Source organism: Lissotriton helveticus, chromosome 1_1 (genome assembly GCF_964261635.1).
Source record: "Lissotriton helveticus chromosome 1_1, aLisHel1.1, whole genome shotgun sequence".
Classification (NCBI taxonomy): domain Eukaryota; kingdom Metazoa; phylum Chordata; class Amphibia; order Caudata; family Salamandridae; genus Lissotriton; species Lissotriton helveticus.
The window spans coordinates 186,870,266-187,446,981 of NC_136057.1; the positions used below are offsets into that span (position 1 = coordinate 186,870,266).

Below are 576,716 nucleotides of genomic sequence, written 5' to 3' on the forward strand. Positions count from 1 at the left end.
GATTCGCCGAAAAGTGCTTTTTCCGAATCGCAAATTCGGATTTACCTACATATGCCCCAATGTCATACAGTCACCCCAGTATAGAGATTTGGGCTTAAATCCTTTGGGGCAGATTTATGTTGCCTGTCGCATCTCTGCAAATCAGCAGAGATGCGCCAGGAAAGATAGGGCACGCAAGTTTATGCTTGCGCCCCCCATGATGCGCCGCATTTACAATGCGGCGCACCATGGCGTAGGAATAAACAGATACGTGTTGTATCTAGGGCATGAAGTTGGCACAGTGCTGAAGTTGTGTTGCGTGCGGCATGCAACTCCAGCACTTTTCCAACTTGCCCTATCTTTAACGTGGTGCGTCAAACCTTACACCTGCTTCAAGCAGGCGCAAGGCTTTGACGTATCAGGTTTAGTAAAGTGACTCAGGGAAATCTTGTAAATTTCACAGAGTCACTTTTCAGCGGCGTTCCTGCGACGGAACGCCCCCCCTGCGTGGAAGCAGGTTCCATGTGGCGCAGGGCCTTACACCGTGACGCATCTCCATAGATGCGTCACGATGTAAGTATGTCGCAACATGGCGCAGGAGTTACGCCACAGCTGCGCCACAGTAGTGACACAACGGCAGCGCAAAAGTGGCGCAAGTCCAACATAAATCTGCCCCTTTGTGTTTTTTGCTCCGCATGTCATTCCAGTTTGAACCCAGCAATATGCAAATCAGTCTAAACCAGAGGTCTTCAAATGTTTTGATGCTGAGACCCCCTGTCAAAATTTTGAAGGCGTAAGGACCCCCTCCTGACAAATATTTCTGGAACCTGGTTTTCCTCATCCTCGACAACCATAGACATCCCCAATTCCCACAGCAAATAATTTTTATGGTGGGGGAAACAATATTAAACAGAGTTTAGCAAACCAAAGGTTTGTGGGTGACTGTGGATTGGTATCAGAGGCTTATTACACAGTTCAAAAAGAATTATCCAAAAATTCACAATGGTACTTTTTCACATATAAAACCTATTTTGGCAAAACTTATTTGGATGATAACACCTTTCTGAACTAAAGTGATGAGAGTGCTTGTTTTTCTCCACAGAGACGGTCAATCTATGATTGCACCTTATAAATAAAAGTTTTGCACCCAGATATAGAAATCAGCAAAAGAACGGTGACCAGTCCCGCTCTGCCAAGGGCCCTTAGTGGGCAGCAACACGTGTCGCTGATTTTTAGTAATTAGTGAACGGGTTGAGCTATAAACACATTTATTTTGTTAAAATCGGCAGCTTCTGTGCAGATGATTTATTATATGATTTTTGAAGGTTTGCTTGTTTTGTAAAAAAGCGTTCACTGATTCAGTGTTGTAGCGGTAGCACATGGTCCCTTAATCTTCCTTATATTTTAGGCAGCGGGCCTTGTATCTATGACTTATACAGACTATAAATGCTGCCTTACCGAAAGCAGCACAAATAGCCGCACTGCACAGATCTGTGGCTCCATACGCATAATTAAATTTTCCTGTTTGAGTGCTCATTTTTCCCTAACAAGGGCTTTAGAGGGTACTATTGTTATATGGCCCCCTTTTGGGGTCATTTGTTTATGCAGGCCGTAAGGCAGCTATTTTCAGTGGCCTTAGTCAGGGTCACTGGAATTATGCAGCAGGGGAGGCCCACATTATGCAGCAGGGTTGGATAAATTATGTGGCAAGCAAAGGCAAATTATGTAGCACATTTTGGGAAAGTATAACTTCATTATTTTGCCATTCCTAAACTTGTTAACACTGTCTGGGCATTAGTTGCAACTCATTAGTACCACTTTAACACCCAAACACAGCCATAAGTTACAGAAGTATGACCAGTCAAACTTTACAAAGGCTCTTCCACTGCGCAGCAACACTTGTTGCTTTGTTTTTATTAACTTTGGAAAATATTTTGTTAAAATCTGCATATTACAGCTTATGTGGCAAAAGTAGAATTATATGAAAATCACTGCAACTGTATAATCACATTATTCCAGTGGCCCTGGCCTTAGTGTTGCACTAGCTCTGAGCACAACTTCACTGCCAGGCATCCCTGCTACTGACACATATGGAAGTGCTCCGCCCCATGTGTGACGTCTGACACGACATTATGCTCCACGTTGAGCAGAGCAGATGGGTGACGCACTGGAGGACATGCAAGACACCACTCATCTCTGCCCTAAGCCTGGACAGCAGACTTCAAATTACCCAAAGCTCAGACCGCCCACCCAGATTTCAGAAATACTAGGAGCACTTTTATTTATTTTAATTATGTGGTATTTCAAACTCGAAGAACTGCTACAGTTGCTAAGTAATATACTCGAGGAAAATTCCTTGACAGAAATGTGCTTGAGAATAGTTTAGTATGGTATGGTATGGCCTGTCATTGTATAGTATGGTATGGTATGGTACGGTAGAGTATAGTATGGTATGTTATGGACTGTCATTGTATAATATAGTATAGTATGGCCTGCCATTGTATAGTATAGTATGTTAAAGTATGACATGTCATTGTATGATATGACTATCATTGTATTGTATGGAATGTCATTATATAATAAAGTATGGTATGGCCTCTCTTTGTATATTATGGTATGGTATAGCCTGTCCTTGTAGAGTTTAGTATGGAATGGCCTGTCACTGTATAGTATGGTATTATGTGGTATAGCTTGTCATTGTACAGTATGGTATGGTCTGGCCTGTCTTTGTATGGTATAGTATAGTATAGTATAGTATAGTATAGTATAGTATAGTATAGTATAGTATGATATGATATGGCCTGTCATTGTATGCTTTGGTATGCATGACCTGTAAATTGTAGAGATTAGTATGGCATGGCTGGTCATTGTATATTATAGTATGGTAGTTTAGGACCTGTCATTGGATGGTATAGTATGGCCTGTTTTGTATGGTATGGTATGGGCTGTCATTGTATCATTTAATATAACCTGTCATTGTATAGTATCCCTCAGGGGAGACCTAAAAAAAAAAGACCGCCAGCGTTGACAAACCTTCCATTGGCATTGAGAAAGCTACCGCCTGAGCGGCAGAAAAGAAGCAGTGCCCTCTTATGCTGTGCATGGTGCCGTTCAAGCTGATTTTACAGCACAGGACAAACACCCAGTGCTGAAAATCAATGTGAACAGCATAACCAAAAGCACTCTGTCATTTGACAAACTCTGTGCAGCGCGTGGAGTTTTTGGTCACTTTGCAGGTTTCCACATAGCGGAACTCTACGAACTCCACCCAAGCCTACAAATGACTCATTTTCGTATGACTCATTACTACTCAAATGTCCACTGGGTGAGGAACGCACATCGCATTGGCATTGGAGGAGCTGAAGAATTGATTTGAGTGTGTAAATAAGAAAACCCAAAGACTCTAAGCCAATAAGGAAACCCAAAAACTTTCTATGTTTCAAAGAAATGAAAGTAGATTTGTCCCAATTATAAGAAAACCAAGATTTTGAAGTAGATGGAGGAATCTGGTTAGTTTAGATAATAGTAGATCTTTGTCCAGAGCTAGAAGGAAAAAACTGGCTCGGTAGGCGATACGCTTAAATTATCAATGATGGGTCTCATCATGACTTAGGTGAAACACCACTGTGTTGACGAGCGGCCAAAATAGTAGGAAATGGAAATACGTTTTCCCCACCGAAATTGCCGAACTTTCTGTAGGATACCTGGATTGTAAGTCCTTCTCCAGCAGAGAATCCCTGAGATGAATGACTGTCTCCATCTTGTAATGATGGTACCCTACAAAATTGTTGAACAACCTGAGGTTGACAACTGGATGGAATGCTTTTCTTTTCTTTTGCATTAGAAATATTTTTCTTAAAACCCCTGATGGTTCAAACAAAGTTATCTCTTTAGCCTGTTTTGAAGAAGAGAATTTCACTCTTAGGACACCAAAAGCTCCGCATCCTTTGAAAAAGACTGAGGTGAGGAAACAAGGATTGTACAGGAATATCATAAAGATCTACACTATAACCTTGATTGGTTTGGAAAAGATCTGAAGTGATTGCTTGTCATGCGGACAGGAAAGAAACAAGACGACCTTCTACAGGAGGCCAAAAGGTAAAGGTCCTATCTGGGTTTTGGGATTCTCTGTTTCGATAACCACGGTGTCTGTAGCCTCTATTCATTTGAGGGTAGAACTGTGGTTTGAATTCATGTTGGAATCTGTAGGAGCCTCTGGTTTGATTGTAGAGTGCAGTGAATATTATAGTATTAGCTCTAAGCTGAGCCGGGAGACCCTGCCCCTTGAGGAATGTTTTGATATTGGATACTATAATATTCACTGCACTCTAGAATCTCGTCCCATAATGCTTTGCAGGGCCTTTGGTTGACATTGTATTTTTGCCCATGACTGTGCTTGTGGTGGTCCTAGGAGGATGGGACCACCACCGAATCGTTCATCATGATGTGCTCTATACGTTCACGGCATCTGCTTGGTTCTCTCCCTAGGTTAGGGAGGACCCCAAAATCATCAACTCTCTTGCTGCCTGCCATATTTTCATTTTTGTGAGATAACTATATGCTTTTTAGCTTAAATAGATAGTTATTTGTTGTTTAACTAAAGGTACTGCTTGCTATATTTTCATTTACACTTTTGAGAGGTGTCTGTATGCATTCTGGCATGTAAAGATAGAATTATTTGTTGTTTAACCCTTTCCATGTGTCGGAGGGCCTCAGTGGGCATGTGCTAAGGATGAGCGGGGGGGCCGTCTAAACCCCGCCCACTCATTATTTCACCGTTGGCGCCGCGGTCAACAGGTTAATTAAAGTTTTTACTTTTGCAAGATGACTACATGCATTTTAGCATGTGAAGATAGTTATTTTATTTGTTGTTTTACTAAAGGTATGTGAGATTTCTATTTTATTAATTGGGATGTGATGATAGGAGGAGGAGCCGGATCCCCTAGGGATCCGGCTCCTCCAATAAGGTTAAAAGGGAGTTTGGAATGCCTGGAGCCTTTTATAAGGCACCTGGTGACGACTTCCTTTGATACTTGTTGCGTCCCTGGCTGCTGGAAGGAAGCTGTGGTCCTGCCACTCCCGAAGAAACCGCACCTTGGGTTAGAGCGTTTAGACAACTTACGCCCTATTTCCCTTTTGCCATACTTCGCTAAGGTGGCTGAAAAAGTGGTGAATGTACAACTAACGGCCCACATCGAGGAACATGATCTTCTCCACCAGGCCCAGTCCGGCTTTCGAGCCAGATAGTCGACCGAATCGGCTCTGCTTTTTGCCACTGAGTCCATCTGACAATTCGTGGACGCTGGTCAAATGGCGGCCTTAATTCTACTAGACCTAAGTGCCGCCTTTGACACTGTAGCCCTCCATACCCTGGTGAAATGCTTGCAGAAAGGTGGGGTGTCTGGTAGTGCCTTGGGCTGGTTAAAATCCTTCTTGTCGGGGCGGTGCTTCCAGGTGAGACATGGCGAACACTACTCCTGGGTCATCAAGCTGAGTCAAGGAGTGCCGCAGGGATCGACCCTGAGCCCTACCCTGTTTAATATCTACGTTGCTCCCGTGGCGGAGATTGTGGAGGGGTTTGGGATCAGGGTCGTATCCTATGCTGACGACACACAGCTGGTGGTCTCCCTAACCCAGGTGCCGGAGTCGGCCGCCACCAGCTTCATGGCATGCATGCAAGAATTGGCTGCATGGATGGCTGATAACTGCCTAAGGCTGAATGGCGACAAGACGGAGGTGCTGGTGGTGGGGCAGGCCCCGACTGTGTGGTCGTCGACATGGTGGCCCCAGGACCTGGGGGCGATGCCTACGCCATGCGCACAGGCAAAAAAAATAGGGAGTCTGACTAGATCCTAGCCTTTCTTTCAACTACCAAACTAGGCGGGTGGCAGGTACGTGCTCCGGAATCCTGAAGGTCCTGAGAAAAACCTTAGACCTACTACCCATGGCGGCTAGGAAGACGCTGGTCCATGCGCTGGTGAGTTCACGCCTAGACTATGGCAACATTCTGTATCTAGGCGCACCAGCCAGATGCTTGTTACGCCTGCAGGGAGTGCAGAATGCAGCCGCCCGCCTCATTTTGAGGCACCCAAGAAGGTCATCTGCCAGGGCAGCTCGGGCGGCGCTCCACTGGCTCCCGATCAAAGAAAGAATCGCCTTTAAAGCACTCTGCGTCTGCCACCGGATTCTGCAGGGAAAGGCCCCTGTGTACCTAGCAGAACTTGTGTCCCCGCACATTCCTTTGCGTCTGCTGAGGTCGGGTGGGGTTGATTTGGTACGTGTCCCGACTATAAAAAAAGCCAGGATGGGTGGCCGGTCCTTTCGACTACTGGCGGCAAAACAATGGATTGCCCTCCCGATGGAGCACCGGATGGAGACCCAAGAGAGATGTTTTAGGAAAAAATTTAAAACACTTCTCTTTCCTCAAGGATAAGTCAGGTTGGCTTGGGCTCTGTTTTCTAGCTGACTTTACCGTAGCGCGGGGACACACTGACATTAGTGTAACCATGGCGCTTTACAAATAGACTTATTATTATTATAGGAGTTTCACATTCAGAATTCATGCATAAACTCTGGAGTTAGCTACTGCACCCCCAACTCTTTGATAACATAACTTTATCTTTACATGATAAAACGCATATCACCAACTCACTAAAGTGAGCTTTGAAAAATATCAGGCAATGAGAGAGGTGATGATTTTGGGGTCCCCCCTGTCTAGGGAGAGGACCAATACGATGCTTTGAAGGGAGAGGTGTGGCGCCGCGGCCAGGGCGACTGACGCTGGAATCTGGGGATCAGGGTTCGATCCCCGGCTCCAGCGGCAGGTCAGCCCAGCACAATGACTCTGGGCAATAGCTCGCTTAATCTTCCCGACGGCCCCCAGCGCCTAGAGACCCTTACGGGTGATTGTGCGCTTTACAAATGTGGATTATTATTATTATTATTATTGAACACAACGAGCACATCATGCTGAAAGGTTAAGTGGTGGTCCCATCCTCCTAGGACCACCACAAGCAAAGTTATGAGTAAAAATACAATGCCAATCAAAGGCCCAGCAAAGCATTATGGGGCGAGATTCTAGAGTTTAGAGAATATTATAGTATTAGCTCTAAGCTGAGCCTGAGAGCCCCTCCCTTGGGGAATGTTTTGATATTGGATACTATAACATTCACTGCACTCTAGAATCTCATCCCATAATGCTTTGCAGGGCCTTTGGTTGAGATTGTATTTTTGCCCATAATAACTGTGCTTGGGGTGGTCCTAGGAGGATGGGACCAGCACCGAATCGTTCAGCATGATGTGCTCAAGGCATCTGCTTGGTTCTCTCCCTAGGTTAGGGAGGACCCTAATATCATCACCCCTCTCCCTGCTTGCTGTATATTCATTTTCACTTTTGTGAGATGATTGTATGCATGCTAGCATGTAATAATAGTTACTTGTTGTTTAACCAAATGTATGTGAGGGAGTGTTGTTTTTGTGTGGTAGAAATATCTTGTGTCGTTAGTAGCTAAGCAGCAGGGCTGCACCTACTGAGTTAACTGAAGTGGCATCAATCTGTTCATCTTAAAAACAAACAAAGCACAGGAGGAGATAAAAATCTTCCTCAGCTTGTCCTCTCCCACAACTGTCAGGAAAATGGACTTTCACTGGGAGGGGAGAAAAAGGTAGGCACGAAGAAAGTTAAATAAAAGTCAAATGAAATAAATAACCACTTTCATAAATGTCATTAAAATCAACACAGTAAATAAGATTCCAAATAACTGAACGCGAGCAACAAGGAAAGTGTATGTGTTGCTCTCAGTCAAGAGGGTATAGGGTATCTATTCGCTGATTGGTGGTTAGCATTGTGACACCATTTGGTAGTTCTTTTTTGATTGGTAATGTAGTACATTTTTATCTTGGCTGCTCTTGGAATAATTGCAAGCAAATAATGCAAAACATGAGTCTCTGGTCTTGTAATAAAATCCAATTTTTATGACAATTAATCCACCATGTTTGTACATTCCATAGAAATAATGAGTAAAAATATTTTAGTGTCAATTAACACCATTTTATTATGTTTAATCATCATACTTCATGCCGTTAATTTTCTATGTTCAGTCGGATCAGCCGCATGGATCAGTGCAGATGTCACCTGTCCTTGCACCTCAACACCTTCTCTTCTGCACCGGATTTCTGATAAACATTTATAATATGTTTATAACTAAATAAAATGTAACACTCGCTCTATCACTTCAGGGAAGGAGTCTGCCATTTTTAATCTATTTCTATTTAAATTTCTGTCTCTATTCATGTAAATATGTCAAAAAGGGGCAATAGTATTGTGAAGGGTCAAAGCCTACCTCCGGGTTGCAGCGACCTCGTACGAACGCCCATAGGGGCGACCACACTAACCTGCCGCCCAAACCGGCTACACCTCTCTCTGTCTCCCTGCAGGTACCGACAGCATCGCCGGCGCCCAGCGGACCGGAAACGACCTGGAATGACCCCGGAAGTGCAACGGCCACTAAAAGACCGGAAGTGACCCTGCGTGACCCCGGAAGCCATTCCTCAGCGACCCAAGGGGATCGTATAAAGACCGACAACACTGAGGAAGATGGATCCCTAGCGGTGGACTCGTGGCAGGAGTTGGCGAGAGGCGAAGGATCAGCGACGGAGGTTGTAGGAGAGCGGAGGCGAGGAGAGAGCGAAGAAGAGGAAGAACTGTGGTGCGAGGATTGGTGGCATCCTCAGGAGGAGGCTGGAAAGCGGCCGTAACTCGGATGAGAGTTACGGCGGGGCACGTGAGTAATCCGTTATCATTCTCCGTGTTTACCCCTCCTTGTGTAAATAGAGTATATAGTGTAAATCTGGTACAGACATCACGCGCACTTGCACTGTGTAAAATAGTCACCCCCACACTGTATGATACATATCCACCCCCCCCCTTCCTTCACGACAATCCACTCTATCCCGACCCCTCCCTTTTCTTTCCCATCTTACCCTACCCTGTTCTTCTCCCACACCGTCTATTTCCGTCCCTACACTCCTGGTGTCGGTAACGGTCTTCTAAGTTCCGTGTGCTTTGGAACTAACTGCCCTGTGTCTTTCTTACTTACCTCCGAGGGTCACCCCAACACCCGCCATCAGGAAGGAGATCCCCAGCCCGGTGGAGGAAGACCTGCCTGTGTTCCCCTCTTCGGACCCCCTCTCGAGGACCCGGAACAGGACCAGCAAAGCGTATACCCGGACACTATTCCCAAGGATTTGATTTCTTCTGTATACAATAAATACTTGCTAACCATAGCACACTACATTCGGCCTCCACGCCTGTTATTCCGGCCCGCACACCCCCACACCCCACAAGTGGTGTCAGAAGTGGGATCGCCCGGGAGCATGGAGGCCGCCGTCAAACAGCTGGCCGAGGGACAGGAGCTCCTCGGCAAACTGATGGAGAGGTTCTTGAAAACCGCAGAAGATGACAGGGGCCAACTGCACGATGTCCTGAAAGGACAGGGCACAGCCCAGGATCAGGCCCTGGAAAAATTGACTACCGTTATGGGGCAGCAGAGACCAATGGCATCCTTACCCTCGGTAGTCCTGCAGAAGTATGTTGCTGGTGAAGACCCAGACTTTTTCTTCACCAACTTTGAACGGCTTGCTCAGGCCGCTACCTGGCCTGCAGATCGATGGGGCCATTACCTAGGTCCCCTGCTAACAGGGGAACTGCAAGCAGCCTATCAGCAGGCCAACATCCAAGGACAGACCCCCTATGCGGACATAAAAAAATGCATCCTGGAACGTCTGGGGATTGATGACGAAACCTATAGGGTTAGACTCCGTCAGGCCAAGGAGGGACCCCAAGAGAATCCCCGGGCTTTGTCATTCAGGATACAAGACCTGGCCGACCGATGGCTCAAACCTGCAACCTCCAGTAAGGCGGAAATAATGGCCAAAATATACCTCGAACAATACCTGGCTTCCCTACATCCCGCCACCCAGAAGTGGGTACGCCAACACGCCCATCTGACTTTGGAAAGTGCTGTCGAAATAGCCAGTGCCTACAACCGAGCACAGGAAGGACAGCGGGCGAGGGAGGAACACCCAACCCACCTAAGTCGGGGCAACCATCCCAGGCCAACAAGACCACCTCTGATACAAAGAAAACCCGAAGCAGCCCCACTGATCCCCTACCCGGTCATGCCCAGACCACCGCCACCAGGACCACAATGTTATAATTGTGGTGGATACGGACACATTGCCCGCATATGCCCTCAGAAAGAGGAACCCATGGAGATTGGCTTGACAAGAAATTATGTGTGTCTCACCACCGAAACCACCCCTCCACCCTTCAGGTGTCCCGTGCAGATTGAAGGACAAAGGATGATGGCACTTGCAGATACCGGATGTCGCCACAGTGTACTGCGTCCCCAGGAACTATCACACGCACTGGGACCCGTGACCGGGTCCGTGGCCATCAAGTGTGTCCACGGAGACACCAAATGTTATCCGACCACACAAGTGCGTGTACAACATCCTACGGACCCAGGAAGTTTATTGACAGTCGGTTTGGTTCCCAACCTACCCGAACAGGCAATACTGGGAAGCGACTATAGTGGTCTTCCGCATCTCCTCCAAGACACCACCGACTCATTGAAGAAATGGTGGGCAGAGGCTCCCTTTTCCAATGATCCCCCTGCTACCGTCGAGACACCCAAACCCTGGAAGACCAAGGCCCAAAGGAAAAAGGAAAAGAGGGGGTTCGTTCTGGCTTGCCCAGCACAGGTGGACCCTCATCCGTGGGAAACCGATCGAGAATTCAGAGCGGCCCAACAAGAAGATCCAGTGTTGCAGGACGCTTGGAGTCGGGCCCTCCCCGATGAAGACCCCTTACACGTAGGTCCCTACTTCTTCACCCGGAATGGACTGTTGTATCGCAAAGGAGGTGCCCAGGCCCCTACTCAACTGCTTATCCCGGGGTTGTTTCGTGAGAAAGTCTTGTTTCTGGCGCACAGTCATCTGTTAGGTGGGCACTTCAGTGATGAAAAGACAGGTGAAGCGATCCTAGAGAAGTTCTACTGGCCCGGAGTGTACGCGCAGATTAAACGCTATTGTCGGGAATGCCCGGTGTGCCAGAAAACCAGCCGGTACCGACCACCGAGAGCGCCCCTACATCCCCTCCCCCTGATAGATGTCCCTTTCTCCAGGGTGGGGATGGACATTATAGGCCCCCTGTTGCCCTCCAAAAGCGGCTGCAGGTATGCCTTAGTGGTAGTGGACTATGCCACCCGTTTCCCTGAAGCAGTGCCTCTCCGTCAACCCACCACCCAGAACATAGCCAAAGCGCTTATAGCCATATTTTCCAGGGTGGGGTTTCCCCGCGAGATACTAACCGACCAAGGCACCCCCTTTGTCTCCTCCCTCATGCGCCAAGTCTGTTCCAAACTGGGGATCAAACAGATAAGAACATCAGCATACCACCCCCAGACGGACGGCTTGGTGGAACGCTACAACGCCACGCTAAAGACCACCTTGAAAAAACTATTGGGTCTCGAGAGCAAAAGATGGGAGGAACTGTTGCCTTTGGCCCTGTTTGCCATCCGGTGCAAGGCACAAAGCAGCACGGGGTATTCACCCTACGAACTGCTATATGGTCGCGCCCCCCGGACTCTTTTGGACATGGCTCGTGAGGCCTGGGAGGCCGAACCTGATCGGACCCGTCCTCTCCCCGAATACGTCAACAACCTGAAGACCCATTTGGGAGAGATCCGAGAAATTGTGAGGCAGAATCTGTTGGCCGCTCAATCGTCTCAAAAGCAACAATACAACAAAGGAACCAAACTCCGGTCCTTTGTTCCCGGGGAGTTGGTCCTGTTGCTCCTTCCTTCCTCGGACCATAAACTGCTGGGACAATGGCAGGGTCCATTCACCGTCACCAGACAAGTGACTCCCGTAACGTACGAAGTCCAATTAGACGCCACCAGGGGGTCCACCCAAATATACCACGTCAATCTCCTTAAGAAATGGGAGGGTCCTCGACCCGTCTTGACTGGTGTTAGTCCTCTCCCCTTTGAGTGCTGTTTTGATGCAGAGCTATCTGAGAGCAAGAAGAGAGACCTATGCCAGACCCTGTCCCCCGTGCAAACCGTGTTCTCCTCCCTCCCAGGACACACTACTGTAGTGGAGCATGCCATCTATACCGAACCGGGGAAAATAGTCAGACAGCGTCCATATCGTGTCCCAGAAGCACGAAGAGCAGTCATACATGAGGAAACCAATCAAATGTTAAAGATGGGCATCATTGAACCCTCCCGTAGCGACTGGAATTCGCCCATAGTCCTGGTACCCAAGCCCGATGGTTCTACCAGGTTTTGTATCGATTTTAGGGAGGTAAACAAAATCTCAGCCTTCGATTCCTACCCCCTGCCTCGGGTTGACGAGATGGTAGAGCGCATCGGAAGGGCCCAGTATATCAGTACCCTCGACCTCTGCAAGGGATACTGGCAGATCCCCTTGAGAGCCGAGGATAAACACAAAACAGCATTTTCCACCCCAGAGGGACTGTTCCAGTTTAGAGTTATGCCCTTTGGCCTTCATGGTGCCCCAGCAACGTTTCAACGGGCCATGAATCAAGTACTACAGCCCCACTCCCACTACTCGGGTGCGTATCTAGACGACATAGTCATCTACAGTGACACCTGGGACCAACATCTGTCTCACGTACGGGCAATCGTAGATTCCTTAGGTGCCTCGGGCTTTACCATAAATCCCTCCAAGACCACGTTAGCCGCCCAAAGCGTGAAATACCTAGGATACCTGCTGGGGGAGGGACATATTCGGCCCCAAGACAGCAAGGTTAGGACCATCCAGGGCATCCCTTTTCCCCAAACCCGTAAAGAACTCCGAGCATTCCTGGGTATGCTAGGATATTACAGAAGGTTCATACCAAACTTTTCCCATATGGCAGCCCCCTTGACGGATCTCCTAAAGAAAGCAACGAAAACGGAGGAGATCCTCAAACAACCGTCTCCCTTGTTGTTACAGGCCTTTCATCACCTCAAGCATTCCTTGACCTCAGAACCAGTGCTGATGAGTCCTGACTATTCCAAGCCCTTTATATTGCAGACCGATGCGTCTGATCAAGGTTTGGGGGCAGTGTTGTCTCAAAAGGACGTATCAGGGGCAGAAAAACCCGTTCTGTACCTAAGCAGGAAGTTGTTTCCCCGCGAGACCAATTATTCAGTAGTCGAAAAAGAAGCCCTCGCCATTAAGTGGGCGATCGAAAGCCTCCGGTATTACTTGGAAGGACGAGAATTCGTTCTCTACACAGACCATGCCCCTCTTGAATGGATGGCGCGTAATCGGGGTAACAATGATAGAGTACTCAGGTGGTTCCTCTCTCTCCAACCCTTCCGCTTCCGTACCTTACATCGGAAAGGGCAGGAACAGGGCAATGCGGACTATCTCTCCCGGTACCCACCAAACCTAACCCCCACAAGAAACAATCCTAGGGAAAGGGGATGTGAAGGGTCAAAGCCTACCTCCGGGTTGCAGCGACCTCGTACGAACGCCCATAGGGGCGACCACACTAACCTGCCGCCCAAACCGGCTACACCTCTCTCTGTCTCCCTGCAGGTACCGACAGCATCGCCGGCGCCCAGCGGACCGGAAACGACCTGGAATGACCCCGGAAGTGCAACGGCCACTAAAAGACCGGAAGTGACCCTGCGTGACCCCGGAAGCCATTCCTCAGCGACCCAAGGGGATCGTATAAAGACCGACAACACTGAGGAAGATGGATCCCTAGCGGTGGACTCGTGGCAGGAGTTGGCGAGAGGCGAAGGATCAGCGACGGAGGTTGTAGGAGAGCGGAGGCGAGGAGAGAGCGAAGAAGAGGAAGAACTGTGGTGCGAGGATTGGTGGCATCCTCAGGAGGAGGCTGGAAAGCGGCCGTAACTCGGATGAGAGTTACGGCGGGGCACGTGAGTAATCCGTTATCATTCTCCGTGTTTACCCCTCCTTGTGTAAATAGAGTATATAGTGTAAATCTGGTACAGACATCACGCGCACTTGCACTGTGTAAAATAGTCACCCCCACACTGTATGATACATATCCACCCCCCCCCTTCCTTCACGACAATCCACTCTATCCCGACCCCTCCCTTTTCTTTCCCATCTTACCCTACCCTGTTCTTCTCCCACACCGTCTATTTCCGTCCCTACACTCCTGGTGTCGGTAACGGTCTTCTAAGTTCCGTGTGCTTTGGAACTAACTGCCCTGTGTCTTTCTTACTTACCTCCGAGGGTCACCCCAACACCCGCCATCAGGAAGGAGATCCCCAGCCCGGTGGAGGAAGACCTGCCTGTGTTCCCCTCTTCGGACCCCCTCTCGAGGACCCGGAACAGGACCAGCAAAGCGTATACCCGGACACTATTCCCAAGGATTTGATTTCTTCTGTATACAATAAATACTTGCTAACCATAGCACACTACATTCGGCCTCCACGCCTGTTATTCCGGCCCGCACACCCCCACACCCCACAAGTATTACATAAGATGCTATGGGGCACTTTTACTAAAATCTTACACAACGCAGTGCAGCAGGCAAAAAAGCTGCGTTGCGCGAGAAGTAGAGAGCAGGAGAGCATCATATTTACAGAAATATGACACTCTCTTCCCCTCTCCCCCTCTCCCTCGCACCTGCGCTGAAATTAGCTGCCGTGCACCAGGCACACACCTTTGCACCATAGTGCAAGTGTGTCTGCATGAGTCTAGCATAGGTTTTGCACTGGAAGGATGTCCTTTCAGTACAAATACTATGCTCAGACTAACTTTAAACCTTTTCCCACTTTGTATGTGTAAAGTGCAGCACACACGCAAAGTCAGAAAAGGAAGAAGAAATTGAAGCATTTCTCCTTTATAGCACCTATTTTAAAAGGAAGCTATTATCTGACGCTAAATCCTGTCTACTTTATTGAGTAAATAAGGCTTAGCATCAGAAAAATTGCATCAGAATACCCGTGCACCACCCATGGTACACCCCCTTGGTGCTTAGCAATGCAGAGCTATCAAGTGATTTTTCAGTGCTAAACAAGTTTAGTGCTGGAAAGTAAATAGGTAAAAAAGATTTTGCATCGATTTGCGTCACTTTTGTGATGCAAGCATGATATAATATCTTACTAAATAGACCTCAAATGTTAGTATTTTTTAAGGTAAATGTAAAATCACATACAATGTAAATCAAAACAGCTTTATAGTGTGCTTTTAATTTCCACAGTGCTAAACGACACTGGGGCTAATTTATTTCTTGGCGGACAGGGTTAATTTTGTCAAGCCAATTGAGTATATTGCTCTGTTGCATTGACATAGCCCGGCCCAAATTTAGAAATTACAGCTAAAGTTGAGGTCATTTTGTAAAGCTGTGGCAGGAACTGTCAATCCCGAAGCAGGATTTTCTGTTTAAAAATAAAAGAATGCCCCCTATCACCTGGTTTGCCTGGCGGTGAAGGGCAGTAAAAAATTGCAATATATCTAAATTAGATGGGTGGACATACAATCAATTCTCTGATAGCCTTTACCCTGTCAGACGTTTGGAGACGTTTGGCCAAGGCAGAGACAAAGTAGTGTCCAGTGTGGTCAGATTATGGTCTGCCCGCATCTAAATTTAGTGGGTGGACCAATTTATTAGTGGGAAGCATACTCCATTACTGTTGCGGTGGAGTATGTTTACCACCAATATATAAATAAGGCTCATTGTAACAGTGGTGGAAACAAAATCAAAGTAGTTAAGTTGAAATGTAGTTACATACATCCAACTATGTGTCAGCCACTCACTGACTCCCGCAAGGACCTGTAGGTCCGTTTCTGACAAGTCCTCTTCTCAGTGCTGTGTGTAATGGGTTTAATTACATGGATGTTTTTGTGGATCTGTCCACCAGTGGCTCTAGTAAGCCTGGTGGCTGTCTCTTGTTCCACAATGCATCCGGGGCATATTTTATCGCTGGCCGTGCTTAGCGATAATTTTATTATCTCAGGCTATCTCTGGAATTTAGCACGTTATTAACAACGCGTTTCTCCAGGGCGATAAAAATTCCAAGGATAGCGAGGTTATCGCCGTTTTGCATGGAACATTGTTGGTTTTCCAGCGATGTTTCCTGCAAAACGGCGACAACCTTGCTGATACGACCCACAGGGTCGTATCAGCAAAATCCACCCCAATGTTAGGGATAAGAAAGTCTGCATTTTAGCAGGCGTTAGTTTTTGAAGAAAACAGCGGCAGGGGTGTGGACATATTTAAAAAATCAACTTGGCCAGGGGACAAAATGTTACACAAATCTACTTGTCCTGGGAAGGTAACTGCTTGCCCCGCCTACTCCTTAAACCACTAAGGTAGGTCTGCACGGAGAGAACTTGCACTGCAATCAGTGCATCATACTGAGCAATATATATTTCAAGTGCAAGTCCAATTATGCAGTGCATGGTCATGCACTCTCAAATGCAACTGTTGCACTGGGTGGTTGTACAGCATGCATGCAGATGTGTCACTGTGCACTGCACCCAATAATCAACTAGTGTGCATGTAACACATTTTCATATGTTGAGAAATAGTGCCTAAAAGCAGATTGCAGACTGGTAATGGACTACAATTCTTGAAGTGTTTTTGGCACAGACCAGACTGCATTGAAATATGAAGCTGTAGGACATAAGGGTGTTCTTCATCATAGGGCCAACACATAGCTGTCCAGCTTTAAAAATACTTCAATGTGATGCTCTCATAAACTTGTGGGTGGGAATGACTGCGCTTCTTGGCAGAGCTTATGAACGATTCGTGGGGCAGCAAAATCACATAGCAGATGTGATGTGCTTCACTGAGGCAGTACCTAAAACTACACATACACAAGAGGCAGCAATGGGCAGTTAAATCAATCTCTCCTTTTACTCTTCTGTGTGGTGTGTTTATATTATTGTGCACTCACTGCTACATCTCCACATTCTTCTCCCACACAAAGAGCATATGCAGCACTAGCAGTAGCAGACAGTACAGGGTTCTCTCATGCATATGGTAATGGCAGCAACAGAGTAAGCTACCCTAACATGAAGAGGTGCAGCTCAGCAATTTATGTTCAAGTTTGTCTCCCTCAGATATGTAGGACATGTAGCAGCTACATGTGAAAATGTTCACACTCACACAGCTGGAAAGCAAGCGAAGGGAAGGAGTGTTAAGTTGAAAAGACAGTAAATCTAGAAGTGGAGCGCTGAGCAGCATTGAGATGGGGGCTAGTGAGTAACTTCAACGACTCAACATTTCATGTCACACCTAGCCAGGACGCCTAGGCTCAGTCACAGTAGAGTTGGAAACACTGGGCCCGATTCACAGAATAAACTTAAGACCCAATCCTAAACTTACTACTATTTTGGTATTCACACAATGCACTTACTACTTTTGGCATTCACAGAATGAAATTACTACTTTTGGTATTGGTAAAAGTAGTAAGTTCATTCTGTGAATGCCAAAAGTAGTAAGTGCATTCTGTGAATAACAAAATAGTAGTAAGTTTAGGATTGAGTCTTAAATTCATTCTGTGAATCGGGCCCATAGTCCTGGCCTCTTGGATACTCAAATGCTATCTGGCGAATGAAGTTTGTTTATACTTCAGCGGAATTTAAAAATCCAATAATAGCTGAACAAACACCCAAAAGCGCCACTAATTCTATTTTCTCTAGTGACATATCGGGTCTGGTGGCTTGGTGGATGAATGCGTCCATTGTAGGGCCCTGTGTTTGACCTCATGGTCACAAGTTGACATCCCACCGGGTCCACTTAGCCTTTCATCCTTCGGAGGTCGATAAAATCAGTGCCATTGACTTGGGTAACAATAAACATCTCTTATTCCGCGCAAAAATACCCCTCTGGATGAATGTGCGCTTTACAAATTCACGTTATGTTATCAAGCCAGGACACAGGCCTAAACACTGAGGCACTTTCCCTGCACCCATTGCATTAATGGTGGTAGAGTTGCAGGATTCTTTCCTTTCACTTTTAAAAATGGGAAAGCTTCACAGTCTGCTTCATCTGTAAAAGCTAAGCACCGTGCTTGTCACGTGAGCCTGGTATGGGCGTTTATTTTTTGCAGTTTGTTTATATAGCGCAATCACGACCCAAAGGTATTGGAGCGCTTCTCATGAGCACCAGTTACATTACACAAGGACATGTTCACTTTTTGTTTGAGGCCAGAGCAGATTACGTGATCTGCCCCAAATCACAGGATGTTTAGCAATACTGAGATTCAAACCTGGGGCCTCATTTATGAAAAGTGACGCATCGCTGCGTGAAAACAGCGATGCGTCACTTTTCACTGCGCTCTGCCTGCGACATGATTGATGCGTCATATTTATAATATGACGCATCATGTCGCAAGGAGTTACAGATACGTCAGTATTTCTGACGTATCTGTAGGCGCAAAAGTGACGCATTGCTGGAGTGTGTCACAAAAGTGACGCAACTCCAGCAATGCTTCCTTTCACATGGGGAAAGCCCCATGTGAAAGGGCTTGCGTCAGTCTTACGCCTACTGTGAGGCAGGCGCAAGATTTTGACGCAACAGCATCCTAAAAGTGACGCAGTGAAATCTCATAGATTTCACTGCGTCACTATTATGAGGCTTTTTGCGTGTGAACGCCCCCTCTGCATACATTATACCTGACGCAGGTATAATGTAGCGCAGGGGTTTACAAAGTGACGCATCTGCTTAGATGCGTCACTTTGTAAATAGTGCGCATCAGGAGGCATGTTTTACGCCGCCGATGCGTCACAAAAAGTGACGCATCGGAAGCGCAAAACTCCCGCAAGGCCTCATAAATGAGGCCCCTGGTCTGCAGCTCTGGCTGTAACAGGGGAGTCAGAAGGGGGTGGGTATGTGTGTGTGTGTGTGTGTGTGTGTGTGAAGGGCATAGGGATGGTGATTGGTAAAATGATAGGGCAGCCCCACTCTCTCTTCGTAATAAGGGGACTCTGCTCCGTTCACTCAGTCTGGAGCCTGTGACAGGAGGCCCTGGCCCTACCTCTTCTCCTGTCCTACTCTCCAACCCCCATGGTAGAAAGTCCTGAATACTGCATTCAGAGGGCAGTGAGAGTGAAGCGGTGGTAGAAGGAACAGCTTGCGAGGCTGGAGAATGTGCCGTCTGCTCAGTGGTTGAATTGCATTAAAAAATGTATAGGAACTGTGGGCCCGATTCACAGAATGAACTTAAGACTCAATCCTAAACTTTTTTTTTTTTTGGTTTTTTGAAGACCTTTATTGTGCATAAGTTCGTCATCATACAGTTTACATGTTACGGCTCACAGGGGCCAGCCGAGCAAAGAACAATCAAGTAAGTCTTTAACTGGATGACACAGCCATTTAGCCGGCAACCCGGAGGTCCGGCGGCGAATCTTGTGAAAATGCATTTGCAGTCATCTGGTATCTAGTTGTATAAGCGATAGATCTTATGATTTTGTCTTTCGTTGTCAAGATTAGCATTGCAGTTTTCACCCAGCATTAGTGCCATTGTGGTAATCTCCCAAGTCCCCACAGATAGCTTAGAAAGCAGCTGAGGTTAGCCAATAGTGGGGGGGGGGGGGAGTATCGATAGATGTTTCACCAAATTCGTGTTCATAATGCTTTCTGGGGAGTGGCAAAAAGTGTAGTGGTATAGCTCACTGAGGCTTAGGAGCAAGCGGTTATGTTCGGCGGGGCTAGTCGGCATCCGTTGCGATCAGGGCCCGGACATCCAGCAGTGTGGTGCCTGTGTGTTTCCCCAGTGCTGTTATTCGGGGGTCGCAAAGGATGAGGCGGTGGTCAATATACGGCGCAGCATATTCTTGGCTAGTGTGTGCGAGGTGAAATACAAGTCCGTACCTCCTGTAGTGTGTGAGTGTCATCGTGTCTCCGCAGTTTGTGGGTAGCATGAGGTCAATAAGGTATCGCTTCTTGTTAGTGACATGTTGCATCTAGTGTCCTCGTTTGAAATAAGAAAGGGGCCTGGTCGGGGAACATGACCAGTGAACAAACTATTCCCCATGCCTATACAATGGCGGGGAAAAACCTGGGGTCGGGAATGCGAGCGAGGTCAAAAAAAGGGGGGGGGGGAGAGATCATCATGGGTTCTCATGTGTGGCAGCAATTGCGAGGCGGGCGTGGCAGGGTATCGTGCAGTGTGAAGGGAGAAATGGGGGGGGGCCGTTCCCGGGCTGGGGCTGTTGGGCGTTGCCTGTGGTGCATAGTCAGAGTGCGAGCCAGTGCTCCGCGGGGTGTTGGTGCAGTCCGTCAGTGTGGTGATCGTCCCCCTGCATGGGGGCGGGGGGGGCGCTTCCCTGTCAGCATCTACAGTCGGCGTGGGCAGGCTGAGGCAAGGGCAGTGGTGCGTGTGCAGCGCGGTGAGGGCATCTGGTGTATGACGGAGAAGTGTAAGGGTCTGAATCTGTTAGCGTAGGGCATAAGGCCGGAGGAGGTGGGGGGGGGGGTACTGTGCTGTGTACGCTCTCGGCACTGGTTGGCATCGTAAGGGCGATGATGCCTGTTATCTCAAGTGAACCCCCTCTCCTGGCAAGCGAGTTGGAATGCCTTAAGGAGGTCCTCCCAGAGCTGAGCAATAGGGAATTTTCGGAGACCCGCAGTTTCCTCTCGGAGGAGCACCGTGCCTTCCGCTCGTGCCCAGTTGGTAAAGGAGGCGCGCCAGTGCCGAGTGTGTGGGGGGGTTGCGGCCTTCCAATGCTTAGTAAGCAGGCGTTTGGCCGTTATAAGCCCCATGTCCCAGAAGCGCGTCCGCACTTTGTTAAGTCTTGTGCGCTTATACAGCCCCAAGATACATGCCTCCCACGTGCGTGGTATCTGCTCGTCAGTGCTACGTGAGAGTAGCGTTACGACTTCGTCCCAGTATGTGTGTATATCAGGACAGTGCCATAGCATGTGTAAAAGGTCTGCTCCGGTCAGAGAGCAGCACGGGCAGGCGGCATCAGTGGTTGAAAAGTATCTATTTATTTTGTCGGGCGTGAGATAAGCACGGTGTAAGATGTAGAATTGAATAATTTTGAAGCGGGGGTTGCGTGGGATATATATCGGTCCGGCTAAGATCATTGCCCATTCTTTGTCTGTCCAGTCCCTTCCCCTGTCTGTCGCCCACTTTTCCCGTAGCGGCAACGTGGATGGTTGCGAGTGTGTCTGTAGGGCCTGCGCCAGCCAGTGGATGATGTGCGAGCCGTTACCCATAACATGCAGATACTGCATGAAGTTGTGCATCGGCAATTCCTCAGTCACGTCGCCCCAGGAGGCAGTAAACGTGCGTAAGAGAGTCGCGTGTAGCTGGAACTGACCAGCTGGGAGTTCCGTGTTAGCGGCCAGGTCCACAAAGGTGAGTAATGCCCCGTCAGCATACAGGTCACCCAGAGTATCCACCTCTGCTCGCGTCCAGCTAGCCAATCGAGTCGCAGTCAGTGCGCCAGTTGGTCCTGGAGTGCCCAGCAGGGGTAGTATCCTGGCATATGGTTTCGTTGCCCGGGTGAGTCGCAAACATCGCAGGAAGCACTTGCGCGCCACCGCCAGGTGCAACTGGGAGGGGCAGGGAGTACGGGTTATCGGCTGGAACAGCGTTCAGATTTGTGTTTGTGTCCAGGCAGCAGTGTCTGAGGCAGTATCTTCGAGATGTTTGCCGCTAAGCCACCCCGACACCCACTGCATCTGCGCCGAGAGGTAGTAAAGCTCCATGTTGGGAACCGCCAGGCCTCCCGACTCAGTTGGCATGTATAGCTTGGTCAGCGCCACGCGGGCCGGCCCGTATTCCAGATGAGATTACGCAGCAGTATCTCCAGGTCACAAAATATTTTATTTGGCACATACGTGGGTATATTGGCAAAATAGTACAGCAGTCTAGGCAGCACTATCATTTTGGTAAGTGCTATTCGACTCGGCACGTTGAGTGGTAGGGTGTTCCAGAATCCGATCTGCGCCCGAACCGAGGCAATGGCCCGCAGGAGAATCCCCTCCAGGACGTCTGTTGGATTCCGATATATTCGTATCCCCAGGTAGCGGAACGTAGTGGGATGCCACTGCAATCTGCCTCCGCCCAGGCGCACGTCACACTCGGGCGTGTCCGGGTTAAAGGAATAAGCCCCCGATTTGGACCAATTAACTCTCAGTCCTGACATCTCTTCGAAGGTTCGAAAGACGTCGGTTAGGGAGGCAGGGATGTCGGTTATGTCTCTGACGTACAGTAGTAAATCGTCTGCGTACAGCGAAACTGTGTGTAGGCCATCCGCCAGTGGAATCCCCCATTCAGGTCCCGGGTCCTGAGGATGGTAGCCAGGGGTTCCATGGCTAGGGAGAACAATAAAGGCGACAAGGGGCAGCCCTGTCTAGTGCCTCTTCGCACCCGGATGGTATCTGAGAGCAATGTGCCCGTGCGGACTCGGACTGTCGGTTTGTCATACAGCAGGCCCACCATGGCTTCATAGCCTCCTCCCAGTTGGTACTTTTCCATAACGGCTCCCAAGTACGGCCACTCAACCGAGTCAAAGGCCTTCTCTAGGTCTAGTATCAGGCATCCTGCTCTGGGCCACTGTTGGGTAGCATACTCTTGTATTTGGAAAAGGTGGCGGATGTTGTGGGAGGTGTGGCGTGTCGGGACAAAGCCGTTCTGGTCCTGGTGTACCAAACGGGGCACATAGGGGGCCAGTCTCCGGGCTAGCGTGGAGGCCAGTATTTTTTAGTCTGTAGTTAACAGTGCCAAGGGGCGGTAAGAGCCCATCCTTGTGCAGTCCTTGTCAGGTTTGGGGATGGAGATCAGGGTTGCCTCATTTAACGTTGTGGGTAAGTCTGCATCCTCCGCTGCTGCAGCGTACATTTTCAGAAGTTCTGGGATGAGTATATCTGAGCCTGCCTTGTAAAATTCGGCTGGGAGCCCATCTGGGCCCGGGGATTTGCCGTTAGACAGGTTAAATATTGCGTCGCGGACCTCATCAGGCTCAAGCGAGGCTCCCAGTTCGTCTTGTTGCGCTGTAGTCAACTGTGGCATTTGCAGAGGGGAGAGGTAGTCAGTAATGTCCGGGTGGGGGTGCGGCAATCGGGAGCGATACAGTGCATCATAGTGAGTGGTGAACGCGTTATGTATCTGGCGCTGTGAGTACAATAGGCCCCTCCCTTCTACTTGTATTGCTACCACTGGGGTCGAGCGAGTCTCTTGTGAAATCAGCCAGGCCAGTAACTTGCCAGGCCTGTCACTCAGGTGATGCGTCCTTGCCGAATGCGCGGCATAGTTGATGTCGCGGAGTCGCTCCAGTAGGCGCGCGTGTTCTGCACGCGCCCCCTGCAGCGAGTCAGCACCGCCCTCAATGGCCTCCCCCTCCCTGTCGAGTAGGTCAGATTCTAGCCTGGTCAGTTCACTCTCTAGTTGTTGTCTCATGTGGCCCTGCGTCCTCAAACAGTGTCCGCGGATCACTACCTTGAAGGCGTCCCATTCTACCTGGGAGGAGGACGCCATGCCAGCGTTGTCCTCAAAGTACTGGCCAGTGCGTGTGAGGAGGGAGGCTCAGAAAGCCGAGTCAAGCAGCAGCGCTGGTTGTAGTCGCCAGGTGGGTATGGGAGGGCGCGGTTGGTCCCAAGCTATGGATAAAAAGTGTGGGTTATGGTCTGAGTGCGTGCGGCCCATGTACAGTGTATCGGTCACAAGGGGTAGGAGTTCGGTAGATGCCATAAATCTGTCTAGGCGGACATGCAAGTTGTGAGCGCCTGAGTAATAGGAGTAGACCCGTGTCCCAGGGTTGTGTGATCTCCAAATATCATGGAGGTCCCACTGCTCGGCCCACTCCAGCAGCGCCTTCGTGGCACCACGCGTCGGAGCGCCCATGGGGGGCGGGGAGGAGCGGTCTAGTGTCGTATCTAATGTGCAGTTGTAATCTCCACCCAGTAACCATGGGGCCGCGTGCCAGGTCGCCATCATCGTGGAGAGTCGCGCCAGGAAGCCTCCCTGATCAGTGTTAGGGGCGTATAGGGATAACAGTACTACCTGCTGCCCATCCAGCCTGCCCTGTACCGCAACAAACCTGCCCTCCTGGTCTATTGTAGTGTCTGTAACTGTCCAGGGGGCCCCAGGGCGGACCCATATCAGTGTACCGCGGGCATACGAGGAGTAGGTTGTGGCATAGAGTTGTCCGCGCCATTTACGGTGTAGTGCTAGGACCTCTGCCTTGTTCAAATGCGTCTCCTGGAGTAGTGCTACGCCTATCTTGTGTCGCTTTAAGTACAAGTAAATTTGGTAACGCCTAGCTGGTGTGTGCATTCCCCTGACGTTCCAAGTGCATATCCGTGTCTCAGACATAGCTGCCGTGGGTGTAAGCTCCTCCAGCCCCCCGCGCGCCGGATCCTCAAGCAGTGCCTCCCATTGGGCCCTGGGTCCCACCCCCAGTGCAAAACTGTTCCAAGGCCTCAGCACAGAGTGTGGTGATCTCCAGTGGTGTAGAAGGGTAGGGAAAGGGAGGGGGGACATATAGCCTCAACATGGCAACATAACCTGAAATGCCAAAAGGTCGGCTGCACATCATGTTGCCGTCCAAACACTCGAATGAGCTCGTAAACTATACAGTTCTAGGGGATATCGTGTGGCTTATATTATAACAACGAGAAATTACAGTGTAGATCATAGGGAGTGTAGCATCCCTCCCGGGTAGGGTAGAGAGGCCATTGCTGTCTGGCAGTTGCCCAGGTCCTGCCGCTCAGTGCGATGCCAGCGGCTCTCTCAAACATCAAGTGGTGGGGGCAAGGCTCCCGGGGGAGATCCCCCTCCTCAGGTGGCCTAGGTAGCGCCAGCTGGCATGTATAACATTACAGAGTAAGTGACCACTTCGTGGCAGTGGGCGGCTGGGCCGCATGTATATAGTAATCACAGTACCTGGCTGAAGTCCAGTGTCTCAAGGCGAGCGGGGCCCAGCAGTACACAGCTGTGCAGATCGTGTCCCGCGAGGGGGGTCTATGGAACACCTGTGCGGTCATGTCTTCTCCGTTGCGTGGGGGCAGGAATCTGCTTGGGCCAGTTCAGCCAAATAGGTCGGCAGTTTGCGGAGTGACGTCCGGGAGATCGTCAGTGCGTTGGGAATCCGGCAAGCCATAGATTGCCTCATCATCGCTCGGGAGAGGCGCTGGGCTGGTGTTCAGGGCGGGGGACTGAGCCGGAGAGCTGCTGATTTCCACTACTCTGCGGAGAGCGTCCTGTTGTTCTTGTATCATCTCATTTGCGGATGGAGAGTGAGCCGGCGAATCTCGAGCTCGGGGAGGTGTGGGAGCCCTGCGCCGGCGGCGCCTCCGTGCTCCTCGTGTACGTTCCATGGTAGCAGTCCCATGCGCTCGCCTAGGTACATCTGGCATGTTCTCATCAAGCCAGGCATCAACTTCGTCAGGGTTCATGAAAAAGTTTGTCCTATCTTTTGCCACCACCCGTAGCTTGGCAGGGAAGAGCAGTGAGTATTTAAGTCCGGCCTGTCGCAATCTTCTTTTCACATCCTAAAAGGAGTGTCTCTGCCTTTGTACTTGCACGGTGTAGTCTGGAAAGAACATTACTGTGGCGTTGTCAATCCGGACCTTGCCTAGCTTCCTGGCTTCCCGCAAGACCGCATCGCGGTCTCTGTAGTTTAGGACTCGTAGGATGATAGGCCTGGGGTTCGAGCCAGCAGAGAGGGGTTTCGTGGGCACTCGGTGGGCACGTTCCATCACAAAGTGGGGCGACAGCGTGCCTTCTGGCAGTAGTTCTCGTAGCCAGTCTTCCACTCTCTGCGTGGGGTCCGTCCCCTCCCATTTCTCCGGAATGCCCACCAGGCGGATATTGTTTCGCCTTGCCCGCCCCTCTGCATCCTCCGCGCGGTCCTCCAAGAACTCCACCCGGTTAAGGAGATCTTGTATGTGTTTGTCTGACTGGGTCACCTTCGGTTCCAGCGTTGCCATCGTGTCTTCTAGCGTTGTGGTGCGTTCCTGCAGCTTTTTGTGGTCAGCCCTGAGGTGGGTCAGGTCAATTGCCACACCGTCTATCCTGTTTTCCAGGGAGGTGCGTGTCTGTTGGAGGGACTCCTCCATTCTTACCATGGCTGCCAGGACCGAGTCCAGCTTCGTCGCCACGTGGTCAGCATCCATCTTGGATGATGTCTTCGTCGTCTTCCCCTTAGCCGATGCACTCCCCGTTCCGGTGCGTGTCATCACCCCTCCAGACATGGGGTAGGCGGTGTGCACAGGCAGTGCTAGCTTCAGGGCCTGCGTCTGTCCGAGAGAGTACAGGGGGGCAGACGAGATGCAGGACCGCTTCTGTAGTGTGTCAGGCGATTCACATTATCGGTGCGTCATCCACGGCACCGGTCCATTAGTGCTGATAGGGTTTGTTCCGATTATTCTCAGGCTCCCTCCGGGGTGGGGGGGGGTAGGCTCCCTGCTCAGGTATCCAGCTGCCACCTGGGGTTGCTCCTGTGCGGCCTGTGATCGGTGATTATCCGTTGCAGCGCCAGCCGTGTCTGTCAGTGAGCGGGCTGCACCTCTCGGACAGGAGGTGGGCGCGGTCCGCTAGGCCCCGTGTTCTCACCAATACCTCCTGCCCCCATGCGGCGGCCCCACACTGCATGCGATATTCAGGAGTCCTAGGCCTGCGTCGCAGCGGATCGCAGGCTGCAGCTCGCCGGGGCGGTAGTCCGGCTCAGGGTACAGGATGTCTCCCACCGCTCCCAGTTGCAATCTGGGCCTTACCAGGGTCGCCGTCGCCGCCAGGGAGGTTCCCGGAGCAGGGCTGTTGCAGGCGCGCAGAGGCGCAGATGGGCGCTGTGGGCGGCCGTGCCCCGCCGGTGTCCCCGTGGCCCTCAGTGCGTAGCTCCCTCTATGGGGGCGAGGTGGTGGGGGAGGGGGGGGAGGGGGGTCCCCCGGCCCGGTAACTCACTGCGTCACTGCGATGTCCTGTAGGTCTCAGAGTCCCCGGCTGGCGATGTCAGCGGGAAGCAGCGTGTAGCGAGGGAGGGGGAGGAGGAAGGAGGCCCCGCTCGCTCCTCGGTGCCGCTGCACCGCCCTCGTGTCCCCGCACAGGTAGCGTCTCCAGGAGTCAGGTGCTCGCCCTGTCGCCTCCGCGCCTTCTCTGGTCCGCCTCCGCCAGGCCCGGTAAGCACCGGATTCCGGTCGCCTCCGGCCCGTCACCGCTCCCTCTGGTACTCTCCGGGGCCTGGGATATGGGGGCATCGGCCTTGGTGCTTCAGGGGTCAATATACCTGCCGCCGTCCGCTCCCGCCAGCTTTCGGGTCGTTTCCGGTGGGCCGCAGCGCGAGGCCCAGTAGTCCACCAGAAGCCGCGGCCTCGCGTGATCGCTTCCCCAGCTGCGTCGCGGTCAGGCCGGCTGTGGTGGCGCCGCTGGCCTCGGTGCGGAGCTCGGCGACCGATCCTTGCAGAATTCAGCCTGTGTGTGGACAAGGGTTGCGGGCAGGTCCGCCAGCAGTTTCAGGCCAAATAGGATAAATCTGACTGGAGAAATGACCCGGGGTAGGGGAGCTCAGGCAGGAGCTCTACCCAGGCACGTCTTTCTCCATTGCGTGCTAAGCCACGCCCCAAGACTCAATCCTAAACTTACTACTATTTTGCTATTCACAGAATGCACTTACTACTTTTGGTATTCACAGAATGAACTTACTACTTTTGGTATTCACAGAAGTTAGGATTTTGTCTTAAGTTTGTCTTAAGACAAACTTAAGACAGATTTAAGACTGCTTAAGCACCTCCGTCTTTGAGCTGTTAAATTGGAGGGAGTTGGCCCGTAGCCAGTCCGCTGTGGCTGCCATACAGCGGTGAAATGTCTCCAGCGGAACAGCATTATTTCCTTCCAGAGAGAAGACCAGCTGGGTGTCGTCGGCATAATTAAAAGCTGAAACACCAAAAGATTTTATAAGCTGGACCAGGGGCCGAAGGTACAGATTAAAAAGTATAGGGCTGATGGCCGAGCCCTGTGGGACCCCCTGTCCAACTTTCCTTGGCTCAGAACAGAATGGAGGAAGCGAGACCAGCTGTTGCCGGCTACCCAAGTAAGATGTCAGCCAATCTCTTGCCCCCTCTGTGACCCCACACTCCTCTAGTCTCCTGATAAGGGTCTGATGGCAGACCGTGTCGAACGCGGCCGACATGTCGAGCAGCACTAAAAAGGCTGCCCGACCACTGTTGACACGCGAACGAAGGTTGTCCAGTACGGTTACCAGTGCGGACTCCGTCCCGACCGGGCTGTTCGAGCAGTAGCATACCCCTCCCCCCAAGCGCCTTGAGACCCTCCCGTGTGAGTAGTGCGCTATACAAATGGCATGATTGATTGATTGATTGATTGATCGTGCAACTACGTGAACCAGAATGCTGTTGTGACGGCTACGCCCACTGGGGCGGGTTCACCATTGTTAAATGAGTAGCACGTGTGACCTGGATTCTAGCAGCACCATCGGCCACTGATGAAAGGGAGACCTGAAACGCGTCTGGCAGGGGTGTCACTTGACTTTTAAAGCACGTTTGGTGTATGTGCGCTGCAGTTTTCCATTAAAGACCTATGCTATAATCACCTACCTGAAGGCTCTTCCTTAAGGGTAACCTTTGTGTGTATGAACAGTGAGCGACGAGCCCAGTCGCGGAGGAAGCCACTCTGCTGAAGCGGACCCACGGTGACTTCGGTCAGAGGTCATCACAAGTGCGGGAGGTAGAGCCTAATGGAACACGCCACAAAGCAGCGCCCGAACCAGACGGTTGCTTTTTACCCACTTGGATTACAATTTGCAGTAAAAAGGACTCTGGGGAACACCTCACTGGAGGAAAACTTTATCGTGCAAGTACGTGAACCAGAATGCTGTTGTGACGGCTACGCCCACTGGGGAGGTTTCACCATTGTTAAATGAGTAGCACGTGTGACCTGGATTCTAGCAGCACCATCGGCCACTGATGAAAGGGAGACCTGAAACGCGTCTGGCAGGGGTGTCACTTGACTTTTAAAGCACGTTTGGTGCATGTGCGCTGCAGTTTTCCATTAAAGACCAATGCTATAATCACCTACCTGGAGGCTCTTCCTTAAGGGTAACCTTTGTGTGTATGAATAGTGAGCGACGAGCCCAGTCACGGAGGAAGCCACTCTGCTGAAGTGGACCCACGGTGACTTCGGTCAGAGGTCATCACAAGAGCGGGAGGTAGAGCCTAATGGAACACGCCACAAAGCAGTGCCCGAACCAGATGGTTGATTTTTACCCACTTGGATTACAATTTGCAGTAAAAAGGACTCTGGGGAACACCTCACTGGAGGAAAACTTTATCGTCGAGCCACCCCGAGACGCACCCACGGACCCTTCACCTGCTGCACCTGCAAGTTCCCCTGCCTCCGAACCTGCCCCGCACCCGCCAAGACAAACACCAGCAGCAACCACCTCAAGTGCATCCTGATCAACACCCGCTCCGTCCACAGACACGCCGTGGAAATCTGGAACCTCCTCAACGCTACATCACCGGACGTCGCCTTCCTCACGGAAACCTGGATGAACGCCTCCTCTGCACCCGACATCGCCATCGCCATCCCGGACGGGTACAAGATCATCAGGAGGGACCGCATCAACCAGACCGGAAGTGGCATTGCCATCGTCCCCAGGAACACCATCCGCATCACGACCAACGCCAAAGACTCCTTCGCCGCAGCCGAACATCTCCACTTACAGATTCACACCGACCCTAAGACGACCCTCAGAGGCTCCCTTGTCTACAGACCCCCGGCACCACGCACACAATTCAGCGAAGACATCACAGACTTCATCAGCCCGCACGCCCTCCCCTCCACTGACTACATCCTCCTCGGGGACCTCAACTTCCACCTGGAGAACAACAAGGACCGCAACACCACCGCCCTGCTGGAAAACCTCGCCAACCTCGGACTCAAGCAACTGGTCAACACCCCCACCCACTACGCCGGCCACACGCTTGATCCTGTCTTCTCTTCCAGCAAGTACATCACCTTCAGCCACGCCACCGGACTCCACTGGACCGACCACAGCTGCGTCCACTTCAGCTTCAAAAGATCCACGATCCACCACCACCCGCAACAGGTACCTCACAGGAATTGGAGCAAGATCACTGCAGACCAGCTCACCACCTCCCTCAGCCAGAGCCCACCCGCCAACACAACGGACCCCAACGAAGCAGCCCGCAACTTCACACAGTGGCTGACCTCCTGCGCCGACGACCTCGCGCCACTAAAGAACCCTCCCAGCAGACCCAGAAGCAAGAAGGCATCCTGGTTCACCGACGACCTCAAGGACTCCAAGAAGACCTGCCGCACCCTCGAGAAAGCCTGGCTCCTCGACCGGACCACCGACAACATGACCGCCCTCAAACACGCTACCCGCAAGCACCACCAGCTCATCCGCACCACCAAGAAGAAATCCCTGAAGGAACGACTGGACAACAACGCCCACGACAGCAAAGAGCTCTTCACTATCGTCAAGGAGTTCTCCAACCCCAGCACCGGCACCAACGACATCACTCCGTCACAAGACCTCTGTGATTCCCTCGCCTCGTTCTTCCACCGCAAGATCGCCGACATCCACAACAGCTTCGGCGCCCCACCCACGCACCCAACCGTCGAACCAACGCCCCCCACCGCCACCCTTCGCACCTGGACCACGGTGACCACCGAAGACACAGCCCGCACGATGAACACCATCCACTCCGGATCACCGACCGACCCCTGCCCACACCACGTCTTCAACAAGGCCGACTCCACCATCGCACCCCAACTCCGGAACATCATCAACGCCTCCTTCAACACCGCCACCTTCCCGGAGAGCTGGAAGCACGCCGAGATCAGCGCCCTCCTGAAGAAACCTACAGCGGACCCCACCGATCTCAAAAACTTCCGCCCCATCTCCCTCCTCCCTTTTCCTGCTAAAGTCATCGAGAAGATCGTCAACAGACAGCTGACCGCCTTCCTCGAGACGAACGGATCCCTCGACCCCTCGCAGTCCGGCTTCAGAGCCAACCACAGCACCGAGACCGCCCTCATCGCAGCCACCGACGACATCCGGACCCTGCTCGACAAGGGGGAAACAGTGGCCCTCATCCTCCTGGACCTCTCCGCTGCGTTCGACACGGTCTGCCACCGCACCCTAGTCCAGCGCCTCAGCAACATCGGTATCCAAGAGAAGGCACTGGAGTGGATCATCTCGTTCCTCGCCGGAAGAACACAAAGAGTCCGCCTCCCCCCGTTTCGCTCCGAGGCCACCGAAGTCATCTGCGGCGTCCCGCAAGGATCTTCACTCAGCCCCACCCTCTTCAACATCTACATGAAACCTCTCGCAGCCATCGCACGCCAGCACAACCTCAACATCATCTCTTACGCCGACGACACCCAGCTGATCCTCTCCCTCACCAGAGACCCCGACACCGCCCGAACCTGCCCACACGAAGGGATGAAAGACGTCGCCGAGTGGATGAAGGACAGCCGCCTGAAACTGAACTCGGACAAGACGGAAGTCCTCATCCTGGGATCTTCGCCCTCCGCCTGGGACGACTCCTGGTGGCCCCCAGCCCTGGGCACTGCACCCAAGCCAACCGACCATGCACGCAACCTGGGCTTCATCCTGGACCCCTCCCTCTCGATGACCAGACAAGTCAACGCCGTCTCCTCATCGTGCTTCAACACCCTGCGTATGCTTCGCAAGATCTTCCGCTGGATCCCGACCGAGACCAGGAAGACTGTCACCCAGGCATTCGTCACCAGCCAACTGGACTACGGAAACGCCCTCTACGCCGGAACCACAGCCAAGCTACAGAAAAGACTCCAGCGCATCCAGAACGCCTTCGCCCGACTCATCCTGGATGTCCCCCGACGCAGCCACATCTCCAGCCACCTGAGGAACCTGCACTGGCTCCCCGTCGACAAGAGGATCACGTTCCCGCTCCTCACCCACGCACACAAGTCTCTCCACGACCTGGGCCCCAAGAACCTCAACGACCGCCTGACCTTCTACACGCCCACCCGCCAGCTACGGTCCACCAGCCTCGCCCTCGCAGCCGTACCACGCATCCAAAGAGCCACCGCTGGAGGAAGATCCTTCTTTTACCTGGCTGCCAAGACTTGGAACTCCCTCCCCATCCACCTTTGGCTGACCCAGGACCATCTCGCCTTCAGGAAACAACTCAAGACCGGGCTGTTCGAGCAGTAGCATACCCCTCCCCCCAAGCGCCTTGAGACCCTCCCGTGTGAGTAGTGCGCTATACAAATGGCATGATTGATTGATTGATTGATTGATCGTGCAACTACGTGAACCAGAATGCTGTTGTGACGGCTACGCCCACTGGGGCGGGTTCACCATTGTTAAATGAGTAGCACGTGTGACCTGGATTCTAGCAGCACCATCGGCCACTGATGAAAGGGAGACCTGAAATGCGTCTGGCAGGGGTGTCACTTGACTTTTAAAGCACGTTTGGTGTATGTGCACTGCAGTTTTCCATTAAAGACCTATGCTATAATCACCTACCTGGAGGCTCTTCCTTAAGGGTAACCTTTGCGTGTATGAATATATATATTATATATATATATATATATATATATATATATATATATATATATATATTACCTACTGGCGGTCGCCAGTAGGTATATATAGTTAGGATTTTTTCTCTATGGGTTTTTTGAAAATTCTATGTCTAATAACTTTAGCGTTTGTGGACGGAATTGGCTGAAATTTTCAGGAAAATGGCACATTTTGTTTCTGAGCAGCCCCTGGAAATTTGGGGGGGTTCATCAAGGGCGGGCCGAGAAAAAAGGGGGGTCCCAAAACGCGTTTTTCCAATGTTAATTTCCTTAGGGCGGTTGGCCTCACTTTTAGCCCGAACGGCTGAATGGATTTGCACGAAACTTGGCAAAATTGTAGGGACTGGTAGCCCGATGTGCCTTTGCTAGGTCTCAATATATGTGCTCCAGTGGATTTTGAGAAATTAACGTTCAAAAAAAGATATATATCTGTAACAGCGCACCGGGCAGCGCTCCGCTATGCTTACTTTTCGCGTTACGGAGCTTTGTGAACCGAAGCTGATTGGTTCTCCGGCGTCTGTAAACATTCCAAACAGTCCGTAGCGGCCGCCATCTTGTCTCTCGGTAGGATCGAGAGACAAGAGGAGGGCAAAGCGAAGGGGCAAATGACCATAAGGGGGCATAGTAGATCCTCCCTGACCCCCTAGGTTTGATGTGGAGGTTTTAAAAGGGCCCCGCGGGGCAAAAAAATAAAAAATAATAATAATTGAACGGCTGAATGGATTTGCACGAAACTTGGCAAAATTGTAGGGACTGGTAGCCCGATGTGCCTTTGCTAGGTCTCAATATATGTGCTCCAGTGGATTTTGAGAAATTAACGTTCAAAAAAAGATATATATCTGTAACAGCGCACCGGGCAGCGCTCCACTTCGCGTACTTTTCGCGTTACGGAGCTTTGTGAAGCGAAGCTGATTGGTTCTCCGGCGTCTGTAAACATTCCAAACAGTCCGTAGCGGCCGCCATCTTGTCTCTCGGTAGGATCGAGAGACAAGAGGAGGCCAAAGCGAAGGGGCAAATGACCATAAGGGGGCATAGTAGATCCTCCCTGACCCCATAGGTTTGATGTGGAGGCTTTAAAAGGGCTCCGCGGGGCAAAAAAAATAAAAAAAAATCGTTTTTTTGGTGGGGTGCGCCCGGTTAGCGTAACGGGAAGCGGACTGGGGAGCGTACTACAAGGAAAGAAGAATGATTGACTTTTAACTTATTGTATGTTTATAGACTTTTTTTTCTGCTGAGTGACGTCTCGGCCTATCTCCACGGGATGCAGTCCCTACCATCTCGGCGTTTAAGCCCAGGGGGACCGGTAGTGTGGGAGAGGTAACGGGGCATATTATCAAGGGGGTTTATCTCCGCTTTTTTGGCTTTAAAAGCCAAGAAAGCGGAGATAAAATTATCTCCGTATTACCTAGCTGTCGCTAACACCAGTTAGCGACCGCTAGTAGGAGATAGCGACCATCTTGGGCCCCACTTTGCATGTCAGTGATATTTATCACTAATGACATGCAAAGTGGGCATGCCAAGATGTTAGCGACTGGAAACAGTCGCTAACATCGCTATCTCCTATTACCAACTTTTGGAGATATTCGCGCTAAGCGCGAATATCTCCAAAAAGTAACACCTGCCCTGAGCAGTTCTTAGCCATGTTATCCAATGGGAGGTGGATAACATGGCTAAGAGCATTAGCTCGGTAATGCATGAATATCGCTGACTTTTCAGCGATATTCATGCATTGCGGCCGTTTTTTATCGCATTTGCGATAAACCTTGATAATAGCAAGGTTTATCTGCGATAATTTCTGACGATGCTTAGCGGTAAAAAATTCGTTGCTAAGCATCGTTAGCGATAAATATCGCTTAACTTTGGTAATATGCCCCAACGTCTGTTAACGTTCGATTCGAAGGAAATCAGGAAGTGTTGAAAAACATTGTCTGCGCCATCTTGCCTTTTTTCAAATGCCACACTTTTGTCGTGCACGGCAGCCATTTTAGATGCCTTGACCAGACCCACTCTCTGCACGCTGTCGATCCGTAGCATGGCTCCCCACCCTCGCAAGCATCTCCCCCAGGCACTGGTCACCCCGCTCTCTGTCTTATGCATGGGCAATAAACCTCCCCCCATCTGCGCTGCTCTTCCCTGAGAATCACACTCTGTGCCCGCCCGACACCTCCCTTTCGCCCTATTCACTACCGCACCCTCTGACACTCCTCTTCCTCTGTGTCCGATTGTCCAGGCAGGTCCCAGGCTATCAGCTAGCCCTGCAGATGTAGTTTATGGCCCCAGCTGTAAAGAATCACCCCTCTTCAAAGGAGTTATAGTAGATCAAGGCCCACACCCGATGAGATCCGTCACACCACACGCGTTCCTACTATCTGAAAACCATCCTGTATTGTGATTGGGGAGGGGACCGAGCCTGAAGCGGAAGATTCCAGGGATGACTCTTTGTACATCAAAGTTTTTACAATTATGTGTCACATTAAAAATATATAGCACTCCAACAAAGTAGTAGGATTATAAAACTTTAATAACTTATAAATATATACAACAAAACAAAAACAGTAAAAACATTTAAACATTTTTAGGGAAAAAGAAGGAACAATGGTCAGTAGCGGTCGGTTGTGCGAATAGTCCCAAGGCAGCACAACGTCCAGATTTCTGGACGGCACCCAGGTGATGTTGCCTGGGTGCCGCACTGATTTGGGTATCCGGCGTGGGGCGTCCCGGGGGGTGGGTCATCAGTAGCGGTCTGTTGTGCGAATAGTTCCAAGGCAGCAGAACGTGCTGAAATGTGGATGGCACCAAGGTGATGTCCAGTAAGTTGCCGCCCTCCGAATAACGGCGTGGGGCGCCCCGGGGGGGGGGGGGGGGGGCGGCGTGAACGGGCCTCCCCAGGTGGAGTCTCGTCTGCTGTAGTGGGGCGCCCCTTTACCGTTTCAGTTGCCATTCCGTCCGCTTTTGGTCCACTGTGTCAAAATCCGCCATTCAGCTGAGTTGCGCCCAATGTTGCGGTGCAGCGATAGGCGGCTGTCACAGGACTCTCAAAATGGCGGCAGGCTCTTTCCTTTTTGGGCCTGGTCCACTGAAATGGCCCTGGGACACCTTGGAAATCGGACGCTTGTCTGCTAGGTCTTGGACCCCATTCTAGAAAGCGTCCCCTCCGCCTTGAGGATTCTACAAAAGTCTTGGGGGCCCCCGACTCCTGCAGGCTTCCGGTGGGGAGCGGCTGCCATGATTGCTCGTGGAATGACCACGACGGAGCCACGAGATGGTGGTGCTCTCATGCTGACGCCAGCTTCAGTCTGAAACATCCAGAAACAAGGTGGGGCTTTCATCGTTTGGGAAAAAAAAAAGTTTTCATCCAATTAAAAGTGTTATTTTTAGGTCATATGATCAAGCCTTCCATCATTAGGAAACCAAAAGTAAAATGAACCAATGAAAAGTTTTATAAACAAGTCACATGACCTGTTATGCGGCATAGGGTATAAAAAGCGTAGAAAATCCGTTGGCACGTGAGGCGGCGTCAGTAGCGGACCGATGTGCGAATAGGCCGAAGGCAGCACAACGCGCCAAGATCCGGATGGCACTGAGGTGGTGCCCAGCAAGTTGCCGCACTGGTGTGGCCATCCTACAATGCTGAAAGTCGGCGTGGGGCGCCCGTTGGCCTGTGAGATGGCGGCAGTAGCGGACCGATGTCCGAATGGGGCCAAAGGCAGCGCAACAATATATTCTGAATAGAAGACACCACAAGGCGCTGAGATGCCAAGATACGGATGGCACCGAGGTGGTGTCTAGCAAGTTGCCGCACTGGTGTGGCCATCCTACAATGCTGAAAGTCGGCGTGGGGCGCCCCGTTGGCCTGTGAGATGGCGTCAGTAGCGGACCGATGTGCGAATGGGGCCAAAGGCAGCGCAACAATATTTTCTGAATAGAAGACACCACAAGGCGCTGAGATGCCAAGATCCGGATGGCACCGAGGTGGTGTCTAGCAAGTTGCCGCACTGGTGTGGCCATCCTACAATGCTGAAAGTCGGCATGGGGCGCCCCGTTGGCCTGTGAGGTGGCGTCAGTAGCGGACCGATGTGCGAATAGGGCCAAAGGCAGCGCAACAATATTTTCTGAATAGAAGACACCACAAGGCGCTGAGATTCGGTTAGCACCGAGGTGGTGTCTAGCAAGTTGCCGCACTGGTGTGGCCATCCTGCAATCCTGCTCCGAATAACGGCGTGGGGTGCCCGAAGGGGGGGGGGAGGCGGCGTGAACGGGCCTTCCTAGGTGGAGGCTCGTCTGCTGTAGTGGGGCGCCCCTTTACCGTTTCAGTTGCCATTCAGCTGAGTTTCGGCCGCTCTTGATGCTACAGCGACAGGCGGCTGCAACAGGACTCTCAAAATGGCGGCCTGTTCTTTGGATTTGGGCCTGGTCCACTAAAATGGCCCTGGGACACCTTAGAACTCGGACGCTCGAATTTTTTTTCCTTTCCTCTACATGCAAAAAAAGGTAAATGCCCGGTACGTTACACGCTTCATCTGCCACGATGTACTCTCCAGAGGAACCGAAAAAAAATATAGTTATGGTAACTATACCATGCATCGTCATATGGAGAGGTGGCACCGATTAATTATAGTGCTGCATAAAAGAGAGATTTGGAGGAGAACCCCCGACCTGCCAGTACATTCATCAAAGAAGTGGCACTGACAGCATCAGAGGCAAGGGAAACGGTCCCAAATATTTAGAAGAACTGTGGAAAGATTAAAAGGACATGTTTAGATTGTGGCAAATTAATTTCATGTGGACAGATGAGTGTTACTCTAATAAATACAGCATATGAACATCATCATAGTCGATGGTTGGTAGAGACATTTTGACTATATCCTGGACCTGCCCGTCCTCGCCCAAAAAGGCGCCGGAATAAATGGGACTCGTAACTCCTTGTTGTGTACTGGTTGCACAACCTTGATATCACGAGATACGTATGCAGTTTTGAAGCACATGGCGGGCGGGGACGAGAATAGATTGAATATTTCGATATCCCTATTGATATTAAGTTCTGATGTGTTATTGATTACTGTACTATTGAAAGTTCGAATTAACGTCACCCATGGTACTTGCCCGCAAATGTATATCTAGATAATTTTATTGTAACTGGCCCTGTCGTATTTTAATTATAAAATGTACGTCCACCGATTCCGCAACTGTTAGACACCTTAGTTCTTGCAACCTAATGGCCCGCCCGTTACGTTCCTCTACAGTGTAAATGTCTACTCATCATATATGATTACAGTTTGCTCCGTGGCCGGCCCACGTGGTTATAGGCCCGTATTTGTATACTGACATTTTCACAATAAAGGTTTTTAAAAGAAAACATGGTAGTAGTATTTACATTGGTAAAGTTTTTAATAATAGTCACTGTTTTAGAATCAGTAAAAGGCAAGTGAAATAAAGCAGACCAATTACATGAAGGGTAAAAGGTATAATACGCAGGAACGCAGTAAAGATAAATGGTCAAGGGCTGTTGTGTTTTCTACTCCTGCAACATAAAGTGATCGATAAGAATCTCATATTCAGGCGTATCGGCGACTAAGACAGCAGGCCGACCCTCTTTTGCTCAACGGCTCCGTCATGGGACGAAGAAACGCCCTTTTTCTCGAAAAAGGAATATATTTTACTTGCAGGACAGTTGTAAATTTTCCGGGAAAGTACATTAGCCTGGAACATTATAACATATATTTAAGAAAAAATAATGTTCGAAAGTAATAAAAAGCGTAATTTTTAGGTCATATGACCAAGCCTTTCATCATTAGAATAAGAAAAGTAAAATGAACCAATGAAAAGTTTTATTAACAAGTCACATGACCTGTTATGCTTACGTTACGCGCTGCGCGTCGCGCCCCGGATCACTTCCGGATGCGCTAACGCGGCGCGTCATATGACGCATTACGCGACAACGCAGGTCCAGAATATAGTCAAAATGTCTCCACCAACCAGCGGTCGGAACACAACCCCTTTCAGCAGGCTAAATAGTTCTGTTAAATGACAACAGAAGGGACAGGCAACAAGAACCATCAGTCAAAGAGGGGAGGGCTAGTTCTTCTCTACCGGGTCACGTTGGGGCGCTACCGGAACTGATCGAATTGGTAGTCTACAGTGTTTCTAGATGTTTCAGACTGAAGCTGGCGTTAGCATGAGAGCAGCACCATTTCGTAGCTCCGTCGTGGCCATTCCACGAGCAATAATGCTAGCCGCTCCCCACCAGAAGCCTGCGGGAGTCGGGGGCCCCCAAGACTTTTGTAGAATCTTCAAGGCTGAGGGGACGCTTTCGAGAATGGAGCCCAAGCTCTAGCAGACAAGCGTCCGAGTTCCAAGGTGTCGCAGGGCCATTTTAGTGGACCACGCCCAAATCTGAAGAGCCGGCCGCCATTTTGAGAGTCCTGTGGCAGCCGCCTATCGCTGCACCGCAAGAGCGGGAGCAACTCAACTACATGGTGAGCGAGACGCTGTAGTCGAAAGAGCGGGCGGTAAACAGCTGAATAGCGGAAGAAGCACAGTGTAGCAAAAGCGGGCGGAATGGCAACTGAAATGGTAAAGGGGCGCCCCACTACAGCGTGTCTTTAGGTCAAACGGATTGTGGGACAAGGTCAAGAATGGAAGAGTTACCAAAAGGCAAAAAGTTCCGCTTGATCCCGGGAGCCGACCACCTATGTCGGGGGCGATCTCAGGCTACACCAGGAGAACACGACTTGGGGAGGGAGCCGGAGCCAAGCGCCCCCTCCGAGTCCGCGCCATCACACCGTCCCTTGGGGGCCTCCGTCAAGCGGTTCAGGGTGGCACCGCATCACATTGTTCACAAATGCAGTCACGTCCTCAAACAGCCCCCACTTACTTTGAGAATAGTGAAGCTGAAGCAAGTGCAAATAGGCTTCAGACAGTGTTACAAGCACTCCTCAAAACTTTGAACCATCAGAGTGCATGAGTTTCATGCTCGATCGATTGAGCTAGCCGGATCGGGCAACAAAAAAGTATAAAATAGTTATGTAAATAGTTGTTTAATAAAATGTTTTACCCTGTTACTTTGCTGGTGTGTTGTATATATTTGTAATATTTGCATAGAGTTTATCGTTATTTTGGGCGGGGTGGGTGGCGGAGCCGAGCTGTATTGCAGCCATCATGGTGTGGAGTTCAGTTCATCTCACTAGTTTCGTATTTGTCATGAGGGGTTGTTCCTAATGTTTCTATTTTAGCGAGGTCAAAAAGAGATCCCATTAGTGGCCTACTGATTTTGCTCGATTCCTTTTGTTTTTTTACACGATTTTTCGCTATCTGCAAAGACTAAACAGAGTATTGCGACTCTGTGCTTGTTTGTAAATAGAGAATGAACCAAAGAGAACCAATTCTAAAACAGTAAATGCTTGGATAACAATCAATCAAATGGAGAGAGAAGCAGGCACGACGGATTACAACGGGGGCAAAGGCCTGCGTTAACTACCTTTCACTATCTGCAAAGAGAGAGTACTCCTAATAGAAATGAGGGGGGGGGGGGCAGCATTCAAAGCAGATCAGTGTGCATAAACACGAAAATGTTTTTTCTTACCACGTACTTGACATTCGACAGCTTATGATATTTGCTATTAAAAAACCATTGAAATTCACTGAAAAAACCATAGGTTATAGACCATATATAGTTAGGAATTAGCATTTACAAAACCTTGAAAATTCACTGAAAAAACCATAGGTTATAGACCATATATAGTTAGGAATTAGCATTTAAAAAACCTTATTTTACTCATACAAAACCATTGAAATTCCATATATAGTTAGTTGTACTAACTATATATCGCTCACCCGCAATCCACTGCTGATCATGTCACATATTACATCATTCATGACATGGTCAGTGACATCACTGATGACATCACTGATGACATCTCAAATGACATCACTGATGACATCACTGATGACATCTCAAATGACATCACTGATGACATCACTGATGACATCTCAAATGACATCACTGATGACATCACTGATGACATCACTGATGACATCTCATTTGACATTACTGATCACATCACTGATGACATCATTCATGTGATAATACGATGAACCTCTTCAGACTCTAATATAACCTTAGATACACTCAGTGTAAACAGACACTCATAGACTGTCACTCATCCATGGAGTTACTCAGACACTTAGTCAGTCATGCAAAGAATCAATCACACCTCCATTTCCTCAACTATACAGTTATACACACCTTACTTATTCAAACATATACTAAAACATATTTACTCACTTATACAATCCTGGATACAAGTTCACAATGATCCATACAGCCACTCACACATTCACTGGCTCTTATGCACAGTTATTTATATATGTCAACTCTCACATGTACTGTATTTTACATATGTACTTACTTTGACATGTAGCACTGAGATATCCATTCACTCACCAATACACTCATGCACACAGTCAACTGCCCATACAGCTGTTTCCACATGCACTTTTGAACCCATACATCTAGTGAATCAACTGCTCACACATCTATGCACAGAGTCATACACCTCCCAGCCACCCACACACACACTCAGTCTCCCATACAAATGCTTGGGCAACCAATCAATAACCCATATAGTTAATCATATAGCTACTGATCAACACATGCAGCAGTTTACAGAACAACAGACATAATGATGCACAAATTAAGACAGTTTAGTCACTAACCCATGCACTCAGTGAGACACATTTAATCAGTCACTCATACAGTCAGTCATACCCCTACTAAATCCTTCATCAAGACACTTATACATCCACTCATTCTTCAATATGTAAGACATATTTTAACTTTACAGAATTATACAGTCACTGGATGTAGTCATCAGTGATGTCATCAGTGATGTCATTTGAGATGTCATCAGTGATGTCATCAGTGATGTCATTTGAGATGTCATCAGTGATGTCATCAGTGATGTCATTTGAGATGTCATCAGTGATGTCATCAGTGATGTCACTGACCATGTCATGAATGATGTAATATGTGACATGATCAGCAGTGGATTGCGGGTGCGCGATATATAGTTAGTACAACTAACTATATATGGAATTTCAATGGTTTTGTATGAGTAAAATGAGGTTTTTTTAAATGCTAATTCCTAACTATATATGGTCTATAACCTATGGTTTTTTCAGTGAATATATATATATATATATATATATATATATATATATATATATATATATATATATGGGAAGCAAACGCTCTGGAGCTTGGGAGGGAAACACGACCATGGTCCGCCCTCCGGCCATAACATGCAGCCTGCTGTTACCTTCGTGTTTGCATTATCTCTGCCTCTGCCGACGCGTTTCGGGGATCACACCCCTTCATCTTGGGCAAACAAAGAGCACGCCATGAGCACTGCATCTTTCGTTATCCAACTTTATTAATGCCATTCCCGCCTCCCAGGGGCGTGGTTACATCGCGCTGGCCTCTGGTGCATTCTCATCCCAGGGGCGTAGTTACATTGCGCTGGCCTCTGGTGCATTCTGGGGGATGGAGTTTTAGATGCAGGTAAGTCTCCTTTTAGTAAGTTCAGGCATGGTCCTACAATCTGTTAAAATTATATTTCTCTGAGTGAGTCACTGTTAGGTGCGAGCAGGCTCAATCTGCATCTGGAGCATGGTGCTGACTTAGTCCCGAAAAGTTCAAAACAGCAGCCTCGCATAGCTGTGATGCGTGTTTTCACCGGCTATGGATGGTTCTCCTCCCCACGGCCAGGCACCGTGTGTAGATATGGGAAGCAAACGCTCTGGAGCTTGGGAGGGAAACACGACCATGGTCCGCCCTCCGGCCATAACATGCAGCCTGCTGTTACCTTCGTGTTTGCATTATCTCTGCCTCTGCCGACGCGTTTCGGGGATCACACCCCTTCATCTTGGGCAAACAAAGAGCACGCCATGAGCCCTGCATCTTTCGTTATCCAACTTTATTAATGCCATTCCCGCCTCCCAGGGGCGTGGTTACATCGCGCTGGCCTCTGGTGCATTCTCATCCCAGGGGCGTAGTTACATTCCGCTGGCCTCTGGTGCATTCTGGGGGATGGAGTTTTAGATGCAGGTAAGTCTCCTTTTAGTAAGTTCAGGCATGGTCCTACAATCTGTTAAAATTATATTTCTCTGAGTGAGTCACTGTTAGGTGCGAGCAGGCTCAATCTGCATCTGGAGCATGGTGCTGACTTAGTCCCGAAAAGTTCAAAACAGCAGCCTCGCATAGCTGTGATGCGTGTTTTCACCGGCTATGGATGGTTCTCCTCCCCACGGCCAGGCACCGTGTGTAGATATGGGAAGCAAACGCTCTGGAGCTTGGGAGGGAAACACGACCATGGTCCGCCCTCCGGCCATAACATGCAGCCTGCTGTTACCTTCGTGTTTGCATTATCTCTGCCTCTGCCGACGCGTTTCGGGGATCACACCCCTTCATCTTGGGCAAACAAAGAGCACGCCATGAGCCCTGCATCTTTCGTTATCCAACTTTATTAATGCCATTCCTGCCTCCCAGGGGCGTGGTTACATCGCGCTGGCCTCTGGTGCATTCTCATCCCAGGGGCGTAGTTACATTGCGCTGGCCTCTGGTGCATTCTGGGGGATGGAGTTTTAGATGCAGGTAAGTCTCCTTTTAGTAAGTTCAGGCATGGTCCTACAATCTTTTAAAATTATATTTCTCTGAGTGAGTCACTGTTAGGTGCGAGCAGGCTCAATCTGCATCTGGAGCATGGTGCTGACTTAGTCCCGAAAAGTTCAAAACAGCAGCCTCGCATAGCTGTGATGCGTGTTTTCACCGGCTATGGATGGTTCTCCTCCCCACGGCCAGGCACCGTGTGTAGATATGGGAAGCAAACGCTCTGGAGCTTGGGAGGGAAACACGACCATGGTCCGCCCTCCGGCCATAACATGCAGCCTGCTGTTACCTTCGTGTTTGCATTATCTCTGCCTCTGCCGACGCGTTTCGGGGATCACACCCCTTCATCTTGGGCAAACAAAGAGCACGCCATGAGCCCTGCATCTTTCGTTATCCAACTTTATTAATGCCATTCCCGCCTCCCAGGGGCGTGGTTACATCGCGCTGGCCTCTGGTGCATTCTCATCCCAGGGGCGTAGTTACATTGCGCTGGCCTCTGGTGCATTCTGGGGGATGGAGTTTTAGATGCAGGTAAGTCTCCTTTTAGTAAGTTCAGGCATGGTCCTACAATCTGTTAAAATTATATTTCTCTGAGTGAGTCACTGTTAGGTGCGAGCAGGCTCAATCTGCATCTGGAGCATGGTGCTGACTTAGTCCCGAAAAGTTCAAAACAGCAGCCTCGCATAGCTGTGATGCGTGTTTTCACCGGCTATGGATGGTTCTCCTCCCCACGGCCAGGCACCGTGTGTAGATATGGGAAGCAAACGCTCTGGAGCTTGGGAGGGAAACACGACCATGGTCCGCCCTCCGGCCATAACATGCAGCCTGCTGTTACCTTCGTGTTTGCATTATCTCTGCCTCTGCCGACGCGTTTCGGGGATCACACCCCTTCATCTTGGGCAAACAAAGAGCACGCCATGAGCCCTGCATCTTTCGTTATCCAACTTTATTAATGCCATTCCCGCCTCCCAGGGGCGTGGTTACATCGCGCTGGCCTCTGGTGCATTCTCATCCCAGGGGCGTAGTCACATTGCGCTGGCCCCTGGTGCATTCTGGGGGATGGAGTTTTAGATGCAGGTAAGTCTCCTTTTAGTAAGTTCAGGCATGGTCCTACAATCTGTTAAAATTATATTTCTCTGAGTGAGTCACTGTTAGGTGCGAGCAGGCTCAATCTGCATCTGGAGCATGGTGCTGACTTAGTCCCGAAAAGTTCAAAACAGCAGCCTCGCATAGCTGTGATGCGTGTTTTCACCGGCTATGGATGGTTCTCCTCCCCACGGCCAGGCACCGTGTGTAGATATGGGAAGCAAACGCTCTGGAGCTTGGGAGGGAAACACGACCATGGTCCGCCCTCCGGCCATAACATGCAGCCTGCTGTTACCTTCGTGTTTGCATTATCTCTGCCTCTGCCGACGCGTTTCGGGGATCACACCCCTTCATCTTGGGCAAACAAAGAGCACGCCATGAGCCCTGCATCTTTCGTTATCCAACTTTATTAATGCCATTCCCGCCTCCCAGGGGCGTGGTTACATCGCGCTGGCCTCTGGTGCATTCTCATCCCAGGGGCGTAGTTACATTGCGCTGGCCTCTGGTGCATTCTGGGGGATGGAGTTTTAGATGCAGGTAAGTCTCCTTTTAGTAAGTTCAGGCATGGTCCTACAATCTGTTAAAATTATATTTCTCTGAGTGAGTCACTGTTAGGTGCGAGCAGGCTCAATCTGCATCTGGAGCATGGTGCTGACTTAGTCCCGAAAAGTTCAAAACAGCAGCCTCGCATAGCTGTGATGCGTGTTTTCACCGGCTATGGATGGTTCTCCTCCCCACGGCCAGGCACCGTGTGTAGATATGGGAAGCAAACGCTCTGGAGCTTGGGAGGGAAACACGACCATGGTCCGCCCTCCGGCCATAACATGCAGCCTGCTGTTACCTTCGTGTTTGCATTATCTCTGCCTCTGCCGACGCGTTTCGGGGATCACACCCCTTCATCTTGGGCAAACAAAGAGCACGCCATGAGCCCTGCATCTTTCGTTATCCAACTTTATTAATGCCATTCCCGCCTCCCAGGGGCGTGGTTACATCGCGCTGGCCTCTGGTGCATTCTCATCCCAGGGGCGTAGTTACATTGCGCTGGCCTCTGGTGCATTCTGGGGGATGGAGTTTTAGATGCAGGTAAGTCTCCTTTTAGTAAGTTCAGGCATGGTCCTACAATCTGTTAAAATTATATTTCTCTGAGTGAGTCACTGTTAGGTGCGAGCAGGCTCAATCTGCATCTGGTGCCTGGCCGTGGGGAGGAGAACCATCCATAGCCGGTGAAAACACGCATCACAGCTATGCGAGGCTGCTGTTTTGAACTTTTCGGGACTAAGTCAGCACCATGCTCCAGATGCAGATTGAGCCTGCTCGCACCTAACAGTAGGACCATGCCTGAACTTACTAAAAGGAGACTTACCTGCATCTAAAACTCCATCCCCCAGAATGCACCAGAGGCCAGCGCAATGTAACTACGCCCCTGGGATGAGAATGCACCAGAGGCCAGCGCGATGTAACCACGCCCCTGGGAGGCGGGAATGGCATTAATAAAGTTGGATAACGAAAGATGCAGGGCTCATGGCGTGCTCTTTGTTTGCCCAAGATGAAGGGGTGTGATCCCCGAAACGCGTCGGCAGAGGCAGAGATAATGCAAACACGAAGGTAACAGCAGGCTGCATGTTATGGCCGGAGGGCGGACCATGGTCGTGTTTCCCTCCCAAGCTCCAGAGCGTTTGCTTCCCATATATATATATATATATATATATATATATTACCTACTGGCGGTCGCCAGTAGGTATATATAGTTAAAAAAAATTCTCTATGGGATTTTTGAAAATTCTATGTCTAATAACTTTGGCGTTTGTGGACGGAATTGGCTGAAATTTTCTGGAAAATGGAACATTTTGTTTCTGAGCAGTCCCTGGAAATTTGGGGGGGGGTTCGTCAAGGGGGGGCCGAGAAAAAAGGGGGGTCCCAAAACGTGTTTTTAACATTGAGTTTTCCATAGGGCGGTTGGCCTCACTTTTAGCCCGAACGGCTGAATGGATTTCCACAAAACTTGGCAAAATTGTAGGGACTGGTAGCCCGATGTGCCTTTGCTAGGTCTCAATATATGTGCTTCAGTGGATTTTGAGAAATTAACGTTCAAAAAAAGATATATATCTGTAACAGCGGACCGGGCAGCGCTCCGGTTCGCGGACTTTTCGCGGTACGGAGCTTTGTGAAGCGAAGCTGATTGGTTCTCCGGCGTCTGTGAACATTCCAAACAGTCCGTAGCGGCCGCCATATTGTCTCTCGGTAGGATCGAGAGACAAGAGGAGGCCAAAGCGAAGGGGCAAATGACCATAAGGGGGCATAGTAGATCCTCCCTGACCTCTTAGGTTTGATGTACCATTTTGCCAAGTTTGGTGTAATTCGGTTCAGCCATTCAGGCTGTAGACGTATGTAAATGTCCTATGGAAAATTGCATGGGGAAAACACATTTGAAAGTGTTGAAATTTAGAACCAATTAAAATGTTACTTTGGTTTTGTATTTGTGTGTGATGAAAGTTAATTGGTTATGTATATATCTCAAATGAGAGGAAACCACAGCCATTTTGTGATACTACTGTCTGAGGTACATTTGTGAGGAATTTTTGGTGGTCAATTTCTGGTGTTTGATTTACACAGTTCTAACACTTCTCCTACTTTTAAAAAGGTGAGTTGTTAATTTGTAAGGGGACTATGTTGTACACTTGAAGATAATTTGAAAAATGTTTTCTGTTATTTATTTGCAGTCCTTCTGTTATACTAAATACTTGATAAAGTTAGTTTTATATTATGTATTACTAAAAACGATAAATGAAAGTGATTATTTTTTTCTGCAATTTACAGCAAGCAATTTCAAAATAAAATGGCTCACAATGAAGAGACCGTGGCAATTTCTTTTGAATTATCCACTACATTGATTGAAATTGACAGCACCAATAATGAAATATTGTCACAAGGAGGAGATGACTTGAATGATTTTTTTGATCAATCTGTTGATGGCGAATTTATCGAATGTTTGGAGACCATAGAGTTACAAGAATCATCATTGCAGACTTTTAATGAGGAGATTCCAGATGAGATGATTGAAGAGGAAATTCCTGATGAGGACATGTTACTAGTTCTTTCAAATTTAGAAAATTCAGAAGAATAAATTTATATTTAGAAATCAAAAATTGTTTGAGACATTATTCATTTTTATTTTTAATTTATGAGGTTATAGCGAAGTGATTGTAGTATAAAATGAGACTTATAGTATAGAGTGCAACATTTTTATGTTACATGGTAAGTTAATATGCACCAACGTCTGTTAACGTTCGATTCGAATGAAATGAGGAAGTGTTGAAAAACATTGTTTGCGCCATCTTGCCTTTTTTGAAATGCCACACTTTTGTCGTGCACGGCAGCCATTTTAGATGCCTTGACCAGACCCACTCTCTGCACGCTGTCGATTCGTAGCATGGCTCCCCACCCTCGCAAGCATCTTCCCCAGGCACTGGTCACCCCCGCTCTCTGTCTTATGCATGGGCAATAAACCTCCCCCCATCTGCGCTGCTCTTCCCTGAGAATCACACTCTGTGCCCGCCCGACACCTCCCTTTCGCCCTATTCACTACCGCACCCTCTGACACTCCTCTTCCTCTGTGTCCGATTGTCCAGGCTATCAGCTAGCCCTGCAGATGTAGTTTATGGCCCCAGCTGTAAAGAATCACCCCTCTTCAAAGGAGTTATAGTAGATCAAGGCCCACACCCGATGAGATCCGTCACACCACACGTGTTCCTACTATCTGAAAACCATCCTGTATTGTGATTGGGGAGGGGACCGAGCCTGAAGCGGAAGATTCCAGGGATGACTCTTTGTACATCAAAGTTTTTACATTTATGTGTCACATTAAAAATATATAGCACTCCAACAAAGTAGTAGGATTATAAAACTTTAATAACTTATAAATATATACAACAAAACAAAAACAGTAAAAACATTTAAACAACGAAGAGACCGTGGCAATTTCTTTTGAATTATCCAATACATTTATTGAAATTGACAGCACCAATAATGAAATATTCTCACAAGGAGGAGATGACTTGAATGATTTTTTGATCAATCTCTTGATGGCGAATTTATCGAATGTTTGGAGACCATAGAGTTACAAGAATCATCATTGCAGACTTTTCATGAGGAAATTCCTGATGAGGACATGTTACTAGTTCTTTCAAATTATGAAAATTCAGAAGATGTTGCCTGGGTGCCGCACTGATTTGGGTATCCGGCGTGGGGCGTCCCGGGGGGTGGATTGTCAGTAGCGGTCTGTTGTGCGAATAGTTCCAAGGCAGCAGAAAGCGCTGAAATCTGGATGTCACGAAGGTGATGTCTAGTAAGTTGCCGCCCAGCAAATAACGGCGTGGGGCGCCGCGGGGGTGAGTGAGTCCAGTAGGCACCACAGCTATTCTTACCGGCATTGCAGAATTACTGCTGGGGACAATGCCTGTGCTGTAGCAGGGTCACAGCAGAAACAAAAAGGATTCTGTTGAAGATGTTGTTGGTTTTCAATTTGAAAACAGTTCTGGTGTCAACTGCTATGCTAATGTAGTGGTTAATGTTTTGTTTTCTCTAGAAAATGTAAAAGAGGGGGAGGCAGTCCAAAGTTCTGGTAAAAGGGCAAAGGAAAGGATCGGTGGTTTGAACTATCAGTCAAAAAGGGGAGGGGGTGCAACAATTTTTCCTACCGGGTCACACTGTGCTTTCACCGGAACTTAGGTCTGCAGGATTCTAGTCATTGAAAGTGAGGCTGGCGCCAGCATGGGAGCGCCGACGTCCCGCGGATACAGTTTCGTCACTCCATGGGCGATCATGGCAGTCATTCCCCATCGGGGGTGTCTGCGGGGGTCGGAGACTCCCGCGGCTCCTCTAGAATCTTCAAGGTCGTGGAGGACTACGGTGGTGGAGTCAACCAGTGACCGGGCCATTTCTTTATGCTGGGCCCGCTCTTGCCAGGTCGACCGCCATTTTGAGAGTTCGGTAGCTACTGGCGATCGCGGGGTCAAATGAGCGGACGGGCTCCACCCTGCCGGGCGAGACGTTGCAGCATCGCCACAGTGGAAGAACCCTTTTCCGGGCGCCTGGAGCGCTGAGGGTGCAGGTGGGAAGCCTCCACTGGGGAGGCGGGAGAGGCCTGTTCGCACCGTCTCTCCCTCCCAGTGCACCCCACGGCGTCTCGCTTGAGATTTGTTATGGCCGGACCAGGCGATGAGGACGAGGGGGGGGGGTCGGAGGCATGTGCAAGACATCCCCCCCAGTGTTGTCAAAGCCATTATTGAAGAAAGAAGAAATGTCCCGTCCGTCTTCGGGCCGGGCTTCCTGTGGATGTCGGCCGGACGCCCCTTGCTCTGGCCCCATGAACGGGTTCCTTGGTTTATCGGCTGCAGCCGGATCCCATCGGCCCCGGCCGTTGGTGGCCGGACCGGTAGAGAATGTGGCGGGACTACCTGCAACTGTCAAGGGCCACCGCGGCCGGACTGGGAGAGAGAGGGGAGGGTCGAGGACACGGACATTCCCCCCCCCTGCAACTCTCCAGCGTTGTCAATCCCCCTGGCCGGGTCCCGCTGGCCTCGGCCTCTCCTCCGGCTACACCCTACGTGATGATCTCCTGGCCGAGGCGTGGCAGCAGGACCCGTCTTATATGTGTTGCTTCCGGCTGGGCGTAGCTGAAAACCTGTTGCCCTTTGGAAGTTTCTAGAATGGGGCGGATGTCTGCTGACTTCTATCTTTCCCAGTTTGCCGTTATTTGGCCGTGGCAGGCGGTGGGACAGACAGGTTTTGGGGCAGTGAGGGGCGATGTTTTCAGGTTTCTTATTACAGGCTTACTTCTAACGTTTCTTGTTTCTAGGACAATAATAGGTTTTATCATTACGTATTGTTATCGTTTCTTTGTTTGTTATTTAATAAAAAGTTCATCAGTGGCCTACTGATTTTCGTGTTCCTATTCTTTTCTTTCCAGGTTGTTTCATGCTAAAGTTTCTGTTAACAGGATACAGTGATCACTTCGTTATTATTGCATATGTCCTTTTCACTAGGGGTGCTCTCTGGTCGGGCCAGATGACGTATCTCTAGTAAATGGTCCGGGTGAAACAGGTGCATCAATCAGTGGGGAGTAGATAGGCATGACAGATTACAACGGGGGAGAAAGGTCCGCATTACCTACGCTTTCACTACTTGCAAAGATTTTCCTACGTATATTTGCAAACAGGGAATACCTCCAAAAAGAACCAATTCCCAAACAGTCAATGTTTGGGCAAACAATCAATCAATGAGGAACGAAATAGGCACGACGTGTTAAAGGTTTGCGTTACCTACCCTTCACTATCTGCAAAGGGAGAGAGAATATTCCTATTCTTCCTCGTTTGCAGGCAGAGAAGATCCTTAAGAGAACCAACTTCGAACAATTCAATGCTCGATTCAAACAATCAACAAGGGGTACTGTGAACACAAATGGACGCCGCTTATGTACATACACATTGCTATTTTCAACAGGTTGTTCTTAATGTTTCTATTTTAGCGAGGTCAAAAAGAGATCCCATTAGTGGCCTACTGATTTTGCTCGATTCCTTTTGTTTTTTTACACGATTTTTCGCTATCTGCAAAGACTAAACAGAGTATTGCGACTCTGTGCTTGTTTGTAAATAGAGAATGAACCAAAGAGAACAATCAATCAAATGGAGAGAGAAGCAGGCACGACGGATTACAACGGGGGCAAAGGCCTGCGTTAACTACCCTTCACTATCTGCAAAGAGAGAGTACTCCTAATAGAAATGAGGGGTGGGGGGCAGCATTCAAAGCAGATCAGTGTGCATAAACACGAAAATGTTTTTACTTACCATGTACTTGACATTCGACAGCTTATGATATTTGCTATTAAAAAACCATTGAAATTCACTGAAAAAACCATAGGTTATAGACCATATATAGTTAGGAATTAGCATTTACAAAACCTTGAAAATTCACTGAAAAAACCATAGGTTATAGACCATATATCGTTAGGAATTAGCATTTACAAAACCTTATTTTACTCACACAAAACCATTGAAATTCCATATATAGTTAGTTGCACTAACTATATATCGCGTACCCGCAATCCACTGCTGATGATGTCACATATTACATCATTCATGACATGGTCAGTGACATCACTGATGACATCACTGATGACATCTCAAATGACATCACTGATGACATCACTGATGATATCTCATTTGACATCAATGGTCACATCAATGATGATATCATTAATGTGACAATACAATGCATCTCCTCACACTTTTATATAACCTCTGTTACACCCAGTGTTAAATACAGAGTATAATTTTTGAAACCATTGACACACCAATACTAGTTACTACATACGCACTCACTGATTCCTACGTCTACACACACATTCACTCATTCACCCATACAATCATTCATACATACAATCACTCATCTTTACAACACTATCATATGCACTCATACACCTATACAGACACTCACACTCTGCCACTCATCCATGGAGTTACTCACACACCTAGTCAGTCCTGTAAAGAATCAATCACACTTCCATTTTCTAATCTATACAGTTAAACATAGAGTACCTTACATTTTCAAACATATACTAACACATACTTACTCTCTTATACAATCATTGATACAAGTACATATTGATCTGCACAGAGTCACACATCTCCCAGCCAGCCACACATACACTCAGTCTCCCATACAAATACTTGGACAATCAATTAATAACCCATATAGTTACTCATATAGCTACTGATCAACACATGCAGCAGTTTACAGAACAACAGACATAATAATGCACAAATTAAGACAGTTTAGTCACTAACCCATGCACTCAGTGAGACACATTTAATCACTCACTCATACAGTCAGTCACCCACCTACTAAATGCTTCATCCAGACACTTATACATCTACTCATTCTTCAATATGTAAAACATATTTAAACTTTACAGAAACACACAGTCACTGGATGATGTCATCAGTGATGTCATCAGTGATGTCATTTGAGATGTCATCAGTGATGTCATCAGTGATGTCACTGACCATGTCATGAATGATGTAATATGTGACATCATCAGCAGTGGATTGCGGGTGCGCGATATATTGTTAGCGCCGGGAAACCTCCAGGTAGCTGTGCGCTTAATCAAGTGTAATTATAAAATAAATAAACTAACTATATATGGAATTTTAATGGTTTTGTGTGAGTAAAATAAGGTTTTGTAAATGCTAATTCCTAACGATATATGGTCTATAACCTATGGTTTTTTCAGTGAATTTTCAAGGTTTTGTAAATGCTAATTCCTAACTATATATGGTCTATAACCTATGGTTTTTTCAGTGAATATATATATATATGAAAGAAAACAATCCTGCTTCAGAGAAGAAGAGGCACGTACTCGAGGTATGTATGGATCAGGCTTCTTTATTGTTTTTCATGTCTCCCACGACCCCGCAACGAAAGAGAGACGCGTTTCGCCTGCTCAGCAGGCTTTATCAATATATATATCAATATATATTCTCTAAGTTTTTATGGTCTTTCACCTTCAAGGTAAACTACATGTCACGTGGACAGCTTTAATTGAAATGAAAGTTATGATAATCAGTGAGACATTATGAAACCTCTATTAGTTCTTGCACTGGCCAACCAATGAACATTTAGCACAGCAGGAACGAATCGCTGACAGACCGTCCCAGACTGCAGATGCATCTCTGTGCACAGATGCCTGTGCACGTTTTGCTGCAGATTTCTGATACTAGCCACAGGCAGCCCCTGAACTCCACCAGAGACAACATCAAACTGTCAAAAGAGCCGTGCCAGCCTTTGAGTGGCTCGGGGTGAGGTGGAAGCCCCTGAGATGCCACTGGGTCCCAGCTGAAGGAGGGTCTGGTCAGCGGAGGTGGAAGGGGCAATGAAACAGCTGTGTATCTGCAGAGACCTGCCTGGACGCTTTGATGCCACCTAGTGGTGACAATCAACCAGTAACAATGAGGGATTATGACCCTGAGATCCCCAGAAAATTATTTCTGTAGTCAGAATAAAAAAATGTGGATGGGCGAGTGCAGGCATGGAGTGGGGTTTTTGGCTGGGCATGAGGCAATAGGGGAGAGGACAACAGTCGAAACATTCTTTATGTACCTCTAAGATACCCAAGCACCGAGGGCTCTTTGCCTAAATAGAGCTTGAAAAAGTCTGATCACATCACAGGCCACTGTGACGCTTTCTGATTACAGCCTCCGTTCCAGATAGGCCAGCCAATGAGGTCGAAAGTCTGCTGCAGTGATCGGTTTGTAACCTACGTGCCATAGATAGATACAAGTATGGTAGTTTGGTGGGTGTAGTGACCTCTTCATCAATAAGACGACATCCAGGAAGTGGTGTAAAGTATTTATTTAACTCGTAGTTCAGGAGATAAAAGTGCATGCAGCATAACGAGCAGGTAACAGTATAATGAAGTCACGACATTCCTACTAAGTTCAGAACACTACACGAGATTTCATTGCATACTACAGTTCTAATAAACATTAAAGAAACATACCATCACCACACATCCCCCTTCTTTATAACACAAAAGAAAGGAAATAAATAAATATTTACAGAGGCACAAAATCATCAAATTTGCTAGGAATACGAATAGGCCTGCCAAAACTGCTAGACTTTGTAACCCCAGCATTGCGTGTCACTTCAACAGAAGGAAGATCTGAAATTACATCTGCAGGAATTTCTGGATCAGAACTAGGACCACCCATTGTGTTCGCATCAAGACAAAGGGGTTCAAGGGAACCATTTCCCCTCACAGGCTCTGATGAGCTAATCCCGGGCAAGACTGCACAATCAGGAGGCTGAGGCTCAACAACACCCTGCACATTCCCCTCCTTTAAATTTGAAAAAGCATTTAACCACCAATAATCTCTACAACTATCCTCACCATCGTTTGAAAAAAACCAGCCTTAGCTAAAGCTATGCGACTCATGTGGTGAATGCTTCCATCCTCGAATTGAACAGTATTCTTCATAACCTTAGTGATAAGCATGGGATCCGAAAATCTGGATTCCAATTTTCCTGATTTTCTTCCGGATTTGACTCTGGCCCAACTTTCACCAACACTTCTCTAGTACCATGTTTGCTATCAAAGAACTCCTTATTTTTCTCTTGAGAGATACTAATGGAGTGCCTAACTTGATCCACATCCCAATCATATATTTTGCTTCTGCCCGTCCAGCCTGGATTAATTTTGCAGTGGGAAAATCTTCCACGCATTAAACCAAACGGACTTTCACCAACAGTGTCATGAATAGTTATCCTATAAGACCAGATAAGCTTGTTAAGTTCATCCTCAAAAATCTTATTAGCTCTTTTTGCTAATTGTAAAACTCCTTTAATAACTCTGTTCACCCTTTCAACAACAGAATTACCCCTAGGATGATACAGTGCTGTAAATTTCTGTTCAATTCCAATATTGCCCAAAAATACTCTCATAGCCTCAGACTTGAATTGGACGCCATTATCCGTTAAAATTGAAGCTGGAAAACCTTCTTTTAAGAAACACCTTTCCAGAAACCCAATTACCGCTTTAGTGTCCACAGTATGAACAATTTCCACTTCTAACCATCTAGAAAAAAGGTCAACTAATACCAAAATGTACCTCAAAGAACCATCCTGCCAATAGACAGGTCCAAGAATATCTAACGCAACACACTCCCAAGGCAAATTCGGACATCCTAGGGACGACAAAGGAGGATTTAAAGTCTTCTGGGATTTGTCTGCACTTTCACAACTGAAACATTCACAAACTTTTCTCTCTATATCAACATCAATCTTAGGCCACCAATACAAGACCTTTATGTTTCTCTTGGTACGAGAGATTCCTGGGTGCCCTTCATGGCCTATATCAATAATCTTGTCTCTTATGCCTGAAGGAGGTACAATCCTTCCTCCCCTGCAAACAAAATCCATCTCCACACTTAATTCATCTCGCACCTCCCAAAATGGCCTCAATTTTGGATCAACCTTAGCTTCGTTTGACCATCCATTAACGATTTTGTCCTTGACTGCATGCAAAATTGTGTCATCATGGTATTCCTTCTGCCAAACTTGTTTAGAAAGGCCAGGAACATCATCAAACACACCAGCTACACAATAATCTTTCCATGGATCATTGTCTAATTCCTTAAGTGGTAAGGAAAATCTACTTAGAAAATCCGCTATGACATTTTTTGTACCAGGAACATACTGTACATCATACACATAATCCTGTAACCTCATTGATAGTCTAGCAATTCTTGCAGATGCTCTGGACAGACCCTCAGTGGTGAGAAGTTTTGTCAAAGGTTTATGATCGGACCTTAGCAAAAATTTCTTTCCCCACACAAATTTTCTATAGTGCTCCATGGCCCATACACATGCTAATGCCTCTCGTTCTATGACCGAATACTTTTCTTCAGTAGGAGATAATAAACGAGAGGCAAAAGCTATAATTACCTCATTCCCAGAACTGGACACTTGTGTAAGGACACCGCCAATACCAGTAGCACTCGCATCAGTGGTTATAATAGATGCAGCATGAGGATCAAAACCCTGTAACGTCGGTGCTTGTGCAATATCTCTTTTTATGTTTTCAAACGCTTGTTGACAAGCATCACTCCATTCAAACGTTACCTTATTTTTCATCAAAAGGCGCATTTCATACGTCTTTTGTGAAAAATTATTAACAAATTTCGCATAAAATTCTGCTAAGCCCAAAAAGGATCGCAGATCATCCTTCGATTTGGGTGCAGCTGCTTTGAGAATGGCCTCGACTAACTCCGTCTTGGGCTTAATACCGAAAGTGCCAATCTCATGCCCCAAATATGTGAGAGACCTCTCTGAAAACTTACACTTAGTTCTTTCTGCCACCAATCCATTGCTCCTGAGTATCTCTAAGACCTCTCTAAGGATGGTGTCATACTGTGTTTTGTCTTTCCCCATGACCAAAATATCGTCCTGAAAAAATATGACTTCAGGAATATGACTGAATAAGTTAGACATCATCCGCTGAAACACCGCAGCGGCTGATGCTAACCCAAAAGGCATTCGCTTAAACCTAAAACAGCCAAAAGGTGTACAGAAGGATGTAAGATGCCTACTTTTCTTATCCAAAACAACCTGATGATAAGCAGCTGATAAGTCAAGCGTTGAGAACCATTCTGCATTTCGTGTCAAAGAGAGCATTTCATCAATCCTAGGGAGAGGAAACTGATCTACTAAAATGTTATTATTCAAATACCTTAAATCAACACACAAGCGGGCCTTGCCATTGGATTTTCGGGCTACGACCAATGGAGAAACCCACTCAGCCGCTTCAACTGGTTCGATAACTTTATTTGCTAGCATTTTATCCAATTCTCCCTTAACCTCATCTCGTATTATGAAAGGTATGTTTCTAGCCTTATGAATTTTCGGAATAGCTCCTTCTTTTAAATGAATTTGATGAGTAAAACCCTTCAACTTCCCCATTTGATTCGATAATACTTCAGGAAATTCTTTAAGTACCCACTTCTTTGTGTCCTCAGATTCACAGGAGATTAAAACCTGCTCCTTGCTGTTGGGATTAAGAATGATATCTAAAAGCTTCTGGTCCTTCCACCCTAAGACAGATGGACCAACTCTTGCAACGTACAGCTTCCCAATTGCTTTCCTCTCTTTAAAACGAAAGATCAAGGTTCTAAAACCCAAGAAATCAATGTCGTTTCCAGTGTAGCTTTCAGCGGACACGTCATTGGTTTCTAACCAAGGTCCTATTTTGTCAACAAACTGATTCCTCCAAACATCTTGTGAGACAATTGTGTAAGGGAACCCAGAATCCGCAGCCATCTGGACAACAATACCTCCCACTGAAACCAAACACAATGGTTTAGAAGAGGAAGACCCTGTAATGTTTACTACTACATTTTTCCTTTTTATAAGGTTAACATGTGACTCATTCTCCGATGAAGATGAATTGTTATCACTATCTTCTTGCACACAAGCTATCTTGCTTTTCGGTTTTTGCTTAGCTTTGCGATTGCAAACCCTTGAAAAGTGACCAATCAAACCACATTCCAAACACTTGGCAGCTTTGGCGGGACATCTTTCATAAGTGGCAGAATGTGCATAACTGCCACACCTGTAACACACAACATTACTAAATGTTTTCTGTTCCCTGCCTTCATACTTTTTCTTGTCAAAACTATTGGGTTTCTTTTTTTCAAATTTTTTCTGATTGGTGTAGAAATTTTTTTTTTCCACAATCTTACCAACCACCTCCTCCTTTTTATCCTGTGAAAGAGTGACTTTGGCACACCTTTCTGAAAGTTCAGCTTTTTTCACTAAAGCAATAATATCCTTCAAGCAACTATCACCTTCCACCCACAATTTCTCTTGTAGAGTTCTATTTTTAGAGTACATGACAATTTGGTCTCTAATTAAATCGTCATGCAACTGTGCAAATTTACATTTAGCAGCTAATTTTTTTAAACTAGACACATATTCTTCTATGGACTCGTGCTTTTGTTGTTTCCTGTGGAAAAAAGAATGTCTGGTAACGGCAATACAAACTACAGGAGAGAAATGATCATCAAGATCTACAATAGCTGCTTTAAAAACATCCAAATCTCCCTCCGCACTTTGATGTTTGTGCATTTCATTAAAAATGCGAAGACCTTCAGGACCTAAAGAGTACAGTAACATTCTTTTTTTTCTTTCAGGAGTGAAGACGCCATTGACATCTTCCAAATTCGCTATATAATTCAAAAACTACTCCTTCCAGTCTAACCACGACACAACTGGTTCTCCAGGGATTGATAAAAACTCTTTAGGAGAATTAATTTGTAAGTACGATAGATGGGTGTCTCTATTTGCATCTCCTGGTGGGTTTGGATCTTGAAGGAGTAGCTTCAACAGACATCTTGAAAAAAAAATTTGTCACAAAATAAGATGAATATATGCTGAAATATTGAAAATATTGATAATGTCTTTTACCTTAAAAGAGAACGAAAAGAATGGGCTTCAGGAATAAATTTCCTGCTGCATGCACTTGAAAAGAAGAAGAAAAATGTTAAACTTCATGTAAAATGCGCTATCCGATTTGTTTTCCGCTGAAAGCGCTCGAAATTTCAGATAAAGAAAGTCATAAATACCCAAATGTAGACCGGAGAAAACGCTCTTCGTTTCCGTGATTGCGTTGTCCTAGCAACCACAAGAGGGCAATGGAGAGCGTGATGACGCTTACAAACGTCGATGAATTGTAGAAGGAATCACGTAAGCGTGCGTAGAATTCAGTTCTCCAAAGCGTCGCTGCTGCGTGATTCAAAACTGCTGAGAGCGAGACACTCGTGCATTCGGTAAGCGTTAATTCTTATTTAAAAGATACACAACGCTAATAAACTGAATTGCAGGGTGAAGATGTTAGAGTCAGCAAATATTTTCTCAAAGCAGTCAGACTTTCATTAACATACGGTCGGACTTTTCCCTTTTCTTTTTGAAAATAGTCAATGGTGAATGTACACGCGAGGGTAACCGTTTTAAATACAGTCTTGAGGTTGCAAAGTTCATACACGATGAACGTTGGAGCCACAACGTTGTAATTATCCACAAACGAATATGAAGAAGGGGTGCTTTCAAGATATAATTCCCCTGAGTTACTCACAATTAGAGTTGAGACGAAAACGAAGGTTTAAAGTTGAATTTCGAAACAGAAGGAGAAATCGTCGTGGTACTTGAAATTACACGTTGTGCCCATCTCTCCAAATCTGTAGTGACCTCTTCATCAATAAGACGGCATCCAGGAAGTGGTGTAAAGTATTTATTTAACTCGTAGTTCAGGAGATAAAAGTGCATGCAGCATAACGAGCAGGTAACAGTATAATGAAGTCACGACATTCCTACTAAGTTCAGAACACTACACGAGATTCCATTGCATAGTACAGTTCTAATAAACATTAAAGAAACATACCATCACAACAGTGGGCTTTTGAACCTGCAACCACATACAAGGTAAAGAGACAACTGCAGTTCACTTGTTCCGATCCCAGTGGGTTAGGTCAGCAGGCTGCGGAGTGTTTTCTTCTGTGATCTGTTTGAAATGTGCCTGACACAGGCTCCAAAGCCAGATTGCTAGTTTGAAGGGTTGATGGACCAGCTGGAGAGGGATAGAGGGAGAGGGGGAAAGAGGAGAGGGAGAGAGGGGGAAAGAGGAGGAGAGGACAAGGGGGAGAGGGGGAGAATGTGAGCAATAGACTGCATGTGAGCGTGTATTAGCGCAAGGAAGTGTGGAGTTGTTGGTATCTTTACTGCATGTTTAGTATTTGATGTAGTCTAACTCACTGGACCAACAGGGGGGGTGGTTACAGAGAACATTTTTATAACAGCAGGAACACCCTAACTTGAGCGATTTCTGTGCATGGAGTCTGGGAAGAGGCTGCAAGGACTAGTGGTTGGGGAATTACTGGGTAGTGCACTCATGAACAGTTCAGTTTGATATTTTTCAGTTTTTTTATGACACACAGTCTGAGCAACAGGGAGAGAGAGAATCGTTTTAGAGCAAAATTACACTTGCTAAAGCTAGATTATAACCACGGTGTGCGGGTTCCAAGACTGAAAGCAGTACGTTGACAGGCTGCCCCAGGCCATCGAAGGGGGCCACCTACGTGGGCGGCCACCCTTAGTGCCACATGATGGCAGAGACCACAGCGAGCGCTCTAGTGTTGGGAACTGGTGGGTCCCTAGTGATGTCACTTCCGGTTGCCTGCAACGCTCAGCCCCCCGTAGTGGGGAGGGGCATGATTAAGGGGTGGACTGGAGGTCCGCCGGGGGGAGGGGATAGCCCTTCCCCCAACATTAACACCCCGCGGTTAATACCACAGGGGGTTTATGGCTCATCAGGTGGGCGGGTTGCGAGGGGCGGCCTGACCCTGGATCGTCCGTATAATAACCCAATAAATTGGCATAATGTTTATGCAAATAAAGCTGCAACAACTTTTTTCTCCAACAAAAACTTTGTGTGGTGTCAGTTATTGAGGAATTTGTAGTTAGCGGGCTGGGGTATGGGCCCGATGTTGGCACTATTCACTATGATAAAGTACCGGAGTTCGGCTGCTGTGAGCCGTCTCGTGACTGGGAGCTCATGGACTGCTACTACAGAGTGCTGGGGAGTCTCTTGAAAACTCGGCATGCCTCCTGTGTAGCCCACATGCAGGATATTCTGTGCCAGGTGAGTGTTAGGGGAAATTGCCCAAATTTCAATGCTATAAAATGAATTGCACCAATGCCGTCGTAGCTCGTAAATTATCACAAATGACGTTAGAGCAATAGGCGGAAATGCTTTTCTTTGGGGTCTCCTGGAAGAAATCAGACAATGTGCTCCCCGAACATGCGGCATGTAATGTACAAAAGGGGGAGGGTGACAGGCGTCCTCTGATTGGACTGGTGTGGTTTGATCCATAAAGTCAAACAGTTAAGCTGCAAGTAATGAGATGCGAGAAACATCTTAGGAGGGGGCTTTGAGTAGGAAGAGACAGGGTCGAGGCGCTGGCAGCACGTGGCTTCATGTTATATGTTATGTTATATTAATTTATTATGCGCAACAGCTACTCCAGCCAAGGAGCGTCCCGGCGCAGAGACCAGAAGAAACATAACACAACAGGAAAAGATAAACTAAAAGGGACAGCTAGAACAAGAATGTTTTAATAGCTCTCCGGAAAGACAACAGGTCTATTAGCAAACGGATTTCAACTGGGAGGGTGTTCCAAATTAGTGCAGCTTTCACGCTGAAAGAACGACCCCCCATCCGGCTGAGTCTAAATCTGGGGACCACAGCAAGTGCTTGGCCCTGGGATCGAAGACTGCGGGTGGGGACATAGAAAGAGATGCAGTTGGACAAAATTTCGGGGCTGATACCTCTTAAGATTTTAAAGGTCAAACAAAGGACCTTAAAAAGAATACGCTTCCTTACAGGGAGCCAATGCAGGGAGCGGAGGACATTCGCCACCGGGCAAAATCTGGGTAGGCCAACAATGGCTCTAGCCGCAGCATTTTGAACCCGCTGCAGGCGAGTTAACTCAGCCTGGTTGGCCCCAGCCAGGAGAGAGCTAGCGTAGTCCAGACGAGAGATGATGGTTGCCTGGACTACAAGCTGTCCAGTTGGGGCGTCGAAGAATTTAAGAGCAGGTCTTAATCCTCTTAACAGACCGAAACAACAGGCTGCAGTTTTTTTGGTATGCCCTACAAAAGTAAGGCCAGCGTCCAACCAGACCCCCAGATTTTTCACCTCCGACACCGGGGTCGGAGTGGTGCCCAGCTCAGAAGGCCACCACTGATCGCCCCATAGCTCCACTCCCTTCCCGACAACCATTACCTCCGTTTTCGTGGCGTTAAGCTGGAGACAGTTTCCTGTCAACCAGTTAGCCACTGCCTTCAGTCCAGACTGAAACCTGGGGGCATCTTGTTCTGCATCCCTGCTGAGAGTAACCGCCAGCTGTGTGTCATCGGCATATGAGACCAAAGTTAGGCCCCACTGCCTCGCGACATCAGCCAGCGGTCTCACGTAAAGATTGAACAACGTGGGACTCAGCGAGGACCCTTGCGGGACCCCCATGGCCAGAGGCTGGAAACTGGACGTGAAGGGAGGGATGGCAACACAGAAGGAGCGGTTGTCCAGGAAGGAGCGGAACCATTGCAGCGCCAAACCACTGATACCAATCTCCTCGAGCCGATGCAGGAGGATGCTGTGAGATACCGTGTCGAAGGCGGCGCTGAGATCTAACAATATCAGCGCCGCCGTCTGACCAGCATCCAACCTTGCACGCAGATGTTCCACCATCACAAGAAGAGCGGTCTCCGTGCTGTGACCAGCACGGAAGCCATTCTGTGTGGGGTCGAGGGCATTGGTCCGAGCTAGATGTTCTGACAGGGCCAGATTGACATGGGCCTCTGTCAACTTTGCCGGCCAGGGTAACAGCGAGATGGGACGGAAGCTTTCATGCAGCACTCAGGATCCTCACAAGCCAAGCAGTTATTTTAAAATGTGGTTACACAGGCACATGTTCCCGAAAAATAGCAGGAAAGAGAGCATGACATTTTGGCTGATGAGAGAAAAATAATGCGAAGGAGAGAGAATGAGACAGATACTGTTAACTCATGTCACATTGTGTGAAATGTGAGGCCCACACTCTATTTGCCCCCCAATGAATGAGTGTCTGCGCTGTGTGATTGGTTCGGGACACTGGAATTTCAACATCTCTTCGTCTTTACATATATTACATAACAACATACAGAGGCTCACTAATCACCACCTCAATTCTTTTCCGGGCAAAAGGTAGACGACTTCAATCAGGCACTGTGCAGGCAGGGCCGGACTGGCTTCCGGGCAGTTGTGTGTGCTGCCGAGCTAGGGGTTAATTTCTCTGTGGTGGGGGCTTATTTCGTTGATGGGGACCTGCAGGCGACTTGAAATAAAAAAAAGCAAAACTAATTTCGTTTTGCACACGCAGGTCCCCATCAACGAAATTAGCCCCAGCACGGCAGCACACACAACTGCCCTGTAGCCAGTCCGGGCCTGTGTGCAGGTAACTGATTGCAACTTCTGTCCCTAAAGGAAATGAATACAAATCACCTATCTGCCCCACCAGTTTTACAATCCACCAGCTGACAAGGACAATACGAGATAAAACTATTAATTTGCTTTAATGCTACCGTGTGGTATTGCTGAGATACTTAGCGCGGGAATTTTACATGTTTACGAGCCGGTACAATTCTTTAATGGCAAATTTAATATAATTTGTGTAGTTGCATTGCTGAGCTCCACTTAAAGAACAGTCCGGTCCAAACCCCAAGTTAGCGCGCTCTGTTTTCTCGAGTCTAATGCGAGAACTATTGCATTGCAAATGCTTGTTTCCTTTGCAAGCAGAGAGGATAAAGTTAACTATATTCCTGTGGCCCTGATGCCGCAAGTTCACTTTGCATTAGCCTGGTAACATTAATGCTACACTTTTTACTCACCTCGGTTTCAGGTGGCGCCCCAGCAGCGAGCTATTTGTGCTGCCATCTAGTGTTGAAATGGAGACAGCTTCCTCATGGTTCTGCACATCCACCCCATTGATATTTAGAAAGAGAGACACCAGATTACGTAGACTGCAACTTGTCGAGACTGACGTTTCAGTCCCCCAGCCAATCACTGGCTAGAACCATGGGCTGCTAGCCAATCAGAGGCCTCAAAAGCGTCTCAGGCCTTTCTGATTGGTTGTGAGTCCCAGAGTGCCCAAAGCCCATATTTTAACACAATTTAATGTCTGCTTGTCCATCGGACAAAATAGACATTAAATCTTCTTGCCCGTGGTAAAAATCAACATGGCTAGGGCGTCGGGCGATATGAATCACCCGCCCCTAACGTGTGCTAAAATGCTGGCGCAGCCTTGTAAATATCGCAATGTGAACATCAGCAATACTTGCAAGGTTGTCCATCCGGGGTAACGTGAGGAGTTAATAAAAGGCCCAGGGCGCTGGGCGTGGTCAAGTAATGTACTAGCCACCAACTATACATGTGTGTCCCGTGCTGTCTGTCACCTAGGCCCGCACTGTAACACTACATTGGCGACGAGGTGGTTGTAACTCCGGCCCCTGCGTGCCCTCCAGCCACCGCCTACACCCCCACGCCTGCAGCGCGTGCGACGCAGCCCCGGCACCTCCCGTGCTGCCGACAGCCCGCCGTGGCTCACCTCAGCGTCTCCGTTTGGCCTGCCTGCGGACCCCCTTTCGGTGCTGCAAGTGCCCGGTGTGCTTCCGCCCAGCTGCTCCAGCCGCCTACAGTCATTCGCCGCTCCGCGGCCCAGAGCGTCGCTGCCAGGTACCCCCGTAGTGTCTGCCCGCTGCCTGCTGCCCTGTGGTCCCATCTCTGCGGCCGGGCCCGGTCCCGGTGAATCTCCGAGGAGCCCGCACATGCGCTGTGCGCACCCCGCGCCACGTGTTGGACGCGCTACACAGCCGGGCTGCCATTCACCATGCATTGCGAGTGTCGCCTGCCCTGCAATTCCTCACACATCTCGTGGACGCATGCCCTGGTGTCCTCCTGCTTGCCAGCAAGTCTTCCGCTGTGCCTGGCGCCTGTCTGCAAGCTGCTAGTGCCCGTTTCGCTGGTCCATCATGGCCAACATTCCGCCTCTGGAACCGTTTACTGTCACCGGAAGCCCCCCTTCTCAGGCCACCCGGTGGAAGAAGTGGGTGGAGCGGCTTGAGGTCTACTTGGTCGCGGCTAACATCGCGGTGACACGCCAGCGCGCCATGCTGCTACACCTGGGAGGCGAAGCTATTCATGACATCTCCAAAGACATTACGGAGGGTGCCCCGCCCCACACGTACAAGACCCTGCGGGATGCCATCACGAAGTATTTTGAGCCCTTCAACAGCGCGGATTACGAGCGCTTCCTGCTTCGCCAAGCGAGGCAACTCCCCGAGGAATCCGTAGATGTATTCTACGCTCGGCTCAAGAAGCTAGCCAGCACGTGCACCCTCCCGGATGCGGAGGATGAAATTCGCGCCCAATTTATCCAGGGGTGCGCCTCCCTGAAACTGCGAGAGAGGGTGCTGGAAACGGACGCCATATCCATGCGCGACATCCTGGCCCTAGGGCGGTCTAAAGAACTTTCCAAGGCCCGTGCTGCCCACATGGAAACAAAACCGGCGGTAACGGTCAAGACGGAACCGGTGTGTACCATGAAATCACAACCCGCTGATGACCGGACGAGACCCCCCAGGAAAGGACGGCCAAAGCCGGCCCAATCCGTGAAAAATACAGCGTGCATGTGGTGTGGAGGTGCCACCCCCCACAAAGGCGCCTGCCCTGCCCAAGGCAAGATCTGCAGTGCGTGCGGCAAAGCCAACCACTTTGCGAGCGTTTGTCTCTCGTCGCAAAGGAAGAAGCAGAGTGCTCCGCCCAGGAAAGTGCGCCAGATGGCACCATTGCCGAACACGCCAACGAGCAGCGACATGGACGACGATGAAGAGGACGCTGCGTCCGTCCACGTGGTGCGCATGCTCAACACCTTAGCGGCCATGTCCTCAGCCGAACCGATGTGCACCGTCCGAGTACATGACCAAACAATCAGAGCCCTCATCGACACGGGCGCAACAATAAATCTCATGGCCGCCAGTGTCTACCAGAGCCTCGAAAATGCTCCAGCGCTCCACCCCACAAGAGTGCAGGTGTTTGCCTATGGAACCCGGAGACCCCCTGCGCCTGTGCGGAGTATTCCGGACAGCTGTGTCCCACGACTCAACACAGCTACAGGCGAAGATCTACGTACACCTATACAGACACTCACACTCTGCCACTCATCCATGGAGTTACTCACACACCTAGTCAGTCCTGTAAAGAATCAATCACACTTCCATTTTCTAATCTATACAGTTAAACATAGAGTACCTTACATTTTCAAACATATACTAACACATACTTACTCTCTTATACAATCATTGATACAAGTACATATTGATCTGCACAGAGTCACACATCTCCCAGCCAGCCACACATACACTCAGTCTCCCATACAAATACTTGGACAATCAATTAATAACCCATATAGTTACTCATATAGCTACTGATCAACACATGCAGCAGTTTACAGAACAACAGACATAATAATGCACAAATTAAGACAGTTTAGTCACTAACCCATGCACTCAGTGAGACACATTTAATCACTCACTCATACAGTCAGTCACCCACCTACTAAATGCTTCATCCAGACACTTATACATCTACTCATTCTTCAATATGTAAAACATATTTAAACTTTACAGAAACACACAGTCACTGGATGATGTCATCAGTGATGTCATCAGTGATGTCATTTGAGATGTCATCAGTGATGTCATCAGTGATGTCACTGACCATGTCATGAATGATGTAATATGTGACATCATCAGCAGTGGATTGCGGGTGCGCGATATATTGTTAGCGCCGGGAAACCTCCAGGTAGCTGTGCGCTTAATCAAGTGTAATTATAAAATAAATAAACTAACTATATATGGAATTTTAATGGTTTTGTGTGAGTAAAATAAGGTTTTGTAAATGCTAATTCCTAACGATATATGGTCTATAACCTATGGTTTTTTCAGTGAATTTTCAAGGTTTTGTAAATGCTAATTCCTAACTATATATGGTCTATAACCTATGGTTTTTTCAGTGAATATATATATATATGAAAGAAAACAATCCTGCTTCAGAGAAGAAGAGGCACGTACTCGAGGTATGTATGGATCAGGCTTCTTTATTGTTTTTCATGTCTCCCACGACCCCGCAACGAAAGAGAGACGCGTTTCGCCTGCTCAGCAGGCTTTATCAATATATATATCAATATATATTCTCTAAGTTTTTATGGTCTTTCACCTTCAAGGTAAACTACATGTCACGTGGACAGCTTTAATTGAAATGAAAGTTATGATAATCAGTGAGACATTATGAAACCTCTATTAGTTCTTGCACTGGCCAACCAATGAACATTTAGCACAGCAGGAACGAATCGCTGACAGACCGTCCCAGACTGCAGATGCATCTCTGTGCACAGATGCCTGTGCACGTTTTGCTGCAGATTTCTGATACTAGCCACAGGCAGCCCCTGAACTCCACCAGAGACAACATCAAACTGTCAAAAGAGCCGTGCCAGCCTTTGAGTGGCTCGGGGTGAGGTGGAAGCCCCTGAGATGCCACTGGGTTCCAGCTGAAGGAGGGTCTGGTCAGCGGAGGTGGAAGGGGCAATGAAACAGCTGTGTATCTGCAGAGACCTGCCTGGACGCTTTGATGCCACCTAGTGGTGACAATCAACCAGTAACAATGAGGGATTATGACCCTGAGATCCCCAGAAAATTATTTCTGTAGTCAGAATAAAAAAATGTGGATGGGCGAGTGCAGGCATGGAGTGGGGTTTTTGGCTGGGCATGAGGCAATAGGGGAGAGGACAACAGTCGAAACATTCTTTATGTACCTCTAAGATACCCAAGCACCGAGGGCTCTTTGCCTAAATAGAGCTTGAAAAAGTCTGATCACATCACAGGCCACTGTGACGCTTTCTGATTACAGCCTCCGTTCCAGATAGGCCAGCCAATGAGGTCGAAAGTCTGCTGCAGTGATCGGTTTGTAACCTACGTGCCATAGATAGATACAAGTATGGTAGTTTGGTGGGTGTAGTGACCTCTTCATCAATAAGACGACATCCAGGAAGTGGTGTAAAGTATTTATTTAACTCGTAGTTCAGGAGATAAAAGTGCATGCAGCATAACGAGCAGGTAACAGTATAATGAAGTCACGACATTCCTACTAAGTTCAGAACACTACACGAGATTTCATTGCATACTACAGTTCTAATAAACATTAAAGAAACATACCATCACCACACATCCCCCTTCTTTATAACACAAAAGAAAGGAAATAAATAAATATTTACAGAGGCACAAAATCATCAAATTTGCTAGGAATACGAATAGGCCTGCCAAAACTGCTAGACTTTGTAACCCCAGCATTGCGTGTCACTTCAACAGAAGGAAGATCTGAAATTACATCTGCAGGAATTTCTGGATCAGAACTAGGACCACCCATTGTGTTCGCATCAAGACAAAGGGGTTCAAGGGAACCATTTCCCCTCACAGGCTCTGATGAGCTAATCCCGGGCAAGACTGCACAATCAGGAGGCTGAGGCTCAACAACACCCTGCACATTCCCCTCCTTTAAATTTGAAAAAGCATTTAACCACCAATAATCTCTACAACTATCCTCACCATCGTTTGAAAAAAACCAGCCTTAGCTAAAGCTATGCGACTCATGTGGTGAATGCTTCCATCCTCGAATTGAACAGTATTCTTCATAACCTTAGTGATAAGCATGGGATCCGAAAATCTGGATTCCAATTTTCCTGATTTTCTTCCGGATTTGACTCTGGCCCAACTTTCACCAACACTTCTCTAGTACCATGTTTGCTATCAAAGAACTCCTTATTTTTCTCTTGAGAGATACTAATGGAGTGCCTAACTTGATCCACATCCCAATCATATATTTTGCTTCTGCCCATCCAGCCTGGATTAATTTTGCAGTGGGAAAATCTTCCACGCATTAAACCAAACGGACTTTCACCAACAGTGTCATGAATAGTTATCCTATAAGACCAGATAAGCTTGTTAAGTTCATCCTCAAAAATCTTATTAGCTCTTTTTGCTAATTGTAAAACTCCTTTAATAACTCTGTTCACCCTTTCAACAACAGAATTACCCCTAGGATGATACAGTGCTGTAAATTTCTGTTCAATTCCAATATTGCCCAAAAATACTCTCATAGCCTCAGACTTGAATTGGACGCCATTATCCGTTAAAATTGAAGCTGGAAAACCTTCTTTTAAGAAACACCTTTCCAGAAACCCAATTACCGCTTTAGTGTCCACAGTATGAACAATTTCCACTTCTAACCATCTAGAAAAAAGGTCAACTAATACCAAAATGTACCTCAAAGAACCATCCTGCCAATAGACAGGTCCAAGAATATCTAACGCAACACACTCCCAAGGCAAATTCGGACATCCTAGGGACGACAAAGGAGGATTTAAAGTCTTCTGGGATTTGTCTGCACTTTCACAACTGAAACATTCACAAACTTTTCTCTCTATATCAACATCAATCTTAGGCCACCAATACAAGACCTTTATGTTTCTCTTGGTACGAGAGATTCCTGGGTGCCCTTCATGGCCTATATCAATAATCTTGTCTCTTATGCCTGAAGGAGGTACAATCCTTCCTCCCCTGCAAACAAAATCCATCTCCACACTTAATTCATCTCGCACCTCCCAAAATGGCCTCAATTTTGGATCAACCTTAGCTTCGTTTGACCATCCATTAACGATTTTGTCCTTGACTGCATGCAAAATTGTGTCATCATGGTATTCCTTCTGCCAAACTTGTTTAGAAAGGCCAGGAACATCATCAAACACACCAGCTACACAATAATCTTTCCATGGATCATTGTCTAATTCCTTAAGTGGTAAGGAAAATCTACTTAGAAAATCCGCTATGACATTTTTTGTACCAGGAACATACTGTACATCATACACATAATCCTGTAACCTCATTGATAGTCTAGCAATTCTTGCAGATGCTCTGGACAGACCCTCAGTGGTGAGAAGTTTTGTCAAAGGTTTATGATCGGACCTTAGCAAAAATTTCTTTCCCCACACAAATTTTCTATAGTGCTCCATGGCCCATACACATGCTAATGCCTCTCGTTCTATGACCGAATACTTTTCTTCAGTAGGAGATAATAAACGAGAGGCAAAAGCTATAATTACCTCATTCCCAGAACTGGACACTTGTGTAAGGACACCGCCAATACCAGTAGCACTCGCATCAGTGGTTATAATAGATGCAGCATGAGGATCAAAACCCTGTAACGTCGGTGCTTGTGCAATATCTCTTTTTATGTTTTCAAACGCTTGTTGACAAGCATCACTCCATTCAAACGTTACCTTATTTTTCATCAAAAGGCGCATTTCATACGTCTTTTGTGAAAAATTATTAACAAATTTCGCATAAAATTCTGCTAAGCCCAAAAAGGATCGCAGATCATCCTTCGATTTGGGTGCAGCTGCTTTGAGAATGGCCTCGACTAACTCCGTCTTGGGCTTAATACCGAAAGTGCCAATCTCATGCCCCAAATATGTGAGAGACCTCTCTGAAAACTTACACTTAGTTCTTTCTGCCACCAATCCATTGCTCCTGAGTATCTCTAAGACCTCTCTAAGGATGGTGTCATACTGTGTTTTGTCTTTCCCCATGACCAAAATATCGTCCTGAAAAAATATGACTTCAGGAATATGACTGAATAAGTTAGACATCATCCGCTGAAACACCGCAGCGGCTGATGCTAACCCAAAAGGCATTCGCTTAAACCTAAAACAGCCAAAAGGTGTACAGAAGGATGTAAGATGCCTACTTTTCTTATCCAAAACAACCTGATGATAAGCAGCTGATAAGTCAAGCGTTGAGAACCATTCTGCATTTCGTGTCAAAGAGAGCATTTCATCAATCCTAGGGAGAGGAAACTGATCTACTAAAATGTTATTATTCAAATACCTTAAATCAACACACAAGCGGGCCTTGCCATTGGATTTTCGGGCTACGACCAATGGAGAAACCCACTCAGCCGCTTCAACTGGTTCGATAACTTTATTTGCTAGCATTTTATCCAATTCTCCCTTAACCTCATCTCGTATTATGAAAGGTATGTTTCTAGCCTTATGAATTTTCGGAATAGCTCCTTCTTTTAAATGAATTTGATGAGTAAAACCCTTCAACTTCCCCATTTGATTCGATAATACTTCAGGAAATTCTTTAAGTACCCACTTCTTTGTGTCCTCAGATTCACAGGAGATTAAAACCTGCTCCTTGCTGTTGGGATTAAGAATGATATCTAAAAGCTTCTGGTCCTTCCACCCTAAGACAGATGGACCAACTCTTGCAACGTACAGCTTCCCAATTGCTTTCCTCTCTTTAAAACGAAAGATCAAGGTTCTAAAACCCAAGAAATCAATGTCGTTTCCAGTGTAGCTTTCAGCGGACACGTCATTGGTTTCTAACCAAGGTCCTATTTTGTCAACAAACTGATTCCTCCAAACATCTTGTGAGACAATTGTGTAAGGGAACCCAGAATCCGCAGCCATCTGGACAACAATACCTCCCACTGAAACCAAACACAATGGTTTAGAAGAGGAAGACCCTGTAATGTTTACTACTACATTTTTCCTTTTTATAAGGTTAACATGTGACTCATTCTCCGATGAAGATGAATTGTTATCACTATCTTCTTGCACACAAGCTATCTTGCTTTTCGGTTTTTGCTTAGCTTTGCGATTGCAAACCCTTGAAAAGTGACCAATCAAACCACATTCCAAACACTTGGCAGCTTTGGCGGGACATCTTTCATAAGTGGCAGAATGTGCATAACTGCCACACCTGTAACACACAACATTACTAAATGTTTTCTGTTCCCTGCCTTCATACTTTTTCTTGTCAAAACTATTGGGTTTCTTTTTTTCAAATTTTTTCTGATTGGTGTAGAAATTTTTTTTTTCCACAATCTTACCAACCACCTCCTCCTTTTTATCCTGTGAAAGAGTGACTTTGGCACACCTTTCTGAAAGTTCAGCTTTTTTCACTAAAGCAATAATATCCTTCAAGCAACTATCACCTTCCACCCACAATTTCTCTTGTAGAGTTCTATTTTTAGAGTACATGACAATTTGGTCTCTAATTAAATCGTCATGCAACTGTGCAAATTTACATTTAGCAGCTAATTTTTTTAAACTAGACACATATTCTTCTATGGACTCGTGCTTTTGTTGTTTCCTGTGGAAAAAAGAATGTCTGGTAACGGCAATACAAACTACAGGAGAGAAATGATCATCAAGATCTACAATAGCTGCTTTAAAAACATCCAAATCTCCCTCCGCACTTTGATGTTTGTGCATTTCATTAAAAATGCGAAGACCTTCAGGACCTAAAGAGTACAGTAACATTCTTTTTTTTCTTTCAGGAGTGAAGACGCCATTGACATCTTCCAAATTCGCTATATAATTCAAAAACTACTCCTTCCAGTCTAACCACGACACAACTGGTTCTCCAGGGATTGATAAAAACTCTTTAGGAGAATTAATTTGTAAGTACGATAGATGGGTGTCTCTATTTGCATCTCCTGGTGGGTTTGGATCTTGAAGGAGTAGCTTCAACAGACATCTTGAAAAAAAAATTTGTCACAAAATAAGATGAATATATGCTGAAATATTGAAAATATTGATAATGTCTTTTACCTTAAAAGAGAACGAAAAGAATGGGCTTCAGGAATAAATTTCCTGCTGCATGCACTTGAAAAGAAGAAGAAAAATGTTAAACTTCATGTAAAATGCGCTATCCGATTTGTTTTCCGCTGAAAGCGCTCGAAATTTCAGATAAAGAAAGTCATAAATACCCAAATGTAGACCGGAGAAAACGCTCTTCGTTTCCGTGATTGCGTTGTCCTAGCAACCACAAGAGGGCAATGGAGAGCGTGATGACGCTTACAAACGTCGATGAATTGTAGAAGGAATCACGTAAGCGTGCGTAGAATTCAGTTCTCCAAAGCGTCGCTGCTGCGTGATTCAAAACTGCTGAGAGCGAGACACTCGTGCATTCGGTAAGCGTTAATTCTTATTTAAAAGATACACAACGCTAATAAACTGAATTGCAGGGTGAAGATGTTAGAGTCAGCAAATATTTTCTCAAAGCAGTCAGACTTTCATTAACATACGGTCGGACTTTTCCCTTTTCTTTTTGAAAATAGTCAATGGTGAATGTACACGCGAGGGTAACCGTTTTAAATACAGTCTTGAGGTTGCAAAGTTCATACACGATGAACGTTGGAGCCACAACGTTGTAATTATCCACAAACGAATATGAAGAAGGGGTGCTTTCAAGATATAATTCCCCTGAGTTACTCACAATTAGAGTTGAGACGAAAACGAAGGTTTAAAGTTGAATTTCGAAACAGAAGGAGAAATCGTCGTGGTACTTGAAATTACACGTTGTGCCCATCTCTCAAAATCTGTAGTGACCTCTTCATCAATAAGACGGCATCCAGGAAGTGGTGTAAAGTATTTATTTAACTCGTAGTTCAGGAGATAAAAGTGCATGCAGCATAACGAGCAGGTAACAGTATAATGAAGTCACGACATTCCTACTAAGTTCAGAACACTACACGAGATTCCATTGCATAGTACAGTTCTAATAAACATTAAAGAAACATACCATCACAACAGTGGGCTTTTGAACCTGCAACCACATACAAGGTAAAGAGACAACTGCAGTTCACTTGTTCCGATCCCAGTGGGTTAGGTCAGCAGGCTGCGGAGTGTTTTCTTCTGTGATCTGTTTGAAATGTGCCTGACACAGGCTCCAAAGCCAGATTGCTAGTTTGAAGGGTTGATGGACCAGCTGGAGAGGGATAGAGGGAGAGGGGGAAAGAGGAGAGGGAGAGAGGGGGAAAGAGGAGGAGAGGACAAGGGGGAGAGGGGGAGAATGTGAGCAATAGACTGCATGTGAGCGTGTATTAGCGCAAGGAAGTGTGGAGTTGTTGGTATCTTTACTGCATGTTTAGTATTTGATGTAGTCTAACTCACTGGACCAACAGGGGGGGTGGTTACAGAGAACATTTTTATAACAGCAGGAACACCCTAACTTGAGCGATTTCTGTGCATGGAGTCTGGGAAGAGGCTGCAAGGACTAGTGGTTGGGGAATTACTGGGTAGTGCACTCATGAACAGTTCAGTTTGATATTTTTCAGTTTTTTTATGACACACAGTCTGAGCAACAGGGAGAGAGAGAATCGTTTTAGAGCAAAATTACACTTGCTAAAGCTAGATTATAACCACGGTGTGCGGGTTCCAAGACTGAAAGCAGTACGTTGACAGGCTGCCCCAGGCCATCGAAGGGGGCCACCTACGTGGGCGGCCACCCTTAGTGCCACATGATGGCAGAGACCACAGCGAGCGCTCTAGTGTTGGGAACTGGTGGGTCCCTAGTGATGTCACTTCCGGTTGCCTGCAACGCTCAGCCCCCCGTAGTGGGGAGGGGCATGATTAAGGGGTGGACTGGAGGTCCGCCGGGGGGAGGGGATAGCCCTTCCCCCAACATTAACACCCCGCGGTTAATACCACAGGGGGTTTATGGCTCATCAGGTGGGCGGGTTGCGAGGGGCGGCCTGACCCTGGATCGTCCGTATAATAACCCAATAAATTGGCATAATGTTTATGCAAATAAAGCTGCAACAACTTTCTCCAACAAAAACTTTGTGTGGTGTCAGTTATTGAGGAATTTGTAGTTAGCGGGCTGGGGTATGGGCCCGATGTTGGCACTATTCACTATGATAAAGTACCGGAGTTCGGCTGCTGCGAGCCGTCTCGTGACTGGGAGCTCATGGACTGCTACTACAGAGTGCTGGGGAGTCTCTTGAAAACTCGGCATGCCTCCTGTGTAGCCCACATGCAGGATATTCTGTGCCAGGTGAGTGTTAGGGGAAATTGCCCAAATTTCAATGCTATAAAATGAATTGCACCAATGCCGTCGTAGCTCGTAAATTATCACAAATGACGTTAGAGCAATAGGCGGAAATGCTTTTCTTTGGGGTCTCCTGGAAGAAATCAGACAATGTGCTCCCCGAACATGCGGCATGTAATGTACAAAAGGGGGAGGGTGACAGGCGTCCTCTGATTGGACTGGTGTGGTTTGATCCATACAAGTCAAACAGTTAAGCTGCAAGTAATGAGATGCGAGAAACATCTTAGGAGGGGGCTTTGAGTAGGAAGAGACAGGGTCGAGGCGCTGGCAGCACGTGGCTTCATGTTATATGTTATGTTATATTAATTTATTATGCGCAACAGCTACTCCAGCCAAGGAGCGTCCCGGCGCAGAGACCAGAAGAAACATAACACAACAGGAAAAGATAAAACCTAAAAGGGACAGCTAGAACAAGAATGTTTTAATAGCTCTCCGGAAAGACAACAGGTCTATTAGCAAACGGATTTCAACTGGGAGGGTGTTCCAAATTAGTGCAGCTTTCACGCTGAAAGAACGACCCCCCATCCGGCTGAGTCTAAATCTGGGGACCACAGCAAGTGCTTGGCCCTGGGATCGAAGACTGCGGGTGGGGACATAGAAAGAGATGCAGTTGGACAAAATTTCGGGGCTGATACCTCTTAAGATTTTAAAGGTCAAACAAAGGACCTTAAAAAGAATACGCTTCCTTACAGGGAGCCAATGCAGGGAGCGGAGGACATTCGCCACCGGGCAAAATCTGGGTAGGCCAACAATGGCTCTAGCCGCAGCATTTTGAACCCGCTGCAGGCGAGTTAACTCAGCCTGGTTGGCCCCAGCCAGGAGAGAGCTAGCGTAGTCCAGACGAGAGATGATGGTTGCCTGGACTACAAGCTGTCCAGTTGGGGCGTCGAAGAATTTAAGAGCAGGTCTTAATCCTCTTAACAGACCGAAACAACAGGCTGCAGTTTTTTTGGTATGCCCTACAAAAGTAAGGCCAGCGTCCAACCAGACCCCCAGATTTTTCACCTCCGACACCGGGGTCGGAGTGGTGCCCAGCTCAGAAGGCCACCACTGATCGCCCCATAGCTCCACTCCCTTCCCGACAACCATTACCTCCGTTTTCGTGGCGTTAAGCTGGAGACAGTTTCCTGTCAACCAGTTAGCCACTGCCTTCAGTCCAGACTGAAACCTGGGGGCATCTTGTTCTGCATCCCTGCTGAGAGTAACCGCCAGCTGTGTGTCATCGGCATATGAGACCAAAGTTAGGCCCCACTGCCTCGCGACATCAGCCAGCGGTCTCACGTAAAGATTGAACAACGTGGGACTCAGCGAGGACCCTTGCGGGACCCCCATGGCCAGAGGCTGGAAACTGGACGTGAAGGGAGGGATGGCAACACAGAAGGAGCGGTTGTCCAGGAAGGAGCGGAACCATTGCAGCGCCAAACCACTGATACCAATCTCCTCGAGCCGATGCAGGAGGATGCTGTGAGATACCGTGTCGAAGGCGGCGCTGAGATCTAACAATATCAGCGCCGCCGTCTGACCAGCATCCAACCTTGCACGCAGATGTTCCACCATCACAAGAAGAGCGGTCTCCGTGCTGTGACCAGCACGGAAGCCATTCTGTGTGGGGTCGAGGGCATTGGTCCGAGCTAGATGTTCTGACAGGGCCAGATTGACATGGGCCTCTGTCAACTTTGCCGGCCAGGGTAACAGCGAGATGGGACGGAAGCTTTCATGCAGCACTCAGGATCCTCACAAGCCAAGCAGTTATTTTAAAATGTGGTTACACAGGCACATGTTCCCGAAAAATAGCAGGAAAGAGAGCATGACATTTTGGCTGATGAGAGAAAAATAATGCGAAGGAGAGAGAATGAGACAGATACTGTTAACTCATGTCACATTGTGTGAAATGTGAGGCCCACACTCTATTTGCCCCCCAATGAATGAGTGTCTGCGCTGTGTGATTGGTTCGGGACACTGGAATTTCAACATCTCTTCGTCTTTACATATATTACATAACAACATACAGAGGCTCACTAATCACCACCTCAATTCTTTTCCGGGCAAAAGGTAGACGACTTCAATCAGGCACTGTGCAGGCAGGGCCGGACTGGCTTCCGGGCAGTTGTGTGTGCTGCCGAGCTAGGGGTTAATTTCTCTGTGGTGGGGGCTTATTTCGTTGATGGGGACCTGCAGGCGACTTGAAATAAAAAAAAGCAAAACTAATTTCGTTTTGCACACGCAGGTCCCCATCAACGAAATTAGCCCCAGCACGGCAGCACACACAACTGCCCTGTAGCCAGTCCGGGCCTGTGTGCAGGTAACTGATTGCAACTTCTGTCCCTAAAGGAAATGAATACAAATCACCTATCTGCCCCACCAGTTTTACAATCCACCAGCTGACAAGGACAATACGAGATAAAACTATTAATTTGCTTTAATGCTACCGTGTGGTATTGCTGAGATACTTAGCGCGGGAATTTTACATGTTTACGAGCCGGTACAATTCTTTAATGGCAAATTTAATATAATTTGTGTAGTTGCATTGCTGAGCTCCACTTAAAGAACAGTCCGGTCCAAACCCCAAGTTAGCGCGCTCTGTTTTCTCGAGTCTAATGCGAGAACTATTGCATTGCAAATGCTTGTTTCCTTTGCAAGCAGAGAGGATAAAGTTAACTATATTCCTGTGGCCCTGATGCCGCAAGTTCACTTTGCATTAGCCTGGTAACATTAATGCTACACTTTTTACTCACCTCGGTTTCAGGTGGCGCCCCAGCAGCGAGCTATTTGTGCTGCCATCTAGTGTTGAAATGGAGACAGCTTCCTCATGGTTCTGCACATCCACCCCATTGATATTTAGAAAGAGAGACACCAGATTACGTAGACTGCAACTTGTCGAGACTGACGTTTCAGTCCCCCAGCCAATCACTGGCTAGAACCATGGGCTGCTAGCCAATCAGAGGCCTCAAAAGCGTCTCAGGCCTTTCTGATTGGTTGTGAGTCCCAGAGTGCCCAAAGCCCATATTTTAACACAATTTAATGTCTGCTTGTCCATCGGACAAAATAGACATTAAATCTTCTTGCCCGTGGTAAAAATCAACATGGCTAGGGCGTCGGGCGATATGAATCACCCGCCCCTAACGTGTGCTAAAATGCTGGCGCAGCCTTGTAAATATCGCAATGTGAACATCAGCAATACTTGCAAGGTTGTCCATCCGGGGTAACGTGAGGAGTTAATAAAAGGCCCAGGGCGCTGGGCGTGGTCAAGTAATGTACTAGCCACCAACTATACATGTGTGTCCCGTGCTGTCTGTCACCTAGGCCCGCACTGTAACACTACATTGGCGACGAGGTGGTTGTAACTCCGGCCCCTGCGTGCCCTCCAGCCACCGCCTACACCCCCACGCCTGCAGCGCGTGCGACGCAGCCCCGGCACCTCCCGTGCTGCCGACAGCCCGCCGTGGCTCACCTCAGCGTCTCCGTTTGGCCTGCCTGCGGACCCCCTTTCGGTGCTGCAAGTGCCCGGTGTGCTTCCGCCCAGCTGCTCCAGCCGCCTACAGTCATTCGCCGCTCCGCGGCCCAGAGCGTCGCTGCCAGGTACCCCCGTAGTGTCTGCCCGCTGCCTGCTGCCCTGTGGTCCCATCTCTGCGGCCGGGCCCGGTCCCGGTGAATCTCCGAGGAGCCCGCACATGCGCTGTGCGCACCCCGCGCCACGTGTTGGACGCGCTACACAGCCGGGCTGCCATTCACCATGCATTGCGAGTGTCGCCTGCCCTGCAATTCCTCACACATCTCGTGGACGCATGCCCTGGTGTCCTCCTGCTTGCCAGCAAGTCTTCCGCTGTGCCTGGCGCCTGTCTGCAAGCTGCTAGTGCCCGTTTCGCTGGTCCATCATGGCCAACATTCCGCCTCTGGAACCGTTTACTGTCACCGGAAGCCCCCCTTCTCAGGCCACCCGGTGGAAGAAGTGGGTGGAGCGGCTTGAGGTCTACTTGGTCGCGGCTAACATCGCGGTGACACGCCAGCGCGCCATGCTGCTACACCTGGGAGGCGAAGCTATTCATGACATCTCCAAAGACATTACGGAGGGTGCCCCGCCCCACACGTACAAGACCCTGCGGGATGCCATCACGAAGTATTTTGAGCCCTTCAACAGCGCGGATTACGAGCGCTTCCTGCTTCGCCAAGCGAGGCAACTCCCCGAGGAATCCGTAGATGTATTCTACGCTCGGCTCAAGAAGCTAGCCAGCACGTGCACCCTCCCGGATGCGGAGGATGAAATTCGCGCCCAATTTATCCAGGGGTGCGCCTCCCTGAAACTGCGAGAGAGGGTGCTGGAAACGGACGCCATATCCATGCGCGACATCCTGGCCCTAGGGCGGTCTAAAGAACTTTCCAAGGCCCGTGCTGCCCACATGGAAACAAAACCGGCGGTAACGGTCAAGACGGAACCGGTGTGTACCATGAAATCACAACCCGCTGATGACCGGACGAGACCCCCCAGGAAAGGACGGCCAAAGCCGGCCCAATCCGTGAAAAATACAGCGTGCATGTGGTGTGGAGGTGCCACCCCCCACAAAGGCGCCTGCCCTGCCCAAGGCAAGATCTGCAGTGCGTGCGGCAAAGCCAACCACTTTGCGAGCGTTTGTCTCTCGTCGCAAAGGAAGAAGCAGAGTGCTCCGCCCAGGAAAGTGCGCCAGATGGCACCATTGCCGAACACGCCAACGAGCAGCGACATGGACGACGATGAAGAGGACGCTGCGTCCGTCCACGTGGTGCGCATGCTCAACACCTTAGCGGCCATGTCCTCAGCCGAACCGATGTGCACCGTCCGAGTACATGACCAAACAATCAGAGCCCTCATCGACACGGGCGCAACAATAAATCTCATGGCCGCCAGTGTCTACCAGAGCCTCGAAAATGCTCCAGCGCTCCACCCCACAAGAGTGCAGGTGTTTGCCTATGGAACCCGGAGACCCCCTGCGCCTGTGCGGAGTATTCCGGACAGCTGTGTCCCACGACTCAACACAGCTACAGGCGAAGATCTACGTCTCCCGAGAAGGATCAGGATTCCTTCTTGGTTGCAGAACAGCACGAGAGCTCGGGCTCATACACTTTGCCCTGACAGTGCAAGCCCAAGGTTTGGACAATCTAGTTTCAGAGCATTCCTCGCTGTTCGAAGGCATCGGATGCTTACGAGGACCCCCCGTCCAACTCCACATCGACCAGTCAGTGGCCCCAGTAGCCCTCCGGCATAGACGGATCGCTTTTCACCTCCGGCCCAAGGTCGAAGCCGAGTTGAGGATGCTTGAACAAGCCGGCATCATTGAACGTGTGACGGGACCCACACCATGGGTATCCCCCATTGTGGTTGCGAAAAAACCAAAGCAGCCTGAGGCCGTAAGGATATGTGTGGACATGCGCCTCCCCAACCTTGCAATTAAGAGAGAGCGTCACCTGACGCCGACCATCGACGACATCATCGGGGAGCTCGCAGGATCCAAGTGGTTCTCCAAGATGGACCTGAGGTCGGGGTACCATCAGATTCCCCTTCATCCTGACTCTCGCCCGATCACGACCTTTTCTACCCATGCAGGCCTGTGGAGGTACACTAGACTTAACTTCGGCATATCAAGTGCAGCTGAAGTGTTTCAAAATATCATTCACAACGTCTTACAAGGCCTCGACGGCGTGCTCAATGTGAGCGATGATATTCTGGTACACGCCCCGACCTTATAGGAGCACCTCAGACGCCTCCAGGCAGTGTTCAACCGGCTGAGAGAGCGAGGCCTGACTCTACATAGAGACAAATGTGAGTTCCTCCGCAAAGACATCAGCTTCTTTGGGTATAAGTTCTCCGACAAGGAGTAGGGCCTGACCCAGAGAAAGTTAAGGACATACACGATGCACCAGCCCCCGCATCCGTCACGGCTGTCCGCAGTTTCCTAGGCATGGTGACATACTGCGGCCGGTTCATCAAGGACCTGTCCGACCTGACAGGGCCCCTCCGCGACCTCACGAAGTCAAATGCCACCTGGACGTGGGGCCCGGAACAACAAGAATCGTTTGCAAAGACAAAAGCAGCCCTGTCAGCAGACACCACTCTGGCCTATTTCAACCCGCAACATGAATCGCAGCTGCTAGTGGATGCCAGCCCCACAGGCCTTGGGGCCGTCCTGTCGCAACAACAAGCGTGCGGAGAGTGGGCCCCAGTAGCATATGCTAGCCGTACACTGACACCCACCGAGCAACGCTATTCACAGATCGAAAGGGAGGCTATCGCCATTCTATGGGGGTGCCGCCACTTCCATATATACCTCTACGGACACCCTTTCTCAGTGATCACCGATCATAAGCCCCTCATACTGCTATTCCAAGGCTCATCTTCTCGTCCACCCCCGAGAATCGAAAAGTGGGTATTACAGCTGCAGGAGTTCCAGTTCACAGTGGAGTACCGGCCCGGCACACGGAACCCGGCGGATTATCGATCAAGGCATGCCCATCCCGTCACCGATGCTGAAGCAGCCGAAGCAGCTGCCACAGAAGAATACGTCCGTTTGATCGTCGAACGGTCACGACCGCGGCCGATGTCCCTGGAGGAGGTGGCGAGTGCCACCAAGAATGACGACTGCATCCAAATAGCGATCCGCGCCCTAGAGTTGGACGATTGGAAGGCGCTACAAAGCCCAGCTTCTTTCCGCACCCCAGACGCCCAGGCGGTCCTGAAAGCCCTGTACCAAGTCAGACATGAGCTATCCATCTCAGCTGAAGGATGCCTCCTGAGAGGCCCTCGCCTGGTACTGCCCAACAGCCTCACCCAACAAGCTGCGTTACTGGCCCACGGGTCGCACCAAGGGATCGTCAAGTCCAAAAACAGACTCCGGAGCAAGTTGTGGTTCCCAGGACTCGACAAGGCCGTCGAGGAGGTAGTCCAAAGCTGCCCAGTGTGCCTAGCGACGAGCCTACCAAACCCTCCAGCACCACTGATCACCGAAGAAGGGCCAACATCCCCGTGGGTACGAGTAAGAGCAGACTTTGGCAGTCTCCCCGGAGGCCGATACATGCTCGTGGTGGTGGACGATTTCTCTCGCTATCCCGAAGTGGAACTTGTAACGTCAACAGCAGCATCTGAGGTGATTCCGAAGTTCGAGAAAATTATCGCCACCCATGGGCTCATGGAGGAGGTCCGCACTGACAATGGACCCCCATTCAACGGCAGGGAGTTCACAGAATACCTGCAGAGCCACAGCATCAAACACAGACGGATAACCCCAAGGTGGCCCCAAGCCAATGGTGAGGTCGAAAGGCTGATGAGGACTCTGAACAAGACAATTCAAATTGCAATCTATCAGTTTCTCCGAGAGTATCGCCTGACCCCACATTGCACCACAGGAGTATCTCCAAGCCGACTCTCTTTCAACCGGGCCATAGCTGACACCATTCCACACCACCCATTGTGGGAGCTAGCCCCGGTCCCCAAGAATCCGTCCATGGAACAGCGCACCAAGAACAACCAGGAAGCGTCCCGTAGACGGAAGGCAGCAGACAGCCCGATCCAAGTTGGGGACATGGTCCTAGTAAAAGACCGCCATCCTGGTGGAAAATTCCGTCTGCCATTTGAGCTGGATCCCTGGAAAGTAACGGAGATAAACGGGACAATGGTCACCGCCGTCAGAAATGGAGAAGCAGTGACAAGGAACATTTTGTTTTTTAAAAAGACACCCGAAACAGGAGAAGACCTGGAATCAGACAACTGGCGTCTGACCCCCCGGTGCAGACCGTCGGAGCCAACTGATACAGACACTCTGGCGAGCCAAGCCTGTGACCTCACTCCGAGGGAGGAAGAGCCAGAAGGAGCAGCAGAAGACCCCTGTGTCAACGAGAGAGAGACAGACGACCAGTCCCTGGCTGCGGCAGAAGGGCGAAGCCAAACGAGATACAGTCTACGCCCGTGCCCAAAACCTTCCCAGAGGTATCGCGACTTTGTGGCCCAGTGTTGGCGCTGAACTGTCCGAGATGGCTGACCCCGCCGAGAATAAAGTAAGACTGTTCTGATTTGTACCCCCCCTGTAATGTTTCTATCAGAGACTGCACCAGAGACATTTGACGAACTTTGTGAACTATATCCTGTCATGATCGTTGCAGTACCCCTATTGACCATGAGAAGATTTTTGTGTACTGTTGTATTCCCGTTTGTTTTATCCCTAGGTAAAGGAGGAATGTAGTGTCGCTGACTGTGGAACGTACCACTGCAGCGCACGCCCCCTCCCATTTGTTTCCCCTAAGTTTACCCCTCTAGCGTGAGGGGACAGTTGGTTCAGACCGACGTTAGCGTGGGTAACGTGAGGAGTTAATAAAAGGCCCAGGGCGCTGGGCGTGGTCAAGTAATGTACTAGCCACCAACTATACATGTGTGTCCCGTGCTGCCTGTCACCTAGGCCCGAACTGGAACACTACAGTGTTGCTCCTGAAAACAGCTGCTGGTGAGTCCTGTGGGAAGAAACAGGGTCGAATGAAGAGAGAGAAAGTAGAGCCTGCAGACAACTACGGCGGCCATCTTTGAGTCAGGCAACTTTTGGGACATCCTCCCTGTGCGAACTGTAGGCGGCCATTTTGAAGTCAGGCGAGCTGAATTTAGCAACAAGCATTGGCGAACATAATAGAAACAAGCATTGGCGAAGACCAAACAAGCATTGGCAAAGACCAAACAAGCATTGGCGAAGACCAAACAAGCATTGGCGAAGACCAGACAAGCATTGGCGAAGACCAAACAAGCATTGGCGAAGGCCAAACAAGCATTGGCGAAGGCCAAACAAGCATTGGCGAAGACCAGACAAGCATTGGCGAAGACCAAACAAGCATTGGCAAAGGCCAAACAAGCATTGGCGAAGGCCAAACAAGCATTGGCGAAGACCAAACAAGCATTAGCGAAGGCCAAACAAACACTGGCGAAGACAAGCAAACAAGCATAGGCTAAGGAAAAGAAACAAACATTGGTACATGCAAATGAACGAGCATTGGCGAAAGAAAGTCAACAACCATTGATAACTGTAAGGAAACAAACAAACAAGCATTGGCGAAGACCAAACAAACATTAGCAAAGGCAAGCAAGCATTGGTACATGCAAATAAACAAACATTGGTATATGCAAATAAACAAGCATTGGCGAAGACCAAACAAACATTGGCAAAGACAAGCAAGCAAGCATTGGTACATGCAAATAAACAAGCATTGGTGCATGCAAATAAACAAGCATTGGTACATGCAAGTCAACAAGCCTTGGTATGCAAATAAACAAGCATTGGTGCATGCAAATAAACAAGCATTGGTACATGCAAGTCAACAAGCCTTGGTATGTGCAGATAAACAAGCACTGGTAAATGCCAAGAAATAGGCATTGGTAAGGCAAATAAATAAGCGTGGATAACGGCGCGTGAACAACAATGAACAAGTCTTGGCAACCAAAACAGAATAAGCACATGCAAACACGAGAGTGAATCAACTAACAAGCACGAGCAACCACAAGAGTGACTTACCAAACATGCATTGACAAAAACAAATGTCAGTACGGGTGGAAACGCAAACATTGAGAAACGCAAGTGAATGCGCAGTGGCGAATGTAATGAAGTAACACGTGTCTGTAAAATTAAAGAAGCACAAGCGAACACAAGGACCAAGCAAAGACAACAGCACAATGGAACAAGCATAAGCAAATGCAAGAGACAGATAAAGACGACACTGAGCACAAACCGAAGAGCGCCGAAGGGAGAAGAGCTGCTGGGCAGTCCTACAGAGGACCCCGGAGAGAGTAGAACCATCCAAGTTCATTCACCGGCGCATACTGTGATGGTTAGAAAGACTATCAATTTCTAAGCAAATGACGGACCAAAGACCTTGACCAGAATCTCCCTCTCTCATGGCGGGAGGAGACGTAGCACAGCGGGTCACTCCATACATTGAAGTACCACCCCCAGCGGTGCAGACTGATGATTGGATCTCGGATCTCAAACGACACTGGTGGCTCGAAGCATTGGAAGATTTCTTAAAAGCCAATGGTGAGCAAAGAGAGAGAAAATGTCTGATACTACTCCTCCATCTGGTGGGTCCTGAGGGCCGATGCCCAATCAAGACATTTTCCAAAGAGGATACAGAAATCTATAAAAGACTCCAAAAGGAGCTCTGTGCCCATCTCAACGCACAGACAGATGTGGATCATAATCGCATGGTTTTCAATACAGCACGGCAGGAACCAGGCGAACCGTTGCCAAATTTCATCACTCGGTTGCAAAGTCTGGTACGAGGCTGCCACTTCAACACTTTTACAAATGAGGATGCGGTTCGACTTCGGATAGTTGAAGGTTGCACAAACCCTGACACAAAGTGCAAGATCCTGCAAGGGCATTGGTCGTTAAAGGAAATCATCAAGAAGGCCGAAATTGGAATGCAAATCAAAGCAAGAGACGGACTGAAGGACGTGCACCTGAGAGCAAACCATCAAGATACCTGGGAAGATAGAACTCAGAAAACAAACAAAACTGAAAGGAGAGAGAGGGAAGGCAGACCAGCAAAAAGACAACGGGAAAGATACAGTGACAAAGAAAGTGACAAGGATTGCTCAGAGTCAGATTCCTCAGCGTCCGACTACTCAAAGTCAACCAAGGATTACTCAGAGGGGAGATGTAATATAGTTGACAGTAGCGATGCTACAAAGTCAACAGGAGAAGTGTGGCTCAATGGTTAGAGCGGCAGACCCTGATGCAGAGGTCTAGCCCGGGACCAGGGTTCAATTCCCCGCCTCGGCGGGTCTTGGGCTCAAAATTCCACGGACCTGATAATTCTCGTCTAGGTGCCTATTCCAATCATGGAGTCCCACTCTGCAACTCTGGGCAATAGCTTGCTTAATCTCCACAATGGCCCCCACAATGCTAAGGATGCCTGGCCTCCACCTTGGGGGTGCCCAAGAGGGGACACCTCACAGGGAAAGCCAGGATGGGTTCCACAGCAGTATTCATACAAGCGCCTTGAGACCCTTGCGGGTGAGTAGTACAAATGTGGACTTTACTTTACTTTAGTAGCGCGCTATACAAGTATCAATTTACATTTTACATTTTAACAGCCATTAAAACCAAGTATTTTTTAAATCCAGATACAGTCCATCCATAAAAATATAATATCACAGTACAATCATTAAAACAGGAAAAGCAACAGCTCATTAAATGAATGCCCTCTATTTGTTAAATAACTTTTTACTAAGTCTAAGGGCACCAGAAAAGAAACCCAGAAACAGACCAAAGGGGATGGGAACAATTGTAAATACAGCAAAGCTGGTTTCCCTTGTGTGAAATTCATTGTTTCTTAACAAGGGACTAATAAATCTGTACCTTGATGTACAATACAAATCACAAAAGAATAAAAAGTATATGGTATGTTGCTCAATAAAATTACTCAGTGAAATTGTCACCGGGATACAGTATCAAATCTTGCGAAACTCTTTCGGAACAGCTAAAATCCAATGTATTATTTTAAGCCTAAACCTTGTCAATCAAAAGCGATGATGTGCATTATTTATGAACTGCAAGTGTGGTTCTCCCGAAAGCAAAATGTATTGTTTCAAAGTTGGATTAAGGAGTTCCCTTTGATCTCTTTCCCACTGCCACCTAGATAGAAATATATTCATTTTTTAGGTCCAGCAACTCCCTTGGCTGTACTAGTCTGGGGTTAATAAATAATTATGTATGGTCTACTCTCTACAACATCACCTTGACATACCTAAGACAGGGAAAATGGAATGCTCCCTCAAGTGATCTACAGTCCTCAATCACAAGTTGGTTAAGTGAGAGAGCGGGGCCAGACCAAATTCTAATACCATCAATGATGTCCCCCAGTCCTACCTCCTTGTGAACCACAAACGACCAGGAGTTTACAGGAACCATCAGGATCCTATGAAAAAAAATGTTTTCAACCACCTGAAGCTCTGACATCTTTATGACCCCACACATCACACCCATAGCTTTCTATTGGGATGCATTTTTCTTGATATATATTAACTAGAGCCTCCACTGGTCTAACCCGAGTCTCTTAGTAAAAAAGCCATTGTCAGACCTACAGCTCTTATTAAAACTTTCTTTTTAAGGGACTTTTGAAGAATCCAAGACACTGCGGGCCCGATTCACAGAATGAACTTAATACTCAATCCTAAACTTACTACTACTTTGGTATTCACAGAATGCACTTACTACTTTTGGCATTCGCAGAATGAACTTACTATTTTTGGTATTCACAGAAGTTAGGATTTTGTCTTAAGACAAACTTAAGACAAAATCCTAACTTCTGTGAATGCCAAAAGTAGTAAGTTCATTCTGTGAATACCAAAAGTAGTAAGTGCATTCTGTGAATGCCAAAAGTAGCAAGCGCATTCTGTGAATACCAAAATAGTAGTAAGTTTAGGATTGAGTCTTAAGTTCATTCTGTGAATCGGGCCCTCTATTGTCAAAAAGTACCCCCAAATAAGGGAAGGTAGCCACTTTAGTTAATCCTGTCTCTTTACCAAAAAACTTGATCCCAGCAGCCTTCCGAGGACCAATTATCATTGTGTGTGATTTGGTATAATTAGTTGAAAGATCTAATGAATCGATTCAGTCAATGAAAGTGTCCAGGCGATGTTGGTGGCCCACAGCGGTCCGTGCGATCAGAACCACAATGCCCACGTATAATAAAATAGGAACTAGTTTAGAACCCGTCCTGGGAATATCCCTGCAGGCAACTGCCAGAACATCACCCAGATTATTATTATATAGGGAAAATAACAGGGGTGCCAAAATACACCCCTGCCTTACCCCCCTATGGACCTCCAAGAGGCCGACAAATTGTCATCCTCATCATACGTCACTGAGGCAGAGAGGTTGGAGTGGAGACTATGTAGAAAAGCAGCTAACTCAGCCTCTGTGCTCTAATCCATGAGAAGGGGTCAGAGCTTACATCTATCAACCCGGTCGAAGGGCGAATTAACCCCTTCCATGCTCATGACGAGCTGAGCTTGTCATGAGTTGCGCCGCTCGCATGCTCATGATGAGCTCAGCTCGTCATGTAACGCCGTAAATTGAAAAAAGCCGCACAGCGCGAAAATGACCGCAGCACGCATGCGGTTAAGATCCATAAAGGCCTTTTGTAAGCAACCCTCCTTGGCTATCGTGTATTTACCCACAATCAGCTGTAGGTTAATACACTGATCCAACTTTCGTCTCCCCTGCCTAAAGCCATATTGTAGCTCAGATATTAGACTGGTATTATCCAGCCAGGAGATTAGTCGCTCCAGGACAACCCTCCCCATGATTTTTGCAGCCCAAAAGAGAAATGGGGCGGTAACATTGTGGATTGTCCCTCACCCCTTTTTTAAAGATGGGTAAAATCATTGTTCAGAAAGAGGAAAGACCACATCGGGAGGCCACATTAAATTCACGGGTCAATATCTTTGCTCAGTTTAGGGGATCAGCTTTATAAACATCTGGAGGTACCGCATCCGGGCTTGGTGCTTTCCCTTCGGCCATGGCAGAGACTGCTTTACATACTTCTTCTACACTAAAAGTCAGGGACAAAATATCACACCCTGGCTCCCACGGGGTAACATAATCCTCTTCACCCTGCCACAATGTCCATTCCCTCAAAATGGTGGATTCACCTATCAGGAGAGATGTTACAGTCCACCCTTGAATTTAGAATGCCAGACTATGGCACTATTAGCTATAACATAGGACTGCAATACCTCCAGGGAGGCTTGCTCCTTGATTCATTTTTACCGCAAAATTATCAGCAGTTTATACGCTTTCCTACAGGCCCTAATATTCTTCTCATCCATGGGAAACCATTAAATTCCTGTGAGATCTGGAACAAGTACTATCAAACCACTTGCCCTCCTTACTGTTGCTATGTCTGCCAAGGGACTGAAGATGTGAGGCAATCTACTCACATAATCGTTTAAAGGCGTCCAGGACCAGCTCATCCTGAGTACCACTCACTAAACATAGGGCAATATTCCCCGCATTCACTGTATAAAGATTTTCTAAAAATACCTCAGGGATCACCCTATCCCACTTCAATCTCCGGGCCTAGTCATTGGTGCTAAGATCACTATTAAGGAGAGCTTTTTTCACCTTAACATCCGCGTCTGATACCCAATCCAATTCCAACACTATAGGATTGTGGTCACTGAAGTTATTGCAGATTGCCTTCAGAGACTTGACTAGGGAAGCCAGGGGTGCATATAAAATAATAAAATCAATAGTAGAAGAACAACCCCTACCTGTGAAGGAAGGAATCACTTCACCCTCCCCTGTCTGCCCCATACAAAACAAGTTACTACCCGCCAAGATATCCTCACTCTGAATGTTCAAAGTGTGTTACCACAGGTATAACGTCAAATAGCCCTTTTGCAGAGACACAACCTCGTTGGCATCAATGTACTTTAAAATCACCAAGTATTATAACCTGCTAGTACGAGGGTTTTTTCTCCCTGAAGCTTTCCAGAAAGCTCTTTAGCACAAGGATGTGTTCTGTCGCTCTTCCTGCCCGAAGGAATTGTACAAGCATCAGCAAGGGAGGATTATCGTTGAATACCAACTCTACTGCCAACAAATTGGGCAAATTAGTTACCATCAAAGCGGGGTGTAAAACATCTTAAGGGAGACTAAGATAAGAAGGCCACCCTTTTGAATGCCCCACTTGCGAAGAGAGGACGCAGCTTTAAAAAAAGAGGAATAACCATCTATATAGAAAGAATTGTCAATGTCCCATGTTTCCTGCAAGGCCATAATGTGATTACCCCCAAAATTTCAAACCACTTTACATCATCCCTTTTGGATTTTAACCCAGCAACATTCCATGTCATGACGTTTAATGGAGACAAGTGATGACCCGCAGGCTTAATCAGAGCTGTATGATCACTCAACATGCCCCAGGGCCTAGGGCTAGTAGCAGGGCTCGAGTCGGGGTACCAGGCATGTGGACGGCATCCCCCCACTTCTTTTAACTTATTTCAACGGGTGGAAGCCGGCCCCCCTGCCCAAAAGCTGGACTGGACAATGATGGCGTTACTTACCAGACCGGCCGCCCCGTCGATCTCCCAACCTTGACGTACTTTGTGCATACGTTCACTCCATTTCTTATTTCCTTTAGAACCATTCCCAACACCCCCCCTTAATTCACTCTACTTTGACTCAGCGTTGCGTTACACATTAGCAACGCTTTACAGAGTTTGCCAATGAAGCGCACTTCTGTTTTCTCGTCTTTCTTGGAACAACATGGTTTCGCTTAGGAGGGGGATTGCAGCATTCCCTCTTCAACAGAGATTGGGATTGGATGGCACAGAGCTTAAATGGTTTGCCTCTTTCCTCTCGGACAGATCCCAAATGATTAAGATAGCGAACAGTCTTTCATCTTCATTGGCTGTAGGTCAAGGCATCCCTCAAGGTTCTATCCTGGCACCCTCTTTGTTTAATCGCTACTTGGAACCATTAGGGAACCTTCTAAGCAAATCTGGTATCCCTTACCATCTTTATGCGGATGACACTCAAATCTACTTCAAGGTGTCTTCCGCACACGATCTCTCACTACTCAACTTTACCCTCAACTCCATTCACAACTGGATGTTAGCTCACCAACTCATTCTAAATGCCGCCCAAAATGAATTTCTCCTCCTTTCTACCTCTCTCTCACCTCCTCCTTTCCAATCATGGATGGATCAGCTGAGCTTACTCAACACCAAACCCATCATTGTCGACACCGCTAAATCCCTAGGTGTCATTCTTGACAAAAGACTCAACCTAATCTCACACATCAACTCTATTGCCAAGAACGCACGTTATCAGTTGAGTCTTCTGTGGGGGATCCGTCGGTTCTTCCCGGAGAAAGACTTAAAAACCTTGGTACAATCGCTGATTCTCTCAAAACTGAATTATTGTAATTCTCTTCTGACGGGCCTACCCAAATGCCACCTCTCACCTCTCAAATCCATCCTCCATTCAGCAGCTCACTACATTTCATCGTCTAAACGAAGCGACCACGTCACTCCTATCCTGTCCTCTCTTCGATGGCTTCTGATCGAGGCAAGATCTATTTACAAAAATTGCCTGCATCACACACAAAGCCTTGCACATGTCCTCCCCTTGTTACCTGAAATTGTCCGGAGGCTCTCGACCCTCTGGCAATGCGGAAAAGCTTCTACTTGAGCCCCCGTATTCAAAAGGGAAAGATCTATGGCACAATCCTTCTCAGGCAATGCAGTGAGAATTTGGAACTCACTCCCCCCATTGCTCCGGGCCACCTCCTCTACCCGATCTTCAAAGCTGACCTTAAATCTCTTCTCTTCCAAAGACACTTTCAGAACTAATACTTTCATTCTCAGGCCCCTCTTGGAAGTTCGCTCTTCATTGTAAATTTTTATTTTTTCCTGTACATTCCACACCCATGCGTGCTGTGTAGGAATTTGTGTTTGTGTACCCTTCATTTTTTGTCTCCTGTTTATCTTTTTACTGTTCTATTATGTACCACTTTTCTCTTGTAACATAACTGGCTCTATTGTACAGCGCTCTGACACCTTCGGGTAATGTGTGCGCTTTATGAAAATGCACTAAATAAATGTCAGTAGAACTTCTAGCAGCGTCCTGTAGCTCTGTGCACTGAGTGTTGTTGGCTCCATAGGGACATCTAGTAATGACCTGCGGTACTGCACCCTCTACTCCTGACTCTACAGGAACATCTAGTAACGACCTGCGGTACTGCACCCTTCTACTCCTGACTCTACAGGGACATCTAGTAACGACCTGCGGTACTGCACCTTTGTACGCCTGACTCTACAGGAACATCTAGTAACAATCTGCGGTACTGCACCCTTGTACACCTGACTCAACAGGGACATCTAGTAACGACCTGCGGTACTGCACCCTTGTACTGCAGACTCCACGGTTAAATATTACTTAAAATGTTAAATTGAAGAAAACCCCGGGGAATATTCTCAAGGTCTTATCGCCGAGTAATCGCAGCCAAAGTGGCAATAAATGTATCGCCCCATTCACATGCTGGTGCTAACAGACAATATCACCAGTTTACCTGCGATAGCAGCCGCAAAAACATTGCCACAGATGACCCCGCAACTAACGCTAATGAGATGCAGAGTAGGAATTCCTGTACACAAAGCAGCGAAAACACCACTCCGAAACATTCTCAACGACCAGACAGATTTGCGATGAGTTCACAAAACAGGCGATAAGGTGCGTTAGCAGCAGGAATTTAACACTGGTTCTATCCTGGTGTAAAGTCGGACTACAACCTGCACCAGAAAAAGGAGCCCAGCCCAGAACCACACCTGAATAAAACACAGATGCCATGGAGCCAATGATCATGCAGCTCAGACACCCAAGAGGGCCACAACACCCACTACCACCACAACCAGGACCCCCAGCCGCCCTCCCCCAGGGCCCTACCCCAGGCACCCCTAACCCCCCGGACAAAGAAATATAACATCAACTTCACGAAACAATGAACAAAACAATTCGCCTGATGTCGCGCAATCACAACACTTAACATGCATGTGTGGTCAGAAAAAGGAGAATGACTCATTCAACTTTGAATAACCAAACAAAACATTTAATTCAAATAAACTCAAAACAACTATTTTGAAGAGTCATGGCGGTCTTCTCAGGACAATCTGTAGGTCACAGCCTGCAAGACAAAATTCCAGATAAGAAGCTGTGTCATGCGCTCATCAAAGGACAGAGAGAGAGAGAGCGACAGAGAGAGAGGGAGAGAGGGAGAGAGAGAGAGAGAGACCGAGACTGAGAGGGAGAGATAGAGACAGCTGCACCCCAGCCCCTACCACTGCCCAGTGGTGACTGCCCACCCCTGCGCACCCAGGCTGCTGCACCCCAGCCCCTCCCCCCTCCCAGCGGTGACTGCCCGCCCCTGCGCAGCCTGACCCCACTGCTCACCTTCCGCCACCGGCGTGTCCCCAAGAGGGCCCACCACGTGCCGGTGCAAGCCCCAAGCCCAGGGACTGCACGCATGACACCCTCCACATCATGCTGCCCTGCTCCACGTGCTACCAGGTCTCACACTTGATTCTGGGTCTTGATTTGGCTATGGCAGAGTTCATATCAGTGCACACGGCATCTTCGCAGGCTGCACACCTGCTCAGCCATTTAGGTGCCACTAACTCTGTGACCTGTGACACAACGCCACTTGCCGGTAGGCCAGCACTGCCCGCTGGCTCAGGTCTACACTGCGGTTCAACAGGGCTCACACTAATCCTTAGCAGTCTGGACTGCCAGGACTGGGCATTATCGCAGGCTGCACACCTGCTCAGCACTTAAGGTGCCCCTACCTCAGTGCACCGAAAGTCACCATCCAATGGCGGTGTGCCTGTGCCCTCCGCAATGTATTTGGTGCCACCAAGTCTGTGCCCCGCAAGTCATGGACCCTCTATGATAGGGTATCATGGTGCGGATGCCATCATGTCATCTCTGGCACTGGGGAATGTGATGTGGTAGGTCCCTAGGCCCTAATGCATAAATAATAAGCACAAGGACACACCCAGATAGAGTGTGGAAATGGCGTCGAGCATGTGCGCCCGGCCTTTTTATTGTCAGGCTCGCATCCTGTGACCCGTGTGCTGGATGGGTGTGGTGTGGGTATAAACCAGCCGTGAGGGAGTGGCTGTGGCATGCTGACAACTAGACCGGTGATCAGGAGATCACTACAGGGAAGACCTGGGACATGTAGCATTGTCGTCCCCCCTGTAAGCGTAAGCGGAGTGGGCTGGCCTGGCATATGCAAGTCCAGCCTAAGGGTGTGAACAATGACCCCGGAGCTCTGGGTGTGGTTCCGTCCTGGGCTGGACAAGGCAGCAACTAATGCATGTGTCCCTGTTGTGGTGCCAGCGCCATTCGGACCGCAATCAGCAATGTGTCACCCTGTGACCCAAGTCCCACAACATGAGCAACATGGACGTAAGGGGGAATCACTGACCCTACATTGATCCATACTTCTACACTTGAAAGATCATAGACATGACACATCTGTGTGAATATGAATGTTTCATACACATTCAGTGGAGTGTTGTAGCTGGAGCAGTACAGGGCCATGCAAACCCCACTTTACATTGTTGGCCCATGGAGGGCCAGCCAGAGTCCTTCAGGGAAAGACAAGTTCAACAGAAGGGGAAGAGCTCAGTCCACAGTCTGATTGCTGTGTCATTGGTGACCAAACAGAATATGGCAGTCCATGTCGAGGTCCAAGGTGAGTGTCGCAGAGTGTATCTGGGGACAGTAGAAGGTGATGATGCAGAGGGCAGAACCAAGCAGAAACCGTCCATATGGCAGAGATGAATGCTACAGTTTTCTTCTTACCAGGAAGGCAGATTCATCCGCATCTTATTCCTCTGCTGTTTCATGTGCCTCATGTGTGTGCAGTGGTGTTCTGTCTCCAGCACTGTGTTGTGTGCAGCTGTGGCAGCCGCTCTTTCCACCTGCTTCAGCTCCATGTGTCCCAACTCCCGGCTGACATCACTGGAGCCACTCCGACTAGACATTTGTTCTTGTCTGTGAGTCAGGACTACAGCGATGCCAGCCATGGTTCGTTGGAGAGCATGTAGCGGACTGTGGGTGTCCATTAGGGACTGTGAGTGGTCCCTGATGGGACTAAGACACCCACGTATGGCATCTAGTTTGGCTGCCATGCGGTCGAACCCCACCCGCACCTGTTCAACCAGCTGCTCCTGGCACCCCAACACACGGCGTTGGAAGGCCATGTGGTCTTTGTGGGGGTCCTGGGTGGCAGCCATGGTGGTGGGTGCTGCCTGCTGTGTGCCCTGCGCCTGGAGGTGGGGTGTGGAGGCTGTCCACGAGCTGTTGGAGGTCGTCGGGGTCGAAGGTGTGGTGGTCCTCTTCGTCATCAGAGAAGAGCGGTTCGGCCTGCTCTGCAGGAGGGTTTTGGATTTCCCTCTGCAATGTGAAGGGGAGATGCATTTTAACATTGTGTTCACATGGATGTATGACGGTACGACGCGTACCGTCACAACGCGTGCTGTTACAACGCGTCTTTTACAACGCAAGTCGTGACAACGACTTGCGTTAGGGGCGCGGATCGAGAATAGTATAATTTACTATTCTAACACCAGTCCCCGTGGACACTAGGAAAGGTGTTGGAATAGTAAATATACTATTCTTAATCCTGTAGCGCCTCCAGCGCAAGTCGTGGTTACGACTTGCGTTGTAAAGGACGCGTCGTAACAGCACTGCGTTGAAACATCCGCGGTGTAAAGGATGTTTCCCGTTCACATGTATGTTGACGATTGTACATGTTTACATTCAGGCTGCATGAGAGTGTACATTGTGACAGTTTGGGAGGAGCTGCCTATTTGATGCGGGACAGTGGACATTTCGACACCATCACGGATGTGTATTTGTATTTGTATTTGTACATCATCATCTCACATTTCCCTGCAATGCCAAATGTGATTGGCCAGTTTCTACGCACAAGCAACAGCAGTTGTGTCCTCTGTTCTGTTGTGGACATGTTGCGGTTTGTATCACATTGTTGTCAATGTTGATGTGCTCTGCCTGTTATGTGTGTGTGCAGCATTTTGGGGGATTAGCCCCTGCAGCTCTGATTTTGCAGCCCCTTCTCCCTTTCATGCGGTGTGCCTTTTACTTCGGTGCTTATACAGTGCTGAGATGTTACATATTTGGGTACATTGGTCTCTTGGTGGGAGTTGGGGGTCTGGGGCATGGTGTGTCCGCAGATGTGATCTACTTACTTGTGCATGTGTGCCAGTGTGCCCATCTCCCCCTATCCCCCCAGTCCCTGGTCGTTACTCACCTTGCTGCTGTTGTGTCCGGTCATGTTGAGCAGTGTCCCCCAACTGCTGCCACCGTCTCCCAAATGATGACTTTGGACACCATTTTCTCCATCTCGTCCAGGTCCTCCTGTGGCGCTGGACTTCCACGTCCAGGCTGCATTGCTGCCTTCCGGTTGTTGGCGAGTTTCTGTTTGGTTTTGTGCTTCACGTCATTCCAGCGCCTCTTGACCTCTTCCATAGTCCTCTTCAGCACTCCGACTGCATTCAACTTGCCCACAATGGACTGCCATATTCCATTTTGTTGCCAATGACACAGTGGAGGTGACGAACAGTAGTTGATAGTGTTCTACCACATCCGTTATCAGGATCCTGTTTTCCTGTGGACTGAACCGCTTCTTCCTACCCTTCTTGTCATTGCCCTTCCCTGACCCCGAGGTCCCAGGCTGGAATGTGGAGTTCTGGTTGTCCTTTGTATTTGCTCTGGCTACCTCCATTGTGCTTCACTGTTGTGTGGCTTTTGTTTGTGTGTTTTTTTCTACTTTTATGGTGATTTTTCCCGCCTGACGTGCATGAATTGCCGCCCTGGGGAAGATTATCGGTAATTACTTATCGCGGTTGGGCCCATCTCAACTATTTTCACATTGGGGTTTACTTTTTTATCTCCATCCCAGTGACTTTATCACGGTCATTTTAAGCGTTATCGGGAGACTATCGCATCGTACCGCCGTGTTGAGAATAAAACGTTAACACAGCGTTATTTTCCCACGATAGACTGCGATGTGAAGAGTTGTGTTAAGCTTATTTTGCGATAATTATTACACGTTCTTGAGAATATCACCCCCCTGTCTCAGCTGCAGCTTATTCATTAGTGCAGAGTTAAATGACAAGCAATGGCAAATGTTAAGAAGCTTCGCCTTGTCAAATATGTTTATTCAAATAGCATGTAGTTATAAACAAATATATTCAAGTGCTGAGGACATGCACAATGAAAAACGGAGTGGCAAAAGATATGTACAGTGCAGGTAATAAAGGTAGGGTCAGCATAATTTATCACAGAGGCCAATATCTGTTAATGTTGGGATTTAAAACTTTCAGACAATCCCACTCACACAGATATTTTTGACCTTTCAAACCTATAGTGGCAAACATTCCAATTTCTCTGCAGCATTTAGGAAAACAGTAGTAAAATATGTGTGTTTTCTCTGGGCTTAAGCTAAAAATAGCTGCATAAAGCCAACACAGACACCCTTGCGCCATGTTGCAAGGGTACCTGCGTTGCAGGGAATGATTGTTTATATGCAGGAAGGGAAACCATTCTGCACATAAACAATCTTCAAAGGCGATTTGCTCTTTCTATTTTTGCAGCACACATAGAAAGAGCTAGAATGAAGATAAATACAAGTATTTCTCCTTGTTGCATCAATTTAACGACTGCTTTTGCATAGTGTTAGTTATTAGCACTGCCTCACATTTACACATCTTTGTAAATCTGGGACAGCATAAAAAATCAATAGGTATTGAAGTGGGTTGCCCACAGCAACACCCATTGCATGTTCCTTTCACTCAGATACCTGCGTGAAAGGGTTCCATATTTACAAAGCGCTGTTAAGCCCTGCGAAGTGACTTAACGTCGCTTTGTAAATATGGAACAGGGCATTGCGCCACTGGAACGTAAAAAAAAAGATACATTCCGGTGGCGCAGTCCCCTTGTTAATGTGCCCCGTAATTTTCTTACAACTTTGGGAAATATTCACAAGCCCCTTTCGCCACAGGAACGTCATTTTAGTGTTATGTGCCTCGCCTTATTTACAAGGCAGTGTTAAGCCATTTAAAGAGGCTTAACCCTGCCTTGTAGATAAGGCCCCCTTTCCCACTGTACTTAGTGGGAAAGGGGGAGGCAATGGGTGTTGCGGTGGGCATTCCACCGCAACACCCATCAATTTTGTTGCTGCTCCCTATTTACAAGGGCAGCGCAAATAGGAGGCAGCGGCAAAATTAAGATCAGTGAAAATCTGGTCTTAAACAGGCGAAACGAGGAGAAACACTTTAACTCTCGTCTTTGCTGTTTCCATGTGTGCTGCATTGTGCAGCACACATAGAAACAGCAAAAGGCCATTGATTCTTTATTTGCAGGAAGGTGAACCTTATTGCACATAAACAATATTTTTTTCTTTAAATTACATTTTGTAACCTGACAAAACACCATTTAAAGATGGTTTATGTGCCGGAAGGGTCACCTTCCTTCACATAAACAATCTTCCCCTCAATGCAGACACCCTTTCACTATCGTGCAGGGTACCTGAATTGGCGCTCGGCTGCTAAATTTAGTGCCAGGACAGGGGAAAATGCAGGGCAGCATCATATTATTGTAAATATGGTGTAGCCCTGCGATTCTGAAGTGGCGGAGCGTGGCCTTAAGCCAAGGAGGCTATCGCCACACTCCGCTACTTCATTGTAAATATGCCCCTTAATCCTTTACCTGCTGAGCTTTTTCCACCCTTAGTGTTAAACCCTTTTTTTGATGTTTGGGGCACTTTGCGATTAGGCCTTCATTACTGTTTTTTCCCCCAAAATAGGGATACAGGCCAAAGGTGTGTGCTTTATTCCCACATCTTGGGGAATCTAAAGTTTGTGCGTTCTGCTAGAAAGAACTGAGGAAATAGCCAAAATATAGCAGGTTTTTTGTTGTTAGTAAAATGGGAAGAAAGTGCTGTGCAAGAAAGCAAATGTTTTTATTCCTAATAATGGCAACTACAAAATGAATTTATATGTTTTATATAGTGCTAGCTAGAACCGAAGGTATCAGAGCGCTTTATAATGCAAGTTCGTTTGATTGAAGTACATACAAATATACAGACAAAGAAAATTGTTAGGCAGTCAAGGTAGGTACACTATGCGGACATCAGAACAGCACAAGTTAATGAAGTACATGGCATAGTAGAAAGCTGAAACAATAAATCGACTGTCACAACGGGTCGAGTCAGATTGGGTGTGAGCTTTTGGAACATAGCTCAGTCTGAGTGCGTGTTGAAGGATTTGTTGAGCAGTAGGTATTTAATGTCCTGTTTGACGCAAAAAAAAGAGGGGTTGCAGCGAAGATCTATAGGGAGTGAGTTCCAGATCCTCAGTGCATTTCCAGAGAATGAGTGTGTCTGGAAGGATTTCTTTTTCATTTTGGGAGGTATGAGAATAAGTGAGTTCGAGCTTCTCAGAGTCCTGGTTCTTCTTGCTTTTGAAAGTTTGGAATCTAGATTGTTGGGGTTATATGTATGCAGGACTTTGTGGGTGACGCAAGCAGTCTAGCAGATACATCTTCCTTGGATGGGAAGTCAATTGAGGTTCTTGAGGGTCGGTGAGATGCGCTCAAACCATTCAAAAACTGTTACGAGCTGGGCAGTCGAGCTTAGAATTGTTCTTAGGGGGGCAAGGTGATTTTTCAGAGTTCCTGTGAAGAAGGCATTGACAAGATCCAGTTTTGAGAGGACTAGAAACTGTTTGATTTTCTTGAGATGTTTTAGTGTGTAAAGTGCTCCTTTGGCTGAGTTGTTGATGTGGTCGTTCATTGGCATGTTTTTGTCCAGGGTGATGCCCACGGACTTTAGGGAGATAGTGTGAGAGAACAAATTATGGCGTCCAAATTCTTGAGCCAATCTTGGTTTGATAGAAGGTTGTTTCTAGGGGAGAAAAGTAGTAGTTCAGTTTAGTTGGGGTTCAACTTTAAGTGGTGGATGTTGAGCCAAGTTTGGATCTTGAATAGTGTGGCGTTCAGATGTAGGATGTCACTGGGTGATTTAATTTCGGAGTAGAGTTTGGTGTCATCAGCATATGGGTGATTTGTACCCCTTTTTGGTTCAGGCTAACAGTAAGGGGTTCCATGAACAGATGTAAAAGGGATGAGGAGAGAATTGAGCCTAGGGGTACACCATGTGGAACTAGTGTTGATTTCGAGATACAGTTGTTGGTTTTTATTTGTTGCGAGGGATGTTGCAGGTAAGAAGTGAACCATCTTAGGACTGTGCCATTCCCACCAGTGAGATTCTTGAGTGTCTTGAGTAAGGCTGGGTGATTTACTGTATCAAAAGCCACAGATAAATCAAGTAGGATTAGCAGGCATGCGTCACCTTCATCTAAGGATTTGTGAATGTCATCTGAGATATTGAACATAACAGTACAGCCTTTCCTGAATCCTAATTTAAGGAATCGTGGAGTTTGAGTTTGTTTATATGTTTGTTGAGTTGTGGTAGAATGTACTTAACTATTGTTTTGGCTAGGAATGTGATGTTGATGGTAGGTCTGAGGCTAATTAGGACATTGGGTTCTTCCCCTGTTTTTTTTAGTATGGGTGTGATTCGACCTAAACAACAATCAATCAATCAATCAATCAACGCCTTGTAAAGCATGACTACTAAGCCATAAGGGTCTCAAGGTGCTGCAGGGGCTGCTGATCCGTCAAAGGCTCTGTGGTTCAGTCAAAGAGCTAGGTCTTGAGGTCTTTCCTGAGTTGAGGCAGTGATGGTGATTGACTGAAGTGGAGAGGCAGGGTGTTCAAGGTCTTTGCTGCGAGGTAGGAGAAGGTTCTTCCTATCGCACAAGTTACTACTTGTGTAACGATATATCTGTAAGAAACATTAGTTAGTATTAGATTCCTTACCTTAGATTCCTTACCTTAGAATATCCCCAGGCGTCAGACTGGATCCGGAAATTTTTGCGTAGCAGTACACTTGCGCATCGGTAGGCGTCGTCTGCGGCTCCGCGTCCGTCGTCGGCGTCGTGGGCGCTGTGATGACGTCGTCGGAGTACTTAGACGCCGCCTCCGCATGCTGACGTCAGTTCTTAGACACAGCTTTTCCGCGCCAGAAACGCAGAGCCATGTTAAAAACCAACACTGGTGCCATTGAAACTAGGGCCCTGAAAGGGGACAACCCTAATCCTAGATATTGGTTCGCAGAACGGGGAGGATGGGCGGGTCGGTAACGAATCTAATACTAACTAATGTCTCTTACAGATATATCGTTACACAAGTAGTAACTTGTGCATCTGAAAGAGACACGTTAGTATTAGATTCCTTACCTTAGAATAGATACCCCAGCAATACCAACCCCGGTGGTGGGTCCGCGAACCAATAATCACACCAGAAAGTCCTGGAGGACGGAACGGCCAAAGAAGCCATCCCTCCGGACTTGGCTGTCCAGGCAGTAGTGTCTCGCAAACGTGTGCAGCGATGCCCACGTAGCTGCCTGACAGATGTCTTGTAAGGGCACACCCCTGCCCAGGGCAGTGGTAGTCGCCGTCGCTCGGGTAGAATGAGCCCGCAGTCCAACCGGGGGCTCCTTCCGAGCCAAGGAGTAGCATGCCTGGATACACAGGATGATCCACCGGGAGATGGTCCTCTTGTGCACCGCTTTCCCCTTCTTAGCGCCCACGTAACCAACAAAGAGTTGGTCATCCAACCGGAACTGGCGTGTGCGATCGAAGTAGAATGAGAGCGCACGTTTTGGGTCCAGACGGTGGAGCCGCTCTTCCTCTTTAGAGGGATGCGGTGGCGGAAAGAAGGTTGGCAAGGTGATGGACTGCCCAATGTGAAAGGCCGTGACAACCTTGGGCAGGAAAGAAGGTTTGGTACGAAGCACCACTTTGTCCGGATGGACAGAAAGGAAAGGTGGAGTACAAGAAAGAGCCTGGAGCTCACTCACTCTCCTGGCAGAGGTGATGGCAACCAGGAAAGCAGTCTTCAAAGTCAGAAGGCGAAGAGGACAGTTGTGAAGTGGCTCAAAGGGAGCGCACATCAGGAATGTTAAAACCAGGTTCAAGTCCCACTGAGGCATCACAAACGGAACAGGAGGAAATGTGTGAGTGATGCCCTTAAGAAATCTGTTTACAATAGGGGACTTGAACAAAGAAGGCTGATCAGGTAGCCTGAGAAAAGCTGAAAGGGCAGAAAGGTAGCCCTTGATAGTGCCCAGAGCAGAGCCCTGCTGGGCAAGAGAAAGAAGGAAGAGAAGAACTTCAGAAAGAGGGGCAGAAAGAGGATCCACTGCCTTTGCTGTGCACCATGCCACAAATCTGTTCCACCTGCATGCGTATACAGACTTTGTGGAGGGAGGCCTGGCTGCCAGAATGATGTCACAGACTTCAGGAGGCAAGTCAAATGGCCTCAACTGTCGCCGCTCAATCTCCAAGCATGGAGGTGGAGACTGGACAGGTTCGGGTGGAGGACCGTCCCCTGCTGCTGCGACAGAAGGTCCTCCTGAAGAGGCAGACGAACCGGGGGACCGACTGACAGACCGAGTAGCTCTGGATACCAGTACCTTCGAGCCCAGTCCGGAGCCACAAGGATGACTTGGGTCCGGTCGCGCCTGATCTTCTTCAGCACTCTGGGTAGAAGTGGTATAGGCGGAAAGGCGTACAACAGACCGCAACTCCACTCGCGACGAAAAGCGTCTCCGAGCGAGTGCCGCCTTGGAAATTCCAACGCGCAGAACTGATGACATTGCGCGTTCTCTTCGGTGGCGAATAGATCTAACCAAGGCTCTCCCCATCGCTGAAAGAGGCCTTGCGCCACATCCGAGTTCAGACGCCATTCGTGATCCATCATGCACCGACGGCTGAGCTCGTCCGCCCTGGCGTTCAGAGAACCTGCCAGGTGTTGAGCCACCAGGGTCACGCCCTGGCGTTCCAGCCATTGCCAAAGGCGAAGAGCCTCTTGACAAAGGATCCACGACCCCACCCCGCCTTGTTTGTTGCAGTACCACATGGCGGTGGTGATGTCCATGAACACCTGCACTACACTCCCCCGGACAAAGGGGAGGAATGCCTTCAGTGCCAGACGAATCGCCCTGAGCTCCAACAGGTTGATGTGGAGCCGGGCGTCCGCCGGAGACCAGAGGCCTCTGATCTCCGCCTCTCCCAAGTGGCCTCCCCAGCCCTGGATGGACGCGTCCGTCACAACTACGTGCTCCGGTTGGGGAAGGGAGAGGGACCTGCCGCTGACCCAATCGCGGTCCGTAAGCCACCACTGCAGCTGTCTCGCAGTGCCCTCCGAGATCAGGACGTGTTCGGACAGGTTGCCCTGATGCTGGGCCCACTGAAACTTGAGGTCCCACTGCAGAGCCCGCATCCGCCACCTGGCGTGATGCACCAGTAGGATGCAGGAGGCCATCAGCCCCAGAAGCCGCAGCGTCAACCTGACCGAAACGGCTGAAAGATGGGAATCAGAGCCTGAATATCCCGGACCCGCTGTTCGGGCGGATAAACCCAAAACCGCTCCGAGTCCAGAACCGCTCCGATGAAGAGGAGCTTCTGAGAGGGACACAGGTGTGACTTCGGCACATTGATGGAGAACCCCAGCAGATGCAGGAGGTCTGCCGTCGTCCGGAGGTGGCTGCCGACTGCCTGGGGCGAGCCCGCCTTCAACAACCTGTCGTCGAGGTAGGGGAAGACTGAAACCCCTAACCTGCGCAGATGAGCTGCGACCACCGCCATCACCTTCGTGAACACCCGTGGGGCGCTGGTAAGGCCGAAGGGGAGCACGGTAAATTGAAAGTGCTCGTGGCCCACCATGAACCGCAGGTAGCGCCGGTGGGCAGGCAGGACGGGGATATGAAAGTAAGCGTCCTGCAAGTCCAACGCTACCATCCAGTCTCCTGGGTCCAGGGCAGCCAGAACCTGAGCCAGAGTCAGCATTTTGAACTTCTCCTTCCGGAGGAAGCCGTTGACGTTCCGTAGGTCCAAGATAGGGCGTAGGCCCCCTTTGCCCTTCTTGGGTACCAGAAAGTAGTGGGAGTAGCAACCACACCCTACTTCTGGCCCAGGAACGCGCTCGATGGCCCCCTTGGCCAAGAGGGCCGTAACTTCCTCCTGCAGAAGTTGCAAGTGTTCCCCCGATACGCGGTGGTTCTGCGGTGGCATGGCTGGAGGAGTCACCTCGAAGGGGAGGGAGTAGCCCCTTCGGACGATCTGCAGCACCCACCTGTCCGACGTGACAGTGCGCCAGTGGAGGTGGTGATGGTGAACCCTGCCTCCCACTGGCGTCACATGGGCCTGAAAGCACGGACTAGGAGGGTTTTGAGGCGGATGCTGCGGGGGAAGGTGTGGACTGACCTCGCCGCTGTTCCCGACCGCCTGGACGGCGGTTCCCACGGCCGCCACCGCGTTGGGTATTGCCCTGCGGTGCGAGGCTGGCGGCACGTGTGGGCGCACCCCTTCCGTGGCCACCAAAGGAGTGATAGGCAGCCGATTGCTGGCGTTGGCCCGAGAGGCCTAAGGACTTGGCCGCAGCCCTGGAGTCCTTAAAACGCTCAAGCGCATGGTCTGCCTTGTCGCCAAAGAGGCGACGGCCATCGAACGGCATGTCCATGAGCGTGCTCTGGACGTCTGCAGAGAAGTTGGTGGACCTCAGCCAGGCGTGGCGTCTGACCGCCACCGTCGTTGCCATCGCTCTACCCAGCGAGTCAGAGGTATCCAGCCCACACCGGATGGAATACTTGGCTGCATCCCAGCCCTCCACAAGGGCTTGGCCGAGTTTGGCCCGTACCTCCAACGGACACTCTGGCAGCACTTCCGCGACCTTATCCCACACAGAGTGGGTGTAACGTCCCAAGAGGCAGGCGGTGTTGGAAGACTGCAGGCCCAAACTAATGGATGAGAAGATCTTCTTCCCATACTGGTCATACCTCTTGGATTCCCGATCCGGCGGGGCCGACGGGAATGCGGTTTGGGAATTGGAGGCCTGGATGACCAGGCTCTGTGGGTGGACAGGAAACATGGGTCGCCCGGGGCTGGGCGGTGGCGTCTGGCCACGTTCCTATCTACGGGCGAACCCGTAGCGGGCTTGGACCAAGTGCCCAGAAGAACGTCAGTCAAGGCCTCATTAAAAGGCAGCAGAGGCTCGGCCGAGCTTGACTGCGGTTTAAGGACCTCAGTGAGGAGGTTAGTCCTCACGGCCGCGACGGGGAGCTCAAGGCCCAAGGCCTTGGCAGCCCTCATCAGCACCACACTATATGTTGCCCCCTCCTCCGAAGCCACGGTAGGAGGGGAGACAAACCCAGTGTCTGGAGAGGTGTCCAGGCCACTGTCCTCCCCAAGGTCTCCTGTCCAGTCCTCATGAGACTGACAGTCCCTGGTCAGAGGGTCCTCAGACCCCTCCCAGTCCTCTCCTTCACCCATCTCCTGAAATTCAGGGTCCTCAACCAATGAGGCCTGTTCATAAAAGTGAAATTCACCCAACGGCGTCTGGAGCGGCGCCCAACGGGGCCGTCCCGACGGCCGAACAGGAACGGAAAGAGGCCCGGGGTCGACGCCGGAGGCGACACCTGAGGGTCCGACGCCGGGGAGGTCGTCAGATCCACCGGCGACGAACCAGATCCCGAAGGAGGACCAGCGGCGTCCTGCGGTGCCGGCCCCGAAGGCGCCGGCGGCGTCGGAACAACTGGACCCCTCGGCGTCGGGATAACAGGGACCTGCGGCGCCGAGCCCGAAGGCATCGGCGGCGTCGGGGCCGGAGCCGCCGACCCGCTAGGGCTCCCAGACGGGTCCGCTGGGCCCGGAGGCGCCGCGGAGCCCGTCGGAGGAGAGAGTTTCCTCATGGCCATGAGGAAGCGCTCGACCTCCTCCGGCGTCGCGTTGAGCCCAGGGACCGTAGGGTATGGGGCTGGACGTGGCGCCCGCGACTCCGACGGAGCCGCGTGGGTGGTGTCACCCGAACCCCCGGCCGCATCGTGCGAGCGTCGGGGGGAGTCCGAGGAGCGATGACGCCGCCTGGACTTCTTGTGCCTCTTACCTGACGACGACTTCGACCCAGAGGAGTGTGGCCTACTCTCGGAGCTGTGGTGGCTCCAGGCCTGCGACCTGTCCCTCGACCTCCCATGGGATCGGGACCTCTCACGGCGCGGGACCGACTGCCGGAGTTCGAGGCGCCTCCGGGACCGCTCCCGCCTGGCTTTCGAAGAGAGGGCCCGGCAGTCGGAGCAGGCCTTGTCGTCGTGGTCGACGCCCAAACACGACAAACTGACGCGGTGAGGAACCGTGACCGACATCAGCCGGTCGCAATCGTCACAATGCTTGAAGCCGGGCATCCCTATCGGCACCGTTTCGGAGTCGAGAGACTTCGAAATAGCAATCAAAAAGTGATCAAAAAGTTTAGTCAAAATTGACTAGGGTTACTGCTTTTTCCAGATCTGTGCTAGCTGGCGCGGAAAAAAGAAGAACTGACGTCAGCACGCGGAGGCGGCGTCTAAGTACTCCGACGACGTCATCACGGCGCCCACGACGCCGACGACGGACGCGGAGCCGCGGACGACGCCTACCGACGCGCAAGGGTACTGCTACGCAAAAATTTCCGGATCCAGTCTGACGCCTGGGGATATTCTAAGGTAAGGAATCTAAGGTAAGGAATCTAATACTAACGTGTCTCTTTCAGATACCGCTGTCTTACGAATCCATGTGAATGTGGCCAGGGCCAGTTGGACAGAGCACAGCGCTCCGGTGGGTACGTGGAATGTGAGGCGTGGTTAAGGTACACAGGTCCCACATCGTGTAGGGCTTTGTGGGAGTCTATGAGGAGCTTGAAGGTGATTCTTTAGTGGACTGGGAGCAAGTGGAGGTCTCTCAGGTGGGCGATGATGTGACTGTGGCAGGGAATGTGGAGGACTAGTCTGGCGGAGGCGCTTTGAATGCTCTGCAGTTTCTTGAGAAGTTTCTGGGTGATGCTAGCGTAGAGTGCATTGCCATAGTCCATTCTGCTGCTGATGAGTGCACGGGTGACAGCCGTGTTGGACTTCGTGGGGATCCAATTGACGATCTTTTGGAGCAGGTGTAGTGTGTTAAAGCAGCATGATGAGACTACGTTATTACGGTGGTTCATGGTGAGCGAGGAGTCCAGAATGATGTGTAGGCTGTGGGTGTGGGGGGTTCTGAGAGCTGCAGGCCACCAGGAGTCATCGCAGGCAGAGAAGGTGGAGCCCAGAATGAGCACTTAGAATTTCTCTTAGTTCAGTTTGAAGCAGCTGTTCTTCATGCAGGTGGCGATAGCCTTCATCCAACCATGGAAATTGTTCTTGAGAGCAATGAACTCCAGAATTCAAGCAAAAATTCCAGGCTACGTAGTGGAATAACCTACTGCACCTACAACCCTTTGATAAAACAACTTTACCGTAACATGCTATAAAGCATATAACCAATCCACAAAAATAAACTTTGAAAAATACCAGGCAATGAGAGAGGTGATGATTTTGGGGTCACCCCTAACCTAGTGGGAGGGCAAGCAGATGCCTTGAACACAAAGAACATTTCACGCTGAACAATTCAGTGGTGGTCCCATCCTCCTAGGACCACCCCAGGCAAAGTAATGGGCAAAAACACAATGCCAACCAAAGGCCCAGCAAAGAATTATGGGGCGAGATTCTAGAGTTTAGTGAATATTATAGTATTAGCTCTCAGCTGAGCCCAAGAGCCTGCCCCTTGAGGAATGTTTTGATATTGGATACTATAATATTCACTGCACTCTAGAATATCGTCCCATAATGCTTTGCAGGGCCTATGGTTGGGATTGCATTTTTGCTCATAACTGTGCTTAGGGTGGTCCTGGGAGGATGGGACCACCAGCGAATCATTTCAGCATGATGTGCTCTTTGTTTTCAAGGCATCTGCTTGGTTCTCTGAATAGGTTAGGGAGGACTCCAAAATCAACACCTCTCTCACTGCTTGCTGAATTTTCATTTTCACTTTTATGAGATGAATATATGCATTTTTGCATGTATTGTTCTATTATCAAGGGTATGTGAGGTTTCTGTTTTATTAATTGGGGTGAGAAGGAATGAAGTTGCAGAGTGGAGTTCACAGAGTTTTAGATCAATTCTGCAGAATTCCACGGAGTGGTACTCCGCTAACTACGCCCACCTATAATAGATGGCCAGTGCAAATAGGAGGGGGGGACAGGGGACAGCCCTGCCACGTTCCTCGCCCTACCAAAAACGGAGCCGAGACACAATTGGAGACTCGTACTGTAGCAGTGAGATCTTTATGAAGGAGTGTGACATATTTTATCTACTGTGGGCTGAAATTATAGCGTGGTAGCAGAGTAAATAGATATAGCCAACTGATGGAATCAATGGCCTTGTCCATACCTGCCAGCAACAATGACGCTGGTCTGCTCAACCGATCCACGGTTGCGATCACGTTATGGGCTCTCTAGATAGTATGGCGAGTAGAGTGATTAGGCATGAAACCAGCTTGATCCAGATGAACCATCGTGGTCAGATGGGGTAGAAGTCTATTCGCCAATATTTTAGCAAGGATTTTGCCTTCAATATTTAAAAGGGAAATTAGGCAATACGAAGAGTGGTGTTCAGGTGGTCGGCCTGGTTTGGGGAACACAACAATTTAGGCATGTCGCCAACCTGACGGGAGACGTGCCATCTCTATCAAATTGGATATGGTACTAAGGAGATGTGGGCCTAGTTGTGTTATAAATGTTTTATAAAACTCACTAGCAAAGCCGTTAGGACCTGGGGCCCTGCCGGTCCGCAGTTCAGACATGGCAGTGGTGACCTTTACTAGTGTGATAGGTGCATCTAGGGCTTCTCGTGTATCCACCGAGAATGAGCAGGGTGGTATGTCAACTAGAAATGTATCTAACAAAGAGTCATGTATTACCTCTTTTGGCTGGTATAATTCTTCATAGACTTGCGCAAAGCTATTGGCGATATCGATGGGATCTGTAAAGGTCATAACTTATATAACCCGTATAAGGGGGAGGGGTATGGATAACGTTGCCTGTCAGCACAGTCGATACAATAACTTACTAGATTTGTCGCCCCATTGATATATTCGACTCTGGGATCCCAACCACATTTGTCTAGTCTATTCCATTAACATACTTTGGTATTGCTGTTGACTGAGAGTTAGATTTCTGCGTAATATAGGGGTTTTGTGCTCGTAACATTGCCTTTGTAAGGTCATAATTTGGTCTTATAATTGTTTAAGTGTATGTGTCTTACTTTAACCGGGGCGGTGGTGTAGCTGAAGTCCACACCACGTAGGGTAGGCTTTAGGGCTTCCCATAGTACTGTCCACGAAGACGCTGTACACTCATTATGACAGAGACATTCTGCCACTGCGTTGTGGAGATGTTCCCTATATTTCTGGTTTGGCAAGTGCCATGTGGACATTCTCCACCGGAATGGTCGTCTATGTATGTCAGTTGTGACTATTAATGTAATTGTAGAGTGGTCGGATAAGCCGCAGGGAAGAATAGAGGCCGCAGCAACTCTATGAGAATGAGTCCCTGATATAAATAGTCCAGTCGGGAGGATATGTTGTGAACCGAGGAGTGATATGCAAAGCCTTTGTCGTGGGGGTGGAACATTCTCCAGGTGTCAACCCAACGGAGCATGTTTACAAAAGCTGATCCCCCTGCGGAGTCACCCTATCAATGAGTATGTACATGACATCATTCTAGTCGCTGACCATAATTGTGAGATATTCGTGCAGTAGAGCCCAAACATCCATGAAGCTTTCAATAAATGTTTGAGATGAATTAAAAGGGCCACACCCCTGGAACCTAGAGTAAATCACGCTTGATAAACATGGTCTTAACCATAGCGGGCTAAACACGGTGAAGGGTTCAACCTTTTTTGTATTTGTGGGTTATACATTTTTTATTAGCATTTCATAAAGACAAGAAATATAGGATAGGATAGCATATTCTAAAATATGATTTAATAGAGAAATAATAATGAATACATAAATAAATCTAATAGGTAATACATCAAAATCCATAGAATAGCAGACAAAAGAGGTAATTAGGGGCAAAGCATATTACATCAGATAAAGGTAATATAGACATCACTAAATATTAAATAGTGAATATGACATATAAAGCATTAAACCATTACTTTGACAACAAATCATTAAGAGCTGAAACTGATAAAATGTTGTTAGTAAGACATAAATTGCATATTTCATTAAAAGAGCTTATTTGAAATATTAAGAGGTACTGTATTATAGGGAATACAGGATCACACTAAATGTTCAACCTTTTAAAGACCAAGTTTACCACTGCTCTTATACCACATCATCTAGATACCACTCAACCTTGTTTTGTGGAAGCTGATGATTCATAATATGCTGGGAAGGGGGCTGTGCTCTCACAAAAAGACCAGGAGTCCTGTCACATGCACCCACTTAATTATTATTTTTTAATTGCTCCCTGCCAAACCGAACTATATTATATCTGAACAAAAACTTATAGCCATTAAATTGGCCTTTCAGGGATGGACCGGTTAGGTTCTAGACATGTGATAACAATTTATACGGACCACAAAAACCTACAGTTCTTTAGATCAGCCAAGGCTCTCACTCCCTGAAAGATGTGCTAGGTCCAGTCCTTCAATTAATTTGATTTTATCACATACTGTCCAGGAGTGAAAAAGATGAATGCTGATGCCTTATCAAAGATCAGCAAAGATAAATACCTGGGTCCAGACAAACAAATGCATTCATCCATTATTTTCCCAGTAAGAATTATAGGGGACTGCAATACAACTCACTTCTTAGATGATCTCAAGGACTCCACCAAGGAAGTGGCTACACCACATGGATAGCCGACACTGCCAATACTGGCCAGGCTGGTTGTCTCTATCACTATTCCCAGTTGTAAGTACAAACACCTGCTTTACAAGAAAGGGTTGTACAATGTTGCCATTCTTCAATGTGGCAGGACATTATGGAACAGCTAAGACCAAATACCTTTGTGCTGAACCCGCAATAAGGCACAACATACTCCTCTTGCTGGCCTTTTGAGCCCACTACCCATTCCACTTTAACCACAGCATTCCCTTAGAATGTACTTTAGCACTGATCTCCCAAGATTCCATGGATATAACAATATTCTGATTGTAATGGATCTGTTTTCAAAGATGACCCATTTTATTCCTTTGAAAATACTGACGTTTCAAGAACTTGTTGACATATTTCTTCCTCAGGTTAATAGACTGCATGATTGCCCTCAGTGATTGCCTCCAATCGAGGCCCCCAAGTCTATTAGCAAAATACTGTAGGGGGGACAGCACAACTCTGCACATTGGGAATAGTCTGTACTCAGCCTATCATCCACAGTCCGATGGACGGATCATGAGAACTAATCAAATCCTAGAAAAGTATTTATGGTGTTTGTTATCTTCACTAACCAGTAATTGGCAACAGCTAGCAGAATTTGTATATACTAACTAGGGGTGGGCTTAGTACTACTATGCAGAATTCCACGAAGTTGAACAAAAACTCTGTGAATTCAGATCCAGCAACTTCGCTCTGTCGGACTCCCAATTAATAAAACAGAAACTTCATATAGTTTTGATAAAATAACAAGTATTTCTGTCTTTACATGCTAAAATGCATATAGTCATTTCACAAAAGTGAAAATGAAAATTTAGCAAGCAGTGATAGAGGTGATGATTTTGGGATCCTCCCTAACCTAGGGAGAGAACTAAGCAGATGCCTTGAAAACAAAGAGCACATCTTGCTTAACGATTCGGTGGTGGTCCCATCCTCTTAGGGCCACCCCAAGCAAAGTTATGGGCAAAAATACAATCCCAACCAAAGGCACTGCAAAGCATTATGGGACGAGATTTGCAGTGGGCAGTGAATATTATAGTATCCAATATCAAAATAATTCTACAATGAGCTTCAGTTTAACTAGTCCTTACTAGGTGTCCCTCACCAGTTAAATGCACAAACATTGAAACCCTTTCATGAAGCTGAAGTTCCACTAGTCGTTACTAGGTGTCCCGCATGAGTCAAATGCAAAAGCATTGATCTGCAGCTTGATGTAATAATTTCAATGCTTTTGCATTTGACTTGTGAGGGGCGACTAGTTGAACTGCAGCTCTTTGTAGAATTATTTTGGTCTACATGTTTCAGCCGTAGTGATCAATATCTGATCGTGGCCTTCCTCAGGACCTAGATAGTAGTTGCTACTGCAAAAAAAAGTGTGATACATGTGACAGTAATGTGGTTGGAATAGATACAACCTACGAAAACCTGTAGTCTCATTTGCTAAGATTTCACATGAGTGTTGGTGTCACCCGTAAATGTACGGGGGAACACCTCACCTCACCTGACAACAGCTCAGGATGTGAGGCACCGCTCTCTCCGTTGGTACCCTGGACCCCACATGAGCTGCAACCAGAGATCACCTATCTATCTATTCCATCCACATTACTGTCACGTGTATCACACTTTTTTTGCAGTAGCCACTTCTATCTGGGTCCTCAGGAAGGCCACGATCAGATATTGATCACTATGGCTGAAACATGTAGACCAGTTTTTCGGAGTAGTGCGGTCAATATTTCCTAAAACGCACATGCACTGTTTTATAACCTTGACACTAAGAGTTAACTAATAAACTCTTTTTTCTCTTGGTAGCCAATTTTAGATCACTTTTCGCATCACCATTCTTTGCACTGCAACCATCACCCGAAATACTCTTTACGCTTCGCATCAAGCAGATTTTAGGAGAACCGATCAATTGATCAATAAAACATCCCTGAGCTCCTCCCTCACATTCAGGGGGTTGTATCCCTTGGTTGCACTAGGGATTGCAACCAAGAGGAGATCCCAGATGATGAAGCATGCCACCTCGGTGGATGATGGGATTCCGTCCTCTTAAAAGGACTTACCCTTTGTTTAAATAGGAGTTTTATGATTGTACTGGTTGTGCCTTAGAGCTAGTCAAAGCTCGGCAGACCCACGGATTGTTTGTTTGATATACTATTGTTTGTGGGGAATCTATCCGCGCAGGTCTTTAAACTTTTCCCTTAGACCCTCCACATACTGTTTTGTATTGTTTTTTCTCTTTTAAACTTCCCATTTTATGTTTAAGGATCATGTTGAACCTCTCCACTAACCCATTTATTTGTGGATGTATGCAGTAAAGAAATGATATTACACACCAGCTTGCTATCGCATCTCTTTAAGAGGCCAAGAAATTGGTTCCCTCGTGGCAGAACACATATGTGCCCCAGACTGATCCACAGTAGTAGAATCCGCTTCAAGCATGGTCATTGTAGTCTCAGCCAATCGCAGTGCTTGCTTGCACGTTATCGCTTTGAACTCCAGCTGCCGGAGATTCTACAGGTGCGGCTCCATTTTCAGATGCAAATCCAGTTGTGCCTCATCCCCATCGGCCTGCATGGTTGATATATCCAATAAATCTTTCTCCCTCTTATCCTTGCTCTTTTTCCTCTCTTGTTGTTCAGTGATCCGCAGGAATGGATAAGGAAGCGGCGAACCAGTTGGAGTGCAAGTCCTAACCTTGTCCATAAGGTGGCTAATTTGATATTCCAACTTTTTCTGAGCATCTTTCATACTCTGGGCATTAGATTTCTTCATGTCCTTGCGCTTCTCCTCCTGCTATGGAAAATTAGTAGTCGCTATTTGGCATTTATTTAATTCTTGGGTGTTTCAGTCGCTTCTGAAGGTTGATACCAAAGGTACCATGCTCTGAAAAAGGACTTTATTCCATCCTCTTTAGTAGTCCCACCAACTCCCCCAAGTATCGGCACCAGTGTTTAATATTGGTATATAGTGTGACGAGGTGCCTATTTTAGCTGGGGCTCTCTACATGTAGACTGCACAGCTCCCATCAAGTATGTTGTGTAAAATTACTGTCATACTTAGTGCCTAGAGGGTTCCATGTCACTGGGACACCTCTTTTACATTCAGGTGTGTTGGTCTAATTAGCTCAATTAAACTGAACCAAAGCTACAAATCCCATTATGCACTGATATGTAAAATAAAAACCCAGAACTACAAAAATTGTCTCCCAGTGATAGGGATCATCTGGTCATCCTTGTAGTACCTAGTCCACGCCTATTACCTACTGAAGTAAGTCTTGACTGCTCAGATAAGCGACACAAATATTTCTGATGGAAGAGCTTCCATATTGGAAACAAATTTGTTGATCCATCTAAAGGACAGCCAGGTAATGACCAACAAGAAGAAGCAGTAGAAACAAAGTTGCTTGGAGTTTGGGTGGTTTTCCTAGGGTCCTCTCTAACTTTAGCGGTCTAGGAAAGGTTACTCTTCCATCTTCAAGATTCTTCAACCAGCGTGTCTACCAGTGATTTGTAGACTATCATTAAATTACTTTGTGGGGCCTGGTTACTGCTGGTCATAAGCACTCAGCTGTCATGTCCTTCAAGAACAGGGCCTTCCTGTCCCTGTGAACACTGTGCATTTCTGGACAGGAACTGGTAGAGGTTCTGTTCACACATAGGACAAATTAGTCCTGGTGGATCTTCAGAACAAGCCACTCTTGGCTAGGGATTGGGGTATATCAGCAGTCCTAATTTTGTTGTATTTGCTACTATCCATCTTCTACAGGTCCTACTGGGGAGGGTGTAGAATAGGTTGGGTTTGTGATAGTGTTTGCTGTTCATATACCAGCAATCTGCAGGTGCTGCTGGAGAGCGTGTAGATCAGGATGAGTTTGACAGAGAGAGAAAGAGAGTCAAGGAGAGGCGCATGTCTTTCATAAAGGCGTGGCTGTTACTGCATAAATGGTGCACTCCTGTTTTCAGTATTTAATTGGCAGGGTCACAGAGGACTTGGCATTACCCCCACCCCCATTTTTAATAGTTACATGGTTGTATTGCCTTTATTCTTTACCGCGTGCTGAACTCAGTCAGCTTGGGGTAAATCTGGACACAGGATGAAGGGACCTGGTCCAATACACTTATTTTGATCAGCGAGGATGAGTAAGTGGTGATCAACAGACTGAAATCCTCTGGCTTTGAATGTCTGTGACTTACAATTTAAGTTTTAACTGACCAACAGTTTTACTTCAGAGGCCTCATGCCTCCTGATGAGGAAGACCGTAGACATACATACATGGGACCCTAGACATACATACATGGGGCCCTAGACATACATACATGAGACCTTAGACATGCATCAGAAAATAACAGAAGAGCTCACAGAATTCAAGTGAATAACTCACTCAAGATTTATTTTAGAATTCATGTATATTCCATTAGACTGATACATAAATAGTACAGAAGAATACATCAATGTAAAAAAAATATTTTAACATGAACTAATCAATTCATAAACACTGGTAGGGAAACGTGGAACTGCTGAATCAAAGGCATAATGTACATCCCACATCTAAAAATCATTATATGTTTGATTAAACATTGAAACACACACAGACTCACTTACAGGATTACCCAGTTTCTCACATCAATAGTTAAACAAAACCTGCAGAAATATGTACCACCAGCATCCTTCACCCTATTTATGATATGAATTCTTAGGTTTAGAAGTCATTTTTGGACATAAAACTCACAAACTAATCCCAGATGCATCAAGCACCCATTTTTCTATTCCTTATTAGCGAAAAATAAGGATTCGCTAATAAGGAATAGCAAAAGGCTATGCATGAAGAAATCACTTTAAAAATAGCGATTTCTTAAAATTCCTTAATTGCGACTCGCAATTTGCGAATCGCAATTAAGGAATACCTCCCCATTCATTCCTATGGGCCTAGAGTCCCATAGGAATGAATGGGAAGACATTCTCAATTTGCGATTAGCAATTAGCGAATCGCAAATTGAGAATGCAATTTCAAGGGTGCTCTGTTGCACCCCTGAAATTATTCTGTGCACATATGTTGTGCACACACATGCCCTTAGGGCATGTGTGTGCGCAAGATGAAACTTTGAAAAATGCACAAAAGTGCATTTTCCAAAGTTTTTGCAAATTACCATGAAGTTCAACTTCATGGTAATTTGCTCCCCCTATTAGCGAAATCTCATTTTTTTTTACTTTGTTGCATTGCATTTAAGGAATCTCAATTTGGGATTCCTTAAATGCAATCGCAATTTAAGGAATCTCAATTTAGAGATTCCTTAAATTGAGATTTTTGCATTTGGGATGATGCATCCCAAATGCATAAATACCGTTCGCAAAGGGGCAGATTCTGAGAATCTGCCCCTTTTCGACCAGATTTTCCTATGATGCATCTGGGCAATAGATAATTCCTCTCTAGTTTCAGTATGCTTCAAAGTTTTGAGGGCACCAATATATTGAGAAACGTAGTTCAATACATAGTTGCTTACAAATTGCTATGCTTTTTTCCTGTTATCTGTTGCTTCAGCATCACAGCAACTGGCCATCACAGCTACTGTAGCTTTCACTGCAGATGTATAGAATTAAGAGGTTGACACAGACAGATATCTTCTCCATCAACCAAATATTTCAATTATTGGAACATCTTCACTGCCCTCTGCCTAAGAGAACAAGTCAATTCTCTTTGAACCCCCACAATTTCATGCAGGACAGGTAGCCATGTGGCTTGAAAGTGGTCTTTCTTTAGTCATATGCTAAGACTCTCAACTGTTATTGTTTTGTAAACCCTTCAACACCAAACCTGCCAAGATAGACAGGCGTCTGGCTACATAGATATGCTGTGTTCATCCGGGCGCTTAACAGCAAGTAACAGTTTCATTTTTTTAAATTTATATTTAATCTTATAAAGCGCGCAGCTACCCGAAGGTTTCCCGGCGCTAAACCAAAGGCAAAGGGAGTGTGCTAGCAGACTCGTTTATTGGTTGAAAAGCCAGGTTTTAAGATCCCTGCGGAACGTAAGATGGTTAGATTCCGTTAGAAGAGGAAGAGGAAGAGAGTTCCACAGGGACGGGGCTAAGAAGGCAAATGAACGACCGCCCATTCTGGCTCTCCTAATTCTGGGAATCTGGAGTTTGTGTTGGTTGGAAGACCGCATAGAGCGCGAGGGGACGTACAGATGAATGAAGGATGTTAGATATTGAGGTGCCTTACCCCAGATGATTCTATGTGTGAAACAGAGCGCCTTAAATTTAGAGCGACTCTCAATGCGGAGCCAATGAAGGCTACGCAAAGAGGGGGAGGTGGAGGATTGAAAGGGTAAATTACATAACAGACGCGCTGCCATGTTCTGGACAGTCTGTAATTTACGAATTACCTCTTTGCTAGCCCCCAGAAGAAGGATGTTACCTGGACTATGGTTTTCTGGGTGTCTAGGGGGAGCAAGTTCTCAAAGTGACCTTGTTCAAGACTACCGGACGTAGACTTTCGTACTGACTGCTGTATCTGCATCTAACACCAGATTTATAAACATATAAAGATAGCAGATATCTTCACAATAACCAGAGGCAGAAAAAAAATGTTTTGAGATTTTTTGGTTTGCCAGTTCAAAAAAGCAGATAGATTTTTTTTCAATATTTTTTTTCTTCATTTTATCCATACAAAACAAACATAAATTCAAAACAAACAGACCCATAAAATAGGACGTAAAAGGAAACGGAAAATACAATACTCTCTTGAAATGTATTTTTAGATCTCTATTATTGGTGCCAAAGGTTTGATTCATTAAATTATCAAAAGACTTGGATTTACTCTAGTAATACTATTCAATCATATAAATATTTAGACAGGGATTCCTACCTTGACAAGCACTGGAGACCAAAAACATACATGTCTTATTAAGATGTAAAATCTAGTCATTTGTCTGTACATTTTATAGCATCGGAATTGCTTCTATCTGTATCATATTTGAATGGGATCATTTTCTTTATTCTCAGTTCCTGTGTTGAACAATCATTTCAAAATATGAGTCCATTATCCATCTGCCCTCTACAAAACTTTTTAAAAGATGTAAATGCTTTTGTTTGCTTTGCACTCTGCCTGATTATCACACAGCGTCATCTCTGTGACTTTCATTAATGATCCCTCACTCTTCTGAAAAGCGGCCCTGTGCTTGGCCTGGCTATCTTGCAGCTTCATGAATTAAAGGAGTTACCGTTCTACCTGTGTGAGAGCCAAATAAACCTTGATTTTATTTTGTGGTTCTATGCGAAGGCAACCACATTATATTAGAGTAAGGTAAGACAACACACTAGGATAATGTTCTTGATGATATGTAATCCAGAACTTTAGCTGCTGTCCTTGCAAACTAGAGACCTCTAATACCAGTCCTGATAATTAACTCTATCAAATGATTATGGACAAACTGATTTACCTTCCTTTGCCTCAAACTGTGAATAAGCGTAAAGTCAATGTGTGAAATTTTATAAAACATAATTTAAATAGTGATGTCTCCAGCACTGTGCCAACTACTGAATATGCTGTTTTGATTGTCTGCCTTGGCTAGGCAAACATCACTGGGGCTGCACTGGATTGCTCTGGTCTCTAACTGAATGGATGATCGTAGACTTTTTCGCTCCTGATCAGGTTGTCCGGCTTTCAGTGTTCTACATATACTGATAGCACCCACACACTGCTCAATAATTTTTTCTATGTGTTATGTTATCAGCATCTGTCTGGCAAATGTTATCTCTACTATTGCACCAAAACTTTCTTAATAAAATCACATTCCCATGAACGTCTTCCAGCGATGACATTATAAACAGCACTTCCTACAGCCTAGAGAGAATTATTCTTATCACACATCTTTTATGTTCATCTGCATTGCATCAGATTTTAAACATGTGTGTCTCGTGATATACATTTTACCAGAAAAAGGGAAAGCTTCTTTTATTACATACAAGTAACCCAAGTTGCTGCTTTTAGCGTTTATAGAATAATAGTGTTATTCCGGTCTTCTGCAAGGTAGCTTTTATAGACATATGAACTGGTGGAATACCACAGACAGCTCAGCATGACTGACTCAGCCTTTCGTCCATCTTTGTTTGGTAAAATGAGTATCAATACTTTTGCTGGTAACAGAACTCTTCATTAAGGAGACAAATGAGTGACTGTCATGTACTAAGTGGCTGTTTGTATTATTAAGTGTAGAGAACAACAACTATGCTCATATCTAGATTTTATCCTAGGATATTTTTTGACAAATGTTGTGAAGAGCTTGTCTATTTTGCATGTTATGTGTCTGCTTGTGTTTGTTCTTCTAGTGCTTGTCAATCCCTTGGAGTAAAGCGCCTTTACCATCCTTTCGATTGGATGACTTGTATACTTTCACTGCTCATTATTAGAAACTACCTTTGTCTTTTGGGTAAGCATTCCATAGGAGTGCATGTGCTTTGGGTTTACGGGTTTTATCACTTATCCCTAAATGTAGCTGAAAATACTCTTGTTAGTCCAAGCATTGTTCATAGTGTTGCTTTACCAGTAGCTTGATCAGGTGTGCTTGGATGTTGTTCTTTAGAACTCCTTTTCAGTCAATAAAACACTTCTTTTAGTCCACATTATTCTAGTCTCCCAATATGTTTCCTGGTATTAAATTTTTTTATCCTACCTGTACAGAAATGAACAATAGCTGAGAATAGAGACTTTCATTATTCTATAAATGTCTATGTTTTTCTTCTTTCCTGCTAATCGGGTCTTCTACCATCTACTTTTTTAGCATCTGGTAAATGAATATTCCACAAATTTATATTGTTATCATTTTCTGTAATTCGTTCAAACTCACAATAACTTTACCGGTTTGCTTCTGTGTGTGTCCCAACAGTTGGGTCAGTATTATTGTTGATGTACTTATGTTCCTGCCAAATTTGCTGCATCTCTAGGATAATTTCCAGATGGTTTTTACTTATGGCGGTGTAGAATTGATAATCAACTCAAGGCTTTCATATATTTAGTGCATTTACATGGCTTTTCCTCGTGTGCTTTCTCTGATGCACCCTTAGGTTTGAGGAGGTATTAAAACTGCTTCTACATTCACTGCAATGGTACGGTTTTTCCCCTGTGTGTGTTCGCTGATGACTTTTCAGGGTTGTTAAATGACTAAACCTCTTGACACATTCAGTGCACTTGAATGGCCTTTCCCCTGTGTGTGTTCGCCGATGTGTTTGCAGGGTTGATAACTGACTAAAGCACTTCACACATTCACTGCATTTGAAAGGTTTTTCTCCTGTGTGGATTCGCTGATGAATCCTTAATGATGAAGAGTCATGAAAACAACTTCCACATTCACTGCAAATATAAGGTTTTTCCCCAGTGTGTTTCCGCTGATGGCATTGTAGGTTTGATAATTGACTAAAGCTCTTTCCACACTCAATACAATGGTATGGCTTTTCCCCTGTATGTGTTCGCTGGTGTCTTAGCAGGGTTGAGAACTGAATAAAGCTCTTCACACATTCACTGCACTTGAATGGCTTTTCCCCAGTGTGTGTACACTGATGTCTTTGAAGAACTGATAACTGACTATATGTCTTCCCACATTCACTGCACTTGAATGGTTTTTTCCCTGTGTGTATTTGCTGATGAATTTGGAGGTGTGATAACTGACTGTAGCTATTCACACATTCAGTGCACTTGAATGGTTTTTCCCCTGTGTGTATTCGCTGATGATTCCTTAATGTTGAAGATCGACTAAAACTACTTCCACATTCATTACAATGATATAGTTTTTCCCCTGTGTGTATTCTCTGATGGTTCTTTAATGTTGTAGATTGACTGAAACTACTTCCACATTCACTGCACTTGAATGGTTTTTCCCCTGTGTGTGTTCGCTGATGTATTTGGAGGTGTGATAATAGACTAAAGCTCTTCACACATTCACTGCACTTGAATGTTTTTTTCCCTGTGTGTATTTTCTGATGTATCTGGAGGTTTGATAACTGACTGTAGCTCTTCACACATTCACTGCACTTGAATGGTTTTTCCCCTGTGTGTGTTCGCTGATGTATTTGGAGGTGTGATAATAGACTAAAGCTCTTCACGCATTCACTGCACTTGAATGGTTTTTCCCCTGTGTGTGTTCGCTGGTGTATTTTGAGGTGTGATAACCGACTGTAGCTTTTTACACATTCACTGCACTTGAATGGTTTTTCTCCAGTGTGTGTACGCTGATGCATTTGGAGGTATGAAAACAGACTAAAGCTCTTCACACATTCATTGCAATGGTATGGTTTTTCTCCAGTGTGTGTTCGATGATGTCTTTGGAGGTGTGATAAAAAACTAAAGCTCTTTGCACATTCATTACAATGGAAAGGTTTTTCCCCTGTGTTTGATCGTTGATTCACTTGGAGGTTTGATGACTGGCTAAAGTTCTTTATACATTCATTGCAATGGTATGGTTTATCCCCAGTGTGTGTTCGCTGGTGTCTTAGTAGGATTGATAAATCAATAAAGCTCTTCCCACAATCACTGTACAGAAATGCTTTTTCCACTGTGTGTGTTCGCTGAGGGTGTTTTAGTTCCGATGACAAACTAAAGCTCTTGATGCATGTGTCTGATACTTCTTTCTTGGTTAGTGTCTCTAGGTCGGGTATATTTTTGTCTACATACTGTGACTGTGCTTCCTGATTGGCCAACATGAGTGGTAAAAGACTTGTGTTTTTCCAACAGAACATGTATGTGTGTGGTATTTTGCAGGTTTCTTTCCGGTTTAACAATAAAGTACAATGCTCACCAAATACCTGTCACACTCATAATATTTCCAAGGCTTCCTTTTGGGTAATCGGGTCTTTAGAATGGATAATGGTTTTGCACAGTTAGGGGTAAAGATTCTTCCTTCTCCTGGTTGGTGAAAATTGTGATTACACTCTGTATTCTAGATGGCAGAACTCCTCTTTCATTTACACTTCAGTTGTCTGGCTCCACTCCGTTGTAATTTTCTCTAGTTCCTGTCGTTTGGCCACAAAGAGTTTACATTACACCTACAGCACTCAATAGTGGTGATTTGATTAGGAAGTAAAGCACTGCTGTAAACACACAATACAGATCCCATGATCGAAGCTGGCAGTGGACATCTGTTGATACAGGAGGCAGTTTATCGATGTTGTTTCTTTAAAATTCTAGAGGTAATTTCTTAGTCTCGTGGAGTGGAGGTACACAGCTCAGACTCTTACGTTCACTGAATTGCTCGTGACTGGTTTGTCCAAGATCTGTAAGTTTATATTCAGGTTCATCTGTTTCGGACTGCTCTGATATTTTTGTGAATACTGGAGTTCAATGTTTCATTGTTTTTGCAGATTTACAGTAGTATCTTCAATATCCATAATATTTCCATGTATTCAAGGCTGATTTTCTGTTGGATCTAAAGAGATATAAAATTAATAAATGCAAATGTAAAGGAATGTGAATACATGATGTTTTGCTGGCTGTATAAGACATCTCTTCTTTAACATAATTGAAACTTACTAAGGGATATTTTACCACACACAGATATTTAACTAAATGGTCTGTTGAACACCTCAGCAAAGGAGGTGATTTAACAGTGTCCACAGAAGAAGTTTCAAGAACTGTATAACAAAGGTAACTCTTCAGGAAGTACATAACGAAACTAAATTGGAGTATATAACAAAGGTAACTCAGGGTGCATTGTTAGCCAAAGCAGTGGAGCAACACAGTGCATGCACACAGCAGATGTCAGGGAATTGCGTGATAGTCAAGCAGCCAAGAGTGGCAGAGGGGGTATCACAAGCTCCATTACAGAAGCTCGTCTGGTAGGTACAAACAGAAGAGACACACAGCCAGCTGCTTATGAGGTACAAACAGAAGAGGTGGACAGGTAGGTGCTTATGAGGTACACTCACAGGAGGTGCAAAGGGAGGTGCACCAACCATCTTGTGTAACCAGGGTTATTATTATACATGGAACAAATTATAATTTTTTCAAATCATACAAAAGAGGTTTTGTGCAGCGCTCAACCTGAAATCATGTATTTGAAGGTGCTCTCATATGTGGTGATAATGAAGTAAAAGGAGCCAAAGTAAAACAAAACAATTTCCTAGGATCACACAATTTGGTCAAGCAGGAAAGTCGAGATTGAGCCCAAGTTTTCTAATTTCAGACTGTGCAATTCAGCAAGTAGATGGGTATCTCTTTCACTTTTTCATTGACCATGACAAGTTAGTGCTTTGTCTTGAATTCTTGGGGCTTGCAGTTTAAGCGTGGGTGGCACACGGAAGGCTTAGCTTGTTTTGGCCCGAGGATCCAAGTGATTTTCGAGCTGAACCAAAGTCAGGCATCTGGCTCTTGCCTGGTTCAAGCTTTCACTCTATAACATAATGGTATTTAAGAGGACAAAGCTATAGTAAGGATATAATTTGACTATCAAAAACACAAAAGAAAAAACCCTGGGTCTACAAGATGAGAAAGAGTACTACCGGAGTGTCCCTTTTCAAGGACTGTTTACCTCAGCGACCCAAAGGTTGCATGCCTCATCATAGGTTAACCTCCTTGCATTATGAAACAAGTTATAATGCGGGATACAACCCCCTTTCTGAGAGGAAGAAGCTCAGGGATGTTTTACAGTAGAAAGAGGTATACTAAATACTTTAGATGAGCAGAGTGTGATGAGGGGTGCAGAGCAAAGTGATTGTGAAGTAAAAGGGTACACAGTATACTTTACTAGGGTGGCCCTGGACCAGGATTAAAAACCAAACTATAACAGGAGGGAATTTAACCTGCCATGTACTGAAAAATAGGTCAAAATATTTCAGCCTAATACTCTCAATAGAGGTGTGGCAGCCTTCTACAGGACCATATGGAAGCTACTGCAAGGTATGTGTAGACAATGGTGAAAGAAAATGAAAATCAAATTGTCATATCCAGAACTAGTGGTTGAGGTGGAAGTCCACTTTGTAAGGGCTACACTGGTGGATTTACCTGAAAGAAACAATGTTTCAAAATAGCATACACATTTGACATGCTATGTTACAGGAAGGTCCTGGAACTGAGTTAGGGCTACCACAATGATCAGTAACCAACACCTAAACACAACTTTGTGCTATCAAGAAAAAATGCATGAGCTTACCTGCAAACGTCAGGTAACATGACTCAACTTCACCTTGGTTCAAACTAAAGGTAGAATCAAGTCCTACAAACATAAGAAGACACGAGCAAATCACGTTGTTAGGAGACAACAAAGTAGATGAAATAGGCAACTCAATTGCAAACCACATCAATACCCCTACTGTATGAATATAATCACGCATTAAACTGTTATCTCATAGTGGGAAGTCTTGAAAAACCTGCTGTTGATTAGTAAAGAGACAAATGTGTAGATTATATGATCCAAGGTGTGCGTTATCAATCATTGTCACGCCATGGCCACTCATAATGTCTCAAAAACAGCAGCACATACAATAGTCTCCTGTCTAGTTTACAGGTGGAGAAACAATCTAGTGTATGGTGGCAATGACTGATGTCTGCACATCTACCCCCAGTTTACTGCAATAAAGAAGTAAACACAATATAATGTCTATTCCGCTCGGTGGTGCCGTTGTGGTGCCAGCACCCAACCCCCTTTGGCGCAAATCAACAGCACTACTAGCAAGTGCAGAATAATGGCTGCGGTGTTTTTAAATAATGATGTACTGGGATGTGCTCAAGAATTAAATAGGAACTGTGTACCGTTCATGTTTGGACATGATTTTACTACTGAGAAGGTGAAACTTAACAAGAAAAAGAACCAACAAACGCAAATTGGACTGTGTGTGCTTTGGTGCTGTTTTTGTGTTTTGCCAGATGGAGAAATGATGCGTGGAATCAATGCATCAATACAATGGGTTAGCAAGACCCGTGCCTATGCGCTTGTGAAAGAGGTAAGGCGGTCTAGACACTCATGTTTATACGGGTAGCCCATTGAGAATTAGCGGTGTGGCGGTTAAAAATGTGCTGCTGATAACATCGCTTTAAGTACAGCCCGTTTGGTTGGGCGCCAAGTACACACCCGCCGTGCAAGGCCTGCAGTAATAACAAACTGCAGTTACAAAAGACCCCAAGGAGGACACATACCTTTTAGAAATTATGGCAAATTACGCATATTGCGCTGAGGCAGGCATAACTTGCGGCAAGGGGCCTGGTCCTACATATATCTCTCCTACAGAGACAACGGCAGCAATGTGAAAAGACGTAAAGGCATGTCACGTGCACCTTTACTCATTGTCCAATCAAAAGGCTAGTCACGTACTACAGAACTGTTGGGAGCTGTACTTCCTGTGTAATTAATGTGCTACATGAGAGGTAATGGTAGAGCCATTTACAAACTACCAACATCCTCGGATATGTAGTCGCATAATCACGGGTTGGATAAATAGACTTATAACAATTCCCCTGCATAGTGGGAGCCGAAAGAGGACATGTACTCAGATCATGATATTTTAGATGGAGACGCGTCACTTAGATTGTATGCTGGGAGATCTCATAAGCCTGTGCTTAAAAAATATGGGCTGCATGTTAATGCTTCCAACTGATTTGGGAAAAACGGAAACCAGGTTATACATCAGTAGTAAAGTAAGTCAGCTATTTCTAGTATATATGGTTTAGGTAACAAGTCTCTGGGTTTTGTAAAAAAAAAAAGGGAGGGTTATTTACTGAAATGATGTTTATTCAGAATATGATCTTAAAGTAAGTGCATACCATATAATGGTGTATGCATCTATGAAAAAGCAGACCACAAGCGATCATCATTAAGACCCTGTCTGTCACTACGTAGTCTCTCTCGAACAGACACTGTGCCACATTGGAGAGAAATTGAGGGATAGAAGGTTTGCCAAGTACAGTCCATGACAGATCATCTGCCTGATCACCTTGCTCTAGATAGTGTGTGGTCAATTTAGTGGCTTGCTTGTTACACCTAATGGTAGTCTTGTGCTCTATTGTCCGCGTCTTGAGCTCGCTAACTATGAAAGAGAACTTCTTTCAATTTGAGGATGGCTTGTACCTACAAATCTCTGGGACTTTGATGGGCAGTGCCTTCGCCCCGACTATAGCAAACCTCTAGATGCACTCGTTTGAGACAGGAGAAGTTCTGATACCTGAGAATTCCAACCATTCTAACATCCTTCAATTGAAGCACTATATTAATGACATTTTAGTCATTTAGCATGGTGATGCTGACTATCACTGTTTTCCATCAATGACTGAATTTGTGCAATCCTTTCATGAAATTCACTTGTGAATGAAGCCAGGAATGCCTTCCATTTTTAGACCTATGGATATATCCATCCTCGTGAACTTTGCAGACAGAGCTGTATAAAAAACGTATTGCCAGGAATGTTCTGCTTGCGTACGTGAGTTACCACCCTAGGTCACTAAAGGAAAATCTTCAGTTTGGACGGTTCCTATACTTACGACAGAACTGCTCAGACGTCCAGTGATACAAAGTTCACGCAGATAACTTATCTTCCCAACTTTTGGAACGTCAATACACACCATCACTGATACACAAATCAGGCCAAAGTGCAACAAACAATACCCGTAAAGCTCTTTTAGAAATACAACCACTAAAAGAGCCCACAGAGCGACTGGTCTGTGTTAACACTTTCTGCAGCACATCAGGCATGATTCAGAAATCAATCGACAAGAATTGGCATATCCTGAATACAGGGACCCAGTCCCTGCTACAACCACTCTTCACATTTAGACAGAGTGGGAACTTAAAAGAAAAGTTAGAGCACATTAGACCAAGGACTGTAAATGTGAATAAAAAAAATACCCTTTGGGGCTTACCTAGATCATTCTAAAAGGTATGTGTCCTCCTTGGGTTTTTTTGTAACTCCGGTATGTTGCAACTGTGGGTCTTGCACCCAGCTAAACGTGCTATACTTGAAGCGATGGTATCAGCTGCACATTTCTAACCACCACATAGCTCATTTTCACTGGCCAGATATACATGAGAGTCCAGACCGCTTTACCACTTTCACAAGAGAGTAGGCATAGGTCTTGCTAACAGCTTTACCCCTGTATGAGAATGAGTAGAGTGGTTATTCCCATTGTATTGATGCATTGATTCCAGGCATCTTTTTTCCATCTGTAAACTGGGCGGAAGATTATCATATGCCCTGCTGTTTTGAGACATGATGAGGGGCCCTGGTGTGACAATGATTGATAACACGCACTTTGGGTCATACTATCTACACATTTGTCTCTTTACTAAACAACAGCAGGTTGTTCATGACTTCCCACTATAGGCTAACAATTAAATGCAAGATTATTTTCATACAGTAGAGGTATTGATGTGGTTTGCAATTGAGTCACCTGTTTCATCTACTTTGTTGCCCCCTGACAAATTGATTTGCACGTGTCCTCTTATGTTTGTAGGACTTGATGCTACCTTGAGTTTTGCTCCAAGGTAAAGTTGAGGCATGTTACCTGCCGTTTGCAGGTAAGCTCATGCATTCTTTCTTTATAGCACAAACTTGTGTTTACATGTAGGTTACTGATAATTGTGGTAGCCCTAACTCAGTTCCAGGACGTTCCTGTAACTTAGAATGTCGGAATGAGTGCTATAGTTTGCTGTACAAAATATAAGTCATTTTGAAACACATTGTTTCATTCAGGTAAATCCACCAGCGTAGCCCAGAATAAGTGGACTTCCAATTCAACCACTGGTTCTGTGTATAACAAATCTGCTTTTGTTTTCTATCACTGTTGCCTACACATACCTTGCAGTAGCTTCCATAAGGTCCTGAAGAAGGCTGCCACACCTCTGTTGAGGGTATTAGGCTGAAATATGTCGACCTATTTTTCACTCCATGGCAGGCTTATTTGCCTTTTGCTATTACTTGTTTTTTTATCCTGGTCCAGGAGCACCCCAATAAAGTCTATTGCGTACCCTTGAGATAGTTACACTTCACACTCACTTTGCTCTGCACCCCTCATCACACTGAACTCATCTAAGGTATTTAGTATACCTCTTTCTACCATAAAACATCTCTGAGCTCCTCCCTCTCAGAGAAGGGGTTGTAGCTCTCATTATGACTAGGTTCCTAATGCGAGGAGATTGCCCTATGATGAAGCATTGCACCTTCAGGCGGGTGAGGGAAACCGTCCTTTGAAAGGGACACTCCAGTAGCATTCTTACTCATCTTAGAGACCCTGGGGTTTTTCTTTTGTATTGTTGGTTTCCGAGTAGGGGAGTCAACCCCTGCGGGTATTTAAACCTCCTCTGGCCCTCCCTGCGTTTTCATATATTTTGACCATCACCAAAGAATTCAGCTCAGTTTTGTCATCACATACTTACTACCAGTGTTTCGTTCATTAAAAGCTTTTTGTACCTCTGTTGAAGAAAAAGGAGCTGAGAAATATGTTTATAAGTGATTAACCAGGAGCACATTATTTGTCACTAGCAGAGGCAGAGATTAATAATAGAAAAACATTGAAAGGAAACTTCTGTCTGATTATATAGTTTCCATCTGGGACATTACACAACAACTGGGTTTTGAGTGATTCCGATGGTTAAAACTCAGAGACTACTAGACTTTAAATATAGATTTGACTACTAGCATATTTTGGTAAAGCGAGGATTAAATGCCAAGCCTCATTGTGAGATGGCTAACTTTTCCAGTGGCCCATGTCAAGCGGTGGAGTATGGGTGTTTTTGTCTGCGAGTGCACACCTCAGTGAATTATGCACCATGTTGGCCTTTGTCATGATTTATTTTATGCACTTGCAACCTTATCCGTGCCTGAGTCTAAGTACTCTTACTGTTATCAGATAAGAGACAAAAGGAATATGAATATTTTGAGGCTTAAGATTCTCTTTTATTTTAATTCAATAATCAAGTTACTACCTTTGTGCACTTGACTTGCCAGAGATAGCAATAGCCGGCAGAGAAGGCTCACACCAAGGTGAGGCAGAGGAATAGCACCCTCAGATGCAGCATAACACCATATAGTCAAATCTATGTCTCTATTGCAGAGACTAAGAGCTTAATTTAGAGGGCAGTGTAGAGTAGTTCCTATATTCCCAATAGGCTCTGCGCATTGGAATAATATCTTCAGTAATATAGACGTAGGACAGAGGTTAACTAGGTCTTTCACTGACGATATTAGACTTAAGTTTTTGCCAGCTAGCTCAGAGTTCACTAGAAACTTTCTCGAATAAGCGAGGAGGAGTTTAACCTCCCTGGATAGACAAGAAGGGATTTAGTTTCTGACAACCATAGGACATGACAACTTTGCTCTCCCTGATTAAGAGTATATCTCTAGAGTTGTGTGAAAACAAAAGACAGCTATTTTACTCAGTCAATACGTGCGTACTTAGTTTCACCAGATTGCAGAGAAAAGGAGACGGGCGTTTTCAATAAAAGGTGTTATTTATTGAGCAGTCTCTTTTCTCCTACAAGAGAAATGAATCGCTACAATTGCAATACTTATAGTTAAGTAAAGTGCATACAGTAAAAGCAGGATTATGAAATAATACTGTAAAAGCATTGATATGGTTTCTTAGCCATATGATACTTTAAAATGGATAAAATAGATACATACATATATACATTTGACTAATCGTACTCAACTGGTGCTTCTAACTATGCCTACCCCGGTGTACCTGACCTAAGCCTAATACATGGGAGGGAGTAGTAAGTAGCAGTTTAAGTTAAGTTTGGTTTGCCAATAATCTGACTCAAGAATTCTCTGTAAGGGTTTAGTCAGTTCAGTACCTGGGGATTTGAAGGCAGGAGGGCTGGTATCTCTCTCTCAGAACTCGATATCCCAGTTCACCCACAAGGGCAAGCTGGAAGCGCTGGAAGCGCCGGAAGCTGGATTTCTCGGCAGGAGAAAAGACAGCGTCTCTCTCAGCGCGTCAAAAGGGAGGGCCAGCGTCCGTGGGCTCTCATCAGCTGGGCTCTCGGCAAGTAGTCGCTGCTCCAGATTCACCACCACCGTGTGTTTGCTTAAGGCAGCGTTGGTATATTTATACCTGAAAGGTGCCGGGTTTGACGTAAGGATGGACATAAGACGTCAATAAAGATGTCATTAAGAACTGGTCGTTCTTACAGTATTACATGAGTTCTCGGACGAAATCAAAACAATAGCAGAGGGGATTTCCCAGGTTAGCTGGAGGTTTGGATTTGTTTAAGAACTCGGTGTGCTTTCTAGGGGGCTGGAGGAATAGGCTTGCTTAATGTGACAGCATGCGCTATGACCGAATTATGAAAAAGGGTTTCTGTGCCGTTTGCAGGGATATTATTGATTTATAACCGGACAAGGGCAAAGAATAGGATATTGATTCAGGTACCTAGATAAAACACACTACACCCACTCCACAAATTCATGTCCATATTTACTAAAACTAAGCAATAGTAAACATATCTAACAGTGCATGTGTATACCGATCCACCCCAAAATACATTATTTTGCATCAGAAATGGTATATGCGAAATACACGAAAAATGAGTAAAGGTACTGTATGCTTTCAAGCAGTGTAATCATTCAAACAAAGGATGCACATATATCGTAGCATGAATGATTTTCGAAAATTACACATGAAATGGTTCTTAATACAGAAAAAAAAATGCGAGACCATTCCATCACATATAAATACAGTTTATGTAAGTATGCTAGAGGCTGAGGTAACATACCGTCTCTAGAGTTCCTAAAAATAGAAGCACTGTTCTCTAAGAATAGTTCTACTTTAAGCAGAGGATGAGTGCCAAAAAAAAAAAAATATTTTGGAATCGGGGAAAAAATAGTTTCGTTTTCAGGGGAGAAAGAAAGTTCCAAATAGTCCCAGTAGTTTTAGTTTTTTAAAACTGAAGGCCAAATGCAGAGTTCAGGGAACGCTGTGTGTTCGTTTGCTTAAAGTTATTCTCTTTGTTCGGGGGAAAACATAATTTCAGACAGACTTTCAAAAAAACAGTCTACTGCCTCAGGTGAAAGTTCAACCAAGTTGGAAAACGTCGCTACCATGCAATCTTGAGCATGATTGCTTTCAACGATGTTTTGATCAGCATTGCTTACAGAAGGTCGTACCTGGTTGATGCTGCTCTCATCTCGTACTTCACTACCCTTTAATCGCAGTGGTGAAGTCTCAACGAATGCCGTCATCAGGATGGGTAACCGCTGGGGACAACACGATGCATGAGCCTTTACTGGACTGAGCAAGGTATCTGTATCCAATGGTACTTCTGATTGTAGTGTAAGACAGATATCTAACACGCATTCTTCTCCGCATAGCAAACATCTTAACACAGGTAAGATACAATTCTGCCAGATGGGTCTGAATGAAAGAAACCAGGTCATATTTAGATCTCTTAGCCGGGCTAATCCAAGGACTTTAGTTATGCGGTCCCGATAGCGTATAGCTAGGATCGTATCTTCCATTGTTGCTGGAGTTTTGTCTGTGACATGGCTTGCCATAACGAAGCAGCAGTAGCAAAAATAAGATGCCTGCTACGAGTCCCAACAGGAGTGGAAGACCGCCAAAAACAGAATGGACAAAATTAGTAAAAATACCCAGGACTGCTTTTTAAGGGTGTTAACAGTCCCGAAAAAACTGTCTTAAATACACTCGCGATACCATTCGTATCAGAAATGTTTAAGATTTCGTTTAGCATTTCTGCGAAGTGTAGGGGGCAATTTGTTAATAATAATGCATGTATCTCTGTCGTTGTCCTTGCAACTTGGAGATCATACGTTTCTTTTGATGACGTCAAGTGAACTGGCGTCTGTAGAAGCACAGTCTTCATTCTGCTTAAAGTATCAATTCGAATAGAAGAGATATTCAAACTGGGCCAAATTTTTCACTCCCTGTCTGGAGTGTCGTTTGGAAACAATACTCGCTCACAGCAGGTGACCATGGAACTTACACTAACTAGATAAGCTTTTCCTGGCACTAGGCCACAACATCTGTGATCCACAATTAGAATGTAGCTCCCGTTAGAAAGCCGTCTAAAGAATAGCTCTATTCGAGTTGCAGGTGTGCCAAGCTGGTGACATGAAAGGTTATTAGAAGTCCCCTCACAGGGCCCATGCAAATTTATGCCCTGACACAGAAGTATACCACTTAGTGATTTTTCACAATTATTACCACTAAGAAATACACTCTGTCCTTTTTCACTATAACATGTGTGTGTGTGTAAGGTAATTTCCATGTTGACTTAATGTATCCTTTACCCAACCTTTCATACTGGCCTGCCTGTATATACTTTTGGCAGTATTGAAATTTGAAAGTCGTTATCGGAATAGTTATTATCCCATGTATTATCCATTCAATGACAGGTCGTTCTGACATTGTCAATGGTAATCTCTCGAGTTTTTCAATGCTCAGAATTGTATACTCTGCTCCCTTTTGTGCCAAGCTGATTTGAGTATCAGTAAGGTTATAGATAGAGAATAATGACGTTATGTTGATTAAACGCCAAGGCACGTAGCCTGAACGCAGATTTTGTAACGTCCAGCCAAGCTGTACAATAGAACGCAATTGAGACTGACCGTGTTGCAACATCAGTAAGTCCTGCTCTATTATATCGATTGCAGATGATACAATACTGTCCAGTGAATATATTCTGGAAGACAGAGTCATTAACCCATTGTCCACAACAGAAAGTGATTTTTCCAAATTAATACGTCAATTTCCCGTATTGTTTCTGCTGTCTTAATTTGAGTTACTTTCCAAGCTTCGTTGTAAGCTGCATATATAGAGGCCGCTATGAAACGTTTTTGACGCTGTTTGCGTGGTCCCATAATGAAATCACGCAAGTCAGCACCTTCTTTAAGTAAAGTCAAGTGTTTCTTAATTTCTGCCAGTGTGGATGTTGGTAGCCATTCAAGGCAGAGTTTACCCACACTGTATGTTGTTACAATCCCTGGATGTTGTCGCTGGGAGGTATCTAGGGTCTGGCCTGGACATTTTTAACCCCTGTATTTTGTTCAGGAATCTATCTTGACAGTTATTTGTGTCTGTGGGCCAGATCAACCATTTCTTCCAATCAGGATGTGTTCTGTTTTGGTTAAAAATATGGGATACGTCTATCTCAACATCTGTAGTGTTATTACTGTCAGGTGTTGGTTTTGGAGTAGACGGTTTATTCAAGTCTTTTATTTTGGCTAGGCCAAGACAGGTTGTCTGTTGAATTGTGTCATTCAAAAATATAATTTGTTCTGGGATCATGCAGGCTCTAAATAATGATTCTATACCTTGGACCTGCCAATCTTTAGTACCCCAGATGGTTTTCGTTTCAATATTATTGTTCCAGAAATCATAACCAAATGTATTCATTTTTTCAAAAAAATGTTTCTGAATAAAATTAAATCCGGTTCCCCTTCCGACATATGCCCGGCACATATCCTACGGCAGGTCTATACTGTCTGCTCCCTGCCTCCTCTGGGCTTCCTTAACGACTCACTGGCCCGAGGGGTTGTCACTCCATCGCTAAAAGCTGCTTCTATTGTCCCTATTTTGAAAAAGCCAGGAGCCGACCCCTCGGTGATGGCCAACTATCGCCCTATCTCCCTTCTCCCCTTCCTGGCGAAGGTGCTTGAGCGACATGTTACATCTGTGCTCAGCTCCTTTGCCGAGGAGAATGGGAGGCTGGCTCCGTGTCAGGCTGGGTTTCGGCCTAAGCACTCGACAGAGTCAGTGGTGGTGTCTGTATTAGACACCCTCCGAGAGGGTATGGACATGGGCAGATCTCAGGCGCTGGTCCTCCTTGATTTGTCCGCCGCTTTTGACACGGTGGATCATTCCATCTTGCTTTCCCGTGTCAAGGCGGCGGGCATAGGAGGCTCAGCCCTTATCTGGCTTTCATCTTTTTTGAGGGACCGGACCCAGGCGGTCCACCTCGGGGAGTTTTCAGCTACCCCCTGTCAGGTCCAGTGCGGTGTTCCTCAGGGCTCTTCTCTCTCTCCTTTACTGTTCAATCTTTATATCGCTCCTCTTATCTTTGCCCTACAGCAGCTGGAGGTCACGGTATATAACTATGCCGATGACCTCCAGCTCATCTTCAATCTATCTTCTACCCCTGATTCTATCTCTAATTTCCAATCTATTCTATCTTTCATCAGGGACTGGATGAATTTCAACCACCTGAAACTCAATCCCGATAAAACGGAACTTGTGGTGACGGGTGGTTGTTCCAGTCCCTGGAATTCTCTCTTTTGGCCCACCTCCTTTGGTTCTCCTCCCACCCCTGCTTCCTCTGTTAAGACTCTAGGCATCAAGCTAAATGATAAACTCACTTTGCACTCCCAGATTGGTTCGGTGGTTTCGTCTTGCTTTCTTACTCTTCGTACTATCCGCTCCATCTCTCGTTTCTTTTCTTTCTCTGCACTCAAACTAATTATGTCCGCACTGGTCCTGTCCCGCCTGGACTACGGGAACATTTTGTTCAATGGCATCCCTCAGTACAGCCTGCGTAAACTGCAATTAGTGCAGAACCAGGCTGCCCGCCTGGCCTTTGGTCTCCCCAAATTCCACCATACCTCCCCCCTCCTGAAAACCCTCCACTGGCTCCCCGTGCGGGAACGCGCCTTATTCAAATTAGGCTGCATGGCGTTCCAGGCCAGGCCCCCTTTTTCATATCTTCTGCCATCAAGGCCTATGTCCCGGGCAGAGACCTCCGCTCCTCGGCACAACTTCTTTTAGCAGTACCCCGCTACCGGAAAAAAAAACAGGGTGGCTCCAAATTTTCTACTCTCGCCCCAATTTTCTGGAATTCTCTCCCCTTCCATCTTAGATCCCTCACTCAGTATTCCAGTTTCCGCAAGGCACTGAAGACCTTTTTATTTTCTCAGGCTTTTCTCTCATAAGCCCTGTCTGCCTCTCCAGTTGATGTCCTAGCGACTGTTCTTGCTCAGCTGGCTGCCTGCTACATTAGCGCCAAGAAACCGTCTAGGTGTACGTTGCGCTTGACAAATATTTTAAACTTAAACTTAATAGATTAATTTTGTGTTTGTCAGCATGGTTTTCATTCCTGTCTTATTTAGCAGTTTGAAATAAAGTGTTTCTGCATTACTTGTGTTAAACCCTGAGAAGTATGGAAATTTCTCATAGAATGTTTTCGAGCTGCCTTTTGGTGGAGTTGCACAATGTTCCCATTGATTATAATTAAAAACATTTCTAGGTTGAGCAGATTTATGCAAATAATTATTACCATAGTGGTTTTAACAGTACATCTGATCATAATTTGATGAACCCTGTAAATAATCATGTTCAGTAAATTTAGCTGACATAACTAGGTCGGACATCATATCATTAATACTTTCAAAGTCCCAATCATCAGAAAATGTGCTCGGTTTTACAAAGTCACTTAATGAAACCTTGAATTGATGAGGATACTTCAAGAGCTCGACCGGGCCATAGATTTCGTAATCAGTTTTGTCCCATGCTACCCCACCGGGTAATGGATTGGCTGTGAACTTCACTGAAAAAAGTTCTCTTTTCTCGATGTGTGAAGACTTGTGTCGTTTTAGGACTAAGTTGATTTTCTGGCTTGCTGTGTTCATTTTAACATATTTCCCCTCAATGAAATGTCCCAAGCATAGTACCATGATGAGCCAAAGCAGGAGGAAAAGTACACCTAGTACCACCCAAAATTCAATCCATGGAGAAATCAGATAGGTTGCTTTTAGTTGATGAAAAAGTTCTTTAGCCTTGTCTTTAAAAGTTGAAGTTGATGTCGCGTGTTCCTCAGGTTCACTCGGATCCTCAGAAAAGTCATCGAAATTGATGAAGTAGCCTGATGCAGTTCTGTCAATGGTTTCAATTGTTTCTGGATTTCTTTTTGCTTTCGGAATTTTCTTTGTTCCATTAGCATAGTCTGTGGCTACGTCATTGTAGACTGGTGTTTCTTGATGCATTATTGCGATTTGGGTTTCAAGAGGTTTAAGTTCCATGGCTTTGTTGCATAGTCCTTGTTGATTCACTGTAGGTTTATCAAATGTGATTAGTCTTTCAGTTTGAACCTCTTGATTTGTAGCAAACTTTGGTGTTCTGCTCCTTCTTGGGAGTCCACTTGGCCTACTACTTGTTATTGGCCACATGATTGTGATTTAACCAGGTCGATGGATACAACTCGGTTCTCCTTTTTACCAGCAAGGGGCGGTAGTACAACTGATCTTGTTCCGTTGACAGCTAAGACAGGTACTGATTTTCTGTAAGAAGGCCCAAATTCCTTCTTCACCGCTATTTTCTCTCTGAACAGATCCCCAATCTTTGGAATCCAGACAGGCCTTGCTTGGACAGGTGGTTTCTCTTCAGTGGCTGTTGGCTGTTGTTTCAACTTTATGTTGCTCAGGTTTTTTCTTTTTTCATTTAAGTACAGTAAAATAGCCAAACGATCTTTGATATCAAAGCTTTTTTCTTACACCACTGAAGTTTTACTATCGAGGTCCTGGATTAGCATTCTAGTCCCAAACAATAGTTCGTACGGACTGAGACCTTCTAGAGAATTTCTTGGCAGATTATTAAGACTACGTTGGACACTTATTAAATGTTTGACCCACCCAACACCCGAACCTAATACCTTTGCAGTTATAGATTGCTCTATGTCTCGGTTTTTTCTTTCCACCATCCCATTTCCATCAGGAAGGAAGTGATAAGATTCCCGCAATGCAATGCCCATGCTGGTCATGGCATCCTTATAAGCTCGAGAGCTAAAAGCAGGACCCTGGTCAGAATGTAGCATGCCAATTGCGTCCATGCCGCTATAGACTCGCAAATCTTGTTATAACAGTTCAGACGTCAGCCGAGAGTTGGGGGTCTACATTTTTAAGTGAATTTAGTCTTAAATAATATACATTGGGATGCATGTTTCCTGTTTAATCATGCGAATAGATCGCTTTATACTTTCTATTATGTGTTCTGGCACTACTTCGGCCGGTTCGCCACTGCGATCTCTGTTGCAGTTTTCAAAAATTTTCAAAAATTTGTGATTATCCACGCTCATCCCCGGCCACCAGTATTCTGATTTTAATTCTGTCAAAGATTCTTTGATCATCTGATGCCTTAAACCTAATCCCATATGTGCTTCTTGTATTAAGAAGCCTCTCCTGTTCCTGTTTGGAATTACCCTATCCCCCACTCCAGGGATTCGAGCAAAAGGAACGGAGTTTGCATCGATTATGTATGTATAATTGAGTGGATAGTTGACAGGTAACGCTGAACAGTCGCCTTTTGATGATGTTTTTACCGCCAGCATCGTTTCCCCGTCTATGTATTTTCCTGAACGCTTTTTTGTAGCTACGGAAGCCGACTTAGTTGCTTCCGCCGTGGCTGTCTCAGCCAATGAATTCCCTGAAACGTGAACGCCATCACGCTGATGACTCAGTGTATGTATCACGTGAGTCTTTTGTAGTTCCTTTTGTAAACAAACTACTTGTTCCCAAAGCGATTTTTGCTTTATTGTGGCACCTGTGTCATCTTTGTAACCGTTTTCAACCCATTTCTGCAAGTTTTCGTTGTATGATTTGACGCAGGAATGCGAATCGCACACTATTAGTGTCGGGAATTCGCGATCGGCAATATCGAGCGCCATTTTTAAAGCTATTAATTCAGTTTGATTACCTGAATTGTCTTTTACAGATTGTGACATTGTTACTAGTGGCATTAATTTACGTCCGCGCCACCGGCATTTGACAACCTCGCATGTAGCGTTGTAGGCTTGTTTTCCCCAAACTGAGGGTACTGCATAACTGTTTGTGTATATTACGCAGGCGTAAAGTTGTATGGGCAGAATGTCGCTAGGCAGAGGATATTCTCTTTCATATTCTAGATTTTTTAATTTTTTCATTTCTGGGTCAAAATAGTATTTCACTCGGTCTGTAGCAAGAGAATTTTCCCATTGTATCCATTTTGAATTTAATGCCACAGTAGGTAAATTACATGGGCTTGTTAATGCCTCAAAGGCTGATTCTGCTGTTCTAACAGTAATCTGTCTGCCATCAGCTTGGTCTCTTTCTTTTGCTACAGCTGTTTGAACCGCATGAACAATGTTTTCATTAATGCTGAATGTTTTCTCAGCTTCTGTGTACAAGTGAGATTTGTATGCTATTGGTACCGTTTCTCCTTTATTAGAGGTTAGGTATGTGAATCTGCATCTTCCTGGGATGACTCGAATCACAAGGTTGCGTGTGTTATCGCGTGTTTGCAATTTTGTTTTTGCTAACATGTCTGTTTGCAATGATCTCAAAATTTCTGTGTGTTTTTGAGTCAAATTGATTGTTTTAAAATCTGGATTTATTAGGTCATAGAGAGGTTTAACCCTCTCTGCATAATTTATAATGTAAGTTCTTCCGAAATTGAGGAAACCTAGAATTGATTGTAAGTTTCTCAGCGTTCTTGGTGCTTGGATTACAGCGCATTTCTCTAAGAAATTGTCTGCCAGGCTTTTGCCTTCACTTGATAATTCATATCCTAAAAACAGGACAGTTAGATGGGCAATTCTTGACTTTTTGAAGTTGAATTTGTAACCCTCTGCTGCGAACCCAAGTATTATGGTGTTCACTCTTTTCAAGTGAGTATCCAAGTCATCATCTGTTAGATAGATGTCATCGACATAAGATAATGTCTCATCATCATACATTTGTAGGAACTCTGTTACTCTTGCTGAGAATAATCCTGGTCTGTTCTTGAACCCCTGGGGCAAACGACAGAAATTTACTGCGAGCCATTTATTGAGAAAGCGGTCAAATATCTGCTTTCAGGTGCTATGTTTTGACAAAAGAAACCATTAGAGATGTCTAATGTTGTTTTGTATTTTTTGCGCACTATGTTATTCATTAGTGCTGCACTGTGTGAGTTTTGTACTGCAAAGGTTTTACAACATGAGTTAAGGTGTTTGTAGTCCAAAACTAGACGAAATGAATCGTCTGGCTTGGAGACAGGAAACAAAGGATTGTTCATTTGTGAGGTGCAAGTTTCAATCACCCCCTGGTATTCAAGTTGATCTAAGATCTCCCTGACCTGTTTTTTAGCTTCTTGCTTAATTGGGTACTGCCTCTGTGCAGTTGGTTGTGATTTTAACTGGATTTTGTGAGGTGGTGAGTCCTCATCCCATCCTACATGGTTTTTATATAATGCAGGAGCCTGGGCTACTGCCCACTTTCTTGCAAGTGTATATTTTTTATGTATTGGAATGTGATTTGAGAAGGCAGGCATAATCATTTCTTCGCCATGAGGGCCCTCCCTGACAAACTCTGGTGGCCAGTCTTTTTCAGCTAAAAGGATGTCATAGCCTTTGGAGAGGTTATCCCAAAATAGACCCCTTATTTTCCTAGTCTTATCTCCCTCTATACGTAATGTTATTTCGTATATTTTATGAGGTTTGCTAATTCTGGTATCTGCAGTTTCCACCTGAATATATTGGATCACTGAAAGAATATCGACGGACAGAATATCGACCATCAAAAATATCGTTGAGAAAATATCGACGGTCAAAATATCGAGTTTCTATCTACAAACAGGTAAGTACAAAAATATCGAGTTAAAAATATCGTTTACAAAAATATAGTTGTAAAAAATATCGTATTTACTAAAAACAGTGTTAAATTAAATTAATATTAATAATTAATTACTAAAATATACTTAAAATTACTTAAATTAACTTATAATAATTAAATAATTAATGAAAGTTAAATAAATATTTTTTTATTTCATATTTATTAAACATATATATATAGTAATAAAATATAATAAAATAATACCCAAAAACTGAAAACTGACCCTGAACCCTAAAAATACCCCTTTACCCAAAAACTGAAAACTGACCCTGAACCCTAAAAATACCCCTTTACCCAAAAACTGAACTGACCCTGAACCCTAAAATACCCCTTTACCCAAAAACTGAAAACTGACCCTGAACCCTAAAAATACCCCTTTGCCCAAAAACTGAAAACTGACCCTGAACCCTAAAAATACCCCTTTGCCCAAAAACTGAAAACTGACCCTGAACCCTAAAAATACCCCTTTACCCAAAAACCCAAAACTGACCCTGAACCCTAAAAATACCCCTTTACCCAAAAACCCAAAACTGACCCTGAACCCTAAAAATAAAAACGATATTACTTCACTTACCTTAAAAACGATATTACTTCACTTACCTTAAAAACGATATTTTGGCTGTCGATATTCTGTCCTGTCGATATTTTCTCCAAACGATATTTTGGAGTCGATATTATGTCCAAACGATATTTTGGAGTCGATATTATGTCCAAACGATATTTTGTAGTCGATGATATGTCTGTGCACCGAATATATTCATTCGTGTCCACTGTCTCCAGATGATTCATCAGGATCTTGCGAGCTATGCTCACTTCTGCTGCGCTGTCTAGCATTGTCTGAGCCCACTCTCCGTTTTTCAGCTGTGTCCTCAGTATCTTCGGCATGTTTGATTACTTTAATACTGGCTACCTTCTTTTTTGGAAATTGTAATATTTTACTTTGATGAGCAGGTTCCTTGTCTTTGGACTCGACGTGCTCTTCCCTGTGTTCTGAACGTCCTCTTCTTTCCGATTTCTGCGAGGAAGTCTGAAAAGATCGAGAGGGACGTGTATCAATATCTTGATATCTATCAGGTTTCTTCAAATTATCCCTATTTCTAAGGTTGTATCTTTTCTCAGAGGGCTCCCTCGGGGGAGACATGTGTCCTTGGTCCGGAGATCTTTCTCTCCGCAGAGGAGACCTTCATCTTGACTGGAATCTTTTTTCTTTGGGAGTGGATTGTTTATTTCCACCCCAGCTCTTTTTTTGAGTGTTCAGATTATTTTTAATAAATACCTTTTCAGGATTTTCAGTTAGTTGTGGTTTCACTGGTTTGCCACCCAAACTATCTCTTCCTAGTTCTTCATAGGATTTCTCTATGATTCTGGCAAGTTCAAATGGTTGTTCTGCTATATCTGTTTCTTTCAACTTCTGGCGGATCGCCACAGATGCTGCTTCCCCTTTTATGTTGGCTAGTAATATAGCCGATACCTGCTTGAAGTCTTTCAGTAATTTCATACCCAGAGTTAAAGCAGGTTCTGGACCGTATTCATTTTAAATTTGTCTTAGCACATCTGGTATTATCGCCATGGACGGAACACCATGTGTTTTTGTGTAAATGGAAGCAAAGACTGTGTCCCAAGTGTCACAGTCCTCCACATGTGGTGCGATCCCCATTGGAAGACAGATAGTCAGAATTCTGTGTTTCTCAGTAGGGGTAGTATCCGGAAATACTGCCTCTATTTGAGTGATTTTTGTGCTAACCAGAATGGAATTTGTTCCCGTTTTGCGGGTACTTTACCCAGACACGACTGTATGTTCTGTGGTGTGATTTTATTTGTGTTCCCCTGATGAGGGGTCAGCTGTGGAATGTTAATAGCTGGTTGGACTGTTTTAGTCCGCATTACATATTGGACTAATTGTCTATGAATTTTAATCAGTTGTTTTAGCTGTGCCAAAAGTTCTGGTATTGACATTTTTTCAATGTCTGGATGTGGTGTGTAACCGGCTAGAACCGGCCACGTTGCTCCTGGTCTACCTAGTGGACCGAGCCTGGTGATGTGATTATTATGTTTTAGGGCGCCTTTAAACCAGAGCTGGTGCTCTTGGTATTTTAATGGTATTTCCACCTCCTCGAAAGGAGTGTACTCATCCGGTGGTTCCTCTATTTTGTAATAGTGGAACTCATGTGTGACAGCTTTTGCTGCTGGAAAGTTTATCCATGAATAGAATACCTCTGTCTGCCGATATTCATGTGCCTCAATTACGAATATGACTGTACCACCTCTCGATGTTAGTCCATTTTCTATTAGTTTAATAGTTATAGTTTTTCTTATGCTGACCGGGATGAGTATTGCACCCGGGTCTTGCTGTAGGAGACTTGTGTCATCCGCTAGGAGTTGAGCTGCTATTCTAGCTGCCTCCCTTTCTTCTTTATTGTCTGACATTTTTACTGACAATAACGTTTTTGTTGCAGATCAGGTTTCCAAGGAAATAAAGATTAGGTGCACAATATTTTGGAACACTGTATCCTTCAACGTTGAATAAACCAAAAACTATACATAGAAATCTCTTTCTACTAAGTTCCGGCGGATTTTAACCTTTGACCCACTCCAGACGTCTTTGGAGTATTTACGGGAGAAAGGGTCTGTTTGAAAAAGCACGACTGAGTTACTCTAATGTCTTGCGTTAGATTTATCGCCTTACCAAACCGTTGGGCGCCATGTAGTGTAGTTCCTATATTCCCAATAGGCTCTGCGCATTGGAATAATATCTTCAGTAATATAGACGTAGGACAGAGGTTAACTAGGTCTTTCACTGACGATATTAGACTTAAGTTTTTGCCAGCTAGCTCAGAGTTCACTAGAAACTTTCTCGAATAAGCGAGGAGGAGTTTAACCTCCCTGGATAGACAAGAAGGGATTTAGTTTCTGACAACCATAGAACATGACAACTTTGCTCTCCCTGATTAAGAGTATATCTCTAGAGTCGTGTGAAAACAAAAGACAGCTATTTTACTCAGTCAATACGTGCGTACTTAGTTTCACCAGATTGCAGAGAAAAGAAGAGACAGGGGTTTTCAATAAAAGGTGTTATTTATTGAGCAGTCTCTTTTCTCCTACAAGAGAAATGAATTGCTACAATTGCAATACTTATAGTTAAGTAAAGTGCATACAGTAAAAGCAGGATTATGAAATAATACTATAAAAGCATTGATATGGTTTCTTAGCCATATGATACTTTAAAATGGATAAAATAGATACATACATACATATATACATTTGACTAATCGTACTCAACTGGTGCTTCTAACTATGCCTACCCCGGTGTACCTGACCTAAACCTAATACATGGGAGGGAGTAGTAAGTAGCAGTTTAAGTTAAGTTTGGTTTGCCAAGAATCTGACTCAAAAATTCTCTGTAAGGGTTTAGTCAGTTCAGTACCTGGGGATTTGAAGGCAGGAGGGCTGGTATCTCTCTCTCAGAACTCGATATCCCAGTTCACCCGCAAGGGCAAGCTGGAAGCGCCGGAAGCTGGATTTCTCGGCAGGAGAAAAGACAGAGTCTCTCTCAGCGCGTCAAAAGGGAGGGGCAGCGTCCGTGGGCTCTCATCAGCTGGCCTCTCGGCAAGTAGTCGCTGCTCCAGATTCACCACCACCGTGTGTTTGCTTAAGGCAGCGCTGGTATATTTGTACCTGAAAGGTGCCGGGTTTGACGTAAGGATGGACATAAGACGTCAACAAAGATGTCATTAAGAACTGGTCGTTCTTACAGTATTACAGGAGTTCTCGGACGAAATCAAAACAATAGCAGAGGGGATTTTCCAGGTTAGCTGGAGGTTTGGATTTGTTTAAGAACTCGGCGGGCTTTCTAGGGGGCTGGAGGAATAGGCTTGCTTAATTGTGACAGCATGCGCTATGACCGAATTATGAAAAAAGGTTTCTGTGCCGTTTGCAGGGATATTATTGATTTATAACCGGACAAGGGCAAAGAATAGGATATTGATTCAGGTACCTAGATAAAACACACTACAGCAGTATGGAATGAAACTCCTTAAAATAACTAAGACTCACAGTACACACTACATACATGCATCGTTTCTCCCACGCCCAACTTCCACAGTCCCATCCCAGCACTGCTGGCTTCGATGCAGCCCTCTGCCACAATACACAGACCATGCTTTTTGGCCCCTGGGAAAATGTTTGTGAGTACCCATAATTTAGCGAGTCAGTGGGGTAGACAATGTGCTGATCACTCACATTAACAAGCATTGGCACAGCCAATAGGTCTCGCCTTTGGGACCTTATAAGTGTTTAGCCACGCAACAGTTGATGCTGTTGCACCAAGGACATTGTGCTGCATAACTAAATACTAATAAGGTCTCAAATGCGAGACCTATTGGCCATGCCAATGCTGGTTTGTTTTTTTACAGCGAAAGGTATTAATCCTAACCATAGCAAAGAGCAAGTACTCATCAACACACAACTGCCAAAAAAATAAGAACTCTCCAGTCATTCTTAGGAATGGCCCCTAACTGTGTTTGATACAGCAACAAAAAACATCTGTACTGATAGCACCCGCCAGAGAGTTGACATACCACCAGGGTATGGAGCATGCACGGTCCATCAAGTTTGTAGAGATATTCACAAAAATCAAAGAAGCTGCAAAGGATGTAATGCTCATGGCTTACTTTGCCCCTCGGCTGCATCCTGGGGTAAATGTCTCATGCGCCACGTCAGTGTGACACTGTTTCCAGTCCTAGCCTCTCAATTACCACTACAGTGCATCCTGGGACTTATAGTCTTGGTTTAGCTTAGCTTCAGCTATATCACATGTAAAAATTATTTGTACAAGGAAAACTATCACTAGAAAGAAGGTGACATGCAAGTAGTATCGTAACCGGATATTGGGAACAGCCGGACTTTAATGGAAGGGAACAAACACAGTTCACAAAATAAGCCCGCCCTACTAAACCTCGCACTGACACTGGAGACATTGTGTTCACCCTTCCTAGCGTTTAAAAAAAAAAAAACACCCGTCCCTCGTCACAATTTGAATGGAACTCGTTCCCATTTCCATGTGTATCTTTTTCAGCACTTGTATTCCATTCCATCCTGGTGTTTGTAACCTTAAATGAATTGTGTGGTAAACCAGACTACAAAAATACACACGAAAAACACAGTGCTGAGACTTCACGGTAGAAAAGTGATCTCACGTCTTCTAACGTCTCCACCGAGAATATTTATGACCCAAATACTCGTCTGTTATGGAGTATGAAATGTCTTTAGAGTTATCCCTAATATACTGGGTGTTTGACAGCCTTAGTTCGAGTTTTTTATGTATTTATTTTGCCTGGGAACAATTACTCTTTCGACCCCCACCTTCAAAAAGATTATTTTGCATTGGTTTCTTTGAGGAAAAAGAGATGCCCCTTTGTCAAGCACTGATTCCATGAAAGGTATGTATCAATTGACAGTTTAGGTTGGAACAGTATTTCATCTCCCGAGTACGTGCATTTATGTTCTAGAAACAAGGAAAGCAACACTTAACATACAACAATTCATTTTAAAAGGACAAATCATGAGCTTAAAAACACTTTCCAATAACCACGCTAGCTTTTTCCACAACGCTAGATTTTGCATGCTCTCTTTTCTCAACAAGGGGGTGAAGGGGGGGGGGGGGGGGAGTGGGGTCAGACTGACACAGCACTGGAAACAGGAAGCACACGCCGAACTACCGGAAACGGGGAGAGGGAGCAGGGGGTTAGGGCATCAGGGTCTGGACAGAGTGCGAGTGAGTGTGACTGAGACCCGAGTCCGAACTGAGGGAGAATAAGGAGGCATTAGACACACAAAAGTGAAAAGGAAACACGCTTCAGGGAGAATGAGACAGACTGGAAGGGAGACGAGTTGCCTTAAATAGACGACAAGACAGGGTTAAGGATGAGAGGTGGAAACAACTAATGGGGGGGGGGTGGTGAAGGGGACAGATCTGAAGGCAACTCGAGACAGGACTGAAGGCGAATAAGCGAGCAATGAAAAAGAGAAGGGAACGATCTGCTGTAGAATTAGAGAGAGAAAAAGGAAAAGGGACACCAGGAAGCATGAGACAGATCTGAATGATAAGCAGAATGAGCCGAACATGAAGAAAAAATGAGGTAGACCTACACAGAAGCATTACATCGTGGCGCCGCGAAAGTGAAAATAATCGCGGCGCAGCAAAAGTGAAAATAATCACGGTGCCGCGAAAGTGAGAGTAATCGGGGCGCCGCAAAAGTGAATGTAATCGCGAATGGTGGCGCGAGTGGTGCGCACGAGACGGGGGAAAAAGTGCTGTGCACGTCGCGCGCGCATGTGCGCGTTCTAGCAAGCTGGTCGCCTGCAAGCCTGTGGTGGGTAGCACTTTTGAAAACCGCTTACTAAATGTATCGCTGACAGCGCATGCGCGCTGGCTCAGTGAGACCTAAAAAAGGCACCCATGACCTGTGTGAGGGTCTAGGTTGGAGAAGGTTACTGGTGAGATTTCAAGTAACAATCCCAGGATGCTGTTTTGCACTTTGAATTATTCTCGTTTTTGTGCTTCACGTTTGATTCACTCATTCTAAATATGTTTTTGTGCAACATAATTCTCTTATGCTAATGTGTACATTTTACATCACAAATCAGGACTTCTGACTCATTCCAAGATAATGTGCAAGGGGTATTTAACCTCAATGCACAGTCATTTCATCAAAGAGGACACCTTCAGATTTCCAGGCAGAGTAAGGCTGGTGATGCACTCAAATGACTCCTGAAAGCCATGGACTTATAGCTCAGCTCAAGTTGATCTCTGTACTCTTGGAGTATGGAATGGCAAAAAGAACCACAAAACAACCTTGTCTTTAAAGTCAGGCACAGTAGAGGATCGAGAAAACATCTTGTAAAGCATGCGAGTCAGGGTCTTCTGAGAAATGCAGTTAGGAATTTTTCATGCTGTTCTGGTTTAACTCAGCTTTGGCCTTAGAAGAGGGGGTTGGGGATTTTGGATCATACATTGATTATATAAAAAAAAATTCAACTACATAACCATTTTTTCGAAACCATTGTTTTATTGCTCATATCATCATGCGTGATCGGTTTATTTTGATTATAACACACATGCCTAATATCTTCACAAGAATAGGGCATTCGTTTTCATTAAGGCCTTCTGAAATGTACAGTGTGGATTTGTTCTGTGTGGTCACCCATGTGGGGAAGGGACTTTGGAACTCACTTACAATCCTGTGAGTGTGTTAAAGAAGGCACTTGTGTGAGACCCATCCCTCAATGCTCCTGTGCATGAGAACCTCATGGAGGCAGCTACCAGACTCCCTCAGGCCCAACAGTGAGTGACATTGTGCCCAGAGGGGCCCCTCATCATATAGGGCAAGGCTCGGCCCTGTTTTGCCCACAGAGTCAACCCTAGAGCCTGATGAGAAGAGAGCAGACCGGACGGCTGCGTGGCTAAGATGACAGCTGCAATGGAGTTCTGAGCCTGGATCCATGGTGAGTCACGCTTGACAGACTCCCTGCCTGCATTTGCCCTCCCTGTCCTGCGAAGTTCGATGCTTTAGGAGGGGAAACGAGTGAGACCTGATTGCCGCTACCAGGATGACGGAGTTGCTGCACTGCTTGTCGGCTCCACATTGGGTCTGGACTGGGGCCTGAGCCTGGGCCACCCAATGAAAGCTGAGAGATGGTCATGCTCCTGCCTGAGCCCACCACCTACCACTGTACTTCTGAGCCTGGGATGGGCCACTAAGTGGACCGCTGCTGCCTTTCACTGCTCTCCTCTCTGAGTGATGGCCAGACCAGCGGACCACGAGACGCTGCGCCTCGGGACTGCACAGTTATGGATGCTGGGCCCTTGAGGCCGGAGCAATGTGGCAGATGCTTGAGCAGTCTGTCCTAGAAAGGGTGCTACTGATGGGTGCTACTGATGGGGCCTACTCCGCCCCACCCACTCCAGTTGTAAAGCCTGATTTTCTCCACCATATACTTTGGGAGCACCGGGAGCATAGATAGAAGACTTGTCTTTTCAAGGACATTTGTAAGCTTTGGAGGCACATCCAGGGAACGCCCTTTAGAGCACTGGGGCCTCTCATTTTCTGCCTGCCCAATACCATTGCTGCTTTCCTGCACTACTTGAGGTCATCTGGTCTCTGGTTTCTTCAGATTCCCTGCACATTCCTAACCGTGTTGACAGAAGTATTCACCCAGCATTCCTGAGGCGACTGGGTCTTCAAAGTAACGCACCCGGAGGATATCATCAGATCCTGCTCACTGCTGTATTCCGCCCATAACCCTCCCGAAGCCGACGACACTGTGTCAGCGGTTTTAACGGGGCCCTTGTCCTGGAGTGTTCGCTTCTGGCCCTCTACCTCCAACACCGGACCCTGTTGCTTGAAACTTCTGTGGGAGATGTGACCTACTGGAGGATCGGCCTAGCCATTCTGATCTAGCAGATGTCCTACGAATTTCACTGCACCCATTCTCTGCTACAACAGGAGTTGACTCACGACACAGACATGTCCATTAAGCACAACACCCAAAAAGATGCCACTCTTAAAGATATGTTTATCAAACCTATGTCAAAGAAACTGGGCGGGGGAAGCACTCTCGTCCACACCCCCACCCACAGAGATAGCTGCAATACACTCCCAAAGTGAAGATGCACCAGCCACAAGGACGTTCCTGGAGAACCTCTTCGGGACCCTCAGGGACAGCATCACAGCACTCAAGAAAGACATAGTGGTGAACATGAAGGATATCAGGTGGGACCTAGGTGAAATGGGCCAACGACGGTGGCAGCATCTCCTGACCCCGCTTGGCGCCAGAAACAATATTAGAGCGGATGCTCTGCATGTAAACTGTTTTTACCATTGCCCATTTTAAAATTGATTACGAATTTTAAAAGAACATTTTAAATTGAGCCTAGCACTTTGCAGTAGCGGCGCATTTCAGCTAAAGTTGAATACGAATTTTAACTGTACTTGCACTCAGATTGCTATTTGCACATTTCACTCCACCGGTACCGCTAGGGCTCCAAAAACACTTCCCAGCCTCTGAGCTCAATACTCCAGCCTGCCCGCCCCGGTCCGACTCGGTAGCCAATACCGTTGTGCGGAGGGCGGGGCAGGCAAGAGCCAGACGCCCACAGGAAGTAGAGCGGTTAGCGCTCTAGCTGATCACTAGCTGAGGGCTATTTAGGCGGCGAGGAGGCACAACCCAGCGCGGTAAGGGACGACGGTGGCAGCATCTCCTGACCCCGCTTGGCGCCAGAAACAATATTAGAGCGGATGCTCTGCATGTAAACTGTTTTTACCATTGCCTATTTTAAAATTGATTACGAATTTTAAAAGAACATTTTAAATTGAGCCTAGCACTTTGCAGTAGCGGCGCATTTCAGCTAAAGTTGAATACGAATTTTAACTGTGCTTGCACTCAGATTGCTATTTGCACATTTCACTCCACCGGTACCGCTAGGGCTCCAAAAACACTTCCCAGCCTTTGAGCTCAATACTCCAGCCTGCCCGCCCCGGTCCGACTCGGTAGCCAATACCGTTGTGCGGAGGGCGGGGCAGGCAAGAGCCAGACGCCCACAGGAAGTAGAGCGGTTAGCGCTCTAGCTGATCACTAGCTGAGGGCTATTTAGCCCCTCGTCGGCTCGAGCGCGCAGCGGTTGCGCGCAGCGGGGCGCCCTGGACGGCGCCTAAGACAAGCCAAAGACCTGCCCGTCTGCGCCCGTCCGCGACAGGACGGGGCACAGGGGCCATGGGGGCTGCATCAATCGGTCTCCAAGGACATTCCCCGCGATGGCTCAAATACACACCTCAGGTACTGCGGCAACTCCAATCTGCCCCTCTATCGGGCTGTAAACGGGATGTGTTCCCTGAGATAGAGGGCCCTTTTTCCTGCTATCATTGCCATAGTCAGTTCAGTGCTCTAATAAGAGATAATTCTGGGGCTAAATATTATCAACCATGCAAATTGCCTAGAAACATTGATATCGATTCTACCCAGACTCCCTCGGGGAGGAAAAACATACTTTGCAATATTAGATCACTTTCCAAACATACTGCTGAAGTTTGGGACTTAATCTCCTCAAAACAGCCTGACTTGTGCTATCTTACAGAGACATGGTTAAAACCACACACACCTCGCTTCGCTCCCCAGCAGAGTGGTCGCTCCCTTGCCTCCCTGGCGAAGTGCGGTATCGTTGTGTGCTCTTACCCTTATTGAAGACCTGCAGCGTGCCCTGCCTGCCGCTTTTGCTAAGATTTCACTGATATCGCGCCTGCTTGCCGCTTTGTTAGAATGTATTTGGTAACACGCCTGCTTGCCGCTTTGTGAACATTTTACTTGTAGGGCGCTCGCTTCCGCTTTGTAGAAACTTCATTTGTGAGGCGCCTGATTGCCGCTTTGTAACGTTTCTCTTGTAGCGCGCATTTGTCACTGTTTGGAAGCATTTCCATTGCACCAGCGCATTTCGCCCCAAGCGCTCCGCTCCGCTGTCCCCTACGCAGCCATTTTAGCTGTTGTTGTCCTCCTTCGTGACCCGCCCCGCCTCCCAGCTGAGACGCCCTCCCACTACCTTAATACAGCGCTCCGTGCCCTCCACGCGCTGTGACTCGCTTCGCTCCCCAGCAGAGTGGTCGCTCCCTTGCCTCCCTGGCGAAGTGCGGTATCGTTGTGTGCTCTTACCCTTATTGAAGACCTGCAGCGTGCCCTGCCTGCCGCTTTTGCTAAGATTTCACTGATATCGCGCCTGCTTGCCGCTTTGTTAGAATTTATTTGGTAACACGCCTGCTTGCCGCTTTGTGAACATTTTACTTGTAGGGCGCTCGCTTCCGCTTTGTAGAAACTTCATTTGTGAGGCGCCTGATTGCCGCTTTGTAACGTTTCTCTTGTAGCGCGCATTTGTCACTGTTTGGAAGCATTTCCATTGCACCAGCGCATTTCGCCCCAAGCGCTCCGCTCCGCTGTCCCCTACGCAGCCATTTTAGCTGTTGTTGTCCTCCTTCGTGACCCGCCCCGCCTCCCAGCTGAGACGCCCTCCCACTACCTTAATACAGCGCTCCGTGCCCTCCACGCGCTGTGACTCGCTTCGCTCCCCAGCAGAGTGGTCGCTCCCTTGCCTCCCTGGCGAAGTGCGGTATCGTTGTGTGCTCTTACCCTTATTGAAGACCTGCAGCGTGCCCTGCCTGCCGCTTTTGCTAAGATTTCACTGATATCGCGCCTGCTTGCCGCTTTGTTAGAATTTATTTGGTAACACGCCTGCTTGCCGCTTTGTGAACATTTTACTTGTAGGGCGCTCGCTTCCGCTTTGTAGAAACTTCATTTGTGAGGCGCCTGATTGCCGCTTTGTAACGTTTCTCTTGTAGCGCGCATTTGTCACTGTTTGGAAGCAGTTCCATTGCACCAGCGCATTTCGCCCCAAGCGCTCCGCTCCGCTGTCCCCTACGCAGCCATTTTAGCTGTTGTTGTCCTCCTTCGTGACCCGCCCCGCCTCCCAGCTGAGACGCCCTCGCCCCTCCCCCTCCACCATCCTTATATGACAGGAGTTCCCGCGCGCAGCGTTCACGCGCAGCGAACGCGCCCAATCCGCGCCGAAGGTGCGCCAAAGGTAAGCCCGTCTACGCCCGTCCGCGCCTGGACCGCGCCCAGCGCCAGACCCCCTGCCCCTCGCGCTACCCAGCCCTCCCGCGTCACCTACGATGCCGCCACCCTCCTAGCCCTTAACACCGGTCGCGCCCCCAACTGCGTCCAAGCCGCTCCTGGTCGCACCCATGGACCGTTCTCCTGCTACTCCTGCAAATTTAGCGGCACCGTCAACATCTCCGCTACGACCACACCACAGATTCCCGACCCCAACCACCTACAATGCATCCTTCTCAACACCCGCTCGGTCCACAGGCACGCCATTGACCTTTGGAACCTACTAGACGCCATCTCTCCGGACGTCGCCTTCCTAACGGAAACATGGATGAACGCTTCCTCCGCCCCTGACATCGCCATCGCTATCCCTGATGACTATAAGATCACACGCAAGGACCGCACCGACCATACAGGAGGAGGAATCGCTATCGTCCATAAGAAATCCATCCGCATCTCAACCAGCTCCGACGCCAACCTCGCTAACTCCGAACACCTTCACTTCCAGATCCACACCGACCCCAAGACTACTATTAGAGGCACCCTCCTCTACAGACCACCAGGACCCCGCGCAAAATTCAGTGAAGACATCACGGACTTCATCACCCCGCACGCGCTCCCCTCCAAAGACTACATCCTTCTGGGAGACCTCAACTTCCACCTTGAAAAGATCAACGACCGCAACACCGCCACCCTCTTGGACAACCTCGCCAACCTCGGACTTAAACAACTGGTCACTTCCCCCACCCACATCGCAGGTCACACTCTCGACCCCATCTTCACCTCCAGCAACCATGTCTCCTTCAGCCACACTACGGATCTCCTCTGGACTGACCACAGCTGCGTTCACTTCACCTACAACAAGCCGAAACCCATCATCCACCTCCAACCAACTCTACAAAGAAACTGGAACAAAATCTCCACGGATCAGATCTCCACATCGCTCCTTCGAACCTCCCCAGCCCTCTCTTCTAACGCCAACGAAGCCGCCTCCAACCTCACCCTTTGGCTATCCAACACCGCCGACACCCTAGCACTACTGAAAAAACGTCAACACAAACTTGGCAACAAGAAGGCCTCATGGTTCAACGATGATCTCAAGAAGTCCAAGAAACTATGCCGCTCCCTTGAAAAGGCCTGGAAAAAAGACCCAACCACCAGCACCAAGGACGCCTTCAAAAGCGCCACCCGTACTCACCACCAACTGATCAGAAAAGCCAAGAAAACAGCATTCAAGGATCGACTTGACAACAACGCCCACAACAGCAAGGAACTTTTCAACATCGTCAAGGAATTTTCCAACCCCTCGGCCAACTCCAACGACATCACCCCCTCTCAAACCCTCTGCGACTCCCTAGCCTCTTTTTTCCACAACAAGATTGCTGACATCCACAACAGCTTTGACAACCAACCCGGAAGCCAACCCACCCTACCATCTGCTGACCATCTTCCCCCCGTAAACACCCTTAACGCCTGGAACCCAATCTCCACTGAGGACACCATCCTCCTGATGAATTCCATCCACTCTGGATCCCCCACAGACCCATGTCCTCACCACATATTCAACAAAGCAGACTCCGTCATAGCACCGCACCTCCGAGACGTCATCAACTGCTCCTTCAACTCCGCTACCTTCCCTGAAGACTGGAAACACGCTGAACTCACCGCCCTTCTGAAAAAACCAACAGCAGACCCCACCGAACTCAAAAACTACCGCCCCATCTCGCTTCTTCCATTCCCGGCCAAAGTCATCGAGAAAGCTGTCAACAACCAGCTCGCCGCCTTCCTCGAAGCCAACAAATCACTCGACTCCTCACAGTCCGGCTTCCGAGCCAAACACAGCACTGAGACCGCCCTCATCGCAGCAACAGACGACATTCGAACTCTACTGGACAATGGAGACACAGTCGCCCTCATCCTCCTCGACCTCTCGGCAGCCTTCGACACAGTCTGCCACAGCACCCTTTTACAACGCCTCAGAAACATCGGAATCCAAGGAAAAGCACTGGAATGGATCACCTCGTTCCTCACCGGAAGAACCCAGAGGGTCCGCCTCCCACCATTCAAGTCCGAGGCCTCTGAAATCATCTGCGGCGTACCTCAAGGATCCTCACTCAATCCCACCCTCTTCAACGTATATATGAGCCCCCTCGCGGCCATCGCCCGCCAACACAACCTCAACATCATCTCTTACGCGGATGACACTCAACTGATCCTTTCTCTCACCAAGGACCCCAACACCGCCAAAACTAACCTACACGAAGGAATGAAAGAAGTCGCCGATTGGATGAAACAAAGCCGTCTGAAACTGAACTCAGACAAAACAGAAGTCCTCATCTTAGGTACATCCCCATCTGCATGGGACGACTCCTGGTGGCCGGAAGCCCTCGGAAAAGCACCCATCCCGACAGACCACGCACGGAACCTTGGCGTCATCCTGGACTCTTCACTCTCAATGAACAGACAAGTCAGCGCCGTATCCTCTTCCTGCTTTAACATTCTTCGCATGCTCAGAAAAACATTTCGCTGGATCCCCTCCGAAACAAGGAAAACAGTCACCCACGCCCTAGTCACGAGCCGACTGGACTACGGAAACACCCTCTACGCAGGTACCACCGCTAAACTCCAGAAGAAACTACAACGAATCCAAAACGCCTCAGCCAGGCTCATATTAGACATCCCACGCAACGAACACATCTCTGGTCACCTTAAAGACCTCCACTGGCTACCCGTCAATAAGAGGATCACTTTCCGACTGCTTACCCACGCACACAAATCACTCTACGACATCGGACCAGATTGCCTCAACTCTCGACTGTCCTTCTACACCCCCTCCCGCCAACTTCGCTCCTCCAGCCAAGCCTTCGCCACTGTACCTCGCATCAACAAGACCACCATGGGAGGCAGATCCTTTTCATACCTGGCCGCCAAAACATGGAACTCACTCCCCACTTACCTTCGCCTCACCCAAAATCACCTAGCGTTCAGAAAGCAGCTTAAAACGTGGATATTTGACAAATAATCCTCCTCCCCTTCCTAAGCGCCTTGAAACCCTCTGGGTATGTAGTGCGCTATACAAATTTTATGACTTGACTTGACTTGACTTGACCCCTGCTATAACCCTAGGAATTCCTGTCAACTACAAGATAGTCAGACTGGACCGACCTATAAAATCTGGTGGTGGGATAGCCATTGTATATAAACAGGAAATCAGCATCACGATATTAGATGAGCTAAGTACCCCTGAAATGGAACTACTAATTTTTAAAATTGTATGGTCCCCCAAAGAAAGTCAAAAAGGTGCCCTAGTATACCGTCCTCCGGGGCCCTGCACAAACTTTTCCAATAGGCTGATTGAGCTACTGGCCCCTCATATAAATAATGAGAGCAACTTCATACTAGTAGGGGATTTTAATGTACACAGCGAAAAGCTGGATTGTAAGGAGGCACAGACCCTACTGACAGATTTATCCTTATTAGGACTATTAAAACGAAATTCTGGGCCCACACATCAGGCTGGACACACGCTCGACCTGGTTTTATCTAATTTCCTGTCAGTTTCATGTCTACCTGGAGTTCAGGTTAACTGGACTGATCATTTTTTAATGGAATTCTAGACTCCATATTCTAACCTTACCCCTGCAAGGACTATCTCCCTACCTAGTGTGCGCAGACAATGGCACAAAGTTACTGCTGAGACCTTCAAGAAAAAATTCAAGCCCGTTGCCATCCTCCCCACTGATAATGCTGAAATAGCACTTGGGAAAATTGAATGCGCAACTAGGGATGCGATAGATAAAATTGCCCCCATGAAGCAATTTAAACCCCGACCTGCTAAAAAACAGGAAGTCTGGTTCTCGGACCATCTAAGGACGTTAAAGTTAACCGCCAGGAAGCTGGAGAAGAAGTGGAGAACTTCTCATTTGGTAGAGGACAAGAACAAATATTGGGACTCACTATCCATCTACCATAAAGCCATCCGGGTAGCACGAAAAACCCACATTACGGCACAAATCACAGCTGCAGGGAATTCACCCAGGGTCCTTTATCAAATCCTTCAAACATTTGTTAAACCTATAGCATATGAAACACCTGAGGTAGCATCACAGCAGTTGTGCAATGAAATATCTCAATTTTTTACAGAAAAAATAGACAAAATCTATGAGAAAATAATCTGTGCCAGGAAGACCATCACTACAGATACAGCGCCTCTCCAAATAGACGCCGACCTGAAGCAGAGTACGTACTCTTTGGATACCTTCCCTCCTATTTCGTCCGATAACATCCTCTCTTTGATCTTACAGATCAAAAGTGGTAGCCCAGACGATACTATCCCAGCGAGGATAATGCCCGCCTTAGCGGACCAACTCTGCCCCATGATTGGAGACATGGTAAACCTCTCTCTGAGCACAGGCAATGTCCCCAGAGAATGGAAACGAGCCATTGTTAGACCAATTAGGAAAAACACTGCGACTCCGTGGACCGAATTGGCTAATCTGAGGCCCCTCTCATTACTACCTTTCCTAGGAAAACTGACTGAGAAGCATGCCAACCACCATCTCTCCAGCTATATCGAACTTGCTGGGGCTCTGGACTACTCTCAGTCAGGGTTCAGACCCAAACATAGCACTGAATCCACCCTTCTGTCAGTCACTGATGACCTGCACATGTACCAGGACAAGGGCATCTCAGTAATCTTGGTTCTTTTAGATCTGTCTGCAGCGTTCGACACCGTGTCACATTCCATCTTGACTGAGCGGTTGTCGAACGCTGGCATTAAGAACAAAGCCCTTGCCTGGCTAAGGAGTTTTTTATCCGAGCGCACCCAGACTGTCACCATGGGTGCATATCGTTCAGCGGAGATGGAGATATCAAAAGGGGTGCCCCAGGGTTCGTGTCTTAGCCCAACCCTCTTCAACATTTATGTGGCACCCCTGGCTAGAGTGATGCGTAGGTACGGGTTTATCCCAGTATCCTACGCTGATGATACCCAGCTCCTCTTCCCTTTTAAAACCCTCTCCGCTGAAGTAAGAAACTCCTTTTCATCAGGCATGAAGGCAGTGGCACATTGGATGTCCTCCAACTGCCTTCAGTGCAACGTCAGCAAGACGGAAGTCATGCTGTTTGGAGAAGCCAGGATGCTATGGGCCCCAGATTGGTGGCCACAGGACTTGGGAGCAGCCCCAGAACCAAAGCAGATAGTGAAAAACCTGGGGGTCCGTCTGGACCAAGAACTATCTCTAAAACAGCATTCCAACTTTATCTCGGGTTCTTGCTTCCATACCATCAGCCTGCTGCGCAAGGTCTTCCCTCTACTGCCGGATTCTTTTAGGAGGACGCTAGTACAGGCACTCGTGCTAAGTCGGATCGATTATTGTAATGGCCTGCTGCTTTCTGCCAATGAAGGAGTGCTGGCTAAGCTCCAGGTCATTCAAAACACAGCGGCCCGACTAGTTCTGAATGCCCCGCCAAGGACTCCATCCAAACCCCTCCTTGAGCAATTACATTGGCTCTCGATCCGGCAAAGAACAAAATTCAAGATAGCTTGCCTGATCCACAAATGTCTTCATGGACAAGGGCCTGCTTATCTTAAAAACAAATTTATTCCCTACATGCCATCTCGAACGCTAAGATCAAGCAACAATCTGCTCCTAGTGGTGCCCCGCGCCAAGAAAGCGAGGCATGGGAATAAAGCATTGTCAATTACAGGACCCACACTATGGAACAGACTTCCTCTGTCCCTAAGACAGTGTACTGAGCACTTGAAATTCAGAAGGCAACTGAAAACTGTTTTATTTAAAAATGAGATCTAGCATCTGCTCCAATTTCACATCTTCTGTTTAGCCGGCACCAAAAGCGCAGAGATACTCCATCTGGAGTCGATTCAAGCGCTATAAAAACCAGCAAATAAATAAAATAAACGTGTCAACTCCTTGGAAAAAAAAACGACTCCTGCGACGAAGAACTGGATGGCCTCCATGGAGAACTTATTGAACTGTGGGAAAAGAACATGGAGCTCCACTATCAACTCGAAGATCTTGAAAACCGATCCAGACATTCCAACATTTGTATAAGAGGAGTCCCAAAGCAGCCTGCAACTGGAAAGCCGAAGGACTATGTCACTCACCTGTTTCGTCATGTGGACCCAGAACTTATAGACCAGACGATTATCCTTGACCATACTTATAGAGTGCGACACCCTGCCCACTCCCCAGGACAACCACAAGATATCCTCACCTGTCTTCACTACTACTACTACTACAGAAGGAAGCTGTACAGGACAGGAATGCTGTCAACTTTGTAGGCACTAAGTTCTAACTCTACCAGGATCTTTCCACAATAACACACCAGCATCATCAATCTCTTTGACCTCTGACCGATTTTCTCTGTGACAAAGGGTTCAAGTACAAGTGGGTACACACGTTCTGGCTCCAATGTGTCTGAGACAATGAGACTAGGAGTATCTGGACAATAAACGCCTGGCTTCCTGGAGGATCTCTCCCCTCACTTGCCATAGCAACGCCCCACATCATCTCCCACAGGAATGCGTCGATCTTCCCACCCATCGAAGAAGCCGGTTCATAAACCTAAGGAGAAGAAAAGCCAAAAGGAAAGAGCAGCATTGGTACGTCAACTACAACATTGTGATATTGCATCGGATACTGGAAGCAAACACTGACTTGTGTTGACGCCCATGTGCCGAAGCACATGGGCGTTGTTTAGAAGCCATGGCCCCGGTTTGATTTGTTTTATAAAAAGATATCCCTCCTGGAACCTCGTGAGATTCTTGGGTGGTGAGATAAAAAGAAAGGGGGAAAAAATGCCACAGATGTAGGAGGGGGTGTTATGAAGTCGGACAGAACACCTATAAGAGTCTGCGTCAGTGATGTCCCCAGATTGTAAGGTGGGAAGGGAGGGAGACCCTTTTTTTATTATAGCCCTCACTCACTCTAATAGTGACATGCTTCATCATTGGGCTCCCCTGGCTCCTAAATGTCAGGGTGGGCTCAACTGTATTTCAGGGAGCTATTGTGAAGATTTTGGGTAGGGGGAGTAACGTTAAAGATAAAATTCCTCTCCCACTCTAAACATTTCCTTTATTCGTGGAGTGGGGGGTGGTGGGGAGAGCGGGAGGTTAAAAAAGACTATGGTAGGGTTAGAGGATATCATGGTCCTATGACCCTAACTGAACACCAACATGTGTCAGCCCTATCACTGGCCTATTTATGGTACTGGGCTTTCGTCAGGGATGGGATGCGAAGAGGTCACTTCCCCCAGAGAGGTGAGTGCTGAGTGATCATCCAATTAACATGTAACACGTTTATATATGTGGGACAGGTCTAGTACCTGCCACTGTTCTCTTCAAGGAATTTCCTGAAAGAAAAGAGGGAAAAATAGGACATACACATAAAGGACAAGTAGTGACTTTTGTGTGGTCAAGCCTGATGTTGCTCTTCGCAAAGGAAGCTTCGCTGTTATAGTTTCCCTTAGAGAAGTACAGTGAGATCGACTGGTATCATGTGTAGGGCACAAGAGGGTGATTGTGTCTGGTGATCACCAATCAGAAACTATACCAGTGGCACACATTCACGGGTTTACTGTTTAGCCATATATCTATGGAGAAAATGTACAAGCAGTAATTTTGTTTCATTCGTGCCACACACAATAATTGTTGCAGTTTACTAACATAAATGCGTTCATACATACACACTGTTACCAATATTTTGACTGTTAAGTGACTAATAGTAGTGAAGTAAAAACAGTAGTCAATGACTATCTTCAGGACACTCACCCCGGTTGGACAGGGTGCAAGTTCCCAATGAGGGGCTTGGATGGGGAGGCCTTGTAGTCACACTCTGTTGGTAAGGAGAAAACAAAAACACAAGCCGGCAAAGTTGGCGAGTAGAAGAATTAGGCCATAGAGTCTGTGGTCGAAAAGTTCCATGTATCATACTAAATTGTTGGGTGTTTATTTCTGGTTGGACAAAGGGCATCAATTACTTCGTCAAAGTTCCAACACATAAATTGGTTTAAAGGCGCCTTCCCCCATACTGTTGAAAATGCGAGACTCGTCCACTCAGTAAAGGAGGAGCAACTTAGCTGGCTGCTTACACAACGCATCCTAATGTTTCTAATTTAGATGCAGCTGAAATAACAACACTAAATGAAGACTTAGTAATGTTTCACAGAAATCTCACACAGTAAATTATGCGAACACTGACAGTTAACCCTGCGCCGACTGCTCAGGCTGCACAGTCACACTAGGCTACCACAGTTATCAGCCCCCGAACGTTGAACGCTCTAATGGGAAAGATTCCCGCCATTCGGGAGCAAATTCCGTTCTGTATAGCACAGAAAACAACGCAGCTTGAAGTGGTTCTTCACAATATGGGCCCGCGTGACAAACACGGAATACTAACAAATTGCTTACCAATGAGGATGGCTCCCCTGTTGGAAGATTGTGCCACTTGAGGTACAGTCTTCGCTGCAGTTTACACCAGAACTCATGGTAACCCTTGAATAGCAGTTTTTCCTTAGGTACTGAAGCAAGTGCAGAATGAGTAAGGGGCAGCACCTGCCCTGTTAATTAACATAAAGGGAGAAGCAGCAGCATTGGCTATGTGCCAACACCTGAGGGAGTTCACTCCTGCACAGCAGAAGCAGGATTTGCCTACAATTGTCAAAGAAACCTATGCTAAGCTAGGCGGAGATACTCGGGAAGCCAGACCTGGAAAGCCACAGGTTAAGCGGAATTCTGAAAAGGATAACTCCAAGCAAGCACGCGATTCTTTAAAGAAGAAATGGGACAATAAACAAAAAAATAAACAAAATAAAACACAATCACAGGGTGGGTCTCCTAAGGAGGAGTCCACAGACAAGAAATAGAAGTTAAGAAACCGTGAAAATATTAGAAAGCCGGACAGGTATCAGGATATTGATATTCAGGATTCAACCGATGCACGTGCAGTGAGAGGTGGACGGTCAGAGCGCAGGTCAGATGAGCGTGAGAAGACGAAATGGGAAACACATCACACTTCAGACTACATCCTTAAAAAAAAAAAAGTAGCTGGAATTAAGATAAGACATGCTGAGACTACTGAGGACTCTGCTTCTGAATGGGGAGTGGGGAGTGGGCAGTGATGATGCTGGACAACTTAGCAGAATTCACAATAGCTCGCCGGAACTTGATGGATTATCTGGTGGTAGTAGCGCTGAATGAGCATATCATGGTGGTAACACCCAATACAAGCTAAGTGTTCCACATCGTTTATACAAAATAACATTCCAGATAGAGGGGGTCATACCCAGGCACATCAAGACTCTTCTGGGAGAACGTGACATATGGTTACGATATTCTTTTGGCTGAAAAGGATTGGCCACCTGAGTTTGTAATGAAATGCCCACTGGGAAACACTGTTATTTTACCTGCTTTCTTCCACCTGGGTCCAGAATCGGTTAAACATTCATACGCGCAGGAGTGGGCGGTAGCGCTAGCTTCTGTACTATACCGCAATCATGTTGAGTGGGACGATGAGTCACCTTATCACAAGATTCCATTAAAATCAACTCCTCAACCCCAGAGACAGTATCCAATAAACATGAAGCTAAAAAACAAGTTAGGGAAATCCTAGAACTACTTGAATAGCAGGGTATAACAGAAAATTGCACCTCGTCCATGAATAACCCCTTGTTTCCCGTTATGACACCGGAAAATTCATATCATCTAGTTTTAGGCTACAGACACTTGAACACTTCCATATGCATATTTGCAGTATAAAATGCACATAGTGCCACACTAATGAATAACATTGTGCGGAAGAAATACAAAATGACACTAGATATCTCTAATGGATTTTTCTGCCAGAATACAGCGCCTGAAAGCAGATATTTGACAGCATTTTCAGTGCTCGATTCACAGTGACAATTTTGCCGTTTACCTTAGGGCTGTTCTCATTTGAGTTTCTTCAAAATTTTGAGGAGGAGGCAATGACCTATGTAGATGATATCTATATGATGGAAGATGAGTTAATGGAACACTTGGCTAGAGTAAACCACATAATTATGGGGTTTGCTCATCTGGGTTACAAGTTTAATTTCAAAAATTGCCCACCTCAATGACCTGTTTCAAGGATATGAGTGGTCAAGTGAATGGCAAAGCCTGGCGGCACTCTTTCTAGAAAAATATGCACTGCTCCAACCTACAACGACTATGAAAAGACTACAATCCATTTTGAGATTCCGGAATTTTGGCAGAACATACATTTTGGATTACTCAGAAGGGGTAAAACTGTTCCATGACTTAATCAGACCTGATTTTTCAATCAATCATTGGACACAGGAACACACAAACATTTTTCGTTCCATACAAGCTGATATGATAGCTTCCAAACTTTTACACATACGTGAAAATACAGGTAACCTGGTGATCGGCGTCGTTGCTGGACCAACGGGGTACACCTATATCACTTTTTTTTTTTAAGAACACTTTATTTTGAAAGTACAAACACAAATGCTGCTTTCATGCTTATGAATTTGCATGTAAACTTAAAGCATTTTGGCAGCTTTATACATAGCATAAATGGGATACATTTCGAACATCTGTACACTTTTTTTTTTTTATTCTTTTTATCATATAAAAATAAAACAAACAATCAAGGCAAAAGAGCATTACAATACAGGCGCATTGCTGAGCGGGAAGGAAAAGGCAATAACATCATAAAGCAAGTCAATCAACGAAAATCAGGGGGGGCATAATCGGGGGAAAAAGACTCAAGATTTTAAAACATGTAAATTAGAACAAATCATGGAATGTCGGACCAGGGGGAGTGTGGGGCGTCGGGAACATCAGGAAGGGGTGGTATGCATATGTCTCCTCTGTAGAAGTTCCATTGACTCCAAATTTTACCCCATTTTTTGGGCCGACCTCGAGCCACAAATACCGTCTTCTCTCGAAACATACACCAATCCATATTCTCCTTCCACACCGAGACCGTCGGTGGGCGGGGAGCGCCCCACAACTGTGCAATGTCTCGTTTCGCAATCATGTTGGCCAGAGTCGCCCATCGCGTCTGAGCCACGCCGTAGTCATTCGGTTCCCATACATTCAGCAGTCACCGCCTAGCTTCCGGTTGTATCTCAACTCCTGTGACCTCTTTCATGACCGCATGCACTCTACTCCAAAATGTAGCAACCTCCGGACATTCCCAAATGATGTGAAGGAAAGTAGCAAGTTGACCACAACCACGGATACATAACCCATCAACAGAATAACCCATTCGAATCAGTCGCGGGCCAGTAACATACACACGGTGCAAGATCTTGAGTTGAACTAGTCGAAGACGGGCCGGTATCGCGACCTCCTTGGGTGAGGAAATCGCGGATTGCCAGTCCTCATCATCTAATAGTAAACCGTCTCTGGTCCAGACCTCTCTTAAATGCGTTAACAGGTCCGAGCGATCATTCATTAATTTCTTATAAATCAAAGAAATCGTTATATCGGGCACATATCCGTCAAGTATTCGATCCTCCAACGGGGAAGATTCCGGAATACCGGTCCCAATGGGGAAAACAGAGCACAACGCGTGGAAAATCTGTAAATAGCGAAAAAATTCCCGATCACTCAATTCATACTCCGCCTTCAAGACCTCGAAAGTCTTAATCCTATCCTTAACCCAGAGATCGCCCACTCTACTGATACCAATCATATCCCATTTATCAAAGCCTTTCGTCCTCCATAAACTTCCCAACTTGGAAGAATCGTACAAGGGGGTCGCTCGGGTCAGTCTATCGCTCCACCCCAATGCCGCATTTGCACAAATCCACACCTGCACCGCGATCTTGGTAGGTCCAGTAAGCGTCCGGATCACCGACCTAGAGTATAGCGCCCTATTATAATTCCCACCCGGTAACAGCCATCTATCCATCTCAAATGCGGGATCCAAACCCAGACCATACATACCGTGATTGATGGCACTCAGTTGAGAGGCCCAGTAGTAACGCCTGATATCGGGAGGAGCAATACCGCCGTCATACCCGGGAAGTGTAAGTTTGGGGAGGGCGATACGGGCACGCCAATCCCAAATCAGCTGTCTTTGTAGACTCTCCACTTCCCGGAAGTATTTTGCCGGAACTGCGTCAAACGTATTCTGGAGCGCGTATAAAAACCACGGTAGAGACATCATCTTAAAAAGGGTCGCTCGTCCGAGGGGGGACAGAGGAAGGCCGTGCCAGCCCTCCACGTCGGAACGCAATCGTTGTAGCGGAGGGAGTAAATTACGTTCATATCTGGCCACGGGGTCCAAAGTGATAAAAATTCCCAAATATTTGAAACCCTCTTGTGTAACCTGTATTGGACAACCACGCGGCAATGCAGGGGTTCCACCCGCGAGCACATATATACAGGACTTGGACCAGTTAATCACGAGGCCAGAATTGCGTCCGAATGAAGTCAACACATCAAACAGCACGTTTAAGGACTTTTGGGGCGAAGTGAGGTACAACGGAATATCGTCCGCATAGAGCGATATGCGATCCTCAAACTCAGGGGTCCATTGTATACCTCTCATCGATGGTTCCCAGCACAACCATGCAGCCAGAGGCTCCAGGGCAAGCGCAAAGAGGAGCGGAGACAACGGACATCCTTGCCGAGTACCCCTTCCCAAAGCGAAGGGACTGGATACACGACCATTGACCACTACCTGCGCCAACGGTGCCTCATAAAGACGTTTCACCCAGCTAATAAAGCCAGGACCAAAGCCGAATTTCGCAAGCGCCACCCACAAATACGACCACTCCACAGTATCAAAAGCCATCGTGGCGTCAAGGGAGACCAAGATGGCCGACTCCAGAAGATATGGGGCTCTCGCGAGAGCGCCGTGTAGGTGTCTCAAATTCAGTGCTGTATTACGGAGCGGGATGAATCCGGACTGGTCCGGGTGAATCAAGTCACTAATCACAGTGATAAGACGGTTCACTAATACCTTAGCGAGGATCTTTGGCTCCGCATTGAGAAGCGATATGGGTCTGTAGGACGCCCAATAAGCCCGTGGCTTCCCATCTTTGTGGATCACTACTATCGATGCAAGACGTTGATCGTAAGGGAGGGAGCCAGTATCCCTCGATTCTAAGAACATACCGCGGAGATATGGTGCAAACCTATCTGGACGCAAGTTATATAACTCAATAGGGAGACCATTGGGACCCATAGCCTTCCCCGATCGAAGAGAGCGTATGGCAAGAGCTATCTCATCCACTGAAAGTGGCGCATCCAGCAGCTCCCTATCTGAGTCCGATAGGCACGGGAGCGAAATATCTCTCAACAACTGGTGAGAGTCTTCTTCGGGCCTAACAGACACTGGAGAATAAACCTCCCAGAAATGTTCAGCGAAGCACTCAACTATCTCAACCGGGTCAGTCACACGCAATCCATCAGGTCTCTCAATCATCGGAACCACACGACTCGCTCTGTCCTTTCTATCCAACCAGGCAATCAATTTCCCAGCCTTGTCCCCCACATCATACAGCCGCCCCTGTCGCTCCCTACTCATGAGTTTAGCGGCATCAGTCACCAGGGCCCTATAATCAGACTGTTTGAGACCGAGGACATGAAGTTTATCCCGGGTGACCCCCAACTCCAACTCTCCTTCCAGTTCAGTAATATCAGCCTCAAATCGGACCACCGCCTCATTCCTGATCTTTTTGGCACCAGCAATCAATGATAAGGCATGTCCACGAAAGACCGTCTTAAACGCTTCCCAAAAGGAGACAGAAGAGGACACCGATCCCTCATTCTCAAGAAAGTAGTGATCAAAAGATTTAACAAGTTCAGCACGGGTCTTAGGGTTGTGGAGATACCAGGGGTTAATCGGAGCCACTCGACCCCCAGTGCCCGGATTAGTGTCCATATGAAGCCATACGGGAGAGTGATCCGAAATCCCCCTAGCTAAGTGTCTGATCTCCTTTATCAATGAGGCCTGTGTTGCCGGCATCAAAACATAGTCCAATCTGGGCAGGCTACCATGGGCACCCGAGTGGAAGGTAAACTGTGTCCGACCCGGGTGCATCACTCTCCAACAATCAATCAAGCCCAGCGTTTCCAGAAATCTACTCAACCATGATTGGGACCTTGCGAGATCCCGGGGGGACGCCGGTCCTCCACCCCGGAAACAACAGAATTAATGTCTCTGCCCACGATCAACATACAGTCAGGAAGTCCCAGAACCACCCTCCCCAAATCAGCAAAGGTCGAGGACTGCAAACCAGGGGGAACGTACACAGACAGCAGCGTGAAGGTCTTTCCCTCCCACCTACCAGTGAGGGCAGCATTACGCCCTCTATCGTCACACATTACATTGTCAACCTCCAGGGGAAGGGAGTTTCGAACAAGAATACCCACCCCCCTGGAACCGGAGGTGAAACCAGCGTGGGCAGCAAGGTGATATCCCCGCCTATTCATAGCACGACAAGCGTTCCCAATCAGATGCGTTTCCTGCAATAACACTACATCAGGGGAGAAACGTTTCAAGTATTGCAACACCACACCCCGTTTTATCCTGTCCCCAATCCATTAACATTCCAACATAGAAGTCTCAACCCTCTACCCCCCACACTGGAAACGGTAGTAGAGCCCTCCCCACCCGCAGCGCAGCACCCAAGTCAAATAGTAAATCAATATGTTGCCTTGAAAAAGAACACATCCCAAACACTCCCCACCCTCCCCCCACAATCCCAAGAAACAAACGCCCCCTACCCTGCATTAGACTCAAAAGCCACCCCAACTTGCAGTGCGCCTGTCGCCCTAACATATAACTAATCTACAAGAAGAAACCCAGAGGAGGAAAGAGTCCCACCCCCGCCACCCCTAGTTACACACATAAGTCTTAGAAATATGGGAGACGTCAAACCACAGTGACATATCGTAAACAGTGTTAGAAACTCAGCAGCTTCCGCTCATTCTCGGTCAGATTGGCCACCCTCAGCTCCGCCGGAGTGTTCCGTGCGATCTCGTCGCTCAGGCAAGGAGTCAAGAAGTCACTCACTCTGTCAGGGCGATCAAAGAAAAATGTCCGATCCTCATATTCAATCCGTAGTCGGGTCGGGAAAAGCATCGCATATTTCAGTCCCATGTCCCTCAGTCTCCGCTTCACCCCTTGGACCTCCATCCTCTGTTTCTGGACAGATTGTGTGAAGTCCGGGTAGAAGCTCACAGTGGTATTCTCAAACTTCACCGGGCCACCCGTTCGCGATGCCTGCGGGATAGGGTCTCTATCCCTGAAATAGAAGATTCTAGCAATAATCGGACGTGGTGGAGCACCGGTTTTAGGCTGACCACCCGGAACTCTATGCGCACGTTCCACGGCAAAGAATTTGCTGAGGCCTTTAGGAGCAAGATGCGTGAGGATGAGGTCTTCAACAAGGAGATCCGTGGAAGAGGATGTCGAATTTTCTGGAACACTAATGATGCGCACGTTATTGCGTCTCGCCCGGCTTTCAAAATCCTCCAGGCGATGATTAAAGAGGTCATTAGAAGTCCGGAGATTACGCACCTCCGTTTGCAAGTCAGCGACATCAGTAGTGAGGCTGGAAGTCTTCAAGTCCAAGGATTTTACCTTCTCATTGGTTTTTGATAAATCCATTCTGATAAGATTGACGTCAATGGTCACTGTGTCAAGCTTGAGGGCAATGGCCTCATACTGTTGATCCATAGAAGACTTCATACCAGTGATGGCGACCATGACGTCTTGCAATGTAAGGTCAGCCAACATGGCGGGGTCCTCGGTCACTTCACCCCAATTCCTATTCGCCCCTCCGGGTGACACCTTAGGCTGGGTGTAACGGTCCATGACGTTAGTTTGAATGGTGCCACCTCGGAGAGGGGTCTTGGTCTTGCGTTTCTCGCTGTCGGGTTTGCCCGCCATGTCGGGCGGTAAGCCCCCAAGAAGCGCCCTGGACCTGGTAAAAATGGTTTGTGCGTGTTCCACCAATATTACCAAAAGCATGCTAGCGGGCATACGGCGTAAACCACAGACACGCCGCCGTGGGCTTACAGTGAAATCCAGGGTCCGGGCGCGACACGGGATATTGCGACAGGATAGAGATGCGAGAGGGTGAAGACCCAAAAACGAAACCGAAAGTCAACTCGGGGCAGCAACCAAGACTCCGCAAGCCGTTGTTGTTGAATTACAGCCTGGGCACTCAGACCACCGAGGCCCGGAGGAGACCATGGGGCAGCCCACAAAAGTTCAAAATACCATAAGTTCGGTTCCCAGAGTCCAAATCGATTTCTGAAAACAGCTAGTATGTCAGCCGGGTTGCGTCTTCAATAGCCCGTCGATGTTGGCAGGATGGTATTCAGGATAAATGCGGGAGGTGGTGAGGGTCTCGGGAGCCCTGGGCTCACGCGGCCATCATGGATGCACACGTAGCTCTTCCCCATATCACTTTTAATCAAGGTGATACAGTACCTATTGCATACAAAAATCATTTGTACACAAATGCTGAAATGCGTTTTGCACCCACTGAGAAAATTCTCACAGCGGTACAGACTGCTGTAGTGAGAGAGAGAGAGCACTAGATCAGGGTAGGCGAATAATGTTGTTACTCCAGTACCGATCTTAGAAGCCGTTACTAAAGCCAGCATTCCGAAACCTTAAGCATTCCATTCACGATGGATTAACAGGCTAGCTAACTCACTGCAACTGATGTAGACTACAGATTCGATTCTACATTACAAACACAGGCATTCCTGCAGTACGAACAAGAATATCCTCTGTCGAATGAAATAATGCCTCTAGTTCGATATGATTACATAATCTATATAGATGGATCTGCTCAGCCCGCCGTAGGGACACAACACCAATATTCCGCTGCATGTGCAATCGTAAAGGGGCACATGCATTCCGGAAACTGGATTACTTTTTCTGATCCTCTGTATTGGATTAGTAAGTATCTTTTTCCTACTTCTGAATGGACACTATCTTCCAGGACGCTCTGCAGTACAACTCATGAACATGGTTCTGAAACCACATGCATCATCGCACTGTGAACTAAGGGACCTGTACCTGGTGAACATTGAAGCAGTTCCTGTTCCAGAAGGAGTAGTGTGGGACAGGGTATTATATGATGTATATGTTCCTACTGAACTTCTTTCATAAATTATATCAACACCTCTAGACATGAGTACTGGGAATTAACATTTAGGTTTAGATTCAGGAATGGGCACATGGAACTTTTCCTTAGGGGATCCGACAGTGAGGATGCTGCAAGGACATTTTTCTCCATGGGGCATGCAATACTTCAGTTGCAAACTGTCCTATTATCTGAAGGGTTCCCCAGCTGATGTGATCCATCCAGTTTTCAGGCTACTCTCAAATGGGAGCGGATTGATGCTGAATGATCAAGGTTGATGTGTAATGTAACCGGGCATTGCTTATCTGGTAACGGTTAATTCCAAAGTCACCTATTGCACAAACGTACTGTTTCCACCTCCATGCACAGTTAGGGAGGCAACGCTATGACCTTCGATAAATGTTTCCAACACGCGCTTTGATTCTCTAAGCAAATAGAAAGCCATGCTTTTTGAAAAATATGTGGCCTTACCTTTGGCCAGAGAAATGTTTGATCTCTAGGTTGCAAGATCCGCGTCTGAGATGCAGAGACTACTCCCCACGAACTTCCAGCAGCATTTTGGGGAGATGGTCCACTGTATCGTTAATATGGCTGATGCGAAGGGAGAAGTGCACTTTTTTTATGTATTGGCTCTGGACAGGTTAGCACCTTTCAGACGATTTTCATAGTTATGCCATCTTTCATACACTCCGTGTTGGTAAGCGTTTTGGAGGTCTCCCGCTTGTCTTGCTACTTGTGGAAGGAATCCGGATTTAAATTGTTCAGCCCGGCAATGGACATTTCAGTTCAACCTGGAATAGAGACAGCACTGCTTTTGCTGTGATGCCATGAGAGCATGGTTCATTGCTTAGACACACCTCTGCTTCGAGAACTAAATGAGCACTGGTTCTTATCCTTCAGACATGTTTGGCTTCACTGCGTAAAACCTGTATTGCGATGCCTTCTTTGCAGCCATGAACGCGTATTGGTAATGCCTCGTATCACAATAGTTTGCGCCACAGGACGCTAAATTACTAATGGTCCCCTTAAAGGCCCATGGGTATTGTTGTCCCCAGAGTATTCCATTGTTGATGAATTCATTCTTCGAGCCATCCTGGGATGCTTTGGCTCCTATTGAAATGGACATCGGCTCTACAATACGCTTACAGAATGCAGTCCCTCTCTCAGTTGCTGCTGTGGGAACTGGGTGGATTCAACTTTGCCCATGAAGATGCTTTGAGGTACGCCTCTGTGAATGTCATCTGAGGTTTTGGATAACATCGATGTTGTGTCTACCACTCGGAACACATAAACAATTGGCTTTTTGCGTGCAGTGGCAACAATTTGGCCTGTTTTGATTTTAATAAAAATTAATCAAACTGTTTTTGCTTTATTTTTCTATGCAGCATGTCTTTCTGAGTGCTTGGGACTTCAAACAGTGTATTGACTTCAAGGCTTTTATGTGAATATTTCAAAGGCAAGCTTGCTTTTACCGGATTTTAAGAGTAGTTTTTAAACCTTTTAAGTTTGCTTCATTGTGACCTGCTGGCTTTTAGATAGCTTTTGAGTGGGTGTTATGTGCCCGGGTTAGGCCCATGTAGCGAAGCCGCTCATTTCTTACATTGTCCTATTTTTTCACAATAACATTTCTGCCATCACCTTTTGAGAATATTTGCATGCACGACAATGTTGGATTAGTTTCTCTGAAACTACTTTGTTTACTCTTCTAGCTTCACACAATGTTATCATGATGCCTCACATCATGTACAAGGCCGTTCTACGCACTATGTACAAATGTCATTCTATCTTCATCCATGGGGTGACAGGGCTATCTACATATCCATAACATCACATCTATACTCACATCACAAGGCCGCTTTCTATTATAAATAAAGAGCATCGCAATAGATTAGCAGAGGAGGCACTTCAGCTGACACCTCAGGGACATGGGGAGACATCACCACACATCGGTTTAACATCTCCGAGAGGGTGTGTCCAATTTGTGACCAAGATGGGCTCCTACATTCTTTCCTACCAGGTAATGGGGTTGGATCGTCCATTGGGGGATTCTTGGCTACACACCTACACACACTCTAGGTACACTCAGGAGGGTTTGCATAGTAGGAGCACGCCTGATTACTGCTTTGTTTATATGCCTCCATATACACTATTTCCACACCATGGTAGAACTGTATCTACTATTTACTCTGCTGGTGCTTGTAATCACTTTCATCTGGTTCTGTCTACTGATCATTGCAGCACATGTGTTCTATACAAGAATAACGTTGGTTCAATAAATAAATTGAAAATGTCCCACTGTATATTCTGTAATTTCTCTAAGCACATGTAAGCAGAAGTGGCTGACTGAAAGGTTCTGATCCAGTTCCTCGATCCCTGAGGGGTTAGGGTTGTTTTGTTCAGTGGTTGCCAGAAAGCATTTGCTCCCTGGTAAGATTAGGGGGGCTCATGGTGGCACTATGAACTAGCTGGTCTCTAGGCCAACATATCCTGCAGGAGTGCCCAGAATCAGTCTAGGATCCTCACCCAAGTTTATGTTGTCCAACAAACGTGCAGGTACTGCGGATTGGCGGGAACTACACAATAACATAGGATGTGTGGTGACACCAGCACCCGACGGTGAAGGACTATACCATTTTTTTCTGCTGCCCATCAGACCTATGTCATAATCAATCTCTTTCCCAATGTCCCCACACATCAGTACTGCAACTTCGGTGATGGGTATAGGGGTGGCCGCCCTCTCTGACCACTCTCCTATCGCCCTCAGGTCTGCCACTCCTAGCTCCACACCTCCCACTCGTTCATGGCACCTCAACCGCAAACTTCTTACCTATGAAAAGGTGGTCACTGACATCACAGCTGCTATCAATTCCTTTATAGCTACCAATTACACTCCAGAAATACCTATAGCCTTATTGTGGGACAAGCTGAAGGTGGTGATACTGGGCCAGTGTATTGCAATAGTGGCTTGCCTCAATAAAAATAGATGCGATACCCGTGCTCAGTTGGAGGCCAGAATAATTAACCTAGAGAAATAACACAAACAGTCTGGTTCCTTTGCAATGCAGCACCAACTTATGGCAGCCTGCACACTATTCAAGCCTCTTGATGAGCATAGGGTGGAATACACCTTGCTGCGCATGAAACAGATATACTATGAAGGTGAGAACAGTGCAGGGAGGTTACTGGCCACTCATGGCCTCCAATGGTAGTAAGAACCATCAGGACGGCCAATCGTCAAGGAGTTTGAATGCTTTACGCCGCCATTTATAAGGCGGTGGTGGTGGACTTAGGAAGTGCGGCTTCCTTCCACGCGAAGGTCCCAGTGACCCACACCCCCAGGGAGATGCATTCAAATTAGTCAGAGATACCTCCTCTACCAAAGTCCTCATGGCCACTCAGCGCCTACAGCCAGGCAAAGCTCCTGGGCACAATGGCTACACTGTGGACTTCTACAAAACATTTGGGCCATAACTAGCTACCATACTGGCGCGCCTTCATAACTCCTTTATTTCTACAGGTACCCTGAATGATACAATGCAACTATCAACCATAAAGGTAGTTCCAAGTCCGGCAAGGACCCTGGACACTGATCCTCCTACCGTCGCGTCTGATGTTGATTGGGCTCGTTCCAGGCTTTTGCCGCAATGTAGAAGAAAGCTCTTCGACCCGCTCTGCGGATACGCAGGGTTTCTGCCACGGTGAGGTCGGCGGAGCGGAGGTTCCTTTTGGATACGTGGAAGGAGACTCTTTTGTTGAGGTATTTGGGTCTGGTGTTATGAAAGGATTCGTAGGCGTGGGTGAGTAGCTTGAAGGTTACTCTCTTCTAAACAGGGAGGCAGTGGAGGTCTTGCAGGCGTTGGGTGAAGTGCTCATGCCGAGTACGAGTCTGGCCACGGTGTTCTGGATGGTTTGGAGTTTTTGTAGCAGAGAGATTTGTTGATTCCAGCGTAGAGGGCGTTTCCGCCCAGTCTGCTTGTTATGAGTGCATGGGTGATGGTCTTTCTGGCTTCGGGGGGGGGGGGATCCACTTGAAGGTCTTGCGGAGGATGCAGAGGGTGTTGAAGCAGGTGGAGGCGACTGCGTTGATCTGTCATGGGTCCATGGTGAGGGAGGAGTCGAGTATGAGGCCGAGGTTCTGGGTGTGGTCTGTGGGAGTGCTGAGGGCAGCGGGCCACCAGGAGTTGTCCCACGCAGTGGGGGAGGATCCGAGGACTAGGACTTCAGTCTTCTCTGAGCTGTTTCAGACAGCTGCTGCTCATCCAACCTGCAACGTCTTCCATTCCTTCTAGGCAGCCGAGTCTGGTGGTTTCTGGGTCCTTCGTGAGGGAGCGGATGAGCCTGGTATCGTTGGCGTAGGATACAATGCTGAGTCCATGCTATCTGACGATGGCGGAGCGGGGGGGCCATGTAGATGTTGAAGAAAGTGGGACTGAGCGATGATCCTTGTGGTACTACGAAGTTGATTTCTGTGGGTTCAAAGATGAAAGGCAGAAGTCTGATCCTTTGGGTTCAGCCAGCGAGGAAGGAGCGAAGCCAGTCTATGGCAGTTCCCTGTATTCCGGCGCCGTGGAGTCTGGCTGCGAGGGTGTGGTGGGAGACGGTGTCGAAGGCTGCAAAGAGGTCGAGAAGGATGAGGGCTGCGGTGTGGTCTTGGCTGAGGAGCGTGCAGATGTCTGTGGCGGCAGGAGGGCGGTCTCTGTGCTGTGGTTGCTGTGGAATCCGGATTGGGAGGGGTCAAGGATGGAGTTCTCTTCGAAGAAGTTTGTCAGCTGGGCGTTGACGATCTTCTCGGTGACTTTGGCCAGGAAGGAGAGTGATGGGTCGGTAGTTCTTCAGGTCAGTTGGGTTTGCAGAGGGTTTCTTCAGAAGGGGCTTGAGTTCTGCGCATTTCCAGTTGTCTGGGAAAGTGCCGGATTCGAAGATGGTGTTGATGGTGCGTTGTAGATGGGGCGCTATGGTGGCTGCAGCTTTGTGTAAGATGTATGGAAGGCGGGGGTCCGTAGGGCTCCAGAGTGGGTGTTCTTCATGGTCGTGGTTTTATCTTCAGTAGTGAACGGGGCCCTGGCTGTGATGGTGGGCAGGCGGTCGTCGCTGGAGGGAACGGTGGTTTCTAGAGTCTGCTCGCTGAAGTTGTCGTAGAGGGCTTTGATTTTCAGGTGGAAGTAGGAGCTGAGCTTGTTGCAGAGGTCTTAGGAGGGAGTGACGTCTGTGGCTTCGCTGTGGGGCTGGTGAATAGCTGGATGATGTTGAAGAGTTCCTTTCAGATGCTGGAGTTGGTGAGGATTTTGTTCCGGATGAAGGTCTTCTTTGTGGATCTTATGCGTTGGTGGTCTGTCATGGCGTTCTTGTAGGTGGTCAGGTCTTCTGTGATTTCGCTGTTTCTCCATCATTTTTCAAGATGTCTTCAGGAGCGTCTGGTTTCTTGGAAGTCAGTGGGGCACCAGGTGGACTTTAGGGGGAATTGTCTGTCGGTGGTGTGGAGGGGTGCAAGCTTGTCTGCACAGTTGGTGATCCAGTGGTGTAAATCTCTGGCTGCAGAGTAGGCATCAGTTGAGGCGGGAGGGAGGTCGCGGCTGAGGGTGGAGTTGAGGTGCTCCTCTGTGACCTTGCTTCAGTTCCTTTGCGGAGGGCGAGGAGTGAGTTTGAAAGCAGTGACGTTGTTGAAAGAGAAGTGAACGCAGTGGTGGTCCGTCCAGAAGGCTGCGTGGTGTGGCTGAGGCGGATGTTGTTCCCATCTGCAAAGATGGGGTCATGGGTGTGTCCTGCCTTGTGGATAGGGGTGGTGACGAGCTATATCAGTCTGATGTTGGCGAGGTAGTCCAGGAGGGCGGTGAAGTTGGGGGTCGCTGAGGTTGTCGAGGTGGAAGTTCAGGTATCCAATGAGTATGTAGTCCATGGAGGTGATGGCGTGGGGTGCAACAAGATCAGTAATAGTAGTGGCGAGCGAAGCGCGGGGTCTGTAGGCGAGGGTGTGGTGAAGAGTTGCCGCAAAGATTGGTTCTAGGGCTGGTCTGGATCTGGAAGTGAAGGTGTTCGGTGGTGGCGGAGAAGTCACACATAGTGGAGGTGGGGAGTCAGAGGGAGCTCTTGTATGCGATGGCGCGTCCTCCTCCTGGGCGGTTGGGTCAGTCCTTCCTCTGCATCTTGTAGATTGTCAGGAATGGCGGTGGCGATGTCGGGGGCGGAGGAGGCATTGGTCCAAGTTTCCATGAAGAAGGCGACGTCTGGAGTGAGGGTGTCGAGGAGGTCCCAGATATCTATGGCATGTCTGTTCAGGGTGCGCACATTGAGGAGGTTGCACTTCAGGTGCTCTTGGTGTTGGTGTGGTGTTGTTGGTGGTGTTGGTGTTGGTGGTGTTGGTGTCCGTTGTGGGGGCTGTGGCTGTGGTGGTGTGGAGGGTGGTGAAGGTTCGGTGGCAGTGGCGGCAGGAGAACTGGCCATGGGTGGTGTTCGGCGTGAATCACTGGCAGTTGTTGTTCCTTCCGGGGTTCAGTGCAAGGAAGGCAGAGGAGTCATAGTGGTGGGTGGTCGGAGATCCTGGGTCCTAGGCGCTGGTAATGGTCTTTGCCAGCTGCGCGGCCTCCATTAAATAGGGATGGGAGAGGGAAGCGCAGCTGGGAGGCAGGAGCGGGAACCGACAGGGGCCGCTGGGGCAGCTGTGGCAGGGAAGAAGGACGCGAAAACGGGCACAGAACAAGGGCACAAACAACAGGAAAACTTGCAAACAGAGAAAACCTGAACAAGGACAAAATTACAAAATGAAAGACAGACAAAGACGAGCCAAGACAGACAAAGACAGAAAGCGGGCACAAACACAAGGACAGACAGACAGCAGTGGACTAGCAGAAGAGCAAGGTTCTCCCACTGGAGCACCAGGGAAGAGGCGCAGGCAGGAGCCTGTGGGTGGAGGGGGGCCACGAACACCTATCAGCAGCAGGTGAACGTGGTCAACGACAGGCAGCACAACAGCGGAGCTGCTGGGGGAGAGAGAAGGTCTCTTACCTTTAAGTTTATTTATTTATTTTTGAAATTTTTATTGCGCGACAATTACCCTGAGGTGTCTCGGCGCATATGTGAGCTAGCAGGACCGCAACAATAAAGTTCACTGATTGAACAACCATGTCTTTAGGAGCTTCCGGAAGCTCATCAAGTTGGGGGCATTTTTAATACTTAGTGGTAGAAGGTTCCAAAGTTTTGGTGTGGCAACCAGAAAGCGTCTGTCTCCCCAAGTTGCCGTTCTTGTGCGAGGTACTGGTAGGAGGCAGGTGTTAGCAGATCTCAGCAGCCTTTTGGGAATGTACAGCTGAAATGCCTCAGTCAGAAACTTGGGTCCGACGCCATGCACTGCCTTGTAGACAATGCAGAGGGCCTTGAATTTGATTCGGCTCTCTACTCTGAGCCAATGAAGCTGGCGAATGGCAGGGGTAGTAGGCTGGCAGCGAAGAATGTCTAAGAGAATTCTAGCAGCCGCGTTTTGTATAGACTGTAGCTTAGACAGCACAAGTTTCTGGGTATTGAGAAAAAGGGCATTTCCGTAATCGATTTTGGAAAATACCAAGGTGGTAACTAGGGTCTTCCCAGCTGAGGTGGGGAGGTAAGGCAGCAATTTCTTAATCTTATTTAAAATAAAGAAAGCAGAGGAGACAACCTTGTTGACATGAAGGTTGAATGTCAGCTTGCTGTCGAAGATGACTCCCAAATTCCTCGCCTTTTCCACTGGGACAGGTGGAGAACCCAGCTGGTTGGGCCACCAGATGGAGGACCATTCTGGGGAGGAATTGCCAAAGGTCATAACCTCGGTTTTATCCGAGTTAAGCCTTAGGCAATTGGAGGACATCCACATACTAACAGCAAGCATAGCCTCCTGGAAATTGGCTGCCACCGCTGTGCCGTTCTTATGGATCGCCAGCACCAGTTGGGTGTCGTCTGCGTAAGATGTTAATCGCACCCCATGGGCCTTTATTACCCTCGCTAAGTCCGTTACGTAGATGTTAAATAACGTGGGACTTAGCGAGGAGCCCTGTGGTACTCCACATGGTAATGCAGAGACGGGAGAGTAGTAATTACCCAACTTGACTGTCTGGGTACGGTCGGCCAGGAAGGATGAAATAAGGTCTCTAGCCGAACCGTTTATCCCCAAAGCTGTGACACGGTCGACCAAAATAGCATGGTCGACCGTGTCAAATGCTGCGGACAGATCCAGAAGAATCAGGATGGCCGCACCTCCCTGGTCCATAATGGCTCTAATTTCATCTGAAGCTTTTATTAGAGCGGTCTCCGTTCCATGTCCTTTCCTAAAGCCAAACTGCGTTTCGTCTAAGAGTTGGTGAGTGTCGACGAACTCTGAGAGTTGTTTATTCATCAGAGCTTCGCAAATTTTGGCGGGAAAGGGGAGACAGGCAATGGGTCTGTAGCTGACCACGTCGGAGGGATCCAGGGAGGGCTTCTTCAAAAGAGGCTTAATCACTGCCTTCTTCCACGGGGCTGGATAACAGCCGGTTTGAAAGGCAGTGTTACAGATTTCCATAAGTGGGTGAGAAATCACCTCACTTAAATTAGCCATCACTGAAGGAGGACATGGATCCAAAGGAGATCCAGACTTGGTGATGGAGATGAGTCTGCTGATTTGGTCTTCTGTGATGGCGGCAAATGAGGAAAGGGGGGCATGGTTAATATGGGGTATTTCCTTACTGCTGACAGTGGATCTAGTCCCTGCATCCCCACCAAAAGATGCATAGATATATGCCACTTTAGTGATAAAGAAAGTGGACAACGCATTACAGAAAGACTGGGAGGGTTCAACTCCAAAACCCGACGGAGGAGTAGATAGGGAGGTGACCACTGAGAACAATTCTCTGGCCGAGTTACTGGCATTATCTATTTGGGTCGAGAAAAAAACCATTTTCTGAGCAATAATAGCCTTTTTATATATAGTTAAGGCATCTTTGTAGGATTGCTTAGCTATGGGGCAATAGGATTTCCTCCAGCGTCTTTCTAAATTCCTACAATGTTGTCGATGAAGTCTAAGCTCTTCTGTATACCACGCCGCCGATGGCAGTCTTCTGTTAGGTCGGATAGACTTTTCCGGGGCTACTTGATCAGCAGCATTCCTGATCCAATCTTGAAAATCGGAAGCAGAAGGGACAAGGTTGGATCCTATGGTCGGGGAGAATAATGTTAAGATATCTGCCATCTGAGGGATATCGGTATTCTTCCAGGCACGAATTCCTTCCCTGCTGGGTGGTCTGAAAAAGGGAGGGTTAACTGGCCTAGTGTCAATACCAAAGATAATAGCCCTGTGATCAGTCCAGGTAAGGGGTAAAATATCTAGTATAGTGATGAGAGAATTATTGGTGAACACACCATCTAATGTGTGTCCCGCCTGGTGAGTAGTTCCCTTTACCAATTGTTGAAGTCCTAGAGTTAGGAAGTCAGCAGTAAGTTGGAAGGTATCATGATTTCCCTGTTCTTCCAAAGGGAAGTTAAAATCTCCCAGTATCGTGTAGTCAGTGGAGCCTATGATATAGTCATTTAGCTCAGAGAGGGAACCAAGAAAGCAGTTCCGAGGTCCAGGGGGTCGGTATAACAGAATACCTTTGAAGGTTTGTTTACAATTAATGTTGATTGCAAAAGTTGCCGCTTCACATTTAGTGGATAGAAGGGGGTCAAGCGTAGTGTGGTACTGATTCTTGTAAATTATAGCGAGTCCCCCCCCTCTTCCTATTTGTCTGTCATGTCTCACAACGCTATAGCCATCAGGGGTAGCCTGACAGAAGTCTGGTCCCGAGCCCGCATCTCCCCAGGTTTCGGTGGCAAAGAGGAAGTCAAGATCGTGAGTAATGATAAACTCACTGATATCCAGACTGTGACATGGGAGGGAGCGCGTGTTGATGAGCGCTGCTCGACAGCCCCCAGAGGGAGTAATGGTCGTATTGGAGGGGGCATCAGGAACTAATAAATCAGACAGAAGTGGAGAGGGTAATTGATATTGGCATCCAGAACACGGAGCGGGATTAATACCCACAGCAGTCGAAGGAGGCAAGGAGATGCAATGGTGGCTAACATCTCCCGGATTAAGCAGTCTGAGTTGATTTGAGGAATAGCGCACTAAAGGGCCAGGGGTCATGGTCCTGGGCCGTGTCCGGCCACGGACGGGCGCAGACGGGCTTGGCTTAGGCACGGCTTCGGCGCGCGTCCGGCGCGCCCGCTGCGCCAGCCCGCTGCACCGTCTAATCATAGTGCTGGTTATATAGAGTGTGAGGAGGGCGGGAGGCCGGCGCGACTAGAGCGCAGCCCCAGCCACACCAAAGATGGCGCCCACCGACGCTTGCAGCCGGTTCAGTAAACGGCTGGGCGAGGCAGGGAACAGAGAGCAGTGGCGTGTGAAGGGGTGTCAGTGTGCCTCATTACATTCCCCTTTTAACTAAATGATTTACAGCCCCCAGCAGCAAAATAGTTACACAATTTAAAATGTTTTAAAATGAATTCAGGCAACGTGATAAAAGCAGCAAAGAAAATGCTCGGTCTCAGCTAGCTCGCAGCCCCAGCGCTCTCGACCAGGGAGAGCTCAGAAAGGCAGTGAAGCGAGTTCCAGGCCAAGCTAAGTAGCTAAGGAGGGCGGGAGGCCGGCGCGACTAGAGCGCAACCCCAGCCACACCAAAGATGGCGCCCACCGACGCTTGCAGCCGGTTCAGTAAACGGCTGGGCGAGGCAGGGAACAGAGAGCAGTGGCGTGTGAAGGGGTGTCAAACATTAGTTTTTATGCAAACATTAGAAGTTATGCAAACATTGCCACTCCAACCCCCACCACATGTACTCAATACGTTACAACGTCTCCTTAATGAGTTCACTTGGTATGGAAAGAAGCAGGCTTATTTGCCTCAGTCAGAGGTGGGCTGGGTGTTCCACACCTATTATGCTATTTTCAGGCAGCACAGCTGCGGTCCATGGTGGAATGGTCTAGAGCTAGCACTGAAGAACATTGGGGTTACACAGACCAGGCAGTGGCTGCAATCCATATATGGAAGGTGCTCTGGCTTCCGAAACACCATCGGCCAGTAGGGGTATATGTGTCACCAGTACTCTGAGCTACAATGGGAGTTTGGAACAAGGTGCAAGTTCAATGGAGATTGTCTACCTCCATTTCACCACAGACGCCTATTATAAGCAACCCTGATTTCCCCCGCGTTTGCATGGCTCCCTGTTTACACAATGGTAGGAAGCAAACTGCAAGAGGGAGGGTGACTTCTTTGATGTGGATGTTCTCATGGACTATACTCAAATCCAATCGGAGTATGGTCTCCTGCCCACAGCCTACTGGCAGTATACCACTATCCGGCACTGGGTTCCGTGCCCTAAGGCCTTCTCCCATGCCTGTAGGCCTTTTACGTCCTCTGAAAAATGGCTGCTCACCCACTCTTCTGACAAACACCTTCTCTCTGACATCTATGCATAAAGCGCTGTTTATATCGCCTGCACTGCGACGATGGGAAGAGGAGTGCGAGCACACATTCACCACTAAAGAGTGATATCCTCAACCGTGCCTGCCCCTCGGCCCGCAGCACCTCTAGCAAAGAAATTTTACTTAAAATTGCACACTATTGGTAATAAACAGCAGCCAGGTTTGCTCAATGGAAGTAGAGTAGTGACAATGCCTGTTTGCGACGCTGCTGTAAAACTGTTACTCTTACGCAACAGAAAGACATTTCTGGAAAGAGGTCCTGGTGGCAGTAGATGAAATATAGAATAACGATAATCCCAAGACTCCCGAGCTATATCCTACTGGGCCCTCGAAGCCCCTTGATATACCCCATAAAATCCACAAAAGGATGTGCCATCATATTGATGGTTGGCGCCGCCAAGCAACTACTGTTCTCTCAATGGGGCTCAGACAAAATCCCACCAAGACTTCATTGACTACATACACTGTGGGAACTAATGGGTATGGAGAAGCTACCAGCGGTCGGGACTAGTGCGCTACCATAGTTTGATAAGACATGGGGGCACTGTATACACTATCTTTCAGATGAATTCAAATAATTGACCTGCCCAACGTATCTGCATGTCCTTCACCATATGCCTGGCACACCCCGACCAGGAGCCTAGCTGACCCACTGGATAACTGGATACCAATCGTCCTCTCCTTCCCATCTCCTCATTTTGCGATTTTGTCGAACGCTCTCCGATGGATGTCACTCTCCTACATCAAACTTGCGGACTACCCTCTGACTCTTACCCTCTGGGTTTCTCTTTGATTGCCGGTCCTGTTATAGTTTGTTTATTATTCCCCACCAGGTTGTAGGTGGAAAGATTATTGTACCTTCTGCATAAATTCAATAAAAAAGATTTAAACCATAAATAATCCTGTGAGTCTCACAGGATTGATCATTGTCCAATACACACCATTCTGCCTGATTTCCTTTCTTATAACTTTGGGGTTGGTGAAGTCTGCGCTCCCCAGAGAGTTAGGTTTTCTAAATCTGGGCTAAATTGGCCTTTATATGTGCCAAATAACACCATGGTGTCCAATTCAGGCTAGAAACTGAATGCCACGGGAGGACACACACAAGTACCTACGCATTAAGACTAACACGGAGGCATCCATTGTAATATTGGTTACATCCTTCTCAGCTTAGTAGCTCCCTAGTAGCAATAGGATTTGTTAAAGGCTTAATTTATAAAAGATTTCCACAGTTCAAATTTAGCAGTTGGAATCACATTCTGGATATGTCCTGAACAATCTGTACAAATAATGGAAAATTGTAAGGGTTTATTGACACAGTATCTCACAGGACGAGGGTACCACGAGGCTGGGGGCATATTAACTCTATAAGTCTCAGTAAATATCAGTACATGTAGCAAACTCCTTTGAAATATTTTATTCACAGGAGATTTTGAGCCTGTAGATCCTGCCACTAGACATTTCACAACATTCAGATCTACTGAAATTCCTGCAAATTATGAACCATATGCAACATTAGAAATCCCTGTACATTTCCAAGACCATCAAGCATGGTTAAAGGGTGAGTAAGTACACATAGTGAAACTTATTTGAATTGGTCAGTGGGTCCACTGCAAATACAAAAAGCAGCCGCTATTGTCCACATTAGTCAATAAACAAAATAGTGGTCACCCACTTATAATGCAGACCATGTAACAAGCCAAGTAAAAGGTCCAGTCATTATGGGAGGTTACAAATGCAGACAAAGGCGGTAACAAGGAGGGACTAACAAGCCTATTTAAGAATCAGAAGCCAGCATTTACGAAGGACAATGACACAAGCCAGTGCCAAATATGAGCGGAGATTGGGCGGGGCTTCCAGTGCATACTCCAAAACGGCATGTCTCACAGAACGAGCAGCGCATGCGCGCTGCCTCTAGGCTCAAACTAAAAAAGCATGTCTCCATCACTGCAAGTACTTCAGAGGAACAGAACTTTGGGAGCAGAATTTCTGGAGAGTGCAGCAGAATCAACTGTACTTCACCAGACTCTTAAAAGGTGTCTGGACAAAACTCCAATTGAATAATACATTTAGTTACAAACACCGGATGGACACGTAAACTCTCCATCCAGGGTTTATAATGCAGAAAACCAGACAGATGGGGATATATTACGCTCCATAAAAAACATCTTCTGGTCCCATTTATCAGATGCCTATGACTTGTCCCAGCTGAGATTGATTGGCCTCCAGCCTTTGTAAGGATTGCAACTTGCGGGGAGGAGGTAATAAACAGAAACATTTTTCTACTTAGTGTCTGAGAATCTCAGGGCACAATATGAATGAGGCGGCTTTAAAAAACAAGCATTGGAAATGCAATAGGTCTTGCATTAGAAAAGTTGGAGCTATTGGCTTTGTAAATGACACATTTTTTTTATGTGTTGGTCTTGAAAATAGCTAAATTAATAGCTTTGTCATTTACATTGCCAATACTTATAACTTTCGCAAATGTGACACCTATAGCATTTGTAATGCAACATGTTTTGTATGTACGTGACTTAGATGCATTCATATTACAAATACAAATGGCTTTTCATTTTTTTAAGTAATTAATACCTATATAAAAGTTCTTGTAATTTATAATAGCAATAGCTTAAACTATTGTAAATAACTTTTGTGAAGAATATGTTCAGTGTATTTTATTGTGACGAAAATCCAAGAACAGAGGTGAAATATTAACTTATTTTTGTGACATTTGTAATAAAGCTTGAAACATTGAGAGAACATATTTGAACCAGTTGTTGAATGGTTGCACAGAGTGATGCTGTGAGGGTAATAGAGTGAGGGTGGATAGAGTGGTCGATAGATTGATAGAGTGAGGGTCGATAGATTGATAGAGGGAGGGTCAATAGATTGGTCGATAGATTGATAGAGTGAGGGTCGATAGATTGATAGAGTGAGGGTCGATAGATTGATAGAGTGAGGGTCGGTAGAGAGTGAGGGTCGATAGATTGGTCGATAGATTGATAGAGTGAGGGTCGATAGATTGAAAGAGTGAGGGTCGATAGATTGTTAGAGTGAGGGTCGATAGATTGATAGAGTGAGGGTCGATAGATTGATAGAGTGAGGGTCGATAGATTGATAGAGTGAGGGTTGATAGATTGATAGAGTGAGGGTCGATAGATTGATAGAGTGAGGGTCGATAGATTGATAGAGTGAGGGTCGGTAGAGAGTGAGGGTCGATAGATTGGTCGATAGATTGATAGAGTGAGGGTCGATAGATTGAAAGAGTGAGGGTCGATAGATTGTTAGAGTGAGGGTCGATAGATTGATAGAGTGAGGGTCGATAGATTGATAGAGTGAGGGTCGATAGATTGATAGAGTGAGGGTTGATAGATTGATAGTGAGGGTCGATAGATTGATAGAGTGAGGGTCGATAGATTGATAGAGTGAGGGTCGATCGATAGAGAGAGTGAGGGTCGATCGATAGAGAGAGTGAGGGTCGGTCGATAGAGAGAGTGAGGGTCGGTCGATAGAGAGAGTGAGGGGCGATCGAGAGTGTGAGGGGCGATAGAGAGTGTGAGGGGCGATAGAGAGTGTGAGGGGCGATAGAGAGTGTGAGGGGCGATAGAGAGTGTGAGGGGCGATAGAGAGTGTGAGGGGCGATAGAGAGAGTGAGGGGCGATAGAGAGAGTGAGGGGCGATAGAGAGAGTGAGGGGCGATAGAGAGAGTGAGGGGCGATAGAGAGAGTGAGGGCGATAGAGAGAGTGAGGGCGATAGAGAGAGTGAGGGCGATAGAGAGAGTGAGGGCGATAGACAGTGTGGGTTTGTTTGTGTGGTTGTGTGTGTGGGGGGGTTGTGTGTGGGGGGGTTGTGTGTGGGGGGTTGTGCCTGGGGGGGTTGTGCGTGGGGGGTTGTGTATGTGTGGGGTGTGTGTGGGGGGTGTGGGGTGGGGGTGTGTGTGGTGTGTGTCTGTGGGGGGGTTGTGTGTGCGGGTTATGTATGTGTGGGGTGTGTGTGGGGTGTGGGGGGGGTGGGGTGTGGGGGGATGGGGGGGTGTGTGTGTGGTGTGTCTGTGGGGGGGTTGTGTGTGTGGAGTTGTGTGTGTAGGAGGGGTTGTGTGTGTGGGGGGAGGGTTGTTTGTGGGGGGGGTTGGATTATCATTTAACTTGCAACCGAGCAGCTTCTGTTCACAAGCTTGAAAGCAGCAGTTACATACATCGGGAGCTGCAGCATGCCTATGGCTTGCCAGTGCATGTTGCAAGTGAAACTAAGCATAATGTGTCCCGTCGCACCTTCTTGTTTCAGAATACAGCAGTGCACGATGTAATAATTAATGCTGCTGTCTGAAAAATCATCCATCTAACATAGAATGTGTGACAATAGATAGGTATAAAAAACTTTCATAAATAGATTATTGATTTGAACAAAAGATACAAACTGTAAGTTATATGTTAGAACTACACAGCACTGTAATAAGACCGCTGGAGAGTCTCCTTGCCTGCTGTGTACATGGTTACAACCTGCAGTCCAAAGATCAGGGAAGTGGAGGAGCAAAAACGAGAGAGAAGGAATGGAAGAAGGAATGGCAGATGGAGCTCAAGTGGTAGAATGAGTTACAGAGGAGACAGCGAGAGGAGAGAGATGAAAGGGGAGAGAGTCAAATAAGGGGATATAAATAGAAAGAGAAAGGGGGAGGAGAGAGAATATAGGGGGAAAAAAGAGAGAAAGAGGAGAGAGAATGAAGGAGAGCGAGAGAAAGAGAGATAGAAAAAGAGAGGGGGCAAAGCTAAAACAATGCCAACATTTTTTTTCAGGGACATCATATGTAGGAAATAAAGAACCCAAACGCACACATTTGGGAACCCCGAATATTCCTAAATACTGCCATGTAAAATGCATCTCTGCATGTCAGCGCCTACTGACGGATCACGCGCCTGTAAAAGCTCACAGAGGGGGTGAATAGGCGCCACAGAGAGAAATTAAACAAAAGGACGCAAACAGATAACCCAGGCTTTTGATAGAGGGGGGCAAAGCTAAAACAATGCGCCTATTGCCTGTCTTTGTGAGATGCGCCGTCTGTTGTTCCTGTCTGTGAGATGCGCCCCCTGTTCCTGTCTGTGTGAGATGCGCCCCCTGTTCCTGTCTATGTGAGAACGAAGTGGGCATCTCCAAGTTTGCACACTGAAAGTGTTCAGAACTGAAGCGCTTTGCAATTTCTAGCTCTAAAGGTGGGGAAGGAGGGCACAGTGAGGTTTTGCGAGCTGTGGGGATGCCACAACTCCTAATCAGAAAAATACATTTTTGTATGCACATGAGGTGCCACTGGAGATTAGAGAACAGTGAGGGAGGTTTAAAAAGGGAGCAAAAGAAGGTCCAACTATTGGTACTCACTGCTCCGATCTCTTGGCCCTACTCTCGGTTTGAGAAGGAAAGGGCTTTTACAGGTTATATTGTAAGAAAACAATTGCTAGGTTCCATTTTTCCTGTTAGCACCACCTAAAACAAAATCGAAAGTGGTGCGAAAATGTGGTGCAATGGCCAGAGCTGCCGACCTGGCAGCTTGGGAACGAGGCTCGACGTCAGTTCAACATAGCAGCTGAAATCAGTGGCTAATTTGCTTGTATGAGAAGCTCTTTGACTCAACCCATAATCGAAATGTCTGCCTGTTGTCTGTTCCACTCATCTGCAGCAAGCCAGCGTTGTTTTAGGGGCCAAAGCAGAGGAGTCTCGTATGCAACTACGAGACTAGATGGCTTGAATTGACAGTTCCCGCCTTGCTGGTGTTCATGCAGTGGGGAGGAGGGGAGGAGGGGAGGTGGGGAGGAGCAGTTTAAAAGATATACCACGATACTCCGAGAAAAAAAAACACCCAAGCCACATGAAGGACGCCGCGTAGATGGGGGAGGGAGGGGAAACAAATGAGGAAGCGTAATATATGTGAATGATTAAAAAAACAAGTTGATTGAGCCGCGGCAACGCAACTCGTGGCTACCATTATTCAGTATGTAACCGGATTTCTTTATTTAAGATAGAGCCTGCCTTGCGGTCGTCGGTGTAGCGGGAGGGGAGGGCGGAACTGAGTGTACTTTAACGATGTGATGCGATGCTTCCGGTAAAAAAAAAACAAGCGGTGACACCAACTAAGGAGAAAGTAAGCAACATATTTCTGTCCTTCATCTTTTTTAAACTGTGTTGAAAAACTGCAGCTTATAGTCACTGAAGGGCAGGGGTTAGTAGAAGCACTTTTCACTTGAAAAACATATCATAGGGTAATGCAATCGGGCATTCTTTCCTAGAAATACATATGAACAAAAATTTCAGCATGGAAACGTTGAGAAGACGTGGGCTAACGGATAGAGCTGCCGACCTTTGAATGGGGGGGGGGGTCGCATTCGAGTCGTGGCTTTATCTCAACGTCCCGCAATTCTAAACAAATCAGTTAATCTCTATGCCTAAAACAAGGGGGCAGGGAGAGAACAGACGAGTGGAGGGAGGGAAGGGGTGTGCGGTGAGAGAAAGGGGAGAGCGGATAACTCAGAGGTAAGGGACAGAGAGAAGTAGAGAACGGAAAAAATATATAAAGGGGAGAAAGAAAGGAGTGAGACATATAGTGAAGAGAGTGAGGCGGGGGAAAGGAGGAAACACGGGGAATCGAGAGGGAAAGAAGAGATGGCAAGGCAGAGGGAAGGGGAGAGAAAGAGGTGAAGTAAGATGGATAGGGAGAGACAAAAGGAAGACAGACTGCAACAAACAAGACGGAGGGCATTAATGTGGGGAGGGGGAAGGAGAAGTGCGACACGGCCGCAGCAGGGGGCGGAGCGGGGAGAGCGGCGAGGAGGGAGAGACACGGCCGAGTGTGAAGCAGCAGGGGCCTTTGAAGTGAAGCTAAGCTTCACTTCAAAGGAGTGGGAGGAGTGCTGCTGGGGAACAGATGGCGATTTGATGATGTGCACGCGCATTTTAGGTCAATGCGCTTGCGCATTAACCTAAAAGCGCACGGGCACAGCATCAAATCGCCAGTCTAGGCAAACCTTGGGTAAACCTTGTTTAAGCGCCTATAGTCTCGCTCAATGCGCATGCGCATTGAGAGGCGAGACCTAAAAAAGACCCTGCTTTATATAGAAACCAAGCAGGTGGGATAAAGACTATGCATCACATGTGATTCCTCTACAGAGTGAACTAGAGGTTCAAGTTCAATACCCATTAAAGCCATAGGTGCAGAGAAGAAGCATGATTTGAACACAATCCTACATCAATCACAGTATCAGAATGTAATAGTGCCATGCCACTCAACCAAAAACATTTAAAGTACTTATTGGACTCATAAATTTATTTAAGAAAACTATAACATTACTTCAGATATTGAAAATGGGTTGTTTAGTAAAAATATAGTGCTTGGATCACACTATCTAACCACAATTCGACAAATTCCATACGTGTTACCCATGAATGAATGTAAGAGTATGATCTATTCAGACGACTCTGCACAGCCTGCAACTGTCAGTATAATATCACGCAACAATGTCTCAATGGGAGTCAACGAAGAAGGTACAGATTATAACAGTAAATTAATTACATAAAGAACACGTAATCACACTTTCTGATATTCAAAAGTTCATATCTTATTAATATTATTGCTCAAATACTTATTATGCACATGACTGATGGCAACATTAATGAATTTGTAAAGGATGTGTTTAAAGTGCAAAAGTGAACACATAGTGCTCGTGAGAGAAGTGATTAAATGGTGCAGGTAAAACACATAAAGAATCAATAAAAACCAGCATATAGATTGGAAGTTATTAAATGCAGAGCTTGTGTATGAGTATTGATCCCATAAACAATAAAGGAATCCTAGGATAATTAGTAATTCCAATCAGGTTGGTAAAAGTCGACGGAGTTTCGACCTTCGTAATTCGAGGTCTTCTTCAGGACAAAGAACCACAAATACGATTGCCGCCTAGTAGAAGAAGGAAATTCAGGGAGAAAAGGAAGGAATTTACCACAGGATATGATTCTTTCATACATTTTTTAGACTAATTTGCATAGTATTTTCAATACATGTTTTGGGGAAAAGATACCTTAAAGCAACACAAGGCACCTGAAAATAAAGAAGGAAAGAGGGGGGTTGAGTAAGCAGAACCTAGTTATTTTAGGAATTTAACCATTATAAAAAGGACAATGTACTTACGAGGCAGGGACTTTTAAGTGTCAGGACCCTCCAAGGCTTGGTTGGTGCCACTTTTACCAGTTTAGCGTGATTAGATCCATGATGGGTCTCAATGTCAAATCCATAATAATTACTGGATTCCGGGGCTGTGGAGGAAGCAACCTGTGTCACTACTGTAGGGAAAAACAACATGGGGAACATTGTATGTTTCAAGAGGCTGAAGCTTCTTACACATTAGAACAAAACACAGTTTTGGCTCTCAGATGTGTCAGATTCGCAGTAAATTACAATGTACATCCATCAAGTAGAGTTAATCTGTAAGGTTAATATATATAATGAGATAAAAATATAATATAACGGGTGCGAGTCCCCATTTAATCCGTATTTCCAGAATATACAAGTCATTGGTGACTAGCATGCCTGACCCCCTTCCAGAGCTACGGGAAACATGGAAATTGGACTTGGGGAAGCTTGATGACTATGACTTTGTGAAGTCAAGAATGTCCTGGAGGTCACTGGCCAATTCATCCCGCTTTAGGTTCATCCAATATAATTACTTTCTCAGAACATACTTTCACTCAGGGACATAGGAAGGGCCCTCACCTCCAACCGCTTACTCTGTGCCATAACTTTCTGCACGTGATGTGAAAATGCCCAGTGATCATACAGTACCAGAAGACACATAATTTATTGGGGAGGGTGCTGGCATACCCAGTCAACTTCAACCCTAAGAGTAACCATGCTTGCATAATTGGGCGCTGTTGGGAGCTCAATGTGGCCACAATCGCTGCAAGCAGTAGGGCTCCTGGTGGCCAAAAAGGACAATGCACGTGTAGGAAGCTGGCTCTGTATATACTATACGAAAATGAGGTATAGAGAGTACAGAGTCCAGTGGAACCCTAAAGGTAGGCAGAGCTAAAAGTAGATAGCATTTTACTTTCTATTTGTGGTAGTGTGGGCGAGCAGTAAGGCTGTATGAGAGGGTAGTGTTAGGCATTTGTTGCACACACTCAATCAGCAAATGATGGCACACACTCAAAGTCTGAACTCAGACCAATTTTGTTTGTATAAAAAAAGTGTTACGTTCTTTTAATTTCTAGAACCAAGCCAAACCTAGCACAGGTAAGTCATTGCAAATGCTTTGCAAGATATTATGCAGTGTTTACAAGTGAATGCAAGTTCAAATGCAGTTGTCTGAAATACAGGGAAGTCATGGTATTGAAATTACTGTACAGATTACCTTTTTGTTACTTTTTAGATTACTGTTTAAGTTACTTTTTATATATGCCGAGATATCACACCAGGACATTTCCTAGAGAAAAGGTAAGTAAAATCAGTTTTACACAATTGTAATTTTTCAGGTTTCCATACAAATCAACTCAACGCTTTGAACATTTATCAGAGAAAAGCAGTCAATAAATCCCTATGGAGAGAAATGAAGTTATTGGTTACCAGGTAAGTACTCTTTGCAGTTGAGTTTCTGGTGTTAGTTCCAGGGTTCCCCCAGGCTCAAGGATGCACTCTCAAAAGACCCTCAGCATCACTAGGGCGGCCGAGTGCAGGGTGCTGAGGACCAATGTTATCCAAGGATGGGTAGGGGGCCTCCGGTTGGTGGCTGCTAACGAGCAGGCCACAGGGTGTGGGAGCAAATCTCCCGGTGTTAGGCTCAGGGCAAATGGGGATCCATTTTAGCACACAAAGTGCACCTGCAGTAGCACGGGGGGCTGGGTGCAGGGTGCTATTTGGGCATAAGGTGCCCGGTTGTTTTCAATGGGGATTTAGGATTTTGGTTTTTAGCCGCAGGCTCGGTCCAGGAACACTGCTCGGAAAAAACCAACAGCTGGGCAGAAAGTTGGAGGGCTCGGGACGTAGGTACACCTTGGGTTCTCTTCTCCAAGGCGCAGGGCGGCTGGATGCAGGGGTGTCTTTTGAGGTCTAATTTCACCTTACCGGGCCACTCGAGGCTGGGGAGGTCTCCGTGCAGAGGCACTGGGGGAGCTCGCTGGGACGGGTGGGCCACTCGGACTCAGGCTGTAGGTGACAGGTGCAGTGGTGGTTCGAGCCATCAGGTTTCTTTGGCCTCAGCAGACTCAGGGTCTGCCTTGGGAGTTTCTTTTGAACCGAGCTACTGTTCACAGGAGATCCGTTCTTAGTTGAAGGCAGTCAGTCCTCCCAGTGTTCTGGAGGTCGCTGGCTGCAGGACAAGGAAACTTTTGGCGCAGGATTTCTGGAAACTGCAAACAGGCCGGAAGGGCAGGGGTAAAGTGAGTTGTTATCTGCAGTCTCCTCTGCTGAGCGTCTTATTTGGTCTTTCTTCTTAGGTTGCGGGAATCTGCCTTCTTGTTTCAAGGCTGCCACCTCAATACTGTATTTAGGGGGCTTTTTAGGGGTCTCGAGGTCAGTAGCCAATGGGCTACTGACCTTACGGTGACCACACCCTCGGTGTGCTTACCCCACATGGGGGGAGTGCGCACAATCCCTAATCCTGATTGGGGGAGTGTCAGTCATCTGCAAGATGGCAGGCACTAAAGAGTGGGCTTCACCTCGCCTCCAACATCTGAGGGGTGGGGTTGGTAGAGGTGGGCCCCCCTTCTGGGCTGGCTAATTTTTTCCACCTGTCTTCCAGCAGAAAAGGAGGGGAGACTGGAAGGGGGCTTGCCCCTGGTAGCAGGAGAGGCTGGGGTTCGCTTTACAAAGGCTTCAAGGCATTTGAAGCTACCCTGCCACAGATGGCTCTTCCTGGCCCGGGGAGGTGTGAACCTCTGCCCAGGAAAGGCTTTGTTTCTGGGCTCAGGGAGCGAAGGGGTCCCCCCCAGGGGTCCAGAAACATGTCTCTTGGTGGTAGGCTGGTGTGTACCAGCCAGGGAACCCACCAGAGGCTGGTCGTTTTTCAGGGGGTATCTCTAAGATGCCCTCTGAGTGCATTTTTCACTAAATCCCACACCGGCATCAGTGTTGGTTTAATGTGCTGAGAAGTTTGTAGTAAAGCCATTATGGTGCTGTGGAGTTCATAATGACAAACTCCCAGCACCATATACTCTTAATTGCCCTCCTGTATTTACAATGTCTAGGAATTGGTCTGGACATTGTAGGAGTACAAGGCTTGTGCACCTGTACCCTCACCACTGGTATAGTGCACCCAGCTAGAGGGGTGGCTGACCTATGCCAGGGAAGTGGATTGTGGGCATGGCACACAGGGATGTATGCCATGTCGACTCTACACTTTGTTCTGCACCAAACCACACAACCTGCAATGGCACTGTGTGTGTGTAAAGGTACAGGGCCTCTAGGGGTGGCACAATAAGTGCTTCTGCCCTTAGAGACCTTCCCTGGCCACAGTGCCCTTGGTACCCATGGTACCTTTTACAAGGGTCTGACATGTGGCCAGAGAGGTGCCAATTGGTGGTACAATGTACAGGTTTGGGAAAGAACACAGGCCCTGGGAACCTGATTGGCATGGACCCAGGGCACATCAAAGTGCATCAGAAGTCTGGCAAAATGTGGGGGAGGTAACTTCAACAGAAACCTAGGTTCCTACACTGGGCACAATCACTGTTAGTAGGTCTACTGGTGGCCAAAAGGTAATGTATGCCTCGGGAGAAGTAAGAAAGATGCTACCTTGGGAGGGTGGACAAGAGGCGTGAATTATTGCTTCAAAGCCGAAACATTATTTATAAGTCAAGCGGCTGCCCAAATAAACATATGATCTGCCACTCCCATGGTAGGTGCAGTCCTATAACATATATGGTCAACGTGCAGGGCTTTCTATACATGTGCACAGATTTTCTATTGGTCACAAAAAACCAGGCAGCGTGCACAGATTTTCAGAGTATAGTATACAGCAGCGTAGTATACACATATTTCTCAGAGAGCAGTTAACTGTAGTACACACTCATTTCTACTAATGTAGTAAAAAGCTGTTTAGCACACAATGATTTCTCATAAAGCATTAAAAAGCAGGCAGCGCATATTTCTCATAATGTAGTAAACTGCACAGATTTCTCATGTGCAGTAAGATGCAGTGCAGTGTGTACAGGGGGAAGAGGTGTGGCTCCGCGGCCAGGGCAACTGATGCTGGAATCTGGGGCTCACAGTTCGATCCCCAGCACCGGAGGTAGCAGGTCAGCCCAGCACCATGTGACTCTGGGCAATAGCTTGCTTAATCTTCCCACCGGCCCCCAGCACCGGGATGCCTTCGGGTAGCCGTTCGTGCTTTTCAAATACTGGATTTACATTTACAGATATCTCACAGTGTAGTAGGATGCAGTGCAGTGTGCAGATTCCCCATAGTGCAGTATGATGCAGTGTAGTGTGCACAAATTCCTCACAGTGCAGTAAGAAGTAAGAAGCCCTTCAAAGACCGCGTGGATAACAATGCACATGACAGCACAGAGCTCTTCCGCATCGTTAAAGAACTCTCCAACCCCAGCGCCAACACCAACGACATCCCGCCCTCACAGGAACTCTGCGACTCCCTGGCCATCTTCTTCCACCGCAAGATCGCTGACATCCACGACTGCTTCCACACCACGACCGACCCAACCTCGCCAGACTTCACCCCTACTCTGAACACCAACAGCGACAACCGCCTGACCTCCTGGTCAAGCGTCAGCGACGACGAGAAGCGCAAGGTCATGAACTCCATCCACTCAGGTTCTTCAATAGACCCGTGCCCACACCACATATTCAACAAGGCCGACGCAGCCATCGCACCCCAACTACGGAAGGTCATCAACATCTCCTTCGAAACAGCGACATTCCCGCAAAGCTGGAAGCACGCCGAAATCAACGCCCTCCTCAAAAAGCCCAAGGCAGACCCCAACAACCTCAAGAACTTAAGGCCCATCTCCCTGCTCCCGTTCCCGGCGAAGGTCATCGAGAAAATCGTCAACATACAACTGACCCGCCACCTCGAATACAACAAAAACATCCTGGACCCGTCCCAATCCGGATTCAGACGAAACCACAACACCGAAACAGCCCTCATCGCCACCACAGACGACATCAGGCGCCAACTAGACAACGGCGAGACATCAGCCCTCATCCTCCTGGACCTATCCTGGGCCTATCGGCCGCCTTCGACGCGGTCTGCCATCGCACTCTAAAAAGACGCCTCCAAGAAGCCGGTATCCAAGAGAAGGCCCTCAACTGGACCACATCCTTCCTCTCTGGCAGATCCCAGAGTGTCCGCCTCCCACCTTTCCGATCCGAAGCCACCAACATCATCCGCGGTGTCCCCCAGGGTTCCTCCCTCAGCCCGACGCTGTTTAACATCTAAATGGCCCTCTCGCACAAGTGGGCCGCCACCACAACATCAACAACATCACCTACGCTCAACCTCTCCTTCACCAAGGACCCACACACTGCCAAAACCAACATCCACTACGGAATGAAGGCCATCACCGACTGGATGAGGAGCAGTCGTCTGAAATTGAACTCGGACAAGACGGAGGTCCTCATCCTCAGACCCAACCCCGCTGCCTGGGCCGACTCAAACTCCTCACTCACGCACATAAAGCTCTCCACAACGCCGGACCAGCCTACCTCTACAGCAGACTCAGCTTCCACACCTGCACCCGCCAGCCTCGCCCTCGCCGCTGTCCCCCGCATCCAACAAACAACCTCCAGCGGTAGATCCTTCTCCTACCTCGCCGCCAGGAACTGGAACACCTTACCTACCTACCTACGGCAGACCGTAGACCTACTCGCCTTCAGTAGACTCCTCAAGACCTGGCTCTTCACGCAGTAGCGCAGCTCCCCCACCCTCTTAGCGCCTTGAGACCCTCACGGGTAAGTAGTGCGCTTTACAAATTTCTGATTGATTGATTGATCCTCGGGACACACCATAACATGTTATTCCTTGAAACTGTTAGCCGGTGACAGTAGTTGCCGGCATTTGTGGATTCCGGTAGTGGACGTGAATGAAACACACGTTTGAATAAATCTACCGTACAACTTCTATTCGGCTTTTCGTCTTCACTATACCAACACATATGAAAGTGCGGACAATCTCCTACCTGAGCAGAAAACTGTGCAGATATTTCCAGGTTGTCTCCTCCTCCTCCTGGGGCTGAGGTGGGGTAGATTTGGGGTCCAAAGATGAAGATAACTGCACTGGCAAACAAGGAATCCTTCCTCCTCTGCCTCAGGCTGAACACACCAGTAGAGGCCGGAAGTTATGTGATCATCCGCTGCTGATGCTGTCTCTGCTACCGCTGACCCGGAAGTGGAAATCTTTCCCATTCCACGCTCTGAGTACTTGTCGAGAAGTGATCGCACAGGGGTCCCCCGCACATGCGCAGACTGGCCCAGTCACTGGAGGTTGTAAACGAGTCTTTCTTCGGGTCTCCTTAACGAGGCAGAAACTCGCAGGAAATTTAAAAGGTAACAAGACTTTGTCACCAGGAGTTCTGTTATTTCACCAGATGTCTACATCCTGCATTTCATGTCAGAGAGACAGGACTTTCACCAGATGTCTACATCCTGCATTTCATGTCAGAGAGACAGGACTGAAGGGAGGTCTGGTGGTTATGCAGACAATATGCCCCCAGAAGGTAAAGAGGTAGAATGCTCACGAATAGAGAAAGAAGAAACATACAAATTAATGATTATAATAACATCTATTATGTATAAAGTAAAGTCCACGTTTGTAAAGCGCACAATCACCCGTAAGGGTTTCTAGGCGCTGGGGGGCGTCGGGAAGATTAAGCGAGCTATTACCCAGAGTCACATGGTGCTGGGCTAACCTGCCGCCGGAGCCGGGGATCGAACCGTGGTCCCCAGATTTCAGCGTCAGTCGCCCTGGCCGCGGCGCCACACCTATCTGGACTACAGGATTCAGGTCCAGCATCCGAAGGGAGATAGAACATTCCCAGAAGAAATCAATGCTCTCCTCCCTCACTGCTTTCCTCTCCTTGTATTGCTACTCACTCCCTCCCTGGACTGCCATTGACTCCCCGTACTGCCTCAGGCTCTGACTCATTGCACTGTTACTCCATGCACTGCCTCACAGTCACCCTCTGCACTGCCACTCTCCCACTGCCTCTCACTCACGGACTGTTCTGCCTCTCATCCACTCCCTACAGTACCATCGACTCACTGCACTGTGATTCGCTCCCTTCCTGCTCTCTCTCTCTCTCCCTTCCTGTCACTCACTCCCTTTATGTACAGTCACTCTATCCCTTCCTGGCCACTCTCTAATTTCCATTCTGCATGATCACTCACTCCCTTCCTGCACTACCGCTCACTCCCTCCCTGCGCTACCGCTCACTCCCTCCCTGCTGCACGGTCGCTCTCTCCTTTATTTCACTGTCGCTCTTTAGTAGCAGGAGAGAGGGAAAATGGGGCGTGTCCTGAGCTTTTTTTGGGGTCCAGGTTAAAAAAAATATAAATATGCTCCTAGTCTTGTTTCTCATGCCAGTTTTAGAAAATAATAGCGAAATATTGTGCCTTTCGGAGTATGTAAATCACGTCTTTATTAAAGGTGTTAATTAAAACTGTATCTTATGTTACAATTAAGAAAGAAAAATTAGTTCAAATAAGAATATATATTCAAACATGGTGTGTATATTCATAGTGTCATATATGTGTATGTAATGTATCACATCCGCTGTCAAAGCCAGGACAGAAGTGCCTGTCTATAGACACAAGTATAACTTATGTAAGTAAGCAAGGCATGCCGTGCGAATGCTTCATACATACCAATAAAAAAAATAACTTAAAAGGCAAAAAATCGTAGGAAAGATTTGGAAAGCAGAATCTTCTGTTTTTCGATGAGTGTATTGAAGAACTACTATCAGACTTGCCCTTCTTGTTGATGTGAGATGTGAGGGCAGAGTAGAGTCTGAAGTAAAGCTCAGCAGATAAATGGCAGGAGCAATAATGAGTATTAACCTTTATTATATTTATTGCAAAAAACAGCCAACAAAACCACACTATTGTAAAAACAGCAAATCCTGTCATTCCCCGAGATTGGAACAAGAACCCAGTTGAGTACCTTCCTTACACTCAAGAGCTAAAGTTGATGTGTATCCCATTGACACGTTCGCTGTGTGCCTTCACAATGTTAGGCTTTCTCTCGTTGCTGCTTTGTGCTCCACATTTATCAGAGGTTTTGTTTGCAGTTTACCTCAGCATCGTCATTCCCTCCCTTGTGAGGCCCTTGTGGTCTATTAAGGCTGCAAGGAATAGCCTGATTCATGAGCTGAGTGCTCGCTTTGAGGGGATGCACAACACTTCTGCCAGTTGAATAAGAGATGTTCCACAACATGTCTGTGTCCTCCATCTTGACCATTCTTTCCCAGTGTGCCTTCCAGCATTATAGTGAGGCTGATAGGCATACTGACATTGTGCATGCTTAGGGGCCTACAGTCAAGGGTTAACCGTTGGTTAGCAATCAATCAATCAATCAATCATATCATTTGTAAAGCGCACTACCCACCCGTGAGGGTCTCAAGGCGCTGGGGTGGGTAATGCTGCTACTGCTTGAAAAGCCAGGTCTTGAGGAGTTTTCTGAAGGTCAGCAGGTCTTGGGTCTGCCGTAGGTGGATGGGGAGGGTGTTCCAGGTCTTGGCGGCGAGCTGGGAGAACGATCTGCCACCTGAGGTCGCTCTTCGGAAGCGGGGGACTGTAGCGAGGGTGAGCAAAGACCAAAGTGATGGAAAGAATGCTTGAAATAATCTGAGCCACTGGCGATTGATTGCTTGTGTCACAAGCCAGGCTCTTTTTTTCACCCACCATGTCACTTCATCACTCCAGACCAGCTATATGCAGGTTGTCATTGCTTCTGCTCAAAAAGTGAGCCTAAGCTGCCACGACAGGTCCCCTCCAAACCGAAACGTAAGCAACTCCCGAACACTCTCGGCCTCATCAGTAAGGTACAGCTCGAGTCCTGTTGAACAGTGTGCAAAGAACCCACTTCTGGACATACCTGTAGCGATTGCATGGCCGACAGGGCGCGTACCTTACCATTTACGAAGGTCCCGCTGTTTCCCTGTTAGATCCGATAGGAGGGTATCAGTCATGAAAACTACGACTACCAGCAGGCCTAGGGGCAGAAACCATGTGGCGTAAGGAGGAACTCATTTAAGCCCCTCCTTTCCGCTGATATGGTGCTTGTCAATTGTTCTAGTTTCCTCAAGGGATGGCGGATGGTGTTCCCCGCCGGAGATCAGCTTGAAGACTACAAGCCTTGTTGTTCGGGACTTCGTCGTGGGATTGTGTGGATTACTAGCATCAGGTACTGTTGCGGTAGGAGCGCGGGATCGCCTCCTCCGCGTCTTGACTCTACTCCTGTGGGTGCTTTCCGGAGAAGCCGCGGTGCAGTGTTGAAAACGCTTGCACTCGCGTTTGATTTATTGCGCATAGCGGGTGAAAACGTGGTGGCTCTGAACGCGTCTGAGAACCAAGACGCGTTCCGAGTTTATTTCGTTTCTTGTGTAATTCAGGAACGAGACTTCAAGTGACTATTGGAAAACTCAGAGTAGGAGATAAGTCTGTAGCCTCGGCATACAAGTATCGTGTTGTGCAGTAACAACGTCAAATTGTGGACCTCATTTATTCTTGTGTTTGACTTTGAAATCACATTTGGAAACCTCCTGTTTCTGTTGCCGGACAAAGAGACATATCGTGTCATTGCTGTTTGAGCAATCCAAGGAACTTTGAAATGGAGAAAAACTATCCTTGTTTAAAATACCTTCTTTTGAGAGAAAAGGGAAGGAATCGCCCTGTTTTGCTGTGTCTCTTCTGGTAAGGTGCCGCAATGAATTCCTGTATATACTAGTTACCCTTCAGGAAAGAACAGTTGATATATATTGTGCTTTATCTCTCCTATCTGCAGAGTGGGAACCCTTCCTGTGCAAAGTAGGTCTGTATGACCAGACCTTGAGGGAATCACAGAGATCACAGCTCTTTTATTATTTTGTCCACTTCCCTTTTCCCCGGGGCGCGAGTTCACGCAGAGGTTTATATCTTCCTTTGTTGGGAATCACGCTTGGGAGGAATTGGGAGGCATTTCCTCTGACATCGTCTCCACTGGTCACAAGGTTAAGGTTAGTGGCAATTATTATCCTTGAGCTGCTGCCGATCCCGACAATACCCATCACACTTAGGTCTCATCAGTGAGGTACGGCTCAAGTCCTGTGGAACAGTGAGCAAGGAACCCACATCTGCGCATTCCCATCACACTTAGGTCTTATCGGTGAGGTAAAGCTTGAGTCCTGTGGAACAGTGAGCAAGGAACCCACATCTGCGCATTCCCATCACACTTAGGTCTTATCGGTGAGGTAAAGCTCGAGTCCTGTGGAACAGTGAGCAAGGAACCCACATCTGGGCATACACATCACTCTCAGGGCTCATCAGTGAGGTGTAGCTCGAGTCCTGTGGAACAATGAGTAAAGAAGACCCACATCTGGACATACCCATCACACTTAAGTCTCATCAGTGAGGTGTAGCTCGAGTCCTGTGGAACAGTGAGCAAGGAACCCACTTTTGGGCATACCCATCACACGTTGGTCTCAAAGGTAAGAAATAGCTTTAGTACTGTGGAACAGCGAGCAAGGAACTCATATCTGGGCATATCCATCACACTTAGGGTGTTACACAGACGAAAACGCAAGGGTTATCAATGGAATGATTGTAAAAGTCTCAGCTACTGACATTCCCTCCATTACATTTTAGTATCTATGCCACTTAGAGACCACTCCTAAGGATATCAGACTTGGTCCTGCTCCCATTGTAACAGTTCAGTCCAAATAGCCAGCCCAGGTCCCCTCTAGACAGGGACATAACTAACCCCAAGCCTTGTTTATCCTAGTAAGATCTCCTCAGTGAAGTATTGTGGCACAACAAGCAAGAAGCCCTTGTCTTGATACAGCTAACATACTAAGGGCATTGCACTGAGGAATAAGACAAAGGCAACCAGTCAAATGCTTGCAAAAGCCTCAGCTGCTAGTAATCATTTGGGGCAATGCTTATAACCTCACACTATTGATACACATAAATAACAGAACTTAACAGCAGAACTTCATAAAAACATGTAGCCACACACATTCCAAAGAAGCCATCATTCCCTTAACTGTTTTATTACAACTTCCTGCAAACTCTATGAAGTGGGAGTAGTTTAATGTTGAGAAATAGCAGTTTATCCCAAACATATCCCACATGACCTTTTAAGAGATGGTCATGAGTTTCCTTCCCCTGGCTGAGGTATCTGTCCCGGGGAACTCGAGTGATGGCCCTACAGAATACATCGGCAGTAGGGCGCCGCTGTCGAGGTATGAGTAAGACGTGCCCAAGCATTCTACAATCCTCACTGGCCGATGTGTCCACTGGCCTGTCAGGGATTGAAATGCTGCAACATATATTTATCACGCGAAAACTCCTGTCTGCCACTCGCTCTGATAGAAGCACCAGGCACGGACCTCAGGCACTCCCATAGAACTTGCGAATTCCCACGCAAGGTTGGTGGATGAAGCTGTGAAATTTATTAAATAAACAGTCCACAAAAATGTAAACAGGGATAATGCCTGCCATGACGCGTTTCACTCGACACAGCGAGCCTGGTCACATGATGCGTCTCCTTTCCAGGAACTCATTTAAAAACCACAAATGTGCACAATTGCCTGGAAAAACAAGCTCACTCTGTACTGGGCTTGGGATTTCTCCAGATGGTTGACCTATTATACACAAATCCCACAGTCCCGGAGCGACTGGGGCCATACATCTGTAACGCCATGCCAATACGCAGGGGCACCAGGCATGGGTGCCTGTTATCACCCCTCCTGTTCGCGCTCGCAATCCGACCCCTGGCAGCGGCACTGCGGGCGATGTTGGGAGGTGGACTACCCCTGGGAGATGCGATACACCAGGTGTCGTTGTACGCGAATGACCTGCTGGTCTTCGTGAGGGCTGTAGAAAATATACCAGCTTAGCTGACACACACATTGTGCGACTTCGCCGCCCGAGTAAATGCTAACAAGTCCTGTCTTTATGCATTCGGGGGAGAAACCCAAGACCCAAGTTACATTCTGGATGGTACAAGGGTGCAGTGGAAGGCTGATACCTTCTGCTATCTAGGAATCCAGATATATCGTCAGCCGACAGACCTTTTCGACAGTAATCTGGGACGAGCCTGGAGAGCCATCAAGTCACAAGTGCACTTCTGGAAAACGCTTCCACCAACAGTCACTGGCAGAGTACCACTATCCAAGATGGTGATCCTTCCCTGTCTCATGTACTACTTTGCTAACCTGCCACTATATGTTTCGGCGCCCTTCTTTACCACACTCACTAAACTGCTTAGCTCTGGGGAAACGCATGCCAAAGGATAGCGTTAGCAAAGTTGGACCTGCCTACTGATCAGTGGGGCCTTGCGGCGCCTTGTTTTGAGCACTACTATTTGGCTGCACAATTGCAGTGGATAGCCCGCTGGTTCGCAGACAGAGGCCGTGAAGACACTGCGACCACACTCCCTCCCCTTTCTCTGGACTATATCACCAAACTTTTTCACCCAGCCACTAAAGCCCCAATGCCGATACCACTCCTCCTGGCGGTGGCATGTAAGTGCTACCGTTGCCGTCTGTACCTCACTAGAGCACTAATCCCCTACGCACCGGCCATAAAACTAGAGGGTTGCCCTAGCGGGTCTGGGGTGCTTACACCTCTTGAACTTACAGAATGGCATGAAAGCATCATACAGACCCTGGGAGACTTGTACCGGGATGGCACACTCATTCCATTTGAGTCCCTGGTTGAGGAGGTGGGGCTGCCACCGGGGCAATTCCTGAGACACTGCTCACTGATTACGACACTAACCTCTAGATGGGTTGACATGAACGCGGAGCCGAGCCAACACCTCACCATACAGTACCTACACATTATGGGGCGTGGCAGGCACTTGATTTGCTGGTTTGTGGCATCCCTCCGTACACACGCAGCGATGAGTCTGGATCCACTCCGCCGCAAATGGGAAGCAGATCTGAAGCATTTACTGGAGGACAGGGAATGGGAAAAGATAATAAAGAGCCCAATACGCATACCCAGAAACATGAGGTTCTGACAAATTCAACTGTTCTTAGTCCACAGAGCATACCTTACACCCAAGAAGATTAATAGATACTTCCACTGCACGGATGCAGTGTGTCCTCGCTGCACAGAGTCGGGGGCTGGACTGGTACACATGCCGTGGAGCTGTCACAAACTATATACCTATTGGCGGGCAGTTAGTGAGACACTACACACATGTACAGGCCACGACATACCCTTTGAATGGCCTGTTTACTTGTTACAAGTGTGAAAAAAAGGACCCCCTGAACAGTAAATTGTTCAATTCCTAGGACAGGGAAAATCAATTCAAGTAAAAAAGAACACCTAGGCAATCAGTCAATGGAAACAAGTAAATAAGGGAAGGTTCAGGAAACACAATAAATATAATAAAACATTCATTTTAATGACATCAGTTAAACAAACTTTGCTCAAAAGTTGTATCAATAATGCAAATTGTGACACATTACATACAATTATACACATGAAATTAATTACATTAAAAAGATATTAAAAAAGAAAATCAATACAAATAGTGGCATAAATCAATGCGCGTTTCGGCGTACTCAACGCCTTCTTCAGGGTTAGCCACACAATTACCTGTAACTAATAACAAATATATATTCAACAATACCTCTTTATCATGTATTTTATACATCCATTAACAGTTTTCTTGGGTGTTATTATTCTTACCTAGAGCAGCAAACACTTTTTTAAATAAAGCATCTTTTCTTAAAAGAAGGAGGGAAAACCTAATCTGGAATCCATAGAACTCACTTAATAATAAATCAAGTTTCCATTATACAGTAAATTCTGTTGTCTTGGTGCTCATATCATATCCACAACTCTATCATGATATTTAGACGTAAACATAACTACTAAGGACTGATATATCGCTCAAACGTCAACTGACTTCGGTTCTATGTGTTGTAACATTCAAGCACAATATTGGAAAATTGAAAGGGTTTGAAGTTCATAATCGATCTCTCAGTGCCTATCTGTAAAGGAGATCTCACTATCGGTCAAGATAAGGACATTCTAGAATATGAACAAGGCATCTAGGTATTGATGTTACGTAGGTAAATGGACTTACATTCAGTTATTTAATAGGCGTAATCCTTTAAAATCATAAAGGTGATGATCATGTAACTGAAGTTTAGTGGTAGATCCGCTCCTTAAATGGGAGAGTAAAAAAATCATAATATGTATGATGTTCATGATATGAAAAATTTCTAGTCTGTTAGACTCCTATTTTTGTCCTAGGGCAATATTTTAGGACTGGTTCATTAAAAATGTCTGTGTAGAAGTCCTGACTCGTTTTAAGGACCGCATCCAAAACCGACAACCACGATAAAGGCAGTCTATTTTGTAGAGACTAAATCGGAAAAAGGAAACAATAATGATTTATCCTTCTTAAATTAAGTTTGGCAATGTCACATACCGAGTACAGAATAGTCTGGATATTACCTGGACAGATATTAAAAGCCGAATACGAGAGGACGATATTCCCACAGTACGGCTAGTACGATGAAATCGGTAACCATGATACAGGTAATCTGTATTGTCGAAACTAGAAAAGACAACAGGAATATAATGTGGACATATCCTTCTTAAAATAGGCAATGTTGCATATAGATAACCAAATAGTCCGGATGTTACCTGGGCAAATGATGGGAGCCGAAAACAAGAGGACAATATTTCCAAAGTACGGCTAATTACAGCAAAATGGCATGGTGGCGTGGTAACGATGAATTGATCTAAGGTAACAAAGCAAAAAAACGTGAAAGGGTGAGCGGACCAGCAGAAATGGTTTATTAGAACTGTCTGATCCTTATCTGATGGAACATTTACCTCGCGTAGTTTCTATGTTCGTCACGATGCGGGGCAGAAGATGGCCGCCGGGGTGTTACGTCATGTGGGAGGAGATATCACTTCCTTCCTGTTTTCATGACTCTTAAATAGTTGCCGACAAGGTCGCGTATGTGATGACGTACCGGCACACGTAATATTTTAAAGATAAAAATCTTAAAAATATAAAAATCTAGAAAAATATAATTGGGGCTATTTGCATATATTGTTCATTTATCGGCTAGTAAAATTAAACATATTAACTCTATGTGAGTTCCCCGATAAAGGAATAATTCCTAAATGTATACGGTATGTGTATATTGATACCGGGAAGAGAACTCAAAATAGAAAAGGGACAAGTTTACTGCTTCCCTGGTTCTCGGCAACATGTTTATTTCAACAAAACTTTATTAGTATTATCAGGACAGGTTTCCAACTATGAACATATTAATGTAGATAACCTACCTTTGTTAAAGTTTTGATCTTTTATTTAGAGAAAGTCTCTTTTCTTATTTGTAGAGCATATATTAAATATACGATGGCAGATTTCCTAAAAAAGAGCCATGGTTTAAGGGAAATATATAGGAAGTTACACTAGTGTCTGGAATATTATCTTAGGTCTTACAATAACACTCAACCTTATTTTATATATTTAATGGCTAAGGGAAGAAAGCAAATATGCAAATCGAGATTATTGTTATTACATCTGAATGGGAAGATCACTATATTTGCACTCATCAAATTATCGCGTTTTCCCAAGGAATCTCAATATTTAAACCATTTCTGAAAGTATCAAAGGAGAAAATCCAATAAACTTCCAGTTTTTTTGTGTATTTTGAGACCTCCCTTATTGTCTGGGGTTCTGATTTTTCCAAAATTCTCCACCCAAATTCTTCTGGTTTATGATTTTTCTCAATAAAGTTTTTTACCAGAGGGGCCTTAATCTTACCCGTCCTGATTGCCGAACGGTGTTCAGTAATCCTAGTTTGGATGGGTCGGGAGGTTTCACCCACATAAGCTAGTGAGCAAGGACACAGAATAAAATATATAGTATTCTGTGTTCTGCAGTTCCACATATGGGTTGCTTTAGTGGTAAAACCATTGTGTGTGAAGGTTTCTCCTTCAATTATCATATTGCAAGATTTGCACGTGGAACATTTCATGGTTTCCTTAATGGGCACATTTCCATTGATTTTTGAACAAACATGGTGTCAGTTGATTTCTATCTGTGTCAGCCAGGATAAACCTGAGTCTCTTTGCCGGTGTATAATATAACCTATGTAAATACTTATAATGTGTAATGCGCAACCTACTGCTTGCTGAGATCCGCGCAGTATGCCCACAACAATATTGCCATTGAGCATCTGCAATGTCTCGCCCCAGTTCCTCACCCCAATGTGTGCGGGAGCCACTTTGTAGTCCTGGTCTGCTCTCTCGTATACTCTTATATAAGCCTGACACTAAATGTTTCCCATCAGTAGACCCTAGCATTTGGTGAAGCAGGACGATGTTTACTGGCTCATAAGGGAAATCAGAGGGTATCGACCTCATCCCCTGTCTGAGACGCACGTAAAGAAATATATCTAGAGGTGTTGTTGGTATTCCTTGAAGAACGTGCTCCATAGACCGGAACATCCCATCATGATAGAGATCTCCCCAGGTGGTGACATTTACGTGTTTGCAAAGGTATCGAAAGCCCTTCTCCTGTAAGAGCGAAAGGTCTGGGTGATACAATAGCTGAAGCCGTGAGAAGTAAAGGATAGGCAAATCAAGCAATCTTTTGATCCGGTGCCATGCATCCACTGTACCCGACACAGTAGTGGTAGATGCCGCCCGCGCGCTAAAAGGGCCAGGCATCACCCCAGTAAGCGGTATTGGTTCAGCCAACCAATTCGTCACGGCTATTTGCGGCATATATCTAGGGGGGTGCACCCAATAGTATGCATAGTGCGCTTGTGCACTCAGAAAGTATGCCTCAAAATTTGGGATATCAAAGCCTCCCTGGTCATATGGCCTCGTCTGTATCGACCACTGAAGATTCGCCTGTTTTCCCCCCCACAGCAGTCCGAGTAGCTCAGTTCGTAATGTCTTAAAAAAAAAACACCCCGGGGCATAGGGGATATTAGGGAACAAGTAAAGAAACCAAGGGAGCACCACCACCTTGATCAGTGAGGCTCTACCAGCAAGAGAGAGAGGCAGCGATATCCAGCGTGTGACATTGGCAATTAGGCGTGTTATGGCTGTACCATAGTTAGCACATATAGTTTCTTCTCTATCTTCCGTGACTTGAATCCCAAGGTACCGCAGCTCTGACTCACATCACTCTATTGGGAAATCCAGCGGGAAGTGAGACACCCCTGGTGTGAGCGGGAACACCTGGGATTTCCCCCAATTAATGCCTATTCCGGGCACGCAAAATAGGATTGATATTTTGTTGTGGATTTCTTACATAGAGCGTGATATCGTCCCCGTACATGGACACCAGTATTGGTCGCAAACAACAGCGAAACGCTTTTTCCTGGTGCAACTGACGCAGTCTACAAGCCAAAGGCTCCATTGCCAGGGCAAAAAGAAGCGGGGACAGTGGGCACCCCTGTCGAGTGCCTCTGGATATCACAAGAGGATGTGATAAGTGTCCATTGATTAACACTTTCGCAATGGGGAGGCGATTTAATAACTCGAGCCAGGACATATATATCTCAGGGAAGCCCATCCGCCGCAGCACCCGAAACAAATAGTCCCACTCTACCGAGTCAAACGCCTTTGTGGCATCTAAAAAGACTGCGGCAAGCAGAAAGTCAGGCGCCACGTTCTGAATGAGCAAGAAAAGAGTCCTGAGATTGTGAGATGTGGCCCTACCAGGCACAAAACCTGACTGGTCAGGCAGCACCAGCTTATCTAGCAACAGGGACAGACGATTGGCCAAGACTTTCGCCAGGATTTTTGTGTCACATCTCATCAGAGACAACGGTCTACACGAGTCGCACGATTCCGGAGACTTCCTGGGTTTCAACAGCGACGTGACTATCGCCTCTCTCATTGAGGATGGTAATATGCCCACTTCTAGTGATCTTTATACACCTCTTTCAGCACCGGAGCCATGATATCAATGTATGCCTTGTAGAATTCAGCCGGGAGGCAGTCTGACCCCGGTGCCTTCCCGTTCAGGAGTTGCATAATGGCCTCTCTAATCTCATCAGGTTCAAATGGGATACTTAAAAATCTTCACTGAGTATCTCCAAGCCACCCAAGCGCTACATCCCCCAGGAACTCCTCAAGATCTATGACACCCCTTCTCTGAGGCGTGTATAACTTAGTGTAGTGTGCAGTAAATGCCTCCAGAATACTCTGCGAGTCTCGATACGGCAGCCTACCTGGTTCCCAAATTTCAATAACATGGGTACTACAGCGATGTTGCCTAGTGATGGCAGCCAGCACCTTCCCTGGCCTTTCACCCTCCCCATAAGCACGCGCTGTCCAGTATTTACCCCGGAATTTCGCCTCCCTATGCGCAGCATCCTCATATTCTGTTAAAGCTGCACAAAACTCCTTCTGCACTTGTCCCACCTCCCCCCGCTCCATGCGTCTCTCCATCTCTTTCAAGTCACGGTCCAACCTCCATATTGTGTTTTTTAAATCTCGCAGAACCCCAAAGCTCTTAGACATACAGTGCCCACGAATTGTGACTTTGAATGCTTTCCATATCGTTTCGATATTATCAACCGATCCTTTATTCCACACAAAAAAATCTTCGGTTTCTTCTCCTAACTCTATGCGGAAGACCATATCTAACAGAGCGTTGGTTGGGGGGATGGAGCTTGCTGGCGACAATGGCGGACGCGTGATCCCCTAGCTCCGCATTGCTGCCCGACAATATCCTTCAGTAATTTTTTTTATTGTATATAGTTAATTAAAACCTTTACGATATTGTTCATATAAAAAAAAGCAACTTGTACTTTAAAATTAAAGTGTACAAACTAGAGATACATTAAAATAGAGAAACTTTCTAAAATGTCTCTGTACATAGTGATTTTGCAGTTGTACTTGCACTTCGCACAGTCGGATTCGGACCTTTGCCGTCCTTTACCTCAGTGTTCATGATTAGCTGAAGTGCCTTTTGGCAAAATCTAGCGGCCCTACAAGCTGTCTGCAGTTTGTAGCTGTTCAGGGCCAGCATGACAGCCGGGCGGCATGATCTAATTTGAGAAAGACGAAAAACATGAAGTAGGTAATCACGTCTCAAATTTGTTAAAGATGGGCAAATACACAATATGTGCACCAAGGATTCTTCCATTTCCCCACATAGTCTACAGAAGGGTGTCGGCCATGTTTGCTTCCATTCAGGTGTGTGATTTTTTAATATGGTGGTTCCCAGTCGTAATTTTAAAAGTATTTTTTGAGCAGCTGGGGATATATGGTTGACTAAATAGGGTTGTGGCTCAGGCTTCCCATATGTGGCCAACACAGTCCATCCATGTTTTTTATTTGCTGTGGCAGCTTTATCTGCTGTCCATGATATTTGCTTTGCTGCTGCGTTAGTCTCTTTTTTAAATGCCACAAATGATTAATTTGTGTTCCATGCCTTTTCCATATTAAGGCTCGAGACGGCGTTCTCCCATACCATTTTCCATGAGTTTTTTGTCTTTTTCTGGTTATTTATCTCAGTCCAACAATGGCCCATAAGGGTGTCCTCTTCAGCAGCTCTTAGTTTCCAGCATGTTTTTAATATGACTGCTTGTCTGATTTGGTGCTGGTTTAGTAGACCGAATTCCAAGCGGATCTGGGATTGAGATACGAACCTCGGAATATGAAAGATGTATTTGAACAACTCTGATTGTTGTGTGTTCAAAAAGTTAGCATCTTTTCCCTTGTACAACTCCGATCCATACGTGAGAGATGGGAGAAATTTTGCAGATATTATCTTCAACAAATGCGAATTGGATGGACAATTCATTTTTCTTTTTAACAAGTTTAGGGTGAAGCGTAGTTTGATAGCCTGTGCCTTTCTGTAAGACTGATGATCTTTCAGCGACCACCTAGCATCGACTACAACTCCAACAGTATTTGTACGTGGAGGTCTGCTCTAATGTGTTGCCTGCAATTTGCCATTTAAAGGATTTCCTCCCTGGCCGAGCGGCAAAACAGACAATCTTCGTTTTTTTATAATTAATTTGGAGCCCAGATGTAATCGTTGAGCTTTGTGATGGAACGTTGAAGGCCCAACGGGGTCTGACTGCAGAGTACGATGTCATCTGCGTACTGTATGCTCCTGATTTTGTGGTTGGCTAGCTTTGGTGGATCACTTTCTGTTTCCGCAATACACTAGTTTTATTCTAACCCAGGTATTCGAGTATAGGTGTATAATGGCCAACAGCAGATTTGTTGTTATTCCCCAGTTGGCCATCTTTCGCCATAGTGCCTCCCTCGGAACTGTGTCGAACGCTGCTTTGAGGTCTACAAAGCATGTGTACAGTTTCGCTGAGTTTTCCCTTCTTTTTTCCACCATGAGATTTAGCGCCAGCAGGTTGCATGATGTACTGGTTCCTAGCCTGAATCCTGTCGGCGTGATCGGCAGAATCTTATTCGCACTCACCCAATCTTCCAGGTCCCTCAGAAGATTCGAGGCATAGATTTTGGCCTCGACATCTATGAGTGCAATGAGGTGGTAATTGCCTGGGTCGGACCTTGAGCCTGCCTTAAAAATAGGATGTAAAATGCTACCTCTCCATGACTCGGGAATGCTTCCGGTTTGAAATACATCATTATATAGTGGGGTGAGGTATTCTGCCCAAAACTGTTGGTCTTGTTTGAACAAACCGTTCGGTAGGCCATTTGGGCCTGGGGCGCCTTTGGACCTCAAGTTTTTAAGGACCATTGCTCCCTGAGATGGCGTTATCCAGTTTCTGTATGTTTGTGGCTCCACTTCTTGGGTATTTATTAGTAGCGAAGTCTGCTGGTCAGTGCACCAAGCCGGGATATTTTTCCTTTGGGCTTGCTCGATGTGTTGTATCTAGGGCTTCCGGTTTTATGGTATCTATTTTTTTAACATTTCCGTCTGTATTTATCCATATTTATTTTTTGGTAATTTTTTCAGTATTTATCCATATTTATTTTGTCGCATGCAAAAAAAGGCGCTGTAGCTAGTATTTATTCACATTTATTTAAAAAAGCAATGCACGCTTGGTTGCTTTAGGTTGAGATAGATTTATGCAGATGGGTAAATGAGTTTCTGCTTTTAATAAAGAGATCCTTTTGTTACTTGCTGTTAATAAATTGCAAACCTTCTAATATAAGACAGTGAGCTATGAAGGGCCTTGTAAGCATCGCTGTCTTATGTAACGCATCCTATGCATTTATTTGCTCATGATTTATTGTATTGGAATTGCATTTACATAGCGCTTACTACCCTTGACGAGGCATTGAAGCGCTTTTTTATCTAGTAGCACGCTACTCTGGAACTACCTCAAAAAGTCTGGGATTGTGAATAGCATGACTTTCCGTGGTGGTCACATTTTAGTCAGGAAAACAATATTATTTGAGTAGAGGTGAAATAATTATGTTTTAGACTGGATAAAATCATTATTTGCCATTGGTACCCATGCATATTGTCTTGTCACTGACCTAGCAGTACTAAAAGAAATGCCTCCCCAGACTGAAAATGCTGCAGTACTCTGCAGTAAATACAGTGCTGTGCAGAGCTCCCTGTGAAAGTCGCACTGGTCCTGCAAGCACCCACCACAGTCTTAAAGAGGACCTTAACAACGTTGCCAAATTATGAAAATGTCACACATAACAATGTGAAACCTTGGCAGCTATGTGTGCAGATTAACATAAACAAAAAACTCTCCACAAAGAAAAAACATGGGGAAAAAAACAAGAGGGCAACCTCAACTCTCCCTCTTCCCCTCCCCTCCTTTGGTTGTAAAATTTGTAAGGCACAGCATACACACTCTATTGACACCCTCCAACACTTACTACAGATGCCATTAGACCGATATCGTGCACACTCAGAAGCACAAAGCAGGAAAAAGCAGCTGCACTACAGGTCCAGCAAGCAGCAGGGTCTGATCATTTGACACTAAAGTTTAATGTGTGCGCATGCATATCTCTTGAATCTAGGGGCTGAACACAGTCAAAAGCATGCCTCTCAAGTATCTGTGAAGTGATTAGCTTTGTGCATTTGTTTTCCCTACATTTCTTTTAGGTGTGCATCCAGCCGCACCTCTGCGCCTGCCAGGATAGCTCCAAACCAGGATACTTAATTAAACAAAAGGAGGCCTAATGGCCCCTTAACATTGACCTTTATATTGACTCTGCTGAAATCCTGTAAGCCCTCTCCCTGGTTGCGCTCGGACAGACTTGTCTTCGAGACAGATTTATTGGCATTTTTCCCTTTTTACATATAAATACAGGGAAAGGAAAAATATTTTTCCGTCTGTATTTATATGTAAAAATCCGTTTAAACGGAAAACCGGGATCCTTAGTTGTATCCAATCACCCTCGAGAATGTTTGCATTGAAGACCTGTGCCGCTCCATTTGCCACTTTGTTAATTTCAGCCCAAAATTTCTCGTTGTTATTAGATTTACTAGATGCTAGTAGTGATTGCCAGATGTCATTTTGGTATTTCGCTTTTTCTAACCACACTTCTTTTTTGTAGTTTTGTCTCAAGCTATAAATTTGTTTGCCAATATCTTCACCCTTTGTCTTGGCTATTGCATGTAGCTTTCTGATTTCTCGATTGAGTGACCTTTTCTTACGCAATATTGGGCCAAAAGGCACATGCGGTGATTTTCCAGTTTTCCTTTTAATGATTTGGGTTTGAGTCGAAAATCTCTCCATTAAATTTGTGATCAGATTTTCCCAGTTGTCCCGGAGAGCGGATGCATCTGCTTCGGACACTTCAGTGTGTACTTTTTTCACGTACATCATTATTTCTTTGATGTTGTTGCCATTCCAAACTAGTCTCTTAAGATTGTAGAGACTTGGAGGTTCGATCAGTGCTTTGCATGCGGTGGCCCTTTTGTATTGGACACTGAATTCGAAAGCTTGTAGGCTGTGGTCGCTCTCCAGTTTGTGGATGATTTTGAAACTCACAATAGTTTGCAGGGTCTCTAAGTCCACCATAGTGTAATCCAGCACTGATTGAGCCTGTTTAGCAATTCTAGTGGGGGCCACTGGTTGATCTTGTGAAAACCGGCCGTTCAAAGCAATCATTCCGACCTCGGCAAACATATCCTTCACTATCCTTCATCTGCTTGAATAAAACACCGGGAGCACGATCTGCGCACGGAGGAACTGCAGCGATCTACGGCAGCAGAGGCAAGTCTGGCGGCTAATGAGGCCGCGAAGCCACGACCTTGCGTGATCTTGGACCCGCGCGGCGTGCTGCGATGTGCGGATCCCAGAGGCGCCTGAGACCGGTGAGCGCCATGCCCTCGGCGTTCAGAGCTTTGGGTCCCGGACTGCGGGGGGGGCGAAAGCATAACCCATCCGGATCCCCCCCATATGCCACTGTGCCCTGAAGCTGGGAGACTTTGTGAGCTCTTCCCCCGGCACCTCCGCAGCGTCTGTGGGGAGATTGCACCGGCCCTCGGAGCACGGCCTAGTAGTGCGTGACCCAGCCTGGGGGAATCTAAAGACAGAGGCTTGGGACATAGAGACGCTCACATCACCAGCATCACCTGTTCTAAGAAGCCTGCAACTTTGTCCCAGGCGCCCAGCCCCAAAATAAAGGCAGGACCTCTACAATCACCGCAAGCATAGAGTGGCGACAACCTAGTAGTTTTACGCTCTACCGGACAGGTTGAAGCATAGCCTGGGGGTCAGGGACGGAAACGGCGCTACATCCAGAGGGACACTAGCCTGTAGCCACAAAATCTAGCCGTTCTGGGGCCGTTCTTGTACAGTGGATCCTAGGGTATGCCTAGTGAGATAGCACGCCCAGAGAATTACCGCGACGACGCTACTGCCACCTGTAAATCTGGGGCGGGCCTCGCTGACAAGCAATTGTGCTGAGGAACATAGACAGCCCGGAGCGCTTAGGAGTGATCTTGCGACGTGTTGATACCCCGCGTCTAGGGGGCCCACAGCAACGGTGCTGCCCACTGAATGCCAGACCTGCTTGGCGCCATTACGTAAATTGGCTACCCCGGGAAGACTACACAACAAGACTTTGATACAACTAGACGGGGGGAGATTGGAAGGTCCCGAGCCATACACCACGCGCCCAACTTGGCGAAGGTCGGTGGGGGACCGCCCGAGCGCGGCCTGTGCTGTGGGCCTACTCACCTCCCCCCATCGACAACATGGGGAAGGGCGACAAGACCCAGAGAAAACTCCCATTTGAGCAACGTCGCGGCAAGACCTCGGAATCCCAAGAGGCAAATAAAGCTATCTCAACGAATGGAGCGGGACATATTGATTATTCTGACATTAAAACCATGCTCTTAGCCATGGAAAAAGGCCTGCAAGACAGTATGTCATCAATCGGCACCGAGATAGATGCCCTCACCTACCGAATGGACCACATGGCTAATCGCGTCGACAAACACGCGGAATGCTTAGACATGTCCGAAAGACGCCACACAGAGGTTGAGGAGGCACAAACGGAATTGGACACTGATCACAAGAAAATAGAAAAACTTATGCAATCACTCCAAGAGAAGACCGAGGATTTGGAGGCCCGTTCGCGACGCTCTAACATACGCATCACAGGGGTTCCGGAGACGACACCGACTGGCACCATGGAAAAGTTTGTTGAGAAGCTCTTTGTCACATTGCTGGGTGAGAACGTGTTTTCACCAATGTTCAAAGTAGAGCGCGCACACCGTTCGCTTGGCCCTCGTCCATGCCCGGGAGCCCCGCCGCGTTCCATTATCGCCAAGCTCCTAAATTACAGGGACAGGGACGTGGCCCTCCGGCTAGCCAGAGATAAGAGGTCATTGCAGTTTGAAGGCTCGGAAATCTCACTATATCCTGACATCAGTGCTAGGGTGCTAGAGGCGCGTAGGCACTTCGCCCCGTTTAAGAGACAGCTTCGGGAACTTGGACTGGATTATGCCAAGCTGTTTCCTGCAAAACTGCGAGTTAACCGGCAGGGGCATTCCCACCTTCACAGACCCTAAAGCACTACAGCAGGCCCTGAAGGGGTGGTCCAAGGAACACCGCAGGGACACCAACAGCCAGGCAGATGGCGAAGATCGGCGAAGTCTACTTGACGAGCAAGAATTACATTGCCCTCTTGCCTGCTTGTGGGGACGAGAGGTGTGAGAAGTTGGCCTGATAGGTGATGTTTCCAATTCTGGAACCACCTATTATCAGACCAAACAATCCCTTATGGTGTCTGGTTGTAAGTCAACCTTATTAGACAAGCTATCCTAGGGGTAGCATGGACTAAGCAGCCTAAAGGCTTAACTTAAGAGGTCGTGTTAAGTGAGCTGTTTTACCACATACAATCCTGTAATATCAAATGAAAGGACACCACACAAGTATATATTATAAAAATATATGTATTTATTACTAAAAACAATCCCCAGTATTCTTTATGAATAAAGGGGCACAAGCGTTAAATCAAAAGCACTGTTTAAACATACAAAGTTGCACAATTATGGATGAGGGCAGGGGGCCACTCAAACCATATACTAAACAAGTGGTATAAGAGATGCCACTCGAGCAGTGGTTAGGCCTAGGGCCTAGGGAATCGCTGGGAGCAGTCAGGACAAGCAATGCTGAAGTCGGGAATGGCCCTCGGGATTCGGGAGCAGTGCGGAAAGCGCACGCATGCACCAATGTTAACCAATGGTGTGTAAAAAGTGTAAAGTTAGAGTTTAAGGACACTTCCGCTGAACCTAGAGGAACAAAACTTAACACACAGACCCTAGAGATGTGCACCAGTGTGGGAACACCGGCGGAGCAAAGTTACCTCACCCACAGGAAGTGGGTGCACAGGGTCGAAGTGGCGTCGGGTTTTGACACGCAGGCTCTTGGTGCTTGAAGCTGAAAGGGCTGCAGGCGGGTTGAAGATGAAGTGTCCGGTGGAGTCCAAGGGTGGACTCAAGTCGAAGGGTACCTGAAAGCAGAGGGGACAGAGTCTGGGTCACTCAGCAGTGACCAGGGTGGAACCAGGACGGAACCAGGCAATGTCGGGCGCAATCAGGTGGTCGTCGAGGAGCTTCTCTCCGCTGTCACGTGGGCTCTGGGGCATCTGCGACGTCCAGGAGCAGGTCACGATCTGTCCCACGCAGGCTCTCACCGTCGGCGCTGTCGGCTTCAAGTTTGGAGCAAACAACACTTGGCAAGAGCAATCCACGCGGAACCGGGAGATTGCTTCTCACTCGGACCAGGAAGGTCAGAGCGGGGGCTCCTTTTCAGGGGAGCTGGTGTGGATCTGGAGCAACCAGATTCACGAGTCTTCTTCGTAGTTTCGTCGGCACAGGGACCACTAGCCGGCTGGCAAGTGACCGGGCCAACGCGTTGAGCCAAATGGAGCAGAAGGGCCCCACGCAGCACTCGTCGAGTGTGGAGGGCTGAACTTCGGCTCAAGAGTAGCTCAGGGTGGGGGCTTCTCAAACCCCGGTGCACAGCTTCGAGGGTCACTCGTGGGCTGCACAGTCAGCGTCTCGTGGTCAATTCAAGATGGCGTGCCCCACGCTTCCGGTCGCCTCCACGGGTCTCAGCTCTGCAGGGACTGTGGATCGGGCTGTTGGAAGGCAGGCAAGCTTGATCTCGTCGATCTCAGTCGCTCGAGTTCCGGCGGGAACTGCAACTAAGTAGACGTCGAGGGCTGGATGGTGCCTGCTGCTGCAGGGTGGTCACTCCTTGACCACAAGGGAGATTCTTCGGGCTTCCACGTTGAGATGGAGGTCCAAGGGTCCAGAGTTTCGTTTCTAATGTTTCTTCCAGGAAATCTGATGTGCATTGGCACTGCTCCCACTCTTATTCGAATCTGGGGGGCGTGATTACCTGCTAGGTCCCCCCCTATGGGTGGGACTCAGGAAGTGGGTGGATACACCCCCTTCCTTTGATCCAGGCCGCCCTGGCACGAGGGCTGGAGTGCCCCAGAACCGGTTTGGCCGGATTATGCAAGGGGCAGCCTTGTGCGCCCCAAGCAGTGTCTGGTTTCTTTCAAACCTCCCTGCTACAATCCACTATCTCCTGTCTGGAGGGCGGTGACACCCTCCTGTGACAGGAAACCCTTTGTCCAGGACCCATTTGGCCGAGTTTCGGTCAGCTGCAGGGGTCCAGTCATTTGTCTGTGGCAGAGGCATCCATTTTGTGGATCTAAGGTCTTTGGAGAAATTAACCGCATTTAAGTAAAGCAACATGTCCTACCCCTCTAGAGGGGTAGAATGCTATCCCCGTCGCCAGAACTGGCGAGGGGATAGTATTCCAAATCGTATGACACCTTACACGACATGTTTTGATAAAGCCAAACCAAAGTTGCTATTTAACCGCGAGGATTATAAGGCACTTAAGAGTATATGGTATGGCATTATCCTGAAACAGCTTAGGGAGTTGTTCCCGACAGCTGCAGACAGGCTCAGCTCATGCTAGAGCTCCATCTCACATAAAACCACGCACTCTGCCTCCAGGATTGATGAGGCCTTCCATAGGAGTGGCTCACAGGTTTACATGTGTCCAGATATAGGTTTAGATATAGGTATACTATATCTAAGCAAGGGGTGATTACACCACCTTACCCCAGCTGAGTGATCAGCCAGTTGTGTCAATTTAAGAACCAGCCAGGGGTGGCAAAAGATATGCTGCAGCCCCTGGTAGGCCTTGGTGGCCCCTATGCCCTGGGCACCTATAGTGCATTATACAGGGGCTGACAAGGAGTCCATTTCCAATTGTGGTATGTGCCTATAGCACATGTGTCAGTAATTTAGTGAGAGAACAGCAGGCTGGGGGTCTGATCAGCAGGCCCACAGCCTCAGTAGTCGAAAACCAGTGAAGCAAAAAGCAAAAATTTGGGGTGACCATAGGATAGCAGACCCTACTCTCCTACACAACCCCCCCCCAAACGCAGGGACATTAAACTAACCTTGACCAGATAAATCTTCATGTTCTAAGTGGAAGTACCGGGAGAGACCATCTGCATTACCATGGTCAGTCCCTGGGCGGTGCTCCACTGTAAAGTCCATCCCCTGTAGGGAAATGGACCACCTGAGCAGTTTGGGATTTTCACCCTTCATCTGATTAAGCCATAAGAGGGGCTTATGGTCTGTCTGAACTAGGAAGTGAGTTCCAAACAAGTAGGACCTCAACTTCTTCAGTGCCCAAACCACAGCAAAGGCCTCCCTCTCAATGGCTGACCAACGTTTCTCCCTAGGGGTCAGCCTTCTGCTAATGAAAGCAATGGGCTGGTCTTGACCATCTTGATTAAGTTGTGAGAGCACAGCTCCCACCCCCAACTCAGAAGCATCTGTCTGTACAATGAACTGTTTGGAGTAGTCAGGACTCTTCAGGATAGGTGCAGAGCACATGGCCTTCTTCAGGTCATCAAATGCCTTCTGACAGCTAACTGTCCACTGAACCTTTTTTGGCATCTTCTTGGATGTCAAGTCATTGAATGGTGTCACTATAGACCCATAGTTCTTCACAAACTTCCTGTAATACCCAGTCAGGCCCAAGAAGGCTCTGACTTGTGTCTGGGTAACTGGAGGAGCCCAGTCCTGTATGGCCTGGATTTTGCTCTCCAGTGGCTGAACCTGGCCTCCACCTACTAGGTGGCCCAGGTATACAACCTTACTCTGCCCTATCTGGCACTTAGTGGCCTTGATAGTTAGGCCTGCCTTTTGCAGGGCCTCCAAAACTCTCTTCAGGTGGATCAGGTGATCCTCCCAGGTGGAGCTAAAGACAGCAATATCATCTAGATATGCTGCGCAAAAGTCATCCAACCCAGTAAGGACTTGGTTCACCAACCTTTGGAAAGTGGCAGGTGCATTCTTCAAACCAAAGGGCATTACCACAAACTGATAATGTCCACTAGGGGTAGAGAATGCTGTTTTGGCTTTTGACTCTTCAGCTAGTCTGATTTGCCAGTAGCCAGCTGTCAAATCAAATGTGCTCAGAAACTTGGCAGAAGCCAATCTGTCAATGAGCTCATCTGCTCTTGGAATGGGGTGAGCATCTGTCCTAGTGACAGCATTGAGACCCCTGTAGTCCACGCAAAACCTCATTTCTCTCTTTCCATCTTGGGTATGAGGTTTTGGCACCAGGACTACTGGGCTGGCCCATGGGCTCTCTGATGGCTCAATCACTCCAAGCTCCAACATCTTTTGCACCTCAGCCTTGATGCAATCCCTGACATGGTCAGGTTGCCTGTAGATCTTATTCTTCACAGGCAGACTGTCACCAGTGTCCACTACATGGGTACACCAGTCAGTCTGGCTGGGTGTGAGTGAAAACAAATGCCTGTGGGCCTGCAAAACTTGTCTGCAGTCCATCTGTTGCTGGTCAGTGAGGCTGCCTTCCAAGGCTACTCCATCAACTGAACCATCATCAGGGTTCTGAGAAAGCAGGTCTGGGAGAGGGTCACTCTCTTCCTCCTGATCCCCATCTGTGGCCATGAGCAAGCTCATGTCCTCCCTGTCCACAAATGCTTTCAAGCGATTCACATGGATTACCCTGTGAGGGCTCCTGGGTGTTCCAAAGTCTACCAAGTAGGTGACTTCTCCCTTCTTTTCAATGATAGGATAGGGTCCACTCCATTTGTCCTGGAGTGCTGCTGGAGCCACTGGCTCCAGTACCCACACCTTCTGTCCTGGTTGGAACTCTACCAGTACAGCCTTTTGGTCATGCCAAGCTTTCTGTAATTCTTGGCTGGCCTCCAGGTTTTTGGATGCTCTTTCCATGTACTCAGCCATCCTGGAGCGGAGACCAAGTACATAGTCCACTATGTCTTGTTTGGGCTGTTTGAGAGGTAACTCCCATCCTTCCTTCACCAAACACAATGGACCTCTCACAGGGTGGCCAAACAAAAGTTCGAAAGGGCTATAACCAACCCCCTTCTGTGGGACCTCTCTGTAAGCAAAGAGCAGGCAGGGTAAAAGAATGTCCCATTTCCGCCTGAGCTTCTCTGGTAATCCTTTTATCATGCCTTTAAGGGTCTTGTTAAATCTCTCCACAAGCCCATTGCACTGTGGATGATAGGGGGTGGTAAACTTATAGTTTACTCCACACTCCTTCCACATTGCTTTCAGATAGCTAGACATAAAATTCGTGCCTCTATCTGATAGTACCTCCTTTGGAAAGCCCACTCTTGAGAAAACTGCAATGAGGGCTTTTGCCACCACAGGTGCTGTGGTGGTCCTTAGGGGAATAGCCTCTGGATACCTGGTGGCATGATCCACTACCACCAGTATAAATCTGTTCCCAGATGCTGTTTGGGGGTCCATTGGACCCACAATATCAATTCCAACTCTTTCAAAGGGAACCCCCACCACAGGTAGTGGTATTAGGGGGGCCTTTGTTGTGCCACCTGACTTACCACTGGCTTGGCAAGTGACACAGGAGCGACAAAACTCCTTGACATTTTCTGACATGTGAGGCCAGTGAAAGTGTGAAACAAGCCTGTCCCACGTCTTGTTCTGGCCTAAGTGTCCTGCAAGGGGAATATCATGGGCCAAGGTAAGAAGGAACCCCCTAAACTGCAGAGGTATGACCAACCTCCTGGTCATGCCAGGCTTGGGGTCTCTAGCCTCTGAGTAAAGGAGTCCATCATCCCAATACACAGTATGGGTACCTTGGGCATCCCCAGCAGCCTCAGCAGCAGTCTGCTGTCTGAGGGGTTCAAGGGAAGGGCAATCTAATTGAGCCTGCCTCAGGTCTGCCCTTGAGGGTCCCCCTGTCCCCAGAAACTCAACCTGGTCAGGTTCAAGTTCCTCAGAGACAGTCTCCTCTTGGACTGCAGAATCAGTTTCCTCTGAAACTTGATCCTCAACCTGGGGCAAGGTGGAAGGCTCAGCCTTTCCTCTCTTGCTCCTTCTCTTGGGTTGTGGTTGGTCTATTGTTCCAAGATCCACCACTGGTTCAGGAAGGCACTTCTTAGCCTGAGCCCTTGTCATGGCAAGGACATGCTCTGAAATCCCTAGCATTTCTGCATGAGTCCTGTACTCCACTTCTGACCACGCTGAGCTTTCAAGATCATTGCCTAACAGACAGTCTACTGGAAGGTCTGCACTCACAACAACTTTCTTTAGGCCATTTACCCCTCCCCAGGAGAAGTTCACAACTGCTACACTATGGGAAGTAGTGCAGTTGCTTGCATTGGTCACTAGGTAACTCTCACCTAGTACAATCTGTCCAGGATCCACAAAGTCAGGTGTCACCATTGTGACACTGGCACATGTGTCCCTGTAGGCCTGAGCCAATTTCTCATTAATTAAGGGAGTCTGCCTGTATTTGCCCAGGTTACTGGGGCTTACTGCAGTGGGCAACTCTATGTCCACATCATACAGGAGAACTGCCTGTGTAGGGATTCTGACTAGGCCAGATCCTACTTCAATACCCAGGGTCAACCCAGCTACACCCTTGGACTGTGTTCCACCACTGCTTACTGTACTTGGGGTTGCAGTTGCTTTAGGAGCTGGAGTGGTGGAGACTGGATTTGCCTTGGTGCACTCACTGCCCCAGTGTGAAACTGATTTGCAGGTATTACACCAAGGTGTCTTTGGACCTTTGTTCTTCTTCTTCTTGTTTCCATTTTGGGAACCACCCTCCTTACTATTAGTTTGGGGGCCTGAAGACTTCTGGTCTTTTTCTTTATCTTTCTGATTACCACCCTTCTGGTCTGTTTTCTTCTGGTCACCACCTTGGTTCTGGGGTTTCTGCTTAATCCTTGTTCTGACCCATTTGTCCGCCTTCTTTCCCAATTCTTGGGGAGAGGTCAGATCAGAGTCAATAAGGTATTGATGCAACAGCTGGTTTGTACAGTTATTAAGGATCTGTTCTCTCATCATAAGATTGTACAATCCTGTATAGTCTGAAACTTTACTTCCCTGCAACCAACCCTCCAAAGCCTTAGTGGCACACTCAACGAAATCAGTCCAGTCTTGAGTCTGTGCTTTTTGGGTATCTCTGAACAACAACCTGTATTGCTCAGTGGTTAGGCCAAACCCTTCAATAAGAGCACTCTTCAAAACAGAGTAGTTTTTGGCATCCTCAGGTCTAACTGTGAGGAGCCTGTCCCTCCCTTTCTCAGAAAAGGAGTACCATAAAATTGCAGCCCACTGATCCTGAGGAACCTGCTGTACCATGCAGGCTCTCTCAAGAGCAGTCATCCATTTGTGGATGTCATCCCCTTCCTTGATGGGGGGCACAATTTTTGTCAGGTTTCTATTGTCATAGCCCCTGTCTTTTTCTCTTGGAAAATTGCTGCCACCAGTGGCATCTAAGCCACTTAATTTCTGCTCTCTTGCCAAGGCAAGTCTAGCTTGAGCCAAGGCTACCTCCTCCCTCTCTATCTGGAGTTTGACAGCCCTCATTCTGGCCCTATGCTCTAGCTTTTGAGAAGCAGTCATGCCTCTCTGTGATTCTCTGGAGGCACTAGAAATATGAGAGTCCCCTGAGGGAGATCTCACTCTTCTGTTGCCTGGGAGAATAACATGATGGGATCTGGGGAGGTGCTGACCCTCTCCATTCCCCAGTAGGTCTAAGTTGGCCTGGCTAAGCCTGGCAACTGGGACCTGGCTACCCCTCTGACCCTGATCTTCTGGGTCCTCAACTTCTGAGTCCTCCTCCTCCTCTTCTTCTTCCTCATCTTCCTCCTGAGGGGGATCAGTTACAGGGGGGTTCCCTCCATTTCCTGTCTCTAGGGAAGCTTCCTTCGCCCTTTCTAAGTCATCCTGCTCTAGGATGTCCATCAGGATTTGGCAGGTGGGACTTCTGCCCCTTTTTAACCCTCTTGATTTGCACAAGGCAACCAAGTCCTTTCGGGTTAGTTTGTCATAGCTGGAAGTTGCCTGGGTAAGGTCAACTGTCACAGGAGTAGACCCTGAGGCTTTTCCTGTGTCAGACATGACTCTAGTGTGGTGTAAGTGATGCACCTACCTACACTAAGTGTTTTCCTACTGTACCTTACTAGTGAGTTGTAGTCAGGGTGTGCTAATCCCTTTAATCTACAACTACTAAGTTCAGTAGAACTTAATATGCTAAGCTTTTGATTTATATGTACCTAGAGGTACTTGATGTGATCTTTCAATTTGATACAAAGATTGCAATGGTAAAACAACAGCAAGCTCAAATCCGCACCGCTGCTCACCAATTGGAGAAGTTGGCCTGATAGGTGATGTTTCCAATTCTGGAACCACCTATTATCAGACCAAACAATCCCTTATGGTGTCTGGTTGTAAGTCAACCTTATTAGACAAGCTATCCTAGGGGTAGCATGGACTAAGCAGCCTAAAGGCTTAACTTAAGAGGTCGTGTTAAGCGAGCTGTTTTACCACATACAATCCTGTAATATCAAATGAAAGGACACCACACAAGTATATATTATAAAAATATATGTATTTATTACTAAAAACAATCCCCAGTATTCTTTATGAATAAAGGGGCACAAGCGTTAAATCAAAAGCACTGTTTAAACATACAAAGTTGCACAATTATGGATGAGGGCAGGGGGCCACTCAAACCATATACTAAACAAGTGGTATAAGAGATGCCACTCGAGCAGTGGTTAGGCCTAGGGCCTAGGGAATCGCTGGGAGCAGTCAGGACAAGCAATGCTGAAGTCGGGAATGGCCCTCGGGATTCGGGAGCAGTGCGGAAAGCGCACGCATGCACCAATGTTAACCAATGGTGCGTAAAAAGTGTAAAGTTAGAGTTTAAGGACACTTCCGCTGAACCTAGAGGAACAAAACTTAACACACAGACCCTAGAGATGTGCACCAGTGTGGGAACACCGGCGGAGCAAAGTTACCTCACCCACAGGAAGTGGGTGCACAGGGTCGAAGTGGCGTCGGGTTTTGACACGCAGGCTCTTGGTGCTTGAAGCTGAAAGGGCTGCAGGCGGGTTGAAGATGAAGTGTCCGGTGGAGTCCAAGGGTGGACTCAAGTCGAAGGGTACCTGAAAGCAGAGGGGACAGAGTCTGGGTCACTCAGCAGTGACCAGGGTGGAACCAGGACGGAACCAGGCAATGTCGGGCGCAATCAGGTGGTCGTCGAGGAGCTTCTCTCCGCTGTCACGTGGGCTCTGGGGCATCTGCGACGTCCAGGAGCAGGTCACGATCTGTCCCACGCAGGCTCTCACCGTCGGCGCTGTCGGCTTCAAGTTTGGAGCAAACAACACTTGGCAAGAGCAATCCACGCGGAACCGGGAGATTGCTTCTCACTCGGACCAGGAAGGTCAGAGCGGGGGCTCCTTTTCAGGGGAGCTGGTGTGGATCTGGAGCAACCAGATTCACGAGTCTTCTTCGTAGTTTCGTCGGCACAGGGGCCACTAGCCGGCTGGCAAGTGACCGGGCCAACGCGTTGAGCCAAATGGAGCAGAAGGGCCCCACGCAGCACTCGTCGAGTGTGGAGGGCTGAACTTCGGCTCAAGAGTAGCTCAGGGTGGGGGCTTCTCAAACCCCGGTGCACAGCTTCGAGGGTCACTCGTGGGCTGCACGGTCAGCGTCTCGTGGTCAATTCAAGATGGCGTGCCCCACGCTTCCGGTCGCCTCCACGGGTCTCAGCTCTGCAGGGACTGTGGATCGGGCTGTTGGAAGGCAGGCAAGCTTGATCTCGTTGATCTCAGTCGCTCGAGTTCCGGCGGGAACTGCAACTAAGTAGACGTCGAGGGCTGGATGGTGCCTGCTGCTGCAGGGTGGTCACTCCTTGACCACAAGGGAGATTCTTCGGGCTTCCACGTTGAGATGGAGGTGCAAGGGTCCAGAGTTTCGTTTCTAATGTTTCTTCCAGGAAATCTGATGTGCATTGGCACTGCTCCCACTCTTATTCGAATCTGGGGGGCGTGATTACCTGCTAGGTCCCCCCCTATGGGTGGGACCCAGGAAGTGGGTGGATACACCCCCTTCCTTTGATCCAGGCCGCCCTGGCACGAGGGCTGGAGTGCCCCAGAACCGGTTTGGCCGGATTATGCAAGGGGCAGCCTTGTGCGCCCCAAGCAGTGTCTGGTTTCTTTCAAACCTCCCTGCTACAATCCACTATCTCCTGTCTGGAGGGCGGTGACACCCTCCTGTGACAGGAAACCCTTTGTCCAGGACCCATTTGGCCGAGTTTCGGTCAGCTGCAGGGGTCCAGACATTTGTCTGTGGCAGAGGCATCCATTTTGTGGATCTAAGGTCTTTGGAGAAATTAACCGCATTTAAGTAAAGCAACATGTCCTACCCCTCTAGAGGGGTGGAATGCTATCCCCGTCGCCAGAACTGGCGATGGGATAGTATTCCAAATCGTATGACACCTTACACGACATGTTTTGATAAAGCCAAACCAAAGTTGCTATTTAACCGCGAGGATTATAAGGCACTTAAGAGTATATGGTATGGCATTATCCTGAAACAGCTTAGGGAGTTGTTCCCGACAGCTGCAGACAGGCTCAGCTCATGCTAGAGCTCCATCTCACATAAAACCACGCACTCTGCCTCCAGGATTGATGAGGCCTTCCATATGAGTGGCTCACAGGTTTACATGTGTCCAGATATAGGTTTAGATATAGGTATACTATATCTAAGCAAGGGGTGATTACACCACCTTACCCCAGCTGAGTGATCAGCCAGTTGTGTCAATTTAAGAACCAGCCAGGGGTGGCAAAAGATATGCTGCAGCCCCTGGTAGGCCTTGGTGGCCCCTATGCCCTGGGCACCTATAGTGCATTATACAGGGGCTGATAAGGAGTCCATTTCCAATTGTGGTATGTGCCTATAGCACATGTGTCAGTAATTTAGTGAGAGAACAGCAGGCTGGGGGTCTGATCAGCAGGCCCACAGCCTCAGTAGTCGAAAACCAGTGAAGCAAAAAGCAAAAATTTGGGGTGACCATAGGATAGCAGACCCTACTCTCCTACAAGAGGTTATACAGATATACGACGTACATATAGAGAGGGCCTCTTCCAGGGGATAGATATATTGAAGCTGGCATCCTCTACGCCCCAGAGTCAGCGGGCTGGCAAGGACTTCTCGACAGAGCCCTAACGACCCGACGGAACTGTCTGTGTGTGAGATAAATCTGATGCATGAGTCATGTACCTGGGTTGCCTAGAGGAGTTGTTAATTGATAGCTGGCCCAGGCAATGGCTGGAAGTGCGTGTAGGGCGAGAGTTAATGTCTAGATTATATCCCTGTGGTTAGTGCAGTAAACTTGATAACTGATGTCAGAACCTACATTTTAGCTGATGTAATAGTATGGTGCAGCGAGTAATTGGAGTGGGGCTGTCGGCAAGCATTGTAAACAACCCACTTGTTTGCCGCCCGGCAACCTTGGCCCCCGCGCGCAATGCATCTTGAATGCCCGAAGGGGGATTCAACAGTTGGGGATAAAGTTGGGGAGCGGGAGGGAGGGGGTCACTCATGCGAGGCCTTGTTTGGGATGGTCTGGTGTGGGAGGGGGGTTACTGGGATGTTGGGTTGGGACTGTTCAGTGAATGAAGGGGGGTATTTTATCTGACTTTTGGCATGCTAAAGATTTTGGACACCGGCAGGACATCCACTCTTAGGATCCACTTGGTTTACATCAATGGCTGACACTGCTCGCAGTAGCAACACTACATGCGCACCCAAACTCAGGGCACTTACATGGAACGTGCGCGGACTGAATGACCAACGGAAAGTTCGAAAGGTCATTAGCTACCTACAGCGCCAACATATAGACGTAGCTCTGCTGCAGGAAACCCATCTTCCTAATAGCAGTAAAATGCTACACAGCAGGGGCCTAGAGGGCAATATAACAGACCATCTACCACATCGCTGCACTCGCGCTGCTTCTAGCGCGGAGTATTTTTAATGCTTCCTGGTTTTATATTTGGGTTCGCTTTTCTGTTTTATTTTACCCCTGTTCTTAGCCTGCTTGTTTGAAGGCTGCGCCCCTCTCTCCCCTTACCTGCATGTAAAATCGGCATTCTTTGCCTCAAAAGCACCACCATTTCGGTGGGTCCGGGTCCTGAGGGTCTTTTTGGGCGCCATCTTTGTTTGGGACACTTCAGCCAGCGGCGGCCGCCATCTTGGAGCGGACTCGCACGCTCAGGGCTGATTGGAGCGCCTATTTAAGGCGGGCTTTAGCGCGGTGGTGGTTAGACCATCTACCACATCGCTGCACTCGCGCTGCTTCTAGCGCGGAGTATTTTTAATGCTTCCTGGTTTTATATTTGGGTTCGCTTTTCTGTTTTATTTTACCCCTGTTCTTAGCCTGCTTGTTTGAAGGCTGCGCCCCTCTCTCCCCTTACCTGCATGTAAAATCGGCATTCTTTGCCTCAAAAGCACCACCATTTCGGTGGGTCCGGGTCCTGAGGGTCTTTTTGGGCGCCATCTTTGTTTGGGACACTTCAGCCAGCGGCGGCCGCCATCTTGGAGCGGACTCGCACGCTCAGGGCTGATTGGAGCGCCTATTTAAGGCGGGCTTTAGCGCGGTGGTGGTTAGACCATCTACCACATCGCTGCACTCGCGCTGCTTCTAGCGCGGAGTATTTTTAATGCTTCCTGGTTTTATATTTGGGTTCGCTTTTCTGTTTTATTTTACCCCTGTTCTTAGCCTGCTTGTTTGAAGGCTGCGCCCCTCTCTCCCCTTACCTGCATGTAAAATCGGCATTCTTTGCCTCAAAAGCACCACCATTTCGGTGGGTCCGGGTCCTGAGGGTCTTTTTGGGCGCCATCTTTGTTTGGGACACTTCAGCCAGCGGCGGCCGCCATCTTGGAGCGGATTCGCATGCTCAGGGCTGATTGGAGCGCCTATTTAAGGCGGGCTTTAGCGCGGTGGTGGTTAGACCATCTACCACATCGCTGCACTCGCGCTGCTTCTAGCGCGGAGTATTTTTAATGCTTCCTGGTTTTATATTTGGGTTCGCTTTTCTGTTTTATTTTACCCCTGTTCTTAGCCTGCTTGTTTGAAGGCTGCGCCCCTCTCTCCCCTTACCTGCATGTAAAATCGGCATTCTTTGCCTCAAAAGCACCACCATTTCGGTGGGTCCGGGTCCTGAGGGTCTTTTTGGGCGCCATCTTTGTTTGGGACACTTCAGCCAGCGGCGGCCGCCATCTTGGAGCGGACTCGCACGCTCAGGGCTGATTGGAACGCCTATTTAAAGTCGTTCCCTCACGCGCAGCGTGACGCGCAGGTGGACGCCCTCGCTTAGCCTGAGTCGTGCCGGAGTCCTGCCCGTCTGCGCCCGTCAGCGTCCCGGAGGCGACGGGGCGGCGGGGGACATTGGTCCGGTGCTACTCTGGCTGAGATGATTTGTTACTCCTCTGCGACGTTGTGGGATATGCGGGGCTACTCTAGCTCCTGCCGTTCCGTGTTCCCGGGGCGATTTAAGGGTAAACGTTGTTGTCCGGGTTGTGGCTGGACGCCTTCCTGGATCCATGCGAATGTTCCCCGTCCTGCAACGGCTGGCGCACATCATCTTTGTTTGCTGTTGAACACGAGGTCGGTAGGGTGCCATGCCCAACATATTTACGATCTCCTTGTTAGAGAAAATCCCCTTTGCCTACTACTCACCGAAACCTGGCTGGGAGAGGCTTCCAACCCGGATGTCTTCGCAGCCATTCCTCCGGCATATAATATCTACCGGCAGGATAGAGTGAAGGGTAGAGGAGGGGGAGTAGCGGTAGTGGTGAAAAAGAGCGTCTCCTGCTCAGTGCTTCCCCTCAATTCCATCGGGAGCGCTGAGTCGCTCGCTTTCACGCTCAGACTGTCCCCGGGCCAGGCTCTGAAGGGGTTGCTGGTCTATAGGCCACCGGGCCCTTTGGGCTCCTTCCTGGAAGATCTGCAGACAGCTGTCTCTGAGTTGGTGCTGACCTCACAGCACTGCGTCTTGGCTGGGGATTTTAACTTCCACCTTGACGTTGCGGCCGACCCGGATGCGGTTAAACTGTTGGATATTACATCTCCACTGGGTCTTTTACCGTTTGTGTCGGGGCCAACTCATGAGAAGGGGCATACTCTGGATCAGGTGTTTTCGTCTGTCCCTCTGGTGGAGGTTGACACCCTGCCGGTGCTTTGGTCTGATCACAGGCTGATCAGATTTTCGGTACTGGAGAGTGCGCGGCTAGATAACGGTGCCGTGGTCTTGTCTAGACCGGCCTCGAGAGCGCTGCATAAAGTGACATCTGACATGTTGGAACAGGCGCTTCTGGACCACCCATGCCATCTTTCGGGCGATCTGGAAAGTGACACTGAGGCTCTGCAGCTGTGGCTCACTGACAGGCTGGACGATCTGGCCCCCAAGGCAGCCCCCCGATCCACGGTGGCACGGCAATCTGCACCGTGGTTCACGGAGGCTCTTCGTGTGGCTCGGAGCCAATGTAAGGTGGCCGAGAGGGCCTGGCGCCGTCTGTATGACGGGGAGGCTAAACTCGCCTATAAGGCGGCGGTGAAGATCTACCATCAGGACATTCGGGGAGCTAAGAAGGACTATTTGGCTAGGAGGATCGAGTCATCTGCGAACTCCTGCAAGGAGATTTTCACCATTGTGAAGGAGTTCACGACCCCTAGTTCCCAATCGCCCCCCTTGGTTTCCTCGGACACGTGGGCAGGGGATCTTGCCGGTTTCTTTACCAATAAGATTAAGGCGATTCAGGCCTCCTTTGGGGAAGGACCGGAGGATGGAAGTGGCGTCACCGGGTCTGGGGGCGGATCTCCGCATACACTGACGGCAGTAGTATCTGATTTTCCTGCTGTTTCCAGCGATGTGTCCGGGCAGTTGCTGGCCAATCTGAAATCTGGCTCGCCGCTTGACCCCTGCCCCGCCAAATTTTTGGCTAGGATGGCGGAGGTGGTGAACCCGCTGGTGAATCCCATCCTCAACGCCTCTTTGAGGGAGGGGAGGGTCCCTAGCTCTTGGAAAAGAGCGATGGTGATCCCCCTCCTTAAGAAACCGGGTCTTGACGCCGAGGCTCTGGCCAACTATAGGCCGATTTCACTTCTTCCGGCCCTCACGAAGATCACGGAAAAACATGTCCACGGTGTCCTGTCGCGCTTTTTGGAAGCTAACAATCTGCTCCACTCATCCCAATCCGGGTTCCGTCCTAATTTTAGTACGGAAACGGCACTTTTAGAGGTCACTGAGATTATCAGGGAGACTCTGGATGTCGGCGGGAGGGCCATGCTGGTCATGTTAGATCTATCGGCGGCCTTCGACACCGTCCCCCATAAGGCGCTCTTAGCGAGGCTTTATGACATCGGCCTTAGGGGGACGGCGCTCAGGTGGTTTACATCTTTCCTTGAAGGCCGCCGCCAGACGGTCTGGGTTTCCCAGGGCTCTGCCGAGATGCCGCCATTGGGAGTTGGGGTTCCACAGGGTTCTGTGTTGAGCCCCACGTTATTTAACATCTTTATGTCCCCTTTGGCGGCCTTGGTGGAAGCATATGGGGCCCAGATCGTCTCCTACGCCGACGATACGCAACTCCTCTTCACTTGCGGGAAAGACCAGGAGTTTGATGGAGGAAGAATCCGGGACTGTCTTACATTGGTCTTTGGCTGGTTCCAACGGAACAGTCTAAGGGCCAACTCTAGTAAGTCCGAGGTTCTGTTTTTTGGTTGCGCTGTCGATCCGGAGTGGCAGCATTGGTGGCCGTCCGACATGAGCCCTCCTGCACAGTCCTCCTTGGTGGCTAAAAATCTGGGTGTCAAGCTGGACAACCAGCTGTCGTTGCGAACGCATATTCTGGGTCTAGCGGGCACCTGTTATGGAATTTTGAAAATGCTCCGTAAATTCCTGCCCCTGTTGTCTGAGGAGCACAGGCGTATCACTGTGCAAGCTCTCGTCGGTTCGAGGCTAGACTATGCCAATGCCCTCTTTCTAGGCCTCCCTGATTACCTAGTCCAGCGCCTACAGGTGGTACAGAACTCTGCCGCCCGGGCTATCTTTGGCTTGCGTAGACGAGCCCGAGCTTCCGGGTTACTACAGGCATTACACTGGCTGCCTGTCCGGAAGCGGATCCAGTTTAAGTCCCTGACTTTAATGCACAAGGCCCTATTTGGATCAGGGGCTGGATATCTGCGGCGGAGACTGGCCTTTTATCGACCAGTCCGTTCTTTGCGCTCGGAGTCCCTCTTCAAAGCGGTGGTCCCTCGGGTGAGGAAGGCCCGTGTGGGAGGACGCTCTTTCAGCTGCAATGCTCCACAGTTGTGGAACTCGCTTCCTCTTGCGCTGCGCAGTACTGCCAATTTGTTTCAGTTCAGGAGGAACTTGAAGACTTGGCTTTTTAATCTTTAGGCTGTTTTTATTGTTTCAGTTTCTGTTTTTTTTCTTTTCTTATGTTTTTACTGTGTTGTGTTATTTTTATTCTGAGCTGCAGGTGGAAAGCGCCGGGACACTCTTTTTGAGTAGCCGTGCGCTATACAAGAGCGCTATAACATAACATAACATAACATAACAGCGGCAGGCTTCACATCTCATGCCATGGGAGTGCTCACCTGGGTTAACCGAAATCGAAACTATCCTTACAAACTCTACGGGCAGACACGGCAGGCAGATTTGTCATCTCCAAATGCAGTGGACCTGGTATAGACTTTGTGATAATTAACGCTTATGGCCAAATTATGATTCTCCTGATTTCTTTCAAGCCCTAGCTGCCGTGGCCAGGCAATATGACATTGATCGTATACTGTGGGGAGGGGACTTTAACCTGGTTCTGGATCCTACACTGGATAGATCTGCTGGTCCTACTCGCAGACCCTCGATGGCTGCCTTGGCAATGAGGAGTGTAATCACCAGTATGAGTCTGGAGGATGTATGGCGGATCAGAAACCCAGAGCGGTGCGGGTACTCTCACTACTCCGCCTACCATGATATCCATACCAGAATAGACTACTGGTTGGCATCCGCCTCCAGGTTGGGACAGATTAGTGACTCTAAGGTGCTTACTAGGACATTGTCTGACCACTCGCTGGTGCTCTTGGTGCTGGACATTCCGAGTAAGGTCATTCCGCCCTTCACATGGAGATTTCCTCCTTTTTCCCTCCTGGACCCGGCATTTAGAGGAAAACTGGCGAAGGCCATTGACGTGTTCTTTGAGACCAACGTAGGCTCTGTAGACAGCTTTCAGGTTGTATGGGAAGCATTCAAAGTATATATCAGGGGCATAGCAATGTCCAAACACTTGGGAGTACTCAAGTCCATCAGACAGAGACTGGCTGACCTTGAGCGTCAACTGGCCACCTTAAAGGATAGACAGAGCACACAAACGAACAGCACGATAGGAGAGGAGATCAAGTCACTTCTCGCTGAATATCATGATGAAGCGGACAGGGAAGTGAAGCACCTGGGAAAATATGCAATGGCTAGGACATATGGGGAGGGAGAGAGACCCAGCTCAGTCCTGGCTAGAATCCTAAGCGGGAAAAGGGGACGTCAACAAGTCTCGGAAATAAAGTCTGGAGATGGGGAAGTTCTAACGGAAGAAGCAGACATAGCGCGAGCTTTCAAGGCCTTCTATACTGAACTATACTCGTCCAAAAGTGGAGACCTTAAGGACGATATCACCAACTACCTTGACCATATCAATATACCTACATTAACTAACACACACAGGGAATTCCTGATGCTCCCGATAGGGAAGGACGAAATAGCGGAAGTTCTGGCGAGTATGCGAGCCGGCAGCGCACCGGGAGCAGATGACCTCACAGTAGGATTTTACAAGGCGTTTCAGGACAAATTACTCCCACACCTCTCTGCGCTCTTCGATGACATCTGCGTAGAGGGCAGTATGCCGCAATCCATGAGGGATTCTCTACTGGTCACGATACTAAAGCCAGGCAAGCCACGAGATGAGTGTAGCTCGTATAGACCTCTTTCACTATTAAACGTTGACACTAAACTGTTTGCTAAAGTTCTGGAAAAACGCCTGGCGCTTTTAGCGCCTCGGTTGGTTGCGCCTGAACAGGCTGGCTTCATCCCCAGCAGAAACTTGATATACAACATTCAGAGGGTTCTAGGCACGATACAACATGTTTGGCAGGATAGGAAGGCTCTAGCAGTGTTCCCTGACATGGAAAAGGCCTTCGACTCAGTGGAATGGCCTTTTGTGCGACTAGTACTGCAGCGGATGGGCCTAGGGCTGCCATTCCTCCAGATGATAGGGGCCCTGTATAACTGTCCGCGGGCCAGGCTTCGACTCGGCAACCTGGTCACTGACTCCTTCCCCATCAGTAGAGGCACCAGACAGGGGTGCCCGCTTTCGCCCCTCCTGTACGCCCTGGTTGCTGAACCATTAGCCTGTGTGCTACGAGAATACCATGGCAATGAAGGCATAGGCTTCCCCACATACAAGATAGTGGTGTCCATGTACGCTGACGACACTTTGCTGTACGTCCGCGACCCAGACAATAATCTAACCTCGTTACGGAGAGAGGTGGTCCGCTTCGGAGCCCTATCGAGCCTGAAGGTCAACTGGTCAAAGTCACTGGCTTTCCCCTTAACCCCAAAAACGCAGAATATCGAAATGGAATATCCACTGCAGTGGACTACAGATTCAGTCAGGTACCTGGGTGTACAACTCCACACTGATGCTGAAATCCTATTTAGGGAAAACTATGGCACTACCTTCAGCAAACTTGAGGACGATGTTGAAGGCTGGTGTAGGCACCCACTCTCCCTTTAGGGACGGATATCCATAATGAAAATGGTCGTGCTGCCTAGACTACTGTTCCTATTTATGACAATTCCAACTGTGCTTCCCAAGTCCTTTTTCCAACGACTAACTCAACTCATGGTTAAACTGGCATGGGCAGGGAAACAACCCCGAGCCAAGTGGACGCTACTCACATTGCCTTATAGCATGGGTGGGTTCGGTGCCCCCGACTTGGAGCTTTATTATAGAGTAGCCCAGGCCGCTCATCTGCACACCTGGCTCCACGGCGATGGCTGTATTCCGCATGTCCACATGGAAACACTCTTTGCTAGCCCTCTCTCGCTCCCGTCCACGATTTTCCAACCGGTAGATCGAAGGACTGGCATACTGGACTCAATCGTCGCAACAAATCATGCATGGCACAGTCTTTTGCAGCTGCAGGGTGGTGCACTACTATACTCGCCAATAATGCCGATAGACTGGGCTCGATGGCTGCCTCCCATCAAAGAGAAAGGGGTGATCCTTGCACTACAAAAGCTTAATTTTAAAGTTGCAGGAGACCTGTTCCAGGACGGGGTGGCAATACATGGGAGCAAGCAACAACAAATAGTAAGGACACTCCTTTATTGACCCGCTTCCAGTTCCACAGGGTGCGTTGTGCCCTTCCAGAGCTGCTGGATGAGGATATGGCTGAACCGCCTGAAGTTCCGGAACTCACGTATGTGATAAAAGCTGAGACCCCCCGAAAACTACTGTCTAACCTATATAAGCTGTCCCAGGCACATTGGGAGCACACGTACACGAAAGCATGGCTGGCATGGCAAACTGACCTACAGATAGTTATCGATGACGACATGTGGAGATACTGCTGAACTAACACTAGGAAACTATTGCTGAATGGCAGACACAGACTAGTACACTTTAAGTTCCTCAACAGGGTGTATTACACACCGGCACGACTGCACAGGTATGGCCTTCGTGACACTGCGGACTGTGAGAGATGTCGCGCCCCAGATGCAGGCTTTCTACACCTTAGAAAAGGGGGTGGTGATGAACAGAGTGTCTGAATTAAGCAGACCACTCTTACCCAGTCCAAAGATCAGGGCTTGATCCATCACCGTTATTTAGCTCACTGCCCCATCCCAGCTCAGAACCTGGCTATATGCAAATTAGTCTGTCCCTGGCCCAGTGCATCATGGGAACAGGGCAGACCAAACTACCAAGCCAAATCTGCACCAGAAAGGAGACAAGCTTCCGGGGACCGGTTTCTGGCATTTCAGCCGTCGTCGGCCCGGCTTGCTTGAATCCTGATGGAGAAGTGAGCAAGGGACTCATGTCTGAGTATACCCTGCCACACCTTTAGTGGCCAAAAACGATTTAGAAAAGGGGGTGGTGATGAACAGAGTGTCTGAATTAAGCAGACCACTCTTACCCAGTCCAAAGATCAGGGCTTGATCCATCACCGTTATTTAGCTCACTGCCCCATCCCAGCTCAGAACCTGGCTATATGCAAATTAGTCTGTCCCTGGCCCAGTGCATCATGGGAACAGGGCAGACCAAACTACCAAGCCAATTCTTCACCAGAAAGGAGACAAGCTTCCGGGGACCGGTTTCTGGCATTTCAGCCGTCGTCGGCCCGGCTTGCTTGAATCCTGATGGAGCAGTGAGCAAGGGACTCATGTCTGAGTATACCCTGCCACACCTATAGTGGCCAAAAACGATTTAGAAAAGGGGGTGGTGATGAACAGAGTGTCTGAATTAAGCAGACCACTCTTACCCAGTCCAAAGATCAGGGCTTGATCCATCACCGTTATTTAGCTCACTGCCCCATCCCAGCTCAGAACCTGGCTATATGCAAATTAGTCTGTCCCTGGCCCAGTGCATCATGGGAACAGGGCAGACCAAACTACCAAGCCAATTCTTCACCAGAAAGGAGACAAGCTTCCGGGGACCGGTTTCTGGCATTTCAGCCGTCGTCGGCCCGGCTTGCTTGAATCCTGATGGAGCAGTGAGCAAGGGACTCATGTCTGAGTATACCCTGCCACACCTATAGTATAGCTTGTTTCCTTCCCAGTGTAAGAATTGGCTTGGTAGTTTGGTTTGCCCTGTTCCCATCATGCACTGGGACAGGAACAGACTAATTTGCATATAGCCAGGTTCTGAACTGGGATGGTGCAGTGAGCTAAAAAACGGTGTTGGATCTAGCCCTGATCTCTTGACTGGGTGAGAGTATTCTGCTTAATTCAGAAACTCTGTCCATCACCACCCCTTGTTGTTAAATATTTTGTCCACCCTAAGCGTGGAAGGGTATACTCAGATGTGAGTCCCTTGCTCATTGCACCATCAGGATTCAAGCAAGCCGGGCCGACGACGGCTGAAATGCCAGAAACCGGGCCCCGGAAGCTTGTTTCCTTCCCAGTGTAAGAATTGGCTTGGTAGTTTGGTTTGCCCTGTTCCCATCATGCACTGGGACAGGAACAGACTAATTTGCATATAGCCAGGTTCTGAACTGGGATGGTGCAGTGAGCTAAAAAACGGTGTTGGATCTAGCCCTGATCTCTTGACTGGGTGAGAGTATTCTGCTTAATTCAGAAACTCTGTTCATCACCACCCCTTGTTGTTAAATATTTTGTCCACCCTAAGCGTGGAAGGGTATACTCAGATGTGAGTCCCTTGCTCATTGCACCATCAGGATTCAAGCAAGCCGGGCCGACGACGGCTGAAATGCCAGAAACCGGTCCCCGGAAGCTTGTTTCCTTCCCAGTGTAAGAATTGGCTTGGTAGTTTGGTTTGCCCTGTTCCAATCATGCACTGGGACAGGAACAGACTAATTTGCATATAGCCAGGTTCTGAACTGGGATGGTGCAGTGAGCTAAAAAATGGTGTTGGATCTAGCCCTGATCTCTTGACTGGGTGAGAGTATTCTGCTTAATTCAGAAACTCTGTCCATCACCACCCCTTGTTGTTAAATATTTTGTCCACCCTAAGCGTGGAAGGGTATACTCAGATGTGAGTCCCTTGCTCATTGCACCATCAGGATTCAAGCAAGCCGGGCCGACGACGGCTGAAATGCCAGAAACCGGTCCCCGGAAGCTTGTTTCCTTCCCAGTGTAAGAATTGGCTTGGTAGTTTGGTTTGCCCTGTTCCCATCATGCACTGGGACAGGAACAGACTAATTTGCATATAGCCAGGTTCTGAACTGGGATGGTGCAGTGAGCTAAAAAACGGTGTTGGATCTAGCCCTGATCTCTTGACTGGGTGAGAGTATTCTGCTTAATTCAGAAACTCTGTCCATCACCACCCCTTGTTGTTAAATAAGGCTTTCTACACCTGGCATGGCAATGCCCAGGTGTATGGGATTTCTGGGATAAGATTTTCACTGATATAAGCAACACAGTAGAAATAGATCTCACACCTGATCACACGCTAGCGCTCCTAGGGTACACTAAGAAGCTACCCAGGGCCACACGGCGATTGGTAGATATGGGACTACTCATGGCCCATAGGGTGGTGGCATGCTGTTGGATGAGAGGCCTCGCGCCTACACCTAAACGCTGGGCACACGATATGTTATATTGCTGTACACAGTGCGAGAATTACAGCGAGTTGCTGCCTCCCACTAGTCATCCTAAAAACTTCTGGGGGTTATACCAGACATACCTGAATAGTAAAAGAGACACTCACATCACGGAGGATGAACAGGGACATTAGATTGCCACCGGGTGGTGGAGGACGATGAATTGGCGTGCATGGCAGAGATACATTTTTCACTATGAGATATGGTTACTTACTGAGTGAGGGGTGTGGTGTAACTCATCGGCGTTCACACCAGATGGCACTTTAAAATCGCCGCCTGCCCAGCTATGGGTTGTTGGCTAAATGGCTGTGTACTCACCTGAGAGGGGAATGTCACATTGTCTGGACAGGATCTGCGACCAAAGTCGGATGGGTGGGAGGGGGGTTTGTTTGACTGTAATGTTTCACGCATTGTAAACCCCATAAAAAAATATATTTTTTAAAAACAGAGCCATGGATTGTAAGCGCCAACTCGCCCTAGGTTTATCGTACCCCAGAGGTGAGAGGGAGACCTTAAATGGGCAGTGGTCAGAGAAGGTGCGACCCAGATGTACAACATTTCGAATGGTCGGGCATAATCCTCTTATTAGCAAGCAATAATCTATGCACGCCCTGGTCCCTCTATGGGATGTAAAGTGTGTGCCCTCTTGTTGGAGGGGGTGCATGTGTCTCCAACTATCCACCAGCCCACCTTCCTCTATGAAGTCCAGCAATGCTTCCTGTGCTTTTGTGTAATGTTGGGTACCTATCCACATGCGGCTGAAGCGCAACATTAAAATCCCGCCAGATAATTTGAGTCGAACCTACAGCCAATATCTTACCCCATAAATTCATGAAGAATTCTGGACAATCTACATTAGGCCTATAAGTTAGCAATTGTGACCGTATGCCGTCCCAGACGCCCCCACAGTATGAGATATCTTCCCTGCAAGTCCTCTAGGACTCCCATCTTCTCAAATCTTGTATGTTTATTGAAAAGTATGGCCGTTCCTCAGGCATAAGAGGAGTAAGATGAAAAAACACGCCAACTTGCCCAACGACTTGCAAAGGTAATGGTGGTGCTCGGTGCTATGTGTGTTTCTTGCAATAGTGCCACTTGGACCTGCTGCCTATCCATATAGCCAAGTACCTGTCTCCGCTTCCTCGGGTCTCCGAGACCCGGGACGTTCCAGGATCGTTCTCTTAAGGTGTGACTATCCTCCTGTGCCATTTATCCAAGCATTTCCTACCTGACCCATGTGCTGGACCGACAGACAATCCAACATCTGTGTGTTCAACCTTATAGTACTAATAAAGAAGATTTGTGCACTTATTTCACTATGACAAGCAAACTTCCCTTCCCTTCCTCCCCGCCCCCACTGAAGAATCCAGAAATAAGCTGCCCTCCCCCCTCCCTAACAACTCCCATCTGTCCAAGAAGACCAACCGGGTCTAACCCATCCCCTCACAACTCTGCATGGAGATGCTTGGAAACCATCAACAGCTTTGTAACAAAAAAGTGGGGTTATCCCAGTTGGGAAATGTGCCTAGGTAGCACATGAAACACCTCTCGACAGCCCACCCACCATAATTATATGGCAGTGTCCTTGTCTGACTCGAGGGTGACCGACAGTACATTATTACCTCACGTCCCTTAGATTATCAACAGTACAATGGTCTTAATGCAGTCCCACTCAGTGTCCTATCCCATGCTCCCCTGAGAAAGTCCGTGCACCGACCATATTCGTGAAGCATGAGGTGCAGTTCCATAGGTCAATAGATCCATGCGACTTAGGGCTCATTCTTCCTCCCGTGACTGCGATCTTGGAGAGGCATCTGGGTCCAGCTGCGATCTATTCTGCCACTTGAGGTGCTTCAGATAATCATCCACCTGCTGTGGAATATTTATTTATTTAGGAAATGTATTAAGCGCACAAATACCCGAGGCTGTCTCGGCGCTGATATAGTGAAGAATTTTTGTGACCCCTGATGGGTGACTCAAAGGCAGGCAGGGTAAAGCAGGGTAAAGCATCACATAATCTATTTGAGCTTGTCTGAGTTTTTGCTTTACTCCCAGAAACTTACGCCGTTCTTCTTGCACCTGAAGCGTGAAATCCGAGTACATAGTGAACGGGATGCCATCGTACGTCAGCTGGTTTTTTCTCCCTGGCAACTCGTAAGGCAACATCCCTCTCTCTATAGTTCAGTAGGCGAGCAATTATAGGCCTAGGGGTGCTGCCAGGGGGTGGTCGCGGTCCCAGGGCCCGATGTGCCCGCTCAACCACGAACTGAGAGGATAGCAGTTCTGTACCCACCACGGCCGTGAGTAAACGCTCTAAGTACTCCTCCATTTTCCCCGTGTTTGTGCTCTCCGGTACACCTAAGATCCTTACGTTGTTCCTTCTGCTTCGCGCCTCAATTTCCTCACTCTTCGCCGCGATAACCTTAAGTAGCTTGTCCATTTGTGCTAACACCTTTTTCAAGTGGGCAGTGGTGTCCTCCACATCAGATACGCTTTGCTCCGCCTCTTTAAGCCGTGTTTCGTGCCCTTCTATTGTCCAGACCATGGCGTCCATCCGGGTTGAGACCGAATCCTTCTTTTCTGCCATAGTTGCGAATCCCTGTCTTACTTCGTTAAGAAGCGATTTAAGACCTTCTCCAGGCGCCTGCTGGGAATCTTGTTATGGGGTACCCGCACTAGTGACATTCTCCGCATTTTGTTGCTTGGCAGTTTTTTTGTGTCCCTCAAATGTTAGGCGCGGCTGGCGGGCGTTGAGTCTCCCCATTGCAGCACCAGTCCGTCTCTCAGAGGATGTCCACCACCCACCGTAGGCAAGCCGCACACCCAGTCCTGAAGACACCTCCGCAACCCTCAGGATGGTCTGGAATATCTCCTCCGCTGAAAGTCAGTAGTGTCAGCTGGAGCCCTGGCCGTCCGCACCACATGCACAGTACTAAGGCGTAAGACACTACTGTATCGCCACCTCCACGTCCAGTTCCCACTGCAATGCTGCTTCCTTCTTGCTGGAAGGGTCACCCATCTCCCTGTCCCACCTCCGCTCAGCAGCCAAGAGGAGTAGCGGCCCACTTCGCTATCTCCTTCACTCTTTACTCCCCACCAGGTAAGTATGAAGTTTTTGCGCTGTTAGACCTGGCACCTTGGCGTGAGTCTCCCTTCCACTTTTTGCTGATGTGCCTCAGATGTTTGGCTGGTATTCGATGCTCAGGGCACTGCGCCACGGCCAATCCGTGCCGCAGTGCAAGTGCTCCCAATGTAAAGTGTATATGTAATTGATTTCCACGATTGGCTTATTTGGTTTACTGTCAGTCCTCAGTAACGTACACGAGGAGTGCCGGGGCTTGTAGATACAAATGCTGCTAGTGGCCCTGCAGTGCTGGTTGCGCCACCCACAGAAGCGGCCTCGTAGGATGTGTCTCTGGTCCGCCAATGCCGACCCTGCGTACAATCTCGTACTGTCACGCTGACTGCGCAAGTGCCCACCCTTGCCAGTCCCTAAACCTTCCCTAACCTTCATATCAGTCACCCCTATGGTAGGCCTACGGGCAGGGTGCATTGGAAGCGTAAGGTAGGACAAGCCTAGTGTGTGGCATGTTCTAGTAGTGAATTACCCCCCTCACTATTGAAGGGCTACCTGTTCTCTTAGGCCAAGGTGAGCTGCCGGAATTATTACACGCTATAGTCCCAGCTGGCTCAGGGTACACGGTAGCACGTCGAGTTTAGTATGCCTGAACTCAGAATGAGGTGCTTTCACCAGGATGGGTGGGCGGAGTAGCCCTTGACTCTGAATAGGGTTGTGCTCCACCACCAGAATGCTGGCTCCACCTCCTGCGGAGCGTCTGATGTCCCTGCCCTGCACCCTGAAAGAAGACGGCAGCTTCCTGTCAAGAGAGTGCTCCAAAACTGGGTTGAACCAGGCTCAGGCCCCCTGGCCGGCAAAGACAAAAGAAACGCAGTATAAATATAGGAGCTCCGCTCCTTACAAATTAGATCCAGTTTTGACCATGACGAACCTCTGCCTGACTAGAAGGACCAAGAGAAGCTGAAGGACGGAAACCAGTCTGTACCCTGTGAGACTGGCTTGCAGTGGTGCCTTGCTGAGAACGGAGAGGAAAAGACCAGATAGGACTTTGTAGACTTGTGCCTAAGACGATCTCCAAGGGCTTGATTGCGAGCTTGCCCCCTGAACGGAACCCCAGGACCATTGGGTTCTATTCTGCTTGTGCCCGTCTGCTGTTGGGCCTTAGTTCTTATTCCCTCGCCGGAGTGTGACTCGGGTGCCTTCGTCCCTCCCCAAGGTCGTGACAGCTCGGAGCCTGGTCGCCCCGCCGCAGAGAGCCCCGCTCATCCCTGAGTCGCTCTTAGCTTCAGTGCCGGGCCGCCCGCTCTCCTGCCACCTCACCTGCTAATGGAGCGCGTTGTGCGCCTCACACCTTCTCCACGCGGAATCTGCACGGAGCGCATTCCATAGCCTCGGACGGTCCGTACGTCGTAACGTACCCGACTGTCTCGCTTTGCCCTCCTGCATACCAAGGCTCGTGCCGCACCTTAAGAAAGGCCCCCCATACCGTGGTACCGGAAGCCTGGTGCTGCACCCGTCTGCCCGAGAACGCACGCCCTTCACAGATCCACGAGTACGACCTGGCGTGCTAAGAAGTAGTGCGCCCCGCAGGCCTGAACGGCGCCTCGCCCCGTGAGCTGCATCGACCCCGAATCGCCACAACCCTCCACAGTCCTGCTCACCCACCTCGCACCTCGAGGGGGGCCCGAGCCGGAGAGATCCTCTGGAGAACCTTCGGCCTCGTCCTGGGTCCGCCCTCACCAGTAGCCACGCCTGAAATGCCTCGGACTTCCACAAGCAAGGTACACTTGAACTCCGTCTCGATCAAGGATCCGCAACGTTCTGTTTTCCCTGTCATCGTACCTTGCTCAACAACGAACATTTAAAGACTAATTGCCTATTTAAATCTGGTGGCCTCAAATCGCTAAACGTTATATGGTCTTGTGTTAATCCTGCATATGAATATACCTTTTATATAAAGTCTATGTATTTTTGATACAACCTTACGACTGGTGTCCATTTGTGGTGGGTCAGTGGGTTTACTGTGCACGATCACAAATGCTTAACTAACTATCGCCCTCAGGATTAGCCTTGTCTGCTCGCGCCACACTACCTAGAGGGTGAGCAGGGTTTTTTTGAAGGAGTAGTTCCCTTGCCCTGACTAGAAGAGAGGGTCCCTGTTTGTCACAAGTGCATACCTGTGCCATCCAGAGACCTCCGATTCTAACATTGGTGGCAGCGGTGGGATTTTGAATTTGCCTTTGTGATTCATGTACAGTGAATTACTGATCACCACGTAGTGAGAGCAGACCTATAACGAAGCCACAGATTTATTATCTTGTCGCGAGATCTCCAATCGCCAAACCATGCCTGATTAACTCCCCTTGAGAGCACCCTCTGTCGTCTCTGGACTCGATGATGTTGACTGGGAAGGGCTTGAAAATTACAAAGCCGAGCAGTTGACAGCCTCCTGCTTAAAGTTCCGAGTCGCCCAAACCGGGTGCAAAAACAAAACCCAGACCATCAAGGCACTGAGAGCCTGGAAGGAGTCGAGAGAGCCAGAGAATCAGCTGGTGGTAGATCCACCCGATAGCCTTGTCGAGGTACCCCGGGGCCCGTCGTCAGAAGAGCTGGCGGACAGGGCCGCAACCAGAGCGCATGAAGTGGAAATGGCAAGATTGAAGGGACAGATGGCGATGGCGGAGAAGAAACTTCAGCTAGAGCATGAACTACGCATCAAAGAATTGGAGCTGAAATCAAAAAGCTTGGACACAGCTCCTGGTGGCAGCACAACGCCAGCGCAGGTAGAGTCAAGGGTCTACGTACCGAAGGATGTGGTAAAGGAGTATTTTAAGGGGGATGACATAGGGCAGTGGTTTCGGGCCTACGAGGTAGCCATGTCCTCCCACCGGGTCCCTGAGCGAGATTGGGGAGCGGGGTTGTGGGGACGGTTCCTGACCAAGGGGCGGTATACCCTGCTAGATCTTCCCTCTGAGGAATCCAACTCCTACCAGCACATGAAAGATGCCCTGATGAACCGATTTGGGTTAAGTGGAGAGGTGTGGCTCACTGGTTAGAGGCGGCAGACCTGTAAGCAGAGAACGGCCCGGGACCAGGGTTCAATTCCCGACGCGGCAGGGTCTTGAACCAGGGTCAACGGACTCGATAATTCTAGCCTCAGTGCCTACTCTAACCAGGGAACACACTCGGTAACTCTGGGCATTAAGCTTGCCTCATCTCTACAACGGCCCCCCACAGACGCCGGGGAGGCCTGGTTTCACCCTGGAGATACCCAGAAAGGGACCATCTCACAGGGAAAACCAGGACGGGAAAACCAGGACGGGTTCCCCAGCGGTCTACAGCGCCAGGACACTCGGGTAGAGTAACAGTGCGCTTTACAAGTATCCAACATTTAACCCCTGAAATGTACCGACAGCGGTTTAGAAATTGTGTGAAGATTCCAGGGGGTACGTATGTGGAGTATGTGACCTTTTTCTGCAGAGCGCTGGATGGTTGGGTGAAGGGTAGCAAGGTGAATGATTTTCAAGGACTGCTTGATTTAATGGCAAGGGAGCACTTGTCGCTTAATTGTTTTCCTGAGTTACGCCAGCACCTGATCGATAGCAAGCTGTCCAACCCGAGGAAGCTTGCTGAGGAAGCGGACCTCTGGCTCAGGACCAGGGTCCACAAAGGTCCAGTGGGAGACTCAGCCAAAGGTGGGCAGGGTCGCTAGCAGAAGAGTGGGGGGGACAAGGGAAAACAGAAAGGGTTCCACAAAGGCCCCCAAAGTAATCCCCAAGGGAACCAAGGGAAAGGTTCTCAGCCTCCTCAACCCCCGAAGCAGACCGGGGCCCGACAGGTAAACCTGTTCAGAGCAGGCCTATCACCTGTTTTAGGTGTGGCGACCAGGGTCACGTTGCCTCCGACCCTAGGTGTCGCTTATTTGCAAAACCCGCACCCACTGGTGCTCCACCCCGGCAAATAGCTAATGTTAAGTTTGGGGAGGAAGTAGCCATCCAGAAGGGTGGGGATCCCGTACAGATGACCCTAGTCTCGCTAGGAGACAGTGTGGCTCAGGGGTTAGAGGCAGCAGACCCGGAAGCTGAGATCGGTCCTGGACCAGGGTTCAATTCCCCGCCTCGGCGGGGTCTTGGGCTAATAATTCCACGGACTCGATAATTCTCGCCCCGGTGCCTCCTCGACTCACGGGTTCACACTCTGCGACTCTGGGCAATAGCTTGCTTAATCTCCACAACGGCCCCTCGCGGGCGGGATGCCTGACTTTCACCTTGTGGATACCCTGCTATCTCACAGGGGAATACCAGGAAGGGTTCCCTAAGCAAGCGCCGGGACACCCACTGCGGGTAGCTGTGCGCTATATAAGCTCAACTACATTTACATTTACATTATTTCTGTATGCATATGTGTAATGCTGTATTATGACAAAATGCAAATAAACATATTCAAACAAAGTCAATGCTGACAATTCTGAGAGCCAGTGTCCGATGGCTCAAGTTCCCTTTGAGTGGGGGGGGTCTCTGGTACTCTGCAAGTCGCTGTAAGGACCTCCATGCTTGTAGATTGTTTGCTAGGGAACGATTTGGAGCACTCCCCTTGGGTAAAGGTGGAGAAAACGACTCATCTGCGGATGGTGGGTCTACCCGACTGGGCGTGCGTGACCATGCGGTCCATGGCAGCCAGTAGGGGTGTTACAGAAGTCCTGGAGCCTGAAGGAGAGGCCCAGGAACCGGCCTTAGAGAGAAGGCACAGGGGGCGTGGACAGCCGGCCCCCGAAGTTCCCACGGCCCGGGAGGAAGCAGCCCTCGAGGGGGATGCCCTGGAGCCTACCGGGGAACAGATCGCCGAACTGGGAGACCTGCCTGAGCTGACCCATTGGCAGCAAGAAGGTGGCCCCTCCAGGGAGGAATTCTGCAAGGAGCAGAAAGAATGCCCTTCTCTCGTGGGTATGCGGCAGCAGGCTGCAGACCAGGTCAATGGTGCTCAGTCCGGAAAACACTTGGTCTACTGGGAGAACGATCTCCTGTATTCAGAGCCTAAGGCTGCTGAACCTGGGTCAGCCCGTGCGCTGGTGGTACCGCAGAAGTTCAGAGCCTTCCTACTGGGTTTGGCTCACGATGTGCCTTTAGCAGGACATTTGGGGATGGACAAGACCTATGACAGGCTTGTCACCCACTTCTATTGGCCCAAATGCACAGGAGCTCAGATGCTCACTGTAGGACCTGCCAAACTTGTCAGGCAAGTGGTAAGTGTGGAGGGAAGAACAAGGCTCCCCTCCAACCATTCCCTGTCGTCAGTACCCCATTCCAGCGAGTGGGAATTGACATTGTGAGGCCTCTGGACCCCAAGACAGCCATGGGCAACAGGTTCATCCTGGTCTTGGTGGACCATGCCACCCGGTACCCTGAAGGCATCCCTCTGAGGACAGTGACGGCCCCCGTGGTGGGACGAGCACTGATGGGAATTTTTTCCCGAGTGGGATTCCCTCTAGAGGTGGTGTCTGACAGGGGCACCAATTTCATATCGATATATACGAAATCCCTTTGGCAAGAGTGTGGTGTAACCTACAAGTTCACCACCCCTTACCACCCCCAAGGAAATGGGTTGGTTGAAAGATTCAACCGTACCATGAAAGGCATGATCATGGGCCTAGAAGGACCAATGAGGCGTAAGTGGGACGTCCTCTTACCATGCCTACTCTTTGCATACCGAGAGGTGCCGCAGAAGTCGCTCTGGTTCAGTCCCTTCGAGCTTTTGTACGGTCACCCGGTCCGATGACCTCTGAGTCTGGTTAGGGAAGGCTGGGAGCAATCTCCTAAGAAACCTCCCCAGAATGTATACAGTTACATGCTGGCCTTCCGAAACCAGACCAGGCGATTCAGACAACTTGCTGAGGCAAACCTGGAAGCCAGCCAGGAAGAGATGAAGCGGTGGTACGACCAGAATGCCACTCTGGTAGAGCTTCAACCTGGACAAAAGGTGTGGGTCTTGGCCCCAGTGGAACCCTGTGCACTTCAGAATAAGTGGACGGGTCCATTTGAGGTTGTGGAGCGCAAGAGTCCTGTCACCTACCAGGTGAACTTGCAAACTCCCAGGAACCCTTTGAGTGTCCTACATGTTAACCGCCTTAAGCCCCACTTGGAGAGGTCCGAAGTGGGCATGCTGTTGGCAACCGATGACAGAATGGAGGAGGAGACCGAGCCTCTTCCGGACCTCTTGGTGGCCTCCGAGCGAGACGGGTCAGTGGATGGAGTAAACCTCTCACCCTCCCTGACCCCTGAGAAGCAGAGTGATTGCCGCCAGCTGCTGGGGCAATTCTCTGACTTGTTCTCCCTGGTTCCGGGTGTCACAGATTGGTGCGTCCATGATGTGGACACGGGAGACAGTTTGCCGGTAAAGCACAAGGCTTACCGCGTGACTGACCGGGTACGAGCCTGCATCAAGGAGGAAGTCTCAAAGATGTTTGCTCTCTGGGTGATTGAGTCCTCCAGCAGTCCTTGGGCCAGCCCAGTGGTCTTGGTCCCGAAGGCTGCGACGCTGGGAGCCACACCCGAACTACGGTTCTGTGTGGGCTATCAAGGACTCAATTCGGTTACGGAGACTGACGCGCACCCCATCCCCAGAGCTAATGAGCTCATCGATCGGTTGGGGGCTGCACGGTATCTCAGTACGTTTGACTTAACGTCGGGATACTGGCAGATCGCCTTAACTGACGGAGCCAAAGAGAGGTCAGCGTTTTCAACACCAGATGGGCACTACCAGTTCCGGGTCATGCCATTTGGGATGAAAAACGCCCCTGCCACCTTCCAGAGGTTGGTCAACCAGGTGTTGGTTGGACTGGACGCGTTCAGTGCCGCCTACCTGGACGACATCGCAGTGTTCAGCGGTACGTGGGAAGAACACTTGCGACACCTTTGGGAAGTGTTGACGGCGCTGCGCAAGGCAGGCCTCACGATCAAGGCAAGCAAGTGTCAGATCGGGCAGGGTTCCGTGGTGTATTTGGGACACCAAGTTGGGAGCGGCCAGGTGGCGCCCCTTCAGCCCAAAATTCAGACCATCCTGGCTTGGGAACCCCCCAAGACCCAAACGGAGGTGACGGCCTTCCTCTGACTCACCGGGTACTACAGGAGGTTTGTCAAGGGATACGGCACCATCGTTGCCCCCTTGACCGAGCTGACTTTGAAGAAGCAGCCCGCCCTGAAAAGTGATCTGGACTGACGCCTGTCAGGAAGCATTCGACACCCTGAAGACGGCCATGTTCACGGCGCCCGTGCTCCTGGCTCCTGATTTCTCCAAAGAGTTCTTAGTGCAGACCGACGCTTCAGAGCATGGGGTAGGGGCTGTCCTTTCACAGACGACTTAGGAGGGCTGGGACCAACCTGTAGCCTTCATCAGTCGAGGGTTACTTCCACGGGAACAGAAGTGGAGTGCGATCGAGAGAGGTGCTTTTGCTGTGGTCTGGGCCCTGAAGAAGCTAAGACCCTACTTGTTTGGGTCTCACTTCCGAGTTCAGACAGACCACAGGCCCCTCAGATGGTTGATGCAAATGAGGGGTGAGAACCCGAAACTGTTGAGGTGGTCCATTTCTCTAAAGAGTATGGACTTCACGGTGGAACAGCGCCCTGGCATAGACCACGCCAATGCTGACGGTCTGTCAAGGTTTTTCCGCCTTAGTGATGAGGAACTCCCTGGGGTAGGGTAGTTCTCCTCACGTTTCAGCTGGAGGGGACACGTGTTAGACCTGGCACCTTGGCGTGAGTCTCCCTTCCACTTTTTGCTGATGTGCCTCAGATGTTTGGCTGGTATTCGATTCTCAGAGCACTGCGCCATGGCCAATCCGTGCCGCAGTGCAAGTGCTCCCAATGTAAAGTGTATATGTAATTGATTTCCACGATTGGCTTATTTGGTTTACTGTCAGTCCCCAGTAACGTGCACGAGGAGTGCCGGGGCTTGTAGATACAAATGCTGCTAGTGGGCCTGTAGCGCTGGTTGTGCCACCCAGAAGCGGCCTCGTAGGATGTGCCTCGGGTCCGCCATTGCCGACCCTGCGTACAGTCTGCTACTGTCACGCTGACTGCGCAAGTGCCCACCCTTGCCAGTCCCTAAACCTTCCCTAACCTTCATATCAGTCACCCCTATGGTAGGCCTACGGGCAGGGTGCATTGGAAGCGTAAGGTATTTATTTATTTATTATTGCTATTTATTGAGCGCGAACGAATACCCGTAGGCGTCTCGGCGCTAATGATTGTAGAGGATCTCTGGGCAATGCAGCTGAGAATTATTGGTTAAAGAGCCATGTCTTCAGTTGTTTGCGAAAAAGCCTGAGTGTGGGTAATGTCCTAATTGCTTGAGGTAGTGTGTTCCATAACTTGGGAGCGGAAACCAGAAATCGTCGATCGCCCCACTAGTTGATTCAAAGTGGCAGAGCGGAGTTGTCTGGAAGGAATATAGGGAATTAGTTGATTCTTAAGAAACTGCGGTCCCTCGTTGTGAAGAGCTTTGTAGACTATACATAAGGTCTTAAACTTAATCCGATTGCGGATCGTCAGCCAGTGATAATTCCATATTGTATCTGATATAGGTTTGAATTTGGGAGTTCTCGAAAGAACTCTGGCAGCCGCATTCTGAATAGTCTGCATTTTATTAGTAACGCGGATCTGGGCATTAATAAAGAGACTATTACAGTAATCCAACGAGGATAGGACTAAGGAGCTTACCAGAGTTTTTCCGGCTGTGTCAGGTAGAAAAGGGAGATTTTTGCTTACCAATTTTAGTTTGTGACAGGCAGTGGCTGCCGTTTTGTTGGCATGGGCCATAAAGTTAAGACCCTCGTCGAAGACCACTCCAAGGTTTCTTACTCTGCGAACTGGTTTGGGAAGCACGCCAAAAGATGAAGGCCACCAAACTGATGACCATGATGGCAAGAGTGGTCCAAAAATGACCACCTCCGTTTTGTCGGAGTTAAGCTTTAAGCAGTTGGAGGCCATCCACTCTCCAATTGCTAGCATACTTCCCTGAAAACGTTCTGCCACCCTATCTCCATCGCTGTTTACGGCCAGAACCAACTGTTTGTCATCTGCATAGGAGGTTAGGCTCATCCCATGGGCCATGATAACTTTAGCCAGGTCCGACACGTAGATATTAAACAGTGTCGGAATGAGGGATGAGCCTTGAGGAACCCCACACGGCAGAGATAGCTGAGGTGATTGAAAAGACCCCAGGGTAACCGCCTGGGTTCGCCCAGCCAAAAAAGATGCCAGCAGATCTTTGGCCGCCCGTTGGATGCCCATTTTTTCGACACGGTCGATCAAGATCTTGTGATCGACCGTGTCGAAGGCAGCAGATAAGTCAAGCATCACCAGGACCGCTGTACCTCCTTGATCCCGGATAACTCTGATGTCATCAGATGCTTTTATTAGCGCTGTCTCAGTACCATGGAATCTACGAAATCCAAATTGGGTACTGTCCAGCAGGTGGTGTTTCTCGATGAAATCAGAGAGCTGTTGGTTCATGGCTTTTTCAGCTACTTTTGCTAAAAATGGAAGGCTCGCTATGGGTTGGTAATTTTTAATCTCGTCCTTGTCCAGAAGTGTTTTTTTTAAAAGGGTTTTTATTAGGGTCTTTTTCAATATATCAGGGTAAATCCCGGATCTAAACATGGAATTACAGACTTGTGTAATAAGCGTAACAAGCGAGTCCATCACTGAGTGCAATACTTTAGCAGGGCAAGGGTCCAGAGCTGACCCGGATTTAATGGAAGTGGCGATTTCCAAGGTTTGATCCTCAGTGAGATCAATAAACTGTGTCAGGAACATCTGAGGGGGAAGATTATAGCTAGAGTTTGAGTAGGCGCCAGTTCCGGAGGAGAAAGCTTGATATATTTCATTTACTTTTGTAAAGAAAAAGTTTGCAAGCGCATCACAAAGTAATTGAGACGGAGGTGGTACTAACTCCGGAACATTTCCGGCCAACTGATTAGTGATCTCGTAGAGTTGCTTACTGGAGTTTTTCGCCTTTTCAATTTGTACGGTAAAGAATTTCTTCTTTGCCTCTGCAATCATAGAATTGTAGATAGCAAGGCTTTCCTTATAGCTAGCCTTCCTGTCTGAACTATAGGACTTCCGCCAATGCCTTTCCCTGTTCCTGCGGAGTTGTTTCTGCTTCCTTAAGTCATCGGTGAACCATGGGGCCGATGGAGTAGCCTAGTGTGTGGCATGTCCTAGTAGTGAATTACTGCCCTTTTCGTTCTTCACTATTGAAGGGCTACCTGTTCTCTTAGGCCAAGGTGAGCTGCCAGAATTATTACACGCTATAGTCCCGGTAGGCTCAGGGAACACGGTAGCACGTCGAGTTTAGTATGCCTGATCTCAGAATAATAAAATACTTCCTTTAGCAAGGTTTATTTTAATATCCTGTGTTTGCAAATGCTACTTTTAGAAAGTTAGCATTTGCTCGCCTAACTGTTTCAGCCCACCTCTGCCAGGATGTGTATCTGCTGTCTGGGTTTGTGTGAGTGACAGGGCTGGGAGATTCCAGGGGACAGTCGGGGTTACCAGGTGGTGAATAGGGTGCTTGCACCAGGATGGGTGGGCGGAGTAGTCCTTGACTCTGAATAGGGTTGTGCTCCACCACCAAAATGCTGGCTCCACCTCCTGCGGAGCGTCTGATGTCCCTGCCCTGCACCCTGAAAGAAGACGGCAGCTTCCTGTCAACAAAGTGCTCCAAAACTGGGTTGAACCAGGCTCAGGCCCCCTGGCCGGCAAAGACAAAAGAAACGCAGTATAAATATAGGAGCTCTGCTCCTTACAAATTAGATCCAGTTTTGACAACTACGAACCTCTGCCTGACTAGAAGGACCAAGAGAAGCTGAAGGACGGAAACTAGTCTGTACCCTGTGAGACTGGCCTACAGTGGTGCCTTGCTGAGAACGGAGAGGAAAAGACCAGATAGGACTTTGTAGACTTGTGCCTAAGACGATCTCCAAGGGCTTGATTGCGAACTTGCCCCCTGAACGGAACCCCAGGACCATTGGGTTCTATTCTGCTTGTGCCCATCTGCTGTTGGGCCTTAGTTCTTATTCCCTCGCCGGAGTGTGCTTCGGGTGCCTTCGTCCCTCCCAAGGTCGTGACAGCTCGGAGCCTGGTCGCCCCGCCGCCTGCATATGAATATACCTTTTATATAAAGTCTACGTATTTTTGATACAACCTTACGACTGGTGTCCATTTGTGGTGGGTCAGTGGGTTTACTGTGCACGATCACAAATGCTTAACTAACTATCGCCCTGAGGATTAGCCTTGTCTGCTCGCGCCACACTACCTAGAGGGAGAGTAGGGGTTATTCGTAGGAGTAGTTCCCTTACCCTGACTAGAAGAGAGGGTCCCTGTTTGTCCCAAGTGCATACCTGTGCCAACCAGAGGCCTCCGATTCTAACATGCGCCAACTCCTTCCCTACTGCCCAGCAGCCTGCTCCGTTGTTTCCTTTTAAGAGCACAGTGCAGGGGGGGGTAGGTATAGTCCTCTGCTTCTTCTACTTATGTTTTCGCACTGTGGAGCGGATAGCTGCACACTGCCTCCTTCAGCGCCGCCGGGAGTAGCGCTATTTCTCACGTCCCCTGCTGCCAGCTCCTCGAGTTGGGCACTCCCCCTCTTATGTCTCTGTGGACGTGCAGCAGGAGATCCACCCATTCACAGGTCCTCCCATGCTAGGATCCAGTCAGCTAAATCAGTCATCCACTTTCTTGTGCCCAGCCATAAGGTGCTAGTCAGTACAGGCCTCCGCCAGACCCAGCCGTCTCCCACTACCGGTATTCTGCGGTGTTTTCTGCCGCGCGTCTATCTCGCCAGCCCACCCTTTTCCAATCAGCAGTCCAGGATCAGTCAACGGTATCAGCCGGCCCCCAGTGCGCAGATTATGGTACTAGTGGTTCACGGCAGCTCCCGCCGTACCGTACTTCTACTTGGGCCACATGCGCTGACAGTGTCAGGATCCGTGGTGCCTACGTCTGAGATGGCCGCCCAGCATGTCCGCCGGCTGTGCCCCTCCTACGGCAGGTCCTTCAAGCCACCCCGCCGTTAGTGTGTCACAGCAGTCACTGCTCATACAGCCACACACTCTCTGTTAAGACGTTTTGCCCGCGGCTGCCCCGCTGCATCGCAGGCTGTAGGGCGCAATCCCTTGCTGGCCTAGTCACCGCGTGGTGGACCGGGGTCTGGCGTAGCAGATTGTGCCTCTTGTCCCCTCCAGTGGTGACAGGCTGTACCTCCGGGGTGTTTTGTTTCGACTCCTCAGCCGCTCCTACCACCTCTTCCAGTCCGGATTTTGGCACCGCTGAAGCCCCAAGGTACACAGGATGTCACCCCGCACCTCTGTGGACAATGAGACGGATTAATGCTGGATTATGCGTGTCGGTCAGTGGGAGCCTCACACCATGGCGGCCATTCCACACGTGCGCCAGCTAGCGCCCCCTAATAAGACATTTTAAACTCAACAGGGTGGCACATTTATCCCGTTGTTTCTCTTATTGCGGTGTTTTCATACCTACATTCTGTCCATCAACTGTGTTTTTTGCAATTTTCACCACGAGTGGGCTGGGTTTGCTCAGACGTGAGTCCCAGGCTCTCTACACCACTGGAGTCAAGCTATCCAGGCTGAATGAAGGCTGATAGCCAGAAACCGGTCCTTGGATGCTTGATTCCGGTCTGGGAAAGACATGGCTTGGTAGTTCGGACTGGACTGTTCACATGAGGCACAGGGTCAGAGCTGATTTGCATATAGCCAGTGTCTAACCCAGGGTGGTGTGGAGTGCAAAATAACGATGGATTTAGGCCCAGATCCTTGTACTGGGGTGAATCTATGACATTGTTCTACATTCAGTCCATCAACTGTGTTTTTTGCAATTTTCACCCCGAGTGGGCTGGGTATGCTCAGACGTGAGTCCCAGGCTCTCCACACCACTGGAGTCAAGCTATCCAGGCTGAATGAAGGCTGATAGCCAGAAACCGGTCCTTGGATGCTTGATTCCGGTCTGGGAAAGACATGGCTTGGTAGTTCGGACTGGACTGTTCCCATGAGGCACAGGGTCAGAGCTGATTTGCATATAGCCAGTGTCTAACCCAGGGTGGTGTGGAGTGCAAAAAAACGATGGATTTAGGCCCAGATCCTTGTACTGGGGTGAATTTATGACATTGTTCTACATTTTGTCCATCAACTGTGTTTTTTGCAATTTTCACCCCGAGTGGGCTGGGTATGCTCAGGCGTGAGTCTCAGGCTCTCCACACCACTAGAGTCAAGCTATCCAGGCTGAATGAAGGCTGATAGCCAGAAACCGGTCCTTGGATGCTTGATTCCGGTCTGGGAAAGACATGGCTTGGTAGTCCGGACTGGACTGTTCCCATGAGGCACAGGGTCAGAGCTGATTTGCATATAGCCAGTGTCTAACCCAGGGTGGCGTGGAGTGCAAAAAACGATGGATTTAGGCCCAGATCCTTGTACTGGGGTGAATGTATGACATTGTTCTACATTCTGTCCATCAACTGTGTTTTTTGCAATTTTCACCCCGAGTGGGCTGGGTATGCTCAGACGTGAGTCCCAGGCTCTCCACACCACTGGAGTCAAGCTATCCAGACTGAATGAAGGCTGATAGCCTGAAACCGGTCCTTGGATGCTTGATTCCGGTCTGGGAAAGACATGGCTTGGTAGTTTGGACTGGACTGTTCCCATGAGGCACAGGGTCAGAGCTGATTTGCATATAGCCAGTGTCTAACCCAGGGTGGTGTGGAGTGCAAAAAAACGAATGGATTTAGGCCCAGATTCTTGTACTGGGGTGAATGTATGACATTGTTCTACATTCTGTCCATCAACTGTGTTTTTTGCAATTTTCACCCCGAGTGGGCTGGGTAAGCTCAGACGTGAGTGCCAGGCTCTCCACACCACTGGAGTCAAGCAATCCAGGCTGAATGAAGGCTGATAGCCAGAAACCGGTCCTTGGATGCTTGATTCTGGTCTGGAAAAGACATGGCTTGGTAGTTCGGACTGGACTGTTCCCATGAGGCACAGGGTCACAGCTGATTTGCATATAGCCAGTGTCTAACCCAGGGTGGTGTGGAGTGCAAAAAAACGATGGATTTAGGCCCAGATCCTTGTACTGGGGTGAATGTATGACATTGTTCTACATTCTGTCCATCAACTGTGTTTTTTGCAATTTTCACCCCGAGTGGGCTGGGTATGCTCAGACGTGAGTCCCAGGCTCTCCACACCACTGGAGTCAAGCTATCCAGGCTGAATGAAGGCTGATAGCCAGAAACCGGTCCTTGGATGCTTGATTCCGGTCTGGGAAAGACATGGCTTGGTAGTTCGGACTGGACTGTTCCCATGAGGCACAGGGTCAGAGCTGATTTGCATAAAGCCAGTGTCTAACCCAGGGTGGTGTGGAGTGCAAAAAAACGATTGATTTAGGCCCAGATCCTTGTACTGGGGTGAATGTATGACATTGTTCTACATTCTGTCCATCAACTGTGTTTTTTGCAATTTTCACCCCGAGTGGGCTGGGTATGCTCAGACGTGAGTCCCAGGCTCTCCACACAACTGGAGTCAAGCTATCCAGGCTGAATGATGGCTGGAAGCCAGAAACCGGTCCTTGGATGCTTGATTCCGGTCTGGGAAAGACATGGCTTGGTAGTTCGGACTGGACTGTTCCCATGAGGCACAGGGTCAGAGCTGATTTGCATATAGCCAGTGTCTAACCCAGGGTGGTGTGGAGTGCAAAAAAACGATGGATTTAGGCCCAGATCCTTGTACTGGGGTGAATTTATGACATTGTTCTACATTCTGTCCATCAACTGTGTTTTTTGCAATTTTCACCCCGAGTGGGCTGGGTATGCTCAGGCGTGAGTCTCAGGCTCTCCACACCACTAGAGTCAAGCTATCCAGGCTGAATGAAGGCTGATAGCCAGAAACCGGTCCTTGGATGCTTGATTCCGGTCTGGGAAAGACATGGCTTGGTAGTCCGGACTGGACTGTTCCCATGAGGCACAGGGTCAGAGCTGATTTGCATATAGCCAGTGTCTAACCCAGGGTGGCGTGGAGTGCAAAAAACGATGGATTTAGGCCCAGATCCTTGTACTGGGGTGAATGTATGACATTGTTCTACATTCTGTCCATCAACTGTGTTTTTTGCAATTTTCACCCCGAGTGGGCTGGGTATGCTCAGACGTGAGTCCCAGGCTCTCCACACCACTGAAGTCAAGCTATCCAGACTGAATGAAGGCTGATAGCCTGAAACCGGTCCATGGATGCTTGATTCCGGTCTGGGAAAGACATGGCTTGGTAGTTTGGACTGGACTGTTCCCATGAGGCACAGGGTCAGAGCTGATTTGCATATAGCCAGTGTCTAACCCAGGGTGGTGTGGAGTGCAAAAAAACGAATGGATTTAGGCCCAGATTCTTGTACTGGGGTGAATGTATGACATTGTTCTACATTCTGTCCATCAACTGTGTTTTTTGCAATTTTCACCCCGAGTGGGCTGGGTATGCTCAGACGTGAGTGCCAGGCTCTCCACACCACTGGAGTCAAGCAATCCAGGCTGAATGAAGGCTGATAGCCAGAAACCGGTCCTTGGATGCTTGATTCTGGTCTGGAAAAGACATGGCTTGGTAGTTCGGACTGGACTGTTCCCATGAGGCACAGGGTCACAGCTGATTTGCATATAGCCAGTGTCTAACCCAGGGTGGTGTGGAGTGCAAAAAAACGATGGATTTAGGCCCAGATCCTTGTACTGGGGTGAATGTATGACATTGTTCTACATTCTGTCCATCAACTGTGTTTTTTGCAATTTTCACCCCGAGTGGGCTGGGTATGCTCAGACGTGAGTCCCAGGCTCTCCACACCACTGGAGTCAAGCTATCCAGGCTGAATGAAGGCTGATAGCCAGAAACCGGTCCTTGGATGCTTGATTCCGGTCTGGGAAAGACATGGCTTGGTAGTTCGGACTGGACTGTTCCCATGAGGCACAGGGTCAGAGCTGATTTGCATAAAGCCAGTGTCTAACCCAGGGTGGTGTGGAGTGCAAAAAAACGATTGATTTAGGCCCAGATCCTTGTACTGGGGTGAATGTATGACATTGTTCTACATTCTGTCCATCAACTGTGTTTTTTGCAATTTTCACCCCGAGTGGGCTGGGTATGCTCAGACGTGAGTCCCAGGCTCTCCACACAACTGGAGTCAAGCTATCCAGGCTGAATGATGGCTGGAAGCCAGAAACCGGTCCTTGGATGCTTGATTCCGGTCTGGGAAAGACATGGCTTGGTAGTTCGGACTGGACTGTTCCCATGAGGCACAGGGTCAGAGCTGATTTGCATATAGTCAGTGTCTAACCCAGGGTGGTGTGGAGTGCAAAAAAAAAGATGAATTTAGGCCCAGATCCTTGTACTGGGGTGAATGTATGACATTGTTCTACATTCTGTCCATCAACTGTGTTTTTTGCAATTTTCACCCCGAGTGGGCTGGGTATGCTCAGACGTGAGTCCCAGGCTCTCCACACCACTAGAGTCAAGCTATCCAGGCTGAATGAAGGCTGATAGCCAGAAACCGGTCCTTGGATGCTTGATTCCGGTCTGGGAAAGACATGGCTTGGTAGTCCGGACTGGACTGTTCCCATGAGGCACAGGGTCAGAGCTGATTTGCATATAGCCAGTGTCTAACCCAGGGTGGCGTGGAGTGCAAAAAACGATGGATTTAGGCCCAGATCCTTGTACTGGGGTGAATGTATGACATTGTTCTACATTCTGTCCATCAACTGTGTTTTTTGCAATTTTCACCCCGAGTGGGCTGGGTATGCTCAGACGTGAGTCCCAGGCTCTCCACACCATTGGAGTCAAGCTATCCAGACTGAATGAAGGCTGATAGCCAGAAACCGGTCCTTGGATGCTTGATTCCGGTCTGGGAAAGACATGGCTTGGTAGTTCGGACTGGACTGTTCCCATGAGGCACAGGGTCAGAGCTGATTTGCATATAGCCAGTGTCTAACCCAGGGTGGTGTGGAGTGCAAAAAAACGAATGGATTTAGGCCCAGATTCTTGTACTGGGGTGAATGTATGACATTGTTCTACATTCTGTCCATCAACTGTGTTTTTTGCAATTTTCTCCCCGAGTGGGCTGGGTATGCTCAGACGTGAGTGCCAGGCTCTCCACACCACTGGAGTCAAGCAATCCAGGCTGAATGAAGGCTGATAGCCAGAAACCGGTCCTTGGATGCTTGATTCTGGTCTGGAAAAGACATGGCTTGGTAGTTCGGACTGGACTGCTCCCATGAGGCACAGGGTCAGAGCTGATTTGCATATAGCCAGTGTCTAACCCAGGGTGGTGTGGAGTGCAAAAAAACGATGGATTTAGGCCCAGATCCTTGTACTGGGGTGAATGTATGACTGTGGGCTGGGCTGGTGGACCCGGGGTAGTGGATGAATCAGGTTGTGGTGCAGGAACAGGCAGGACACCAGCTCTTGGGGTTAAAGGGGGCTTTATTGGTATTCCACGTTGTGTTTTTAACATTAAAGTTCTCCTCGTTCTAAACGTTAGTCTCTCTTTTGCGAACTGACTGGTATCCGTTTCGGCTTTCGGGTGTTCTTCCTTCTTTTATTCTGGGTATAGCTCTACCCCTCGAGGTCTGGTCACCGTCGGGGTTGTAAGGTGCTATCTTGGCTCCGGTGTCACAGGGAAAGAGAAGACCAACAGAAAACGAGCCGTTAGTTCAGTTGTCCGCTGGGGTGTTATGCACCGAGGGACCAGGTGTAGTGAGTTGGGAGAGTATTCACCGGTGAACGTGCAACTCTAGCATACCCCAGTGAAGTGGTCGGGGAGTAGACAGACTGTGAGGGAAAACGCGGGGTAAATGGAAACGAGAGGGGGGGGGACGCAGGTTACACAACAGGGGGTCTGTACACTATTTTACACGCTTGTTTCCCACCCAGGCTGCCATACGCTTCCGTACCTGGGACAGCCACGCTCCCCCCCCGGGAGAGTGGCACGGCGGCTCGCAGGGTCGTTGGCCTCCTGGCTTCCCCGCGGACACTCCTCCGCTTGCTTCCAGTAGTTCTTCAGGTTCTCCGCTTCTTCCTTCGGTTCCGCAGTCTCCGGTCTCCGGTCCTCCGTCTTCACTCCTCGCCGTCTCTTTGGGGGTGATGTCACACGCCATCCACATCGCTTCCTTTGTTTTAGCCAATCCGGTCTCGCTGACGGGTCCAATGGGAGGATCCTCCTCCTCCGTGTAATTCCACTTAAAGGAGCCGCGTTCCTCTTCTTCATGTTCGTCGAACTCCGTACCCCATGCCTCTGTCTGTAAGGAAGGAGGTTGTACCGGGTAAGTACCAGGTGCCCACCACTCTTCTGCAGCACGCAGCCTCACCCCGTTACAATGACATTGTTCTACATTCTGTCCATCAACTGTGTTTTTTGCAATTTTCACCCCGAGTGGGCTGGGTATGCTCAGACGTGAGTCCCAGGCTCTCCACACCACTGGAGTCAAGCTATCCAGGCTGAATGAAGGCTGATAGCCAGAAACCGGTCCTTGGATGCTTGATTCCGGTCTGGGAAAGACATGGCTTGGTAGTTCGGACTGGACTGTTCCCATGAGGCACAGGGACAGAGCTGATTTGCATATAGCCAGTGTCTAACCCAGGTTGGTGTGGAGTGCAAAAAAAACGATGGATTTAGGCCCAGATCCTTGTACTGGGGTGAATGTATGACATTGTTCTACATTTTGTCTATCAACTGTGTTTTTTGCAATTTTCACCCCGAGTGGGCTGGGTATGCTCAGACGTGAGTCCCAGGCTCTCCACACCACTGGAGTCAAGCTATCCAGGCTGAATGAAGGCTGATAGACAGAAACCGGTCCTTGGATGCTTGATTCAGGTCTGGGAAAGACATGGCTTGGTAGTTCGAACTGGACTGTTCCCATGAGGCACAGGGTCAGATCTGATTTGCATATAGCCAGTGTCTAAGCCAGGGTGGTGTGGAGTGCAAAAAAACGATGGATTTAGGCCCAGATCCTTGTACTGGGGTGAATGTATGACATTGTTCTACATTCTGTCCATCAAATGTGTTTTTTGCAATTTTCACCCCGAGTGGGCTGGGTATGCTCAGACGTGAGTCCCAGGCTCTCCACAGCACTGGAGTCAAGCTATCCAGGCTGAATGATGGCTGGAAGCCAGAAACCGGTCCTTGGATGCTTGATTCCGGTCTGGGAAAGACATGGCTTGGTAGTTCGGACTGGACTGTTCCCATGAGGCACAGGGTCAGAGCTGATTTGCATATAGCCAGTGTCTAACCCAGGGTGGTGTGGAGTGCAAAAAAACGATGGATTTAGGCCCAGATCCTTGTACTGGGGTGAATTTATGACATTGTTCTACATTCTGTCCATCAACTGTGTTTTTTGCAATTTTCACCCCGAGTGGGCTGGGTATGCTCAGGCGTGAGTCTCAGGCTCTCCACACCACTAGAGTCAAGCTATCCAGGCTGAATGAAGGCTGATAGCCAGAAACCGGTCCTTGGATGCTTGATTCTGGTCTGGAAAAGACATGGCTTGGTAGTTCGGACTGGACTGTTCCCATGAGGCACAGGGTCACAGCTGATTTGCATATAGCCAGTGTCTAACCCAGGGTGGTGTGGAGTGCAAAAAAACGATGGATTTAGGCCCAGATCCTTGTACTGGGGTGAATGTATGACATTGTTCTACATTCTGTCCATCAACTGTGTTTTTTGCAATTTTCACCCCGAGTGGGCTGGGTATGCTCAGACGTGAGTCCCAGGCTCTCCACACCATTGGAGTCAAGCTATCCAGACTGAATGAAGGCTGATAGCCAGAAACCGGTCCTTGGATGCTTGATTCCGGTCTGGGAAAGACATGGCTTGGTAGTTCGGACTGGACTGTTCCCATGAGGCACAGGGTCAGAGCTGATTTGCATATAGCCAGTGTCTAACCCAGGGTGGTGTGGAGTGCAAAAAAACGAATGGATTTAGGCCCAGATTCTTGTACTGGGGAGAATGTATGACATTGTTCTACATTCTGTCCATCAACTGTGTTTTTTGCAATTTTCTCCCCGAGTGGGCTGGGTATGCTCAGACGTGAGTGCCAGGCTCTCCACACCACTGGAGTCAAGCAATCCAGGCTGAATGAAGGCTGATAGCCAGAAACCGGTCCTTGGATGCTTGATTCTGGTCTGGAAAAGACATGGCTTGGTAGTTCGGACTGGACTGCTCCCATGAGGCACAGGGTCAGAGCTGATTTGCATATAGCCAGTGTCTAACCCAGGGTGGTGTGGAGTGCAAAAAAACGATGGATTTAGGCCCAGATCCTTGTACTGGGGTGAATGTATGACTGTGGGCTGGGCTGGTGGACCCGGGGTAGTGGATGAATCAGGTTGTGGTGCAGGAACAGGCAGGACACCAGCTCTTGGGGTTAAAGGGGGCTTTATTGGTATTCCACGTTGTGTTTTTAACATTAAAGTTCTCCTCGTTCTAAACGTTAGTCTCTCTTTTGCGAACTGACTGGTATCCGTTTCGGCTTTCGGGTGTTCTTCCTTCTTTTATTCTGGGTATAGCTCTACCCCTCGAGGTCTGGTCACCGTCGGGGTTGTAAGGTGCTATCTTGGCTCCGGTGTCACAGGGAAAGAGAAGACCAACAGAAAACGAGCCGTTAGTTCAGTTGTCCGCTGGGGTGTTATGCACCGAGGGACCAGGTGTAGTGAGTTGGGAGAGTATTCACCGGTGAACGTGCAACTCTAGCATACCCCAGTGAAGTGGTCGGGGAGTAGACAGACTGTGAGGGAAAACGCGGGGTAAATGGAAACGAGAGGGGGGGGGACGCAGGTTACACAACAGGGGGTCTGTACACTATTTTACACGCTTGTTTCCCACCCAGGCTGCCATACGCTTCCGTACCTGGGACAGCCACGCTCCCCCCCCGGGAGAGTGGCACGGCGGCTCGCAGGGTCGTTGGCCTCCTGGCTTCCCCGCGGACACTCCTCCGCTTGCTTCCAGTAGTTCTTCAGGTTCTCCGCTTCTTCCTTCGGTTCCGCAGTCTCCGGTCTCCGGTCCTCCGTCTTCACTCCTCGCCGTCTCTTTGGGGGTGATGTCACACGCCATCCACATCGCTTCCTTTGTTTTAGCCAATCCGGTCTCGCTGACGGGTCCAATGGGAGGATCCTCCTCCTCCGTGTAATTCCACTTAAAGGAGCCGCGTTCCTCTTCTTCATGTTCGTCGAACTCCGTACCCCATGCCTCTGTCTGTAAGGAAGGAGGTTGTACCGGGTAAGTACCAGGTGCCCACCACTCTTCTGCAGCACGCAGCCTCACCCCGTTACAATGACATTGTTCTACATTCTGTCCATCAACTGTGTTTTTTGCAATTTTCACCCCGAGTGGGCTGGGTATGCTCAGACGTGAGTCCCAGGCTCTCCACACCACTGGAGTCAAGCTATCCAGGCTGAATGAAGGCTGATAGCCAGAAACCGGTCCTTGGATGCTTGATTCCGGTCTGGGAAAGACATGGCTTGGTAGTTCGGACTGGACTGTTCCCATGAGGCACAGGGACAGAGCTGATTTGCATATAGCCAGTGTCTAACCCAGGTTGGTGTGGAGTGCAAAAAAAACGATGGATTTAGGCCCAGATCCTTGTACTGGGGTGAATGTATGACATTGTTCTACATTTTGTCTATCAACTGTGTTTTTTGCAATTTTCACCCCGAGTGGGCTGGGTATGCTCAGACGTGAGTCCCAGGCTCTCCACACCACTGGAGTCAAGCTATCCAGGCTGAATGAAGGCTGATAGACAGAAACCGGTCCTTGGATGCTTGATTCAGGTCTGGGAAAGACATGGCTTGGTAGTTCGAACTGGACTGTTCCCATGAGGCACAGGGTCAGATCTGATTTGCATATAGCCAGTGTCTAAGCCAGGGTGGTGTGGAGTGCAAAAAAACGATGGATTTAGGCCCAGATCCTTGTACTGGGGTGAATGTATGACATTGTTCTACATTCTGTCCATCAAATGTGTTTTTTGCAATTTTCACCCCGAGTGGGCTGGGTATGCTCAGACGTGAGTCCCAGGCTCTCCACAGCACTGGAGTCAAGCTATCCAGGCTGAATGAAGGCTGATAGCCAGAAACCGGTCCTTGGATGCTTGATTCCGGTCTGGGAAAGACATGGCTTGGTAGTTCGGACTGGACTGTTCCCATGAGGCACAGGGTCAGAGCTGATTTGCATATAGCCAGTGTCTAACCCAGGGTGGTTAGGAGTGCAAAAAAACGATGTATTTAGGCCCAGATCCTTGTACTGGGGTGAATGTATGACCTTGTTCTACATTCTCTCCATCAACTGTGTTTTTTGCAATTTTCACCCCGAGTGGACTGGGTATGCTCAGACGTGAGTCCCTGGCTCTCCACACCACTGGAGTCAAGCTAACCAGGCTTAATGAAGGCTGATAGCCAGAAACCGGTCATTGGATGCTTGATGCCGGTCTGGGAAAGACATGGCTTGGTAGTTCGAACTGGACTGTTCCCATGAGGCACAGGGTCAGAGCTGATTTGCATATAGCCAGTGTCTAACCCAGGGTGGTGAGGAGTGCAAAAAAACGATGGATTTAGGCCCAGATCCTTGTACTGGGGTGAATGTATGACATTGTTCTACATTCTGTCCATCAACTGTGTTTTTTGCAATTTTCACCCCAAGTGGGCTGGGTATGCTCAGACGTGAGTCCCAGGCTCTCCACACCACTGGAGTCAAGCTATCCAGGCTGAATGAAGGCTGATAGCCAGAAACCGGTCCTTGGATGCTTGATTCCGGTCTGGGAAAGACATGGCTTGGTAGTTCGAACTGGACTGTTCCCATGAGGCACAGGGTCAGAGCTGATTTGCATATAGCCAGTGTCTAACCCAGGGTGGTGAGGAGTGCAAAAAAACGATGGATTTAGGCCCAGATCCTTGTACTATGGTGAATGTATGACATTGTTCTACATTCTGTCCATCAACTGTGTTTTTTGCAATTTTCACCCCAAGTGGGCTGGGTATGCTCAGACGTGAGTCCCAGGCTCTCCACACCACTGGAGTCAAGCTATCCAGGCTGAATGAAGGCTGATAGCCAGAAACCGGTCCTTGGATGCTTGATTCCGATCTGGGAAAGACATGGCTTGGTAGTTCGGACTGGACTGTTCCCATGAGGAACAGGGTCAGAGCTGATTTGCATATAGCCAGTGTCTAACCCAGGGTGGTGTGGAGTGCAAAAAAACGATGTATTTAGGCCCAGATCCTTGTACTGGGGTGAATGTATGACATTGTTCTACATTCTGTCCATCAACTGTGTTTTTTGCAATTTTCACCCCGAGTGGGCTGGGTATGCTCAGACGTGAGTCCCAGGCTCTCCACACCACTGGAGTCAAGCTATCCAGGCTGAATGAAGGCTGATAGCCAAAAACCGGTCCTTGGATGCTTGATTCCGGTCTGGGAAAGACATGGCTTGGTAGTTCGGACTGGACTGTTCCCATGAGGCACAGGGTCAGAGCTGATTTGCATATAGCCAGTGTCTAACCCAGGGTGGTGTGGAGTGCAAAAAAACGATGGATTTAGGCCCAGATCCTTGTACTGGGGTGAATGTATGACCTTGTTCTACATTCTCTCCATCAACTGTGTTTTTTGCAATTTTCACCCCGAGTGGGCTGGGTATGCTCAGACGTGAGTCCCAGGCTCTCCACACAACTGGAGTCAAGCTATCCAGGCTGAATGAAGGCTGATAGCCAGAAACCGGTCCTTGGATGCTTGATTCCGGTCTGGGAAAGACATGACTTGGTAGTTCGGACTGGACTGTTCCCATGAGGCACAGGGTCAGAGCTGATTTGCATATAGCCAGTGTCTAACCCAGGGTGGTGTGGAGTGCAAAAAAACGATGGATTTAGGCCCAGATCCTTGTACTGGGGTTAATGTATGACATTGTTCTACATTCTGTCCATCAAATGTGTTTTTTGCAATTTTCACCCCGAGTGGGCTGGGTATGCTCAGACGTGAGTCCCAGGCTCTCCACACCACTGGAGTCAAGCTATCCAGGCTGAATGAAGGCTGATAGACAGAAACCGGTCCTTGGATGCTTGATTCAGGTCTGGGAAAGACATGGCTTGGTAGTTCGAACTGGACTGTTCCCATGAGGCACAGGGTCAGATCTGATTTGCATATAGCCAGTGTCTAAGCCAGGGTGGTGTGGAGTGCAAAAAAACGATGGATTTAGGCCCAGATCCTTGTACTGGGGTGAATGTATGACATTGTTCTACATTCTGTCCATCAAATGTGTTTTTTGCAATTTTCACCCCGAGTGGGCTGGGTATGCTCAGACGTGAGTCCCAGGCTCTCCACAGCACTGGAGTCAAGCTATCCAGGCTGAATGAAGGCTGATAGCCAGAAACCGGTCCTTGGATGCTTGATTCCGGTCTGGGAAAGACATGGCTTGGTAGTTCGGACTGGACTGTTCCCATGAGGCACAGGGTCAGAGCTGATTTGCATATAGCCAGTGTCTAACCCAGGGTGGTTAGGAGTGCAAAAAAACGATGTATTTAGGCCCAGATCCTTGTACTGGGGTGAATGTATGACCTTGTTCTACATTCTCTCCATCAACTGTGTTTTTTGCAATTTTCACCCCGAGTGGACTGGGTATGCTCAGACGTGAGTCCCTGGCTCTCCACACCACTGGAGTCAAGCTAACCAGGCTTAATGAAGGCTGATAGCCAGAAACCGGTCATTGGATGCTTGATGCCGGTCTGGGAAAGACATGGCTTGGTAGTTCGAACTGGACTGTTCCCATGAGGCACAGGGTCAGAGCTGATTTGCATATAGCCAGTGTCTAACCCAGGGTGGTGAGGAGTGCAAAAAAACGATGGATTTAGGCCCAGATCCTTGTACTGGGGTGAATGTATGACATTGTTCTACATTCTGTCCATCAACTGTGTTTTTTGCAATTTTCACCCCAAGTGGGCTGGGTATGCTCAGACGTGAGTCCCAGGCTCTCCACACCACTGGAGTCAAGCTATCCAGGCTGAATGAAGGCTGATAGCCAGAAACCGGTCCTTGGATGCTTGATTCCGGTCTGGGAAAGACATGGCTTGGTAGTTCGAACTGGACTGTTCCCATGAGGCACAGGGTCAGAGCTGATTTGCATATAGCCAGTGTCTAACCCAGGGTGGTGAGGAGTGCAAAAAAACGATGGATTTAGGCCCAGATCCTTGTACTATGGTGAATGTATGACATTGTTCTACATTCTGTCCATCAACTGTGTTTTTTGCAATTTTCACCCCAAGTGGGCTGGGTATGCTCAGACGTGAGTCCCAGGCTCTCCACACCACTGGAGTCAAGCTATCCAGGCTGAATGAAGGCTGATAGCCAGAAACCGGTCCTTGGATGCTTGATTCCGATCTGGGAAAGACATGGCTTGGTAGTTCGGACTGGACTGTTCCCATGAGGAACAGGGTCAGAGCTGATTTGCATATAGCCAGTGTCTAACCCAGGGTGGTGTGGAGTGCAAAAAAACGATGTATTTAGGCCCAGATCCTTGTACTGGGGTGAATGTATGACATTGTTCTACATTCTGTCCATCAACTGTGTTTTTTGCAATTTTCACCCCGAGTGGGCTGGGTATGCTCAGACGTGAGTCCCAGGCTCTCCACACCACTGGAGTCAAGCTATCCAGGCTGAATGAAGGCTGATAGCCAAAAACCGGTCCTTGGATGCTTGATTCCGGTCTGGGAAAGACATGGCTTGGTAGTTCGGACTGGACTGTTCCCATGAGGCACAGGGTCAGAGCTGATTTGCATATAGCCAGTGTCTAACCCAGGGTGGTGTGGAGTGCAAAAAAACGATGGATTTAGGCCCAGATCCTTGTACTGGGGTGAATGTATGACCTTGTTCTACATTCTCTCCATCAACTGTGTTTTTTGCAATTTTCACCCCGAGTGGGCTGGGTATGCTCAGACGTGAGTCCCAGGCTCTCCACACAACTGGAGTCAAGCTATCCAGGCTGAATGAAGGCTGATAGCCAGAAACCGGTCCTTGGATGCTTGATTCCGGTCTGGGAAAGACATGACTTGGTAGTTCGGACTGGACTGTTCCCATGAGGCACAGGGTCAGAGCTGATTTGCATATAGCCAGTGTCTAACCCAGGGTGGTGTGGAGTGCAAAAAAACGATGGATTTAGGCCCAGATCCTTGTACTGGGGTTAATGTATGACATTGTTCTACATTCTGTCCATCAAATGTGTTTTTTGCAATTTTCACCCCGAGTGGGCTGGGTATGCTCAGACGTGAGTCCCAGGCTCTCCACAGCACTGGAGTCAAGCTATCCAGGCTGAATGTAGGCTGATAGCCAGAAATCGGTCCTTGGATGCTTGATTCCGGTCTGGGAAAGACATGGCTTGGTAGTTCGGACTGGACTGTTCCCATGAGGCACAGGGTCAGAGCTGATTTGCATATAGCCAGTGTCTAACCCAGGGTGGTGTGGAGTGCAAAAAAACGATGGATTTAGGCCCAGATCCTTGTACTGGGGTGAATGTATGACCTTGTTCTACATTCTCTCCATCAACTGTGTTTTTTGCAATTTTCACCCCGAGTGGACTGGGTATGCTCAGACGTGAGTCCCAGGCTCTCCACACCACTGGAGTCAAGCTATCCAGGCTGAATGAAGGCTGATAGCCAAAAACCGGTCCTTGGATGCTTGATTCCGGTCTGGGAAAGACATGGCTTGGTAGTTCGGACTGGACTGTTCCCATGAGGCACAGGGTCAGAGCTGATTTGCATATAGCCAGTGTCTAACCCAGGGTGGTGTGGAGTGCAAAAAACAATGGATTTAGGCCCAGATCCTTGTACTGGGGTTAATGTATGACATTGTTCTACATTCTGTCAATCAACTGTGTTTTTTGCAATTTTCACCCCGAGTGGGCTGGGTATGCTCAGACGTGAGTCCCAGGCTCTCCACACCATTGGAGTCAAGCTATCCAGACTGAATGAAGGCTGATAGCCAGAAACCGGTCCTTGGATGCTTGATTCCGGTCTGGGAAAGACATGGCTTGGTAGTTCGGACTGGACTGTTCCCATGAGGCACAGGGTCAGAGCTGATTTGCATATAGCCAGTGTCTAACCCAGGGTGGTGTGGAGTGCAAAAAAACGATGGATTTAGGCCCAGATCCTTGTACTGGGGTTAATGTATGACATTGTTCTACATTCTGTCCATCAAATGTGTTTTTTGCAATTTTCACCCCGAGTGGGCTGGGTATGCTCAGACGTGAGTCCCAGGCTCTCCACAGCACTGGAGTCAAGCTATCCAGGCTGAATGTAGGCTGATAGCCAGAAATCGGTCCTTGGATGCTTGATTCCGGTCTGGGAAAGACATGGCTTGGTAGTTCGGACTGGACTGTTCCCATGAGGCACAGGGTCAGAGCTGATTTGCATATAGCCAGTGTCTAACCCAGGGTGGTGTGGAGTGCAAAAAAACGATGGATTTAGGCCCAGATCCTTGTACTGGGGTGAATGTATGACCTTGTTCTACATTCTCTCCATCAACTGTGTTTTTTGCAATTTTCACCCCGAGTGGACTGGGTATGCTCAGACGTGAGTCCCAGGCTCTCCACACCACTGGAGTCAAGCTATCCAGGCTGAATGAAGGCTGATAGCCAAAAACCGGTCCTTGGATGCTTGATTCCGGTCTGGGAAAGACATGGCTTGGTAGTTCGGACTGGACTGTTCCCATGAGGCACAGGGTCAGAGCTGATTTGCATATAGCCAGTGTCTAACCCAGGGTGGTGTGGAGTGCAAAAAAACGATGGATTTAGGCCCAGATCCTTGTACTGGGGTGAATGTATGACCTTGTTCTACATTCTCTCCATCAACTGTGTTTTTTGCAATTTTCACCCCGAGTGGGCTGGGTATGCTCAGACGTGAGTCCCAGGCTCTCCACACCATTGGAGTCAAGCTATCCAGACTGAATGAAGGCTGATAGCCAGAAACCGGTCCTTGGATGCTTGATTCCGGTCTGGGAAAGACATGGCTTGGTAGTTCGGACTGGACTGTTCCCATGAGGCACAGGGTCAGAGCTGATTTGCATATAGCCAGTGTCTAACCCAGGGTGGTGTGGAGTGCAAAAAAACGAATGGATTTAGGCCCAGATTCTTGTACTGGGGTGAATGTATGACATTGTTCTACATTCTGTCCATCAACTGTGTTTTTTGCAATTTTCTCCCCGAGTGGGCTGGGTATGCTCAGACGTGAGTGCCAGGCTCTCCACACCACTGGAGTCAAGCAATCCAGGCTGAATGAAGGCTGATAGCCAGAAACCGGTCCTTGGATGCTTGATTCTGGTCTGGAAAAGACATGGCTTGGTAGTTCGGACTGGACTGCTCCCATGAGGCACAGGGTCAGAGCTGATTTGCATATAGCCAGTGTCTAACCCAGGGTGGTGTGGAGTGCAAAAAAACGATGGATTTAGGCCCAGATCCTTGTACTGGGGTGAATGTATGACTGTGGGCTGGGCTGGTGGACCCGGGGTAGTGGATGAATCAGGTTGTGGTGCAGGAACAGGCAGGACACCAGCTCTTGGGGTTAAAGGGGGCTTTATTGGTATTCCACGTTGTGTTTTTAACATTAAAGTTCTCCTCGTTCTAAACGTTAGTCTCTCTTTTGCGAACTGACTGGTATCCGTTTCGGCTTTCGGGTGTTCTTCCTTCTTTTATTCTGGGTATAGCTCTACCCCTCGAGGTCTGGTCACCGTCGGGGTTGTAAGGTGCTATCTTGGCTCCGGTGTCACAGGGAAAGAGAAGACCAACAGAAAACGAGCCGTTAGTTCAGTTGTCCGCTGGGGTGTTATGCACCGAGGGACCAGGTGTAGTGAGTTGGGAGAGTATTCACCGGTGAACGTGCAACTCTAGCATACCCCAGTGAAGTGGTCGGGGAGTAGACAGACTGTGAGGGAAAACGCGGGGTAAATGGAAACGAGAGGGGGGGGGACGCAGGTTACACAACAGGGGGTCTGTACACTATTTTACACGCTTGTTTCCCACCCAGGCTGCCATACGCTTCCGTACCTGGGACAGCCACGCTCCCCCCCCGGGAGAGTGGCACGGCGGCTCGCAGGGTCGTTGGCCTCCTGGCTTCCCCGCGGACACTCCTCCGCTTGCTTCCAGTAGTTCTTCAGGTTCTCCGCTTCTTCCTTCGGTTCCGCAGTCTCCGGTCTCCGGTCCTCCGTCTTCACTCCTCGCCGTCTCTTTGGGGGTGATGTCACACGCCATCCACATCGCTTCCTTTGTTTTAGCCAATCCGGTCTCGCTGACGGGTCCAATGGGAGGATCCTCCTCCTCCGTGTAATTCCACTTAAAGGAGCCGCGTTCCTCTTCTTCATGTTCGTCGAACTCCGTACCCCATGCCTCTGTCTGTAAGGAAGGAGGTTGTACCGGGTAAGTACCAGGTGCCCACCACTCTTCTGCAGCACGCAGCCTCACCCCGTTACAATGACATTGTTCTACATTCTGTCCATCAACTGTGTTTTTTGCAATTTTCACCCCGAGTGGGCTGGGTATGCTCAGACGTGAGTCCCAGGCTCTCCACACCACTGGAGTCAAGCTATCCAGGCTGAATGAAGGCTGATAGCCAGAAACCGGTCCTTGGATGCTTGATTCCGGTCTGGGAAAGACATGGCTTGGTAGTTCGGACTGGACTGTTCCCATGAGGCACAGGGACAGAGCTGATTTGCATATAGCCAGTGTCTAACCCAGGTTGGTGTGGAGTGCAAAAAAAACGATGGATTTAGGCCCAGATCCTTGTACTGGGGTGAATGTATGACATTGTTCTACATTTTGTCTATCAACTGTGTTTTTTGCAATTTTCACCCCGAGTGGGCTGGGTATGCTCAGACGTGAGTCCCAGGCTCTCCACACCACTGGAGTCAAGCTATCCAGGCTGAATGAAGGCTGATAGACAGAAACCGGTCCTTGGATGCTTGATTCAGGTCTGGGAAAGACATGGCTTGGTAGTTCGAACTGGACTGTTCCCATGAGGCACAGGGTCAGATCTGATTTGCATATAGCCAGTGTCTAAGCCAGGGTGGTGTGGAGTGCAAAAAAACGATGGATTTAGGCCCAGATCCTTGTACTGGGGTGAATGTATGACATTGTTCTACATTCTGTCCATCAAATGTGTTTTTTGCAATTTTCACCCCGAGTGGGCTGGGTATGCTCAGACGTGAGTCCCAGGCTCTCCACAGCACTGGAGTCAAGCTATCCAGGCTGAATGAAGGCTGATAGCCAGAAACCGGTCCTTGGATGCTTGATTCCGGTCTGGGAAAGACATGGCTTGGTAGTTCGGACTGGACTGTTCCCATGAGGCACAGGGTCAGAGCTGATTTGCATATAGCCAGTGTCTAACCCAGGGTGGTTAGGAGTGCAAAAAAACGATGTATTTAGGCCCAGATCCTTGTACTGGGGTGAATGTATGACCTTGTTCTACATTCTCTCCATCAACTGTGTTTTTTGCAATTTTCACCCCGAGTGGACTGGGTATGCTCAGACGTGAGTCCCTGGCTCTCCACACCACTGGAGTCAAGCTAACCAGGCTTAATGAAGGCTGATAGCCAGAAACCGGTCATTGGATGCTTGATGCCGGTCTGGGAAAGACATGGCTTGGTAGTTCGAACTGGACTGTTCCCATGAGGCACAGGGTCAGAGCTGATTTGCATATAGCCAGTGTCTAACCCAGGGTGGTGAGGAGTGCAAAAAAACGATGGATTTAGGCCCAGATCCTTGTACTGGGGTGAATGTATGACATTGTTCTACATTCTGTCCATCAACTGTGTTTTTTGCAATTTTCACCCCAAGTGGGCTGGGTATGCTCAGACGTGAGTCCCAGGCTCTCCACACCACTGGAGTCAAGCTATCCAGGCTGAATGAAGGCTGATAGCCAGAAACCGGTCCTTGGATGCTTGATTCCGGTCTGGGAAAGACATGGCTTGGTAGTTCGAACTGGACTGTTCCCATGAGGCACAGGGTCAGAGCTGATTTGCATATAGCCAGTGTCTAACCCAGGGTGGTGAGGAGTGCAAAAAAACGATGGATTTAGGCCCAGATCCTTGTACTATGGTGAATGTATGACATTGTTCTACATTCTGTCCATCAACTGTGTTTTTTGCAATTTTCACCCCAAGTGGGCTGGGTATGCTCAGACGTGAGTCCCAGGCTCTCCACACCACTGGAGTCAAGCTATCCAGGCTGAATGAAGGCTGATAGCCAGAAACCGGTCCTTGGATGCTTGATTCCGATCTGGGAAAGACATGGCTTGGTAGTTCGGACTGGACTGTTCCCATGAGGAACAGGGTCAGAGCTGATTTGCATATAGCCAGTGTCTAACCCAGGGTGGTGTGGAGTGCAAAAAAACGATGTATTTAGGCCCAGATCCTTGTACTGGGGTGAATGTATGACATTGTTCTACATTCTGTCCATCAACTGTGTTTTTTGCAATTTTCACCCCGAGTGGGCTGGGTATGCTCAGACGTGAGTCCCAGGCTCTCCACACCACTGGAGTCAAGCTATCCAGGCTGAATGAAGGCTGATAGCCAAAAACCGGTCCTTGGATGCTTGATTCCGGTCTGGGAAAGACATGGCTTGGTAGTTCGGACTGGACTGTTCCCATGAGGCACAGGGTCAGAGCTGATTTGCATATAGCCAGTGTCTAACCCAGGGTGGTGTGGAGTGCAAAAAAACGATGGATTTAGGCCCAGATCCTTGTACTGGGGTGAATGTATGACCTTGTTCTACATTCTCTCCATCAACTGTGTTTTTTGCAATTTTCACCCCGAGTGGGCTGGGTATGCTCAGACGTGAGTCCCAGGCTCTCCACACAACTGGAGTCAAGCTATCCAGGCTGAATGAAGGCTGATAGCCAGAAACCGGTCCTTGGATGCTTGATTCCGGTCTGGGAAAGACATGACTTGGTAGTTCGGACTGGACTGTTCCCATGAGGCACAGGGTCAGAGCTGATTTGCATATAGCCAGTGTGTTGTAACTTGTAACATGGGTTCGCCCAAACCCTCTCCCGGTTTCCCCCCCTCCTTCATGTAGAATGTTGGTATCTCCCCAAGTGACAGCTGGGCGCTCGCTGTGGAATGTTGACACAGTGACCCGAGCCACTAGTTTGACAAGCTGACGGCAGCCTATGATGTTTCACTAGTAAATAAAGAACCTAGTTTAAATCATCTGTGTCACGCCTTACTACATTTTCATGGCGACGAGGAGGAGGAAACTGAGCCAGGGACAGTGACTGCCGTTTCCCTGGACTGGTGAAGTGCTTGTCAACCATATCGAGATTTGAAGGAGCCCGTGTACACAGCCCTACAGGAAAGTGACCGCGGTACAGGAGGACGTGGGTGCAGAGAATATCATCAAGTAAGGCGTCTCTGCAGCGTTGTCCCAGTACAGTACAGTCCTTTTGTTAATGCCCGTGTTGTCAGTCTTAGCTCGGGTGTCTTATCGGGCATCGCATGACTGATAGTGACGGGGTCACGAGCGTTCAGGAGGAGAGAAACTGATGGGCAAAGGGTTCGTTTCCGCATTCGGGTGTCTATTCGGGCATCGCTATCCCAGTGTGACTGAGGGACTCTGTGCTAGCTGAGTGAAGTAGCGTCGGACATTTGGCGAATAGTGTGTGAGGGCAGTGACACGATCGTTAAACCAAGGGCGGTCTGATCAGTAAATCAGAAGTTTGGAAGCTTAGAGGTGAACTACACTTGCGCACAGCCTGAGGACGAGTGGATGTTTCTCCTCATGGTATCAGCCCCCAGCGTGCACGGAAAAAAGGGAAAGGAAAACGCTTCAGCGTGACGCGGAAGCGGCAACCAAGCAGCGAGTCCTGACTGACTGCGCGCGCGCCAGCTGGCTGAAGTCAAGCAGCGCACTCACCGTGGTTCCTCCTGATAACGGAGAAGACTCGTTTCTGGGGGGCATACACCGGTGGGTACGGCCACTGCACGAATCTACGTTTCTCAGAGGGGCAGGTTCATGAAGCCACAGCCCAGCCGGCAGTATACATTTTCTCACAGGAACTAGGCTGAGGGAAGCCCTCAGCACAGGAAGTTCCCGCCAGCCGAGGGAAAGCAGCAGTTCAATTGGAGAGTGACAGTAGACCTGTAGAGGCAGAAAGTGGACTGCACACCCCTGGGTGCAGTGTGAATGTTTTGCTTTTGTCATGAAATTGTGCCTCACACTAAGGAGAAAAAGTGAAAGTGTTTAATATTTGCTTGTGGATTCTCCTCAGTAGTAAAAGTGCAAGAGTTAAGCTAATATTTATGGTGGTAGTTCTGTTAGAAAATTCACTAATCAATTGATTGTGAAGTTTTATGGCCATGGCAGGAGCAGGAATGAGCCAACCACCCCCATTCCTCAATGAGTTAGGTGAACCAGTTATTCCCTGGAGAAGGTGGGAAGGAATATTTAAATCATACCTAATAGCAATTGGTGGTAGCAACTACACTAACATACGCAAACAACACATATTGCTACATAATTTAGGTACACATGGAAGGAAAATATATGAGGACATTACTGGAAGATTGATTGAGGATGAGGAAGAGGTGGTGGAGGAAGGAGTCAACGTTTATGAAAGCACCCTGAGAGAATTAGCAGCTCATTTTAAGGAGAAAATAAACATAGTGATGGAAAGGCATAAGTTCTTCAAGAGAGTTCAGAAGAGGGAAGAGAAAGTGAGCAATTATATAGCAGTGTTGAGGGGGTTGTCAGCCACATGCGAGTTTGGTCAGCTCACGGACTCTTTAATAAGAGACCAACTCGTGAGGTGCACTAATGACACAAAGATACAAGAGGAATTACTTACTAAAAACCCCAATCTGGAAGAGGCAATTAACATAGCTAAGGGCCTAGAACACACAGCACGCTGCATGAGAGAAATGAAGGTTTCAGAGGGCTTTAACAGAGAGAGGGCTGAAGGAAAATCTAGTACAGAAAGCGAAACAGTGTGCAAAGTAGGTGAAAAGGGTAAAGAGCTTACTCGTAGCAAGCCCAGTTCGTCAGTGTGCTACAAATGTGGAAGTCCAAACCACTTAGCCAATAACTGGAAATGTCCGGCCAGGAATGTACAATGCCGAAAGTGCAACCGGTGGGGCCATTTTTCTAAAGTGTGTAAGGCCCCGGGGAAGGCGGTACATGTTATTGAGGAGACACCCCAGGAAGAGGAAAGGGAAAAATCTTACGTGTTTCAAGTGGGGGATGAGGACAATAATGATGATGAGGTGTATCCAAAATGTGATGTTTTACTTGATGGGGTCAAATTTTGTATGTTTGCAGATTCATGCTCCCCATATACTCTAGTAGATAAGAAAGTGTTTGAAGACAATTTTGCCAATCACCCTGTAAAATTGCTACCACCTGATATCAGTCCCAAAGGTTACAACAAAGGGAAAATTCCACTGGAGGGCATGGCGATCATGAGAATTTCTTTTAAGGATAGGCACACGGTGGGGAAGATATATGTTTCTACTAGAGGCTCGACCTTATTGAGTTGGAGACATCAGAAGCAGTTGGGGATTATACTTGACCCAAACAATAGAGAGCAGGTGTTGTTGATTGAACCAGAAGGAATATCCGAGGACCTCACCAGGGAGTTCAGAGAAGTGTTCAGCGATAGATTGGGTGTATTCAAGAACTACATGCACAAGATAGTGTTAAAGGAGGGGGCGGTGCCAGTAGTGCACAAGACCAGGTCCATACCTTTACGCATGAGGGAGCCCCTCCAGCAAGAACTCAAGAGATTAGTCAGTGAAGGGGTCATCACAGAAATTGAGAGTTCTGCATGGCTAGCACCGATTGTCATCATGGCCAAAGATAAAGGGAACAGCATAAGACTCTGTGTAGACCTAAGAGACTTGAATGCAAACATCCTTGTGGACAGGTTTCCTCTTCCCAGGATAGGGGAGATGCTGAGCACAATAAAGGGTGCCAAGTATTTCAGTGTGCTGGATCTATCATCGGCCTATTATCAAATCAAACTCCACCCTGACTCCCAAATCCTCACTGCATTCACCACCCCTTTTGGAAACTTCAAGTTCCAGAGAATGCCATTCGGATTGGCATCAGCTGCAGCTGCCTTCCAAAGGGTTATGCAACATGCATTGAAAGATTGCAGGAACACCGTCTGTTTTCAAGACGACATACTTATCTATGGAAGTGGGGAAGAAGAACACAACGAAATGGCTAGAAGAGTTTTGGAAAAATTGAAAGAGGTAGGCTTCACCACGAAACCTTCCAAATGCAAACTGGGAGTAAGCTCGGTAGACTACCTGGGACATACATTATCCGAGGACGGCATCAAGCCAAAACTTGACTTAGTGAGGGCAGTGGAGGATGCCCCAACTCCCAAGAGCAAGGAGGACATATTGTCGTTTCTAGGCCTTGCTGAATATATGGCCAAGTTTATCAGGGACTTCGCGATGGTTTCACAGCCTTTGAGAGACCTCATAAAGAAGGACAGTGTGTTTGAATGGGGCAAGGAACAAGAGATGTCCATGAAGAGTATCAAGAAAGCCATCATCGAAGCTCCGTATATAGGGAAGTTTGATCCCAATGGTGTAACCATCATCTCCACAGACGCGAGCAACAGAGGCATAGGTGCGACTCTGGCGCAGAAAGAAGGTAGCAAGATAAACGTGATAGCCTTCGCATCTAGAACACTCACCTTGTCAGAGAATAATTACTCAACCATTGAGAAGGAGGCTCTAGCAGTGTATTGGGCTATACGCCATTACAAATTTTTCATTTGGGGTACCACGTTTGAAGTACAGACGGACCACAAACCGTTGGTTGCCCTGTTCACCAAAAAGGACATGGAAAGCATGACGCCCAGGATAGCCAAATGGGCAGTAGGCTTACAAGCCTATAACTTCTCTGTTTCATACATTCCGGGGCAACAAAACAGAGTTGCAGACTTCTTGTCGAGAGCACCCACCGAAGGAGATGAAGAAGAAGAGGAGAAGAATAGTTCTATCCTGGAGGTGCGAATGGCGGCGGTAGAAAAAGAGTCCTGGGAAACACAAACGGAACGAGATGAAGATTTGAAGAAGGTGAGGAGATATATCTTGGCAGGATGGCCAAAGAAATGCAAGGATGTGGAGAAAGAGATCCAGCCATTTTGGAATGTGAGAGAGGAGCTATCGGTGGAGGGGGATCTTGTGCTGAAATCAGGAAAATTAGTCCCTCCAGAAGCCCTAAGGAACCAAGTAGTTGAACTGGCCCACGAAGGACATCTTGGGAGAAGCTTGTGCAAGGCCCGACTTCGTGCAGACTACTGGTTTCCAACTATGGACAGAGAGATGGAGGATAAGGTGCGTGATTGTTACGCATGCGCCTTGAGCGATAAAAACAAAATCACAAGAAAAGCACCACTGGCACCAGTGGAAGTTCCAGAAGTGCCGTGGAGCAAGTTAGGATTTGACATTGCAGGTCCCATCCATGGCAGAGGTCCGCAAGACTGTTATTTATTGGTCCTAGTGGACTACTTCTCGAGCTGGATAATCTGCAAGTCAGTACACAGCGTGAGCACAAAGGTGATTGTTGAGTTCTTAAAAGAGGCGTTCACCCAAGAAGGCATACCAGCAACTTTGGTCACCGACAACGGCGTCCAACTGGTGTCAGAAGAAATGAAGGATTTCCTCAAAGACTGCTCGGTGAATCACATTCGTACACCACTGTATTGTCCAAAGGCCAACGGAAAAGTGGAGAGAGTCAACCGGATGCTGAAGGAATGCGTACAGTTGGCCAACCGTGCAGGGGAGAACATGGAGGAAGCCATAAGGGACATGTTGTGGGCGTACCACACCACGCCCAAGTCCACCACTGGAAACACGCCTTTTGAGTTACTGAGAGGAAGAAAAGCAGGCACCAAACTCACTCCAGGATGGATGGGGAGAAAACAGACAACGGAAATCGAGCATGGAGAAGTCAAGAGAAAGATAGAAGCCAGCCAACGTAAATACAAGGAGTGGTATGACAAAAAGTGGGGAGTAAAGGAGAGAAAATTTCAGGAAGGTCAAGGAGTCTATGTAAAGAAACCTGAGAGACTATGGAGAGGGGGCGACAAGTTCTATGCCTCCAAGACCATCCGCAGGCCCAATAGAAATTCGGTGGTCCTGGAAGATGGGAGGCTATGGAGCCATGATCGAGTGGTTCCAGCAGAAAGGAGAGAACAGGGGACAGGTATAAGAAGGGCAGGAAGTAACGAAGTAGGAGAGAACATAAGGCAGGACAGAAGGAGTGATAGACTCAGAACATCTCCCCAGTGGCACAGGCAGTACATAATGAGATAGACACACATGCAGGCTCAGACTTTCATTCGCTTTTGTATTGTTTCTTAAGTGTATTCCAATTTCCCTTAAGGGGGATGATGTGTTGTAACTTGTAACATGGGTTCGCCCAAACCCTCTCCCGGTTTCCCCCCCTCCTTCATGTAGAATGTTGGTATCTCCCCAAGTGACAGCTGGGCGCTCGCTGTGGAATGTTGACACAGTGACCCGAGCCACTAGTTTGACAAGCTGACGGCAGCCTATGATGTTTCACTAGTAAATAAAGAACCTAGTTTAAATCATCTGTGTCACGCCTTACTACACACAGTGTCTAACCCAGGGTGGTGTGGAGTGCAAAAAAACGATGGATTTAGGCCCAGATCCTTGTACTGGGGTTAATGTATGACATTGTTCTACATTCTGTCCATCAAATGTGTTTTTTGCAATTTTCACCCCGAGTGGGCTGGGTATGCTCAGACGTGAGTCCCAGGCTCTCCACAGCACTGGAGTCAAGCTATCCAGGCTGAATGTAGGCTGATAGCCAGAAATCGGTCCTTGGATGCTTGATTCCGGTCTGGGAAAGACATGGCTTGGTAGTTCGGACTGGACTGTTCCCATGAGGCACAGGGTCAGAGCTGATTTGCATATAGCCAGTGTCTAACCCAGGGTGGTGTGGAGTGCAAAAAAACGATGGATTTAGGCCCAGATCCTTGTACTGGGGTGAATGTATGACCTTGTTCTACATTCTCTCCATCAACTGTGTTTTTTGCAATTTTCACCCCGAGTGGACTGGGTATGCTCAGACGTGAGTCCCAGGCTCTCCACACCACTGGAGTCAAGCTATCCAGGCTGAATGAAGGCTGATAGCCAAAAACCGGTCCTTGGATGCTTGATTCCGGTCTGGGAAAGACATGGCTTGGTAGTTCGGACTGGACTGTTCCCATGAGGCACAGGGTCAGAGCTGATTTGCATATAGCCAGTGTCTAACCCAGGGTGGTGTGGAGTGCAAAAAACAATGGATTTAGGCCCAGATCCTTGTACTGGGGTTAATGTATGACATTGTTCTACATTCTGTCAATCAACTGTGTTTTTTGCAATTTTCACCCCGAGTGGGCTGGGTATGCTCAGACGTGAGTCCCAGGCTCTCCACACCACTGGAGTCAAGCTATCCAGGCTGAATGAAGGCTGATAGCCTGAAACCGGTCCTTGGATGCTTGATTCCGGTCTGGGAAAGACATGACTTGGTAGTTCGGACTGGACTGTTCCCATGAGGCACAGGGTCAGAGCTGATTTGCATATAGCCAGTGTCTAACCCAGGGTGGTGTGGAGTGCAAAAAAACGATGGATTTAGGCCCAGATCCTTGTACTGGGGTGAATGTATGACAATTTTCTACATTCTGTCCATCAACTGTGTTTTTTGCAATTTTCACCCCGAGTGGGCTGGGTATGCTCAGACGTGAGTCCCAGGCTCTCCACACCACTGGAGTCAAGCTATCCAGGCTGAATGAAGGCTGATAGCCAGAAACCGGTCCTTGGATGCTTGATTCCGGTCTGGGTAAGACATGACTTGGTAGTTCGGACTGGACTGTTCCCATGAGGCACAGGGTCAGAGCTGATTTGCATATAGCCAGTGTCTAACCCAGGGTGGTGTTGAGTGCAAAAAAACGATGGATTTAGGCCCAGATCCTTGTACTGGGGTTAATGTATGACATTGTTCTACATTCTGTCCATCAAATGTGTTTTTTGCAATTTTCACCCCGAGTGGGCTGGGTATGCTCAGACGTGAGTCCCAGGCTCTCCACAGCACTGGAGTAGAGCTATCCAGGCTGAATGAAGGCTGATAGCCAGAAATCGGTCCTTGGATGCTTGATTCCGGTCTGGGAAAGACATGGCTTGGTAGTTCGGACTGGACTGTTCCCATGAGGCACAGGGTCAGAGCTGATTTGCATATAGCCAGTGTCTAACCCAGGGTGGTGTGGAGTGCAAAAAAACGATGGATTTAGGCCCAGATCCTTGTACTGGGGTGAATGTATGACCTTGTTCTACATTCTCTCCATCAACTGTGTTTTTTGCAATTTTCACCCCGAGTGGACTGGGTATGCTCAGACGTGAGTCCCAGGCTCTCCACACCACTGGAGTCAAGCTATCCAGGCTGAATGAAGGCTGATAGCCAAAAACCGGTCCTTGGATGCTTGATTCCGGTCTGGGAAAGACATGGCTTGGTAGTTCGGACTGGACTGTTCCCATGAGGCACAGGGTCAGAGCTGATTTGCATATAGCCAGTGTCTAACCCAGGGTGGTGTGGAGTGCAAAAAACAATGGATTTAGGCCCAGATCCTTGTACTGGGGTTAATGTATGACATTGTTCTACATTCTGTCAATCAACTGTGTTTTTTGCAATTTTCACCCCGAGTGGGCTGGGTATGCTCAGACGTGAGTCCCAGGCTCTCCACACCACTGGAGTCAAGCTATCCTGGCTGAATGAAGGCTGATAGACAGAAACCGGTCCTTGGATGCTTGATTCAGGTCTGGGAAAGACCTGGCTTGGTAGTTCGGACTGGACTGTTCCCATGAGGCACAGGGACAGAGCTGATTTGCATATAGCCAATGTCTAACCCAGGTTGGTGTGGAGTGCAAAAAAACGATGGATTTAGGCCCAGATCCTTGTACTGGGGTGAATGTATGACATTGTTCTACATTCTGTCCATCAACTGTGTTTTTTCAATTTTCACCCCGAGTGGGCTGGGTATGCTCAGACGTGAGTCCCAGGCTCTCCACACCACTGGAGTCAAGCTATCCTGGCTGAATGAAGGCTGATAGACAGAAACCGGTCCTTGGATGCTTGATTCAGGTCTGGGAAAGACCTGGCTTGGTAGTTCGGACTGGACTGTTCCCATGAGGCACAGGGTCAGAGCTGATTTGCATATAGTCAGTGTCTAACCCAGGGTGGTGTGGAGTGCAAAAAAACTATGGATTTAGGCCCAGATCCTTGTACTGGGGTGAATGTATGACATTGTTCTACATTCTGTCCACCAAATGTGTTTTTTGCAATTTTCACCCCGAGTGGGCTGGGTATGCTCAGACGTGAGTCCCAGGCTCTCCACACCACTGGAGTCAAGCTATCCAGGCTGAATGAAGGCTGATAGCCAGAAACCGGTCCTTGGATGCTTGATTCCGGTCTGGGAAAGACATGGCTTGGTAGTTCGGACTGGACTGTTCCCATGAGGCACAGGGTCAGAGCTGATTTGCATATAGCCAGTGTCTAACCCAGGATGGTGTGGAGTGCAAAAAAACGATGGATTTAGGCCCAGATCCTTGTACTGGGGTGAATGTATGACATTGTTCTACATTCTGTCCATCAACTGTGTTTTTTGCAATTTTCACCCCGAGTGGGCTGGGTATGCTCAGATGTGAGTCCCAGGCTCTCCACACCACTGGAGTCAAGCTATCCAGGCTGAATGAAGGCTGATAGCCAGAAACCGGTCCTTGGATGCTTGATTCCGGTCTGGGAAAGACATGGCTTGGTAGTTCGGACAGGACTGTTCCCATGAGGCACAGGGTCAGAGCTGATTTGCATATAGCCAGTGTCTAACCCAGGGTGGTGTGGAGTGCAAAAAAACAATGGATTTAGGCCCAGATCCTTGTACTGGGGTGAATGTATGACATTGTTCTATATTCTGTACATCAACTGTGTTTTTTGCGAAGTGCACACTGGGGTACATTACGAGAGGTTACGATTCCGTGTAACATTTTAAAAGCATTGGCAAAGAGAACTCTCCATTTCCAGCAGAGGGGAAAGACAGGCATTGTGACAAAAAGACACTGATTCCAATTTAAGCACGAGATGGAGGAGGAAGCGGAGAGAAGAGCATCCGCTCTGACATTGTTTAGTAGAAAACCTGGAAATGATAATCGGAAAGGGGGAGAGGAGATAACTAACTCTTCAATTCAATCGCTGGAAGAGAAAATCAAGAAATTAGAAAAACTAAAACGCACAGAAACCTCAAAATGGTGGGAGGCAATCTCACTACAAAACTATGTCGACCAGGCCATGGCACCTAGGGGTCTGAGAATTTTTATCACCTCAATTTATGAAGCACCTAACCCCAAGATGTTACAGGAATGGTCTGAACATTCGGCATCCAGTTCAAGAATTATGATGGCGATATTAATTAAGTACGCCGGGCAGGATAGAGAGGAGACGCTGAAAATGATAAAAGAAATCATAGATGAATTATCCCAATTAAAGGACAGTACAGCATTATATAAGATACTTGACTCTATGAAAGAACGCCTCACGTAGCACGAAGAGGAGATCAAAGCCAGAAAACAAAGGAAGATGAACCGTGACTACGCTGGCTATGAGAGTAGCAGAAAATTAACCTTTAGCAGAAAATATGATCATCTGTATAAAGCCCAAACTCAGGAGTCAACACTATCAACGTGACGGCGGAACAGTCCACCATGAGTGATACTGAATCCGATGTTTCAGAAAGGAATGTGTCTGGCGAGGAACGAAATCCGAGACAGATTAATTTTTTAGACAAATTCCGGGTGATGCAGAAGGATCGACAAAAAATGAGGGACAATCCACCAATGAAAGCGAAAGGAAGAGGTCAGGGTCGCGGAAGAGGACAAGGAAACGTCGAAACTACAAAAAAAGACTCAAGCAACGCTGGCAATACAGGCAAAGGAAGGGGCACAATGGGAAACCGGAGAACAGGCTCCAACAAGGACTACTAATGGATATAAAAACGGTAAACAAAACTGTAGTCAATCTGTCCAAAAGACCCTTCAGTGAAATAGAGAAAAGAACTCTATGCCTAGGTCTCTCATTTTGTCGTACTTCTAATTTTAACTACACTAACACTCAGATCGATTTGTTTAAATTTGTGAGAAAATTAAAACTTAAAAAATGGCACAAGCTCAAGAGGTTAGGTCACAACCAAATCAGACATCACAATAGTAACCTGAATGACAATAACCTTCAAGTTGGGGATGTGGATAATTTGATTGCCATAGCAGATCTTTACAATGAAAGTGCACTCACTGCCAATGATATGGGTACCACACAGGTTCTGGAAAACATGTGACTAGAACTGGGGGCGGCAATCAAAACTGACTTCAGGGTCAAATCAACCTTCATACCACCTCTACCTCACGATAACAGAGATACCTTTCACGACTGTACAATCAAGGCTCTTGCAGACCTGAGACACAGGAACAGACAAACTAGACATAATACCAACAACTTATCTCATTTCCAGAGACAGGCCTTGAAGTTCTTGCAGGAGGACACCAACATTGTGATTCGTCCTGCGGACAAAGGAGGAAATATTGTCATTCTGGACAGAGAGGAGTATATTGAAGAGGCCTTACGACAGCTCAACGACAGTAAATTTTATATACCTATCACACAGGATATATATAATCACAGTATCCCTGACATATGGGAGAAATTGACCGATTGGAGGGAGAAGGGACTGCTGGCATGGGTAGAGTTTTGCTATTTGAAAAAAGACCATCCGATACTCCCGATATTCCCAAATTGCATAGAAATAACACTAAAACACCAGGGCGCCCTATCGTATCGTCCATTGGCAGTGTCACCGAGCACATTTAAAAATTTGTAGACCATTTCTTAAGAAACTTCCTTGTACAATTGCCCAGCTATTTGAGAGACGCGAAAGATTTTCTGTGTAAGATTGAGAATCTGGTTTGGGGCCCTGAATTCATGTTCATTGTACTTGATGTGCATTCGCTGTATACTATTCTAGATCATGAGCAGGGACTAGAGGCATGTGAGCACTTTTTACAAAGTAGGCCCCTCAAATATCGCAAACACAGCAAAATGATTATTTAAATTACTGATTTCTGCCTAAAAACAACATATTTGCATTCAATGGCGCCCTCTACAGGCAAGTCAATGGTACTGCAATGGGTTCTTGTTTTGTGCCCAGTTTTGCGAACCTATTCATGGGCTACTGGGAACAAGAGATATTTGGCAGCGCCACCCATAGGGAAGACCTCCAGAAATCATCATGTGGCTGCTCTACATTGATGATTTGTTCATCATCTGGAGGGGTACCAAGGTGGATGCGGAGAGATTCATTGAGAAACTCGACTCTAATAAATATAATATTTTGCTGACAGGTATTATCAGTTCAGACAAAATAGACTACCTGGATGTAGGTCTGGAAATCAAACAGGGCAAGGTATGCACCTCTCTCTTCCGGAAGGCCACAGCAGCTAATAGTGTCCTGCATGCCCTCAGCAGCCATCCAGAGGCACTCAAATGGAGTATACCTTATGGCGAACTGCTGAGGGCTAAAAGAAACTGCAGCAACACTGAGGCGTACATGGAAGAAAGAGATAACATCATTGAGAGGTTCCAATCGAGGGGTTATCCTATCTGGGTTTTGAAAAAGTCCAAAAAACGGGCAGAGACTATTGAAAGATCCCAAACCCTCCAGGACAACGTACAGCTCACGCAGGATGGTGACAATGACAAACCACGGGTAATCCTTACACATAATGCAGAATCACACAAAGGGTAACACGTACTTGCCAAACTTTGGGACATCTTAAAAATGACAGTGTGGTGGGGAGCAGCATGACTGACAGACCCAACACCACGTATAGACGCAATAGAAACATTTGTGATCTAGTAGTTAGAAACGACATTACACACTACCCATTGAACACCGGCCATGGCCTCGAAGGATTTTATCCGTGTAGCCACTGTAAAGCATGCAAAAATAGCAAGTACAGAAGCGATCTGACATACAATGGCATAACGAAGAAGATCACTCAGTTTTTGACATGTAGCACTAGTTTTGTCATCTATGCCAGTGAGTGCCCCTGTAAATTGTGGTACATTGGGAGCACAACTTGCACTTCTAAAAAAGAGGGTCTTGGAACACCACAGAGCTATCTCCAATCATGATCCCAAATACCTGGTTGCACGACATTTTGGAGAGAAACATTTCTCCAATGCCTCGGATCTGTGTTTCCTGATCATTGAACATATCCCCAAAAGGCCCAGGGGTGGGGACAGAGAACTTATCCTCAGACGGCGGGAATCTCGTTATATCATAGACTTTCAAACCAGAAGCCTGCGGGGCCTTAACATGGACGAAGAACATTCCATCCATCTTAGAGAAGGGTCATAACCTCCTTTCTGGTACAACCCCTATTCCAGGTTCTAGTGTCACATGTAAATGAGGTCAGTAGTGTGCGACCCATGAACTTTTCACATGTAAATACTGTATATCTATTCGAAACAGCATTGTATGTCTCCAGGTATCCTCTCTACCCTCCTCCCCTCTTTGGATGTACGGCAACTGTAATTGTGTATAAATGTTTTATATGAACTGAAGGAACTCCCCATGCCGTTTAGGTGATTTTAAATATTTGTGTTTTCTCTTTTTTTGCTTTTCAGAAGAAAAGGAAGGGGCCCACTCACAGGTATTCACCGGCACGGGCAATCTACCCTTTTCCTCCAGCATAGATGCACTTTTTTCACATCCTGTAAGTTTATTCTTGCTGTCACTTTTAAGTCACTGGTAGGATTACGATCTTCTGTTTTAGGTATGCTATTTCCATTACTTAGGCACTTGCCAACCATTGATTTTACTCGCAGTTTATATCTTGTATAACACTCAGTAAATGATTTGCACTTGCCATACATTGTGTAACAGCACACTTTCAATGTGAATATACCTGTGGCAAAAGCCTTAATTTTTTACAGCACCGGTTGTCACAATGATCAGGCAGCTATTTTGCATGATTCATGCCACTCAGCAATCATCGCAGGAAGCACAGGGTATTACAGACTCACGGATATACTTGGTATTATGTGCCCAGTAAAAACTCACTAGATACACATCAAATGCAACGAGTGCACCATAAGGAACATCTTCTTGCCATGCATTAACAAGACATTATGATTATTCCGAGATGGCGGTACATTTACCCCACGGTTTCCTTTGTTATGGTGTTCCCATTACCCGGATTTACCATTTAAAGAAGTTTGCCGCAACTAGTAACTCTGTGAAGTAACATTGATCATTGTTGTTGTTATATTAAGACATTTTAAACTCAAGAGGGTGGCACATTTATCCCGTTGTTTCTCTTATTGTGGTGTTTTCATACCTTGATTTACCATTACAATATGTCTGCCTTAACTGGGAAAATACTGATGTAACATTGTGTAGTATGCGCATTCTAGTTTATGCCAGTCACGTAGACGTGACGTGCGGCGGCCATGTTGGCGCGCTGCGCGCGCATTGTCATTGCGCGCCGGAGGAAGGAAACTATCGGCAGCGCCGGCCGGTGCTCCTCAGAAGTGCTTGAAATAATATAATAAATTAACCATACCCAAACCACCCAGCGGTCTGCAAATCATTTATACCTACTACTTTACAGTGGCGACGAGGACGGGAGGCTCCAGCCAGCATATCCGAAAAAAACGGCCCCCCCCCCCCACGTGGGCAGCAGCAGGATAGGCAACCCTACATCTACCTCAGCACGACGCAGTGCTGCTCCACACAGCAGGGGGCAGAAGGGGGCAAGGCTGAGCTACCAAAGCACGACGAGTAGAGGAGCGTGGCAGAGCCATAGCCACCTGAGAGGCGGCGAAGGGGCCGGAGAGGCAGCAGCACGCCCCACAGCTGATAAGCCACTGCGCAACCCTTCCCACGACACCGTGCCAGGGAGGAATTGCACTGGCTACCAAAGAGGAGGAGGCGGGGACTAGCACCAAGAGTCCCCAGGAAGACACCGACACAGAGGTAAAGGACAGCACCCCAGGGAGTCCCACCAGCAAGGACGTCAAAGCGACGGCGGTCAGGGAGGTGAGAATGAGCACGCCAGCAGGCTACGCGATTGCACCAGTGCAATTTCTGCCGAAACCCGGGGACCCCCTGATGAAGTGGGAGGATTGGAAAGAATATATTGACAATTTCATAGGGGTCCTGGAGGACGAAAATGAAGAGTCATTCACCCCCCAAAGAAAGAAACGGATCCTGTTACTGAACCTGGGACCGGAGGGTCTCAGGATTTACAAGAGCCTGGTGCCCAAAAAGAGGGATGACGCCGACAAGGATGTATATGCACATGCATTGGAAGATCTGGATGAACGTTATCGCCCCACTATCTGCGTATCAGTGGACAGGTTTAACTTCCAGCAGAGAAGACAACGGGCTGGTGAAAACATTGAAGAATATGTGGCGGCCTTGAGGAAGCTGGCTGCCCCGTGTAAATACGCACTGTGGGAAGACGAATTCATAAAGGATCAGATCGTGATGCATACTACAAGCACAAACGTCCAAGACAAGTTATGGGCGAGCGGCGACACCACACTCAAAGATGTAATGGTCATCGTAAAAAGGGCGGAACTTGCAAGGAGGTGCGCTGACGCGACGAAGAAAGACATAGCCCCCCCAATGATGGTGAAAAGGATACAAGAGGGAGACCACCGCAAGGACCAGAGAGGCAAAGACTCAGCGGCCAAAGGAACCAACAGATGGCAAGGAAAGCAAACAGGCAATGATGGCAAGAAATCATGCTACAGATGCGGCAGTTGGTCCCACGACGCACGCGATAGAAGATGTCCAGCGTTCCGAGCCAAGTGCCTGCACTGTGGCATCCTAGGCCACTATGAAAAGGTGTGTAGGAGGAAACATCCCAAGGAACTGGTGAAAAGCATCGACCAAGGCGAAGAAGATCTGGAGGAGGTCGCAGAGGAAGAGGTGGTCACCGTCTTATGCATATACGACCAGGTACTAAGTGTAGAAGGGAAGAAATCCACAAAACCTATCCCCACCGAGACCAGGAAGACCGTCACCCAGGCCCTCGTCACCAGCCGACTGGACTACGGCAACGCCCTCTACGCCGGTACCACCGCCAAGCTCCAGAAGAGACTCCAGCGGATCCAGAACGCCTCAGCCAGACTCATCCTCGACATCCCACGAACCAGCCACATCACCGGACATCTGAGAGACCTTCACTGGCTCCCCGTCAACAAAAGAATCACCTTCCGCCTCCTCACCCACGCACACAAAGCCCTACACGACCAAGGCCCGAGCTACCTCAACAGCCGGATCAACTTCTACGCTCCCAAACGCCACCTCCGATCAGCCAACCACGCCCTCGCCGCCGTCCCCCGCATCCGAAGAGAGACTACAGGAGCAAGGTCCTTCTCCTACCTGGCCGCCAAGACCTGGAACTCCCTCCCTGCCGACCTGCGCCTGACCCAAGACCACCTCTCCTTCAGGAGGAAGCTGAAGACCTGGCTGTTCGAGCAGTAGCGGCACCCCCTCCCCCCCCCCCCCCCCCCCCCCAGCGCCTTGAGACCCTACGGGTATGTAGCGCGCTCTATAAGTGTCACTGATTGATTGATTGATTGGACATGTCTATGGGAGGAATCACCATCACTGTGGTGGCAGACACTGGATCCCCATTCACCATCGTCCAGCGGGCAGTGTGGGAGGAAACGTTCAGACCCAAGTTGGGCCCGGAGTTGGAGAAACTAGACATTCGGCCGGTCACCTACAACGGCGACCGCATTCCAATGGTAGGGTTCCGACGCCTGTTGTTCGAATTTAGGGGCCGATCAGCATGGTGCAAGTTGTACATTGCGGAAAAAGGACCCTCCGTCCTAGGATGGCTAGACCAGGGCGACCTAGGGATAAAGCTGGATCCGGGAGGAAAGGAGCAAATATTACTCACAGAGCAAGAAGACTGGCCGGACCTGAATAAATGGAAGGAGAACTACCCAAAGGTGTTTGGAGGCACGGTGGGGCGGATGGAAAAATTCCAACACAAGATCGTGCTCAAGGAAGGGGCCATTCCGGTGGCTCACAAAGTGAGAAACATACCGATTGCGGTAAGAGAGGCGGTCCAGAAGGAACTTCAGGAGTTGGAAAAGAAGGGAATAATAGAACCGATAACCTGTGCAGAATGGTTGGCGCCCCTAGTGGTCATGATGAAGCCCAATGGGAAGGTCCGGCTCTGTGTGGACCTGAGAGAACTGAATAAAAATATCGTGGTGGAGAAATTTCCCCTCCCCAGAATTGAAGAAATGTTGGCCAAGACCAGAGGAGTGAGGTGGTACTCCACTATCGACTTGACATCGGCCTATCACCAAATAGCACTTCACCCGGACAGCAAAAGTCTCACATCCTTCATCACCCCGTTTGGTTGTTACCAGTTTTGTCGCATGCCGTTTGGGCTGGCCTCGGCGGCTGCAGTTTTCCAGAAAATGATGCACCAGCTATTCAGAGACTGCAAGGACGTCCAGTATTTCCAGGACGACATCCTGGTGATGGGGCGAGACAGGCACGATCACGATCAGAAGCTGGGGAACGTGTTGCAGACGCTAGAAAACAAGGGTCTTACAGCAGAGTGGACGAAGTGCCGGTTGGGCCTACAATCGGTAACGTACCTAGGACACGAGATCGGACAACAGGGCGTTACGCCCAAGTCAGAAAACGTAAAGGCCATCGCTGAAGCTCCGCCACCCAGAAACAAGGAAGAGGTCAGGTCGTTCTTGGGGATGGCGGAGTACTACAGCAAGTTCGTGGTACACTTCGCCTCAAAGACCCACAACATGAGGTTGCTGACCAGGGAAAGCACAGTGTTCCAATGGACACCGGAGGCCCAAGCAGAGTTTGAAACTATCAAGAGAGATGTCGCAGGAGCTGTTCCCCTCAAGGGTTACGACCCACAAGGCACCACCGTACTGACGACTGATGCTAGCGACAAGGGCCTGGGCGCTGTACTCATGCAAGACAGAGGAAGAGGGGAAATGGAGACAATCAGTTTTGCATCCAGAGCATTGACGGATACAGAGAGCAAATACAGCGTGATTGAGAAGGAGATGCTGGCGGTCGTATGGGCCATGGCGAGATTCCGGCAATTCCTGTGGGGAACACGTTTCCTACTCAAAACAGATCACAAGCCATTGGTGAAGGTGTTAACATCAAGCGGACACGCCAGCGCCACTCCCAGAATATCCAAAATGTCCCTAAAGTTACTCGAGTTCAGGTGTGACGTGGAGTACATTCCTGGGAACCGGAACCGTGTAGCGGATTACCTAAGTAGGGCAGCTGCCATGGAGCCAGGAGAGGAAGACCCTGCAGGCAGTGAGGAGTTGGTAGCTCTCATAGAGGACCAAGAGAAATTAATAAGTCAACAAGAATGGGCAGAGTCATATGAGGAGGACACCGACATGAAGGAAGTTAAGGTGCACATCGTACAAGGATGGCCAGATAAAAGAAACGTGAGGGGGAGCCTCAGGCCGTACTACGAAGTGCGGGAAGAACTGTCGGTAGGAGACAAGGGGGTATTCATTTACAGAGGAGATAAGGTGATCCCCCCCAAGGAACCTCACCTCAAAACTGTTGGACCTACTACATGAGGGACACCTTGGCATAGGAAAACTCACGGCAAGAACAAAACAGAACTACTGGTGGCCAGGCATGGACATAAGGGCTGAAAGGCACGTCAGGGAATGTCCACAATGTCAACGGGCAGACAAGACCTTAAAACCATTGAGGCCAGCGATAGGGAAGTTTGACCTTCCTTCCAATCCGTGGGAAGAACTATCGATAGACATTTTGGGACCTGTCCTAGACGACCAAGGCACACAGAAATATGTGTGCGTACTCATGGATCGATATTCAAAGTGGCCGGAGTTAAGAGTAGACGAGTCTATGGACACTGAGAACATTATAAAGTTTCTGTCAAAAACCTTCACTAGGGAAGGAATACCCAAATCGATCTTGAGTGACAATGGGCCCCAGTTCACGTCAGAAAGGTGGAACAAGTTCATGCAAAGAAATGGCATCACTGTCAAACACACGGCAATCTACCACCCGGCCGGTAACGGCCTAGTGGAGAGATTTAACAGGGTAGTGATGGGAGCCATACAAGCCGCCATATCAAGTGCACAGAATTGGGAGAAGGCGCTGGAGAACATGGTGTGGGCCTACAGAATAACCCCCACTGGCACGGGGTACAGCCCATTCCAAATATTGAGGGGACGTGAGCCGTTCACGCATGACAATAGGACTTGGAAGGAAAAGGTGGTCACCAGCGAATGGTCCCCTGCAGTGGTGCGGGCCAACCTGGAAAGAGCACAGACTATTTACAGCAATCACTACAACAAACGAAGGAATGTTAAAGGTACAGGCCTGGAGAAAGGAGAGTGGGTGAGAGTAAAGTTGGCCACTCTACAGAAGAAAGGAGACAGCAAGTATAGCAAGCCGATGCAAGTCGTGGAAGTGTATGATCGAGCTGCCTTGCTGAGTGACGGGAACGTGTGGTCCCAGGACCGCATGGCCAGGTGCAACAAGGTTCTGGGCTGGGAGCAACATGGAACCGAATGGGAAGACACGGAAGGTTTGGACGTGGAGAGGAGACAAGATGCCAGTGAGCAGCAAGGCAGAGTAAGAGCCGGGACGGAGAGTGAAGAGGAAGAAGAGAACGGAAATCAAGGAACAGAAATGGATAAGTCGGAGAGAAGCATGAGTGAAGATGGAGCTGTGAGTGAAGGAGCAGAAGGACATGAGATGCAGAGCCAAGAGACTATGGAGAACCCTGTCAGGGTCACAAGAAGTGGAAGGCAGGTGGTAAGGCCCTCCAGATTCCGAGATTTCGAATTGGACACTGAACTGTAAGTGACTCAGCAAAGTTTGGTAAAAAGGGGAGATATGTAGTATGCGCATTCTAGTTTATGCACGTCACGTAGACGTGACGTGCGGCGGCCATGTTGGCGCGCTGCGCGCGCATTGTCATTGCGCGCCGGAGGAAGGAAACTATCGGCAGCGCCGGCCGGCGCTCCTCAGAAGTGCTTGAAATAATATAATAAATTAACCATACCCAAACCACCCAGCGGTCTGCAAATCATTTATACCTACTACTTTACACATTGTCCCTTGTTTATGTTGATCGCAAAACTTTATTAGTGACTGAATTAACGTGCACTTTCACACGTGATCAAGGCTTTCGCCGAAACGCGGTGTGTGTATTAAAACCAGAATAAAAGATTGCTGTTTGCCTGTTTCATTTCCCGAGAGCGTACGAGAATTGACTTTTGTGGAATATATTACCTACTGGCGGTCGCCAGTAGGTAGTTATAGTTAGGACCTAGTTTCCATAGGAAATCCGCAACATTCTATTTGGAATAACTTTGGCCCCGGTGGACGAATCTTTGCGAGATTCTCCAAGAAGATGGCCTGCTCCGCTCCTTACCTGAAAGTTTGGGTTGGATCCGTCAAGCGGGGGTGCAAGAAAAAAGGGGGGTCCCAAAACGTGTTTTCCCCATGCAATTTTCCATAGGACCTTTAGTCAGGGCTACAGCCCGAACGGCTGAACGGAATTATACCAAATTTGGCATAGAGGTAGAGTTCTGTTCGCAGATCACCCTTTTTAGGTCTCGCGACCTATCAATGCGTGCATGCGCATTGAGCGGAGTGAGAATTCAAGTGCTCAAAATGCTCGTCAAACCAAGGGCTTTTTGGTGCGGTTTTCTTTAAGTTCACGTGAATCACGTGACCAAACAAGCACGCGCATCAGCCTCCCTCCCTCCTAATTGCATTTTTTCACGGCCGCACAGCACATCAAAGGGCTTCTACCAGCGTGTGCTGTGCGGCTTCTCCTCCCCTAATTATTCATGGCTGGCCGGTGGCCGGCCGTACTTTCAGTTAGCTCACAGCCTCTCGTTCCTTAACCCAATAACACTTCATCTATCCCAGCCCTCTCTATTCATCCCTCGAACCAGTTCCTTTGTGCCAGAATTCCTCAACTAACGTTACCATCGAAATGTTAATCAAATTTACCATAAAGGACGCACGGAACGCTTTCCCTCCGAGCAGCAGGCTTAGCCTAATATCCAATTAACCGCTGGATGTAACCACTAACCCTGGGTTCACAAGTACCGGGCTACTTACCATAAAGCGCCTCAAGCCCCATCAACGGTGGTGAAGCTCTATGCAACGCATTTACTATAAAATAAGTTACCATCCGCGGGATCCGAATCCGTGACCCGCAAGACACCCCCAGCTCTGTAGCAGGGCAGGGAATTGACCACGAGCCACGTGACAGACAACCTGTGACGTGCAGCGCACGCGCAGACCACTGCAGCTGGAGGTGCATTAACCACCCAGGGTAACTCACAACAACCACGAGAGCGAGCAGTTTATAGTCTCTCTCTCTGCCCCCCTTCTTTCTCTTCTCCCCCTCTCTCTCTGTCTCTCCCTCTCCTCTCTCTTTCGCTCTCCCTTTCTCTCTTCTCTTCTCCCCTTCCCTCTCTCTCTTACTTTGTCTCTTTCTATCCTCTTTCTTTCTCTATCTCGCCCCCCCTCTCTCTCTCTCTCTTCCTCTTTCTCCCTCTCTCTTTCTCTCTCTCTCTCTCTCTCTCCCTCTCTCTCTCTCTCTCTCCCTCGCTCTCTCTCTCTCTCCCTCTCTCTCTCTCTCTCTCTCCCTCCCTCTCCCTCCCTCTCCCTCGCCCCCCCTCTCTCCGACCCTGTATCCGCCTGAGGTCGGTTAGACTAGTATGGTTGAGTTCTGCTGTAGTAACTCATGCTTTTAAAACACTGCGAAGCTATTAAAAATAATGCATTGAAAAATGTGCGTCCGCCATTGTGTGCAGTGCACCACAACCATTACCATTACCACCCAAAGCCCGGCGGACACAGCTCCGTAAAGCTGTGCACGGCGCAGAAAGAATGCCCTCTTCCGCCCCCTGAAGCCCCAGCTGAGCTCAGGGATAGTGAGTGATGTATAATTCATAGCGCCTCACTGCAGCTTCCGGGTGCGTGCACGTGAGTGCAGAGGCCGGGTGAACTGACCAATAACGTGTGCAGTCCTGCATGAGGCATATACTTAGCAGAGACGTGCACACATAAATCAGGTGCAGTACACAAAACACCCACAGTACAGTGCACACTCCTCCGTGCTGTCAACACTTCAGTAATGTGCACGTGCATATCACTGGATAGTGCGGTTCATTCACCAGCAAGGTAGTGCCAATTAAACAAGCTGTTCACATTATTCTCGCAGTGCACACGCCCATGCATACATACTGCAGCTCCTACTAAGCGCAGACCTATTATTACACGTGTGTGTTCTGGGAAGTGAAGCTTGTGGATGCGCATTCATATGCACACATACATGGTAAATAGCGAAGGCGCGCACACTAACAGAGAAAATACAATTGTATGTAGAGAATAGGTGGTAAATTACTGCACGTTTTTTGTGTGATTTGAGACGAGTGCACAAACACATACTTCTGATACATGTACACGCTTCAAAGTGAAATGCAAATAAACAACATAGTTTTGAGGACCAGCAAATCCAATGCCATGCACAAAGAGTGGCGTGCAGGCACTGCCAGGCACACGCCAACATACACAACACATCTACAGATGCACTGGCACTAGCCATGCACTGGCGTTGCCAATAGGTTTCGCATTTGGAAAGTTGGAGCTATTGGTTTTGTAAATGACATTTTATATTTATATATTCTTATTGACAATGCCAATAACGATATATAGATATAAAATGTCATTTACAAAACCAATAGCTCCAACTTTCCTACTGCGAGACCTATTGGCAACGCCAGTGCTTGTTGTTAAATGGTGTAAATCCATTCAGTAGTTCCTGAGAAAATCAAAAGTAAAATCATAGATATATCTTGAGGAGCTTACCGTACTCGTCCAGTACGCGTACAGGTACGCGTATGTACGCGTACGTACGTGTACCTTTCCGAGCACGAGCTGCATGCTCATTGGCTGTCAGCTGTCTGTCAACACTCCAAACCAGGAAGTGTTGGCAGCCATCTTGTGCTCGGTAGACCGAGGCACAAGAAAGCAGAAAAACAAATGTGTAGAACGCAAAAAGGGGGCAGGGTAGAAACACCCTAACCCCCTAGGCCTGCTCTGGGGGTCCCACAAGGACAACCAGGGCCCAAAAAAATTTAAAATAAAAAAATCACGGGGTACGCGTACGTACGCGTACCTCGTGAAAAAAAAAACAGTCTGCTTTTTTTCAAATTAGCCCCCATGGGGACTAAATCCTGGGGGCATAGTGAAAAAAAGTGTGGGGGGCCCCAATCCCCCCACACTGCCCCGCCACCCCCGGGGCAAAGTAATTATAATAGCGGGGGCACACGGGCCCCCCCGCAGCCCCAGGGACCGCCACCCCCGTTGTATGTTGGGGGCCTCTAAGGCTCCCACACGCCCCAGGGACCACCACCTCCCCGGGGCTCTAATATGTAAAATAGGGGAGTGCGTGACGGACCCCCCAGCCCCCTGGGACCACCACCCCCTGGGGCTTTTAACAGGTGGGAGGGGGGCCGCGCGGCCCCCCTCCTGGAGCGTGTGATGGCCCTGGGGACGCCACCCCCTAGGGCCGGCTCCTGCAGTGTCCCGGGGTGCCTACCCCCGGGACACTGCTGTTTGCTATGGTGGGGCAGGAGCCTCGCGGCTCCGGCCCTACCATAGCAAACTGCTTTGATTTTTGAAAGAGAGAGCAGGAAACCTGCTCTCTCTTTAAAAAATCAAAGCGTATTGCTTTTCTGCATGGGGAGAAGCATGTTAGCTGCTCCAAAAAACAGAAAAGCAGGATGCGGGGAGCCGGCAGGGACCGTGGGGGGCTTGGGGACACCCCCACGGTCCCCAATGGAGAGGGCAGGCCCCGGCGGATGGGGTCCCCGGGGCCAAAAGTTGCCCAGGAGGGGGGCCACGCGGCCCCCCTCCACCATTGATATATAAAAAAAAAAGGCCCTTGGGATAGGGTTCCCTGGGGCCTTAAGGGGGCATAGGAGGGGGGTAAGCAGCCCATCTGCTCAAAAAAATGTATTTAAATGTTGCCCATGCCCCGGGGGATGGGGGTCCCCCGGGCCGGAATTGGCCACGGGAGGGGGGCCACGCGGCCCCCTTTCCGTAAACATTTTTTTTTTTTTAAAGAATTGGGGGCAGGCCCTGGGGGATGGGGTCCCTAGGGCCAAAAAAAAGAAAAGGGGGCTACACAGCTCTCCTTCTTAAAAGTTTTTTTTTTTAAACGGGATCGGGAGGAGGCCCACCCCCTCCCTGCACCTCTCTGCAAACGCGCCCCCTGGCGCATTTGCAGAGGTGGAACTAATTCCACTTGCATACTGGGGGTTCCTGGGGGCCAACTAGCCCACCAGGAGCCTCCAGTATGGGCCAGGGGACTCCCTTGCAGAGAGGTGTAATGAGGCCACGCCCCTTTTTACATCTCTCTGCAACGCAGTCCCCTGGCGCATACTGGATGTTCCCTGTGGGCTTGTTGGCCCCCAGGGACCCCCAGTATGCAAGGGGAATTAGTTCGCGCTCTGCAAACATGCCCGGGGGCTGCGTTGTATAGAGGTGTAAAAAGGGGTGTGGCCCAGTGGCGTCACTAGGTGGTGCGGGGGGTGCGGACCGCACCGGGTGACACCCTCACATGGGGGTGACACCATCTGGTTGCGCCCCCCCCCCCCAGCAGGCCTCTGTACATGGCACCCCCTGCACCGCACCCGAAGGCCTCGGAGAGACTCGATCCGCTTTAAAAACAACAGCGAACCGAGATATTTTCTCACCTATTCGAATTAAAATGTTCTCATTAGTTAAAGTTTGAAAAGTGTAGTAATGAGGGCCCCCCGCCATTTATATGGAAAAAGACACGGTGCTAAAGAGGGGGGCCGGGGAGGGGGGGTATTAACCACTTGGAAATTAGCTTTTACTTTAGCTGTTTCATATCGTAAAATTCTCACGTCTACAAACTCGATGGTGCCTTGTACACAGATTTCTTTTTGCATCTTGAAAAGCTTTAAAAGAGAAACCACATGAAAGCGGCAGAGAGTGTAAAAGGGGGGGTCCTGTCCCCCCCCCCGAGGTTTAATGTGCGAGAGAGAGGGAGCTAGAGGGAGTAAGAAGACAGAGAGAGAGAGAGTTAGAGTGAGAAAGACAGAGAGAGGGGGAGCTAGAGTGAGAAAGACAGAGAGAGAGGGAGCTAGAGGGAGTAAGACAGAGAGAGGGAGACAGAGGTAGCTAGAGGAAGTAAGACAGAGAGAGAGAGAGGGAGCTAGACAGAGAGAGGGAGCTAGAGGGAGTACGATAGAGAGAGAGGGAGCTAGAGGGAGCAAGACAGAGAGAGAGGGAGCAAGACAGAGAGAGAGGGAGCTAGAGGGAATAAGAGAGAGGGAGCTAGAGGGAGCAAGACAAAGAGAGAGGGCGCTAGAGGGAGTAAGACAGAGAGAGAGGGAGCTAGAGGGAATAAGACAGAGAGAGAGGGAGAGAGAGGGAGCAAGAGGGAGTAACACAGAGAGAGAGGGAGCAAGAGGGAGTAAGACAGAGAGAGAGGGAGCTAGAGAGAGACAGAGGGAGCTAGAGGGAGTAAGACCGAGAGAGAGGGAGCTCGAGGGAGCTAGACAGAGAGAGGGAGCTAGAGGGAGTAAGACAGAGAGAGAGGGAGCTAGAGGGAGCTAGACAAAGAGAGGGAGTCAGAGGGAGCTAGAGGGAGCAAGACACAGAGAGAGGGAGCTAGACAGAGAGAGGGAGCTAGAGGGAGTAAGATAGAGAGAGAGGGAGCTAAAGGGAGTAAGAGAGAGAGAGAGCTAGAGGGAATAAGAGAGAGAGAGGGAGCTAGAGGGAGGAAGACAGAGAGAGGAGCTAGAGGGAGTACGACAGAGAGAGAATGAGCTAGAGGGAGTAAGACAGAGAGAGAGGGAGCTAGAGGGAGTAAGACCGAGAGAGAGGGAGACAGAGGGAGCAAGAGAGAGGGAGAGGGAGTTAGAGAGAGTAAGACAGCGAGAGAGGGAGTTAGACAGAGAGAGGGAGCTAGAGGGAGTAAGATAGAGAGAGAGGGAGCTACAGGGAGCTAGAGCGAGCAAGACAGAGAGAGAGGGAGTTAGAGAGAGTAAGACAGCGAGAGAGGGAGCTAGACAGAGAGAGGGAGCTAGAGGGAGTAAGATAGAGAGGGAGCTACAGGGAGCTAGAGCGAGAAAGACAGAGAGAGAGAGGGAGCTAGAGGGAGTAAGAGAGAGAGAAGGAGCTAGAGGGAGCAAGACAGAGAGAGGGAGCTAGACAGAGAGAGGGAGCTAGAGGGATTAAGATAGAGAGAGAGGGAGCAAGACAGAGGGAGAGGGAGCTAGAGGGAGTAAGAGAGAGAGGGGGAGCTAGAGGGAGCTAGACAGAGAGAGGGAGCTAGAGGGAGTAAGACAGAGAGAGAGGGAGCTAGAGGGAGTAAGACAGAGAGGGGGAGCCAGAGGGAGCCAGAGGGAGCAAGACACAGAGAGAGGGAGCTAGACAGAGAGAGAGTGAGCTAGAAGGCTCTTGACAGAGAGAGGGAGCCAGAGAGAGCCAGAGGGAGCAAGACAGAGAGAGAGGGGGCTAGAGGGAGTAAGAGAGAGAGGGGGGGGCTAGAGGGAGTAAGAGAGAGGGGGCTAGAGGGAGTAAGACAGAGATAGGAAGCTAGAGGGAGTAAGACAGAGAGAGGGAGCTAGAGGGAGCAAGACACAGAGAGAGGGAGCTAGACAGAGAGAGGGAGCTAGAGGGAGTAAGATAGAGAGAGAGGGAGCTAAAGGGAGTAAGACAGAGAGAGAGAGAGCTAGAGGGAATAAGAGAGAGAGAGGGAGCTAGAGGGAGGAAGACAGAGAGAGGAGCTAGAGGGAGTACGACAGAGAGAGAATGAGCTAGAGGGCTCTTGACAGAGAGAGGGATCCAGAGAGAGCCAGAGGGAGCAAGACACAGAGAGAGGGAGTAAGACAGAGAGAGAGTGAGCTAGAGGGCTCTTGACAGAGAGAGGGAGCTAGAGGGAGTAAGAGAGAGAGGGAGCTAGAGGGATCAAGACAGAGTGAGAGGGAGCTAGAGGGAGTAAGACAGAGAGAGCTAGAGGGAGCAAGACAGAGAGAGAGGGGGCTAGAGGGAGTAAGAGAGAGAGGGGGGCTAGAGGGAGTAAGAAAGAGGGGGCTAGAGGGAGTAAGACAGAGAGAGAAGGAGCTAGAGGGAGCAAGACAGAGAGAGGGAGCTAGACAGAGAGGGAGCTAGAGGGATTAAGATAGAGAGAGAGGGAGCAAGACAGAGGGAGAGGGAGCTAGAGGGAGTAAGAGAGAGAGGGGGAGCTAGAGGGAGCTAGCCAGAGAGAGGGAGCTAGAGGGAGTAAGACCGAGAGAGAGGGAGCTAGAGGGAGTAAGACAGAGAGAGGGAGCCAGAGGGAGCCAGAGGGAGCAAGACACAGAGAGAGGGAGCTAGACAGAGAGAGAGTGAGCTAGAGGGCTCCTGACAGAGAGAGGGAGCTAGAGGGAGTAAGAGAGAGAGGGAGCTAGAGGGAGCAAGACAGAGTGAGAGGGAGCTAGAGGGAGTAAGACAGAGAGAGCTAGAGGGAGCAAGACAGAGAGAGAGGGGGCTAAAGGGAGTAAGAGAGCGAGGGGGGGCTAGACGGAGTAAGAGAGAGGGGGCTAGAGGGAGTAAGAGAGAGGGGGCTAGAGGGAGTAAGACAGAGAGAGAGGAAGCTAGAGGGAGTAAGACAGAGAGAGGGAGCTAGAGGGAGCAAGACAGAGAGAGAGGGAGCTAGAGGGAGTAAGAGAGAGAGCGGGCGCTAGAGGGAGTAAGAGGGAGAGTGGGAGCTAGAGAGAGTAAGACAGAGAGAGGGAGCTAGAGGGAGTAACACAGAGAGAGAGGGAGCAAGAGGGAGTAAGACAGAGAGAGAGGGAGCTAGAAGGAGTAAGAGAGGGAGAGAGGGAGCTAGAGGGAGCAAGACAGAGAGAGGGAGCTAGAGGGAGTAAGACAGAGAGAGAGGGAGCTAAAGGGAGCTAGACAGAGAGAGGGAGCTAGAGGGAGTAAGACAGAGAGAGGGAGTCAGAGGGAGCTAGAGGGAGCAAGACAGAGAGAGAGGGAGCTAGACAGAGAGAGGGAGCTAGAGGGAGTAAGACAGAGAGAGAGAGAGGGAGCTAGACAGAGAGAGGGAGCTAGAGGGAGTACGATAGAGAGAGGGAGCTAGAGGGAGGAAGACAGAGAGAGGAGCTAGAGGGAGTACGACAGAGAGAGAAGGAGCTAGAGGGAGTAAGACAGAGAGAGAGGGAGCTAGAGGGAGTAAGACAGAGAGAGAGGGAGACAGAGGGAGCTAGAGGGAGCAAGAGAGAGGGAGCTAGAGGGAGCTAGACAGAGAGAGGGAGCTAGAGGGAGTAAGACAGAGAGAGAGGGAGCTAGAGAGAGTAAGACAGCGAGAGAGGGAGCTAGACAGAGAGAGGGAGCTAGAGGGAGTAAGATAGAGAGAGAGGGAGCTACAGGGAGCTAGAGCGAGCAAGACAGAGAGAGAGGGAGCTAGAGGGAGTAAGAGAGAGAAAAGGAGCTAGAGGGATCAAGACAGAGAGAGGGAGCTAGACAGAGAGAGGGAGCTAGAGGGATTAAGATAGAGAGAGAGGGAGCAAGACAGAGGGAGAGGGAGCTAGAGGGAGTAAGAGAGAGAGGGGGAGCTAGCGGGAGCTAGACAGAGAGAGGGAGCTAGAGGGAGTAAGACAGAGAGAGAGGGAGCTAGAGGGAGTAAGACAGAGAGAGGGAGCCAGAGGGAGCCAGAGGGAGCAAGACACGGAGAGAGGGAGCTAGACAGAGAGAGGGAGTAAGACAGAGAGAGAGTGAGCTAGAGGGCTCTTGACAGAGAGAGGGAGCTAGAGGGAGTAAGACAGAGAGAGCTAGAGGGAGCACGACAGAGAGAGAGAGGGCTAGAGGGAGTAAGAGAGAGAGAGGGGGCTAGAGGGAGTAAGAGAGAGGGGGCTAGAGGGAGTAAGACAGAGAGAGAGGAAGCTAGAGGGAGTAAGACAGAGAGAGGGAGCAATACAGAGAGAGAGGGAGCTAGAGGGAGTGAGAGAGAGGGAGCTAGAGGGAGTAAGAGAGAGAGCGGGAGCTAGAGGGAGTAAGAGAGAGAGTTGGAGCTAGAGAGAGTAAGACAGAGAGAGGGAGCTAGAGGGAGTAACACAGAGAGAGAGGGAGCAAGAGGGAGTAAGACACAGAGAGAGGGAGCTAGAAGGAATAAGAGAGGGAGAGAGGGAGCTAGAGGGAGCAAGACAGAGAGAGGGAGCTAGAGGGAGTAAGACAGAGAGAGAGGGAGCTAGAGGGAGTAAGGCAGAGAGAGAGGGAGCTAGAGGGAGTAAGACAGAGAGAGAGGGAGACAGAGGAAAGGGAGTAAGACAGAGAGAGGGAGCTAGAGGGAGCTAGACAGAGAGAGGGAACTAGAGGGAGTAAGACAGTACCTAGCACCGTACATTTCCGACAGAGGTGATCCATGCGGTAAGTCATGAGGGGGTAACACCATGAGGTACCCGCACCGGGTGACACCAACCCCAGTGATGCCACTGGTGTGGCCTCATTACACCTCTCTGCTATGTAGCCCCCTGGTGCATACTGGAGGTTCCTGGTGGGCTAGTTGTCCCCCAAGAACCCCCAGTATGCAAGGAGAATTAGTTCCCCCTCTGCAAACGTGCCAGGGGGCTGCGTTGCAGAGAGATGTAAAAAGGGCCGTGGCCTCATTACACCTCCCTGCAACACAGCCTCTTGGCGCATACTGGAGGTTCCTGGTGGGCTAGTTGGCCCCCAGGGACCCCCAGTATGCAAGGGGACTTAATCCCCCAACTTAGAACACGCTACATGGCACGTTTGCACAGTGGTGAAGGCAGGGGGCGGGGCTTGAGGTGATGTGAGTGCAAACATGCCCTGTGGCGCGTTTTAAGTTGGGGAATTAATTCCTCTTCAATCCTGAGGTCCCCTGTGAGCCAACTAACCCACCAGGTATCTCCTGTAAGCTCCACGGAGCTGTGTTGCAGAGTGTTGTAAAAAGTGGCGTGCCCTTTGAACACCTCTCTGCAAAACAGCTGCCTTGCGCATACTGGAGGTACCTGGTGGGTTAGTTGGCTCACAGGGGACCTCAGGATTGAAGAGGAATTAATTCAGTGCTACATCTTTGTGCTCACTACTGATCCTGAAAGTATTTCTAACCATCCTTACAGTAACTTGAATTTCCTTCCATAGGATATCATTGCCTGATATATAAAATATATATAAATTTAAAAAAAAATTAAATAAAAAAAAGAAATATTACAATTTCAATATTTTTTAAAATATATATTTTTCAAATTATATAAAAATATGTAATGTAATTTAATAAATAAAATATCTAGAAACAAATAATTTAAAATAATGTAGTAAATCAGTATTAAAAAATATAACAATTAATACATTTAAAAATTATCATTTACAAAACCTTTGAAATTCACTGAAAAAACCATAGGTTTCAGCCACGTTATAGTTAGGAATTAGCATTTAAAAAACCTTAGAAATTCACTGAAAAAAACATAGGTTTCACACACGTCATAGTTAGGAATTAGCATTTAAAAAACCTTTGAAATTCCCTAAAAAAACATAGGTTTCACACATGTTATGGTTAGCTGGACATTTCACTCATGCAAAACCATTGAAATTCCCCCGTTATAGTTAGTTCAGCTAACTATAACTCGGGCGCCTGCAATGCACTGCTGATGACGTCACATATTACATCACTCATGACATGGTCAGTGACATACCTCATGACATCACTGATGACATCTCAAATGACATCACTGATGACAGATGACATCATCCTTGTGAAAGAGTGGCAGACCTCCTCTCAGCGTAATATAACCCTTGATACACACATTCAAAAATAGAAACTAAAATTTTAAAAAAAATGGAGATACCAATACCAGTTAGAACAACCTATTTAGTAATTCCAAAATCTACATCCACTCATTCACCAACAGTTCTATATAGTCACTCATACATGTACTCACTCATCATATGTTCTCATACACCTATACATCCTGTTACACTCCGACACTCATCCATAGAGTTACTCACACACATACTCACACATGCAAATAAACTATCAAACATCCATTTACTTGCATATACAGCTATACACCCACCACTACACTTACTTCTACAGAATCGTTAACATACGCACTCTCTTAAACAATCATTTATAGAAACACATACTTATTTATACAAGAACACTTCCAATCTCTCACTCTCACATATAATCACTTATATACATCAATACTCACATATACTAGATTAAAACATATGTAGTTACTCCAAAGATACTATTGAGACAGTCATTCACTCACTAACGCACCCATACACACACTCATCCACCCATACAGTCCTGCACACATCCTGTCTTCAAAACACATACAAACAGTGAGTCACCCATTCATGCATCTATGTGGTAATACCCTCCCACCAAACCATACAGACACTCATACTGATACTCTAAAAACCAACTAATAACCCAAATCGACACTCCCAACCCATGCAGCTACTTATACACAAAGTGAGACACTGATACAGATATTTACACAGGGCTCGACAAATCCACTCGCCCGCTCGCATTTGCGAGGGAGAATGGATGAGGACGAGCTATTTTTAGGTCCTACTCGCCCTTTCTGACGAGTAGGAAATCAAACTAACTTTTGTCTTCTGTCTTCAAAAACAGAGCAAAAGTGACAAGATAACACGATTTAAAGGTATTTTTATTGCTCACAAAGGAAATGAGTAATAAACATGCCTTTAAATCTTGTTATCTTGTCACTTTTGCTCCGTTTTCAGAGACGGAGGTCAAGTGGGTTGGAGTCAGGCCGAGGGGATTTTCCATGGTACTAGACCTGCAGGACTAGTACCATTTTTGGGATTTGTCGAGCCCTGTTACATATTTAAACATTACTCGCTATTATATGTATTCACTAAGATACACTTAATAAGTCAGTTATGCAATCATTTTTACAAAAAAATCCACTTAGACACTTATTTACCCATTATTCTTCCATCGACCTTTAGAAATACATATATAAAAAATATTTATTTTTCAGAAAGACACACATTCAATGGATGATGTCATTTGAGATGTCATGTCATGAGTGATGTCACTGACCATGTCATGAGTGATGTAATATGTGACGTCATTAGCAGTGCATTGCTGGCGCGCGAGTTATAGTTAGCTGAACTAACTATAACGGGGGAATTTCAATGGTTTTGTATGAGTGAAACTATAACATGTGTGAAACCTATGGTTTTTTTGTGAATTTCTAAGGTTTTTTAAATGCTAATTCCTAACTATAAAGTGTGAAACCTATGGTTTTTTTTTGTCCTCATATATGCCACCAGGAAGTATCAACTCTAGATGGGCTCATTGGACTCATTGTGTGTTATCTCTCAGACCATGCTTTTAATGGAGATCAGATCTTGATGGCACTTTCCCCACCACACAACATGTCTAAATGGCTAACAGCCATGATGTTCCTTAGGCAGTCAGCGAATCTGGGGGGGTTTACGGACTTCCATTCCCTACATATCTCCCTCCTGGCAATGACAATAACGTAAAAGATAAACTGTGAGGTACTGTTTCTAATATCATAGTCCTGAGGAAGACCGAAGAGAATCAATCTGGGGGTACAAGTGATCGATGTTAGTACTACCTCCTCTAAGAACCCACGCACCTGTCTCCAGTAACTAATCATTTCTGGGCAGTCGACAAACATATGCCTGTCGTCCCCGGCAGAGAGCCTGCATCTTGGACAATAATACTCTTCTGCTGAGATCTTGGATAATTTTGCTGGGGTCCAGTAAACCCTATATGCCGTAAACAGGTGGTTCCTTCTAAGGTTGGATGGTTTTATAATTTTTTGTGAAAGTGTAAATGTGTCTGTCCAAACCTTCAACATCTCTTCGGGGTTCTGGATTAAGAGATTGTCCCATAGCGTGGTAATTTCAGCTACCAATTTATCTTTTGCTCCCACTAGTGTATTATACCAAAGTGCGATCTCCCCCTTCCATCCTCTCCCCCTACTAATTGATTCCAGAATTTGGGTCTCCTCATCTTTTCCCCAGCACTGCCTCCCCCACCAAGAAGACAGCTGATAGAATTTAAATCTTATAATCCTGTAATGGAGCCCCCCGTTAGATTTGATAAGGATTCCCAGTCTAAAAGTACCGAGTTATTACACAGGTCCCCCCATTTCGTAAAGCCTGCTGCTCTCAATGGAAGAACCAGCCGATCTAATAGGCAATCAGGGGTACCCGCAGAGTCCCATATTGGGGCCTGAGAATGGTAATAGGGGATCTCCAGAATTTTACGTATTGATTGCCAAATATTGAGTGCCGCCTGTAGAAGCTTCAGACGGACCTTTTTAAAAAACGTCTGGTCCCCAAATTTATATAGAAAGAAATCTAAGCCTTGTGGCAGGTCTGATAACATAGCCCGAAAGAGACGACCATTCGATGAAGAGTCCAACTTATTTGTCAAAAGTCTGAAATTCTTGAACTGAAATGCATAACAATAGAAAAGTAAATCAGGGAGAGCCAGCCCACCTAGATTCAATCCCCTTCTCAATTTCCTCCAGGCAATCCTGGGACACTGTGGGCCCAAATAAAAGACCCGATCCTTCCTTGAAGGTTAGAGATATCCTTCTTATTCAAATTTAGGGGAATGGAGTTGAGTAAGAAGGTAATTTTAGGCAGAATTATCATTTTGACCAGGTTCACTCTACCATAGATGTTAAGAGGTAGACTGTTCCATCTGGTCAACAGCTTCCTCACCTCCTTTACCACCGTTTGCCAACTAGTTTTCGAAACATCCTCTAATTTATGAGTGAGGTATATTACCAGGTATCTGATTTTTAATTTGGCTTCTGGTATCGGGACCTGGTTGTTCCAACTCATTATGTCAGTTTTCTCTTTATTGATTCTGTACCCCAACACTATACCGAAATCTTCAGCCAATTCAAATAGCCTGGGAATGGCCTCAACAGTGTTGGCCGTGTAGAGGAGTAGATCGTCAGCGTATAATGCTGTCTTCAGCACCAAGTCCCCCATTTTAAACGGTTTAATTACTGGATCTGATCTCAAGGAGCAGACAAAGGGCTCAATAAAAATATCAAAGAGGAGGGGAGACAGAGGACAACCCTGCCTCGTTCCCCTTGAAATATTCAACCACTTAGTCAAACTGCCGTTGACCTGTACTTTGGCCCGGGGACCCCTATATAGTGTCTCAACCCCTTTAATAAATGTGGCGGGAAACCCGAACTTTGCCATAATTTCCCATAAGAATCACCAGTTAACCTGGTCAAATGCCTTTGCTGCATCAATCGCAACAATGGCAAGTGGCAGTCCTTTCTCCATCGCTACGTCTATTGCTCCAACAACTTGAAACGTAAGTTTGTTAAGCTGACGGCCTGGTATAAACCCCCTCTGGTCAGGATGGATTATGGACTTAATTACTTTCGCCAGTCTAGATGTTAGTATACCGGAATACATTTTTGAATCTGAATTAAGAAGGGAAATAGGTCTATACGACTCAATTTTTTTAGGATCTTTGTTCGGCTTTGCTATCAAGGTGATGGTGGGTTCCGACCAAGAAGCTGGAGTGTGCTCTCCCTCCACAAAGATTTTGTTAAAAAGTAACAGTAGTGGGGCTAGGATTTCCTCCAGATTGTCCTTATACACCTCCGTCGGCAGTCCATTCTGACCGGGGGCCTTATTTCTAGACATCTTTTTCAGCTGAGCCCGTATCTCCCCTTCCGTGATCTTGGTGACTAAAGAAGCTTCATCAGACTCACTCAACTGGGGTAGATCCCTCAAAGCCCACCACTGCTCCAGCTCTTCCACCCCATGTCTGCTATCTTCTTGATCTAATTCCTCCAAAAAATCTCTAGCCTCTCCCCTGATCTCAACATCTTCTGTTAGGAGCAGCCCCGAATCTCGCTGAGTTAATGAGCTAATATTATTCCTGCTCCTCTCAACCCTAGCTTTCCAGGCCAGGAGGGAACCACACTTCTCTCCGTAGTCAAAATTCTGAAGCTTACTAACTTCCCACTTGTCCTTATTTATCTTATCAGCTCGTGCTTTGAAGCCTATCTGCAACTCTAAAAGCTCCTTTTCGAGTGCAGGAATCCTTCCTCTATCCTCCAAAACAGCTACCTGTAGCTGTTGTTCCTTTTTTTTTTATTAAATCAAGATCATGAATGTCCTTTTCTTTCCTAAACTTTCTTTTCAACACCATCTGTGAGCCAAAAATACCTCTTAAGTAAGATTTAAGTGTTTCCCAAACTGTTTGTTCTGAAGCTGTACCACTAATAAATAGGAAAAACTCCGACAAACTCCCCTTGATTTTGATTTTAATCTCTTCGTCTAAAAGAATTGTTCTGTTCAAGGTCCACCTGTACTCTAAAGGGCTAGTCTTAACATTGATTTTTAGCTCAACCGCAGAATAGTCCGACAGACCTACTGGGATATATGAGATTGAAGCAATATCAGGCAAGAGCACTTGGTCTAAAAGAAAAAGATCTATTCTGGAGTATTGTCTATACTTTTTACTATAAAAAGAATATTCCCTAAGGGTACCGTGCTTAACTCTCCAGGCATCCTGTAAGGTAAAGTCCTTCATAATATTCTTCAAAGCTAAAAGGGATTTATTTGGGGGGTTATATTTAGATTTGGAGGTACGATCTAACTGGCTGTCCAGTATCAGATTGAAATCACCCCCTAATATAACTGGAGCCGTGTGTTGTATCATACTCTCCTCTAACTTCCGAAGAAAGCTGGAGTTGTCTTCATTGGGGCCGTAATAAACAGCACACGAAAGAGTAGAATTACCAATAGAGAGGACTGCCACCAGCCATCGCCCAGACTGATCAGTACCCCATTTCTGGACCCTGATCCCCTTGTTAGCACGAACAATTATAGCTACCCCCCTAGTGGAACTCTTTTGCTTGGAGCAAAGAACTTCCTGTACCCAGCTAAGTTTTGCAAACACTTGACAGCACGCTTCAGCTTCTAAATGGGTTTCTTGTAAAAGATATACATGGGCTTCGATATTTTTTAGGAATTCGCATACCCTTAATTGCTTCTTCCGGCTCCCTATACCATTAAGATTCCAGGAAAGGAATTTACTACTGGTTACCATACCGGAGACCATTGTCTGATACAACCGCACCAGTAGCCAGCAGTGGCCAACATTCTCATTCTAGACTGGTAAGATAAAGACTTATGGCATATGAGGACATTTTTATATTTTCACCCCCTCCCCTGTGACCCCTCCCCCCCACCCCCGAGGAACCCTCCCATCATGTCAGGCGTGAACACGCCTTAGGGGGCTCCGCACTCCCGAAACGCCACCCTACGTGAATAAGAAATTTCCTCCCTACTAAGTGACTTATCCTTCTCATTTTTAATATATTTTGTTTATATGTTCGCCCCCTTGTTTTTACAATCACCCTTTTATTTTATTTTTTTAAACCACTTGTGATAAAAAACACGATACCATTCTCATATCTTATCCACTAAGTGTAGGTGTGTAAGTGTGTGCAACCAGTGTACATTTACATTTAGCTGCCTCAAGTTCGTGAAAGTAGAATGTGCGATTCACTTATGATTTTTTCCCCCTTTATTTCTGCTTATTTCTTAATTGCTTGAAACTGGTTCTTGCTTGAGTCTGGTTATTTCCTCATTTTTGAAAGCAACTCGTCCACCTCCTCTGGGTGGTTGCAGTTATGCATCTTGTTGTTCGACATGATCTTGAGTAAAGCGGGGAATTTCATTTGAACTTGAGCTCCCAGGGAACGAAGTTCTGGCATCCTAGAACCCAACTCCCACTGCCTTTGAGCCGTCTTCCCCCCTATATCAGATCTAATTTGATAGGGGTGAGCGTGATAGTGGAGAGTAGAGCGTGCGAGACATCTGCTAAGTATAAGTTCCTTAACCCTGTAGGTTTGAAAATAGACCAGAATCTTCCTCGGTGCTTTGCGGTCCGGATGCAACCTAAAAGGGTCTCTGTGCACCCTCTGGATCTCGGCCTCTAAGTCAATATCTAACCGATCCTTTAGTACACCTTCCCGTAGTAACCTACAGACAAACCCCTTTATGTCCTCAACTTCTTCTCCTTCTGGCATTTTAAGGATTCTAAGATTATTCCGCCGACTTTGCGTTTCCAGTCTCCCCATGTCCATCATTAGTGTTCGATTTTGTGCTTTGAGAGCTTCAATATCCTTAGAATTCCCTATGGTTATTTCTGAGAGTGTGGTGACTTTACTCTCCAACGAACTTGTTCGAACCGCTATTCCCACCAGCTTAGCCTCTAGTGCGTGAAATCTGTCATGCAAACCCTTTTGGTTACCCTCAGAAATCTCAAACTTTTCCAGTAAATCCTCCCTCAGTGTTTGGAATAGAAAACCGAGTCTATCCCCCTCAACATCAACCTCAGCCGATACTCGACTAATAGGTAAGGCAGGATTCTGGGTAACAAGATTACTAGGGGGAAGAGACTGAGACGGGGGTTTAGTTTGAGTTATTTGGGGAATCTGAGGAATGGGGTGGGCTGCGAAGCTCAATGGGACCGGGGCAGTAGCAGAGGCAGGAATTGAACTCCGAGAGGTTAATACAGCAGGAGGCTCCTGTGCTACTAATAATAAAGAAGAGGGCTCTTGGGAGCTAATCATACCACCATCATCAGGGCTGGAGTGTGCCGTAACCTCTAAACCCTCTTCATTAAGGGCCGACTCGAGTATGGTATACCTATTCTTCAGGGCCAAGATAGGAGGAGCGGCCGCTTTACCGATTTGAGATACGGTCCCAGCAACTACTGCTCCTACCTCTTCTACCCCGTCTACTGCTGCTTCTGCGTCTTCTGTTTTCACTCCTGACTTTTCTTTGGAGCTTGCCACATGCTCCATTATTTGGAAGTAGCTTTTAAGCGAGGGATTGCTCTTCTGTGCCTGGAACTGCTTGATTACCTTGGCTGTCCCACCTTTCCTTGTTCTCCCCTTCTTTTTCTGTTTGTATGGGGATGGATGCGTAGGATCCCCTCTCTCTCCTGTCTTTACTAAGTCCCATGCCCCTTGTCTCCTCAAGTCCTGCTTAGACCTGAGCTGATACCTGTTTCTAATCTCTCCCCCTCTCTCTTTGGGTGCAGAACGCTCAGATTGATAAGAACCGGCAATAGGAACCCCCGGGCTTATCTGTAATGGCTGCCCCACCTCTGCGCCACTACCCTTGGTATCACTGCTCGCTCTGCTGCGACTGACTTGATGAAATACAGATGAGGCCAGTGTCGATGTATCTGCCTCCATGCAGACCTCCCCTCTTAGAACCTCCTTACCGCTGTGCCACACTCCCAGAAATCTTAGGGTTGATAGATGTCCCCAGCACACCGGGCCTCTGGAACGGGAGAGAAGTGCCCCCCTGGAGCGATGCCAAAGACTGCTTCGACTTTCTCCTTTGTCTCGAGGTGTTTCTTGTCTTCGCTTTTCCTCTTCAGACCGAAGCAGGCCCCCCGTGTTCGCCGCTACAACCACGTCAGCTCTCCAGCAGACGCAAACGCCAGCCTGATCCAGCTCCTCTGTCTTCCGCTTCCTAGCGTAATACCGCTCGCGCATTCCCCCCGAGGTCCTAGCGCCCGAGAGCGCTCACCGCAAACCTCGAAGGAAGCACAACACTGAAAGAAAATTCAGAAATGCCCTCAATACTGCTCCCCGAATAATGCCCTCCACTCCTCACCGCATGTTTTCAGAAAATTCTGCTTCTTAGTAGGGAAAATTCATGTAAAACTGCCTGTGGCGCCTCCAGAGCGAGGAGTCCCGCAGCAGCCGTCAGCCTGCCACCGCCATGTTCCTCCCTCCAAAATGAAACCTATGGTTTTTTCAGTGATATATATATATATATATATATATATATATATATATATATATATATATATATATATATATATATATATATATATATATATATATATATATATATATATATATATATATATATATATATATATATATATATATATATATATATACCACTTTAACCTCATCGCTGCTAAGGGTATTGCCACACCAGTGCTGAGCACTTTTTCTGATGCTTCAGACTCTTCATTCTTGAGCCTTCAAAATATTTTTTCCCACAATAGGTATCCAAGCCAAATTAGCGTCCTTTTCCCCCCACATTTTAGCGATTCTAAAAGTATATGTGGTTTGTGTATTCCCCTGGAGGTGATCAAGGAAATAGCAAAAATAGAGCCAAATGTTTGTGTTTTTTCACGCTGTGCTAGAAAGCTTGTGTTTTGTTTTTCTGAAAAAGGCCATCAACAAAAAGGTTTGCTGTGCTAAGATCACATTTCTCACAGCTTTCTACAGCCAGAGTTCTAAAAAAACAATTATTTTACCAGAGTTATTGCATTTTTCTAAGTGCCAGTCTATATTTCTATTCTTTGTGGTATCCACCTACAACCTAAAATGAAACGGGGATGTTATTTATCACAGGGTATTGAGTGGCGCTTGCCAAGTAGCGTGGAGTTAGCACAAATGAGGATTGTGGATTCGGTGCTACAGGTGAGAGAAAAACCCCTGAACCCTCAATTCTGGACCAAGGTCCGTCTACAAACAACAACAGGTCCCATGCACACGCAATTTTAGGACCCACTGGTCGGACGTATCACCAGTTGCAATGTCCAAAGACTTACTCTACTCTATTACTGCCCTGAAGAAGTCAAGGGTTTCACACCCCATTGACGAAATACGTGTTGGCCTACCCATGAAGTAACACATCATTAAAGTCAACATTTAAAAAAAGAATATTTTGTCTTTATCCTTAACTAGCAGCTCGTCCCGACGTTGTCCGGGTATGAATTGCTGCCGGCCAGTAGTATATTGTTTCGTAGGATTTCGGTTCGATAGCATTTCTTATCTGTGACAGGCCTGTGAAACGCTCCGATTCACAGTGCACTGCTGATGCACTTAAGAATGCACGTTCAGTAGTGTGTGAACTCGAGTTTCCCTACTTTATTTTCCTTGCAATATTATATAGCGCGAACTCGCCAACATGGCATGAGCACAATTTACATTACAGAAGAACACATTCATTTGTGGTAGGCACGGGGAGACAAAGCGATTTGCCTGGAATCACAGGATGTTGAGCTGATGCCGAGATTCGAACGTAGCTCCCCATCTCTAAAGTTCGCAATTCTAGAACTTGTGGTGGGAGGTGTGTTTAAAAGTGTATGTCGGTGCTGGGCATCAATGAGAGAGACCTGTGCATTTTTCCAATCGATGGTGAAAAAATATGAGTATGTTGCTGGAGATGTGGGCCGCCGTGCCACCAATGTACTTACGGGGGAGGGTAAACACCCATTATTTCTCAACTTTCTTTCCGCATACCATCACTCCGCATACTTTCATTCCGAAAGTACCATGACTCCGCCCTGCCATTATAATGCATGGCATTACATTTGATATGCTTTTACCACGCATACATTTACAACGAAATTCATTGTAAATGCATGAATGGTAAAAGCATGTTTTTTTTAAATGTTTGGATAAGGCAAGTATGGATATAGGGGTATATGTTTTGGGGTACTGAGGTATATGTTTTGGGTTTTTTGGGTATTTTAAGGGTCCAGATATAGTTTTGGGTTATGGGGTACAGGGGTATTTTTAGGGTTCAGGGCTAGGTTTGGGTTTTGGGGTATAGGGGTATTTATAGGGTTCAGGGGTAGGTTTGGGTTTTGGGGTACAGGGGTATTTTAAGGGTTCAGGGCAAGGTTTGGGTTTTGGGGTACAGGGGTATTTTTAGGGTTCAGGGCTAGGTTTGGGTTTTGGGATACAGGGGTATTTTAGGGTTCTGGGCTAGGTTTGGGTTTTGGGGTACAGGGGTATTTTTAGGGTTCAGGGGTAGGTTTGGGTTTTGGGGTACAGGGGTATCTTAAGGGTTATGGGCTAGGTTTGGGTTTTGGGGTACAGGGGTATTTTAGGGTTATGGGGTAGGTTTGGGTTTTGGGGTACAGGGGTATTTTTAGGGTTCAGGGGTAGATTTGGGTTTCGAGGTACAGGGGTATTTATAGGGTTCAGGGCTAGGTTTGGGTTTTGGGGTACAGGGGTATTTTTAGGGTTTAGGGATAGGTTTGGGTTTTGGGGTACAGGGTATATTTATAGGGTTAAGATGGGTTAGTGTTTAAGGGTGTTGGGGTATTTTATAGAGTAAGGGTGGGTTATGATTATCGAGTGCAGGGGTATTTAAAGTAGGGGTGGGCGGAATTGGCGCAAACTTAGTACAATAAATCCGCAATATTTCGTTCCATCAGATTTCCAATTAATAAAACAGAAACCTCATATATTCAAGGTAAAATAACAAGTATTTCTACATGCTAAAATGCATATAGTCATTTCACAAAAGTGAAATTAGCTTCCAGCAAGCAGTGAGAGAGGTGATGATTTTGAGATCAAGCCCCTGCAAAGCATTATGGGACGAGATTAGCAGTGGGAAGTGAATATTATAGTATCCAAATAATTCTACAAAGAGCTGCAGTTCACCTCTTCCCCAGTTGTCCCCGATGAGGCAAATGCAATAGCATTTAAAATATTACACATCAAGCTGCAGTTCACCTCGTCGTCCCTAGATGGCCCTGATGAGGCAAATGCAATAGCATTTAAAATATGATACATCAAGCTGCAGTTCACATCGCCGTCCCTAGATGTCCCTAATGAGGCAAATGCAATAGCATTTAAAATATTATACATCAAGCTGCAGTTCACCTCGTCGTCCCAAGATGTCCCTGATGAGTAAAATTCAAAAACATTGAAACCCTTTCATGAATGCTAAAAATTATGCTAATCTTATCCCAAAATGCTTTGCAGGGCCTTTTAGTTGTATTTTTGCCCATAACTGTGCTTGGGGTGGTTTTAAGAGAATGGGACCTCCACTGAATTACTATTTAAAGGGAGCAGGAATGTATAGAACCTGGGAAGAAAAAACAACACTCGTGATGGAATGCCCCCAGCGATTGTCACGCTCCCCAGCACACACCCATAGCACAATGCAGACACGCCCACAAGGGACTACTTTGCTGGCACGGTTCTTTTACCTTTTATATGTATATGGTGGGCGTCTGCACAGCCTATGTCCTTCTGCTGCAACTGCCCTTTCCAACGCTGTATTGGGTGTTGTGATTGGTGCTGTGGTTCCTGAGATTACCCGCCTCAAAGGTTTGGGCTCTCTCTTTATTATATTAGTATAGATAACGATTACCTTTTGTATTGTTCATCCACTCATATGCATGTGCACGGGACCTGTTGTTCCACCTACAACCTACTTGATGTTTGTGGTGGAAACAAGTGTGAAGCATGTGGGTGAGCCTGAAAAGCCAGACATTTCTGAAAACTAGACAAAAATTCTGACTTTTAGCAAGGGGTCCTACGTTTAGATCGCTTTGGGTTTACACAAAAGCTAGTCAGAAACAAGGTAAACAAATTGTGAAAAAATACAAATTGCTCACAATTTTTGTATCTGTCATTTTTTACCCTTAAGGACGATTTACAAAAGTAATATACCATTTAGTCCTTCAGACCCTTCGGGTCACAGAGACATGTAGTGGTTGTTCGTTTTCCAAAAACACGCATACCCAAAGCAAACAACTGAGCTGCAGCTTATAATAGTTTTTCATTGCGTACCGATTGTGCTTCAGTTTATATGGCGAAATCTAAGTAATGAAAAATGGGCCAGAAGGCAATTTATGCATTTTAAAATGGTCCCTAGATACTAAGTTTATAAATAGTGGCTATTTGTACAACTTTTAACTTGAGGCTACCCATACTATCGTGATTCAAAGGATATATTGAAAAATGTGTTTTTCCTGCACCCTGGCTTACCTTTGGAGACCAAAAAGGGAGAGAAATGTAATTTATAATAACAAAAGTTGTTCTACACTTTGTTTTCACTTTTATGACTGAAAATGGTACACACGTTTTCTGGGTGGGCCTAATTCTCGCAACAGTATAGGTGGCAAGACGCAAGTGGAGACATCAAATGTTCACCATCACCACGTTGGTGTGACATGTGTGATTCCTACAACATTTTCTTACCCAGAAAAACTTTCACACACTTTTTCTCCCTGGAGAGAAAGTTCTGTAATCTGTGGGGATCCTCAAAACTCTTACCATCCATTGTTCCCATGCTTTTCCAGATAAAAATTGTACCCCACTTTTGTGGCTGAGTCGCACATAAGGCGGGAAGGACCCTAAAATGTTCGTCCCAATACCTCCTGCAATCCTCAAATGATGACCAACATCACAATTTTTCCTCACATGTCAGTTATTGAAGGTTTCATAATCTGCAGGGATCCACACGATTCCCACCACCCAGCATTCCTACACATATCCTAATAAAAAAAGATTTCCACTTGTGTAGCTGGGAATAGCACCCAGTATTTCATTTATTTATTCATTCATGTTTGATTAATAAAGTTCATAACATCTTGGGAAACTGAATTAACTGTTTCCCATGAGTACCGATTGCCAGTCAATCATTAAAAACCTCTAACAAGTTTGACAAGCATTCATTAAAATCAAGAGGGTTTTTTCTTTTTCTAAAAGAATAATACAAAAAGTATAAGCACGATTTGGGCAGTCCATGTAGGGTGGTGAGGTTCGTTGGGTTTAGCAGGAGGTAAGTCAGGATAAACATCTCGTCTGGTGCGAATTAGTACTTGGGTTGTCCTCCCTAAAGGTGGAACTCCTCTGACCTTTATCAGTGTTTGTAGAGCTGGCCTGTCTGCAGTGCGGCTTGGATGATGTTAGTGAATTTCCCTAACCTTGCAAGGGTTTGACCAATGTTCTTAGTGAAGCACATATCTGATGCTTCCCTGCGGCATCTGTAGAAGTTGCCCCGGCAGAATAGGATCAAAAGGCGATGTCGATCATTGGCAAGGTGAGGTCAGCAGCACAGCAGGTGTAGCCAATACTCGAGATGGTGATTGCAAAGTCTTCACGATAACTACCCGTCCTTCCGTGTCCATTGAGGGTTGAAATCATGAATTGGAAGAGCTAGCAGACACATGTAAGTGATTTTGTTGCAAGACTGGGATTGGAGGGGGTATTTGAAGTATGGTTGGGCTTTCCCCTTGATGTTCGAGACGTCCAAAGCTGTGAAGAGGGGCTTGTGTTGAAGCCTATTAATGTCTCTTTCATATGATGCTTGAATGGTTTGTTCATTTATTGTTTTTTTCCGCATTGACAAAGGGATACGTGGATTAGACAGGTTTCTTATTTCGATCTTTAGTGTGCCGGTAGCTAAATACAGCTGTGCATCCCATGGGGAATGCTCGTCAGCAAACATAGATTGTTATGGTGCTTTTAGGGAATGGGATGGGGCGCGCAGGATGCGGTTGAAATGTTGCACTAGAGGCCATATGTATCAAGGTATTTTGCGATCGCAAATGCTGCAGATAGCAAAAAAAAGGGGTTGTGATCGAAAAATACCCTCTTCCAATGTATAACAGGGTTTTGCATTGCAAAGTAGGTATTCCCTAAATTTGCAAATACCTATTTTGTGAGTTCCACAATTTGTGAATGTCCATTTGCGACTTCGCAAATACCGAAGCGCAATTTGTGATATTTGCAAATACCCTCATCGCAAAATGCGGATTCGCAAACCTATGTATCAAAATATCGCAAATTGCGAATCCACTGAAATTGCAATTTTGCTCCTGAGTTTTACCACCAACTCAAAGCAGGTGGTAAACAGGTGCAACCTATCTAAACAGGCCCACAATGCAATAGGGACTTCCACAATGGCAGCGCTGTATGTGATAGCCAGAAGGATGCAGATTCAAGCAGCAGCACAGAGAAGAAGGTGACAGGAGCGGGTCTTCAGAGCGTGCATCACTGTGTTACAGCAGACAGAGGAAGAGATACATGAGAAGTATAGGCTGGACTCAGCTACCATAGTGGACTTGATTTCTGAGCTAAAACCTATGCTTGAACACCCAACCCGCAGGACCCAAACCATTCCACCACATGTGCAGGTCCTGTGTTCACTGCACTTACTGGCATCAGGGAGCTTCCGGGGGTCATAGTGACAGTAGGGGTGGTCTCCCAGAGTTGCCTGGTGTGCTTCTTCCATGCATTCTTGGATGCAATGATACAGAGGCTGCCTCATCACATCACATTCCCCACCACACAACAGGCATTGTAGCAAACCAAACTGGACTTCTACCAGATTGCCCAATTTCGCCATGTCATTGCTTGCATAGATGGTACCCATATAGCCCTCTAACCCCCCTCAAACAATGAGTACGTATTCAGAAATCACAAAAAATCCCATTCACTCAACATACAGATGATCTACAATGCAAAATATATCATAACTGATATTGTGGCAATATACCCTGGCAGTACACACGATTCCTTCATTTTTAGACATCGTGGAATATTAACACGTCTCACTGGGGGTGAATTTAGTGAGAGCTACCTGCTAGGTAAATGCATGTCAAGCACTCTTACATGCAGTTAAGGCCTGAAGTGAGAGGGCAGTGATTAATCGTATGCCTTTCATCCTGCAGGTGGCAGTGCATATGCAGTCTGCAAATTTATCCTCACACTGTACCTCAATCCGGCTAATCCAAGAGAGCGAAGAAACAATCGCGCACACAAGTCAACGCGCTGTGTCATTGAGCAGACATTTGGTATACTGAAGAGCAGATTCCGCTGCCTGCATAAATGTGGAGGAACACTACAATATGGGCCAGAGACCTGCTGCAAGATTGTGGCTACTTGTGCCATGCTACACAACATTGCTACTAGAAAAGGCATACCAGTGGAACTCACAGATACAGAATCAGATGAGGATGAGGTACCAGGTCCATGTTGCAGACCAGCAGGTGGTGTAGGGGCAGCTGCGGGCTGTCAGAGAGTGATATAAAACCTCTAGGTGAGTAATGATGACACAATGCAAATAATATTTTGAGAATGACTGTATTTTAATGTACCTTACCGTCAGGTAAATAGCACTCACACAGCCTACAAACACAATTTATGTGTGGCACATTCTGTTGCACATGTCAAGTATACAGTGCATGGTTAATTGGTTAACAAAAGTCCATATGCCATGGGTTACTTCACCCATTAGCATTCTACTGTGGTGACAGTTCATTTCTTGTGTGCATGTCCTGCAGTTGCACTCTCAGGGTGCTGACTGCTCTCCCTTGAGGCATCTGATAGTGTTCCCTGCCTCACACTACGCCGTCTGGGTTCTGCAATTGGTGGGGTGATGCTGCTTTTGCTGTAGAGCTCCTCACTGTCCCCTGAGCCCAGGAGACCTGTGCCACCTATGGTAGCTGTATTCAGCTGGTCAAATGCATTTGTGACCTGCACCAACACTTTGGCCATATCCTGGCTGCAGTGTGCCATTTCCACCTGCATGGTCATTGTGCGGCGTGACAGTACCAAAGTGGCCTTTGACAAGCGGTTGACCTCCTTGCTGTATTTTTCCAGACAGGTGAACAGACATTGTTTTTCCCTACGTCTGGATGCCTGGTCTCTTTTCATCATGGAACAGAGTTCTTTTATAGCTCCAGTCATTTCCCCAATGCTGTCTGCACAGGCCTTATGTCCCTCATTGATTTTCAGATTGAGTTCTGTGATGCCCTCCTTCGTGTCTGTAAGGTTATGGTTATGGTTAAAAGACACCAACTGCCTGTGTATTGATTTCATACTTCTGGCTTGCAGGCTCTGGACCTTCACCATGGTGCCTTCCAGGCCCCTACAGCGTCTGCGCTGTTTGGTGCCTTTGGCCGCCGTCTCCTGCAATTCTCGTCCCTACGGTGCATAGGGGGTTGATCATGGACCTCACATGCATGCTGGTCCTGCTCTGGCTGTGCATCATCCTCTATGGATTACAGGTCTCCCTTCAACACCGGAAGTGGAGGTACAATGTGACGGTGTCTCCTTGGGACAGGTGTTGGCAGTGTTGTCTGCTCTGTGTCCTCTCCCCCTGCCTGGTCCTGTATGTGTGCTGCCTCCTCGGCTTCAGAAAACGGCCTGGGGAGTGGGGCCATACGTACCTCCACCTCTCCAGTTATAATATAAACTACACCTCACAGAACCTGGCCCTCCTGAAGAGCATATAGAAAACAAGCGTAGGAGGCCCACTTGTTTCTATTTTTAGTTTTGCCACAAATTTTCAGGTTAACAGCAATTTCACGACAAAATTGGAAACAAATGCTTTTGGTCCGTGGCGCGGTCCGTGTGGGACTCTACCACCATGCCTAGTGGGTCAGGGTATTCCTATACTGCCCCCTCATGTTTTATTTCACTTTTTTTAGGGGACTCCCTGAGTCTAAGTTCCAAGATGACTGCCAACACTTCCTGGTTGAAGTGTTGGCAGTCAATCAGATCTCGGCATGAGATCTGTCGGATCTGTGGAGGATTTGCGTGCCTAGATATCTATAAATCTTTTGTCATAATAACTCCTGAACTACTGCGCAGATTTACACCAAATTACAAACAGTACTCTTTCTGGATCAAGAGCAAGCTTTCTGCCAAGTTTGGTGTAATTCTGTTCAGCGGTTTGAGCTGTAGTTGTGTCTAAAATCTTCAATGGGAAATTGCATGGGAAACACATGATTTTTTGACCCCCTCCTTTTTCTCGGCCCCTTTTGACGGGTCACCCCAAAACATTCCATGCAGAACTAGAAAAAGTAGGCCACTAATCTTGGAAAATTTCATGAAGATTTGTCAACTGGCCCAAAGTTATTAGCAAACCAAAAAACACCTTCTCAATGGAAACTAGTTCCTAACTATAACTACTTACTGGGAATATATATTACAATCCTACTATATATTACAAATTCTACTGGCAGTCGCCACTATGTAGCTATAGTTAAGTCTGCTTTTCCATAGAAGGATCATTTTTTTTAATTTGCTAAGACATTTGGCCTTGTTTGACAAATATCACAAACCTATAAAAAAAAAAAATCACCTACCTCAGCTCCTTTCTATAACTTTTCGAGGTGATCCATCACACAGGTGCCAATAGAAACAAGCATTGGAAATGCAATAGGTCTCGCATTAGGAAAGTTTGAGCGATTGGTATTGTAAATGACACTTTTTTTATTTATGTGTTGGTTTTGAAAATAGCAAAATTAATAGCTTTGTCAGTTACAATGTCAATAGTTTTAACTTTCGCAAATGTGACACCTATAGCATTTGTAATGCAATGTGTGTTGTATTTCCGTGACTTAGATGTATTGATATTACAAATAACAATGGCTTTTAATTTTGTAAATAATGTGGTGGTGGATGCAGTGGTGGTGCATGTGGTGGATGTTGTGGTGGTGGATGTGGCGGTGGATGTCATGGTGGATGTGGAGGTGATGGTGGATGTGGTGGTGGATGTGGTGGTGGATGTGGTGGATGTGGTGGTGGATGCGGTGGATGTGGTGGTGGTGGATGCGGTGGATGTGGTGATGGTGGATGCGGTGGTTGTGGTGGATGCGGTGGTGGTGGTGGATGGGGTGGTGGTGGTGGTGGATGTAGTGGTGGTGGTGGGTGTGGTGGATGTGGTGGTGGTGGGTGTGGTGGATGTAGTGGTGGTGGGTGTGGTGGATGTGGTGGTGGTGGGTGTGGTGGATGTGGCGGTGGATGTGGCGGTGGATGTGGTGGTGGATGTGGCGGTGGATGTGGTGGTGGATGTGGTGGTTGATGTGGTGGTGGATGTGGTGGTGGATGTGGAGGTGGAGGTGATGGTGGATGTGATGGTGGTGGTGGATGTGGTGCTGGTGGTGGTGGATGCGGTGGATGTGGTGGTGGTGGATGTGGTGGTGGAAGTGTTGGTGGATGTGGTGGTGGATGTGGTGGATGTGGTGGTGGTGGATGCGGTGGATGTGGTGGTGGATGTGGCGGTGGATGTGGCGGTGGATGTGGCGGTGGATGTCATGGTGGATGTGGAGGTGATGGTGGATGTGGTGGTGGATGTGGTGGTGGATGTGGTGGTGGATGCGGTGGATGTGGTGGATGTGGTGGTGGTGGATGTGGTGGTGGTGGGTTGGTGGTGGATGTGTTGGATGTGGTGGTGGATGTGGTGGTGGTGGATGCGGTGGTGGTGGTGGATGCGGTGGATGTGGTGGTGGTGGTGGTGGATGTGGTGGTGGATGTGGTGGTGGAATGCGTGGTGGATGTGGTGGTGGATGCGGTGGTGGTGCATGTGGTGGAGGTGGTGGTGGTGGATGTGGTGGTGGTGGATGTGGTGGTGGTGGATGTGGTGGTGAATGTGTCGGTGGATGTGGATGTGGTGGTGGATGTGATGGTGGATGTGGCGGCGGATGTCATGGTGGATGTGGAGGTGATGGTGGAGGTGATGGTGGATGTGGTGGTGGATGTGGTGGTGGAAGTGGTGGTGATGGTGGATGTGGTGGTGGATGCGGTGGATGTGGTGGTGGTGGATGCGGTGGTGGTGGTGGATGCGGTTGTGGTGGTGGATGGGGTGGTGGTGGTGGATGGGGTGGTGGATGTAGTGGTGGTGGGTGTGGTGGATGTGGTGTTGGTGGATGTGGCGGTGGATTTGGTGGTGGATGTGGTGGTGGATGTGGCGGTGGATGTGGCGGTGGATGTGGCGGTGGATGTGATGGTGGATGTGATGGTGGATGTGATGGTGGATGTGGTGGTGGATGTGGTGGTGGATGTGGTGGTGGATGTGGATGTGGATGCGGTGGTGGATGTGGTGGTGGATGTGGTGGTGGATGTGGTGGTGGATGTGGTGGATGTGGTGGATGTGGTGGTGTTGGATGCGGTGGATGTGGTGGTGGATGTGGTGGTGGTGGGTGTGGTGGATGTGGTGGTGGAGGCGGTGGTGGTGCATGTGGTGGATGTGGTGGAGGTGGATGTGGATGTGGAGGTGATGGTGGATGTGGTGGTGGTGGTGGATGCGGTGGATGTGGTGTTGGTGGATGTGGTGGTGGATGTGGTGGTGGATGCAGTGGTGGTGCATGTGGTGGATGTGGTGGTGGTGGATGTGGTGTGGAAGTGGTGGTGGTGGTGGATGTGGTGGATGTGGTGGTGGATGTGGTGGTGGTGGATGCGGTGGATGTGGTGGTGGTGGATGCGGTGGATGTGCTGGTGGATGTGGTGGTGGTGGGTGTGGTGGATGTGGTGGTGGATGCGGTGGATGTGGTGGTGGTGGTAGATGCGGTGGATGTGGTGGTGGTGGATGTGGTGGTGGAAGTGGTGGTGGTGGTGGTGGATGTGGTGGTGGTGGATGCGGTGAATGTGGTGGTGGATGTGGTGGTGGTGGGTGTGGTGGATGTGGTGGTGGATGCGGTGGTGGATGTCATGGTGGATGTGGAGGTGATGGTGGATGTGGTGGTGGATGTGGTGGTGGATGTGGTGGTGGATGCGGTGGATGTGGTGGTGGTGGATGCGGTGGTGGTGGTGTATGCGGTGGTGGTGGAAGTGATGGTGGATGTGTTGGATGTGGTGGTGGATGTGGTGGTGGTGGATGCGGTGGATGTGGTGGTGGTGGATGCGGTGGATGTGGTGGTGGTGGTGGATGTTGTGGTGGATGTGGTGGTGGATGCAGTGGTGGATGTGGTGGTGGATGCGGTGGTGGTGCATGTGGTGGAGGTGGTGGTGGTGAATGTGGTGATGGTGGATGTGGTGGTGGTGGATGTGATGGTGGATGTGGCGGTGGATGTCATGGTGGATGTGGATGTGGTGGTGGATGTGGCGGCGGATGTCATGGTGGATGTGGAGGTGATGGTGGATGTGGTGGTGGATGTGGTGGTGATGGTGGATGTGGTGGTGGATGCGGTGAATGTGGTGGTGGTGATGGATGCGGTGGTGGTGGTGGATGGGGTGGTGGTGGTGGATGGGGGGGTGGATGTAGTGGTGGTGGGTGTGGTGGATGTGGTGTTGGTGGATGTGGCGGTGGATGTGGTGGTGGATGTGGCGGTGGATGTGGCGGTGGATGTGATGGTGGATGTGATGGTGGATGTGATGGATGTGGTGGTGGATGTGGTGGTGGATGTGGTGGTGGATGTGGAGGTGGATGTGGATGTGGATGTGGTGGTGGTGGTGGATGCGGTGGATGTGGTGGTGGTGGATGTGGTGGTGGATGTGGTGGTGGATGTGGTGGATGTGGTGGTGTTGGATGCGGTGGATGTGGTGGTGGATGTGGTGGTGGTGGGTGTGGTGGATGTGGTGGTGGATGCGGTGGTGGTGCATGTGGTGGATGCGGTGGTGGTGGATGTGGAGGTGGATGTGGAGGTGATGGTGGATGTGGTGGTGGTGGTGGATGCGGTGGATGTGGTGGTGGTGGATGTGGTGGTGGATGTGGTGGTGGATGTGGTGGGGGATGTGGTGGTGGATGTGGTGGTGGATGCAGTGGTGGTGCATGTGGTGGATGTGGTGGTGGTGGATGTGGTGTGGAAGTGGTGGTGGTGGTGGATGTGGTGGATGTGGTGGTGGATGTGGTGGTGGTGGATGCGGTGGATGTGGTGGTGGCGGATGCGGTGGATGTGCTGGTGGATGTGGTGGTGGGTGTGGTGGATGTGGTGGTGGATGCGGTGGTGGTGTATGTGGTGGATGTGGTGGTGGTTGATGTGGTGGATGTGGTGGTGGATTCGGTGGATGTGGTGGTGGTGGATGTGGTGGTGGAAGTGGTGGTGGTGGTGGATGTGGTGGATGTGGTGGTGGTGGATGCGGTGAATGTGGTGGTGGATGTGGTGGTGGTGGGTGTGGTGGATGTGGTGGATGCGGTGGTGGATGCGGTGGTGGTGCATGTGGTGGTGGTGGATGTGGTGGATGTGGTGGTGGATGTGGCATTGGATGTCATGGTGGATGTGGAGGTGATGGTGGATGTGGTGGTGGATGTGGTGGTGGATGCGGTGGATGTGGTGGTGGTGGATGCGGTGGATGTGGTGGTGGTGGATGCAGTGGATGTGGTGGTGGTGGATGCGGTGGATGTGGTGGTGGTGGATGTGGTGGTGGTGGAAGTGGTGGTGGGTGTGGTGGATGTAGTGGTGGTGGGTGTGGTGGATGTGGCGGTGTATGTGGCGGTGGATGTGGTGGTGGTGGATGTAGTGGTGGTGGTGGGTGTGGTGGATGTGGTGGTGGTGGGTGTGGTGGATGTAGTGGTGGTGGGTGTGGTGGATGTGGTGGTGGTGGGTGTGGTGGATGTGGCGGTGGATGTGGCAGTGGATGTGGTGGTGGATGTGGCGGTGGATGTGGTAGTGGATGTGGTGGTGGATGTGCTGGTGGATGTGGTGGTGGATGTGGAGGTGAAGGTGATGGTGGATGTGATGGTGGTGGTGGATGTGGTGCTGGTGGTGGTGGATGCAGTGGATGTGGTGGCGGTGGATGTGGTGGTGGAAGTGGTGGTGGATGTGGATGTGGTGGTGGATGTGGTGGATGTGGTGGTGGTGGATGCGGTGGATGTGGTGGTGGATGTGGTGGATGTGGTGGTGGATGTGGCGGTGGATGTGGCGGTGGATGTGGCGGTGGATGTCATGGTGGATGTGGAGGTGATGGTGGATGTGGTGGTGGATACGGTGGATGTGGTGGATGTGGTGGTGGTGGATGCGGTGGTGGTGGTGGATGCGGTGGTGGTGGAAGTGGTGGTGGATGTGTTGGATGTGGTGGTGGATGTGGTGGTGGTGGATGCGGTGGATGTGGTGGCGGTGGATGCGGTGGATGTGGTGGTGGTGGTGGTGGATGTGGTGGTGGATGTGGTGGTGGATGTGGTGGTGGATGCGGTGGTGGATGCGGTGGTGGATGTGGTGGTGGTGAATGTGGTGGAGGTGGTGGTGGTGGATGTGGTGGTGGTGGATGTGGTGGTGGTGGATGTGGTGGTGGATGTGGCGGTGGATGTCATGGTGGGTGTGGATGTGGTGGTGGATGTGGCGGCGGATGTCATGGTGGATGTGAAGGTGATGGTGGATGTGGTGGATGTGGTGGTGATGGATGTGGTGGTGGATGCGGTGGATGTGGTGGTGGATGCGGTGGTGGTGGTGGATGCAGTGGTGGTGGTGGATGGGGTGGTGGTGGTGGATGGGGTGGTGGATGTAGTGGTGGTGGGTGTGGTGGATGTGGTGTTGGTGGATGTGGTGGTGGATGTGGCAGTGGATGTGGTGGTGGATGTGGCGGTGGATGTGGCGGTGGATGTGATGGTGGATGTGGTGGTGGATGTGGTGGTGGATGTGGAGGTGGATGTGGATGTAGTGGTGGTGGTGGATGCGGTGGAAGTGGTGGTGGTGGATGTGGTGGAAGTGGTGGTGGTGGATGTGGTGGTGGATGTGGTGGATGTGGTGGTGGTGGATGCGGTGGATGTGGTGGTGGTGGATGTGGTGGATGTGGAGGTGGATGTGGAGGTGGATGTGGAGGTGATGGTGGATGTGGTGGTGGATGCGGTGGATGTGGTGGTTGTGGAAGGGGTGGTGGATGTGGTGGTGGATGTGGTGGTGGATGCAGTGGTGGTGCATGTGGTGGATGTGGTGGTGGTGGATGTGGTGTGGAAGTGGTGGATGTGGTGGATGTGGTGGATGTGGTGGTGGTGGATGCGGTGGATGTGGTGGTGGTGGATGCGGTGGATGTGCTGGTGGATGTGGTGGTGGTGGGTGTGGTGGATGTGGTGGTGGATGCGGTGATGGATGCGGTGGTGGTGCATGTGATGGATGTGGTGGTGGTGGATGTGGTGGATGTGGTGGTGGTGGATGTGGTGGTGAAAGTGGTGGTGGTGGTGGATGTGGTGGATGTGGTGGTGGATGCAGTGAATGTGGTGGTGGTGGGTGTGGTGGATGTGGTGGTGGATGCGGTGGTGGATGCGGTGGTGGTGCATATGGTTGTGGTGGATGTGGTGGTGGATGTGGCGTTGCATGTCATGGTGGATGTGGAGGTGATGGTGGATGTGGTGGTGGATGTGGTGGTGGATGCGGTGGATGTGGTGGTGGTGGATGCGGTGGATGTGGTGGTGGTGGATGCGGTGGATATGGTGGTGGTGGATGCGGTGGTGGTGGAAGTGGTGGTGGATGTGGTGGATGTGGTGGTGGATGTGGTGGTGGATGTGGAGGTGGATGTGGATGTAGTGGTGGTGGTGGATGCGGTGGAAGTGGTGGTGGTGGATGTGGTGGAAGTGGTGGTGGTGGATGTGGTGGTGGATGTGGTGGATGTGGTGGTGGTGGATGCGGTGGATGTGGTGGTGGTGGATGTGGTGGATGTGGAGGTGGATGTGGAGGTGGATGTGGAGGTGATGGTGGATGTGGTGGTGGATGCGGTGGATGTGGTGGTTGTGGAAGGGGTGGTGGATGTGGTGGTGGATGTGGTGGTGGATGCAGTGGTGGTGCATGTGGTGGATGTGGTGGTGGTGGATGTGGTGTGGAAGTGGTGGATGTGGTGGATGTGGTGGATGTGGTGGTGGTGGATGCGGTGGATGTGGTGGTGGTGGATGCGGTGGATGTGCTGGTGGATGTGGTGGTGGTGGGTGTGGTGGATGTGGTGGTGGATGCGGTGATGGATGCGGTGGTGGTGCATGTGATGGATGTGGTGGTGGTGGATGTGGTGGATGTGGTGGTGGTGGATGTGGTGGTGAAAGTGGTGGTGGTGGTGGATGTGGTGGATGTGGTGGTGGATGCAGTGAATGTGGTGGTGGTGGGTGTGGTGGATGTGGTGGTGGATGCGGTGGTGGATGCGGTGGTGGTGCATATGGTTGTGGTGGATGTGGTGGTGGATGTGGCGTTGCATGTCATGGTGGATGTGGAGGTGATGGTGGATGTGGTGGTGGATGTGGTGGTGGATGCGGTGGATGTGGTGGTGGTGGATGCGGTGGATGTGGTGGTGGTGGATGCGGTGGATATGGTGGTGGTGGATGCGGTGGTGGTGGAAGTGGTGGTGGATGTGTTGGATGTGGTGGTGGATGTGGTGGTGGATGTGGTGGATTTGGTGGTGGATGTGGTGGTGGTGGATGTGGTGGTGGATGTGGTGGATGTGGTGGTGGATGTGGTGGATGTGGTGGTGGTGGATGCGGTGGATGTGGTGGTGGATGTGGTGGTGGTGGGTGTGGTGGATGTGGTGGTGGATGTGGTGGTGGAAGTGGTGGTGGATGTGGATGTGGTGGTGGATGTGGATGTGGATATAGCGTATACTTATGGCATGACTAAAATAAAAGCAAGCTGGTTCTGAGACGCTGCGGGCTCTTAACGACTGAGATGAAATCAGCAGCATTCCTGGATTTCTTAAAGTTTGTCGGAGGGGAGGGGGGCCGTGGGCTTTGCAGCACTCATGAGGCGGTTTCATACATTTTGGTTATCCATTTGTTGTGGGCAAGAGATGGGGAGATTACCAGTGATGGAGGGCGCAGACTAATGAAAAAAGAAAAGAAGACACGGCCGGCCGGCCGTGAAACTGAAAGTATGGCCGGCCGGCTTGCAGCCGTGAGTGCATTCAATTAATGAAAAAAAAAAGAAAAGAAGACACGGCCGGCCGGCCGTGAAACTTAAAGCATGGCCGGCCTGCCGCTAAAAAGCCTTTGATGCAGCAGGGGGTAATTAGGGGAGGAGAATGGCTGGGCTGAGGCAGAGCGCAAAGCCTTTGATGCAGCAGGGGGCGGAGCGGGAAGAGCTGCTGGCGGCACCAAGCTGACGATTTGATGCTGTGCACGCGCATTTTAGCTAATTGCGCTTGCGCATTGAGTTAAAAGTACACATGCACTGCATCAAATCGCCAGTGTAGGTAAGCTCTGTTTAAGCCCCTATAGTCTCGCTCTGCTCAATGCGCATGCGCATTGACAGGCGAGACCTAAAAAGGAGTGTCCCAAAATGCGAAATCCTGATGCATTTTCCCAAGACTTTTTAGACAAGGCTACAGCAAAATCTGGAGAACATAATTACTCCAAATTTAGCAGGAAGCTAGATCTTGGTCTGCTGGTTGTGCTTTGTGTGATTAGGTGTAAATCAGTTAAGTCGTTTTTGAGCCGGGTCTGGTGGCTCAGTGGAGAAATGCATCCATTGCATATGCCTGTGCATTGAGTTGGGTAACAATAAACAAATCTTATTCAGTGCCAAGAACGTGCGCTTTACAAATACTTATGTTATGTTATGAACAATATTTCCTGTGTGTGCGGCTGTGTAAGGCCTATGTGCGCTGCAACCAATTCTATGTGCTCCAGTAACCAGACTGCGCATGTGGGTGCAGCTCCAATTGCAGCTCATGACGGGTACTGTGATTAACATGAAAACTTTACCAAATGCTCTCTGAGCAGGAAAAATAAAATGATAATCACAAAGTTATTATCATTTTATTTTTTGCTTGTTCGGGGCTGGGTTAGGGTAGGGCCGGGCCGGGCTGGAGGCACAGGGAGAGGTGTGGTTTACACACTCCAAGTGCACATGACTGCTTAGCCAGCCATCTTGGTCCAGTCAAACAGTCATGCGCATTTTACATGTTGCCCACCAGGCTGCATAACACAGCCTGGTGGGTAGCATGCCGAGGCCCCCAGCCCCCATCTGAGCGCTGATCCAGGGCGCTCAGACCAATCACAATGCTTTATTGCGGGGTTGTGATTGGCTATGGGAAGCCTGGGTGCTTCCTGGTTCCAGGACTCGTCAGAGAAGCAGGAGGAGAGACGCAGCTGGTGGAAGAGGTAAGTGGTATTTTTTTTCACGCACTTCTTGTACTCTCCATCCCGCCCCCTCTTACTCTGCCCCTGGTCTCTTTCGCCCCATCTTTGTTTCTCTCTATCTCTCTCTTTCTCTAAATCACCCTTTAGCTCTGTATTTTTTCTCCCCCCTCTCACCTTTCCCTCACACTCCTAGGCACTCTCCACGGCACCTAGGGACTGAATCCAGATGGGCAAATAAAACTACTCTGGTCAATTAAGCCCGAGACCAGCCTTTGAAGATTTTACTGTTTGAAACTGTACTTTGCCTGGAGTCACATTTCTCGGTTACACATGCATTTTTCAGCATTTGAGCTGGAAAAGTGGTAAAGTATTCTGAATTCAGGTAGAATAACAAATAGTGGGAGAGAGAAAGAAAGAAAACAAGAAGAGTATATATCAGGTAGTGTATTTTCAAAATAGATTTAACTTTAGGAGGAAGAAAAGCCTATTGACTCCCACTGCCCGTTCATACCGAAAGATTCCAGACAGGCATGAAGCATAGTCTGCATAGTAAGGCAGTATCAAAATATTGTGTCAAGAAAGTCCTTTTTCATTACGTGACTGTAGGCCTCTCACTTTGATGGTCGGTCTGTTTGCTGTGGCGGTTCTAAACCTTTAGATCCTTTTTAGAGCCACACTATAAGTTTTACGGGGGAGTGCAAATGGCACAGTTTCTGAGACATTGGCGCATGATGTTGCATCCAGACTCAGACTGAACCATTATTCTCCTGACATCCCAGGCCATCTATCATTGGTTGTCAACTCAAATGTCACGGAACTTCCTACTGCACAAGCATGCGCCATAGGCTGGACCACAGCTCCTTCAGCATTTAATAGTTTTTTTCAACCCCAGCGACAGTCCGATTCTGTCGCTATTTATTTTTTGTAATTTTATATAGCGCAAACTTGTACCAAGGCCATAAAAGCACTTTTCATGAGCTCCAGATTACATTTCACATGTCAAGTTTTTAAGGCACCTGGAGATGTCGTTATTTTCCCAGAATCACAGGACTTTGAGTTAAGCTGGAACTCACGTTTCAAAGTCTTGCAGCTTCGGGCCGTTAAGTCACATGTGCTAAAAGCGGGGCATCAGTTTGAGTTTAAATTTGTGTTATTTTGCCGGTCTTTCTGTCCCTCTGAGGCAGCCCTGCTAAATGCCACGCATCTTGACTGAAGCACTTCAGTGTGGTGATCCGCATCACCGCACTGAAATGCAAAGTCACGCCTAACCGGTATCGCGCCTCCTCGGCTACTAGAGTTGCTAATAGCTCACCGTGCCAAATAAAAAATTAATGTGTGTCCTCATGTAACGTAACTGGTGCTATGTAAAGCGCTCTGATACCCGATTCGGGTCAAGTTCACGCTATATAAAACTCTGCAAAAAAAAAAATGGTAGTGTAGTATCATTTCATGTGGCCACCATCTGTTGTCTGGTACTTCCCCTGTTCTCTCCTAAGCGCAATACGGTAACCCTTATTATGCAGTACAGCTGCCTGTGAGGTAGTTAAGTAATGAATGCATCTTTTCTATCTCTACATTTTGCCGTACTTCCATGTGTCCATAAAGTCAGGTCTCGCGAGGATTCGGTGCAGACATAAGCGCCATGCAACAGCAACCCTACTATGTCTGCCGCTTCGAGTACGACATCTGCAAGCCAGGACTGAATCCAATGCCGGTCAGAACTTAGGGGGGGGAATGACAGGAGCTAGGGGCTTGGGGAGGGCGCAGGAGCCCACACAGAGCTGTAACTCACACGTCTTTGTTCCTCTTGGTGCACCTGTGAACTCCAACATTCTAAAGCAAGCTTTCATTACATTCTGTTCAAGGTATTACCTCAACTAGACAGAAGTAGAAAGGTTCCATTCTAAACCATGCAAGACACTACAGTTCTGTCATATTAATAAATTGTGACTACAGTCTACTTATTTCTTTGTTTTATAAATGAACCTTTGTAGGGAGGGAGGTGGACAACAATGCAGTAGATAAATGCAAAACGTAATTAAGGCAAGGCCACGGAATGTTGTTTGAGGATACACAGCAATATTAAATATAAAGAATATCTCCCAGAAATAGGAACATTAGAAAAACGCTGTCCAGTTTAATTGAAGCAACTGCCTACATTTTCATATATTCAATCAAATACAGTTCACTCTTGGAGAGTGAAGGCGGAGGTTCTTTCTACGGCCACCAGAGGGCGCTCCTCGTTTACCGATGAAATCCCCTGAGCTCGTTGTATGAAAGGGAGAAGTGTTTCCTTTTCCGGGTCACTAGTGGCAGAGACAGCACTAGCAGATGATACTGGCCTATCCTTGTGTGTCCAGACTGCTGAAGAAGAGGAAGAACCCCCCTGCCTGTGCAGTTATCCTCATCTTAAGACCCTCACAGACCTCCGGGGAGGAGGAGGGAGCCTGGAAATGTTTGCACCGGTTTCTGCACAGGTAGGAGATTGTCAGCACATTAGATCGGGTTTGTTGAAATAGACCGAATAATCCTTTAGGAAATCTCTTCAAGGGCCCGGGCTGAGCTGGGCTCGTCTATCCGGAGATCTAGGGGGAAGAGGAAGGAGGAGAGGGAAGGGTCTTTCTTTCCCGCCTGCCCTGGGTGTGTGTGTGAGCATCATTTGTGTTATAGAGGGGATCTGTGCACTGCACTGTATCTTCCTGCACTATGAGGCATCTGTGCAAGGAGCCGGGCTGAGCTGGACTCTTCTATCCGTGGAGCTCTGCTGGGTGTTCCTTCCGGCCCTTTTGTTGTTTTGCATAGCTGCCACGTTTCCAAAATGTCTCTGTGTGACATTTCCATGGTTTGAGTGTGTATGAGTGACATTCAGCGACCAAATGTGTGACATTTTGAGTGACACTTTCTTGCAAGTAAAACCAAGCAATGTAGTGCTGGGAAAGAGATAAATATCATAAATGATACAATTTTGAGCGAAGAGAAGCTTTAAAGAGAGCTTCAAACTACTGCTACAAAGCACCTAAAATTGAAGATCACTAACCTACTACCTGTCTCTAAATGATCGTACGGTAAAAGTGTATGGTTATTTATATGTGGTTACCTGAAGATGAAAAATCTAAATAGGTACAGAATACCTCTCTCTGACAGACATTCCATCGAACTTCTTCAGTGCTCTGCTAGACTCTCATTTGTGCCCTAATGGCATGTTCTATATCAGTGCCATCCTGAGCCAGAGTGTGTCCTTGGCCAAGTTCTTGGGTAGGGGTCACTTAAGCTGCAGACAGTAGTGCTGTAGGGTGGCTGTACATGGCTGTAGTTTGTGCCGCTGAGAGAGATCTGGTTGACTTGCGTGATTGCTGCATGGTGGAATACACCGGTTACCTAAATAGGCTTTTTGGAATTTTGGGCCCCCACCTGCCACAGGTGACTTCATCCCCCGTCTTCAGATGCGTCAGGAGGCGTGGCTGCAGTACGAGGTTACAAAAGGGGTAGGGGTAGCCACACACTGAAATTCGCTTCCTGTCCTCTTACAACGCAGGACGTGCCCAGGCAAAGGTCGGGCCAAGGGCAGCCATCCTGTGCCCGTCAGCGACAGGAAGAGCCGTTGCAGGGCCACCACCATTGTTCCTGTAGTGGAAATCCTTCTGTTCTCCTGGTAAGGCTGTTTGGTTGCTTCGTCCCCCCCCCCACTTCACAAGGTGTTTTGTCTTTCTGATTTTATCTCCCTGTTTGCCTTGTAGTGGCACACCTTCATTGTTCCTGGGACTACTGCCAGTGTGAGCTTTGGGACAACGCCTCATGATGAGGAAACGCAAGATGGGTGTCACAAATCCTATTTAGTCAGGCACTCTGCAAGAAACACTACTATGGACGATTTCCTTGGTAGGGCTGCTGGGGTTATTAATATGGAAATTTTGTTTGTGGAGAGGAGACTGTCTCTTATTATTGAAAGCCCGGTTTTGTCTCCTCCTTCTTCCCCCAGGACTGAGTCGACCTCTGGGTGGCCACACTATGTGGGATCTTAACGTGCTCTGCCAGGCTCGTTGCAAGGCCTGGCCAGTGCCACGTCTATGACACTCTTTTACCTTCTCCGCCTACAGCCTGTGATGTGACCAGCCACCATCCAGCAGAGCGCAAACGGAGGGGCAAGCAAGCTACATCTTTTTGACGGCTTTTCCTGTTATTCAGTCCCTGCTGTCTCGTCAGGAATGGGCAGGTCCCAGGCAGGGCTTGCTGTCTGGTTTAAAGTCTCCCATGACTGTGTTATTGATCCAATCCCTACAGACAACATGCTAATTCAAGATTTTTTTTAAAAACTATTTTTATTGTAATAAGTAAATATGATGCTGCGATTACAGCACATCTCATGGTACGTGGTATTGAAACACAATACAACAGTGGGCAAGCCCCATATATTTCTCAGACATTACAGGTTTCCCATCCTCTGCAACATTACATCATTTTTAAACCCCTTCATGCAATGTTCTTTAAGACAGTTCCATTGTGTTGACTCTATTGACATGTGTGCATAGCATTCCCCTATATTCATTCCACTTTCCCCAAGCTTTCTTCCATTTATTTGGACAATTCTGCCCTCAGAAACCGCCCTCTCATCTTGCATGCACCAGTCCATATATACCTTCCATTCCTTCACTGTCAGGGTGGACATAGCTCTCCACATCTTAGCTATGTTACGCTTGGCCACCATGAAGCCCAGTGTCACCCAGAGACGATCCTTGCTGTTCAGGTCTGTTGCCTCCCATATATTTAATAGGTACCATTTTGCCAACATCGTAAGTTTCCCTCTGCATACTGTCATAATACAGGACGTCAACGCACCCCAGCAAACCCGCAGTACTGGGCAGACCCTCAACATGTGAAAGAATCTGCCCTCTTGACCATACTCCCTGGGGCACACCGCAGACTCAACCCTGCCCATCTTGACCAGCGTTGTACAGGCGTAGTAGGACCTATGTAAGATCTTAAGTTGTATACTTCTAAAACAGGAGTGGATAGCAACCTCTTTAGGGCATGCCGTTGCCTCTTGCCATTCATCATCCTCCAACTGACCTAGGTCCTCCACCCAGCTCCACCCAGCTTTCACGCACACGCATCAAGAGTTCAGGGGAGTTGTTAAGGAATTTACGATAAGTTAGGGAAAGTCTATCTTCTAACAGAGAGGACTCCCAGGAGCTCCTCCTCCTTTGGTAGTGCCCCACGTAATGCATGACTGATCTGAAAATAGCGGTATGTCTGTGTGTGTGACAGTTGGTATTCCCTTTGTAAGTCTTTTCTCCACCTACCTATAGATCTCCTACTCATGAAAGGCCTATCGGGTCCCATATATCAAAGCTGTGCTGAGTCCCATAGTGAGGTAGCACGATTTGATAGTACCCCGCAATCCTAGTGCTGCCAGCATAGCGTGCAACACCTGAATTGTCACCGAAGTCGGGGTAGGCAGTGACTTGTAGCGTTGCCCCCACCATAAATGGCTCTAAGGTAGCCCCCCTGTTGCATAGTTCACAGGTCCATTCTGTACGCAGGTTTGTGATGGAGGTGATCCCAGTGATTTACTGTTGTGAGCTGGACTGCCGAGTAGTATTTCTGAAGGGCCAGAGGTGCTATCCTACAATTGTACCAGCCCCTTGTCCGTTTAGGGAGAGGTATCCTGTGGACTCCCCATCCCAGAGGCTTGTGTGAACAGCAGGGTGCACCGCACAGAATTATGAGGGGGAACCGGATATGGTGTGTTGTGAAGGATATAGAGAAAGTGGGACGGGCCATCATTTTAAACAGTGACGATTTCCCCAATAGGAATAGGAGCAGGGCTCTCCAGTGCTGAACATCCCCACACAGACGTGTCAAAGGGAGCTCAAGGTTGTGTCTGTAAAAAAAATCTGGGTCTCAGGTGACAAAAGTACCCAGGTCGGGGAACCCCTCCGTCACCACCCGTGCTGTACAGTTCATGGGGAGGTGTGGGGCATCTCCATGGAGTACATACATTAACAATTTATCCCAATTTATAGTATACCCTGAGTATTTAGGATGCAAGTCAAATATGTGAAGTGTTCTGTGTAGGGTGGTGTATGGGTTTGGCATATATAGCAAGAGATTGTCCGCATAGAGAGAAATTCTGTCCTCCCAATCTATGGACCATTTTAACCCTCTGATTAGCGGGTCTCCCCATATCCAAACCACCAACGGCTCCAGCACCAAAGCAAAAATCTATGGAGAAAGCGGGCAGCCTTGTCTTGTGCCTCACCGCAGCTGTAAGGTCGTTGACGTGCCCTAGTTCACTATCATCTAAGCCAGTGGGTCTGTATATAAATTCCAAATCCAGTACATTGATACCACTACAGCCTCCTCTTGGATATCGCAGCCTGGCCCAATACTACATGTAGGTGCCTCAGATTAAGTGCAGTATTTCTAACTGGCATAAAGCCGGATTGGGCTGGGTGGACCAGCATTCATATAACTGAGTCAATTGGGTGGCCGATAGTTTAGCTAAAATGTTTACCTCTGTGTTTAGCAATGAGATTGGTCTGTAGGACGCACAGAGATCAGACGGTTTACTCGCTTTTTGATTTGTCACTATATTTTCTAATTTCTGATCTGCCGGTATCATCCCAGCTTCTCGACATGCGCAAGAGAAAGAGGGCAATTTTTACTAGAGGGAGCTGGTATCGTTCAATAGGTAGGCCATTCGGGCCTGCAGCTTTTCCCGAGTTTAGTGCTCGGATAGGCTGTTGAACCTCACTATCAATAAGGTCCTGCTCAAGGAGGTCTCTGTCGACTGGTGTAAGGCATGGCATGTGGAGGTCAGATAATAGTTCCTGTGCCTCGTCTATGGTGGTCTTGGAGGACAGTGCGTATATTTTTGTGTAATTGTCCAAAAAAGCATCAGCTATACCATGTCTATATCTGACCTTGATTACCTCCCCATTGACCATGACTACGTCAAACACCTATCCCAACCCGCTTCTCTTTTGTCTAGCCATGCCAGGAGTTTGCCCGCCCTATCTCCTTACTTCATAAAGATGATGTTGGGTTGCACGGTATCTGGCCCTACCTGTCTCCTCTACAAAATCTTTGTATTATTTGCGTTTAACTGCCAAACTATGGCGCACCGCCTCCTGGTCATCTGGTGCCAGGTAGGCCTTCAACTCCTGAATATCCCGCTCCATGGATTCTAGCTTGGATTTCTTTTCCTTTTTATGACCCACAATCAGGGAAATACCCTGGCCTCTTATCACTACCTTAAATGCCTCCCAAATCCTCTGTGCCGAATCTACCATGCCTTCATTCTCTGGAATATAATGATCGGTGGATTCTTGGAGGCCTGTTCATATTTGGGGCACCTTAAGATACCATGGGTTGAGTACCACTGTGCGTCTCTAACCCAGAGACCCCTATCCATATGTTGGGTACACTGGGAAGTTATCAGAAATACCTCAAGCAAGATGGTGTATCTCGCTGAAAAAAGGAAGCAGATGGGCCAGAGCGAATATGTAGTCAATGCAGGATAGGCTGCTGTGTGCTCCAGAGTGAAAGGTGTACTGACGGGCTGTGGGGTTGAAGGCCCTCCACGCGTCCACCCAGCCCATTGCGGATATTAAGTCAGCCAGGGCTCTGCAGGAAGCTTTCCCTTGACGCAAGGCCAGCAGTTGATACTTTCGCAAAGTGGGCTTGCGTCAAGGGGAAGCCTCCTATAAGGCCGATTGCGGATATTGAGTCAGCCAGGGCTCTTCAGGAGGCTTCCCCTTGACACAAGGCCAGTGGTTGATACTTTCGCAAAGAACCGCGTTACAGTCACCCCCAATTAACAATTCACTCTCTGGGAGACGGAGGAGGAGAGTGCCCAGGTCCGAAAGCATCAAAGCATTTAATCTCTGGGGTATATATAGTGAGATTATGTCAACTAATTGGCCCTCACAGTGCCATGAAACTCTTGTGGGTTGTCATCTGTGATTTGTTGTATAATGAAAAGAAAAGAGTTACGGAGAAGTATGCCTGCTACTCTAGAGCTCTAGTGCAACCAGCATGGGCCACCATCTTGTATCCCCATCTATTCAATGCACAGTAGGTTGTCCCCTGGAGATGTGTCTCCTGAAGGAGGACTACATCAGGAGAGTGTCTTTTCAGATACTACAGGACCAACCCTCTTTTAATTTTATTCCCTTGGCCATTTACATTCAAAGAGAGGATTTTAAACCTTAGTGACAACAGTTTAGTACTCATCAGGTATGCTCTGTGCGCACTCCTAGCAGAATCGGGAACGTCAACTACCATTTCGGCCCCAAGGAGGGGTTGCCGGGGCAGAAACCTGATCAATGTGAAGATTCCCCAATTAACTGGCATATAGAACTGGCGGGGGAAATCCGTGGCTTTCTTTAAGAGAGGCCTGGGTAAGATAGCGGGGCCCGTCTGGATCCTGCGTCTTCAAGAGATTGTCATTCCTACTACAAACACAATTACTAAATACATACAAACAATACAAACCTGGATTGTAGCCTCTCCTCCATGCCCCCCTGCATAGCGGACTAAGGACTGCCCACCCCCCAACTTTGCAGAGTGCCTTTTACCCCAACCGTTGTAACATATTGTAGGGGAACATGGACCCAATATAATGCTGTCCCACCACTCCCTCTGTGAATAACAAGTATAATCTGTTACCGCTTAGTTGCCATTCAATCTTGCAGTAGAGTTCCTAGTGTTCATGCAGGAAAGATTCCCCACAGCATGTGGAGAAGGAGGGAGCAGTCTACCTGACCCACCCTCTCACCGTATCATGTAGTCATAAAGCGAACCAGTTATCTACCTTTTCATCAATTCAACGGTTCCTGTTCTTTGTGAAAGATCTCTAAGATGTGACAGTTCTGGATACAGAGCTCCTGTCCTTGACAATTCAACAGCCATCAAGCCAATTTCATACCTCTTCCAGGGTTTCAGAAAGCCAAGTCTTACCCGTTGCAACCACCCGCAAATTAGCCGGGTCCAGCATTGCATATTTCGGTTCACGTTCCCGCGGGGCTTTTTTGGACTTCGAGGAAGGAGACCCGCAACTTCTGCACTCGATAGTAAAGTCCAGAAAGGAGGTGATGGTACTATTTTCCAGTTTGAGCAGTGGCGCACTGCGCACCATCTGAAAAGTGACATCACGATCTCTGTAATTGAAGATTCATGCCACCATAGGGCACGGGTGTGCACCCGGTACATTGTGTGCTCGCTCAATTGAGACATAATTTGAAAGTCCAGGGGGTTACAGGTGGTTAAGGACTAGGTCTTCCATAAATAAATCCATTGTCTGGCAGTCCGATTATGCGCACATTATTGTGGCGCGATCGCCTTTCAAAGTGTCAGGCTCCACCTTCGTGCTTCTTCGGGATTGTGCTGATTTGCCTATGGCTTCCCCCACATGACGTCCCAAAGAGTCTGGAGTATATGCACAGACAACTAGGATGGTCAGGCGAGGGAAGGAAAGGAAGGGGACGGCAGGGAAGGAGACCTGAAACGATAAGAGCATACACTAAGTATATAACTTCAGCAAACACTCAGTTTAACTTCAGCAAGAACACTCCACTTCTAACCCCTGTACAATCCTTTTCCCTACCTGTAAAGAAAAATATTGAAGGCGTAAACCAGGGATGAGGAATGAGGTGAGATCAGAGATTCATCTACTGCAACAGAAAAAACATAAGGCAGGTTTGTGTGATTCTCCTATTGTTTTTTGGTGCAAGACTATTCCTGTTAACATAACCACAACATACCTATATATACATGAGTTCACGTCTTGTAGATAGATAGATAAATCCCTCTGAGTCTCCCCCAGTTCGGCTCCCCTGTATTTAGAACATAAAGATGAACAGCAATTGAAGACAACGAAAGTAAACATATCAAGCCTGGGTTAATCGTTACTTAACCTTGCTAGCTGTAGAAAAACAGCCATGGAAAGTCTGGTGTTTCAAAGTTCCCCAAACAGCACTTCCAGTTTAGGAAACAATTAGATGAAATGAGTATGGCTGGAGCCCCAACCAATCCTTAATCCACTCACTGGAACACCAAATGAACTGTCAAAATACTTGTTCGGCTCAGGTCTCCTGAATACACGGAGAGCAAATGATGTCTTGTTGCTCCCCGTATCAAAACAGCAGAATGTCTGTCTCTGCCGAGTGAGCAGCCCCAGATTACGTTACTTGGCGAGATTCGTCTCGCCTCCCAAAAAGGACTTGAGCCTAAATCCGGTACGGAGTTCACCGGAGACAATAACATACACAGAGGTAGCGCTTACCGGTAAATGCAGTAACGTACAAACCACAGCCTCTGACTTCAATAGAATTATCGGCTCCGCCATCACCGAAGGGCAGTGTTTTACTTCCGATATTGCGTGCCTTACGACAAGCACGCAACGTTCTCCCCGAGGATGCCGGGAACTGTAGTTTCCGATGGATTGTGTCCTCGCCGATGCCGATCAGTGACCCATGACTGTTCAGATCCCGACACAAAGTCTTCCACTCTAGCCTCCAGGATACTTGTTGACTTGCATTTCCTTGACTTGGAACTTTAATGTTTTTGTTTCAGTCTTGAGTGTGCTTATTGAATCGCTGCCATAATATCTTGCAGAGTTGGGGCCCCCTCTACCCTGGAAGATCACTGCTGACCCTCTTCCACCAATGCTGGTGTGTCATGTTTAGGTTTCCCATATTTGTCCATTTGGTTTGATGGGTCGTAAGAGACCCCCCTTCCTCCAGACATCACTCTCTCCTGCGTTCGAAGGACCACTGGTCAAGTGTCACTGCGATTGTTGTAACAGGGAGTGGGGCTCAGTCCTCACCATTGCCTACCAGAGGTCATCTAGGGACACCTCTGTGACCTGTCAGGTTTCTTTCTGCCCCCGCACCACCTCCAATAGATGATTGGTGTCCCCCAGTTCCGACCTTGTGCTTGGATTCACCAGGATTTTCATAATGAACAGGGCATAAAATGGTTCTCCCTCTTAGCAATAGAGGAAGGGTGGTGCGTTTAGCAGTAAGCTGTTTCCTACTTAGGCGTCGTCGAGTGTTTGTGCCCCACCCGGCGTTGAAGAGTCACCCACCATCCAGCCACACTTCAGTTCTGGATCCACACAGATCATGCCCATCCACTGGAGTCTAGAAGCGAGTCATGTGTCTCCTGGGCATCTGCAAGCTCCCCACTGGGCCTCCCCTCATGGAAGCGCTGTCCTCGTTTAGGGCACATGCCACATGGGGCAAAGCAAGCCTCACAAGTCCTTGTTTCTTCCACAGGGCCAAACAGCTCTCTCCTAGCCCCCGCAGCTCACTTACCAGCCTGCTTCCAGCACATCCGGGGCCTACACGAACTTCCTGAATGACGGGCTGCCTTTTGTCTGACATCAGCTGCTGATTTAGCTCTCCCCTATCAGCCGCTACCACTGGGGTGCACGATCGCTCCACTGTTGCTCCGCTCAGAGATATAACTCTGCCTCGCGTGTTGTCTTCTCGCTCGTCGTTTGCGACATCTGCCTACGTCTGGCAAGATCCTGCAGGACCGCCTGTTTCTTGCCCCTTCCCATCTCCGCCACGGCACTACGCTAGCCCATGGTTGTACTTCCCCACTTTGGCTCCAGCGGTTGATTCTGCTGCAGGGCTTCAGAATGTAAGAATAAGGGCACCAGTGGCCTGCCCAAGACATCGCACACCTCCTCTTAGCATTTTTTTCTTGCGGTGTGCGGAGAAATATACAGATATTGTAGGATTAATGTAGTGGGTGGCAGGAGCCCTGTCAAGAAGCGGCCATCTTGTTCGGCGATCGGCCAAACCCTTAATTCTAGATTTCTCAATCAAATGGTCGAAAACATTCAAATTTGTGTTCATTCATTTTTATAATGATAATTTTACGTCTAACCCAACCTGACTTTTATTGCCCTTTTTGAATTTATTTTTGGTTTAAAATCTATTCACATCTTTCAAGACAGTGGTTTTCACGTTGTCTCGGCAGGGGATTTCAACGTCAGATTTGGGTTCTGGGGTGATTGGGGGCTGTGATTTGGAGGCTTGTATCCCAGATTTGTATGACACACGTATTGTGACCTGACCCAGTGACAAAAGAGGGCAACTTAGTTTTTATTTGACCAGGTCTGAACTGGGCAGTGCATGTTAGCGGGTTGCTCCTCACTGTCTTACAACTCCCTCCTTTGTTGGGGGTGCAGTATCCTCTGTAATTGACTATATTTTTATTAGCATGTATCTTCTTGATTGAGTGTGTGAAGGTAATGTTATCTAAAGCACTTTCAGTGACCACAGCACTCTTGATGTTACACTGCTCTGCCCAAATCCTGGTGTCCACAAGGTCGCTGTGGGGGGGACTCATTTGAATCCAAGTCGCGATGGGCTGAGAGAGATTGGCCTGGAAATCGGCTGGCATGGGTGAAGTCATGCACAGGCTTTGTGCAGAGTACTTTAGCAGAATCTTGGAATGTTTGCACTTATCCTACCCCTTAGCCAGCATCAACTATGCTTTTGACCTTTTAGGGTCTATTATCGAAAGCTTATTGTTGATGTCCACCCACCCTCCTGGTTTGATAAGGACTGTTGGGAAGCCAATAGATCCTTAATGCTGGCCTTGAAAACCTTTCCACCTGTCATGGGTGAGGTCACAGCCTGCAGAAGGGTGTATAAGCTTGCCATCCGGAAAAGGAAGGTTGAATTTAAGGCTGAAGTGTGGTGCTTCCTGACCCTGGCTTGCAAATCAGGTAGAATCAACCATGTTGTCACCTTCTGTCCCCTCTTCTTTACATAGTAATCTAAATAAGCCACAAAGTGTTTTGTTCCAGGTACGTATTCCACCTTAAAATAGTAACCCTCCAAACCTATAAGCCACCTACTTATACGAGAAGTGGTGTTTTCCCTTCTTTTAGTAGAACACATGAAAACTAGGGGTTTGTGGCCAGTTCGGCGGGTGTGGCGCAGCACACTCAGCCAGTCATGAGCGTTCTTCGCACTTTTAAAGCGTTCAAACTCGCTGAAGGGCACAGCGTTTCTTCTTCGGCAGTTGTGGGGCAAATAGCCTGTCATGGGGTTTCCTCACGCTCTCTTCGTTTTCAGGTATCACAGGTCATCGCAGCTGGGTATTCTGCCTGTCACAATTTTCCTGGGTGTATGAATGCGCTGAGGAGACCATATTAATTTCAACAAGTCTTTTATCGTGTATCACACCAGCCTCTAAGCCACTGCATCTCTCAAAGTCCTTAATACAGGCCTTGAAAACCATTCCACTGGTAATGGGTGAGGTCACAGCCTGCAGAAAGGTGTATAGGCTTGCCATCCAGAGAAGGAAAGCTGAATTTAAGGAGGAGGTGGGGGGGCACCTTGACCCTGACTTGTAAATCAGGTAACTTGGATCTTTTCTGGGAGACTGTAAACCTCGTTCAGCGGTCTGGTACAGATTCTAACCGTCTCTGTGATAATATTAGAGCAGGTTCCTGGTTTACGCATTTTAAGCAGGTCTATCGTTCAAATTATCGTTCTGAACTTATGGGACCCCTATCCTATTTTACCCTTGATAGTGAGTTCACGGTTGAAAAGGTGGTTGTTGTGATCCTGAGGAGCCCCATGCCCAAAGCACCCAGGCCTGACGGAGTCCCCATGGACTTGTATAAACAACAGGTGAATGTTGTGACCCCGATTCCAAATAATTATGTCAATACGGCTTGTCACGGGGGTTGCTTAGGACATGATGCTCCACCATTATTGGTCCTGTTTTTAAGAAGAGGTATAGGGCCTCCTCTTGTTGTTATAGGCCCATATCCCTTATTGACTCTGCTGTAAAGGCCATTAGCTGAGTTGTGTTGGATAGGATCCAGTCATGGGCCACAGGGAATAATATTTTTCCCAATATTCAGAATGGCTTTAGGTCTGAGCTGGGGCTGGGGACCCAGGAGCAATGTCTAAATCTCCACCTCCTTCTCGGCAAATACATTGTGGCCAAAGTCGATCCAATCTTCCTTGCTTTTATGGACCTGGCATGCACTTTTGATAGTAATGTCAGGCCCAAACTTTGGGAAATTCTTCTTTCCTTGGGGCTTTTTCACCAACTGTTAAGGGAACACGGGTCCCCGTCCTTTTATATACTGATGCCGTCGTTTTAATGTCCCGAACCCCAAATGGCCTCTAGGCTTTATTTACTACTTTTGTCTATTCTAACTTGGGGCTGCGCACAAACCTGTCCAAAACGTCAGTGTTGCTTTGTGGCAGGAAGCATGTGAAATCTAGTTGTTTTGTGCTTCAAGTCACCTCTTTGGGAAAAATCCATGAATTCCCGTATCAGGGTGTCACCTTTGATTCACATGGGTCCTGGGGACGTTGTCTGAAAAAAACGATGTTTAAATTTTTTTAACTCTGTGGGCTTTTCATTTAGCGTAGCGTCCAAAATAGTTGTGAAGTCACTGACAGCCCTTGTTGAGATCTATGCTTGGAAATGCATCCCAACTCTCACCTATGGCACTGGATTGTGGGGGTACAAAGTCACCAGGGGCCTCCAAGCTGGGGAGAATAGGATCTGTAGGCGCTTATTGGGTGTGTCTCCGGAGTCCCCTGGCTTCGCCATTCATGAATAACTGGGTTTCCCTTTGGAGGAGGATGCCATTAAATTGGCTACTCTAATGCTATGATATTCTATCTGGCTAGTCCAGGAGGCCTTGTTGAACAGAGATAACATTTTGGACTGCCTTGGCTGTGACATGGGCATCCACATCCCGTGGCCGGGATATGTGTCACTGTGCAGACCAGGTATCTTCTCTTTATCTGGTCACCTTATGGCTATGGATAAAAAATGTCTCAAAGACGCCATTAGGAAACTTCTGGCCAAGGATAGGGAGGCCTGTGATTTGCAACCCCAAATAAAGAGTGTATGGCTGTACAAACAACTTTGAGCGTGGAACCATATTTAAGCATGGTATCGACTGCTTGGGCAGGGCCCTTCTTACTAGGTTCAGGCTGGGCCTGATTAGGTGCCAGGGCCGGACTGATAAATCCGGGCACTGGGGAATCCCCCGGTAGGCTGGATGGAGTGGGGGCAGTTTTTTTGCCAGGGGGCCGGTTTTGTTTTGAGTCTGTGACACCATGCTGTTTCATTAAGCGCTCGGCTGTCAAATTAAAATGTGGAGTCTCACTGGGCAACTGGCAGCGGCGTGCCCCATGTGTGTGCTGCTCTGGCAGGCTTGGGAAACTCGCTCTGTAGCCTAATGTAATGCCACAATTTATGATCTTTAGTTGAGTGCTCACTGCTCGGGTATGATTCGTGGTGCTGTTCTCTGACGACGTCAGGTCGAGGTAGTGCCCAATGGCTGCTACCGAGACATGACGCAGCAAGTCAGGTTGTGTAACAACACTGATTTAGGCTTGGCGGGGACTTGACGTCATGTTCTTCTGTCTGCTGCCAGAGTCAAAAATTTGCTAGCATTCGTGCCAAGAATTTTCAATTCTATTAAGGACACGGGGCGAGGATTATGTTTTCTCTCTCTTTACTGCAACAAACAGCAGCCAATAAAAACATTTTTTACAATAAACTAACATTCCCAGAATGCTTAGCACATGTTCCATAACAAACATAGAGACTAGCCCTATATATGTGTCTTGCCAAGTGAGCACTTCCTCTTTCTTTGCCCAGCGAGCGGATTCTAAACTCAAAGTGTTCATTGTCCATAGAAGTAAAGTAGAAACAGAACTCCAACTGGAATAGTGAAAACAAACATCCATCTTTGGCCTGGAGACAGTTAAGCTAGTCGACCATTAGGCAACATATGATTGATTATTCGCCTTTCTGGTCAGCACCTGAAAGAGAAGCGAGACTCCTAATAATTGCCAAAAATCCCTAGTCACAGGGAGGGTAAACATGGCATTAATAACATTATATGCAATGTGGGCGGGATAATCTTCGCCTCCGTGTCCTTAATAGAATTGAAAATTCTTGGCGTGAATGCTAGCAAATTTTTGATTCTATTACAGGACCGGAGGCTTTGGATTATGCTAGTTTAACCCTTATCTAGAACCACAGAAGCAACATCGCCCACAGGTGTGTAATAAAATTGCTTAAACGTAGAACTAGACGACCAATCAGCCGCTTTCATAATATCATGGATACTAGTTCCCAGCATAAAAGACTTCGAAGCCATGGCGCCTCTGACAGAATGCGCTCCAAACAACTCTTTGTCAATTCCTGCCTCTGTCATAACAAATCTGAGCCACCTGGCAATTGTGGCAGAGATAACAGGCGTAAATGGCTTTTGTAAAGCTATCAGCAGTGTTGAACAACCCACCGGCCTGAGGGACTGGGTACATTCTTCATATGCCTTGAGGTACTTCACCACACATGATTTGGAATTTGATGGAAAAGCATTGTAGTCAATGGATTTAGAGAAGGTTTTTGTACGAACTGTAATAGCAAAAGACAACCCCTCAGGAGAAAAAATTCTACCCTCCACATCTAAAACTCTAATGTCAGAAACCCGTCTACAAGACGAAAAACAAAGGAGCATTGCTAGCTTAGCAAACAATTATTTTCTTGACAAGTTTGCATTATCAGGCCACGTATCAAACACATTTAATACCTTAAAAATATCCCATAAATATGAATACTTAGCCTTAGGTGGATTGGTGACCCGTGTTCCTTTCAGGAGTTTACAAATCATCGGATGCATGCCTACCGGTCTGCCATCCAAGTGGTTATGTCCTGCTGAGATGGCCGACCGGATGTTATTGACTGACTGGTATAACAAACTATCTGCCGCCTTTTTGGAAAGAAAATTCACGATGTGGGCGGGTTCTGCCTCGATGGAATCCAGGTGCCTCTCCAGGCACCAACTACACTAAGCTCGCCATGCGGAGGAATAACGCTTCCTTGTGGAAGGAGCCCATGCCTGCTGGATGAACTCTGAAGCTTCCTTCGAAAGTCCTGGCAACGACCACTGTTGCCCGAAAGCCTCCAGGCCATCAGGTGCAGCTGCCCCTCGAGAACTAGAGGGTGCAACTCCCCCTGAGGGCCCTGGGGCATCGTCGGGAAAATCGTGAGGAGAGGAAAGTTGCACGCTAGTTCCAGAAGAACTGGGAAACAAGGCTGCGCCTTCCAGATCGGAGTTATCAACACCAACTCCGCCGATTGCAGGGAAATTTGATTGACCACCCTGGGAATCAGGAGAAAAGGCGGAAAAGCATAGTTGAGGGACACTGACCAATCCTGTGAGAAGGCATCAGTGGCCATTGCTAACAGATCCAGTCTCCAACTGAAGAACGCTTCCAGTTGACGGTTCAGTCTGGAAGCAAACAGGTCTATGCGACACGGACCCCAAAGCGACTGAGGTATCTGGAAGAGCGACGGATGAAGCTTTCAGCCGCCGTAGTCTTTCAAATGACGAGAGTTCCAGTCCGCTATCGTATTGTCTCTGCCCGGGAGGTACTCCTCCACCACTGTTATTTATGGGCTAGGCAGTAGTGCCAGAAGTCTTTGGCTATCTCCGCCAACAACGGGGATCTGGTGCCCCCCAACTTGTTTATATATCTCACTGCTGAGCTATTGTCCATCCTCTATAGAATACAACAGGAAACCGTCTTGAGAGAGAGTGTGCGGATCGCAAACGACCCCGCTAGAAGCTCTATACAGTTGATGTGTAACTCTAATTCTTGAGATGACCATCTGCCTCCTGTCGTGACATTCCCACACCTGGCTCCCCAGCCCGACTGACTGGCATCCGATTCTATCACTATCTCCGGGCGAGATCCGAAGATCGCTCGCCCGTTCCAGGCCTCTACATGGGCCAACCACCACCTGATCTCTCGGCGTCCTCCGGAAGGGGAGTCATGTCCGAGTAAGAGATCCTTCTGGAAATGCCGTATTTTTAGGCGCTGCAGGGCCCGGTAATGAAGGGGGCCGAGAAATATCGCTTGTGTAGAGGAGGCCAAGAGGCCCACCAACCGTGCAATCGCTCTGAGAGACATAATTCGAGACTCTAGATTTTTCCGCAATTCTTTCTTGAGATCTTTCAACTTGTGTTGGGGCAGGAGTAACTGCGCCGACTGGGAATTGATTACAAACCCCAGAAATTCTATGGACTGGGTTGGAGTCAACACCGATTTCTTCTTGTTGATCACAAACCCTAAATTCTCCAATAGGGACATCGTCTTGTGAAGATGTTGTGACGCTAATTCCTCGGAAGATGCCATGATCAGGATATCGTCGAGATAGATTATCAGACGAATGCCCTGCTCTCTGAGGAGTGCTACGACTAGTTTCATCAGCTTGGTGAAACACCAAGGAGCTGAGGAAAGACCAAAAGGCAGCACCAAGTATTCCAGTCGTCTGTCTCGCCAGAGGAACTGCAAGAATCTCCGATGAGGAGGAAAAATCGGAACTGTCAGGTAAGCGTCTTTGAGGTCCAGGCGGACCAGCCAATCCCCTTGCCTCAAAATGTCCACCAAAAGATGAATTCCCTCCATCTTGAAGTGCCTGTAGAGGACAAAACAATTGAACCCCTTCAGATTGAGAACTAAGTGGTAGCCACCGCCTCTCTTCTGGACTAAGAAGACGTTGCTGCAGAAACCTTCTGGCCTGTCCTCGCAGTAGGCCACTGCGAGTTTTTGCAGCAATTCTTCTATCTCTTGATCTATAAAAGTCATGTCTGGTTGGGAAAAATATAGAGGGGGAGGCGCGCCCTGCACTGGAGTCTGATAAAAATCTATGTGGAAACCCTCCACAGGCTGTAGTACCCAGGAATCATGTGTTATTTGGGACCAATTGTGCAGAAACTGACGAATAATTCTACCCCACCAGAGTGTAAGATAAAAGAGGCATTGGACACACCTGCTGTAAGTTGTGGCTGGAAGTTACCCCTTTGTCCGCTGCGATGAAACCGGCGCCTGTTCTGGCGTCTGGAGGGATAAAAGGTGCCGCCTCTGGTGGTATCCTGGAAGTCCCCTCTGCCGTGGCCATATCCACCTCTGTTGGGGCCCTGGTAATACGAACGGCCTGGTGAGCAGCCCCTGCCTCGCCCGGCCCTTCCAAAAAGGCTTGTTTGGGAAGCTCACCGGATATTGGTCTGAGCTTTATCCAGTGAGGTAAAGGTCCCCACGTATTTGGAGACATCCTTTACGAATTTGTCTCCGAACAGCAGCCCTTCTGCTAACGGACCTGGCTCAGCTGCCGCAAGTTAGGCAAGGTTACTGTCCATTCTCATGAGCAATGATTTATGACGCTATAAGGATATGGCACAGTTGGCGTTTCCTAGGAAACAGATTGCCCGTTGTGCCCAACCTGCCAGGATGTCCGGATCAATGGACGCTCCAGTCTCCTTGGCAACTAATGCCAACTCCAAAATCTTTGCCAGCGGGCCCACAGTGTCCAAGAGCTTGTCTTGGCAACTGCACCAAGCTCTATCGATCCCTTTTTTAGGGTCCTTGGCAAACTTTTTCAAGAATGCCAGCATGTTCGGGTCTATATCGGGCGTTTCCGCCACCTTGTCTGGGACATCCGGACGTGGACACTCAGAACGTAGCCGACTCCTGGCTTCCCTATCGAAGCTACGCCTGAGGTTTTGATGAATGTAATCGGAAACCTCTAAAGGACGGGCCCAATCAGAAGAACGAGGGTGAATAATATCTGTTGGGTTAAAATCAAAAGGAGACTTGGACTGGTATGTGGGCGCCGACTGTGGTTCACCAGAACTCTTCTTGGCCTTCTTCTTTTTAGAGGAGGCGGTTTTACTCGTAGAGTCCGTGTCGGTATCAGTACCTGTATCCGTGGTTGTGTAAACATGGTGGAGTAAGGTTGACTAGGGCCCTCCTCTTCCGCGTACTGGTGGTCAGTAGCGGGAGGCTGGGGCAACTTAATTAAAGCCTGAGCGTGGGGCCAGCTTGTAGTGGACTTGGCTTGAGGCTTAGCACCAGATGAGGGTGTAGAAGGATCCGGGAGCATGCCGTGCCTTTTAGCGAACTTTTCGAGCTGCGCCGTGATAGGTTTAAGAGCAACAGCAAGAGCCTTATTCACCGTATGGGGAACCGCTACTTCAACCGCCCTACTCACGGACTGCTGCACGGATGCGTCCAACGCATCCACCAGGTTGTCTTCCAGAGGCACAGATTGAGCCTCCTCGTAGTACCCGTAATTGTCCTCCTCGTAGTAGACCCAGTCATCCATATTCACAAAGATGAACAATGTGGTACGTTGGCTTGAATCCATTCCAAGCAATCCCAAAGGGCTCAATCAAGGGGGGAGCCACCCTATGTGCAAATATAATTTGTTTAAAATGTTCTCCTCAGCAAAGCTGTAGTCAATCACCAGCCAAGAAAAAACCTTATAAAGCCTGCACACGGCTTTGGGCCTGTCCAGATTGTAACCAGCCTTGGAGAGGCGTCTGCTACGGGACCTGGAGACAACCTGAATCTGACAAACTCATTTAAAAATGAGCACGAGGAAGGAAAGAACGGAGATTGGGCTACACACAGCCCAAAAGGAGCCCAATTTGGCTGCGCGCGCCTGGCGGGTGAATTGGTAATGAATTGAGCAGGCCTGAATCAGGGAAAGCTCCGCCGCCTCAGAGGGGGTCCCGCGAGTAAACAAAGGGGAGAAATGAAGCCTGTCGGACGGGGGTGTGCGGCAGCAAAAGACGATAGTCCCGCCGTGCGCCACCGCTCGAGGAACCGGAGACGCGAACGCTGCAACTCTCCATGAGGCCGAGCACCCGCTGCGTGTAGACGGTGCGAAAATGCCCCAAATGCGGTAAGCGCTGAATGAAAATAAAGCGCGTTCAACACCGCAGTGCCATAGCGCTCCAAGTGTGTAGACAGATCGTGACAGAGCACAATAGGTAGTGCGCGCTATACATAAAACCTCAGCGCGACCAATTCCGCAGCGCTCACAGTGTAACGACAAAGTCAGAGAATAACAGTGCACAAAGCATTTATCAATCAAATCAAGCACAAGTAATTACAGTCACAAGAGAAATATGAAGCACTTCTCTCGGCTGCGAGCAGCAAAGAAAGAGGAAGTGCTAACGGGGCAAGACACATATATAGGGCTAGTCTCTATGGTTGTTATGGAACATGTGCTAAGCATTCTGGGAATGTTACTTTATTGTAAAAAAAATTTTTATTGGCTGCTCTTTGTTGTAGTAATGAGAGAGAAAGCATAATCCGAAGCCTCCAGTCCTGTAACAGAATTCACTTGTGGGAGGCAGGAGGCTGGGGCTCTGGGCTTCTTTGCGGCAAATTCAAATAAATCACCATGAGCACGGCTCGAAGGCAGCGCTGTCTTCTCACACATCCGCCGCCCCTGCTGCAAGTTTCAGCTGTCTCAGCAGCTGCACTAAATTTGACCCTTAGCCACACCATTTAAATTGCCACGGAAGGGAGTGAGTCCTGCCGAAAGTTGGTAAGTCAACAAGTTATTCTCGCCCTGGCGCCAAGTGTGAGGAAACAGGGATTCCAGGGCTCTGTAGCGAGGATCGAGAATTTCTCGCTGATACAGTGCGCTTGGCTTGGGATGCCAGGATAAGAAACTGGAAATTCAGACATGTGTTGCAGTCCTGCCAAGCGTCACGCAACACGTGTGACGCTCACGCATTTCAGTGCGGTGATCCGCATCACCGCACAGAAATGCAATGTCACGCATTTTGCACCTGCTGCCAGGTGAGCCACCAACGGCGCCTGTCATTGGCAAATGATGCGGCTGCGGCGCCAGCACGGCTCATAACACAGCCGGGGGCGGGGATGCCTGCCCTCTCTGTCCGATAGTGCAGCCAATGAATGATCCCCGTGTCACCAGGGGGGCCGGGATTAAATCCGGATGTGCGGCGGTAGAGTGCCGTCACGTCCGGACAGGAACAGGAAGTTAGTAAAGCGGCCGGCGGGGGAATCTGAGAGTGCATGTTGCCTGCTGCTCACTCACAGCCTCTCATGGCAGGCCGTGCCGGCCGCAGGGGGTCCGGCCGCATGATCGATTGCGGCCGCCTGCGCCCCGCAAACCAGGCTGCAGCAGCAGTTGACTTGACCTCCTGGCAGGCAGCTGAGCCGGCGAAAGTCAGCTCTGGGCTGGCCAGCCCCACCAGGAGGACGAGCGCGGCCACGGCGGGGGGGGAGCGGTCGACGCGAGGAGGGTCCGACTCGAGTGGACAGCAGCAGCTCTGCCTGGATGAACCCAACACTGTGGCAGTACTAGTGGCAGGCAGTCTGTGCTGCACATCGTGGCTGGGCAGCACTGCAGCAGGTCACTCAACATAAGTAAGTCAGCCCCCACGCAGCGCTGCGCACGCGACGCCGGTGGCACTTATTTTTATGTAAATGTCAGCACGTCGTGCTCTGGTGCATCAATGCTTGCAACTTATATTGTACAACCGGCGGTACTAAAATAGAGGCAACTAATTGGAAACGGAAACCCATGTGTTTACTTAGGTAGGATTCTGGAATCCATAATGTAGCAATTATGAGCGCTGCAAGGCTGGCTGTCACAACAAGATGATGGTACAAAAAGTAAAACCTAAAACAGCATGTTCCTTCTCGGCCTTAGTTCTTGGATAATTTTATTTCCATCGCTCGTGAGTAAACTGCCATAAAAAAAATTGCAGTTTTTGCCTGAAACTCGGACTGACTATAAGGCTGTCTGTCACTGTGCTGACATCACATGATTGGCCAGTTGTCAGCAGTCATTACACTCAGCAAGAGCTCAGAGAGCTGTTAACTTCTTTGTAGTCACTTGCCTCCCTTGACATGCATTTATTTAAAAAAAAAGTCAGAAAGCCTAGTCTGTTGAGAATGTAGGATTAGTGAGTAGTTCTCAAAGAAATTGGGTACCGGTAGGCCAGCCAGAAGGTGAGACATCACACAGCACCTGCGCAGAGAGGTAAGAACTCAGGAACCCTAATGCATTATTACAGCCCATTCCCCTTAGTCCTTCTACAAAGCACTGCGTCAGGTATTCACATCTATTTGCCCGGCCGTAGCACCGTGACCTATTACTAACCTGAATCATGATGTGAAACAAAAAAAATTAACATAATAAAAAGCATCGATCTGCAGGGCTGCTCTGTCTGATCATCCTTCAGGAGTCAGAGAGCCTGCTGCCTGAGTCCTGGTTTAGTTTGTTTACCTCTGCAGCACGTGTTATCACATTACAACTGCAGCTGCTCTGAGTCTCATCTAGGGCTGTCCACTGAATGGGTATTATCATCATCAAGTCGGATAGTGCGTGGACATTTACACTCTCTGCAGTGTTCTTCCCATGATCAGTGTCTTTTTTTCTGATTGGTTCCCAGCCTGCCCGAAATGTTGTTGACTTCAGTGGCTCCCCTGCTCACACATCCTGTTGGGGCCTAGACGCTCTCCGAGAGACCTGCCACATCATGATAACTCAGACTCGAAGCCTAGGCCAGGGGTCCTGATCTTGTTGCTAAGCAATGGCCCGGCTGCCTCGTGAACATTACAAGGCAAAGGGAGGGCACGGCTGCCTCATGATCATTACAAGGTAAAGGCAAGGGGAGGGGAGGAGAGGCAGAGCTGAGCCCGAGTGATGTCACCTGCAGCCCCCACCAGCACAACAACAGGTGGCCAGCACTGTGCATGTGTCAGCATATGTACACAGCACTTTAATAAAGTACTGCTGCTGATAAACTTAACTTGTGTAATTTCATGGTTATGCATTCGTTTACAGTACAGTCCGGTTACAGGCGGGAGCAATAGGGTTAGACTCCTTCCATTTCTGGTGCTCTGCAACAGTTTCAAGAAGTTCTTGGAGTTTCTTGTTGCTCAATTGGCTGTAATTTCTGATATTTAGAAGTTTCCATTGTCTTAATTGCATGATTTTTGCTCGCGAGAAAGTGTCACTCATAGTCGTTGAAATGTCACTCATAATTTCACTCAAATTTTTAAAATGTCACACATGGCAATCTGAAACTTTGGCAGCTATGGTGTTGAGACACGTTGGGGTGGATTTCTAAGTATTCCAGAGTGTAGGCCAGTGCAGGAAACCTGTGAAAGCAAAAAAGAAAAACAATTTCTGCGGAAATTGTTAAAAGGATTTACTATAAATTGCAGTGTGGATTCAATTTTTCGCACCAAAACCTCTGAGAGAGAACTTCTTTGTGCAGTAAACTGACAGTAAATTCTGTTTGGAGAGTACAGGCTCCACGGAGTCCAGCTGACTGAGCTGGGCAGAGGTCATGGAAGTTTATTGTGTTACTGTTAATAAAATATCAAATGTTCAGTAGTATAATGTTAGTTTTTTTGTTAAAACGTCAGAAGAGTGTCACATATTTACAAGTGCTGTATATATGTAAAGGGAAGAAGCAACATGGGAAAATAATTGCAAAGTATGACAGCTGTGAACAAGTGCTCACGAAAAACACAGCGTGAGAGAAAAGTTAGAATAAAACTCACAGAGACCGAGTCAGTGGAGTTTAATATCGACCGGATCATGTCTTGTGAAGGCCCAATGTAGTAGCACTTTAGTCTTGCGCCGGCCTGTAAAAGACCAGTTCTGTGAAACTGGGACAGCCTCACAGATTGTCTCCACAAAGCACCCCTATAAAACCGTGATTAAATGTAAATATGAAAAATAAGGTTTGAATAAGTCATAGCACCGATATTCTGAATCCCGCGCTGTGATGCTTTTAAACGCATTGGTAAATATCTCTTCAGAAAATACATATTCCAGAAAATCAATTGCCATATGCTTGTATGCTGATCTGTTTAAAAAGTTGTTTGTTGGAATTAAGTAGGGGATAAATGTGAAAACAAATGCAGTTGTTTCAATAACCTAAGAAAGGAGGCAGTTTATTTTACACATTTCTCGCTGCCTGCAGCACGTAGAAAAACTATTTTGCATTAAATCAGCCACTAGGGTGTACCGAGGGGACTGTGCTCATTAGATTGTACTCATTTTGCATGTCACTGTGTTACTATGATAACAAACAGGCTTCCTTGCATGCTGAAGTGTCACCTGTTTTCATTTCTGCCATTTTTTCACAGCCCCGGCACATTATATATTCATTCACTCGCCATATTGCAGGCACGTGAACGACAGCTGCCTGCATAGGATGCTGGTCCAGTCTTGATGTGTTAGACTCCTTCAGACGTTCTGCATTGTCCTCGGGCATGGCTGACGGCTGTGGCCCTGGCTGTGGCGAGCATGCATTTCAACTCTGGCCACCTTATGTTTGCGGTTTATTTCTCAAAACCGCCGGGGCTGAGGGGAGGGGGGGGTAATTTTATCAGATTTCTGACTGCTATGTTGTACGTAAGATTATTGCACCTGCATTAGCCTGCGAGGATAATGCACAATGGCGCTCACCCCGTCCCCGCGTGAGTCAGCTGACTGACACTGTGTAACAGGTAGCTGAGATGCCTGGACCTGTGAATAAATTGTCTTGTTCATGTAATGTAATGTGTATACTTGTAAAGCACACTTTTGCCAGTCGGCGTCCTGGCGCTGTCTACCGCTGGGGAACCCGTCCTGGCTTTCCCTGTGAGATGGTCCCTGCTGGGAATCCCCAAGGTGGAGCCAGGCATCCCCGGCGTTGATGGGGCCGTTGTGGAGATTAGGCAAGCTAATGCCCAGAGTTGCCGAGTGGGACCCCTGGTTAGAGTAGGCACCGAGGCGAGAATTATCGAGTCCGCTGACCCTGGTCCACGACTCTGCCGCGTCGGGAATCGAACCCTGGTCCCGGGCCGACTTCTGCTTCCAGTGAGCCACACCACTCCACTGTTGGGTCCTCAAACATCCCTCCTGTTGGGCTGAGGTTCCTACGTCATGTGGACAGACATAGGCCCTGGGTCCTGATGCTCTCTTGATTGATTACTGGCAGGGAGGGGCCAAAGACTGGCAACGATTTTTGGTGCTGTGCTGCGGTTTTAAGATCTTCTTGCAGTTTCTTGTTGTTCAAATGGTTGTCATTTCTGAACTTTTTATGTTTCCCTCGTCTTTATTGCTTGATTTTGCTGGTGATTAAGTGTCACTCATAGTTGTTTAAATGTCATCCATAATCACACTGAAATTATGAAAATGTTACACATAGGAATCTGAAACCTTGGCAGCTATGGTGACGTGAGTCAGAGAGAGTCACAGACTAGTCTGACTATCTGTCTGACCTCCGCTGCAGAGGAGTTCAAACAGACTACTACTCCGTGTCTCCACTCGGCTCCGTGGTGCAGGGAAAAAAGCACAACTGCAGTGGCTCACCATCAGTGACCCGGTGCAGCCAGGTGAATGTAATAATCAGGAGGAGGTGCGGCAGCGCGCAGATGTCTCTGCCGCGTCTGCGCACCACTCTTCAGTTCACCCTCAGGGTGGGGCTGGTGGGTCATGCCGCATGCGCATTGGGGTTCGCACAATTAAAAGTGCGCGTGACTGCTGAGGCATCCCAGAGATGTAATTATTTCTAGTCCCCCTGGCTGTTTGTCACTCGCAGCGGGTGAGTCAGGGCAGTGGGCACTGGTAGTGGACGGGCATCGTGACCGGGCCGGGAATGAGATTAAACATAGCAAATGGTATTATAGGCCCAGGCCAGGTGGCTGGCCCGGTTTTAATCTGCGCAGTGGATTGGGGATTTGATTGGGAGCAGCGGAGCGAAGTCAGGTGACTTAAGTTGCGCACCGTCGCAGGGCTGGCCGTGGCTGGCTGCAGGCAATAAGTCGGAAATTTTAATCATGATGATTGTCACCGTCAGCCCCGTGACAGTCATCATGATTAAAACTTTTGATTTGGTGCACGCAGCGGAACTTCATGATGTGGGCGGCCGGGCCGCGATTAAAGTAGCCGTAGAGCAAAGGTAAATGCAGGCTGCTACGTTCTCCTACTTATGTAACTGGTACTCGCTACTGTGGCCCTGACCCATTTCAGGGAGGGGTGTTATTCGGTGTCACTGTCTTCTTCCCATATCACGTAGTACGTAGTAGGCAATAAAAGTGACGGCTGAGCACTTGATGCTGTTTTTAGCTCATTCTGTCGGCAGAAGACTAGACTCTCTTAGCACTAAAGTGCATTTGCGTTATTAGTTTGTAGTTTTCGGTTACAGACATGCGGACAAACACTTTACAAATAAAATCCTCTTTTTATTAAACAGCTCCATTCCAAAGCACATCAAGGAGTCGGAGAGACTGCTAGCCGCCCTGCCCTCACTTTCATCAGGGATTACTCTTCCTTCTATTTTGAGCCTAGGGCAGTGCTTTATACCAACCAAACAAGATGCTTTGCTGGGCCTTTCTTTTCCTGGTCCGTCGAAGTGTCTATGATCGAATGACATTATGCCGAGTACAATTAGACTGGGCTACAATTATAGCACATCCAGTACATCACCTGCCATTGCATCATCATGGAAAATGAATGTTATTATTTTTACCTTTACATCATCTACTTACCCTAACGATTATTGTATTCAAATATGTCTTTATTGGTCCAATTCCGGCCCCGCTTCCGCAAAACTCGCACTGGTGGTTCCAGATTTTCTGTTCTTGCACCCCAGTTTTGGAATTCCCTCCCTCTTTCTATGCGTTCTATTCCCATCTTTTCACACTTCCGCAAAGCACTTAAAACATTCTTGTTCGCTTTGGCCTACCCCTGTTAATATCCTTCCTAGCCTTGCTTGTTCTGTTCCCTAGACTTCTCAGCGCCAGGAAGCCGTTTGGCCATCGTGCGCTCTATAAATAATTTCATTCATTCATTCATTCATTCATTCATTCATTCATAAAAGAGAACAGATAAAGCATATAACAAAGAAAAAATACAAATATCAAACGCCCATAAATTAGATTTAAAAACATTCTCAATGGTAAAATTGTCTGACACCGAATTGGAAAATTTAATTTGCTTGAATATCCCTAAAAATGTGGTTCTATGTGTACCCAAGGGCTGCAAATTAAATGCTGCTACTGTGCCTGCAACACTTATTGTGCCACCCACTTAAGTAGCCTATTTAAACATGTGTCACGGCCTGGGCCTGCCATTGCCAGTGCAGTTGTAAAACTGCCATTTTTACCTGGCAACCTTTTGCCAGGCCTAAAAATATTCCCTTTTACTACATATTTCACCAGGATGTTACTACCAGCGCACGCCCTGTCCATAAGGCAAGGTACAGTATAAAGAGTGCAGTGTATTTAAATGGTTTGGCATATACTTTTAAGTTTTATATAGACAAGGCTCAATTGCTACACTTGTTCTTTGTGTGATTCTTGAATTTTGCACAATCCCATGAGATGCAACATTGATGGCAGCACCCACACTCTGAAAAGTGTAACAGTGCCACTGGCTTGGGTGCCTTTGAGTGATTTCTTTCATGCTTTCTGGTCAGGGTGCCATGTGAGACATTTCCATGCTTTCTGGCTGCCTGGGTGCTTATGTGTGATGTTTTCATGCTTTTTGCCCTTGTGTGACCGGGCCTGGGTGTGACGTTTCCGTAGTTTCTGGCCTCTGTGGCCTAGGTGCTAGTTATCAGATGCTTATGTGTGACATTTCCACAGCTTCACATGTCAGTGCTTAACGTGTGACAACCTTTGCACAATTGTTTGAAGTTAAGTGTGTTTTTAAATGTCTTTATACTATTTTACATAAAGAATGGCATTTCATTTTTTAGTGTTCTCTGGTGTCTGTAATTTATAACTGGGTATCCTGGTGTTCCATAAGGTAATCATTTACTATGCTTTAAAAGTTATAAAAATGTGTTACAACATGCTTTGTTTTGGCCTTTCTGTGTCTCAAATTGTTTGGGGGGTCAACCCCCAAAACCCTATTAGTGGTTGCTCACTGCGCTAGCTCGCTACACACCATATGGGCTGATCTCACTTTTACTTTGTTCTCTCTGATTCACTACTCGTGTCTATTTTTGGTGCTCTCTATAAGAATGTCTATGGGTACATATTGCTGGGTGGGTAACCTGGTGCTCTTTAAGGTCATCATCTACTATTTACTGTGCTTTGAAAGTTGATACAATTGAATATGTAATGAAAAATGTGCTGTAAAATTCACCACTTTGGTCTGTGTTCTTCCAAAAATTTCTTGGAGGGAAAAAAAGCCCTAGTAGTGGTCGGGCTCGTTCGCTGCTCTCGCTCGCTACGCGCCGGACAGGGGCGATCTGGCAAAACTTGCCAGGCTGCTTTCAGTTCCCAGTCCGTCCCTGGCTGAGGAGGTGATGTAAAATGGGCAGATTGCCTTTGGTGCGCCGCCGGCGCGAATGCGCTGAGGCAGCTACTAAATATTCTCCCGTGTGGGAGGGTGGCGTGTCCCCGTATCCGCTCTATTTAGAATGAGCTGGTCTGGTCTTTAAAAATTCCTCCTACGCACTCAGGCTTCTACTCAGCTGACGCGCGGAGTGTAAAATGTAAAAAGGTATAAATAAACAGTAAATCTATAAAATAAACAGATCCTCTACCGGTAAAGAACACCGGTCATAGATGGCGCCCACGTTGCGGAGCCAGGCACCTCCCGGTTGCACTCTACGTGCGTTTACAAGGAAATTAAACAGCTTCTGTACCTGACATCTGCTGAGAGCACCTAGGTGGAGTGTCCTGCTGGGTGTGTTCAGCTGGTCTGGTCAGCACTTCTTCTATCAATCAATCAATCAATCACAAGAATTTGTATAGCGCGCTACTCACCTGTAAGGGTCTTAAGGCGCTGAGGATGGGGGGTGGGGGAGGGTCGCTATTGCTCGAACAGCCAGGTCTTGAGTTGTTTCCTGAAGGAGAGGTGATCCAGGGTCAGCCGTAGGTGAGTGGGGAGGGAGTTCCATGTCTTGGCTGCCAGGTAGGAGAAGGATCTTCATCCGACGGTGGATTTCCGAATTCGTGGGACGGAGGCGAGGGCGAGGCTGGCGGATCGGAGCTGGCGGGTGGGTGTGTAGAAAGAGAGGCAGCTGTTGAGGTACTTCGGGCCCATGTCGTGGAGGGCCTTGTGTGCGTGGGTGAGGAGTCTGAACGTGATCCTCTTGTTGACGTGGAGCCAGTGCAGGTCTTTCAGGTGGGCAGAGATGTGGCTGCGGCGAGGGATGTCCAGGATGAGTCGTGCTGAGGTGCTCTGAATGCGCTGGAGTCTTTTCTGGAGTTTGGTTGTGGTTCCAGCGTAGAGGGTGTTCCCGTAGTCCAGACGGCTGGTGACGAGGACCTGGGTGACCGTCTTCCTGGTTTCTGTGGGGATCCATCGGAAGATCTTTCGGAGCATGTGCAGGGTGTTGAAGCAGGATGATGAGACTGCGTTCCCTTTCTTGGTCATCGTGAGTAAGGAGTCCAGGATGAAGCCCAGGTTGCGTGCGTGGTCCGTTGGTTTGGGTGCGCTGCCCAGGGCAGGGGGCCACCAGGAGTCGTCCCACGCGGAGGGAGATGGTCCGAGGATGAGGATTTCCGTCTTGTCTGAGTTCAGTTTCAGACGGCTGATCGTCATCCATTCTGCGACGTCTCTCATTCCTTCCTGGAGGTTGGCTTTGGCGGTGGTGGGGTTGTTGGTGAGGGAGAGGATCAGCTGGGTGTCGTCGGCGTAGGAGATGATGTTGAGGTTGTGTCGGCGGGCGATGGCTGCGAGGGGGCTCATGTAGACGTTGAAGGGGGTTGGGCTGAGTGAGGATCCTTGCGGGACGCCGCAGATGACTTCGGTGGCCGCGGATCGGAACGGGGGAGGCGGACTCTCTAGGTTCTTCCGGCGAGGAATGAGATGATCCACTCCAGGGCCGCTCCTTGGATTCCTGTGTAGCTGAGGCGCTGTATCAGGGTGCAGTGGCAGACGGTGTTGAAGGCTGCTGAGAGGTCCAGGAGGATGAGGACAGCCGTTTCTCCGTTGTCGAGCAGGGACCTGATGTCATCGGTGGCTGCGATGAGGGAGGTCTCGGTGCTGTGGTTTGCTCGGAAGCCGGACTGTGAAGGGTCGAGGGATCCGTTGGTCTCGAGGAAGGGGGAGAGTTGTCTGTTGACGGCCTTCTCGATGACTTTGGCTGGAAAGGGGAGGAGCGAGATGGGAAGGAAGTTCTTCAGGTCTATGGGGTCCGCGCGTGGGTTTCTTGAGGAGGGCGCTCAGTTCGGCATGTTTCCAGCTCTCCAGGAAGGTGGCGGATGCGAATGAGCTGTTGATGATGTTCCGGAGTTGGGGTGCGATGATGGAGTCGGCTTTGTTGAAGATGTGGTGAGGGCAGGGGTCGGCGGGGGATCCGGAGTGGATGGTGTTCATCAGGCGGGTGGTGTCTTCGGTGTTGACAGGGGTCCAGGTGCAGAGGGTGGTGGTTGGGGGCGCTGGTTCAGTGGTAGGGTGCGTGGTTTGTGCGTCGAAGCTGTTGTGAATGTCGGCGATCTTGCGGTGGAAGAACGAGGCGAGAGCGTCGCAGAGGTCTTGCGAGGGAGTGATGTCGGTGTTGCAGGCGCTGGGATTGGGGAGCTCTTTGACGATGCTGAAGAGCTCCTTGGTGTTGTGGGTGTTGTTGTCCAGTCTTTCTTTGAATGCTGTCTTCTTGGTGGTGCGGATCAGTTGATGGTGTTTGCGGGTGGCGTTCTTGAGGGCGGTCATGTGTTCTGTTGTCTGGTCGTGGCGCCAGGCTTTCTCGAGGGTGCGGCAGGTTTTCTTGGAGTTATTGAGGTCGGTGGCAAACCATGAGGCTTTCCTGCTGCCGGGTCTGCTGGGAGGGTTCTTCAGTGGTGAGAGTTCGTCGGCGCAGGTGGTGAGCCACAGTGTGAGGTTGCGGGCTGCCTCATCGGGGTCCGTCGTGTTGGTGGGCGGGTTCTGGCTGAGGGTGGTGGTGAGCTGGTCGGCGGTGATCTTGCTCCAGCTTCTGCGGGGAACTTGTTGCGGGTGGTGGTGGGTCGTGGTTCTCCTGAAGTTGAAGTGGACGCAGCTGTGGTCTGTCCAGTGTAGTCCGGTGGAGTGGCTGAAGGAGATGTGCTTGCTGGAGGAGAAGACGGGGTCAAGCGTGTGGCCGGCGTAGTGGGTGGGGGTGTTCACCAGTTGCTCGAGTCCGAGGTTGGCGAGGTTGTCCAGTAGGGCGGCGGTGTTGCAGTCCTTGTTCTCCAGGTGGAAGTTGAGGTCCTCTAGGAGGATGTAGTCTGAGGAGGTGAGGGCGTGCGGGCTGACGAAGTCTGCGATGGCTTCGCTGAATTGTGTGCGTGTTCCCGGGGGTCTGTAGATGAGAGTGCTTCTGAGGGTGGTCTTGGGGTCGGTGTGGATCTGGAAGTGAAGGTGTTCGGCGGCATTCAGGGTGTCGTCGGAGTTGGTCGTGATGAGGATGGTGTTTCTGTGGACGATGGCGATGCCTCCTCCCGTTTGGTTGACGCGGTCCCTCCGGGTGATCTTGTAGCCGCCCGGGATGGCTATGGCGATGTCGGGGGCTGAGGAGGCGTTCATCCAGGTTTCCGTGAGGAAGGCGACGTCTGGTGAGGTTGTGTCGAGGAGGTTCCAGAGTCCCACGGCGTGCCAGTGGACGGAGTGGGTGTTGAGCAGGATGCACTTGAGGTGGTTGTTGCTGGTGCTCGGCTTGGCGGGTGCGGTGCCGGTTCGGAGGCAGGTGAAGCAGCAGGTTTGGCAGGTGAAGGGTCCGTGTGTACGTGTGTGCGCCTCGGGGTGGCTTGGTAGCAGGCGGCGTTTCGTCCGGCATTGAGTGCGTGGAGGGTGGCTGCATCGTAGGTCCGTCGGGTGCGCTGGCATCGTCGAGGACCAGGGGTCTGGCGCTGGGCGCGGTCCAGGCGCGGACGGGCGTAGACGGGCTTGCTCCTGTGCCTCACAGATCCAGCCTGAGAGTACCCAGATGTAGTGTCCTGGAGAATGTTTTCAGCTGTTCTGGTCAGCACTTCTTCAAGCTCCTGGACCTGACAGCTCCTCCCAGATAGTACTCTGGAGGAGCGTCCTGCTCTTTGTTTTCAGCTGCTCTCGTCAGCACTTTTTTCAGCTCTATTTCATTGCACTGCACTTGGATCCCTTGAAGTTTTATGTCCACAAAGTTGATCTCTATAATTACTGCAGGTCACTGGTCTGGCATTTCTCATGGGCTGTAGCCTCTTGTCTCTTCACGCTTCTTGTGTCGTGCTTGCCTGAGCATTATTGTGGTTTGTAACTTTTCAAGTCTCCATGCTCACTGTCTCAAATAGCTTTTCATGTGGCTGTAGGGATCTAGAGTTTGTTGTGACGTCATTCCGCTCCACGCACCGCCGTGGAATGCTGGAATGCCGAAGGTTCTATGCCGAGCGCCGGATGCCAGCTGTCAGTTCTCACAGGCTGACTGCAGGCGGCGGGCGCGCCGATGTCTTGTTGCTGACGTTAAATAAAGCTTGTTATCTACATACCACTCTGTCTCATGTTGTGGTTACAACATGTTCTTGGCGACGAGGGTCAGCCTACAGTCAGCGAGCAGCAGGGCATACAGCGAATATTGAGGCGCGAAAGGTGAAGCAAATGAACCTTCAAACGGTGCCTTCACGCAGAGAGAGAAGACGAGCGCAGAAGAAGAAACAGTAAGAGATTGCGTCTGTGCTGGTGTGAGGAGATCTAGAGAGATTTGTCTCATATAATCGGAGCAACAGCTGGTTAGAGATCAAAAGCGGAGAATGCTTTGCTTTGCAGTTATTTAAAAGAGAGTGAGGAAAACGTTCACTCCATGTTAAAGAAAAGATTACATTCAAGAGGAGCGACGATGGTGTATTTATGTGACAATGTCTGAATTGAAAAGAAACATATTTGAATAAAGGACGTTCTCTCTGTTGTGGGTTTAAGTAGTGACACTCGTACTCTGGAAGAACCAGCTTGGCAACTTTGACAGAGTGGAATGCTCAATGTAATATTGAGAGAAAAGTTAGGAAACACCTCGCATGATTTGTGAAGAGCGGAAAGTGGTGTTTTGACGAGTTTGACAGCGAGCAGTCAGCTGTAGGCTGTCATGTGAGGAGAAGTTCAAGCTTCGTGTCAGGAAAGTGCAAGGAAGTGATGCGCACGTAAAATAGGAAAGGGAAAAAGGAAAGCTGCAATTTCTGAGATAAAAGAGGCAAGAAAATAAGAAATTGCGAGGTGAATAAGCTACGCTCTGTCTTGTATTCACATTCACGTGTAATTGGCACATTTAACAGAAAAGTGCAGTAAGTCTTAGGTAACAGCGCCACCTCATGGTATATTGTGGTATATGTTGGCCATATAATTATGAGAAAACACATTTGCCTAAAGACTGAACCTTGTATATGACAGTGCCTAGAAATAAGACAATTGAATTGGTTGGGAGCATACATTTGAGTTAAAATGGATGTAAGTGCCCTTGATGTATCTGCAGTGTCTACGCCTCCTCACTTTCTCAATCAGCCAGGGAATCCAAGCATAGAGTGGGATGAGTGGATCGAGGTGTTCGGTAATTACCTGGAAGCCTTGGATGCGCTGGACTACAGCAGCAACAGGAAAAAGGCAATTCTGCTTACTAACTTAGGCAAAGAAGGACAACATATTTTTAAATATTTGCCTGTTGCCAATAATGAGCGTGGTCAACCCATTGAGGATGTCTATGAGGAGGCACGAAAAAGGCTAGAATTGAGATTTGCAAAGGAAACAAACATAGCGTTGAGAAGGTACAAGTTTTATACCCAGCCACAGAGAGTTAGAGAGTCAATTGATGACTTTGTCACAAGACTTCGTGAACTTTCTTTGAAGTGCAAATTTGGCCCTATGACTGAAGCAGGAAGACTCAGGAACGTTTATGGGCCGCAAAGGACCCCTCTCTCAAGGATGCAATTGACATTGCAAAAATAATAGAGGAGTCAGACTCTTGCATGAAAGAAATGGATCGTAGGGACAACAAAGTTAGCATGTCTTGTGAAGGTGAAACATCTGTTGTAGAGGGTTGTGAAGGGGATGTAGCTGCCTCTACCAAGTTTAAAGGTGTGAAGAATGCTAACAGGGGTAGAGCATATCCAAGTAGGTTCGGGAACAAGGTTTGCGGAAAGTGTGGCAGTGCTTACCACACTTTCGACTCGAAGCAGTGTTGGGCCATTGGGATGGAATGCAGAAAGTGTCGCCGGAGGGGTCACTTTGAAAGAATGTGCAGGGATGCCAACAAGGGAAAGGTGGCAATGTTATCAGATGAGTTTACTGAATGCTCTTACAAGCCTGATAGGATTTTGTGTGTTGAACCTTCGTCTTGCGGGGGTGGGGAGGATGGAGAAATTCTTCTCACTGAACCTCATAATTTAGACGAAAGGAGGAAAAACAGGCCTAAGGCTGGGTTTGTCATTGGTGATAAAAAAGTTGACTTGATGGTTGACTCGGGGTCACTATATACTATCATACCAAAAAAAATATTCAAACAAGAGTGGCCAAATAAGAAGCTGTTGCCCAAAGATATAAATCCAGGGGGGTATCAGGGTGAAAAGATAGACATACTTGGTTACATGGCAACAGTGATTGTTTTTAAAGGAAGATCTGTGAGGGGTAAGGTATATGTAGCTGAATCAGGACCTCCAATCTTAGGGTGATATCACCAGTTTGACCTCCATATCAAAATTGACCCACATGCAGTAGAACAGGTCATGGTGGTAGATGATCTCTCTGTGGCAGACATCCTGGAAGGGTGTAAGGGTGTTTTTAGAGATCAGCTGGGTAATCTGGAGGGATACGTACATAAGATAAGGATGAAAAGTAATGCGGTCCCAGTGCAACACAAACTGAGAAAGGTTCCCATCATGGTAAGGGGGAGGTGAAGAAAATGTTGAATGAGATGCTAGCCAATGGGGTCTTAGAACCTATTGAGTGTTCATCATGGATTTCCCCGGTTGTTATTTCACAACGAGCTGATGGTAAATTACGCTTTTGTGTTGACCTCAGGAGTTTAAACCAGAATGTAATCCCTGACACCTTTCCCTTGCCCAACATAAAGGAACTGATGGTGATGCTCAAAGGGGCAAAATTATTTTCTAAACTTGACCTTCGTCATGCTTACCATCAGATACGCTTGCATGAGTCATCAAAACACCTCACAGCCTTCATCACCAATGAGGGGATATTTCAATTCACGAGGATGCCCTTTGGGTTATGTTCGGCTGCGAGCGTGTTCCAGAGAATGGTCACGGAGATTTTCAAAGGCATAAAAAATGTAATTTACTTCCAGGATGACATTTTGGTATTTGGTGAGGGTGTGAGTGACCATAATTCTGCATTGAAAGATGCCCTGGCACGAATCCTAGAATCTGGTCTGACATTACGCAGGGAAAAATTTACATTTTTGGCAACCGAGGTGGAATATCTGGGGCATTCCATCTCGTCAGATGGCGTAAAACCAAAGAGAGACTTGCTAGCTTCTATAAAATTGGCTCCAGTCCCCACCAACAGAAACCAGCTACGCTCGTTTATTGGGCTAATCGAGTACTATTCAAAGTTTGTGAGGAACTTTGCAAGTAAGACTGAACCACTAAAAGTGCTCATGAGTAAAGGGATCAAGTTTTGTTGGGGGGATGACCAGAAGAAGTGTTTTGTTGACATTAAGGAAGAAATATGCAATGCAGGCATTTTGGTTCCATTTAGTGTAGATGGGAAAACCATCATTACTGTGGATGCAAGTGATACTGGCGTAGGAGCTGTGTTGTCGCAGTGTGACGGCACCAATGAGAAAACAGTGGCATTCGCTTCTCGTACTCTGACTACCACTGAGCGCTGTTACTCTGTGATAGAAAAGGAAACCCTAGCAGCCGCTTGGGGTGTGGAGTATTTCAGGATGTATGTGTGGGGGCGTAGATTCAAACTCCGCACTGACCATAAACCATTGTTGAAGATACTCTCACCAGGTGGAACAGGAAAGTGGTCAGCCAGACTAGCAAGGTTGGCCTCTAGACTACAAGAGTACAATTTTGATGAGTTTATTTCAGGTTGGCGCAATGTACAGGCCGACTGCATGTCACGACTGTCCTTGAATTGGGAGGACGTAGACAGGACAGGAGTTTCTAAAAAAGAAAGTGAAGGTGCAATCGCCAGTATCGAAGATGTAGTTCAGTGGAGTAGCGGCGCAGTCAGTAAGAAAGAGTGGGTGGAAGCTATGTCTAAGGATGAAGTGCTAAAGAATGTTATGAATCTCATTTCAAAAGGTAGACGTAGGGAGAGCACCTTGCCTATCAGCATTAGACCTTTTAATGCAGTCATTGACGAATTGTCAATCGTTGCTGGTCAGGTCATCGTGCGTGGAGACAAAATAATTCCCCCATTTGGCATTCGGAAAAGACTCTTTGACTTGGCGCATGAAGGGCATCTGGGCCAAACCATTACGAGGAAACGGTTGAGGAACGAATTTTGGTGGCCTGGTATGGATGGTGAGGTGGTCGATTGGGTGGAGAGGTGCAGTGAGTGCCGCGAAAGTGAGAAGCGACTCAAGGTGGGACCCCAATCTGTCCCAAATTCCATCCATGACCCGGGTGTAGTGTGGCACAGCATATGCCTCGATTTCATTGGGCCAATGCCGGGTGTTCACCCCAGCAAAAGATTTGGGTTAGTGGTAATGGATGTTCATACTCGGTGGCTCATTGTCTACCTACTCCCTGAAATAACCACTCAAACTACCATTAAGGTTTTGCGCATGATTTTCAAGGAGGAGGGTCATCCCGCTGTCCTTATTACGGACAACGGGACTCAGCTATCTTCTGGTGAGATGAGAGAATTTCTGAGTGAGTGTGGTATTAAAGACACGTTCACGACTTTGTACAACCCGCAATCCAATGGGATTGTCGAGAGAGCCAATCGCATGATCAAGGGCGCAATAAGTTTGGCAATAACCAATAATCTTGACATTGAGGAGACTCTGAGCGAGTTGGTATGGGCCTATCGCACGACAGAAAATGCAAAAACAGGAGCTATTCCCTTTGTCGCCATGCGGGGTAGGAAACCAGCTTCAAAACTGGTGCCTCCGTGGATCAGAGAATTGGTTGAAGGAAAGAAAGAGAATGGATGTGATGTGAGCATTCCTGAGCATGCTTCCTGTAGAGTGCACGACAAGGAAAAGAATGTGTCCAGCATAATTGCTGGTGACTGGGTCAAGGTCCGTTCCGGACGCTGGGTAAGAGGCTTATGCAAATTTCGAGGACCCTTCCAGGTAAAGGAAGCACACCCATTGTGTTAGAGAATGGTGAAAAGTGGAACCTACGGAGGGTAGCAAAGTACTGCTCACGAGATCATGTTCCCAAAAGCGTGGTTAGTAAAGTGGTTACCAGGAATTCATGTTCTGGGTACATGTTGGCTTATGACAGTCAATTGCTCCACAGTGCTCCCACAGGTGTAGGAGTGAAGGCACCAGGCCCTGGTGGGGATAACCTGAGCAATAGTCAAAGGCCATTTAACACAAATGATGACTCACCTGATCTCCATAGAGCTCAATCCTATCAGAGACCCTTACGGGCCAGGAGACCCCCTCAGCATTTGCATGACTTCATTGTCGGATGATTTATTGTTATGTTCTATGCTTCTGACATTTACATGCCTTTCCTTCCCATTGTTTTCCTTTTTATTCCCTACCTGCGTGTAGAGGAAAGGGGGGTATGTTGTGACGTCATTCCGCTCCACGCCCCGCCGTGGAATGCTGGAATGCCGAAGGTTCTATGCCGAGCGCCGGATGCCAGCTGTCAGTTCTCACAGGCTGACTGCAGGCAGCGGGCGCGCCGATGTCTTGTTGCTGACGTTAAATAAAGCTTGTTATCTACATACCACTCTGTCTCATGTTGTGGTTACAACAGAGTTCAACTGCTTTTAGCACACACTGGTTTCTCAATCATTTCTAGAAGTCTCAATATTTAAACTCTCACCAAATCTCTCAATACCTGGAACGCTTCATGGTTGTCAATTATTTACACTAGCTGCTTTAGATTCAAAGTTACTGTAGAAACGCTGTTCCAATTCTAGAAAAGAATACAGCGTCAGCCGGATATATGGTAAGAATTGCATCTTGCCGCATACTGCTACTGATGTGGGGCTACATCTCTCATCAGCTTCGAGAAACCTGCAGCAAAGATGAGGGGTCCTGCTGATCTTGTGCTTAAAAAAGCTGTGTGAGTTCTGCACCTCAGGAGCTTTGACTGCCGTATATTGTGTCCTTCTGCTGGTGTGGAACTACATCCCCCAGCAGCTTTGAGGAGCCTGCGTCAAGGAGGAGGGGCCCACTGATCTAGTGCTTAAATGCGCTTTGTGAGTACCGTGGTCCATCTTTGGACATCCCTCTTGGTCCCTGGACTCAATACTAATACACCGGGTCTGTTTAGTAGTCTGTTGTACTGCGCACTGTGATCCTAAAGTGTACCAGCCTTTCACTACCTTCGTATGCTGTCTGAGTCGTCAGTCTGTTCTGCTGTAGGTTCCTTCCTAAAAAACCACGCTGTATTGGTGCCATGCAGCTAATTTTTAGCACATCTGGATTATAGATGTTTATTCTCGAATCGAATGCTCTTTAATGTTCTTAATGATTATGTATTTCTTTATCATGTAGCTCTATTCTTCACTTGCTTTTGTCACATTGATATTTGTCATGTGTATGTTTTACTCTTTTATGATCTTTTTTAAAATAATCGAATAAAGATTTACAACAACAGCAGCATCTTGCTAAACTGTGCAAAGCTGTGTACGAACATTCATGCTTTAGTTTTATAGCTATTGGTGCAAAGTAGCTGCCACAAAGCCTCGCAAAAGATTGATCCTCTTAGAAATAGCTAGTTCCTCACAAGAATCCTCCCCATTGTTAGTGGTCTTCACACAAGTCCGCACCTGACTGCATGTGCCCAATGATAGCTGTTCTTCTTCTTGTGTTGAGGTATTTCCTTGTTTTAATTCAATGACCAAACATGAAGTATGATCTTTCCATCAAAGCATGTGTATATCTACCCCCAAATAAAGTGATTGTGTTTCTTTTTTCAGCTGCAGAACACCACAGCCTTTTTACCACACACCCCCTGCGCAGTCGTATGCCAGAGGTTCGATCAGTAAATCTTCTGGGCTGCCAAACTCAGCAGGTCTTACAACAGGTAAGTCAAATGAGTATATCAATGTGACTAACTCTTAACCCCACCTATGCTCATGACGAGCTCAGCTCGTCATGAGCCACGATGGCCGTGTGCTTATGACGAGCTGAGCTCGTCATAACGGCCGCAACGCTCGCACGCGGGGCTTATTCCCCTGCTGTGCTGAGCGTTCCAAAGAAACGGGCGTGGCCGTGACCAACTCAGCTCGTCATGAGCACACGGCCACCGTGGCTTATGACGAGCTGAGCTCGTCATAAGCACCGGGGCGCTGTGCGCGCCCCCCGCCCTCAGCACAGCGGGGGAATTACCCCCACGGCCAAGGGGTTAATATCATATTCTTAAGTTCTGGCTCCTGTAGACTTTGTTGTTCGGGATGTGGAAGACCACAAGGCCCATCATTCTTTGCTAAGGCCCTGAGGGGGGGGGGGAAGCTGAAGCGCAGCAGTCAGGCGCATAAACTCCCACTGGGACACCCGGAACGCAGGAGATCGGACTGCTGCAGACTTTTGTTGGGGCGGCTGAGGGCCATAAGGCCCATAATTCCTAGCCAAGACTCTGAGGCGGGGCAAGGTAGAGTGCCAGTCGAGTGCATACTCCCACAGTGTGGGATGCACCTGGGCTGGGCCATTTCGTTTGACTCAAAGTTCCAAAAATCCTCTCAGGTTAGTAGCAACATTTATCTGATGATATTTATTTCTTACCTATGCGTGGGCCCTGACTGGGTGGTAACTGCAAGTGTAAACATTTTCGGTCTGGTTGTGTTGTTAATGTGCTTCCTAGGATTTCTAGTTTGGTGGGACTTGTCTACAACCTGTCACTCAAGCGTCTTTCTTTTCTTTTCATCAATTAAAGATGTAATGTGAAAGAAAAAAAAAAAGATGTCAAGGATCAAGATAAAACAAGTTGTGAGTCCCGTAGTACTGCTCTGAACTCTTTTTGGCCAGAGCAGTAGAGGTTATCTCCAAGGAGATAGACCTTGCGGGCCGGCGCCTTTCCCTTGATTTAGGTCTGTGTCCGGTTGCTCCTGTTATTCTCCCCTGAGCCAATCAGCCATCTGGGTAATCTTTGGCTACTGGCAATGGACCAGCAGCTGATTCTGAGGGCCTGGAATGTTTGTGATGAGAGTGGACTCAAATAACTCAGTAATCTCACAAGTGAGCGATGGAAGACCACGAGCTAAAGGGATAAGACAGCCAAAACGGGCTGGTATCATGTATAAACACCCTGTAAAAGTGTCCTGGTAAAGATTCCCCAGCTATAGTGTGTAATGAAGATTCCAGGAATAACTTTAGTGATAGTAGTGAAACCATCCTGGATCAGCTACTTGAGCAACTGAAGGTGATTATTGAGGCCAGTCTGGCTCCTTTGGTGGAGAGGTAGAGGATTATGGAGTCTACTGTTGCACAGTGCTGGTTGAGACAGATAATCCTGCAGTTAAACTCTAGTTCTAGCAACATGATACCTGCTGCACGTATCCTCTGGCCCTTTAATGTCTCAAGCTGGGGGAGTCTGTTCGTAAGGAAAGTAATAACGTTGTATTGGTACAGAAAATGAACAAGCAGGCTTATTCCATTCACTTTTAAACCTTCCCCCCCGAATGCTGCCCATATGTTGCCGTTTTGACAAATGTGCCACCTTTGTCCCCTTCTGTTTGGGAATCTACCATCCAACTTAAAATGAAGGTCTGTTATTGGCCACGTCAAAACACCAATTTTCATGTTATGGAAAATAAAGATATTCTGTTTGTCAGGAGGTTCAGGTGGATTGGCTCTTCGGCTAAGCAACTGAAAAGGGATTGTATTGTTATCGATTGTTGTTATCCGAGCTTAGCTCGTCGTTTGCTCTTTTGCAATAACCAATAGAGACATATGGCCAAGAGTATTGATCTGGTACAACTGGTGTTCTTTTACAAACACTTACAACCTAGGGTGGTGCAAGCATCCCAGCGACCTTTGCCAAACATTATGGCTGTCATGCTCAATCTCCTCTCGAATTTAGCCTCTAGACTTTCGGGTCTAGAGGCTATCAGCTGACTACCATCTAGCTGTTATATATCTGAAGGTAGTACAAACTTTTTAAAGTATTGCCCTGACTCTGTGAGACCTTTGTCTTTGGTTACAGCTAGCAGGATAGACTCTTTGATTCAATTAGTATGCTGGAATACTGCTGTCTATCAGTCTAAGTTGTGGCACCAGGATCGCACTGAGTACAATCCTAAATTTGATATAGTGATGGTGCAAGAAGCCTGGGTATTGGAAGATCTTATCTGGGATGGTTATGAGAGTTTCTCTGTCCCTGCTATTGTTACACCTAGGTACAGAGCTCGGGAGGTGTTAGTGACAATGATTTGCCTTTCAAAGTTGTTTTGGGGTTTTTCAAGTCCCCTGTAACCATCAAGATGTATAGATTTCATGCATTGTTCAGGTTTATCCCCAATCCTTTTGCTTTTGTTCTCTTTAATTTTTCTGACCTGTTTTTGTTGGTTTTAGGACTCTGGGCACTTTACCACTGTTATTAAGTGCTAAAATGCATATGCTCTCTGTGAAAATTGTATTAACGATTGGTTTATCCATGTTTGGCATATTTGATTTACTAATAAGTCCCTAGTAAAGTGCACTATGTTTGCCCAGAGCCTGGATCACTGATTGTGCCACACACACCAGTAGCCTTTCAAATGTGTCTCGGACCTGCCACTGCAGTGTCTGTGTGCGTGCAGTTTTAAAATGTCATATCGACCAGGCACGTGCACCCACTTGCCCGACTCAAACCTTACCTTTTACTACATATAAGTCACCCCTAAGGTAGGCCCAAGGCAACCCCATGGGCAGGGTGCAGTGTATTTAAAAGGTAGAACATGTAGCAGTTTGTTTTTAGATGTCTGGATGGTGAAATACTCTGTGGACTAAGGACACTGCCAAGAAGAAGAGTTGGAAATGCTGTCAGGAGGACTACCACTTCGCTGAGTGCTTTACTGTGTTGGCCTGCTGTGTGCTTCTTCTGTTTGGACAGTAAAAGGACTGAACTGAACTTTCTTCATTCTGCTGTTTAAGTTTCTCGAAGGGCACAAGGTAGGCTTTGCCTCCTGTTAAAAGTCTTAGGAACATCAAAGACTTCAATTTAATCTGCTTACCAGCACTGGGAACTGCGTGTTCATACTGCAACAGCAGAAAAAGTAACATCGACACCATCGCTGACGCCGCTGTCTGCATATGGCCTGACGGCCCCTCATGAAACATCGCCCCGCTTCACAATGCAACCGTGGTCTCACTGCTGCCGCCTGATGACGTCATCGAGCCGCTGCTTACACCTTGATCTAAGGGCACCACACCGCCTCGCTTCACATCGCAGCCCTGGTATCACTGACAACGCCGCAACATCGTCAATGATGCCTTGCCTGCACTGTGGTTTGTGGATGCCGCTCGTGAGGTATACAAAGCATCGCCGGTCCCACACTGCTGACCTGATCTTCTGACATCAGGGCCATCGACTACAGCATCATTAAATGATGCTGCTGCTTGCACTGAGACCCACGGGACTTGCACAATGCATCGCCCTGTTTCGCATCGCAGCCTTGAGTCTACCGATGACAGCGCTTCAGCAACAATGCCACACTGCTGCTTGCACCGTGACTTGTGGACACGGCACGTCACATCGCCCTGCTTCAAATCGCAGCCCTAGTCTCACGTACGCCACCAGATGCCATCAATGAGCTGCTGCCTGCACCGTGACCTGTGGGCACCACACGTCGCATCGTCCCACTTCGCATCGCAGCCTCGGCCCCGTCGACACCAGCGATCCTGACTTCAACCTCACGGAGTTCGATCTGCAATGTGTGTGACTTCAAGGGCCCGATGAGTTCGGCACTGACCTCCTGAGCTGACGCTTACCAACACCGGCGACACAGCATCTTCGTATCTCATCGCAAGGTCTACAACACCCTACATTTCCAAGGTACTGTTTGTGGGTCGTCTCAGCACAATATGTGGCTGGCACCTCTTGCAGTCGGCCTGAACTGTTGGATTTATTGATCACGATGCCGCAATAGCCCCGTATATCGACTTCAAGGAGCTTTATTTTGAGCTGATTCTTACAAAACTCGTATCTTGATTTATGTATGTCGGATTTCTATCGTTTTGGTCTTGTTATGCACAGATAAATATTGGCTATTTTCTAAAAGTTTTATTTTAGGTGTGCAACTCCCTTATCCTAACAACAGCAAAAAATGGTAACGGTTAATAGGAGCGCACAGCAATGTATAGGTAAAATAGTCAATTTCAAAAGTAATAAGTAAGGTCGGTGCTCAGGAAGAGAATAGAGATCGGTTACCACAACCTCTGAAGCAACCAATGGTTAATAATTAGATATTCCTCCGAGCACTCAGCAAATATTTCTTTTTTTGTCTTTGTCAAGTGTTATCTTCAATCATCAATAATCATCCAATCTTCAGTCCAAAACAAATTAAAGTGTCTTTGGAAAATTCGATTTATTCAAATGCGCAGCCAACACGTGTTTCGTCTGTCTGTAAGACAATGACTTCTTCAGGGCATTAACTCAAAGAAATCTCTAATGTTGGGGTCAATAACGGTAGCACTTATCCAATAGCTCGTCAGCATATGACTTCTTCAGGGCTGCAACCCAAAACAATTACAATCCATTCTAAGTACAGTAACATATCCAAATATCAGCATTTGCTTCAACATGCGTCTGTAAAAAAAGCAATTTAAAGAAAGTGAAGGGGATACACCCTCAAACCAAATTTTAGTTCAAAGATTATCAATGTGATTGCGAAAGAAGAAACATGTCCGCCAAATTCGTGCTTCTGTACTCTTAGAATATTTAACATTCTCTATGTATACTAATTAAATCAAATAAATGGTTTGTGATCACCATATGATGCATGGGTAACTGGATCACGCATTGCATGCTATCTATTAGTTTCAAATAAATGACTCACCATTAACTCAAAGAAATCTCTAATGTTGGGGTCAATAACGGTAGCACTTATCCAATAGCTCGTCAGCATCAATAGTAGTTCAATTCCAATTCGAGTTTTACATGTCTAACCCTACAAGTAAATCCATTTTAATAAGATAACTGCACAAGTAAATCTGACAGTAAATTGCAGTACCTCGTACATTAATCATTAAAACGTAGTAGACACTCACCAAATCAATGTTTGATAGTCTCTGTCAAGTCAAGACAACATCTGGATCTTATAACTTTCATTGCATCCAGGTACAAAAGTGGTTGTGTTATCCTCAGGCGAGTATGGAGCGTATACACATCTACAAACAATGTATTCAATATATAGGTCACATATCTAAATCAGTAATTACCAACTATCATCTAACCAGTTGGTATCTGGCACCTTATATCCCATATCTAAATCGTAATCTCACCTAATGTACGATGTGAAGCGTTAAGACTCTCCACTGTATCCTAATTCACTATATCCAAATATCTGTTCCATACGAGTACGTATCTGAAATTAAAGCCATACATTCATAAGTATAACTATTTTAATGCTTGCTCTCATAGCAGTATCACCGTTCCAAACTCACCATGCAATATCTTCCGAGTCGCGTATTCCGTGGCGTTCTGCGTCCGCGCCATCTTGTAATGGCTTAATATAGATATCTGGTCGACGCGTAAAGCATCAATTCTAAGGGCGCCATTTTGTAATGGTGTGGTTCGCCCTAACAGTAATCGCATATCGGCAAGTTGGTAGCTAGAGATATATAATCCCCTGTCATGAGGTACTCCAAGTTATGTCTACCATAATTAAAATATTTTTGAAGTACTGTATAGTACTTATAAAAGAATGTTAATAAAGTATAGCGGTTGAATTAACTTGCCGCGCCATCTTGTAATGGCTTAATATAGATATCCGGTCAACGCGTAAAAGCACCAATTCTGAGTGCGCCATTTTGTAATGGTTTAGTTCGCCCTAATAGTAGTTGTATATCCGCATAATAATGGCTAGAAATACGTAATCATCACTTAGGAGGTACTCCAAGTTATATCTAACATTATTAGTATATTTTAAATACTATATGGATTTACTTGCAGCGCCATCATTAAAAGGCTACATTCGAAATTAAGCCCAAATCATAACTAAGAGGTCATGTACCGTATACAGTAGTTATGAACCACAAGTAATTTTGTTAGCAAAACGTATGATATCATTATGTCTCAATAATGTAATGTTTAGCTTATTCTTGCTACAATGCGTTAACCAAGCAGTCCACGGTACACATGGGTTACACAAATCCTTATGTATCGTTTCAAATACTCAATTCACCTATACATAAGTGAGGGGTAGCTGGACGATAGATATCCTTAACGCCAATATATAAAGTCAAAATTAACACTAGCATTAATAGCATCTATTTAACATAGAAGCATCACAGTCTCAACAATTCTACGTGATACATTGTGTACATCGGATATTGTGTATGTCCTTGGGGCGACAAAACAACAACATAACATGTCAATAGAACATGCTCAAGCTCTTCATTCATAATGTCAAGATGTACATAATACTTCAACTTCAATTGCCCAGGTAAAATTCATATTCATGATCAACATTGAGACCGCATTCCACGGCCTTCAGTTTAATCAACCATTGAACTTCACGTCTTCTCAACATCAGAAGTCTGTTCCCACCACGTGGGTCTGCTTTGATATGGTCGATACCATGGTAAGTAAAACAATGCTGATCTTTATTTGCAAAATTTTGTACTAGGTGGGATGCAATCGGATAGCGTGTATCACCATTTTTCAAGGCTCTAAAATGTTCTGCAATTCTGTCCTTGACCCTCCTAATTGTGCTCCCCACATAAATCTTTCCACAGGAGCAGGATATCACGTAAACCACAAATGTAGTGTCACAGTTCATAAACATTCCAATTGTGTATATTCCTGAATTATTGTATTCAAAAGTTAGTACCTTCTTTTTAGCCCATCTACAGGAAACACAGCGGCCACATTTGTAAAAGCCCTTAAAACTGTTAAGCCAATCAGTTTTATTCAATTTGCTTGGGTAGCTCGGACTTAATAAGTTCCTCAAAGTAGTCCCTCTCCTGAAGGTCAAACTCGGTCTATCATATAAATGTGGTCTTAGATCATTATCCATAACAAGAAGGTGCCAGTGTTTCCTCAAAATTGTGAATAGTTTGGAACTGTCAACACCATAATTCGTAATTAGTCTAACTTTCTGATCACTAGTTATGCCATCCTTCTTCTATCTTTTCAGGGTGAATTCCCTTTTCATTTTCTTAGCTCTAGATACAGCTAATCTGATTGTCTCCTCCTTGTAACCTCTATTGCGAAATCTATTGGACATGTCCATCAAATTACTCTCAAAATCATTGTCATTCACACAATTACGGCGGGCCCTAATAAATTCACCATAGGGTATGGCTCTTTTCTGACAGCTAGGATGACTACTTTCTGCATGAAGGATTGCGTTGCAGCTCGTAGGTTTCCTAAACATCCTACTCTTTATTCTGTCACCCTCAACGAACAACTCAACATCCAAAAAAGTAATGCTCTGTTTGTCATAGGACGTTGTAAATTTCAAATGATATGCATTCTCATTAAGGTATTCAAATAAACCTTTCAAAGTGTCAACTGTGCCTGTCCATATTAACAGGCAATCATCAATGAAACGTCCCCAATAGTGTATATATTGGGTCCATTCACTTCCCGCCGGGCCCCAGATCCGCTCCGCCTCGAACCAACCCATGAACAGGTTGGCGAAAGACGGAGCAAATCGTGAGCCCATCGCGGACCCAAGGCGCTGTCTAAACCACTTTCCATCAAACAGAAACACATTATTCTCTAAAACTAATTTGGTCATTCGTAGTAACATTTGAGTATGATCATACATTTCAACCGGTCGTTGGCTGAGAAAGTGGTCCAGAGCACGTATACCTAGACTGTGATCAATAATAGTATATAAAGATACCACGTCTAGTGTAACTAGTAACATGCCATCTTCCCAAACCATATCTTCCAGTAGGTTTAGAACGTGTTTTGTGTCTTCAATAAAAGACGGAAGGTTATATACATATTGTCTCAAGAAGCAGTCTATGAATTCTGATAATCGTTCCGTTGGACCACCTATGCCGGAGACAATAGGCCGCCCTGGCGGATTGTCCAGGGATTTGTGGACCTTAGGAAGAGTATACAGGCAAGGTGCCTTGGGACTACTCAAGGTCAGGTAAAGGAATTCATCATGGTCTAAAAGTGCTAGATCATACCATATCTTAATTTCCCCATTGATTTTAACAATACGTTCTGGTAATGGATTGGTAGTAAGTTTCTCATAGTAAGTGATGTCATTGAGTTGGGAGTAGACTTCATTGTTATAATCTAGAGTGTCTAATACAACAACATTCCCACCCTTATCGGCACTACGTATTGTAATGGATTTGTTATTGATAAGTTCATGTAATGCCTCTCTTTCACCAAAAGTAAGATTGTGCTGAAATCCTCTCTTGCCCATCCTACGTGATATATCAATTTCTCTATCAATTTCAGTGCTAACCATTTTAAAAAACACATCTATAGTGTTGCCTGGTATAAGTTGTGGGGTCCACTTGGACTTAACTTTGAGTCCACTCCCTTCCCTTTGAAATCTGGTAATTTCCAAGTCTTCCATAAGTTTCAACATAGTTATAGGATCATCTTCTCTCTCCGTTAGTGATAAAAGAAGTTGAGTATCTTTCAATTCCTGTATAGTCAATTCACTCAATACTTTATTAGAAGATTGTTTATCTCTCTCTGGCACATTTGCAAAGAACTTCTTTAACTTCAGAGTTCTAGTAAATTTAAACAGATCTATTTTAGCCATACACCAATCCATTCGAGTTGCAGGACAAAAACCCAAACCCTTTTTGAGTACAGATAACATGTTATCAGACAAATCACAAGAAGATAAATTGATCACCTCTATGTCACATGCAGTGGTAACATCATTTGTCATTATTGTTTCCAAGATCTTAGAGTTCTGATTCTTGCGCCTGGATCTCCTGCCGCCCCTGCTACCTCTCCTTGTCTTTTTACTGTGGACTCTCGATTCCTCAATTCTGAGTCCCGATTCCCTCTCCTCAGTCTCTGGACTTCCTCTAAAAAATTATTAGTATTAACGGCCGGGACTGTCTCAGGTGCATCTTCATTCTCACTACTCGATATTATTGAAGATGCATCTGTATCACTCATCATGGGGGTACTGCCACTGATAGTATTAGGAGAACCTTTCTTCATCAAATAGTCAAATCTTTTGGCGAATGTGTACACTCGTCCCATTCCATAATCTTTCTCATCACGTTTAAGTTTGTGTGCCTTTCTTCTCTTGATGTCCATTTGAAGATCGTTTAATTTGTCATCAAGAATAGTATAATTCTTGATCGTAAGTTCTGGTAAGTTCATTTCCTTGATCTCATCCTCTAGTTTATTAATTTCGATGAGTAATTTAGCTATCTTCCTATCTGCATTGTCAATTAAAATCTGTATAAGGTTACGCGAACTGTTATTTAGCTCCTTCTCCCATATATCATACAAGTCAGGTTCCAAATCTTCATAGGTTGGTATTATATTAGATCTCAGTCCCCGTGGGATCCTATTAAGAATCAAGTATTGTTTCAAGGTGGCAGCATCCCACCATTTATTGAGTTCAGTACGTTTCAACAGTTCTAATTTCGCGAATTTGGCTCTAAGGCCTTCTTTCTTAGTAACAGTAGGAGGACCCACAGACTTCCCTATGGTGCCACCTGCAGCTAAGTTCCCAAAAAGTAATTCTGCCTCCTTGTCCCTATTCATATTGTAACCTAAGCGGCTGCTCTCTCAACCTATATAACAACAACAGCAAAAAATGGTAACGGTTAATAGGAGCGCACAGCAATGTATAGGTAAAATAGTCAATTTCAAAAGTAATAAGTAAGGTCGGTGCTCAGGAAGAGAATAGAGATCGGTTACCACAACCTCTGAAGCAACCAATGGTTAATAATTAGATATTCCTCCGAGCACTCAGCAAATATTTCTTTTTTTGTCTTTGTCAAGTGTTATCTTCAATCATCAATAATCATCCAATCTTCAGTCCAAAACAAATTAAAGTGTCTTTGGAAAATTCGATTTATTCAAATGCGCAGCCAACACGTGTTTCGTCTGTCTGTAAGACAATGACTTCTTCAGGGCATTAACTCAAAGAAATCTCTAATGTTGGGGTCAATAACGGTAGCACTTATCCAATAGCTCGTCAGCATATGACTTCTTCAGGGCTGCAACCCAAAACAATTACAATCAATTCTAAGTACAGTAACATATCCAAATATCAGCATTTGCTTCAACATGCGTCTGTAAAAAAAGCAATTTAAAGAAAGTGAAGGGGATACACCCTCAAACCAAATTTTAGTTCAAAGATTATCAATGTGATTGCGAAAGAAGAAACATGTCCACCAAATTCGTGCTTCTGTACTCTTAGAATATTTAACATTCTCTATGTATACTAATTAAATCAAATAAATGGTTTGTGATCACCATATGATGCATGGGTAACTGGATCACGCATTGCATGCTATCTATTAGTTTCAAATAAATGACTCACCATTAACTCAAAGAAATCTCTAATGTTGGGGTCAATAACGGTAGCACTTATCCAATAGCTCGTCAGCATCAATAGTAGTTCAATTCCAATTCGAGTTTTACATGTCTAACCCTACAAGTAAATCCATTTTAATAAGATGACTGCACAAGTAAATCTGACAGTAAATTGCAATACCTCGTACATTAATCATTAAAACGTAGTAGACACTCACCAAATCAATGTTTGATAGTCTCTGTCAAGTCAAGACAACATCTGGATCTTATAAATTTCATTGCATCCAGGTACAAAAGTGGTTGTGTTATCCTCAGGCGAGTATGGAGCGTATACACATCTACAAACAATGTATTCAATATATAGGTCACATATCTAAATCAGTAATTACCAACTATCATCTAACCAGTTGGTATCTGGCACCTTATATCCCATATCTAAATCGTAATCTCACCTAATGTACGATGTGAAGCGTTAAGACTCTCCACCGTATCCTAATTCACTATATCCAAATATCTGTTCCATACGAGTACGTATCTGAAATTAAAGCCATACATTCATAAGTATAACTATTTTAATGCTTGCTCTCATAGCAGTATCACCGTTCCAAACTCACCATGCAATATCTTCCGAGTCGCGTATTCCGTGGCGTTCTGCGTCCGCGCCATCTTGTAATGGCTTAATATAGATATCTGGTCGACGCGTAAAGCATCAATTCTAAGGGCGCCATTTTGTAATGGTGTGGTTCGCCCTAACAGTAATCGCATATCGGCAAGTTGGTAGCTAGAGATATATAATCCAATGTCATGAGGTACTCCAAGTTATGTCTACCATAATTAAAATATTTTTGAAGTACTGTATAGTATAGTGAGCCCTATCTCCCTTCTTGATTCCTCCCTAAAGATTATGAGTAGGGTTCTCCTGGTAAGGCTGGAGGAGTGGGTAGAGGAAAACAATATCATGGCTGAATCCCAATTTTGTTTCCGCAAAGGTTTGGGGACAACGGAGCAGTGCCTCAATCTTGACCTCCTCATAGGGAAATACACGAGAGCGAAACAAGGTTCCCTATTTCTCTGTTTTGCCGACCTTACGAGCGCCTTCGACCTTGTGGACCATAAACTTTTGTGGTCCACTTTATTGGCCATGGGCACCCCTCCGGCAATCATCCACTTTCTGGCTCGCCTCTATAATAAGCTGTCGGCCCAGATACGCTTTGGTTCATTGGGTGAATGTACTGAGAAAATCAAGGTTAAGTCAGGCATAAGGCAGGGCTGTGTACTGGCCCCCCTGTTATTTTCCCTTTTTATCAATTCTATGGAATCTGAACTTAAGAAGGTCCAGGCAGACTCCCCACAGGTTGGTGGACTTCCCGTACCAGTTCTGCTTTATGCCGACGATACGGTGCTCCTCTCGCGTACTCCTAATGGGCTACAGAAATTAATGAATACTTTTTATAATTTTATTAATGAGAAGAAATTGAAAATAAATAACACCAAGACTTTTATTATGGCCTGTGGTAAAAGGGTGAAGTCTGTCATGCCGTTCCATTTTAACAACCATAATATTGAGGTAGTGGATAGGTTCTGCTACCTCGGTGTTACCTTTAATAATAAGGGGACTTGGTCCCAGGAGATCTCAAATGTTAATGGTAGAATGGCCAAAAGCTCATCTGGTATTTTTCGCTTTGCTGCAAAACTAGGGAGCCGCCGTATACCTGATATGGTAGACATTTACAGGCATAGATGTGCGTCTATTGCTCTGTACGGCTCTGGTATTTGGGGTTATAGTCAGCATAGGGTATTGCAAAATACCGAGAATGGGTTTCTTAGAAGATTGCTTTGCCTACCTCCTTCGGCACCTACTGTATTGTGCCACAGTGAGGTCTGTTTGAATTATCTGACTGATCTGATGGGATTAAGACCTCTTATGGTATGGAGGTCAACTTGGGCAAAAGAAGAGACTACTTTTTCCAGGAAAATTATCACCGATTGTTTGAAGTTGGACAAGGCCCTTAAGATTCCTTGGCTAAGCTATGTCTCTTCCACCTTTGGTGATGTATTTAACCTTGACATCATTAAGGATCCTTATTGTGTCGTTACCTTATCAAAAAAGGAACTTAAAGATGTTTTCATTCAAACTAAGTCTGATATGCGTAGGTTAAAGAGTATTGCCATGTCCACCTATGTATTCTATCATACCATTAAACCAGAAGTAAAGGGCATGCCTTTGTATCTAAAATTCATAACTAAACAGTCCCATCAGTTTGTTCTGACACGATTCAGACTTGGTATTGTCCATAACTTAGTTGCCTTCCCTGAGATGAAACATCATAGCCATTCCCCTTGTCCCTGTGGCGGTCAGACTAGGCAAAGTACTCTGCATTTCTTGCTTATTTGCCCACTTTATATGCATCTTCGCCGTCTCTATCTTAGACCTATGTTTTTAAGATTTTCAGTGTATACTATTACCCAAGCCATGGAATTGTTATTTGCACTTGACTCTGCAGACATCTGTTTTTTTACTGCTACTTTTTTACTCAAAGCCATTTCTCACAGGAAAAGTCTGGTGTTTTAATTTTCCGTAATCTTTTCATTGCTGAGCTTTTTTTATTCTTATGTTTGTATTGTGTTTTATTGTACGCTTTCGTGATTGTTTTTAATAGTCGAATAAAGCTTGAAAATGAAATGAAATGAATGAAACCTATGGAAGACTTGGAAATTACCAGATTTCAAAGGGAAGGGAGTGGACTCAAAGTTAAGTCCAAGTGGACACCACAACTTATACCAGGCAACACTATAGATGTGTTTTTTAAAATGGTTAGCACTGAAATTGATAGAGAAATTGATATATCACGTAGGATGGGCAAGAGAGGATTTCAGCACAATCTTACTTTTGGTGAAAGAGAGGCATTACATGAACTTATCAATAACAAATCCATTACAATACGTAGTGCCGATAAGGGTGGGAATGTTGTTGTATTAGACACTCTAGATTATAACAATGAAGTCTACTCCCAACTCAATGACATCACTTACTATGAGAAACTTACTACCAATCCATGACCAGAACTTATTGTTAAAATCAATGGGGAAATTAAGATATGGTATGATCTAGCACTTTTAGACCATGATGAATTCCTTTACCTGACCTTGAGTAGTCCCAAGGCACCTTGCCTGTATACTCTTCCTAAGGTCCACAAATGCCGGGACAATCCGCCAGGGCGGCCTATTGTCTCCGGCATAGGTGGTCCAACGGAACGATTATCAGAATTCATAGACTGCTTCTTGAGACAATATGTATATAACCTTCCGTCTTTTATTGAAGACACAAAACACGTTCTAAACCTACTGGAAGATATGGTTTGGGAAGATGGCATGTTACTAGTTACACTAGACGTGGTATCTTTATATACTATTATTGATCACAGTCTAGGTATACGTGCTCTGGACCACTTTCTCAGCCAACGACCGGTTGAAATGTATGATCATACTCAAATGTTACTACGAATGACCAAATTAGTTTTAGAGAATAATGTGTTTCTGTTTGATGGAAAGTGGTTTAGACAGCGCCTTGGGACCGCGATGGGCTCACGATTTGCTCCGTCTTTCGCCAACCTGTTCATGGGTTGGTTCGAGGCGGAGCGGATCTGGGGCCCGGCGGGAAGTGAATGGACCCAATATATACACTATTGGGGACGTTTCATTGATGATTGCCTGTTAATATGGACAGGCACAGTTGACACTTTGAAAGGTTTCTTTGAATACCTTAATGAGAATGCATATAATTTGAAATTTACAACGTCCTATGACAAACAGAGCATTACTTTTTTGGATGTTGAGTTGTTCGTTGAGGGTGACAGAATAAAGAGTAGGATGTTTAGGAAACTTACGAGCTGCAACGCAATCCTTCATGCAGAAAGTAGTCATGCTAGCTGTCAGAAAAGAGCCATACCCTATGGTGAATTTATTAGGGCCCGCCGTAATTGTGTGAATGACAATGATTTTGAGAGTAATTTGATGGACATGTCCAATAGATTTCGCAATAGAGGTTACAAGGAGGAGACAATCAGATTAGCTGTATCTAGAGCTAAGAAAATGAAAAGGGAATTCACCCTGAAAAGACAGAAGAAGGATGGCATAACTAGTGATCAGAAAGTTAGACTAATTACGAATTATGGTGTTGACAGTTCCAAACTATTCACAATTTTGAGGAAACACTGGCACCTTCTTGTTATGGATAATGATCTAAGAACACATTTATATGATAGACCGAGTTTGACCTTCAGGAGAGGGACTACTTTGAGGAACTTATTAAGTCCGAGTTACCCAAGCAAATTGAATAAAACTGATTGGCTTAACAGTTTTAAGGGCTTTTACAAATGTGGCCGCTGTGTTTCCTGTAGATGGGCTAAAAAGAAGGTACTAACTTTTGAATACAATAATTCAGGAATATACACAATTGGAATGTTTATGAACTGTGACACTACATTTGTGGTTTACGTGATATCCTGCTCCTGTGGAAAGATTTAAGTGGGGAGCACAATTAGGAGGGTCAAGGACAGAATTGCAGAACATTTTAGAGCCTTGAAAAATGGTGATACACGCTATCCGATTGCATCCCACCTAGTACAAAATTTTGCAAATAAAGATCAGCATTGTTTTACTTACCATGGTATCGACCATATCAAAGCAGACCCACGTGGTGGGAACAGACTTCTGATGTTGAGAAGACGTGAAGTTCAATGGTTGATTAAACTGAAGGCCGTGGAATGCGGTCTCAATGTTGATCATGAATATGAATTTTACCTGGGCAATTGAAGTTGAAGTATTATGTACATCTTGACATTATGAATGAAGAGCTTGAGCATGTTCTATTGACATGTTATGTTGTTGTTTTGTCGCCCCAAGGACATACACAATATCCGATGTACACAATGTATCACGTAGAATTGTTGAGACTGTGATGCTTCTATGTTAAATAGATGCTATTAATGCTCGTGTTAATTTTGACTTTATATATTGGCGTTAAGGATATCTATCGTCCAGCTACCCCTCACTTATGTATAGGTGAATTGAGTATTTGAAACGATACATAAGGATTTGTGTAACCCATGTGTACCGTGGACTGCTTGGTTAACGCATTGTAGCAAGAATAAGCTAAACATTACATTATTGAGACATAATGATATCATACGTTTTGCTAACAAAATTACTTGTGGTTCATAACTACTGTATACGGTACATGACCTCTTAGTTATGATTTGGGCTTAATTTCGAATGTAGCCTTTTAATGATGGCGCTGCAAGTAAATCCATATAGTATTTAAAATATACTAATAATGTTAGATATAACTTGGAGTACCTCCTAAGTGATGATTACGTATTTCTAGCCATTATTATGCGGATATACAACTACTATTAGGGCGAACTAAACCATTACAAAATGGCGCACTCAGAATTGGTGCTTTTACGCGTTGACCGGATATCTATATTAAGCCATTACAAGATGGCGCGGCAAGTTAATTCAACCGCTATACTATATTAACATTCTTTTATAAGTACTATACAGTACTTCAAAAATATTTTAATTATGGTAGACATAACTTGGAGTACCTCATGACAGGGGATTATATATCTCTAGCTACCAACTTGCCGATATGCGATTACTGTTAGGGCGAACCACACCATTACAAAATGGCGCCCTTAGAATTGATGCTTTACGCGTCGACCAGATATCTATATTAAGCCATTACAAGATGGCGCGGCCGCAGAACGCCACGGAATACGCGACTCGGAAGATATTGCATGGTGAGTTTGGAACGGTGATACTGCTATGAGAGCAAGCATTAAAATAGTTATACTTATGAATGTATGGCTTTAATTTCAGATACGTACTCGTATGGAGCAGATATTTGGATATAGTGAATTAGGATACAGTGGAGAGTCTTAACGCTTCACATCGTACATTAGGTGAGATTACGATTTAGATATGGGATATAAGGTGCCAGATACCAACTGGTTAGATGATAGTTGGTAATTACTGATTTAGATATGTGACCTATATATTGAATACATTGTTTGTAGATGTGTATACGCTCCATACTCGCCTGAGGATAACACAACCACTTTTGTACCTGGATGCAATGAAATTTATAAGATCCAGATGTTGTCTTGACTTGACAGAGACTATCAAACATTGATTTGGTGAGTGTCTACTACGTTTTAATGATTAATGTACGAGGTACTGCAATTTACTGTCAGATTTACTTGTGCAGTTATCTTATTAAAATGGATTTACTTGTAGGGTTAGACATGTAAAACTCGAATTGGAATTGAACTACTATTGATGCTGACGAGCTATTGGATAAGTGCTACCGTTATTGACCCCAACATTAGAGATTTCTTTGAGTTAATGGTGAGTCATTTATTTGAAACTAATAGATAGCATGCAATGCGTGATCCAGTTACCCATGCATCATATGGTGATCACAAACCATTTATTTGATTTAATTAGTATACATAGAGAATGTTAAATATTCTAAGAGTACAGAAGCACGAATTTGGCGGACATGTTTCTTCTTTCGCAATCACATTGATAATCTTTGAACTAAAATTTGGTTTGAGGGTGTATCCCCTTCACTTTCTTTAAATTGCTTTTTTTACAGACGCATGTTGAAGCAAATGCTGATATTTGGATAAGTTACTGTACTTAGAATTGATTGTAATTGTTTTGGGTTGCAGCCCTGAAGAAGTCATATGCTGACGAGCTATTGGATAAGTGCTACCGTTATTGACCCCAACATTAGAGATTTCTTTGAGTTAATGCCCTGAAGAAGTCATTGTCTTACAGACAGACGAAACACGTGTTGGCTGCGCATTTGAATAAATCGAATTTTCCAAAGACACTTTAATTTGTTTTGGACTGAAGATTGGATGATTATTGATGATTGAAGATAACACTTGACAAAGACAAAAAAAGAAATATTTGCTGAGTGCTCGGAGGAATATCTAATTAACTCCCTTATCCTGACTAGACGGAGAGTCCCTACTTGGACAGGGTGCAAGCCACTGTCAACTAGAGACCCAATTTCCAACAGTTATTCTTAACAGTACGTGTAATAAGTTAAATTTTTTTGCTATCAATTTTTGTAACCCAGTTTATGAGTTAGGCTGTCAGATTTATATTTTATTCTGTATTCTTACTGCCCTAAAACATAGATAGTTATCTAGTGTATCAAATGAATTTTATGTTATAATAGGAGAGGATTTTAACCCGCCGTAGTGCGGGACTTTTAGTGAGTGGGCGGGTAGTGCTCGCGATTGCCGTTGGCTGACGAACGCAGGGAAGGGGTTAATGCTAAATTAGGAACTAATACAACTATGCATGAACCCATTGTTTACTCTAACTGTTGATTGCAGAGTATGAAACTTTTACAGGCCCTACCAAAGTTTGGACCACATAACACAGCTGAAATTGTGTGTGGTCTAACTCCAGGTGTCTCAAACCAGTCAATTGCAGGCTGCCAGTCTCTCACAGATACCTTCAGAGTAGCTCACAGCATTGCGTTACTTTTTCATTTAGCACAAGGTCACATTTTCCGTTTAAAGTTGAGGGAAGGCTGTGTTGATTTTACAATATTATCTTTAGGCTGCTGATAGCAGGGCCTGATAATGAGCAGTGCTGGAGTCTGATTTATGACCCAGGGCACAGAGGTGAAGAACTGAAGCACTGAGTTATTTAAATCTTAAATAAAAGTCCCTGTCAATTCAATATTGGAGCATGAGAACAAAATTATGTTTCTGAATGCTTTTAAATGTGAGAAAATTAAAATGATTAAGTTAACTCTTCATTTTAATTTGATCCTATTTCGAAGTGCTGAATTTACAAACAGCAAGCCTCTTGATCCCAGTAGCCAGTAGACACTATGCCATATTTATAATCCTGTCATGTTTTTCAAATGGGTGGAATTGAAAGTGGATACAAATATTTCTATGAAACATTGGGTCACTGTTTTTCTCCACTTTCAATGAAGCTAATTATGTCTTAATATATTATGAAGCATGTTTCTTCACTTTAAATTCTTCCTATTTAAACAAAGGGCTGTATGTTTCGGTTGTAAATATGCCAGCATTTACACACAGCAGGCATCTAGCTCCCAGTGGCTGCTAGACACTGTGTCATATTTATAACTGGAAAAGACAGTTATTTTTTTAAGTGGGAGAAATTTAAAGTGCAGAAAGATGTTCCATATTATGAACATATATTTTGCACAAACTGTTTCTGCACTTCACATTTCTTTCACTAACAAATTTATTGTATGTTTGTATTCTTCATGTAACAGTGCCACACATAGCAAAAGGTATGTCCTGTGCTACAAGTACATAAGACACACTCTCATTCACCCATTCACATATATGCCATTCATATGCACACCTCTTCTTACATCCCCAAAGGCCATGCTCTCACTGACTCACATGGAGGCCCTGTCTGAGTGCCCTTAGCCAACGTATGTTGTTCAAACCATAGTATCTGGTTCTATGGACATTAGGCTTCAAGTCAATGAAGCTGGGTGTGAGGTTGTCTGGTGACATTACGTGAGTTGCTTGGCCTGCAACAACTCACAATGATTTTCACTGATCAGAAGTACCTCTCTTATACCTCTAATAGGCGGGCACACCAAACGGGTATTTACTCCAACCCACGGTCTTTTGCAAGCAGTTAAACATTGCCTGGGTCAACCTCCTGCTGCCCATAGTTGCTCCATAGTTACTAACGCACTGGTCTGTGCATAATTGATAACTGGTGCATACTTGCTTACTGTTCTGTGTACAATAGCCTACTGATGCCTGTACCTAAAATGGCTGCCATCTAAAACTGCCTGTCTCCAACATCAGCTTTGCCTGACTTTAAGATGGCCGCAAGAATGAACACTGGAAATTCCTAACACTGCTATCTCTCCACCTGAAGCTGGCTTAATAGCGAGTGCATACTAAGATAAGATTCTAATACTAAGATAAGATTCTAATGTTATAGCCCCTGAGAGCTTTAGGAATCTTCAGCTAACTCCATATAAAGGGAGAACTTAATATCATCGTCCCACTAATTGCTTGCATAGCTCACTTTCTGCAGCCTTCATACTACAAACCTCCGGCAAATTTCAACTGCAAATTATAAAGGCTCCTTGGACATCGCGGACGGAAAAAATGGGTGAAAAGGAAGCAAAGAACCTCTAGAGACTTAAGGGAGACCCTCCGAATCCCGACTTGCCTACTTAAGGGAAAAGGGACATTAACGTAACAATGGACACTATACTAAATAAGTTGGCAGAGGTACACGATTTGGCAAAGTCAACTAAAGAGGAAATATCTGCTATTAGAGAGGACATCAGGGATACCAATATCAGAATATCTGAGAAGGAGAATAGAATAAGTCAACTGGAGGACACAGACGCTTAGGTGTGTAAATCCATGAAACAAATGTCTATCACGACTGATTTTCTGAATAAAAGAATGTCGGAGTTGGAGGACAGAAACTGAAGAGGGAATCTACGTATCTTTGGCATTCCTGCTGGATCTGAGGATTCCGTTGGCTCGTGCATCTCCTTCCTGGAATCCTGGTTCATCCAAGCAACTAACCTGTCCTTTAGCAACCCTTTGGAATTTGACCGGGCCCACCGTGTCCCCTCACGATTTACGCCAAACCAAAAAGGCCCATGACCAATTGTGTGCAAACCCCTGCGTTATCAGCACGTTGAGCAAATCCTGGCCTTTAGGCGCAAGAACAACCATATTCTCTGGAAAACTAACAAGATCTTTATCTCCCAGGACTACAGCAAAGGCACGGTGGAGGTCAGGAAAGGTTTCCTGCTCTCAGGCCTAAGTTACGTTCCTTGAACTACCAGTTTGGTTATGTAGGGCCAGCAAGATTCTGTGTAACAATTCAGGGGATACCTCAGGTGTTTGTGGACCCTCTGCAGCTGGAAAGGTTCCTTGATGGTCCAGATGACCCCTCTATGGACACTGCAACACCAGGGTCCTCATGTACAGGCACATGAATTTATTTCCAAGTGCCTCTATTAGTCAAGCTAAATTCTTGTCCACTGTTCTAATGCTGTTCTAATGTTTAACGTAGATTGTATTACTGTTGTCTACTGCTCTAATGCTCAAAATAGATCATATTACTGTTCTTTTGCAGCACTCAAGGAGCGCAACTCGTTAAGGATTTGCCCTCACAGGTGTATTTGCTTAGTTTAATTTCAAGGAATTCTTCCTTATGTAGTTAGCAGTATGCATGTTTGAGTCATGATCTGCCTACAGCCTACTACCAAATCTCTTCTTTTAGGAGATTTCCAAAGTAACGTTTGGTATTTGCTTCGTTAAATGTTCACACTCGCCCAATGGATCACTCGCCAAATGGGTCAACCTCAAATTAATGTAGAACGACCCTACATTGGAGTACATGGAGTACATGGAGTGCATGGTATCGTCCATAACAAATATTTCATCTTGTAATGTTTTTAATTTAGCTGTAGTTTGCGGTCAAGTTCGCTGTTCATCAAATGCATACGACTCTGTATGATAAACGTGACAGTGTTAGCTGTCATGGGAGGGGAGCTATTTTCCCCTTGTCACCATGTCTACTGATTACTTTTTGGGTGGGGTGGGAGGGTCTGGGGGAAGGGTGGGTTGGGATGGGGTCTTAACTATGTTTTCTTGTTTTCTCTTTACTTTTATGTTTTACTTCCTGTATTTATCCTTGTATTTTTGCTCGAAGGGCTCTAATAACAGACTTCAGTCCGAGTCTCTAACCCTGTACGTTTGTCCAGGTAGTCTCACTTTCACACATGTTATCCTCATGATTATCACAAAACTATTCTTATAGTTAGTAATAGCCTTGCTACAAGTGGTCATATGCGGTCAACGAGTGGGATTACGTGCTATAAAAACAATTATCTGTAATCTTGCACTGGGTCACACACCTGGGAAGTGTATGATTTATAGTCTGATACACAGTGCTCCAATTACGTCTCGTTGCGTTGCCGGAGTCACATACTGCTTGTACATAACGATCTCTGTCACCACTAGTCGCACCTGGTAACATGGCACTCAGAGGTAACAGTCTTAAAGTTGTCTCACTAAATGTAAAAGGCATTAACCATCCAATCAAAAAGAGGAAGATTCTTGATTATCTTTATGAACAAAAAGGAGAAAGTATTTTACTTCAAGAGACAAAAATCGACTCTTCACAATTCAACTCACTTAAGAACAAATCATACAGCGACGTTGTGGGCTCTGACGCACTAGGGGAAAAGAATGGGGTTCTGACCTTAATAGCAAAGAAATCTAATATTGACATACTAAGCAGTACTTCTGACACTAAGGGGAGATGGATTTCCCTTTCCACTAGCCAAAGACAACAGGGAATTTTATGTCACTAACCTATATGCCCCTAACAAAGATGATCCGGATTTCTGGAGGGAGCTGTGTGAACATATCTGTACGATTCCGGATAGTGCGATACACATAATGGCTGGTGATTTTAACTTGCCTATGGACCCGGCACTAGATAGGGACTGATGCTGCCCTTTCTGCCCCAACTCCTCTCACAAAACCTTCCTCAAACTTTGTTCACGTTTTAATCTAATAGATTCATGGAGACTAAAAAATCCCACAGAGAGAGACTACACGTTCTTTTTGACACCTCACAATCACTGTTCCCACTAACGTGCGCGCCTGGGCAGCCGCGCACTGATGTCTCTGTGAGCGCGCAGAGTAATACTTGAAGCGTGCACTTGCAGCTGAGGACCGTTCGCGCCGATGCTTTTAAAATGCGTGCTGTAAATAAGAACAATTCCCAACAGGTATCAATTGGAAGACAATTTCAACAGGTGTATGCAATATGCATTACAAAAGGAAGAAATAAGGAGTCACTGCAATTTTAGGAAACAAGCGGGTATTATTCACCGCTTTTAAGAGCAAGGCGGGTCTGTTGCAAGGTTATACAGTTAAACAGCACTGTACAGATCAATTGGTGTGACAACCCGGTGGCACTTGGTGAAGGTGAGATATACATGAATATATACAGTGAATAGTGGTGGTAGTGCAAGTGCTGGGGTGAAACAGCGTGGTCGGCGCGTTGTGACAATAAGTGAAATATACAGAGTAATGGCTCCAAGGATCAAGTTGTAATCACTTAAAACAAGAATGAGTCAATTTTCAGGAGTACAAAACAAGTAGGGCGCCATAAAATTAAGCTGTGTGGTCGACGGCGTTTCGATCCCAGTCAGTCGGGATCGTCATCAGGACTTAAAATGCGTGCGGCACAAAAAACGGTCATTTCCTACTGTAGTTGGTGGCGGTAGAGACCACCCGAAGTTTGTCCGAAGTGGCTCCTGATGCCTTACTTTTGTTAAAAGGGCACGGCTGCGAGGCAGATTGTTTGAAAGTAATCATGTTAATCTCAGCGCCTGTGTGCGCTGAAATGAACATGAATACTTTCACGACGGGGCACACAATCTGCCCAGCAGGTGTGCCCTATTAACAAATGAATGGCAGCAAGACTACAAGCATGATGTGCGTTCAGGTGTTTCTGAAAGCACACGTCTGCTTGTAGACTTGCTGCCTTTCTTTTGTTAATAGAGCGGCACACAATCTGCCCGCTCTATTAACACAAGAAATGCAGCAGGTCTGCAAGCAGAAGTGTGCTTTCAGAAACACCTGAACGCACGTCATGCTTGTAGCCTTCAGAGACGTTTTAAGGTATGGCCAAAGTTGGCTATGGCCCAGGGCCCCAGCCTTTCAGGCATATCCTAATTCGATTCCTGTAGGTCATTTAAAATGCAGAACATCCTCTTGCATCGGCTTAAGGTAAATATTCATTTTCAAATATTCAAATCTTTTTCTGCATATGAAAAATAATTCTATAATGTGAAGACATTCTTTCTGCCCCACCATTTATAAATGGGGGTGCTACAATCACTTTATCCACACTTTCTGAAACACATTGGGCTTAAACCTTGAATATTAAGTGAATGGACGCCCAGGAAAGTAATTTAAAATGTTTGCGAATACCCACAAAATAAAAGCTTTGCTGTGTTTATACTGTTTGTGTTGCCTTTTGTGATGTCTCTTGGATCTCATTTTGGGACCGGTGTTAGAAATATTCCCTTTATTGATTAATGATGTATCACTGCCTACTAAATGTTTGCTCAGATGGAAAAAACGTATCCTGAGGAAAATGCCACCTCAAAATGGGGCCACTATTGCCATAATAAGACCAGCTCTAATTGCTCAAAAAAGGATCAAAACTCATAACTAACTGATATATACTTTAGTGTTGCCTTATGTCATTTGTGGACCGGTGTTAGAAATATTCCCTTTATTGGTTAATGATGTATCACTCACAACTAACCAGCACAGTTTGAAGTATGATTTGAGGTGGTAACTAAATGACCAGGTAATGTATCTACCAGTCGTTTTGATCCCAAAGGTATCTGGGACTTTGTACTGCTTGTTTTCCTTGTATATTGTAGCTACCTATTTTTACCCCACTGTTACCCTCCCCTCCTAAATCTTTTGTATACCACCCTTCAATCTTGTAAAGCGCTCTGATACCCTCACCGGTCTGGTTCGTGCTCTATAAAACGTTAAAATTAATAGCTGGCAAGGTTTCAGATTGCTATGTGTAACATATGGATAATTTTAGTGTACGTTTGAATGACATTTCAAGGACTATGAGTGATACTACTTGTGTGTGTCATTTTGGTGGTTTCAGAGTGTATATAAGTGGCATTCTACTGCCAAACGAGTGACACTTTGTTACAAGTAAATCAAAGCAGTAACTAGTATTTTTGTGTGTTACTGTGTATTTGAGATTAATATTAGTGAACTGCTGATGTGTTACAATCTGTAATCCAACACCAGTTACTGCTGACATTTTAAGCTATGATGAGATGAGATAGACATTTTCATGCCCTTACCTGTAATTTGGCACCACTTAAAATTAAAATCTTATGTTGAGATGAAGGAGCTGTTTTCTGGCCTAATTTAACACCATCTAGTGCTGACCTCTACGATGAGATGAAATGTCGTTTTGAGGTCTTTTCTTGTTATTTGACACCCCTGAGTGCTGCCATCAAGATGAAACGAGGATAGATAACCGTTTTCAGATCTAGTAATTTCAAGTGACCTAGTGCTGTCATCCTAAGGCAGCAGCCTTACCTAGTGCTATGATTGCTCCTACCTAAATGAGTTTGACATATTTGATATGCTTACCTAAAAGTAGACATCAAACTAAAATTGCCTTATCTCTACCTTCACCATACTTTTGACAACATTCTGTTGTGTTATATCCCTGAACGAACTACACCTCCCACTCCTGTGGATGGGACATCCCACCCACAGAGTTCCCAGACCACCCATCATCACTGAGCCACAGCCCCCAACTCAAACCCTCACTCCTCTAGCTTTCACCGCCCCCCTTAGTGAAGACAACCTCCACCCCCTAGAGGAACTCATCTCTCTTCCCTCCTTATCCCCCGCCCTCCCGATCCCTAAAGTCGTCTCAGATCCTCCCACCCCGACTCCCCTCCTGTATAATTACTTGCCCCATAGCCTCTCTCCCTCTCTAATCATCCCACAATCTAACTCTAACACGGAACCGGTCCTCCCAACCCCCACTATCCCCCTCAGCAAAGTCTTGCCCCACTGCCCCTCTCTCTCGAGGTCCAGCTTTACCCACCCCCCCCCAGCCCCCCAGCACCCAAACTAACGCAACGCCTAGACCTTCTAGAAGCCCAGATCGCTACCCTGATTTTTGGCCTGAAGGAAACCCTATCCTCCCTAGAGAAACTCCTGCCACCCGCCCATTCCGTCGCACCACCCCTCCTCCAACCACCTCCCATTAGGATTGACTCTCGTCCTCCAGTTGGGTCCAGGCCCCCCCTAGGCTCCCAACCTCCTCCCACCAAACCCAGGACTGAGCCACGAGTTGACAGTCCTAGAAGAATTCCCTCCCTTTCGCCTCAAGAAGTGAGCTCCCTCGCCGCCTCTTACAAATCCCCTCCTTCCCAGCCAGCCCAAGCCCAGGCCAGGCCCCCCCTAGCCCAGGCCCAGGCCAGGCCCCCCCTAGGCTCCCAACCTCCTCCCACCAAACCCAGGACTGAGCCACGAGTTGACAGTCCTAGAAGAATTCCCTCCCTTTCGCCTCAAGAAGTGAGCTCCCTCGCCGCCTCTTACAAATCCCCTCCTTCCCAGCCAGCCCAAGCCCAACCCCAATCCCATTCACCCTTCGTCCCGATTCAAGTCATCACGGGAGTAGGAAGAGACCCGCCCCCCCGAAAAGCTCACAGACCACCATCCTATCTCTCCTCTTTACCCAGAGCTACTTCTGGCAATCCATAATCGAATGCGGACCGTCCGATTAACTGCATGCTCATCAACTGCCGCTCCGCCGTCAAACATGCTACAGAAATTGCCGAAACCATTCTCTCCCATGACCTGGATGTCGCCTTCATCACTAAAACATGGCTTTACACGTTATCCCCTCCCATCATGGACACGCTAGTGCCGTACGGATTCGCTATTATCCACAAAGACAGGCCCATACACAAAGGGGGCGGAATAGCTATTATCCACAGAAATGACCTCTCCATCACTGAATCTCCCTCCGTCATCTACAACTCCTTTGAATGCCTTTCGGTCAGCCTCAATTCGCCGAACCACTGTCCACTTCAACGCCTTCTCCTCTACCATCCTCCGGGCAACTCCTCTGAATTTGGCGCTCAGCTAACGGACCTGATCACACAAACCGCTCTGGATAGCGACTTCAGAATAATTCTTGGCGACCTCAACATAAGATGGAATGTAACTAAAAACCCACTCATCCAATCTCTCACCTCCCTTCTACATGACTACGATTTAACCCAGCATAGAGGAGCAATCCTTGATGCAATCATCGCGGATAAAAAGACAATCTCGATCGACCACATCATCCCGGTGGACTGGTCGGATCATCACGCCATTCTCTTCCACATCAATCATTCGGTTCTGTCCCTCCCACCTACTCAAACCTCCCCCAAGTGGGTCAGAAACTTTTCGAGAATTCCTCCCGATAAGCTAGAAGAGGGACTTAGCTCACTCCTCTCAAACTCGACAGAACTCCTCTCCACCACGGAACTCACCTCGCGGTACCACGCCAACCTGGAGCTCGTCCTAGACCAGCTGGCACCGAGGAAACTAAAAAAAACAAGAAGCATCCCCTCCAGATCCTGGTTCTCCACAGACATCAACGATGAAAGAGGACACCTACGATCCATGGAAAGATCCTGGAGGACCAACCCCACCTCCCTCAACAGGGACCAACTCAAGGCAACTCGTAAAATCTACTACAACCATATCAAGAAAAAAAAGTCGTCCTTCTTCTGCTCCGCTCTGGACAATGCTAAAAACCGCCCTAAAGAACTCTTCAACATCATCAGGAACCAAACATCCATTCCTGCGATAGACAACAGGGTAGCTTCCAAATCTCTATGTGACGAATTTGCCATCTTTTTCAATGAAAAAATTGCCAAAATCGATCGCTCACTCTGTGCTATGCCCTCAGCCATTCCCTCCGCAGCTACCCTCATCAGGCCAGCAACCTCAGCCATTCGCTGGTCCTCCTTCCGGCTTATCCAGGCTGAAGTGATAAGCAACCTCATAGCCTCCACCAATCCCTCATCCCACTCCCTTGATCAGCTTCCCCCGAGAATAACAAAAGACATGAAGCTCACTCTAGCAGCAACTTGGGCCAAGATCATCAACAGCTCTTTGAGCGAGGGCTCCATCCCTGACTGCCTTAAAATAGGTCAAGTCACTCCACTCCTATAAAAACCCGGCCTGGACCACAAGGACATGAATAACTTCAGACCAGTTTCGAACCTTCCACTCTTATCGAAAATTCTGGAAAAATGCGTGCTGTCTCAGCTTTCCCAGCACCTAGAAAGCACGAATCTTCTCGACCCACACCAATCAGGGTTTAGAAAAGGCTGCAGCACAGAAACCGCAATCCTAAATGTCCTGGACGATCTACACATGTCGCTCGACTCCAACCAATGTAGCCTTCTCATCCTCTTAGACCTTTCGGCAGCATTTGACACAGTGGATCATGCCCCGTTACTCAATGTCCTCCAGGAGAGAGCAGGCTTGGAAAAGACGGTCCTGAAATGGTTCTCCTCCTTTCTCTTCAACCGCACTCAAAGAATCAAAATCAAAAGCTGCGAATCGGACCCTCTCCCCATCACTAGAGGTGTACCTCAAGGGTCCGTACTCTCACCTCAACTCTTCAACATATACATGGAGCCCCTCACGTCAATTCTAAGGAAGTCCAACATCCCCTTCCACCTCTACGCGGATGACACACAACTTTACCTGGAAACAACTTCGATCGCAGACATCCACAGACTGAACTGCACACTCATTGAAGTCCAACATTGGCTCTCATCCAACAACCTAAAACTCAATGAAGGAAAAACCGAAGTGCTCCTCATCTCGAACACAGATGAAAACCCCCAGATCCTAGAATGGCTCAAAGCCTTAAACGCCCTGAATGTTCCACTTGTTCCTACTAACTCCGTAAAATCCCTAGGGATCACCCTTGACCCCAAACTGGACATGAAAGAACACATCTAAAAAACTGCCAAAAGTGCTTTCCTGAACCTGAAACTCCTCTACAAACTGAAACCCTTCCTCCCCCCGAAAGACCTGAAACAGGCCACTCAGGCTCTGGTACTCTCCAGAATTGACTATGGCATCGCTACGCTGACTGGATCAGCCAAATCTCACCTGGGTCCTCTGACCTCTACTCTCAACGCCGCAGCAAGAATGGTCACAGGAACCAGGAAATACGAACACATCTCCCCGGCTCTTAAGGATCTGAAGTGGCTCCCTATTGCCCACCGAGCCAGTTTCCACACAGCTTGCCTCACTCACAAAGCCCTGCATACAGGCAAACCTGAATATCTGGCCAACAAGCTCAAAAAGGCCGGTCAATCTAGGAACCTCAGAAGCTCCAACACGCTCCTACTCATTCCTCTGAAATCCCAGAAACACAAAACATCCAGCAAATCCTTTGCGGGCAATGCTCCCAAGATCTGGAATGCCATCCCCCACATATCAGAACGACCGCCTCCTTCCCGAAATTCAAGATGTTACTCAAAGCCCTCTTCCTTGAGCGCTCTGGATTGTAGTATGATCTCCACGTCTGACTTTTAAAAAGTCAATTTTCTCTGCGGTCCAAGAGCCGGATGACTCGCTTTTGACTATATCCTGTTTTTGCGCTCCTGTTAATATTGTAAAGTCTTTCTCTTCACCCATGTGCTCCCTGCTCTGTTCTCCTTCCTCACTGCCTCTCTAATGCCTTTTTGTACGTGTTGTGAAGCGCTCTGATACCTTCGGGTCCAGCTAGCGCTATACAAAACTTTAATAAATAAATAAATAAAAGACATGCCTGAACCCTGCATACAGGAATTCCATGATGACAAGCCTATTCCAGAGCTACAAACTCACAGCCACTCTGTGGTTCCTAAAACCTATGATTAGGTGGGTACTGAGCAATCCATGATTTTCACAAGCCAGTGAGTTGAGAGTAATGGAGTGTGATAAATGTTTTAAATAATTTCACTACAGCCATTGTTCTTTGGCAATGGTGTTGTTTGCATAGATTCAGTGGCTTCTTCGATCCTGAATGTAAACTGCTCTAGATGATCAGAGTTGTCTGATTGGTTCATGAATGGAGATTTCGTCTTGCTGGTAGAGGGTAGTATGGAAGTTGCTGGTAGAAAGTTAAAACGGCTCTGAATATCTTGACTCATGTCTTCAGGTTAATTCTCTCGTGAACTGAAATCTAGTGGTGCCCAGTGAGTGACTGGCTGGCCTGGCCCTTCCTTAGCCATTCCTGTTTGTTTCACATATTGGAGTGTGTTGTCCTCTTTTTCATATTAATGGAGATTGGCTGAGAAAAGCAGAGTGAGGGATGTAATACATAGATCAACACTTTATACCAATTAGCTTTTCTTTACAAGGCTGTTTAGCTCATCTATGCGCGTAAAGAACAATTTTCAAATCAGTCGTAACCTCACTCCCAAAGGAACATTCTGACCTGAATTACTGTGCCACATTCTCTTTTCGAGGATAAAATGATGGTCAATGAACCAACTACAAAAGTTTCCTTTCTAAGACCACGTAATTTTTAAGGCCAACTTCATCATTCACCACTCAAATTACTTTCATACTTTACTATACTGATTCACCACTAATCCTTTATGGGTTCCGGAGTTGAGTACTACTCGCCAAAAAAGCGCTTTAACATCCCATCATGGGCAACAAGCGCTATATAAATAAGACGCATCATGTGGCGCTGTACGTGTGCAAATGCACCATCTTTTCACTTTTTAAGCAAACGTTTGGAATGATTTTTGCACGGATATTTGTTGCTGCACCCACACGTGCAGTTTGGTTCTTGGCAAACATAGCCTTGGCTGCAGCGCACCGAGACCTTACACTGCCGCAAACAGAGGAAAGAAATTAGAGGGAACATTGCTCACAACACCTACTCACGTATAGATTATATACTCTTGTCTGGGAACGCCTCCAGCAGCATCGAGGAAACCTTGATTGAACCAAGAGTAATCTCAGACCATTCCTGTATCACATTGTCACTAGCCCTGCTGAATAATGTCAAAAAAACGAATCGCTGGAGACTTAATAATGCAGTATCAGAAAAAGACATCCATAACCAAATCATAGAGAAAGCAATACAGGATTACCTCGTGTCCAATAAAAAAGGGGAGACATCTGATCTTACACGTTGGGAGGCTCTTAAAAGCACTTTCAGATGGGAGATCATAAAAATAAGATCGACCATGAACCGAGACGCTAACAGTATTCTTGCATGTTTGGAACAAGAGATAACTGCACTATAAAAAGAAATGTATTAACCAGAGATCCCCTTGTCTTGAATGAAATAGTAAATAAAAAATATGAATACATTAAGATAGTCCTTGAAAGAGCAGGGATATGGTTAAAAACTCAAAAGAATACCAGACTATGTGAATCCAATAAAGCAGGTAAGAGCCTTGCTTCTTATTTAAAATGTAAACTACAGCAATATGCGATTAAGAGCTTAACAGACCAGGCTGGGGTTTCACATTCTGATCCCGTTAAGATCGCTGATGTTTTTAAGGATTTCTATAACAGTTTATACAGCAAGAATAAAGATCTTGACCAATCTAAAACAAAGGACTATCTAAACAACTGTTCGCTCCCCTCGCTATCGATCCAAGACCAATCAGAACTTAACAACCCGATCACTACCCCAGAAATTGAAGGCGCAATAAAAACACTTATATCCGGGAAAGCACCCTGCCCAGACTGGTTTAACACAACATTTTTCAAATCCTTCACCCCATTACTGATTCAACCTCTATTCGATCTATATCATGAATTCGCTAATACCAGCCAAGTAAGCGGCACTCCAGCTGAAGCTACTATAGCAGTGATCCCCAAGGAGGGGAAGAACCCGTCACTTCCAAAAAATTACAGGCCAATATCGCTTACTAGCTTAGATTGTAAAATCTATGCTATGATCCTCGCGAAACGTATCCAGAAACTCTTGCCCAAACTTATCCATCCTTCACAAGTAGGTTTTCCTAAAGAATAGACTTTCTAGCGATAACACGCCCATATACTAGAAAAGGCTAAATTTACTGACTCCCCAACAGTTGCAGTCCCCCTAGATGCTGAAAAGGCCTTTGATAAAGTGGACTGGTCTTACTTGAAAGCGGCACTAGATACATTTAAATTAGGAGAGAATTTCATTTGTATGATGATGGCACTCTACTCCAATCCCTAAGCCAGAGTTAGAGCGGGTGGCTGCCTCTCATCCTCATTCAACTTAGAACAAGGCACGAGACAAGGCTGCCCCCTTTCCCCTTCTCTATTCCTGCTTGCTATCAAACCTTTCTACTACCATTTTAGGAATAATGATAGGATTAAAGGGATGTGTTTTGGTGATTGCACGGTTAAAATTACGGCCTACGCGGACGATGTCCTGGTGATATCTGAAAACGCTGAGATTGCTATTCCCGCTTTAATGTCCTCAATAGCGGACTTCTCCATAGTCTCTGGTTACAAATTAAACAAAGACAAAACGGAATGAAACTCTTAAACAACATTGGTGACAAAGACATTATGGGTGACTCAGGCTTACTTTGGCAGTCTAAATGCTTCAAGGCCAAGATCAAAATTAACAAGTCCAACTCGGCCTCCTTATGGTATAACCCGAGTTTAAAGGTAGATGGTAGGTCACTCTACTGGGACCACTGGTCTAAAAACTTGGTAAATCTAGTCAAAGATTTATTTACAGGCCCATTGCCTTTACCTTTCTCCTAATTACAGACACGGCACGGACTTAAACCTCTGGATTCTTATACATTTCCAAAACTCAAACTCAAAACTCAAATCGCTCATCTCTTTGCCTTCTAGCACACCCCACGACCCCTCAATGGCTGGTAAGCTTGCTCAACTTGTCTCCAAGATATATAAACTCATCTCTCCCAACTCACAAAAATCACATAGAAAATGTGAGACGTCATGGGAAAATGAGATAAACTCCTCTCTGATCCCATTTGATTGGGAGAAGATTCACCTGACCCCTTTTTCTAACAACGTCTCGCCTATACTCTCACAGACCAAAATTATGTTAATAAACAGGTCGTACCGGACCCCGGAAAAACATTTTTTAAGCTTAAACTCACTGATAGCCCCACATGCTGAAACTGTAAATCTCACGTGGGTGACTTGGCCCACATGCTCTTTTACTGCCTGACCTTAAAATCCACCTGGGACAAGATCTATAATTATATACACAAAATCTTTCACTACCAACCGCCAAGAGATTTCTCCTACATTTTATTGGGTGCGCTAGATCCTCATCTTGTAAACGTCCAGGATCGGCACCTAATGGATCTCATGCTCACTCTGGAATGCAAAGTCATTCTAAGCAAATGGAAAAGTGCTTGTGAAGTCTCCTTAAAAATGTGGCAGGAATGGTTGTTTTCTTTGAGAGGTGCGTATAGCGAGTCCCTTCATACTGCTCCATGGCGTAAATCGCACCGGAAACTGTGGCGCTCCCTCGACTCTCCCTACACATGCTACAACCCTCTATGAAATCGCAAGTTCCATTATACCTATTAGGTCTCATTCCCCTTGCAATTTGGCAATACCGTGCTTTTACATATTGTATGAATTGGTTGCATTGGCCACTTAGATACTAGGAGACTTGGACTCAACGAAGAAATCTCATTTAGCGCTAGAGCACTATCAATCATTATTATCATCATTATTTTATTATTGCCACTGTTGTTATTGCTTCTTTTATTGTGTCATCATAATACTTTTATTTTTAAGACTATCATCCCTGTATAATGCTAGTACCATTATCGACATGTTTTTGCTTCACTGGGATTTGCATTATGTCTATTGCCATCACCTTTTTTTATTGTACTGTATTGTTTGTCCTTTTGTTTACTCTCAATAAAAACGATTTGAACTGAAAAAAGAAGTACCTCTCACTACAGAATAGATTGGAGACCACTGATCTAAACAGACACCCACAAACATGTTGTGGAGTGGGGTCAAGGTACAGTAATTCACTATATCTATATCACTGAGAACATAGGTCGGCTTATTCTCTCTCAGGGAGTAATTTAAATGAGCATAGGGACCACAATCCCATAGATCTTGGTATAATGGATAACAGGCGTTGGGTACGCTTGCAAACAGCTCATTTTCCGTCTATGTTGACCATTCTGGTGGGATCTAATCTCGATGTGATTATTAATTGCTTATTAGCAGACAACCCCCTACCATCTGAGACTCATCACCTTTGGGAAATTTTATAATTTTATTAAAGACTTTATTAATGGTAACAGCAGACCAGCAAGGAGTCCCTATCAAGGATGGTTTGATAGTACATATAGAGCTGCCAACAGAATGTTACACCTAGCACTTAATTTTAAGCCCAGGAACAAGAAACTGGTAGCAGCACCCAGGCTAGAAAACAAACAATCCTTCAGAAACAGGAAATTGGGGATCAAGGAAGAAACTTGTAGAATCTCATACAAGCATGCAAAGAGAAGAACATTACAATATACATTGGGATATTGTAATTAAAGGGAACATTAGCACTAATGAAAGAGTTTATAATGACTTTAATCATACAATAAATACATATCGATCCATATATATATATATATTACCTACTGGCGGTCGCCAGTAGGTATATATAGTTAGGATTTTTTCTCTATGGGATTTTTGAAAATTCTATGTCTAATAACTTTGGCGTTTGTGGACGGAATTGGCTGAAATTTTCAGGAAAATTGAACATTTTGTTTCTGAGCAGCCCCTGAAAATTTGGGGGGGTTTCGTCAAGGGGGGGCCGAGAAAAAAGGGGGTTCCCAAAACGTGTTTTTAACATTGAGTTTTCCATAGGGCGGTTGGCCTCACTTTTAGCCCGAACGGCTGAATGGATTTGCACGAAACTTGGCAAAATTGTAGGGACTGGTAGCCCGATGTGCCTTTTGTAGGTCTCAATATATGTGCTCCAGTGGATTTTGAGAAATTAACGTTTAAAAAAAGATATATATCTGTAACAGCGGACCGGGCAGCGCTCCAGTTCGCGGACTTTTCGCGTAACGGAGCTTTGTGAAGCGAAGCTGATTGGTTCTCCGGCGTCTGTAAACATTCCAAACAGTCCGTAGCGGCCGCCATCTTGTCTCTCGGTAGGATCGAGAGAAGAGGAGGCCAAAGCGAAGGGGCAAATGACCATAAGGGGGCATAGTAGATCCTCCCTGACCGCTTAGGTTTGATGTACCATTTTGCCAAGTTTGGTGTAATTCCGTTCAGCCATTCAGGCTGTAGACGTATCTAAATGTCAATAATCGAATGGCTGAATGGATTTGCACGAAACTTGGCAAAATATTAGGGACTGGTAGCCCGATGTGCCTTTGCTAGGTCTCAATATATGTGCTCCAGTGGATTTTGAGAAGTTAACGTTCAAAAAAAGATATATATCTGTAACAGCGCTCCGCTTCGCGTACTTTTCGCGTTACGGAGCTTTGCGAAGCTGATTGGTTCTCCGGCGTCTGTCAACATTCCAAACAGTCCGTAGCGGCCGCCATCTTGTCTCTCGGTAGGATCGAGAGACAAGAGGAGGCCAAAGCGAAGGGGCAAATGACCATAAGGGGGCATAGTAGATCCTTCCTGACCTCTTAGGTTTGATGTACCATTTTGCAAAATTTGGTGTAATTCCGTTCAGCCATTCAGGCTGTAGACGTATGTAAATGTCCTATGGAAAATTGCATGGGGAAAACACATTTGAAAGTGTTGAAATTTAGAACCAATTAAAATGTTACTTTGGTTTTGTATTTGTGTGTGATGAAAGTTAATTGGTTATGTATATATCTCAAATGAGAGGAAACCACAGCCATTTTGTGATACTACTGTCTGAGGTACATTTGTGAGGAATTTTTGGTGGTGAATTTCTGGTGTTTGATTTACACAGTACTAACACTTCTCCTACTTTTAAAAAGGTGAGTTGTTAATTTGTAAGGGGAACTATGTTGTACACTTGAAGATAATTTGAAAAATGTTTTCTGTCATTTATTTGCAGTCCTTCTGTTATACTAAATACTTGATAAAGTTAGTTTTATATTATGTATTACTAAAAACGATAAATGAAAGTGATTATTTTTTTCTGCAATTTACAGCAAGCAATTTCAAAATAAAATGGCTCACAATGAAGAGACCGTGGCAATTTCTTTTGAATTGTCCACTACATTGATTGAAATTGAGAGCACCAATAATGAAATATTGTCACAAGGAGGAGATGACTTGTATGATTTCATTAGATTGATTGAAATTGACAGCACCAATAATGAAATATTGTCACAAGGAGGAGATGACTTGAATGATTCCACTACATTGATTGAAATTGAGAGCACCAATAATGAAATATTGTCACGAGGAGATGACTTGAATGATTCCACTACATTGATTGAAATTGACAGCACCAATAATGAAATATTGTCACAAGGAGGAGATGACTTGAATGATTTTTTTGATCAATCTGTTGATGGCGAATTTATCGAATGTTTGGAGACCATAGAGTTACAAGAATCATCATTGCAGACTTTTAATGAGGAGATTCCAGATGAGATGATTGAAGAGGAAATTGCTGATGAGGACATGTTACTAGTTCTTTCAAATTTAGAAAATTCTGAAGAATAAATTTATATTTAGAAATCAAAAATTGTTTGAGACATTATTCATTTTTATTTTTAATTTATGAGGTTGTAGCGAAGTGATTGTAGTATAAAATGAGACTTATAGTATAGAGTGCAACATTTTTATGTTACATGGTAAGTTTACTCATATTTACTTCCCTTCTGCCACTATATTATCTCCAATGTGTATTTGACATCTCTTCTTCATCTCCGGCCTCCTTTCTCTCACTGTGTGTCTCTGATGCATCTTATCGCTGCTATTTTGTGTAATTACAGAAGAGAGTAAAATAAAATAGTTCGGAACGTGAAAAGGGGGCAAAGTAGAGTACCCCTCACCCCCTAGGCCTTCTCAGGCGGTCCCAAAAGGATCAGTTTCTGCTTTCCTGAGAGATTATGGTATGAGTTCCATATACCACAATAATTTGCATTACAACATGCAAGATATATATCTCCTATTACCAACTTTTGGAGATATTCGCGCTAAGCGCGAATATCTCCAAAAAGTAACACCTGCCCTGAGCAGTTCTTAGCCATGTTATCCAATGGGAGGTGGATAACATGGCTAAGAGCATTAGCTCGGTAATGCATGAATATCGCTGACTTTTTAGCGATATTCATGCATTGCGGCCGTTTTTTATCGCATTTGCGATAAACCTTGATAATAGCAAGGTTTATCTTCGATAATTGCTGACGATGCTTAGCGGTAAAAAATTCGTTGGTAAGCATCGTTAGCGATAAATATCGCTTAACTTTGGTAATATGCACCAACGTCTGTTAACGTTCGATTCGAAGGAAATGAGGAAGTGTTGAAAAACATTGTTTGCGCCATCTTGCCTTTTTTGAAATGCCACACTTTTGTCGTGCACGGCAGCCATTTTAGATGCCTTGACCAGACCCACTCTCTGCACGCTGTCGATTCGTAGCATGGCTCCCCACCCTCGCAAGCATCTTCCCCAGGCACTGGTCACCCCCGCTCTCTGTCTTATGCATGGGCAATAAACCTCCCCCCATCTGCGCTGCTCTTCCCTGAGAATCACACTCTGTGCCCGCCCGACACCTCCCTTTCGCCCTATTCACTACCGCACCCTCTGACACTCCTCTTCCTCTGTGTCCGATTGTCCAGGCTATCAGCTAGCCCTGCAGATGTAGTTTATGGCTCCAGCTGTAAAGAATCACCCCTCTTCAAAGGAGTTATAGTAGATCAAGGCCCACACCCGATGAGATCCGTCACACCACACGTGTTCCTACTATCTGAAAACCATCCTGTATTGTGATTGGGGAGGGGACCGAGCCTGAAGCGGAAGATTCCAGGAATGACTCTTTGTACATCAAAGTTTTTACAATTATGTGTCACATTAAAAATATATAGCACTCCAACAAAGTAGTAGGAATATAAAACTTTAATAACATATAAATATATACAACAAAACAAAAACAGTAAAAACATTTAAACAACGAAGAGACCGTGGCAATTTCTTTTGAATTCCTGATGAGGACATGTTACTAGTTCTTTCAAATTATGAAAATTCTGAAGATGTTGCCTGGGGGTGGGTCGTCAGTAGCAGTCTGTTGTGCGAATAGTTCCAAGGCAGCAGAACGCGCTGAAATCTAGATGACACGAAAGTGATGTCTAGTAAGTTGCCGCCCAGCAAATAACGGCGTGGGGCGCCGCGGGGGTGAGTGAGTCCAGTAGGCACCACAGCTATTCTTACCGGCATTGCAGAATTACTGCTGGGGACAATGCCTGTGCTGTAGCAGGGTCACAGCAGAAACAAAAAGGATTCTGTTGAAGATGTTGTTGGTTTTCAATTTGAAAACAGTCTCGGTGTCAACTGCTATGGTAATGTAGTGGTTAATGTTTTGTTTTCTCTAGAAAATGTAAAAGAGGGGGAGGCAGTCCAAAGTTCCGTTAAAAGGGCAAAGGAAAGGATCGGTGGTTTGAACTATCACTCAAAAAGGGGAGGGGGTGCAACAATTTTTCCTACCGGGTCACACTGTGCTTTCACCGGAACTGAGGTCTGCAGGATTCTAGTAATTCAAAGTGAGGCTGGCGCCAGCATGGGAGCGCCGACGTCCCGTGGATACAGTTTCGTCACTCCACGGGCGATCATGGCAGTCATTCCCCATCGGGGGTCGGAGACTCCCGCGGCTCCTCTAGAATCTTCAAGGTCGTGGAGGACTACGGTGGTGGAGTCAACCAGTGACCGGGCCATTTCTTCATGCTGGGCCCGCTCTTGCCAGGTTGATCGCCATTTTGAGAGTTCGGCAGCTACCGGCGATCGCGGGGTCACATGAGCGGACGGGCTCCACCCTGCCGGGCGAGACGTTGCAGCATCGCCACAGTGGACGAACCCTTTTCGGGGCGCCTGGAGCGCTGAGGGTGCAGCTGGGAAGCCTTCACCTGAGGAGGCGGGAGAGGCCTATTCGCACCGTCTCTCCCTCCCAGTGCACCCCACGGCGCCCCGCTTGACATTTGTTATGGCCGGTGGCGATGAGGACGGGGGTCGGGGGGGTCGGAGGCATGTGCAAGACATCCCCCCCAGTGTTGTCAAAGCCATTTTTGAAGAAAGAAGTGGTGCCTGGCGTGTTGCCGCTGCTATTACGAAGGAGAAAAGAAAAAATGTCCCGTCCGTCTTTGGGCCGGGCTTCCGGTGGATGTCGGCCGGACGCCCCTGGCTCTGGCCCCATGAACGGGTTCCTTGGTTTATCGGCTGCAGCCGGATCCCGTCGGCCTCGGCCCCCCGACCGTTGGTGGCCGGACCGGAAGAGCATGTGGCGGGACTACCTGAAACTCTCAAGGGCCACCGCGGCCGGACTGGGAGAGAGAGGGGAGGGTCGAGGAGACATTCCCCCCCCTGCAACTCTTCAGCGTTGTAAAGGCAATCCCCTGGCCGGGTCCCGCTGGCCTCGGCCTCTCCTCCGGCTACACCCTACGTTAGGATCTCCTGGCCGAGGCGTGGCAGCAGGACCCGCCTTATATGGGCTGCTCCCGGCTGGGCGTAGCCGCAACCCTGCCCCACCTTGGAAGTTTCCAGAGTGGGGGCGGATGTTCTACTGACTTGCATTTTCCCTAGTCTATCGATTTTTTTGGCGTGGCAGGCGGTGGGACAGCGAGGGGTGATTTGGTTTCACTTACTGTTTTTCTGGTCTCTCACCACTGGCATATTTCTAACATTTTCTTGTTTCTAGGACATTAATAGGTTTTATCATCACGTTATGTTATCGTTTCTTTGTTCGTTGTTTAATAAAAGTTCATGTTCATCAGTGGCCTACTGATTTTCGTTTTCCTATTCTTTTCTTTCCAGGTTGTTTCATGCTAAAGTTTCTGTTAACAGGATACAGTGATCACTTCGTTATTATTGCATATGTCCTTTTCACTAGGGGTGCTCTCTGGTCGGGCCAGATGACGTATCTCTAGTAAATGGTCCGGGTGAAACAGGTGCATCAATCAGTGGGGAGTAGATAGGCATGACAGATTACAACGGGGGAGAAAGGTCCGCATTACGTACCCTTTCACTATTTGCAAAGATTTTCCTACGTATATTTGCAAACAGGGAATACCTCCAAAAAGAACCAATTCCCAAACAGTCAATGTTTGGGGAAACAATCAATCAATGAGGAACGAAATAGGCACGACGTGTTAAAGGTTTGCGTTACCTACCCTTCAGTATCTGCAAAGGGAGAGAGAATATTCCTATTCTTCCTCAATTCAATTTTATTTATTATGTTTTTGGCTCTCCGAGGAGGGCCACATAAAGTGTACAGAATTAAACACACAACAATTACATTACACAAAAGAACAAAGAGAATTAAATCCTTTAAACATCCTCAAGTAGATACGAAGCTGACATAGAGAACAAAATTACAAAAGTCGGATAGTCAAGACACATCTCCAGAGACATATTAATAAATAGCTAAGAACCCTTTGAAAAAATTAAAAATGTGAAAGCAGAACATTTCATTAGGAGGGCAATGGAGTGCAGACAAAAAGTCATTCAAAGTAACAATGCCAAGATACAGGCAGATAACTTTTAACCATCTGCAGCGTAATTTACGAAGCGCAGGGCAAATCAGCAACACATGCATATAGTCCTGGATGTTTACTTTACAAAAATTACATAGAGGAGAGGAGCCATACCATTTAGATAACAGTCGGTTCAGGGGTAATAAATCATAGCGTAATAGAAACCAAAATCTACGAATACCATGCGGTAGGTTCCATATTACATAGGGTTGTGGGAGTTTCCACAGGTAGGAATCAAGGAGAGGATCAGGAAAAGGATCAACCTTCCTTTTTTCACAAATTACTTTTTTATCCATCTGGAAACATAAGTCCCATGAAGCTGCTTTTAAGACAGGTTTTAACTGTAAAGGAGAATACAAAAACAAAGCAGTTTCATCTAGTTTTAGAAGGGTTACAGCTTTTCTAAAATTACGGACAAGTTGAGAAAACTCATTAAAATTACCCAATAATTCACTTTTGAGGAGTGCTCTCATTGTCCCTACCTCTGCTCTTGCAAGACAGGCCACCCATCTAACAAGGGCCGATAGTCCCTGTACCCAGCTACTCCTGAGACCAAATTCAAGCCTACAGGCGGCCAAAGAGCACGCAGTGTTTAGGGAGGAGAGAGATCTTAAAAGTTTCCCCTCAATCTTATGGCAAAAGTCCCACTTTTTCACATCTATAAGTTCAATACCATACAGGATTGTAGCGGGGATTTTAGCTCTATACACTTCCAGTAAAATCGGAAAGTGCCGTTTCCCCGTTGCATGGTATAGGGATTTTAAACCTTTGCCATGGGCAATAGCTTTGCGCGTACAATGCTCTATATGGAGTTTCTCACTCAAACTAGCCGTAATGATTTTCCCCCAAAAAATATAGGACTTTACAACCTCAAGTTTCTGGCCCCCAATAAACCAACCAAAATCAACAGACCGGCACCTCTTCATACCAGCTATACACATGACTTTACTTTTGGTAATATTAATCTTCATATGATTAGCCACAGCAAAAGTATGAAGAGCATTGAGCCGATTTGCGAGACCTTTTGGGGTTAGGTCTAAAATAAGGACATCATCGGCATACATCAGGCAAGATATAGGGGTGCCCCCAACCACCGGGGCGATGCCCTCTCTAGAGGACAAGGTAGCGGGTAAGTCCGCCGTATACAGAGAGAACAAGAGGGGGGCCAGCAGACAGCCTTGTTTAAGGCCATTCAAAGATGGAATTAAATCCGATAACCCCCTTTCGCCCCCCATCAGGACCCTGCACCAGGTCTCAGTATGTAGAGCCTGCACCAGCTCCAACAGATGGGATGGAAGACCAAGCGCTGCCAATTTTCTCCACAGCGTACCACGGTCCACTTTGTCGAACGCTGTGGAGAAATCGATAAAGGCAGCATATACCACCCCACCTCTCACCTGAACATACTTATCCGTGACCACATGAAGAACAGTAAGGTTGTCTAACGTACCATGGTTCCTACGGAAACCCGTCTGTTCTAACGGCAAAATATTATTCTCCTCCACCCAACCGGAGAGGGATTCTAGAAGACATTTCGCAAACACCTTACCGATTGAGTCGAGGAGAGCAATCAAACGATAATTGCTGGGGTTATCCCTAACTCCCTTCTTAAAGATAGGGACCAAAATACTTCCCCTCCAAGAGGCAGGTACCTTTTTTGTCATAAAACATACTTTAAACAGAGGGAACAAGATTTTACTCCACCTTACGGGATCCGATTTCAGGACCGTCATGGGGAGTTCATCGGGTCCCATTGCCCCTGAAACCCGCATACTTTTTATAGCTAACTCGATTTCTTTCTCCGCCGGGTAGATAGTAGAGCCCACGTGAGTAACATTAATGCCGGTATTATTGCCTGAGTTAACACCGGTGGCAAAATCGTCACTTAAAATCCCATTCCCTGCATAAAGATCCCGAATATAGGCAATCCATACCTCTTCCGCTATGGGGATAGGGGAGGGACCCAGTCTTGAGCCACACCCCTTACCGATTATCGACCAAAAGTCTCTAATCCTGCCATGGACGACGGATTCCCTCAAGTTAATCCATACATTGTCCTCCCTTACTTTTTTTAATTTTGACTGAAATCTACTTTTCTTTCTTTTTAGCCTAGATATTTCTTTCCCACGTTCCGTAACTCTATCAAGATATTGTTCGCGGACCAGTTTGTTTATTTCCCTATTTAGACTACGCAGTGCGCTTGGGACCGCAACTCTATTTCTAGGTCGGAGAGTATTTTTTGCATGTAAAATAATATTACGCACAAATTCTTCAAAATATGCTATTTCATTCCCATGCCACTCATTTAAGACTAGTAGGGTATCGGCAAGAAAATCCTGTACCCCATTAATGGCTATGGGATTCCAGTAGCATCTTCCCGAAGAGGCTTGGAAAGCAACATCACTGCCCGTAAAAGACCAAGGCACACTAGTCTGAGGCTTTAAGGAAATAGTAACAAACAATATACTATGATCGCTCAGAGGAGTACATATTATTTTAAGATCCTGAATAAAAGGATACAAACCATAGTCTGCGATAGCATAGTCTAAGATAGAGCACCCAAACGGAGACTTGTGAGTAGATTTTGCAGGCACGTCGGACGGGAATCTCCCATTTAATATAAGTCCATCGACGGCCGCTAATTCACTTAACAAGATCTTCCCTCTTTTATTTGTCACTAATTTATCAGGGAAGAGGGCTTGCGGAACAAAGTACGCCTCTTCTTTAAGTTTGTTCCTAAAAAGATCCAGGCTAACATTGGAAATTTTACAATTCAAGTCTCCGATCAACAGAATATCCGGCGGGGACGGAACATTTTTGATTGAATCAATATATTGAAATACCTGCTTTAAAATCACATTAAAACGCTCTTCCGGGGGGATATAGACGTTCACAATTACGATAGGGGACTTTATCCCGTTATTAAACAAATTGTCGATGGTGATAGCATGGAAAAGTTTACTTACATCCATGTAATGGGTAAATTTCCAGTGCAATTTATTAGATAGTAAGCAAGCGATTCCTCCCCTAGCATGACCTTTCTTAGAGGGGACGGCAGGAACTTCCAGAACATAATAATCTTTCGAGACCTTCAGCGTATCAATACACCACGTTTCCTGTAGACAGATCACATTCGCTCCCAGAGAAGATAGAAACTCAAACTTCTCTGGGCTACTATGGATCCCTGCGGCATTCCAGGAAACAATATTTAGTGGGGTGTTAAAGATGCTGAAACAATCTTGGATCATCTTTTGATTTAGTTGATAAGGCACTGTGCAGCCAGTTCCACCGATTATTGTCCTCTACCAGAGAGGAGTTCAAAGTCAACGGGAGTGGCTTTACTTGACAAACCGAGCGTTTTCCCTTGGACACCCAAATCTTCAGGTCTCTAAGAGGAGCGGCTACCCCGTTTTGATCCTCCCTTCTAGACACCTCCATAAAAGACGGGTTTGTATTACCATGGTTAAAGATCGGAAGAACATCAATGCCTATACGCTGGAAGTTCTCCGCTTGCTTTAATATCAAATTCACAATAATAGGGGAATAAAATTTCACCCTTATACTCGTTACCTTGACTTCACCAAACAGGGAGACTAACTCAATATCCCTAGTTTGGATGTGATGAAGACTATCAATCTCACTAAAGCGCTTAAGAAGCCAAGTTCTATTTAAGGGCAAGTCAGCGTCAAATAAAGGTAAAAAATCCAACACTAATGTTTCTACTGGGGCGTTTAAAGTTGTCAAAGGACAGTCTGGAAAATAGCGATCTCCATTCTCTGGTACTAAACGGAAGGGAGAAGCCAAGGGGTTAAGGGACCCAGATGGATTTTGACTTAAAGGTCTAATCGCTGATGGAAAGAGGAGACCGGTAGGAGAGCCCACCCTTGGTGGAATAGATTCCAAAATCTTTGGAGGACAAGGTTCACTTTCTACCTTAAAAAAGGTACTAATGGGTAGGTTCCGTTCAATATCCATAACTTCCTTTCCAGATTTAGAAGATGGCTCCGGATTAATCACTTCATTCTCCAGTACAGACACAGAATTTTGGAAAATTATCCGACGCTGCCTTTTCTTCCTATATTTACGAGTTGGTTTCCTTCTATTCCCCTTATTGCTTCTAGATTTCCCATTTTTCCTAGATTTCCCATTATTTACCTTTACCTCATCTTTATCATCGATGAATTCTTTTTTATTTTCAGACACGAAGATGGGAAAAAGGTCCTGGACCACTTTAGGGTCAGATATGGATTTATCTTCCTCCATTATCTCAAGAACTGAATTATTTATACAGTTCGGCACTGCAGTTAAAAGAATAGCTGCAGCATGTGGAATCGAAGCCGATGTCCCAGCTTTCGTGTCAGAATCCACTGAAGCCACGTTAGTTCCCCCCCTCGGCCGACTATGTTCGGACATGGGGGGTACATCCCTCAAATCTGATCGCTTTTGTAACAATGACTTCAGTATTTGGGTAACGGATTCCAAAATGCAATCCGAATTGCCAACAAATTTCCCCAAAAGAGATAAAATAGAGGCTAATAATTGTTCCAAGGCAATCATGGATTCAGAAATTGGTTTTTCACATGCCTCCGATGGACGACAAATACCAGATAGATTAAGGCCCGGGGTCCCTGAAGCAACTAACAAGTCTGACATATCCTGATCATTCAGAGAGGGGGTACTACTATACAACATTAACCCAGATGGGGTAGCTCCCCCTGGGGATTTAATAGGGGCCGATGGCTGCAGTTTTACTAAATCTACATACCGGCCACAGAGTTCCTGATCAATACATAATGCAGACAAATCCCCATCCAACCTATCCTTCAGCGGCGTTCGAGGTATAGATGGGTGATTAGTAGATTCGCTCTCATGCACTAAGGAAAAAAATGTGTTTTCCCCATTCCCTTCAAAAAGAGCAGGGGACGAAGCCACCACTGACATCTGTTGTTGTGGTGTAGACTGAGAACAAGAGAGCGATAGATGTGTGATAGGTTGCATATGGACCTCCTGGGCCAGGGCACAAGGGTTTTTTTTAGATGATAAGTTAGCGTTCTTCGGGGAGGGCAAATCCCACATTTCGTACAGTTGGCATTGACCCTTAAGGGGGGGATTGTTTACCGATTTATTTCTTATACGCTTAATTTCGTTATTTGCACTAGGCAGACCACCCACTTCCCTTCCAGAACGCAATTTCTTATACATCTTTTACAGGAATAGGTCCACAAGTTGATATTATAACGATTATTCACCTCAGGGTGAGTGAGCACAAGAATAATACAATAAAACACACTAATAAAAACCAATCATAAAACCAGTCCTGGAGATGCAACAAAGGCTGCCCGAAAATAAAGTCCGAGGAAGCTGCCAGTCAATTTAGATGAGTGATTTCTTCCAAGAACAGTCATACGAAAATTCCAATAGAGGATGAGAAGTAATACTTAAGTGAAATACCAAAAATCGCTCAATGAAAATAACCGGGCCCAGCCCAGCCTACCTCGGCCACTGAGGGCCTCAGAGGGCCCGCCCTTGACCCGGGCTTCACCCGGGCGCTACCCGCGCGCTCCCGCGCAGCGGTATACTAACACGCTATTAGTAGGTTGAAAGTAAAGGGGGGTGTGGCCTACAGGGAGAGCGTCACCAGGTGGGATCGGTGATGGAAACTGCTGGGACTCTTGGGAGTTGGAGTCCAGCAGTATGCTCGCTCGCAGCCCTGTCAGCCAGAAACCCTTGATGCAGTGAGGTCAAATGTCAGCAAGATTCAGCTGCGTGAAGCGGGACCCGCGGAGCGGGTCCGGCGAAAGGTAGCGCCTTACAAAGCGCTTCTGATGAGCCTCGGCGCACTTCCGCTGACCTCCAGCGCCTGACACAATCCCCAAAACGGCAAGTAGCAAAGGAATGATATCCGCAGCTGTTTCTAATCCGGAGCCTTTTCACAGAGGAGCGGGGGGCGTGGCCTACAGGGAGAGCGTCACCAGGTGGGATCGGTGATGGAAACTGCTGGGACTCTTGGGAGTTGGAGTCCAGCAGTATGCTCGCTCGCAGCCCTGTCAGCCAGAAACCCTTGATGCAGTGAGGTCAAATGTCAGCAAGATTCAGCTCCGTGAAGCGGGACCCGCGGAGCGGGTCCGGCGAAAGGTAGCGCCTTACAAAGCGCTTCTGATGAGCCTCGGCGCACTTCCGCTGACCTCCAGCGCCTGACACAATCTCCAAAACGGCAAGTAGCAAAGGAATGATATCCGCAGCTGTTTCTAATCCGGAGCCTTTTCACAGAGGAGCGGGGGGCGTGGCCTACAGGGAGAGCGTCACCAGGTGGGATCGGTGATGGAAACTGCTGGGACTCTTGGGAGTTGGAGTCCAGCAGTATGCTCGCTCGCAGCCCTGTCAGCCAGAAACCCTTGATGCAGTGAGGTCAAATGTCAGCAAGATTCAGCTCCGTGAAGCGGGACCCGCGGAGCGGGTCCGGCGAAAGGTAGCGCCTTACAAAGCGCTTCTGATGAGCCTCGGCGCACTTCCGCTGACCTCCAGCGCCTGACACAATCTCCAAAACGGCAAGTAGCAAAGGAATGATATCCGCAGCTGTTTCTAATCCGGAGCCTTTTCACAGAGGAGCGGGGGGCGTGGCCTACAGGGAGAGCGTCACCAGGTGGGATCGGTGATGGAAACTGCTGGGACTCTTGGGAGTTGGAGTCCAGCAGTATGCTCGCTCGCAGCCCTGTCAGCCAGAAACCCTTGATGCAGTGAGGTCAAATGTCAGCAAGATTCAGCTCCGTGAAGCGGGACCCGCGGAGCGGGTCCGGCGAAAGGTAGCGCCTTACAAAGCGCTTCTGATGAGCCTCGGCGCACTTCCGCTGACCTCCAGCGCCTGACACAATCTCCAAAACGGCAAGTAGCAAAGGAATGATATCCTATTCTTCCTCGTTTGCAGGCAGAGAAGATTCTTAAGAGAACCAACTTCGAACAATTCAATGCTCGATTCAAACAATCAACAAGGGGTACTGTGAACACAAATGAACGCCGCTTATGTACATACACATTGGTATTATCAACAGGTTGTTCCTAATGTTTCTATTTTAGGGAGGTCAAAAAGAGATCCCATTAGTGGCCTACTGATTTTGCTCGATTCCTTTTGTTTTTTTACACGATTTTTCGCTATCTGCAAAGACTAAACAGAGTATTGCGACTCTGTGCTTGTTTGTAAATAGAGAATGAACCAAAGAGAACAATCAATCAAATGGAGAGAGAAGCAGGCACGACGGATTACAACGGGGGCAAAGGCCTGCGTTAAGTACCCTTCACTATCTGCAAAGAGAGAGTACTCCTAATAGAAATGAGGGGTGGGGGGCAGCATTCAAAGCAGATCAGTGTGCATAAACACGAAAATGTTTTTACTTACCACGTACTTGACATTCGACAGCTTATGATATTTGCTATTAAAAAACCATTGAAATTCACTGAAAAAACCATAGGTTATAGACCATATATAGTTAGGAATTAGCATTTACAAAACCTTGAAAATTCACTGAAAAAACCATAGGTTATAGACCATATATAGTTAGGAATTAGCATTTAAAAAACCTTATTTTACTCACACAAAACCATTGAAATTCCATATATAGTTAGTTGCACTAACTATATATCGCGCACCCGCAATCCACTGCTGATCATGTCACATATTACATCATTCATGACATGGTCAGTGACATCACTGATGACATCACTGATGACATCTCAAATATATATATATCATGTATTTGCCCATCTGTCCCACTCTGTGTGCTGACAATACTTTATCTGCCTTTTGTAGTATCTCGATTCAGAAAAGGGGGTGGTGATGAACAGAGTGTCTGAATTAAGCAGACCACTCTTACCCAGTCCAAAGATCAGGGCTTGATCCATCACCGTTATTTATCTCACTGCCCCATCCCAGCTCAGAACCTGGCTATATGCAAATTAGTCTGTCCCTGGCCCAGTGCATCATGGGAACAGGGCAGACCAAACTACCAAGCCAATTCTTCACCAGAAAGGAGACAAGCTACCGGGGACCGGTTTCTGGCATTTCAGCCTCTTCGGCCCGGCTTGCTTGAATCCTGATGGAGCAGTGAGAAAGGGACTCATGTCTGAGTATACCCTGCCACACCTATAGTGGCCAAAAACGATTCAGAAAAGGGGGTGGTGATGAACAGAGTGTCTGAATTAAGCAGACCACTCTTACCCAGTCCAAAGATCAGGGCTTGATCCATCACAGTTATTTATCTCACTGCCCCATCCCAGCTCAGAACCTGGCTATATGCAAATTAGTCTGTCCCTGGCCCAGTGCATCATGGGAACAGGGCAGACCAAACTACCAAGCCAATTCTTCACCAGAAAGGAGACAAGCTACCGGGGACCGGTTTCTGGCATTTCAGCCTCTTCGGCCCGGCTTGCTTGAATCCTGATGGAGCAGTGAGAAAGGGACTCATGTCTGAGTATACCCTGCCACACCTATAGTGGCCAAAAACGATTCAGAAAAGGGGGTGGTGATGAACAGAGTGTCTGAATTAAGCAGACCACTCTTACCCAGTCCAAAGATCAGGACTTGATCCATCACCGTTATTTATCTCACTGCCCCATCCCAGCTCAGAACCTGGCTATATGCAAATTAGTCTGTCCCTGGCCCAGTGCATCATGGGAACAGGGCAGACCAAACTACCAAGCCAATTCTTCACCAGAAAGGAGACAAGCTACCGGGGACCGGTTTCTGGCATTTCAGCCTCTTCGGCCCGGCTTGCTTCAATCCTGATGGAGCAGTGAGAAAGGGACTCATGTCTGAGTATACCCTGCCACACCTATAGTGGCCAAAAACGATTCAGAAAAGGGGGTGGTGATGAACAGAGTGTCTGAATTAAGCAGACCACTCTTACCCAGTCCAAAGATCAGGGCTTGATCCATCACCGTTATTTATCTCACTGCCCCATCCCAGCTCAAAACCTGGCTATATGCAAATTAGTCTGTCCCTGGCCCAGTGCATCATGGGAACAGGGCAGACCAAACTACCAAGCCAATTCTTCACCAGAAAGGAGACAAGCTACCGGGGGCCGGTTGCTGGCATTTCAGCCTCTTCGGCCCGGCTTGCTTGAATCCTGATGGAGCAGTGAGAAAGGGACTCATGTCTGAGTATACCCTGCCACACCTATAGTGGCCAAAAACGATTCAGAAAAGGGGGTGGTGATGAACAGAGTGTCTGAATTAAGCAGACCACTCTTACCCAGTCCAAAGATCAGGGCTTGATCCATCACCGTTATTTATCTCACTGCCCCATCCCAGCTCAGAACCTGGCTATATGCAAATTAGTCTGTCCCTGGCCCAGTGCATCATGGGAACAGGGCAGACCAAACTACCAAGCCAATTCTTCACCAGAAAGGAGACAAGCTACCGGGGACCGGTTTCTGGCATTTCAGCCTCTTCGCCCCGGCTTGCTTGAATCCTGATGGAGCAGTGAGAAAGGGACTCATGTCTGAGTATACCCTGCCACACCTATAGTGGCCAAAAACGATTCAGAAAAGGGGGTGGTGATGAACAGAGTGTCTGAATTAAGCAGACCACTCTTACCCAGTCCAAAGATCAGGGCTTGATCCATCACCGTTATTTATCTCACTGCCCCATCCCAGGTCAGAACCTGGCTATATGCAAATTAGTCTGTCCCTGGCCCAGTGCATCATGGGAACAGGGCAGACCAAACTACCAAGCCAATTCTTCACCAGAAAGGAGACAAGCTACCGGGGACCGGTTTCTGGCATTTCAGCCTCTTCGGCCCGGCTTGCTTGAATCCTGATGGAGCAGTGAGAGAGGGACTCATGTCTGAGTATACCCTGCCACACCTATAGTGGCCAAAAACGATTCAGAAAAGGGGGTGGTGATGAACAGAGTGTCTGAATTAAGCAGACCACTCTTACCCAGTCCAAAGATCAGGGCTTGATCCATCACCGTTATTTATCTCACTGCCCCATCCCAGCTCAGAACCTGGCTATATGCAAATTAGTCTGTCCCTGGCCCAGTGCATCATGGGAACAGGGCAGACCAAACTACCAAGCCAATTCTTCACCAGAAAGGAGACAAGCTACCGGGGACCGGTTTCTGGCATTTCAGCCTCTTCGGCCCGGCTTGCTTGAATCCTGATGGAGCAGTGAGAAAGGGACTCATGTCTGAGTATACCCTGCCACACCTATAGTGGCCAAAAACGATTCAGAAAAGGGGGTGGTGATGAACAGAGTGTCTGAATTAAGCAGACCACTCTTACCCAGTCCAAAGATCAGGGCTTGATCCATCACCGTTATTTATCTCACTGCCCCATCCCAGCTCAGAACCTGGCTATATGCAAATTAGTCTGTCCCTGGCCCAGTGCATCATGGGAACAGGGCAGACCAAACTACCAAGCCAATTCTTCACCAGAAAGGAGACAAGCTACCGGGGACCGGTTTCTGGCATTTCAGCCTCTTCGGCCCGGCTTGCTTGAATCCTGATGGAGCAGTGAGAAAGGGACTCATGTCTGAGTATACCCTGCCACACCTATAGTGGCCAAAAACGATTCAGAAAAGGGGGTGGTGATGAACAGAGTGTCTGAATTAAGCAGACCACTCTTACCCAGTCCAAAGATCAGGGCTTGATCCATCACCGTTATTTATCTCACTGCCCCATCCCAGCTCAGAACCTGGCTATATGCAAATTAGTCTGTCCCTGGCCCAGTGCATCATGGGAACAGGGCAGACCAAACTACCAAGCCAATTCTTCACCAGAAAGGAGACAAGCTACCGGGGACCGGTTTCTGGCATTTCAGCCTCTTCGGCCCGGCTTGCTTGAATCCTGATGGAGCAGTGAGAAAGGGACTCATGTCTGAGTATACCCTGCCACACCTATAGTGGCCGAAAACGATTCAGAAAAGGGGGTGGTGATGAACAGAGTGTCTGAATTAAGCAGACCACTCTTACCCAGTCCAAAGATCAGGGCTTGATCCATCACCGTTATTTATCTCACTGCCCCATCCCAGCTCAGAACCTGGCTATATGCAAATTAGTCTGTCCCTGGCCCAGTGCATCATGGGAACAGGGCAGACCAAACTACCAAGCCAATTCTTCACCAGAAAGGAGACAAGCTACCGGGGACCGGTTTCTGGCATTTCAGCCTCTTCGGCCCGGCTTGCTTGAATCCTGATGGAGCAGTGAGAAAGGGACTCATGTCTGAGTATACCCTGCCACACCTATAGTGGCCAAAAACGATTCAGAAAAGGGGGTGGTGATGAACAGAGTGTCTGAATTAAGCAGACCACTCTTACCCAGTCCAAAGATCAGGGCTTGATCCATCACCGTTATTTATCTCACTGCCCCATCCCAGCTCAGAACCTGGCTATATGCAAATGAGTCTGTCCCTGGCCCAGTGCATCATGGGAACAGGGCAGACCAAACTACCAAGCCAATTCTTCACCAGAAAGGAGACAAGCTACCGGGGACCGGTTTCTGGCATTTCAGCCTCTTCGGCCCGGCTTGCTTGAATCCTGATGGAGCAGTGAGAAAGGGACTCATGTCTGAGTATACCCTGCCACACCTATAGTGGCCAAAAACAATTCAGAAAAGGGGGTGGTGATGAACAGAGTGTCTGAATTAAGCAGACCACTCTTACCCAGTCCAAAGATCAGGGCTTGATCCATCACCGTTATTTATCTCACTGCCCCCATCCCAGCTCAGAACCTGGCTATATGCAAATTAGTCTGTCCCTGGCCCAGTGCATCATGGGAACAGGGCAGACCAAACTACCAAGCCAATTCTTCACCAGAAAGGAGACAAGCTACCGGGGACCGGTTTCTGGCATTTCAGCCTCTTCGGCCCGGCTTGCTTGAATCCTGATGGAGCAGTGAGAAAGGGACTCATGTCTGAGTATACCCTGCCACACCTATAGTGGCCAAAAACGATTCAGAAAAGGGGGTGGTGATGAACAGAGTGTCTGAAGTAAGCAGACCCCTCTTACCCAGTCCAAAGATCAGGGCTTGATCCATCACCGTTATTTATCTCACTGCCCCATCCCAGCTCAGAACCTGGCTATATGCAAATTAGTCTGTCCCTGGCCCAGTGCATCATGGGAACAGGGCAGACCAAACTACCAAGCCAATTCTTCACCAGAAAGGAGACAAGCTACCGGGGACCGGTTTCTGGCATTTCAGCCTCTTCGGCCCGGCTTGCTTGAATCCTGATGGAGCAGTGAAAAAGGGACTCATGTCTCAGCTGCTACATGTAACAGAAATTTCTCTAGGGAAGAGTTACGTGCGTAAATGTTGGCGATCGTTGGGTCATAGTGTGATGTTTGATTCATAAGGCCAGCGCGCATCTCTTTTGTTTAAGTTGTTTGACCTGCACTTCCATGTAGTATGTGGTAAATAGTATTGCACATCCCTCTGATTTAGAGTGTAAGTCCTTTTCTAGGAGGTGTGTCTCTTTTGTGAGACTGTTTTTTGCAGGATGGGTCATGAGGCAGAGACAAGATTGCAAGTCACCTGACTAGGGCATTCAGCCCGCACACATATATACTGATAATATTTAGTGTGTCGCTTTCCGGCAGCATGTTTAGGTTTGCACGTTATGCGTTTTGTCATCCGAGTGTCTCTTTTACATTGTGACTGTCGATGCATCACAGGCATGGATGTTTGCATAGGAAACGTCTAGAATTATTGAGTCAAACTTCCCTTTAACTTTTAACAACCAAGACCAAAACCTGCACCACCCCTTAACGGGTACGGTTTAAAGTCCATCCTTTGGGCTTCATCTCAGATTATCCTGGTTTGTGTCGGGTCCTGGAAGGATTTATTTCTCCCAAAGGGTTCGTTTTCACAGTCTGTTTGTGGTAAAGTGTCCTGGTATTGAGTGTGTGCTCAAAACATGTGTCTGTCATCTGGATGGATGGCTCACACCCCTAGTTTTACTTGTTGCCAGCTGAAGCTTTCATGGTTTCATTTAGTTTTTTATCACTACTCACCCTTTTTCAGCAATCGTGGTGATTTCTGGTTTGATTTTTGATGCTCCTCCACTGACTACGTCTAAACATCTGTTGAGAGCTCCTCCCTCACTGTGGCTTAAAACCATCCTGCTCCAGCCCTCTGTTAATCCACTTAGCTAAGGAACTATATCCCACCACTGCAAGCTCCACTGTATCCTTTTCTCTCAAGTCTGACAGGTATTACCTAAGTGGGGTAGAACACTCCTCCTTGAGTCGCTCTGTCTCCACCCTCTGCATAAGTATTTGAAAATCCTTGGACTCCATTCCCCTTACCCACTCATTTCAATAGTGCAATACTCCATGGATCCAAGTTTCAAATGGAACACCATCTGCTCACTTGCTTTCTATGAATCTCTGAACGTACTGAAAAGGCTTCAGCCCAAACCTTCTGACCAGAACTTCCTTTGTTCGCTCATAGTTCATCTAATCAGCTGTAGACATTTTCTCAGTGAGTGCAGAACCTCCTATGGGGAAGCTACTCATGAAAGTGGCTGCCTTATACACCTCATTCAAAGCCTGTGCACTACAAATGATCTGAAAGCCTACAAACCAATCCAAAGCTGTGAAAACATACCTTTTCCCTCCGTTATAAGCTGTCTCGTTCTGTGACCTGCTTTGCAGTTTCCTGCTCTCAGCGCTGGGACGCCCCTTTGCTTGGGCAGCCGTGCGTTCTATAAAAATCTTTAACATAACATAAATCAATTGCCCCTCCACTTACTTGCACCTAATCACTTTTTGAAACTTTGTTGGTGGACTCTCCTTTCTCAGATGGAGCTGTGTATGCTGCTATCGTGAACTTTCCTTCTTTAAGGCTATCATTCCTCTCTCCAATTCTTTATCTGTTTTTCCAGTTTTTTTCTGCTTTCCTCTCCTACTTCTCTTGCTGTTTCTTAAGTCTATTCCTCCTGTTTCTCCTACCTCCTTTCCTAATGTTCCTAGCACCTAGTGGTGTCACTCTGCCAGACGGTGGAAGTCACAGCGGAGCGTTTTCGTAACTGTCTCCTAAGTGTAAAGAGCTGGATGAATAAGAACTTTTTGACGCTCAACACCGAAAAAACTGAGGTGATTGAGTTTGGACAAAAACCCTCTATCTGGAGTCATCTATGGTGGCCTCCAGAAGCTGGTACCTGTCCCGTCCCAGCACAAAAAGTTAAGAACCTAGGCTTTATGATTGATAAAGAATTAACGTGTACCTCACAAATCAGTCAAGTTACATCGGCCTGTTTTTTTACAATAAAGGTCCTCAGGAAAATCCTACCATTTATACCTTTTACATTGAGGAAAACAGTAGTTGGAGCCCTGGTACTGTCCCGCATTGATTACTGCAATGCTATGTATTTAGGAACGGGTGAAAAACAGATTGCAAAACTCCAGTCACTACAAAATGCGGCAGCCAGAGTATTGCTGGATCTTCCTAAGCGTCACCCGACATCTAATGCCATTCGACAACTTCATTGGCTCCCTGTTAGGCGAAGGGTGCAGTTCAAGGCCCTTTGTCTAGTCCATAAATCCCTAAATGGAAGGGGGGCGGAAGACATGACAAACCTTTTTTCTCGTTATGTGCCGTCCCATACATTAAGATCTGGTAGTCTGGGCCTGATCTGCCTGCCTAGAACAAAGAGAGTCCGATGGGGTGGCAAGTCTTTTTCCTACCAGGCAGCGAAACTATGGAACTCTGTGCCCTCTGTGCTACGCTTTGATACTAAAAGGCCACGATTTAGCAAAGCTCTGGAAACCTGGCTGTTTTCCATGGTCTAACTGGTAGTCCTTGTCATCTTCCTCCTACAGCGCCAAGACGCCTCGGCATAAGTGCGCTTAATAAATAATTCAGTTAGTCAGTCAGTCAAGCTAATTACAACTTCTCCCTCGCGAACTCTCTAGCCTTCTCCTCTTCCTCAGGGTGCATCACCTGCCAGGGACATGCAAGGCCTTTCTTTCTTGACTGTCTCTCTTCCTGCTGGGCTATTCATGCTTCTAATACAGTCATCTCTTGCCAGGGACATGCCGGTCCTCTCTTCCTGGGACATGCCGGTCCTCTCTTCCTGGGACATGCCAGGCCTCTTCTCTAAGGACATGCCGAGCCTCTCCTCTTGGGACATCCCGGGCCTCTCCTCTTGGAGCATGCCGGGCCTCTCCTCTTGGGACATGCTGGGCCTCTCCTCTTGGGACATGCCGGGCCTCTCCTCTTGGGACATGCCGGGCCTCTCCTCTTGGGACATGCCTGGCCTCTCCTCTTGGGACATGCCGGGCCTCTCCTCTTGGGACATGCCGAGCCTCTCCGCTTGGGGCATTACTGGGCCTCTCCTTCTGGGGCATGTCGGGTTGGGACATGCCAGGCCTCTCCTTCTGGCACATGCCGGGCCTTTTCTCCTGGGACATGCTGGGCCTCTCCTCCTGGGACAAGCCGGCCTCTCCTCCTAGGACATTCCGGGCCTCTCCTCCTGGGACATGCCGGGCCTCTCCTCCTGGAACATAATAATAATATTAATAAAGAAATTTATAAAGCGCATGATTACGCCATCTCGTCATGTCCCCACGCTAGGGTGAGATTGAGTGGCAGCGACCCAGCTCCATGGCCTCAGTATTAGCTTAAACAAAAAACAAGTGAGTTTTAAGCGCCTTCCTAAACCTAACTTCGGAGGTCTCCATCCGGAGATGTAAAGAGAGTTTATTCCAGTTCCGGGCTGCCAAGACCCGGAAGGATCTGCCTCCCATTCAGGTCTTCTTCACTTTAGGCACCATCAATAGGCCAGTCCCACTGGATCTCAGGGACCTACCAGGCACAAAGCTGGTGACCAGGTCCTTCAGATAGGAGGGGCCTAAGTCCTGGGTAATGCAATGGCATGCACACAGTGCTTTAAACATCACTCGCTTCCTAACTGGCAGCCAGTGCAAAGCATCAAGGGCTTTTTTGGAAGCAGCCCTCCTAGGTTGCGCCAGTACGCGTTCTGCACTACCTGCAATCTCCCCAGGCATTTCACAGTAGCACCCAGATAGAGGATATTGCTATAGTCTAGGCGAGATGTAATGAGGGTGTGCACCAACATCTTCCTTGCTTCTTTAGGAAGGAGATCCACTGCTATTGTTTTCCGCACTTTTTTGAGGACTCCGAAACATTTTCCCACTACACGTCTGGTGTGTGTTTCATAGGAGAGAGTGGGGTCCAGCCAGACCCCAAGATTTTTAGCCAGGGAACATGGAACCAGAGTGGGGCCCAGACTAGGAGGCCACCATGCCGACGTCCAGCCTGATGCATTTCCCCCTACCACGAGCACCTCCGTTTTGCTGCCATTCAGCTTCAGGCAGTTCTTTGCCATCCTGGAGGCAAGCTCTTGCATGCATGCCCTGAAGTTAGAGGCAGCAACTTCTGGCGCCCGAGATAGGGAGATCACCAGCTGGGTGTCGTCGGCATATGAGACCACCTCTACTCCGAAACCCTGCGTTTTCTCAGCCAATGGGGTGACATACAGATTGAATAAGGTAGGGCTCAGGGCAGATCCCTGGTGCACACCCTGCTCTAGCTTGACAACCTTGGAATAGTGCGTCCCTTGTCTGACCTGGAAGCTCTGCTCTACCAGAAATGATTTCATCCATTTCAGAGCCGGGCCAGAGATACCACCTTTATTCAGACACTGCAGCAAGTTGTAGAGTGCCACAGTGTCGAAGGCAGCGCTGAGGTCTAGCATAACCAGGGCCATAGTGTGCCCAGCGTCTGCCCCCTGTCTGATGGATTCTGTGGCCAGGAGTAATGCAGACTCTGTAGAATTGTGGTGTTGGGTTCAAATCAGGCCTACATACTCTGCTAAACTCTCTAACACCTTAGTATAGAAGTTGGCACGGACACTGGAAAAGGTAAAAGACAAGTTTATTAAGACCCCATGGGGTGGTGATACATTCCTACAGCACCCTTCGGCAATGTAAGAAGTAGCACACCGAACATTGGTGCGCGACCTCTTTTATACAGTTTAATAGTAATAAAAAGATAGGCGGTTACAAGTTACACATTTTAGGTACATATAAGGTCATTTTTGGAACACAGCCAACGTGTGGGAGGAGCTTCAACAGCACTGGTCAGTTAGTGTGAACATTCCTAAAGAGTGACCAATTGGTGCGTAATGCGCATGTGCGCTTGACCAGTACTAAAAATAGCCTGTTGCCGAGCAGACTAGTGACCATGGGTATCGAGAAAGGACGAAAGGGCACACTGACCACGAGGCAGCGTGTTCATAGGAAACGGAAGTCAGAGGGATTCAAAATGGCCCCCGTTCGTTTTGGTCAAGTTAACAGAAAAGACCGTGTAGCTGTGCTAAACGCTAACTCAGGAGCTGCCAAAACACGACAGACGGCCCTTTTAGCGTTTAGCAAAAGCTACCTCATAGTGGACATAGTCAGAATGTTCATCTTCAATGTTAATAGCCATTATTTTCAATACTTCATCATTGATCAGTTTCTCTTGCTTAACAATAGCTCGTTTGGACGGAATACAGGCTGTGATACATACAGAACATAATGTAGGGCCACATTGAATACATAGACAAAGAAAAAATAGTATTCCAATAAAAACACAGAGAATCGTTAATAATTTCCAACCCCAAGTACTAAGCAGGGTCCAGAACCAACCAGAAAAGGTCCATGTTCCATTTTCTGGGTGGATCTCAGCAGCTATCTTATGTAATTTTGTAATTGAATCATATACAGAAGGTGAGTTATCTGGTACGTACACGCAACAACTACTTCCGATGACGCGGCATGCTCCACCCCTATCAGCTAGTATCACATCTAGAACCATTCGATTCTGGAGCGCTACAATTCTGGTAATTTGTAATTCCTCAGTAATATTCCCTAAAGCAGAGGCAGTTTCGTTAGCGACGGCTTCCACCACACGTGTAAGCCGCCTTATCTTCCTGCTATTCAGTGCAGATCCTACAAATGAAAATAACCCCAAATTAAAATCTACATATTGTTGTAAAGTGGTATCAGTCTGGTCTATTTCATCAAGATCTAGTGCTCGTTTCACTCTATTCAATATGAAATCATGGTACAAAACATAATCATTGTGATACATGGGAGGAGCAATAAACACAGGTGGTAATACAAATGCTATATAACACGTTCCCAACCATCCCAATGGTAGACGATGGTATCCCTTATTTCCACAAACGAAATATGTGTTATGTGAAGCTACAAATGCAATTCCAGTCGGTGTATCAAAGGTAAGTGTAATATTACATTCACTGCGGCCTACAGGGATTGTACCTTTATTTCTAATACACAAATCTGCTTTTGTATCGATAACGGTTATTATATGCGAGTTCGTCACATTTATAAGTCTTTGATTCGTATATACACGAGGTGTAGAAACATTGTCCGGACGATATTCTTCCCATTCGAATTTAGTTCCTTCAGCGTGTGGATAGCCATCTTTATCGTTATAGCATATTTTATTCAACCGAAAAAGTAATCCACCTTTCGTCGGCCATCGCAGAGTAAAAAGAAGAGTGTACCAAGCATGACAAGAACCATTATGAGAAAACGGGAGAGGAATGAGTGGTGTTCCTCCCTTCTTCTGGTGTCCGGGCAACATTCCACATACCCAACAATTGGACGTATTGGTCATGTTATGAGTATGATGCAAAATTTTAATAAAACTGTTATTCAAATAAGTCTGCCTATGCCTTTCTTCGTGAAAAGGCAGAGTGAAATGAAAATGTTCAGACGGACTTGGAGTGGTGGGCAGTAAATGTTCTCGTACAGGAAACAACAGTTCTATAGTCCAAGCTAATACTGCGATCACCACTATGGTCAAGACAAACAAAACAACACCAAGAATTCTCCTCTTTCGTGTCGAAGGAGATGCCATAGTTCATAAAACAATACTCTTTAAAAACAACACTAAGCGGGAAAAATAAAAACGATGGTTCTGAACCGAGGCTGCCGTTGATTTGTTCTCCGGGATTCAAGACGGGTGTCGCTACACTGGGCAGAACTGATCCCCCCCCCTTGATATTCCCGGCTTCCGTTTCACAAACCTCAGAGCGGTCACCAACCAGTTTCAAAAAGAGCACAAAAGAAATCTTATTTTCTGGGGCGTAGATTATATTTCACTTTATCAGAAACAACGTGGTCCGGGAAGGCTCCCTCCAATTCATCAGGCGTGACAGCTGGGCTCTTTTCTGTATCCAAAATCTTTCTGTAGTCGGATAGCACCACAGGGCTCACCAGATCCGGAGAGACACGTCGGCAGTGCGTTGAATGTATCCACCGCTTCTTGTTGGTGACTCTCACAGCAGTTCGCGTAGCCAGCAGCACTTGCTCAGGGCCATGCCATCTCGGTTCCAAACTGCTGGATCGCTCAAAGACTTTGACCATCACGTGGTCCCCAGGGCGGAGATCGTGAGCCTCACCAGTGGAGTTATCAGGGAGCGCCTCTCGAACCTGTTGATGAATAGAAAGCAAATCATTTGTTAATCGTGCCAGATAATCGTTCATCATTATACAAGGCATATCATGTATCAAACGAGGTTTCGGAACTCCCCAGATATTCATAGGCCTTCCAAACACCACTTCATAGGGTGTGAGGCCAGACCGAGAATGGGGCACTGATCTAATGGACAGCAATGCCAGAGGCAAAGCGTCCGGCCATTTCAGAGATGTCGATGCCACTATCTTTGCTAGCTTCAGCTTCAGAGTTGCATTGTATCTCTCTACTAAACCTGCTGATTGCGGATGAAAGACAGCATGGAATCGTTGTTTGATTCCCAATCCTTTCAGGACATATTCCACTACTTTTCCAATGAAATGAGGGCCATTATCACTCCACATAAGTTTACAAACACCGTAGCGCGGGAAGTACTCCTTCAGTAACACCTTAGCTGTTGTCAATGCTGTATTGTCTTTCGTAGGGTAAGCCTCAATCCATTTGCTGAAGGCACACACCACCACTAGAACATACTTGAGATTATTACAGCGCTCCAGCTGGATGTAATCCATTTGTAGTACTTCGAATGGTGCAGTAGGTGGAACAAACCCACCTTTAGGAGTATGAGTCCCTTGTCCAGGATTGTGCTGCAAGCATATCAGACAGGTCTGCACTACTCTCTTAGCCGTACTAGCAATGTCAACATTTTCCCAAACTCGTGTAAGCAATTTAGTAATTGCGAGAGCTCCAATGTGTGCCAGCCCGTGTGTCATTTGCACCATTGTTTGTAAATAGGCCATGGGTAGTTTCCATCTCTCCATATCTTTACTACGCCAGCAACCCTCATCATCTAATACTCCTTCAGTGGCCCATTTCACAAGTTCTGCCTCTGATGCTGACTTCTGTATATCTAGTATTTCTTCTCTAGCATCATGCCACCGCTCAGCTTGTGACTTCACCACATACATGGGGAAATTATTTTGCAGCATAGCGGTCTCCCTTGCAATGCGGTCTGCAAAGGCATTGCCTTGCCCTATTTTGTCCGTCACCTTTTTGTGTGCACTACACTTGACTATTGCAACTTTCTTTGGGCATAACAGTGCATTCAGGAGATCACGTACCAACTCTCCATGCATGATGTGTACTCCGTGTGAAGTCAGGAATCCTCGTTCCTTCCAAAGTAGGCCAAAATCATGCACTACTCCGAAAGCGTAACGACTATCCGTGTAAATGTTCACACATAGTCCAGCACTTAACTCACATGCCTTCGTTAAGGCTATCAACTCAGCCGCTTGAGCCGATTTTTGAGGTATCCGTGCTGCTTCTACCACAGTCTTAAGTGTCGTGATCGCATAAGCTGCGGAAGTCGTACCATCTGGTAACCTCACGCACGATCCATCAACCCACAGTTCCCCATCTACATCTGGAAATGGCGTATCCTGTAAGTCGATACGACCCTTTGTCTGTTCCTCAGTCAGAAAAACACAATCATGTTGTTCTTCCTTCTGGGTCTCAGCAACAGGATCCGGCAGTAAAGTAGCAGGATTTAGTGTCGCACATCGCTTTAGTGTGATGTGCGGCGCCAACAATGTTAACTCATATCCTGTCAAACGGGCACTGGTTAGATGCTGCGTTCTTGTTTGATTCAGTAACGCATCTACCGCATGGGGAACTAGCACCAACAATTTGTGTGACAAAACTATTCCCTCACTTTGTCGTATCGCAACTGCTGTTGCTGCAACGGCTCGAAAACATCCGGGCAATCCTCGAGCCACAGGGTCGAGTACCGCCGAGAAGTATGCACAAGGCCTCTGTTTGTCTCCGTGTGTCTGCACTAACATTGACAATGCGCACCCATCCTTCTCGTGTACATATAATGTAAAGATCTTCGTGTAATCAGGTGTACCCAACACTGGTGCAGAACAAAGAGCTTGTCTCAATTGCTCAAAAGCATTCTGACATTCATCCGTCCATTCAATGGGAATCGGTGTATCTTTAGACAATAATGCCAACAAAGGTTTAACGACATGTGAAAAACCCAGTATCCATTGCCTACAAAAAGACGTCAAACCTATAAAGGCGCGAACATCCTTCTGAGTGCGAGGGACTGGAGTATCTAGGATTGCTTGAATTCGATCTGGTGTCAATGCACGGCCCTCCTTAGACAAAAGATGACCGAGGTAGGTCACCTTTGGTCTACAATATTGTAGCTTTTTCTTCGAAACTTTATGATTATGTTTGGCCAGGAAGGAAAGCAAAGAAAAGGTACTCTTCTCACATTGTTCTGGCGTGTCTGCAGCAAGTAAAATATCGTCTACATATTGAATGAGAACCACTCCCTCTTGTAAGTCAAAAGAATCAAGCTGTCTTTTTATTGCCTGACTATAAATGCTAGGACTTTCAGTATAGCCTTGAGGAATTCGACAGAATCTGTACGATTTATTATTTAATGTAAAGCCGAATAGATATCGACTGTCAGGATGTACAGGGATCGAAAAGAAGGCATTCTTCAAATCGATGACTGTAAAAGTAGTTGCCGTCGATGGGACCAACGTAAGCAACGTGGTGATGTCAGACACCACCGGGTACTGAGGCACTACTATCTTGTTTATTTCCCTCAAATCAATAATGAAACGGTAAACCTTGGCATCTGTATCTCTTTTAAGAATCGGTAAAATGGGGCTATTGCAAACATTGTAGGGGACTTCCTCAACTACTCCTGCCAAAATCAAATCGTTCACAATGTTCATCAAAGCAAGTTCTCCTTCTCTGGAAATCTTATATTGTGGGACACGTGGTAGAGACACTCCCTCCTTTACAGTAATACGTACTGGAGGGATTAGCATCTGCCCTACATCCGTATCGGAAGTGGCCCACAACGTTTTCGGTAAGGAGGCCAGAACTTCAGATTCATGGACAAAACACACTCGCTCCAATTCCGGGTAATTCTCATTCAACACAACTCGCACTCCTTCTGGGGCACAGCGAATAGTAGCTCGAAAGTGTTTTAACATATCGAGTCCAATAATATTATCTGGTGTATTTGGAGACAACAAAAAGGGACATGGGGCAGCAAATTTATCAACATGAAATGCAACTGGTTGAGACAATGGGCTAGAAGTAGGTGTTCCATCGAACCCTATTGCTGTAATTACCTCGCCAGACAGGGGAGCCCTTGGAACCAAGTGTTTGGACAAAGCGCTACGAGTAGCTCCTGTATCGACCAGAAATTGATCAGTGGAACCCAGAACATGTGCTTCTATGTATGGACCCCTTTGATCAACTGGTACCTCAACCGATTCCACACCCCATCCTACGCAATCCTATGCGTAATGCTCATCCTGTAGTTCAGCAGGACCACCCTCATTTATCTGATATTGATTGCGATTATCAAACGTATTATAATCTGACTGACCACGACCCCTTGCTCCATATCCTCCACGATCATTCGTGCCATAACCTCCTCTTGACCCTCCATAATAATTCCTAGACCTTCCACTTCCTCGTCCCCTCAAATTACGCTGCTCTCGAAACACCGGACAGTCTGCAATCCAATGCCCAAACTGTTTGCAGTATGCACATTGATTCACAGAAATGTCAGAACGAGGGGGAGGAGCATTACTATATGATCCTCGCCCTCCTCTACTGTTTCCTCTCGTAGCCTGAACCTGAGCTAACATTACCTTCGTTTTCAATTCCTTCGCCTTCTTTTCACTACTTTCCTTCGCCTCCAATTCCTGTCTTTCATAATATTGAGCCATAGTCAATAAAGAAGCAGGGGTTGCTGTGGTCCATGAACTTTCACTCGCTTTCAATCGTTTCGCAATCTCCGGTAGGAGATTAGCCACGTACTTATCAACGAATAAATGCCTGCCAGTATCTTCTGTCAATAATTGACCGCTGTAATCATGGAACGCTTCCTCGAAGCGAGAGAAAAAATCGGAAACTGATTCATCCGCTTTCTGCTTACAAGAGGCTAATATAGTCCAATCAATCTTTTTAGCAGGAGCAAGAGTCTTTAGTTTTGTTAGTATGGCCCCTGGAAGGTCTAATATTAATTGACACGGCTTACATGCTGGTTCTCTATTTAAATCAGCCTGAACAAGATCTTTCCAAGTGGCCCCGAGAGTCGTGAGGTCATCGAACCTACGAATCGCTCTCCACATATCAGGGGGCAATATCAACCCGAAAAATAGATCAATATCAACTAACGTCATGATACATGAAGAAATTGCACTTTCAACATTTTCATAAAAAGCCGCAGGGTTTTTACGGGGATCAGGTAAAGCATTCTTAAGCGCCATGACATCTGCTCTATTCCAAGGCGTATAAACCCAATTATATACAAAATACCCTTTCGCGTCTTTGGATCCTTTATCATCATCTGTGCCATCCCCTTTATGAGGGACATATAAAGGCGCAGCTTCTCGCATAGGTCTAACATTAATCGCAGCGATCTTATCTGTTTCAAAGATAGGGCATTCTTTGGATATCCCCGTCACTCCGGACGTAGACGAATTCTTCGACTTTTCCAACTCCCGTAGCCGTGTCGTCTCATTACGCAGTTCAAGCAAACGCTTGAAGAAGTCGTCCGCATCTGAAAGAACAAAAAGACCTTTACGAAAATTCTCACGATCCTTGGATATCTCCTTTGGTTCTAACTCGAGAGAATATTTTCTATACCGCTCAACAACTTCATCTCCAAAATGATCTAAAAAATACAGTCGTTCCTTATCAGACCACTGTTCCATTTGTTTAGTAACATCAGAAACAGTAACAGTATTAATATTTAGCTTTCGCGCAATTGAGCGCAATTCCGCAGCTCGTTCCGTATATAACCTGGTACGCTGTGTTCGATCACTATCCTCGTCCGAGTCCTCGTTCGGAGCCGTAGGTACGACGTACGGAGGCGGACAACGATCTAGTAAGGAAAAATCATCTATTTCATTAGTAAGGACCGGATAAAGGGGACGCCTGATAGGGAATTGACCATTAACCTGTAAATTTCGTTCTCGTCTCTCCCTCTCTTTCTTTTCCTGTAATTCCTTCTCCTGTAGCTGTAAAGCTTTGTCATGTGCAGCCTTCCGCTGCACTTTCTCCGCCAAGGCTTCCTCACGCTTCGCTCGTTCACGCACCTCTTTCTCCCACATACGCACACAATCAAACATATCTTGTCTAGACCTTCGCTGAAACAAACACTGTTCTACATACTGTACCTTTCGAAGGTCAAACGACCCATATAGTGGCCACTGTAATTCACGATCAGTCTTAGTATACTTATGCCATAATGTACTATACATTATAGGTGGAATACCGAATTTGATATACATTTCACGATTTGGAGTCCCCTCTGGGGGAGCCGGCTGTTTTTCACTTAATCGATAATTGGTACCATTTTCGGAACAGCACATCCTACGGAGTGTGCTAAAAACAGGCATGTTTCAAAAAGTACCACGAAAACGCGATACTACAAAAATGCCACCTAACACGGTGCACTGTTCAAATCAAATAAATCAGAGAAATATCCCTACATACCTGCCTATGTGAGGTGCACTTCACATATTCAAATTCAAATTCAAAGATTCAAAACGTTAGCTAACAAATTCAAATTCAAATTCAAAATTCAAAAGGCCACAGTAAGTGTCAGTAGACTACCTCACCGCTCAAAAGCTTACCAACTATTTTCAAACGTCCAACGTCCACCTGCCAAATTCTGTGGTCAAATCAGCCAAAACGGCACATCACGACAATCCAAGATCAGAATCTCAGTCGAAGACCGGCGCCACCTGGAAGGTCAGATCGGAAGGACGGGAAAACCCACCGCGGGTGCCGAGACTCGGGTCACTCAGTGGCAGCGTACGCGTCCATGGCGAGTTTCCTGACCTTCGTCACGACCTCTCCTTCGGGCATCCGAGTCGCCGATGAGTCCCTTCGTGGTCGCCAATTGTGGTGTTGGGTTCAAATCAGGCCTACATACTCTGCTAAACTCTCTAACACCTTAGTATAGAAGTTGGCACGGACACTGGAAAAGGTAAAAGACAAGTTTATTAAGACCCCATGGGGTGGTGATACATTCCTACAGCACCCTTCGGCAATGTAAGAAGTAGCACACCGAACATTGGTGCGCGACCTCTTTTATACAGTTTAATAGTAATAAAAAGATAGGCGGTTACAAGTTACACATTTTAGGTACATATAAGGTCATTTTTGGAACACAGCCAACGTGTGGGAGGAGCTTCAACAGCACTGGTCAGTTAGTGTGAACATTCCTAAAGAGTGACCAATTGGTGCGTAATGCGCATGTGCGCTTGACCAGTACTAAAAATAGCCTGTTGCCGAGCAGACTAGTGACCATGGGTATCGAGAAAGGACGAAAGGGCACACTGACCACGAGGCAGCGTGTTCATAGGAAACGGAAGTCAGAGGGATTCAAAATGGCCCCCGTTCGTTTTGGTCAAGTTAACAGAAAAGACCGTGTAGCTGTGCTAAACGCTAACTCAGGAGCTGCCAAAACACGACAGAATGGAATGCCCGGAAGCCCGATTGAGATGGGTGCAAGAGGCTGGATACCTCCGCATAGGTCATCAGCTGTTGATTGACCACCTTCTCAGCTATTTTGGCCATGTATGGCAGAAGCGAGATAGGACGCAGGTTTTCCAGTATGTCTGGGCTGATGTTCGGCTTCTTCTGGAGAGGGAGAACAATGGCCCTTTTCCACCTACCAGGCACCGTATGAGATCTAAATGAGACCTCCAAAACATGCCTGATATAGGGCTCAAGAATATCCACACTTTCGCCCAACACCTTGGGTGAGGCAGGGTCCCTTGTTGAACCATACTTGATGCTACTGCAGATTTTTCTGAGGAGCTCGGGGGAGGGAATAGTAAAACTATACGATCTCTGACCCACCTCATCTTCCCCAGTCTTTTCCTCGAAATCCACACCCCTCATTCCAGTCCCTGGGAAGGAGGAGTACATTTTCTCCACTTTTTCCGCTAACAAGTTCGCAATCCGGTTGCATGACTCAGCTGAGCCGGCTACTGGTGCGGCGGTAGCTGCGAGGGAGGAGATCCCCTTATATATTTTAAAGAGTTCTTTGGTGGAATTTTCCGCAGACCCAATTTTCGTCTGATAGTAGGTAGCTTTAGCCCTCCTGATAAGGCCAGAGTATTTCTTACGTTCCTCAGTGTATTTCCCTTTGTCATGGCACAAAAAGCCCTTTCTCCACCGCCTCTCCAGGCGTTTACATTCGGCTTTTGCAAGATGCAAGGCTGATGTAAACCATGGGGCAGATTTCTGACCCCTACCCACAGATTCATTAGGGAGTAGCGGGCCACCTTATTAAGAGCAATGTCTATGCGCCTTTCCAGGTTCAGGCAGGCAGTTTCAATATCTGTACCTCCTGGGGACCCGCCTGTTGTCAGTGCTCTGTTAAAATCATCCCGCGCAAAGTTGTTCCATTTCCTGCGCTGGTGATTGCATGGCTCTTTTTCCAGACCACCAGTCTCTGGAACCTTCACCTTGAAGGGGATCAAACAATGATCCGACCAGGGAACCGGGAGAGGGGGGGTAACTCCTACATCCCCCCAACTGGCAAACACAGGGTCTAAGAGATGTCCGTGTTGATGTGTGGGGGCACATGATTTCAGGCTCATATGAAGCGATACCAGGCCCTGCCATAGGCTAGAGGCCTCCTTGTCCAATGGATCCTCCAAGTGCAGGTTCAGGTCACCCAGCACCAGAAGCTTGTCATGTTTTAGTGCCAAGTGGGCGATCCCCTCGACCAGACTCGGGCGGAAATGTGTAGAGGGACCGGGAGGTCTATAGATCAAAAGCCATTTCACCACAAAATTAGCATTAATTTTAAGTGTCAAGGAACCCGCCTCACTGTCACAAACCATAGAGGGTTCAAGGAGGCATTCAAGGGGGCGTTTAAAAATGGCCGCTATCCCACCTCCTCTGCCTGTAGCCCTATCTATTCTAGCTATAGTGTAGCCCGGGGGGAGTGCTTCTTGGATATCTGGCTCAGAATCATTATCCAGCCAGGTCTCCGTAAGAAACAAAATATCAAACTTGTTCTCGACGAGCAGGTCATAGATTTCACTTTTATGTTAACATAGAGACCTACAGTTCAGTAGCCCGCAGCATAGGACAGTACTACTTGACTGCCTTACCCGCTCAGTATTCCACCTGAACGAGCAATAACTGCAGGCCTCATCAAGGGTGGCCGCCATATTGTGCCTACAGCCCCTAGCCATAAGAGGGCACAATGCCTGTAGTTCTGTAGAGCTATATTGAATTTTTACCGCTGTTGGAGCAGGATTTCTGGCTCCGGTCCCCGTACGGCCGCGGACGGGCGCAGATGGGCTTACCTTTGGCGCGACTTCGGCGCGCTGGTGGCGTGCCCGCTGCGCACGTACGCTGCGCGGCCGTTTTTCCATGTGACCTTTATCCCCGCTCTCCTACAACAACTAGACCGCTACCCGGCCCACCGGAAGTGTCTTGGCTCGCCCTTCCTCGACCTCCGCGCAACGGCGCTAATCGCCGCGTCGGACCAGGGCAGGAAGGCTGCAAGAACTAGCCCAAGCACCGAGCAAGCACAGGAGCCCCTCAAAACCAGCACTGATACCCCAGGTAGGATTCTCAGTTGTTATTTTAAAATACCCCAGTTCCAATTGCTTCAATTAAAATGCAGCGTCCAACGTGAAAATGCAATTATAAAAACAGCAGGTCAGCCAAGCGAGCTAAGCGCCAGCAGTTCACGGGCTCTGCCACCGCCCACTCACCACCACCAACATACATGCTGGGCCTTTCCTCCTGAGACATGCCGGGCCTTTCCTCCTGGGACATGCCGGGCCTCTCCTCCTGGGACATGCCGGGCCTCTCCTCCTGGGACATGCCGGGCCTCTCCTCCTGGGACATGCCGGGCCTCTCCTCCTGGGACATGCCGGGCCTCTCCTCCTGGGACATGCCGGGCCTCTCCTACTGGGACATGCCGGGCCTCTCCTCCTGGGACATGCCGGGCCTCTCCTCCTGGGACATGCCGGGCCTCTACTCCTGGGACATGCCGGGCCTCTCCTCCTGGGACATGCCGGACCTCTCCTCCTGGGACATGCCGGACCTTTCCTCCTGGGACATGCCGGGCCTTTCCTCCTGGGACATGCCGGGCCTTTCCTCCTGGGACATGCCGGGCCTTTCCTCCTGGGACATGCCGCTGGGACATGCCGGGCCTTTCCTCCTGGGACATGCCGGGCCTTTCCTCCTGGGACATGCCGGGCCTTTCCTCCTGGGACATGCCGGGCCTCTACTCCTGGGACATGCGGGCCTTTCCTCTTGGACTGTCCCTCCTACAGGGCTATTCATGCTTCTAAAGTATTTATGCAGACCCCCAGCTCTTCCAGCGGACGCTACAGGGTTCACATGTTTACTCACCTTTCGGTGACTGCAAGGCAGAAACCAGCCCTGGTTACACAGCGCTACACAGCATTTCATACCTTGGTAAAAAAAAACAAGCATTAGAAATGCAATCGGGCTCGGATTTATTTGAGTTTGAGCTAATGGCATTGTAAATGCCAATGTCTTTTTGCCATGTGTTATGGAGTGTGTGCATGTGGTGTGTAGTGGAAGTATCTTGGTTGAATTGTAATTTTACCAATGGTGGCATGCTGTGCTTTATATGAATATGTTTAAAAGTAAAGTGTACCATACTGCGATTGCTTGGTGGAAAAGTGCACTGCCGGCTGGAGGTGTGTGTGCCTGGTGGAAGGGTGTACTGACGGCTGGTGGGTGTGTGCTTGGTAAAAGCGTGCACAGATGGATGATGGTTGTTGGTGTTTGTGCATGGTGAAAGCATTCATTGACGGCTGGGGGTGTGTTGTTGTGTGTGTTGTTTTCTGTGTGCTGGTGAGTGTGTGGTGGTGAGTCTGTGGGGGTGAGCCTGGGGAGTGAGTGTGGTAGTTGTGTTGTGTTGAGTCGTGACAAGTGTGTGGTGTTGAGAGACTGAGGTGTGTGGTTTGTGTGTGCGTTATGTGTGTGTGGTGTATGTGTGTGTGTGTGGTGTTTTCTGCACACTCACACACTGCCCCTACACATTCACACACTGCTCACCCGCACACTCCCAATGTCACCCTGCATAGTCACACACTGTTTACCCTGCACACTCATTCTGCACACTCACACAATGTGCACCCTGACACACTGTCTCTGCAGTCACTCTGCACTCACTGTCACTCTGCACTCACTGTCACTCTGCACTCACTGTCACTCTGCACTCACTGTCAGTCTGCACTCACTGTCACTCACTGTCACTCTGCACTCACTGTCACTCTGCTGTCACTCTGCACTCACTGTCACTCTGCACTCACTGTCACTCTGCACTCACTGTCACTCTGCACTCACTGTCACTCTGCACTCACTGTCACTCTGCACTCACTGTCACTCTGCACTCACTCTGCACTCACTCTGCACTCACTCTACTGTCACTCTGCACTCACTGTCACTCTGCACTCACTGTCACTCTGCACTCACTGTCACTCTGCACTCACTGTCACTCTGCACTCAGTGTCACTCTGCACTCACTGTCACTCTGCACTCACTGTCACTCTGCACTCACTGTCACTCTGCACTCACTGTCACTCTGCACTGGTTAAGCATCAGTGCTTAATTTGTGCCGGTGCTTAGCACCGGCACTAATTTAGCAGGGCCGGGTCTACATAACACCACCTGTCTGCAAATGACAGCACGTCATATGGCAGTGTGAATGTGGCGTTGCTGTAAACTAGACAGTTTAAAAAAATTAATTTACCTCAGTGACTCGGCGCATCAGACACTGGCCAGACATTCAGACTCATAATGTATTCGGTGCGGGTGAAGTCAATGAATGAATCCAATATATATATTCAGATCCACACACACAGTGATTCAGTCATGACGGTCACGATGCGCATTTTGAACTTGCTTTTGTTTAGGCAGCAGCTCCTGCCGGTGGGCGGGACACTGATTGGACAGGGGGGTTTTGATTGGGGTCTGCAGCGGAAGCTGTGCGGAAGGCAGCGTATGCCGATTTTTTTTTCAAGATGCCACTCCTTGCACGCACCACGCCTCGAGTCGCTAGCAGTTGCAGTGGTTAGCCCAGCCCCGAGATCGAGTTTAGGCAGAAGCAGCAGGCCTACGCCGCCTATCGAATAGAGGCATGCAGGCAAGGCGGCCACCCACCACTACGAGTAAATGTAAGTAGCAGCCATAACCCACTAACAACTCTGCTAATTTTTTTCCCCTTTGGCGTGGAGGCTTGTGGGTGGCGCGACGTGACAGTTACCGGCGTGGTAGCTTCGGCTCCACCTAATGTCCGGCTGGGTTAAGTTAATGCCCCTGAACTGGCCCCTGCCGTTCTTCCAGTTTTTTCCTGCCCTGGCCCGGGAAGTGGAATTTAACTTTCACATGATCAGGTGCCCCGTGGGTACCGTGTGCAAGTAAAATGCCACTGCCCGACCCGGAGAAGGCTGTAAAACGTCAGGGGCCAGTGCAGGGCCTTTAGTTTAACTTAACCTCAGCCGTGCTCCAAACTCATAGCAATAAAATAAGTAGGGTAAACATTGTAAAATGCTAATAACCATTCAAGAGCAGACTGGAAATCTGAGGAAGGAAGGCAGTTCAAAATATTCCCCTTGTTTGTAAATAAAATCCGCGTCCTCAAGACGCGGCTGCAGTCGCCACCGGTCCAGCCAGTGTTCCCAGCTAACATCCGGTCCTGCCACACTCCTCCAAGGTAATGGGGCCCAGCAAATATCCAGAAACACCTTCGACACTTGTCAAGGCTGGCAAAGAGAAACCGGGCCTTAGACACACCACAAAAACACCTGGGCAAGGGCTCGCACTGGAAAGTAACATATGGATGAATAAAGACTCGAACAAAAAAAGTATTGGAATTATAAAGGGAAACAAGCACCTTAGCAGAGCGAAGGGAAAATGCAAAGCCCATAGAATGTTCCAAATGTTAGCAAGAACTACCAGAGGCGGCGTTAGGGCAAACATGTCTCCGCAACATTCAGTCAAAAAAAAACACCCTGCAAAACAGATTGCCACTTTTGTCTGGCCCACACATATACATCGTATTGTATTGCATTGCATTTCGACATTTATTTAGCGCTTAGTATCCCCATGTCTGGCGCTGAAGTGTGTGCCTGCATGGGTAGCACGCTACACTGTGTATATGTAACATCGCAGGGTGCAGGCAGAAGGTAATTGCGTATATCCAAAGCCAATATGAAAATTTCGACTTTTATAGGATTTTTTTAAAGCTGCACTGTGATGGAACACTCTCCCACGTAACAGCACGGCCACACATTGTTTTTATTAGCAAACTTTAACTTTAATCAGCTTCCTTGTGGCCAGTCAGAAGTGCGAATAAAGAGACTACACCCAGGAAACAATAAAAAAAACACTACGAAACATAGGGACCCAAAACACGTGCATTACTTAGCTGGTTAGATATCTGGGGGGGGGGGGGTTTGGCGCCTGATACAGAGATCTACTGGCAACTGACAGTGTTGAATAGCTTGAAGGCCAACTCAGTCTTTTATCCTTCATGGGTCGATAAGATGAATGCTATTGAAATGTGTTACTAAGAACTGCTTAGACGTGGCAAGAGACCGTTCAGTCGGGTGTAAATGGTCACTGATTTTATTATCTAATGTACGTGAGAAGAGTCGACCACATCAAGGGGCCTCAAGTGCAGCGGACGTTCGTAGCAGCTGTTTGCGGAGTCATCACACGAGCCGAGGTGTGGTGGGGTGGCCGGTGGACTCTCAGATCCTGCCGCCTCCTTTCTCCGGGTTTATCATGCCTTGACATGTCGATGGCGTGCGAGTTTACTCGGTGGCTGTGATTTCACTTTCGATGCAGATGTTTCAGGCGCCAGGCATCTCGCCATCTATTTTCACCACTTGCACCCCCTAAGATACTGCAGGGGGCTTCCCCAGCCAAACTCTTTTCCTTTGATTATTAATGTCATGGCCACGTCAGTTCTTGCCCCCTGCTGACCTCTTCGCATTTAAATTATCTTTAGTGTGATTGTAACTGTCCCAACACCCAAACTTCAATCTCTGACTCCTCCACACTTATTTCCCAAATCCAATCCACTCTTAAAGACAAAAAATACCTTTAATGTGTGGACAAGGAACTTGAAATACACAAAAAGAGAACCGCCGCCGACGTCATCACATTAGGGGCAGTGTGATACGAAAAACATAGTTTACAACCCGAAACCCTGCCTTCCCGAAAAATGGACATAGATCAGATTAAAACTAAGGCTTCCTGGTTTACAATTAAAATAAGTACAGAAACATAAGTAGGGATGAAAAATATGTTATTGTCACTTTGTGAATTTAAGCCACCGCCACTCCTTTCATAGTATTCCCCACCTCGACCTTTAATAGCACTGACCGCAGGCTTCTGAGAAATCTTTAGCACCGGCACTTCTTATTTTACAAAATAAGCACTGTTAAGCATTAACTGCTTTCCAGGCAGATCCTTCAGGCTGTTGGAAACCCGTATTTTATCTGCGGAATGCACTGCTAACCTGCCCCAGTAAACGCGCATCCCCTGTGTTGCTACAGAAATTCAGCCATAAAAACTGTCTGCTGAATAGCGCATTTGCATATTCGGAATGCAGTGCTATAAACCAGGCAGAGGGGCTGCAGCAGCCACTGCACAGAAGTAAAACACTGGAGCCGAATCCCCGGTCTGCTGGGCGGATTTCCCTTCAGCCTCTTTAAAACACACGCCAATAAATCTGTGGATGAAACTGAGATTAAAAGAACAGCCCATGTCTTGTTCTTGAACTAATGAAGCCCTTTCCCGGCCTGGCATGCAGCAGCTGCGCGCAGAGCGCTGCTGAATTGTGAACGCGCCCGGCCATCTGGATTCACTAATGGAGGCACCCTGACAGCTCCTAATTATAATTTATGTACTTCTTTGCGCAAGCACGCACGAAATATGCCCAAAATGGCGGAACAAAACTACATTTACCCTATCACTTCAAGCCTATTAAAACAAAAACACAAGGAAGACGAATCACTGGCCAGATGACAGAAAACGCTAAGGAATGTCTGGAATTCCTCTCACCAAGGCCCTTCTTCTTCTTCTTTTTTTTCTTATAACATTAGGATCTCGAAACTCCTCCCCCAGGGGGAGGAGTCCGAGCCCTAAAAAACTTGGGGCTGGAATAAAGTGAGGTGGTTTGAGCCCCACGTGTACACATATTTTCCATATAGTCTATACAGATCCACTGTCTAAGGCTTAGAAACCAGTGTGAGGTGGTTCTTCTTTCAAATATTATTTCCAGCCTCATCTCAAGACGCAGCCTTTGTGGACCGTGAGGATCTGGAACAACCTCCCAGTATCCATCAGGACTGCCCAAAGTTATTCCAGTGTAGGAAAGAGTTGAAGAGCCACCTCTATAGCGGACACTACATCACAGTGTGTTAGCTGTTCACAACCCATTTTCCTCTCTTTTTTTTATACTGGTTTATCACCATGTACAGCGCTCCGCTAACATTTGGGTATGTTTGCTGCATTTAAATACCATAAACATACTAGATATATATAGCAATGGGACAGGCTTCCAGCTGCCATAACATGGGTACAATGAAGTGTGAGTTATCTGCCCCTCTCTGTCATCTGACCTAAAAATGTGCTCATCTTGAACAACAGTCACTGTGGTGCCACCCTCCACCATCTCTATCTACCAGGCATCAGTGCCCAGGAAGAACGAGTTAGCAGTCCTTTGCTAAAAAGCCCTTTTCTAATTTCCACAGGTAAGTAGTACAGTCAGTCTTTGTCCTCCTATCTCCCACATAAACTCAGTGTGTGGGTGTCAACTCTCCATTCACAGCAATGCAGGCAATGCTTTTCCACTGTCTGGGGAAGCAGCATCCTCCCGCCATCTTGTTCCTAGTTCAACAGGAAGCATTCAAAATGGAACCCACAGACTCATTCATGCACAGACTCATACACACTTAGTCCTACCTCTATATCTCCGCTACACACTCACTACACATGCATACAGACTCAATAAGCAAACAGATTTTCAGCGCAAGGTTCTGGGTCTTGTACAACAGCAGGACTCTTACTTGAGAGAGGTCAGTAGACATGTTTTCATTGTCACAGAGGAAAAGGTGTGGTCTGTAAATTCACAAATCTTGGAATTCTGCTTCCACCGCTTTGTGACCTACCCAAGGCAATGACAGTAGTCCAATGCCTGATAAAAGGGAATGCTTGGTGCATCCCTCCAGGTCACAGTGCGGGCCTAGGACATAGCATTTTCAGCAAAAGACCTGTATGCCTCTGCGCACAATGTAGTTTACCAAGATGCCAGGCCAAAATAAAAATAAGGATATAATTTTCACTTGAAGTTAAATACTCGGGCAGGACTACAGGCCCCATAAACATGCAGAGGAAATTCCCAACCATACCTCTTCAGAGAAGCAAATAAGGATGTGGTTGTCTCTCTTCCTACAGAGTAGCTCTCATGATGTCATTCAAAATAAGGTTAGGTACAATGACATTGGCAATCTTCATATTTTTGCCCCTTATTCTGGTCAACAAAGGCTTTAACTTATTCTGCAGCTCAGGTGATGTTGCAAGGTGTAAATAATATTTGATATGGCTGATAGGCCTTATCATGTAATACTAATCAGATTCCGTCAAGACAAGGAGCCCTGTTAAAATGCTACTGGAGAATGCGGGCAGCAGTGGAAGGGTCCCTGGCTAGAGGTTGAAAGGCAATCCGGGTTGAGCAACTCAGTTCACACATTTTTAAAGCAATCTATGGAAGATTTAAAGCAATAGGAAGCTTGGCACACAACATTATCCTACTCCGAGTTCAAACGAATAGTCAATATAACGATCAATCAAACATCTCAAGAAAAAGATAAAGTCTCATTGACCATGAAAATTAATGCATGGATTGTGCTGCCAACATACAAAAAGTTAAAGCCTCAACCATACTTGTCAGAACATTTTGCAATTCGCATGAAGCAGCAATTGACATTACTGAGACTGGGAGTTTACTCAACTAAAGACCTAACCCCAAAATGGAAACGGACTTGGCCCTCAATGGACTGCCGCCTTTGTGGACAAGGAGACGAATCCTTGCTCCACCTACTTTGCATTTGTCTGGCATTATTAACCAAACGGAAAGAACTTTTAAGGCCAATAATGAAAAGACAACAAATAAGGACCTGTAGATCCGCCGTAATAAAATGTTTGGGAGGCTCGACAGTACAATTGGCATGCATGCAAAGCAATAAAGCTTTTGAGTCTAGCTGCTAACGAACTAGAAAAGAGAGACAGAGAATATGAATCGGCTAAGCACGCAAAGTGATAAATTGTAGTTAATCAGCTTGCAGCTCACACAAGAACTACGTAGCCTGTAGCCTGTCTCACTATTACAAGACTGAAGTAACCAGTTGTACCCCGTTTTAAGAGAGAAAAAGTTTTTATCATACGTTTTAACGAGAATTCATTAATTAATCTGTATAGTGCTTATGGATTTTATGTGTTTTAGCGGTAAAGCCGCCCTTTTTTTATGATTTAAACCAAATCAAAATAAAAGTAATATCAAGCTTGTAAATACACAAAAGTGGACCTCTGATTCACCCTCACTTAGCAGCCTTAGCTCGGTCCTGGTAGTGTAGCTTAGAGCAGTCAGGTATGGTCATAAGAACATGTGTTAAGCATTTCACAATACCCACACTGACAATATAGTAAATGACACGACTCCAAAAAAATCCTATTACCAATTTATAAAAAAATTGTCGTTTTGTAAAACAATTGACACCAAAACCAATTTGATACTTTTCATCTAACCAGGGTATAACAATTCTAACCATTGAATAATAAATACAGTTGAAGCTGTCAAACATTCACCATTAAAGTCAACAGGAGAAAACACAGTTAGCAAAATGATATTTGCAGGGTGCGTACAAACAAACCCTTTTTGTTGTTAAGGTTCTGTGGGTCCCTAGACCAAGACTCAACACTTGTTACTTCATTACCTTGCCCAGGGAGTCTGGGTGCAGAGGTTACTTGGCTGATGGGAAAAGAGGGGGGAGGGTTTGAGTGGCATCACCAAGCTCAGTGTAAGGCTCTAACCAATTTTGTTCATGACAAAAGCTAAAGACTCTAGACTCTATAACACACTTAGGAGACACAACGATATAAGAATTTTGTCTTTTATTGTTCTCTTTATCAGTATTTTTTTATAAAGAAATGTTTTTCTCTTTTAAATATATTTATAAAAAACGATATATCACATATATTTAGATAATCAATTATCTCCTCATGATGGATACATGCTAATACATCTAGTGCAGATCCTGTACATAGGTTACAGTAACTTTTTATATCGGAATTACAATACAAAACACGAATTCATAGCTGTTATCACTGGTAATGATGTTTCTTGACTATCACCAACGCGTTTCGGCAAGTTGCCTTCCTCAGGATTTTCTTTACCAGTGGTTTTAACTAAAATAAACAAACGTATACAATCAACAATTAATAGTCTAAAGTTTGACTTGAACAATATTTCTAATAGACATATATCTACTATTTTGTTATCGTCTATGTTGATACTGTGCAGATAGACCTGGTACAGATCGAGAGACATAACACAGAAAGTGAATATTCAAATTTCAATCCATAGTGCCAGTGAAGTGATCCATTCCCTCAAATATCTTAACAATGTATAGAATTCAAAGTGAACTTGAAAAAAGTTTAAAAAGAAACATGCTCGCTAGCTGCCCCTGTATCTATTCTCCATTCTAATAGAGGAGTATTTATTAATAGAAATGGTTGTCTTTTGGCTTAAGTCAGCCCTGTATTTTTATATACTTAGCCTGATCGATGTAATCTTCTAAGCTAAGATCAAGTTTTATCTGGATATACTGATTACATATAATTTATCCAAATAACATGTCACCAACCACTTGCATTGAGTTCTATTTGATCTTGACTAAAAATATGAACTGGCTGCACCTCGGTATGGGTGGATAGCTGGTTGACCAGAAGGTTGTGTTTGTCTGGATCTAAACAGTATAAACATATAGGAATATCAATCCAAAAATATGTTTCACGGAGAACTAATAGTAGCCTAAAATATTGGGTCTAGAAGTTAATACTAACCTTTTATATATTTACTGATCAGATCTTAAATGGCTCGACACAAATGTTTCAACATATTGGAGAAAATTCACTTGGTTTAAAAATCCCTCAGAACTTTGTTCTCTGGTTCTTTAGTCCTTTTCTGACAAAATTACGGAGTTTAAGTTGTCATAGTGGTGCCAGAATCTTCTTTTATCTACAAGGAAATATGTGGCAAGAGTCTAAGTGTTAAGAGCATGAATTGTAGCTATATTGATGTATACTGGCACATTATATGCCTAATCCTACCCCCACTTACTTTATAAGCTGGTTCTATCTGATTTTCCGATGGCTTAATGGTCGGTACTCTATATTTGTAGATAACCAGTAGTGTCAATGACTCTAATTCTCTTGATCTAAATGGGATGAAATTAGAACAGAAAAATAGGAAACAGCGATAATGTAGCTTGTAGATATAGATCACTGTGCTCAACATTGCCACAAAGTGAAGATAAAAGAAATACTGACCTTTGATTAACTGTCTAGTCTGCCAACGATGGTTGATAAAAATATAACTCGTGAAGGGGGTTGATATGATAAAATGCGAGGTCTATATTCCCTCCTCTGCAATAATAAAAGATATAGGGCCAGATGTAGGTAATTCCGATTTACCGACTCTTAAATACCGACTCATACCGAATCGGTATTTAAGAATCGGTAAACTGGAAGGAGGCAGATGTAGGTAAAAAATTACCGATTCTGTAAGAGTCGGTATTTACCGATTCTGTAAACACCGAATCTGTATTTCCCATTAATTCCTATGGGCCTTACCGATTCTGTAAATACCGAATCGGTATTTCCCATTGATTCCTATGGGCCTGGAAGCCCATAGGAATTAATGGGAAATACAGATTCGGTGTTTACAGAATCGGTAAATACCGAATCCTGGCAGGGGGAACGGGGTGAAAGAAACCAAGCTGGTGCTTCAAGACCTGAAACCGGCGGTGGTCACGGCGGAACACAAGTTGAGCGAGGGGTTGAGCCGCCTGGCGGTCTTGGAAAAGAGGGCTGAGGACTCCGAAAGCTGCAACCGGTGCAACAACGTCCGAGTGGTGGGTCTGCACGAAAAATCAGAGGGGGAGGATATGGTTGCGTTTCTGGAGAACTGGTTCAAAACGGTTGTTGCCCTGGAGGGCCTCTCCTCCTTCTTCACCCTTGAGAGGGCGCATAGGGTGCAGGCCAAGCCACCTTTGCAGGGTCGCTCTCCTCGGCCGGTGGTGGCCAGGGTTCTACACTTTAAGGACAGAGACCTGCTGATTCAAAGGGCTCGTTCAACGGGGGCTTTCCAGGTGGAGAACAGTACAGTCACGATCTTTCCGGATTACGCTCAGGACGTTCAAAGGCGCAGGGCCTCGTATCTATCGGTGAAGAAGGAACTCCGAGATGAAGGGATTCAATACTCTCTGCTCTTCCCAGCCAAACTGAGGGTCATCATGGATGGGTCAACACACTTTTTCCTGACGCCTGAGGAGGCTTGGACATGGCTTGAGTCGTATAGAGCTGTCACGGACCGCAGAGGTAGGGCAGAATGGGGTAAACCGAAGCCGTTGCAGGTGCGCAAATCACAACGACTCCGCAAACGGAACAGGACTCAGCTGAAAAAACAGTCTGACCAAATGGCTGCCGACAAACGGGGAGCCCTGGCGGCGACGGCGGTGATCACTGGTTCGCAGAAGGGTGGATCGGCGATGGGGTCGGACTCCGAGGAGGCAGAGGGAAAATCGGGCATGGAGCTCTCCGATGTGGACAGTGCCAGAGGCCCGGTGGTTACACCCCAAACAGCAGACAAAATCATGGGTGACTAACCCCTTCAGGACCATGCCTCTTGTGAACTGGTCCTAACGGAGCAGATATCAGTGATATAATATGGAACAGTGCTTATGGCGACGCACTATCACATGGGATCTAGGGCTAGGGGTGATGGCGCAACGTGCCGCCCGTTGGCCCAGGCCCACCCTCCTATTGCCCTTAAGGCTCACTGTGGTGGCTACCACAGATTAGACTTGTGTGTATCGTTATGGGAGTTTGGATGGGGACTAATAATTTGTTATTGGGTGCTGTTCTGGGGGGTGGGCCGGGGGAGTTGCGTGGGGTGTTGTGTGTGGGGGTCAGAGCTGTTTTGGTGTGGGCGGATGGGATGGGAAGACAGATAAGCTGAGGGGTAGATGCAATGGGGACGTTAACTGATTTGAAGTGTCTCACATGGAACGTGCGTGGTTTGCAATCTATGTCAAGACCCCATAAGGTGCATGCGTACTTGGTGAGACGTGGGATCCAGATAGCGCTGCTTCAGGAGACCCATCTTACCAAACAGGAATGTGCTGCTTTGCAGAAGAGATGGCGTGGCCAGGTGTTTGGCACGACATACTCTGCGTTTGCCAGAGGGGTCTTGGTGTGGGTGCGGACCGGGGTCCCTTTCCAGGTCACGAACCAGGTTATAGATCCTAAGGGCAGATATGTGGCGGTGGAGGGGAGATTGTATGGCCTTGATGTGGTACTTTGCAGTATTTATGCTCGGAATACGGATCAGACCCGCTTTTTTGAAAGACTGTCAGGGTCCCTGGCAAATGTTTGGGCGGGACAGGTCTTGCTGGGGGGGAACTTTAACTCGATCATAGACACAGTGCTAGATAGGTCGCATCCACCATTGAATACTTCCCCAGTTCGCAGGCTGGCTATGCAGAGGTCAGCGTGGCAAGACAGATGGGGCCTCATAGATGTGTGGCGGGGGCTTCACCCCACTGATAGGGATTACTCCTTTTTTTCTGCACTCCACGAGCTGCATGTTCGGATTGATACAATCCTTTGTAGTGACGCGATAGCGGCCCTGGTGACACACTCGGAGTATTTAACTAGGAACATATCGGATCATAATCCCCAGTTGGTGTGTGTCAAGTGGCAGCGTGAGAGGACGGCGGTCCCTACGTGGCGGTTGCGACCGAAAACCCTAGAGGATCAGGGTTTCAGTGCTGACCTCCGTACAGGCATTGAATGTTATTTTACTGAGAATGACGGAACGGCTGCCACTAGAGCTGTAGACTGGGACGCGTTCAAGGTGGTGGTGAGAGGGCTGTGTATTGGAAAATACTCGGGTGTGCGATCGGTGATCGTTGCTGACGTGGACAGGGCAGAAGGTGCACCTCGGAACTTAGAGCAGCGGCGGCCGGAGCAACCGACTCTGCAGGCACGGTTACTGGAAGCAAGGGAGTTAGTTGCCACGGAGACGGAGAGATTGAGGAGTTATGACTATCGACTGTATACCACAAAGGTGCATGCAGATGGGGACAAGGTGGGCACGCTGTTGGCGAAACTGGCAAATCCGGTGCCCAGGGCCTGCCCGATCATGACCGTGCGCGGGGCAGCGGGAGAGATGGTTTATTCCCGGTCTGCAATCCTCTCGCGCTTCTTGGGCTATTACACGTCCCTTTACCGAAGTCAACTGGAGGCTGAGGCCTCCGACATAGAGGGTTATCTAGCGGAGATTCAGCTCCCTCAGTTGGATGAGGATAGCGCTGAAGATCTAGGTCGCGCAATAACACTTCCCGAGATACGAGGGGGGATTAAGCAGATGGCTAGGAACAAAACGCCGGGAGTAGATGGTCTACCAGTAGAATTTTACGCTCAATATATTGATGTTTTGGCGCCCCGCCTGCTGGTGGTCTATACCGAGGTGCTGTAGCTGGGACACCTGCCTCAGTCGATGAGGGAGGCGTTGATCGTTCCACTGTTGAAGCCAGGAAAGGAGAGTGGCGATGTGACCTCGTATAGGCCGTTGTCCATGCTAACGGCGGACTATAAAATTCTGAGCCGTATCCTGGCTTCCAGACTATTGCCACATATGACCACACTGGTCCATGACGATCAGGCCGGGTTTATCCCGACCAGGAGCACTTCGACCAATATCCGCCGCCTTGTGCGGGTGTTGGAGAGTTCCTTGGACCCCGATCAGATGCCGGCAGTGCTGTCCATAGATATCGAAAAAGCTTTTGATAGCTTAGAATGGGGATACCTTGATAGGGTGCTGGAGAAGTTTGGCTTGGGCGACCTCTTTGGACGCTGGACGAGAGTCCTCTACTCCTCAGCGACAGCCAGGGTGAGACTGGGATCGGTCATATCCTCTGACTACCCAGTGCGAAGAGGGACGAGGCAGGGGTGTTCACTCTCCCCGTTGCTGTTCGCGCTGGCGATGGAACCGCTGGCGGCCTGGGCTAGAACAGGGAGGGCTTATGCTGGTATTACGTGCGGTGGGATCCCGCAATACATCTCACTTTACGCGGATGATTTGCTGGTGTTCTTGGAGGACACGGCTGAGGCCCTGGATGGAGCGACTGCAATGTTATCGCACTTTGGGAGGCTGTCAGGCCTTCGGGTAAACTGGAGTAAAACCTGCCTTTTCCCATTACGGGCGACTATACCCCGGCCACGGCTGACCGAGGACATCATTTGGGAGCACTCATGCTTCACCTACCTAGGGGTCCGCATCTACCACGGGGCCGATAATATGCTAGAAGGGAACATAGCGCGTTGCACACAAGCTCTGAAGGGTTGCATGGCGTTCTGGGCGACCCTTCCCCTCTCGGTACAGGGCAGGGCGGCGCTGCTTAAAATGGTAGCTTTACCTCGGCTGCTCTACTATTTTCGCACGCTGCCACTGTGGATCCCACAACGGATCTTTAAAGAGTTACGCGCCCTGACGACCGATTTTTTTGTGGGGCCACGGGAGGCGCCGAGTAGTGCTAGTTACGCTGCTGAGGCCAAAAGCAGAGGGGGGACTAGCGGTTCCTAATTTTGAACTGTATTACTTGGCGGCGCAGCTACAGATCCTCACACAGCACGTAGCGAAGGAGTTTCGAGGCCCTGTCCAGGCCAGAGGGGTGGGAATACAAAGACACATCCTGTCCTATATTATCATGCAGCAGAAACTAGAGTTACGAGGTTTAACGTTGGGGGAAAAGACCCTGCGTTTGTGTTGGAACAGAAGCCAGAAGAGGGCGGGGTGAATCACCCCTATGCTCCCGAAATACCACTAGGTATGTTGACGGCGCTGCCACATGGTGGGGACTGGTCCCCGCTCATAGATTGGGAGGACTTGGGACTCCATATGGTGGGCGACCTATATGCTGATGGCGAATTGCTGGCCTTCCGGACGGTGCAGGAACATTTTGGACTCCCGGGTGGTAGTTTCCTGCTGCATGCGGCCGTGACAACGGCAATACGCAAACACTGGAAAACTGGACAGACGGAGCCCAGCACCACTATGGCCTGCCAATACGTGGTAATGGCGGCGTGCACATTCAGGGCGGTCACCTGCCTCCATTCCCGAATGTTGAATGAGGGTCTAGAACCACTTACAGGGTTGAAACAGAAGTGGGAGGAGAGCATTGGGAAACCCATACCGGACGCAACTTGGGGACACATTCTGAGGAGAACTTGGAAAGGGAGCAGAAACGCTCGATTTCAGCTGGTATACTTTTTTGTAGTACATAGAGCTTACCTTACCCCGGGGAGGATTAAGAGACACTTCGGGGTCCATGGGATGGCGTGCCCTAGATGTTGTTTGAGAAATAACAATCTAGGCAATCATAGAGAACATAGATCAATGTCAATATAAAACAAGGAAATTAAGCTACAACAGTAAAGTAAAATTCAGTATTTTATTAAGAATTAAGCAAGGAATCACATTTCAAGACTTGAGAAAAGGTTCTAATTAAAAAATTCTACATTTAGAGAGTTGACATAATAGTAAAAACATTTTGTGTATTAAAACATTTCTTTTGGTACACAACAAGTAAGGGGGAAATGAGTGGCAAGTTGGTACTCAGATGGCCCTAGATGTTTGGCACCTGATGTGGAACTAGACCTCATGTTATGAAGCTGCCCAGTGCTGGGGCAATACTGGTCGGAGGTGGGGGAGCTCCTTAGGGTGGTTACTGATCGACAAGTGGAATATGACATGGCGACCTGTTTACTGCTTTGGTTTCCCCATACGGCGAAAACAAAAATTACTAGTAAATTCATTGACCTGGGCCGCATTTTAGCACAGAGGGAAATCACCTGGCACTGGAAGTCGAGGGAGGGCCCGTCCAGCAGGAGGTGGACAAATGAACTACAAAAATGGGCCCGTAGTGAAAGTACGATTAGGCTCCAGCAGGCCACTCGGGCAGCCAATGAAAAGAGTATGGAGATTGCAAGGGCCTGGGAGGGACTAGTGCAAGCGCTACATGACCATCTGGTTGCAGATGAGGAATAGGGTGCGGGACCATCATCATAAGAAGTTCCGTGAGGCACAATTGGAAATGCATTTTGACCTCCAATTCTTTTCCGACTATGGATGTTTATGCTTGAACGAGCCCCACACCAACAGCAGCACGGGGGGGAGGTGGGAGGGGGAGTTGGGGATTTCTTTAAGAGTGTAACTGTTGAGAGGGATGCTTGAGGGGACATAGAAATGCGGATGGCAGACCATTATACCGACTAAAAACGATTGTTTTTTCATGTGTTTTCCTTTTCACCTCTCCCTTATGTCCCTGGCATTTTATAGCTGACGCCGCCCGACCTCCGGGTTGTGGGCTGAATGGCTGTGTGATGGTTCAATTGTGATCTGTGGACAGCAGATGCCAGAGACTAACAAGTCGGACTGATTGTTTGTATACTCTATGACTCTGCAATAAATACATAGTTTACAAAAATGTCCATAGTTACAAGAGTTTGAGTCTCTGGGCAGAACAACATATTTTCTACAAGGTTAATGATGTGTCTCGTATCTTTTACGAATGCTGGTGTGCGAGACACATGACTACACAAAATGGCATCTATGTATTTAGCCAAAGGTTCAGTCGCCGAGCCTATTGTTGTCACTATGGGCCTTAAGGGGGGATCTGTTACACTTCTGTGTACCTTGGGTATTCCATAGATGCTTGCCATCCTTGGTTTGTTGACATTTAGGAATTCCCACTCCTTTTCACAAATTTCCCCATTCCTTAATGCTCGGTTGGTTAGCTTTCTAATTTGGCTTACTATGGTCGCCGTAGGGTCTTTTGCAATTGGTTGATAAAACCGGGTGTCACTTAACATACTCTCCATTATTGCGACATATATGGGGGTGTCGTATACTACGACCTCCCCCCTTTCTCACATGCCTTTATCGTTTTGTCTGGGTTATGTTTTAGCTCTTCCAGGGCTCTGTATTCATTTCTACTTAAGTTGAATGGTGTTTGTTGAACATGTTTAGTCATGTCCACAAATTTCTTATATATTACTTGCTCAAACACAGCTACTTTGGATGGTAACTGATCCATTGTTGGTGTAAAAATGGATTTCGGAGCTAAACCAGATAGATTCAAGGTATCAACTGTATATTCCTGATTTGAAAAGAAGACTCAAAGTTTAATCTTTCTAAAAAATGCCTGCAGGTCTCTGAATAGTTCAAACTTATTCAACCCTGAGTGAGGGGCAAACGTGAGTCCTCTAGATAGTACTGACATGGTTGTACTAGATAATTGTGAATTACTCAAATTGAAAATTGGTATAGGGTCTATTCCCTCCAATATCGTTTGTTTCTGGTTTCCAGATATTGGTTGTAGCCCATCGGTGGATTTGCCTGGAATTGGTTGAAATTCATGGGTGGATTTGGTTGGAATTGGTTGGGATCCACATACTGGTTGGTTTGAAATCTGGGTTGATATTGTGGTCTCCAATGTCCTCGTCTGGCAGGGCGTCTCCCTAAAAAAGGTTGAGAGTACCGCTGTCTACCATTATATCTGAAACCTTGATAGCTATTGCCATTATGATTTGACTCATTATCAGAATCTGAAGACTCAGAGAAAGTTGTTACCTTCCTCCCATAATTATATTGTTGACCTGATTGTGCCCCATCTGTTTGGTTATAGTATTGATCTGCCAAATAAGGGTAGGTTGTTTCTTTACTAAAAAATGTTACATCTTTTTTTAGTTTTTCCACTTTTCGTTTAGTTAGGTAATCACTATAGGAATTAAGATCTTTTTCAATGTCTTCTAACTTTTTTTTAGCATCCTCAATTATTCCTGAGGAGTTGATTTTATTTTCTAAGTCTGAAATTTCAGCTCCCAGTTGTATAAGCATTTCTTTTGATGTCTCAACAATGAGCATCATATAATCTCTTGAGCAGCGGTTAGAGATCATGGCCCACCGCTCCAAAAACTCTTTGATTTGCACATGAGCCAGGAATATTTCTGACAACCCTTGAGGGATTACCCCAGCCTTAAGATATTGTAACATATAGAACCCATGCAGTTCTATTTGTTTCATTTTCTTTTTTAACGCAAGCAATGCGGTAACATCTTCATTTTTATCTGTGGTATTCGTGGCTTGATTGCCAAATGTTACATTGCTACCTACCATATCTGCAAATTGTTGATCTGAAAAACCAAAGGTGGGTAAATTCGTCATATTGTAGATACAAAAAAGTGTGTATAAAGAAATAACCAAATAAAAGAAAAAGCTAGTAAAAGAAAAAGGTAAGTGAAAGTATAATTTATAAAGTAGATAAAAACACCTATTTACAACCACCTAGTGTATAGAATGCAATACGTTCACATACATGTCATAAAACTCACCACTGTCTCTGTCTCAAAATCAACCAGGTATTGATCTGTATGTCTCATAGATCATTTGTTGGAAATATTCATTGTCAAATATGCCAAGCCAGTCACAACTCTTGTCACGCAGCACATTGACTCTTCTGCAGCTTTCAGGGGACTGGCCTTACCAGTCTTGGAGAGGCCACTTCGGTTTCTGGCATCCACTGCAGTCTGTCTTGCAGGGAGTAATGAGCTTTTGCCATGGACACACGTTGAACACACGGTTCCAATATATGGTCTCTTCAGGGCACTTAAGTGTCCTATCTTTAAGCTGCAGCAGAGTCCAAAGTCCTGTTGTCAGTGACGGTGTCTTCTTTGGTCCTCTTCTCGGATTCCAAGTCCTATCTGAGGTTCTGGTGCCAGTGGAGCCCCATAAACCCTAGTTTAAGGGGTGTTAAGGGTAGAAGGGACAGTGACCAATGGGCTACTGGTCCCTGCGGCTAACCCGCCCCTGTAGTGACAACATCCTGTGGTTGTACATCTCTGTGCTACCCAAAATACTCTATTTTATTGTCTTCCAAAATGCCATAACACTTCCTTGGCTGTACAGATCACCTAGCTCATCCTAAAGGTGTGGCTAGCCTTTTGGAGGTGTACTCCCCCTGAATAACTCATTTTCCTGCCTGTCGGGCTGGACAGTGCTGGAAGGGCTTTGTTCTCGAGTAGGGAACAAGTAAATACACATCAAGGGCGGTGGAAGCCTTTGAGGCTCTCAGCTTTGATTACTGTACACATTAGCCATTCTGGGAGGGAGGAGATGTGACCTCCTTCCTGCTCAGACCTTTGTCTCTGTCCTGGGGAAGTGCTAGCACATCCCACCAGGAGGGCAGACTCTTGTCTGGCCGGTAAACGACTTGGGGAAGTCTGCCAAGGCACTGAGGCTTTGTATTTTTGGGGAGTACCCATGCATGGTGGCACAACATGAGAATCGTGTTGGGGGTGAAAAAGCACAGTGTTTTATACCAAACATGACACAATTCGGTTGTTCCATAATGTAGCTGGCTCTCTCTAGTTTTCCCAGTATTTTTTTTTTATTTATTAAGGAGTTTTATATAGCGCTAGACTGACCCGAGGGTATTGGAGCGCTTCACAACAGTTTTTGGGCAAGATTCATACAATAAGCAATGTTCTACATATAAGTTCGGAAGTTCAAGTGTGCTGAGCAGCATTGAGGTAGTACGTGAGTCCTGAGATAACCTCATAGAGTGCATGTTGTCTTGGGGTTGATACAATAAAGCTGGATTCTACATAATGGGTTCGGAAGTCCAAGTGTGCTGAGCAGCATTGAGGTAGTCCGTGAGCCAGACCATGTTACTCTACGAAAGACCGGTCACTTACAGTAAAACCTTGATTTGCAGGGTTACTCTAGGGGATAAATGTATGAACATATATATTCACACCTTTAATATAATGCACTCTACCTCTTGGGCTTAAGAGGACAGCCTTAAGAGTGAGCTACTTACTTTAAGACAGTGATGTGACTCTGCAGCACATGGTGTGTGCAGAGCTCTTCTTGAGCAGGCAGGCTGCGTGTGCAGGACTGCAATGGCAGTCCTACAGGTATACTTTTTACATGGATCACATAGGTTGCACAATATAGTGCTGCCGCCTTGGTGACCCCTCTTCATCCTTGCCAGGGGTACCACTGGTACCATCTACTAGGGACTTACAAGGGGTGATAAGTCCTTGACAATTGGGCATACCAATACAACAGTAACAGTTTGAGGCAAAAAGCACTGGCACTGGGGCCTGGTTAGTAGGACCGAGCACACTTCCGGATCTAAAAAGACAGCATCTAGAGCAAAACATCTGCGAACGAGACAATACTACCAGCGATGTCCATGTTCTAACTCACAGGGTGCCGCAATGACTATAGCCATCCATGTAGCAGTATAATTAGTTGTAACCCGTTATGTATGCTGTGTATGTACCCGCATTCGGAGGTGTCATTGATGGCCCATCGGACCCTGCTTGCAGGCCCAGAGGACATGTGCATGTGCTGCTTATGAAATAAAGTGAGGATATTTCTAATCTCATTTAGAATTGTTGGCCAGTGCATTGGGTATGTATTTTATTGTGTGATTGTGCACTTGTACAGGTTTGTGTTTTTTAATATATGATAAGCGCATTTGAACTAGAGGGTCAGAACCGGAATCCTGTAACCTGTTAAGAGGAATGAATGTCTCCTCTAGAACATTGTGATTCACTTGGCTCAATCTGGAAACGAGCTTGTCTGAAACTATGCTATTGTTTTCTCTTCTGCCTCAGAGTTCTTCTGGCATAGATCTTAAGAGAATCTCATGCGTCTGTTCTGAGCTGGTGTCTCTCTCTGGAAACTGGAACTTCTGAGGCTCTGCCATCAGCTTTTCCTTCTCAAACTCAGCCTTGTGGAATAGATCTTTTAAACAGTCTCAGATCCCTCTTTCAGAGGTATCCTGTCTGTCTGATACAGGGTTCTATTGGTGCGAGTTGTATGTTGTTCTGCTCTGATTTTCATGGTTGAATGTCTCCACTTTTTCCACCACATTTGAATTTGATGGTTTTGTAGAATTCCCATTTCTGTTTATCAGTTTTATTATAAACACTTTGGGATTCAACCTGTAACCCCCTCAGCTCTTTTTCGGCGTTAGATCTGGCTTTTGACTTAGATGTGCTAGTAGGATGGGCATTGTGTCTTACAGTCTGTTATTGCTGCTCTTTTTACATGTGTTCTTTTGATGTTGGGGTAGTTTTTAGGTCTCGCCTAGCGACGCATCGCGAAAGCGCTGTCGCCAGCAAGATCTATTGTCGCTGACTTACCTCTCAAGGGAGACATGAGATGGGCACGCGCAGGCCGGACTGGAAATGTGAATGCGCCGCGCACATCTCCTGTCCCCCTTGGGAGGCAAGTCAGCATGCAGCATGCAGTTTCACTTTCACTTTTTTGAAAACTCGCCCCATCGTTGGAGCGGCCCTTGGGGGCCCGCTCAGGAAATGAACATTGACACGGTGCCTTCATCGGCACAAATGAAGAATCCCCCACTCACCCGGTGTGGCGGCCGGCTGCGGCGCGGTACTGGAGCACTCCAGCTCCTCCATTTTCTGCCAGCACAATGCGGGGCTCCCTCCTTAGGCATGGGAGCCCCGCACTGCCATCTGCCGCTCTCCCGGGACTTCAGCTCCCGCACTTCCTCTTTGGCGCCGGGGCTCCCTCTTCCCCAAGGGAGCCCCGGAAGGGGACAGGCGCTGCCTACACCGGCATCCACCGCCGCCACTGGGCACGAGCCACAGGGCACGTGAAAGTTACATGTAACCCGCATGCGCAGGCAGCCCTCACCCTCCCAGGTCTCCTCCCCGCCCCGATGTAGAGCGGCTGTCTTTTTGCTGTTCCTTGCCTCCCGAGCCTGAGACGGGGCTGCATAGTGTTCTGCTTCGCAGCGCTGGGACTGCGGCTGGATTTTCTGGTCCCTCTCCCCACAGCAACAACGGGGTAGGTTTCATTAAGAACTTGTTAACGGGTTCATTCCTGGATCCTCCATCTTGTTGTAAATGCCTGTTGCGTAGGATCAACAATTGTGTAAAAGGAGGCGGCCGGGTCGTGACAGGCAGCAGCCCTGCTGGGAGATGTGAGCGGGAATGACGTGATGTGTGATGCGCATGTGGGCGGGTATGAGGGTCATTGCCCCACCGCAGGACGGGTTACATTGAGATAGGTTTTCTGTCATTCTAGCTGAGGCCCAGCCAATACTACCCTGGAATCGGTAATAATGGCTTGGACTTGATGATGATGCCCGGATGAGCCATCAATATTAATACCCCAAATGTATGCGGTCATTAATGATTTCAAATGATCCAGTACTGTTTATTGGACAGCCTTTATGACATCAGGACAGTCAGTGCTTGCCCCGGGCAGATGTATGGGGGGGTTGGATTTCACCTATTTTATTCACATAGTAGCAGCTGCGTGTTGCCTCCACTGGCATATCGGCCTGGGAGATTATTATTTTAATCACTCTGTGTGTTTTAAAGGAGCGTCCAGGCTTGTATGTGCTATACTCAAGCGATGCACTGGGAGAAGTTGGACGTGGCACTTTACTTACCCGGGTGCTGGTATGTGTCCTGTGAGGGCAACCAGTGCAAGGAGGCTGGCAGAGCTGCAGACCCGGCACTATTCTCACCGCATTATAACCGCACCACCCTCCAACCCCAGTATAAACAAGGGGCGTTCACCTCCTGCGAACAGACACCATTAACAGAAGTCATGTGTGGGGGCACGGTGCAGGAGAGTGGCAGGACTGCTGCCCCAGCACTATCCTGCAATGGAATATCATAGGGTGACCAGGCCTCCCGGATTTGCCGGGGCTGTTCCAGTTTTCAACAGCGATCCCAGCAGATTTCGGCACAATTGGCTCATATCTCGGTTTTTAGAGAGGAAGACACTTTTTTAGATGTTCCAAAGCAGGACTAATTAGCAGCAGTTCTAACTAAGCACTTTTACTAACTGGTATGATGCTTGTTGATAAGGGCTTTTATTTGATGCTTTTCAGAATGTGTTTTCAATGCCTGGGTGAGTGAGCCCTGATGTTGTGTGAGAGTAAGGACAAAGCATGGTTTGAGTAATGTGTGATGTTTACACCAAGGAATGTATGTGGGAGGTGTATTGTAGTTTGTTGATACCCAGCTGTCGACAGTACATCGTTTGTGGAATCCCTTGGCATCGCCCTGATGTCACTTCCACAGACAAAGGAGGTATACGAACAGGGAAGAAGGACAGGGTGGTACAATATATGGTAAATAAGACACATTAAATGGTTAACATATGGATTGGTGTATAACACTGCAATCTGAGTTGTCCTCCACAGCTTCTGTCAGCTACTCTTCTACCTACCTTAGTGAGTTGTGGTGGTGTCCTTTTAATGTTGTATTCATTGTGATTGTTTTATAATTTAACTAATGTCTACTGCTGTGTTATGGATGTCGACATCTCTGTGACATTTATTCCCATGATGTCATCAAGCATGCTAATTAGCTTTCACTCTTGCAAATTCTGAAAAATTGAGAGCACTGTACACTGAAGTACACTGTGCCATTCTCACACAGAGACACATGAGTTAGGGGGCACAGTGCCTCATCATTAGGAGCCCTGCAGGTACCAGGGACCAACATGTGAAGCGCTACAACGCCTGGCCATGGGTCGTAAACACTATATTAATCCAATTGAAGTTGCAGTACTATACAACACAATGTAGAGCGAAGGCAAAACAACGCGTTTACTTTTTATTACTTTTAATAATGTCGATGTTTTTAGGGGAAATTCATGTTTTTGGTTCTCTTAGTTGTGGCTCGGGTATCTGGATGGGCGGGGTGGAGCGGAGGACGTGTAGTGAGTTACACTGCACATACGCTAGACTTTTTTTGCATCATGATGTGATGCTTGTTTTGATTTAGTCAGCTCTTTCGGAGGTTTGTTCTTGTCCATCCTTTACAGCCTTTACATTCTTCATTCTCCTGGGACTTTCACTCCAACAGCTAGCCCACTCTAGTTGGTTAATCTATTTGTTGTCCTTCTTTTAAACACTAGAAAAGGTCCAGGGCACTAGTGGTCTTTTTCCACATTCTCGCATCACATCCCATTTCTGACATTTATGGTAGTTCTAAACTAATAAAATATGGATTCATTAAATGTATAATTTTTCTATATATGAACTTTAAAAAAAGTTGACAGCATCCCAAAATCCTTGACAAGACTGAGAAAACAAGCATTTGCAATGCAATAGGTCTCGCATTTACTTGAGTTTGAGCTATTGTTTTGGTGTTTTGTTTTTTTTAAAACAGATAAATAAAAGGCATTGTCATTTACAATGCCAATAGCTTAAACTAGCATAAATGCGAGACCTATTGCATTGCAAATGCTTGTGTTTGCTAGTTGTTGCCGAGCTCTGGTTTACTTTGTGAGTTATTTTGTAAATATGGCCCCTCCTTGCTCTAATTATTTTTTACCGGCTCCCTGCGAAGTTACTTGGATATTCGAGCGCACCAGAAATTTCTCATTTTATTATTTTTCTATTTTGGGTGACATTTGAAGACTGCCCCATCATTTAGTGTTTAGTTGCTGAGCTGCTATCTACCAAGGAAATAGGGGCAATTGCCTCTACTGTCCTGATGGATCACTATCTCCATATTTTGAGATCTCTGCAACCCTGATGGATTACTATTTCCATATTTAGAAATCTTAGCTAAACTGATGGATACCTATCTCCATATTTAGAGAACACTATTACCCTTCTGGATCACTATCTCCATATTTATAGATCTCCACTAGCCTGGTGATCTCTGTGCCTTCAGAGTAGCACTGAAAGTTTGATGAGCGGCCTCAATGGTTTAAGCGCCCCTCAACAATATTTTTTTCTTTTTACTCTCATAGTAACTAATTTTGGTAAAGGCAAAAAAGTGTGGCCCTAAGAACCTAGAAATGTTGTAGCAATGAGTGGTAATAATTTTTCTTTTTATTTGTTTTCCATGTTCTTAGGTCTGGCCTTAACTCGGTTTTAGCTGTTGTGCTAGACTCATGTTTTCCAAAACATATCATACAAACATACATACATATGTAGGGTCTTCCAATCAACACTCTCACCTCTGGTCTGTTGACCTGTCACTCAAATTATACTCCCTCTCATCCTAGTTGTAGGTATAGCTCAACAGAACAGCCCACTCCAGCCATTGGGTGCTTTCACTTTAAGTAACTTCATTTTTCCCTTGCACACTTGCATCTAAAAAATGGTTCCCCCAAAAATAGAAATTGTTAAATTGTTAGAGACATGCAAATGACAAGGTGGTTTGCATGTGTTGAATCTTCTTTACTACTTTGACTGCTTCACCATGCAGCAGCGGAGTTTGCTTGCACAACAGATCCTGTATTTTACTGTACACATACAGTATTTTTGAGGCAAGCTTCTCCCCGTGACCCGGCAGAGCTAGAATAGGCTTTGATCAGATGGTAAAAATACATTTATTACCCCAATTTGTTCTTGGTTTTCAAGGCAAAGCACAGGACGCAGTGACCCTGGGGTGTAATAAATGAGCAAGGAGCACCCGAAGAGCACCACAAATCTTATGTCCTAAAACAAGCTTTATTATTCAGCAAATATTTGCCATTTGACTGAAAACAGAGTAGCCGGAAAGGTGCGTTACACCCACCACTAACCTTTTATATAATGCAATCAAATCGTATTGGGTGCAAACATATCTCATTGATGTATATCCGTGACAAGGGGCACGACTGGATGGCTGTAAAGAGGGATTTACTGAAGTGAGAGCACAATTAGAGACAGCTGACAACACCCACAGATCTGCACAATGGTGCTCACATTTAACAGACGCAATAGTTGAAAAGAGCAGTCGGTGAATCAGCCATTACTTGGCAGCACAAGGTTCCAGAACTCACTTTCACCAGCTCTTTGACCACATCTTGTCCTGTAATATTAAAAAAAGAACTGAAAATCTTAATGTTTCAAATAGCTCTGACCTCATATGTCCTTCTCACTTCTGTATGTTTATAATTTTGGGGGAGTTTTTTCACTTTCCTTACTTGCTTTTTTTACATTTTCGACTCTGACATAACCTCCTTCTCAATCGCTGTTGATTTCGCTTTTCTACCTGCTAGTGGCTACGCCTTAGTCTTCTGCCACTAACCTGTTACCGAGAAAATTTCCTAATTCACTCATGTTTCCCCAGTGAATCATTTTTGATGTAAGCTTTATCCACTGGCAGTTCAGGTGTCTGCTCTATAGGTTTTTTTCTATGAACCATCTTCATCGTCTACTTGATAATCCAACTATTTCCATCTAAAGTGCTCTAACACCCTAGGACTAGGGTTGCACTACACAAAACTGCATAAATAGCTGTATTGGTAATGCAGTATCCTAGAATCAGTTGGGGAAAGCATAGTGCTGAATGTAAACATATCCCTCTGTGCCACACCTCGTGAAAGTGCATTCCGAGGTTGAATGTTTGGCATTCAGCTGCTCAGGCTGGGTTTGTTACGCCGAACCTCACAGGTAAACTGCTCTTACCACGATCCTCCCCCAGGTCGTGGATGCCTTGTTTGCTGTGAGTGATCCGCACATTGTCTCCCTCACTGGCTCTCTATATAAACTCTCCACCATCTCTTCATGAAGGCTTGATCTATCCAAGATTGGATCTTTATCTCAGTTTCCCTCATTTGACAACCATGTACCCTCAAAAGGTTGTTCGCTGGTAAAGCCCTGAGATTTGGGACCCACTTCCGGTTCATATCCGACCCAGTTTCTCCTGCAAGTGTTCAAATCAGAGCTCAAAATGCACCTCTTGACTAACTTTTATATTTTATCTTTTTTTAAGGCTGATCCCTAGGAGATCTTGTGTTTCTTTTCCTCTTTTTCTCCCTTCCTCCTTTTATCACTTCTCACTTTCTTTTCTGCAGTCTGATTATGTTCTCTACCAGAATGTACTTCCCATGACATATGTTGCATGAATTATGAGAATTTCGATTAACTCTCAATTGTATTAGTCACATAGGTGAGTATTATGCATTGCTTTCTTTGCTTTGTCTATACAGCAGCCAAGTAAAATATAGTAGAAAAAAAGGCACCAATTCTCAGAACCCTCTGGAATTCATCACTACAAAAGGCTAAACTGGGTGCGCTGTCATGGCACACTACCCATGCACTTTTTCTGCTAGTACCTCAGAAATCACCTACCTGTGCACCTCCTCTGTTTGTGCCTCATAAGCACCTACCTGTGCACCTCCTCTCTTTGTTCTTCCAGACGAGCTTGTGATCCCCATACTGCCAACCATGGCAGTTTGCCTATGAGACTGTTACCTGATTTCTGCTCTGTGCATGCATTAAGTAGCTCTCCATGTTTTGGCTAACAGTGAGCCATGTAGGAGTGTGGCCGAGATAGATGGCCAGTTAGATGTGCCCCATAGTAGCTCCCACCAAGGAGAGCCTAATCCTCCTGCATCCTGGCACAAATGGGCCGTGCTGACCCACCCACATATGTGCAGGCTTGCCCCCCTGTTGCTGAAGCCCTAGTAGAGGCCTGTGGAAAGAGAAGCGAAGACGACCCGTAGAGGATTCGTTGGGCATCTGTGCTCCCGTATCGCCTGAGCCACGAACCGCCGATTGATTGTGACGGTGGCTGGGAGGCGCAGCTGGCGTAGGGTAGGGTGATACGCCTGTGGATACCACCCCGGAGCGAGTGCAGCTGATGGAATTCTGACGCCTGTCTGCTGGGACAGGATAGCGCCCTAGCGCCGATGGAGGGGACCCGGAGCAGGTCTGGCGAGGCCTTTTAGGGTGACCTGGGGTGGCCTGCCTGCAACTGGTGTGCTGCTGCTGGGTTTGTACATGGGCTGGGGACAGCTGGTGAAGAATCATTGACGCACCTTGGTCTAAAGAACTGAGCCCATTCAGCCTGCCCCTGTGTGTCTGGGCCCGGCGTACCTGTTCCAGGCTGTGGGAGGTGCCAACACCAGAGGGAGGTTTGTGCATCTGCGGCCTCTGGTGCTGCGATTACGGGACTGCTGTGGGGCCTATTGATGGCGGGCTCTGCCCATTCCTCAGGAGAGGTGTGAGGAGGACCTAGGGGCCCTACTGTGGTGAGCGTTCCTTTGTTTGAGGAGAGCAGAGGCGGTGGGCAGGACCTTTGGCTTCCCCCTGTTGGTGTCCCCGTCGCCTGCTTCTGCCGCTAAGGAAGTAAACAGCGAAAACTGTGGAGCTTGAGGACTGAAGCCCAGGGGCATTGGAATGTGCAACCTTGCACCCCTCCTCCCCCTTTCTGATGCTGATGACTGGAGAAGCTGTGCAGTGGGGGGACTGCAGTGAGTGCTGCCTGCCACTATTCCTGTTTGTGCCAAGTCTGTGCTGCTGGCCCTATCGTAAACCTGCTGCATGTAGATGGGCTGCGAGTGTCCTGACCATAACAACATTTACATTGCTGCAAACGTTTCTCCTGCTTGGACCTGTTGCATTGGGGCTAATTGGACAGTTTTGGCTCCCATGGGTGACCAGGATTACTTTCTAACTCCTAACACTCCTGCCTTACCTTAAGTATGGTGAAGGGCAAGGGCTAAAAACAAATGCGATTGTTCAATATACTGTGCCTTGCCCTGCCCCGATGGAGGCTTGTCAGGAGGACCAGGCGACCTTGGGGCCTGGGGAACAGAGGCAGAGCACTGCTGAGGGTCAAAGATAGACACCATAGCCATTGACATCATTCACTTGCTCCAGGACCTATGTGCGGTTATTGAACACGTCATGAGCATGGAGGGAGAGGTAGCTACCCTGCGGCATGTCCTGAAGGACCTCCAGGCCACAGTAGCCGGCCTGAAGTGCAGCGCGACGCACATGGAAGACCGCCTAAGGGATGAGGAGGGGCATTCCAGGCGGAACAACTTGCGATTCCTGGAAAGTGAAGAGGGCCCCTATTTTGGATTTGTAACAGCCTCTGGCCTATGTTCTCATTGGCCATCTGTGGTCCCCAGAATCTGGAAACATTGTTTCCTTCTAGGTTAGTCTAGTAGGAAGGACCAGTTTGGAATCTTGATTGATTTTTCGTTATTTCATATTTACCTCAAGTGCATGACTGCTTATGGTCGAACTCCTTCCCTAATATTGTACATTTACCTAAATAAGAGACCAGAACAACTTCTTTCATCTCTCTTTCTTAGTGTAACTGTTTTGCAGTTATCTCTCCTCACCCTCACCAGCTGTAGACCAGCAACACCTAGATTGTTCCTCTGTCTTACAAAAGTGCCATTAAATGGTGATAATTTCTCTTATACAAATACATTCCTGTTAACACTATTATTAGTTACTAACAAGCAAGGTTTCTATGAGATTAGTTACTGTGTGCCTCAGTCCTTCTTGTCTTTCTGAAAAGAATACTGCAAAACAATCCGGCAGTAGCTGCAAGGTCTTTTTGCCTCTTCATGCTTATTGTTCACATTAAGGATGTTCAACAGGCTTTCTGGCTAAACCTTATTTAATGTTTATTCTGACTGTGTTCAACAAACACTCTGGCTAAACCTTGTTTATTCAAATGTTTTTCAACAAGCCCTCTGATTATAGCTCATAAAAACCTCATGTATAAGGCAGGGGGTTAGACCGAAGATTTGCATCACTGATGTCAGCTAAAAGAGGCACTACATCAGCACCAACTTCAATAGAAGTTTGCTGTGTGGTGGGTGGCCTTCCCGGGGTGCACATGGACTGTCTGTTTATCCAGAGACTTTGACCTGAAAAGCAGACTTGCTATCCAGAAAGAACAATATGGGCTTATGGTTTGTCTGATTTGGATTGGCATATTGACTAAATCCTTACTGTCAAGGGTATCAGAAAACCAAATCCTGTGAATCCAGGAAACCATAGATAATGTATCAACGTGCAACAGGAAACAAACCCCAAAAAAACTCACGATGTGATGGAAGTTTTTTCTTCCTTCAGACTTTGGGCATGATGTAGATTTCGGTGGACGGGTTACTTCATAACAATGGTGACGAATATCCTGTCTGCCAAAATGTAAATCCCATAGGACATAATACAATTTATTTTCAGGCGGACAGAATATCTGTCACAGTTGTGAAGAAGTAACCTGTACGGCAAGATCGAATTCAGGCCCTTTATTATTTAAAAAAAAAACTTTTCCTGCTAGCATCATAAGGATTTTCTTTAGAACTGTGGTGAATGTCAGCTTGTTGTTCACTACAGTAAAACAGCTAAATCATAAAAGAAATATAGGTTGTACTTCGAATGCCTGCCATCTCAAAATATGGTACTGTTTAACATTCAAACAGCTCTTACATGTTATTTCATTGTAACAGTTTACATTTAGTGACATCTCTGTTTTTAATCCTACAGGTGAATGAACCCTTGGCAAAAAAGCAAATCAATTATTTAAAAATTAGTATCAACATAAATACTTTTTTGAAGAACTTAAGATGCCCCAGAGCACCAAGAATGAAATGCTGTCTAGATCTCAGGAGTTTTGGAGCCAGAACTGCATTTAACGTGTAAAGGATATACACATGCATGTTGAAGCCCAAAGTACAGACTAATTGAAAGAATATTTCAAGTTATAGTATACATTTTATGATTTAAGCAACAGTGCAAGGTGGTTAAAAGTAGGACCCAAAGCAACAGAAAATCTGGCATATGAGAATCACCTAACCTCTGTTATAAATTCAGGTTTGTGGCAAACGAGGAATGCTGCACAGACCTGATGCTGAGAAAAACTATAGCAGTGCATAAACTGTCAGAAAGACCATCAACTTAAATATGAAAAAACAAGTTTTACTCACATGTCCCATCTGAATCAATTGATAGTTAAAGATATTTTTATGATCTTAGGAAACCAAAGATACCGGAGCATCATATCAAGCGTGAAACGATCCTCACCACTATCTCTAACCTTGGAGATTATCCAGGTTCTTATAACAGGACAAAACCTTCCGACTCAGTGACACCCTTACTGTGTGACGTGTGTAAATGAAAAATAAGTTACCTGTGCTCTTTTCCTAATGGTGCATAATAATATCCTAACATGGACTACCTTCCTGCCAATTCATGTGTGTAAAAATGTATCTAACTTGTAATCACTCACCCCCAGGCAAAGAACTTATCAGTGCTATATAAAGTCCTATATAATAAAAGCTTCAATCACCAAACAAAATATCATAGGTGTAATGGAATGTTTAAAGAAAGTTTACAGGATGACTTGGAAAGACAGCCTACAGATGTGACAACTTGTGAAATCCCAACAGAAGCGATCATGGTTCAATGCATGTCTTAAGAAGAATACTTGTGGGGTCTTAGAGAGATTAATGATGAACATTATGTAAACATGTCCTGACTGTGGAATACAGCTCAGCCATACCATGGGAAATATCCAGGATAAACCCCAATTTGGAGACATTAAATCCAGAAAGACATTTTGTAAGTGCACTCAATGCGAAGAAACAGTTAGTTATCAGTCGTATCTCACTCAACATGAGAGAAAACACCCTGGGGAATCATCTTATCCGTGCTCTGAGTGCCAGAAAAGCTTCAATCTCAAAGTCAGTTTATCTCAACATGAAAGAACACACACTGGACAAAAGCCTTTTCAGTGCTCCGAATGCCAGAAAAGCTTCAGTCATAAATGCAATCTTACTCAACATGAAAGGACACACACTGGGGAAAAACCTTATCAGTGCTCTGAATGTCAGAAAAGCTTCAGTCATAAATCTAATCTCTCTTTACACAAGAGAATCCACACTCAGCAAAAACCTTATCAATGTTATATATGCCATAAAAGCTTCAGTTGCAAAAATACTCTCATTAAACATAACAGGACCCATACTGGGGAAAAACCCTATGAGTGCTCTGAATGCCAGAAAAGCTTCAGTCAGAAATCAAATCTCACTCTACACGAAAGAACCCACACTGGGCTTAAACCTTATCAGTGTTCTGAATGCCCAAAAAGCTTTAATCAGAAAGGCAATCTCACTCAACATCAGATAACACATACTGGGCAGAAACCTTATCAGTGCTCTGAATGCAAGAAAAGCTTTAATCATAAAGGCAATCTTAAACTACATGAGAGAGCTCACACTGGGCAAAAACCTTATCAGTGCTCCGAGTGCCAGAAAACATTCAGTCAAAAATCCAATCTCAATATACATGAGCGAACCCACACTGGGGAAAAACCTTATCAGTGCTCTGAATGTCAGAAAATCTTCAGTCAGAAAATTGGTCTTATTCAGCATGAGAGAACCCACACTGGTGAAAAACCTTTTCAGTGCTCTGAATGCCATAAGGGCTTTACTCATAAATTTAAGCTCACTCAACATGAGAGAACACACACTGGGTGTAAACCTTATCAGTGTTCAGAATGCCAGAAAAGCTTCAGTATGAAAGGCAATCTCAAATTACATCAGAGAGCCCACACTGGGCTAAAACCTTATCAATGCTCAGAATGCCAGAAAAGCTTTAGTCAAAAACGTTATCTCAAACTACATGAAAGAGCCCACACTGGGCAAAAACCTTATCAATGCCCTGAATGCCAGAAAACATTCTGTCATAAGTCCAATCTAAATTTACACGTAAGAACCCACACTGGAGAAAAACCTTATCAGTGCTCTGAATGCAACAAAACCTTCCGGCACCAAACTAATTTTATTCAACATCATAAAATACACACTGGGCAAAAACCTTATAAATGTTCAGAATGTAATAAAAGCTTCATATGTAACAGTAATCTTACTCAACATGAACGGACCCACACTGGAGAAAAACCTTATCCATGTCCTGGATGCCAGAAAAGTTTCAGCTGCAAAAGTAATCTTACTATACATGAGAGAACCCACACTGGACAAAAACCATATCAATGCTCTGAGTGTCAGAAAAGCTTCCGTTGCAAAAGTCATCTCACTGCACATGAGAGAACCCACATTGGGCAAAAACCTTATGAGTGTTCAGAATGTCAAAAGAGCTTCAATCAGAAAGGCAATCTCAAAAGACACGAGAGAGGCCACACTGGGCAAAAACCTTGTTAATGCTCTGCATGCCACAAATTATATTGGTGCAAAAATAGCATTAATCAGCATAAAAAAATACAGTCTGTCTTGGCAAAAATCTAATTCACGTGCTAAATGTCGGAAAAGCTCCAGATGCAACAATAATCTTACTCAACATGAGGGAACCCACCTTGGAGAACATATGTATCCATGTCCTGAATGCCAGAAACGCTTAAATTGCAAACATTATCTCGCTGCACATGAGAGAATCCATATCCGTGCTCAGAGTGTCAGAAATTTTTCAGTCATACATTCAGTATCACTGTACATGAGAGAACTCATGCAAGGGAAAATATTATCATTGTTTTGAATGTCAGACAAACATCAGGTGTAAAACTAATCTGAATCAACATGGGAGGATTAAAGTTATGCTCTAGACATGCCAAATAAATGTTTCAAAATGTATCAAATTTACAGTGATGATGGTAGAATTCATGTTTGAATTTTCCTGTTTGAGGGGCATAGATTTGCAATATCGTCAACCTCTGCCAGAGCCTCCTTTGGAAATCTTCACAGCTTGAAAGAAAGAATGGGTATTTGTAAAGCGTACGTTCTCCTGCAGGCATCTTGGCACTGAATAACAGATGTTTATTAATAAAAAGTAGATACCCTTAGTACTGCATACATTTTACGATCTGTTTCGAGCCTCACGCAAAAAGGAAGGCAAGCAGCTTCCAATACCTACCAACACTTACTACTCAATGCCCTTTCCTCTGTGTTCCTCGCTTAGTGTGTTCAGTGGTCGCTTTTTACCCAGTGTTTCATTGTGGCTTCAAGACTCAGTACGTATTGCTATGGCCATCTCTCTGTATGTAAATTATCTATATGGAACCATGCAGATCTGGACTCTTACTCAGTTGTATAGGCTCTTTACTTGGTGCTGGTATAGCATAAGATGGTCTGTCTCTCACCTTCATTCTCCTCTTCCATGCTGCCCCACTCTGACTATACCTCCTTTCTCTACCCTGATGCACTGCTTCTTATCTCCTCTCTTTTCTCTTCTGCTCTATTTCTGACCTCCTCTACACTCTGTCGTCAGTTCTCCACTTTGCTCTTCACTGCCACCCTACGCCTCCTCCCTTTTCTAGTTTTTCTTCCACTCTCCTCCTTTTCCCCTCCAGTTACCCAAAACCAATCCTTTTTCTTTTGCTTTCTTGTAAATGCCCCTGTGTTGTCCTCCTGGGTGACTGTCTGAATCTCTGCTACTTCCATCACCGCTGGAGAATGAAGGCCAAGGTGATTAATTCATGGACATGAGATCCGAAGTGCGAGAATGTGGAGCAAAACACTTGAAATAATCTGAATTATTGTAGCTGGAAAGGCACTGTGAAATGACATCTTTTGAGGTATCGGTATTAATGGCAGCAAATGAGCTGCCAATAATATTGATACCTGTAAATCCCAGAGATAAGCATTCTCTGGCACTATATAAATAACATGGCAGGCATTTGTTTATGAGAGATTCTCATTCCCTAAACATTCTGATTTGTGTTCTCTCTAGCAATAACAGGTGTGCAAAAAATCTTGTAGTGCATTATGCATATCTGCCCACAGGTGAGACTAATGGAGGGGGGCCCTCAATGTCATTCAAGGAGTACAACCTAAAACTGGATTCCTATCTAGAAATGAGTCAGCCTGAGGTCAGAGAACAAGCTCTTACAGACAGGAGAGCAAAAGGATCTATGAACATGGGTCAGCAGTTAAAAGTAGAGTCGGACTTATTTTTAGGGCAGTCTGAAAAATACATGAAAGTGTTGGAAGGAATGCGTGAGCGAATCTAAGCAATTGGTAAATACTCTGTCTGCATCCCAGTCAATATTTCTTTGCCCACCATGTCACATCAGACAATGCACAGCCATATGCAGTTCATTCTGGGTCCTGCCTGACCTGTCAGGCCTGAGCCCCCTGAAGCGGAATACAAGCAACCTGAAACAAGTTTCAACCTACTTAGGTGTCATCAGTGAGATAGAGTTTGGTTCCAATGGCACAGTGAGCATATGACCCACGTCTGAGCATATCTGTTGCACTTTGGTCATTGGACTTAGGAATACAAAAAAGAGTAGCCTGGAACTGTTTCTCTTTGAGTAGGGCAAAATAAAACATTGATCTGTGTACTTTTACGATTATGCTGCTTTGCTAGTTTAAAAACTCCACTATGTAAGCTACCAATGATGCTGTCACTGGTACCGTTCAATATTGATACCACCTTTTATTCACACAGGACTTTAGGCTTCTTAAAGACCTTGGAATTTGGCTCAGACAGATTGATTTATCAAATCAAACACCCTGATTTCAAACTGAATGGAAAAACAACCTTTAAATGTGTATGTTTTTAGCTTTGTAGTTTATATCATCTCATGTTACGTATCAATAGGTCAGCAAGATATTTTTAACTATGAGAATATGATTTGCCTCTTAAAGATGCTAACCTCAATTTCTGTAGTTAAATTCAAGGATATTGAAATATTTGAATTTAACAGAAAATGTACTTGAGTAACGTGGAAGTATTACGTTTCCATTTTTGTCACAGAACTGCAGACCTTTTTGCAATGGTGGATCAATATTGGGTTTCTGTCCAGCACGGAGTCCCCTACACTTATCCTCAACTATCATCATTCTTTAATTTTCAATTGTGAGAATGAAATGGAAACATTCTCTCTATTAAGTAAAGGTAATACCCCTAGCACAATTACTGTTGAGCAATGAAATGCCTTAAAAATGTAGTATACAACAGGTCCAAAGGCAACTACACATTAACTGAGAATTTAAAGTCTGAAGGCTTATTAGTTTAATCTAATCTTAAAAACTGAAACAGGATACCCACTGCACTGGCAAGATGTGTTGAGCAGAGGGTCTAGCCCCTTCTCTGTTGATTTTGCCATATGTCATTCCTTAAAAAAAACTAGCTTACCCGTCGCGCGTTGCTGCGATCTCAGAAGAAAGGAAATTCACGGAAACTTGTTATGATAACATTCAATTTACATTGTGTCATTTTTATTGAAACTCTCCTGTTTCATTCGAGCGGGCTTGAGCAGTGCGTAATTGATCGGTTTCCAATCTTGATTCCCGTTGCTCTCCTGTTTCATTCAAGCGGGCTTGAGCAGTGCGTAATTGATCGGTTTCCAATCTTGATTCCCGTTGCTCTCCTGTTTCATTCGAGCGGGCTTGAGCGGTGTGTAATCTATCTGTTTCCAATCTTGATTCTCATTGCTTGTTCATTTGAGAAGAACGGGCTTGAGCAGTTCGTATTCAAGATACCTCATGTATGTCTGGTACAGCTTTCTGCATTTTTTAATTTTAATATTAAAGCTTCATCAAGTCCATGTGGCAGAGCAAGGGTAAGCATTGTAACTAGCGAGTACTGGTGTAACAGCATCCACTGTAGAGGGACAAAGTGTGTCAGAAGTGATAATTCCTGTTCTCATCTAGGCTGTCTTTGAATGCAATAGAGAACTTACTATTTACAAATTAAATAATGCATTTATCTTCTGTGTCCATTAAAAGTAGGAAACTCTAACGACTTATGATTGAGCCTAAATTATTGTTATGTTGGTAGTATCATAAAAATAATGCGGGTGCCTTAAGTTTGAAGCTGTTGCATGATCATTTCTCTGTAGACTCAAATAAGGAACAATATTTCTCTGTAGCATATCAGAATGAAGGCTTACACTTCAGATAACACAAGGTAAAAGATACAGCCTACATCGACTCGTATATCTGTCAATTGTATGCAGTTAAAAGGTGTTCAAAGAGCAATAGTCTATCAGCTTATATACATTACTCATGGAGGAGATCGACTGCATGAGATTAGACTCTGGTTACTGGACCCCATTTTTCACCTCTTTAAAGGGCATGAAAGGGAGCCCTTTCTGAAGTCATTTTCTATGACTGTGTTTCTTTTATTCTAGCTAAAAAACCAATTTCCAGTAGGATGAATGCTATAGCATATAATTAAAAAAAACTGAAGGTGTTAAACAATTAGTTAACCTGGTTTGATCTATGAGTATCACAGTAACCCTATGTTTTCCAATTTGTAAAAAAGAAAAATGAATTGATGCTAGAAGGACAATGCCTATTGGAAATAACCGTAGGCCGGATTTACGATTTATGAGTATCTAAATATATTGTAACAACTTCACGTTCTCCAGCGCCATACATTAAACTTTGATACAATCATTTATTAGACTAAATTAAGAAAACCCTTTGCACATATATTAAAATTCAAAATAAACGACAGTAAATATATAATTGTAAAAGCAAACTAGAACGTAAAAAAGAAAAGTATATAATCCATCCACCTTGGAAGTCATTAGGCACCAGATGGAAAGAATGTACATGGCAGGGCCTTTTTATCATTATAAAGCAAAAGAAACAATAAAAAGTTTTGGGAAACTGTGCATACTTTAGATTGAAATGTTAATTAGGTTCCACAAAAATATTTTCTCTTCAGAACTTGTTCTAGATTCCTAGTGTGACGCTATGATAAACTGAAATTTAAAAAGGGATATGTTAAAGAGATAAAAAAAACTACTGATTCATAACCCTCTTGGTAGCGATGCTAGAAGATTTACTAACATTTATTGAACCCAAGAATAGTTGGAGTCACTAGGATTTCCTCCCTTTTCACAATGACATACCCCACCACTAATAATATGTTGGCTTTTGCAATGCTGCGATGTAAATACACTATACTCATTACGGCTGACAAACTATACATGCTTCAAAGACTATATGGCTGCATTCAGTAAGGTGCTTGAGTTAGGCTTTAGCAGAACTACACAGTTCAGATATTTCTCAGTTATTGTTACACTTTCTTACTGATCACCATATTGACAGGTAGATGCAGGTACGAGTAGGGCCTAATAATCAACTGACCAACATAAGTCTACTTATGGAGCAAAGCAGGGATGTTTCCTTGCTACCTTTTCTGAGTTATATTCTTCTGATTCTCCAACAAATTCTCTGAAGGTTGCACATTCTGTCCATAGGTAAGGGGGCAAAGACATAAGAAGTTTAATGATATGTCTTGTGGCACCGATAAACTGGAATAGTGTAACAAGCTGAAGGATTTGATAGATAATTTAACAAAAACTAACAGTGTGGTTTTGGTTCTGGATTTTCTTTTAAATTCAAGTGTTTTTTGCAGACTTAAGCTCTGATACCTACCACCTCTGACACTTACTCAGCGGTGCAGTTACGTCCTTGTCCATTAAACGATCTCCTTGTATTCCAGCAACCTAATAATTCCACTAGTTATTCTTTGCTCAAATTATAAAAAACTCAGACGTGCCAAACTATAAAGCGTGTAAAAATATGCCTATGTAAACTGTTTCGGAATATTTTGTACCAATCCATTGCAAGCAGTGCACTTCTTACTACTAGATATGAAGGTGTTTTTTTCAAGGACTTTTTCTGATGATAAAACACAGTCAAAGCGTATTTCCAACACATGGATGTAATATGTTTCTTTTACTACTGCCAATTATGGTTTAGGGGATGTTAACACTCTACTACTCACTCAGATTTTAAAATGCAGCTACATCATGTGGTGATTATAAACTCTTTTAGTCTGAACCTAGGCCTGCTGCTTAATGCCAGATTAGCCAAATATCTATGTGGCAGTAACGTTACTCTTGCCCCTAAAGTTGAGTACCACTCTGGTTCCATAGCACTAAGATTTTGTTTTTCATAACTACTATCTCGCTAATTCTATGGAAATAGAATAGCTGTCAGAAATGATATAAAAAACTGTGGGCTCTGTAATAAAAGTCAGCCTCTAGCTCAAGTTGTGTGTAACTGTCTAGAACTGATGTTGGAATCGAAAACACTAATGAAACTTGTTTTCCTTGAAAATATTAAACACACTCTAACGTGCCTTGTATTTATGTCTTGATGCACCAACTAACATGCTTAGTAGAGCGTTGCTGAATTTGTCCTTTTGTCGTTATGTGAACGTCAACAAGATATTTGAATTAATCCATTTCTTAGCAGTCCTGAGACCGTGATTAGCTGCTTTTATTTTCTGTATTCACTGGGCCAGTCTCTTTCTATTGTTCAACATTTATTGTGTGTCTAATTAGTGGATGGATTGCAGGTTTTTAATGAAGAAATAGACGATTTTGTTTTATGACCTACTAGTTTTCCTGACTTGGGATTTGTCTTAATTTTAATAATGCTAATGAATCAAATAAAATATTTTATTATTATTAATAATTTGTCATGCACTTGAGTTGATGAATGAGATTTTCTCACTGTTACTATCTATTAGCTCGCCAAAGCACAACCAAAGGATCAAGATTGGCAAAAGCAATGGGGAAAAAGTACCTGTTGAGCTTGACTCTAGCCTGGCACTGTGAAGAGACATGCAAGATTAAGGATAAGTGTGAAGCCCCAACTGCTCGGCATTTTTCACTGACATTTCTACTTTCAGATTTAGCTGCTTGTCCACAGCCACTATTATTAAAGAGTCAAGAACTAACAAGCATTGGCATAGCCAGTAGGTCTCACCTTTGGGACTTTACAAGTGCTTAGCTAGAGCTATTGGCTTGCTTTTAAGCTATGTGAGCCAACCAGTGCTTTAGAAGAAAAGAGAGTGTTTGATGTGCCCAACAATTTGAGATCTTGTAAGTGTGGATTGAAACTTTACTAAGACCTTAATGTTTTTGTAAAATGTGTGGTGTTTTCAATATATTCACTTTAGAAGGCTGAGGTACTGAGATGGTGCAAATAGCAATGTACGCAACATTTGGCTGAAGCACAGTACTGTGTTTTCACTGTGCTGCTGGATTCAAGCTTGCGTGGCCGATGAGGGGTGAGACCCAGAAACCGGTTCCAGGATGCTTGTTTCCAGTCCAGGGAGGAGCTGGCTTGGCAGTTCGGGGTGGACTGTTCCGATGAGCACAGGGACAAGACTGATTTTCATATGGCTGGTTCTAAACTGTGGTGGCATGGTGAGTAAAAGAACAATGGATTTAACCCAGATCTCTTGACTGGGGGTGAATGTTTTGATTTGTTCTGCATTCCGTCCATCGTTTGTAGTATCATCAGACTCCAGAAGATCTGTAGTATCATCAGATTCCAGCTGATGTATGCATCTGTAGCATCAGACTACAAAAGATCTACATGTCTGTAGCATCAGACACCAGAAGATCTACATGTATGTAGCATCAGACAATCTACATGTCTGTAGCATCATCAGACTGCAGAAGCTCTACGTGCCTCTAGAGGGAAAGAGAGAGAGAAAGGAAAAGAGAGAGAGAAGAAGAGAAAGAAAGAGAGAGATGCAGAGAATCAAGGATCGTCCTGGAGACAAATAGGAGGCACTTTAGCGGAAACCATCGAACGCTTTAAGAATGAATAGGCATGTTGATAGATTCACTCAGAGCAGGTATAGATTAATCACTTCTTTAGAGTGAGCAGAGAGCGCTTTTAGAACGCGTTAGCATCTTTAGAGAGGGGATCAGAGAGTGCTAATGAGGGAAGGTCCTATAGAGAGAATCACAGCTTTGTTAAGTGAATCCTATAATCGGGTATTTAGCGTAATCAGGAAGGCTTCTGCGCTATGATTATGATTGTGGTTCAGGCAGGGATCAGAGAGTGCTTAAGGTGGGCATGGGTGAGCGGTATCAGTCTTGAGAGGGACGACAGTATACTCAGGGTGAGTCCAGATCAACTGGATAGATGGATGGATATACGTTTGAGATGCTGACCAACTGGATGAAGAGATGCGGAGATGGGAAAGCAGGCTAAGTGACGGATGGTGGTGGGTCAAGAAAGCTGGAGTGGATGGATGGATGGTTGGTTGGCGGCTGACTCACTGACCTAGGTAGTAAGATAGACAAGACGTTCTTACAGAGGCCTGACAGCTACAAAGAGACATGTTATTTTAAAATCTTTAACAGATACATGCATTTTTTGGCTGCGTCCGTCATGGTTGCAAAGGAACATAATGCATCGACCAGAATTGTTTGGCATTCTGAGGTTTGGTAACTTGTTTGTTTTTTAATCTTAGAAAATTAAAGTTTTACAACAGGAGCTGCAGGCCCAAACTACCCAGATGCAGACACCCTGCGCTGCTCTTTCTCCCTCCACGGGCGGAGGAGCCATGACAGGGCTCCCAATTTTATCCTGAGCTGCGCAGTCCCGTTGGGTCCACAACTGTTCACGAGGTCTCGAAAATCAGCTAATTCTCATAATTTCAGAATACAGCGCACCTGTTACTGCTTCCCCCGCCCACAAGAACACCAAGCATATGCAAAGTGATACAATATTAATCCGGGTGATGTTATCGATCTCTGAAGGATGAAAGGAGGAGTAGCGCGCTCCATGGAGTTTACATTTAGGAAATTACTAGTGACACATCTTCACAGCAGGAGTTCGCTCACCGCGCAACTCGGCAGACTGCACTTCAGCATTACATGACCAGACGGCCATGTCGTGGCATCACAGCACCCTGGTTCCAATGATATCCTGAACAAATCAATTGCCTAGCTCATCCCTGGTAGACACGGTCTAGTGGTATTAAGAAACCCTGTGTCTTGGATATCAGCTTCCCTCTTGAATAAATTGTGTGACCGTATGCAAATCGTCTTTTCTCACAGTACCTGTAAACTGCTGCTGCTTGAGAAAGAAAATCATATTTAAAATGTGTTTACAAAACTTTGTTGAACATTGTACCATTTTTTTTGTTAAACAATTTTTTATTGCAGGGTTATGTACAGTATACAGTGCCGTGTTTAGGATCTCTCAGTACAGAGTCACTGTTCTCCTATCGCATTCTAGATGTTTCGTACACAGCCATTCAGCCCACATCCCGGGGGCAGGGCGGCGTAACTCTGTTATACGTTGCTCTCTTGGCTGGGCTGTCCGCTGTAGTCAATATATAGGGTCCTCCGCCCTCTGCTTTTATCTTTTTTGTTCCGTATCTCGCTGCTATTCGAAGAAGTTCGTACATGTTCCACTGCAAGATCCCCCTATTCTTTCCTCCCCTCCCCTCCCCCACCCGGTGTCTGCGTCTGCGCTCGGTGCAAGTATGTGTGCCTATACTGTGGGACTTCGGAGCTTTTGTGTTTTACTATGTGTGTGCGTCCTACGGAGGTGCTGGGGATGCGACCTTCACTGCTGGAGTCGCCATATCCTCCATCTCCTCCACCCCCTCCTCCTCCACTGCGCTATCTCTTAGTGCCTGCACTAGTATTTCCAATGCCATTGCCGCATCCTGCGCCTTCTCGTCTGAGCTACGGCGGGCCAGTTGGTATCTTATCGTGCTCTCCGCTGTCGCCCATTTCAAGAATTCATTTATCCATCTCCTATGTGTTAGCCCCACCTTCGACTTCCACCCCTTGGTCAGCCCTCTCTTCGCTATGAGTAGGCCCATGTCTATGAATTTACTTGATAGTTTGTTCTTGCGCGTATGAGGGAACCAATGTAAAATGGTGACCGCGCTGTCGTACTGTAGTTCCCTGTCCGCTACTGCATTCAGGGTGTCCCCTATTTCCCTCCAATACTCTTGTAAGCAGGGGAAGCTCCTTAGCATGTGTACTAGGTCTGCTCTTACTTGGTTACATCTGGGGCATGCCGCGTCGTCTACGTTAAAGTACGCTGCTATTTTACTCGGGGTGAGGTAAGCCCTGTGGAGGATATATAGGTGTATCAGTTGGAAACGCGCGTTTTTGGTGCTCTTTCTGGCCCTCCGCACCAGCTGGGACCATGTCGTGTCTGGGATTTCTAATTGTAGGTCTGCCTCCCATTTATTCTTTAGTGGTGTAAGTGGTTGTAGGGTTTCCGTGTGCATTCTGCGATAGAGGCATGTAACTGCTTTAAATGTTCAGGCCCTCCCCCCAGTGTGCTTGTATGGCTCTCACCACTGCCGCGTGTAGTAAGTAGTCTCCCCTCGGAAGGTCATACCGCTCCTGCAAGGCCTGGTATGGGGACAATACCCCGTCCTCATACAGATCCCCTATCATCTGCAACCCTGCCTCTTCCCAGAGTCGTAGTCTCGACCAGTCCCAGCCATGTGGGAGTGCCTTCACCGTACCCAGCGGGATTTCTGGTGCATACGGGTGACCGGGTCCAGCTCGCCTTTGCGAGCGGTTCCAACATAATCGAAGGGTCCGTTCCTCTTGGGAGAGCCCTCTTAGCAGTAATCTTTGTTGCAGGGTTATGTACGCTAGGACGTGGCGGGGGTGCCATTCTCCCTCTCCTGCTCCGGGCCGCGGTACACTCTCGCTATTTCTTGTGTGAAGAATTGCAATTGAGCTGGCAAGTAATAGAGCTCAAAATCCGGGACAGCTAGGCCACCCTCATCCTTAGGGCGGGTCAGCGTCGCCAGTGCAATCCTGCGTCTACCCGTTCCCCATAAAAAGGACACCAACATCGATCTCAATTGTTTGAATAGCGCTCCAGGTATCCATACGGGGAGGGTCCGAAAAAAATATAAGAGTCGCGGCAGGGCTACCATTTTTAGAAGTGCAACCCGTCCCGCCATGGAAAGGGCCAGGGTGGCCCAGAAGGATATACTACCCCGCAATGCGCGGATGCAGCGACCTACATTACCGTCTAGGAGGTCCGCTGGTGCATGGTATATGTGCACCCCCAGGGAGCTCAGGCAGTGGGGTTCCCATCTAAGGTTCGGGTGGAGTGAGGTGCACTCCTCCCCGCTCTGTAGAGGGAAGAGACAGGTTTTTGTCCAGTTGACCCGCAGTCCTGATATATCGCCAAAGCGCGCTAGCAGTCTCTCTGCGCCCTCCACAGCTTCCTCCGCATTGTCTAAGAAGAGGAGGAGGTCGTCTGCATATAAGGAAATGTAGTGGTGGGCCCCTCTGAAGACTAGCCCGTTGTAATGGTCACCCCTTCTAGCCATTGCCGCAAGAGGTTCCACCGCAAGTGCAAACAGCAGGGGGGAAAGTGCACACCCCTGTCTGGTTCCCCGAGTCACCTCATATTGGTCTGATACTAAGGGTCCGATCCTCACTCTAGCTTTCGCTGAAGAGTAGAGCACCTTCGTCCACTTAATGTATCCCTCTCCTAGGCCAAACCCCTGCATCACCTTATATAGGTAGTTCCATTCCAGGCTGTCGAAGGCCTTCTCTATGTCGACCGCCAATACTAGGGGGGCTCTCGCATCCGGCGGTGGGTCATCCACTAGCCTGAGTAGTCTACGGATGTTGTGTGTCGTGTTTCTTGTGGGTATAAAACCTGACTGGTCTTTATGGACCAGGTCTTGCATATGGGTTAACAGTCTGGTGGCCAGCACCGTGCTTAAGATTTTGTAGTCAGTCGTTAACATGGATAACGGTCTATAGGACGCAGGGTCTGTACTTTCCCTTCGCGGTTTTAATAAAGGGATCATTATGGCTTCGCGCATTGATCGGGGAAGTCTGCCCTCTTCTCTGGCTTCATTATAGATCACTTGAAGTCTCGGGGCTAGTTGATCTAGGTATCTCCCGTAGAATTCAATGGGCAACCCATCCATCCCTGGCGTTTTGTTACGCGCCATTCGCTTTATTGCTCCTCTTATTTCTGCCAAGTCTACTGGGCCTCCCAGGGTGTCAGCCTGTTCTTGCTCTAGTTGTGGGAGCTGCAAATCGCTCAGGAAAGCGTCTATTGCCTCAGTCTGGTTCCCTAGTGAGGAGCAATGAGAACCGTTACGATGCTAGCGAGGGTGGTATCTATGAACCGTAAATGACGAGATTAATAGGTGTACGCATTTTCGCTACGCTACTTAGAAGGGTTCGTCTTATTTACAGGTTTCTTCATTTTTACCCTCGGGTTCCATTTTAGATACGGCATCCATTTTGTCTCTTGCCCTCACGTAGTCAGCGAACAGGCAAATGTCCGCCTCATGACCCTGTGATTCCCAAGACTGGGGGATGACACGACATAGACAGATGTTTCCGCAGCTGGGTAATCTTCCCACGTTGGCCTATTGTTTCAGCCTTGCATGCGCTCGGCTCGAATCCTTTGATCCTGGGATTACGCTTCCGATACAACCTCCACACTCCTTCTCCTTCTGTTGTCTGACTTCCTTGCACCTGTTCCTGTCTCTTACTCTCGTCCTTTTACAACTAGAGTGGAATGTGCATAGCAGCAGGATAATGTGCTTTTACAGTTGGGAACCGACAAATGTTACTGTGATTATGTTCCGGGTTTCCGACACCATGAATGAAGCCTTTTAAGTTTATTGTGGGAACTGAGTTGTAACCTTTTGTTCGTTACGTTATTGAATGCTGAAAATGTGTATAAAAGGAACGACGCACATTTGCAATTCGAAGCAGGCTCTTGGAACCTACACTCTGTTGTACTTCCCATGACTTTTGCATCCCTGCAGTAATAAACGCTGATCTTTGACGCAGAAGGAAGTGTCCCGTGTCTCTGTCACTTGTGCGCCGAACAGGTATCCTACGAAGGTTTCAGGTGTTGTCCCCTGGCACCGCTGGTACTTAAAAGTCCAGTCCTTCACTAGCTCAGTTCTATACAACCTCTCGTAATATGATCTGAAACAGTCCAATATTTCTGATTGTGTGGTATGGGTGGTACCACCATTCCCCTGTAGGGCCAATATCGGTTGACTACCCCTATTGGGGTTTGCTAGCCAGGCCAAGAGTGTTCCAGTTTTGTCCCCTTCAGCAAGAGTCTTCGTTAACTATGTCTTATAATCGAAGCTACAAAGGCGCTCCACCTCTACTGCCACTGCCTCCCGCGCCTCGCTTACATTCCCCTGTAATTCGGGATGGTTAGGGCGTTCTAGTTCCACTTCCCTCAATTTACGCTCAGCCTTGTCTAAGTCTTCCACCAATGACTTGCGGACTCCCGCAAATTTCCCTATGCAGTGTCCCCTTACCACTATTTTAAATGCGTCCCATTCTATAGCTTTAGATGAGGCGGTTCCCTCGTTCTCCTCAAAATATTGGGTGATCCGATCCTCCAGCTCTACGCGGAAGGGCGGGTCATCCAGCGTGTCCGGCCGAAGCCGCCATGTTGGGATTTTCGAGGGCTCAGTCATCCAATCTAGTGTCAGGAGTAATGGATTATGGTCAGATATTGTGCGTGCCAAATATTCAGTCCGGGCCACCGCTGCGAGTACCGTTGGAGAGCAGAGGAAGGTATCAAGGCGAACGTGGAGGTCGTGTAGGCTAGAGTAGAAGGAGTAATCCCGCTCTGTTGGGTGTTGTGTGCGCCAGCTGTCTGTTAGGTCCCATTTTCCCTGCCATTCTGTTCTGCACTTCGCCAACCGGTGTACTGAGGAAGCGTGTAGAGGTGGGTGTGACCTATCTAGTGTAGTATCTTCTATGGAGTTGAAGTCCCCTCCCACAGTACAGGACCTGTAAAGTAGCTGGCTAGTACCCTTGAAAGCCTTGCAAAATATGTTGCTTGATCCACGTTCGGCGCGTAGATGCTACTGAGCACTATGTGTCGGCCTCTAAGTAGTCCCTCGACCGCTACATACCTCCCACCCGGGTCTTCTATGTGCCTAGTTACCTGGAGACGGACACCCGCTCTCACCCAAATTAACACTCCTCTAGCAAAAGCAGAGTACGTGGTATAGAACAGGTGGCCCCTCCATCTACGCTGGAGCGCTATTCCTTCTTTCCTGGTTAAATGGGTCTCTTGCAGGAATGCTATATGCACTCCTCTGCGGACTAAGTAAGAGTGGATTTTGTGTCTCCTCGCCATCGTATTCAAGCCCCGCACATTCCAGGACACACATTTTATTGATCCTACATTAGCCATTGTCCCATTGTGTTTGATGTAGAACTCCAGTAATTGGCATCCAGACCACAGACTTGACCCCATCCCTACCCATCCCCAACATTCTCCCCTCCCCCCTCCCCAAACTACGCCTAGAGTCACCCCAACCACTCCAGGCCTCCCCTCCCCCAGAACAGGACCTAACTGCAAAAGAGTCGCTCCCATCCAAACTATCGAGCAAACGTGCTCTCAAATCTTCTAATTCGTAGTCAATACTACGGGGGCCTTATGGGCCCTGGGGTGTGTTGGCTAACCTCTGGAACCTTCAAACGCTGTCCCCATACCCCCGCCCCGCAATATGCATTATGAATCACAACATTTCAGTCTTACAGCGGCCTGCTCCAGAGTTCTGAGTAGTCGCTCTAGCCGTCGTCACCCCTGCCTGGTACCATGTCTAGGATTCAGCTCCCGATGATTTCCCCTGACGTCTGTGGTGTGACCTTCGGGCCCTTGGCCCCGCCCAGCTCCGACAATTCAGTGTCCGAGCCCGTTCCCTGGCCCTCCGAGCCCGATTCCCTCTCCAATTGGATCAGCACAGAACCCGATACGTCTTTAACCGCCTGCAGCGCTGCTCTACGTTCATCCGCTGTTTGGAAGTTCGTCGGCCTTCCGGATCCCTGTCCGCGCCCTCGGTGTCGTCTTGATCGCCGGACTGATTGTTCCTGGCGCTCCTTCTCAGCCCTGAACCGAGCTCCATCCGTGCCTGCCTTGTAGGTATCCCACCAGGTCCATGCCTCTGCCGCCGTCGGGAAGAACAGGGCATTCTCGTCTACCACTACACGGAGTCGGGCCAGGAACAGCAGCGAGTATTGTATGCCTTCTGTGCGCAGTTCTTTTTTGATAGAGAGGAACTCGAACGTGTAGACCGGGAACAGCGTGACTTTGCTGTTGTCCACTTGAAAGGGACCTGCATCCCTGGCCCGCTGCAACAGCCAGTCCCTGTCCTTGTAGTGAAGCAGTTTGATGACCACTGGGCGAGGCGGGAGACCCGGTTTCGGGGGTCTTGACGGCACTCGGTGCGCCCGCTCCAAAGTGAAGAAGGGAGAAAGGCCTTCCTGGGCCACCACAGACTTTAGCCATTCGTGCAAGTAGCCCACCATGTCTGTGCCCTCTGATTTTTCGGGAAGGCCCAGGAGGCGTACGTTGTTCCGCCGGCTGCGATTTTTAGCATCCTCTGCTCGCCTTTCCAGGTTTTGAATGCGGTCCAGCGCCTCCGTGAGCTTCCCGTTCATCGACTTCTGTGCTGGCGCGATGTCCTTTAGGGTGGCCTCCTTGACTCTATCCGTTAATTTCGCGTGGTCAGCCCGCAGGAGCCCCAGCCCCGTCGACACCTGCGCAATGTCGTGGTGTAATGCATCTCTCTTAGCAGCTATAGCCTCCAGGATCCTGTCCTGCATTTGTTGCAGTTCCGTTGTGGACTGTGTGGTGTCTTCAGGCGTCTCCGTGGCAGGGCTCCCGTCTCCTTTAGCGCCTCTGGGCGTTCCCATCTTGCTCCCGAGTTGTCGAGCTGGGTTCCTAGGGATATTCAGGGGCTGTCGGCGTCTCCCGCAATGGGCCGTCCGCCGAGCACCAACTAGGGGTCCCCCTCTCCTTATCCTCCGGCGGTGCTCGCTGATCGAGGGCCGTCTATTTATGGTGCTTCGCCCACGGTATGGTCTGTCCAGTGCGAAATGCCCTCAGGTCTCAATCTCAACCCTGGGACCGCTGCAGTGTGTCCAATCGGGGCCCCCCGTTAAGAGCTGTTCACGGGTGGGCAGGCGTAGAACCCTCCTCAAGCTGGCCTCTCCCCGGGGTGCACGTTCAGTTCAGTTCGGCGGGAGAGGCAGGTCCCTGGCTGCCCTCGTGGAGGCCACTGGTCTTCCCCAGCCAAATCACTTCCTCGGGCCCCACTCCAGTCGCAGCACAGGTCCAGCCACCTTCGGGTTGGTCCTCGCAGCAGGCGCAGGGCGCCTAGTCTCTGGGATTGCGCGTGGTAAGCTTCACTTCCCTTCCGGGGCCAGATATAGTGGAATCACGCTACTTAGGCAGGTAGTCGGGGCCCCCAGTCGCCATCCAATGTACGTAGGGGCGCTAGGCCTCAAAGCCCAATTGCAGCTCACTGGTGGGGGAGGGCCTCCGTAGGGTCGTCCTCGCGCAGGGCGCCACGTTGGCCGCACTGGAGTAGGGGGGCCGGTGGCGCGCTGGCTGGCCTCAGTTCGTGTCCCGGTCCCTTTCGGTTCCGTCTTCACTGGCAGTTCAACAACGGGGTCGGAGCCGCAGTCACCGACAAGGTAGGCCCCCGAGCCGGGGCGCAGATTACAGCTCTCCGGGGAGGCGGAGTGTCTCCATAGGCGCCCGCCCACAGCGCCCCTCGTCACCCGCCTAGATGTCGGGCCGGTGGGTTGTTGTTGGCCGGCCACCGCTCGTCTTTGGGCCTCCTACAGACCTGTTTCCCGCGTCCAGCCGGGCTTCGGGCCGAAGTCGCTCCCACCGGGACAGCAGGCCCCAGAGCCGGGGCGTAGATTTTCGGCTTCCTGGGTGGGGCAGAGCCTCGCTGGGTCTTCTTGCGGTCAGCGCTCCTCACCGGTCGCGTTGCGGGCAGGGGCCAGCAGCGTGTCAGATGATTCCGGTCTCTACAGCGGCAACTCGCTGCTCCACCTCTTCAGCTCAGCCAGGCGCCGGGGACGGAGCCCGTATTATAACTCGGCGTCCGTCTACTTGGGTGCCGCCATCTTGTGTCCTGGCGTCCCGGGCACCCCACAGTGTTTTACGCCCGCTGCAGGAGACTCACCGGCTCGTTACTCGAGCCGGAGCAGGCCCGAGTGTTGTACTCGGGATCTACCCGGTTTACGCGGGGATCCCGAATCTTAGGCAGGATTACTGGCGGATCGCTGGGCGGAGGGTCGGGAGCCTCGCTAGGCTGCGACCGTCTTCATCGGCTGCTAGCCACGCCCCCCTTGAACATTGTACCATTACCCTCCTTTCCCACCACAAATGTCAGCAGTAGGAAACACATTAAGTACAACCCAGCACAGCTGGATTTTATAGTCCGTCTCAGTGATAAACCGCTACAGAAGTTCTCAGAAAGCCCCAATCTCTGTTACCCATGGTCTGTAAGGCTTGCCAATGTTTGATGCCTGCGCTGGTCCAGAAGGGCTCAGTACATTTGGGGATAGCAAGTGGAAAGACCCAAATGAACAATCGTGTGCGCCTCGCGCTGAAAGTAAAAAAAAAAAAAAAGTTGGACGAGGAGAGGAGGAGGCAGCAGGGGGAGGGGAGAGAGGAGGGGGCATGTGCCTGTTTCCCTTGTGGGGGCAAGCAGGAACCATCTGTTAATTATAAACAGATGGTTTCAAAGCTCGCTCCCATAAGGGAATCACCAAATGTGCACGCGTTGCCATTGAAAGCAATGCAACGTGTGCACGTTTTTGGGACAAAAACTGAATCAATTCCTAAAGGTCTCCTCCTGTGCAGCGCATGCGCGCAGCGTAGGCGAGACCTAAAAAGGAGCCTTGACTAACAACTGTTAGCCAAAGTACTAAGAACCTAGTAGTATTATGGACAAATAACCATATCAATCACCTGTACTACCCACTTCTACCCCCTACATTCTGGACTCTGGAGCGACTTCCAACTGCAACTCTGTTTGGAAGACCTGAAGAAAAGGCCTTACACCTTCAGCCAAAACACAGGACAATGAATGAGAAAACCCTGTCAGTACTCCAAATGTGAGATACGTGTATTAGCGATAAATTAAGTGCATTGGTAGGAAACGCCTTAGCAATTTATCATGAGAAAGGCTTGTGTTGTAGTATCAATCATGATCAATATAAGAGAAAGAACCAAGAAAACATTCCTGGGTATATGGTAGGGAATGGAAAGAACACATTTTACTGTAGATATGTATTTTTTCAAAAAATAAAACCAAACATATCCATAATAGCAGCATTTCCATCAGAAGGTGATGTGTAGTATTCCGCAAACACTTCAAGTGTCTGATCTCACAAGATGTATATAGAGTGACTTCAACATACACGTGGGGGCTCAAGTCATGTGAATTGCGATTCTCCTATTAACATGACCAGAGAATCTGGATTTCATTAAAGACACGGAGGCTGACATTATGCATTATCCTTTAATAGCAACTCACAGCACCCGCACTACATCATAAAGGAGAAAGCTCTAGAGTTTACACAACAGTGGACAAAGGATGTATCCAGGAGATGATTTGCCTCTTTTAAAAGAATCGCAGCAGGAAAGAACTTCATAAACGGAGAAATCCAAGTAGAGCTTGAAAATATCATGGAATAAACTTCAGTATCTCAAATGGAAAGGATCAGACGGTTAAACGGAATTACCTGAAAGGAGAAAGAAAGGATTAAGAACCAAATCCATAGTGAAGAGCCTAGAGAGCCAAAAGACTTCATTACATTCAATAAAGATAACCGAAGCATAGGCATAAATCATAGAATAACAACAATTGAAGTAATCAATACGTTCATAAAAGACATATCAAAAGTTGTAAAAGGGAGGAGGGAGGGATAATGTCAGCCTCCGTGTCTTTAATGAAATCCAGATTCTCTGGTCATGTTAATAGGAGAATCGCAATTTCATTACAAGACCGGAGGCTACATTATGCATGTTCATAGCCCCGAAGGACAACATCAGACATATGCTCGATAGGCTTACAATAATGACGAGCAAAGGTGTTAGCATTTGACCAGTCAGCTGCTTTTAGGATATCATCCAGCTTACCACCTGACCAGAAGGATTTACTGGCCATAGCTCCTCTGATACAATGTGCTTGAAACTTAGAGAGGTCAATACCAGCAAGACTCATGGTAGACTTAACCCACCTAGCTATGGAGGTGGATGAAACAGGGTTAAAAGGTTTAACAAAAGAAACTAAAAGTTGATTTGCATCGTTAGGACGTAGGAGAGACATCCTCGGGTCATACTCTTTCATACAAGCAACCACACAAAGTTTAGGGAAACTGTCAAAATGAGGATAAAAGATAAAATCTGACATGGTTTTAGTTCTTCTTAGTAATTCAAACTTAACACCAAACAAATCGTAACATCTATTTGAAATATCTAAGCTTCTGATGTCGGATACTCTCCTACAGGAGATTAAACACAAGAGAGTGGCGAGTTTGAAGGAGAGACATTTTCTATTAAGGGAAGATTTATCTGGCCAAGAACAAAAAAGGTCTAGAATACACTTGACATCCCAAAGGGTCTGATACTTGGGTCTAGGGGGTCTCCTTAGTCTTATACTCTTGAGGACTCTACAAATGATAGCATTTTTACCTACCGATTTACCGTTGATAGGGGAATGGCCCGCGGAGATTGCGGATCTAAAACAATTAATAGAACGATAGGATAGGCCTCTGTCAAATTGTTCGACCAGAAAATTTACGATATTAACGACAGGAGCCTCCACGGGATCCAGACTCCTTTCCAGGCACCAATGAAACCATTTTTTCCAAATGTTGTTTTACCTAAGGTGTGTTCCGGGAGCCCAAGATTCTCAGAGGAGAGAGAGCGGTCGACGAAAGTCCAGACAACTCGTTAGATTGCCTGACACTTTCCAGGCAGGAAGGTTCAAATTCCCCTCGAGAATAAGATGATGATCTTCCCCGTCTGCGTTTGAGACCAGGCCTGGAGACGCTGGGATCAGAAAGGGAATGTCGCATGCTAGATCCAGGGCTGTCGTGAACCAAGCTTGGGATGGCCAAAAAGGAGTTATTAGAATCAGAAGGCATTCTTCCGTTCTGACTTTCTGGAGGACCCTCTGAATCATGGCAAAAGGAGGGAAGGCATAACCCAGGAAGTGAGACCATGGTTGGAGAAAGGCGTTCACAGCAAGTACGCCCGGATCTGGCATCCAACTGAAGTAGTTGAGTAACTGGAAGGTAAGCCTGCTGGCAAATAAGTCCACGTCTATGGTACCCCAAAAATGGAAGACGGCATTGAAGACGTTCACATTGAGTTTCCAGTCTGAGAAGTCTAGAAGGAATCTCGAATTCCAATCTGCAGAAATGTTCGATTTCCCGGGAAGATATTCCGCCCTGAGGGAAATTTTGTGTTCCAGACAGAACATCCAGAGTTCCCTGGCAAGATTGGAGAGATCTGCAGATCTCGTTCCTCCAAGACGATTGATATAGGCCACAGCAGAAATGTTGTCCATTTTCAGAACAACAGATCTCCCTGGAATGGAGTGTTTGAAGCTCATAAGAGCATATAAACCGGCTGTCAATTCCAGAAAATGTATGTGATGAGAAGATTCCGTCAGTGTCCAAACCCCTCCGGTATTCTGGTCTTCCAAAAGTGCGCCCCAGCCATGAAGACTGGCATCTGATTCTAGGATGAAATCCGGGGATGAACAGAAGATAGCTTTGCCATTCCAGGCGTCTAAGTTCTCCAGCCACCAGTAGAGTTCTGCTCTGGCATCTGGGTCCAGAGAGACACGATCTCTATACCAGAGACCTGAATTGAGCGCTTTTCTCTTATTCTCTGGAGTGCGTGGTAATTCAGAGGACCGGGGAAAATGGCCTGGATAGAAGAAGAAAGAAGCCCAAGAAGTCTGGCTAGTTCGCGGAGTGTTAAAGATTCTTGTTTCAAGACGGACCTGATCTCCTTCCGGATCTCGGCAATCTTCTTGGCAGGAAGAAGGAGAAGACATTTCACGGTGTCCAGAGTGAAACCAAGGAATTCTATGGTTATGCAGGGAGAGAGAATGGATTTTTCTCTGTTGATGATGAATTCTAGACTCTCTATTAAATTCATGGAAGTTTTCAGATCTCTTAGGAGGTCTGAATGGGATTGGGACATGATAAGATTATCGTCCAGGTAGATGATGAGACGGATACCCCTTTCTCTTAGAATTGTAACGATACACTTCATGATCTTGGTAAAACACCAAGGGGCAGAAGAGAGGCCGAAGGGTAGTGCTTGAAATTGGAATAGACGTTCCTTCCAAGCAAATTGAAGGAACGCTTGGTGTTCTTTGTACATAGGGATGGTGAAGTAGGCATCCTTCAAGTCCAATTTGACTAACCAATCTCCTTTGAGAAGGAGATCCCTTAGAAGTTGGATACCCTCCATTTTGAAATGACGATAAACCAGAAATTTGTTGACTTCTCGAAGGTTTATTACGGGTCTCCACCCTTTGTCCTTTTTCTGAACAAGAAACAGAGTGCTTATGAATCTTGCATGGGACCAGGGAACCTCCACTGTAGCGCCCTTTTTGAGCATAGAAATAATTTCTTCCTCCACGATCTTTTCTTGATCCTCTGAAAGGACAAAGGGTTGGGGTAAACGCGTTTGGAAGGGGACCTGTAAAAAGTCTATCTAGAAGCCCATAACGGTTTCTAGAACCCATGGATCTTCGGTGATTGAATCCCAAACATGATAAAACTGTTTTAGTCTGCCCCCTACTATGGGAGGGAAAGAAGAAGAAGGAGTAGTACTTACTTGTAGAATTGGAGGTGTTGGGAGTACCAGGACCTCTTGAACCTCGGTTTCTTGGACCTCTTCCTCTTTGGGGGAAGAAGGGTTGTCTAGGGGGGTAGAAGCCTCTTCCAGTTCCTCTGAATGACGAGTAGGGTCGTTGGTTGCCTCGGCCGGAAGAGCGACCCCTTCTCCCGGCCTGACCAAAAAGGTTGGTGTTAAACACCCGTCTTAGGTTGTTTTGTGCTCTGTCAAGAGCAGAGAAGGTAGAAACATATTTACCAATCTCCTTGATTATATCCTCCCCGAAAAGAAGGCCTTTAGGGTTTTGGGAGGGCTCCCTCTCTGCTATGTCTCCTAATTTTGGGTTAATTTTGTTTAAAATGGATCTCCTCCTTTCAACGTTCAAACTGGAATTAGCGTTGCCAAGGAGAACAACGGCTCTTTGGCTCCACCCTCGAATGAGATCAACATTTAAAGGGGTAGAGGAGAGGTGGGATTGTTCAGCCATGTCCAAGATTCTAACAAGTGGTCCTAAGACATCTAAAAGATGGTCTTGACAGCCTTTAAAAGCTCTCTCCAGTCCTTTTCTAGGGTCTCGCCCTAACTTAAATAGGAATTTGATAAGGTCTGGATCTAGGTTTGGAGTCTGACAGACTCTCTCCTCAATAGTAGGTCTGGGAGATTCAGATCTCATTGTGTTTCTAGTATTTCTATCTAAAAGGTTTCTTAACCAACGTGTGACAAACTGGGAAACATGTTCCTGTGGGAACCACTTCGAACTATTAGGGTGAGAGATATTTAGGGGAGAGAACATCTCTTCTCCGATAGGGTTCAGAATAGTATTTTTAGAGTCCGGATCAGGTTGAGAATTAAAGTCATGTTGGACCTCATCTAGGTCAAATACGAATTCGTCGGAGGGATCTTTGGAGGAGTCGTCATCATAGGAGGAGGAAGAGGAGTCAAAACCAATATTCTTTTTTTGGTTAGCACTATTCCAAAGCGTGCCGCGAGGGACACCGTTCATATTTGTGCCGCCATGGGCACCGATCAAGAGAGTGTCCCGAGGGACATCAGGTTCAAGTGAGGCGCAGTGGCCTCCCATCCAAACTGAGGTGCTAGGACCTCCCGTACTATGAGAGGCGCTAGGGCTTGTAGTGCTTTCACCATGTTTCGTCTTTTTGGGTCTCTTACCGTGTATAGGGGGGAGATCTTGGGAATCACACGGTCTTTTAGAGAGCATGACTTCTTTGAGGGACGACATCATACAGGATTTAATCTCCTGTTGAAGGAATTTCTTAAGTGAATTGCCAATAGGCGCAGGTGAGCTTGCAGTAGCGTCATCTGAATCCATGTCAGACATGGTGTAGTAAAGATCTCAGAGGGTATTAAGTAATTTGAAACAAGCAAATGAAAGAATGTTAATAATAAAGATAAAGTATTAAAAACTTCTCTTTTTTTATTTTAAATTTAAACTCAGAATCTAAAAACTTCTTTTTTTTTTTTATTATATTACATATGTAAGGTAAGGGTGGGAGAGGTAAGCTAAGTTCAGAAGAGAATTAATAATCTTATTAATATTCTTGGGGAATTAATATCCTTATTTAAATATTCTTATTAATATTCCTGGGGAATTAAAATTCTTATTAATATTATTGTTAAAGATGATAATAAATGGTTATTTGTTGATAAAAAATGGGTATTTGTTATTAAAGTATTGGTATTAGTAAATGCGCAAATAGACAGAATATCTCCGGCGGCTGAAGCAGAGCAACTGACAAGTTATCGAGGAACGCTCGAGCTCAGCTGCCGGAGAAGAGGAAAGTCGCTTTGGAAAGGAAGCACGCAACGCAGGTGTTGCTAATGCCCCTTCCTTTAATATGGAGCGTACCTCAGAGCCAAAGCGATGCGGACGAAATGAAATGGGAGCGGGGACAGCGCTATAAAAGCAGCGAATGTCGGTAAGATTACTGCGCGATCACGCGCTGAGGGAATAAAGAAAGGTCATGTTTAGGGTGAGGGACGACCATAAATTGGAAGTCCATGGGAGGGGGGGGTGGAATGGTGAAACCAACGCCACCCACGGGGAAAGGGTGAGGGTTCAAACCAATGCGAAAAAGCACAAGGCAATAAGGTTAGCAAACCAGCTAAAAAACAGCGTTAAAGGACGAAGAAAATGGTATAAAAACCATAATAAAAGAATCAAATTGGCATTCAAACGTTTTAAATTAGTATAATACACGAAATATAAGCCAAAAGTGTCTAAAATAAAGGAGAAATAAGTAGTAGTGACTTATCTGCTGGCGAGCCGCTTTTAAAAGAGGCAGATCATCTCCTAGATTCATCCTTTGTCCACTGTTGTGTAAACTCTAGAGCTTTATCCTTTATGATGTAGTGCGGCTGCTGTGAGTTGCTATTAAAGGATAATGCATAATGTAGCCTCCGGTCTTGTAATTACATCTTTTAAATCAGTCTTTAGGGTACTACCCATGTCTTGCAAATTGAGGGGCCACTTAATTTTTTGAAGGGTATGGTTGGCCAGCTTTGTGGGCATGTTTGGGTTGATGTCAACTTCTCATAATTATAATGCTGCACCAACACAGTGACTGCATGTGGTGGCAGGCCATGTGCTGCATGCATACCAACAGAACAAGCAAGGTGGAATGAGCACTGGAGCTACATCATATCAGGGCTTGTGTGGCAGGGAGCAGTGTATGTTTTCTAGCAGCTGCTGTACCTTCCCAACTCTCCTATCCCACACTCTGCCAAGAGACACACTGCAAGGATTCAATAAACCCTCATTGTCCAGTCATGCAAACAGCAGCACCAGCAGATAATTGACTGGATGCAGTTTGGTGGCCCAGTGAGGAAATTGTCTATTGGCACTTGGCCTCTGCAGTGCAGAGATGTGAGTTTATGTTTTGGAGGGGCATTACAAGGATACAGTGTTATCTGGAAGGCTCAGTGATGAAACTAGCAAAGTGCCATTTGAGAAGTGCTGCATGAGGGCACGTCTACACTGCGAGTACTCAATGGGTCACAAGTCTCGCACAATTTCAGATTAGGCAAGGGGGTAGGCAGGCTGAGTTACTGGAACTAACAGACTTGTCTGGGGGTGATTGGGGACGAATTCACTTCCTAGCCTTAATCACCCATCATGTGCTGTAGCTTTGTAGTTCAGCGTGTTGCTTCCTTCTTACATCCCTGACTGTCAGCCTGTTGTACGTGTTATAATTGCATAAACCTGTCAGTAGATTACAATATAGCAAACACAATACGTTTATGGACAGAGTGCTGAAACTTTTCAGACACTCACCCCCATCCCAGATCTGGGTTGAATCCATCATTGTTCTTTTGCTGACCATGCCATATGCACATCAGTCTTGACCCTGCTCCTCATGGTAGCAGTCCAGCCCAAACTGCCAGGCCAGTTCCTTCCTGGACCGTAAACAAGCATCCTGGGACCGGTTTCGTGGTATCACCCCTCATCAGACAGCCTAATTTGAATCCAGTGGCAAAGTGAGCAAGGGACCCATGTCTGGGCATACCTTGGCGAACATAGCAAACACAATAAGATGGACGAAGTGCTGCAACTTTTCAGACGCTCACCCCCAGTCACAGATCTGGGTTGAATCCACCATTGGTTTTTTTGCTCATTAAGCCACCCCAGTAGATTACAATGCACTTTGCAGAATGCCCTGTAATCAAACCAGCAGGCTCTGATGTGATGATACAAGGAGAAAATGAGATGAAAAATCACATACACAATTATTATTGAACAACAACTCCATTGCATCTTTACCGGAAGTGCTCTGCCAGAACACTCCACCTTCAGATGTTTCCCATCTGTAACACTGTACAGACTCTTGGTGATAAATGCGGTGTGAATTGATATTAAAATTAGGCCTGGGCTCTAAATTCCGTTCCGCTCGCGGAATTTGGGTTATATGCCTTCCCCGGAGAACGCGGAACTGACAAAAATTCCGCGATCCTTGGCTTTGCGAAATTATTTGCTTGTTTCCACTTTCAAAATGGTTATTTGTGGGATATTTCTCCCGGAGCACGCAAACAGTGTTTGCGAACAGGCAAAAAGCATTGTGAATGGGCGGAACAAGCAATTCGGCACGTTTGCAGAACTTTTGCATGCTCGCAGAGATTTTTTACCATTCCGCTTCGCTTTACAATGGAGTTAATCTCAATACCTTCAGCGTAAAAAAACAAAGGTATTTCAAATTACTTCAGGCGTGGTTATATTTTATTCTGAAATACTGTTCTAGATAACTAATGCTGAGAAAAAATTACTAGAGCTGGAAAGTGAGTGCAAAATCAGGATTATTTTATTTATTTATTTAGTGTTTTATAGAGCGCAAACGTGGCCTGTTAGGGTATCAGAGCGCTTTACAGAGCTAAGCAAGATGTTTACAAGATAATTCAAGACAGACGAAATCATGAGACCGTTTTGCCATCAGAAGCAGGGTAATGCAATGAGAGGGAATAAGGAACATGGATACAATTTAATGAGGGAAAACAAATATTAGCGGGAGCAGAGACAGATTGTACAGCACTAGACTCTGCCCCATAACGTGAAGAGTGAGGTACGAATGAGGTAGAAGGAAATAGCAACAGCCGTGTTACAAGATTTTGCATAGGCTACATCAAAGAAGTCCAGATTGGCATACTTATGTAGAGGTCAAGAAGAGATGCATGTCGCTAGGCAGCAAGCTGTATAAGCGCTGAGAATGTTAAGGAATGAATTTGCCTATTAGGTAGGTCTTTACTTCCTTCTTAGGTCTCACCTACGCAGCAGGCATGCGCTGCATAGGAAGACCTTTAGCCGTCGCTCTACTGTTTTTGGAAGCACACACATGTGCTTGTGGCAGCATCCACCTTGCGGGAGCTAGCAGCAGCGCGCTGCTAATTGGCTGTTGCTCCCTCCAGCAAGGCGGATGGTGCCACAAGCACGAGTGTGCATGAAAACAGTAGAGCGACGGCTAAAGGTCTTCCTATGCAGCGCATGCCTGCTGCGTAGGTGAGACCTAAGAAGGAAGTAAAGACTGCTTTTACTTTCACGATTGCTTTTACTTTCACGTCCGCGTGGCCGCGTCGCTATTCACGGCCGCACGGCCAATGCTTGTTCAATATGCATTTTGTATTTGAATGTACTTGTACCTGAACGCGAAACGGAAGGCGAACTTATATTTTCATGATTAAATTTAGGATTCTAATAAATTATTAGAAGTGTTAGTTTCCTCAAATCAGCGCTTACAGTTAATTTAAAAAATACAGTTGTAGTTATTAACTTATTGTTCACTCGCTATGATGTGGTAAATGTTCTATTACGACTTAAGAGGGAAAATTTTGGTCTGGGTACCGATGGTAGAAGGACTTGTCAGAGTTCATTTAGGAGCAGATGTAGCACTGGTGATAGCAATTTCCAAATTGCTATTTTCTGCTAATCGCAATTAGGAAATCAGTATTCCTAATTTATGTCATTTGAAAACTTTTAATTTGTGCTTTCTAGTGTGTCACAAATCTGCCTACCTCATGAATATTAATGAAGTAGGCCACAGTTTGTAATTTATTCGGAATAACAGCCATCATAGGGATTGGTGGCCTGCTGGAGTCAGCAGATCACAAGGTCTGTGATTGGTTTTAAATAAAGCAATATTTGTATTCATTTTTTAAATACAACCTTGTTAGATCTGGGGGTCTCTAGTTGGCAGAGGTAGGTGACTTTGTCCAATTAGGGACCGTTGCTTCTAGTCAGGGTAAAGGGGATACACACTTTAGATAACCCCTGCTCACCCCCTTGGTAGCTTGGCATGAACATACAGGCTTATCCCAAAGGCAATGTGTAAAGTATTAGTACCAACACTCACAGTAACACAGTAAAAATACCACAAATGGATACCACATCAGTTTAGAAAAATAAAATTTCTTTACTAAACTTAAACATGACCAAAACGATAAAAATCCAACATAGAAAACTCAGTAGAATGTCTTTAGAAAGGTTGTTGCAGAAATAAACTCGTATAAATCAAATAGCACCAACTGGGGCAATCACGACGTCAGGACAGGGCAAAATACAAAGTGCTGCGCCGCCCACGAGGATCGCAGCGTCGGGCGCGGAGTCACACAGACCTCCCGAACAACAGTACCTTGAGCAAGCATTTGCAATGCTATAGGTCTCGTAGTTACGCTAGTTTAAGCTATTGGCATTGGAAAGGACAATGCCTTTTATTTACGTTTTAAAAACCAAAACATAAATAAAAGACATTGTCATTTACAAAGCCAATATATCAAACTTGTGTAAATGCAAGACCTATTGCATTGCAAATGCTTGTTGAGTCTAGCCAAGCATGGTATTTTTCTGATGTAGGGCGGCAGCGAGTTCCAGAGTCTGGGTGCGGGACCATAGAAGGCTCTGTTGTATGTTTCCTTCTTCCGGAATAGGGGAGGTTTCAGAACAAAAGCCCTGGCGGACCGGGAGTGCCTGTTTCCTCCGGTGACTACGATTTTCTGAGCGAGATATGCTGGAGAGTTAGAATGTACCGCTTTGTGTGTGACGCAGGCCAATTTGAGTTGTATTCTGGCTTTGTACGGGAGCCAGTTCAGCACTTTCAGGTGCGGAGATATATGGTTGAATGTTTTTGATCCTGTTTGGAGTCTTGCGGCTGCATTGATACAAGCATTAAGGGGAGCCGTTGAGCTTGGGTAGTACTGCGAGGGTAGAGTATCCGTACACAATCCTAGAAATAACTATAGTCTGAACTGCCATGTTAAGGTCCGATTTATCGAGGAATGGTTTTAATTTTCTCAGGTAGCTCAGGTGAAACCTTGCATTTTTGGCTAGAGTGTTGATGTGGGCTCTCATATCCAAGTTGTTGTCCAGTGTGATTCCTAGTGATTTGGCTGAGTCCACTATGCTCGGGGTGCAGTTCAGCGCGGTGATCGAGTTGGTCCATTCTCGGATGTCAGTTGAACTTTTAGGGGGGAGATTGGCAGGAATTCCGTTTTTTGCGCATTCAGCTTGAGCTGGTTGCTAGCAAGCCATTTCACAGTTAGCTTTAGAGCCTCATTCATTGTTTTGATCTCTTCTTTTGATCTGGCAGTATTGGCAGACGCAAATTTCAGTAGATGGCTGACCAGTGCGCTTGACTCTGTCCTCCCAATAAGATCTGCAGCAAAGAGAGAGAAGAGAACGAGCTCTGCTCCCTGGTATACGCCGGAGCTAAGAACCCTTGGAAGGGGATGTAAAAAGCTTGAACGTGCCTGGAGGAAGAACTGGGAGGAGACCAGCAAGGCTGAATATCGCTCGGCGATAAGGGCATATAAACGTGCTCTTCCGTGCGCCAAAGCCCAGTTCTTTGAGGAGAGAATTAAGAATGCTTCAAATTCCTCCAGGGAAACCTTTTTAGCGGTTAAGGAACTGTTGAGGGTCCCTGAGCCGCCCGCAGCCATTGATAACTTAGAAGAAAAATGCAAAGATCTAGCAGACTATTTTCATACAAACATAGTAAATATCTTAAGTACCCTGCCCCAGATGAACTAGAGAGCAGAGCCTAGCAGTGAATTAGTGAGACCCCCTGTCAATTTAGAAGCTTTTGGACCAGTATCTGCTGATGAGGTCCTTAAAGCTCTGGCCACCATTAAGAGTGGTTCTCCTCGTGATGCAGTTCCCATGAGGATTTTGAAACAGGTAGGCTCCTCCATTGCTAAACCTATAACCGAATTGATCAATGCCTCTTTGGTGTCTAGCTTAGTCCCACCGAACTGGAAGGGAGCAGTAGTAAAAGCTCTTTTGAAAAAGCCCAACTTAGATCCTCTTGACATGGCGAACTATAGGCCTATTTCTTTGCTTCCTGGGCTTAGTAAAATCACGGAAAAGTTGGTGAATGTCCATCTATCTAACTTCCTTGAGTCCAATGGCCTATTGAGAAGTTCGCAAACAGGCTTCCGGCCAGGTCAGGGCACTGACACCGCCCTACTGGCAGTCGTTGAAGAAGCTAGAAGCATTTTGGATTCAGGAGGATCAGTGGCAGTGATCCTCCTGGACCTCAGTGCAGCTTTTGACACGGTTAATCATCAAGTGTTACTGCAACGGCTGTCAGATGTCGGGGTGACGGGGATTGCATTGAAATGGCTTCGGTCATTTCTTAGCGACCGGACCTATCAGATATGGGAAGGCAGCGCACGTTCGGCATCAATCCACCTCCAATGTGGGGTACCGCAGGGCTCCTCCTTGAGCCCCACATTGTTCAATGTGTATATGGCCCCCTTGGAGGATGTGGTGGCTCCATTTAACATAAAAATCGTGAGCTATGCCGACGATACCCAGCTGGTGGTCGCCCTGTCCCAGGCTACTGAAAGCCCAGATATGCTGTACTCTTGCTTGTCCAAAGTCCACATCTGGATGGGTGAGTCAGCATTAAAACTGAACGGTTCGAAGACCGAAATTATGCTGCTAGGGCATAAAGGTTCCTCACTTCCCTCGACGATCTGGCCTAGCTGTCTGGGCTCCCTCCCGAATCCCAAGGAGGAGATCAAGAGTCTCGGGGTATGGTTGGAGCAAGATCTCTCCTTCAGGACCCAGGCTAAAAAAATGGCAGGAGTCTGTTTCGGTCTTCTCCGGTCCGTGCGTAAAGTTCTGCCCCTCCTTCCATCGCTATCTAGGAAGCTATTGATTATGGGGCTGATTATATCAAGATTGGATTATAGCAATGCTATCTATCTTGGTGCCCCTGAAGCAACGTTCAATAAATTACAACAAATTCAAAATGCTGCAGCACGGCTACTTAAAAACACTCCTATGTCACGGTCGGCTAAACCCGCACTGAGGGCACTGCACTGGTTGCCGGTGCGTGAAAGGGTGAAATTCAAATCCCTCTGTCTTGCGCACAAAATTTTGCAGGGTACAGGCCCTCCCGTTCTGAAGAGTTTAGTTACACCCTATAAAGCAAGCCGGACCTTACGCTCAAACCAAAAACACCTGCTCAAGACCCCTAAAGTTAAAAAGGCACGTACAGGGGGAAGAAGATTCTCTGTGAATATTGCTGTACTCTGGAATTCACTCCCCCTAAGTTTGCGCTCTGAGACTTGTCTCCTTCGTTTTCGCAAACTCTTGAAAACACATCTTTTTGTTAACTGCTGACCCTGAGTGCATGTGATTGTTACCTTTTTGTTTCTGGAACAAGCGCTGGGATGCTCCAGGGTAACTACGCTTCCGGCCAAGGTCATCGAGAAGACCGTCAACAAGCAGCTGGCCGCCTTCCTCGAGACGAATGGATCCCTCGACCACTCGCAGTCCGGCTTCCATGCCAACCACAGCACCGAGACCGCCCTCATCGCTGCCACTGTTGACATCCGAGCACTGCTCGACAACGGGGAAACAGCGGCCCTCATCCTCCTGGACCTTTCCGCGGCTTTCGACACTGTCTGCCACCGCACCCTAGAGCAGCGCCTCAGCAACGTCGGAATCCAAGAGAAGGCACTGGAATGGATCATCTCCTTCCTCGCCAGAAGGACTCAGAGAGTCCGCCTCCCCCCGTTCAGATCAGAAGCCACCGAAGTCATCTGCGGCGTGCCCCAAGGCTCCTCGCTCAGCCCCACCCTCTTCAATGTCTACATGAGCCCCCTTGCGGCCATCGCACGCCAACACAACCTCAACATCATCTCTTACGCCGACGACACCCAGCTGATCCTCTCCCTCACCAACGACCCCGCCTCCGCCAGAGCCAGCCTATACGAGGGGATGAAAGACGTAGCCGCGTGGATGAAGAACAGCCGCTTGAAACTGAACTCAGACAAGACGGAAGTCCTCATCCTGGGATCTGCTCCCTCCGCCTGGGACGACTCCTGGTGGCCCCCCGCCCTGGGCAGCGCACCCAAACCAACAGACCACGCACGCAACCTGGGCTTCATCCTGGACTCCTCCCTCTCCATGACCAGACAAGTCAACGCCGTCTCCTCGTCATGCTTCAACATCCTGCGCATGCTACGTAAGATCTTTCGGTGGATCCCCACCGAGACCAGGAAGACGGTCACCCAGGCCCTCGTCACCAGCCGTCTGGACTATGGCAACTCCCTCTACGCCGGAACCACTGCAAAACTCCAGAAAAAACTCCAGCGGATTCAGAACACCTCAGCACGGCTCATTCTGGACATCCCCCGACACAGCCACATCTCCGCACACCTGAGAGACCTGCACTGGCTCCCGGTCAACAAGAGAATCACGTTCCAACTCCTCACCCACGCACACAAACCCCTACACAACCAAGGCCCAAGATACCTCAACAGCCGCATCAACTTCTACACTCCCACACGCCAGCTTCGTTCAACCAACCACTCCCTCGCCGCCGTCCCCCGCATCCGAAGAGCCACCACAGGAGGAAGATCCTTCTCCTACCTCGCCGCCAAGACGTGGAACTCCCTCCCGACCCACCTCCGCCTGACCCAAGACCACCTCGCCTTCAGGAAGCAGCTCAAGACCTGGCTGTTCGAGCAGTAGCGGACCCCCCTCCCCAAGCGCCTTGAGACCCTCCGGGTGAGTAACGCGCTATATAAATGCTGTGATTTTTTTTTTTTTTTGTTCAAAAACCTTTATTTGAGCAAGCATAGAAAATTACAAGAATGGGCCTACAACCTCACGGGCTGGCCGCTAATAATAAGACACAAGGAATAAATCAGAAATGTACTCCCGTGGTCAGGCATAAATCAAGTACCCAGCATTACTCCCAACCTATCACAGAGCATATTGAATTTTGTTTTATACAAAAAGAAAAACAAACACTAAAAGGCGAATGCACAGTAATCAAGGTCAGCCCAAAGAACGGAGGGGATGGTCAACAATCAGGAGAACATAACAAGAGCCCTGAGGCTCTAACAAGGTCGGGGGGGGGGGAGCAGCGGGGAGAATCGGAAATTCACAAAACAGTATGAAAAGGTTCCGGGAACGCTCGCCTAGGGAGATAGGACAACATCAGTAGTGCCTACAAGGGGAGGGGTACAGATAACCCCACGATATTCATTCCACTGGCCCCAAATCTTCGTCCACGCCCTGGGTCTGCCCCTGGCCACATATACAGTCTTCTCACGAAACATGGACCAGTCCATGTTGTCCTCCCATTTCGAGACCTCAGGGGGCCTGGATGCGCCCCAGAGTTGCGCAATATCCCGTTTCGCAATCATGTAACCCAAGGTAGCCCATCTGGTCTGGGCTACAGAGTAGTCAGTGGGCTCCCACACATTCAACAGACACCGTCGTGGCTCCGGCCGCAGGGCAACACCAGTCACAGCAGTCATCACCTCAAGCACAGCAGTCCAGTAGGCCGCCACAACTGGGCACTCCCAAAGAATGTGTAAAAAAGTAGCACTCGACCCACAACCACGCTTACATAACCCATCCAGGGAAAAGCCCATCATCACCAGACGCGGACCAGTGACATACACTCGATGAAGGATTTTAAGTTGAACCAAACGGAGACGGGCAGGAATAGCTACCTCCTTGGGAGAAGAGAGTGCCGATTGCCAATCCTCGTCGTCCAGTTCCAACCCATCGCCGACCCAAACCTCCCCAAGTCGGACCATTAAGTCCGCCCGATTTAATCAGCTTCTTATAGATCAGGGAAATAGTGCTATCAGGCAGGTGCCCATCAAGGACACGATCTTCGAGGGGGGAAGACTCGGGCAGGGCCTCATCAGGAGTCAAGACTGAGGCGAGGGCGTGTCGGACCTGCAGATAACGAAAAAATTCCCTACCATTCAAACCGTATTCCGCCTGGAGGGCCTGGAACGACTTCACACTACCTTTCGAACAGACATCACCCACCTTACATATCCCAATCATATCCCAGCGGTCGAAGCCCTTAGTAGACCAGAGACACCCCAAACGTTCCGAGGCATAAAGCGGCGTCGCCAGTGTCATTCGATCCTCCCATCCCAAACTCACATTCGCGGCTCGCCACACAGTTACTGCAATCCTGGACGGGCCCACAAGATGGCGCCCGGCAGATCGAGAATAAAGCGCTCTATTAAAGTCCCCACCCGGCAGCTGGAGTCTATCCATCTCGAATGCAGGATTTCGACCCGGTGAAAACATCACGTGATTAATAGCAGACAACTGGGAAGCCCAATAATATCGCTTGATATCGGGGAGCGCCATGCCCCCGTCGTACCAAGGGATGGTGAGTTTCGCGAGGGCAATACGTGGACGCCCGTCCCAAATCAATTGCCTTTGAAGACTCTCGATCTCTCGGAAATAGGTCTTGGGGATGTCGTCATAGGAATTCTGGAGCGCATAGAGGAACTGCGGCAAGGACATCATTTTAAACAAAGCCGCCCTGCCCAGAGGAGACAAAGGAAGTTTACGCCAACGGGCCACGTCCAGTCGCAATCTAAGCAACGGGGGGAGGAGATTACGCTCAAATCGGAGCGAGGGGTCCAGCGTAATGAAAATCCCTAAATATTTGAAGCCAGACTGGACCACCTGGATAGGAAGTCTGCTCGGCAATGGGGGTAAAACACCCGAAAGAACATACACGCAGGACTTGGCCCAGTTAATAACGAGGCCTGAGTTGGCACCAAATGAAGTGAGAACATCAAATAAAACAGTCAGAGATTTACGCGGGGAGGTGAGATATAAAAGAATGTCGTCCGCGTAAAGCGAGACGCGGTCCTCAAAGTCCGGTGACCAGCGAATCCCCTTGAGCGAAGGCTCCCACCGAAGCCATGCAGCTAATGGTTCCAAGGCGAGTGCAAAAAGCAACGGAGACAAGGGGCAGCCCTGACGGGTACCCCTGCCAAGGGTGAAAGGGGCCGAAACTCTACCATTTACCAATACTTGCGCCAGGGGTTCAGCATATAATAACTGGATCCAACCAATAAACTCAGGCCCGAAACCAAATTTCTCAAGAGCCGCCCAAAGATAAGGCCATTCCACAGTATCAAAAGCCATCGAGGCATCCAACGATGCCAAAATGGCCGGCTCCGTCAGAAGCCCCGCCCTCGCAATCGCACCGTAGAGACGACGTAGGTTAAGAGCCGTGTTGCGATGCGGGATAAATCCGGATTGATCTGGATGGACCAAGCCACTAATGACCGTCAGGAGGCGGGACGCCAGGAGTTTCGCCAATACCTTGGGCTCAACATTCAGCAGGGATATGGGCCTATAGGATGAACAAAGGTCCCGCGGTTTACCATCCTTGGGGATGACAACTATCGTGGCCAGTCGCTGATCATATGGGAGAATACCCCGTTCCCGGGACTCCAGAAACATGGCGCGAAGATACGGCGCCACTCTGTCAGGTCGCAACTTGTACAGTTCAATTGGCAACCCGTTCGGGCCCAATGCTTTGCCCGAACGGAGTGAACGGATGGCAGTAGCTATCTCATCAACAGTAAAGGGGGAATCCAACGCTACACGATCCAAATCGGAGACACTGGGCAGAGCTATATCACGCAATAGAAGGCGAGAGTCAGCCACATCCCCCACAGACACAGGGGTATATACCACACGGAAGTACTCAGCAAAACAGTCAACTATTCCAATCGGGTCCGTCACACTCTCACCACTCGAAGACTGAATCACGGGCACCACACGATTAGCTCTCTCCTTCTTATCCAGCCATGCCAGCAATTTACCCGCTTTGTCCCCCACATCATACAAACGACCCTGTTGCTCCCGAAACATCACTTTAGCAGCATCCGTGACTATAGATTTATAGGCAAATTGTTTCAGACCCAGGGCGTGGAGTTTCGCAGACGTGACACCCGAGTCCAAAGCATCCTCCAATGCAGAAATCTCCCCCTCAAGGTCCACCACCTCCCTATTCCTCGCCCTCTTAGCTTCAACAAGAAGGGAGAGGGCCTGCCCACGAATCACCGTCTTAAAGGCCTCCCACAGGGACACCGCTGAGGAAACTGACCCCTCGTTATCCAGAAAATATGCGTCCAAAGACTGAAGCAAAAGGCTGCGGGTCTCGGGGGAGGTAAGGTACCACGGATTGATGGGAGCCGCCCGGCCCGCTGCCTCCACTCCAACCTCAAAACGGAGCCAGAGCGGAGAGTGGTCAGAAATACCCCTGGGTAGGTGTACAATCTCACGCACCGCTGGCGACTGAGCCGCAGGCATCAGGAAATAATCCAGTCTAGACAGACTCCCATGGGCCCCAGAGTGAAAGGTGTATTGAAGCTGAGTAGGATGCAAAAGCCTCCAGCAATCCACCAAGCCAAAGGTATCCAAAAACCCACCCAACCACTGTTGGGCCGCAGGAGTATCTCTAGGGGGGTGGCGATCGTGGAGACCGGAGAACACCGAATTAAAATCACCAGCCAGAAAGAGAGTACTATCAGGGAGGTCCAACAACACACGGCCCAAATCGGAAAAGGTAGAAGTCTGCAAGCCGGGGGGCACGTAAACAGTAAATAGGGAGAGGGCACGACCCTCATAGCGACCCACAAGGACAGCATATCGCCCCTGATCATCCTGAATCACATCATCAATAGCTAGGGGGAGGGAAGCCCGAACAAGGATACCCACACCCCTAGAACCCGAGGTAAACCCCGAATGTGCTACGAGGCGATAGCCCCACCTATTCATCGCATGACAAACATTGCCTACCAAATGAGTCTCCTGCAGAAAAACAATATCAGGAGATAAACGTCGTATACATTTCAACACCACACTCCGTTTGATACGATCCCCCAGACCGTTAACGTTCCATGAAACAAATCTCAACCCGCTACTCCCATCCCACCCAGCAAAGCCAAAACCCCCCACCAATGAGCATGACACAAGAAACATCTTCAAATACAGGATAAAGTCGCCTTGAGAACAGAACACACAAACAACGACCTTTCCAACCGCCCACCCCCCAAATAACAAGAAAACACCCCCCACCCTGCACCCCTGCAAAAAGCTAAAAAGCCACCCCAACCTGCAGTGTGCCTGTCGCCCAAGAACCCCTATTCTACACAAAGACCCCGGAGGAGGAAAGGCTCCGTCCCACCCGCCACCCCGATCAAGACCAGTAACGAGAAAAAGAACATACATCAAATCACATAAGCAGTAGAGGAACGTAGGCATACACTCCTGGAAAGAGTTATGCAAAACAAGGCACCAGGCAAAGACGAAATGTTCAGCTCTCTACACCACCTTCAGCACCGCCCGGGTGGGCTTCGGACTCAGTCTCAGGAGGTCGGCCAGGCAAGGAGTCCAGCCAGTCATTCACAGCATCCGGCCGATCAAAGAAGAAAGTTCGGTCATTATACTCAACCCGCAGCCTGGTCGGAAAAAGCATAGCGTAGCGCATCCCCATGTCCCTAAGACGCTTCTTGGCACCACGAAATCCCATCCGCTGCTTCTGGACCTGTTGGGAAAAGTCCGGATAAAAGTTCACCGTGGCATTCTCAAAGGCCACCGGGCCCTTCACCCGTGATGCCTGCAGGATAGCGTCCCGATCCCTATAGTGGAAAAGTTTTGCAACAATAGGTCTCGGCGGGGCACCTGGCTTACCCTGGCCCCCCGGAACACGATGTGCACGCTCCACTGTGAAAAATTTACTACTGCCAGATGGAGAAAGGTGGTTTTGGATCAGGTCTTCAACCAGGAGATCAACCGAGTGGGGTTCTGGATTCTCCGGAACACCAACCATGCGAACATTACAGCGACGCGCCCTGTTCTCAAAATCTTCCAAGCGCCGGGTCATGAAATCGTTCACCCTACGGAGATTGCCAATCTCCGTCTGTATCTCAGAGACGTCCGCCGTGAGGCTGGATGATTTGATGTCCAATGACTTCACCTTTTCATTCGTTTTTGAGAGATCGGCTCGAATTAAGTTCACATCGATGGCCACGGTGTCAATTTTGTGGGCCAAGGTTTCATATTGTTGGCCTATCGACTCCCTCATGCCAGAAATGGCGCCCATGATGTCCTGCAAGGAAGGCTCCGTCGACGCCTCCACGACGTGGTCAGACGCACTGGGACCGGGCAGGGCAGCACCGGGGGACCCCTTAGAGTGGGTATAACGGTCCATGACGTTAGATTGGACCGGACCCCCGCGCAGAGGTGTCTTCGTCTTCCGCGTCTCCCGGTCCCCTCTGCCCGCCATTTTGGAGATGCGTCACAAGGAGATTCACCAGGGTCAACGGACCGGGCACCAGAAAGGGAGGCCTCGGGACCGAAGGACCGCAACAAGGGTACCACTAGGATAGGGACAGCCAAATAGGAGAACAGGCCAGCCAAAGGCCCGACAGCCGACTCGTGCCCTGGACCCAACTCTGGCCCGACCCTCTCGCCGATGTCCCAGTCAGAGGCAGAATCGAAACCGAAACTTAAGAAGGGGACCCACAAGTCCAATCCCCCTGCCGTTGTTGTTCAACTCCAAGACGGCCACTGAACCTCACCCAGTCCCGGGCGCACCTCAAGGACGGAGCCCAAAAGTTCGAATCACCGTAACTCAGGCACCCGGTGTCAAAATAAATTTCTGAAAGGCCCAGGTAGATCAGCCCAACGTCCTCTATACAAATCCTCGTGAAAAATCAGGATTCATGCAGGATATTATGCCGGGAGCGGCGGGGGTCCGGGGAGCGCTGTGCTCACGCGGCCATCTCGGATGCCCGCCAAGCTCCTCCCCCATAAATGCTGTGATTGATTGATTGATAAGACTGTAATAATAATAATAATAATAATAATTCTAGAGATGAGATTTTGATGTAAATCTGTGTGTCATCTGCATACATGTGGAAAGAGATGTTGGAGCTGCGCAGAATTTCAGTTAACGGTTCCAGATAGAACGGGGGAGAGAGTTGAACCATGGGGAATTCTGATTGTGCTTGGAGAAGTATTGGATAGTTTTCGATTAACTTTGGGAGTGGTTACAAAGTAAGGATTTAAACCATTCGAGGATGGTCCCTTTTAATTCAATCCCATGAGAAGTTTTAGTAACTTCTCATGTTTGACTGTTTTAAACGCCGATGATAGGTCCAGAAGAATTAAGAGACACGTTTTGTCCTGGTCTAAGGCTAGAAGGGCGCCATCTACTATGTGGAGAATAGTAGTTTCAGTGCTGTGATCTAGCCTGAAGCCTGATTGGTATACGTCTAGCAGGTTGAATTTGGCGTTGGTGTTGGCTAAGTTGCTGTTGCACGCATTTTTCAAGAACTTTAGCTAGAAGTGGAATATTGGATATAGGTCTGCAGTTGTCCAGTTTAGCAGGATTCAGGGTGTTTTTTTTTAAGATCAGGATGACTTGCCCAGCTTTTAGAGAGCCAGGTATGGACCCTTGTGATAGAGAAGCATTGATTATTGCCCTCTGGTCAATCCGGGGGACCCGGGCTATACTTTTTTTTTCTTTTCCCCATAATAAGTTTGTTCGTTTAGATTATATTTTTGTACCTAGATTTTTAATGGCACAGGCTAAGATGCAGGTCACACCACGTATAACATCAGATCATGGCCCTGTAGTTATGGATCTCCCGTGCTTTAATTTGGTACGGACACAACGGTCATTCACTTTCTCTAAAAAACTGTTAATAGAGGAGGATTATATATGCCATATTCAATTATGGGCCAAAGAATCTTTGGAATTTAATAGGGGCACTGCCTCTCAAGCAATGGTCTGGGACTGCTTCAAGGCTGGCATTAGAGGGGAAACGCTCAGCTATGGCTGGGCTCAACAGCGCAAAAAGAAAGAAGCAATAGAGAATCTGATTCTAGACTTAAAAACGGCTGAGTGTGAATTAATTTCAGTAATTCGCACTAATAGCGATAGCCAGACTGCCCAGACAAAGGTCGCTTGTTGCAAGGCTAAGATTAATGGTGTCTGGAGCGAGGATATAGCAATCCAGTACAAAATTAATAAAACTGAACGGTACGAGTATGGAGAAGCCGTGGGCAGATGTCTTGCTCAAAGACTCCGGGGCCGACAAGCGTCTCAGAGAATCGAGGGGTTGTTGGATAACCAGGGTTGTTTAGTGGTCTCCATAGAGGGTATAATGGAGATATTTCAGCAATTTTACAAAGAACTGTATACTCAAGACGCTGTACCCCTAGAGGTGATTGAACAATATCTGTTAAGTATAGATTTACCCGCAGTGGGTGATATGATAAGAGAAGAGCTAGAGGCACCTATCACTATGATAGAACTACAGGCTGCACTTGGGGACTTGGCACCTGGGAAAGCGGCAGGGCCTGATAAATTACCTTTAGAGGTTTATCGTATTCTGTTTCCAGTAATAAAAGACGACATGTTGGCTACCTCTATTGCGGCCCAGATAGGCAATCCCCCTACATCTTGGGACGATGCTAATATAGTTTTTTTTTAAAAGAAAGATAAGCCTATCGAATTAGCTAGCTCTTACAGGCCTATATCGTTCATAAACGCCGACGCCAAGGTATATTCTAAAATATTAGCTACCCGGTTAGTGCAAATTGTCCCCTCTTTGGTATCCTGCCATCAACATGGTTTTTTACCTGGGAGAAGTACCGTTAATCATTTGCATAGAGTTGTGGCCGTGTTAGATTATGCAGCAGTGTTCCATAAGAACATTGGTCTAATCTTTCTTGATGCCGAAAAAGCGTTCGATTGCGTCGCCTGTGCTTTTCTTTGGGCAGTTATGCGTAAAATGGGTTTTGGGCCCCAGTTTTGGCTCGCTCTCCAGACTATGTATAAGCAACCTAGGGCGAAGATCTGCGCGATGGGTCATGAAGCTGCCCATGTAAATATCACGCGTGGCACAAGGCAAGGATGCCCATGTTCAACGCTACTGTTCGCGATCTATATTGAACCCTTGTTGCGTGTTCTTGAAACTTCGCAGAATATTCAATCAATGCTGGTGGGGAATCATTGTGTGCGTGTCTTAGCCTATGCTGACGACATAGCTATTGTTACATCTGACCCTGCGCGAGCGCTACTGGAAACTGAGTATTTGACTTCTGAGTTTGGAAAATCATCTGGGTATAAGTTAAATCTTTCAAAGACCCAGGTTGTATGTACCCCAGAACTATGCCCTGGTGAGGCACGAGTAACACAAGAGGCCCGATATTTGGGGATTAAGATCAAGATGTCTCTTCAAGAAATTGTTGCTGTTAATTGGGCGGATATAGTAGGCTCGGTTAAAAGACAACTCGAAAAGGTTGAATGTTTACATTTATCCTTGGTTGGGCGTCGGAACGTCTTGAATATGTGCATACTACCTCGGGTACTCTACTTTTTTCGGACAGTACCACTAGAGTTGTCACATAAGCAATTAAGGTCACTACAATCTATTGCTGATAGGTTCATCTGGGGATGGAAGAAGACCCGGCGGGCTTCCAAATTTATGACACTACCAGTTTCTAGAGGGGGATTGGGGGTGCCTAATTTTGTTTTGTATTATTTAGCTTGTCTTTTACAAAATATTGATATTTTGGTAACCGGGGTGAGATAAAACCTTTTGAAACCCCCAATATTTACTTGATGCTACTAGGGGAGCACTCGCGACATGTATTGCTTACATTTCTTGAGTAGACCTATTATAAAAAAACTAGATTTAAGACTGTACTTGCTGCATTTAAAGGACTGAGATGGGCACGCAAGGTTATGTCTCTTAATATAACTAATTACTCTACTCCACTCGACCCCACAGAATTACTTCCATTAATATTTTGGGATGTTAAGATGAGGATATGGCGTGAGAAAGGGATTCGACGAGTTGGGGATGTTTTCAATCAGGGCATCATGTTGTCATTTACGGAATTAAGGGATAAATATGTTATCAACCAGAATGATTTTTTTAAATATCTGCAGTTAAGGGATTTTTTTACCAAACACCCTAAAATTACTCCTATAGTAACTAATAATTTCTTTGAAGCTATGTCCAAACACGCTAGGATTGGGATACTGTATAACATTTCGCTTGCAACACAGCGTGACGACATAGCTGCACATGATGTTAAATGGAGTACCAGGCTCAATAGTACTGGCTCGTTTGTTCAAGAATCCATTGATTTGGCTTCCACAGTTATCTTGACTGCCAACTTACGATCCCAGCATTATAAAACTTTATTCAATCTGTATTATACACCTGCCCATATGATGACGTGGGGTAATGCCCAAGCAGGGAATTGCTTTAGGTGTCATATACCACCTTTCTTTTCATCAATTGAACAGTTTTTGTCCTGTCTCACTAACGTAAATGTTTCGGTATCTAAAGAGATGCTGCTGCTTGGGCTGTGCAGAAATGGTAATGAATGTCAACTGTATTACCCATATAGATTCTTTTATTTTGTGGCTATGGCAGTTGCTCGCTTATGCATCGCGTCAATGTGGTTGAAACCGGAGGCACCTTTTGAAATGTGGGGAGGGATGTTTTATAATGCTTTCTATACGGAATTTAATCTTTATCGTCTCAAGGCATTGAAGTAAAAACAATTAGGGATCCAGATATGGCAGCCTATGATACAGCATATGGAGGTTTAATAATTATATTTTTAGTTTTCTTGTTTAGCCATTGTATTTATATATTTTTTTTATTTCTTTTTTAATAGTGTTTTGGTTTTGGTTTTGTTTTCCCTACAGTGCAATTTTGTTATTTTTGTAAGTTGTGAATTATCAATGCTATGAACTGAACAATAAACACTTCATAAGAAAAAAAGATTATTGTGGTTCAAAGGGGTATAATAAATTGGGTGGTTGCAGATAAGCAGCTGGTTGGTAGCGGGTCATTGAAGTGGTTGTTTCGTTTAATGAACGGTAAGATTTTTGAGATGATATGGTCATCGTATAGGTTGAAAGCAGACCAGTGAGCTTCATTTTTGGGAGCTGCCTGGTGGAGGTGAGTGGAGTTGTTTGTTTGTGTCAGAGAATGGGTGCTAGCAGCAGAATTCAACTAATTTCCCAGAGAATTGATTTTGGTTGCAAAGAAGGAGGAGAACTCATTACAGTTTTTTAGGGATTTAGTTACCTCTTGAGCGGTTCTTGCCAGTTTGTTAGATTGTTGTTTTATCATTTCAAAGAGTTTGCGAGGTCTATTCTTTGCGCTCTCCAGTTCTAGACTAAAGAATTATTTTTTTGATTTGTGAATGCTCCTGTTGTACTCATTTCTGGTCTTTCTGAGAAGTTAAAGCTGGGGAAGGAGGGCTGTTGTCTCCATTTCGTTTCTGTTAGCCGAAGAGTTCTCCTTTCCTTGTTTAGGGCCCCATTGAACAAGGGTTTATTGTCTTTAACTTGAATTCTTTTTAGTTTTGGCAGAGCAAGAGAGTCAATTATATCCAACATTGTAGAGTTGTAGTGCTCTGTAAGATCACAAACGTTAGATAGCTTGGGGGGGAAGGGGGAGGTCTTTCTCGCATTTTGCTGCCAGCTTTTCATAGTCTATGTTTTTTGTGTCCCTAAGCTACATTTTCAGTTTCACGGGTTGCACTGATCTTTCCTTATGTAGACCCTGTATTAGGATTAGATAGGATATAGTCGACATGAGATAATGCGAGATCCAAGGAGAACAAGGATTAAATAAAATAAACCTGACATGAGATAATAAGAGATCTGAGGAGATGCTGGATTAGATGAAATATACCTGACACTAGATAATTCGAGATCCAAGGAGAGCCAGGATAACATTACCTGGCATGAGATAATGAGAGATCTGAGGAGAACTGGATTAGTTAAAATACACCTAAGTGAGCGTGAGATCTGGGGAAAACCAGAATTATATAGAACACACCTGACGTGAGATAATGTAATATCTGAGGAAAAACCAGATTTTGATAAGATACACCTGACCTGAGATAATGTGAGATCTGAGGAGAAGCTGGATTAGATAAGATACACCTGACATTAGATAATATAATATCTGAGAAGTACCAAGGTTAGTAAAAATACAGCATACACGAGTGAACGTGAGATCTGGGGAAAACCAGTATTTCATGAAATACATCTGCATGAGCTAATGCGAGATCTGAGGAGAACCAGGATTAGATCAAATATGCCTAACATGAGATAATGTAATGTCTGAGGAGAAACTGGATTAGTTAAAATACAGCATACATGAGAGAATGTGAGATCTGGTGAAAACCGGGATTAGATCAACTACACCTGACAAGAGATAATGTAATATCTGAGGAAAAAAGATTACATAAGGTACACCTGACATGAGATAAAGTGAGATCTGTTCAAACTTGGATTTGCCAGTGGCACTAACTTGACAATGTCTGCCAGTGGTGTCCAATGTAAACATTTTATGAAAAACATGCATGCTTCAAAATGTAACTCATGCAACATTTTTTAAAGAAGTAAAACAATGAAGGTAATAATTTGGGGCCAGATGAAGGTGGCCAAATACCAATCTCTAATGCTGAAAATCGCAGAATTTCAGCATTTGCGATTGGTAATAAACCATCTGAAATGTAGAGGCAGAAACACCAAATCTCTAAATAAGGAATCGCGAAAAACAACGGCGATTCCTTATTAAGGAAAAAGGGCACACCGACTCACTATTTAGCGATTAGCAAAATAAGGAATTGTTAAAAAATTTGCTAAGCAATATATATAAACTCGCTATTACCGAATCCTTAAAAAATCGCTAATTAAGAGTCACAAATTACCATCAACTCAAAGCAGGTGGTAACCAGGTGCACAGCATATAAACAGCCCCAGAATGCATCAGCCTGAACACAATGGCGGCCCTCTACGCCATTGCAAGGCGGTTAAGGATACGAGCTGCAGCACAAAGTATCTGGAGACGACAGGAATGCGTATACAGATTGCGCATCACCTTATTCCAACTCACAGAGGCTGAAATCCATGAGAGGTACAGGCTTCACCCAAACACCATCCAGGACCTGATACGGGACTTGCACGCAATCCTGGAGCACCAGACACCTAGGGCGCACGCAATACCTCCACATGTACAGCTACTCTGTTGCCTGCACCTTCTGCCATCCGGCAGTTACCAGGGGGTAATAGCTATTGCAGGTGAAGTCTCAAATCAAATCAAACACATTTATAGAGCGTGCTACTCACCTGCAAGGGTCTCAAGGCGCTGGGGGTGTGGGGCGCGGGAGGCTGCTGCTACTGTTCGAAGAGCCAGGTCTTGAGTTGCTTCCTGAAGGCGAGATGGTTCTGGGTCAGCCGTAGGTGGGTGGGGAGGGAGTTCCACGTCTTGGCCGCAAGGTAGGAGAAGTATCTTCCTCCGGTGGTGCTTCTGCGAATCCGTGGGACGGTGGCGAGGGCGAGGCTGGCGGGGCGGAGCTGAGGGTGGGTGTGTAGAACGTGAGGCGGTAGTTGAGGTTATGCTGGGCCCATGTCGTGGAGGGCCTTGTGTGTGTGGGTGAGGAGCCTGAACGTGATTCTCTTGCTGACGGGGAGCCAGTGTAGGTCTCTCAGGTGGGGAGTGATGTGGCTGTGGCGGGGGATGTCCAGGATGAGTCGTCCTGTATGCGTTGGAGTCTTTCCTGTAGTTTGGCTGTGGTTCCAGCATAGAGGGCGTTCCCGAAGTCTAGATGGCTGGTGACGAGGGCCTGGGTGACTGTCTTTATGGTTTCGGTGGGGATCCACCGGAAGATCTTGCGGAGCATTCGCAGGGTGTTGAAGCAGGATGATGAGACGGCATTGACTTGCTTGGACATTGTGACGGATGAGTCCAGGATGAAGCCCAGGTTGCGTGCGTGGTCCGTGGGGATGGAGGCATTGCCCAGTGCCGGGGGCCACCAGGAGTCGTCCCAGGCGGAGGGGGATGGTCCGAGGAGGAGGACTTCCGTCTTGTCCGAGTTCAGTTTCAGACGGCTGAGCTCCATCCATGCTGCTACGTCTTTCATTCCTTCTTGGAGGCTGGCTCTGGCAGTGGCGGGGTTGTGGTAAGGGAGAGGATCAGTTGGGTGTCGTCCGCGTAGGAGATGATGTTTAGGTTGTGTCGGCACGCAATGGCTGCGAAGGGGCTCATGTAGACGTTGAAGAGGGTGGGGCTGAGCGAGGATCCTTGAGGAACACCGCAGATGATTTTGGTGGCCGCCTATCTGAAGGGAGGGAGGCGGACTCTCTGAATTCAGTCTGAGAGGAAGGAGGTGACCCATTCCAGGGCTTTTCCTTGGATCCCGGCGTGGTGGAGGCGGGTTGTTAGGGTGCGGTGGCAGACAGTGTCAAATGGGCCGATAGGTCGAGGAGGATGAGGGCAACAGTTTCCCCGTTGTCGAGTAGGGACCTGATGTCGTCGGTGGCCGCGATGAGTGCGGTCTCGGTGCTGTGGTTTGCTCGGAAGCCGGACTGTGATGGGTCGAGGGTTTCGTTTGTCTCGAGGAATGCGGTCAGCTGTTTGTTGACGGTCTTCTTGATTACTTTGGCGGGAAACGGGAGGAGCGAGATGGGGCGGAAGTTCTTGAGGCCCGTGGGGTCCGCGGTGGGTTTCTTCAGTGGGGCTCTGATCTCCGCATGCTTCCAGCTCTCCGGGAAGGTGGCAGATGCGAAGGAGTTGTTGGTGATGTGCCGTAGTTGGGGTGCGATGATGGTGTCGGCTTTGTTAAAGATGTGGTGTGGACAGGGGTCTGCTGGGGAGCCGGAGTGGATGCTGTTCATCACGTGGGTGGTGTCTTCATTGCCGACGGGGGTCCAGGTGAGGAGGGTGGCGGTGGTTCGGTGGATGGGTGTGTGGTCCGGGCGTCAAAGCTGTTGTGTATGTCTGCGATCTTGTGGTGGAAGAATGAGGCCAGTGAGTCGCAGAGGTCTTGCAAGGGCTTGACGTCGTTGTTGCAGGCGCTGGGGTTGGAGAGCTCTTTGACGATGTTGAAGAGTTCCTTGCTGTTGTGGGTGTTGTTGTTCAGTCGTTGACTGAATGCTGTCCTTTTGGCGGTGCGGATCAGCTGATGGTCTTTGCGGATGGCGTTCCTGAGGGCTGTCATCTGTTAACTGGTCGTGGCGCCAGGCTTTCTCCATGGTAGGGCAGTATTTCTTGGAGATTTTGAGGTCGTTGAAGAACCACGAGGCTTTCTTGCTGCCGGGTCTGTTGGGAGGGTTGCCTGTCACGTTTCTTCAATACATTCCTGGACGCCATGTTACAAAGGATGGCACACTATATCCAATTCCCCAGCACACAGGCAGAACTGCATAAGACCAAGATGGACTTTTATCAGAAGGCCCAGGTTCCACATGTCATAGGGTGCATTGACGGGACACATATACCAATCTGCCCCCCCTCCGCTGCGACTGAGTAAATCTACCGCAACTGCAAATCCACACATTCAATAAATGTACAGGTTGTATGTGATGCTTCTCACATCATCACCAACATAGTTGCAGGAACAGTGGGATCTATACCCGTCTTGTTGTGGGTGAATTTGGAGAAGGCTACCTGCTAGGTAAATCCATGTGACACACCCTGAGGTATACATTAGATGCAACGATTGATGACTGTGAATAATTTTCCTTTCTTTTACACTCATGTGATAGCGCATATGTGGTGCATGCCTTCATTCTGACTCTGTACCTCAACCCATCTACTCCAAGTGAAAGGAGATATCATGTGGCACATAAATCTACTCGCAATGTGGTGGAGCGTACATTTGGACTGCTCAAAAGCAGGTTCCGCTGCCTTCACAAAAGTGGAAGTGCTCGGCAGTACCGGCCCCTAATCTGCTGCAAAATAATAGCTACATGTGCCATGCTGCATAACCTTTGCAAAAACAACAGTTGATGGACAGAATGCAGAACAATGTCATACATTCACCCCAGTACAGAGATCTGGGCCTAATTCCATCATTTTTTTGCATAACCTTTGCACTTTCAGGTGGGCAGAGATGTGGCTGTGGCGAGGGATGTCCAGGATGGGTCGTGCTGAGGCGTTCTGAATGCGCTGGAGTCTTTTCTGTAGTTTGGCTGAGGTTCCAGCTTAGAGGGTGTTCCCGTAGTCCAGACGGCTGGTGACGAGGGCCTGGGTGACCGTCTTCCTGGTCTCGGTGGGGATCCATCGGAAGATCTTTCGGAGCATGCGCAGGATGTTGAAGCAGGATGAGGAGAAGGCGTTGACTTGCTTGGTCATCGTGAGGGAGGAGTCCAGGATGAAGCCCAGGTTGCGTGCGTGGTCTGTTGGCTTGGGTGCGGTTCCCAGGGTGGGGGGCCACCAGGAGTCGTCCCAGGCGGAGGGAGATGGTCCGAGGATGAGGACTTCCGTCTTGTCTGAGTTCAGTTTCAGCCGGCTGATCTTCATCCATTCCGCGACGTCTTTCATTCCTTCCTGGAGGTTGGCTTTGGCGGAGGCAGGGTCGTTGGTGAAGGAGAGGATCAGCTGGGTGTCATCGGCGTAGGAGATGATGTTGAGGTTGTTTTGGCGTGCGGTGACTGCGAGAGGGCTCATGTAGACGTTGAAGAGGGTGGGGCTGAGTGAGGATCCTTGCGGAACGCCGCAGATGACTTCGGTGGCCGAGGAGCGGAACGGGGGGAGGCGGACTCTCTGGGTTCTTCTGTCGAGGAACGAGATGATCCACTCCAGGGCCGCTCCTTCGATTCCGGTGTTGCTTAGGCGCTGTGTCAGGGTGCAGTGGCATACGGTATCGAAGGCTGCTGAGAGGTTCAGGAGGATGAGGGCGGCAGTTTCTCCATTGTTTCATCCTAGGACCGGTTTCTGGCTATCAGCCATCAGCAGCCAGGATAGCTTGACTCCAGTGGTGTGGAGAGCACAGGACTCACGTCTGAGCATACCCGTCCCACTCCGGGTGACAAATGCAAAAACAACAGTTGATGGACAGAATGCAGAACAATGTTATACATTCACCCCAGTACAGAGATCTGGGCCTAAATCCATCATTTTGCTGCATAACCTTGCCACAAAGAGGGGGACACCTGTGGAAATTAGTGAATCAGAGGATGAGAACAGCGCTGCAGGCGTCGCAGCTGCACCAGATGGGAGACAGAGACAGGCAGAGATCACAAACAACTATTTCTGATTAAGTAATGAAGCAAAGCTAATAACTTCCATAGTGTGACAGTTTTTAATTGACCTTCAGTTAGGCAATTGTGCAGCACACCGCAACACTATGATGGCCTCACAGTGCCTGGTCAAGCCAAACATGGCATGGTCACTCCACCATGCAACATCCCTAGTCCCATCATTGTGTCCAATGGGTTACTTCACCCACCACACAATTGAATGTGATGGCAGTGCTTATCTCCTGCACCCACGCGCAGCACTGCTGCTTTCAGCAGGCACACTGTCCTCGCCAGTGCTGTGTCCTGCGGCTGAACCGTGCCTACCACTGTGCCTCCTGGTCTCCTGTAATAGTGGGGTGATGCTGCTGCAGCTTGTTGCCTCCTCACTCTCAGCCCCATCCCCTGATCCCGTGGCAGCAATTTCGTTGGTCTGAAGCACCTCCAAAGCACTGGTGACTGATACCAACCCCTGAGTGACTTCACGGCTGCATTGGCCATCTCCATTTGCATGGCCACTGAGCGCCTGCTGAGGACATGGGTGGCATTGCACAGCCTGTTAACTGCCTTAGTGTGCAATAGTATCAAAATTTTCCCTCATCGACCAAATTATTTACATACAGAAATTGTTTCACATCATTTCATTTCATTATTCAATTCAAGAAGTACACCTTATGAACACAGCATTTTACCTCAAAGATTCATTTTTATTTGTATCAAAAAGTTCTTCATTATTTTTTAATTTTTTATATATTTCATTTCTTTTTTCTAAATTCAGTCCATTTAGCATTTAACAAGCAGTAGACATCAGTTCTACAATGCATATGTTCGTCGATACATATATTTCTCTGCTACTTTATACGGTTTCTAAAAAATACTTTTTACATAAAAAACACACCTAATATCAATAAGTCCCCCTAGACCACTTCATTCATGCACCACAACTCTCATACCACTATTTCCACTCTCACAAAAACAAATACCAACTATATCCCAACTAGGTACTCAAGATGTCTCTATAAAAATATATGAGACTCAGCACTAGAATGGTCTACGCGCGTTTCGGTGGATTTAGCTGTCCGAAAACCACCTTCTTCAGGACCTTGTAAGATATATGGGCTCCAGGGGACCAGTTTGTGTTGCTACTTGAGAAGAAACAATGGTTCAATATCCTAGTGATATCACCAGAAGTACAGAGATATCCGTTTTAAGGCGCGGGCAGTTGTTTGTCATAGGTTCTTATGCACACTTTTTGAAGTCCGCAAATTGTACAGGGGCCAGGGTTTTGTTCCAGTTTTCTGATATCCAGCGATAGTATTATTCTTAGGAGTCGCGCCCTTCTAAATTTCCCTTGGTTGTGTCTGTACTGTAGATACTTTTAAAAGTCACTCACGGTGATCCGATACAGTTTCCTTTGCAATACCTTAGTAATGGCGTCCTTTCCAATTCCCTTTATGTATGTCTGCGCTGTGGCTAGTTTTAGTTGTCACCCATGGTGGTCCCATAAGATCTTTTGTGCAAGTACCTTCTCTGTTCGGATTCCTTCATTGTACTTCACCCGTTATGCTTCTGTGAGGTTTGATGCCTTAGTGTGCCCTTCCAGTCTCTTTCTGTCCCTGCGCCTTGCACCACGGGCGCTATCAAGCTTGCTGCATAACAGCCTCACAGCATGAGACATCTCCTTCATGCCCTCTGCCACGGTGTTGCTGAGGCAGTATATGGCCTTCTTCATGTCTTTGAAGTTTTTATTGTTTGCCACCATCTGGCGTTGCATTGCCCTCATTATTTTTCCTTGCAGGCGCTGCACTTTGAGCATCTGCCCCTCCAGACCAGAGAAGACACTGGACTTCTCTGACTCAGGACTGTGTTGATGTTCCCCCACCTGTCTTCCTGGCTTGTTTCAGCCGTGCGGCTACCCTCTCCTTGGCACGTTTCCGGAGATCATGCCATCGCTTCTTGAGGTCCTCTGTTGAGCGATGGGTGACGCCAATGGCATTGATTTTCTGCTGGATCACCAGCCAAATCCTCAGTTTTTGTGCCTCAGGGACATGCAGGGATTTTTGCCAAAGAGCTGATCGTGATCCTTCACCACCTCCTTTATATGGACCTCCAACTCCCTCTCACTGAACTTGTGCTTGCGGTTTCTTTCTCCAGCATCCTTCCCCTTCTCCTGTGAGTCCATGGTTCTGTTTTGTTTATCATCCAGGTGGTAGCTGAGCAGCTCCTGTGCTTTTGCTCCTGCTCCCTGCCTCTCTAACAGCTTCAGGATCAGTGCAGCTGCATGGGTGTGGCCACTTCCTGGTTGTGATGTCATCAGGAAACACAGGATTGGCTGATTCACAGCTTTGCGATATTTTGAAATACCGATTCTCTAATTACCAAATCGGTATTATGGAATCGGTAATACAGATTCGGTAATGAGGAATCAGTATTTTTTTGCGATTTTTACAGAATCACTAACTTTTAGCAATTTTGTTTATCTACATCGGAAATACCAAGTTCTTAATAGCGAATCGGTAAAATTTGCTATTAAGAACTTGGTATTTCGGTTTTACCTACATCGGGCCCTAAATTCACAAAAGATAGAAGGAACATTGCTAATGTATACATGCATTAAAATAATGGAAGAGAATTGACAGAATATACCTGAAGCAAACAATAACTCCTAAAGCAACCAACTCTTCATGAATCAATTAAATACATTCAGAAAAACCCTATCCCCCTACCTTAGGGAAAATAAATATAAAAGCATTCAAAGACCAAAGATGACATGGCGTAAAACACAACACAGCTTGTGGCTCTGAGCCAATACAATTCTCAGGCAAACAAACATTACAACTCTGTACTAAGGTAAAAACCACCCTAGAACTCTGTAGCAGGGCACTCACCACCCTACGACCCTGTATTAAGATACACACCACCCTAAAGCCTGTACTGGGGCACTCACCACCCCACAACTCTGTAATAGAGTACACACCACCCTATAAAACTGTTCTGGGGCACTCACCACCCCACAACACTGTAATAGGGTAGACACCACCCTACAAGACTGTACTGGGACACTCACAACCCCACGACACTGTAATAGGGTACACACCACCCTAAAAAACTGTACTGGGGCACTCACCACCCCACAACACTGTTATAGGGTGCACACCACCCTACAAAACTGTCCTGGGGCACTCACCACCCCACAAATATGTAGTAGGGCAGACACCACCCTACAAGACTGTACTGGGGCACTCACCACCCCACAACACTGCAATAGGATGCGCACCACCCTACAAGACTGTACTGGGGCACTCACCACCCCACAACACTGTAATGAGTATACACCACCCTAAAAGACTGAACTGGGGCACTCACCACCCCACAACACTGTAATAGGGTACACACCACCCTGCAAAACTGTACTGGGGCACTCACCACCCCACAACACTGTAATAGGGAGCACACTACCCTGTAAGACTGTCCTGGGGCTCTCACCACCCCACAACTCTGTAGTAGGGCAGACACCACCCAACAAGACTGTACTGGGGCACTCACCACCCCACTACACTGTAATGAGTGTACACCAACCTAAAAGATTGTACTGGGGCACTCACCACTCCACAACTGTGTACGAAGGCAAAAGACCTTTCATCTCAAAACAATATACATGACCGTATCACAAGCACACGAGACAGGCGCAGCATAAAAACTAAACGAGCCCAAGATAGAGTAACAGACTCAACAACCATTCAGAAACATATTCCACACACTATTACAAGATATGTAACGCTAAGGGGGCCCATAAGAGTATAATACATGTAGGCAGGAAACCCAAAATAGTGTCAAGAAACAACCACTCCACATGCAGCACACAAGTATTCCAATCAATAGCAGACAGAAAGTATTTTACTCCAGCGAGCGATCTCTCACCAGAAGTCCTCGCCCGTAGTGAATACTTGTCAAAGAGCTCTGTAATGTCCTGCTGGACACGGTCTAGTTATTTCAACGATGTAACCCACACTTTACACCCACCCTGCCACTGGTGTCACGAGTCACGTGACCCAGTTAATAAAGGGGGCCGGGAGCTCGTGCTTGAGGCCAGTTTAGTAACCCACTACCCTGTGTCCGTGTCTCCATGAGCGCCGTAATGCGGGCCTAGGGCCCAACACCACATTGGCGATGAGGCGGGTCTTTCCCGCATGTGTAGGCGCTGCCTGTCGGTGGAGAAAAAAGGGGGAGAGAGCTGCCGCCTAGAGGGCACCCCCTGGATATCGACGCCGAGAAGCCCGCGGGGCGGGTGCTGAGCCCCAGGCCGACAGGTTATTGAGGAGGTGACCGGGAGCCCATCCCGCACCTCTCGAGCCCTGCCGTGGGCCGCCCTGGTGAGAGAAGGCCCCCAGACAGCAGCGCCAACCGACCCGAGCCCACCCGGGTTGGCCGTGAGTGACCCCCACCGCTTGGAGGAAGACGGAGCCCCGCAGCGCGACCCGAGATGACCAAGAGCCCACCCTGTACCTGTGCACAGCTGCCCCAGCGAGGAAGTGCCCAAGGGGTGAAGGACGGACCGACCGGTGCCCACCCGCGTCGGCCGCGATCGAGGAATCCCCGCCACTGAAGAGTGCAAGCCGAGCGGAGCCCACCCGCATCGGCCACAACCGGGCCGCAACTGACTGCCCCCACCGGGGGTGACCGGGAGCTTTCCCCGTGCCTCCTGTGCTCAGCGCATGCCCCCGGCGTGGGGCGAAGAAGGAATCAAAGCGGAGCCCACCCGCAACAGTCGCGATGCCAGCCGGACCCAAGGTGAGCCCGCGAGCTGCCCGAAAAGCCAGGGTGTGAGCGGAGGTCCGCAGGAGCTCACCCCGCCTCAGCGACCAACGCGACGAACAAGGAGAGCGAGGGGCGGGAGCGGAGTAGCTAACCACCTCCCGACCCCTCCCTCAGCCAAAATGAACGCTGCCCTGAAGCGGGGCCCACCCGCAATGCTAAGGACACCCCTCCCCTGCCGCACAGTGTAAGGAAAGCGAGGGCACACAACACGAGGGCAGAAAATAGAAATCGGCCGCCCGCGGCTGATCGGAGCGGCGCCAGCCCCCCCTTTGGTGCAGCCCTAGAGAAATGAGGTCTGCTGTGTGGGCGGGAGACCACAGTGTCAAAAGCTAGCCACCGCAGCACACCCAAGCACAGAGCACCGTTCGTGCATCAAACCCTGCAGAGGGAGAAGTGTATTTACCAGGCATCCTCGAGGTCTGTCCCAGCACACCAGTGTAGCCAGAGCAGCCACAGCACCACCTGCTCCCACGCAGCACACAGCCCAGCACCAGCAGCTTCATCAGAAGGAGCTGAGGAAAGCTCCAGGAAAGCACAAGACGACATGAACTGCCAACAAAACCATACAAGAAAGGCAGGAGCACAGCCATCAACACACGAAAAGAAAAGGTCAATGGAGCGGTGACGCAACCCTCCTGAAGCACCACACAGACACCAAAGCCTGGATCCCCATACGGAAACACCAGCGAAAGTCACAGGCGCTGTGGCGCAACCCTCCGGACACAGCAAAGCACATGAAGAGCGCAGACAAAAGCACGCCAACGCAGATGCACTGCAACGGAATCAAGTGACGATCCCAGGGATCACGGACGGCATGAAGACGCAAGACCGTGCAAAGCCAGAAGCGCGCAGGAGGTCGCGCCTGTGAACCTGACTGTGCAGTCAGCACCCAGGAAACCTCTCCACACAGAAACACTGCTGAACGCAGGTCGGAGAGCACACACATCTCCACCGCCACAGCGAAGCCCTACAGTAGGCCGAAGACCACCCACGGTGTCCTCCCTCACCCTGCCTCAAGACGGAGTCGGCCACGACCCAAGATCGGCAAGAGAGGAGTCGCACACCCCACGTGTCAGGCCACCACAGCACCGTGTGCTCCAACGAACAGCGACACAAGACCTGAAGTCACGTCGCCCAGCTAACAAGGAGCACTTCACCAAGTGACTAGCCAGCCAAGCACGCCAGAGCAAAAGCAGAAGCCAGTGCCACGACAGGGCCGCCTCGAGGTCCAAACGCAACGCCCTCGAAGAAAAGAAGAATGACAGCTCTGTCACCCCGAAGACCAGATGAGCACAGGTGGACTGAACAAGCCAACAAAGGGAGAAGACCGAGGACTCACAGCCAGCCAAGAAGCACACCCTGTCACGCCAGGCAGCCACCAAGGCGGACCGACGTCCCAGGACACAGCCCCACGGTTGAACCAAACATAAGCCGCAGCAAGAGCAGTCCACGTCTCGTCCCAACGCTTCCCCCGGCGACCGTCCATCCCCGAGCGTCGGCAGTCTGAGGCAATTGGCATTTCTGCTCCTGTCCGCAGATGCCACGAGCGAAGACCAGCACTGAGTGCCCGCCCTCTCACTGCCTCAAGATGGAGTCGGCAGTGGCCCTACAACAGGCAAGAGAGAAACCGTACACTCTACGTGTAAAGCCGCCACCTAAGATGAACATCCGCAAAGTGGAGGCACATGGCTGCCAAGTCTCTCCGGACATCCAACACTCCCAGCAAGTCACCAACACCTGTCGCCCGGAGTCACTACATGGCTGGCAACGACCATCACCCCAGCCATCAGCACCTGCGCCAAACAACACCACTGCCAGAGATCGGCAGAGTGGACTGACAAGAAGTCCGAGAAGTTCAAGTAAGACGTGGTCCGCGAAGAGGGACCAACGAACTTCGACATCCTCAAGAACCAGAAGTAAAACCATCAACAGGAGAAGGTCGCAATGACAGGTCTAGTCAAAGAGTGGAAAAGAAGACAGTGTCCTAGAGCCAGGACAAGAGCAGAGGGAAACGGGCGGAGTGCAGGCCGCTCTGAGAAACCTGGTCAGGAGGACAAGAGCAGCGAGATGACCAGACCGCGTCGCGGAAAAGGAAAACAGAGAAGAAGGGCATGATGCCATAAAGAAAGGAGAAGAAGAAAGGAGTCATGTGGCACGACGCCATCAAGAACAACAACATTCAGAAAGGTGAGGAGAGGTGTGACAAGTCTACACACCCACCAGAAGAAGAGGTGGCACACCCACCGAGGACCAGGACGTCGAGCCCAAGAGAACGAACATTACAGCTGAAAGTTTCCACCGTCGTCATCTATCAAGCGGCTGAAGAGACTCCTTCTAAAGTTATGAGATGGCACATTTTTGTATTTTTCCTCCCACTGGTTCGGACTTTGTTTTGTCTTCACTTTTATTAAAGTTGGGGTGGAATGTAGTGTCCTGCTGGACACGGTCTAGTTGTTTCAAGGATGTAACCCACACCTTACACCCACCCACCACTGGTGTCACGAGTTACGTGACCCAGTTAATAAAGGGGGCCGGGCGCTCGTGCTCGAGGCCAGTTTAGTAACTCACTACCCTGTGTCCGTGTCTCCATGAGCGCCGTAATGCGGGCCTAGGGCCCAACACCACAAGCTCCATGTTGCTGTTGCCACCCAATATGCTGTGGTGCACAGAGTTCAATTTGAATGGAAACTTCATAATAGACAGTGACTCCCTCCCGCTTGACGTCTTACATTGTATGTGATGGGTAATTTAAAGATGTACTGTGTCCTCCACCCGAATGGTATCTCATGTCGCACACAAAACAAACTGGTGACGATAGAACTCTTGCGTTGCTCCGCTCCGGTTGCCGTAGATCCTACCGCCACACACGGCATCACATGATTGTTGAACTGCATAACAAAAGCATATTCTGCAAATGCACGTGGGTCAGCGCACCAGAGTTTTACGTGAGACCGACTCAAAATGCACAGCCTCCACTGTGAAATCATTACAGAGTCCCGTAACAGCATGCAGGTAGAAGCCTCCCACAGAACAGCGTTAACACCACCATGACGTGGACACGTCTCATGCCCACCTGTGCTCGCTGTAAATGCTTGAGCTGAAAACAACGGTAAGGCAGAGACAGAGCTTGCACAGGTTAAAAAAAAAAACCTCTCTCAAAAATGGCAAGAAAGGCACTGTAGGACAAAGGCACAGCAACTTTTCTTTTTCACATTCAAACATGCCGCATAGTGTCCACGTGACCCAAAACTGAAAATGTCCATGTAGGTCCTCGGCGATGATCTTACACCAACCGCCAATCCAGATCAAAAACAATGACTGTGTACAACCAACCAGATGCCGTTGCCACACGCGAACAGTAGACAACAAACACCATGAAGATCACAGATGACAAGAAGGTCAAACGCCCCAGGCTGCAGGCTGTCCAGATGATGAGGGGCACTGATGCGGCTTACCAGGGTGTAGCTTATCCTTAAAGTTACCGTTCACTTAATTCCAATCTCTTCAGTAGGCTCCTTAGTTCCAGTATCTTTAGTAGGGTATAGTAGAGTCTTCCTTCCCCAAAATGGAGGTTCATGTTCAAATCATCGCCAAAAATGTTGTAATTGAAAGTCCATTAGCTAAGGTGTATAATCTAAGATTGGTTTATTCTAGCTTAGTTACAAGGTAAGTTTCAGGTAAGTAAGTAGAAGATGGTAAATAGCAGCCCCACCAGGAGTAGCCTCCCTGCTGCTCAGCGGGCATGCTCCAACTGACACTCAGGGCATCACCAGGGACCCATGCATTCTACAACATCATCAAACATTCAGCATTCCACTCATCACCAAGCACTCCAGCACTCATCCTGGCTGAGCAGTAGGGAAGACGTAGCTCGGGAAAAGGAATGGCAACACTTAAGTTATAACTATGTCTCCTTGTTGCGCCTCCCTATGCCTCCCCTGGATAGGAGTAGCATTCAGACGCATTTCCAGGCTGATGATTTCTCGTAAATCTGGAAATGTGTTTGGTTCCATGGGTGTGCGTGGAAACACCCACAACAACACCCATGGAACACCCCTTTCACACAAAGTGGTGCATGCAAAGCGACCATATTTACAAGGCAAGAAAAAGTCATGCAGTGTGGCATTTCCAGTCCTTGTAAATATGGGGCAGAAAAATGCGCTGCCTGTGCATCACAAGAAGTGGTGCAAGGGACTTGTAAATATACCCCTCAATACTTAAGGAGAAAGTATGACAGGTCATTAATTACAACTGGCACATCCTAAACAGTGGTCCGGAGACAGATATCAAGATCTTCAGACACATGGTTGCCCATCGCTGCAGCAAAAACCTGCAAGATAACTTCATGAGATCCATGCTTACAAGGAATATCCATTTCATTAAAAAAAAACATAGATGGTGTTAATCGCATCAGGGCAATTTCAAATATCGCCAATGCCTGGCATTTGAGAGTGCCTTAGAAACAGACACCCACACCCATAATGGATATGCTTAAGTTTTCCTGTTTTCAGTTTCTATTTTTGGTAATTTTTGGTGTTTTTTTCTCAGTGATTTCAAGTGATTTCAATACCTTAAAAATCAGTGGTTATCAGTGGTTATACATTTTTGCGCCATTAAAATTAACAAAAAAAGTGTTTTTCTGGTGTTTATGGAACATTTTGCTTTTATTATTGCTTGTTGTCTGCACTGATAGCACATGGTATTTAGACAGTGTACGTATAGTGTATATGAGGTCCAGATAGATTTTTACAAATTAAACTTATTGTAGTACACCAAACAATCCTTCTTCAGTGAGTCTTTGGTCATGGGTGCTCGCTCTTTCCTTCCCATGCAAACTTCTGTGAAATGACCCTCTCAACATTGGCACTTGAGACGGGCAACGCCAAAACAGCCGGTGCACAATTTGTTAACTCTGGCCAGTGACATAGCTTTCCATGCCAATACTGGTGCACTTGAAGATTGTGATTCTCAGGGCAGGTTCTTCAATAATTGCATTGAGCTGGACGCTTATGCCCTCAGAGTTATTGAAGCGGGCAAAAATGAAGCAGCACTTTTGAAACTACCAAGGAAATTCCCCTTTACAGAAGGAATTTAGAACTTGTACAGAGTACGACAGTGAGGTTTCATTCACTTCAAATACCATTGGTGGTGAAGGGACATTTCTATGCATCATTGAAAGCCATTTCTCATACATTGTAAAATAAAAGTTGCTGAATTGCTCGTCAACATTGCTTTGCTTACCAAGTGGCAAGCACTCTAACATGGAACATGTTGCAGTGCCAAAGTCACTAAAGGTGTCGCCCAGCCGACTCTCCAGGAGATGTTTCACATCAACACCAATTATGCTGAACACTTGGCAGACAAGGGTGTTTTCAGACTCTAGCTTTTTTATTATGTCCACTACAGCAGTTATGTTTTCCTGTAGAAATCTAAGAATGCAGTAGAGTGTACTTTTATTCACATCACTATCAATATGCGACCAAAGATCCTCACATCATCCCTCAGCAAAAAGTCTGTAAATAGTTGCCATATGGATAATATAGCATTCATAGCCCTTTGGAATGAGAACCTTCAGCTAAGGGACACAGTTGGGATGAATCTTTCTTTGATGCCACACAAGATGACACACAAAGCACAAAATGATAAATATTTGCGTTTTTGTTCCAGTGCATAAGAAAACAGTGCGCCAGATTGGACTAAAAAGTCAACAGCATGCCTCATTAACTCTGAAGATTGTAAAAATGCTTTCAGCATACCATCTAACGAGTGGCAAGGATCTCTTATTGGAAAGTACTTCAGCTCAGGTATCAATTTTGACAGGTCATCACACAACTTTTTCATACACATAGTGGAATCACTATTGTTGATCTTGGAAAGAACCATTTTTGCAGAGCATTCCTAATGACAATGCGTTCCATGTTTTCCAAAAGTATGGTGTTATGTGTTCACCACTATCCAAGATGCTTGGTGATAGCGCTCTTTTCACATATACTTGTCACTATACCTTGCATTTGATTTTTAAAGCTTGAGGTGTTGTCAATTCACCTATTATTAATACTGACTCACTTGAAACCGTGGGCTGATGTCTTAAAGGTTTATACCCATTCTCTGTGGGTAAATGTGATGACACATATTAGTAAAGATTCTTATGAAAGCAGCCATTTTACCTATCAGTAAAAGAAACAAATGCAGCCAAAATATCAAACATGATTGTGATATTTCTTGATTCTCTACAGTTTATAATAATTAAACAAGACCTAAAACATGCTTCTAAACCCTGCATCTTTAGTTTGCCTTGTTGTCTCTCCCTGTTATTACTCTGCCTGAATCGACCACACAATCACTTTTTTTTACCTTGCATTGTTCACTAAGTTTGCATAAATTGCCTTAAGAAGTTTTCCTTCCTATTGTCTTCTTTCCATTTGTATGTAAAGCGCTATGATATCTGTTATGGATCATGTTCGCGCTATACAAAACTCTGAAAATAAATAAATAAATAAAGACCACAAAACTGAAAAACAGTAAAGGGATGAAGAAACAGTATTTTAGTAGCATCTCTAAACAACAAAACTCAAGCAGAATAATGTTAGCACAGTCTTTCTTACTGCTAGCTTGCATTGCCTCCTTCAGGAAGAAAAAAAAGACTCTTTCAATCTCTTTTTCCTTTCTTTGAATGGCATTTAGTTTGTGGTTTTGCAGGTGTTTTTTCAGTGTTTATATGTTTTCACTGGTGAGGGCTAATTCTCTTACAGTGGGGTTTTAACAGTTATTATAGGTTTAAACCTAAAACTGGACAGCCTAGATATGCTATAAATGTGCATACTTTAACAAACTGCAAAACACAGAATGTTATATGCCTACTGATATGCCCTTGTGGCTGGGGATATCTCGGTGAGCCGAGACAGAGTTTAGCATCCATTTGACAGAACGCAAATCGGCTATTGAAACAAGGAATCTAACTGCCCCCTAGGTAAAACTCTTTCTAGAAAAGGAACATCCACCAGAGAATATAAAATGGCTAATTATAGAAAAAAAGTTTCTGGCGGGGAAAAGATTGGGCCGGTATCAGCAAACTTCCAAAAGTGTTTTGGATCTTCACGTTACAAACATGTACTTTTGGTCTTAACAGTGAAATCCCATGGGAAAGGCAATTACATATGGCTGAGGGTGCCCTGGGGACAGTCCGTACTGCTTAATGGCTATCACGATGGGCCAGATGGTTGTACTCTTACTATTCTTTTCTAGTTGATAGCAATGGATACAGTGAGTATATTCTTGTACCCCTTTTTACTCATCCATTATAACCCAGGAAAGGTATCTGACATTCTGGTTCAAATTTTGAGTTGATAGTAATTGATACAGTTAAGTTAGGGTTCCTATATTTCTGTACTCCCTGTTACTCATCTGTCATATCCATTGCAAGGCATCTGACTATTCATTCTTGTGACCTACTGGCTGTTGGGATAGTATTGCAGAGACTATCCCAATAGCCTTTGATATTTATGTATGTATTTATCTATGGTCTAGGAACCATACAATGCTTTTACAGTATTATTTTATAATACTGTACGCATTATACTTTGCAACCAGTATTACAATTGTGGCAATTCATTTTTTTTGCATGAGAAAGAAGACTGTTCAATAAACCTTTTATGAAAACGCCCGTCTCTCTATTTCTCTGCACCTCTGATGAAACAAAGCATGCACGAATGACTGAGTAAAATATCTAATCATCGTTTCCACGACTCTGAAGATTAGTTTTATTCTTGTGGAAACAAAGTTGTCACGTTTATGCGGTTGTCAGAAACGAATCCCTTCTTGTTTATTCGAGAAAGTTTCTAGTGATCTCTGAGCTAGCCGGCACTCACAATTAAGTCTAATATGTTTGATAAAGACCTAATCAACCTAAGTCATACGTCAAATCTAAAGGATGTATTATTCCAATTTGCAGAGCCTATTGGGAATATAGGAACTACACTACATGGTGCCCAACGTTTGGTAAGGCACTAATTTAACACTAGATACTAGAGTAACTCAGTCGTGCTTTCCACAGAGAACCCTTTTTCCCATAAAATACTCCAATAGACGTCTGGAGTGGGTAAAAGGATAAAATATATCCCCAATACTGAGTTGGACGAAAATCCTATGTATTAGTTTTTGATTAGTTCAACGTTGAAGGATACAGTGTTCCAAAATATTGTGCACCTTATCTTAGTTACCATGAAACTTGCTCTGCAAACTTTCAGTCAACAAAAATGGCCGACGAGAATAATCCCGGACCAGTAGAGCTGCAGCTACAGCACAACCGGGCTTAGACGTTACAGGTTTCCAACAAAATGACCCGGATGCTATAATCATCCCGGAAAACTTAAGAAAAACCATCACTATTAAGCTTATAACAAATGGCCTATCACCTAGAGGTGGTAGGGTAATTTTTGTCATAGAGGCACATGAATATTGGCAGACAGAGGTATTCTATTCATGAATTGTCTTCCCTCAAGCAAATCCAGTAACAAATGTGTTCCACTTCTACAAAGTAGAGGAACATCCAGCGGAATACATTCCTTTCGAGGACATTGAAATTCCACTAACTTACCAAGAGCACCGACTCTGGTTTATAGGCGCCCTACAACATCAAAATCACATTACCAGGCTCAGTCCACTAGGTAGACCAGGATTAAAAAACATGGCCGGTACTAGCAAGCTATACACTACATCCTGACATTGAAGAAATTTCAAGTGAAGAACTATTAGTTCAACAAAAACAACTAATTAAAATACATAGACAATTTGTTCAATATGTCATGCGGGCTCTAACAGTCCAACCTCCTATAAGGATTCCACAGCAAACCCCTCACCAGAGGAACACAAATAAAATCACACCACAGACTATACAATCGGTCATTGGTAAATTGCCCGCAAAAAGGGAACAAATTCCGTGCAGCGGTGGCCACTCCTGACACACAATTTAATACATGGCATGGTAAATAGGTGAGGAAGCATTAGCCAAGGTGGTATGTGTGTCCTGTGCGTATGAGTGGGGCGGGTGGATTGGGGGGGTCGAGAAGGGGGGGAGTTTTGTAATGTACTTCCGTGACAGTGTCGCAGTTAGTAGTTCCTGTTACTGTTTTGCTGCATATGATCATTATCAGGACTGGGATGTACATGTAAGGCCTGTTCCCTCGTGCAGGTAGGTGGGGTGTATTGAATCTTAATCACCATTTAAGAACACACCTGGGCACTCATGATTCTCCTGCGGACTAAATGCATGTATTGCTACGGCACCTCTAGTCGTGACATTTTGTTGGTGCACTTCTACCCAGGAACGGCTGCTAAGATGAAATGTGTGAAATGGAATACCTAATGTAATGTTCATCTTTATAAATCATAATAAAAAAGATTTGACAAAAAAAAAGGGAACAAATTCCATTTTGGATAGCTCAAAAAATTACTCAAATCGAGGCAGTATTTCCTGATAGTACACCTCATGAGAAACACAGAATTTTGACAATGGGGATCGCACCACACCTGGAGAACTGCAACACTTGGGGTACAGACTTTGCTGAAATCTGTACAAAAACACATGGTGTTCTGTGTATGGCGGTGATACCAGACGTCCTGAAACAGATTCAAAATGAATACGGGGCAGAGCCTGCTTTAAATCTGGGTATGAAATTACTGAAAGATTTCAAACAGGTCTCAGCTATAATATTAGCTAATATTAAAGGTGAAGCAGCATCTGTGGCGATCCGCCAAAAAATAAGGGAAATAGATATAACTGAGCAACCATATGAACTGGCCAGAATATTTGAAAAATCCTACGAAGAACTAGGTAGAGATAGTTTGGGTGTGAAACCAGTTAAACCCCAACTAACAGAAAGTCCTGAAAAGGTCTTTATTAAAAACACTCTCACTACTCCTAAAAAGAAGTGGGAAAATACTAAACACACTTCTAATGAGAAGTGTTCTCAGTCCAGAGGTAGGTCTCCTCAAAAGGAGCCCTCTGAAAAGAGGTATAACCTCAGGAATAGGGATAGTTTGAGAAAACCTGATAGATATCAAGACACTGATACACATTCCACTCGTACCTTTCAGACTTCCTCACAGAAATCGGAAAGAAGAGGATGGTCAGAACAAAAGGAAGAAAGCGTGAAGTCCAAAGACGATCAACACGTTCCAAAAAATAAGAAAGCTCAATTCACCAAAATTAAGGTAGCAGGTCTAAAAATCAGACATGCCGAGGATCTTGAGGACAGAACTCAAGAACGGGTAGTGGGCCCAGATAATGCTGGACAGCGCAGCAGAGGTCACCATAGCTCGCAGGATCTTGAAGGATCATCTGGAGACAGTGGACTTGAATGAGTACATTCAAGTTGAAACAGCTGATACCAGGGTTAGTGTACCCCATAAGTTATATGAAGTAACGCTCCAGATGAAGTGGGGCATAACTAGGAAAATAAGAGCACTCTTTTGAGAGAAGCTCTCTAAGGGTTATGACATTCTTCTAGCTGAAAAAGATTGGCCACTAAACGGCGAAGACATCATTATGCCAGCCTTCTCGAATCATGTTCCAATTCAAGTCAAATACACCAATGCCAGAATATAGGCAGTAGCCCAGTCTCCAGCATTATATAAAAATCATGTGGGAGGGGATGAGGATTCCCCTCACCACAAAATCCAGTTAAAAACCCAACCAACTGCACAGAGGCAGTATCCAGTAAAGCAAGAAGCTAAAAAACAGGTCAGGGAGATATTAGGTCAACTTGAATACCAAGGGGTGATTGAAACATGCACCTCGTCCATGAACAATCCTTTGTTTCCTGTCTCCAAACCAGACAATACATATCGTCTAGTTTTGGACTACAGACATTTAAACTTGTGTAGCAAAACTTTTGCAATACAAAATGCACACAGTGCAGCACTGATGAATAACATTGTGCGCAAAAAATATAAAACCACATTAGATATTTCTATTGTTCTTTTCTGTCGAAACATTGCACCTGAAAGCAGGAACTTGACCGCTTTCTCAATTATGGGTATATAGAGAGGGGTCCCAGTTGATGCAATATCAAAGACACAAACTCATAAACTGAGCAATAATAAAAACCTCATGAGAATTGACTTGGAGGAATGCTATTTAATATAATTTAATATACATCCTCATTTGAAAGTTAATTACCATATCTTCACAACAAAACATTTTAAAGCATTTAGCAATATGCCCAGGACAGGGAGGCGTGAAAAGAAAAAGAGGGTGAGAAGGGGAAATTTGTGCAAAATAGTGTAACAGGTCAAATTAATCATAGACGAATTACATAGTATGCGGTCTCATCCACATTCAACATTGAGTTCCACATTGGACATGTGTACATTGTCATATACTTATTTATTTCCTAAAAAATCCTATCCCATTTTCAGCTTACTATTGACTACCCAGGTCCCAGTACCATTGGGTTGACCCATATATTATAACATTCTCAATTATGGGGACACAGTGTCACTTCTGTCGTCTTCCCCCAGGGATTCAAGAATAGTCCAGGGTTATTTTCTGCCAGAGTAACAGAGTTACTACAAACGTATGATGATGAGGCATTATCTTATGTCGATGACATCTGTCTAATAGACTTGAACAGAGTGAATACCATTATACTTGGATTTGCTTCTGAAGGTTACCAATTAAACTTTAAGAAATTGAGAATTGCCCACCTTAACGTCCTTTTTCTAGGATAAGAGTTGTCAAGTGAAGGCAAAAGCCTAGCAGCCAACTTTTTAGGTTTTGACTGGCCATGCGCTTTGCGCATGTGCCAAAAAAACCTCTTGAGTTGTGTGTGTGGGTCGGGATACGCCCCCTCCTCCGATTGGCTAGCTCCATAAATGGAGGCTATTTAATATAATTTAATATACATCCTCATTTGAAAGTTAATTACCATATCTTCACAACAAAACATTTTAAAGCATTTAGCAATATGCCCAGGACAGGGAGGCGTGGAAAGAAAAAGAGGGTGAGAAGGGGAAATTTGTGCAAAATAGTGTAACAGGTCAAATTAATCATAGACGAATTACATAGTATGCGGTCTCATCCACATTCAACATTGAGTTCCACATTGGACATGTGTACATTGTCATATACTTATTTATTTCCTAAAAAATCCTATCCCATTTTCAGCTTACTATTGACTACCCAGGTCCCAGTACCATTGGGTTGACCCATATATTATAACATTCTCAATTATGGGGACACAGTGTCACTTCTGTCGTCTTCCCCCAGGGATTCAAGAATAGTCCAGGGTTATTTTCTGCCAGAGTAACAGAGTTACTACAAACGTATGATGATGAGGCATTATCTTATGTCGATGACATCTGTCTAATAGACTTGAACAGAGTGAATACCATTATACTTGGATTTGCTTCTGAAGGTTACCAATTAAACTTTAAGAAATTGAGAATTGCCCACCTTAACGTCCTTTTTCTAGGATAAGAGTTGTCAAGTGAAGGCAAAAGCCTAGCAGCCAACTTTTTAGGTTTTGACTGGCCATGCGCTTTGCGCATGTGCCAAAAAAACCTCTTGAGTTGTGTGTGTGGGTCGGGATACGCCCCCTCCTCCGATTGGCTAGCTCCATAAATGGAGGCTAGCCATTGGACGAGGGGCCTGTCCGTCAATGCCGGACCAGATTCGGGGGCGTTCCCGAGATTCTTTGGCTTTTGCCGACGTCACGCGACGTCAGCCAAAAGCCGGGAACGCCCCCGAATCTGTCCCGGCATTGAGCCGGCACCCGCCTTCCGATGCAGCATTTTCATTGTTACTATAAGCTTGTTTATTTTATACGTTTTAGCGTTGTGGACATTAAAAAGGACTGAAATGATGTACATATATGTGAATATCCGTTTTAGAGTTAGGTCCTTTGCTGGATGTGTTTTATTTCATGGGAGTAAAGTATACCGAATTCACGCTGGTTTCTCTTTATTTTAATGAGGCGAAAACAGACTAATTTGTGCGGTGATAAATGTCCCAGCGGCGAGCATGCTACTTTTTTTTATTTAATGACAGCCTCATTAGATGAAGTTATTTATTTAGAGCTTCCCATGTGTTACCTATTATAGGGCACCGACCCCCACTGTGAAACCACTAACTTTCCACTTTCCGACCAGAAAAGTGCACCCGGGATCACAGCATCGCCTAATTGTGCACTTCCCGCGGCAGCGAAAGGCCACGAGGCAGCATAATTGTGCTACTGAACACTGCCTGACCCGCTGGGCATTGACAAACATTGCATGCGTATTAACACGAGGAATAAAAAGGTCTGCTTACTACAGAACAAAGGGAATATTTCAAGTAGATAAACTTCCAAATAAGGTAGGAATCGTAAACTGATAGTTAAAAAAAATGTTTATGCTGTCGCACTTTGAAACTTCCTGCTCACCTTTTAATAAAATTTCGTAACGAACATCAGGCAAACAAAGGAACCGAGAGTGGATTTTAAGGCGTGCAGATTCAGAGTCAGAGTGCAGATTCAGAGTCAGAGTGCAGATTCAGAGTCAGAGTGCAGATTCAGAGTCAGAGTGCAGATTCAGAGTGCGAGTGCAGAGTGCGAGTGCAGAGTGCAGAGTGCGAGTGCAGAGTGCAGAGTGCAGACTGATAGTGCAGACTGATAGTGCAGACTGATAGTGCAGACTGATAGTGCAGACTGATAGTGCAGATTGAGAGTGCAGCTTGAGAGTGCAGATTGAGAGTGCAGAGTGCAGATTGAGAGTGCAGAGTGCAGATTGAGAGTGCAGAGTGCAGATTGAGAGTGCAGAGTGCAGATTGAGAGTGCAGAGTGCAGATTGAGAGTGCAGGTTGAGAGTGCAGAGTGCAGATTCAGAGTGCAGATTCAGAGTGCAGATTCAGAGTGCAGATTCAGAGTGCAGATTCAGAGTGTAGAGTGCAGATTCAGAGTGCAGATTGAGAGTGCAGAGTGCAGATTGAGAGTGCAGATTGAGAGTGCAGAGTGCAGATTCAGAGTGCAGATTTAGAGTGCAGATTCAGAGTGCAGATTCAGAGTGCAGATTCAGAGTGCAGATTCAGAGTGTAGAGTGCAGATTCAGAGTGCAGATTCAGAGTGCAGAGTGCAGAGTGCAGATTGAGAGTGCAGATTGAGAGTGCAGAGTGCAGATTGAGAGTGCAGAGTGCAGATTGAGAGTGCAGATTGAGAGTGCAGATTGAGAGTGCAGATTGAGAGTGCAGATTGAGAGTGCAGATTGAGAGTGTAGAGTGCAGATTGAGAGTGCAGATTGAGAGTGTAGAGTGCAGATTCAGAGTGCAGATTCAGAGTGTAGAGTGCAGATTCAGAGTGCAGATTCAGAGTGCAGATTCAGAGTGCAGATTCAGAGTGCAGATTCAGAGTGCAGAGTGCAGATTCAGAGTGCAGAGTGCAGATTCAGAGTGCAGATTCAGAGTGCAGATTCAGAGTGCAGATTCAGAGTGCAGAGTGGAGATTCAGAGTGCAGATTCAGAGTGCAGAGTGGAGATTCAGAGTGCAGATTCAGAGTGCAGATTCAGAGTGCAGATTCAGAGTGCAGATTCAGAGTGCAGATTCAGAGTGCAGATTCAGAGTGCAGAGTGGAGATTCAGAGTGCAGATTCAGAGTGCAGATTCAGAGTGCAGATTCAGAGTGCAGATTCAGAGTGCAGATTCAGAGTGCAGATGCAGAGTGCAGATGCAGAGTGCAGATGCAGAGTGCAGATGCAGAGTGCAGATGCAGAGTGCAGAGTGGAGATTCAGAGTGGAGATTCAGAGTGGAGATTCAGAGTGGAGATTCAGAGTGGAGATTCAGAGTGCAGATTCAGAGTGCAGATTCAGAGTGCAGAGTGGAGATTCAGAGTGGAGATTCAGAGTGGAGATTCAGAGTGAAGATTCAGAGTGCAGATTCAGAGTGCAGATTCAGAGTGCAGAGTGCAGATTCAGAGTGCAGAGTGCAGATTCAGAGTGCAGATTCAGAGTGCAGAGTGCAGATTCAGAGTGCAGATTCAGAGTGCAGAGTGCAGATTCAGAGTGCAGATTCAGAGTGCAGATTCAGAGTGCAGATTCAGAGTGCAGATGCAGAGTGCAGATGCAGAGTGCAGATGCAGAGTGCAGATGCAGAGTGCAGATGCAGAGTGCAGATTCAGAGTGGAGATTCAGAGTGGAGATTCAGAGTGGAGATTCAGAGTGCAGATTCAGAGTGCAGATTCAGAGTGCAGATTCAGAGTGCAGATTCAGAGTGCAGATTCAGAGTGCAGAGTGGAGATTCAGAGTGCAGATTCAGAGTGCAGATTCAGAGTGCAGATTCAGAGTGCAGATTCAGAGTGCAGATTCAGAGTGCAGATTCAGAGTGCAGAGTGGAGATTCAGAGTGGAGATTCAGAGTGCAGATTCAGAGTGCAGATTCAGAGTGCAGAGTGGAGATTCAGAGTGCAGATTCAGAGTGCAGATTCAGAGTGCAGAGTGCAGAGTGCAGAGTGCAGAGTGCAGATGCAGAGTGCAGATTCAGAGTGCAGATTCAGAGTGCAGATTCAGAGTGCAGATTCAGAGTGCAGATTCAGAGTGCAGAGTGGAGATTCAGAGTGGAGATTCAGAGTGGAGATTCAGAGTGCAGATTCAGAGTGCAGAGTGGAGATTCAGAGTGCAGATTCAGAGTGCAGAGTGGAGATTCAGAGTGCAGATTCAGAGTGCAGATTCAGAGTGCAGAGTGCAGAGTGCAGATGCAGAGTGCAGATGCAGAGTGCAGATGCAGAGTGCAGATGCAGAGTGCAGATGCAGAGTGCAGATGCAGAGTGCAGAGTGGAGATTCAGAGTGGAGATTCAGAGTGGAGATTCAGAGTGGAGATTCAGAGTGGAGATTCAGAGTGGAGATTCAGAGTGCAGATTCAGAGTGCAGATTCAGAGTGCAGAGTGGAGATTCAGAGTGGAGATTCAGAGTGCAGATTCAGAGTGCAGATTCAGAGTGCAGATTCAGAGTGCAGAGTGCAGATTCAGAGTGCAGAGTGCAGATTCAGAGTGCAGAGTGCAGATTCAGAGTGCAGATTCAGAGTGCAGAGTGCAGATTCAGAGTGCAGATTCAGAGTGCAGATTCAGAGTGCAGATTCAGAGTGCAGATGCAGAGTGCAGATGCAGAGTGCAGATGCAGAGTGCAGATGCAGAGTGCAGATGCAGAGTGCAGATACAGAGTGCAGATTCAGAGTGCAGAGTGGAGATTCAGAGTGCAGATTCAGAGTGCAGATTCAGAGTGCAGATTCAGAGTGCAGATTCAGAGTGCAGATTCAGAGTGCAGATTCAGAGTGCAGATTCAGAGTGCAGAGTGGAGATTCAGAGTGCAGATTCAGAGTGCAGATTCAGAGTGCAGATTCAGAGTGCAGAGTGGAGATTCAGAGTGGAGATTCAGAGTGCAGATTCAGAGTGCAGAGTGGAGATTCAGAGTGCAGATTCAGAGTGCAGATTCAGAGTGCAGAGTGCAGATGCAGAGTGCAGATGCAGAGTGCAGATTCAGAGTGCAGATTCAGAGTGCAGATTCAGAGTGCAGAGTGGAGATTCAGAGTGGAGATTCAGAGTGGAGATTCAGAGTGCAGATTCAGAGTGCAGAGTGGAGATTCAGAGTGCAGATTCAGAGTGCAGAGTGGAGATTCAGAGTGCAGATTCAGAGTGCAGATTCAGAGTGCAGAGTGCAGAGTGCAGATGCAGAGTGCAGATGCAGAGTGCAGATGCAGAGTGCAGATGCAGAGTGCAGATGCAGAGTGCAGATGCAGAGTGCAGATGCAGAGTGCAAATTCAGAGTTCAGAGTGCAGATTCAGAGTGCAGATTCAGAGTGCAGAGTGCAGATTTAGAGTGCAGAGTGCAGATTCAGAGTGCAGATTTAGAGTGCAGATTCAGAGTGCAGATTCAGAGTGCAGATTCAGAATGCAGATTCAGAGTGGAGATTCAGAGTGGAGATTCAGAGTGCAGGTGCAGAGTGGAGATTCAGAGTGGAGATTCAGAGTGCAGAGTGGAGATTCAGAGTGCAGAGTGGAGATTCAGAGTGCAGAGTGGAGATTCAGAGTGCAGATTCAGAGTGCAGAGTGCAGATTCAGAGTGCAGAGTGGAGATTCAGAGTGCAGATTCAGAGTGCAGATTCAGAGTGCAGATTCAGAGTGCAGATTCAGAGTGCAGAGTGCAGATTCAGAGTGCAGATTCAGAGTGCAGATTCAGAGTGCAGATTCAGAGTGCAGAGTGCAGATTCAGAGTGCAGAGTGGAGATTCAGAGTGCAGAGTGGAGATTCAGAGTGCAGAGTGGAGATTCAGAGTGCAGAGTGGAGATTCAGAGTGGAGATTCAGAGTGCAGAGTGGAGATTCAGAGTGCAGAGTGCAGAGTGCAGATTCAGAGTGCAGAGTGCAGATTCAGAGTGCAGATTCAGAGTGCAGATTCAGAGTGCAGAATCAGAGTGCAGATTCAGAGTGCAGAGTGCAGATTCAGAGTGCAGAGTGCAGATTCAGAGTGTAGAGTGCAGATTCAGAGTGTAGAGTGCAGAGTGTAGAGTGCAGAGTGTAGAGTGCAGAGTGCAGATGCAGAGTGCAGATGCAGAGTGCAGATGCAGAGTGCAGATGCAGAGTGCAGATTCAGAGTGGAGATTCAGAGTGGAGATTCAGAGTGGAGATTCAGAGTGGAGATTCAGAGTGCAGATTCAGAGTGGAGATTCAGAGTGCAGAGTGGAGATTCAGAGTGCAGATTCAGAGTGCAGAGTGGAGATTCAGAGTGCAGAGTGCAGATTCAGAGTGGAGATTCAGAGTGGAGATTCAGAGTGGAGATTCAGAGTGCAGAGTGGAGATTCAGAGTGGAGATTCAGAGTGGAGATTCAGAGTGGAGATTCAGAGTGCAGAGTGGAGATTCAGAGTGCAGAGTGTAGATTCAGAGTGCAGAGTGTAGATTCAGAGTGCAGATTCAGAGTGCAGAGTGCAGATTCAGAGTGCAGATTCAGAGTGCAGAGTGCAGATTCAGAGTGCAGAGTGCAGATTCAGAGTGCAGATTCAGAGTGCAGATTCAGAGTGCAGATTCAGAGTGCAGATTCAGAGTGCAGATTCAGATTCAGAGTGCAGATTCAGAGTGCAGAGTGCAGATTCAGAGTGCAGATTCAGAGTGCAGATTCAGATTCAGAGTGCAGATTCAGAGTGCAGAGTGCAGATTCAGAGTGCAGATTCAAGATTCAGAGTGCAGATTCAGAGTGCAGAGTGCAGATTCATAGTGCAGAGTGCAGATTCAGAGTGCAGAGTGCAGAGTGGAGATTCAGAGTGGAGATTCAGAGTGGAGATTCAGAGTGGAGATTCAGAGTGGAGATTCAGAGTGGAGATTCAGAGTGCAGATTCAGAGTGCAGATTCAGAGTGCAGAGTGGAGATTCAGAGTGGAGATTCAGAGTGCAGATTCAGAGTGCAGATTCAGAGTGCAGATTCAGAGTGCAGAGTGCAGATTCAGAGTGCAGAGTGCAGATTCAGAGTGCAGAGTGCAGATTCAGAGTGCAGATTCAGAGTGCAGAGTGCAGATTCAGAGTGCAGATTCAGAGTGCAGATTCAGAGTGCAGATTCAGAGTGCAGATTCAGAGTGCAGATTCAGAGTGCAGATGCAGAGTGCAGATGCAGAGTGCAGATGCAGAGTGCAGATGCAGAGTGCAGATACAGAGTGCAGATTCAGAGTGCAGAGTGGAGATTCAGAGTGCAGATTCAGAGTGCAGATTCAGAGTGCAGATTCAGAGTGCAGATTCAGAGTGCAGATTCAGAGTGCAGATTCAGAGTGCAGATTCAGAGTGCAGAGTGGAGATTCAGAGTGCAGATTCAGAGTGCAGATTCAGAGTGCAGATTCAGAGTGCAGATTCAGAGTGCAGAGTGGAGATTCAGAGTGGAGATTCAGAGTGCAGATTCAGAGTGCAGAGTGGAGATTCAGAGTGCAGATTCAGAGTGCAGATTCAGAGTGCAGAGTGCAGAGTGCAGATGCAGAGTGCAGATGCAGAGTGCAGATTCAGAGTGCAGATTCAGAGTGCAGATTCAGAGTGCAGATTCAGAGTGCAGAGTGGAGATTCAGAGTGGAGATTCAGAGTGGAGATTCAGAGTGCAGATTCAGAGTGCAGAGTGGAGATTCAGAGTGCAGATTCAGAGTGCAGAGTGGAGATTCAGAGAGCAGATTCAGAGTGCAGATTCAGAGTGCAGAGTGCAGAGTGCAGATGCAGAGTGCAGATGCAGAGTGCAGATGCAGAGTGCAGATGCAGAGTGCAGATGCAGAGTGCAGATGCAGAGTGCAGATGCAGAGTGCAGATGCAGAGTGCAAATTCAGAGTTCAGAGTGCAGATTCAGAGTGCAGATTCAGAGTGCAGATTCAGAGTGCAGATTCAGAGTGCAGATTCAGAGTCCAGAGTGCAGATTCAGAGTGCAGATTCAGAGTGCAGATTCAGAGTGCAGATTCAGAGTGCAGATTCAGAGTGCAGATTCAGAGTGGAGATTCAGAGTGGAGATTCAGAGTGCAGGTGCAGAGTGGAGATTCAGAGTGGAGATTCAGAGTGCAGAGTGGAGATTCAGAGTGCAGAGTGGAGATTCAGAGTGCAGAGTGGAGATTCAGAGTGCAGATTCAGAGTGCAGAGTGCAGATTCAGAGTGCAGAGTGGAGATTCAGAGTGCAGATTCAGAGTGCAGAGTGCAGATTCAGAGTGCAGATTCAGAGTGCAGATTCAGAGTGCAGATTCAGAGTGCAGATTCAGAGTGCAGATTCAGAGTGCAGAGTGCAGATTCAGAGTGCAGATTCAGAGTGCAGATTCAGAGTGCAGAGTGCAGATTCAGAGTGCAGAGTGGAGATTCAGAGTGCAGAGTGGAGATTCAGAGTGCAGAGTGGAGATTCAGAGTGCAGAGTGGAGATTCAGAGTGGAGATTCAGAGTGCAGAGTGGAGATTCAGAGTGCAGAGTGCAGAGTGCAGATTCAGAGTGCAGAGTGCAGATTCAGAGTGCAGATTCAGAGTGCAGATTCAGAGTGCAGATTCAGAGTGCAGATTCAGAGTGCAGAGTGCAGATTCAGAGTGTAGAGTGCAGATTCAGAGTGTAGAGTGCAGAGTGTAGAGTGCAGAGTGCAGATGCAGAGTGCAGATGCAGAGTGCAGATGCAGAGTGCAGATGCAGAGTGCAGATTCAGAGTGCAGATTCAGAGTGGAGATTCAGAGTGGAGATTCAGAGTGGAGATTCAGAGTGGAGATTCAGAGTGCAGATTCAGAGTGGAGATTCAGAGTGCAGAGTGGAGATTCAGAGTGCAGATTCAGAGTGCAGAGTGGAGATTCAGAGTGCAGAGTGCAGATTCAGAGTGCAGAGTGCAGATTCAGAGTGCAGATTCAGAGTGCAGAGTGCAGATTCAGAGTGCAGATTCAGAGTGCAGATTCAGAGTGCAGATTCAGAGTGCAGATTCAGAGTGCAGATTCAGAGTGCAGATGCAGAGTGCAGATGCAGAGTGCAGATGCAGAGTGCAGATGCAGAGTGCAGATACAGAGTGCAGATTCAGAGTGCAGAGTGGAGATTCAGAGTGCAGATTCAGAGTGCAGATTCAGAGTGCAGATTCAGAGTGCAGATTCAGAGTGCAGATTCAGAGTGCAGATTCAGAGTGCAGATTCAGAGTGCAGAGTGGAGATTCAGAGTGCAGATTCAGAGTGCAGATTCAGAGTGCAGATTCAGAGTGCAGATTCAGAGTGCAGAGTGGAGATTCAGAGTGGAGATTCAGAGTGCAGATTCAGAGTGCAGAGTGGAGATTCAGAGTGCAGATTCAGAGTGCAGATTCAGAGTGCAGAGTGCAGAGTGCAGAGTGCAGAGTGCAGATGCAGAGTGCAGATGCAGAGTGCAGATTCAGAGTGCAGATTCAGAGTGCAGATTCAGAGTGCAGATTCAGAGTGCAGAGTGGAGATTCAGAGTGGAGATTCAGAGTGGAGATTCAGAGTGCAGATTCAGAGTGCAGAGTGGAGATTCAGAGTGCAGATTCAGAGTGCAGAGTGGAGATTCAGAGAGCAGATTCAGAGTGCAGATTCAGAGTGCAGAGTGCAGAGTGCAGATGCAGAGTGCAGATGCAGAGTGCAGATGCAGAGTGCAGATGCAGAGTGCAGATGCAGAGTGCAGATGCAGAGTGCAGATGCAGAGTGCAAATTCAGAGTTCAGAGTGCAGATTCAGAGTGCAGATTCAGAGTGCAGATTCAGAGTGCAGATTCAGAGTGCAGATTCAGAGTCCAGAGTGCAGATTCAGAGTGCAGATTCAGAGTGCAGATTCAGAGTGCAGATTCAGAGTGCAGATTCAGAGTGCAGATTCAGAGTGGAGATTCAGAGTGGAGATTCAGAGTGCAGGTGCAGAGTGGAGATTCAGAGTGGAGATTCAGAGTGCAGAGTGGAGATTCAGAGTGCAGAGTGGAGATTCAGAGTGCAGAGTGGAGATTCAGAGTGCAGATTCAGAGTGCAGAGTGCAGATTCAGAGTGCAGAGTGGAGATTCAGAGTGCAGATTCAGAGTGCAGAGTGCAGATTCAGAGTGCAGATTCAGAGTGCAGATTCAGAGTGCAGATTCAGAGTGCAGAGTGCAGATTCAGAGTGCAGATTCAGAGTGCAGATTCAGAGTGCAGATTCAGAGTGCAGATTCAGAGTGCAGAGTGCAGATTCAGAGTGCAGAGTGGAGATTCAGAGTGCAGAGTGGAGATTCAGAGTGCAGAGTGGAGATTCAGAGTGCAGAGTGGAGATTCAGAGTGGAGATTCAGAGTGCAGAGTGGAGATTCAGAGTGCAGAGTGCAGAGTGCAGATTCAGAGTGCAGAGTGCAGATTCAGAGTGCAGATTCAGAGTGCAGATTCAGAGTGCAGATTCAGAGTGCAGATTCAGAGTGCAGAGTGCAGATTCAGAGTGTAGAGTGCAGATTCAGAGTGTAGAGTGCAGAGTGTAGAGTGCAGAGTGCAGATGCAGAGTGCAGATGCAGAGTGCAGATGCAGAGTGCAGATGCAGAGTGCAGATTCAGAGTGCAGATTCAGAGTGGAGATTCAGAGTGGAGATTCAGAGTGGAGATTCAGAGTGGAGATTCAGAGTGCAGATTCAGAGTGGAGATTCAGAGTGCAGAGTGGAGATTCAGAGTGCAGATTCAGAGTGCAGAGTGGAGATTCAGAGTGCAGAGTGCAGATTCAGAGTGCAGATTCAGAGTGGAGATTCAGAGTGGAGATTCAGAGTGGAGATTCAGAGTGCAGAGTGGAGATTCAGAGTGGAGATTCAGAGTGCAGAGTGGAGATTCAGAGTGCAGAGTGGAGATTCAGAGTGCAGAGTGTAGATTCAGAGTGCAGATTCAGAGTGCAGAGTGCAGATTCAGAGTGCAGAGTGCAGATTCAGAGTGCAGAGTGCAGATTCAGAGTGCAGATTCAGAGTGCAGATTCAGAGTGCAGATTCAGAGTGCAGATTCAGAGTGCAGATTCAGAGTGCAGATTCAGAGTGCAGATTCAGATTCAGAGTGCAGATTCAGAGTGCAGAGTGCAGATTCAGAGTGCAGATTCAGAGTGCAGATTCAGATTCAGAGTGCAGATTCAGAGTGCAGAGTGCAGATTCAGAGTGCAGATTCAAGATTCAGAGTGCAGATTCAGAGTGCAGATTCATAGTGCAGAGTGCAGATTCAGAGTGCAGAGTGCAGATTCAGAGTGCAGATTCAGAGTGCAGAGTGGAGATTCAGAGTGCAGATTCAGAGTGCAGAGTGGAGATTCAGAGTGCAGATTCAGAGTGCAGAGTGGAGATTCAGAGTGCAGATTCAGAGTGCAGAGTGGAGATTCAGAGTGCAGATTCAGAGTGCAGAGTGGAGATTCAGAGTGCAGATTCAGAGTGCAGAGTGGAGATTCAGAGTGCAGATTCAGAGTGCAGAGTGGAGATTCAGAGTTCAGAGTGCAGAGTGCAGATTCAGAGTGCAGATTCAAGATTCAGAGTGCAGATTCAGAGTGTAGAGTGCAGATTCAGAGTGCAAAGTGCAGATTCAGAGTGCAGAGTGCAGATTCAGAGTGCAGATTCAAGATTCAGAGTGCAGATTCAAGATTCAGAGTGCAGAGTGCAGATTCAGAGTGCAGAGTGCAGATTCAGAGTGCAGAGTGCAGATTCAGAGTGCAGAGTGCAGATTCAGAGTGCAGAGTGCAGATTCAGAGTGCAGATTCAGAGTGCAGATTCAGCCCTGTGTGTGGTGAGGAGGGCCCCTCAGTGTTTCACATGCTTCTACGGAGGTTTAGGGACCTTGTTGCTTCACTGCTGATTGGGCTCTGAGACGACCATCCTGCCTAGTTACCTGTTGTGAATGGGTATAAACAATAAACGTCCGATTATGGTGCCGGTTGGACCTATCCCCCCCTCAAGAACACAAAGAACCTACTGACATTTTCTACCTGAAATAGACCATCTAATTTGGAAAGACCACCCTGTGTCCTTCCTGATTTTATTTTCACCCAGTCACTAATCTCAAACTTATACTCCTTTCTCTCCATGCTCACATTTGTCCCCTTGCCTCCTACACCATTTCAACCTTTCAGCCATGCATGGACCAATTTAGTACCAGGTAAGCATCACACACCTATTGAAATGGGGGTCGCAGTGTGTAGGGCTTGCAGTGTGTGGGGGGGGTCGCAGTGTGTGGGGGGGCTCTGTGTGGGTGTGTGTGGAGGGCTCCGTGTGGGTGTGTGTGGGGGGGGGCTTTGTGTGGCTGTGTGTGTGGGGGGCTCTGTGTGGGTGTGTGTGTGGGGGGCTCTGTGTGTGTGTGTGGGGGGGCTCTGTGTGTGTGTGGGGGGCTCTCTGTGGGTGTTTGTGTGTGTCATTTGCGAGAGATAAAGCTAGTTGCATTGTAAATGACAATGCCATTTATTTATGTTTTAAAAAAACACATAAATAAAAATAATGTCAAGAGCAATGCCAATAGCTCTAACTTTAACAAAGGCAAAACCATTGCATTGTAAATGCTTGTTAGAAAAGTGTGTGCTGCTCCAACCTCCGAAAACACTGAGCAACTTACAGTCAATTCTAGGTTTCCTGAATTTCGAAAGAGCATACATACTGAACTACGCAGAAAAGGTTAAACCTCTCTACGGATTAATCAAACCTGATTTTAAAACAACAAATTGGACTCAAAAACCCACAGAAATGTTGTGTTCAGTGCAAACAGACATGTCAGCAACAACACATTTACAGACAAGCGTAAACATACGCAACCTTGTAATCAGAATAATCCCAGGAAGATGAGTATTCACGTACTTAGCCTTTAATGAAGGTGAAAAAGTACCAATTGCTTACCATTCACACTTGTACACACAAGCTGAAATAAAATTCACTTCAACAGAAACAATTCTGACAGCGGTTCAAACTTCAGTAGCAAAAGAGAGAGCTCTCGCACAGGGTAAACACATAATGTTCGTTACTCCTGTACCTGCCTTAGAGGCAGTAACAAAAGCGAGCTTTCCAAATGCAAAGGCTTTACATCCAACATGGATACAATGGGTTAACTCTCTTGCTGCAACAGACGTTGAATACGTTTTTGACCCCTACTTCAAAAACAAGAATTTCTACAATGCGAACAAGAATGTCTTCTGCCCACTGAGATTCTGCCTCTAGAACAGTAGGAATGTATAATTTATACAGATGGATCAGCACAACCCGCAATTGGGGGTAAACAGGCTTATAGTGCTGCGTGCGCGATCGTTAAAGGTCGCTGGCGTGATGGTAAATTCCGACCTAGGGTCACAAAAACACAATCTCTCAGAGACTGTACAGCTCAGCGAGCTGAACTACAGGCTTCCAAGATGGCGCTTGAAAATACAGATTGCGAATTCCCCAGACTCATAGTGTGCGATTCGTATTACTGCGTTCAATCTTACAACGAATACTTGCAGAACTGGGTTCAAAACGGTTTCAAAGATGCAAAAGGTGGCACAACCAAGCATAAGTTGCTTTGGGAGCAAGTAGTTCAATTACAGAAAGAACTACAAAAGACTCACGTGATCCATACACTGAGTCATCAACGTGATGGCGTTCATGTTGCAGGGAATTCATTGGCTGATAAAGCCGCGAAGGCAGCTGTGCACACGGCTTCCGTAGCTGCAATCACTGATTCAAAAACAAAAATAGACGACGAAACAATGTTAGTTGTCAATGCCACAAGCAAAAGCAGCGGTGCAGCGTTACCTCTAAACGATCCACTCGAATATGCATACATAATTGATGCCAACTCCGTCCCTTTTGCTCTAATCCCTGGAGTGGGGGATAGAGTAATACCAAACAGGAGACGTAGATGAGCTTTGATACAAGAAGCACATATGGGAGAGGGTCTGATACATCAAGGGATCTCTAAATCCATTCTGGAATTAAAAGAGACGTACTGGCGGCCAGGGATGAATGCCCACATTCACGAGTTTGCAATTATTTGCCATGACTGCAACAGAGATCGCAGCAGAGAATGTCACCAGATATCTGACTACAGTGTAGCCAGCCCAGTTCAGACACCATTGTTTGACAGCATTAGGCTTTCTACACACAGACGTCGCTACGGACGAATGCGGTCCCACAACTATTTGGACAGATTCATTTGGATTTGGCCTCAGTGCTCGGCTGACGCCCGAACTGTTATATAAGATTTGCGAGTCTTTATCGGCACATACGCAATCAGCACGCTACATTCTGACCAGGTTCCTGCGTTTAGCTCTCGAGCTTACAAGGAGGCCATGGCCAATTTGGGTGTTGCATTGCGGTATTCGTGTGCATTCCATCCTGAGGGAAATTTGGTTGTGGAAAGAAAAAAATTTGACATAAACCAATCTATAACAGCTAGGGTACTAGGCTCGGGTGACGGGTGGGTCAAACATCTAATAAGTGTCCAACGTAGTCTTAACAATCTGCCAAGAAATTCTCTGGGTGGAATCACTCTATATGAAATCCTTGTCTGGTACTTGAATGCTTGTCCAGGACCTCGATTGCCACACTTCAGTGGTGGAACAAAAACCCTTTGATATCAAAGACCGTTTGGCTGTTTTGCAGGACTTAAACGAGAAAAGAAGAAGTCAAAGCAACACAATACAGAAGCCAACGACCACTGAAGGACAACAACCCATCCCAGCAAGGCCTCTCTGGATTCCAAAGATTGGGGATCTAGTCAGAGAAAATATCACGGATAAGAAGGAATTTGGGCCTTCTTACAGAAAACCAGTACCAGTGCTAGCAATCGACAGATCAAGAACAGTGTTACTGCTGCCCCTTGCTGGAAGAAAAGAGAACAGGTTTGTATCCATTGACCTGGTCAAACCACATCATGTGGCCGATAATAAGTAGTAGGCCCAGTGGACTACAAAGATGTAGCAGAAGACCAAATCTTGCGACTATCCAAGATGTTCAGACTGAGAGACTAATAACATTTGAAGACTCTGCAGCACAGAACAAAAGACTAAGCAATAATGCTATGGAACTTGTGCCTCTTGAAACCCAAATTACAGTTCAAGGCACTCCCGTCTACAATGATGTAGCATCGGACTACACTAATATGACAAAGGATCCGGTAGCCCCAGTGATTTCAAATAATCCTGATGCAATTCCAACAATTGACAGAACTGCCTCTGGCTATTTCATTAACTTTGATACATTTTCTGAGGATCCCAGTGAGCTTGAAACGATGCCAGCAAATAAAACCTTTAAAGATCAAGTAACAGAAGTCTTTAAGCAACTTGAAAATACTTATCGGGTTTCACCATGGTTTGAACTTTGGATTGTGCTTGGCGTACTTTTTCTCCTACTTTGGGTAATCATGGTATTAACTTTGGGGTTGCTGATAAATGGAAAATATAGTAAAATGGGCACAGCAAGTAAGAACATCAGCTTGCTCCTGAAGCCACACAAATCATCTAATCGTGAACAAAGAGACTTGACATCAGTGAACATCACAGCGGTTCCTATACCTGGTGGTATAGCATGGTACAGAACTGATTATGAAATCTATGGTCCGGCGGAGCTGTTGAAGATTCCACATCAATTTAAGGTTTCCTTGAGTGACTTTGTTTCACCCAGCATGTTTTCTGATGATTGGGACTTTGAGACTGTTAAGAATATGATGTCAGATTTAGAGATGTCTGCTAAATTCACAAAACATGAATACTTGCACAAATCTGCAAACCCTAGGAATATTTATAAGTACAATCAATGGGAACATTGTCCAAAGCCACCAAAAGGTATCTCAAAAACATTCTATAACAAATTTCCATACTTCTCAGGTTTCAATACCACAAATCCGGAAACATTTTATTTTAAAAATGTTAATAAGACCGGAATGAAAAGTATGTTAACCAATACAAAGCAAATTTATACAGCAGCCTTTTATGCCCAGCTGTCCTCATTAGACTTTGACTTTTGGAGTGACAACATAGAAACAAAAACTGTCTGGGGCTCAAAAGACTGGCAAGTGCAGGGAATAGAAGCTTTGTTTCGAGCCTGCAAATAATGTGTTTTTAAATGACACTGTTCAAAAGACATCCTGCCTTGGCCTTGCCAAGATAAAAGATTTAAAGAAACCGACTATACCTACACCTATGTCTGATAACAAAAACACTTCAGAAGGGGGGGTCGACGTAAAATGTATTTTTCAGAAAAACAGAATTGATCCTAAATGGAAGAAATGGTTAATGTGGCCCACAGACACGAATAACTGTCAAGATAGATTCCTGAACAAGACACAGGGGTTTACAGTAACTAGGCCAGACCCAAGTTATGTCCAGAGACAACATGCAGGGATAGTAACAACATACATGTGTACGAAAACTATGCCTTGAGTGGTTACAAAAATCTACACTGTCAGAGGCTAAACAACACTTATCTTTACTTAAATATGGCATTGATTTAAGGGACTTCTTACTAGGTCCTGCGAAACGACGTCATAAACGTTTCATATACGCAGGTATATATGCCATTTATAATGAAGCTTGGAAAGCGACACAGGCAGAGACTGCAGAAAGAATACGAGAAATTGATCGTATTAATTTAGAGAAAGCACTCTCTGTAGTTGACAATGGGTTAACGACCCTGTCATCCAGAATTTATTCCTTGGACAGCATAGTATCCTCTGCCATTGACATAATGGAACAAGCCTTGCTCATGCTACAGCATGGACAGTCGCAATTATGTTCTATAATGCTTTTAGGCTGGACGTTGCAAACTCTTCGTTCTGGATATGTGCCATGGCGTCTAATCAACAACACGTCATTGTTTTCTGTATTTAACCTTACAGATAAACAAATTACTTTGGCACAAAGAGGAGTAGACTATACGGTGCTGAGCATTGAAAAACTGGAAAGATTACCATTAACTGTTTCAGAAAAGTCTGCAACAGAATGGATAATACACGAAATAATCACTCTGCCTGTCACAATTTTCAACTTTCTTTTTTTTATTAAACAATTTCTTATTGAACATTCCACATGGCATTGCATAGAGAACATATCTGCATGACATTCACAATATAAAAACATTTCAATATTCTGTTTACACTCATTGTTACAATGCTTCAAAGGTAAAGTATCAGGCATTAAGATCAATCTGTGTAATCCTCACTTCCAATAATCATACTTCGGTACGAACCCAATGACTTGTTTCTTTTTCATATACTAGCATCTGATTCAGAGTCCTTCACCGGAAGGGGGTCGCATATGTCGCCTCTATAGGTATTCCAGCCTCCCCATATCTTTGCCCATTTCTTCGGACAACCTCGATGAATGTATACTGATTTTTCCGCCATCATTGCCACATCCATGTCCCTACACCAGAGGCCGAGGGTAGGGCCGTTTTGGGATCCCCAGCACTGCGCTATATTGCGTTCTGCTATTGACATGCCAAGCGTCACCCAGTCTTGAGTCATTTGGGTAAGGTCTGTGGGCTCCCACATATTGAGCAAGCAGCACCTCGGTTCCGGCAATACTGTGACATGTGTGACTTGTGAGATTGTTTGCATCACCGCTGCCCAATAGGAAACGACCCTGGGACATTGCCAGATTGTATGGAGAACGTACATGCTTCTCCGCATTGTCTAAGACAGAGTGGTGTGTCCACGTGGTGAATTTTATGGAGGAACCTCCTCGTATAATATGTGCGGTGTAGGATTTTGGGTTTCACTAACCGCAGTCTTGATGGAATTGCTGACTCTCTGGGCGACGCTAGCGCTTCCCGCCAGTCTGCCTCCTCAATGGCTCTCAGGTCTCGCTCCCATGCTGCCTTTAGCGCCGCTGTGGGGTCTGGGTAATTGTTAAATATCTTACGGTAGAGGGCGCTAGGTGGCGCACTTCTGTATGGAAGCCTTTTCGTGAGGCTCTCACATCCTGGCGACATCAATCCTCTAATTGATCCTTTTGTCGGCGACGGATCGGGCCGAAACTGCTCCCACCTGTTGCGGGGGCTGCACAGCAACTCCGGTGTAATTTCTGGACCATTTGCTCATTGCTTGCGGCTGCTGGAGGCTTCTGCGTTTCCGGCGGTCCAGACTGCTGGAGGGCTCGGTGCGGCTGGGCGGCTGGCTGCATAACGCAAGACCGAGGCTCTGGGGCTACTGGCTAGGCCCTGAAAGGCGCGAAAATCACGGAGCGGCGGCAGCAGGAGACGACCTTGGTGATCCTTCCCCCACGGCAGCGATTTGGACTTGCGGTGACACAGCCCTACCCCCCGGTCCACTCAGGTACCCTCAGCCTTTCTTTGGCCTTTGGACACTTTGCTTGCTGCTCAGCGCGGCCATCGCTCTACTGAGGCCCATCGGGGATGGCGGCCGTTTTCTGAACCGATCTGCCTGCTGTTTGCGAAGCCCCCAGGGGGCCCTGATTTATCAGCCTTCGGAAGGTGGGGGGACTCGCTGAGCCCACTGAATTGCATGCGGGCGCAGTGTGCATCTGGGGACTACTGGGGAATCTACTGCCGACTGGGGACCTGCCATTTCCCTAACTGCCACTCCTCCGGCCCTCTCCTGTGCAATTAGTGGAGCGGGAAGAGCTGGGGGAGATCTGCGACTGCAGCCACTGCTGGGCACATATCATATCTCCTCTGCTACTGTGTGGAATTCCGCCCATCTCTCCTAACAACTACCGACGCTGGCAGTGCCCTGGGGTGCGATCAAATCACGGCGGGAATAGAAACCGCAGCTACCGACTGTACAAATTGCCTAGGAGTTGCAGGAGTTCGCATCCTTAGAAACAAAACATAAGCAATCAAAACGGGCAGGCGCTCCGGCGAAGTGCTGCGCTGAAGTCTTTCTTTTTGTCTGCATCCTCCGACTTGCTGACCCTACGCCACCCTCTATGCAACTCGAAAGGGAGGATCGCTACATACTACTGACGGCCCAGCACACCTGAATACCGAGCACTAGCCCTGGGGCAGCTGCGGCCTCACCGACCGCATTTACCACGTGGTGTGACGGTTGCGGGGCGGCGGCCACAGGAGGGCTCTCAGGCTTGCATCAGAAGAACGGTCTGAAACTAGGGGAGGCGACGGATACCTGCCTACACCACACTATTGCACCCCACACGAGAACCGCTCCCTGCTGACGCTTGTCAGGGCGGTGGAGTCACTGTGTTGATTCGGACCTGCGGGCTTGCAAACGGACGGTAGCCCTGCTGCCTGCTACACCTGTTGCTTTGTTTCCACTTGAAGGCGATCGGGGGCGAAGATGGGCAGACCTGATACACGACAGCCAAAGCTCACGTTTGACGCAGCGAAGAAGACGCCACGCACCAGTCCGGACCAACGGAAGCAGATGGAGACTGATGGGCCTACCGACTGCCAGGCGACTACCTCCACGGACGTCCAGGAAATCCTCCGAGAGATGCGTCAGGGTTTCGCGACCATTGCGGACAAAGTGGACAGAATGTCGTCCCGGATGGATGCTGTAGTTCACAAGCTGGATATTCATGAGGGGAGATTGAAGGAGGCGGAACAAAGAGTTTCGGATGTTGAAGATACCTCAAGACAACATACGACACGACTCACGCGGATGGATGACCTACTACGCACAATAGCGGCAAAGAACGAAGATTTGGAGGCGAGAAGCCGACGTAATAACATACGCATAGTAGGGATTCCGGAATCCACCAATGTGGGTAAAATGGAGGTCTATGTAGAAAAACTCCTGTTGGCTGCGGTGGGCTCAGAAGCATTCTCCCCCCAGTTTATAGTGGAGAGGGCACACAGATCCCTGGGGCCGGCACCCAAGCCAGGCATGAAACCAAGACCTATCATAGCTCGCCTGCTGAACTATAGGGATAGAGACACTGCATTACGAGCGGCCCGAACCTCCAATTCGCTCAGCTATGATGGTAACAATTTTACAATATATCCTGATTTTGTGGAAAAGTAAATTTTGCCATGTTGTATGTGCCTACGTGTTCCCCATCTTATGTTATATATGCATGATCGATATGCATGTATTCCCCTCTGATCGATTAAAGACGCAATTATAGTTGTGTCCATCTCTAGTATGCCAGTTTCCAGTCATCGTGAAAACAACGAATATTAGGCCTATGTAAACCTACGTTGCCACATTTCACAGTGTGCACGTTAATTCATTGAATTGTCCCCGTTTCTAGGCCTCAAAAGGGCCCGGACTCAGATTCAGCTCCTGTCTCCTGAACCCTCTCCGAGGAGCGATACAGCCCCCACCTGCATCCCTGACCCCTCGCTTACTTCATGCCTCGCAGTGCCCGGCCCGGCCTGGCTCTGCCTCTCAGTCTGCCAAGAATATGTTATGTTTCTAGTTATCAGTCCAGCCCTCCTTCTCTGCATTCCAAAGCTACTGAATCGCATCAATAGTTTCCGTCATGGTCTAGCCTTTATGTCTCCATGTAAGAGAAATACTGTATTACTATTCATAGGATATTCCTTGCAATATATGTAGAATTATGCATGCACCAGTCTTAGTGTCTATTAGCCTTTGCCCTGATAACTTTTGGATTCTATCAATATGTACTCTAAACACCAGATACCAGATATGCCTTGGGTACATGTCGCTCTGACACTCCAGACTTTAGTCTCCTCTTCTAGCGCAGAAGTCATAGCCCCAGTTCTCCCTGGTAACACGTCATTGCCCGTTTGCGCGCACCACTAGGTTAGAGGTCCCAGCTGCCCAGGTAGCCCCCTTCATGTTTCCGCCCCGTTTATGACATATTCTGTTACGTTTACATCACATGTCTATGTATACGCCCTGTACACGCCTTCTTGTTACATCATTTTTCCCTTATCTTTCGCGACTGCTACGAGTCACGCCTACTGCTACGCCTACTGTATTGAATGTAATGCAATTGTTTTGATATATATACTGTGAACTGTTACAAAAAGTTATCCCTTATTCCCAGATCCTGCCCCCGGCAGCTGCCTTCATTCTATTCCCGTACAGGCTGTCCTGTTCCTGTCCTTTATGCCTGATTAAAGCCTGTCGACTCAAGATACCTCGAATCCTGACTCTTATTTATTGAGCTACCTGTTTTATTGATTGTATTGAAAAATAGTACTGGTAATTAATTATTTATTTACCACATAATGGCGCCCGAATAGGGACTTGCCCTTTCCCCACGCGCCGGAGAAGCCACGCAGGCCCCCTGATCCTCTGCAGCCGTGACGGAACCATACCGTGCACGTGCAGATATTTCTGCTTCAAGTATCCCTCAGGCCCACGGAGGAGACGGAGGTTGCGGTCCAGCATCCAGACGAGGCGGTGAGGAACGCGGCGAGTCCCGACCAGAGCCCAAGCCGAGAGTCCAAGGTCCGAGGTATCCGGAGGCCCACCTGTAACTGAAGTCCGAAGTTCATAGTCCGTCGTCGTAGCAGTCCAGTCCAGTCCGAGGCCTTCCGTTCTTGCTGCCCGGTGAGTACCGTTGCTGGGGTAGTATCTAGACAGGGTCAATTAATTTGTCTCTGGTCCGTGGGTTTGGGTACGCAGATCCAACACGAAGTGTTCACCTAGGTGGACGCGGGTCCTGACGTGTCTCTTTATGGGACCGGTAAGTTTCGTGCTGTTTTTGCAGTGCATCTAGTCATTCCAGTAAGTTCTGTTCTCAAGAAATCCATGTGTTCTGTCCGAACTGTTATTCTAAATGTTATTTCATGTGTTTTCAATGTTGTGGTATGAGTGATTTGTTTTTCCAGTTATTATTGTGTTTATCGTGTATTGTATTGTGTCCAGACTCCAGCCTAAACTATGCCTCTATTCTCGAGGTTACGTCAGTTAAAAACCAGAAAAGGATTGCTCGAGGAAGCAGTTCCTGTCCCGCCTAGGGACAGTCCAGGTCATTTTATGTATCATAAGCATGGCTTAAGTGCCATATTATATCTAGACTTATGGGTGGAGTACACCAAGGAATTAGAAGAGAAATATAGATGGCCCGTATCAGGTACGTGGGATGCCGAGTGCATCATGCGAATAGAAGAAGCGTTATGGAAAAAGAAATCCAGACAGTCCCAGAAAGATGCCATCGAGTTATGGCGCAAAGAATCTCATAGAAGAACCGAAAAAGAAATCAGAAAAACAGAATTAAGTAGGGAATCCTCAGAAAGAGCCCAAGAAAGGGAATTAATCGAAGTAGGTGAACGAGTTAAAGCCGAACAGTCAGACAGACAGAGAAATGCCCTTATTAAGGGTATGTATCCTCTTCTTGCCGAGGGCTTGCCGAAAGCAACCCCGGAAGCACCATGTAATTTTCCGCCGCCAATAGTTCCGATTAAGCTACGTCACAAACCGACCGCAGCTGATATTTTTCTCTCGTCCTATTTGGACGACAGAGTCCCAGCATATGCAAATCCCATTCCGCCAGCTCCCGTAAATAATGTAATTCCTGTTCCTCCAGCCACCGGGGCACCCGTTACAGCACCTGTTACGGTACCCCCGGTCCAGCCTACAGTACATGTACCCGCTACATCAGTCACTCTCCCAGCACGTACGATACCCGCCGACGATTCTAGTCTAGGAGCCGTGGGGGGAAGTCCTCCTGGAACCCCGCCTCAACCCAGACGTATAACGTTACTCGAGCTACATGCACGAGCGTTACAGCGTTCGCCCAAACTTCAGTCAGTTGCAGATATCAAGCGAGCTCTTACCGAATGCCGTTATGATCCAGTCCCAGGCGATGATGATATGGTCCTGTATTCATTACGTGTAAGACGGGTGACCGAATATTTGGACACCCTACCGAATATGAAAGGTTATCTAGACAGAATATATCGTTTCATCCGTACAGGAGTAGATCCAGAAAGTATTGGCGATGCCATGGCTCAAAGAAAAGTCGAGACTCAGCTCATGCTTTTGAAGTTTCTAATTAATTGTTTAATAAGGGAACAAGATTATCCGGATAAAGATCCGGAAGAAATGAAAGTCCTGACCAGGTGGAGTGATCATATAGCCGAGGGAAGACACAAGACACAGAACTGTATAGAGAGTATGTACAAGAAAATCCGTAGGGAAATAATAAAGTTACACGAGAAACAGGAAGCAGCACAAGTAACCGAGAAAGAAGACAACTCTTCTACTGAAGAGGTAGACGACGAGAATCCCTCCAGAATAGCGTATGTAGGTAGAACTAGACTTCCCGACCGACATTCACGCCTAGAACACAAGAAAGTTTTCCCTCCTCCAGCACCAGAACCAGGTTCTCTTGAGCAAGTATTTCAAGCTACCGATCACATTCTGAAATCACGAATCGGTTATAGTGAACTTAGTACCATGCATGAACAAGAACTAGCCCGATCAGCGGTCCGATGGACTACTGATTCTACCACTTTTCCAGACGAAATAGTGGCACAAATGTTTCTGAAACTGCCCCCAGCCGAGCAGCGACTGGTGGGTATGTATATGATCCAGCACCTCATTACACTGTATGAGGGACAGCATTCTGATCCAGGTCCGTTACATGATGTTCTGAACGAGTTACTCCAGTGTAGATGGAGAGGTCTAGGTACTGATTTAATTAGTATCATTCTAGAACAGCGCCACAAATATCGAACGTTTCTGAATCCGCATTTTGTTCGTGTCCCACCTCCAGAAAATAAATCATTTTACATAGATAGACAGCATCCGTTACGAGAAGTACACCCAGTTAGGACAGCGGGTGGTGATCTAGAACGAGTATTTGTTTACACCCCTATCACAAAGATGGAACTCTTAGAGATGAAAAAGTTAATTCCCTGTCACGACAAAGATCCAGCAGGGTTCCATCGAGAATTAAAAGACATGCTCCGTATGGGAGAATACACGTATCCTGATATCATTAAAATGTTAAAGGTCCTGTTGCCCGCAGGGGTATATGAAAAACTCAAGGAAAAAGAATGGGAGGTGGGAGAGAAAAAGATAGATTGGACAGCTCTAGAAGCTGAAGATACTTCACGAGTACCAGGTACCGGTCTTGGGGGTAAAGTTAAAGAATTGCCCGAGTTATTGATACAGGTTTTGCCAAGGTTACTAGCCACGAAAAAGGAAGATTGGGATGCAATCTCAGCTTGTAAACAGAAACAGGATGAAGACACTAGGGATTTTTATTCTAGATTTGAAAAATGTTTTATTATTAACAGTGGTCTGAAAACGAGTAGTGAATCGTACCCTCATCTTTTTGTTACCAAACTAGTCGAGAATTCAAGTCCACAAGTTAAAAATCGAGTATTGAAAGTCGAAAGTAGTTGGCAAGCTAATACTCCGTCACAGATGTTACAAATGCTCCAGTATCACCAGAATAGAATCAGGGAAGAGCAAGAACACGAAAGGAGACGTATGAAAGACACGAAAATGAAAGTATTAGTTGCACAATCTGTTCCACAAGACAGTCAGAAGAGGGGTCCGAATCTAGCCAGTCATCCTGCAGCTCCCGTTAAAGGGACTTGCAATTACTGTAAACAGCCAGGTCATTTTATAAACGAGTGTGCAGTTCTGAAACACAACATAGCTACTGGTAAAACTAAAGAAAGACCACGTTCGCCTAGACAAGAACAAGTTTCACAGACTTCTCAGCCACCACAGAATGTACAACAGACAGTTCCAGCACCGCAGCCTATCGCTGCAACACAGCATGTTACACAGCAAATGTACCAGTATGCTCAGACAGAGTATCCAGAGTATCAACAGTATTCATGAAACAGCCTAGAGAGGGAGGTAGGCTTGCCTCTCATCGAGATACCTGTAGATCAAGAGGGTCCCTATGTACACAGTCAAGTATTAGGGAAAGACAGAAAGTTTTTGATTGATACAGGGGCAAGTAGGACTACTATCAGTCATGACGAGGTTCCAGGGGCTCCGCTCTCAGGCTCTAAAAATGTTTCCCTTGGATTTTCAGGAAAGCCGATTGTTAATGAAATTTCGAAACCAATTACTCTAGAAGTTGGTCCATTGTCCCGAACTACTGATTTGTTACTTACGAAATCATGTCCAGAAAATGTGTTAGGCATTAAGACACTAAAAGAATTAGGTGCAGTAATTTGCTGCTCCCCAGAAGGGGTCCGATTGTTTCTGAGAGACTTTAAAGGTCATTATGTATTACGTGATTTTGATCCAAGATTATTGAATGTACCACAGCATTTATGGGCGCAAGGTCCAACTGATGTAGGTTGTATGCATATCATACCCCATCGTGTGACTCTCAAGCAAGGTATAGTTTTGCCACAAATCAGACAGTACAGATTGCCACCTGAGGCTGTAGCAGCCTTATCCAAAATTATTGACGAGCTTATTGCTCAAGGAGTGGTTGTAGAAACTGACTCCAATGTATGTAATTCTCCTATCATTCCAGTCCTGAAACGTACTGATCCAAAAGCACCTCCAGTATATCGATTAGTGATTGACCTTCGAGAGCTTAATAAATGTATCATACCCCAGTACCCAGTAGTCCCAGATATTTCTTCCCTATTGACAGCCATTGATTCTGAAGCTACATTCTTCACAGTTATCGATCTCAAGAACGCATTTTTCAGTGTCCCCATTCATCCAGACAGCCAGTACCTTTTCGGTTTTTGTTTAAATGGAAGAAGCTATAAATTCACACGAGCTCCTCAAGGTTTCACAGAAAGCCCTAGTATTTACAGTCAAGCACTTAAGAGACAACTAGACAATATTCACATGCCAACTGACACTGCCCTGCTCCAGTATGTCGATGATCTACTGATCACAGCCCGTTCTGAACGTGACTACGAGCGTGCGTCACTCACGGTTCTGTATTTTCTGGCCGAGCAGGGGCACAAGGTGTCCCCTTCCAAATTACAATTCTGTGTCCAGCAAGTGGTCTACTTAGGACACTTACTGTCCAAGTGGGGTAGGCAGTTGACACCAGACCGTATCCAGTTGATAGCGAGTCTTCCACAGCCCAAGACACAGAAGGAGGTACGAGCTTTTATTGGCCTCACTTCTTATTGCAGACAATGGATTCCTCAGTATGCATTTCTGGCCAAGCCACTGATACAGTTAACGACACAGGAGGCAGCCGTATCGACTGTCCTCCCTTGGACCCAGGAACATACACTTGTTTTTAATGAGTTAAAGAAAGCCTTATGTCAAGCACCTGTTCTAGCGACACCGAACTACAGTAAGCCTTTTACACTTTTTGTCACAGAACGTGATGGTACTGCATTATCTGTTCTCACACAAGATCAAGCAGGACAGTACAAACCCTGTGCTTATTTCTCGAGCACATTAGATCCAGTAGCCCAGGCTCTGCCTGCGTGCCTCAAGTCAGTTGCAGCCACAGCTCTAGCTATCAGACAAAGTGATTCCATAGTGTTAGGACACTCCCTGACAGTACAAGTTCCACACTCCGTGGAAGTTCTTTTAAACCGAACACAGACTCAGCACTTGACAATTGCACGTTTAACAGGTTATGAACTGACACTGTTCCAGCCACACATAGAAATCAGACGCTGCAACATTCTAAATCCTGCCACACTGTTACCGTCAGTTACTTCAAATCCTGCCACACATGACTGTGTGGAAGTTGTTAACACTATGACAAAGCCAAGACAAGACCTGACAGACATTGCATTACCTAATCCCGACCTGACACTTTATGTGGATGGTTCATGTATGTGAACAAGTACAGGAGAACTAGTAGCCGCGTATGCAGTGACTACTGAAACTGAAGTTATAGAAACACATCGTATTGACACCCTGTCTGCTCAAGCAGCAGAGCTAGTTGCTCTGACCCAAGCCTGCATACGTGCTAAGAACCTGAAAGTAAACATATATACAGATTCACGTTACGCATTCGGAGTCGTACACGACTTTGGAGTGCTCTGGCAGGAGAGAGGTTTCATGACTTCTCATGGAACCAAGATTCAGCATGGTCTCCTCATTCAAGCTCTGTTAGATGCAATACATTTACCAACAGCTATCGCTATCATGAAGTGCAAGGCACATACGAAAGTTACTGACATCATTTCCCAAGGTAACGATCTAGCAGATCGAACAGCCAAGCTTACAGCTCAGACCCCAGACATTCCAGTTAACACAACACAGACACTCACTCCAGATCCGACTACCTCTATGACAGTCAAGGACCCTACACAAGATGTCATAGACATACAGTTACATGCTACTCCCGAAGAAATCAAGAAATGGTCCGAACAAGGAGGGGTCCAGACAGATCAAGGATGGTTGACGAAGGGAAAAGCCACATGGTTTCTCCCCGACTCTATGGTTCAAGTCATTATTAATACCACACATAGTCCAGCACATCTAGGAGAAAAAGCTATGTTAGACAGTATTCAGAACCTTTGGTTCAACAAGCACTTACGAGCTGCAGCCAAGCAGAAAGTCCGTACCTGTATGATATGTTGTCAGTTCAATCCAGGTAAAAGTGTCCCGGTGGAACAAGGTGGATTCCAACCTCCTGACCACCCTTTTGAAGCCCTCCAGATGGATTATATTCAGATGGAGCGATGTCGAGGTTTCAAGTATGTCCTCGTAGTTGTATGCGCTTTGTCCAGGTGGACAGAAGCATATCCAGTTCCAGATTACACAGCCGCGACCACTGCCAGGCAGTTGGTTCGTGAGTTCTTTCCCCGCTATGGACTCCCTAGGGTTGTGTATTCAGACAACGGCCAGCCATTCTCATCTGAGCTTATGAAACATGTTTCCCTTCTGTTAGGGTACCAGTGGAAGTTCCATTGTGTGCGCCATCCTGAAGCAGCCGGTCTCGTAGAGAGACATAATCAGACTTTGAAAATACGCATTGCAAAAGTATGTAGAGAAAAAGGTGTAGACTGGCTAGTTGCCCTGCCAGTTGCTTTATTTTATATGAGGATGGTTGCACATTCCAGATCAGGTCTGTCCCCGTATGAGGTCGTATTCGGCCGCCCCCCAAACATGTGGGGTACACCTAGACCCCGCAGTATTACAGATGTTTCCAGTAATATGCTGACAGATTACCTAGCTTCCTTGATGTCTGCCCTACACTCTTGTCGTTCACAGGTTGCCGCCACATTTCCAGACAACACCGAGGTGAAACCGCATGAAGTCGTTCCCGGTGATCATGTGTTTGTCCGAAATTTTGATCGTTCAAGTCCGCTGGAGCCCCGCTGGAAGGAGCCTCGCATGGTTTTGCTAACAACAAGGACCGCCGTAAAACTTGAAGGCAGGAAGGGGTGGGTCCACCTGAGCCACATAAAAAAATTCCATGGATTACGAGAAAAGACTTTTGCTAAGGACTGCCTTATTCCTAAAGAATGCCTAAAAACAGACTCTGAACTCAAAGTTCCCCTGTTAGAGAAAACTCCGCAACAGGAGTATAAAGAGAAGCTTCGGTCTAGTAAAATAAGTCAGCCAGTTTAATTGTCTAAGTCCCTCTCGGGTGAAACGGTTAGACAGGTTCCTGACATGTATGAGATAGACCCCCATAGAGAGAGAGTTAGTCAAAACTCTAAAAGATGTATTATTGTTCTAAGTTTCTTGTTATTTTTGAGTCTTATGGTTACCTGCACAAGTTATGCTTTACATTTATGTTTTCCAAGTTCACATGTACATATGTATTCTAATGCTACAGTAGAGCACACATTTAGTGATCTGCCTCCTCACGAGCTATCCTATCGTCTTGCTATGCGAAATAACACATTCATTAGAATGTTGCACTATTCACACCAGACCAGCAATGCCACTAATTGTTGGGTGTGTGGTCGACTCCCCCCTTTCCAGACACCGAAGGGAGTTCTGCCACTCTTTCCTTATCCATTTTCACATAATGGTTCGTGTGGAGCATGGTCCACTTTAACGTCATCCTCCAATGATATGTCCCTTCTGAATAGAACATGTTTTCCAGACAAGCAAGGTCTCTCCCATAGAACAGGGTTAGATCTAGAGAATGAAGTATATGATTTAGGTGATTATTCTTCGAATTTCATGGTCCTGAATGTTCAGTCTGATACTACTCCAGATTTGCCGGCTATTTCAGTACTACCAGTCAAAGGCGAATTATGTGTCAGAAAGAATGGTTCCGCACATGTAGGACATAGTGATTGTACTACTATTGTCGAGTATAGTGACAGTGGGAAATCTATTTTCAAAGCCTCACGTCATTCTTATTTTGTTTGTGGTCAGACCGCATATGTTCGTCTGCCCCTCGATTGGGATGGAACATGTTACATTGCCTTCCTACTGCCACCAGTTTTTCTAGCCCCATCTGATTATCACAGAAACACACATCTAGTACACGTCAGACCTAGAAGGGAGATCGAGTCCCCAATTGTCGATCAAACTGAAACTACTCTAGAACAGTATCAAGACTTCAATAAAGGTTTCTTCTTCTTTATAGGACCTATCCAGAATAGTAAGTTAATACGTAGGTTAACCAGAACCCTTGAAGCAGTAGTGAATGAGACTACTTCTGCTCTAGGTAACTTAACTGAAGAGCAGTCTGCTATGAGATTTGTAGTGCTCCAAAATCGTCTCGTTCTTGACGTCATACTGGCCGATAGAGGAGGAGCATGTAGAGTCATCGGATCTAGTTGCTGCATTTTCATTCCTAATAACGCGCCGTCTGTTTATTCAGCTATAACCAGACTTCATAAAATTGCCCATCAGTTACACCAGAATCCAGGCACCTGGACATGGTCCGGTTGGCTCTGGAGTATTATATCTGCCTGGGGATGGAAAGTATTGTCATTCCTAGGTATTGCAGTAATGATCATATTCAGTTGCTGCCTCTGTATACAATGTGGCCCTGCGATTTGCGGCATGTGTGCTACCTCTTGTATTCCTAGTCCTAAATCCCGTTCCAAGACAATTCGAGACGAGCAAATGATGCTATATGAAATGATAGATGGTATCATGAATATTGATGTTTCCTGATGGAAACGTAGTGACAAGGAGGGAATGTGGAAAAGTAAATTTTGCCATGTTCTGTGTCCCTACGTGTTCCCCATCTTATGTTACATGTGCATGATTAATATGCATATGTATTCCCCATGATCGATTAAAAGACGCAATTACAGTTGTGTCCATCTCTAGTATGCCAGTTCCCAGTTTTCGTGAATACAACGAATATCAGGCCTATGTAAAGTTACGTTGCCACGTTTCTCAGTGTGCACTTTATTTCATTATAAAGTCCCCATTTCTAGGCCTCAAAAGGGCCCGGACTCAGATTCAGCTCCTGTCTCCTGAACCCTCTACGAGGAGCGATACAGCCCCCACCTGCATCCCTGACCCCTCGCTTACTTCATGCCTCGCAGTGCCCGGCCCGGCCTGGCTCTGCCTCTCAGTCTGCCAAGAATATGTTATGTTTCTAGTCCAGCCCTCCTTCTCTGCATTCCAAAGCTACTGAATCGCATCAATAGTTTCCGTCATGGTCTAGCCTTTATGTCTCCATGTAAGAGAAATACTGTATTACTATTCATAGGATATTCCTTGCAATATATGTAGAATTATGCATGCACCAGTCTTAGTGTCTATTAGCCTTTGCCCTGATAACTTTTGGATTCTATCAATATGTACTCTAAACACCAGATACCAGATATGCCTTGGGTACATGTCGCTCTGACACTCCAGACTTTAGTCTCCTCTTCTAGCGCAGAAGTCATACCCCCAGTTCTCCCTGGTAACACGTCATTGCCCGTTTGCGCGCACCACTAGGTTAGAGGTCCCAGCTGCCCAGGTAGCCCCCTCCATGTTTCCGCCCCGTTTATGACATATTCTGTTACGTTTACATCACATGTCTATGTATACGCCCTGTACACGCCTTCTTGTTACATCATTTTTCCCTTATCTTTCGCGACTGCTACGAGTCACGCCTACTGCTACGCCTACTGTATTGAATGTAATGCAATTGTTTTGATATATATACTGTGAACTGTTACAAAAAGTTATCCCTTATTCCCAGATCCTGCCCCCGGCAGCTGCCTTCATTCTATTCCCGTACAGGCTGTCCTGTTCCTGTCCTTTATGCCTGATTAAAGCCTGTCGACTCAAGATACCTCGAATCCTGACTCTTATTTATTGAGCTACCTGTTGTATTGATTGTATTGAAAAATAGTACCGGTAATTAATTATTTATTTACCACAATTTTACGCCCATGGTTCAGGAGGAGCGGCGCAAGTTCTTGGATGTTAAGGCGAAGCTGCGTGCTCTTCAAGTGGACTACGCATTGCTCTATCCGGCTAGACTGCGGGTCACTTATCAGGGGCGCCAAAAGTTCTTTACGAAACCGCAGCAAGTTGATGAGTTTATCAAACATTTTAAGCGTACAACGCGCCAGAATAGAGATGAGATGGATGAGCCTGATCGTGGGAATGGCCAGATGGAGGATGAGGAACAGTGAACTTATGGTTCTTGCACTCTAGGCATCAATCTGGCTCCTATCTGTGTACGCTTAGAAGTAGACTGCTTAAAGGCGATGGCTGTGATCATTGACTTTTATTCCTCACTAACTTTATGGGGAGTGTGAGATATGGCCCGAGACAAGCTGATTTTGATCCTCGTCGCCAGGAACCCCCCTCTCTCCCTCTAGCTGCGTGAGATCCGCCTCTGGGCACTGGAGGAGACGAGGGGGTGATGTGTTGCCACCTGGAATGCTACCTAGCGGGTATTACCCATATGGTTATTGTTGTTGTTGGGCGTGTTTTTACCCTTGGTTGTTGAGAAACTCGGGGTGGGGGAGGGCGGATGAAGACACTGGCGAGTTGGGGATGCCTCTGTGGGTGGTGGGTGGGGAATGTGGGAAAGCGGGGGAGTTAAGTGACTTGATTGAGTGTCAACTACATAAGCGGCCTGACACAGCGGTACAGTGGAGAGATGAGAAAGGGATTGATGATTGTGCTACACTGCCGAAGTGGGTGATGCATTGTACATTACAGCTGCAAACTGAAACAGATCAATACGGGTGCGGGGACTGTTAATCAATGTAATTTCATATCATGGAATGTGCGGGGACTGAAAGATGCACGAAAACGTAGACAACTGCTGGCATATTGGGATAGGCATAAGATTCAGGTGGTTATGCTGCAAGAAACTCACAACCCCCCGCTAACTGATTCCACATTTGGAGCGAGATGGGCAGGAGTGAGGGTTTTCTCAAACTATTCCTCGTACGCCAGGGGTACTGCTATTCTTATACACCGAGCCCTCCCGTTCACATTACAGGGTCAGCTTATTGATAAGGAAGGAAGGTATGTGATTGTGTGGGGGAGGTTGGGTTGGGAGACGATAACTATTGCCAATTGTTACGCCCCTAACATCGACGATCCTCACTTTTTCACCATGCTCTGGGGACGTATACTGGATGTAGGCTCCAGGTACCTGATATGGGGTGGTGACTTTAATGTTGCCCTACACCCGAGATTAGATAGAGCTGACGGTTGCCCAACATACCATACCAAGGCGAGGGCTTCTCTTTGTGGGATAGTTGACGAGGGGGGATTGATCGATAGTTGGAGGCACTTACATCCTGATCTATTAGAGGGCACACACTTCACATCATATACTGGAACATGGGCCAGAATTGATTATATCTTTGTCTCCATGAGTCTGGCGCCACATGTTTTGCATTCTCAACATTTGCCCAGAACACATTCTGACCACTGCCCTGTTTTTATGACTCTAGATATACCTGGATTTAATAAACCACGCCCGCCTTGGCGTTTGCAACCCGACGTTCTGATAGATACTGTCTTCCACGAAGAACTTAGGACTGATATAGAAGAGTTCTTTCCCCGGAACAAAGACACTGTGGATAGTGTAGAGACAGTCTGGGAGGCTTTCAAAGTTACGGTGAGGGGGTTGTGCATTGCTAAGAGCTCTGGTGTGTTGAGAGACATACAACGCACACTCGGTAAGCTGGAAGAAGCCCTAAAGGAGCTAGAGACTCGCATGGTACAGGGAGCTGCTGGGGAAGTCCAACGGGAATTCAGGGCCAAATTGTCAGAGTACGAGGCGGAGGCACAAAGGGAAGTGCGATTCAAGGGGAAGTACTGGCGGGCCCGCGCTTACAATGAGGGAGGAAGGCCGGGCAGAGCTCTTGCCATGGCAGTACGGGTGGCGCGGGGCTCAAACACTATTTTGGAACTGACCACGGCGGAGGGGGCAGCATGCAGGGATTCTGTTGGGATCCTGAACACGCTCCAAACACACTATGAACAACTATATACGTCACGGGTGACTGGGGATTTTGACCTGGATGGCTATCTAGGGGATGTTGCACTCTGTTGGTTAAGTGACACACACAGACAATTTCTGGGGGCGCCACTTGAATTGGACGAGGTACGGGATGCCATTATGTCCCTGGGCAATGGGAAGGCACCGGGTCATGATGGTCTTCCCGCAGAATTTTATAAGTGTTATATAGATATCATGGCACCAGTTTTACGAGAAGTGTTTGAGGATGCCTTGGAGGTCGGCGTGCTTCCAAGATCCATGCGAGAGGTCATCATTACGTCTTTACTCAAGCCGGGCAAACAGGCTGAGTACTGTGACTCGTATCGCCCACTATCGCTGTTGAACTGCGATGCCAAAATTCTGGCAAAGGTCCTCGCAACGAGACTCTCATTGCTTATGACTACACTCATCCTGCCTGACCAGTCCGGATTTGTCCCTACAAGATCAACATCACACAATCTCCGTACAGTTTTCTCCCTGATTCAGACAGTTCACCCTGAGATACCCCTTGCTGCAGTTTTTTTAGACGCATCGAAAGCTTTCGATTCTGTGGAGTGGAGGTTCCTCTTCACGGTCTTACAGAAAATGGGGTTCCCCCCGCTGTTTATAAACTGGGTACGATTGTTATACACGGCCCCTATGGCGAGAGTGCTTGTGAATGGCCGACTCTCTGACGCTTTTGCCATAACAAGGGGCACCCGTTAGGGGTGTCCCCTCTGCCCTTTACTATTTGCTGTGGCAATAGAACCACTGGCCTGTCGAATTCGGCAGCTTCATAAAAACGGTGCTTTTAATTACCTCCAGCGTCAGCTTTCTATCTCATTATATGCGGACGATGTCACACTATACGTTAAAGATCCCTGCACTAATTTGAATGCATTACTGCGGGAGTTTGTCGCCTTTGAAGGCCTCTCCGGCATTACTATTAACTGGGGTAAATCCCAACTCTTCCCTCTGACGCCGGCTGTGTCGGAATTCCCTCTGGAATACCCGCTTGAGTGGTGCACCTCTGAACTGCGATACCTTGGGATACAAATATCGAGAGACAAGGAGGAGACGTTGCGATCAAACTATGGAGTGGCTATTACTAAATTAACAGACTCAGTGACTCGATGGATTAAGCTGCCCTTGTCGATGGCGGCGAGAATTTCCCTCATAAAAATGGTGATCTTACCACGTTTCCTCTATCTGTTCCTTAATATCCCTTACCACCCAGGAGCCTTCTTCTTTAAAACGCTGCGCTCTGAACTTATACGTCTGGTATGGGGGGGCAAGCAAGCACGACTTCGTTGGGCAGTCATGACACAGCCTTATCGAGCGGGAGGATTTGATGTACCCGATTTTGAGGTATATTACCTGAGTGCTCAGGCACACTACCTATATTATTGGATGAAACCGACCGCCTTCATGCCGCAAGTAGCGGCAGAAGACTGGATAGCCCACCCACTTCCACTGGTTGGTATAGTCCATGCCCCTACATCGGAACTGGATATGCATCTTAATACAGTGACCTGTACGATGGATGCATGGCATAGGATAGGGAGAAAGTTACAGACCCCGTTACTGTATACAGCTCGGATGCCGCTAACTTATCATCCACGAATGGCGCTCCTCCAGGAGGTGGGTTTTCAGAGACTGTGTCGTCGACTGAACATCCAAACGTGGGGTGATCTCTTCCGGGAGGGCACTCTCCGGTCTCGAGAGGACTTCTTTGGGGACAACACACACAACACTCTGGAATTATTTTATTACCTACGACTGCGAGAAGGTCTAAGAGCCTTATTGCCAGACTACCCTCGTGAACCCCTCAGTGTAGCCCCACTTACAATTGTGTTGAATAGTGCTGATAGAACGCATCTAGTGTCTAATATATATAGATGCATGCGAGAACACCTACCTGTTGTGGAGAGTGCGGCTAGGGCGAATTGGTCAACAGATATTGGTAGAGAAATCACAGATGAGCAATGGGAATACTGCTGTGACTTATCAGGAACGGTGATGTCCAGTTGTCGCTTTAAGGTTCTACATTATAAGTTTCTCCACAGGTTGTACTATACGCCTGTTCGGAAGGTTAGATTTGGCCTGGCAGACTCGGATAGGTGCGAGAGATGTGGTCAGGAAAGGGGGGATTTTTTTCACTTAGCGTGGAGTTGTGCACGAGTACAGGAGTATTGGATGCAGGTTTGTGAAGGTGTCTCCACCATGACAGATACTACACTGACCCTAGACCCACAGGTATTCCTACTGGGATACACTGCGAAGATTACACGAGCGGTTAGGAAATTCACTAATGTGGCGCTGTTACTGGCAAGGAGACATCTGGCATGTAGATGGGGTCGGGGACGAGCTCCTAAATTCAAAGATTGGTTGCACGGCATGTTATATTGCCAGGAACAGTACGGAATATTCTCAGAAATGTTACCCCTTAACTCCAGGCCGACTGACATCTGGGGCCCTCTGCAGACTTATCTTCTTGCCACTGCAACACAAGGGGAGAATGACATTACCAACGAAGATATGCCCTCAATAGCTCAACCGGTTTAAGCTTCCATGACATGTATGATACTGGGGTGGGGGGAGAGGAGGGCTACATATATATGCTACTACTGGTATCTGCGATGCGAAGCTTGGGGCCAGAATGCTGTTTTATCACTAGGAGTGTGGAGATATGCCGGATATATGAGTCCATGCATGCTGGGTCTTCTCTACTGTAATGTTCTCCTACCTTGATCCCAGGCTGCTCCGCTGTACACTGTGAACTCCATATCTCCCCCAGTAAGGGAATCTACTGGCTCATATGTTGGATGTTTTCTGTACCTCATTGCCTACTGAAGGGCTGACCCGGTCATTGGTTCCAATATCCCACGTCTCATTATGCTGACAGTTACCACCCTGATGCAGATTCTCGAGTGTCTAGCCCCGTGGTGAGTAGACCGCTCATCTAATACATCTATGATGACTACCCCTGGCTATCCGTTTACTGTATGCTTATAACTTGTGAAGGGCCCACTGTATCAATGTATGTGTATCGCTGCTGGCCGTACACGGTTGTAGGCACACTGCTGTGTATTTGTGAATGAATGACAATAAAAGTTTATAATAAAAAAAACTAAAAAAAATATCTTACTGTAGGTCAGTGAGATCACTTTTGGGTGTAAGTGATCAGTTAAGAGTCTGTCCTCTAGTGGGGAGGATTCCTCAGGTCGTGACCCTGGCGGTAATAAGGACTGGAGCGCATGCTTAATCTGTAAGTAACAGAACTGTTCTGTCTGCGCTAGGTCATAGGTGGCTTGTAAGTGGGCAAAAGTAACCATTTCCCCCTTCTGCGATAGATCCCCCCATGTGGATATGCCTATTTGGTCCCAGTTGTGGAATCCCTTGGTGTTGCCCAGCATGCCGAGTTTCTTCGGTCCCATAAGGGCTTCGCTAATGTTACTACATCGTTCCATCCCAAGGCTTTCTGTGCCTCCAACCATATAATTAGTGCATGTGCCGTTGGGCCTGTTATGTTATGTCTCCTCTTTTTGTTGTATAGTGCCCCCATGAGCCCCGCTGGGGCTAGTAAGTGCCGGTCCAATCTAAATGCTGGATCGTCTTGGGGAATGTGGAGCCATTGATTAATAACCACTAGCTGGGATGCTCAATAATAGACCTTAATGTCTGGGAGAGCTATTCCTCCATCGTGCCAGCTTCTAGTTAATTTGAGTAAGGCTACGCGGGGCACTTTTCCATCCCATAGCAAGGTGGTCACTTCCATATTAGTCGCCGAAATTCGTCGCAGGAATGGGGAATTGTGTGTTTTGCAGTGCATATAGGAACCGTGGGAGCGCCATCATCTTGAAGAGGGCGGCTCTTCCTAGTAGCGTCAAAGGCAACCTGCGCCAGTGTTTTACATCATTTTTGAAACGCGATAGGGGTTGTGTCATATTTCGTTCCGTGAAGAGTGTACGGTCGTGTGTGATAAACACCCCGAGGTATTTAAACCCATCCGTGACTATTTGGAGTGCACAGTCCTGTGGGAGCCACGGAGGAGGATCATGCAGAACAAACAGGAGAGGTTTCTCCCAGTTAATAGTGTATCCCGATACCCGCCCGTAGGCTGCGCAAATGTCTAAGAGGCAATTGTGAGATGGCGTCGGAGATGTTATGTACATTAGTATTGATAAACAAAATAGAGAGTAAGGACAATCAGACAGCCGTCCGTGTCCCAAATAATATACTCAAAAACAAAATAGAACAGCCAGGAACAGAAGTTAACTGACGTCTGTGGAGTACCGGCACCTCTAAAGGTTGTTAATAAAACCCTCACACACCAACCTGGTTGGTGTCATGCTTCATCATCGGGTCCCAGCCAGAGGGCCAAATGCCACCTGGCTGTGCTGCAACACCTGAATTACAGTGGAGCTGGTTCTTTTGAGGTGGTTATGGTATTATGTACCCCTGAATGAAATGTAAATAGTCTTTCATCTGGGTGTCTGGTTCTCCATATGTCTAGTAGGCCTAGTGAGTCTACAAAGTCTCGGAGTTTGTGTGTGGTACTACTCGTAGTTCTGGGGGGCTGCCAGTCCATTTCTACGTCCATAGTGGCATTAAAATCCCCTCCCACAATCAGTTCACCCTGGGGAAGTGTGAGTAGAAACCTACTAAGACTAAGCAATTTTCTTTTTTTTAATGGCAGGCAGTGGTCCCAGGGACCAACGCCTGTATATTGCTTAAGACCTCACTCCCCCTCGTGGTTGATGACGTGTTTCTTGACACTGGGAAAACAGTTTCATTGGTATCGGTGTACGTTCCTCCTGGCTTACAATCCACAACATTTGCAGACTTGGGGCGGATGGTTTTGGGTCTCCCGGAGGGTGTTCTGATTTTAACTCAGTCGTCTCTGGCAGAGCGGATCGCTATCCACCCAGAGACCTTACAGCTGCGCAATCCTGGTTGGGTGAATTTTTGGAGACATTGGGGCTTGTGGATTGTTGGCGGCTAATGCACCCAGAGCAGACGCAGTTCACTTTCCACTCGGGCGCACATGGTAGTCTTTCTAGATTAGATTATATCCTCGTGCCGGCAGCCCAGTCCTCCTCGATTGGAGAGATTAGACACCTAGCTCGGGGTATATCGGACCACTTCCCTCTCTGGTTTTATTTTAACTCGAACACAGGGGCTGAAGGGAGGGTGGCCCGATTAACCCCTGGTATCTTCTTAACCCAAAACCCGTACTGAGTTGATTAAATCATTGGATTTGTATTTTGCTGAAAACGTGGGATCTGTGTCCTCGCCTGTTTCATTGTGGGAAGCTTTCAAGACTGTTATCAGGGGACAGGCATTGTTTTTGATAGGGTGTGCCAAGAAATGTAAAAATGAGGCAGTTGTTCGTCTCGAGACAGAAATTACTGAGTTAGAGACTGCATTGGAGCGAAACGTTACTCGAGACGCATTGCATGTCCTCAATCTTAAGCAATTAGAATACAAAAACTTAGTTACTGATGCTGCCAAGATGATGAGTAGGGAACAACAGGGACGATTGTATGATGTGGGCGACAAGGCAGGAAAATTGATTGCCAGGCTGGACACAAAGTAGAGAGCGAGTCGTGTGATTCCTGTGTTTGAGAAATCAGATGGTGTGTGTGTGACAGATCCTGTTGACATTGTTGGATGCTTTGCTGATTATTTCCGAGAGGTTTATACCTCGGTGTCCGACAGACCCGAGGAGGATTCTCAGTTGTTACTGAGGGATATCGCATTACCTTGTTTGTCAGAGTCTGATCGGGACTGTTTGGATGCCACACCCTCGGTGGATGAGGTAGCTCTTGCGGTGCGCTCTATACGCTCCGGAAAGGCTTTGGGTCCCAATGGCCTCCCCATCGAACTGTATAAACTGCGCCCTGATACACTAGCGCCTTCTCTCTGTGATATGTTTTTGGCTGCGCGAGAAACTGGCTCACTCCCTCGGGATCAGCGTCTTGCGACCATTGTGGTGATCCACAAGGAAGGCAAGCCACGGGATCGTTGCACATCTTACAGACCTATTTCTCTCCTGAATGCTGAGCCTAAGATTCTTGCCAAGTTACTCGCTAACCGCCTTATTACGGTGATCAGTGATCTGATTCATCCGGACCAGTCGGGCTTTATCCCACACCGTAACACAGCATTGAATTTGCAGGGTTTGCATGGAGTTCTCGCGAAGGCAGCGACTTTGAGTGAACCGGCCATCTTGGCGTCCTTGGATGCCACGATGGCCTTCGACACAATCGAATGGCCGTATCTTTGGGCCACACTCACCAAGTTCGGTTTCGGCGCTGGCTTTATTAGTTGAGTTAAACTCCTGTACGAGATGCCACTGGCGCAGGTAGTGGTTAATGGTCGGGTCTCCATGCCCTTTGCTCTTGCGTTGGAGCCACTGCTGCTTGGCTACGGTGGGAACCCTCTATGAGGGGTATATATTGGACTCCGGACTTTGAAGATCGTATTTCATTGTACGCGGGTGATATTTTATTGTACCTCACGTCTCCCCAAAAATCGCTTAATGTGTTGTTCGACGTGCTTAACTCCTTCCGGAAGAACTCGGGCCTTGTTATCAACTGGTCAAAATCCTTTATTTATGTGCTCGCGGGTGGTGTCCCCCTTCTGCCGCGGTGTTGCCCCATCTAGGTGTCGCAGTCTGGTTTTAAATACTTGGGTGTGTTTATCTCGCTGGACCCTGCGGTTCGCTATGACCGTAATCTACTCCCCCCACCCCAACATTTGCGCTCGGATGTAGTGAACTGGCGTAAATTACCGTTGTCTCCGCTGGGGCATGCGGCCCTTTTAAAATGATGTCCTTACTGCGATTTCTATATGCACTCCAGAACAGTTTTGACGTGATTCCGTCGAAATACTTCCGAGAGGTAGAATCCTTGCAGAGGCAATTGATATGGGACGGACGTTCGCGCATTGCTCTTCCAAAGTTAACGCTTCCCTGGTATGATGGCGGCATAGCACTTCCGGATATTCAAAGGTATTATTGGGCTTCCCAACTTGCTGCCATCAACCATGGAATGTATGGTCCGGCGTTGAATCCAGCGTTTGAAATGGATAGGTGGCTGCTACCGGGTGGTGACTATAAGAGGGCGCTTTATTCGGGATCCTCCCGTTTAGGACTCTCTGGACCTACCGCTATAGCCGTGCGTATATGGCATAGCGCGAATGCGGCTATGGGCTGGAGAGATAGATTAACCCGTGCAACTCCACTTTATGCCTCCGCAAAATTGGGTTCTCTGTAGAAGACGAAGGGGTTTGACAAATGGGATACGATCGGTATTAGTAAAGTACGTGATCTCTGGGTTAAGGGAGGGGTAAAGACCTTTTCGGACTTGCAAGTGGAATATCAGCTGAGTGATAGGGAATTCTTTGTTATGTTCAAGTACGTCATGCCTTGAATTCAGTTTTTCCTGTGGGTAGTGACGTTCCGGAATCCTCCCCCCTCGAAGATCGTATATTGGATGGTCATGTGCCGGATAGCACCATTTCATAAAAAGATGATTAATGACCGGTCGAGTTTGCTTGACCGCCTTAGGGACACCTGGACTGCTGATGGTATTGAATTAGACGACGAGGACTGGCAGTCCGCGATCTTCTCTCCCAGGGAGGTTGCGATTCCGGCCCGCCTCCGCCTGGTCCAGCTCATGATCCTCCGTCGAATCTATGTCACCGGCCCCGCCTGATTCATATGGGCTATTCCGCGGATGGCTTATATAGGCGTGGTTGTGGTCTCCTCGGTACATTTCTTCATATAATTTGGGAATGCCCTGAGGTGGTGCGTTTTTGGAACCGTATACATGATGTGATGAGTGAGGTAACGGGTATTGTGATGATGCCAGAAGTCCGGCAATGTCTATTGAATGTATGGGGACCGAATGATTATGATGTGTCACAGCTTCGATGGGCGACTCTTGCCAATATGATAGCCAAACGAGATATTGCACAATTATGGGGGTCCCAGAGGCCCCCTACAGTGACTGCCTGGAAAGAGAGTATGGACTGGTGCATGTTCAGAGAGAAAATGGTGTATGTGGCGAGAGGTAGACCCAGAAAATGGGGGAACATTTGGACCCAGTGGAACTCGTACCGGGAGATATGTGTACGCCCCCGCTCCCAGAGATCTCTAGTCCTCCCCAATCGCCCTGACCCGGCATTCCTGCTATGATGTGGTGTATCTTATTGTTCATATGCAATTCTCACCTCCAGCCCCCCCTTACCTGTAATCGACGACTTTTGTCTTCTGTTATCGTGTATCTCCCGTCCTCCTGGAGCACATGCCTGATGGTTGCCTGATGGTTGCCTGATGGTTGCACTATTGTTATATTGCCTTATTTGTTTGCTGATGTTTTCTTGTAATAAAAAAGTTACAACAAAAAAAAAAAATGAAACGAAAACGTTTCATTTTCTTTTTTTTAAAATGCATGGAAAACGGCTTCATTTTTTTTTTAAAACTGCTTTATTTAAAAGCAGTCCCAGACATGATGGTCTGCTGAGCCCAGCAGGGCATCATCCCTGGGAGTGCTGGCATTCCCAATGGGCTCGCAAATTGCGAGAGGCTCATTAATATTAATGAGCCTCGCAATTTGCGACCCCGTTGGGAATCTTAAACAGTGTTAAACATACTGTTGTACATTTCATTAAGCGACTCGCAATTTGCCACTCACAATGTGGGATGTATGTCACCACAACGCATGCTTTTACAACGCATGCCATTACGACGCAGGTTTTACAACACAGGTTTTACAACACAAGTCGTTACAACGGCTTGCGTTGGAGGGCGCTGGATAGTGAATAGTTTAATTTACTATTCCAACTCCAGTCCCCTTGGATAGTAGGGAAGGTGTTGGATAGTAATTAAACTATTCCCTATCCTAGAGCGCCCTCCAGCGCAATTCGTTGTAATAACTTGCGTTGAAAAAGTTGCGTCGTAATGGTAGTGCGTTGTAAAAGTTGCATTGTAAAGGATGTTTCCCACGATGTGTCACCAATTGCGAGGCCCTAAATGAAATGGTCGTACATCTGGCCCCAAAATCCTTAGTACTTTGAATATTTATTTTGTGTGCACAAGTGTTTTTTTTCGAATTACTGTTTTAATATTTAAAATTTTACTCATACAAAATTGCTTGGGGGTCCCCAGCTTCCAGTGGTGACTCAATGGGGGTCCTCAGGAGTCAAAAGTTTGGGACCCACTGCTCTATACTATATGCAATTTAATTCTACGCTACTCCACTCTCCACTCTACGCCACTCCATGCCATGCCACTCCAGTCCACTTGACTCTATATCACTCCCCTCTATGCCATTTCACTCTAACCTACTGCACTCTACAGCACTCCATTGTATGCTGTTCCACTGTATGCCACTCAACTCTACATCACTACAGTGAATGCCACTCCACTGTATGTCTCTCTACTGTACTCCACTCTACACCACTCCTCTGGTCTGGATGCTATTCCACCATACAATACAAGAAACATACCCTGTCTAACCTTATATGTATGTGTACTTTGTCTCAAAATAAGAAAGTCACAGTAAAAAATAGTGAGAAAGGAGAGGGTATCGTGCTCATGGACACCGACCGTTATGTGCAGAAGATGAAATTAATGCTGAGCAACATGGAGCACCACATGAGTATCACCGCTGTCCCCACAAGCTGAGTGCCATAGAATATACAGTGAACCTCAAGCCCTGAATGAGGGATTCATATGTACAAATGAATACACATCTCTTAACGCTAACAGCCCCTGCATGGCAAGCGTTTATGGGGTGCCTAAAATCCTAAAAATCAACAGGATCCACCTTTAACAAACATTGTCGCCACAATAGGGTCTATGACTGAACCCTTATTGAAGTATGTGGAATCATTGTTACGGCCCATAGTACCTTCTTTCAAATCCTACATCAAAAACCCTAGACATATGATAACATCTGTTGATGGCTTGGCTTACAACAAATATAAAGACATTGCTGTCACCTTAGATATTGAAGCATTATATGGTTACATCCCCCAAGAGGCAGCCATCTTTGTTGTAGACTAATTCATACAGTGTCACCTGAAAAAAGCCCCTCGAATAATCATAGTGGAATGTGTGAAGATTGTCTTACAAGAAAACACCTTTTAATTAGGTGAAGATTTATTTCTCCAGGAAAACTGAGTCAGTATGAGATCATACTGTGCACCCAGAGTAGCACTGGGCAATGAACTCCGCTCCGGAGTTCGCTTCTAAACGGCACCCTCAAATTCTTTGATAAAGCAACTTTACATGTTAAAAAGCATATAACCAATTCACAAAAGTGAATTTTGAAATATAAATATCAGGCAATGAGAGACGTGATGATTTTGAGGTCCCTCCTAACCTAGGGGGAGGACCAAGCAGATGCCTTGAACACAAAGAGCATATTATGCTGAACGATTCAGTGGTGGTCCCATCATCTTAGGACCACCCCAAGAACAGGTATTATGGGCAAAAATACAATCCCAAACAAAGGCCCTGCAAAGCATTATGGGGTGAGATTAGCAGTGGGCAGTGAATATTATAGTATCCAATATAAAAGTAATTCTACAAAGAGCTATAGTTCAACTTGTAGTTACTAGGTGTCCCTCACCAGTCAAATGCAAAAGCATTGAATCAAGCTGCAGTTCCACTAGTCGTTACTAGATGTCCCTCACGAGTCAAATGCAAAAGCATCAAAACCCCTTATATGAAGCTGCAGTTCAGCTCTTTGTAGAATGTATAGTAATAGCTCTCAGCTAAGGGTTTCAATGCTTTTGCATTTGACTCGTGAGGGACATCTAGTAATGACTAGTGGAACTGCAGCTTGAAGTAATAATTTCAATGCTTTTGCATTTGACTCATGAGGGACATCTAGTAACGACTAGTGGAACTGCAGATTGATTCAATGCTTTTGCATTTGACACGTGAGGGACACATAGTAAGGAGGAGTTGAACCGCAGCTCTTTGTAGAATTATTTTGATATTGGATACTATAATATTCACTGCCCCCTGCTAATCTCATCTCATAATGCCCCTGGGAGGGAGACCAAAAGAAGGCATTTCACTCATATCTCCAACATGATGCCCCTAAGCAATATATATTTTCATGAGGGAGACTGTCATTACCACCTTGTAGAACTAATACTAAATCAACACATCGCATTATATTGATCAACTTATACAATAACGCTCTTCAAGATGGTTTACGATCGGTGGTAAAGAACATCATGGAGGTTTCGAAAGGCATGTGTACTGGGAAAGCTAGATATACAATGTTTTGTTGATGGGAAATTTCAATTGTGCTCTATGTAATTACACTGACAACAGAATGTGTGGTTTGTCTAATGAAGTTATGTTATGTTATGTTAGGGTGTCTTATAGAGCGCAACCGTTGCCCCAGCGAAGGGGCGCCCCGGCGCTAGAAGGAAAACTGACAGCAGAGTAACACCAGCTATTTAGTCGGAAAAAGAAGACTCTTAATGGCCTTCCTAAATTCCAAGTAGGTATTAAGACCCTGAATCTGCACATGAAGTGTATTCCATAAAGTGGCAGCTCTATAGCGAAAAAAGCGGCCACCAGCCAAGGGACCACTACCAAATGCTGACCTTCTGACCGAAGGGGACGTGGGGGGACATACGGTGAAAGAAGATTGGTCAGAATAGGCAGGGTGGCAGATTTCAAAACCTTAAAAGAGGTACATACAAGTGGATAACAGTACTCATTTAATCATTCCAAAGCGGGGGATTTATTTAATGGGCTCATTTTTAAATGGACCTTGGCTCAGCTGACGATTTATTGGCCACCCCACGCTGTATGCCCCCACTTATAATGGGAGAGGGTTTGCAACCACAATTGACTTTATACTGATCTCACATTCCCATGCGCACTCGGCCTTCTCGTTTGAGGTGGGTGACATTCCCATAAGTGATCATTTCCCCCTTTTCTTAAAGCTTAAGTTACCTATCTACAGACCTAAAAAGTCCATACAACCAGTTCATGTGTTGGGGAATGTAGCACTGAGCAAAACAAATGGTTATTCATTAAAGTGGGTTAACGTGGATGCAGATTTGTTGCCTAAAAATGTGATAGTGAACTGTAAGTTTGCTCTGGATACTTGCCTGAGTGACGTTGCATCTGATGCTGCTATCGTGCTTGCTTTTAACGATATTACTAAGGAGCTTAAACACGTGCTAACAGTACAAGAAAGAAAAAAACTGAAACCTCCCGGTTGGTTTATTGGAAAATGTACCATGGCTTATGCCAATTTAAAATAGGAACTGCATAAACAGCCTAGCTCACCATCTAAATTTAGGAAAAATAGATCAGATTATAGAGGGACGATAAAAGAAAGAAAGCAAACCTTGCGAAATGAAGCCTGGGATTCCTTACACAGTGCAGCCCAGCTGTAAGATAGCGTTGAGTTTTGGAAGGTTCTGAGGACTCCCTTACTATCCCCTAGCAATAGCCCTTCTGTTGAAGTAGCAATTGCAGAAGATGCATGGATTAGTCATTTTTCTGGGGTGTACAATGAGCATGAAAGTATTGGGTGGCAACATGATGATTGCATCATAAATAGTAGTAACCAGGTTGATCTGGCAATTACTCTAGAAGGGGTGAACAGGGCCCTGGCTTATAGCCTGGGCGGTAAAGCCCCCGGACGTGACGGGTCCCTGTGAACATGTACAAATTTAACGATTCCTTGTGGCGCCCTATTTTAACCCAGGTAATCAATGCCAGCATGAAGAGTGTCCTGCCTCAGACTTGGGCGCAATCAATAATAATTCCAATTTTTTAAAAAAGTGATTGACAAGATCCTATCAGGAGAGGGGTCAGACAAGGCTGCGTCTTGGCCCCTTTCCTTTTTAATCTCTATATTAATGGACTAGAAGAAGCATTATTCTTGCAGGGCAAAGACTTTCCCCAAGTAGATGGTCGGTATATTCCCTGCACTACTTTATGCAGATGATGCCGTACTGATGGCTTCTACCCAAAACGGCCTTCAGAGAGTTCTGGACAGTTTTGGCGTATTTATGAAGGACCTCGGTCTTAAAACTGATATTGCTAAAACATACGTCATGAGAATTCAGGCAAGAGACCCAGAAGACCCGAGAAATATACCTAGATGGGAAGAAACTATTATCAGCAAAAAAAAAATCCTACCTAGGTATACTTTTTAATCAGCACGATTCTTGGGCTGCAACCCTATCTGGTTAAAAGCTGGAATTTTCTAGATCTACCTCTGTCAAAACAATTAGAAAGGAAACCACCGATAAAATTAATACAAATATATAAAGCAAAATGCATATTGATGGCAACTTATGGGGCAGGGGTGTGGGGTTTTGTAGACGCTACCCCGTTACAAATAGTTGAAAATACTTTTTTAAAGTATATCCTTTCTGCACCACCTAACACTTCATCATGTATCTGTCATGAAGAGTTGGGTCTTCATTACATAGCAGATCTTGTAAAACTAGAACCAATACTCTTGTGGCATAGAGTTTGAAGTAAAGATCAGACAAAGCTAAATATGGAGATCCTAAAAGAAACTTTGAGGTTAGAGGGGGCTTTGTCGATTCCT

At 47.1% G+C, this 576,716-nt stretch overlaps 2 protein-coding genes across 6 annotated transcripts; one reads left to right on the forward strand and one right to left on the reverse strand.

The window, feature by feature from the left end:
- Window positions 1–114,281: 114,281 nt before the first annotated feature.
- On the reverse strand, window positions 114,282–193,019 carry LOC144783036 (uncharacterized). 2 transcript variants are annotated; one of them, XM_078662240.1, is made up of 3 exons: window positions 192,855–193,019; window positions 186,859–187,010; window positions 114,282–121,316 (listed from the first exon to the last, which is right to left on the reverse strand). In XM_078662240.1, exon 3 carries the CDS (start codon window positions 120,628–120,630, stop codon window positions 118,903–118,905), a length of 1,728 nt encoding a protein of 575 aa, XP_078518366.1. In that variant the 5' UTR covers window positions 120,631–121,316; window positions 186,859–187,010; window positions 192,855–193,019; the 3' UTR covers window positions 114,282–118,902. The 2 variants fall into 2 exon arrangements, with proteins under 2 accessions (XP_078518366.1, XP_078518402.1); XM_078662276.1 differs by having other exon boundaries at window positions 186,859–186,983; window positions 192,855–192,993.
- A 76-nt stretch (window positions 193,020–193,095) lies between these two features.
- LOC144783182 (uncharacterized) lies at window positions 193,096–466,250 on the forward strand. 4 transcript variants are annotated; one of them, XM_078662328.1, is made up of 5 exons: window positions 193,096–193,221; window positions 281,892–281,980; window positions 313,859–314,226; window positions 364,753–364,859; window positions 462,941–466,250. In XM_078662328.1, exon 5 carries the CDS (start codon window positions 463,957–463,959, stop codon window positions 465,613–465,615), a length of 1,659 nt encoding a protein of 552 aa, XP_078518454.1. In that variant the 5' UTR covers window positions 193,096–193,221; window positions 281,892–281,980; window positions 313,859–314,226; window positions 364,753–364,859; window positions 462,941–463,956; the 3' UTR covers window positions 465,616–466,250. The 4 variants fall into 4 exon arrangements, 3 of the variants coding, with proteins under 3 accessions (XP_078518454.1, XP_078518475.1, XP_078518425.1); XM_078662349.1 differs by lacking the exon at window positions 313,859–314,226; XM_078662299.1 differs by lacking the exons at window positions 193,096–193,221; window positions 281,892–281,980; window positions 313,859–314,226 and adding an exon at window positions 327,209–327,380.
- Window positions 466,251–576,716: the final 110,466 nt, after the last annotated feature.

Coding starts and splice junctions, on each gene's coding strand:
- LOC144783036 (XM_078662240.1), bottom strand. CDS start 120,630: ATGTTCTGTTGGAAAAACACAAGTCTTTTACCACTCATGTTGGCCAAT.
- LOC144783182 (XM_078662328.1), top strand. CDS start 463,957: ATGGGAAATATCCAGGATAAACCCCAATTTGGAGACATTAAATCCAGA.